Source organism: Macaca nemestrina, chromosome 10, assembly GCF_043159975.1.
Source record: "Macaca nemestrina isolate mMacNem1 chromosome 10, mMacNem.hap1, whole genome shotgun sequence".
In the NCBI taxonomy this organism is placed as follows: Eukaryota; Metazoa; Chordata; class Mammalia; order Primates; family Cercopithecidae; genus Macaca; species Macaca nemestrina.
Genome location: NC_092134.1, coordinates 83,636,853 through 84,205,337, shown reverse-complemented (window position 1 = coordinate 84,205,337; position 568,485 = coordinate 83,636,853). Strand labels below are relative to the sequence as shown.

Below are 568,485 nucleotides of genomic sequence, written 5' to 3'. Positions count from 1 at the left end.
AAATTAGCCAGGTGTGGTGGCACATGCCTGTAATCCCAGCTACTCAGGAGGCTGAGGCAGGAGAATCACTTGAACCCGGGAGGCGGAGGTTGCAGTGAACTGAGATTGCACCACTGCACTCCATCCTGGGCGACAGAGTGAGACTGTGTCTCAAAAAGAAAAAAAAAGAAATAAATCACCTCAAGCTGGATGCAGCTGCGTACTCCTGTAGTCCCAGCTACTCGGGAGGCTGAGTCAGGAGGATTGGGCGAGCCCAGGAGCTGGGAGTCCAGCCCTGGCAACATAGAGAGACGGTATCTCTAAATAAATAAATAAATAGTTTGATAACAAATCAGCACAGAATATTGGCATTAAGTAGAGACTCGAGCATCTCTCAGCAAAGGTTTTTTTCAGGGCCTCTGGCTTGAGACAGGACCAGGATGGGAAGTGGAGCAGTGGGATCTTCCACTTGTGTGGCACAAGGCAGTTCCTTGAAGCTGTTTTCTCTTGTTGTTCTGCTTATTTCAGTTACTTGTTTGCTAGGAGGGTGCCTCCACCCTCAGAGCACAGCCACACACACACACACACACACACACACACACACACACACTACCTGCCTTTTTCCTCACAGACATCCCAAGAGCATTCTCTGAGCACTATTTTTGGTGAAGCCAATATAAAAAGGCTGCCCACTCCCCTGGCAGTTGAGCTCAGGATTCAAATATTTATGTTTGGCAAAAAGCAAGGGGAAAATTTTTCTGGAGATGACCTCTCCCTTGACTTTCAGCTTGTTCTATAATTGGGCTTTTGAGAATATGTGACCATTCTTTGAAAAAAAAAAAAAAAAAAAAGCAAGAAACATTAAATTCAGTAGTTTCTATCTGGACCCTAGAGTTAAGTGTGTTCCTCACGTTGAAATCCTGATTCCACAGAGGAACTGCCTTAAAAATATCAATTTGGCTGGGTGCAGTGGCTCACACCTGTAATCCCAGCACTTTGGGAGGCTGAGGCAGGTGGATCACAAGGTCAAGATATCGAGACCATCCTGGCTAACACAGTGAGACCCCATCTCTACTAAATATACAAAAAAAATTAGCCGGGCGTGGTGGCGGGCGCCTGTAGTTCCAGCTACTAGGGAGTCTGAGGCAGGAGAATGGCGTGAACCCGGGAGACGGAGCTTGCAGTGAGCCGAGATCGCGCCACTGCACTCCAGCCTAGGCGACAAAGCGAGACTCCGTCTCAAAAAATAAAATAAAATAAAATAAAATATATATATCAATTCAATTGATTTTTGTTCTTTCAGTATAAATCAGTCCTCTTCTCTCCTCTCTCCACAAAATGTCAGGCTCATCAGAGGGTCGTGGCTTTCTGGCCACTTCCTGGACCCCCACAGGGTGCCCCTGCTGTGAGTTGGCAGCACCCATTGTGGCTCTTTTTTTTTTTTTTTTTTGAGACGGAGTCTCGCGCTGTCGCCCAGGCTGGAGTGCAGTGGCCGGATCTCAGCTCACTGCAAGCTCCGCCTTCCGGGTTCATGCCATTCTCCTGCCTCAGCCTCCCCAGTAGCTGGGACTACAGGCGCCCACCACCTTGCCCGGCTATGTTTTTGTATTTTTTAGTAGAGACGGGGTTTCACCGGGTTAGCCAGGATGGTCTCGATCTCCTGACCTCGTGATCCGCCCATCTCGGCCTCCCAAAGTGCTGGGATTACAGGCTTGAGCCACCGCGCCCGGCCATTGTGGCTCTTTTATCTACTTATTTATTTTTGAGACAGGGTCTCTCTCTGTCACCCATGCTTGAGTGCAGTGGTGCGAACACTGCTCACTGCAACTTCCACCTCCCGGGATCAAGTGATCCTTCTGCCTCAGCCTTCTCAGTAGCTGGGACTACAGGTGTGCACCACCACACTGGACTAATTTTTTTAATTATTTTTTTGTAGAGATGGACTCTCACCACGTTGTCCAGGCTGGTCTTAAACTCCTGGGTTCAAGCGGTCCTCCCACCTCAGCCTCACAAAGTGTTGAGATTACAGGCATTAGCCACTGCATGCAGCCCATCATAGCTCTTTTTTTCTTTTTGAGATGGAGTCTCACTCTGTCACCCAGGCTGGAGGGCAGTGGTGAGATCTCAGCTTACTGCAACCTCTGCCTCCCAGGTTCAAGCGATTCTCCCACCTCAGCCTCCCAAGTAGCTAGGACTATAGGCATGCACCACCACGCCAGCAAATTTTTGTATTTTTAGTAGAGACAGGGCTTCATCATGTTGGCCAGGCTGGTCTTGAACTCCTGACCTCAGGTGAACTGCCCGCCTCGGCCTCCCAAAGTGCTAGGATTACAGGCGTGAGCCACCGTGCCTGGCCCCATCATAGCTCTTATAATACCATATATAATATGATTTATCTGTGTCTTCCATACCAGACACTTAAATTTTATGAGAATGGGGCCAAGATTATTATGTTCATTTTGCACCCCCAGTGGCTAACTAGTGCCTCAGACCAGGCAAATGTTAGGTAGGATTCAACACTGAGATGGGAGGGAAAGGTGTGTCCATTGGAGGAACTGGCAGGACCACATACAAAGGTATAGACCTGGAAGAGTGACAAGGAGCATGAATGTGGTTTGCTTCAGCCTGAAGGGACTGACAGGAGGTAAGATGGGGTGATTATGATGTGAGTGTGAGTTTAAGGCAGTGGTCATCAGAACTTGAAATAGTTACAATTGATGCAATTTCTGGTGTACGATAAATGCTTTACCCCTTCCTTCCTCCCCTTCCTCTTCCCCTTCCTTCCTTCCTTCATCTCGCTCTGCGCCCAGGCTGGAAGTACAATGACGCAATCTCAGCTCACTGCAACCTCTGCCTCCCGGATTCAAGCAATTCTCCTGCCTCAGCCTCCTGAGTAGCTGGGACTACAGGTGCACGGCGAGGCGCCCGGCTGATTTTTTGTATTTTAGTAGAGATGTGGTTTTACCGTGTTACCCAGGCTGGTCGCGAACTCCTGAGCTCAGGCAATCTGCCCACCTCAGCCTCCCAAAGTGCTAGGATTACAGGTGTGAGCCACCGTGCCCAGCCTTTACTCATATTTTCATCAAAACTTAGAGCCTTCTTTCTTTCTTTTTTTTTCTTTTCTTTTTTTTTTTTTTTTGAGACAGAGTTTCACTCTTGTTGCCCAGTTGCTGGAGTGTAGTGGTGTGATCTCAGCTCACTGCGACCTCCACCTCCCAGATTCAAGCGATTCTTCCACCTCAGCCTCCTGAGTAGCTGGGATTACAGGCGCCTGCCACCACACCTGGCTAATTTTTTGTATTTTTGGTAGAGATGGGGTTTCACCATGTTGGCCAGGCTGGCTTTGAACTCCTGGCCTCAAGCAATCCACCTGTCTCGGCCTCCCAAAGTGCTGGGATTACAGGTATGAGCCACCGCACCTGGCCAAAAGTTTACAGCCTTCTTAGACAAGGTGGCATGTGGGAAAAAATGTGGTTTGGAGCCACAGATCTAGTGCATTCCATTTGTAGAGAATATCACTTAACTAGCAAAACCAGTCCCCATCGCCAAACCAACCAGTCAAATGGAGTTATTTTATTTTTTTGTTTTGTGTTGTGTGTTTTTGTGTTGTTTTATTTTGTTTTGAGATGGGGTCTTGCTCTGTCACTCAGGCTGGAGTGCAGTGGCACAATCCTAGCTCACTGCAGCCTCAACTCCCCAGGTTCAAGCAATCCTTCCACCTCAGCCTCCCGAGTAGCTGGGACTGAAGGTGCACACCATCACACCCAGCTAATTTCCAGCTAATTTTTGTTGTTGTTGTTATTTATATAGACAGGGTCTCCCTGTGTTGCCCAGGCTGGTCTCAAACTCCTAGACTCAAGCGATCCACCTGCCTCAGCCTCCCAAAGTGCTGGGAATACACGTATGAGCTACTGTGCCTGGCTTATCTGTGACTTCTAATTGTTTTGTTATTGTTGTTTTGAGACTGGGTCTTACTCCTGTTGCCCAGGCTGGAGTGCAATGGTGTGATCTCGGCTCATTGCAACCTCTGCCTTCCAGGTTCAAGCTGATCCTCCCACCTTAGTGGCCTGAGTAGCTGGGACTAAAGGTGCATGCACCACCATGCCCAGCTAATTTTTGTATTTTTAATAGAGACAGGGTTTTTGCCATGTTGCTCAGGCTGGTCTCGAACTCCTAGCTCAAGTGATCTGCCTGCCTCAGCCTCTGGAAGTGCTGGGATTACAGGTGTGAGCCACCATGCCCGGTTGTGACTTCCAGTTCTAAGAAGCTTGCCATGAATTTGTTAAGATGAAATAGGGTGAGGGCCGGGTGTGGTGGCTCATGCCTGTAATCCCAGCACTTTGGGAGGTCGAGGTGGGCAGATCACCTGAGGTCGGGAGTTCAAGACCAGCCTGGCCAACATGGTGAAAACCCCATCTCTACTAAAAATACAAAAAATAGCTGGTGGCACGGGCCTGTAGACCCAGCTACTCGCCAAACTGAGGCGGGAGAATTGCTTGAACCTGGGAGACAGAGGTTGTAGTGAGCCGAGATCATGCCACTACCCTACAGTCTGGCAGCCTGGGTGATAGAGTGTGACTCCAACTCCAAAAAAAAGAAATCAGGTGCTACCCTGTGGGTGTTTCTTACTTGGCTCTCAGGAGATCCTCCGTCAGTCATGATGCTTCTCCAGTTATCCCTTTGCTTGGGAACATAGCACATAGCATAGTTCAGGATGATTGAGGGATAGCTTTTGTTTTTGATTTTTATTATTTTATATATTTATTTATTTTGAGACAGAGTCTTGCTCTATTGCCCAGGCTGGAGTGCAGTGGTGCAATCATGGTTCACTACAGCCTCAATCTTTTTGCTGTGAAGGCTAAGAGGACTTGGGAAGGGGAGGCTGGAAAAGAAAAATCAGCTCATTGCAAACCATTCTCAGGCAGATCCCTTTAAGGAAAGGGTACATTTGGTGGTTTAGAACCTGGAAATTGAGACCTGTAATACTATCTCGTTAAAAGAAAAGCTTTAGGCCAGGCGTGGTGGCTCATGCCTATAATCCCAGTGTTTGGGAGACCAAGATGGGAGGATCTCTTGTGTCAGGATGTCAAGACCAGTCTGGGCAACACAGCAAGATCCTGTATCTACAAATAATTTAAAAATTAGCTGAGTGTGGTGGCATGCACCTGTAGTTTTAGCTACTTGAGTGGCTGAGGTGGGATCACTTGAGCCCAGGAAGTCGAGGCTGCAGTGAGCTATGATCATGCTACTGCACTCCAGCCTGGGTGACAGGAGCGAGACCCTGTCTCAAAAAAAAGGGGGTGGGGGACACAATTGCTGGCTGAGGTGATAGCAAGGAACAGTATCAGCATGAAGAGAATGGACAGTGGTTCCATGCCTGCTCTCAAAGAGCGGGTGGTCTCACTGACACAGGACACACAAGTAACAATAGTGAAAGATGAATAGTGCATGAATAGTGCATAGAGGAAGGACACTGAGGAAGAACTGTAGAACAGAGAAAGGCCAATTTTTAAAACGCTGTTCTAGGCCAGGCACAGTGACTCATGCCTATAATCCCAGCACTTTGGGAGGCCGAGGTGGGCAGATCATCTGAGGTCAGGAGTTTGAGACCAGTCTGGCCAACATGGTGAAACACTGTCTCTACTAAAAATACAAAAATGTGGGGCCAGGTGCTAGTGGCTCATGCCTGTAATCCCAGCACTTTGGGAGGCCAAGGTGGGCGGGTCAGGAGGTCAGGAGATCGAGACCATCCTGGCCAACATGGTGAAACACCGTCTCTATTAAAAATACAAAAAATTAGCCAGGCGTGGTGGTGCGCACCTGCAGTCCCAGCTACTCAGGAGGTGAGGCAGGAGAATCGCTTGAACCGGGGAGGCAGAGGTTGCAGTGAGCCGAGATCGCGCCACTGCACTCCAGCCTGAGCGAGAGTGAGAATCTTAAAAAAAAAAAAAAAAAAATTAGCCAGATTGCGCCACTGCACTCCAGCCTTGGTGACAGAACGACACACTGTCTCAAAAAAAAAAAAAAAAAATCTGTTTTGAAACGTGTATTCTCTGCAGAAACAGCTGAATTTTCAGCAAGGCCCTAAATGGGGCTCTAAATGACCTCACCACTCACCACAGTATTTTCATTTTCAAATTTCACACATCGTTTGGTCATGTTTCTCCTTCTTCATCTTTTACCACAAAATGAATGTTTCCGTTCTGATTTGGGAGACTGTGTCTTCTTCGAAGAAACATCTACAAATGGGAAAGCTTGTGATTAAGAATTTACATCTATAGTCCTGGTCTTTTGAAGATATCTACAGTATAATGGTTAAAATGCCCAGGGAAGAAGGAAGTTAAGGGAAGTAATTTGAGTAGCTTCCCTATTTTTAGAAATTCTATTATGGGCCGGGCGCGGTGGCTCAAGCCTGTAATCCCAGCACTTTGGGAGGCCGAGACGGGCGGATCATGAGGTCAGGAGATCGAGACCATCCTGGCTAACCCGGTGAAACCCCGTCTCTACTAAAAAATACAAAAAACTAGCCGGGCGTGGTGGCGAGCGCCTATAGTCTCAGCTACTCGGGAGGCTGAGGCAGGAGAATGGCGTAAACCCAGGAGGCGGAGCTTGCAGTGAGCTGAGATCCGGCCACTGCACTCCAGCCTGGGCGACATAGCGAGACTCCGTCTCAAAAAAAAAAAAAAAAAAAAAAAAGAAATTCTATTATGACCAAATTTTCCCAGAGAGGTTTTTTTCTTTTTTTTTTTCGAGATGGAGTTTCGTTCTTGTTGCCTAGGCTGGAGTCCAATGGCGTAATCCCAGAGAGGGGATTCTTTAAAGTTCACAAAGAACATCATCATAAGGCATAATAATACCTTATACTTGTGTCTAATGGATATAATATCAAAGAGTTTTCATGATCTTATCCCTGCATTCCCACCAGTCATGTCTCCACTGTGTGTAAGGATGGAAAACGAGGTTGAGGGCCATCCCAGACTCACAGTCTGAACAGGAGCTCAGACCTCCTGACAAATACTATGTTGGGAAAGGACTCTGAAGCATCCTCCCAGACGCTTGCTCAGACTACACCTTCCTTATAATAACTTTATAATAACACCATAGCTATTATTTTAGCTATTTAACAGAAAAAAACAAGACTTGGAGAAGATAAATATACTTGTCAAGTACACAATGACTAAGTGGCAGAGCTATAATTCAACCCAGGCCTGTCTTACTCAGAGCCTGTTTTAGTGCCTGGGAAGTAACTGATAATTTTTGATAAGACAGTTTCAGTACAGTGGTCAAGACAGAACACAAATTACAAGGGGTTTATTCACTTATTCATCACATGTTTATTGAGGAGGGTGAAACGTCCAGCTATGGCAATGTGAAGACATGGGCAAATTCTTTCCCTAAAAAAAAATTACAAAGGTGGAAAAAATTGACAAAAATGACCATTTCCGGCACTCTGAAAATTGACCAGAGGCATGTAATAATCTGAGAAACAGCCAGGCGTGGTGGCTGACACCTGTAATCCCAGCACTTTGGGAGGCCAAGGTGGGAGGATCACTTGAGGCCAAGAGTCTGAGTCCAGCCTGGGCAACATAGTGAGACTCCCATCTTTACAAAAAATAAAAATTAAAATATTGGCCAGGCAGTGATGGCACATACCTGTAGTCACAGCTACTCAGGAGGCTAAGGTAGAAGGATTATTTGAGGCTAGGAATTTGAAGCTGAATTGAGCTCTGATCACTGCACCCCGACCTGGATGAAAAAAATCTGAGAAGCGTTTATGTTTGAGTAACTGTTGAACTTTTGTAACAACAGTGGGAATCTGTGGCATCTTGCCTGGGGACACTGCCATTCTCAGCTGTCCCCTCAGCTCCATCAGCAAGGGGATTTTGCCAGAGTGGGGACTGCTATAATAACCAGCTTTGCAGCTACACTCCAAGAGGGCCTACTTGGTGTGGAGCAGGGCAAGACCAAAGGTTCTACTAACCTGAGGTTACGGTTCTGGCTGGGGCAAGCATCTTCCTGGCTAAACTTCTACACATTTACAGCAGAAGACAGAGGGCCTAAGATTGCCACATACTTCTTTTTTTTTTCTTTCTGAGATGGAATCTCACTCTGGCACCCAGGCTGGAGTGCAGTGGCACAATCTCAGCTACCTGCAACCTCTGCCTCCCAAGTAGCTGGGACTACAGGCACGCACCCCCACGCCCACCTAATTTTTGTATTTTTTAGTAGAGAGGGGATTTCACCATGTTGGCCAGGCTGGTCTCAAATTCCTGATCTCAAATATCTGCCCACCTCAGCCTCCCAAAGTGATAGGATTATAAGCATGAGGCACTGCACCTGGCCTAATTGCCACATGCTTCTGCCTGACCCTGGGCAGCCTGCCTAGAGAAAATGTGATGGAAAAACCCAACAGCGAATAAAAGTAAAAGCTCAGACAGAATTGAAAATGGCCTGAACTTGGCCGGGCGCGGTGGCTCAGGCCTGTAATCCCAGCACTTTGGGAGGCGGAGGTGGGCGGATCATGAGGTCAGGAGATCGAGACCATCCTGGCTAACACGGTGAAACCCCGTCTTTGCTAAATATACAAAAAATTAACCAGGTGTAGTGGCGGGCGCCTGTAGTCCCAGCTACTCAGGAGGCTGAGGCAGGAGAATGGCGTGAACCCGGGAGGCAGAGCTTGCAGAGAGCCGAGATTGCGCCACTGCACTCCAGCCTGGGCGACAGAGTGAGACACCGTTTCAAAAAAAAAAAGAAAATGGCCTGAACTTTGAATTGGGTGCTTCCTAAAATATGCAGAAATGCATTATCAGAAGACGGAAGGCCAACTGGCTTATGGTGTTTCAGGACAATTTCTGCCCCATCATTGGTCAACCAGGAAAGGCTACTCAGACACAGGGGGCAACTCCTAGAAAGCCAGACTTAAAAAATAAAACAAGGCCGGGCACAGTGGCTCACAGTGGTCCAGCACTTTGGGAGGCTGAAGTGGGTGGATCACCTGAGGTCAGGAGCTCGAGACCAGCCTGACCAATATGGTGAAACCCCATCTCTACTAAAAATACAAAAATTAGCTGGGCCTGGTGGCGGGCACCTGTAATCTAAGCGACTTGGGAGGCTGACACAGGAGAACTGCATGAACCCAGGAGACAGAAGTTACAGTGAACTGAGATCGTGCCACTGCACTCCAGCCTGGGCGACAGAGTGAGACCCCATCTCAAAAAAAAAAAAAAGTAAGAGAAAAAGAAACTGAGCAGAGAGATCAGCAGCTACACACCTCAGAGGGGGAGACAGAGCTCATAGATTTAACCCAGGCAAGTCTCTAAACAAAGACAAACCCGCCGGACTTGGTGGCTCACGCCTGTAATCCTAGCACTTTGGGAGGCTGAGGTGGGTGGATCACCTGAGGTCAGGAGCTCAAGATCAGCCTGACCAATACGGTGAAATCCTGTTTCTACTAAAAATACAAAAATTAGCTGAGCGTGGTGGCATGCACCTGTAGACCCAGCTACTCAGGAGGCTGATCGCTTCTCAGCCTTTTGGCTAAGGTCAAATGTACTCAAGAGGCTGACACAGGAGAGGTGCTTGAACATGGGAGGTGGAGGTTGCAGTGAGCAGAGATCAAGCCACTGCACTCCAGCCTGGGCAACAAAGCAAGACTCTGTCTCAAAACAAAACAAAACAAAAACAAAGACAAACCCACAAACAAAGCAAAAAACAGGCTTTAGAAAGTAAAATCGGCTAGGCACGGTGGCTCACGCCTGTAATCCCAGCACTCTGGGAGGCCAAGGCAGGCAGATCACGAGGTCAGGAGTTCAAGACCAGCCTGGCCAGCATGGTGAAACCTCGTCTCCACTAAAATACAAAAAAATTAGCTGGGCATGGTGGTGTACACCTGTAATCCCAGCTACTCAGGAGGCTGAGGAAGGAGAATTGCTTGACCCCAGGAGGTGGAGGTTGCAGTGAGCCAAGATCCTGATACTGCACTCCAGCCTGGGTGACAGAACAAGACTCCGTCTCAAAAAAAAAAAAAAAAAAAAAAAAAGAAAAAAGAAAGAAAGAAAAGAAAGTAAAATCAGAGCTAGGTGCGGTGGCTTACGCCTGTAATCCCAGCAGTTTGGGAGACTGAGGTAGGCAGGAGATCGAGACCATCCTGGCCAACACGGTGAAACTCCATCTCTACTAAAATACAAAAAATTGGCCAGGTGTGGTGGCACACACCTGTAGTCCCAGCTATCCAGGAGGCGGAGGCAGGAGAACTGCTTGAACCTGGGAGGCAGAGGTTGCAGTGAGCCAAGATAGAGCCACTACACTCCAGCCTGGTGACATAGCAAGACTCCGTCTCAAAATAAAAAAAAAAAAAGAAAGAAAGAAAAAGAAAGTGGCTCACGCCTATAATCCCAGAACTTTAGGAGACTGAGGCCAGCAGATCACCTGAGGTCACGAGTTCAAAAACAGCCTGGCCAACAAGGTGAAACCCGTCTCTATTAAAAATACAAAAATTAGCTGCGCGTGGTGGCAGGCGCCTGTAATCCCAGCTACTCAGGAGGCTGAGGCAGGAGAATCACTTGAACCCGGGAGGCAGAGGTTACAGTGAGCTGAGACCAGGTCATTGCACTTCAGCCTGGGCAACAACAGCGAAACTGTCTCAAAAAAAAAAAAAAAAAAAAGTTAAAAATCAACAACAGAAAGAAATCTGGGAAATCCCTATGTATTTGGAAATAAAACAGACTTCTAAATAGCCCACAGGTCAAAAACCATATCACAAGGGAAATCTTAAAATATTTTGAACTGAGTAAAAATGAAAATACAACATATCAGAATTTATGGGAAGCAGCTAGAAGTGCTCAGAGGAACACAGGTATATAAGAAGAAAAGAAAGGTCTCAAATCAAATTAAGCTTCTACCTTAAGAAAATATAAAGAAGGCTGGGCTCGGTAGCTTATACCTGTAATCCCAGCACTTTGGGAGGCCGTGGCAGGCCGATCACCTGAGGTCGGGAGTTTGAGACCAGCCTGACCAACATAGACAAACCCCGTCTCTAGTAAAAATACAAAATTAGCCGGGTGTGGTGGCGCATGCCTGTAATCCCAGGTACTCGGGAGGTGGAGGCAGGAGAATCGCTTGAACCCAGGAGGCAGAGGTTGTGGTTGTCTCACGTGTCCATGTGAAGATATCACCAAACAGGCTCTGTGTGAGGAACGTGGCTGTTTATTTCACCTGGGTGCAGGCGGGCTGAGTCCGAAAAGAGAGTCAGCAAAGGGCGGTGGGATTATCATTAGTTCTTATAGGTTTTGGGATAGGCAGTGGATCTCACAAAGTACATTCTCAAGGGTGGGGAGAATTACAAAGAAACTTCTTAAGAGTGGGGGAGATTATAAAGAACATTGATCAGTTAAGGTGGGGCAGAAACAAATCACAATGGTGGAATGTCAGTTAAGCTATTTTCACTTCTGTGGATCTTCAGTTGCTTCAGGCCATCTGGATGTATTCCTGCAGGTCGCTGGGGATATGAAGGCTTAGCTTAGGCTCAGAGGCCTGACAGTGGTGAGCTGAGATCACGCCACTGCACCCCAGCCTGGTCAAGAGCGAAACTCTGTCTCTAAATAAATAAATAAAAGAGCAAACTAAACCCAAGGTGAGCAAAAAAGAGGAAATAAAGATTAGAGCAGAAATCAATGAAACAGAAAACAGCAATATAGAAAATCAAGGAACAAAAAGTTGTTTCTTTGAAAAAATAACAATGGCTGGGCGTGGTGGCTCATACCTACAATCCTAGCACTTTGGGAAGCAGAGGCAGGTGGATCACTTGAGCCCAGGAGTTGGAGACCAGCCTGGGGAACATGGTGAACACTGTCTCTACCAAAAAAATACAAAAATTAGCTAGTCAAGGTGGCACATGCCTGTAGCCCCAGCTACTTGGGTGAGGATGCTCATGAGATAGGAGAATTGCTTGAGCCTGAGAGGTTGAGGCTGCAGTGAGCTGAGGTCTCGCCATTGCACTCTGGCAGGCAATAGAGCAAGACACTGTCTCCAAAAAAAAAAAAAAAAAGATTAACCAAGGGAAAAAATTAAAAAAAACAAAGGCCGGGCATGGTGGCTCATGTCTATAATTCCAACACTTTGGGAGGCCGAGGTAGGTGGATCACTTGAGGTCAGGAGTTTGAGACCAGCCTGGCCCAACGTGGTGAAACCCCATCTCTACTACAAATACAAAAATTAGCTGGGTGTGGTGGTGGGCGCCTGTAATCCGTTACTCGGGAGGCTGAGGCGGGAGAATCACTTGAACCTAGGAAGTGGAAGGTTGCAGTGAGCCAAGATCGTGCCACTGCACTGCAACCTGGGCGACAGAGTGAAACTCCATCTCAAAAAATAATAGTAGTAAATTTTTTTTAAAAAAGAGAAGACACAAATTAGCAATATCTAGAATGAAAGAGAGGACATCAATCTCTGCCCTACAAAAGTTAAAAGTATAAAAGTATATTATGGGGCCAGGCGTAGTGGCTCATGACTATAATCCCAACACTTTGGGAGGCTGAGGTGGGCAGACTGCTTGAGCCCAGGAGTTCCAGAACAGCCTGGGTAACAGTGAAACCCCATCTCTACCATACACACACAAAAAGTATAATATAAAAAACTTTATACCAGTAAATTAGGCAATTTAATGAAATGAAAAATCCCTAGAAAGGCACAAATTATCAAGACCAACTCAAGAAGAAATAGGATATCCAAACATACCTATATCAAGTGGTTAAAAAAAATGAATTTAAAAAACAATCTTCCAGCTAGGCATGGTGGCTAACACCTGTAATACCAGCACTTTGGGAGGCCAAGGCAGGTAGATCACTTGAGGTCAGGAGTTCAAGACCAGCCTGGGCATTATGGCGAAACCTCCATCTCTACCAAAATGTACAAAAATTACCCAGGTGAGGTGGCACACACCTGTAGTCCCAGCTACTTGGGAGGCTGAGGTAGGACAATTACTTGAACCAGGGAGGTGGAGGTTGCAGTGAGCTAAGATTGTACCACTGCACTCCAGCCTGAGGCAACAGAGTGAGACCCTGTCTCAAAAACAAATAAATAAGCAAAACAAAACAATCTAACAATCTTCCCACAAGAGCCCAGCCCAGATGGCTTCATTGGTAAATTCCATTAAATATTTAAAGAACCAATAATACAAATATTCAACAAATTATTTCAGAAAATAGAGGAGGGACACTTCCCAATTTATTCTATAAATTCAATATTCTGATACTAAAACCAGATAAAGATACTGTAAAGAAAAGCATATGTCAATATCCTTATAAATATTGATGCAAAAGTCCTCTGCAAACCAAATCCAGCAACATATAAAAGAGATTATAGGGCGGGCCTGGTGGCTCACCTTGTAATCCCAGCACTTTGGGAGGCCGAGATGGATGGATCACTTGAGGTGAACAGTTCAAGACTAGCCTGGCCAACATTGTGAAACCCCTGTCTCTGCTAAAAATACAAAAATTAGCTGGGTTGGCCGGGCGCGGTGGCTCAAGCCTGTAATCCCAGCACTTTGGGAGGCCGAGACGGGCAGATCACAAGGTCAGGAGATCGAAACCATCCTGGCTAACACGGTGAAACCCCGTCTCTATTAAGAAATACAAAAAACTAGCCGGGCGAGGTGGCGGGCGCCTGTAGTCCCAGCTACTCGGGAGGCTGAGGCCGGAGAATGGCGTGAACCCGGGAGGCGGAGCTTGCAGTGAGCTGAGATCCGGCCACTGCACTCCAGCCTGGGCGACAGAGCGAGACTCCGTCTCAAAAAAAAAAAAAAAAAAAAAAAAAATTAGCTGGGTGGTGGTAGGCACCTTTAATCACAGCCACTCTGGAGATTGGGGCAGGAGAATCACTTGAGCCCAAGAGGTGGAGGTTGTAGTGAGCTGAGATGGCACCACTGCACTTTAGCTTGGGCGACAGAGCAAGACTCGGTATTTAAAAAAAAAAAAAAAAAAAAGGATTGTAAATCACGACCAAGCTGTATTTATTCCAAGGATGCATTGTTGGTTTAAATTCTAAAATCAATTAATGTAATAAACAATAGTAATAAAGGACAAAAGCTACATGATCATCTCGATGCAGAAAAAAACATTTGACAAAAATCCAACCCATTCATGATAAAATCTCAACGAACTAGGAATAGAAGGGAATATCCTTAACCAGAAAAAGGGCTTCCAAGAAAAACCAACAGCAAACATTCTGAGTCTGTCAGCTGGTGAATGGGTAAATAAAATATGCTATATCCATACAATGCAATACTGTTCAGCAGTAAGAAGGAATGAAGTATGGATGCATGCTACCATATAGATTAAACTCCAGAATATGATGCTAGGTGGCAGAAACTAGATGCACAGGTTAGGATGTTTTTGCTCTGTAAGGCATTAACCAGTTTTGTACCTACCTGGAAATTTTATTCTAATAAAGTTTTAAGTGTCTTTCCTCCTGCTCTTCAAGTGCTCTTTTCACCAGCTTGACCATTTTACTGCTTCCTTTAGTTAATAAAACTTGGTGTTTATTCTATATTTGTATGACAGTCATAATCTTAACTTTTTCAAAATTATATTTTAACAAGGAAAACATAGCAGTAGGGGCTTGGGGACATTCTTTTCTGGCTGTTTCTATTTTCTCAGTGAATAAGGGTGAAAAGTCATGAACTGAGAGTGAGAATAAGGAGAAGGTTTGGGGGAAGTTGAGGGTAGTGAAGAAGACATTACAAAATGACTTTTAGAGCCTGGCCAACATGGTGAAACCCCATCTCTACTAAAAATACAAAAATTGACCGGGCACGGTGGCTCACGCCTGCAATCTCAGCACTTTGGGAGGCCGAGGGAGGTGGATCACTAGGTCAGGAAATCGAGACCATCCTTGCTAACACGATGAAACCCTCTCTCTACTAAAAAAATACAAAAAGTTAGCCAGGCATGGTGGCAGGTGCCTGTAGTCCCAGCTACTTGGGAGGCTGAGGTAGGAGAATCACTTGAACCTGGGAGGCAGAGGTTGCGGTAAGCCAAGATCATGCCATTGCACTCCAGCCTGGGGCAACAAGAGTGAAACTCCATCTCAAAACAAAAACAAAAACAAAAATTAATCAAGTGTGGTGGGCCTCTGTACTCCCAGCCACTTTGGGAGGCTAAGGCAGGAGAATTCCTTGAATCCGGGAGATGGAGGTTGCAGTGAGCCGAGATTGCAGCACCACTGCACTCCAGCCTGGGCAGCAGAGCCAGACCCTATCTTAAAAACAAAACAAACAAATGAACAAAAAAAGACTTTTAGGAGAGTGGGAAAATGAAAAATTAAGGGAAATTCCGGATGATTGCTGAGCAATATAAGCCCACTGGAGGTTAGTAGTCATGAATTTTAAATGGAACTGTCAGCATACCACAGCCATGCCTGCAGGCATGGAGTAGGCAGAGTAGATTTAATCAGGTTATTCGGTTTTGCTAAGTGAGCACAAACAAGAAAATAAAGCATGAGAGTTGGTAGGCATAAGCTACGGTGGAAGCTATGGAAGGAGACCTGAGGATGTAGCGGAACAGAGGACAGTGCACACGTGGGAGTGTAATGTCTTGTAAGTCCCAGTTAGGTAGAAGGGTTGTGGGTATTGGTTTCCTAGAGCTAAAAAGTGGGAGGTTGTGGTTGGATTGTGGGATGCTTAAAATTAAAATCATGAAAGGAAGGGGCATGGGGAAGGGCTATTCATTTTATTTTTGAAAGAGGGTTTCACTCTTGCCCAGGCTGGAGTGCAGTGGCACCCACACGGCTCACTTGAATTCTTGGGCTCAAGCGATCCTCCCACCTCAGCCTCCCCAGTAGCTGGGACTACAGGTATGTACCACCACACCATGCTAATTTTAAATTTTTTTGTAGAGACAGGGTCTCACTATGTCGTCCAGGCTGGTCTTGAATTCCTGGACTCAAGCGATCTGCCTGCCTCTGCCTCCCAAAGCGGCCTGTAATTTTATTTGAACAGTAACTCAAACTGGTACTGAAACTAGAGTTCAGTCCCAATTTGTCTAAACAAAAGAAAGTGGGCCAGGCGCGGTGGCTCAAGCCTGTAATCCCAGCACTTTGGGAGGTCAAGGTGGGTGGATCATGAGGTCAGGAGATCGAGACCAATCCTGGCTAACACGGTGAAACCCCGTCTCTATTAAAATTACAAAAAAAAAAAAAAAGTCAAGAAAAAGGGTTAAATTATGAAGCAAGATCCCAGAGACTGTGAGCAGGAATACAGAACTGGGGCACAGGTGGATAGGACTAGTATTAATAAAATCAGGGACGGGGAGCCCTACAGAGATAGAAGGGAGGGTAAAAGCAGGAAGGGGAGCCGGGTGTGGTGACTCACGCCAGTAATCCCAGCACTTTGGGAGGCCGAGGCAGGCAGATCACCTGAGGTCGGGAGTTCGAAACCAGCCTGACCAACATGGAGAAACCCTGTCTCTACTAAAAATACCAAATTAGCCAGGCGTGGTGGCGCATGCCTGTAATCCCAGCTACTCGGGAAGCTGAAGCAGGAAAATTGCTTGAACCTGGGAGCCGGAGGTTGCGGTGAGCCAAGATCATGCCATTGCCCTCCAGCCTGGGCAACAAAAGCGAAACTCCGTCTCAAGAAAAAAAAAAAAATTAGCCGAGTGTTGTGGTGCACGCCTGTAATCCCAGCTGCTCAGGAGACTGAGGCAGAGAATCACTTGAACTTGGGAAGTGGAAGCTGCATTGAACCGAGATCACGCCACTGCACTCTAGTCTGGGTGACAGAGTGAGCTCCATCTCAAAAAAAAAAACAAAAAAAAAAAAACAAAAAAAGCGAATGAATTGCCAAATGAGGAGATAGATAGGGTGAGGTCTGGAAGGCTCCTGAGTGCAGCAGCTTCTGTCCTTTGAGTGTAGTATAGTGGAGCTGGGGTGCACCACCCTCCTGGCAAGGGGATATGTTCTTATTTACCACCTTGGAACTCTGGGAACCCGGTAATTTAGGGATTTTTATGGAGGCTTCATCACGTAGGCATGATCAATTTTTAACTCAATCGCTAGTCCTTCTCCCCTCCCTGGAGGATGGGGGATGTGGCTAAATTTTCAAGCTTCTAATCATGACGTCGTCTTTCTGGTGACCAGACCCTATCCTGAAGCTATCCAGCAAGCCACCGAGAGACCCTTGTTAGTACAAAAGATGTTTCCATCATCCAGGAAGTTCCAAGGGATTTAGGAGCTCTGTGTCAGGAACTTGGTGCAGAGGCAAAATACATATATTTCTTTTTCTTTTATTTTTTAAGTAGAAATGGGGTCCCTCTGTGTTGCCCAGGGTGGTCTCAAACTCCTGAGTTCAAGTGATCCTACCACTTCAGCCTCCCAAAGTGCTGGGATTACAGGCTTGAGCCACCGCACCTGGCCTCAGGCTGTTTTAGAGCAAGCCTTATCCTCATACCAAATGCAGGTGGAGAAACTCACCCAAAATACAACTAGGGACCTTGCCAAAGCTTACTCTATTTAATCACACTATAAGCCAGAATTCCTAGTAATTATAATGGCTCTGAGAGTTTACAGTGAATAGTCTCTAATTCAGTATTTTGTTATTCTAATCTTTACTTTCCTTACCCTGCAGTGCTTTTCCCTTTGTGTTTTATCTTGTCCTTGTCTTTAAAGGTCAAAATGATTCTGTTGCTTGCTAAGAAACCAACTACCACTTTCCCCAGCAGCTGAAGTTTTTTTTTTTTTTTTTTTAAATATATATATATTTCTTTGATAGAGATCTTGCTATGTTGCTCAGACTGGTCTCAAACCTCTGGACTGAAGTGATCCACCCACCTTGGTCTTCCAAAGTGCTGGAAATACAGGCATGAACCACTCTACCCGGCAGATTTATCTTTTTTTTTTCGAGACAGTCTCACTCTATCACCCAGGCTGGAGTGCAGTGGTGCAATCTCAGCCTCCCAGGTTCAAGCGATTCTCGTGTCTCAGCCTCTGGAGTAGCTGGGATTACAGGCACCTGCCACAACGCCTGGCTGATTTTTATATTTTTATTAGAGACGGGGTTTCACCATGTTGGCCAGGCTGGTCTTGAACTCCTGACATCACGTGATCCGCCGGCCTCAGTCTCCCAAAGTGCTAGGATTACAGGCGTGAGCTACCACGCCCAGTCAATCTTCTTAGGCTTCCATAGCAATGTGCTTGGCGCTAGGGCGTGGTGGCTGACATCTGTATTCCCAGCATTTGGGGAGGCTGAGGCCAGTGGGTGTGGCGGCACGTGCCTGTAGTCCCAGCTACTTGGGAGGCCGAGGTGGGAGGATCACCTGAGCCTGGGACATTGAGGCTGAAGTGAGCTACAATGGTGCCACTGCACTCCAGCCTGGGTGACAGAGTGAGACCCTGTCTCAAAAACGAACAAATGAACAACACTAAAAGAAACTAGTGTGCTTGGGGTTAGGCCCTCCTGGCCTTCAGCAAAGGCCATGAAACCCCCCAATGCAATTGAGCAAGCAAGCATCAAGGAAACAGGCTGTGTAGCTTGTCAGGTGATCTCTATTCCAGGATAATTTTTTTTTCCTCTGAAACAACTTTGGTTTATTATCAGTCATTTCATGCAGAGTAAAGAGAAAGAACAGCATTAATTTAAAATTTGTTTCTTTATTTTGAACAAAAATTATTTCTTTTTTTTCTTTTCCACAGTGTGTGAACCCAGCTCTATCCCTTGGGTTCTGTACAAATAAATGGAGCAGCTGAGGGAACCGGATAAGAAGCTGATTTTATAGTTACAGGCTGTTCCATATCACCCATTTACAAGGTCAGTGGGGACTGCAACTGAGCAAAACAGAGAACTGTGTACTTTAAAATGAGGAAAATTTTATCTACCAGAAACACACAAAGACCTTTCGGGGTTCTAAATGGCTTATATTCCTGACTATACTGGAACAAAATATGCTGGAGGGTAAGGAAAAAAGTGTATGGAGTAGAGGATCAAAACAGCAAAGTGTTGTAAAAACAGAGGCCTGCAAGTGCAGACCCTTATCTGTTAGAACCCTGTTCCAGCCTCCCTCCTTCACTGCATCTCCTGAGGGGTTTGGGGACCACTGCAGATTTTGATGATTTGGGGAAATAAACATGTAATTAAAGTTGTAGATATAAAAGTGGTTCTATATTAATGTTTTTGGAGAGAAGAAGACAGTAATTTAGGCCAGGAGTGGTGGCTCACACCTGTAATCCTAGCATTTTGGGAGGCCAAGGTGGGTGGATTACCTGAAGTCAGGAGTTCGAGACCAGCCTGGCCAATATGATGAAACCCTGTCTCTACTAAAAACACAAAAATTAGCTGGGCATGGTGGTGGGCGCCTATAATCCCAGCTACTCAGGAGTCTGAGACAAGAGAATCACTTGAACCCAGGGGGCAGAGGTTGCAGTGAGTCCAGATCAAGCCACTCCATCTCAAAAAAAAAAAAAAAAAAAAAGACAGTGGTTTAGAAATGAAGGCCTTAAAGCCAACCTCCTGAGGGAAGGGTTGGGATTCCAGAGAAGACGGCTGGACTGAAGGCAGCATGGGCTTCTGTGTGACCTCAGGGCAGTTTCCAAAGCCAGGCAGTCTCCAATTCCTCTCCTGTAAAATGGAGGTAACAATAGTGTCTACCTCATAGGGTTATCATGAAGAATAAATAAGTTAAAGCATTTAAACTCCTCAGTCCGGGGATAAACACCTAGCATGCAGATACTGATACTAGCAGTGGAGGGGCTGAGGAAAGGGGTTGGGAGGAGGCTTTTTTTTTTTTTTTTTTTTTTAATTTTATGGTTGCAGGCCAGGCGAGGTGGCTTAAGCTTGTAATTCCAGCACTTTGGGAGGCCAGGGCGGGAGGATTGCTCGAGGCCAGGAGTTCAAGACAGCCTGGACAACATAGCAAGACCCTCTCTCTACAAAAAATTAGCCAAGCATGGTGGCGCACACGGTAACCTCAGACATTTGGGAAGCTGAAGCGAGAGGATTGCTTGAGCCTGGGAAGTTGAGGCTGCAATCAGTCGTGATCACGCCAGTGCACCCCAGCCTGGGTGACAGAGGGACACCCTGTTTCAAAAAAAATGTTGTACAGCTGTACAATGTGTTTGTGTTTTAAGCTGTGTTGTTACAAGGGTCAAAAAGTTTAAAAAAAATAAAGTTTACAATTTTTTTTTTCTTGAGTGGAGTCTCACTCTATTGCCCAGGCTGGAGTGCAGTGGTGCAATCTTGGCTCACTGCAGCCTCCACCTCCCAGGTTCCAGCTTTTCTCCTGCCTCAGCCTCCTGAGTAGCTGAGATTACAGGCATGCACCACCACGTCCGGCTAATTTTTTGTCTGTTTAATAGAGACAGGGTCTCACAATGTTGGCCAGGCTGATTGTGAACTCCTGACCTCAAGTGATCCGCCCGCCTCAGCCTCCCAAAGTGCTAGGATTATAGGCATGAGCCACAGCACCTGGCCTTACAAATTTTTAAAGCTACAGTAAGCTAAAGTTAATTATTGGAGAAGGAAACATGTTTTCAAGTTTAATGCAGCCTAAGTGTCAGTGTTTATAAAGTCTACAGTAGTATACAATAATGCCCTAGGTCAGCTGGGTGCAGTGGCTCCCACCTGTAATTCCAGCACTTTGGGAGGCCCGGGAGGGAGCATCACTTGAGCCCAGGAGTTTGTGAGCAGCCTGTTTTTATAAAAATTAGCTATTTATGTTTTGTTTTTTGTTTTCTTTTTGAGATACTCTCGCTCTGTTGCCCAGGCTGGAGTGAACTGGTGTGATGTGGCACACTGCAACCTCCACCTCCCTAGTTCAAGCGATTCTCCTGCTTCAGCCTCCCAAGTAGCTGGGATTACAGGTGTGCACCACCACGCCTGGCTAATTTTTGTGTTTTTAGTAGAGATGGGGTTTCACCATGTTGGTCAGGCTGGTCTTGAACTCCTGACCTCAGGTGATCAGCCCACCTTGGCCTCCTAAAGTGCTAGGATTACAGGCATGAGCTATCGTGCCTGGCTATAAATAAATAATTCAAAAATGAATTTTTCTTTTTTTTTTTTGGAGACAGAGTTTTGCTCTTGTTGCCCAGTCTGGAGTGCAATGGCACACTCTTGGCTCACCACAACCTCCACCTCCCAGGTTCAAACAATTCTCCTGCCTCAGCCTCCCGAGTAGTTGGGATTACAGGCATGTGCCACCACGCCCGGCTAACTTTTTTGTATTTTTAGTAGAGACGGGGTTTCTCCGTTTTGGTCAAGCTGGTCTCGAACCCCCGACCTCAGGTGATCCGCCTGCCTTGGCTTCCCAAAGTGCTGGGATTACAGGTGTGAGCCACTGCGCCCAGCCAAAAATGAAACATTTTAAAAAATGTCCTAGGCCTTCACATTCACTTACCACTGACTCACTAAGCAACTTCCAGTCCTGCAAGTTCCATTCATGGTAAGTGCCCTATATAGGTGTGCCATCTTTTATCTTTTATACCATGTTTTTACTATAGGTTTTGAGACGGAGTCTCACTGTGTCGCCTAGGCTGGAATGCTGTGGTGCAATCTCAGCTCACTGCAACCTCTGCCTCCTGGGTTCAAGCGATTCTTGTGCCTCAGCCACTTGAGTAGCTGGGATTATAGGTACACACCACCACGCCTGGCTAATTTTTGTATTTTTAATAGAGTTGGGGTTTCACCATGTAGGCCAGGCTGGTCTCAAATGCCTGACCTCAAGTGATCTGCCTGCCTCAACCTCCCAAAGTGCTGGGATTACAGGTGTGAGCCACCATGCCCAACCTAGATACAAATACTTACCATCTAGTTACAGTTGCCTAAGTATTTAGTACAGTAACAGGCTGCACAAGTTTCTAGCTTTGGAGCAATAAGCTAAGTTTGCATATGTATACTCTGTGATGTTCCCACAATGAAGAAATTGCCTAGGATGCATTTCTTAGAACAGATCTTGGTTGTTACGTGACACATGGCCGTACATGAATAAAAAGAGACCGGTTTTACCTCTAAGTTTCCTAACTGTAATTTATGCACTGATATTCTCTAGTATTCAGATTTTATTGCCTTAATTATGTACAAAAAAAATTACTTAGTGTACTTGATAATGGCTGGCTGTGTGTCCTGGGAGCAGGAGGAGGCAGGTGGAGATACAGAAAAGTAAAAGGGAAAATATTATCCTGAGATTCACAGTCCCTAAACAAATTCCCCATTGTCTTGCTTGGTGGCAAGAAGTTAGTCACAGGGAAAGAAAACCTTCAGGGGTCTTCCACTTTGGGCTGCCGGAGTGCTTTTTCAGTACATGAATAAATTTATTAAATAAATGTTACTATAAATAGAAAAGTTTTTCAGACTCTATGATATAGTCCACTTATTAGAATAATACTGTAGACAATTGAAGAATGTGAGTAGTTCCTTTTAATTTCCTCCAAGAGAATTTTATCTGTGTATCCTAAGGGAATGGGGGAAGGGGGCAAGGGAATGGTGGTTAGTTCCAGGAAATATTGATTAGCAAGAGCTTGAGTAAGAAGTCGTGGGTGTAGGGATACAGGGTGGGAATACAGGGCAAAGGAACCAGTTCAGTTGTTTCAGTTAGTCACCGAGGAAGCAATGCCACAGCACTTTATTTTTAGGAAATATAAAGCAGATCAGAACAAGTCAAATCTCAGTGGAAAGAAAATGTGTAATTTCAGAGATGAAAGTCAATCTTCTATGGTAACCTCCCAGAACGGAGCTAGCATTTCACATACTAATCCATGCCAAAGGGGAAGTCATCCAAAACACAGCTCAGATCAGGGAGGAAGAGAACTTTTAAAGAATTTGTAGGAAAGTTGTAAAGACAGCAAACATTTGTGGGATAAAAGAGAAATAAGTAAAAGTTAAAGGATCCAAGGACTGTTTTTCCCATAAAAGAAAATAACATGTTACCTAGAAAATAGTGTCCTGCTATTCTGTACGTACAAGGTGTAAAAAAGGAGAAAAAACAAACTGCCTTGAAATACATAATTTTATTTATTTTGGGTGGAACAGGGTCTCAGTTTTCCCCCCAGGCTGGAGTGCAGTTGCAAGATCTTGGCTTACTGCAGCCTCAGCCTCCCAGGCTCAAGTGATCCTCCCACTAAAGCCTTCCAAATAGCTGGACGACAGGCACACACCACCATGTCCAGCTAATTTTTTTTAAATTTTCGCAGAGACAGGGTTTCGCCATGTTGCCCCAGGCTGGTCTCGAACTCCTGGACTTAAGCAATCTGCCCACCCTGGTCCCCAAAGTGTTGAGATTACAGAAATGAGCCACCTCACCTGGCTGAAATGCATAAATCTTAAAAAATGCTTATTGTAGGCTGGGCGCAAGTGGCTCATGCCTGTAATCCCAGCTGTTTGGGAGGCCGAGGCAGGCAGATCACCTGAGGTCAGGAGTTTGAGACCAGCCTGGCCTACATGGTGAAACCCTATCTCTACTAAAAATACAAAAATTAGCTGGGCGTGGTGGCGGGTGCCTATAATCCCACCTCTGGAGGCTGAGGAAGGAGAATCACTTGAACCCAGGAGGTGAAGGTTGCAGTGAGCCAAGATAGCACCATTGCACTCCAGCCTGGGCGACACAGCGAGACTCTGTCTCAAAAAAAAAAAAAAAAAACCTCTTGTTTTAAAGAAGGTTGTTCAACTGCCGAGTCCTAGCTGCCCTTTGTTAGTAACCTTGTAACCTACATTAGTAACCTACATTAGTAACCTTGCCATAGGACTACAAATTCAATAAATGACTTTTCTAGGACTTCCCTTTCCCTGTTAACTAGAGCCAATAACAGGCTGAGGAAGAACCTAGAATAAAAGAGACAACTGTCATTGTAGGTATTTAATCTGACTCCTATCTCTTGTGGTTTGGGGTAAATTATTTCAAGTCTCAGGACTTTACTTTCCATAGTTCCATAATACATACCTCTGTAAAAACTCATTTATAAAAACTTTACCAAGGCACTACTGCAATAGAAAACATTTTGTTAGAAATTGCTACATAAGCACAAAATATTCCTACATCATTAATTGTAACATGTAATTTGTAACTGAATACAAATAAATACTTCAGCATTACTAGTATTCCAGCAAAGAAAACAAGAGTTAGGCTGAAAAAAAATAAGGTTCAGTTTTATCTGAATTCTTTTCTCTTTACTAATGTTTTGTGAACATGCTATATGATAATTTAAAGCCCAAGTTCCCCAAAGCTGCAGTAGGTATGCAACGCTTATTTCCCTAAAGCATTGTAAGATTACAATGAAAGCCCCATCTCTAACTAGTTATCTAACGTTCTGGTGATTCTTCAGTCAAGATGTTGACTGAGAAAGCATGTTTTCTCCTTTGCTCATATTTGTAGAGCTCACATGAACCCCACAAACTTTGAGTCACACATCACAGAATGTTAGGGCTGGAAGGGCCTTACAGAGGATCCTGTCCAATCTCCTCATATTTCACATTCAAAACCTGGACCCTGAGGAGGAGAAATGTCCATCCGAAGTTTATTAGCCAGGCATGGTGGCTCAAGCCTGTGATTCCAGCACTTTGGGAGGCCAAGGCAGGAGGATTGCTTGAGCCTAGGAGTTCAAAACCAGCCTGGGAAATATAGTAGGACTCCATCTCTACAAAAAAAAAAAAAAAAATTAGCCAGGCATGGTGGCACACATCTGTAGTACCAGGTACTTGGAAGGCTGAGGCAAGAGGATTGCTTGAGCCCAGGAAGTCGAGTCTGCACCACTGCACTCCACCCTGGGTGACCCTGTGAGACCCTGTCTCAAAAAAAAAAAAAAAAAAAAAAATAGGCTGATCACTGAAGCAAGTCTTCTGTCACCCTATTAATAATTTAGCATAGTCTGGGCGAATTGGCTCACACTTGTAATCCCAGCACTTTGGGAGGCTGAGCCCAGTGGATCACCTGAGGTCAGGAGTTTGAGACCAGCCTGACCAACATGGTGAAACCACATCTCTACTAAAAATACAAAATTAGCTGGGCGTGGTGGCACATGCCTGTAATCCCAGCTACTTGGGTGGCTGAGACAGGAGAATTGCTTGAACCTGGGAGGTGGAGGTTGCAGTGAGCTGATAGCGTGCCATTGCACTCCAGCCTGAGCAACAGAGCGAGACTTCATCTCAAAATAATAATAATAATTTAGCATATTTTTGGTGAATTCTGGAAACTGTCAACTAAAAAGTAAGATCAATTTCTGCCTCTCCTTACACTGTAATTTTTAGACTCAGAAAGATCTATTAATATAAAGGGTGAATGTTTAACTGTCTATCCAGGAAAGAGATTTTTCCCAAAAAAATTCCAGCAGAGGGCAGCAAATTTAAATATGGATCCCAATGCTTAAAATTTATTTGAAGAGAATTACTTTTTTTTTTTTTTTTTTTCCTGAGACAGAGTCTCTGTCACTCAGGCTGGAGTGCAGTGGCACAATCTCTGTTCACTGCAACCTCCACCTCCCAGGTTCAAGCAATTCTGCCTCAGCCTCCCAAGTAGCTGGGATTACAGATGTGCACCACCATGCTTGACTAATTTTTGCATTTTTTTTTTGGTAGAAATGGGATTTCACCATATTGGCCAGGCTGGTCTCAAACTCCTGACCTCAAGTGATCCGCCCAGCTCAGCCTCCCAAAGTGCTGGAATTACAGACTTGAGCCACTGCGCCAGGCCTGTTCGTTTTCTTCCTTATCCCACTCTAGAATATACTCTCCATGAGGCAGGGCCATCAGTTTTGCTCACACATATTCCCTAAGCACCTCGGATACTGTGCTAAATATATCTGGGGAATGAATGAAAAAGTTGAAAAGCTCTACTAAGACTAAAATCTCTACACATATGTTCCACAAGGGCCATTTTGTATGTGTGAGTTGAAGTATATATCTTGAACTCCTGACCTCAAGTGACCTGCCTGCCTCAGCTTCCCAAAGTGCTGGACTTAACAGGCGTGAGCCACCGTGCCCAGCCAGAAAATTCACTTTTGTTCTCTCAATATTTCCATAAACTGTGTCTCCCAGAGATAGTCAAGGAATTCATGAGCTAAGATAACGTGATAGAGTTGCAGAGAAACAAAAACAGAAATAAAGGGCGCTTCTCAGAAACCTTGGCAGAGATGGTCAGAGAGGCACATTTAGTATGAAGCAGTACAAGTTAGTGTTGAAGGATTTAATTCCTAGGAGCCCTACTTGCCTCATCTGCAAACGGGGTAATAATTCATAGGGCTTGTCATATGAATGAAATGTGATCATGTGATATGAAAAGCCAATTACTCGGCCGGGCGCGGTGGCTCACGCCTGTAATACCAGCACTTTGGGAGGCCGAGACGGGCAGATCACGAGGTCAAGAGATCGAGACCATCTGGCTAACACTGTGAAACCCTGTCTCTACTAAAAATACAAAACATTAGCCGGGTGTGGTGCCACGCGCCTGTAGTCTCAGCTACTCAGGAGGCTGAGGCAGGAGAATCGTTTGAACCCGGGAGGCAGAGGTTACAACGAGCTGAGATCGCGCCACTGCACTCCAGCCTGGGTGACAGAACAAGACTCCGTCCCCCCCCCCCAAAAAAAGCCAATTACTCTGCATAGTTGGCAATCAAAAACTGGAAGCTATTCATTATCCTAATGAACTGAAAAAACCGCTTTCGCAGCTATAGGGAGGAGACTGTTAGGAGCCAAGGTTCATTTAAAGAGGAAGTAAGGAAAAGCAGCCAAAAAGGTGGGAATAGGGTTTAAGGCGCGTTCGTGGTGATTCAGACCTAAAGTGGGAAGCAAGCCCTCTCTCTGGACAGCCCTCAGCAGCGAGGGGAGCGGGCGCCCAAGGGCCCAGCCGGGGTGCCCGGCAGCCAGGACTCCGAGGCGGAACCCGCAGCCTGGCCCCAGCGTCGGCGCCTCCCCGGCTGCGTAGGGAGCGCAGCCGCGGGGACCGGAGGCGAGGCTGGGGCAGTGCAGGAAGGGCTTCACTCCAGGGCGCGGTCGCCCTCTTACCTGACGTTTCCCCTCGCTGGGGTTTTGCCCACCTGACGCCCCCGCACCCACTGGGGACGGGGCAGACGCTTGGCCTGCTCTCTCCTCCCAGTGGACGCTTCCGCCCCTGTCCCAGCCCATTCTCCAGCCCTAGGACCCTTCCTCTCTTTCCTCCCCTTCCTGTTTCTGGCTCCTTCCGACGAGTTTGGTTTGAACGTTTGAATCAGCCAATCAGCGCCGCGCGCCCCAACTCCGTGGGTGCGGCCTGGCGCAGGCCAGGGCTCCAAGGTGGGGCCGCGGCGGCCCGGGGCGGGGCCCGGGGCCCGCCCTCACGACACGTGGCTGGGAACCGGGTATATAAGGCCTCTCGGGGCCGGCCACCCTTTCACTACTTCTCCCCCGGACTCCTTGGTAGTCTGTTAGTGGGAGATACTTGTTGCCCTTCGCCTCCTTCAACGCCGCAGACCCCTTCAAGTTCTAGTCATGGTGAGTGGGGTCCCTCGGGGCTGGGGAAGAGTGCGCGTCCCAGGGGACGGCGGGCCCGGGAACTACCGCCTGCACCTCGGGCCTCGCCCAGGACAGTTCCAGATGGCCCCGGTCCCCTCCGGTTAACCTGGCTTATGGTGGCCGGACTGGAAGGTCGAGTTCACTGGGCAGACACCAGTTCGGTCCCGAAGACCTGGCCCGGGTGCCGCCCTCAGTGGAAATGGAAAGCCCACTTGATCCTAGTGAGGGCTTTCCCCGCAGGGCCCGCGACTGTACTAGGGAGGAAGGTCAAGGAGCCTAGTCATTGGCCTCCAAGAACTTGAACTAAAAATCCCTCCCCACGTTTTCTCAAGCGACTTGTCCTTCCCACTGCCTTACGCACCGGGCTCCGGAGGCCCTCGTGCGCTCCCGCACCGACGGTGCAGCACTTCCTGGCGCCCGCTCTCCAGCACCCAGTGACTCGCTGCTGAGTCACCTGTGGCCCGGCCCTGGGGAGAGCTTCCAACTGCGCCAGTCCACCTGAGGATGGAGGTGGGCCCCTCCCTGGAAGGGAATAATTAACTTTCACGTTGCCTAAACCTGCATTTCTGGTGTTAATCTAGTGGTAGGTTTACAGCTGGAGCTTTCTACTTAAGCCGGGTTTAAAAACACGTCCACAAAAGGATATTTTCTTATAAAATCAGAGTTGGCCCGGTGCGGTGGCTCACGCCTGTAATCCCAGCACTTGTTCGAGACCAGCCTGGCCAACGTGGTGAAACCCCGTCTCTACTTTAAAAAAAAAAAAAAAAAAAGCTGGGCATGGTGGCGCGCGCCTGTAAGCTACTCGGGAGGCTGAGGCAGGAAAATCGCTTGAACCCAGGAGGGGTAGGTTGCCCTGAGCCGAGATCGCGCCACTGCACTCTAGCCTGGGCGACAGAGCGAAACTCCGTCTCAAAAAAACCGGAAACCCCAGAGTAAACTAGTACCACGTGTTCTTAGTTCGGTTTTCAAGAAACGTGAAATTATACATAACTTGAGTGTTCTCTATAAAGCTTCCAGAAGTATTGAAAACAACTATCTTAGGCCGGGCGCGATGGCGTATGTTGGTAATCCCAGCACTTTGGGAGTCCGAGGCGGGAGGACCGCTTGAGCTCAGGAGGTCGAGACCAGACTGGGAAACACGGTGAAACTCCGTCTATACAAAAATTAGCTTGGCATTTTGATGCGCGCCCGTAGTTTCTCGGGAGGCAGGGGTGGGAGGATCTTTTGAGCCTGGGAGGTGGAAGCTGCAGTGAGCCTAGATCCCACCACTGCACTCCAACGAGACCTTATCTCAAAAATACATATATGAATTTAAATATAAAAATCATATGTAAATACATGTATATGTCGCACTGTACAACTTATTGTTTCTTTTCAAGCAATACCAAAAAGATACTGGTAAAAGTGTGATTCACAAAGTAGTTGAGACCCTTTAAAAAGCAGGAGAGCGGCCGGGCGCGGTGGCTCACGCCTGTAATCCCAGCACTTTGGGAGGCCGAGGCGGGTGGATCACCTGAGGTCAGGAGTTCAAGACCAGCCTGGCCAACATGGTGAAACCCCCGTCTCAACGAAAAATACATAAAAATTAACTGGGCCTGGTGGCGAGCGCCTGTAATCCCAGCTGCTTCAGGAGGCTGAGGCAGGAAAATCACTTGAACCTGGGAGGCAGAGGTTGCAGTGAGCTGAGATGGTGCCACTGCACTCCAGCCTGGGTGACAAGAGTGAAACTCTGTTTTTAAAATAAAAAATTTAAAAAAAAAAAAGAGCGGCAGCAGACTGATTTGGGCGAACACTGGTTAAATTTTCTTGTTTTTTAACGAGAGGAAAGAGCTGCTTATCCAGTGAACACTAGACCAGTTGACTCCACCTGTGCCTCACTTTCTCCCACGTGGCCAGGGGGAGAGTGGAGGGTAAGGCAGTGGCCGAGGACATTGCCACTCATTGTTAAAATGAGTGGATCTTAGATATTTTATCTCCTTGGGCCTGGGGGCCATCATGGTCAGGTATCTGGTTATCTCCAGCTTTTTGGGGCTTTGGCGTTTCCAAAGTCCAGTTAAAGATAAACATGATGCCGGGCGTGGTGGCTTACGCCTATAATCCCAGCACTTTGGGAGGCCGAGGTGGGCGGATCACCTGAGGTCAGGAGTTCAACACCAACCTGGCCAACATGGTGAAACCTCATCTCTACTAAAAATAAAAAAATTAGCCGGGGATGGTGGTGGGCACCTGTAATCCCAGCTGCTTGGGAGGCTGAGGCAGGAGAATCACTTGAACCTGGAAGGTGGAGTTTGCAGTGAGCCAAGATCATGCCACTGTACTCCAGCCTGGGCAACAGAGCGAGATATTTTCTCGAAAGAAAAAGGTAAACATGATGCAATGGTAAATAATCATGGGCTCATTAGAACAAACTACTCCTGTTCTCCCACAGACCTGGAGCTGGGCAAGTAGACACAGGTGGTGCTGAGCTTGCTGATGTGGTCAGGAGACCTTGATTATTTCATGGGGAGTGTAGGCGGGAAGGAGGTTAAAGGTTGTGAGTAATTAGAGTTTTATTATCTCTTGGGTTATGAGACCAGGCCCTTTGAGAATTTATCGAGTGCTCTGCCAGTCTCCAAAGTGGCTAATCTGACTTATGATGAAATACTAAACACCTGTTTTGTGTTCCTGTTAAGTCTGTGTGTACAGATTCTATGTTTGTTGCCTTATTTTACTAAGCAGGTGTGGGTTTGGTAACTTCTAACCATATTTTGCTTTGGCCCCTCTGGCCCTTCTAAATTGGTCTACCTCAAAAAATATATATATAGAGAGAGAGACACAGACTGACTGAGTCTTGGCTGTTTCCCAGGCTGAAGTGCAGTGGTGAGATCTCTGCAGTCGCCGCCTCCTGGGTTTGGGTTCAGGTGATTCTCATGCCTCAGCTTACCCCAAGTAGCTGGGACCTACAGGCGCACACCACCGTGCCTGGATAATTCTCGTATTTTTTTTTTTTTTTTTTTTTTTGAGACGGAGTCTTGCTCTGTCGCCCAGGCTGGAGTGCAGTGGCCGGATCTCAGCTCACTGCAAGCTCTGCCTCCCGGGTTCACGCCATTCTCCTGCCTCAGCCTCCCGAGTGGCTGGGACTACAGGCGCCCGCCACCACGCCCGGCTAGTTTTTCGTATTTTAGTAGAGATGGGGTTTCACCGTGTTAGCCAGGATGGTCTCGATCTCCTGACCTGGTGATCCGCCCGTCTCGGCCTCCCAAAGTGCTGGGATTACAGGCTTGAGCCACCGCGCCCGGCTAATTCCCGTATTTTTAGTAGAGACGGGGTTTCAGCATGTGGCCAGGCTGGTCTTGAACTCCTGACCTCAGGTGATCTGCCCACCTTGGCCTCCCAAAGTGCTGGGATTACTGGTGTAAGCCAGCACCTGGCCAGAAACAACTGATTTCTTAACCTATCAGTAAAGTCTTGGTAACATTTCTAGCCTTTATTATTATGGTCTTCCCTCTCCCGGAGATGTTTTGATGGTGAAGGAAAAATGTTCTTCCTAACAGATTCTTCTACATGGTTAAAAAGCTGCCTCTGACCACAGTTTTTAAAATACAGCTAACTGCTGCTTATCCAGCATTTTCTTCATGAGTCATATGGCTGTAGTTTGCTGGTTTAAGCTGGTTTTAAAGGAGGGAGGCAGAAGCTTTTGTCTCCCAAAGAATAGGATTAAAGCAGGACCAGAATGAGCTCAGTAGTTACACAATCATTCAGAGAATGAATCAGAGCTGGAAAGGGGAATTTTGCCTTAGTTTAAGGAATCATATCTACTGTGGCTACAAAGCAATGGTCTAGTCTTGCCGAGTAGTTCATGAACATATCTTTGGTTTTCCAAGGCATTTTTGCTGAATTAGGTCTTCAAAAATTTTTACTTTTGAAAGTAGTCCCTGAGCAGGAGTGGCCTGCTGAAAAATGGTTATCTTTTTTTGTTTGAGATGGAATCTCTGTCACTCAGGCTGGAGGGCAGTGGTGTGATCTCAGCTCACTGCAGCCTCCACCTCCTGGGTTCAAGTGATTCTCCTGCCTCAGTCTCCCAAGTAGCTAGGACTTACAGGTGTGTGCCACCATGCCCGGCTAATTTTTTTTTTTGTATTTTTAGTAGAGACACAGTTTTGCCATGTTGGCCAGGCAGGTCTCGAACTCCTGACCTCAGGTGATCACCTGCCTCAGCCTCCCAAAGTACTGGGATTACAGGCGTGAGTCACTGCGCCCAGCCAGTTATCTGTCTTGAAGGTTAATCAGTCATTAGGTGTGAATCATTCCTAAATGTCCCATCTGATGTATCATATCCTGACATTTTCCTTTCTTCCTCCCACAGCGTGAGTGCATCTCCATCCATGTTGGCCAGGCTGGTGTCCAGATTGGCAATGCCTGCTGGGAGCTCTACTGCCTGGAACATGGCATCCAGCCTGATGGCCAGATGCCAAGTGACAAGACCATTGGGGGAGGAGATGATTCCTTCAACACCTTCTTCAGTGAGACGGGCGCTGGCAAGCATGTGCCCCGGGCCGTGTTTGTAGACCTAGAACCTACTGTCATTGGTGAGTTGACCTCAGTAACCCAAGTGAGATCCCAGGGTGCTGGGACAGGAGGTCTGTCCTGGGGGCTCCGCTAGTCACCCACTCACCCACTCTTTCCTTCTCCCCTGCTCCTCACCGTCATCTTCTCCAGATGAAGTTCGCACTGGCACCTACCGTCAGCTCTTCCACCCTGAGCAACTCATCACAGGCAAGGAAGATGCTGCCAATAACTATGCCCGAGGGCACTACACCATTGGCAAGGAGATCATTGACCTCGTGTTGGACCGAATTCGCAAGCTGGTAAATATAGTACTTTAAATAAAGTGGGGCAAGAGTTTCTTTTGTGGTTCTGAGACCAAACTACAAAAATCATTCTTTGCAACTGAAATGAGACTATTGGCATTGCAACTAAAATGCAACTGCTCACTAAATTAATTGGATCTCTGAACCAGATGGTCTTGGGTTTATGGGATAACTATGGGATAGGAGGAAGTGCTCATTAGCCTATTTTGATTCAAGCTGAGACACCCCTTTTGAGGTCATCTTAGTCACACTGAGTGAGTAGGTGGCTGACTTCTATATACAACTAATTGATTAAAGTCACTTAAAAAATCTGGACTGGTTCCTTCATGTCAATAAAGTTCAGAGAACAAGAAGCCAGTGTCACACTGACAAGAAACAGCCAACAGTGGAAACTTCCAGTACAGCTGAAAGTGGACTCGGGAGCTTCCTTATGAAGTGTGCTGTTTGGATCACTTTAAGAGCCTGGCAATCAGATGACTCTTTGCTCCTTAGGCATGTGGGCAGCTTGTAAGTAATTAACCAGAGATCAAGCATGATGGCCTGGGCAGAGTAACTTGTCAAGAAAATCACATTGTATTAAGCGCAGCCATGACTGCTCCATTCTAAAAAAAAGAATGGCCTCATCATTCATGGCTTCATACTTTCCTCAAATGTTTACGTAGTCGGCCGGGCGCGGTGGCTCAAGCCTGTAATCCCAGCACTTTGGGAGGCCGAGACGGGCGGATCACAAGGTCAGGAGATCGAGACCATCCTGGCTAACATGGTGAAACCCCGTCTCTACTAAAAATACAAAAAACTAGCCGGGCGAGGTGGCGGGCGCCTGTAGTCCCAGCCACTCGGGAGGCTGAGGCAGGAGAATGGCGTGAACCCGGGAGGCGGAGCTTGCAGTGAGCTGAGACCCGGCCACTGCACTCCAGCCTGGGCGACAGAGCGAGACTCCGTCTCAAAAAAAAAAAAAAAAAAAAAAAGTTTACGTAGTCTTCCCAGAAAAACTGGACTGATGTTTCCTATGCTTAAAAACTAAGCTTTAGTTACAAGCACTGACTTGGAAATCAGGACCTGCCTTTTAGGGACAAATAAACCTAGTAGCTAGTTAGGGTTCTGGAGTGAGGTTTATTGCCTGCCAAAATAATTGCATTTGTCCTTAGCGTTACTGGGTTCACAGGAGGCTTAATGGGTGTAATTGGTAGGTGAGAGTCTGTCTTGTGCATTGATCTCATGTAGTTTATGGACCCACAGGCTATGAGGGAGCTGAGTAGAGATGTTCACAAATCTGAGGCCCATCACTTGGAGAAGCAAGAGTTTACAACAGAATACTTTATTTGGAAGGTCAAAATCATTCCTTCTTAAAGTAGCAATTTGCTAACCGAAATAGCCCAGTTAGGTGGAAGAAATCCCCAACAATCTGAGGTCTCATGGAATTGTGGTTGTGTCACTTTACCCGAAATGAATGGACTTCTTGGTACCTGGTATCATATATTGGGTGCTTACTGTGCCAAGCACTATGCTAAGTACTTATTTAATTCTCAACCTAAGGTAGATTACTATTCTCATTTAGTCAGTGGAAAAACTGAGAAATGAATGTGGTCATACAGTAAGGAACTGGTACAGCCAGATCCTGACACAGCCTGACTCCAGTACCAGGGTGTTAGAACTTTGGCTATTCTGTTGTTCCACCTCAGAAAGCAGCTGCCAAATCTTTATAAGACATCCACTATACTGGGCTGGTGATCCTGGGCCTGCCCCTTAGGAGCGCTCCAACTAAGAAACTGCCCTGTTCTGTGGCCACAGCAAGGGAACCAGAGGCTGCCCTCCCAGTTACCAAAACTTGAGTCGTGTATGCAAGCCTAGACCTTGTGATTCCTCTGCCTGAGGAAATAGTTCATCTTAAAATAGTCTTAGCAGAGGTTTTCTGCTCAAGGACTTGATTGTGAAAAGTTGCTCTGAATCACTTAGCACTTAGAAGCTTTTTTTTTGTTTTGTTTTGTTTTGTTTTGTTGTGAGACAGAGTCTACTCTGTCATCCAGGCTGGAGTGTAGTGGCATGATCATCAGTCTTGAATGCATGGGCTCAAATGGTCCTCCCACCTTGGACTCCCAAAGTGTTGATTACAGGCGTGAGCCACTGCACCTGGCCCAGAAGAGTTTTAAAATTGGAATTGGTGTAGCCATAGATTTATAGAAGTCCTCTGCAGGTTTCACCAAATGTCTTGCAACACTAAAATGAAACGTTTTTATTTTGCAGGCTGACCAGTGCACCGGTCTCCAGGGCTTCTTGGTTTTCCACAGCTTTGGTGGGGGAACTGGTTCTGGGTTCACCTCCCTGCTCATGGAACGTCTCTCAGTTGATTATGGCAAGAAATCCAAGCTGGAGTTCTCCATTTACCCAGCGCCCCAGGTTTCCACAGCTGTAGTTGAGCCCTACAACTCCATCCTCACCACCCACACCACCCTGGAGCACTCTGATTGTGCCTTCATGGTAGACAATGAGGCCATCTATGACATCTGTCGTAGAAACCTCGATATCGAGCGCCCAACCTACACTAACCTTAACCGCCTTATTAGCCAGATTGTGTCCTCCATCACTGCTTCCCTGAGATTTGATGGAGCCCTGAATGTTGACCTGACAGAATTCCAGACCAACCTGGTGCCCTATCCCCGCATCCACTTCCCTCTGGCCACATACGCCCCTGTCATCTCTGCTGAGAAAGCCTACCATGAACAGCTTACTGTAGCAGAGATCACCAATGCTTGCTTTGAGCCAGCCAACCAGATGGTGAAATGTGACCCTCGCCATGGTAAATACATGGCTTGCTGCCTGTTGTACCGTGGTGATGTGGTTCCCAAAGATGTCAATGCTGCCATTGCCACCATCAAGACCAAGCGTACCATCCAGTTTGTGGATTGGTGCCCCACTGGCTTCAAGGTTGGCATCAACTACCAGCCTCCCACTGTGGTGCCTGGTGGAGACCTGGCCAAGGTTCAGAGAGCTGTGTGCATGCTGAGCAACACTACAGCTGTTGCCGAGGCCTGGGCTCGCCTGGACCACAAGTTTGACCTGATGTATGCCAAGCGTGCCTTTGTTCACTGGTATGTGGGTGAGGGGATGGAGGAAGGCGAGTTTTCAGAGGCCCGTGAGGACATGGCTGCCCTTGAGAAGGATTATGAGGAGGTTGGAGCAGATAGTGCTGATGGAGAGGATGAGGGTGAAGAGTATTAACCTGTGTGCTGTACTTTTACACTCCATTGTCTTGGAACTGTCTTATTTTTGTTCTGTAAATGTCTATTGCCCTAAATTGTTAATAAAAGTGATGTTTCCATTTTAAATGTCTAGCTGACTTAAATACTTGATCCAGTTAAAGTTGGATGTATGAGGCTGGTAGATGAACCACCTGACTTGAGGGTCTTGCTCTGTTGCCCAGGCTGGAGTACAGTGGCATGATCATAGCTCATTGCAGCCTTAAGCTCCTGGGCTCATGTGATTCTCCTGCCTCAGCCTCCTGAGTAGCTGGGGACTCACCATGCCCAGCTATTTTTATTTCTTGTAGAGATGGGTTCTTGCTATGCTGCCCAGGGTAGTCTTGAACCGGCTTCAAGTGATCCTCCTGCCTCAACCTCTCAAAGTTTTGATTATAGGCATGAGCCACTGCCCAGCTTGTTGGTTTATCTGTTTTTAATTTGGGCCTGAAGTGAGTGGTTATAGAATCATTTTGTAAGCAAGGAAACAAGTTCAGATTGAGCCAGTGCTTCTGTAACAAAAATGGATGTGAATCAACAGAGTAGATACTAAAATGCAGGTTTGGGGTCAACCTGGTGGCTCATGTACTTCGGGAGGCCAAGTTGGGTGATCACATGAGCCCCCGGAGTTCGAGACCAGCCTGGGCAACATGATGAAACCCCATCTCTACCAAAAAAAAATTTGTGTGGTGTTAGGGTTAGGGTATAGGGCACGTGCCTATAGTCCTAGCTACTTGGGAGGCTGAGGTGGGAGGACCACCTGAGCCCAAGGAGGTTGAGGCTGCAGTGAGCAGTGATTGTACGACTGCATTCCAGCCTGGGTAACAGGGAGACCCCTGACTTGCATTTAAAAACAAAATGCAGGTTCTAAATCTATAGGCCTGAGGTGAGGCTTCAGACGTGTCTTAATTGTTTTTTCTTAGAGATAGTCTCTGTTGCCCAGACTGCAGTGCAATGGCATCATCATAGCTCACCGCACCCCCTTGACCTGGGCTAAGCCATCCTCCCACCTCAGCCTCCCAAGTAGCTGGGACTAAAGGTGTGTGGCACCATGCCTGGCTGATTCTTGTAATTTTTTTTTTTTTTTTTTTGGTGGAGATGGGGTTTGCCATATTGCTTAGGCTGGCCTTGAATTCCTGGGCTCAAGCAGTCCTGCCTCCCAAAGTGCTGGGATTACAGAAGTGGGCTACCACACCTGGCCCCTAGATACTTTTTTTAAATAACCTCCTAAATGATGCTGTTGGTCTGATGTGACCACATGTACAGTAGCAAAGGGTTAGATAACAGTAAACGTTGGAGCCAAAATTCAGGTGCCAAGCCACACTGCCAGAACTATTGCTGTCAGTCTTTAATAAAGTATTGGTTGCATGAGAAGGGCTTGGAATCCTGATTTATTCCATACTTAGCTGAAACCTACAATGTCAAAGATGGTTTGCACTGAAGGGGTTATTGCTTAGAGAAAGTGAAGCTGTCAGACAAAATACCAGTCACTGGTTTTTCATGCTTGACCCAAATTGTATGTCATGGAGATTATTTAAAGTAGGAGTAATATGCATGTGTACGAAAGATTGGAGAGGGGTGAGTTCTCTGATTTGGACTTTTTTCCAAGCACCTGTTGGAGGACCGTGGTTCTTGAGAGCAGACAGGTGAAGGGGCATGAGTGTTACACGTAGCTGGAGAGCTTGGTGCCTGGTACTCAGTTGAACTCTGAGCAATGGGAAAGGATAATGACTAAAAGGTCAGGCTTCATGCAGAAGGGAGGAATCGGTTTTGGTGCCTGGGTGCTTGCGTGAGTGGGAATGCCTAATGAGTGGCAGCAGATGGGCCCTGGGGGCACAGTTGCAGACATAACTCACCTCTCCTCCGTGACTTTATTCTGATGGTACCCAGTTACCATCCCTTTCCCAAAGGTGTTTTGTATCCCTTACCCATTGCTCACTTTAGCCCCTTTACTGTGAGAATTGCATCTGAAAGATGTGTATGTTTAAGGCCAGTGCTGGGATTCACAGCTGCAATCCCAGCACTTTGGGAGGCCAGGGTGAGAGGATTGCTTAAACCCAGGAGGACCAGCACCTGGGCAAGAGTGGCGACCTTGTCTCTATTTCAAGCATTTTTTTGGCTGGGTACGGTGGCTCACGCCTGTAATCCCAGCACTTTGGGAGACTGAAGCGGGTGGATCACTTGAGCTCAGGAGTTGAAGACCAGCCTGGGCAATATGGCGAAACCCTGTCTCTACTAAAAATACAAAAAATTAGCTGGGTGTGGTGGTGCACATCTGTGGTTCCAGCTGCTTGAGAGGCTGAGGTGGGAGGATTGCTTGAGCCCGGGAGGTGGAGGTAGCAGTGAGTTGAGATCGTGCCACTGCACTCCAGCCTAAGGGACAACAATTTATTTTTTTCCCTTAAAAAAATTTTGAAGTCTCAAAAATTTTAAATGTATATATTGTATTTGAATACATAGCACAGCATGCTTTTGCAGCCTGAGATGCCTCAACTATGTGCTCAGGATGATTTTATAGAGCATTTGTCAAGAGCAACTATGGTTTTATGTCCTTCGGGGCAAGGTAAGACCCCAGCACAAATTCAGCCACTGCTACTTCTCAGATACACCAGGTTCTTCCTGCAGCCTGGGCAGGGGAACGGGGTGGGATACCTGGAAAGAAGGTGAACCTTGAAGACTCCGGCCAGCCTGCCAGAGGGGATTTCGAGACTTTCCCAGCCCAGGAGATCTGCTGACTGCCATAGTGCAAGCACTGGAGGAAATGGGACACCCACGTATGAAAAGGAGCAGATAAATCACAAAGCTTAGGCGAGTGTGACACCCCATGATACTAGCATTTCCCAAGCAGGGTGCCATGAGAATGGGATTCAGGGTGCGTATATAGGATCCTTTTGGCTTTTAGAATGACATGGTGGAACCTGGAAAGCCTGACTCACCCATCCTCCCTGGGGCCAGTCACCCCGCCCAGGAGCAGTCCCCTCCATTTGCCTCTGTACACCTTACAGATGAATTATTTTCTACACGTGCCAAGATGTGAAAAAGGTTGGAAAGCTTTAAGCAGCCACAGAGGTCTGGGGTGAAAGAAGGTGAAAGAAGAGTTTAGCTGAGAAGAAATATTCCAGTAGAATAGAGCCTGGGGAATTGGAAGAGCAAAGTGCCAGTGGCTGGGTAGGGGGGCATTTGTCCTTGTAAAGATGATTTCCCCCTCCTGTGTTGGAGGGAAAGTGAATAGAAGTTAGCCTGCAGCAAGAACAAATATACCCCAAGGTCTAGGTCACTGCTTTGTGGCTGACAATCATCTGATCTGCCCTTGAGCACAAATGGAAAGTCTGGACCCAGAGCTGCAGCTGATGCTGATGCTGAGGCCACTGAGGCTTGATGGGAATAAATGGACACAGCCTAAGAGGATGTGGGCCCCCGGTTCCGGCTGTCTGGACAGAGGGCTTAGACTGCTCTCACCCGACCTGGCCAGAGAAGCAACCTGCTTCCCCCACACAGAGGCCGCTGACCACTAAGAGGTGAGGTGTCTGGGCAGAGGTGCTTTGGGCTGGGATGAGGAGGGGGATAGACTTTGAGGGGCTGAGGGCCTGCCTGTCCACCAGTCACTGTGTTTGGGAAGCAGCTGGCAAGTGACTCTTCTCCAGCAGGAATCTGTCGGGCCAGAGGATGGCCAAGTGGGTTACGCAATTACAAATCTGTCTTCAGGCCTCTGACTGCTGGAAGGTGGTGTGACAGTCCTAGGTGAGGCTGAAGGAGGTCAGGGGAGGCGTTGTCAGGGTGGGAGGAAAAGGTGCCTTCACAGTTTCCACAACACCCTGGGAGGTGATGTTATTATGCCCACTTCCATAGCTCAGAGAGATTGAATATCTAACCTAAGGCTACAGAATGAGTGGCAGAACTGAAATTTGACCACAGAGCTCTGGCTCCAAAGCCTAGGCTCACTCCACTCTGTTGCCCAGCCATTGAGGAGCCCCAGGGGAAATCAGCTCTGCCCCTGGCAGCCTTTCCAGTCCTGGGGGGATAGTGCCACCTCCCAGGCCCCTTTGCGCATGAGACCAACAGGGGCCAGCCCTCACATGAGCACTGGATGGAGCTGTAGTCGCAGAGAGATCTCATCATGCCAATGATTGTCAGAAAACCTCCCAGGAGCCCCGTTCCTGGGCCCAGGTGGTAGCTCGCTGACCTTAAATGGCAAAGCCAGCTGGTCCCCACTGTCCAGGCTGTAGCTTCTCTAGTGAGGGGGCATTTTTGTCCAGGCCTCCCTCTGAACTCTATTCTTAGGTCACGGGGAGATACAGTGTCCTTGCAGGATGGCTGCTGCCACCTGCCTGGTCTCCTGCCAACAGGGACACCAGCTGAGGCATAGGCAGGACAGTGCACACCTGGAGCCTCGCTCCTCTACGCCCTGGGGCCAGAGTGGTCAGTGCCCGTCAGCTGAGGCCGCAAGGTGAAGCTGGCAGAGATGACCCAGGCAGATGGCCCCTAGGGCCCAATGCCAGGGTGACTGTCTAGGAGACACAAGGCAGCAGAAGCTGAAGAGAAAATAGACCCTTGGGTGTAGGGGCTGTGGAGCAGGAGCAGGCCCTGGCCCCGTGAAATAGGTCCCCTTTGCTGACATCTCATTAGCCTGTCACTGCCCCTTTCAAGCCAAGAATCTAGTGCCCCTGAATTTGTCAATGTCAGCCCCGAGCAGGTTTTGGGAAAACAGTTCTTTCCTTCTCTACACTCCCTCCGAGTCTGCAGCAGGAGAGCAATAGTCAGAATCAATGAACCTTCCAGAGCTAGAGACATGTCTGCTTTAGTCATAATACAAAAAATGCTTTTAAACACTAGTTTCACCACTGGATTGTTTTTCTCTCTCTATTTTTATTTTATTTATTTATTTATTTATTTATTTATTTATTTATTTATTTATTTTTGAGACAGTCTCACTCTGTCGCCAGGCAGGAGTGCAGTGGCGCGATCTCAGCTCACTGCAACCTCCGCCTCCTGGGTTCAAGTGATTCTCCTGCCTCAGGCTCCCAAGTAGCTGGGACTACAGGCATGTGCCACCACGCCCAGCTGATTTTTGTAGTTTTGGTAGAGACAGGGTTTCATTATGTTGGCCAGGATGGTCTCCTTCTCCTGACCTCGTGATCCACCCTCCTTGGCCTCCTAAAGTGTTGGGATTACAGGTGTGAGCCACCACGCCTGGCCTCTTCCTCTTTTAAAATTGGAACAGACTATAAAGGTTTTACAGAATATAAAGGTTTCCTAATTACACAAAGATCTTGTCTACAGAAATTAGTTTAACTCATGGAGGAGGACAGGTATGAATGAAACCTCACTCTGTCTCCCTTCAACCTCTCTGCACACTGCTCTATTTTTATCAAATATCTCCTTTGGCTTCCAAGAGATGTCTAGTCCAAGAGTAAACCAATACTGAAATGCCCTTGGCAAAGGTAATTCAATTATACTATTCTGGCAATCGTCTCCAGTTTTTTGTTTGTTTTTCTTTTCTTTTCTTTTTTTTCAATACAGAGTCTTGCTCTGTCACCCAGGCTGGAGTGCAGTGGCGCCATCTCAGCTCACTGCAACCTCTGCCTCTTCATGAGCCACCATGCCCGGCTGTTTTTCTTTTTTTTAAATTGAGCCTGATACTTGCTAAGTTTATTTTTTTAGAAACTGAGTCTTGCTACATTGCCCAGGCTGGCCTTGACCTCCTGGTCTCAAGCACTCCTCCCACTTCAGCCTCCTGTGTAGCTGTGACAACAGCACACCGCACCGGGCTTCATTTTCAACTTTTAAGTTTTATTCGTCCATTATTTTTGGAACACCTATTTGGTGCAAGTCACTGTGCTTGGTACTATAGGAAATATATTTAGCTTTTTGCTTCTCAGATTGTAGAGACAGACCACACATGCATAATCCCAATTCGAGACAGTATATGCCACACGTCACAGAAGAGGCTGTCATAGGCAGTAGCCATTGTTGCATAGCTACTTCAAAGCCATTCCCAGCTTGTTCCACTTGCCAACACAACCCAGCTCTGTCCCGGTGTGGGACACCATGTGCATCGGAGGGGCTGGGCTTCACCACCAGGGTGAACCTTCCCCTAAGCCAATCAAGGTAATTCCAGTTGTTTTGCCAGGGTCTGGTTAAGGAACCAGCATGTGATGTAATTATGGAAATGAGAGGTGAGGTAATGTCTGCCAGTTGGGGGTTGGAAGGAAGATATTCTTGCAAACATTTCCTTGCTCTTATAAAAGAACTCAGGGAAAGGATTTTCCTTTTGCAGCCCTGGGCATTACTGTGTGAGTACATTGTGCTTGTGCTTGTGCCTGGTGCTTGAGTTTGCTGCAGCTGTCTTGTGACCAGAAGGGGACAAACACGAGGACAAAAGCTACTGCTCAGAGCAAGGCAACACAGAAAGCTGAAAAGAGCATGGGTCCCGATAGAGTGCTAAGCCCCTGAATTAACCAACCTTTTTTTTTTTTTTTTTTTTGAGACAGAGTCTCGCTATGTCGCCCAGGGTGGAGTGCAGTGGCCAGATCTCAGCTCACTGCAAGCTCCGCCTCCCGGGTTTTTACGCCATTCTCCTGCCTCAGCCTCCCGAGTAGCCGGGACTACAGGCGCCCACCACCTCGCCCGGCTAGTTTTTTGTATTTTTTAGTAGAGACGGGGTTTCACCGTGTTCGCCAGGATGGTCTCGAACTCCTGACCTCGTGATCCGCCCGTCTCGGCCTCCCAAAGTGCTGGGATTACAGGCTTGAGCCACCGCGCCCGGCCTGAATTAACCAACCTTGACACCAAATCTTGCTCTGCTGCTGAAGTTTTTACAAGACTTTAAGTCCCTTTATTGTTTAGGACATTTTGATTTGGGTCTTCTATTGTTTCCTGCCAAAAGCATTCTAACTAACATTAAAGCCTTATGTAATTATTAATATAATTTTTTTTTCCCCTTATTTTATGCTGGGCGCGGTGGCTCATGTCTGTGATCCCAGCACTTTTGGAGGCTGAGATGGGTAGACCACTTGAGGTCAGGAGTTCAAGGCCAGCCTGGGCAACACAGCAAAACCCTGTCTCTACAAAAATAAATAAATATATAAATAATAAAATAAAATAAAATAAAATAGAAGAAGCCGGGCATAGTAGTGTGCGCCTGTGGTCCCAGCTACTCCAGAGGCTGAGGTGAAAGGGCTTGAACTGTGTCCAGGAGGCAGTGAGCTGTGACCATGCCATTGCACTCCAGTCTGGGCGACGGAGCAAGACCCTGTCTCCAAAAAAAAAAAAAAAATTTTTTTCTGTATTTTCTTCTTCCTCCTCCCCTCCTCCTCCTCCTCCTCCTCTTTCTCCTCCTCTTCCTCCTTCTTTTGCAGTAGAAACAGGGTTTTGGCAGGGCATGGTGGCTCACGCTTATAATCCCAGCAATTTGGGAGGCCGAGGTGGGCAGATCACTTGAGGTCAGGAGTTTGAGACCAGCCTGGCCAATATGGTGAAACCCCATCTCTACCAGGTGTGGTGACATGAGCCTGTAATCCCAGCTACTCAGGAGGCTGAGGCAGGAGAATCACTTGAACCCAGGAGATGGAGGTTGCAGTGAGTCGAGTCGCACCACTGCACTCCAGTCTGGGCGACAGAGCAAGACTCTGTCTCAAAAAAAAAGAAAAAAAATAAACGGGGTTTCATCATGTTGCCCAGGCCAGTCTCAAACTCCTGAATTCAAGAAATTCACCTTCCTCAGACTCCCAAAGTGCTGGGATTACAGGTATGAGCCACTGTGCCTGGCCAGAAATTTGTAGTAAAATAATTAATAATAAAAATATGAAGGCCCTGCTTTCATTCAGGCCAAAAAGTATTGAGGCTCTTTTGAATTTGCAGAACCCCTTTGCCAGTGCAAACCTTGCCTTGGGCGAGTGAAGATCCTGTCCCCTCTTTCTTTCCTCATATGTTGCCTTCTTCCACCCGTAGTTCCTGGTCCACCAAATGGATCTGCTTTTTCCTTCCAGTCTTCCCAGGTGCCTTTGCCAAACTCAAACCATAAATAAAAAGAACACAGACACCAGGCATGGTGGCTTCTGCTGTAAAACCAACACTTTGTGAGGCTGAGGAGGAAGGATTGCTTGAGGCTAGGAATTTGAGACCAGCCTGGCAACATAGTGAGACCCTGTCTCTACACAAAATGTAAAATTACCCAGGTGCTGTGGCACGCACCTATAGTCCCAGCTACTCGGGATGATGAGGTAGGAGGATTGACTGAGCCTGGGAGATCAAGGCTGCAGTGAGCTGTGTTCATGCCACTGTGCTCCAGCCTGGGTGAGAGGGCAAGACCCTGTCCCAAGGAAAAAAAAAAAGGATAGAACATCTGCAAGTTCAAACAGTGTGCCATCTCCTTTTTTTTTTTTTTTTTTTTTTTGAGACTGAGTTTCGCTCTTGTTGCCCAGGCTAGAGTGCAATGGCGCGATCTCAGCTCACCGCAACCTCTGCATCCCAGGTTCAAGTGATTCTCCTGCCTCAGCCTCCCAAGTAGCTGGGATTACAGGCGCCTACCACCCTGCCTGGTTAATTTTGTATTTTTAGTAGAGACAGGGTTTCTCCATGTTGGTGAGGCTGGTCTCAAACTCCCAACCTCAGGCGATCCACCCGCCTCAGCCTCCCAAAGTGCTGGGATTACAGGCGTGAGCCACCATGCCTGGCCTCATCTTCTTCCTTTTTACATACAGCTATGAGTGAAGCCTGTGGCCTGATGTGAGGGGGTAGAGAAGAGCAAGGAGGCTCCACCCTGAAGGAATGCCCCCCTCCTAGGTAGCCATCAGAATGAGCCTGACCCCAGGGCAATGCAACAGCTTCCAGAGCCTCCCATGCTATTTCAGACCCAGGATCTTGTAGACACGGAGCGGTGCAGGGTGACGTGGATGAGACCCAGACCCGACTCTGAGGGCTCTGGGATGTGAATGGGGTTAGCTGACTGGTTGCTCCCCGTGTGGAGGCTCTGGGGCCTGTGAGAAGAAAAAGCCCGTTTCCATTTCTGGCCCATTGGTTTCCTCTATTCTTCCTCCTCCCCTCTTTCCACTACCTGTCACCTCCATTTACCTTCTCCTCTCCCCTCCTCTCTTCCCCCTTCATTTCCCACTTCCCTCTCTCTCCCATTCAACTCTCCCTTTTCCTGTCTCTATCTCCTCTGCCACTGCCCTCCCCTCCAGCCAGGGGCCAGCACAGATAGCCGAGTACTACAGAAAGAATCCAACTAGAGAGTGAGAGAATGTTCTTCTTTTGTTGTTTTTGTTTTCTCAGATAGGGGCTCCCCTGGTCACCCAGGCCAGCGTGCAGTGGCACAATCATAGCTCACTGCAGCCTCAACCTCCTGGGCTCAACCAATTCTCCCACCTCAGCCTCCCAAGTAGCTGGGACTACAGGTGTGCACCACCATGCCCAGCTAATTTTTAAATTTTTTGTAGAGACAGGGTCTCCCTATGTTGCCCAAGCTTGTCCTGAGCTCCTGGGCTCAAGCAATTCTCCTGCCTTGACCTCCCAAAATGTTGGGTTTATAGGCATGAGTCGCTGTGCCTGGCCAAGAGAATTTCTGACAGACATTGCCCATCAGGTCACTCTGGGTGTGAGAGCCACTGACTCCAGAAGCTCAGTCCTGGTGGCAGCTGTCAAACCAACACCTACATAGCCTGCAAGCAGAGGGCAGGCGGGGCAGTTTGTAGGGCTTCAGACCCTGTGAATTTGTCTGTTCAGCTGTCACCCAACCTCTCCCTGCAAGAGGCAGGGTGAGACAGATGGCAGAGTGTCGTGACTGAAGAAGAGCCTCTGACAACTGGCCTGATGGGCACAGGCCCCTGCCCTGTCTCATGTCAGGCACACGCATGTGCTCCAGTCACTGCCTGGGAAAAGGCATAACCATGTACCAGGGTAAGATCTCTCCCCGGCTCACAGAATTGCAAGTACTGCTCCCCCTCAGCATCTTCAGCAGGAAATAGGGGGTTGGGGATGAGGGGCTGTGCCTGGTGATCCCAGTTTTCCTCCTTCTCTAATCTTCCAGGGTTCCAGGCTGAGGAGCTCAGAGGTTGTGTGGAGGAGAGAGGGGGATAACAGATGGGCCCACATCAGGGCTGCACCTCCTCTTGAACAGTCCCAGTACTCAGAGTTGGCAGGGGTGAGGAGGATCGCTGCCCTCCTTGGACACCCCGACTGTGGTCTACTCTAAAAATCCTCCCTTTACCTGGGGAGGAGATTGCAGGCCCGCTCCACCTCCAGCATGGTCCTGAAGTGCGTTGTCCCCACTTCCCCCTGCCCTTTCCTTCCTGGGTAAAGGGATGACTGCTCATTCCCACCCAGAGGATCTTGGGGCATCCCCCTGAGAAGGAAGAGCTTAGGACTCCTTCCCCACTCCACAAAGAGCAGTTAAAAAATAAAAACATAAATTCAAAACGCAAACAAAGGCTACTCTGGGCACACTGCCTATGGGGTAGCCTATATCCATAGGGGGCTGTTTAAAAAGTAAAACAACAATAACAACAAAAAACAAAAAGAACTACTGGGGGCAGTGGTCTGAGACCCACCCCTGTCTTTAATAAATGCCTATTTTATTTTATTTTTAATGGAGTTTCACTCATTGTTGCCCAGGCTGGACTGCAGTGACATAATCTCAGCTCACTGCAACCTCCGCCTCCTGGGTTCAAGCGAGTCTCCTGTCTTAGCCTCTCAAGTAGCTGGGACTACAGGTGCCCACCACCACACCCAGCTAATTTTTGCATTTTTGGTAGAGACGAGGTTTCCCCATGTTGGCCAGGCTGGTCTCGAATTCTTGACCTCAGGTGATCCGCCCACCTTGGCCTCCCAAAGTGCTGGGATTACAGGCGTGAGCCACTGTGCCCAGCTGATATTTGCCATATTTCAGCTGGGCCTAGTGGTTAATACTTGTAATTCTAGCGCTTTGGGAGGCTGAGGCAGGAGGACTGTTTGAGCCCAGGAGTTTGAGACCAGCCTGGGCAACATAGTGAGACCCAGTATCTATTTTAAATAAATAAATAAATAGAAAAAATAACACCTTGATTTTGGACTTCTGGACTTCAGAACTGTGAGAGAATACATTTTTTGTTGTTCTAAGCCACCAAGTTTGTGGTAATTTGTTATGAAAGCTCCAAAAAACACCAACAAAAAATGATATAAACTTTTTATTATTATTATTTTGACATTAACTTCTTTTTTTCTTGTATTTTTAGTAGAGACAGGGTTTCCCCATGTTGACCAGGCTGGTCTCCAACTCCCGACCTCAGGTGATGCGCCTGCCTAGGCCTCCTAAAGTGCTGGGATTATAGGTGTGAGACACCGTGCCTGGCTTTGACATTAAGTTTTTAAAGAATCTAGGACTCTTGAAAAGTCTTATAGAATGTCCCAACTCTGAAATTGTCTTCAGATTGACCTTTTAAAATCCTAAATCAGGGTGGGGCAAGGTGGCTCATGCCTGTCATTCCAGCACTTTGGGAGGCAGAGGCAGACAGATCACGAGGTCAGGAGATCGAGACCATTCTGACCAACATGGTGAAACCCCATCTCTACTAAAAATACAAAACATTAGCCGGGTGTGGTGGTGGGTGCCTGTAGTCCCAGCTACTTGGGAGGCTGAGGCAGGAGAATCACTTGAACCTGGGAGGTAGAGGTTGCAGTGAGCCAAGATCACACCACTGCACTCCAACCTGGCGACGCAGCGAGATTCCGTCTCAAAAACAAAACAAAACAAAACAAAAATCATAAATCAGATTAAGTTATTCCCTGTTTCAAACCCTCCAATGGCTTTTCATTGCTTTTTTTTTTTTTTTTTTTTTTGAGACGGAGTCTCGCTCTGTCGCCCAGACTGGAGTACAGTGGCCGGATCTCAGCTCACTGCAAGCTCCGCCTCCCGGGTTCACGCCATTCTCCTGCCTCAGCCTCCCGAGTAGCTGGGACTACAGGTGCCCGCCACCTCGCCCGGCTAGTGTTTTGTATTTTTAGTAGAGACGGGGTTTCACCGTGTTAGCCAGGATGGTCTCGATCTCCTGACCTCGTGATCCGCCCGTCTTGGCCTCCCAAAGTGCTGGGATTACAGGCTTGAGCCACCGCGCCCGGCTTTTCATTGCATTTAAAATAAACTCATTACTCTGATTTTAAAAGCTTCATGATATTTGACTTCTTGCCATGCCTCTAACCTCACCTTTCCCACTCTCCTCCCTCATCTGCCTTGCGCCAGCCTCACTGACCTTTCTGCAATTCCTCAAACATGCCAACCTCATCCCAGCCTTACCCTTCTGCTCAGGTGATGACTGAATACAATTCATGATTTTCAAATCCTAGATTGCTTGGAAATAGATATAAAGAATGTTATTGGGGCAATTGAGGGAATTTCAGTATAGGCTGTGTATTAGATAATAGTTATATCAGTGTTAAATGTCTTCTTTGTTAGTTACAATTTTTTTTACACAAATAAAGGCAAATCAATGTTAAATGTCTTTAGTGGGCTAATCCTACTGTGGTTATGTAGGAAAATGTCCTTGTTCTTAGGAGTCACATGCTAAAGTGTTCAGAGATTAAATATGATGTCTAACACTTCCGAAGGAATTGTGGCAAAACATTGACAACTGGTAAATCCAAGGGAAGGATATATTGGTGTTCATAGCAGCATTCTTTCAACTTTATCCTGGGTTTGATTTTTTTCAAAATAAAAGAGTAAAAGGTAGACGATTTAAAGAAAAATACTTTAATCCAGGAATACTTAAAAATCACTAGGGCATTTGTCAATGCCCTTCTAAGATTCAGAAGATCTGGGTGGGACCCAGGAGTCTGCCTTTTCATGGCCCGGGCAACCCTCAGGCAGCTGCACAGGCCACACTTTGAGCAGGTTCACTGAGCACTCTGCCCTTGGAGTGTGGCTCGCTGGCACAGCCCATTATTTCCCATTCTCCAGCTGAGGAGTGGCTGACTGAAAGATCAGGCAGGTGGATGGAGACGCGATTTTACAGTGAGGGTGGAACTGGAGATTGTGGACATCGTAGAGAATGGTGAAGAGCTGAGGAAAGATTTTGTCTTCCTGCCCTGTCTTTTGGCTTCTGGAGGAATAGAAGAGGCTCCTAGAACTCAGGGAAAGAATGGAATGAGGGCTCCAAACTCCTAATACCAGTGCTTCTCTGACTCCATTTTACACCCCCTTGGATAAATATCATCTGTAAGCAAACAAACAAAAAAAGAAGTCAAAATAAATTTTGAAGTATTCCCCAAATTCCAGTGTTCCAGGAGTCTTGAGTCTTGAATTCAACATAGATGCAGACTGAACACATCAGCACGTCATTCTGACTTCTGACCAGAAGGTGGCAGCAACATACCTTGCTTCATTTTAGGGGCCTCCAACCAAGAGATTTTTCCGGTGACTCACACACATTTGATTGACCTAGGTCCCACCCCAGACACCACGGACAAAAAGATGAGTAAGATCTGATCGCTGCCCTCAAAGATCATATTGTCAGGGAGCAGAAAGTCAGAGTCAGACATATAAACAGATTATTAGTTAATAGCTGTGTGACCTTAGGAAAGTTGCTTAATCTCGCTGTGCCTCAGTTTCTTCAACTATGAAGTGGGAATAGTAACAGTACCTATGTCATAGGGTTACTGTGAGGATTAGGAGTGATTAAAAAAATGTGTTAGACCTAGCAAAGGGTGGTCATTACTATGTGATACAGTGAGAGAAGGGATGAGCTGGCAGAGATGCCCACGGTGCTCCCTAACTGGGAGCAGTGGAGCCCCAAGTGGAGACAATGGGAAAGAGTTCCACTCTGGTAAAGCCACTCTGTCAGTGGGGACCTTGCAGCCAAACTGGGCTGGGAGAGTCTACCTTCAAAAGTGTGGTGCTGGATCCCTTCTGGCTGAGGCTCACCTTGGGTCCTGTGGGCACAGAGCGCAGAACACCAGCAGGGTCACTCAGGGCCTGATCAACCAGGATGCGCCCTTCCAGAGAGGAAACCACCACTAGCTCACGGTACAAGCTCAGACATGCAACTTGGTCCCTCTGAGCCCCAGTTCTTACTTAAGTGATGGGGAAATAGGACCGCAGGAACCAAGGAACAGTGCTGAGTTCCACATCTGGGACATCGCAAGAGCAACTATATATTCAGGCAATTCAGGGGCAACAAGGACTTGGAGCTAGGGACTTAAAAATAAAGCTCGGGGACCAGGTATGGTGGGTCACGCTTGTAATCCCAGCACTTTGGGAGGCTGAGGTGGGTGGATTACCTGAGCTCAGTAGTTTGAGATCAGCCTGGGCAACATGGTGAAACCCCATCTCTACCAAAAATACAATAAAAATTCGCCATCGTGGTGGTGCGCTCCTGTAATCCCAGCTACTCACGGACTGAGGCAGGAGGATCATTTGAACCTGGGGGGTGGAAGTTGTAGTGAGCTGAGATTGTGCTACTGCATTCCAACCTGGGTGACAGAGTGAGACCCTTCTCAAAAAATAAAAATAAAATAGGCTGGGCGCTGTGGTTCACACCTGTAATCCCAGCACTTTGGGAGGCCAAGGTGGGCAGATCATGAGGCCAAGGAGATCAAGACCATCCTGGCCAACATGGTGAAACCCTGTCTCTACTAAAAATACAAAAATTAGTTGGGCATGGTGGCACGCCCAGGATGTAGTCCCAGCTACTTGGGAGGCTGAGGCAGGAGAATCACTTGAACCCAGGAGGCGGAGGTTGCAGTGAGGCGAGATCGTGCACTGTACTCCAGCCTGGTGACAAAGTGAGACTCCGTCTCAAAAAATAATAGTAATAATAATAATAAAATAAATAAAAACAAAATAAAGCGGGGAAGACAAAGGAATCCTGGAGAGGACCCTAGACTTCACCCAGGATGTGGAGTGGAGGTTTAGGTTTTTAAATTTTATTTTGGTTATTTATTTATTTATTTTGAGACAGGGTCTCAGTCACTGGGGCTGGAGTACAGTGGTTCGGTCACGGTTTACAGCATACTTGACCTCCTGGGCTCAGGTAATCCTCCCACCTCAGCCTTTCAAGTAGCTGGGACTACAGGTGCATGGCACCATGCCTGGCTAATTTTTTTGTGTTATGTAGAGATGGGGTTTCTCCATGTTGCCCAGGACTGGTCTTGAACTTCTAGGATCAAGCGATCTGCCCACCTTGGCCCCCAAAGTGCTGGGATTACAGGTGTGAGCCACCTCGCCTGGTCTGGCATGGAGGTTTGTGTCAATCCTAGACGTGGAGAGGCAAGGAAACCCCAGCTGACAGATGCAAGTATTAGGGATGTGCTGAAGCAGGGGGTAAGGCTGGGAGGAACTTAGCGTGTCTTTTTATTTTTTATTTTTTGAGACAGAGTGACTCTGTCGCCCAGGCTGGAGTGAAGTGGCATGATCTTGTCTCACTGCAACCTCTGCCTCCCAGGTTCAATAGATTCTCCTACCTCAGCCTCCCAAGTAGCTGGGATTATGGGTGTGTGCTACCATGCCTGGCTAATTTTTTGTATTTTTAGTAGAGGCGGGGTTTCACCATGTTGACCAGGCTGATCTCGAACTCCTGACCTCAGGTGATCTGCCTGCCTTGGCCTCCCAAAGTACTGGGATTACAGGCGTGAGTCACCACACTCCGCCGGCATGTCTTTGTTCTATGACTGTTCTTTGGCCAGCCATGGATCTCTTTACTCTCCCAATCTCCCACCCTCTCTTGCCTACATGCCCTCCTAATCCAGCTCTGAGTCCGTGGCCTGACATTTAATAGCACTCTTGGCCGGGCATGGTGGCTCACACCTGTAATCCCAGCACTTTGGGAGGCCGAGGCAGGCGGACCATTTGAGGTCAGGAGTTCAAGACCAGCTTGACTTACATAGTGCAACGCCATCTCTACTAAAGTACAAAAATTAGCCAGGCATGGTGGCGGGCACCTGTAATCCCAACTACTAGGGAAACTGAGGCAGGAGAATCGCTTGAACCCAGGAGGCGGAGGTTGCAGTGGGCTGAGATCAAGCCACTGCACTCCAGCCTGGGTGACAGAGCAAGACTATCTCTCAAAATAATAATAATAATAATAATAAAATAAAAAAATAGAACTCTTGCCAGTAACCTAAACTTCATTACTCACCTTCCCTGCAAACCCCTGAACACATGCAATCGTTGTTTCTCTTCCAGTCTTCATCAGAGCAGCCAAGGGAGGCAGGAGGAGAAGGGGCGATGAGAATACTGGCAAATACTTCTACAGCACGTACTAGGTGCCAAGCACTAAGTGCTTTACAGAGGGTAACTTGCTTAATCCTCCCAACACCATGAGGTAAGTATTGTTATTATCATTCCCATTTGTGGATAAAGAAAATGGGGTGGCCCAGCGCGGTGGCTCACGCCTGTAATCCCAGCACTTTGGGAGGCCAAGATGGGCAGATCACAAGGTCAGGAGATCAAGACCATCCTGGCTAACACGGTGAAACGCCGCCTCTACTAAAAATACAAAAAAATCAGCTGGGTGTGGTGGTGGGCGCCTGTAGTCCCAGCTACTCGGGAGGCTGAGGCAGGAGAATGGCATGAAGCTGGGAGGCGGAGCTTGCAGTGAGCCGAGATTGCACCACTGCCCTCCAGCCTGGGCGACAGAGCGAGACTCCATCTCGGAAAAAAAAAATGGGGTGAACAAAGGTTAAGTCACTCAGAAAACCCAAAGCACATAGCTAATTAAGGTGTGCAGCCATGATTGAACCTGCGCCGTTTGCCCAGAGTCCCCGTCCACCAGGGGAGGGTGAGGCCAGGGACGACTTGGCTTCTTCTGCCTTGTGTCCTGCACTGCTCTCAGCTACCAGGGGCACAGTCCAGAAGAAGGCCAGACCCTCACTGCTCTTGGGGCTGACGTTATCACTCTGGAGGTTAATAATAATAATAGTAATAATAAAACCAGTTTCCATTTTCAGGCTTTAAGATGTGTGTCCTAAGCACTTCACATGTATTTATTTATTCCTTTAGTCCTCCCAACAACACTATGAGGTAGAAGCTACAGTTATCTCCCTTTTCTTGAGGGACATGAAGGGACATAGCGATGAGCCTAAATTCTACAACACAGAGTTGTGGATCAGATGGGAAGTGTGGCGGCTGGATGCCAGAGCCCAGCTCTTAAGCCAGACTCTTTGCCTACCTTTGCTCCGCCTGGTGTCTCTGGCCTGCTCCTTCTGCTTGAGGGGAGGAGCCTCTTCTGCCTTGCAGTTCCTCACCCAGGCCTGATCCACAGCTCCAGAGCCCTGCTGTGGCAGCCCTCTGTCCCTTCTCCGAGGCATGTAGGTGGCCAGCAGAGCGCTTAAGCAGGGTGAGGACAGGACCTCCATCTGGAACGCCCCAGACCCAGCCGCAGCCGCAGCCCCAGCAGCCTCTACTCTCAGTAGGCTTGGGTTCCCCACAAGCGCCCTGTAGACAGGGCCTGAGCTGGTCCTCCTCAGGCCTTGCCCGCCTCTCCGGGTGCAGCGCTGGCTCCCTGTTCCTGGAGGGTGGGGCCAAATCTGGGATAGATGGGGCTCCAGGCCAATGGCAGCTGGGGCTCAGTGCCCAGGACTGTGGCAGGAAGCACCAAGGCTTCCCTAGCCCCCTCCTCACACCCACCAAGCCTTCTGGCCCTATCCCAGGTGGGACCCTACCCCTCCCCATTCCCAGGAATTGGGGGAGGACAAGCTGTCATTTATCCATCCTGTCCCATCTCTCCCTTCCTCCCGCTTCCCACTCCCCTGGCAACCAAACCAGACCCATCAAGGAGAAGGAACTGGCAGCTGTGCAGGGAGAGACTAATGGCCCGGAAGGAAGGAGGGGCCTGGAGAGGAGACGAAGGCGGTAGGGACGTGAGTAGGGCGTTGGCCCTGGCCCATCTCAGAGGACACACAGAGGGGGGAGGGGGACACTGCCCTGCAATACTGACGAGCTGGCCAGCCAGGGAGCCGCCCTCCTCACCCCCAGCCAGATATCCAGGCAGGAGCCTCAAATCTGCTTCCCCAGATGCACTCTCTTGTCCTCAGGTCCCATCTGAGGCAGACCTGTCTCACAAGAGAGTGCTGGAGTCCCCGGCAGCAGCAGCATCCCCAGCCCTATGGTTCCTGGCAAACCCAGCAGACCTCAGCAACCCGGCTCCTGCAGATGATCCGAACTGCCTCTGTCCACTCCTGGGCAGGTTGTGCTTGCATTCTGGAAGCTGTTTGACATACAAAGGCCAGATATCAGCCTTCCCGCTAACTCTGGGGTAGGGGAGGTGTGGTGGGGTGTGTGATTGTGTGTGTATTTGTGTGTATGTAATGTGTGTGCACATATACAAGGCTGTGTGTATGCATCCGTTTGCGTGCGCAGGTTTGTGGACCTGTTTTGGGGCCTTCTCTCTTTCAGACTGCTGGGGATGGGCACCTTCTCTTTCCCCATCTCTTCCCCATCCAGCCCCACCCATCCCTGGTACCTGCAACTCATCAATACTGGAAACCAGCTCCTGCCAGTCCATCCATCTCTCAGCCTTGGCAGCACCCTCAGCCCCCTCCCCTTCCTACCTCAGGAATCACTCTGGTTCCCGTAAAGCCCATGACTGAGCAGCAATTGGTGTGGGGTTGGGGGGAGGGAGAATCCAGTAAACCCAGACAGAATACAAAAGGCCCACTCAGCCCAGCCCGTGGCATGGGGCAGACCCTCCTGCATGGGATCCAGAGCTGGGTCCAGCCACCCTCAGCCCCCTATGATGTACCCACCTCATTGGGGCTTCTTCGGGGGTATGTCTAGGTTTGGGGGCTGTGTCTTTAAGGCTGAAACATCAGCAGACAACCTCTGCTGGGCAGTGTTCAGGGGAGGGGGAGGGGAAGCAGGGCTGGTCAGCCCATTAGCAGCAGAGCTGGCGCCAGGCACCAGCCCTTCACAGGGCCCTGGGGATTAGGGAGAGTAGCTCTTCCCCAGCCCGATCTGCCTCTGCGCCCCTGTCTCCTATTCCTCTCTGGCTGTGGTGAAGGAGGGGTAGCTGACAGCAGGTGAAAGTAGAGCCTGGCCTTCAGGGGGCAAGTCAAGGCACCAGCTATGGGGCTTAAGCCAGGTCACCTCTCCCTCCAGCTGGCCTCCTCCCTACTCCTGTGCCAGAAGCCTGCCCTTTAACTTCAGGTCCTTCTACCTCGCAATTTTCAGGGACCCTAGTTTAAATCAGGCCTTCCTACCCTAGGTTCTAGCTTTGGGTGCTTGTTGGGAGGTAGTGACCCCCACTCCAGCCGCAACAGGGGGCAATCAAGTGGGCAGAGGCCTGCAACCAGGGAAGGGAGGGGAAGGCGCTCCTGCTGTTCCGCAGGGGTGGGGCATCCCCCTCCCCACACAACCCCCCTCCAGCGGGCCATCAGGCCAGTAGGAGGAGCTGCCCGTGCCCCCCCTGAGACCGCAGGGCTATAAAGCCGCCTCGCAGCGGTCTGCGGCTCCTTCCCAGCCCCTGGCCTAGCTCTGCCAACGGTGACTGCCCATCCTCGGCCGCAATGAGCCACCACCCATCGGGCCTTCGGGCCGGCTTCAGCTCCACCTCATACCGCCGCACCTTCGGGCCACCGCCCTCACTATCCCCCGGGGCCTTCTCCTACTCGTCCAGCTCCCGCTTCTCCAGCAGCCGCCTGCTGGGCTCTGCTTCCCCGAGCTCCTCGGTGCGCCTGGGCAGCTTCCGTAGCCCCCGGGCGGGAGCGGGCGCCCTCCTGCGCCTGCCCTCGGAGCGCCTCGACTTCTCCATGGCCGAGGCCCTCAACCAGGAGTTCCTGGCCACGCGCAGCAACGAAAAGCAGGAGCTGCAGGAGCTCAACGACCGCTTCGCCAACTTCATCGAAAAGGTGCGCTTTCTGGAGCAGCAGAACGCGGCCCTGCGCGGGGAGCTGAGCCAAGCCCGGGGCCAGGAGCCGGCGCGTGCGGACCAGCTGTGCCAGCAGGAGTTGCGCGAGCTGCGGCGAGAGCTGGAGCTGTTGGGCCGCGAGCGTGACCGGGTGCAGGTGGAGCGCGACGGGCTGGCGGAGGACCTGGCGGCGCTCAAGCAGAGGTCAGGGGGCAGGGCTGGACCGCGGCCGTCGAGGCGAGGTCGAAGCGGCCGTCGAGGCGGCTGCTCTTCCCTCCCCTCGCTTCCCCTCTCCATCAGCAGCCCAAGGGTGTGGCTCCCCTTACCAACCCAGGTGTGTGCAGGCAGCATCCTTGCCCACGGACTCCAAGTCCCCCTCGCCTCCCACTTTGCTCTGAGTGTCTGGGGAGGTGGGAGAAGTGGGTATCTGTGCCTCTCCTGAGTTAATGACGGAACCCCCTTTTCAGCTCCCAGTCCGCTAGAGAGAAAGCGGGGCAATTTTATCAGGCAGCCTCAGTCCTCCATTTAGAGTCCTGGGCAGCAACAACAGCCTCTAACCAGATCCCGGGGGGGCGCGCGGTCTGGGGTGCCAGCTGGGCGGCGACCCAGCAGTTCAGCCTCTGCACGCTCTTCCCGTCAGGTTGGAGGAGGAAACGCGCAAGCGGGAGGACGCGGAGCACAACCTCGTGCTCTTCCGCAAGGTGAGTCCGAGCCCCTCTCCGAGTTCAGCCTCCCCACTCCAACCCCCGACCTCAGTATCCAGAGGTGGCATCGGTGGGCGCGGGGAGAAAGGGGCAACCAGACGCCTCCCGAGGCAGACAGGGAGGTCTGGTCCTTCCTCGGCCTAGGCAGCCCCTAACTTCTCTTGAACCTCCACTGCTACCCCTCGAAGGACGTGGACGACGCCACTCTGTCCCGCCTGGAACTAGAGCGCAAGATTGAGTCTCTGATGGATGAGATTGAGTTCCTCAAGAAGCTGCACGAGGAGGTAAGTGGGCCCAGTATCAGGGGCGGCTTCTGAGGTTGTGGGGTGGTCTTGCTGGAGCTGGCAGGCGGAGCGGAGGCATCGCCCTGGGGATCAGGATGATGCTGGGTAGACGGAGCCCCTCCACCCCAGTCTACAGGTGGTTAGACTCCCACCCTTGCGCCACCTGGCGGCGGGCAGCGGGGCTGTACCTCCGAAACCTGGCCTCTGGTCTCGCGCCTGCGGGGGCGCAGGGCTGTACGCCCCGCCCTCCCTGGCGCCCCCTTCTGTTCGTTCAAGCGTTTCTTCTCTTTTCTGTGCACGAACTGCGTGGCCCGCGTGGGATTTGCGCCACTGTCCATCCTCTGCCTGCTCCCGGCCGTAGGAGCTGCGAGACCTGCAGGTGAGTGTGGAGAGCCAGCAGGTGCAGCAGGTGGAGGTGGAAGCCACGGTGAAGCCGGAGCTGACGGCAGCGCTGAGGGACATCCGCGCGCAGTACGAGAGCATTGCCGCGAAGAACCTGCAGGAGGCGGAGGAATGGTACAAGTCCAAGGTGCGAGAGCCGGGAGGGCCTGCGAGGCGGGGCGCTGGCGTGGTGTCGCGCTTCCCAGCCGACTCAAGCCTGGGTTACCCCCACTTCGCAGTACGCGGACCTGTCCGACGCCGCCAACCGGAACCACGAGGCCCTGCGCCAGGCCAAGCAGGAGATGAACGAGTCCCGACGCCAGATCCAGAGTCTGACATGCGAGGTGGACGGGCTGCGCGGCACGGTGAGTACGAAGCTGCGCGCCCGGGCCCGCGGAGCGGACGATGAAATGTTCCGCAACTGGCCCCTTCCACTCCCCTACCCCAGAACGAGGCGCTGCTCAGGCAGTTGAGAGAGCTGGAGGAGCAGTTCGCCCTGGAGGCGGGGGGCTACCAGGCGGGCGCCGCGCGGCTCGAGGAGGAGCTGCGACAGCTAAAGGAGGAGATGGCGCGGCACCTGCGGGAGTACCAGGAGCTCCTCAACGTCAAGATGGCCCTGGACATCGAGATCGCCACCTACCGCAAGCTGCTGGAGGGCGAGGAGAGCCGGTGAGGGTGGGGCTGCTGGGGCGGGGCAGGGAGGGGTCGGGACTGGGCGGGGAGGGGCGGGGCCTGGGCAGGGGCTCTGACAGCTTGCTTCGCCTCCAGGATCTCCGTGCCCGTCCATTCTTTTGCCTCCTTAAGTATAAAGACGACTGGTGAGTCTGCCTTGCAGCCTGTACCTCTCCTTGTCCACTTCTGCGCTCCTCGGGCTCCTGCTCTGACTCACCTCAGGGATCTGTTCTCCTCACGGAATTTCTGGGTCTTGGCCTATACCCACCCCTACTCCTCACACCCCGCCCCTCCCCTGCCCTCAGATATAGCAGTGGGAGCCTAAGAGGAGATATTCCCAAGCCTTACCCCTTGAATCCTTCATCCTACTTTCTCCAGTGCCTGAGGTGGAGCCTCCCCAGGACAGCCACAGCCGGAAGACGGTTCTGATCAAGACCATTGAGACCCGGAATGGGGAGGTGAGGCATGGCCCCTAATCCCAGGACCCCACCATTTTCCATATTGTTTCTCAGTCCCAGCCTGGCTGTCGCTAATCTTACATAGGGTGGGTAATTCTTGGGGAGAGACAGAGGAGGAGACAGGGAACATGGATAGATAAACAGGAGTCTCTGCTGGTTACCCCAAGGAGTGGGGCTCTATGATCCAAAGGAGTAGGATGGAGGGTGGCGCTGAATGGTTTGTGCCCATCATGTGCCCTGTCCCCAGCAGGTGGTGACAGAGTCCCAGAAGGAGCAGCGCAGTGAGCTGGACAAGTCTTCTGCCCACAGTTACTGAACCCCTTGGTTCAGAGCCTTGACTCTGCCCTAGGCCTGCTCTAAGCCCAAACCCTAACACAACTCCTGAATTGTCTCCTCTTCCACTGCATGTGTCTAAAAGGTGGTACCAGGCATCCCTTTCCTGGCTTATGGCCAAGCCCTACCCGGCCAGCAGTCGCTGAGCCTCTCCCTGCCCTGACACTTGATGTGACCTATGTGCTCCCCTTTTCATGTCCCGATAAGAAGCCAATGATCCCCCCCCCAGGACAAATCTACTCCAGCCACGATGAGACGTGGGTGAGCCAGGGTCTGAGTTTCACGTTTGAACCAAATAAAATGCTGTCAAGAGAAAACTCTCTAGTGCATTTGTGTCTGTGGAAGTGTGTGTGGGGTGCCTGAGGGGAGGAGCCTCAGCGGTGTTCTCCCTTTTCCTTGAGTCATTTCTTTTCTGGCTGTCACTCTCTTGGCATCAATATACCCTTCTAGGTTTTCTATCTCTGTCCATTCCTTCTCAGCTTTTGTTCCTCACCTGCAGCCTAGAAGGCTCAGCCACCTGCTGGGTGCCTCACAGGCCACTCAAACTCAATCTGTCCCAAACAGAGCTCCTCACCTCCCTCTGCAATCATGCTCTTCCTCTAGATTCCCCGCCCGAGAAGAAGGCACCACTAAGACACCTAGTGCCCAAGTTAGAATTCAGCTCAACTTATGCACCCTCCTTTTCTTCACTTGACTCCCAATTCTGTGAAGTCTACTTCTTTTGCTACTTAAAAAATTTTAATAGGCCAGGCAAGGTGGCTCACATCTGTAATCCCAGCACTTTGCGAGGACGAGGCAGGTGGATCACGAGGTCAGGAGATCGACACCATCCTGGGTAACACGGTGAAACCCCGTTTCTACTTAAAAAAAAAAAATAGCCAGGCGTGGTGGTGGGCACCTGTAGTCCCAGTTACTCGGGAGGCTGAGGCAGGAGAATGGAGTGATCCCGGGAGGCCGAGCTTGCAGTGAGCTGAGATCGCACCACTGCACTCCAGCCTGGGTGACAGAGCTCAAAAAAAAAAAAAAAAAATAGCCGGGCATAGTGGCACACGCCTGTAGTCCCAGCTACTTGGGAGGCTGAGGCAGAAGAATCAATTGAACCCAGGAGGCAGAGGTTGCAATGAGCTGAGACCGCACCACTGCATTCCAGCCTGGGCAACAGAGTGAGACTCTGTCTCAAAAAAAAATTAATATATAAAAATTATTTATTTATTTATTTATTTATTGAGATGGAGTTTTGCTCTTGTTGCCCAGGCTGGAGTGCAGTGGCGCAGTCTCCACTCACTGCAACCTCCACCTCCCGGGTTCAAGCAATTCTCCTGCCTCAGTCTCCCAAGTAGCTGAGATTACAGGTGTGCACCACCATGCCCAGCTAATTTTGTATTTCTTTTTAGTAGAGACGAGGTTTCACCATGTTGGTCAGGCTGGTCTCAAACCCCTGACCTCAAGTGATTCACCCACCTCGGCCTCCCAAAGTGCTGGGATTACAGGCATGAGCCACTGCACCCAGCCAAAAATAATTTTTAAATTTGCTTCATGAGTTGGGATCTCTCTATGTTGCCTAGGCTTGTATTAAACTCCTGGGTTCAAATGATCCTTCTGCCTCAGCTGGCCAAAGCAATGCTAGGATTACAGGCATGAGACATCATGTTAGGCTTTTTTTTTTTTTTTTTTTTTTTTTGAGACAGTCTCATTCTGCCACCCAGGCTGGAGTGCAGTGGCACAATCATAGCTCACTGCAGCCTTGACCTTCTGGGCTCAAGTGATCCTCCCACTTCAGCCTCTTGAGTAGCTGGGACCACAGAAACATGCCACCACTCATGGCAAATTTTTCCATTTTTTGTAGAGATAGGGCCTCTCTATGTTGCTCAGGCTGGTCTCAAACTCCTGGGCTCAAGTGATCCTCCCACCTCAGCCTCCCAAAATGCTGGGATTATAGGCGTGAGCCACTGTGCCTGGTATGAAGTCTACTTCTTAACTCTCTTTCAAGTCTGTCTGGTTCTCCCCGTCCCCATTACCAACATCTTAGTCCAGGCCACCATCATATCTTGCCTGGGTCACATTATCTACATTATCAATGGTTTCCTTCTCCTGGCCTGCTCTGCCACCTGCCCAAATCTATTCAATACCCTTAGTAAATCAGATTATGCTATCACCATCCCTGCCCCTGCTTGAAAATGTCTATTTCCTGGTGTATCACCAGGTGTGGTGACTCATGCCTGTAATCCCAGCACTTTGGGTGGCCAAGGTGGGAGCATGGTTTGATGCCAGGAGTTCGATACCAGCCTCAGCAACACAGAGAGACCCCATTTCTACAAAAATTAAAATATTAGCTGGGCATAGTGGCATGAGCCTGTGGTCCCAGCTACTTGGGAAGCCGAGGTAGGAGGATCACTTAAGCCCAGGTCGTGGTTGCAGTGAGCCAAGAAAAGTGCCACTGCACTTCAGCCAGGGTAATAAAGTAAGAACCTGTCTCCACAAAAAGAAAAAAAGAAAAAAAAGAAACACCCATGCTGTCTTCCATTCCAGCTCCATTCCTCCATTCCATCCTACCCTTGCCTTCAAGTCAAAATTCACATCTGAATTTAAGATGATCTTCTTCCCTCAGCTATGGTGCTAGGTGCAAGGAATAAGCCAGAGTCCCTGATCTCAAGGAATTTACAGTTTGGGATGGGGGAGATAGGCAGCATAAGCAGACAATTTCAACCTCATAAGGAGTGCTGTCTGGGATAATAAGCACATAGTGATGTTAATATGAAGATAAGCACCTAAGCCAGGCTTAGGCAGGAGGGGTGGCTTCCCACAGGAGGTGACATCACACTAAGCACTGAAGAATGAGCAGGAGTTAGTCAGGTGAAGCAAGGAGAGAAGGACTTTCTAGGTAGAGAAATGAGCCAGGAGGTAAGACAGCGAATTTGGAAACTAAAAGCAGTTTTATAATGATGGAGTGAAGGCTAGAATGGAAGGAACAGCATTGATGCTGGAAAGATGAATAAGGGCCCAGTCATGGAGGGCTTGATAAGCCATGTTAAAGCAGTCAGGTTTTTGGTTTTTAATTAATTAATTAATATATTTATTTATGTATTTGTTTGAGGCAGAGTCTCACTGTGTTGCCCAGGCTGGAGTGCAGTGGTGAGATCTCACCTCCCAGGTTCAAGCGATTCTCTTCCCTCAGCCTCCCAAGTAGCTGGGACTACAGGCGCGTGCCACCACACCCGGCTAATTTTTCCCAACCTCAGGTGATCCACCCACCTTGGCTTCCCAAAGCGCTGGGATTACAGGCATAAGCCACTGCACCTGGATTTTCTTTTCTTTCTTTCTTTTTTTTTAATTTAAAGACAGGGTCTCTCTCTGACACTAGGCTGAAGTGCAGTGGCACTATCATAACTCACTTCAGCTTCCAACTCATGGGCTGAAGTGATCCTCCTGCCTCAGCCTCCCCAGTAACTGGGACTACAGGCGCATGCCACCACACCCAGTTAATTTTTAAAATTGTTTTGTAGATACAGGGTCTTGCTATGTTGCCCAGGCTAGTCTCAAACTCCTGGCCTCAAGCAATCCTCCCACCTCGGCCTCCCAAAGTGTTGGGATAACAGGTGTGAGCCATCACATCCGGCCTGGAATTTATCCTAAGAAAAAGGGAAAGAATCTTAAAAGTTTTAATAAGGAGGGTGATTCAGATCTGCATTTTAGGAAGATCACTCTTGCTGAAATATGCAGAAAAAATTGGAAGGAGATGGGAGATCAGGTCAGAGGCTTTTTCAGTGAAAAATACAAGAGATGATGATGGGTATGGTCACCGGAGGTGGGTTTGAGAAATACTGGAGGGTGGAATCTGCAGTTTCTAGGATTGATTGGCAGTGTGCAGAAAAGGAATAGTAACAATGACCCACGTTTTTGCTTGAACAACCAGGCAGCTAGATGATGGTACCTTTCAAAGAAAGAGCAAAGCTGGATGCAGTGGCTCTCGACTGTAATCCCAGCTACTCGAGAGGCTGAGGTCAGAGGACTGCTTGAAGCCAAGTTCAATACCAGCCTGGACAACATCAGGAGACTCTAGCTCTAAAAAAAAAAAGGAAGACTGAAGTGAAATGGGGAAAGTGGGAACCCAAGACAACAAAGTCAGTTTTAGACTCACTGAGGATGAGATGCTCTGGAACATCCAAGGGGAAGGGATGAAGGGATGCCAGGCAGCTGGTGTCACAGGTCTGGAGTTCAGGCGTGGTTGGATATTTTGAGATACTGAATCTATTGGAATGCTTTTTATTACAAGTAACAGATAATCTCTCTAAGAAAAATAAGGCCGAGTGTGGTGGTTCATACCTGTAATCTCAGCACTTTGGGAGGCCAAGGTGAGAGGATCTCTTGAGCCCAGAAGTTCCAGATCAGTATGGACAACACAGGACAATCCTATCTATACAAAAAATACAAAAATTAGTGGCATGCACCTATAGTCCCAGCTACTCCAGATACTGAAGCGGGAGGATCGCTTGAGCCTGGGTGATGGAGGCTGCAGGGAGCTATGATCTTACCACTGCACTCCAATCTGGGCAACAGAATGAGATCCTGTTTCATAAATAAATAAATAGGAAATATCTCACATAACAAAGAGCCAGAGGTAGGGGGCAGGCTCTGAGGTCGGTTGATTCAGAAGCTCAATGATGTCACCAAGGACCCAGGCCCTGTCCATGGCTCTGCTCGGCCTCCTCCTTGGAGGTGTACTTTGCCCTTGGGATGGTCCTCATGATTCCACAATGGCTGTCAGCAGCTACTGGGTGATGGCAGGTATGAGATAGAAATCTTTCCCATTAGACTGTTTAGCTAATGTCTTTGGTGTGTCTACTCTTGAACTAGTAACAATTGCCAGGGGACAGCTGCTGACTGGCTTGGGCTCATTATCTGGTATGGAATGGAAGTCAGGAATCCATGAGGTCACACCAGACGTTGCTCAGGCTTTCACCACTACCCTCTGCATAGGACACACGTATACACACATTCTTTACACCCCGTACCTTTGCTCTCTTCCATTCAGTAGCACCTATTACCTCAAAGGAGAAATATCACTGTGGAAAAGCAGACAAAAGCTTTGGGGTTTCAAATATTTAGGTGTTTAAGTAGGCAATTGTTCCAGTTCGAAAACTTTTACATCAGTTCATGGCCTATGATTTGTACTGGGTACAAGGAAGAGAGACTGAGCCAAAGAAGGGCATGGGACGTCTCAGGTGTCACACATGGGAAGAAATGAAATCACCTGGCCGGGCGTGGTGGTTCATGCCTGTAATCCCAGCACTTTGGGAGGCCAAGGTAAGTGGATCACCTGAGGTCAGGAGTTCGAGACCAGCCTGGCCAACATGATGAAACCCCATCTCTACCAAAAATTCAAAAACTTAGCTGGGCGTGGTGGCGTGCACCTGTAATCCCAGCTACCCAGGAGGCTGAGGCAGGAGAATCACTTGAACCCGGGAGGCTGAGGTTGCAGTGAGCTGGAGATCACGCCACTGTACTCCAGCGTGGGCAACAAGAGCAAAACTCCGTCTCAAAAAAAAAAAAAAAAGAAAAGAAAAAAAAAAAAAAAAAAAAAGAAAAAAGAAATCATCCAAGAACAGTGCATATAGTGAGAAAAGAAAAGGACCATGGGGAGAATCTTAAAGAGAATGTGGAGAATTAACAGGCTGAGATGGAAGAGGAACACCAAGAAAGTGTGGCCTTGACTTCTCAAGGCCAGAGAAAGCTTTAAAGAGGGAGCAGTGGGCCAAATGATACTGGGAGCCCAAGTTAGAAAACAATAGGAAAATTTAGGATTTATCAACAAGGAAGATGCCAGAGAGCTCAGTGACAGCGGATTCAAGGCAGAAGAAAAAAGAGGAGTGAATGAGAGATGAGGAAGTGAAGACCAGAGTACCCTCTTTTTTTCTGAGACAGAGTCTACTCTGTCACTCAGGTTGGAGTGCAATGGCGCGATCTTGGCTCACTGCAACCTCCACCTCCTGGATTCAAGTGATTCTCGTGCCTCAGCCTCTTGAGTAGCTGTGATTACAGGCGTGAGCCACCATGCCCGGCCCAGAGTACGCTCTTAAGATGTGGTTTGGCCTGGCACGTTGGCTCACGCCTGTGACCCCAGCACTTTGGGAAGCCGAGGGGAGCAGATCACTTAGGTCAGGAGTTCGAGACCAGCCTGGCCAACATGGTGAAACCCCGTCTCTACTAAAAATACAATAGTTAGCTGGGCGTAGTGGCGGCCTATAAACACAGCTACTCGGGAGGCAGAGGCACGAAAATCGCTTGAAGCTGGGAGGCAGAGGCTGCAGTAAGCCCAGCCTGGGTGACAGAGCAAGACTCTGTCTTAAAATAAATAAATAAAATAAGTTTTTTCTTTCTTTCTTTTTCTTTTTCTTTTTTTTTTTCAGAGTCTCGCTGGAGTGCAGTGGCGCAATCTCGGCTCACTGCAAGCTCTGCCTCCCAGGTTCACGCCATTCTCCTGCCTCAGCCTCCCAAGTAGCTGAGACTACAGGTGCTTGCCACCACGCCTGGCTAATTTTTTTGTACTTTTAGTAGAGATGGGGTTTCACCATGTTAGCCAGGATGGTCTCGATCTCCTGACCTCGTGATCCACCTGCCTCAGCCTCCCAAAGTGCTGGGATTACAGGTGTCAGCCACCACACCCAGCATTTTTTTTTTTTTTAGATGAAGTCTTGCTCTGTCACCCAAGCTGGAGTGCAGTGGCACAATCTCCACTCACTGCAACCTCCACCTTCTGGGTTCAAGCAATTATCCTGCCTCAGCTTCCTGAGTATCTGGGACTACAGGTGCGCGCCACCATACCTGGCTAATTTTTGTATTTTTAGTAGAGACGGGGTTTCACCATGTTGGCCAGGCTGGTCTCAAACTCCTGACCTCGTGATCCACCTGCCTCGGCCTCCCAAAGTGCTGGGATTACAGGTATGAGCCACAGCACCCAGCCTCTTTTTCTTTTTTAGACAGAATCTCATGCTGCTCAGACCAGAGTGCAGCGGCATGAACATGGTTCATTGTAACCTCAACCCCCTGGGATCAAGCGATCCTCCCATCTCAACCTCTCAAGTAGCTGGGACCACAGGTGCATGCCACCACACTTTGGTTAATGTTTTTTACATTTATTTCCTTTTTATTTAATTTTTTATTTTTATTATTTATTTTTATTTTTATTTTTTTGAGACGGAGTCTTGCTCTGTCACCCAAGCTGGAGTGCAGTGGCCGGATCTCAGCTCACTGCAAGCTCCGCCTCCGGGGTTCACGCCATTCTCCTGCCTCAGCTTCCCAAGTAGCTGGGACTACAGGCGCCCGCCACCATGCCCGGCTAATTTTTGGTATTTTTTTTAGTAGAGACAGGGTTTCACCGTGTTAGCCAGGATGGTCTCGATCTCCTGACCTCGTGATCTCCCCACCTCAGCCTTCCAAAGTGCTAGGATTACAGGTGTGAGCCACCATGCCTGGTCAATTTTTTTTCTTTTAAATGGAGATTCGGCCTCACTTGGTTGCCCAGGCTGGTCTTGAACTCCTGACCTCAAGTGATCCTCTGCCTCGGCCTCTCAACGTGCTGGGATTACAGGCATGAGCTCATGCCACCAAGCCCTCCCTATTTTTTATTTTTCTGTTTTTGAGACATGGTTGCCTAGGCTGGAGTGCAATGTGAGATGACAGCTCACTGCAGGCTTGACCTGGGATCAAGTAATCCTCCCACCTCAGCCTCCTGAGTAGCTTGGACTACAGGTGCATGACACCACACCTGGCTAATTTTTTTTTTTTTTTTTTTTTTTTTTTGTAGAGATGGGGTTTTGCCATGCTGTCCAGGCTGGTCTCAAACTCCTGGGCTCAATTGATCCTCCCACCTTGGCCTCCCAAAGTGCTGAGATTATAGGCATAAGCCACCATGCCTGGCCTAAAATTCACTTTTTATCTTTATACTGTGGCTAAAAAAAATTAAAAGAGACCAGGAATGAACATGTTTAATGCTGGAGAGAATGTTAAACAATCAAATTGTCATGGGTGAGCCCAGCCTTCTGTTAAAATGATACAACCTCAGACTTGGATGTGATTGAAAAGTTTTAGGAAAACTCAAAATCCAATTCTAATCAAGGTGATCCAATTTATTTATTTATGAGACAGAGTCTTGCTGTGTTGCCCAGGCTGGAGTGCAGTGGCACGATCTCGGCTACTGCAACCTCCACTCCCAGGTTCAGGTGATTCTTGTGCCTCAGCTTCTCAAGTAGCTGGGACTACCTGTGTGTGCCACCATGCCCAGCTGATTTTTGTATTTTTGTATTTTTAGTAGAGATAGCTTCGCCATGTTGGCCAGGCTGATCTCAAACTCCTGACCTCAAGTGATCTGCCCACCTCGGCCTCCCAAAGTACTGGGACTACAAGTGTGAGCCACTGTGCCCAGCCGTGATCTGATTTTTTTTTTTTTTTTGATATGGAATTTCGCTCTTGTTGCCCAGGCTGGAGTGCAACGGCGTGATCTTGGCTCACCGCAACTTCTGCCTCCTGAGTTCAAGCAATCCTCCTGCCTCAGCCTTTCGAGTAGCTGGGATTACAGGCATGTGCCACCATGCCTGGATAATTTTGTATTTTTAATAGAGACGGGGGTTTCTCCATGTTGGTCAGGCTGGCTTTGAACTCCCCACCTCAGGTGATCTGCCCACCTTGGCCTCCCGATGTGCTGGGATTACAGGAAATATCTGTACAACATTCTTCTTGAGAAGAATGAGTCCAGTTGGGCCTCCCAGACAGGAGACCCTTAGCAGTAGGGGGCACACTGCTCCCTCACCTAGGGTTCTACTTCTTTGATTGCTCCTGTCTTTTTTTTCTTTTTTTGAGACAGCGTCTCACTCTGTCGCCAGACAGGAGTGCAGTGGCGCAATCTCGGCTCACTGCAACCTCCGCCTCCTGGGTTCAAGCGATTCTCCTGCCTCAGCCTCCCATGTAGCTGGGACTACAGGTGCGCGCCACCATGCCCAGCTAATTTTTGTACTTTTACTAGAGATGGGGTTTCACCATGTTGGCCGGGATGGTGATTGCTCCTGTCACAATGAACAAATGACCTCGCCCTGGTGTTTGCTTACCCAGTTTCTTCTTACTCATGGCTTTGACTGCCCACAGCTTCCATTGCGTAGTAGCAACTGCATACTGATTTCTGGGGCTTTCTTTCGCTTCCTATCACAGAAGATGCCCACATTATCAATCTTATCAAATGGATCGATACTCTCCACCCTCTCTGTAAGACATTATTCCCACCTGATATCCAAAACATGCTGAGCTCGTGAGACAGCTGCACTAGTTCCTTGTGTACCCTGGCTCCCACAGGCTGAGTTAACAAATGTTAAATGCATAACACATGTTGGTCATATTTGTTCCTAAATCTGTTTTTGACACTTATATTTGTTATAAAATCCTGTCATTCAAGTAAACATTTCTTAAACTAATGAAAGAGTGAATCATACAACTTTCATTTAACAGATGACATAGTAGTTAAGAATCTCCGCATTTGGGCCAGGCACGGTGGCTCAAGCCTGTAATCCCAGCACTTTGGGAGGCCGAGACAGGTGGATCACGAGGTCAGGAGATCAAGACCATCCTAGCTAACATGGTGAAACCCCATCTCTACTAAAAATACAAAAAAGATTAGCCGGGCGTGGTGGCAGGCGCCTGTAGTCCCAGCTACTCGGGAGGCTAAGGCAGGAGAATGGCGTGAACCTGGGAGGTGGAGCTTGCAGTGAGCTGAGATCGTGCCACTGCACTCCAGCCTGGGCGACTGAGCAAGACTCCGTCTCAAAAAAAAAAAAAAAAAAAGAATCTCTGCATTTGAATCTTGAATCTTCTACTTACTAGATGCATGACCTTTGGAAAGATGCTTCATATCTTTTTGCCTCAGTTTCCTAATCTGTAAAATGGACACAACAATAGTAGCTGCTTTATAGGATTACTGTGAAGTAATTATCTATGTGAAGATGAAATGAGATGATTCATGCAGAGCTGAGTGGACACGGCTATCCTGTACGCAGGAGAATAGGGTGACACTGTTTAGAATATGACCTGGACTGCTGCCCTCAGCAGGGTGGCATGGGACTGATCATAAATTATAGACCAAGGATCACAGTTCTAATTGTTCTTCAGCAGTATAAACCTCAAAGATTTTTTCTATTTCAAGCAGAAAGCTTGAAAATATGTTTCAGCCCTTTTCATGCTATATACATTTCCTACTGCTGTTGCAACAAATTATCACAAACTTAGTGGCTTAAAACAACAAATTTAAGGGCCAGGCATGGTGGCTCATCCCTGTAATCCCATCACTTTGGGAGACTGAGGAAGGAGGATATCTTTCTTATTTATTTATTTATTTATTTATTTATTTTATTTTTGAGACTGAGTTTCACTCTTGTTGCCCAGGCTGGAGTGCAATGGTGCCATCTTGGCTCACTGCAACCTCTGCCTCCCAGGTTCAAGCAATTATCCCGCCTCAGCCTCCCGGATAGCTGGGACTACAGGTGTGTGCCACCACACCTGGCCAATTTTTTGTATTTTAGTAGAGATGGAGTTTCACCATGTTGGCCAGGATGGTCTCGATCTCCTGCCTACCTCAGCCTCCCAAACTGCTGGGATTACAGGCGTAAGCCACCGCACCTAGCTCTGATTTCACTTTCTTTTCTTTCTTTCTTTCTTTTCTTTTCTTTTTTTTTTTTTTTTTTTTTTTTTGAGACGGAGTCTTGTTCTGTCACCCAGGCTGGAGTGCAGTATCAGGATCTTGGCTCACTGCAACCTCCACCTCCTGGGGTCAAGCAATTCTCCTTCCTCAGCCTCCTGAGTAGCTGGGATTACAGGTGTACACCACCATGCCCAGCTAATTTTTTTGTATTTTAGTAGAGACGAGGTTTCACCATGCTGGCCAGGCTGGTCTTGAACTCCTGACCTCATGATCTGCCTGCCTTGGCCTCCCAGAGCGCTGGGATTACAGGCGTGAGCCACCGTGCCTAGCCGATTTTACTTTCTAAGGCCTGTTTTTTGCTTTGTTTGTGGGTTTGTCTTTGTTTTTGTTTTGTTTTGTTTTGAGACAGAGTCTTGCTTTGTTGCCCAGGCTGGAGTGCAGTGGCGTGATCTCTGCTCACTGCAACCTCCACCTCCCATGTTCAAGCACCTCTCCTGTGTCAGCCTCTTGAGTACATTTGATCTTAGCCAAAAGGCTGAGAAGCGATCAGCCTTCTGAGTAGCTGGATCTACAGGTGCATGCCACCACGCTCAGCTAATTTTTGTATTTTTAGTAGAAACAGGATTTCACCATATTGGTCAGGCTGATCTTGAGCTCCTGACCTCAGGTGATCCACCCACCTCAGCCTCCCAAAGTGCTGGGATTACAGGCGTGAGCCACCAAGTCCGGCGGGTTTGTCTTTGTTTAGAGACTTGCCTGGGTTAAATCTATGAGCTCTGTCTCCCCCTCTGAGGGGTGTAGCTGCTGATCTCTCTGCTCAGTTTCTTTTTCTCTTACTTTTTTTTTTTTTTTTTTTTGAGACGGAGTCTCGCTCTGTCCCCCAGGCTGGAGTGCAGTGGCGCGATCTCGGCTCACTGCAAGCTCCGCCTCCGGGGTTCCTGCCATTCTCCTGACTCAGCCTCCCAAGTAGTTGGGACTACAGGCACCTGCCACCGTGCCCGGCTAATTTTTTGTATTTTTAGTAGAGACAGGGTTTCACCGTGGTCTCGATCTCCTGACCTTGTGATCCGCCCGCCTCGGCCTCCCAAAGTGCTGGGATTACAGGCGTGAGCCACCGCGCCCGGCCACTTTTTTTTTTTTTTTTTGAGACGGAGTCTTTGCTCTGTAGCCCGGACTGGAGTGCAGTGGCCGGATCTCAGCTCACTGCAAGCTCCGCCTCCCGGGTTCACGCCATTCTCCTGCCTCAGCCTCCGGAGTAGCTGGGACTACAGGCGCCCGCCACCTCGCCCGGCTAGTTTTTTGTATTTTTAGTAGAGACGGGGTTTCACCGTGTTAGCCAGGATGGTCTCGATCTCCTGACCTCGTGATCCGCCCGTCTCGGCCTCCCAAAGTGCTGGGATTACAGGCTTGAGCCACCGCGCCCGGCCCCGGCCACTTTTTTATTTTTTGAGATGGAGTCTCACTCTGTCGCCCAGGCTGGAGTGCAGTGGCACGATCTCAGTTCACTATAACCTCTGTCTCCTGGGTTCATGCAGTTCTTCTGTGTCAGCCTCCCAAGTAGCTTAGATTACAGGTGCCCGCCACCAAGCCCAGCTAATTTTTGTATTTTTAGTAGAGTAGCTGGGATTACAGGCATGCGCCACCATGCCTGGCTAATTTTGTATTTTTAGTAGAGACGGGGGTTCTGCATGTTGGTTAGGCTGCTCTTGAACTCCCGACCTCAGGTGATCCACCCACCTCAGCCTCCCAAAGTGCTGAGATTACAGCCACAGCACCCGGCCATCTTTTTTTTTTTTTTTTTTTTGGAGACAGAGTCTTGCTCTGTCACCCACGCTGGAGTGCAGTGGTATGATCTCGGCTCACCGCAACCTCCGCCTCCCAGGTTCAAGCGATTCTCGTGCCTCAGCCTCCTGAATAGCTAGGATTACAGGCGCTCACCACCACATTTGGTTAAGTTTTGTATTTTTAGTAGAGATGGGGTTTCACCATGTCGGCCAGGCTGGTGTCAAACTCCTGATGACCTCAGGTGATCTGCCTGTCTCAGCTTCCCACAGTGCTGGGATTACAGGCATGAGCCACTGCACCTAGCCCAGGAAGGAGGATATCTTGAGATCAGGAGTTTGAGACCAGCCTGGGAACTATAGAAAGACCTGTCTCCATAAAAAATGAAAAAATGAGCTGGGTGGCATGTGCCTGTAGTCCCAGCTACTGGGGAGGCTACGGTGGGAGGATCAGTTGAGTCCAGGAGCTCAAGGCTGCAATGAACTATCATTGTACCACTGTACCCCAGGCTGGGTGACAGAGTGAGAACTTGTCTCAAAACAAACAAAAACAAACAAACAAAAAATACCCACAAAACCCCTAAAACAATACATTTATTATCTTGAGGTTCTGGAAGTCAGAAGTCTAAAATGGGTCAACAGAGCTACGTTCCTGCTGGAGGTGTCAGAGGAACCTTTTCAAGATTACTTGCCTGTGGCTGGACATGGTGGTTCATGCCTGTAATCCCAGCACTTCGGGAGGCCAAGGCTGGCAGATCGTGAGGTCAGAAGATCGAGACCATCCTGTCTAACACGGTGAAACCCTGTCTCTACTAAAAATACAAAAAATTAGCCAGGTGTGGTGGTGGGCGCCTGTAATCCCAGCTACTTGGGAGGCTGAGGCAGGAGAATCGCTTGAAACTGGGAGGTGGAGGTTCCAGTGAGCTCAAATTGCACCACTGCACTCTAGCCTGGGTGACAGAGAGAGAATCTGTCTAAAAAAAAAAAAAAAAAAAAAAAAGATTAATTGCCTTTTTCAACTTCTAAAGACTGCCCGTGTTCCTCAACCTGTGGTCCTCTTCCATCTTTAAAGCCAGCAATTGCCTCAGTCCAACCTCTACTTCAGTTGTCACATTTCTGACTCTGACTCTCCTGCCTCCTGCTTCCCTCTGATAAGGATCCTTGTTATTACATTAGGTGCACTCAGATAATCCAAAATAATCTCCCTATTTCAAAATCCCTAATTTGGCTAGGTGCAGTGGCTCATGCCTGTAATTGTAACATTTTGAGAGGCTAAGGCAGAAGGATCGCTTGAGCCCATGAGTTTGAGGTTACAATGAGCTATGATCGCACCACTCTACACAGCATGGGTGACAGAGAAAGGCCTTGAAAAAAGAAGGAAGGAAGGAAGGAAGGAAGGAAGGAAGGAAGGAAGGAAGGAAGGAAGGAAGAAAGAAAGGAGAAAGAGAGAGAGAAAGAAAGAAAGAGAGAAGGAAGGAGAAAGAGAGAGAGAAAGAAAGAAAGAGAAGGAAGGAGAAAGAGAGAGAGAAAGAAAGAGAGAAGGAAGGAGAAAGAGAAAGAAAAGAAAAGACTTAATCAAATCATTAAAGTCCCTTTTGCAATGTAAGAAAATGTATTCACAGGTTCTGAGGGTTAGGATGTGGACACCTTTTGGGGAGGATATTATTATGCCTACCATATTCAGCCCTCTGGCCTCTGAAGATTCGTGTTCTTCTCACATGTAAAATATATTCAGCCCATCTCAAGATCTCCAAAAGTCTCAAGCCATTGCAGTATCAACTCAAGTCTCAAATCTCATTTAAATCTCATCAGCTCAAAAGTCCAATATCTCATCATTTAAATCGCCTAAATTAGGTATGAGTGAGGCTCTGGATATAATCACTCCTGGGGGAAAATTCTTCCCGATCTGTGGACCTGTGGAACTAGAAAGCAAGTTATCTGTCCCCCCTACACCCCACCCCCCTTTTTTGAGACAGGGTCTCGCTCTGTGACCCAGGCTGGAATGTAGTGGCATCATCATGGCTCACTGCAGCCTTGAGTTCCCTGGGCTCAAGCGATCATCCCATCTCAGTCCCCGAGCAGCTGGGACTACAAGTGTGCACCATCATTTTTAAAAATTATTTTTTATTTTTTATTTTTTTTGAGACAGAGTCTTGTTCTGTTGCCTAGGCTGGAGTGCAGAGGTGCAGAGGCCTGATCTCAGCTCACTGCAACCTCCGTCTCCCAGGTTCAAGTGATTCTCCTGCCTCAGCCTCCCAAGTAGCTGGGATTACAGGCGTGCACCACCATGCCTGGCTAATTTTTGTATTTTTTGTAGAGACAGGGTTTCATCATGTTGGTCAGGCTGGTCTTGAACTCCTGACCTCGTGATCCGCCCGCCTCGGCCTTCCAAAGTGCTGGGATTACAGGCGTGAGCCACCACGCCCGGCCCATTTTTTATGTGTTTTATAGAGATGGGTTTTTGCCAAGATGCTCAGGCCAAAGTTAGCTGTTCCTAAAATACAATGGTGGGACGGACAGTAGGATAATAGTTATAGACATTCCCATTCAAAAAGGGAGAAAATGGAAAGGAGAAAAGGACTTACTAATCTGAAGCAATTTCAAAACCCAACTGGGAAAACATCAGATATCAAGGCCTAGAAATAATCCTCTGTGGTCTTAGCTCCCCTTCCTGGCCATGCAGTTCTGCCCTGGGCATCATCCTCCTTGTTCCATGTGTTGTCCTGTGTAATTTACTGGCTGCAGAATTCTGAGATTCTGACAGCCTTCTTTCTTTTTTTATTATTTTTATTTTTGTAGAGATAGGATCTCACCCTGTTGCCTAGGCTGATCTTGAACTCCTGGCCTCAAGTGATCCTCCCACCTCAACCTCCCAAAGTTCTGGGATTATAGGTGTGAGCCACTGCACCTGGTTCAGCCTTCTCTCTCTCTCTCTTTTTTTTTTTTTTTTTTTTTGAGATGGAGTCTCACTCTATCACCCAGGCTGGAGTGCGGTGGTGCGATCTCGGCTCACTGTAAGCTCTGCCTCCTGGGTTCATGCCATTCTCCTGCTTCAGCCTCCCGAGTAGCTGGGACTACAGGTGCCCTCCACCATGCCTGGCTAATTTTTTGTATTTTTTGGTAGAGACGGGGTTTCATCATGTTAGCCAGGATGGTCTCAATCTCCTGACCTTGTATTCCACCCGCCTCGGCCTTCCAAAGTGCTGGGATTACAGATGTGCGCCACCGTGCCTGGTCCAGCCTTCTCTATTTTTTTCCTCTCTCTGTTCCTTTCAGTACAAGCTGGCAGTGTTTCTGTCGCATGACATTCTCAAGAATCTCGTGGGTTTCCTATGTATGTCTCAGGGATTCACCTCATTAGACAAGAGGTTCTGTCACAAATCTTTTTGAATAATCCTATTTCTATTCTGCTTAGATGACTGAGGAGACTCACTAGTCACATGCCAAAACCCTCCAAAGGACCCGTTGTATGGCTGAATGATCTGACCTTTGATCCTTCCCAGGCACTAGCAGAATATTGTCCAGGTACGCTCTTGGATTTCTTTTCAGAGCACATTTCCTGACAGTGAATGGCCTAATTTGAGCATATTTACCAATACAGGTAGGCTGAGAATTTCCCAGATCCCAAGTCCTGCTTCCTTTCTGCTCAACAGTTCTTCCTTCAGTTTATCTCTCCTCTCACATTTTACTATAAACAGCAAAAAGAAAGCAGTCCACCTTCAACACTTTACAACACAGCTAAATATCCAAGTTCATACTTACAAATTCTGCATTCCACATAATTATGACACAATTCTGCTGAGCTTCCTACTACTATATGAAAAATCCCCTTTCCTCTATTTTCTAAAAAACCTGTTCCTCATTTCCTTCTAAGCCCTCAATGTCAGCACTAACATTCACATTTCTACCGACATGATGACTTAGAGATTCTCTAAGATAATATAGGGATTCTCTCCTATGCTCCTCACTTCCTTCTGAGCCCTCCCTGGCAGAGTTGTTAGCAGTCATATTTTTACTAACAGTATATGTAAGGAAAGCTGGACTTTTTTTTTTTTTTTTGAGATGGAGTCTCGCTGTGTCGCCCAGGCTGGAGTGCAGTGGCATGATCTCGGCTCACTGCAACCTCCACCTCCCAAGTTCAAGCAATTCTCCCTGCCTCAGCCTCCCGAGTAGCTGGGGTTACAGGTGCATGCCATCATACCTGGCTAATTTTGTGTTTTCAGTAGAAATGGGATTTCACCATGTTGGCCAGACTGGTCTCAAACTCTTGACTTCAGGTGATCCGCCCACCTCGGCCTCCCAAAGTTCTCAGATTACAGGCGTGAGCCACTGCGTCTGACCAGAGGTCCTGATTTTCTTTCCTTTGGGTATATGTATAGTAGTGGGATTGCTGAATCATATGGTAGTTCTAGTTTTAATTTTTTGAGGAACCCCCATAGTGTTTTCCATAATAGTTGTACCAATTTACACTCCTACCAACAAGAGTCTCCTTTTCTCCACATCCTGCCACACATCTTTTATCTCTCTGATAATAGCCATTCTAGCAGGTGTGAGGTGATATCTCATTGTGGTTTTGATTTGCATTTCTTTGATGATTAGTAATGTTGATTTTTAAAACATATATGTTAGCTGGATGTAGTGGCTTATGCCTGTAATCTTAGCACTTTAGGAGGCCTAGGTGTGCAGATCACAAGATCAGGAGTTTGAGTCCAGCCTGGCCAACATGATGAAACCCCATCTCTACAAAACATACAGAAAGAGAGAGAAAAAAAAGCCAAGTGTGGAGGTGCACACCTGCAGCCCCAGCTACTTGCAAGGCAGACGTAGGAGGATCAGTTGAGCCCGGGAGGTTGAGGCTGCAGTGAGTCAAGACTGAGCCACTGCACTCCAGCCTGGGTCGTGTAGTGAGACCCTGCCTCAAAATAAAATAAAATAAAATAAATATATCTGTTGCTCATTTTTATGTCTTCCTTTGGGAAATCTCTACTGAGGTCCTTTGCCCATTTAAATAAATCAGGTCTTGTTTTTGTTTGTACTATTGAGTTATTTGAATACCTTATATATTCTGGATATTAGCCCCTTCTCAGATATATGGTTTGAAAGTATTTTCTCCCTTTTCATAGGTTGTTTCTTCACTTTGTTGATTGTTTCCTTTTCTGTGCAGAAGTCTTTTAGTTTGATGCAATCCCATTTGTCTATTTTTGCTTTTGTTGCCTGTGCTTTTAGGTTCATTTCCAAAAAGAAAAAAAAAAATCATTACCCAGACTAATGTCATGAAACTTTCTTCTTTTTGCTCAAAATTGCTTTGGTTAGTTGGGGTCCTTTGTAGTTCCATATGAATTTTTTTATTGTTTTTTTCTATTCTGTGAAAAATGCCATTGGAATTTTGATAGGGCTTGCTTGAATTTGTAGATCATTTAGGTTAGTATGAACATTTTAACAATATTAATTCTAATCTCTTTGTTTTCTTACATCTTTTTCATTAACTTTTTATTGTTTTCAGACCTCTATTATTATGATAAAGGGGTCAGTTCATCAACAGGATATAACAATTGTAAATATATATGCACCCAACATCAGAATAAATATATAAAGCAAATATTAACAGAACTGAAGGTGGAAATAGACAGCAACATAATAATAGTAGGGGACTTCAATATCCCACTTTCAACAATAGATAGATCATCCAGACAGAAAATCGATAAGGAAATGGCAGACTTGAACAACACTATAGCCAAAATGAACCTAACAGACATATACAGAATATTCCATCGAACATGTCGCTATGCTGGAGCATAAGAATGCTTAAAAGTGATGAGGTGGTCGGGCTTGTAATCCCAGCACTTTGGGAGGCCGAGGCGGGCGGATAACGAGGTCAGGAGTTCAAGACCAGCCTGGCCAATATGGTGAAACCCCGTTTCTACTACAAATACAAAAATTAGCTGGGTGTGGTGGTGCGCGCCTGTAATCCCAGCTACTGGGGAGGCTGAGGCAGGAGAATGGCTTGAACCTAGGAGGCAGAGGTTTCAGTGAGCCAAGATCATGCCACTGCACTCCAGCCTGGGTAACAAGCAAGACTCTGTCTCAAAAAAAGAAGTGATGAGGTTATGTTAAAAGGATACAGTAGGCAACTTGAAAGGACTCCCACTGGCCAAATCAGAGAAAAAGTGTCAAGAAAAAAACAATATTAGTAACTGGATAGTGGTCCATTGAATAGGAATTTATGAGTTCATACTGATATAATTTTAAAAAGCAAAAGAAGTCAGGTGCGGTGGCTCATGCCTGTAATGCCAGCACTCTGGGAGGCCGAGGCGGGTGAATCACCTAAGGTCAGGAGTTTGAGGCCAGCTTGACCAACGTGGAGAAACCCCATCTCTATTAAAAATACAAAATTAGCCAGGTATGGTGGCACATGCCTGTAATCCCAGCTACTCAGGAGGCTGAGGCAGGAGAATTGCTTCAACCTGGGAGGCAGACGTTGCAGTGAGCTGAGATCACGCCATTGCACTCCAGCTTGGGCAACAAGAGCGCCCCCCACACAAAATACTTCTTTTTTTTTTTTTTTTTTTTGTGAGACGGAGTCTCGCTCTGTCGCCCATTCTGGAGTGCAGTGACGCAATCTCGGCTCACTGCAAGCTCCGCCTCCTGGGTTCACGCCACTCTCCTGCCTCAGCCTCCGGAGTAGCTGGGACTACAGGCGCCTGCCACTACGCCCGGCTAATTTTTTTTGTATTTTTAGTAGAGACGGGGTTTCACCGTGTTAACCAGGATGGTCTCGATCTCCTGACCTCGTGATCCGCCCGCCTCAGCCTCCCAAAGAAAATACTTCTTTTTTTTTTTTTTTTTTTTTTTTTTTTTTTTTTTTTGAGACGGAGTCTTGCTCTGTCGCCCAGGCTGGAGTGCAGTGGCCGGATCTCAGCTCACTGCAAGCTCCGCCTCCCGGGTTCACGCCATTCTCCTGCCTCAGCCTCCCGAGTAGCTGGGACTACAGGCGCTGCCACCACGCCCGGCTAGTTTTTTGTATTTTTAGTAGAGACGGGGTTTCACTGTGTTAGCCAGGATGGTCTCGATCTCCTGACCTCGTGATCCGCCCACCTCGGCCTCCCAAAGTGCTGGGATTACAGGCGTGAGCCACCGCGCCCGGCCAGAAAATACTTCTTAATTACAAAAGTGAAGAGTAATTTACAGTGGAGAAACTTGGCAGATATCACTTTTTTTTTTTTTTCGTTGTTGTTGTTGTTGTTTTTGAGACAGGGTCTCTCTCTGTCTCCCAGGCTGGAGTGCAGTGATCAGATCCTGGCTCACGACAGCCTCAAACTCTCAGCTCATGTGATCCTCTTGCCTCAGTCTCCAAGTAGCTGGGACTACAGGTGCACACCAGTATGCCCAGCTAATTTTTATTTATGTATTTATTTATTTATTTTAGAGATGGAGTCTCGCTCTGTCACCCAGGGTGGAGAACAATGGTGTGATCTCAGCTCACTGCAACCTCCACCCCACGGGTTTAAGTGATTCTCCTGCCTCAGCTTCCTGAGTAGCTGGGATTACAGGTGCCCACCACCACGCCCAGCTAATTTTTGTATTTTTAGTAGAGACAGAGTTTCACCAAGTTGGCCAGGCTGGTCTCGAACTCCTGACCTCAGGTGATCCACCCACCTCGGCTTCCCAAAGTACTGGGATTACAGGCCTAAGCCACGGCACCCGGCTGCCCAGTTAATTTTTTAAAAAAATTTTGTAGCGACAGGGTTTCACCATATTGCCCAGGCTGGTCTCCAACTCTTGGACTCAAACGATCCTCCTGCCTCAGCCTCCCAAAGTGCTGGGATTACAGTCATGAGCCACCACACCTGGCTACCACTTGAATCTAATAATTAAAGTAACAGGACACACTGAAATGGGAGTCACCTAATAGGATGTAGTAGGAAGAAAACAGCATAACTTCTGTGACAGTCCTGCCAAAGATTATAGCATGAGTTTAATCATAAGAAAACATCAGACAAACCCAAACAGAGAAATTCTACAAAATAATTGGCCCATAATCCTCATAAATGTGAGGTTATGAAAGTCAAAAATGAAGAACTGTTTGAGATTGAAGGAGACTAAAGAGATATGACAACTGGCTAGGCGCCTGCCACCATGCCCAGCTAATTTTTGTGTTTGTAGTAGAGATGGGGTTTCACCATGTTGGCCAGGATGGTCTCGATCTCCTGACCTCCTGGTGATCTGCCCGGCTCGGCCTCCCAAAGTGCTGGGATTAGAGGTGTAAGCCACCACACCCGACCTCTTTTTTTTTTTTTTGAGAAAGAGTCTTGCTCTGTCTCCCAGGCTGGAGTGTGGTGGCCCGATCTCAGCTCACTGAAACCTCTGCCTCCTGGGTTCAACAATTCTCCTGCCTCAGCATCCCAAGTGGCTGGGATTACAGGTGCTTGCCACCATGCCTGGCTAATTTGTGTATTTTTAGTAGAAACGGGGTTTCACCATGTTGGCCAGGTTGGTCTCAAACTCCTGACTTCAGGTGATTGCCCACCTCAGCCTCCCAAAGTGCTGGGATTACAGGCGTGAGCCATGGTGCCCGGCCACGCCTGGCTAATTTTTGTATTTTTTAGTAGACAGGGGGTTTTGCCATGTTGACCAGGCTGGTTTAGAACTCCTGACCTCAGATGATCCGCCTGCCTCGGCCTTCCAAAGTGCTGGCATTACAGGAGTGAGCCACTGCGCCCAGCTCCATATCCACTTTATTTTATTTATTTATTATTATTATATTAATTAATTAATTACTTTTTTGAGACAGAGTCTTGCTCTGTCTCCAGGCTGGAGTGCAGTGGTGCAATGTCGGCTCACTGCAACCTCCATCTCCCGGGTTCAAGCAATTCTCCTGCCTCAGCCTTCTGAGTAGCTGGGACTACAGGTGCACGCCACCATGCCCAGCTAATTTTTTGTATTTTAGTAGAGATGGGGCTGTTGATCTCTACCATGTTGATCAGGCTGGTCTTGAACCCCCAACCTCAGATGATCCGCCCGCCTTGGCCTCCCAAAGTGCTGGGATTACAGGTGTGAGCCACCGCGTCCAATCTATTATTATTATTTTTTTTTATGATGGAGTCTTGCTCTGTCGCCCAGGCTGAAGTGCAGTGGCTCAATCTCGGCTCACTGTGAGTTCAAGCGATTCTCCTGCCTTAGCTTCCTGAGTTGCTGGGTCTATAGGTGTGCGCCACCAGGCCCAGATAATTTTTGTATTTTTAGTAGAGATGGCATTTCACCACGATGGCCAAGCTGGTCTTGAACTCCTGACCTCAGGTGATCTACCCACCTTAGCCTCCCAAAATGCTGGGATTACAGGCATGAGCCACCGCATCTGGCTCCCCATATCCACTTTAAACATTGCAAATATTTTCTTTTCTTTTCTTTTTTTTTTTTGAGACGGAGTTTTGCTCTGTCACCCAGGCTGGAGTGCAGTGGCCGGATCTCAGCTCACTGCAAGCTCCTCCTCTCGGGTTCACGCCATTCTCCTGCCTCAGCCTCCCGAGTAGCTGGGACTACAGGCACCCGCCACCTCGCCCGGCTAGTTTTTTGTATTTTTTAGTAGAGACGGGGTTTCACCGTATTAGCCAGGATGGTCTCGATTTCCTGACCTCATGATCCGCCCGTCTCGGCCTCCCAAAGTGCTGGGATTACAGGCTTGAGCCACCGCGCCCGGCCGCAAATATTTTCTTAGTGGGGGAATATAATTGATTTTCTATCCAATGAACTCTTTTCTTATTTTTCTATTGATTCTTCTAGGTTTTCTACTGAGATAATTATGTCCTCTGTAAACAAAACGGTTTTACATATTCCCTTTCAATCTTTATACCTTGTTAGATTTTTTGTTTTTCTTGTTTTGTTTGATTTTTTTTTTTTTTAATGGTGTTTTGCTCTTATTGCCCAGGCTGGAGTGCAATGATGTGATTTCCTCCACCTTCTGGGTTCAAGTGATTCTCCTGCCTTAGCCTCCCAAGTAGCTGGAATTAAAAGCATGCACCACTACTCCCGGCTACTTTTGTATTTTTAGTAGAGATGGGGTTTCACTATGTTAGTCAGGCTGATCTCTAACTCCTGACCTCAGGTGATCCACCAACTTCAGCCTCCCAAAGTGCTGGGACTATAGGCGTGAGCCACTGTGCCCAACCCTGATTCTGTTGATTTATTTTTCTTACACCATCATAGAAAATTTCCAATATTAACAGCAACAGTGCTGGAACAACCTTGACTTGTGGGAAACCATCTGAAGCTTCTCCAAAGAGTAACTTTTTTCCCTGTTTTTGTGAAACCATTTTAAACTTACAGAACATTTGCAAGGATACACATAACATTTTTTCTCAACCATTTGAGAGCAAATTGATAATATATTGCCTCAAATATTTCAGTATGCTTTTATTTAATTAATTAATTAATTTATTTATTTATTGAGAGGGAGTCTCTCTCTGTCACCCGGGCTGGAGTGCAGTGGTGTGATTTTGGCTCACCCCAAACTCTGCCTTCTGGATTCAAGTGATTCTCCTGCCTCAGTCTCTCGAGTAGCTGAGATTGCAGGCTCCCGCCACCATGCCTGGCTAATTTTTGTATTTTTAGTAGAGACAGGAGTTTCACCATGTTGGCCAGGCTGATCTCGAACTCCTGACCTCAGGTGATCCACCTGCCTCAGTCTCCCAAAGTGTTGGGATTACAGGCATGAGCCACTGCGCCCAGCCCAACCTTGATACATTCTGACCACCTAACCCTCAGGCCCTGTGATGGTTAATTTAAGGCGTCGACTTGACTGGATTGAGAGATGCCTAGATGGCTGGTGAAGCATTGTTTGTGCGTGTATCTGTAAGGGTGTTGCAGGGGAGATTGGCTGTGAGTCCTTGGACTGAGAGAGGAAGACCTGCCTTCAGTGTGGGTGGGTATCATCTAACCGCTTGGGGTGGATTTGAACAAACAGGAAGAAGTGGGGGAATTATCAAACTCTCCCTTCCAGAGCAATCTGTTTTTTCTCCTCCTGCTCTTGTACAACAGACTACAGGTTCTTCAGCTTTTGGACTTTGGGACTTGCACCAGTGGCCTCTCAGGGGTCTTCAGGCCTTTGGCCTCCAACTAGGGGGTTGTACTGTTGGCTTCCCTGGCTCCGAAGCTTCTGGAGTTGGACTGAGCCATGCTACCAGCTTCTCTGGTTCCCCAGCTTGCAAAGAGCCTATCATGGGATTTTGCCTCTGTGATCATGTGGCTAATTCCCTAATAAATCCCCTCTCATATATCCAGTTGGTTATGTCTCTCTGAAGAACCTTAATACAAAAATTAGCCCGGCATGGTGGCGTGTGCCTGTAATCCCAGCTTCCTGGGAGGCTGAGGCAGGAGAATCACTTGAACCCGGGAGGTGGAGGTTTCAGTGAGCCGACGTCGGGCCACTGTATGGGCGACAGAGCAAGACTCCATCTCAAAAAGTAACAATAATAAATAAAATAAAATAAAATAATTTTTTAAAAAGTGAATGCGGGATTAATATTCATAATATAGTGTAATCTTATGAAGGAACAAAAGTAAAGACAGGAATCCAAAATAAAAATAGCACAAAGGATATGAATAGGCATTTCAGAGAGGAGGAAGTTTTGTTGGCTAATAAGAATATGAAATGGCCAGGTGCAGTGACTCACGCCTGTAATCCCAGCACTTTGGGAGGCCAAGGTGGGTGGATTACCTGAGGTCAGGAGTTGGAAACCAGCCTGGCCAAAATGGCGAAACCTTGTCTCTATGAAAAATACAAAAATTAGCTGGGGATGGTGGCACATGCCTGTAATCCCAGCTACTAGTGGGGCTGAGGCAGGAGGATCACTTGAACTTAGGAGGCTGAGTTTGCAGTGAGCCAAGATCATTTCACTGCACCCCAGCCTTGGCAACACAGTGAGACTCCATCTCAAGAAAAAAAAAAAAAAGAAGAATATGAAGTAACACTCAAACTCACTAGTAATCAGAGAAATGTAATTTTAAATAACTAAGAGTACACTTAATATACACATTAGAATTGCAAATATTAGAGAGTTGTATAATATTAAGTGTTGGGAAGGGTCTGAGGTAATAAAAACTGACAGTAATAATGTTGATACTGTAAACATCTACAGACCTGGGTTTTCTTGTTTTGTTTTGTTTTTCAGGTTTTTTTAAAGAATGTCTCACCATGTTATCAAGGCTGGCTTCAAACTCCTGGGCTCAGGCAATCCTCCTACCTCAGCCTTCTGAGAAGCTGGGACTACAAGTGCATGCCATGCCCGGTTTATAGCTACAGATTTTCTGAAAAATAATCTGATGCTACTTAGTAAAATTGAGCATGCACATACCTTACCACAGAAATTCCACTCCGAGGAATATGTTCCAGAGAAATTCTTGAACTGGCTCACAGGGGACTATGTAAGAGATAACTGTCTGGCATTGTGTATAGAAGTCGGGAATGGGCAAGTAAAGTATAATGGATGCCTACCATGGAATCCTATGTAGCAGTTATAAGCAATGAATTAGATTATATGTAGTCATAAGGATGAAAACAGAGTTAATCAAAAAAAAGTAAAAGCAGGCTGGCATGGTGACTCACATCTGTAATCCCAGGACTATGAGAAGGTGAGGCAGGCGGATGGCTTGAGCCCAGGAGTTTGAGACCAGCCTGGGCAACATAGCAAGACTCCATCTCTATACAAAAAAGAAAAAAGTGTACATTTAAAAAAAAATTTTTTTTTTGAGACAAAGTCTCACTCACTCTCTCCCCCAGCCTAGAGTGCAGTGGCATGATCTCCGCCCACTGCAACCTCCCACTTCTGGGTTCAAGTGATTCTCGTGCCTCAGCCTCCCGAGTAGCTGGGATTACAGGCATGCACCACCACACCCAGCTAATTTTTGTATTTTTAGTAGAGATGGGGTTTTGCCAAGTTGGCCAGGCTGGTCTCAGATTCCTGACCTGAAGTGATCCGCCTGCCTTCGTGTCCCGAAGTGCTGGGATTGCAGGTGTAAGCCACCAAGGCTGACCTTAAAAATTTTTTTAAAGAGGAAGTTCAAACATTATTTCTTCTTGGAGGTCTTTCCTGTTGATGCATTCAATCATATATTCATCTGTCTATTGACTCATTCAACAAGGATTGAGCACTTTTACGAAGGATAATGCAAGGTACTAAAGATATGATGGTAAGCCAAAAATAGAGGGTTACCTTCATCATCTCCTTGGAGGTCTATTGGGGGAAACTGAGTTTAGTAAACATATTATGTTCACATTGATAAATATATAATTACCAACTAATATACATGCTCTGAGGAAACAAACATTAGTTTTTGAGAGCACATAGCCAAGAGGTCTTTACTAGATTAGGGTGGGTGGTAGGTAAAGGGGTTCAAGGAAGGCCTGAGGAAATAACAATGGAAATCAATTTGGAGGCATAAATAGGCAAAGTGGAAGTGAAAAGGACATTCCAGAAACAGGGACCATATAGAGCAATCAGGACAAACTTGAGGAATTGAAAGAAGCCATGAAGTTGGAGGTATTAATAGAAGGGGAAGAGTGGTGGAAGATGGAAGGTTTCAGTGGGGAGAGGTCAAGGGATAGTGGTAGCCTGACTGGATGTGCATTTTGGAAAGATTACTCTAGCTGCTATATGGAGAATGGAAGAGTGTGAAAAGAAAGAGAGACTAAGGGATGGGAGACCAACTAAGAGACTCTTGCAATTGCCTAGGTGAAACTGAGGTGGATTAGGGTGGTGCTAACAAAGAACAAGAAAGTAGATGGGCCGGTGGCTCACTTTGGGAGGCCAAGGCAAGTGGATCACTTGCGGTCAGGAGTTCGAGACCATCCTGACCAACATTTGTGAAACCCTGTCCCAACTAAAATACAAAAATTAGCTGGGCATGGTGGCTGGCGCCTGTAATCCCAGCTGCTCAGGAGGCTGAGGCAGGAGAATTGCTTGAACCTGGGAGGTGGAGGCTGCAGTGAGCCAAGATCAGGCCACTGCACTCCAGCCTGGGTGACAGAGCAAGACTCCATCTCAAGAGAAAGAAGAAGGGAAGGGAAGGGAAGGGAAGGGGAGGGGAGGGGAGGGGAGGAGGGGAGGGAAAGAGAGAGAGAGAGAAAGAAAGAAAGAAAGAGAGAGAGTGAGAGAGAGGAAGAGAAAGAGAGAGAAAAAAGTGAAAGAAAAAGAAAGAGAAAGAAAGAGTGAGAGGAAGAGAAAGAGAGAAAAAAGTGAAAGAGAAAAAGAAAGGAAAGAAAGAAAGAAAGAAAGAAAGAAAAAGAAAGAAAGAAAGAAAGAAAGAAAGAAAGAAAGAAAGAAAGAAAGAAAGAAAGAAAGAAAGAAAGAAAAGAAAGAAAATTTTTCTTTTTTGAGACAGAGTCTCACTGTCACCCAGGCTGGAGAATGCAGTGGTACAATCTCTGCTCACTGCAGCCTCTGCCTCCTGGGTTCAAGCGATTCTCCTGCCTCAACCTCTTGAGTAGCTGGGATTACAGGCACCAGCCACCATGCCTAGCTAATTTTTGTATTTTTAGTAGAGACAGGGTTTCACAGTGTTGGTCAGGATGGTCTCAGATTCTTGAACTCAGGTGATCCGCCCACCTTGGCCTCCCAAAGTGCTGGGATTATAGGCATAAACCCAGCCGAAAGTAGATGAATTTTTTTTGTTGTTTGTTTGGTTTTTTTGAGATGGAGTTTCTCTCTTGTTGCCCAGGTTGGAGTGCAGTGGTGCGATCTCAGCTCACCTCAACCTCCGCCTCCCAGGTTCAAGTGATTCTCCTGTCTCAGCCTCCTGAGTAGCTGGGATTACAGGCATGCGCCACCAAGCCCGGCTAATTTTTGTGTTGTCAATAGAGAAGGATTTCTCCATGTTGGTCAGCCTGGTCTTGAACTCCCGACCTCAGGTGATCCACCTGCCTTGGCCTCCCAAAGTGCTGGGATTACAGGCATGAGCCACTGTGCCCAGCCTGAAAGTAGAGGAATTTTAAAGATACAGACAATTAGTAAAGATACCTTACATATCTTTAATTTTTTTTTTTTTTTTTTTTTTTTTTTTTTTTTTTACAGAAACAGGATCTTGCTACATTGTCTAGGCTGGTCTGGAATTCCAGGCCTCAAGAGATCTGCCTGGGCCATCCAAAGTGCTGGGAAGGACACCTGCAGTCCCAGGCTAGACAATGTAGCTAGATCCTGTCTCTACAAAAAAACAAATATTAGCTGGTGGGGGGCACCTGTAGTCCCAGGTGAGAGGCTGAGGTGGGAGGATCCTTGAACTCAGGAGGTCCAGGCTGCAGTGAGCTGAGATCGCACCACTGCACTCCAGCCTGGGCGACAGAGTGAGACCCTGTCTCAAAAATGCATAAATAGTAAAATTAGTGAGAGTGAATGAGAGATGGGATATGTAAAGGGAGTGGGAGGACTTAAGGAGTAACTCCTCGTTTCTGACTTGTGTAAGAATAACTTCTGTGATTGGTGGGGAAAATTCACCAGAGTTCTGTCAACTTGAAAGTGGTGTTCATTTCCTGTCCCCCATTAGGGGTTACCCCGTCCATCTTAAGCAGGATATTCTAGGATCTCTCAGTCTCACAGCTCTGCCCACCAATAACCAGCAGGTGAGCCCCCTCTCCCCAGACCTCTAGATCTGCAAAAGGCAACCTGGAGGCAAGGAAAGCCCAGCTGTGAGTAGTCATTCAATTCTGGTGCTGTGGTAACTGAGTTCAAAAACAATGAGTCTTGTTACCTATAGTGAAATGAAAGACACCTCACCAGACACCTCACTGGGTTGTGAGGCTCCAAGGAGCACACATATTGTTAGGCTCAGTTCGATTCCCTTCAGCCCTCTGCCTGTTTGAAGGCAGTTCCTTATCTTGGAGACAACGTGCAGATGTTCTCTCTCTCTTTCCCTCTTTATTTATTTATGTATTTATCCTTAAGACAGGGTCTCTCTCTGTTGCCCAGGCTGGAGTGCAGTGGCGTGACCACAACTCAAACAGCCTCAACCTCCTGGGCTCAAAACGATCCTCCTGCCTCAGCCTCCAGAGCAGCTGGGACTACAAGCGCGCACCACTGCACAGGGATTATTATTATTATATTATTATTTTATTATTTTGTAGAGACAGGGGTGGGAGTGGTCTCGCTATGTTGCCCAGGCTGGTCTCAAACTCATAGCTCAAGAGATCCTCCCGCCTCGGCGTCCCAAAGTGCCGGGATTACAGGCGCCTGCCACCGCGCCCGGACGCAGATATTTTCTATGGGTATCTGGAATGGCGTCCCCAAAGCTTGGCGCAGTGCTATGGTCAAGCCGGGTGGGGGCACAGGCCAGCCTTCAACACCGTTGGCACCAATCAGAACAAGCAACCGTCCTCTCAGGGCCGCGACGGCCCCTTTCTGCCAATGGCCAGCCCCTCGCCGGTCCCGAGGCCTCGCGAGAGCTCCCATGGCTACGCCTTCCCCGGCCTCGGAACGGCCTCGGAACTGCCCCATCCTTCCTCTTTCCCCGCCTTCCAGCGGCGCTCCACTCTCGGATTGGCTGATTGAGCCGAGTCAGTTTTTTTTGTTTTTTTTTTTTTTTTCCTGGCCAGAAAGCGGTTCGACAATTGGTCCTTCTTTTGGCCCCTCCTGCGAAGCCCGCGGATTGGACTGCTGAGTCTGGCTACACAGGCCTCCGCGGGAGCGCGGCCGGGCCAATCAGGAGCTTGGCGTATTTTACAAACTGAGGAAGTAGCTCCAGCCGTATCCGAGAGAGTCAGGCGAAAAGCGGAGGAAGCTGGGTCGGCCCTGAGGGGCTCTCGGTAAGGTAAGGCACGGGGGTCTTGGAGGGAACGAGGGCTGCTGGGCTCATAGGGACGAGGGCAGTTCGAGGTCCGAGGGCGAAAGAGTAGTTTCGGGGTGTCTGGAGGTAGCACCCATAAGAGCGGTCTTGCAGGCGCCGGGGGCTTGTGGGCGCGTGGATTAGGGCAGAGGTATCAGGGATGGCAGGACAGGTGCCCCGAGAACTGGTTGATCTTTGATCTCCGATTCTACCTGCCTTCTTCCCCGTCTCAACTGTAGCCATCATGACCACCCGACAAGCCACGAGGGATCCCCTCCTCCGGGGTGTATCTCCTACCCCTAGCAAGATTCCGGTACGCTCTCAGAAACGCACGCCTTTCCCCACTGTTACATCGTGCGCCCTGGACCAGGAGAACCAAGATCCAAGGGTAAGAGCGGCCTAATGGGGGAAGACAGTAGTCACACCAGTAATGCACCCCAACACTAAACCTCACCTTTTTGTCCCCCCTCCCTCCCCTAGAGATGGTTGCAGAAACCACCGCTCAATATTCAACGCCCCCTCGTTGATTCAGCAGGCCCTAGGCCCAAAGCCAAGCACCAGGCAGAGACATCACAAAGATTGGTGGGGATCCCTCAGCCTCGGAACCCCTTGGAGGAGCTCAGGCCTAGCCCTAGGGGTCAAAATGTGGGGCCTGGGCCCCCTGCCCAGACAGGTACCTGTTGGAGCCCTGGTAACATGGCCTCCATGGCCGAGTAGGGAACTAGGAAGGGTAAAAGTGGGGTTTTGGGGTTTTGCACTCACTCCTGCTGTCTCCTGCTTACTGTGATAGTCCTGGTTCCACCTCCTGGAAAGCTCTTTGCTCTTAGAAGATCTCCCTTTCCTCCAGCAAAATGTCATCTCACCAGGCGCCATGGCTTGTACCAGTAATCACAGCTACTCAGGAGGCTAAAGCGGGAGGATCACTGGAGGCCAGGAGTTGGAGACTAGCCTGGATGACAGAGGGAGATCCTATCTCTTTAAAAAATAAATAAATAAATAAATAAATAAATAATAAATGTCACTTCTTCTGAAGCCTTTTCCAGTTCCCCATGTCACTTGTTCTCCTAATACTTTGCAGTACTTCTTTTATAACATGTATATACCTTGGCTTGAGTCTGTTACCTGTCTATAGTTTGATGATAGCTTCTTGAGGATAGGGGCTTTGTCTTATTCTTATGGGACCCCAATGCTTAGAATAGTGTCTTATGTAACATTCTATGAACATTTGGTGGGCAGGTGTGGTGGCTCACGCCTGTAATTCCAACACTTTGAGAGGCTGAGGCGGGAGGGTCACTTGAGCTCAGGAGTTTGAGACCAGCCTGGACAACATAGTGAGACCCCATTTCTTTTTAGTTTTTCTTTTTTTTTTTCTTTTCTTTTTTTTTTTTTTTTTTTTGGAGATAGAGTCTTACTGTATCCCTCAGGTTGGACGACAGTGGCATGATCTCAACTCACTGCAATATCCACCTCCGAGGTTCAAGCAATTCTCATGACTCAGCCTCCCCCAAGTACCTGGGATTACGGACACCTGCCACCACACCTGGCTAATTTTTGTTTGCTTTATTTATTTATTTATTTATTTATTTATTTATTTATATGAGACGGAGTCTCGCTCTGTCACCAGGCTGGAGTGCAGTGGCATGATCTTGGCTCACTGCAGCCTCCACCTCCCAGGTTCAAATGATTCTCCAGCCTTAGCCTCCTGAGTAGCTGGGACTACAGGTGTGTGCCACCATGCCCAGCTAATTTTTTTTTTTTTTTTTTTTTTTAAGTAGAGATGGGGTTTCACTATGTTGACCAGACTGGTCTCAAACTCCTGACCTCAGGTGATCTGCCCGTCTCAGCCTCCCAAAGTGCTGGGATTATAGGAGTGAGCTACCATGCCCAGCCAATTTTTGTATTCTTTTAGTAGAGACAGGGTTTTGCCATGTTGGCCAGGTTGGTCTCAAACTCCTGACCACAAGTGATCCACCCGCCTCAGCCTCCCAAAGTGCTGGGATTACAGGTGTGAGCCACCACGCCCAGCCATCTATTGCTTAAAAAAAAAAAAAAAAAAAAAAAAGCCAAATTCAATTGAATGAGTCTCTTTTGCTCACCTTGTATCTCAAAGTGACTATGCTAGGGTCCCTATCCCCCTCAGCTTTCCCCCTTCCTGTTCCTTCTTACCTTTCCTTCTCTTTCCTTGCAGAGGCTCCAGGGACCATAGAGTTTGTGGCTGACCCTGCAGCCCTGGCCACCATCCTGTCAGGTGAGGGTGTGAAGAGCTGTCACCTGGGGCGCCAGCCTAGTCTTGCTAAGAGAGTACTGGTTCGAGGAAGTCAGGGAGGCACCACCCAGAGGGGCCAGGTAATGAAACAGGATGTGAGGAGACCAGGCTGGGGGTGCTGAGGTGGGCATCCTGAGCTGTGCTGACAGCCTCTGTTGGTGTCCCAGGGTGTTCGGGCCTCTGCATATTTGGCCCCCAGAACTCCCACTCACCGACTGGACCCTGCCAGGGCTTCCTGCTTCTCAAGGCTGGAGGGACCAGGACCTCGAGGCCAGACTTTGTGCCCCCAGAGGCTACAGGCTCTGGTGAGTGCCCTTGAGAGGCCTGATACTTGGTGCTTCTGGGAGCTCCTTCCAGGGACAAAGCTGGCCTTTGGGAGAGGAAGTACCTCATGATGAGGCAAGGGATCCTATTGGGGGAGATGGGGTTGGTGGTGAGGCCTGAGGGTTTAGGGTCCACCTCTGATTCCGTTTTCATCTCTTGCTCTTGTGGATCAGATTTCACCTTCAGGACCTTCCTTTCACCCTTCCACTCGCCCCAGTTTCCAGGAGCTAAGAAGGGAGACAGCTGGCAGCAGCCGGTGAGAAAGGAGAGGGTGTGGGAGAAGGTCATCTGGAAAAGAATGAACCAGTGTCTGATACAGGAGTCCCCCAGAGTTGGGGCCTTCCAGTAGCTTTAGGACTCCCCACCAACTCTGAAGGGGAAGCAAGAAACCTGTGATTACCCAGGATGAGCCCTTGGGATAGGGTTCAGGCCTTCACAGGCAGGCCTCAGTGTGACATCAGTTTCTTCAAGTCATGGGGGGACAGGGAGGACAGAAATGTGCTATCTCTTTTGTTTAGTGGCTACAGTATAGACTGTGGCAATAAATGGGATTTGGGTTTATATCCTAACTCTTACCACTTACTAGTTGTGCAAGCTTGCCTTCACCTCTCTGAGCTTTGGTTTCTTTGTCAAGTGAGAATAACATTTGTATCATCATTAGAAATTGTCATGAGAATGAAATGAGATGATGTTTGTAAAGCACTTAGCACATGTCCAGCTCATACTTGGTACTCAGTGACTGCTGGCTACTGTCCTTATTGTCATCAGGACTTCAGTGAGCCAGGCCTCAGGATTGCTCCTGGAGACCCCAGTCCAGCCTGGTGAGTGTGTCTGGCTGTGGGGAGAGCACAGGGGCAGTTGGGCTGCCTGAAGCAGGGAACAAGATCAGATAAAACTCAGCAGGCTGGGAGGGAGCATGAGAAAGTGGGAGGCTGGGAGGCTAGGTCAGAAGGAGAAGAAGAAGAGACTTTCTAGATAGGCCAGAGGTTGGCACAGTTGCACTTGTGTCAAAGGAGATGGTCTTCATTTCGGCCCTCTCTCTGCCACTTCCTGCAAGATTTATCTTCCACTCACTGTTTATCCCCAGCCCCTAAGTGCCATCACCACATACCCAGCCTACTCAGACGTTCAGATTAGTAAGTGTTTACTGAGATAGTGTTGGGTGTTGAGGGGCTGCTGGATGGGTTCCTGTCCCTAATAGTGCAATGGGGGCTATTAAACTAATATACCCTCTTCAGAAGTTGTAGAACCCTGTGCCAAACTTTGGTGGGTGTTCTAGAGTCTACAACAAATGTCCCGTTTCTTCCTAGCTTTCTCTCTCCCTAAAGGAGAACATGAGGTTGTCACTCGCTCAGATGAAGGAAGTGTGGCCTCTCTTGGTCTGGCCCAGCGAGTACCATTAAGAGAAAACCGAGAAATGACACATACCAGGGTGAGATGCAACTCTCCTGGGATGGTGGGTGGGAGGTGCAGGAGATGCTTGGGAGAATTTCGCAGCAGCAGCCAACACTGAGAATTGTAGGTAGAGCCAGGCAGTCTTGGGCCTCAGGATGTTATTGGGTAGGTTTACCCCAGATGCACCCAGTCCCTCTCCAATGTGAAACTGACCTCTCTTTATCAAATGTCTAGGGCCTGGGGTGAGAGATCATATTTGTATCACCATCAGATCAGTGCTAAGGGTGAGACAGATCTGCCACTTGTCAGCCAAAAGGATTCATCCCTTCACTTCACAAATATTTACTGAGTAGCACCAGCCTACTGAGTGCCAGGCCGTGTTCTAGGCTCTGGACATACAGCAATAAACAAGTTCATATTCTAGAAGGGGGAGACAAGAAATAAACACATATATAAAATAGTGTCTCAGATGACTGTAAGTTCTCTATAAAAAAATAATAAAAATAATAGGGCATTAAAGGGGAATTGGGAGCAGGGGAGTTGGTGTTGCAATTTAAAATAGATTGGTCAGGGAACTTTTATTGAGAAGATGATGTTTAAGTGAAGACCAGGGGTTGGAGGAGGAGTGAGAGATGTTGATATCTGGGGGAAGGAATGTTCCAGGCCAAGAGAACTGAAGAGGCAAAGGCCCTGGGGAGGGAATGTGCCTGGCATATTTGAGGATCGGCAAAAAGGAGAGGCCAGTGAGATTGAAGCAGAGTAAGGAGAGCGGTAGGAGATATGGTTTTAGTGATAACACGATCAGATTGGGTAAGGAATTGTACACCAGTGTAAGTTCTTGGCTTTTCTTGGAAGTAGTGGGAAGCCATGGGGAGAAGGGTTGATCAAGAAAGTGACATGATTTGACTTAGGTCTTTTTTTTTTTTTTTTTGAGACGGAGTTTCACTCTTGTTGCCCAGGCTAGAGTGCAGTGGCATGATCGCCACTCATCACAACCACCGCTTCCCAGGTTCAAGTGATTCTCCTGCCTCAGCCTCCTGAGTAGCTGGGATTACAGGCATGCACCACCACGCCTGACTAATTTTGTAGTTTTAGTAGAGACAGGGTTTCTCCATGTTGGTCAGGCTGGTCTCGAACTCCCGACTTCAGATGCTCTGTTCTCCTTGGCCTCCCAAAGTGCTGGGATTACAGGCCTGAGCCACCATGCCTGGCTTGACTTAGGTCTTAAAAGAATCACGCTGGCTGCTGTAGTGAGAACAAGATATAGGAAGACAAAGGGGGCAGGGATCACTCTTCCACCTTTTTCTTCTTCACAGGACAGCCGTGACTCCCACCTGATGCCCTCCCCTGCCCCTGTGGCCCAGCCCTTGCCTGGCCATGTGGTGCCATGTCCATCACCCTTTGGACGGGCTCAGCGTGTACCCTCCCCAGGCCCTCCAACTGTGGTTTGTGTCAACAACTGGGGGCTGGGCAGGGGCAGAACAGTCTGGCCAGAGATCCTTGCTAGGTCTGCTAAGCCACCCACATCTCTCCCCAGACCTCATATTCAGTGTTGCGGCGTCTCACCATTCAACCTAAAACCCGATTCACGCCCATGCCATCAACCCCCAGAGTTCAGCAGGTAAGAGAGGGCATGGGGAGGTGGCTGGCAGAAGCCACAGCTAGGGGAGAAAGGAGATGGATGGGTACAGGAGAGGGAAGACAGAAGCAAGGGGAGGTTGAGTGCCACCTGTGGGTGTCAGGCCTTGCTGACATCTCACTTCTGTGCCAGGCCCGGTGGCTGAGTGGTGTTTCCCCTCAGTCCTGCTCTGAAGATCCTGCCCTGCCCTGGGTAAGTATCAGAAGGCTCCCCCTACTGAGATTCCTTGCCCTGTGCTGCCAGCCTGAAGGCCCAGGAGTTTGAGACACATGTGCTTTCTGGGCCAGGCATGATGGCTCACACCTGTAATCCCAGCACTTTGGGAGGCTGAGGTGGGAGGATTGCTTGAGCCCAGATCTTTGAGACCAGCCTGGGCAACATAGTGAGACCCTGTCTCTACTAAAAATTTTAAAAATTAGAAAATGCTCTCTGGAAAAGCTGCCTAACTCTCCCTGCTTCTCTGCTGCCCCTCCTAATGTACATCTAGGGCCTCTCAGTCAGCGGCTTTAATCTATTCCTCATGAGGGTGGGACTCAGGCTGGTCTTTCTCCTGCCCCATCCTGGCTTTCTTGTGTGCCTTGTTCCTTGGTGACAGGAGCAGGTTGCCGTCCGGTTGTTTGACCAGGAGAGTTGTATAAGGTCACTGGAGGGGTCTGGGAAACCACCTGTGGCCACTCCTTCTGAACCCCACTCTAACAGAACCCCCGACCTCCAGGAGGTGAAGATTCAAGTGAGTCTGTGTGGGCAACAGCTTTGATGTCTATTGAACAGTGACTGGGGCTGAGGAAGAAGGAAAAGAGATGGGGGGTCAGGAATAGGACAGTGTAAGTAGACTACTGAATGCACATCTTGATGTCACACTGGGGTGCTCTCTCCCACCACAGCGCATCGGTATCCTGCAGCAGCTGTTGAGACAGGAGATAGAGGGGCTGGTAGGGGGCCAGTGTGCCCCCCTTAACGGAGGCTCTTCTCTGGATATGGTTGAACTTCAGCCCCTGCTGACTGAGATTTCTAGAAATCTGAATGTCACAGAGCATAACTCTGGGACTTCCCACCTTCCTGGATTGTTAAAATGCTCAGGGCTGCCAAAGCCCTGCCTTCCAGAGGAGTGCGGGGAACCACAGCCCTGCCCTCCAGCGGAGCCTGGGCAGCCAGAGGCCGTCTGTAGGAGTGAGCCTGAGACACCAGAGCCCTCCCCCCAGGAACAGCTTGAGGTACCAGAGCCCTGCCCTCCAGCAGAACCCAGGTCCCCAGAGTCCTGCTGTAGGAGTGAGCCTGAGATACCAGAGCCCTCTCAGCAGGAACAGCTTGAGGTACCAGAGCCCTGCCCTCCAGCAGAACCCAGTCCCCTTCAGCCCAGCACCCAGGGGCAGTCTGGACCCCCAGAGCCCTACCCTAGGGTAGAGCTGGGGGCATCAGAGCCCTGCACCCTGGAACATAGAAGTCCAGAGTCCAGCCTACCACCCTGCTGCAGTCAGTGGGCTCCAGCAACCACCAGCCTGATCTTCTCTTCCCAACACCCGCTTTGTGCCAGCCCCCCTATCTGCTCACTCCAGTCTCTGAGAACCCCGGCAGGCCAGGCAGGTAAGGAGTTGGCTGGGAAGGAGTGTGAACACAAGAGGTCCTCAACTCACTGTGAGCTGCACCCCTGCCCTGCCCCACCCCTGCTCCAGGCAATCCCATGCTTCCACACCTTCCACCCTGGCCCAGCCTGGCTCTCCCTCAGGAAGAGGGGAGGGGCTGCACTTCCAGCCCTGTGCTCCTAATTGGCTTGGCCCCGTTGGTGGGGGAGGAGGAAAGGACAGTACATGGTGGAAGTATGGGACTCCAGACCGCCCTCTAAATTCTCCATGCCCCTCAGGCCTCAGCAGTCTGGCCCCTCGAACCCTAGCCCTGAGGGAGCGCCTCAAATCGTGTTTAACCGCCATCCACTGCTTCCATGAGGCTCGTCTGGACGATGAGTGTGCCTTTTACACCAGCCGAGCCCCTCCCTCAGGCCCCACCCGGGTCTGCACCAACCCTGTGGCTACATTACTCGAATGGCAGGATGCCCTGGTGAGACTCCAACCCACAGCCCAGCTGTGGCTGCACAGTGAGCCTGATGGGAGGTGGGGAACGGGGACAGGGGGCCACCTTGGCTCCTTCACAGAGAGGTCAGCAGGAAGGCTTGGCTACAGTGCAAGGCTGGCTGGGCTGTGACAAGGTCTTCTCTCTCTCCAGTGTTTCATTCCAGTTGGCTCTGCCCCCCGGGGCTCTCCATCATGAGACAACCACTCCTGCCCTACCGTGCTTCTTCCTTTTAGCCCTTATTTATTGTCGGTCTGCCCATGGGACTGGGAGCCGACCACTTTTGTCCTCAATAAAGTTTCCAAAGTATCCACATGTCTAGCTAATGAGTTCTAACTGTCCAAACAGGCCAGCTACTGCTGTCACTCTCCCATTGCCCACAGGGTGGCAGTGTCCTCCAGTTCAGAGGACTGCGCTGGGCTCTTGGGATCCCCCAGGCTCTCATCCAGAAGGGAGTCCTGAATCCTGAAAGGGAAGGAAGCAACCCACTCCTGCCTAGCCCACTCCCTTGCAAGCTCTGAGCATCCCACTCCTGCCAAGCCCACTCCCAAGCTCTGTAAATATGTTGGTGAGCAATTGGAACCGCTGTTCCCCTTGCCTTTTGAGATCAGTTCCACTTAACCTGCAGGAACCCTAGACTACTCCTTCACCCCCTAGAGCTCCTTTTCTGGAACTCTCTGCATGCACTGGGCAGAAGAGCAGAAGAACCAGACCCAGACCTTTGGAATCTTCCCTTGTTAGGTTGCTGTCTCCCTCCACCTACAACGTGAGGCCCCAAAGCTTTCCTGAAACTGAGACCATCCCTCTTCCTCCCCATAGCAGAGTAGAAGCACACACACACACACCCCTTTTCTCAGGCCTTGACTGGAATTAACTAAAACTTTGCCTCTGGCAGGGACGGACAGCACAGTAGGAGTCCTTTAGAGGAATGAGGGAAAGGGTCAACCACTTTCCCCCCGAGTCTATGCACCAAGTTAAGCAGCCACACACAATCCCCCAACCTCACTTTATTGGACGAGGCAGCAGCAGCTGTAGCCCTGGGGCCTAGTCCGGATAGCGGGGAATGGAGACTGTACAGAATGCGTTTTAAATGCCAGGAAAGAATTCACTGGTTCCTCCAGTTCACAGAAGGCTGCCAAGGCTGGAGCCTGAGCCTGAAAGTGGAGATGAGGGGAGGAGAGGGTGGCGAGAGAAAGTTGTCGTGACGGCGAACCTGCACTACCCTGTCTTAATGTCTTCTCTTGCCTAAATGGGCTCCTCCTGTTTCTGTTATTTCCCTCGCAAGCTGCGGGGCTTCCCTCCGGCTTTGTGGGCCTCTGAATCCCGCTAGTAAAACTGCTCCCCATCTCTGTACAAATGAGAGAGCCACGACCTCTGCCCCTCTGGGTTCCAGCGCGCACTTGGGTGCGGGTGATCCCTCCGGAAGTCGCTCTGCTCCTCCGGCCGGGTCTCCTCCTCTTTCCGGCCACTTATACCCTTGAGCACCAAGAGTTCGCCCATTTAGGCCGCCTCCAGGAACGGGAGGGTCCACCCCACCACCAGGCTCTCAAAGGGTGGGGTGGCGCCTCGGGTGGGGCGGGCTGGAGGTGGGTGAGGACGGGAGAGAAGGCGTGAACGGGGGCACGGGGCGGGGCCGGCTCAGTCGGGGTAGATGATGAAGCCGGAGAAGGTGCTGTACTTGTTGGTGTTGCCGCCGTGCACCTTCCCGCCGTCCAGCTTGATGAAGACCTCGTCGCCCACGTCCAGGTGCAGAATGACGCTGTTGCTGGCGTAGTCGTAGTTCTGGTCCGCGTCCTGAGCAATGGCGCTGGCCCGGACCTATCGAGGGAGAAGAACCCCCTCATGCTCGGTGTGGAGCTGGGGTGACGGGAGGGGTCGGGGCTGCTGGGCGTGCGAAGGCGGCAGCGCAGCCGCCGCAGGGTCTGGGGAGGACCAGGAAGGAGGGTAGGACATGGCGGAGTTGCTCCAGCGCTGCCATTCACTAGCTGTGTGACGCGGAGCAAATTCCACGCCTTTTCTGGACCTCAAATTGATCTATAAAGTGAAGGATAATAATAGAACCCACCTCATAGGGTGTTAGGATTAAGTGAATTACTACGTGTGAAGTGTGTTCAGAACAGTGGTTTGCTTTTTTTTTTTTTTTTTTTTTTTGAGACGGAGTCTCACGCTGTTGCCCAGGCTGGAGTGCAGTGGCGCGATCTCGGCTCACTGCAAGCTCCGCCTCCCGGGTTCCCGCCATTCTCCTGCCTCAGCCTCCTGAGTAGCTGGGACTACAGGCGCCCGCCACCGCGCCCGGCTAATTTTTTGTATTTTTAGTAGAGACGGGGTTTCACTGTGGTCTCGATCTCCTGACCTTGTGATCCGCCCGCCTCGGCCTCCCAAAGTGCTGGGATTACAGGCTTGAGCCACCGCGCCCGGCCTTTTTTTTTTTTTAAGAGGTGGAGTTTCGCTCTTCTTGCCCAGGCTGGAGTGCAATGGCGCGATCTCGGCTCACTGCAACCTCCGTCTCCCGGGTTCAAGCTATTCTCCTGCCTCAGCCTACCTAGTAGCTGGGATTACAGGCGCCCACCACCACGCCCTGCTAATTTTTTCTATTTTTAGTAGAGACGGGGTTTCACTGTGTTGGCCAGGCTGGTCTCGAACTCCTCATCTCAGGTGATGCACCCACCTCAGCCTCCCAAAGTAATGGGATTACAGGCGTGAGCCACCGCATCTGGCTCAGTGGTTTCCATTCCTAAATTATTTTTAATGCATTTTCAAATTACTATTGTCATTTAAAAAATAAAATTGGCCGGCCAGGCCCGGTGACTCATACCTGTAATCCCAGCACTTTGAGAGGCTGAGGTCGGCGGATCATCTGAGATCGGGAGTTTGAGAAGAGCCTGACCAACATAGAGAAACCCTGTCTCTACTAAAAATACAGAATTAGCTGGGCGTGGTGGTGCATGCCTGTAATCCCAGGTACTAGGAGGCTGAGGTAGGAGAATCGCTTGAACCCAGGAGGCAGAGGTTGCGGTGAGTGGAGATAGCGCCATTGCACTCCAACCTGGGCAACAAGAGCGAAACTCTGTCTCAAAAAAATAAAAAATAAAATAAAATAAAAATTTGCCTATAGGATAATTTCTAAAATTCTGAACCGACTTGGACCTCCTGTCAGTCCTCATGGAGGGTTGGCTTCCCCAGTGGTGGAGCATAGGTGTGCCTGTGCGTGTGCCACAGAGTGCAGGCCATGCTGAGATGCACTGTTGCCCTCTCGCCTGTGGGCGTGGATTTCCCGACCGAGCACCCGCTGGTGCCCAGGCGCGGGGAGGTCGTCTTCTGCCAGAACAGGGAGCCCTTCCTCCCCTCTGGGCTCACGGCGGTCGATTCGGGCCTCCAGCCCCCCTCTTCTAGAGAGTCCCACAGGGGCTGGTTATTAACTCATTAATTATTCATCATTATTCTAATCACTATTTACCGTCCCCAGGGCCGCAGCGCCCGCACCGAAGAATACAGAGTGGGAGCTGCGCGGTCCCCTCCCCCTCTGAAACCCGCACGAATTAGTTACACACTGGCCCCCTCCACCTCCTCCCAGATACCCCACATAGACAAAGCACACCTACTCGGTGTTATATGCAGATAGACACCTCTCCACTTTCAACATCTTTGCACTCCGCAGTCACACACACTCCCTGATATACATATTCTCTCACTCCATGAGGACGCACACTCACTCCCTTTCCCCGGGTTCCTGGGGCAGCCCTGCTGGGATGAGACCCCAAAGCAGGTCTGGGGGCAGGCAGACGCTGCCGCGGTACCAGGCTCCCGCAGGCTGAAGCTCCTGGGTAGCCACCACTCCCTTCATGCGGGACATCCTGAGGTCACCACTCAGCCCCAACCTCCCTTTGCGGCCTGCGCAGCTCTGGCACCTTCTCCCACCTACCCCACACCTGTGGCCTCTAGTTCCCACTTTATGTGAAATTTTGGTGCTAGAGCTTAGTTCTTGGGGCTATTCCCCGAAAACAGAGGCAACAGTGACTCCAACTGCCCACAAAGGCAGGGAACCACGGAACCTGGATACTGAGAGATTGCTAGGGAGGGTGTGGGGCCTACAAGACCAGGCTAGGGTCCAAGGCTTTTCTACCTGTCCCTTGCCTCTTTCCTCCCTCAAATCCATTCATTCCAGCCACCTGGCTGACCCTTGAGCTGCCAGGCTACAGACTCAGCTGAGGGCAAGGCTGTTCTAGGCCCCCAGCCCTGGGGTGAGAAATAGGACAACTGATCCGCAGGTGAAGTGAGCAAGCTAATGTTTTCTTCCTTTTATACCTTTTCCTCAAACATCCAACCCAAATGCCCCCAACTTGAGAACAGCTGCCGACTTCCTATTGCCTGAGACATGAATTCCATTCTAATTCGAAGGAGTCTGGACTCCAGTTAGCTGGTCCAATGCAAGGCTGGGAGACCCAAAGGCCAGGAGGGCTGCCGCGGAAGAAAGGATAGGCCAAGACGGGACAAGAAAAGAGGCCAGTTGGCAGGGCCAGACACCAAAGACATCTGGTGTTGCCCATAGTTGCAATGTGAGGTCGCAGCTGCAGAGACACTCAGGTTTGAGTCCTGAGTTCTAATTCTAACACCATTCCTACACTCCCTGAGGCCCTAGGCAGGAGGTTTTCCTTCTCTGGCCCCCAGTTTCCTCTGTGGCTAAATGAAGCCGTCTATCGTTCTTGGCAGCCTCATGTTCCTGGATTCAGTGACGCCTTTTGGGGGAATAATCTCAGGTTGTGGGATGAGTGCAGGGACATCTAGAGAGCGACCAGTCTGAGCTGGTTGGGGGGAGGGGCATCTCACCTGTCCGTTCTTCATGAGGTCAGCCCACATGCTGGTGCCGTCGCCGCCGCGCATGAGCACGTGGTAAGCGAAGAAGTAGACGCCTGGCATGGGGCAAGTAAACTTGCCGCTGGCTGCCTCATAGGCGTTGCCCACGTTGGTCACCACGTCGTCGAAGCGCAGCACCTCGTAACCCTCGTGGGGCCGCCGCAGGCCGGCGTAGAAAGCAATGCGAGGCACGTAGCCTGCAGCAGGCGCCACCCCGCCCGGGCCTGGGCCGGGAGGGCCCGGGGGGCCTGGCCTGCCGGGTTCTCCAGGGGGCCCTCTTGGACCTGGTGGTCCCGGGGGCCCCCGCAGGCCTGCTTTCCCGCGCCGGCCCACCTCTCCCTTGCCGCCCGGCGGGAAGGGGGACACGGAAGCAGGCGCGCCGTCGGGGCCCGGGCCTCTGGGCCCATGCGGGTCGCACACCATGCGGCAGCGACCCAGCATCTCGTAGTGCGCTGGCCCGCGGGAGCTGTGCACCAGCAGCGGGATGGCCACCAGCAGCAGCAGCACCATGGCCACCCCGACGGCCGCACCCGCCACCCTCTTGCGGCGGCTCAGCCGCGACGCGGCCAGGGCCAGCAAATCTTCTTCACTCTTGGGCGCAATGGCTGCCGGGGCCCGGGACTCTCCGCGGGCCCAGGAGGCGGTGACCCGCCTTGGGCCTGGGTCTGCACTCCCCCGACGGCTGCCCCCCCACTCCCCTTACCCTGCCTCTCCGGGTCCCCGCCGCGGCGGTGCCGCTCCCCAAGCCGTCTGTCAAGGGGAGGCCCCTCGTGGGTTACGTCAGGGGCAGCTCCTGACGGTCCAGAGCCCGTGGTCCTCTAGTACCCTCCCGTTCAGTCCTAACGATCCTGGGCACCTGAGATCCGCGGCTTCTCAGACGGCTGGTTTCTTACAGATCTAAGATGCCTGCTCTCCAGACCGCTGCTTTCTCAGGGATGGCGCGGTGCCTGGGTCCCAGGCTGCTCAAATAGACCGCTCCCGGCTGGAGAGGGGACTACTCCCCGCGCTCCGGACGTCCCGGGGTCTGAGCTGTGGGTGCTGCTCACCGGGCGCGATCTCCTGGTAGGTTTTGCGCTCTGCCTCTTGGCAAGCACCGACTCACCTTGCTATCCCTGCCGCGGCCCCAGCCCCCGCTAGAGCCCTGGCCCGCGCCTCTGTCCTGCGAGCGCGGTCGGTCTCCGCGTCCCTAACCTTCCTCCCCTCCCTCCCGGGCGGCGATGCGGGTGGTGTGAGGCGCCGAGCGGCCGGAGCCACTATAAGCGGCCAGAGGCGGAGCGACCCCTGGTGCCCAGAGTGGGAAGCGCGGGGGCGGGGCAGGCAGCCGCCCCCACCCACGTCCTCCCCGCCTCCCCTCCACCCCCCACCGACCCTAGGTTCCTTCCCGGCCCTGAGCGGGTTCTTCAGGGTCTCGCGGCCCCCACTCTATCTTTACTTTCACCCTTTACCCGGAGTTTGGCATTCTCAGAGCCCAGAGGAAACCCAAAACAGCGATGGGATAAAGAGGGGTCACGATACAAACACGCATAGTAGGTTCCCGAGGTAAAATGAGGGGGAGGGACCTCATAAACAAACAGAAAACAAAATAAGAAGGACTAGAAAAGATAGAAATTCGCCACCCCACGCCCCTTAGCGCCCGTGACCGAATAACATGGTAAAGGGTTCAACTGATACTAGTTGGCCTGAAGTGGAAAAGGCAAATCTCTAGCCAACCCCACACCCCCACCCCTCAGTATTGGGGCGCGGAGTGGAGTGTGTGTGTGTGTGTGTGTGTGTGTGTGTGTGTGTGTGTGTGTGTGTGTGTGTGTGTGTGTGTGTGGAGAGAGAGAGAGAGAGAGAATAAGAGAACAGAGCAGCCCGGAGGAGCAAGCAGGAAACCGACAAGAAAGCAGAGAAGGAGCGACAGAGAAATCAAAGAGAAGGAAAGCTAGATAGAGATGCAGAGACAGAGACAAAGCTTCGAAAAGAGACGGACTGACAGCCCCAGAGGGGGAGAGGGAGAGACAGAAACAGAGGAAGAGAGACCGAGCCGGGACAGGTTGACAGATCGAGAGAGAAATGTAAATGGCGCGCTGCAGAGAGACACCCAGGTCCGTGTTTGGACTCCAATGTGACACATCAACTGTGGGGAAGACGCGGGGGCAGGGCGGCTCTGCCAGCAGTGCTAGGCTCTGGGCCTGTGCGTTGTGACAGTGTGCTCCAAAGTGTGGAGGTGGCCATGGGATCCTGGCCCTGTGTGTCCCTGGGTGAGTGCGATTGTGGATTGTGTGTTGTCTTTGTGTATGTATACGTGAGGGCTGTTTGAAGGGAGGTATTTGTATTTGTCTTCCTCTTAGTCCCTAAATTTGAAGCCCACAAATGCCATTTTTCCTACCTTGGAACTGAGAATGAGGGAATCTAGAGTAGAGAGAGGAAGTCAGAAGACGGCGGTTTTCTCATTTGCCCTGCTCAGCTCAGCCCAATGACACCCCTGCCCTGGTCCCAGACTTATCCAGTCCCAGGAGTCTCTGCTCCTTCCTCCTTCAAGAGTTTGTTGTTAGATGAAACCCAGAGAAGTTGGATCCCACATAATGGGTATTTGGGGTGGGAGTTGAAGTTGGTCATGCAAATTAATGTAAGTAAAATGGAGATTAGGTGCTAGGCAGCCTCCTGTAAGAGGGGACTGTACCTGGCTTTCAGAGTGGCTAAGACATTGCTAGACACAGGCATTGCTAGATCAGAGTCCAGAGAAAAAGCTATTGACTGCATCCTTTCTTAGGGCCTGGGCCCTCTGGGGAAAATGGCTTGCTCACAAGGACCCCAGAGGCTAGGAAAACAAGCTCTAGGACTGGTAAAAAGTGGGGGCATTTGGAGACCCTGCAGGTGAGTAGCGGCAAAGGCCTCTTAGAGACCAGGATAAGCCAGGACTGTCATGTATGGGAATACATTGTGTAAGATGGAGGGCACAGGGCACACCAGGGCATGATTATTCGATGGAGAGTGATTTCCTCCTCTCTTGTTTTCTGTACTCCTTCTTGACCCCTGCCTCATAATGATGCTGGGAGAGAGAGATTCCTGAGGCTGGGCCTGTGTTGGGGGTTGGGGGAGGCCCCTACACATCTGCAAGGAGTGGGAGAGAAAGGATTGGCAGTCAGTGGGGGAGGGGCCTCCTGCTCCAACCATAAATACAAATTTTATTCAAGGTCTTTGTCACCATTTGTCTTCCTCGGGGGGCTGAGGGCCGTGTCAGCCCTCTGCATGTCTAATTCTGGATCTGCTCCCCCAGGCTGGATGATGGATGGATCAGAGAGCAGACCCAGGCTCACACCAGCCTCCCCTGCCTGATCCTCAGGCCCCATCCACCCGAGGTCCTGCCACTCCTCTCCCTCCCTTTGCCCTCCCTCCACTTACCAGAGGCCCCCTCTGCCCAGCCGCGCTCCCCACTCCACCCATTCTACTTACCAAGGCCCCCTTTTTAAGTCCCTCACCTCTGCCCCTTTCAGGTCCCAGTCCTCTTCTCTCTAGAGTTTCCCCTCTCCTCCCATCCCCAGCCCAGGCTGTGAGCTGTGGTGACCAGCAGGGCTGCAGGCGGCAGCGGATCTGTGTGGTTTGGGAGCCGGCTTGGCTCAGGGGGAGCTGAGGGGCCAGCTCCATGAATTTATTCATGTTCTGTTGCTCTTTCCCCACACTCTGGAATGAAGCTGCCAGCTCACCAGGTCCTTATTGCTTCCCCTGCAGCTGCCACATTCTGCCAAGAAGGGACCTGGGTGGGGCCAAGGCCAGCCTGCACACCTGGGGCCAGAAGCCAAGTGTCTGGGCTGGAGGGAATGCTGGGGTCTGGGACAATTTACCCAGAGCTCCTCCTGCAGCCAAACTGGGAAGCCCCAGGGAGGTGGTATGATTGGGAATGGGAGGTAGGTAGAGAAGGGTGTGCTGCAGGACAAAAAAGAGGCAGTGGAAGTGGGGGGCCGAGTTGGCAGGGGGAGGGGAGAGGAGAGGAAGCCTTTTACGGCGTCCTAGGCTCCCCCATTTAAAGGTTAATGCAGCCTTCAGATAGACCAATCTGTCCTTGACTCTGCATTAACCTTGACCCTAACCCCTATTTATATGCTTGACTCCTCTTCGATCATAAAATGAATTTTAACTCCAGAAACTGACCCTAAATGGAATGCCTCCCTCACCTGTCCAGTACCCAGGGGGCTCCCCAGAATTCCCCCCAGGGCTATAGCTAGTTGTGTGTCAGAGTTCTGAGGACCAGACTTTGGATTTGCATGTGATTAGCATATGATTTGCGTGTGATATGTACCTTCTACTCTGCGGAAGTTTTCATGTTAAAATTTTATGAAGTCTAGTGGAAAGGTCCTGGCTCCTTGAAAGTTTTCTCCTTTTGTTCCTTCTCTCACACTTCTTGTCACTGACCCAGACCCCCTCAAGGGAAGAAAGAGGGTGAAGAGGTGAACAATATTGGGCCCTTGGGAGGGAAGGCTCCAGCAAAGTCATATGCCTCCATCACTTGAACGAGCCTCAGTTTCCTCATAAGTAAGAGAAGAGAAACCTCCCTTCCACCTGACATTTTACCAAGATCTAAGGAAACACTTTTTTTTTTTCCTTGCACTCTCTCCCTCCTCCCCTTCAGGGCCAGTCACAGTGTGGTTCTCCCTACTTATTCCCACACTCTGGCTTTCAGCTCCCACATTGAAGCTCGCATGGATCTGGAAGCAGCCTGGGTTGCCTGATAGCAGTCCTCTAGTATGAAGAGAAAGGAATCCATGTGAGAGGACAGGGGAGGCATGGAAAGGGAAACATTATTGAGTTCTTATTGTTTTTTTGTTTGTTTGTTTTGTTTTGTTTTTTATTTGAGACGGAGTCTCGCTCTGTCGCCCAGGCTGGAGTGCAGTGGCCAGATCTCAGCTCACTACAAGCTCCGCCTCCCGGGTTTACGCCATTCTCCTGCCTCAGCCTCCCGAGTAGCTGGGACTACAGGCGCCAGCCACCTCGCCCGGCTGGTTTTTTGTACTTTTTAGTAGAGACGGGGTTTCACTGTGTTAGCCAGGATGGTCTCGATCTTCTGACCTCGTGATCCGCCCGTCTCGGCCTCCCAAAGTGCTGGGATTACAGGCTTGAGCCACCGTGCCCGGCCTATTGAGTTCTTATTGTATTTTAGGGCTTTAACATGCAACTTCTCATTGCATCCTCACAGCACCCCTTAGAGTTAGCTCTATTGTCCCCATTTTACAGGTAAAAAAACTGGGGCCCAGAAAGGGGAAATGACTTGTCCATTATCACCCTGTAAGGGATAGTTCTGGAATTAGAGTTATGACCTCCTGGCTTTCTTCTCAGTTCCCTAGAGGAGATAAATGGCACCCAAGGCAGTGGAAGAGTGAGAGAGGCAGGCCGGGAGTGGGCAGTGAGGTTTGAACGGCTTCTGGGAGACTTTTGTATGTGAGGCCAACAGGGTTGTGTCTTGCCTCCATGTATCTCCCAACCCCCATCCTGACAGTGTTAAACCTGACGCCCAACAGGTGCTCAACTGTTGGCTAAAGGATGGACAAAGTTAGTTTCAGAGAACAACTGTCCAGATGGAGGAAGAGAGGGCAGAGAAAAGGGAAGCAAAGGAAAACGAAGCGAGTCAAGGAAAATTTGCTTAAGGGACAAAAGGGAATCCTGAAGTCGGCTCTTCTCCAACTGCAGCTGGGAAAACCGTCCCAGCCCAAGAACCTACTCATGGCTTGACTCCTTGCAGAGACTACCCGCCTGCCTCTGCCATCAGGCAGAGAGAGTGAGTGCAGGGCCAGGCCCAGGGCTCTCACTCATCAGCCAGTGCCTCTGGCACCAAAATTCAGTGCAACCTTAAGTTCAAAGTGTGGCACCAGGGTCCACGGGGCTGAAGACAAGCTCCTGGCTTCCTAGAGAGTGGGTAAAGACTGCTTCTAAGGTGTCTGTCAGGCCAGAGCTGTTGCTGGCTGACTTTGGCAGCCCTCCACCCCTGGCCAGGTGCTGCTCCTAGCCTTCGCCTCCTCCACCTTCCTTTGTGCTCCCCGCTGCCTCCACCGCTCGACAGCTCCAGCCTTCAGTTAATGAAATGTGGGGATCCGCTTCACAGAGAGCTGTCAGACCCCTCATTTCTCCCCTGGGATATTGACTCCGGCTCTGGGAGACCCAGAGATGAAAGGAGGCGGGTGGGGTGCGGGAAGCTGATGGGGCGCAGGCTGACGAGAGCCCGGAGACCAGGAGGTAGTGCTAAGCTCCAAGTCTCGAGGGCTTGGCTAAGCGAGGAAGGCCCTAGGATGCTCTTTCTGCTTGGGGTCCCCAGCTTTTCTCTGACGAGCAGGATACTTAACGAGCCCCAACCCACCGCACCCGGACCTGGACCCCAAACTAGCACCCCAGGCGAGCTGGACTTTAGTGAGCGCCGCGCGCAGCGCCTCGGAGCCGGAGACCGCTGCCCGCTGCCCGGTGCTTCCTCCCATCTTCTTCCATCCTTTCCCTCTTGCTCCCCCTCCCTCCTGCACTCCCTCCCCGGCGGCCGCGGCCTTTATTAGGGATTCCGCGGCTGTCGGTCCCGCCATCCATCCTGTCCGCCGGCAATTAGGCGGCCAGACAAAGAGCAGCTTCGGATGGATGAGGGTCCCGGCGGATCGGAAATGTGAAGGGTCAGCGCTGCCGCCCGCGGCGCACCCCGCTCCCCCTTCAGCATAATCACCGGCCGCCCGTCACTCAGCCGGCCGCCCGGGGAGCTCCTGGGCCAGGCCCGGGAGAGGGCGGGGTGCGGCTGCAGCCTAGGCGCCCAGGGCAGGGCGAGGGCGGACCTGCGGCAGGGCGCCTCCTGAGGAGCAGTGGAGGACTGCGCCTGAGGCGTTTGCCGAAGGGAGGGGTATTATGGCCCCGGGCGCTCCCCGAAGGGAAACTGGGGCTAGCAGCTTGGGGCCTCCCAGTGGGGAAGAGGGAACAAAAGCTGCGGAGACCAGAGGCCCGAGGTTCAGGGCGCCCCCTGCTGGGAAGCTGGGGACCAAGCCTTAGAGGTCAGGCAGGAACAGATGAAACCAGGCCCAGGGCGACCCCTCCTAGGGAAACCAAGGGTTTCTAGCCTGGCGCGCCTCCTACCGGCTTTGAAGGACACTGCGCTTCTGTGCCCGCTCTGTTCAGAGAAATCCAACCAATCCTCATCCGCTCAAAAGAGGCTCCAAGTCCTGGAGAACCCGGGGGGAGCCTAGAGGGAGTTCAAGGAGTCCAGGTTTTACTGCAGATTCTTTGGCGCTAGCTCCCAGCTGACAAATCAACATCTCAATCTGACAATTAGTGGTCGAGATTGGGGGTGAGGGGCTCTCACAGCCCTGGCCGCTTAGCCCTCCTGGCGGGAGGCAGAGAGGTGGGCGGTGCTGGCAGTGATGAACGACTCCAGGGGGGCCCGGGGCCCCGAGCGCGCATTCATTACTCGACTGACAGGCGGGTGGCGGGTCGGGCGGGCTGCGAGTGGACGTGCCGGGAAACAGGCCAGTAGCAGGAGGGGGCTAAGGGAAGTGTTTAACAGTCCCACTGCTCCATCTGCTCCTGGTCCTTCGCCTTGACCCTGGGACTTGATTTCCTTGAGCTCGGCCTCCCAGTTATTGGAGCTGGCCCTGGCTGGGAAGCAAGGGCGGGGACCTAAGCCCTCTTCTGGGGTTAGGTGATTTAAGGTCTGAGATGTCAAGGAAAGGTATTAGGCAGGTATCAAGACTAGGCGCTTCGGTCTGACCTCTGAGAAACTGTGCGTGACTTGTGCACTCAGAGATGGTGTGTATGACAGGGATTGATGAGTGTGGATCGCACGTGGGGGTCAGTGACTGTGTGTGTCAGTATGATTTTGCCAGTAGAGGTGTGAGATTCCCATCTGAGGATGAACCACCCCTCCCTGTGTGTCCACCCCCTGTGTGTCCATCTCCCCACTACCCCCCAGCTGGCTGTCAGCTCTGTCTCCAGTTATGGAGGAAATGGCATTGCGCACTGTGACGGTGACAACTAAGGTGTGCTGCTGAGGTGGGGGGTGGGGGTGGTGCTAGATGTTAACTGTGAGAGTGCTGGTCAGGACAGCTGCTCCCTTCCAGCACCTTCACCACTAACATCCCTACCCTGAGGGTCTTGAAAGTAGTGGATTGATTTTTTTGTTTGTTTGTTTTTTGCCAAAGTTTGGACACCTAGTTGCTGTGCCCTGGGGAACAAAGTGATTACTACCAGAGTTGTCTAGCCCATACTCCGACACATATACGAGGTCTCCAATGTAAGATGTGATCTCCAACCCATGTGGCCTCCCTAGGCTGGTGTGGTGGCCAGAGAGGAGTTGGTAGATGTTGAGCAGATGCCTGTGTGATGCTCAGGAAGAGAGGGGCTGACCTTCAGACCTCCAAGGCAGCCTACCTCTTTGGAGCCTGTATTAGCAGCCTCTGAGATCCTAATCTTTTGGGTCTCAAGTCCAAGTTAGTTACTAGTTTATGCCTTGGGAGGATAATGCTAACTGCACTTTAATTCCTCTCCCTAATAACTCTCTTCAGTTTTGCTTGGTCTCCACTCTCAATCTTCATTCTCAAAAACACCAAGAAGTTGAACCTGGCCTCCTCCCCAGCCCTGAACCTCCTGGGTCTACAGAGCAGAAAACTGGGCTGACTCTGGATCTCTGGCCCCCTGTTTTTTTCAGGGAGACCCTTCCCTTTGCCTTGTTGTTCCTTGGGGCTAGGGTATCTCTTGGAGCTTCTGTATCTTTATCTCTGTACTCTTTTTCCTCCTCCTCCTCCTCCTCCTCCTCCTTCTTCTTCTCCTTCTCCTTCTCCTTCTTTTCGGGGTCTCGCTCTGTCTCCCAGGCTAGAGTGCAGTGGCTCCATCTTGGCTCACTGCAATCTCCTCTCCTGGATTCAAGAGATACTCCTGCCTCAGCCTCCTGAATACCTGGGACTACAGGCTCTGCCTGGCTTGCTTTATTTATTTATTTATTTATTTATTTATTTTGTATTTTTAGTAGAGCCAGGGTTTCTCCATGTTGACCAGGCTGGTCTCAAACTCCTGACCTCAAGTGATTCACCCACTTCAGCCTTCCAAAGTACTGGGATTACAGGCGTGAGCCACGGCGCCCAGCCTTTGTACCCTCCTTTGTGTCTGCATATTTCCACATTTAGGAATCTTCCAAATTTGTCTTCATACATTTTCGGGGGCTCTCTCTTTGTTCCTCTTGGGGCTCTTCTCTTTAAGAATACACCAGCCCAGCAGAATACCCCAAGGAGATTGGAGTAGGAGGAGGAGGGCTTTCTTCCTGCCCCTATCCAGAGGTGATTGCTAACCCAAGGATGGTCACACCGTGTCAGGACTCGGGCACGCGCAGGTCACTTCACATTCTGGGCACAGACGCCTGGTCGATGCCCTGCTGTCCCTCCCTCCTTCCAACCTCCCTCCTCCTGGCCCCCGCCCCCTCCGCCCGCCTGGAAAAGGCAAATTTGACATTTTTAAATCCCGAGCCTTAAAGGGATCGATGCGGCCCGGGGGCCCCGCCCGGGGTCGATATTCCTGATTGGGAAGCGGCCGCTGCGCGGAGCCCGCGTGTAAATCACCCGGGCTGGAGGAGGGGGTGTGGGGAGCCTACCACGTCCCAGACTAGTGAAGCCAGGAGGGGTCGGGACCCGGGCGGGACCCGAGGGCGATGGAATGAGAACGACAGGCCTTAGATAACCAGAGAGAAGCCCTCCCAGGGCCTCCCCCTCCCGCGCTCAGCCCTGTCAACTCCCCCGGCCAGCTCCAGTCTCGCTTCAGCGGCCGCCACCCTTCGCTGCCCCTGGAGCCGCCGGGGAGGCCAGTGTCGGAGCCAGCCATGCGGCGGCTCCTCTCCGGCCGCTCCCGCGGGGCCGGGGCTTCGCCGTCTGCTGTCACGGAGCCGACAGGCCGGGCCGGCCGGGAAGGGGCGGGTGGCGGGGAAGAGGCGGCGGGGTGAGGCTGGCTTAGCGGGGGCACTCAGTGGGCGCGCAACATATGTTCACCGAATTGAGAGTCTGGGACACCGAGCGGCGCAGGGCAGGGGGTCGGAGGGCACAGGCGGGGTAGGAGATGGCCCAGACCGGGTGAGGGCAGAAGCCTCACTCACGGTGGAAGAAGGCACTCGAGACCGCTCTGGGAACAGCTGGGCTGGGATAGACCACCCCAGCTCTCTCGGGGGACACCTGGGTAGTAAAGAACAAGACATAATGGGGCAGGCAGGAAAGTTTGGACCCCACCCACAAGCGCCTCCACCACCCCAACCTCCGATCCTTGTCGCACTCTGCTGGGGAAACCAAGGCAGCAGATGCTGAGAATAGCCAAAAAGGTTAAAAGCGGGGTCAGCGACGAGGCTGGGGCAGCAACCAGAATTCCTGCATGGGTTTCTGGATCCTCCGCCCACGTGGGGCCCGTTTGCGGGTAAATGCACCACCGCGCCCCCCACCACAGCTCAGACACTTTCCACTCGCTGCAGCTTGTCAGATCCCCCCACCTCCCACTCTGCACCAGTTTATAGAACAACAATTTGGGGAAAACAATCCGGGCGGAGTGACGGCCCGGTAATTGTGACAAAGTGAGTGCGGGCTGCTGGAGAGAGCACTAGGGCGGGAGCGCTGCGGGGCGAGGCGGAGGCAGGGGCGCCTCTCCCCGCCCTGCCGCCCCCTCGTTCTTATTCCGGTCACCTCCCATTCCTCTCCTTGTCTCTTCTCCAATTCCTCTTCTCCCGGCTCCTCGCGCCTTCCTTTGCTTGTTCCTCCATCTCTCTTCCCTTTCCTCCCGGTAACAGATCTTCTCCCGCTCCTCCCACCCCGTCGCCCCTCCCCCGGTGCGCTTTTTCCTCGCTTACTTCTCCCCTCTCCTCCGCCTTCCACTCGTTTCTTCGGCTTTTCCTCGCGCTTACATTGCCCTTGGGCCCCTGGCTCTCCCCGCACAGTCGGCTTCTCTCGCTCCCCACTTCTCGCTTCCTAAGATCGAACCCTGAGCCCCTTGCCGACCCCCACTCTCTGGGCCGCCAGCGCAGCACCGCATTCCTGGGTTCCCCCCGCCGTAAAGCTGGTGGCGCGCTGCGGCCCGGGGTGCCCCGGCGGCCAGCCTCTTCCCTCTCCCTTGTGTGGCTGCCGCCGCTGCCCCACCACCTGAGCCGGGAGATTGTTTGTCCAGAGGCGGCCGCCGCCGCCCGCGCTGTTTGCAAAGCTTAGCGCGCCGTCGCGCAGTGCGGGCCCAATTAAGTCTCATTCATTATTCAGCGCCCCTGTCCGCCCCCGCCCCCAGCTGTCTGAGGCGTCGCTTTGGGGCCCCTCCCAGCCTAGGTCCCTCAGTGAAACCTAAGAGGTCATATAGAGAGCAGCATTTCCTCTCCAGGCCGAGATGAGGGCTGTGAGGGCGTTTGGAGGGAAACGCGCTGCCTACTGCAGGGAGGTGACACCCGCGAGGCCGACCGTCCCCCCGAAGCCCCCGCAAGTCGAGACTGGGGGACCTTGGAGATCCACGAGATTTCCAGAGAAGGAAATTGAGGCCCAAGAAGCTGCATGACTTAGCCAAGGTCACGGAGTAGAACCCGGGGTAGGAGCCCGGGACGTTGAAATGAAGGCGTCTTGCATTGCAGCTCCGTGGCAGCGCAGAGGCACAGGAAGGCAGACTACCCCGAGCCCCGGGCTGCGGCCTCGCCCTCCAACCCTCTGCTTCCGTTTCTCCCTCTGGTCCATAGCCCGCGGGACAGAGCAGCCCTGGATTGGGAGGCTCCTCAGATCTCAGGCTCAGGTGCAGAAGCAGAGCCCCTAACTGGAAGGCTCGGAGGTGGGCCCGTGAGGCAAGCCCTGTGGGGGGTTGAGGACAGCTTGGGTTGGGGGTCCCTCCCTGCAGCCTGTCCGTGGATGTCTCTGCCTTAGGGGAATTGGAGGTGGAACCATCCAGTCTTGAAGGTCAACGGAGCGTGAAAAGAGGAGCGTGCAGCTTGAGGTGAGGGAGGAGTCACCTTTCTATTTGTGGGGGTGGGAAGAGGTAATCAAGGACATATTCTTGCATTTACAGGAGTTTGTCCTTTTTTAGCACTACAGATAGGAGCGTCCTTGCTCCTCCAGGCAGCCCCTCCATAGGGGCAGTCCTGTGCTGCTGTGACTCGGCACCCACACAAGGTGAGTCTGGGGACCGCCCGGACCCGCCCTTCCTTCGGCGGCAGCGCCACCTGGCGGCGGTGGTGCCGTGGTGCGCGAGGCGCTGGGCCTGGGCTGGGCGCTGAGTCTACTGGAGCTGCAGGCGTCTGCAGAGCCTTGCACTCTCCCCTCGAGGGCTGGCGGGAGGAGTCCCAGGCGGGAATGTGATTCCGAGGGCCCGGGGAGGGCCCTGAGGAGGAGCTTGGCCTGGGGAGGCCGGACTTCCGTGACATAACAGACACAAAAGACAAAGTCCATTTGGATGGAAGTGGGAGCGGGGCGAGACATGTCATTTTCACTCTGTGGTCAAAGGAAATGACTGGTCTGACTCGGTCTGGGAGCGGGGCGCCCAGGTACGGCCACTTAATTTGGGACTAGCGGGTGCTGACTGGTTGTCGCTCCAGATAGAGGGGACACTGGCAGGCACGCTTGACGTCTGGTTTGATATTGTGAAGATTCGTCCAGCTGCTGTGGAGTGACTTTTCAAGCCGGCCTCCGAAAGAGGTGGTTGAGTTGTGGGGTGCAAAGGTCTAGGTCAAACGTAGTTTTCCAGGATATTTTAATAGAGGGAATTCAGGACCCCTTTCAAGTTCGACCTGTGGGAAAATCTCATGGCCTGGAGAGTTAGGAAGGCAGGAGAGGGGCTAAAGCCTGGGCCAGTGTGGAAGGGCAGCCACAGTTGGAGTTAAGTCGTGGGTAAGGCGGAGGCTTTCAAAATGTGTGGGAACTTTGGAAAGGCATCCAATGCAGCTCTGCCCCTCCACACATCCCCCCATGAGTCATTTGGGGTCATTGGTCTGATGGGAGGTCTGAAATTTAAACAGCTTTCTCCTCTAAATCTGGAGTCACTGTGGTTGTAAAGAATGGGACTGAGGTGCTAGGACAAGGGATATGAGATAAATAGCACTGGGGACTCAGGCAGATCTGGACTCGACTTTTATGGGAAAGAGAAATGGTTGCTGTGTTGGAGCTTGGACATCATCTTATGACTCTGCTTTTTCCCATCTCTTAGGGTCTAAGGATAACTCTGGGGCCATGACGGCCATGATTCTCACAGAGAACTCCAAGACTTCTGTGCTGCGAGCAAGCGGACTTGTTCTGAGACCTTTGCCCTAGAGGATGGCCAAGGGGCTCCTGGTGACCTATGCCCTCTGGGCTGTGGGGGGCCCTGCTGGGCTTCACCACCTGTACCTGGGAAGGGACAGCCACGCCCTGCTCTGGATGCTGACCCTGGGGGGAGGTGGGCTGGGCTGGCTCTGGGAGTTCTGGAAGCTCCCAAGCTTTGTAGCTCAGGCCAACAGAGCCCAGGGGCAGAGGCAGAGCCCCAGAGGGGTGACACCCCCTCTGAGTCCCATTCGCTTTGCTGCCCAGGTGATCGTTGGCATCTATTTTGGCCTTGTGGCACTGATTAGCCTTTCATCCATGGTCAACTTCTATATTGTGGCCCTCCCACTGGCAGTTGGCTTAGGGGTCTTGCTGGTGGCTGCTGTTGGCAATCAGACCTCAGACTTTAAGAACACTCTGGTGGCAGCATTTCTCACTTCACCTATATTCTATGGCCGCCCCATAGCCATACTGCCCATTAGTGTGGCCGCCAGCATTACAGCTCAGAAGCATCGCCGCTACAAAGCTTTGGTGGTGTCAGAGCCGTTCAGTGTGCGGCTCTACCGGCTGGGCTTGGCTTACCTTGCTTTCACAGGCCCACTGGCATACAGTGCCCTCTGCAACACAGCTGCCACCCTCAGCTATGTGGCAGAAACCCTTGGCTCCTTCTTGAATTGGTTCAGCTTCTTCCCCCTTCTTGGCCGCCTCATGGAGTTTGTCCTCCTTCTGCCTTACCGGATCTGGAGGCTACTGATGGGAGATACTGGCTTCAACAGCAGCTACTTCCAGGAGTGGGAGAAGCTCTATGAATTTGTTCACAGTTTTCAGGATGAGAAGTGTCAGCTGGCTTACCAGGTAAGGCTTTCTTCCCTCAGTCCTGTCTGGTGGCTCTGGTGGCCCTCATGTGGAAGCACTGTACTTACGTCTGTTGGCCAGGTGCCAGAAGGATGTTCTGGCTTCTTTGGATATCTGTTTGCAATGGGCAAAGGTTACGGAGGCTGTAATAGTAGAGTAGGAAAAATATATGTGTATATTATTTACTTTTTATTGAGGTACAACATATATACGGTGTACTAATTTTATGTATACCCCACTCAGATCAAGGGATGGAACATTTCCAGCACTAAGAAGGTTCTTTTATTCTCCTTCTCGGCCTATACTCCCACCTTCAGAGGTTATCTCTATTCTGACTTTAGTCACCATACGTTAGTTTTGCTCATTCTTCTTCTTTTTTATTTTTTTAAGATAGAGTCTTGCTCTGTCGTGCAGGCTGGAGTGCAGTGGCTCTATCTTGGCTCACTGCAAGCTCTGCCTCCCAGGTTCATGCCATTCTCCTGCCTCAGCCTCCCAAGTAGCTGGGACTATAGGCACGTGCCACCACGACTGGCTAATTTTTCGTATTTTTAGTAGAGACAGGGTTTCACTGTGTTAACCAGGATGGTCTTGATCTCCTGACCTTGTGATCTGCCCGCCTCAGCCTCCCAAAGTGTTGGGATTACAGGTGTGAGCCAACATGCCCGGTCCAGTTTTGCTCATTCTTGAGCTCCAAAAAAGTGGAACCATCCATTATGTGTTCTTTTGTATTTGGCATCTTTCTTCTTTCATTCAACATCATGTTTATGAGATTTATTCCTCTTGATTTCTTTTCTCTTTTTTTTTGAGACGGAGTTTCGCTCTTATTGCCTAGGCTGGAGTGCAATGGCGCCATCTTGGCTCACTGCAACCTCCGCCTCCTGGCGATTCTCCTGCCTCAGCCTGCTGAGTAGCTGGGATTACAGGCATGGGCCATGATGCCTAGCTAATTACATATTTTTAGTAGAGACAGGGTTTCTCCATGTTGGTCAGGCTGCTCTCGAACTCCCGACCTCAGGTGCTCTGCCCGCCTCGGCCTCCCAAAGTGCTAGGATTACAGACATGAGCCACCACACCTGGCCATTATTCTTCTTGTTACTTGCAATTGTAAATTGTTTGTTTTCACTGTTGTGTAGTATCCCATTGTATGATTATACCACAGTTTATTTACTCACTCTATTGTTAATGAACGTTTGGGTTGTTTCTGGTTTGGGGCTATTATAAATAAAGTTGCTATGAGCTTTCTTGTACATGCCTTTGGTGGACATATATACATTTATGTCTTTTGTGGGGAAGAGATCTTGCCAGGGATATGAAGTTGCAGGTTGGACAATGGACAGTTGTGATTAATGGCCCTTGCCATGAGATCTAGAGCTTGTCTATGTTTCAAAAGGCTGGCATTCTTTTTTTCTAAAAGAATTTTTTTCTTTTATTATTACTCTCTAAGGCTGGAATTCTAACCTGAGCTGCTGGACCTTTCCCACGGGCAAGTAGAAGCCAATTCTAGAGATATGATAGCCTGATTTAGCAAAGGTGCAAGGAGAGGCCCAGGTACCCTAACAACTTGGGAGATTCTGATTTGTCATCTTCTGTTTCCATAAGGTTTTGGGCCTCTCAGAAGGGGCAACAAATGAAGAAATACATCGGAGTTACCGGGAACTAGTGAAGGTCTGGCACCCAGACCACAACCTGGACCAGACAGAGGAGGCACAGAGGCACTTCCTGGAGATCCAGGCTGCGTATGAAGTCCTGAGTCAACCCAGGAAGCCCAGGGGATCCCGGAGGTGAAAAGAAACTTCCCCCTGAGGATTGACTCTTCCTATCAGAGCTGGGCAACTTGTCCCAAATCTAGCTTTGCCCAGGAATGGCATCCCAACAAGGTTAAAGAAACTGCTTGCAGGGGCCGGGAGTGGTGGCTCACGCCTGTAATCCCAGCACTTTGGGAGGCCGAGGCAGGCAGATCCTGAGGTCAGGAGTTTAAGACCAGCAGCCTGGCCAACATAATGAAACCTCGTCTCTACTAAAAATACAAAAAATTAGCCAGGCGTGGTGGCAGGCACCTCTAGTCCCAGCTACTTGGGAGGCTGAGGCAGGAGAATCGCCTGAACCTGAGAGGCAGAGGTTGCGGTGAGCCAAGATCACACCACTGCACTCCAGCCTGGGCAACAAGAGTGAAACTCTGTCTTAAAAACAAAAGAAAAAGAAAAAGAAAAAGAAACTGCTTGCAGGGAACATGAGAAAACCTTAATGGGGTGAGAAAAGGTTGTGGTAGAAGAATGTGTTTATATTCTGAATTTCTGAATTCTTGGCTATTGCATTCTTGACAATTTTTCTTAAAACCAGAGAGTGAAAGGCATATTATAAAACAGTCAAATATCTTTTAGAGTATGGACAACTATTATATATCAATAAAAAATTAATTAGAAAAAAATATATCTTTTAGAGAACACACCACCTTATCCCACCCATGATATATTGATGTGTGATGGAGGAAGGTTATTTAACTATTTTTTAAATGTGTAAAACAGCAGGGCATGGTGACTCATGCCTTTAATCCCAACACTTTGGGAAGCTGAGGTGGGAGGATCATGTGAGGTCAGGAGTTCAAGACCAGCCTGGTCAACCGACGTGAAATTCCATCTCTACTAAAAATACAAAACTTAGCCAGGCATGGTGGCGCACACCTGTAGCCCCAGCTAGTTGGGAGGCTGAGTCAGGAAAATCACTTGAGCCTGGGAGGTGGAGGTTGCAGTGAACTGAGATTGAACCACTGCACTATACTCCAGCCTGGGCAGCAGAGCGAGATTCTGTCTCAAAAATTAAATAAATAAATGAATAAATAAATAAATAAATGTGTAAAGCACTATGTAAGCAGATTGAAGAAAAAATGTGAAGGTTCTAGTATTCACAAGCTGTCCTGTGATAAGAGGGATTTGATCTTTTCTATAGATGGGGTGAGACTAGGGTTACATTTCAAAATTTGAGAAAAATATTTTCATTCCATTTATGGGAGAACTTTCTAGCAGCTACACTTTCTCCAAGAAGGAACAAACTACTGTGGAATGGGGGTAGTTCTTCCTCCTCTGCTTAGAGGAGGATTTTTGGAGAGCCCTCAGACTTTATGTAGGTGGTTGGACTGGCTGACTTCTCAGGTCTTCCCATTATTTGAGGTCTGATTCTGGGCTACATACCCTACTCCTAGAAGCATACAATCTGATGGGAGATAATGACACAGGTACACAGATATCAAAGCCCTTGTTCAGTGTTTTGAACTAAATGTCATAAGAGCTATAGTGTATTGGGACACTGGAGGAGGGACAGATAACATTGTTTTACGGGGACTCAGAAAGATTCATGATTTTATATGTCGTATGTCCCTTTGGGGACTTTGGGGAACCCTAGAGAACCAGCAGCTGGAGCATCTCAAGGGGGCCTTATTCAATTCTAGGCAACTAGCCAGGTGTGAAAGAAAGGGCCCAGGATGTCTCACTTTGCAGAGGAAGATTGGAAACCAGGAACATGATTTTAAATTATGTGCCTTTACTGCAGCTTTCTTGCTGTCTTTGTGTGTGTGCATTCTTTACATTTTTTTCTTCTTTCTGGATGTTAAATCTGAGTAATATATATAATTTTTTTTTTTTTTTTTGAGGCAGAGTCTCACTCTGTCGCCCAGGCTGGAGTGCAGTGGCACGATCTCAGCTCACTGCAAACTCCGCCTCCCGGGTTTATGCCATTCTCCTGCCTCAGCCTCCCGAGTAGCTGGGACTACAGGCGCCCGCCACCTCGCCCGGCTAGTTTTTTGTATTTTTTAGTAGAGACGGGGTTTCACCATGTTAGCCAGGATGGTCTCGATCTCCTGACCTCGTGATCCGCCCGTCTTGGCCTCCCAAAGTGCTGGGATTACAGGCTTGAGCCACCGTGCCCGGCCTGTAATTTATAAAGTGGAATTATGATCAGGCATAGTGCCGCTTGCCTATAATCCTAGCACTTTGGCAAGCCAAGGCAGGAAGATTGCTTGAGCCCAGGAGTTCAAGACCAGCCTGGGCAACATGGCAAAACTCCATCTCTACAAAAAGTACAAAAATTAGCCGGGTGTGGTGGGGTGTGCCTGTAGTCCCAGCTAAGGAGGCTAAGATTGGGAGGATCACTTGAACCCAAAAGGTGGAGGGTGAAATGAGCCGAGATTGTGCCATTGCACTCCAGCCTGAGTGACACAGTGACAGCCTGTCTCAAAAACACAAAAATAAATAAATAAACAATAGTGGAATTACGTTGGCGACTATTCTCTCTGTCTCACTCTCTTTTTTTTTTTTTTTTTGAGATGGAGTCTTGCTCTATCACCCAGGCTGGGTCTTGGCTCACTGCAACCTCTGCCTCCTGGTTTCAAGCAATTCTCCTGCCTTAGCCTCTTGAGTAGTGGGGATTACAGGCGCCCGCCACCATGCCCGGCTAATTTTTGTATTTTTAGTAGAGATGTGGTTTCACCATGTTGACCAGGCTGGTCTCGAACTCTCGTCTCTACCAAAATACAAAAGAAATTCGCTGGGCATGGCAGCGTGCGCCTCTAGTCCCAGCTACTTCAGAGGCTGAGGCAGGAGAATTGCTTGAACCCGAGAGGTGGAGATTGCAGTGAGCCAAGATGGTGCCACTGCACTCCAGACTGGGCAATAGAGCAAGACTCTGTCTCTACAAAAAACAAACAAAAAACATGACATGTAGCACTACTTCTATAAAATATAAATATATTCAAAATAATCTATAAGGAAAAAGAGACCAAGGAGTGATTAGGGTCTTTACTTGATATGGAAAATTATTTTACTGTTCTCAAATTTTTATTATTATTATTTTTTGAGACGGAATCTCACTCTGTTGCTAGGCTGGAATGCAGTGGTACAATCTCAGCTCACTGCAACCTCCACCTCCTGGGTTCAAGCAATTTTCTCGCTTCAGCCTCCCTAGTAGCTGGGACTACAGGCGTGGGCCACCACGCCCAGATACTTTTTGTACTTTTACTAGATACAGAGTTTCACCATGTTGGCCAGGATGGTCTCAATCTTTTGACCTCATGATCCGCCCGCCTTGGCCTCTCAAAGTGCTGGGATTACAGGCATGAGCCACCATGCCCAGCCACTGTTCTCAAATTTTATTATGGTTTTTTTTTTTTTTTTTTTTTTTTTTACAAAATATGGATATATTTTAATTTACTCAAATGGGAACTGCTGATAAGCAGTTCTTATTTTTCCAGCATGAGCAAGGCTACAATAAATATCTTTGAATATAGGTACTGATGCTTTTTGTTTTTTGTTGAAGCTATATCCCAATAAGTGATAAGTAGGGTCGAACAGAAGACATGATTTTTGGCTGGGCGTGATGGCTCACACCTGTAATCCCAGCACTTTGGGAGGCCGAGGTGGGCGGATCACAAGGTCAGGAGATCAAGACCATCCTGGCTAACATGGTGAAACCTTGTCTCTACTAAAAATACAAAAAAAATTAGCCTGGCGTGGTGATGGGCACCTATAGTCCCAGCTAATTGGAAGGCTGAGGCAGGAGAATGGCATGAACCCGGAAGATGGAGCTTGCAATGAGCCGAGATCACGCCACTGCACTCCAGCCTGGGTGACAGAGTGAGACTCCATCTCAAAAAAAGCCATGTTTTTTACAATTTTGATTGATAACGTATTGAGCCAGGCATGGTGGCTCAGGTCTGGCATCCCAGCACTTTGTGAGGCTGAGGTGGGAGGATAGCTTGAGGTCAGGAGTTCAACGCCAGCTTGGGCAACCTAGCGAGACCTCATCTCTGCTAAAAAAGCAAAACAAACAAACACAAAATTAGCTAGGAGTGGTGGCATGTGCCAGTAGTCCCAGCTAGTTGGGAGGTTGAGGTAGGAAGATTTCTTGATCGTGGGAGGTTGAGGCTACAGTGAGCTGTGATGGTATCACTGTACTCCATCCTGGGCAACACAGCAAGACCCTGCCTCAAACAAATGTATTTGGTTGATATTGTGTCAGATTTCTTCTGAAAAATGTTTTAACAATTTAGACTTTCACCAAGTGCAAGAAACTGGCATTTTCTTTGTAACTGGCTTGGAATGTTACCACTCTTTTAAACTTTTGTCAAGATGATTGTGAGAAATAGTTATCTAATTACTTTAATTTGCATTTCCCTGACTCCTAATGAAGTTCAGCATCTCTTCAAATCATTATTATCTTTTTTGAGACAGAATGTCGCTCTGTCACTCAGGCTGGAGTGCAGTGGCGCAGTCTCGGCTCACTGCAAGCTCCACTTCCTGGGTTCACACCATTCTCCTGCCTCAGCCTCCCGAGTAGCTGAGACTACAGGTGCCCACCACCACTCCCAGCTAATTTTTGGTATTTTTAGTAGAGATGGGATTTCACCGTATTAGCCAGGATGGTCTCGATCTCCTGACCTCATGATCCACCCGCCTTGACCTCCCAAAGTGCTGGGATTACAGGCATGAGCCACCGCACCTGGCCCTCTTCAAATCTTTATTGGGCATTTGAATTTTCTCTTCAGTGAATTGCTTCATCATATTCTCTATTTATTTTAAAATTGTGTTCCTATTTGTCTCTCTCAAATCTAGTTTGGTGGAATCCTTGCATGTTAGAAACCTTAACCCTTTGTAATATGCGTTGTAGATATTTTTCCCTCGCCTATGACTTGTCTTTCATCCTTGAGCATGAGTTTTAGAGTCAGAAGAATCAACAGTAGGATTTGAATCAGGTTGCATTATTTTCTAGTTGTATTTTTTATTTCTTCAGCCTCTTAGAATCTTAGTTTCCTTTAAAATTGAGATAATAGTATCTACTTTATTTAAAACTTTTTTTTGCCTAGGCATGGTGGCTCATGCCTGTAATCCCAGCATTTTGGGAGGCCGAGGTGGGCGGATCACCTGGGGTCAGGAGTTTGAGACCAGCCTGGCCAACATGGTGAAAATCCATCTCTACCAAAAATACAAAAATCAGCCAGGTGTGGTGGTGCACGACTGTAATCCCAAGTACTTGGGAGGCTGAGGCAGGAGAATCACTTGAACCCAGGAGGCAGAGACGAGGTAGGTAGCTGAGATCACACCACTGCACTCCAGCCTGAGTGGCAGGGCCAGACTCTGTCTCAAAAAAAAAACAAAAAACAAAAAACAAAAAACAAAAACGGCCGGGCGCGGTGGCTCAAGCCTGTAATCCCAGCACTTTGGGAGGCTGAGACGGGCGGATCACGAGGTCAGGAGATCGAGACCATCCTGGCTAGCACGGTGAAACCCCGTCTCTACTAAAAAATACAAAAAACTAGCCGGGCGAGGTGGTGGGCACCTGTAGTCCCAGCTACTCGGGAGGCTGAGGCAGGAGAATGGCATAAACCTGGGAGGCGGAGCTTGCAGTGAGCTGAGATCTGGCCACTGCACTCCAGCCTGGGCGACAGAGCGAGACTCCGTCTCAAAAACAAAACAAAACAAAACAACTTTTTTTTTTCATTTATTTATTTATTGAGACAGGGTCTCGCTCTGTCGCCCAGGCTGGAGTTAGTGGGGTGATCACAGCTCACTGTAGCCTGGAACTCCTGGGCCTAAGTGATCCTCCTGCCTCAACCTCCCAAGTAGCTGGGACTACAGACAGGCACCACCATACCTGGCTTTTTTTTTTTTTTTTTGTAGAGATGGGGTCTTGCCATCTTGCCCAGCCTGGTCTCTAACTCCTAGTTTCAACCTACCCTCCTGTTTGGCCTACCAAAATGCTGGGATTACAGGTATGAGCCAAGTATCTACTTTAAAAGGGTTGCTGTGGCCAGGTGCAGTGGCTCACACCTGTAATCTCAGCACTCTGGGAGGCTGAGGTGGTGGATCAACTGAGGTCAGGAGTTTGAGACCAGCCTGGCCAACATGGTAAAACCCTGTCTCTACTAAATATACAAAAAATTAGCTGGGCGTGGTGGCACAGGCCCGTAATGCCAGCTACTCAGGAGGCTGAGGCAAGAGAATCACCTGAACCCAGGAGGTGAGGGTTGCAGTGAGCTGAGACCGCACCACTGCACACCAGCCTGGGTGACAGAGTGAGATTCCATTTCAAAAAATAAAAAGTACAAAAAATACAAAAATGAGCCAGGCATGGTGGCGCACGCCTGTAGTCCCAGATACTCTGGAGGCTGAGTGGGGAGAATCGCTTGAACCTAGGGCGTGGAGGTTACAGTGAGCCAAGATTGCGCCACTGCACTCCAGCCTGGGCTACAGAGTGAGACTCCGTCTCAAAAAAAAAAAAAAAAAAAAAAGAAAAGAAAAAAAGAAAAAGAAAAAAAAAGGTCGCTGTGATTAAAAAAAAAAAAAAAAAAAAGATAGTAGGCCTGGTGTGGTGGCTCCTACTCTTCAAGAGGCTGAGGTGAGAGGATTGCTTGAGCCCAGAAGGTCAATCATGAGTGAGTCGTGACTGTGCCCCTGCACTCCAGCCTGGGCAACAGAGTGAGACACAGTCTCAAATAAATAAATAAATAAATAAAATAAAAACAAGTAAATGAAATTAAAACCCAAAATACAGTCTTAAAAGAAGAAGGAAATTTAGTAAAATAATAGGAAATCTAAGACATTAACAAGTGAGTCTTCTTTATTTTCTTTCTTTTTTTTTTTTTTTTTTGAGACAGAGTCTTGCTCTGTTGCCCGGGCTGGAGTGCAGTGGCCAGATCTCAGCTCACTGCAAGCTCCGCCTCCCGGGTTCACGCCATTCTCCTGCCTCAGCCTCCCGAGTAGCTGGGACTACAGGCGCCCGCCACCTCGCCCGGCTAATTTTTTGTATTTTTTAGTAGAGACGGGGTTTCACCGTGTTTGCCAGGATGGTCTCGGTCTCCTGACCTCGTGATCCGCCCGTCTCGGCCTCCCAAAGTGCTGGGATTACAGGCTTGAGCCACCGCGCCTGGCAAGTCTTCTTTATTTTCTACCTTAGTTGATTTAATGAAATCCAGCGATTTCGTATTCTCCCATTGCACAAATCAGAAATTCATAGATACTTTGAAGAGTTGGAAGGGAATTGAGAAGGCCTGTATCCCAAGCAACTATACAGTACAGAATCTTGGAAACAGCTTGCCTCAGAGATGACCATTTTGGGTTTTGCTTGAATTGGAAATCTCCTACCTGTCTCACCTTTTAGAGAGTTAGAAGCATATATCCTTAATTGTTCCCTAAATTGTTTCCTAAATTTGCTTCCTTATAATGTCTTTCTGGACCTGCCATCTCTTACTACAAAGAACAAAAACAAAAAACCAAAAACCATTTCTTGATGAGAATCTGCCCTTCATCTCCCATCCCTCTAAATCTTCCATTTGCCACATTTACCACCATCTTGTTTAAGGAGGAGGCACTATAGCCGAGTGAGTAAGGATGAAGGGGTGAAGAAATAGGGCTCTACTTTTGCCTCTGGCACTGACCATACTGGTGACTTTGGGTGAGCCACTTTTCCCCTAGGACCTCTGTTTCTTTCTCGTCAGGTGAGGCAGATGGACTTAGATGACTTAGATGATTTTCTTTTTTCTTTTTTTTTTTTTTTTGAGACAGAATCTACTTTGTTGAACAGGCTGGTGTGCAGTGGCACAGTCATAGCTCACTGCAGCCTTGACCTCCTGGTCTCAAGCGATCCTCTCACCTTGGCCTCCCAAAGTGTTGGGATTATAGGCATGAGCCACTGACCCCAGCCTAGATGACCTTAAGCTTGCTTTCAACCTGTATTCTGTAGTTCTTAGCTTTTCAGCTGAGGCTTGTATTAAATGGTTTGATTTGTCATCTTCTGTCTGCCCCCTTGTGGACATTGTTTTGGGAAGAAAATAAAATATTTAATTGCTTAAGGAACAATGTAATGACCATCCCACCCTCCAAGAATTCACTGGCATCACATTGTTTGTTTTCAATGATTCACGTTCACTTCTAGTACTTGTTCATAAATGTACATCATTTTACATGGTTGAATCATATCCGGGACATAATTTTGTACTTTTCCCCCCTCCCTGACAATAATGATGTCTTTACAGTAAAATATAAAAATGCTTATGATTCAATAAGCTTTTAAACTATTACCACAAAGACTGTTATTATATATATTTAATTGAGATAATTCATATAGCATAAACTTCACACTTTAAAAGTGTACAATTCAGTGGTTTCTGATAGATTCACAAGGTTGTATAATCATCACCACTATTTAATTCCAGAATGTTTTACCACCCCAAAAAGAAACTCCATACTCATTAGCAATCACTCTCTGTTTTCTCCTGCTCCTAGCCTCTGCAATCCCTGATCTACTTTCTGTCTCTAGATTTGCCTATCCTGGACATTTTATTTAAATGGCATCACACAATATATTGCCCTCTGTGTGTGTCTGGCTTCTTTCATTGAACATAATGTTTCCAAGATTCATATATGGGCTGGGCATAGTGGCTCACACCTGTAATCCCAGCACTTTGGGTGGCTGAGGTGGGCGGGTCACCTGAGGTCAGGAGTTTGAGACCAGCCTGGCCAACATGGTGAAACCCTGTCTCTACTAAAAATACAAAAATTAGCCGGGCATGGTGGCATGCATCTGCAGTCTCAGCTACTCAGGGGGCTGAGGCAGGAGTATTGTTTAAACCTGGGAAGCGGAGGAGGTTGCAGTGAGCTGAGATTGCACCACCGCACTCCAGCCTGGGTGACAGAATGAGACTCTCAAAATAAAATAAAATAAAATAGGCCGGGTGCAGTGGCTCACGCCTATAATCCCAGCACTTTGGGAGGCCGAGACGGGCGGATCACAAGGTCAGGAGATTGAGATCATCCTGGCTTACACTGTGAAACCCTGTCTCTACTAAAAATACAAAAAATTAGCCGGGCGTGGTAGCGGGCACCTGTAGTCCCAGCTACTCGGGAGGCTGAGACAGGAGAATGGCATGAACCCAGGAGGCAGAACTTGCAGTGAGCTGAGATCGCGCCACTGCACTCCACCCTGGGCGACAGAGTGAGACTCCGTCTCAAAAAAAAAAAAAATAAAATAAAATAAATAAAATAAAATAAAAAAGATTCAAATATGTTGAAGCATACATTATCATTACATTTATTTTATTTTTAAATAACACAACATTATATCTTAAAGCTGTATAATATTCCCTTTTTGAGAAACATTTTATATAATGTTGTTGGAAAGAATGTGGCATCAATATCTTCATGCCTCTAATTCATCTTTTCTCTTGAATTATTTCCTTAGAATAAATTCCCATGGGTGGGATTACTGGGTCAAAGGGTATGAACATTTTTTATAGCTCTTGTCAATATTGCTCTTAAATTGTGGTGCCCAGAACTAAATGCAATTCTGAGATGTGTTCAGACAGAATGGGGTACTGTGGGGCTATTACGTTCTCAAGGTCTGAACAATATATCATCCTTTAAATCCAGCAGCCTGAAAATTTATTAGCTTTTTTTGGTTGCTATGTAATTGTGACCCATTAAGCTTATAGTCAACTGAGGCCCTTAGATCTTTTCCTAGGCACTGTGTCTTAGAGCTATGTTTGCATCTACTCTAGGACCCAGGAGGCTTTTGAGGACTCACTGGCTTTAGTACTCTATGTCTTAGTTTTCTTTTCTCTTGAACAATGGGGTGGTCCTAACAAGCTTGGAGAGGTGTGGTTTGTTGTAGTCTTAGCTAGGAACTGCAGATGGCGCTACAAGGCTGTCACAGGGTGAAATATGTCCCTCGCCTGCTCCCTTCACTTAAAAAAAATGTGGTAGTGACACCTCCATAGCAGGTTCATTACCTGAGTTCAGTCCTCTCCTTTTGCTGAGAAGGAGCAAGCAACTGTGAAGTTGGATTTGGGGTGTTATTCAAGGCAAGCTCCAACTGAAGCATACTCTTCAGCTGTCATTTAATCTCCTAGGGGAATCTAGAGCTGTCTATTTCATGTTAGAACTTTGAACACACATCTCATGCCACTGCTTTGGCTTTTGAAGTTCATACCCTGAGAAGGTGATTTAAATTTTTTTTTCTTTTGCTTCATGTTCCCTGCAGTCTTTCTGTTAGTCACCTCAAGGGATTGAAAGTTGTTCAACTGTTTTGTTTTGTTTTTGCTAAGATGAGTTTTGAGCAGTAAGAGTAAAAAATTTATGTAGGGTTCTAGCAAAAGATACTTCATTTCGGCCGGGTGCGGTGGCTCAAGCCTGTAATCCCAGCACTTTGGGAGGCCAAGACGGGCGGATCACGAGGTCAGGAGATCGAGATCAGCCTGGCTACCACGGTGAAACCCCGTCTCTACTAAAAAAATACAAAAAACTAGCTGGGCGAGGTGGTGGGCACTTGTAGTCCCAGCTACTTGGGAGGCTGAGGCAGGAGAATGTCGTAAACCCGGTAGGCGGAGCTTGCAGTGAGCTGAGATCCGGCCACTGCACTCCAGCCTGGGCAACAGAGCGAGACTCTGTCTCAAAAAAAAAAAAAAAGATACTTCATTTCAATAATTTGTTCTCTCTTTTCGTTCTCATTCTTCTTTTTCCCCACCTCTCATTCGCCCTTTCCATAGTCCATCTGGTTATTTGCAAACTATTAGGACTCTAAGCAAGGATCTTGGACTTTCTGGGTTTAACCCTTACTGACAAGTTTCAAGAGAATAAAGCAGTGCCCTGTATGGGAAACTTGGAAGGAATCTTTTTTTTTTTTTTTTGAGACGGAGTTTCACTCTTGTTGCCCAGGCTGGAGTGCAGTGGCGCCATCTCGGCTCACTGAAACCTCTGCCTCCCGGGTTCAAGCGATTCTCCTGCCTCAGCCTCCTGAGTAGCTGGGATTACAGGCATGCACCACCACACCCAGCTAATTTTGTATTTTTAGTAGAGACGGGGTTTCTCCACGTTGGTCAGGCTGGTCTCAAACTCTCGACCTCAGGTGATCTGCCTGCCTTAGCCTCCCAAAGTGTTGGGATTACAGGCGTGAGCCACCACTCCCAGCCCAGAAGGGAATTTTTTAACCCATTCTGTGCCAGACCTCAGTCCCAATTCTGGGTTGAGAAAGGTTGTGGGGAACATCTTCTGCTGGGCAGTGACTGAGTCAGCATGTGAATCTGGCTTTGCAAGCAACACCTAAAAGGGCATTTTTCCTAGCATCAATAGCTCAGGCACCTTTCAGGTGAATTAGTACCAGAAAAGGAATGGGAGCTGGGCATGATGACGGGCAGAGGCAGGGGGATCACTTGAGCCCGGGAGTTTGAGACTATAGTGAGTTATGATTCTGCCACTGTACTCCAACCTAGGCAACAGAGCAAGGCCCTGCCTCTAATAAATAAATAAGAAACTTATTAATCCGTCTCAAGAGTAGGAAAAAAAAGCCCAGGCATAGTGGCTGATGCCTGTAATCCTAGCACTTTGGGAGGCTGAGGCAGGAGGATCACTTGAACCCAGCGGTGAGGACTGCTTGAGTTTGAGACCAGCCTGGGCAACATAGGGAGACCCCATCTCCATGAAAAAAAAAAAAATTAGGTAGGCCTGGTGGCTTACACCTGTAGTCCAAGTTACTGGGAAGGCTGCAGTGGGAGGACCAGTTGAGCCTTGGAGCTGGAGGCTGCAGTGAGTAATGATCCCACCACTGCACTCCAACCTGGTCTGTGGAGAACCCTGGTCTCTTAAAAAAAAAAAAAAAAAAAAAAGAGATGGGGCTTGGTGCCAGTGGCTCATGCCTGTAATCCCAGCACTTTGGGAGGCTGAGGCAGGTGGATCACAAGGTCAAGAGATCGAGACCATCCTGGCCAACATGTGAAACCCCATCTCTACTAAAGCTTCAAAAAAATTACCTGGGCATTGTGGCGCACCTGTAGTCCCAGCTACTCAGGAGGCTGAGGCAAGAGAATCGCTTGAACCCGAGAGGCAGAGGTTGCTGTGAGCTGAGATCGCGCCACTGTACTCCAGCCTGGGCAACAGTGAGAGACTCTGTCTCCAAAAAAAAAAAAAAAAAGGAATGAGAAGGGTTTGTGGGACATACAAACATCTTCAGTTCAGGTGTTTCCCAGTCACATATCTGAGGGCCATTGAGGCTTGTTTTACTCCCCCACCCCTCCTTCCATATCCTTACTCACTTTAAATGTGGTTTCTCTTGCTTTTTTCTCCCTTTCCCTCCCATAACCCACAGGAGAGAGTGTACGTTTGATATTCAGTAAATTTGATATTCAGTGCCTGCAAACTCACTTCATCTTAGCAGTTGATTTTCTTGCACAGCCAAGACAACCGATCATTTCAGACCCATCTCCCTTCAGGCTCTAATTCTTCTCATCAATGTGTTTCTTGTTTTGATATTTTTGCCTTTGGCTGATGTTGTTCTTCTTTTCTATAATATTTTTCCTCTCTGCTAAATCCTTTTTTTTTTTGAGATGGAGTTTTGCTCTTGACCAGGCTGGAGTGCAGTAGTATGATCTTGGCTCACTGCAACCTCTGCCTCCCAGGTTCAAATGATTCTCATGCCTCAGCCTCCCGAGTGGCTGGGATTATAGGCACCTGCCACCACGCAAGGCTAGTATATTTGTATTTTTAGTAGAGACAGGATTTCATCATGTTGGCCAGGCTGGTCTCGAACTTCTGACCTCAGGTGACCCACTGGCCTCGGCCTCCCAAAGTGCTGGGATTACAGGCATTAACCACCACGCCCAGCCTTGCTAATACAAATCTTTACACTTCTTTTACGACCTAGCTTAAGGTTTATCCCTAAATGATGGCTTCACTGATTAATTCCATCTCCAGTAATCTTCGCCTTTTGAATTCCTTCTGTATTCCCATCTAGTTTGTACTGTTCTATCAGTAAGTTTCTTGCATGTTGCCATAGAAATTGTTCTCTGTCTCATGTTTGCAAGTCTTCTCTTCTTAATTATACCAAAGCTGCTTGAGGGCAAGGGACTGTGTCTTCTCCTAATGTAAATAGCAGGACATTTATTAAATGTGCAACCTAGGTAAATTATTGAACAATTTTGAGCTTCAGTTTCCTCATTTGTTACATGAGGCAATGATGCCTGCACCACACAATGTTGAGACAATCAAATAAAACAATATGTAGAGAGTACTTTATGAAGTATAAAACATTTGACAGAAGTGAAGCATATTAATTTTTTAAAATGATGACAGAATCTACAAATGAAAGATAATTTAAAAACTTAATAAAAGAACTTAGAGTATAGCAATATTAGTTACATATCTTACACATAGGACAAATTCACTAAATATCAAATTCAAGTCTTAATGAACCTGCAAGGCTTACATTGAACTGAATGTTTCAGATCTGAGCTTTGGTTCCAGCATTGCCAATAATTTTGTGATGTAACACTTCAACCTTTGATAGTTTAAGGCCTTTCCTAGCTTTAAATATCTGATACACAAGTGAAAATTTGCATATGTTAGCCTTGTCTTTGGGCCTCAGTTTTGTTATCTGTAAAATGGGAAATGCTGACCTAATCAAACCATTTTAATTGAACTTTATACAATGGATGTTCAAAGACACATTAATTCTGCAAAAAAGTCTTAGGGGTGGGGATGGGAGTGGGAAGAACTTCCTTGGGGAAAGCTGCACACTATATAGCCTGCTCACTTCAATATGAACAAAGCATGGTACCATATTAAATATTCTGGGAAGTAAATAAGCCAGTTTAACTTGATTTTAACCTGTGCTTCCCAAACTTATTTGGACATGGAATAGTTTTCTCAGATAACATGATTTTGGTATCCCATGAAACGAATTTTCTGAGACACACTGTGGACTGCTAACATGAATATTCTTAGGTACTAGGGTTAGTATAGGCAAAAGGAAAAGTACAGTCTTATGAGCTGTTCTCTACTGGTTTTTGTGCCTGTTGTCACTTGCAGCTTCAGTCAACGGAGACTTTAAAACATTATGTTTCTTAATTACAGTCATTGGTTGTCAAGTCTCCAAGATAATAAGTTAAATTTCTCTGCCTCTCAGGTTACAGTTGGCCTCTTTTTCTTCCTAATAAAAACATGGAATCTGGCAATCAATCACTTAAGATACAAAATATCAATTCAAACCAAGCAAAAGCATTAAAGTTCTGAAGTCAAGGATCTATTTGAAAACATATCAAATTAGGTCAGGTTAATACCTGCAGAATATATCTGCCAAGGTGAAGCTTATGTCATGATTTCTCTCTAATTCTAGTTCTGGCACTTGATCATTAAGTAACCTGGGATAAATTAATTTTGTAAGGCTGAACAGAGACTAATGGATCTTATTTCAAAATGATCTTTTTCTTTTTTAACCCTTAACATCTATGCTAAACATTTAAGAAATTTGGTTATTTTTGTGTTTTCTTCAGAGTAGGTCACAAATATTATATTTTGCATTTATTGCAGCATTTATTTTCCTCCAAAATAATTTATACATGCACTTTGAACAATTTGCAATTATTTCAAGGCAGGTGACAATAACTTTGTTTTATTGTGAAGTAAAACACACACAGTAGGCCGAGCACGGTGGCTCATGCCTGTAATCCCAGCACTGAGGGAGGCCGAGGCAAATGGATCACCTGAGGTCGGGAGTTCGGGATCAGCCTGACCAACATGGAGAAACCCTGTCTCTACTGAAAATACAAACTTAGCCGGGCGGGTGGTGCATGCCTGTAATCTCAGCTACTCGGGAGGCTGAAGCAGGGGAATCTCTTCAACATGGGAGGCGGAGGTTGCGGTGAGCCGACATCGCGCCACTGCACTCCAGCCTGGACAACAAGAGTGAAACTCTGTCTCAAAAAAAATACATAAATAAACATACACAGTAGAAAATATATGTGTATTATAAAGAACAAAAATAGGCCGGGCCTGGTCACGCCTGTAATCCCAGCACTTTGGGAGGCTGAGGCAGGTGGATCATCTAAGGTCAGGAGTTCGAGACCAGCCTTGCCAACATGGTATAAACCTCATCTCTACTAAAAATACAAAAATTAGCTGGGCATGGTGGCAGGCACCTGTAATCCCAGCTACTCAGTATGTTGAGAGAGGACGATTGCTTGAACCTGGGAGGCGGATGTTGCAGTGAGCTGAGACTGGGTCATTGCACTCCAGCGTGGGCGGTGAGAACAAAACTCCATCTTAAAAACAACAACAACAAAATTAATATTTGTAACCCAGGTCAAAAAATATTTTTTGAAACATTTGTTCAATGTCCCTTTAGAGAGGTTGAGTGCTGCATGGAGAAAGGGCAAAGGTGGGCCATGAGTTGCAAGACCCCTTTTGTAAATCCCACTCAGCAAGACATATGCTAAAGCAACCTGATCTTCTTGGAGGATATTTTTTGAGTAAAATCCTTGTGAGGGGGCCGGGCGCGGTGGCTCAAGCCTGTAATCCCAGCACTTTGGGAGGCCGAGATGGGCGGATCACGAGGTCAGGAGATCGAGACCATCCTGGTGAACACGGTGAAACCCAGTCTCTTCTAAAAAAGTACAAAAAAACTACCCGGGCCAAGTGGCAGGCGCCTGTAGTCCCAGCTACTCGGGAGGCTGAGGCAGGAGAATGGCATAAACCCGGGAGGCGGAGCTTGCAGTGAGCTAAGATTCGGCCACTGCACTCCCGCCTGGGCGACAGAGCGAGACTCCGTCTCAAAAAAAAAAAAAAAAAAAAATTCCTTGTGAGGAGGTCATGTGTACTACCACACCCAGAACTTTCCCTTGAACGAGACTTGTTAAATACAATATTCTCCATCTTGCTAGATTTCCAGTGATGTTTTAACAGCTCTCATACCCTAGGTTGCTCTTCAATCTACCTTCCTTCTCTTGGAGAAGGCTGTTCACATACACAAAGTCTCTCCTAGCCGAGTGTGGTGGCTCACACCTGTAATCCCAGTGCTTTGGGAAGCCCAGGAGGGAGGATCATTTGAGGCCAGGAGTTCAAGACCAGCCTGGGCAATGTGGTGAGACACCCATCTCTACAACAAATTAAAAAATTAGCTGGGCATGGTGGCCAGAGCCTTAGTCCTAGCTACTCAGGAGGCTGACAGGGGAGGATCCCTTGAACCCAGGGATTCAAGGTTACAGTGAGCTATGATTGTGCCACCATACTCAAGCCTGGGCAACAGAGTGAGACCCTGTCTCCAAAACAAACAAAAAAGTCTCTCCTATTAGATCAGGGAATTTCTTAGCATCATGAGGCATCATGTCTTCCCCACAACATACTATAATATTACTAAGAATGGGAACTTTTTTTATTTGATAAGGTCTCACTCTGTTGTCCAGGCTGGAGTGCAGTGGTGTGATCACAACTCACTGCAGCCTTGACTTCCTGGGCTCAAGGAATCCTCCTACCTCAGCTTCCTGGGCAGCTGGGACAATATGCACAAGCCACCTCAGCTAGCTAATTTATTTTTATTTTTTGTAGAGACAGGGTCTCCCTGTGTTGCCCAGGGTAATCTCAAACCCCTGGGCTCAAGTGATCCACCTCAGCCTCTCAAAGTTTTGGGATTACAGACATGAGCCACCGAACCTGGCCAACAATGGGGACTTCATTTTCCAACCAAAAAACTTGTATTGGCTTTGCAGCAGCAAGAGGCCCTATAATGAAGGCCTTTCCTGAACTGAGTGACTTTTGGTGAGTGAAACCAGTCTTTGTGGAATAGGATGCAAGGCTGGCATCCCATACCTCATGATGAAGTTCTCCATTTACCAGGGTCATATCATCCCGTTCTCACTCTGTATGGGAAGGAAGGGGAATTGTGGAAGAATTAGTCACTTGTTCTTTTCTTTTCCTAAACCACTTTGTACTTTTCTGCTTCAACACTATGTTATTATAGTCATTTAATAACTTAAATTTGCTTGTAGAGATGGGGGATCTTGTTATGTTGCCCAGGCTGGTCTCAAACTCCTGGGCTCAAGCAGTCCTCCCACCCTGGCCTCTCAAAATGTTGGGATTACAGGCATGAGCCGCTGCAACTGGCCTATTTACTAACTTTATCCTCTTTTGTAACTGGATACTCTCCTTGGGGTAATGATATTGTTTCATTCTTCTTTGTAAATGACTGAATACCTAGAACAATACCCACTATCAAGTAAGTGCCAGTTTAGTGAATGAAAAGAAAGCAGACATTTGGATAATTTGCTTCTATTTGAACTTTTGAATGAAGACGCAATAGTAAGGAACATACAGTCCAGTGCCCTACCTAGCTGGATTACTTAAGTCTTCTGCTTATCCAGATCAGTAAATTATATGGTTGGAGTAGATGAGACACTATTAACCAGAGGTCATTGGATTCCAGGGGATTTTTGAGCCCTTACCTCAAGCAAAGTTAAAAACCACAAGGATCAGATGGCTTGGCAAACCTCTACTATACTACTCAGTCACTAGAGTAGGATACCCTGTCATTGCAATAACATATGTGGAAACCAAAATGACATGTGCCTGTGGTGTCTAGCTACACACTAACACACACTCTGCAGCTTGTTGGTGCCTTTTCAGAGCCCCTTTGCTTGGCCCCAAAAGGTAAGATGGGAACAGATTCTAATAAATCTTTTTTTTTTTTTGAGATGGAGGGTGGAGTGCAATGGCGCAATCCTGGCTCACTGCAACCTCCGCCTCCTGAGTTCAGGTGATTCTCCTGCCTCAGCCTCCCGACTAGCTGAGATTACAGGCGTGTGCCACCACATCCGGCTAATTTTTGTATTTTTAGTAGAGACGGGTTTCACTATGTTAGCCAGGCTGGTCTCGAACTCCTGACCTCAAGTGATCCGCCCGCCTCGGCCTCCCAAAGTGCTGGGATTACAGACTTGAGCCACCTCGCCCAGCCCCAGATTCTAATGAATCTTTTCAATGCTGATTGTCTAAATCCCTCTGGCCCCTCTTAATAGACCCTGACCAGTCGACAGTGAGGTGAGTGCTTCATGCACGCAGAATGGTGCACAAATACTAGTTAGTTCCAGCACCAGGGAGGTTGGGAGTCTGGCGTCGAAGACAGAGTATTTAACAGAAAAGAGTCCAAGGGCGGCGAGACAGACCAACTTTGCGTAGAGGGGCTATGCTGACAGCTGAGTAGATTAGAAACCCGACTGACGAGGAACTGACTTGGGGAGCGTGCCAGGCGAACATCGCCAGGGCAGAGAACCCCCATCAGCTCCCGAGGTCATTCTTCCCGCGCCCCCACCGGCCTCCGCGCACTCTCCGGAGGCAGAGCGACCGCTCTGCCCGGAGGCTCCAGCGTTTCCCGCCTTTGGAGACTCTGAAATTGCCTTTTGGAACAAAACTTGGGTCGGAAAGGAGGCGAAGGGAAAGCGGTGTGAAGTCCTCGGTGCGGAAGAGTGAGCGGTGCCGTAGGGGGTAGCCCGAGGGGAAGCTTCCCGACCCGGACATTGAGCCGAAGCCGAGCGCTCGACTCCCCTCGCTGCGCCTGCGTTCGGCCACCTCCGGGAGAGTTTCGGCTCTTTCCGTCAGTTCAGCTCGGGCCCTCTATTCCCGGCGCTCGTCGGGCCCCTACCCGTTGCCGCCGGGTACGAGCTGTTCTGCACGCGGACGCGAGCTCGAGTCCCACCCGTTTTCCCCTTGCATCTAGTTTGTCCCCGACCCCCTCCCAGAGTCTCTTCCCTTCCGCGGTAATTCCCAGTCTCCGGTGGCGCGCGAGCCTGCGGACGGTGCGAGACGCGAGGGACCGGGTCCCGAGAAGAGCGGTAACCCTACCGGTCGGAGCCCGCCTCTCGCCGCCCGGCGCCTCTCCTCGATCCCCTCGGTCTCCGGTGCGAGGGCCGTCTCGCTGCTCCAGCCGCGCTCGCGCACCCGTTGGCTGCCACAGCCTCGAGCTTGGCGCGCCGGGTTCGCGCCGGCGCGAGTACGCGCCCTGAGCTCTGGCTGGCTGGCTGGCGCGCACGCGCCCGAGAGGGCTCCGGGGCGGGGCGAGCCGCTGCCCCGGCTAGGATCGGGGTGATCTGCTAGAGCTCCGGCCGCAGCCTTGATTCCCGGCCTGCAGAACGGCCCTGGAGAGAAGCGGGGAGGCGGCGGTGGGGGCGGGGCGGCGTCCGGCTCTGAGAGAACTGGGGGAGGAGCGCGGCGGCGACGGCGGCGGCGACGGCGGCGGCGGCGGCGGCGGCGGCGGCTCTAGAGGGAGAGGTGAAGGAGGCGGAGGATCTCTTTTCCTGTTCTCAGACCCGGGAGCGTCTGGGACGCGGAGCCCGGAGCTGGGGCGACAAGGCGATTGCGTGGGCCCCGGCTAGGTGAGACTGGGGGTGCTGGGTGGCGGGGTTGGCGGGGGCTCAGAGGGGCACCGAGGTGCGGGGAGCGGGTTGAAGGAGGAAAAGGGGGGAGGGGGTAGTTGTTGGGGCCGGGGGAAGGGAAGGAGGGGAATGTGAGCCCTTAGAGATTCGAAGTGCCCAGAAGGTGGAAGGTTCCTGGGGTATGTGGGGGCGGGCGAGACACCCGTGTCCGAGTTGGGGAGTTTCCAGAGGGATAGGCCGGGGAAACAATGGAGTGGGGGGGGGGGACTCTGGCGTGAGCGTGTGTGGGGTATTGGATTTTAAGAAACAACTAGCGAGATAGAAAAGAATGAAAGAATAGGATCATTTGGGATGAGAAGTACAATGAATTGGGAATGCATTGGGGATGCGTAAGGTCACCTCCGTGGGTGTCCGAGGTCCTTAGGATTCGGGGGCAATAATGAGATTTGAAAATAAGAGATAGAAGGGCGTTCTTGGAATTGAAGGGGGAGACGGAATGGAAAATAAGGCGGAGAGGCAGAGACATAAAATAGATGGGGTTAGGACTTGGATTAAAACGGAAAGGTAGATTCAGTCAGTTTTGGACTAGAGTGATATTTTTCTCATAATTCATCCAGAATGATTGGGTTCTTTTAGAAAGTGGATCTTTCTCAAGCTTGTCCTCTGCTAAGAAGTACAAACCATTCTTTAAATAATTTGATTATCACTTGTCCATTTTATTGATAAAACATGCCTGTGATAGTTACTTCCCCTCTGTTTAGCAGGCTACTACTGTACGTAATTTACCTATGGTTGATGAAGCAGGAGAGGACAGATCACCAAAAATATCTTGCTTTGAGTTAGGTCAGTGATAATGCAGAGTTCAGTGTTTTGGAGAGAACCAAAAGCTTGCTTGTTTTCAGTTTGACCAAAAGGTGATGGATAAAATTAAGTTATCTGTACTTTGTTAGAATTGCAGCTTCTCCCTGAGAAATGTTCATGTACCATCTGCTACTGGTTTTATGTTTGTGGGAGAGAGTTGGGGTTCTGCCTTAAATTATTTCTTGATGTTAACTTCAGATAATCAGGCTGCCTCATACCTTCCAGTTTCAATTAAGGTGATTTGGGAATATTGTGGAAAAGTATCTCTGGGATTCTGATCTTTGCATTTCCTTAATACTTGGATTTCCAGACCAAATTTGTGATGGTACTAGATAGAAAATTGCTGATTTTGAAATTGTAATGACTGTTGTGTGCTCATAAATAGTCCATGTTAAGCCTTTTATTTGTTGGGCATTACATTTTGCTGACTCATCTAAGATTTTTGGACATTCATCAGTTTATATTTCTCAGCTAGGTCTTGGATGGTAGCATTTAGGTTACTTTATAAAGGTCCAAAATATGATTTAAATTGTCACTTTTCTTAGATGTTATGAAAATTGAACAAAGCAAGAAGTGAGTGCAGTGTTCTCATTAGTGACAATGTGCCTCTTTTTTTTTTTTTTGAGATGGAGTCTTGCTCTGTTGCCCAGGCTAGAGTGCAGTGGCGTGATCTTGGCTCACTGCAACCTCTTTCTCCTGGGTTCAAGCGACCCCAGCCTCCTGAGTAGCTGGGATTACAGGTGCCCACCCCCGCGCCTGGCTAATTTTTGTATTCTTAGTAGAGACAGGGTTTCACCATCTTGGCCAGGCTGGTCTCGAACTTCTGACCTTGTGATCCATCTGCCTTGGCCTCCCAAAGTGTTGGGATTACAGGCGTGAGCTGCTGCGCCCGGCCTCTTTTTTAACTGACCTCTTTCAGTGGGCTAGTCAAGGTGCTAAGATTTTTTGGTATGTATTATCTCATTTAATCCTCACAATTATTTCATATTTTGTAAATTAAGAGGTTAAATAATTTACTGAGGTCACAGAGCTAGTAAATAACAAAGCTTGATTCAGACCTAGGTGTATCGGATGCCTTTTTTAAAATCTTCACTGCCTGCTTGCTCTTTCTGCTTCACCCCCATCTTGGTTATAGTAAAGCAGCACGAACTGGTTGAAACTTGGGTCTGATAACTGTGATTTAGATGAAGATTGTTAGTAGGCTGTAGCCTACTCTGTAGAGTTCATTGAAAGTTTACTGCTCCTGTGATTTAACAAAGCTCTGAGATTCTGATAAATAGGGCTAAAAACATCTTTTTGCTAAGGATTTGTCTTGCGACCACACTTAGTTTTCTGTTTAGTCTTGTACTGCTGAGGTACTGTGCATACGTGGCACTCTTACTTGTAGAAGTCAAGACAGCCAGTTGTGGAGCCAAAACCAATTAACTCTGAAAAGCAATTGAAAACTGCTCAGTACTCAGGTGCCCTCCAAACACCTGTTGAGCCCACAATTGGTACTAGCATTACCTCTAAATATAGATATGATCCTCTTAGAAACCAGGAGTGAAACAGCTAGAACTGAGCGAAACAGCTGGGGGCTGAGGGAGGAGCCACAGGTTATAGCCAAAACATGAGCGTAGCCCCTGGAGGCTAATCAGGCTAAGACAGGAGGGAATTTTCATTTGTTGAGCATTTATGTATTCAGGCACTGAACTCAGCGTACATTTTTACCTTATCAGTTAGTTGTAAGTATTATCCTCATTTTTCAGATGAGGCTCAGAAGGACTAAAAGTAACTTACACAAAGTCACTTTATAATGGCAGTGAAGAAAGTTTGTGTATACTATTCTAAAAATTGCTGCTTTGAGTTTTCCATTGTAGGGTCACCATATTAAAGCTGGGAACTAAAAGTCAGTCTTTCAGATCTACCTGGCTTCTCTTATGTGTGTAACTGATTATTTCAGTCTTGCTGCTTTCATTGGAAACTGGAAGGAAAAGCTTGTATTTTTTGGATGTAATTGTTAGGAAGTACAGTCCATTCATTATATTACCAAATGACCTGTAGAATATAATTCAGCTTCCTCAGTTGCTTAGTGTATATCTGCAGCAACATGAAAATAGCATGTCCATCCCTTCTTTTCTGGGATCTTCACTTTTTTTTTTTTTTTTTTTTTTTTGAGACGGAGTCTCGCTCTGTCGCCCAGGCTGGAGTGCATGCAGTGGCGCAATCTCGGCTCACTGCAAGCTCCGCCTCCCGGGTTCACGCCATTCTCCGGCCTCAGCCTCCCGAGTAGCTGGGACTACAGGCGCCCGCCGCGCGCCCGGCTAATTTTTTCTATTTTTTTTAGTAGAGACGGGGTTTCACCATGGTCTCGATCTCCTGACCTTGTGATCCGCCCGCCTCGGCCTCCCAAAGTGCTGGGATTACAGGCGTGAGCCACCGCGCCCGGCCGGGGGGATCTTCACTTTCAACAGAGTCATCTAGACTCTGGAGGATGACAGTGAAGCTTGCCTGTTACAGATTCTTCCACTTTTCTCAATATGTTTTTGCCACAAATGTTTGATGCTTGTTCTTGGTTATTTATTTATTTTTTAGGGACAGGATCTCGCTATGTTGCCCAGTTTTGCCTCAAACTCCTGGGCTTAAACGATCTTCCCGCCTCAGATTCTGGAGTAGCTGGTATTTGCTAGTTTGTTTACTCCCCCAATCCCCCTCCCACCTGCCCAGAAAGGATCTCACTCTGTCACCCAGGCTAGAGTGCAGTGGTACAATCATGGCTCACTGTTTGACCACGCCCAGCTAACTTTTGTATTTTTTTGTAGAGTCAGGGTTTTGCTGTGTTGCCCAGGCTGGTCCCCAACTCCTGGGCTCAAGCAAATCCACCCTCCTTGGCCTCCCAAAGTGTTGGGATTATAGCATGAGCCACCTCACCTGGCCTTTTTGTTTACTTAAAAAAAATTGTTGTGGTAAACTATACATAGCAGAACATTTATCATTTTAACCATTTTTAAGTGTATGGATCAGTAGCATTAAGTACATTCACATTGCTGTGCAACCATCACCAACATCCATCTTGGGAACTTTTTTATTTTCCCAGACTGAAGCTCTGCACCTATTAGGCAATAACTCCTTGTTTCTCTTTCTCTACCCAGCTGCTGGCCACCGATATTCTACTTTCTGTCTCTATGAATGTGACTACCCTGGGTACCTCATATGTAATTGGAATCATACAATATTTACTTTTTTGTGTCTGGTGTGTACCACTTAGAATTCAGAATTCATCCATGTTGTAGCATATGTCAGAATCTCATTCCTTTTTAAGGCTGAATAATATTCCATCATATGTACACACCACATTTTGTTTATCCATTCATTCTCAATGGACATTTGGGTTGCTTCTACCTTTTGGCTGTTGTGAATAATGGTGCTGTGAATTTTGGTGTACAAATCCACTTGTTCGAGTCCCTCTGTATTGGTCCATTCTCACATTGCTGTAAAAAAATACCTAAGACTGGGTAATTTATAAAGAAAAGAGGTTGAATTGGCTTATGGTTCTGCGGGCTGTAAGGGAAACATAGCAGGTTCTGGGGAGGCCTCAGGAAACTTATGATCATGGCAGGAGGCAAAGGGAAAGCAGGCATGTCTAGGTGGCTGGAGCAGGAGGAAGAGAGAGAGGTGGGGGAAGTGCTACACACATTTAAACAACTAGATCTTGTGAAAACAACCCTAAGGGGCTGGCACTAACCCATTCATGAGAAACCATCCCAATGTTCCAGTCACCTCCCACTAGGCCCCACCTTCAACACTGGGGTTACAGTTTGACATGAGATTTGGTGGGGACATAGATCCAAACTATATCACCCTCCTTTCATTTTTTTTTTCTTCGATTTACACAGAAGTAGAATTGCTGGATCCTATGGTAATTCTATGTTTAGTATTTTGAGTAGGCTTGGTTACTTTTATTTTTTATTTTTATTTATTTTATTTTATTTTTCCTTATTTGCTTTATAACATGTTTGGGTAAATTTATTTCAAAAATATCATTTTCTGGAGATACTTTCTCAGGTCCGTATTTTGACTCCAAATCTGAATACCATCTGCTTGTTTCTTTCCTTACAACAATCCAGGGCTCTTTCTCTTGCTCTAGTAACGTAATCACATCTGGCTTAGAAATGGAACTTCCCAGTGAGATCAGGTGGCTGTAGTTCTCCAACATCACATTCCTGTACAAGGTCCTCTGATCAGGCTGCAGGCACTCCCACTCCTCCTGAGAGAAGTCAATGGCCACATCCCTGAATGTCACTGATCCATGGACCATGTTTCTAGAATTACAAAATTTGGTCAATCTTCCTCGGGCTTCTTCTCCTTGACTTAAGTGTGCAGCAATAACGCTCTCATCCTCCTGGTCCTTCTTTTGGATAATGGTACGACCAGCTATGTCGTCAACCCCCGGAGGCCGGAAGTGGAACCGTTGTATTTTTTATTTATTTTTTTGGAGACAGTCTTGTTCTGTCACCCAGGCTGGAGTGCAGTGGCACGATCTCAGTTCACTGCAACCTCCACCTCCTGGGTTTAAGCGATTTTCCTGCCTCAGCCTCCAATTAGCTGAGACTACAGGCATGCACCACCACACCTGGCTAATTTTTGTAGTTTCAGTAGAGATGAAGTTTCGCCATTTTGACCAGGCTGATTTCGAACTTTCATTCTGATTACTTGTTACCTGAAATCTTAACATTTCAGCAAGACTAAGTAGAATTATATTCAATTTTTATATGATTACATTTTTCATTGGGCAGTGAAAATGAGAACATATCATCCTTTCACACTGTACTGGCTAATTATTTCCATTGTGAAATAGCCCCAAGTATATTATTAACCTTCTTGGCAGCTGAAGTTTCTGATGCCTGAAATGTGTATCTACTGAATGGTGTTAGTTACGATCAGGCCAGTATTGATAGCATAGTTATAATATTTCTATGTATAATATGATCAGGCCAATATTGATAGTATAGTTATTTCTATGTATATTTCCAATATTATTCTTTTAACTTATTAAAATAGGGAAGCTGTATGAGATGTTAGTTAAAAGCACAAGCCATTGAGTACACAAATCTGGATTTGAGTCTACTCCCCTACCTACTCCCTTGGTCAAGTCATTTAATTTCTCTGAGTTTATGTTTCTGTATCAGTAAAATGGATGCAGTAGTAATCCCTACTATAGGGTTGTCATGGTTATTGGATTTTGTTTATTTATTTTTTGAGACAGAGTCTTGCTCTTGACACCCAGGCTGGAGCGCAATGGCACGATCTCAGCTCACTGCCACCTCCAGCTCCAGGGTTCAAGCGATTCCCCTGCCTCAGCCTCCCGAGTAGCTGGGATTATAGGTGCTCGCCACCACGCCTGGCTAATTTTTGTATTTTTAGTAGAGATGGGGTTTCACCATGTTGGCCAGGCTGGTCTCAAACTCCTGACTTTGTGATCCACCCGCCTCGGCCTCCCAAAGTGCTGGGATATTTATTTTGAATTAATCTTTATTTTATTTTATTTTTGTTTATTCTTCTTTTGAGACGGAGTCTCACTCTGTCACCCAGGCTGGAGTGCAGTGGCTCGATCTCGCAACCTCCACCTCCCAGTTGCAAGCGATTCTCCTGCCTCAGCCTTCTGAGTAGCTGAGACTACAGGCACGTGCCTCCATGCCCGGCTAATTTTTTGTATTTTTTAGTAGAGACGGGTTTCACCGTTTTAGCCAGTATGATCTCTATCTCCTGACCTCATGATCTGCCTGCCATTGCCTCCCAAAGTGCTGGGATTACAGGCGTGAGCCACCGCGCCTGGCCAGTTTTATTTTTTTTTGAGACAGGGTCTAGCCCTGTCACCTAGGCTAGAGTGCAGTGGCATGATCATGGCTTAATGCAGCCTCGACCTTCTGGGGTCAAGCAATCCTCTTGCCTCTGTCTCCCAAGTAGCTGGGACTACAAGTAGATGCCATCATGCCTGGCTAATTTTAAAATTTTTTGTAGAGACAGGATCTTGCTGTGTTGCACAGGCTGGTCTTGAACTCCTGGGCTCAGCTATCCTCCGGCTTCAGCCTCCCAAAGTGCTGGGATTACAGGCATGAGCCTCTCTGCCCATCAGATTTTATTTTATTTTATTTTATTTTTTTTGAGATGGAGTCTCCCTCTGTCAACCAGGCTGGCGTGCAGTGGCAGGATCTCGGCTCACTTCAACCTCCGCCTCCCGGGTTCAAGCGATTCTCCTGCCTCAGATTCCTGAGTAGCTGGGGTTACAGGCATGCGCTACCAGGCCTGGCTAATTTTTTTAAATGTTCTTAGTAGAGACAGGGTTTCACCATGTTGGTCAGGCTGGTCTTGAACTCCTGACCTCATGATCTGCACACCTCGGCCTCCTAAAGTGCTGGGATTACAGGTGTGAGCCCCTGCGCCTGGCTCCAGATTTTATGTTTGAGTTGAAATTCATATAACATAAAATTAACCGGCCAGGCATTGGTGACTCACGCCTGTAATCCCAGCACTTTGGGAGGCCAAGGCAGGTGGATTACGAGGTCAGGAGATTGAGACCATCCTGGCTAACACGGTGAAACCCTGTTTCTCCTAAAAATACAAAAAAAAATTAGCCGGGTCTGGTGGTGGGCGCCTATAGTCCCAGTTACTCAGGAGGTTGAGGCAGGAGAATGGCATGAACCCGGGAGGCGGAGGTTGCAATGAGCCTAGATCGTACCACTGCACTCCAGCCTGGGCGACAGAGCGAGACTCCATCTCAAAACAAAACAAAACAAAAATTAACCGTTTTGTGCCTACAACCATCACCTCTATCTAGTTCAAAAAAATTTTTTTTTTTTTTTTTGAGACAGAGTCTCACTCTGTTGCCCAGGCTGGACTGCAGTGGCACGATCTCTGCTCACTGCAATCTCCGCCTCCCGGGCTCAAGTGATTCTCCTGTCTGAGCCTCCCAAGTAGCTGGGACTACAGGCACACGCCACCACACCTGGCTAATTTTTGTATTTTTAGTAGAGATGGGGTTTCAGCATATAGGTCAGGCTGGTCTCGAACTCCTGACCTCAGGTGATCTGCCGTCCTTGGCCTCCCAAAGTGCTGGGATTTATAGGCATGATCTACCACGCCTGGCCGGTTTCAGGACTTTTTCATCGCCCCCAAAGGAGACCCTATATTCATTAAATATTTACTCTTTATTTCCTCCTCTCATTTCTGGCAACCACCGATTTGCTTTCTGTCTATGTGGATGTACCTATTCTGTATATTTCATATAAATGGAATCACACAATGTATGACCTTTTATTTCTGGCTTTTCTGACATAGCATAATATTGAGGCTTAACCACTGGTCTCATGTATCAGAACCTCATTCCTCTCTCTCTCTTTTTTTTGAGACAAAATCTCACTCTGTTGACCAGGCTGGAGTGTAGTGGTGTGATTACAGCTATCTGCAGCCTCAAACTCAAGTGAACCTCCCACCTCAGCCTCCCAAAGTGCTGGGATTACACGCGTAAAACACCATGCCTGACTGAGAACCACATTCCTCTTTATGGCTAAATACTACTCCGTTGTTTGGATATACTACTCTGCCCGCAATGCCTTCCAAGTCATTTTAAAAAATCTGTTTATCGGCCGAGTACAGTGGCTTACACCTGTAATCTCAGCACTTTGGGAGGCCGAGGCGGGTGGATCACCTGAGGTCAGGAGTTTGAGATCAGCCTGGCCAACATGGTAAAACCCTACCTCTATTAAAAATACAAAAATTAGCCAGGCATGGTGGCATGCACCTGTAATCCCAGCTATTAGGGAAGCTGAGACAGGAGAATCACTTGAACCTGGGAGGCAGAGGTTGCAGTGAGCCAAGATGGCACCAACCTGGGAGACAGAGCAAGACTCTGCCTCAAAAAAAAAAAAAAAAATTTGTTTGTCTATTGATGGTTAGTTGTATCTTTTCCACCTTTGCCTATTGTGAATAAGGTTACTCTGAATATTCATGTATAGTATTTGTTTGAATACCTGTTTTGAGTTCTTTTGTGTCTATACCTAAAAGTGGAATTGCTGGGTCATATAGTAATTCTTTTTTTTTTTTCCCTCAAAAGCTGGTGTCATAGTGTACATACAGTAATTCTATATTTAACTTTTTGACAAACCACCATACAGTTTTCCATAACGGCTGTACCATTTTAAATTCCTACCAGCAACGTATGAGGATTCTGATTTCTCCACATCCTTGTCAATATTTGTTGTTGTTGTTGTTGTTTTTAATTTTAGCCATCCTGGTAGATGTGAAGTGGTATCTCATGCTTTTTATTTGCATTTCTCTAATGACTAGTGATGTTGAACATCTTTTCATGTGCTTGTTGGCCATTTGTATATCTTCTTGGAGAAATGTCTATTAAGTCCTTTGCCCATTTTCAAATTGGATTGTCTTTTTGTTGAGTTATGACTATTGAATTTTAATTGCTGTAAAACACTCCATGAGTACATGTAGCATGCACTCAATAACTATTAGCTAATACTATAGTTGTAATTATTTTTGCCACATGTGGCTTGAATTGGAAGGAAATTTTGCCTAGTTTTTCCAAGTAGGAGTGGAGAGGCAACAAAACCTATGTTTATGGTCAATAAAGATTTGACTCTGTCAGTGTTGATACTTTGCTTTTAATTGATGCTCTCAAATCAATAAATTAGAAACATGTATACATAAAATCAGTTTATCTTTGGCAGAAATCAGTATATTATCAATGTTTAATTAATTCCTAAGAATTAATGGCAATAGTGACTCTAGTTTTAGCTGAGATTTAGATCATCTTTCTTCATTCTGCCCTGTTATGAGACATTTGCTATAATTGCCACAATGAGAATTTTTTGAAAACTGGGTCACAGAAGCCTACTTTTTACATTTAATAGTATGCGATTTATGTATTATCATTGTTTTATGCTTATTGCATCTTGGTTTTATGGGGTGTTCAAAAGAAGATAGATGAGAATAGGCGATCCAAAGTAATTATTTAGAATTTTATCCTCCAGTCAGGATTGAACCATCTTGAACTGATGAATATATTCTTCCAGGTTTATAGGTAGACATGTCATTTCATTATATCATGATTTGGAGTTAGACAGTAGCTTTTAAGCAGAACAAACAGCCATATGTAAGTCTAAATTTGGTTATTTTCTTTGAATAAGCAGTGGAAACTGTATGCATTCAGAAACTGGTGATTATTCAGATATCTTCTGAAGGTCCTCTCTCCCTGTGCTCCGCAGCTTTGTCCTGAACTCTCCTGTCTCTCGCGGTGCCTCTGTGCCTTTACCTATTCTGTGAACTCTGCCTGCAGTGCCTTCCAAGTCAGTTGGTGACTCCTCAAACATCACTGAAGTCTTTCGGGTGGATGCAAATGCTGCTTTTAGCCATTAAAATGTGTTACATACTTTCACAATAGTTCTTGTCCTAGTGTAGTTTTAAAAATGCACTTAAAAATTTTTAAAGCAGTGCATGCATGCAGTAAACAAAATTGGACAGTACAGAAATAAATGGTGAAGACAGTCTCCCAGTTTTCTTCCCCATGGATAGCACTTTCCCTTTTGTATCCTTCGAAAAATATTTTGTGCTGATACAAGAATTTTTATACTGTATGAAGTGCTTATTCATCTTATCTTTCACTTCAGGGTAATTTATGAATAATGAAAAAATTCAAGCAATATAGAAATGTAGAGTGTGTGAAGCAAAAGTTCCCCTTTACCTTGATCCCTAACACTAGCCCTTTCCAAATAACACTGTCCTAATTAACATTACTCTCTCCAGAAGTAACCTCTGTTATAAGCCTTGTGTGTGCCTTCAGATTGTTCTGCTTACACTTATGCCTATTTAAAAGTGTATGTTTTCGTATTTTTTTTGTTTGTTTGAGACAGTTTCGCTCTTGTTGCCCAGCTGGAGTGCAATGGCGCGATCTCAGCTCACCGCAACCTCCACTTCCCAGGTTCAAGCAATTCTCCTGCCTCACCCTCCCAAGTAGCTGGGATTACAGGCATGTGCCACCATGCTCAGCTAATTTTGTATTTTTAGTAGAGTCAGGGTTTCTCCATGTTGGTCAGGCTGGTCTGGAACTCCCGACCTCAGGTGATTTGCCTGCCTCAGCCTCTCAAAGTGCTAGGATTACAGGTGTGACCCACCACGCCAAGCCCATTCATTTCTTTAATAAAGTTTTACTGAGTGCCTACTATGAGCCAGGTACATAAGAGTAAGCATGAAAATTTTTGCCTGAATGCAGCTTATATTCTAGTGGAGAGGGCAGATATTAAGTGAAGGAGTGAACTGTTTAGTGTTTCACGGGGTAATAAATGGTATTTCCAAGAAAAAAAAAAAAAAAACCACCCCACCAAAGGAGGGGGAGACTGTGTGAGCATGTAAGTATATAAATGTGTGTGTTTGTGTGTGTGATAGAGACGGAGAGAGATACAGATTCAGATGTAGTGAGGGGAGGCCTTGTTGAGAAACTAATATTTGAGGAAAGATCTAAAAGTTGTCTTTGATTCCCTTTTCTTCCTCATACCTCACATCAAATATATCTCCAATTCCTGTTGATTTAATCTTCAAAATATATCTGCAACCCACCCATCAAGTAGGTGGATTGAATTGGCAGTGGGAGTTTGTGAAGATTTTCTTCTGATTGTTTTAATATTCTCAGTGAATTAGGAAATAAAGTGCTCAGCCGAGAGTGAGGATGAGGAGGGTGATGGAGGTTTGTGTAAAGAGGAAAAGGTGTGAAATTGTTTAGGAGGATGGGAGAATGGCTGCAGCAGGGAAATATTGTATGATTGCCAGGGAACATTGAGAGCCTCTTGAGGTTCGCAGTTACAATTTTGTTTTTGTTTTTTTTTTTTGAGACAGAGTCTTGCTCTGTCTCCCAGGCTGGAGTGCAGTGGTGCGATCTCACTGCAACCTCTGCCTCCCAGGTTCAAGTGATTCTTGTGCCTCAGCCTCCCAAGTAACTGGAATTGCAGGTGCATGCCATCATGCCTGGCTAATTTTTGTATTTTTTTTTTTTAGTAGAGTTGGGGTTTCACCATGTTGGCCAGGCTGGTCTCAAACTCCTGACCGCAAGTGATCCGCCTGCCTCGGTCCCCCAAAGTGCTGGGATTACAGGTGTGAGCCACCATGCCCAGCCTGTGGTTATTTATTTATTCCGCTCTGTCTCCCAGACTGGAGTGCAGTGGCGCAATCTTGGCTCACTGCAACCTCCACCTCCTTGGTTCAAGCCATTCTCCTGCCTCAGCCTCCCAGTAGCTTGGATTACAGGCACGCACCATCATGCCCAACTAATTTTTGTATTTTTAGTAGAGATGGGTTTTCACTGGGCCAGGCTGGTCTCAAACTCCTGACCTCAGGTGTTCTGCCTGCCTTGGCCTCCCAAAGTGCTGGGATTATAGGTGTGAGCTACCATGCCTGGCCTTTGTGGTTATAAATTTAAAGTGAAATCAGTCAGTATGGTTTATTTCCTCCAGCTGTATTCAGCTGCAGGGGTGTAAATTTGGAGTGGATTTAACCAGGGAGGGGTTTTGCCAATATAGCCGAACAAAGCAGGAGAAGGGCAAGGGATAGAGGGTACCTGTGTATGCAAGGTAGTGGTATAACATACTGTGGAATTCAAACCAGTTAAGGAGGGGAGGACATGAAGTGGCTAAGAGATGGTGAAAAGATGGGAGAAGCAGTGGATGGAAGGTCCTGGTGGGATCAGAAGCTGCTGGAGTTTGGGTATGTGAGAGACTGAACCATGAAGATAGTGGGTCATTGTTGGACAGTGGGAGATAATTGATATTGTGAAAGCATGATCATGGGCTGAGGGGGTGAAGGACAAGATAGTGGAGGTGAGAAATGTAAAGAACTGAGACAAGGAATTCAGAGAGATAGGGTATGGAAAGATTATCTTTGTGAAATCACTGAGAGTTAAGATAGTAGTATAGAAAGTCACAGTAAGCCAGGTAATGCGTAATAGGATTTTCATAGGATATTCAATGTAATGTTATGTGTTTTTTTAGGGAATAAGGAGGGAGACAGATTTGGAAACATCTGTGAGGAGCAAGGAGGACAATTACCTCACCCCCAGGTCCAGTGGTATGAGAGGTATGGGGAAGGTAACTTATACCACTTTCGGGCCTCAGTGGCCAGTGTGGCCCCAGAGGAAAACCAGCTTTTTTTTTTTTTTTTTTTTTTTTTTTTTGAGACGGAGTCTTGCTGTGTCACCCAGGCTGGAGTGCAATGGCCAGATCTCGGCTCACTGCAAGCTCCGCCTCCCGGGTTCACGCCATTCTCCTGCCTCAGCCTCCCGAGTAGCTGGGACTACAGGCACCCGCCACCTCGCCCGGCTAGTTTTTTTTTGTATTTTTTATTAGAGACGGGGTTTCACCGTGTTAGCCAGGATGGTCTCGATCTCCTGACCTCGTGATCCGCCCGTCTCGGCCTCCCAAAGTGCTGGGATTACAGGCTTGAGCCACCGCGCCCGGCCGAAAACCAGCTTTTAATTAGAGCAAGAAGTTGAAGGGAATATTCAGAGAAGTTGCTGAAAATGTAGGGAACAGTAGAAGCGTTTCAAAATTTGGAGAGGTGGGTGACACATGGAGACAGAGCTAGAGATATGCAGAACAGTGTGGGGATTAGAATGTGGGAGATGAGGCTGGGCGTGGTGGCTCATGCCTGTAATCCCAGCACTTTGCGAGGCTGAGGTGGGTGGATCGCCTGAGGTCAGGAGTTTGGGACCAGCCTGATCAACTTGGTGAAAACCCATCTCTACTAAAAATACAAAAATTGGCCGGGCGCGGTGGCTCAAGCCTGTAATCCCAGCACTTTGGGAGGCGAGGTCGGGAGATCGAGACCATCCTGTCTAACACGGTGAAACCCCGTCTCTACTAAAAATACAAAAAACTAGCTGGGCGTAGTGGTGGGCGCCTATAGTCCCAGCTACTCGGGAGGCTGAGGCAGGAGAATGGGGAGAACCCGGGAGGCGGAGCTTGCGGTGAGCCGAGATCGCGCCACCGCACTGCAGCCTGGGTGACTGAGCAAGACTCCGTCTCAAAAAAAAAAAAAAAAAAAATACAAAAATTGGCCAGGCGCGGTGATGTGCTCCTGTAATCCCAGCTACTCAGGAGGCTGAAGCAGGAGAATCGCTTCAACCTGGGAGGTTGAGGTTGCAGTGAGCTGAGACTGCGCCACTGCACATTCTAGCCTGGGCAACAGAACTAGACTGTGTCTCAAAATAATAATAATAATAATAATAATGTGGGAGATGAGAGATGTGGGAGTCTGGGGCTTCTTTGATGGACAGCATAAGCAGAGATAAAGAACCTGAAGAGATTAGGCCTGGTGGAGAGCAGGCAGGCACTGGAGGTGAGGGTGGGAGTGTCGGGAGGGAGCAGGGGAGTTCTTACCTAGATCCCCTGCTGACACACCTGTTCATGATGGAGAGGAGTGTCTCACTCCAGGTGTAAGCGGTTCTCTTTTGATAAATCCTGTGGGCTCTCTCTTTATGATCACATATTAATGCCTTTTGCTTTTAAGTATTTATTTTTTTTGAGGTAGGGTCTTGCTATGTTATAACCCAGCCTGGCTTCAAACTTATGGGCTCAAGCAATCATCCTGCCTCAGCCTACTGGGTAGCTGGAACTACAGTCGTGCACCACTGTGCCTGGCTTTTTCACTTTAAGTCTTTTTGTCTGTGTTACTAATATTAATGAATGAATACCAATAAGATTTTTTGTTTTTTTGTTTTTTTTTTTGAGATGGAGTCTTGCTCATCGCCCAGGCTGGAGTGCAGTGGCGCGATCTCGGCTCACTGCAAGCTCCGCCTCCTGGGTTCATGCCATTCTCCTGTCTCAGCCTCCCGAGTAGCTGGGACTACAGGCGCCCGCCACCGCGCCCAGCTAATTTTTTATATTTTTAGCAGAGACGGGGTTTCACGGTGTTAGCCAAGATGGTCTCCATCTCCTGACCTTGTGATCCGCCCGCCTCGGCCTCCCAAACTGTTGGGATTACAGGCGTGAGCCACCGCGCCCGGCCAGATTTTTTGATTAATGTTTGTGTAGCACATTTTTTTAAAACCATCTTTTAAATTGTCAGCCCTCTGACTTGGTAAGCTGTACATAGTTGTATTTCAAAAATCTGATTGTCTTGATGAATATAATATTTTCATATTTAATGTGATTACTGATAGTTTAGACTTATTTCTGCTGTTTTCATTTATACATGTTTTTTGAACCACACTTTTTTTTTTTTTTTAAATATATATTTTTTCCCCTGACAGGGTCTCTCTCTGTTGCCCTGGCTGGAGTGCAGTGGTGCAATCATGGCTTACTGCAGCCTCAAACTCCTGGGCTCAATCTATCCTCCTGCCTCAGCCTTCTGAGCAATTGGGACTACAGGCATGTGCCACCATGCTGGACTAATTTTTGTATTCTTTGTAGATACGGGGTTTTGCCATGTTACTCAGGCTGGTCTTGAACTTCTGGCCTCAAGTGATCCACCTGCCTCAGCCTCCCAAAGTGCCAGGATTACAGGCATGAGCCACTGTGCCTAGCCTTGAACCACACTTTTTTTTTTCTTTTTCCTTTTTTTTTTTTTAGAGACTCTTTTTTTTTTTAGGTCACACTCTCTTGCCCAGGCTGGAGTGCAGTGGTATAATCCTAGCTTACTTCAGCCTCAACCTCCCAGGCTCAAGTGATCCTCCCTCTTCAGCTGTACCACTAGGCCCAACTAATTTAAATTTTTTTTTGTAGAGATGGAGTCTCACTATGTTGGCCAGGCTGGTCTTGAACTCCTGGTCTCAAGCAGTCTTCTCACATTGGCCTCCGAAAGTGTTGGGCTTACAGGTGTGAGCCACGGTGACCACACTTCTTATTTGCATTCTGTTGTATATATGGAGTTCTTTTTTCTTCTGATTTTTAAGTTGAACATTCTATTTCTCTTGTTTAGTAGTTAACTGTTAAATTTTTAACATGCATGCTTACTGAAGTCCAAGATTAATATCTTTGCCTTCCTGAATAATTCAGGAACCTCAGAATACTTTTAAGTTGGAAGGGCCCCGCTTCGCCATCTTGCGCAAAGCTGCTAGTGGTCGGCTCTGCCCACCATAACAGGAGGAAGGAGTTCTCGCAAGGCTGGAGTCCTCCGGGCACGCCAGTCGGAGGCGGTTGGCAGAGGTGTCTCCCCAATCCGGTAATGGGGCTGAACGCTACTGGCTTCATGGCCACCCCTCCGCTGCCTCCATCTGGTTCAGCGTCTGTTTGCTGAGGAGGTGGACTAGGGGCGCGGAGTCTGTTCCCTTGGGTGCATAGGTCCGGGTTGATAGAGGCTTTGAGTCCTCATCACCACAGCTGACGGCTCCGAGGGACTAAGCAGGATATATCTTTAGAAATGAGTTGCACAATTGATAAGGCACTTGCTGATGCTAAAACTCTTGTTGAAAGATTAAGAGATCACAACGATGCAGCAGAGTCTCTGATTGAGCAAACCACAGCTCTCAACAAGCGAGTAGAAGCCATGAAGCAGTATCAGGAAGAAATTCAAGAACTTAATGAAGTCACAAGACATCTGCCATGGTCCACATTAGTTATGGGAATCCAGCAATAAAGCAGACATATCAGAGAATTGCAACAAGAAACAAAAGAATTGCGTACATCCCTGGAAGAACATCAGGCAGCCTTGGAACTTATAATGAGCAAGTATAGACAACAATTTTTTTTTTTTTTGAGGCGGAGTCTCGCTCTGTTGCTCAGGCTGGAGTGCAGAGGCGCAGTCTCGGCTCACTGCAAGCTCTGCCTCTCGGGTTCACCGAGTAGCTGGGACTACAGGCCCCTGCCACCACGCCCAGCTAATTTTTGTATTTTTTAGTAGAGACGGGGTTTCACCTTGTTAGCCAGGATGGTCTCGATCTCCTGACCTCGTGAGCCACCGCGCCTGGCCGATAACAAATGTTTAGATTGCTACTGGCTAGCAAAAAAGATGATCCAGGAATAATAATGAAGTTAACAAGAGCAGCACTCCAAGGAACTACAAGCACATGTTGACCAGATAACTGAAGTGGCAGCAGTAATGAAGAAAGCCATTGAAATTGACCAGCAACAGGGTTGCAAGGAACAAGAACTAATATTTCAACTTGAACAAGAAAACAAAGGCTTGAGAGAGATCCTTCAAATAACTCGAGAATCATTTTTGAGCCTAAGGAAAGATGATGTGTTGGAAAGTACTTTGTCAGCATTAGTGACCAACAGTGACTTGAGTCTGAGGAAGAGCTGAAGAGCTTCTGAGTCTGTGAGCTTCTTACATGGCTCCAAATGGTCAAATAAGTGAATGCATGAATGAATGAACAGAAAATTCAATCCTTTATTTTTTTCTCTTTAAATATGTACAGTGCACTGGCTATGAGATAGCAACAAAGATGCATAGTTAATGGTCATAGACTTTATTCCAAAACATAATTGGAAAATAGAAACTGAGCCATTGCCAATTGGTAAAGAAATGAAAGGTTTTCACAGTGACTACTGAATACACCAAGACTACTGAATACACCAACTTTTGGCCATGCTGCTGGCTTTCTGGGTGATTAATTAGGTAAACTTGAATATTCCCAATAAATGTTTGAGATTCATAAAATTATACCAATTTAAAAATACAAAGTTTTGCCACTGTTTTGTGAACGGAAGATTTGCATGCTATCTTTCATCCTTATTTGGTGTCAAAGTTAATACGAAGTTTATGTACCATGAGACTTCAGCTTTAGTGATTGCCTACTTTTACATTTAAATTTTTGTGAAAGAAAACTCAGTTTTAAAGCCTATAAGAATGTGTTATATGTACCATAAACAAAAGTGATAATTTAATTTTAGCAATTTACCATAACTGATACATAGCTAACAATTCTCCATAACTTAGTTTAAGTATAAGAAATTCCATTTCAGGAATGAAAAAGAAGGAATACTACTTTTTTTTTTTTTTTCTGAGGCAGAGTCTCGCTCCGTCGCCCAGGCTGGAGTGCAGTGGCCGGATCTCAGCTCACTGCAAGCTCCGCCTCCCGAGTTTATGCCATTCTCCTGCCTCAGCCTCCCGAGTAGCTGGGACTATAGGCGCCCGCCACCTCACCCGGCTAGTTTTTTGTGTTTTTTTGGTAGAGACAGGGTTTCACCATGTTAGTCAGGATGTTCTCGATCTCCTGACCTCGTGATCCGCCCATCTCAGCCTCCCAAAGTGCTGGGATTACAGGCTTGAGCCACCGCGCCCGGCCAGGAATACTACTTTCTAAGAAAACTTATAGTAGACATATTTAGTAGGTTGAACTACTTTGAAAGAGTAAGTTTTGGTTTGAAGTCAATAATGAAGATGAGATTTGTTTTTCTCCTCTCTGGCTGATTTTTAAGGATATTATGTAGTTCATTTAATTAACAGTTTAAATGTTTGATATGGCAAAATAGGTATGGTAATTTCAAAGTGAATTGGGAATTCCTCTGGCTCATAGAACCCTTTTAAATTAAACTTAAAAAACAAAAGAATTCTGGATCTGTTTTTAAGCTCCATCTGGTCCTCATAACCTGTAAGATTTTTCTTAAAACCTTTCAGCTGAAAGTGGGGATAGAGGTGGGGTAATCTGTGGATTTAGAAGTATTTGTTTTCTGTTGTCTTTTAAAATGTCAAATATGCAGGGCGCGGTGGCTCACTCCTGTAATCCCAGCACTTTGGGAGGCTGAGGTGGGTGGATCATGAGGTCAGGAGTTTGAGACCAGCCTGGCCAACGTGGTGAAACCCCGTCTCTACTAAAAATACAAAAATTAGTGGGGTGTGGAGGCGCGTGCCTGTAATCCCAGCTACTCAGGAGGATGCGGCAGGAGCATCACTTGAACCCGGGAGGCGGAGGTTGCAGTGAGCCGAGATTGTGCCATTGCACTCCAGCCTGGGCAACAGGGCTAGACTCTGTCTCAAAAAATATATACATTAAAAAAAAAAAAAAGTCAAATGTATAGTATGTAAATTTTTAAAAAGCCACCAGTTATAGAAATGTGCTTTAACGGCCGGGCGCGGTGGCTCACGCCTGTAATCCCAGCACTTTGGGAGGCCGAGACGGGCGGATCACGAGGTCAGGAGATCGAGACCATCCTGGCTAACACGGTGAAACCCCGTCTCTACTAAAAAATACAAAAAACTAGCTGGGCGAGGTGGCAGGCGCCTGTAGTCCCAGCTACTCAGGAGGCTGAGGCAGGAGAATGGCGTGAACCCGGGAGGCGGAGCTTGCAGTGAGCTGAGATCCGGCCACTGCACTCCAGCCTGGGCGACAGAGTGAGACTCCGTCTCAAAAAAAAAAAAAAAAAAGAAATGTGCTTTAACATCAGTTGAAACGTAAATTTTCTTATGTCATGGTCATTGTAGTAAAAAGGGATAAAAGAAGAGTGTCAAACATGATGAAATATATCATATGCATTTATATTGAATACATATTAAAGACAGAAAATTCTACTTTGAGTATATAATTTGTTAAATATTACTTTATATAGTAATTTTTATGTATAATTTCATATACTGGTAAAATTCAAAACCACTTTACACTTCAGAATTTTTCTTTTTATTTATTTATTTATTTATTTTATTTATTTTTTTAAGAGACAGAGTCTCGCTCTGTCGCCCAGGCTGGAATGCAGTGGCGGGATCTCGGCTCACTGCAAGCTCCGCCTCCCTGGTTCGCATTATTCATTCTCCTGACTCAGCCTCCTGAGCAACTGGGACTACAGGAGCCCGCCATCACACCCGGCTAATTTTTTTGTATTTTTTTTAGTAGAGACGAGGTTTCACCGTGTTAGCCAGGATGGTCTTGATCTCCTGACCTCGTGATCCACCCACCTCGGCCTCCCAAAGTGCTGAGATTACATGTGTGAGCCACCCTGCCCGGCCAGAATTTTTCTATCTTAAGTTTGGGCTGAGTGAGTTGGATGAGACTGATTGAATAGAAAAGGGCTAATGGCCCAAACATTACATAGATTTCTTTTCTCAGTCAGAGGCCTTATTTGGTATTTTATAAATGACAGTTTTTATTTTTAAACTTTTTTATTGTTTTTGGGAAAATATCCCTTATTTAATGACACATTCATTCAGATACTTTATCCCTGGTAAGAAAGAAAGGAAATAAACTACACAATTGAGATTAAGTCTGAGGCAGTTAATTGAGGCAGCTCTACTATAAAAGATTACTTGATAAATAACTATTTTTGTAAACAAGTTGGTTTAACTTATTCTTGGTCTTTTTGCTTGGATATGAATATAAGATCATGATATTTAAGGTCTTGATGTTATTTAGTGACACTTTTCCATACTGTTATTATTATTATTATTATTTTTGGTTGTTGTTAAACAGAACCTTAAGTTTATGTCTGAGGTAGGTACTGCATAGGAACCTATTTTATTATTAAAGATGAGTGATTAAAAAAACGAATGCTTTAGTTATATTCCTTCTGTATGCTTCAGTCTTACTTAATTTTTTGGTAGTTTAGTTCCACCTTAAACCGTGCTTACTGTGAAATATTTAAGGCTGGGGTTGGTGGCTCACACCTGTAATCCCAGCACTTTGGGAGGTGGAGGCAGGTGGATCACCTGAGGTTAGGAGTTCGAGACCAGCCTGGCCAACATGGCGAAACCCCGTCTCTACTAAAAATACAAAAATTAGCTGGGCGTGGTGGTGGGGGCCTGTACTCCCAGCTACTCAGGAGGCTGAGGCAGGAGAATTACTTGAACCCAGGAGGTGGAGGTTGCGGTGAGCCGAGATCATGCCACTGCACTCCAGCCTGGGCAATAGAGTGAGACTCTGTCTCAAAAAAAAAAAAAAAAATGTGTATATATATTTCAAATCCACAGATAAAAATAGAGAGTAGGGCGGGCATGGTGGCTCACGCCTGTAATCCCAGCACTTTCGGAGGCTGAGGTGGGTGGATCACCTGAGGTCAGGAGTTTGAGACCAGCCTGGCCAACATGGTGAAACCCCGTCTTTACTAAAAATACAAAAATTAGCCAGGTGTGGTGGCAGGCGCCTGAAATCCCAGCTACTTGGGAGGCTGAGGCAGGAGAATTGCTTGAACCTAGGGGGCGGAGGTTGTGGTGAGCAGAGATCACGCCACTTCACTACTCCAGCCTGCGCAAAACTGTGAAACTCTGTCCAAAAAAAAAAAAAAAAGAGAGTAATATAGTAACATCTGTGTACTCACAGTGCTTTGTGTCATCTTAATTATGCCAATTGGCTTCATATCTTTTTTTTTAATTGTGGACATTTTCAACAGTAAAAATGGAAAGAATAATATAATTGACTCTCATGTAGACTCGTCTAGCTTCAGTGATTATTAACATTTTTTCCATTCTTAGTTTCCTCTATTCTTCCCACTCACTACTTTTGATGAGTATTGTCAACATTATCCATCCTTTTCTAAAATTCTCCATCAGCCTTTCATCCAGTGATTTTAGCAGCCATTGATGATTGTTGACTAGATCCATTCTTATTTTAAGGCATACAAAATAGGGATTTTTTTTCCAATTTTATTATTCTGTATTTATTAGGTAGAATTTTTCTATAAAGACTTTTTCCTTCATTAACTTTTTGATTACTTTGAAATATGGTTTGTACAGGAAAGGCAGAATTATTTATCTTTGTATTTAGAATAATGAAATGACTTAGTGCCCCACTAACCTCCAAAAGTGACTAATGTGTTTTGTTTGTTTTAGAGTGTGATTATAAATTAATGGATATTTATGTATTTAATATATTTCAGGCACCATAGACATTATTCTTATTGATGTTCATATTGTCTCATCGTAGTTCAGTGGGAACCCATTTAATTTGGCTCCTTTGTCTTTTTGATGTGACCCCAGTAGTCTTTGATAGCTTTCCTGTTTTATGCGACAAGAAAACTGAGGCTCATCTGTTTATTTCCTTTCAATAGCAGGCCACTGTTCCTCGCTATTTTTATGTTTATTTTTGTAGAGACAGGGTCTCCCTATGTTGCCCAGGCTGGTGGTGTTGAAATCCTGCACTCAAGTGATCTTCCTGCCTCAAGTGATGTTACTGTCTCAGATTACAGGCATGAGCCACTGCTCTGGCCAGCCCTCCAACTTGTTTTTCAAAGTCTTTTTTGCTATTCCAAGACTTTTGCATTTTCATATGGATTTTAGAACTAGTTTGCTGGACTGGGCATAGTGGCCCACCCCTGTAATCCCAGCACTTTGGGAGGCTGTAGTGGGCAGATTGCTTGAGCCCATGTTGCCTGGGCAACATGGCGAAACCCTGTCTTTACCAAAAATACAAAAATTAGCCCGGCTTCATGATGTGCACCTGCAGTCGCGGCTACTCGGGAGGCTGAGGTGGGATGGATCACTTGAGTTTAGGAGGCAGAGGTTGCATTGAGCTGAGATCAAGCCACTACACTCCTGTCTGGGGGACAGAGCAAGACTTTGTCTCCAAAAAAAAAAAAAAATAGAGAACTAGTTTGCTGGATTCTGCAAAAAGTCTTCTGGGATTTTGATTGAGATTGCATTAAATCTATTGAATCAGTTTGGGGAGAATTGGCATGCTAACAATATTGAGTCTTCTAACCTGTGAACAGGTAGATATATAACTCCTTTTATTTAGGTCTTTAATCTCTCTCCATGATGTGTAGTCTTCAGTGTTCAGATCTTTCACATCTTTTTTTTTTTTTCAGATTTATCTTTACAGATTTTATATTTGGTGCTTTGTATTTGTAGTTTTCATTGGTGATTGTTTGTTGCTAGTATATAAGAATACAGGCCGGGCGCGGTGGCTTACGCCTATAATCCCAGCACTTTGGGAGGCCGAGGTGGGTGGATCACGAGGTCAGGAGATCGAGACCATGGTGAAACCCCGTCTCTACTAAAAATACAAAAAAAATTAGCTGGGCACAGTGGTGGGCGCCTGTAGTCCCAGCTACTCGGGAGGCTGAGGCAGGAGAATGGCGTGAACCCGGGAGGCGGAGCTTGCAGTGAGCCGAGATCGCACCACTGCACTGCAGCCTGGGCTAGAGAGCAAGACTCCGTCTCAAAAAAAAAAAAAAAAAAAAATACAATAGATTTTTCTATATTGACATTATATTCTGCAACCTTGCTAAACTCATTTACTATTATTTTTTAGATTTCATCAGATAGTTTTTTCACAGATGATCATGTCATCTATGAATAAAGACAACTTTAAGGCCGGGTGCGGTGCCTCACACCTGTAATCCCAGCAGTTTGGGAGGCTGAGGCGGGCGGATCACCTGAGGTCAGGAGTTCGAAACCAGCCTGGCCAACATGGTGAAACCCTGTCTCTACTAAAAATACAAAAAAAAAAAAAATTAGCTGGGTTTGGTGGCAGAGGCCTATAATCCCAGCTACTCAGGAGGCTGAGGCAGGAGAATCCCTTGAACTTGGGAGGTGGAGGTTGCAGTGAGCCAAGATCGCACCACCGTACTCCGCCCAGGTGATAGAGCGAGACTCTGTCTCGGGCCAAAAAAAAAAAAAAAAGGGACAGTTTTACTTCTTTTTCTTTTTAATCTGGATTCCTTTTACTTCTTAATTTAAAAATTTTTAAATTTAAAATATTTTTTATTTACAGAGATGGAGTCTTACTGTGTTCCTCAGGCTAGTCTCAACACTCCTGTCTTGGCCTCCCAAAGTGCTGGGATTATAGGCGTGAGCTACTGTGCCCAGCCTTCTTTTCTTTTTTTTGCCTGATTGCTCTGGCTGGAACCTCCAATATAATGTTGAAGAGAAGCAGTGAAAGTAAATATCCTTGTGTTGTTCCTATCTTAGAGACACTACAACCTTGTTTTTCAGATTTTTTTTTTTTTTTGAGATAGAGTGGATGGAATGCAATGTCATGATCTTGGCTCACCGCAACCTCCTCCTCCCTGGTTCAAGCAATTCTCCTGCCTCAGCCTCCCAAGTAGCTGGGATTAAGGCGCCTGTCACCATGCCCAGCTAATTTTTTTGTATTTTTATTAGAGACGGGGTTTCATCATGTTGATCAGGCTGGTCTTGAACTCCTGACCTCAGGTGATACACCCGCCTCAGCCTCCCAAAGTGCTGGGATTACAGGTATGAGCCACCATGCCTGACCCAGATTGTTATTTTACTTTTTTTTGGTGGTAAGAATACTTCACGTGAAATCTACCCTTCTAACAAATCTTTTGTTGTACATACTGTAATATTAACTATAAGGACAATCTTTTACAGCAGACCTGTAGAACTTAATCAGCTTGCTGAATAGCAACTCTTCATTTCCCCCTCTCCCCAGCCCCTGGCAACTACCATGCTACTTTCTGCATCTGTGTGTTTGAGTATTTTATATACCTCTGTAAGTGGTATCATGTATTATTTGTCCTGTGACTGGCTTCTTTCACTTAGCATAATGCTTCACGGTTCATCCATGTTGTCACATGTGGCAAGATTTCATTTTTAAAGGCTTAATAATGTTCCATTGTATGTGTATACTACATTTTATTGTTAATTCATCCGTTGATGTACATTTAGGTTGTTTCTACATCTTGGCCATTGTGAATAATGCTACAGTAAACATGTGTCCCTCAAGATCCTGATTTCAGTTCTTTTGGATAAATATCCAGAAGTGAGATTAGCGGATCATGTCATACATTTTCCATAGCAACTACACCGTTTTACCTTCCCATCAACACTGTACAAGGGTTTTAGCATCTCCTTGTCTTCATCGTATTCTTTTTCTTGGGGTGCTGTCTTTCATTGCTGATTTCCTCATGGGAGGTTTGTTTGTCTGTCTGTGTATGTGTGTGTATTTTCTTTAACTCTGAACTTGAGTCCTATGTACCTTAGATTGTGGAAGCTTCCCTACTGCATAGTTTCTCCTTTGCTTCTACTGTGGTACTATTTCATTCTTTAGTTCTGAATCTTATTTATGATAAAGTGTCAGCTTGGGTCCCTCTACCACATGTGTAGTATGAATTTAGATCTCACATCTGTGAATGGTACAGGACTAGGATCCAGTTTCTTCCAGGTAACTTTTTCCATTCCTAGTCCCAAATGCAAGACTTTCTCTTCTCCTAGCTAGTGAGCTGTTTCTACTTCTCATTTCATGGATGGAGCAGTCCTTTTTGTTTCTTAATTTATGCTCAGTTCCATCTTGTTTTGGGCTGAGTACATGGCCTGTGGCCTAAACTCTTCTGTAACTCCTAGCCCTTTAGGCATCTGTCTGATTCAGGTATTCGTGTGTATCATTTGGCTTCCACTCTGGACTTCAGCTCTGTAATAGCCTTTTAAATGAGCTTCTCTGATTCCACTCTTGTACCCCTAATAATCCATTCCCAACACAGTGATCATTTATTTTATTTACATTTTAGTGCCTATGTTGTTAGCTTCATCTGGCACCATTCCTACCCTCTGGTTACTCTGGCCATTTATTTCCCTAATGTCTGGTGTTCCCACTCACTTCAGGGCCTTTGTACTTGCTATTCCCTCTGTCTGGAATGTTCTTCACTGCCACCACCCCTTCCCTTGTTATTACCTTCTCATTTTTCGGCTCTGACCTCAGTTATCACTTCCTGAGAGAAGTCTTTGCTGACTCCTCACTTCGTTTCAGGTTTCTCTCTCCCTGTGGATATCACCGCATCCTAAACTTTATTTTCATGGCAGGTATCATAGTTTTTTATTAGAATGTAAACTGTCTGAGGGTAGGAACTTTGTCTTGCTTGTCACTGTATTTCCTGTCCTGAGAAGAGTGCTTATACAAGTAGGTATTAAAATGATGTTGAGTGGGTGCATGTATTTGAGCAGTTTCCTCCATTAGACTGTAAGCTAGGAGAGTGCAAGACATTTCCGTTTTGCTCACTAGTATATTCCCCAGTGCCTAGTATAGAACCTGGCATATTATAAGCGCTCAATAAATATTTACTGGCCGGCTGGATGCTGTGGCTCACTCCTGTAATGCCACAGCTTTGGGAGGCTAAGATGGGAGGATCCCTTAAGGCCAGGAGTTTGAGACCAACCTGGGTAACATAACAAGACCCTATCTCTACAAAAAATAAAAAAAGCTAGCTGGGTATGGTAGTGCGTGCCTGTTGTCTTAACTACTTGGAAGGCTGGCGTGGGAAGACCACTTGAGCCCAGGAGTTTGAGGCTTCAGTGAGCTATGATGATGTCATTGCATTCCAGCTTGAGCAGCAGAGTGAGACTCCTAGCTCTTAAAAAAAAAAAAAAAAGGGGGGGCCAGGCGCGGTGGCTCAAGCCTGTAATCCCAGCACTTTGGGAGGCCGAGATGGGCGGATCATGAAGTCAGGAGATCGAGATCGAGACCATCCTGGCTAACCTGGTGAAACCCCGTCTCTACTAAAAAATACAAAAAACTAGCCGGGCGAGGTGGTGGGCGCCTGTAGTCCCAGCTACTCGGGAGGCTGAGGCAGGAGAATGGCATAAACCCGGCAGGTGGAGCTTGCAGTGAGCTGAGATCTGGCCACTGCACTCCAGCCTGGGCGACAGAGCAAGACTCTGTCTCAAAAAAAAAAAAAAAAAAAAAAAGGATAAATTGGCCGAGCATGATGGCCCACATCTGGAGTCCCAGCACTTTGGGAGGCCGAGGTGGGCAGATCATTTGAGCTCAGGAATTTGAGACCAGCCTGGGCAACATGGCAAAACCCCATCTCTACAAAAAATACAAATATTAGTGGTGTGAGCCTGTGGTCCCAGCTACTCAGGAGGCTGAGGTATGAGGATTGTTTGGGCCAGGGAGGTGCAGATTGCAGTGAGATCAAGCCACTGCACTCCAGCCTGGGAGACAGAGGGAGACTCTGTCTCATAAAAAAAAAAAAAAAAATTTGATGGCCGACTGAATGAATGAATGAATAAGTAATTTTAAATGAGGATGGGGGCCAGACTAGGGCCAGTTCATAAAGAATTTTATTTGTAATGCTAAGAAGCTTGAATTTGAACTTTAGATAAGGGGGTTTTAAGCAGGAGAATGCCATGAACAGGCTTACATTCAATGTAGAAGGATCCCCTCAGCAGCTATGTGGAGACTGGTTGGAACGTTACAGAATATTGGTGTACTCCAGGGAAGATTGAAGTCCTAATAGAAGGAAGGTGGAATAGAAAAGATAAATTCAAGAGAATTTAGAAATAGGCAGGATTGGATTGGATGAAGATGGGAGAATAAGGGGAAGAACGTGTGTCACTTCCTGGGTTTCTTGTCTGGGAGACTAAGTAGTGCCACCCACATGGGCACTGTAGGAAGAAGGACAGGCTTGGGAGTGGATGAACTTAGTTGAGATGTGTTAAATTTTTAAACATGAGAAATATGGAAAATTTAATTGATGGTATATTTACTTGGATTATGGATATTCTTTTTTTTCCCCTCACACACTTAATCCTTTATATGTAAATATAGAAATCCCGCCCACCCCCATGTTTTCCAGAAAATGATTTGAGTTAAATAGCTCTTTTACTAGGAACATGTTCAGTTTGAGTCTCCTGTGGGATATCCAGGTGGAGATGTACATTAGGTAATAGGGAGCTCGGTTGAAAAGGTCTATTTCTGTATTATTTCCTACAATTTCAATGAAAACAGCCTGACAATTTTGACTTTTTCTATCTTAGGCTGTTTTAGCATGCGTTGTCTCCAATACTTGCAAAGCTGCCCTAGATTTTTCTTCCTTTTGTTTTTGTCCTTCCTCTTTATTTTGCCTTTGCCAGACTCAAGGGCTTCTCACCTTCTGACCCCTGCATTTCCCCCATGTCCACATACGTCTTAGTGTCTTTTTTTCTAATTTTTTTCTCAAAGAGCATATAATTCTTTTTTTTCCTTTGGTTTTCAGGGTTCATTTTCATCAAAGTTATATGTGAATATGGTTTATAGAATCAAATAGTTTTGTAAAGCTTGTTTTAAAAAAGCAGCACCCCCCTTTATTTCCCTTTTCTCAGAAGCACTTTTAGCTTTTTTAGTTTGTATTTTTGTTACCTCCATTTCTGTAATAACATGCTTATATTGCTATTTCTAATTTCATCAGTTATAAGACACACCATTACTTGATGTACTACTAGAAAAGGGAAATAAGCCCAAGATGGACAGTCTATTAAGGGCCATGCATAAAGCTGGGAAACTACATGAGAATGGAAATGAGATGTAAACCCACCTTACAGAAAGGCATAGCAAGGCAGCTTGTGTCTCAACTTTGATGGTATGTAGGAGGGCTAAAAACTTTCATGGGAATTTAAACTGGTTCTAGGTCTGAATTCACACTCCCTATGTGGTACAACAAAATTTAAGCAGAGATTCTAATTAAAAGTTGTTTCAGATTGGTAGTGCCTCAGGTGCTTGAAAGAAACAAATAGCAATTATACGATGTCATTAATTGTGCTTGGTTTTCAGAGATGTTAAAATATGAAAAAAATATGGTACCATGTACCAGGCACTGTTCTTATTGCTTGAGATAAACTGTGAACAAAACAGACCTTCTCTGTCTTCTTTGAGTTTATATTCTGGAGAGGGGAATGTTTAGACAGAATAAGAATATACATGGTATACTAGATGTTGCAGATATCTAAGTAAGATGACTAAAAATTGACCATCAGATTTAGTAATTTGGAAGTTGTTAGCTGATCTTGACAGGAGAGGCTTTGGTAGGTTAGTCAGGAAGCAAAAGCCTCTTGGGGTGATTTTGAGAGAGAATGGGAAGATGGGAATTGGAGACAGTTACAGCTTCTTGGAGTGTTGCTGTCAAGGAGAGCAGAGAAACGGGTAAGTAGCTGGAGAGGAAACTGGGGTTATGGCTTATCTTTTTCAATGAGATAATTAACAGTGTGTTTCTACAGTGCTGATGAGAATGCACCAGTAGAGAGGGAAATATTGCTGATGCAGGAGGGAAAAGGGGGAATGACTTGGCAATAGGCTTTGGAGTCTAGCGTTCAAGTGGAGGAGTTGGCTGTAGGTAAGAGCAGTCAGTTCATCTACAGTGAATAACAGGAGAGAGGACAGGGCAAATGGTGGGCCGCCTTCTTTCACTGAGCAACTGGAAGGAAGGACAGCAGCTAGGAGTGAGCATGGGCGAGAAAGTGTTCATTGATAGCTTGAGGAAAGAGAAAATGGCATAAAATGTACCAAATAGAGGAGTGGGAGAATGAATGGATAAGGCAAAAGTTTTGATTGTCATGCTGAGCTAAGAGATTTGAAGTTAGCTGTTGTGAATTTTATGTGAGAACTGTTTCGTACGAATGTATTTATTTTTATTATTTCATTTTAATTTTGAGGTAGGATCTTGCTTTGTCAGCCAGGCTTGAGTACTCTGGTGCATAGCTCACTGCATCCTTCAACCTCCCAGGCTGAAGCGATTCTCCCACCTCAGCCTCCCAAGTAGCTGGGACCACAGGCATGTGCCACTAATTTTTTGATTTTTTTTTTTTTTTTTTTTGTAGAGACAAGGTCTTACTATGTTGCCCAGGCTGGTCTCAAACTCCTGGGATAAAGCTATCCTCCTGTCTGACCCTCCCAAGTAGCTGGAACTACAGCCAAGTACCGCCATGCCTGGCTAATTTTAAAATTTTTTGTAGAGACAAGGTCTCCCTACGTTGACCAGGCTAGTCTCAAACTACTGGGCTCACGTAATCCTCCTGCCTCTGCCTCCCACAGTGCTGGGATTACAGGCACGAGCCACTGCATCTGGCTCTTTTTTTCCTTTTTAAAGCCACATTTACCTACATGGTGTAGGCATAGAGTAGATGGACAGCTTTTTGTTTTTAACATATTATTCAGGAAGATTTTAAACATACAAAAGTAAATAGAGCCCTCATGTACTCATCACCCAGTTTCAACAAACATTTACTCACTGCTAATCTTGTTTTATTTGTACCCTCAACCATTTCTACCTTCCCATATTATTTTGAAGCAATCTCAAACATCATATTTTGTGCTTAAATATTTCATGTTTCTCTAAAAGAGATGGACTCTTACCAAAAGTACCATTACCATACTAAAAGATTTAACAATTCCTTGATATCAAATATACTGTTAGTTTCTTTTTCTTTTCTTTTTTAGTTTTTATTTTAAAATTTAATTTATTTTTCAGACAGGGTCTTACTCTGTCACCCAGACTGGAGTGCAGTGGTGCGATGTCAGCTCACTGCAACCTCTGCCTCCCAGACTCAAGCGATTCTTCTGCCTCAGCCTCCTGAGTAGCTGGGATTACAGCCATGTACCACACTGCCCGGCTAATTTTTTTGTATTTTTAGTAGAGACGGGGTTTCGCCATGTTGGCCAAGCTAGTCTTAAACTCCTGACCTCAAATGATCCACCTGCTTGGCCTAGTTTTTGTTTTATTGATTGATTGATTGATTGATTGACTGACAGGGTCTCACTCTGTTGCCCAGGCTGGAGTGCAGTGGTGCAAACATGGCTCACCACAGCCTTGACCTCTTGGGCTCAGTTGATCCTTCTTCCTCAGTCTCCCAAGTAGCTGGGAGTATAGGCATGCACCACCATGCCCAGCTATTAGTTTTCTAATTTCCAGTTGCCTCCTGAATGTCCTAAATGGTTTCGTTTTTCTTGACAGGGGTTGTATTTAATCAGGGTTGGTGTTTCGCCAGGCAGGTATGATGAAATGAGAGTAGGGGTCATGAGACTTGAGGTGTATACAAGGGAATGATAATAGTGATGGACTTTGAACTTGACACTTAGGAGGAAAATGAGGATGTAAGAGGGGAATGGGATCAATGGCTTGTAAATCCTGGTGGAGTCAAAGGATTGTTGGAGTTAGGGTGCTAGAGGGAGCAATCTGAAAAGATACAGAATGGTGATTGGAGAGTAGAGCAGCTGAAGTGGAGATTGTGGGGGGCTCTAATTATTGTAATGACAAGGTCTAGGATATTGACTGTGGGAGTGAGTGGAAAGTAGGGTAAAGGACAAGATTGTCGCAGGAGAGATGGTAAAGGAACTGAGAGGTCTGAGCATCAGAACAGTCACCTACGTGAACATTGAAATCTCCTGGAATAATGATAGCCCAGTGAGCCAGGAACTGAAGTCTTCAAGGCTTAAGGCTTGAGAAGTGACCTAGGCATATCCAGATGAATGTAAAGAAGGGGGTAGTGGTGATATGGTTTGACAGGAGGCTTTTTTCAGGAAGGAAGGGGGAATAATCTGGAAACAGAACCTAGGTACAAGGTAAATAACCTTACCTCTTCTAACCCCTAGGCCCTCTGGTATTAGGGTGTGAGAGAGAAAACACTACGGATAGGACTGTAGAGAGAACAGTGGCTTTAGAGCAATTAGATTTCATTTAGAGCAAAATGGTGAAGGGATCATTTAGACAAGAGGTTTAAGATACAGGGGATTTAGTTGATGTGTTCCAGGGGATATGGTGCAAAGATTTTGGGAATTGAGGAGGAGTGGAGAAAGGGGAGGCCCGTCGTTAGAGGGGGTGAAAGTTTGAGGATTCAGAATGACCTTAGAGTCCTGGGAGTTTTGTGGTGAGTGATGTAAAGAGGGACACATCATGATGACATTAGTCCTGATGTCTCAAGGCAAATTGTAGTGTAAGCACATGAAGGACAGAGGTAGTGAAGAAGCTGCAGAGTGGAAGTTCCCTTTACTTCTGGCAGTGCAGGTGTAGGGAAAAGCGGAGGAGCTGGAGCTCTGTTACTTCTTATTTACTCCTGGGGCCAAAGTGGTCAAAAGTAAAAAGCTGTTATTTCAGTGATTCAAAAACTGGAATTCTTGCTGGGCATGGTGGCTCACGCCTGTAATCCCAGCATTTTGGGAGGCCGAGGTGGGCGGATCACCTGAGGTCAGGAGTTCGAGACCAGCCTGGACAACATGGTGAAATCTCGCCTCTACTAAAAATACAAGAGTTAGCCGGGCGTGGTGGCGGGTGCTTGTAGTCCCAATTGCTCGGGAGGCTGAGGTATGAGAATCCCTTGAATCAGGGAGGCGGAGGTTGCAGTGAGCCAAGATCATGCCACTGTCTACACATACACACACACACACACACACACACACACACACACACACACACAAACAAAACTGGAATTCTCTGTTATGGCTTATTGATTTTCTATTCCCTGTTGTTTCCTGCCCGTAGTACCCTATTCTTAAATATCCTGGAAACTGGGTGCTGGGGAAACGACAGCAAGATTACAGTAAGGAATTGGGGGCCTCAGCTCAAGGGTTGGAAAGGGAAGGGAGGGAAGAAGTTTCAAAGAGAATTAGCTTTAGATTCCTTAAATCTGGCCAAAGAAAAAGAGAGAGTTAGAAGAGGGAAGTTTGACCTGTGTTCTGGAAGGGGAGAGTAAAGTACTGTTTGGAAATAGGGAACCTGCCTAAGGATCTGTGTCCTGACAGGTTCCAGAAAGAGCTGTTGCTGGATGTGAGACTTGACTTTTGCTAGATTCATTCGTTCCAGTGGATATTTACTAGTGCCTGCTGTGTGCCAGGCACTGGGCTAGATGCTAGGGGTATAATGTTGAGCAAGAGACAAGTTCCTGCTTACATGGATTTACAATCTTGCAGGGAAGACAATTAAACCAGAAATTACAATTTAATGTGGTGAATGCTATGATAGAAATTGTCAGCGTCCTTTGGAAGCCTCTAGTGAAAGCATCAGATTAGTCTTAAATGGGGTAGGGAGGGGAAGAGTGCAGGTTCTGGAGTTAGTGACTTTAAAAAAATTTTTTTTGTTTTTTTAAGAGATAAGATCTTGCTCTGTTGCCTAGACTGGGGTGTAGTTGTGTGATCTTAGCTCACTGCAGCCTTGAACTCCTGGGCTGAAGTGATCCTCCCGCCTCAGTCTCCCAAGTAGCTGGGACCACAGGTGCATGCCACCATGTCCAGCTAATTTTTTGTAGAGACAGGGTCTTGCTATGTTGCCTAATCTGATCTCCAGCTCCTGGCCTCAGGTGATCCTCCTTCCTTGGTTTCCCAAAGTGCTGGGATTATAAGCGTGAGCCACTGTGCCCTGCTTAGAGTAGTCACGTTTATATAGAGACTTGAAAGATGAGCAGAAATTAGCCCGTCAAAGAGAATGGGGAGAATAGTTACGTGTCAAGCAGCCAAATGTATGCTGTCTTTGTCCCTCCAACTGCCAAACCTTATTTTCGCAGGGGAACAGAGAACAGAGTCATCTGTTCTGATCACTGTCTTCATCCCCAGCATTCCTATATACCAGGGGTTGGTAAACTACTGTTCACGGACAGGTCAGATCTGGCCTGCTGCCTGTCGTTGTATGGCCTGCAAGCTAAGAATGGTTCTTATACTTTTAAGTGGTTGAAAGAATAAAAAGAAGAATATTTTGTGACACATGAAAATTATATTAAATTCAAGTATCAGTGTCCCTGAAAAATACTTGTGTTGGAACACAGCCATGCTCATTTTTTTTCTTTTTCTTTTTTTTTTTTTGTATTGTCTATGGCTGCTTTCACACTGCAGCAGCAGGTTTGAGTGGTTGCAATACAGATTGTATGGCTTGCAAAGCCTAAAATATTTGGTATCTTGCTCTTTACAGAAAAAGTGTGATGGCACCTGGTTTAACCCATCATTATTATTTCATTGTATCGTATCTGTATGAGGATTATCATTAGCTACCATTCATTTCCTATGTGCTAGATGCTTTACATGTTTATATATAATCTTTTTAATAATTGTCCAGAGATGTTGGTAACATGCCTAAAATTACGCACTTAAATTTTGACACAGTTTCAAAATTTAAACCCAGATGTCTGAATTCAACATCTGTATTCATTTTACTGATGACATTGTGTTATAATTGTTCATATGTCCATCTCTCAAGAAGAGACTTGAGCTTGGGCTGGGCGCCGTGGCTCACACTTGAATTCCCAGCACTTTGGGAGGCTGAGCCGGGTGGATCGCCTGAGTTCAGGAGTTCCAGACCAGCCTGGCCGATGTGGCAAAACCCCGTCTCTACTAAAAATACAAAAATTAGCTGGGCATGGTGACCCATGCCTGTAATCCCAGCTACTTGGGAGGCTGAGGCAGGAGAATCACTTGAACTCGGGAGGTAGAGGTTGCAGTGAGCCGAGGTTGCAGTGAGCTGAGATTGCACCACTGCACCCCAGCCTGGATGAGAGAGTGAGACTGTCTCAAAAAAAGGAGAGACTTGAGCTTGAATGATAGCTTGCTTTTTCTTAAACAGCTACCATTTTTAGTACAGGATGAGTCCAAGTAAATGTTTATTAGACAACTTTCATGTATTTAATTTCATCTACCTTCTAACAAACCTGTGAGGATAACACATATATAAATTTTTCAGGTAATTGACATTTACTCTTTTGCATACAATTTCTTCCATTTTAAATAACAATACTTTAAAATATGACATTTGAAAATTACATTAAATGTAACTAAAGATAGTTGGAAAAATTTTGTGCTGTCAGAACAATGCCTTTGGTTTGGGAGGCCAAGGCGGGTGGACCACTTGAGGTCAGGAGTTCAAGACCAGCCTGGCCAACATGGTGAAACCCTGTCTATACTAAAAATACAAAAATTAGCTGGTCATGGTGGTGCATGCTGGTAATCCCAGCTACTTGGGAGGCTGAGGCAGGAGGATTGCTTGAATTCGGGAGGATACTGACATATATGTACAGTTGTTTGTGTAATACCTATAGTAAATAATAATCTTGGAATGCTAGATCTTTCTAGTTTTTGTCAACTTTTTTTTTTTTTTTTTTTTTTTAAGACAGGGTCTCTTGCTCTGTCATCTAGGCTGGAGTGCAGCAGTGCAATCACAGCTCACTGTAGCCTTGACCTCCCAAGCTCAAGTAAACCTCCCACTTCAGCCTCCCAAGTAGCTGGGACTGTAGGTGTGCACCACCACACCTGACTAATTTTTTTTTAGTCTTTGTAGAGATGGAGTCTCACTATGGTGCCTACTCTGATTTTGAATTCCTGGCTTCAAGCTATCCTCCCACCTTGGCCTTCCAAAGTGCTGAGATTACAGGTGTGAGCCACCGCACCCAGCCTAGTTTTTGTCAGCTTTTTATGCTTTCTTTTCTGTGTATTCCTTTGTCAGCTGTCAGTGATAGCTGCTTCCCCCCCCCCCCCATTTTAAATTTGCTACTTCTATCTTTTGGTGGATTCAGGAACTAGAATTATAACTCTATCAAAATTGTGTATAAAGTAAGAGTTCCAAGATCAAGGCAGGTTTGGTTAAAAAAAAAAAGTAAGAATTAGTCTTGATACTATCACCTGTGAATAAAGTGAAAGTGAGGTGTTCTTGTTCTTAAGGATTTTATAACACAGTTGGAGAGAGCAAACATATACTGGGAACAATCATAATGTAAAATAATATTAACACCAAACTTGTATATCCCACTGGCCACTTAACATCTCTATGTGCATGTCTAATCGTGGATATAATAGGCATCTCAAACTTCATGTGAATCCCCATGCCTCTTTCATGGTCATCTCCATTTCAGTAAATAGACTATCCTTCCAGTTACTTGCGACAAAAACCTTGGAATCATCCTTGATGCCTCTCTCCCTGTACATATCACATTTCATCTTGTTTTACTTTGAGAATACATACTGAACCTTACCACCCTCTCTGCTACTACCACTCAGATTCAAACTGCTGTCCTCTCTTTCCTGGATTGTTGCATTAGTCTTCTGATTGAGTTCTTTCTCTTTCTGTCCTTTTCTTTGTGCAGTCTTTTCTCAACAGACCTCCAGAATGATCCCCTTAAAATGAAGTCAAATGAGGTTGTCACTTCTTTGCTCAAGATCTTCCAGTGGTTTTCCATTTTAGAGTAAAAGCCAAAGTTATGACAGTGGACTGAAAGGTTGTACAAAGTCTGACTTCAGTTTACTCCTCTGGCCTGATTTCCTGTGACTCTCCACTGCTCATGTTCTTTTAGCCACAGTGACATCCTTGCTGTTTTTCTAAGATGCCAGGTTGTTTCTTCTTCAGAACATTTGTGCTTGCTGTTGCCTCTCCTAGAATGCTTTTCCCATGCAGGTAGTATGGCTTTTCCTCTTCCTTACTTCAGCGGTTGGGCTCAAATGTCACCATATTGGTGAGGCCCTGGCTCTATATCACCTTTACCCTGCTTCATTTTCTCTGTAGCACTTATCTAGATCTGATAGGCTCTGTGTGTATTTTATTTATTCAAATTTTAATTAAAAAATGTTTTATTGCTATCTCCCCATAGGCTAGGACAGGGGTTGCCAAGCCAAAAATGGCCTGCTGCCTCTTTTTGTAAATAAAGTTTAATTAGGACACAGCCATGCTCATTCATTAACATATTGTCAGTACAGCTTTTGCATTGCAACAGCAGAGTTGAGTACTGTGACAGACTGTATGGCCAGCAAAGCCTAAAATATTTGTTGTGTGGCCCTTGACAGAGTTTGTGGGCTCCTTGGCTAGCAGCATGTTTGACACATAGCAGACGATTGATTGAATGAAAACAAAGTCAGTGTTAAATGGTAGGTTACAGACTGTAAAATGCTATATGAGTTAATATCTAAAAAGTTACTTGTTATTAGACTTTAAAATCAAGGATAATTTGGGAATACGTCAGCCGTAATACTTTGTGCAAGCTGAGGTTCTTGAATGTATTAGTCATTACTACCTGATAGCAGAGATATGCCAGCTTTTCTAAGGCCACACCTAATTTGGAGATGATAGTATTCCTTTTTTTTTTTTTTTTTTGAGACAGAGTCTCACTCTTGTCACCCAGACTGGAGTGCAGTGTCGCAATCTCGGCTCGCTGCAGCCTCCACCTCCTGGGCTCCAGTGATTCTCCTCCCGCAGCCTCCCGAGTAGCTGGGATTACAGGCACCTACCACCATGCCTAGCTAATTTTTGTATTTTTAGTAGAGACAGGGTTTTGCCATATTGGCCAGGCTAGTCTCGAAATCCTGAGCTCAAGTGATTTGCCTGTCTTGGCCTCCCAAAGTGCTGAGATTACAGGTGTGAGCCACTGCGCCTGGCCTTTTTTTTTTTTTTTTTTTTTTTTTTTTTTTTTTTTTTTTTGAGATGGAGTCTTGCTCTGTCGCTCAAGCTGGAGTGCAGTGGTGCAATCTTGGCTCACTGCAACCTCCGCCTCCTGGCTTCAAGTGATTCTCCTGCCTCAGCCTCCTGAGTAGCCAAGACTATAGGCACGCAACACCAGGCCCAGCTAATTTTTGTATTTTTAGTAGAGATGGGGTATCGCCATGTTGGCCAGGCTGGTCTCGAACTACTGACCTCAGGTGATCCACCCGCCTCAGCTTTCCAAAGTCCTGGGATTACAGGTGTGAGCCACCGCGCCCGGCCAAGAGATGATAGTATTCTAAAGGCACAAGATTCCTTTACATGTTATTTTCTGTAATAATGCTACAGAAGGTATCCTAAATAATTAATAAATGGTATTTGCTGGTTGCATCCTGTGAAAATCATGAACCTAAACAAATGCATACAGGTTTCAATCAATTATGCTAAAGGTTGGACAGATGGAATAATAATATAAATAGTACATTTGACCTTGGAATACATTTTTGGATTACAGATGAATTAACCTGGTATTTCAGGTACTTCTAATAGTGTTTCAGGCAGGCTCATAGAATCAAACGGCAGAAAACCAGCTGTGAAGAATCTGGGAAATGGTGCTGCTTCCGGCATCCTGTCTCTATCCAAATCTTATCTTTTTAAAAGCTGCATTTAGAGGATAAATAGTATCACCATCATGCAAAGTGGAAAGGTGGAGAATATGTTGGAAGTATTTTAGTTATTTTTTTATTTTTTATTTTTTTGAGATGGAGTCTTGCTCTGTTACCCAGGCTGGAGTACAGTGGCGCAATCTCAGCACACTGCAAACTCTGCCTCCCGGGTTCACGCCATTCTCCTGCCTCAGCCTCCTAGTAGCTGGGACTACAGGTGCCCGCCACCATGCCTGGCTAATTTTTTGTATTTTTAGTAGAGATGGGGTTTCACTGTGTTAGCCAGGATGTTCTCAATCTCCTGACCGCCTCGGCCTCCCAAAGTGCTGGAATTACAGGTGTGAGCCACTGTGCCCAGACTTTTTTTTTTTTTTTGAGATGGAGTCTTCTCCATGTTGCCCAGGCTGGAGTGCAGTGGCGCAGTGTTGGCTAACTGCAACTTCTGCCTCCTAGGTTCAAGTGATTCTCCTGCCTCAACTTCCCTAGTAGTTGGGATTACAGGCATGCTCCATGACACCTGGCTAATTTTTGTATTTTTAGTAGACATGGGGTTTGACCCTGTTGGCCAAGCTGCTCTTGAACTCCTGACATCAAGTGATCCACCTTCCTTGGCCTCCCTAAGTGGTAGGATTACAGGCGTGAGCCACCAGGCCCGGCCGTATCTTAATTTTAAAAGACCTTTACTGATAACTGAGTTGAATGTAGAGAAGAAATCTTAAATCTTCTTGTTGAAGTATATACTGTGTGTATAGAAAACGAATACAATTTAAGCAAATGGTGAAGAATTGTAGAATCAGGGCTGGAATAAGTTTTGTTCAATACATGTTTTTTTTTTTTATTGATTTTGTCGTTGTTGTTGTTGCTGTTTTTGAGATGGAGTCCCACTCTGTAGCCCAGGCTGGAGTGCAATGGCGCAGTCTTGGCTCACTGCAGCTTCTGCCTCCCGGGCTCAAGCAATTCTCCTGCCTCAGCCTCCCGAGTAGCTGGGATTACAGGCGTGTGCCAGCACACCTGGCTAATTTTTGTATTTTTAGTAGAGATGGGGTTTCACCATGTTGGCCATGCTGGTCTTGAACTCCTGACCTCAAGTGATCCGCCCACCTCGGCCTCCCAAAGTTCTGGGATTACAGGTGTGAGCCACTGCGCCCAGCCTGTTCAATACATGTTTGATGGCTGCACACCATGTATCTGAAAAAAAGTTGAATATACCCTAGCCACTTTGTTAGGCACTGGGATGCAGAATGAGTAAGACAGAGAGGATCCTCGCCCTCAGCATACTTACCATCTAATCTTTTTCCCTAACTCCTACCTGACCTCATTTTGTGTTGTATAATGGAAAATAAAGCTTGAGAAATCAAGAAACTTGTCCAAAGTTACATAGCTAGTTACTGATAGACTCTAAGTGCAAGTTTCTTACATAAGAGATAAAAGCAGACCGTCTATTCATTTATGCAAAGTTTTGAGTGCTCACTGATATATTTATTCCTCTATTAGATGCTGGGGAATATAGTGGTAAGCAAAACACCCATATCTCTTTGATGTAGAGCTTAAAAGGAATTTTTTTTTTTTTAAACCAGCATTTTCTCCACTATGTTATATGTAGTTTCTAATCTTTTCTCTCATGGGAGGGTTAGGTGCTGTCAAATATCCATTCTTTAATGTGACTGAGTTCAGTGAGTTTTAGTGTGTTCCTGACACTTTTAGTTTTATCAAAGGACTTTTGAATGAGGAAGGAGGAATTAGGTAGTTGTGGGTTCTCTGTGGGAGGTGACATTTACTTATTTCAAAATTTGTATAGGGACTAAACTTTTGCCCTACGAGCAAGCGAGAACATTTTCTCTCCCCTTAGATGGGATGACTCTGCTATCAGGACCCAGAGCCCATACTGATATTTAAAATCAGCCACATTATGGGTTAAATAGATGTTTGCATGCTGACCTTCTCTTTCCTGTTAGCTACCAATCTAATGTAGTAATAGAGAAGTTTATTGATGTTAGCATACTCAGTCCTCTTGCCATGTAATGCCCTTGGTCATCTCAGGAAACATCAAAGAGAACACACCAGCAAGAAGGCTTCTACCAGATGTGCCGCTCAACTTGGACTTCCAAGCCTCCATAACTCAAATACTAGCTTATCTTGATGAATATGCATGTTTTACTGAGACTATGAGAAGAGACTTTACTGAAATGTGAAATGAAGCATGTGCCATATCTACCATGAGTAAATAAATATTTTTGGTCCCTAAAAAAAAAAAAAAAAAAAGAAAAGCTTATTAAAATAGTTTTCTTCATAGAGTAGACTTGGGTATCTGCATGATTCAGTATTCAAAGAATCATATCTAAAGCAGAATACATACTTTATTCTTTAAAATTTCTTCTCAAACTAATTATGATTTTTTTTTTTTCCTCTTGGTACTTGCTTAAAAAAATCAAACATTTGACAGTCTAGGAAAAAGTGAAAAAAGGTTAATTAAACCACTGCTAAATAATTTAGGATGTGTCTAGTTGGAAGTGCTCACACAATGGAGAAAGTAATTATTATTTCAGAGGTAAGTTACCTTGACCTCAGGCCTCCTTGCTATTCTTTCACCGTACCTTCTGCCATTCTGCTGGGGCCAATTAGTTCTTGGCTCAGCTGTTTTAGTTTCTCTACAGAAGTTGGGCTTAACCATGTTTATAATATGTGAAAATCAAATTCCATTTTTTTCTTCTAAGAGAGCTAGAACATTAAATTCCCTGCCAGTGATCTAAAACACTTTGAATTGTACATCTTCACATGCGAAAGGTTTATTTTCTCCAAACTTACAGCATTTAAAGATGATGAGGCCTTAGAAATAGTGGTTATTATATGTTAGTGATGATTATTTTAGTTCTGCAGATACAACTGCATTTTAAAACACTATAAATTAGTGTTATATTGCAGAGGAGGTAGCATGACCATCAGTCTCAAATTACCTAATAATTTTTATTTTATTTTTGAGATGGAGTCCCTCTCTGTTGCCCAGATTGGAGTGCAGTGGCGCCATCTTGACTCGCTGCAACCTCTGCCTCCTGGGTTCAAGCGATTCTCCTGCCTCAGGCTCCCGAGTAGCTGGGATTATAGGTATGCACCACCACGCCCAGCTAATTTTTGTGTTTTTAGTAGAGATGGGTTTCACCATGTTGGCCAGGCTGGTCTTGAACTCCTGATTCTTGACCTCAGTTGATTGGCCTGCCTTGGCCTCCTAAAGTGCTGGGATTACAGGCGCGAGCTACTGTGCCAGGTCAAATTATCTAATAATGTAAAAAATAATTATAAAATAAATGTTAGAAGGCAGTAAACCATTGATTGTGTGTGTGTGTAAATAATTAGAAGTTGTTTCAGGCTGGGCATGGTGGCTCATGGCTGTAATCCCAGCACTTTGGGAAGCTGAGGTAGAAGAATCACTTGAAGCCAGGAGTTTGAGACTTCAGTGAGCCATGATCACAACACACTGTACTAAGTCTGGGCAACAGAGTGAGACCCTCATTCTAAAAAAAAAAAAAAATTCAAATAATATTTGAAGTTAGATAATAATATTTAAAGTTATATTCAAATAACATTTAGATTGGCATAAATCTTGAAATTTCTAATAATTTTGTTACATTGTAATTGAATAAATGTTAAACCAATTATAAAAATATCTTTTGCCATGGTCAAATCAAACATTTCATCTGGGGAAAGAAGAAGGAACTGAGTAAGCATAAAGCTAGTATTTGATGTTAATTGATTGGTAATATAGAAAGGCAGGCTAAGTTTGAACTTCCAGAGTCTCAGGCTGGCATCTCCAGGCATGTTGTTACAGTTATCTAATACTAAGGAACAAAATAACTCCAAACTTAGTGCACAAAACCCTCATGGTTTTGGAGGTTGACTGGGCTCAGCTAAGTGGTTCTTGTTCAAATTCTGTCATGCAGTTGTAATCAGATGGTGATTGAGCCTAGAGATACCTTGATGGCTTCCTTCTGTACTTACATATCTGACAGGAGCAGGGAAGTTCAAATAGGCAGGGGATGGAACAACTAGGGCCCGTTGGACATCTCTCTGTATTTTCATGTAGTCACTCCAGCATAGAGATTTTATGGTAGCCAGACTACTGTTAATTTTTTAATTTTAATTTTATTTATTTGTTTGTTTATTTTTCATAGAGACAGGGTCTTGCTGTGTAGCTCAGGCTGGCCTGGAACTCCTGGGCTCAAGTGATCCTCCTGCCTCAGCCTCTGAAACTCCTGGGATTATAGGTGTGAGCCACCCTATCTTGCCAACATGTCATATTCCAAGGATACCTCAGTGTGCTCTTTGGTCACAAATTATTTTCATTCTTCCCACTTGCAGAATACACTCACCCCTTCTCAAGGCCCCCAGAATCTCACCTAATATACTTCAGCATTAGTCTCAGGTTTGAGGTCCAGGATCTTGCTATCTAAATCAGATCCAGGTGTAAATAAGGCTACTCAGATATGGTTCCTTGGGTGTAGTTCCTTGAGTACCATTGCTTTCACTCTGAAGACCTGTGAACTAAACAGACAGGGAATCTCCCCTGCATTCCCAGCCTACCCAATATGCAACACTGGACAAGCAGAAGATAACCACTATATTCACTCCTGTTTAAAAACACAGAAAAATGGGAGGAACACAGTCATGGGTCCACAGCAATTCCGAAATCCAACCAGGTATGTATTACCAGTTCCGTAACATTATTGGAGGGATCAGCCCTACTGCCTAGAAATGATCCTCCATAGCTCTTGGTCTGCCTTTTGAATTCTTCCTTTTCCGTAAAATGTACTGTGTTGAAATAGAGTACTTTTCTTGGCTTCTTTCCTGCACATAGAAGTTTGGGTGTCCAGAAGCCTCTTTTCATTTTGTATGGTCTCTGTCCCTTTTAGTCCAAGATGACAGTGTTTCTGAACATAAAATTCTCTTTAAAACTTAGTAGATTTTCTGTGACTCTTATGGGAAGGGAGTTTTAATGTATTGGATAAAAGCCACACTTACACATTGATAGAACATGTAGAACTTAGGTTTCCTCTATGGCTTTTGTGGGACAACACCTTTAGAATTCTTAGAAGGCCTTTGGTTTGAAACAGTCTATGAGGTACCACCTTAAATGTCTTTGACTTCTGAACTAGAAGTAGGCAAACAAAGGCCATCGAACTAAGACTTGTTTTTACATTTTCAAAGGGTTTAAAAAAAAAAAGTTCAATAGAGACTGTCTGTATATGGCCCTAAGCCTAAAATATTTATCTGGCCCTTTGCAGAAAATGTTTGCTGACTCTTGGTCTAAATAAAGTTTTAATCTTAATGCCAATTTTCCCTGGTCTGCTTTGGATTTGCTCTTTGCCCAGAAGGCTTTTTTTTTTTTCCTTTTTTTTTTTGAGATGGGGTCTTCCTCTGTCTCAAAGGCTGGAGTGCGGTGGTGTGATCATAGCTCACTGCAACCTTGAACTTCTTAGCTCAAGTGACCCTCCCACCTCAGCCTCCTGAGTAGCTAGGACTGTAGGCACATGCCTGGCTAATTTTTAAATTTTTGGTAGAGACAGAGTCTCACTATGTTGCCCAGGCTGGTCTTGAACTCCTGGCCTCAAGCGATCCTCCTACCTTGGCCCTGCAAAGTGCTGGGATTTTAGACATGAGTCACTGTTCCTAGCCCAGGGAGCATTTCTTTCTTTTTCTTTTTCTTTTTTTTTTGAGGCAGAATTTCACTCATGTTACCCAGGCTGGAGTGCAGTGACGCGATCTCGGCTCACTACAACTTCCATCTCCTGGATTCAAGTGATTCTCCTGCCTCAGCCTCCTGAGTAGAGGCACGTGCCACACTGCCCAACTAATTTTTGTATTTTTTTAGTGGAGATGGCGTTTCACCATCTTGGCCAGGCTGGTCTTGAACTCCTGACCTCCTGATCTGCCCACCTCAGCCTCCCAAAGTGCTGGGATTACAGGCTAATTTTGTATTTTTAGTAGAGATGGGGTTTCACCATATTGGTCAGGCTGGTCTCAAACTCCTGACTTCAGGTGATCCACCCGCCTCAGCCTCCCAAATTGCTGGGATTACAGGCGTGAGCCACGATGCCTGGTATGGGGCATTTCTTAATTTGAGAAATGTTTGCTATATGGGAAGGCTGCGAATAAGAAACAGTTTAATTTTTGGACCTAGCAACTCTTGGCTCCTTATATTTCTTCTATATTCTGCTTGGAAATTGTGTAATTTCTTCTTGAGCTTCTCTCTCTCTATCTGCACTTTCTGATACACAGCTAAAAGAAACCAGTTGATACTTGATTTTTTTTTTTTTTTGAGATGGAGTCTTGCTCTGTCGCCCAGGCTGGAGTGCAGTGGCCGGATCTCAGCTCACTGCAAGCTCCGCCTCCCGGGTTTACGCCATTCTCCTGCCTCAGCCTCCCGGGTAGCTGGGACTACAGGCGCCCGCAACCTCGCCTGGCTAGTTTTTTGTATTTTTTAGTAGACAGGGTTTCACTGTGTTAGCCAAGATGGTCTCGATCTGACCTCATGATCCACCCGTCTTGGCCTCCCAAAGTGCTGGGATTACAGGCTTGAGCCACCGCGCCCGGCTCCAATACTTGATATTTTACCTGGAAATCTCCTTATCCAGTTTATCAGTCATTAATTATATTTTTCGTTTTCCACATTACTGCAGATGACAGCTTTGCTAAACTTTTTCTGTGGTTACCCAATAAAATTCTTCAGCTTCCGATAACACTTTTTGCATTACTTTTAAGCCAAGGGCCTGCAACCTTTTTCTGTAAAGGGCCAGATAGTAAATATTTTAGGCTTTTTGGGCCATACGATCTTTGGCATACTTAGACAATATGTAAACTAATAGCTATGGCTGTGTTCCAATAAAACTTTATTTACAAAAACAGGCGGCAGGTTGAATTTCACCTACAGACTGTAATTTGCTGATCTCTGTTTTAAGTCTTTACGACAGCCTCCTTGAGGCCTTTGTTAACATTTTTCTCAAGACCCTGCAGGCCTTGGCTTACACTCTCAAGGCCCTTTTTGCTTTCCTTTGCTGCTCAGTGTTAAGACCAAACATTTTACTTTTTTTTTTTTTTTAATGGCAGAACAAAAAAATCTACTCCCTGTACCAAAATCTGTTTTGGTTATCTATTGATGTGTAACACATCCCGAATTTAACAGTGTAAAACAAAATTCCATTTCATTTTTTATGGTTCTGATGTTTGGGCTTGACTAGGCAGATCTTTCTTTTTTTTTTTTTTTTTTTTTTGAGACGGAGTCTCGCTCTGTCACCCAGGCTGGAGTGCAGTGGCCGGATCTCAGCTCACTGCAAGCTCTGCCTCCCGGGTTCACGCCATTCTCCTGCCTCAGCCTCCCGAGTAGCTGGGACTACAGGCGCCTGCCACCTCGCCCGGCTAAGTTTTTGTATTTTTAGTAGGGACGGGGTTTCACTGTGTTAGCCAGGATGGTCTCGATCTCCTGACCTCGTGATCCGCCCATCTCGGCCTCCCAAAGTGCTGGGATTACAGGCTTGAGCCACCGTGCCCGGCCGACTAGGCAGATCTTTCTTAGGGTTTCTCTTGAAGCAGTCAGGTCATAGCTGGGATTGGAATCATTTAGAAGCCTTCCTCACCAGTGTCTCTTTACGCGGTTGTAGATGGATGGTAGCTGGGCCTGGAGTCATTATCTCAGAGGGTTCCTCATTCATATATCTGGTGGCTGCGCTGGGAAGCCTTAACAGCTGGTGTTCCCAGACATCTCTCTAACTCTGTGAGGCTTACTGGATATCTTATATGGTGATTTAGGACTTCGAAGTTGCCTGAGAGAGCACCTGGCAGAAGTTTTATCACCTTTCATTTTATTTTATTTTATTTTGAGATGGAGTCTTGCTCAGTTGCTCAGGCTGGAGTGCAGTGGTGTGATCTCAGCTCACTGCAGCCTCCACCTCCCGAGTTCAAGCAGTTCTCCTGCCTCAGCCTCCCAGTAGCTGGGATTACAGGCGCCCATGACCACGCCCAACTAATTTTTTTGAATTTTTAGTAGAAGCAGGGTTTCACTATATTGGCCAGGCTTGTCATGAACCCCTGACCTCAAATGATTTGCCTGCCTCAGCCTCCCAAAGTATTGGGATTACAGGCATGAGCCTTTGTGCCTGGCCTTTATCACCTTTATGACCTAGGTTGCTTCTGAGGTTGCTCAGTGCCCCTTCTGTTGCATTCCCTTCATGAGAAGAATGAGACTCTACCTTCTGATGGGAGAAGGATGAAAGAATTTGCAAACGTATTTTAAAACACCAAACACCCCACACATACACCTATCAACAAGTTTTGGAAGCTAGAAATACAGCGGGTCAGGCTTTTCTCTTCCCTTTTTCACTAGGAAGGGAGATGAAAGATGGCCTCTCTTCTTTTAAACGTTCAAGAACTGGTCTGTCAAGAGCTGTGGAAGAAGACTTCCCAGTAATAAAAACCTCTTTTCTTCAGTAGGGACAGGACTTGGGAGCTTTGGACTGACATTCAATTTCCTGTCTTTCGTTTGTATCAGAGTAGACTTAATGATGCTTCTCTCTCCAAAGAGGAAACAAAAAGAAATTAAAATCTCTGTATTAAAATTTTTACCATTTAGGGATTAGCTGAATCCATAAGTAACATCTTTGCAAGGGTTAAAGAATATGTGTGCCTGTTTGTCATTCACACTTTCAGTTGAGTTAGTTTAGCTAACTTTCTTAATTCTTGTAGGGATACTCCTAAGGGAAATTTTGAAAAGGGGTTAGGTGATGGAAATAATTTAGAATGTAGAGACTGTAAAGCAGGTTAGAAGAGTCTTTGAACAGCATTAAGGCACTGTCTCTAGAACTACTGTACTGCCTGACCCCATCTGAAAAGGCTTTGCTCACCTTGTGTAGTGATCTGGCTCTGGAGGTAAAATATTCAGAAAAGGTGATTTATGATATGTGTTTGTAGAGGCTGTTGTGTTTTGTGTTGTTTCCGTTTTGTTTTTTTCCTCCCGTTTTGCTGTTTCTTTCTCTTTCTGGGTTTGTACATCCTGAGAGATTCAACCCATCTTCTCTGATGACCTAAAAGAAGACAGTAGCCTAGCAAATAGAAAGTTGTTGCAGAAATAGCTGTCTGCTATATTACAACACTTCTGGGAAGAAGAAATGCCTGAACGTAATCATTAACCTGTTTTATTTTTCTTGGTATCCAGATCTATACATTGTTGAATTGGGATAGAGGGAAAAAGTGTATTAGCATGTATGTATTTATGTATTTAGAGACCGTATTTGCGTATTTAGAGACCCTGTCTTGTTCTGTTGCCCAGGCAGTAGTGCAGTGGCATGATTTTGGCTCACTGCAACCTCCGCCTTCCGGGCTTTTGCCATTCTCCCACTTCAGCCTCCTGAGTAACTGAGACTACAGACACATGCCACCATGCCGGGCTAATTTTTGTGTTTTTCTGTAGAGATGGGGTTTCACCGTGTAGCTTTCATTTGAAATGACTCAGGTTTTTGTTTTTTTTTTGAGGCAGGGTCTTACTCTGTTTCTTAGGCCAGAGTGCAGTGGTGCAATGCCTCAACCTCCTGTGCTCAAGGGATCCTCCTGCCTTAGCCTCCTAAGTAGCTTGGACAGCCTCCTAAGTAGCTAGGACTACAGGTGTGTGCCACCATGCCTGGCTAATTTTTAATTTAATTTTAATTTAATTTAATTTTTTTTAGACAGAGTTCTGCTCTTGTCACCCAGGCTGGAGTGCAATGGCGTGATCTCAGCTCACCACTGTCTCTGCCTCCCAGGTTCAAGGGATTCTCCGGCCTTAGCCTCCCGAGTAGCTGGGATTACAGGTGCCTGCCACCACGCCCAACTAATTTTTGTATTTTTAGTGGAGACGGGGTTTTGCCATGTTGGCCATTCTGGTCTCAAACTACTGACCTCAGGTTGTCTGCCTGCCTCAGCCTCCCAAAGTGCTGGGATTACAGGCATGAGCCACTGCACCTGGCCTAATTTTTTATTTTTTTTTTTTTGTAGAGGCAAGTCTCACTATGTTGCCCAGGCTGGTCTTAAACTTCTGGCCTCAAGTGAGCCATCTACCTCAGCCACCCAAAGTGTTGGGATTACAGGTGTGAGCTACTGTGGCCAGCTGACTAAATTACTTTTACTTGGTATTTGAAAAATACTTTTACAAAGCTTTGGTAGAATTCCTGCAAACACATGCTAATTTGTGGTGCTATAAGAACCACGAGAAGAATCAGAAAACCAAGTCTTGAAATGAGTTACATTATAGGAAAACAGACAGTAGGTACTTACAGATCTTGAACTACTGTAAATCAGAAGACTTCACTGCAATACGTTAACTTCAGTTGCAATTTGGCAGAAGTTTTGGGATTAACATTTATACCTTTTCAGTTGTCTTATTTGTTTTATCTGCATTCTTTTTCCCTCCACCTGACACATACTCCTGTTCCCCTCCCAAGGTTCCCAAGTGGTTTGGAGGGAGTAGGGGTGGGGAGAAAAAAGAGTTAACTTTTTATGCTTTTAAGTCTCCTAGTATTACTTAACTAATTTCAGCTAGATGAAAGCTTATCTTTTAGAATATTTAATGCATGATATGTTACATGCATTACACATTCATTTTAAGACTTATAGTAGCATGGATTTATGAATGACAGGGATAGCAAATTATTTCCAATCTAAATTGCTCTATTCATTTTTGGGCAAAATAATTACTTGCTAGAGCAATATTTTTCTGACATGTTACAAGCCTGGGAGTGGTTTGGAAGGCTTTGAATGAATGCTGAGTATAAAGATTTTTGGTACAACTTGATTTTACTGCTTCATTCCAGAGACTGCCAGTGGATTAGTTTGATCCTGTGTGAGGAAAAAAGCTGTTTGTGAAACCAGTAATTCCATAGAGATTAGTGGTATTAGAGATAATTTTAAATTTGGGACTCAGCCAGAATGTCTGAGCATTGATATGCCCTTTCCTTTCTGTATTAATGAATTTAAAATACATTGTTGATTTAATGTTTAGTTTGTACATGGATTTCTGGTTTGGGCTTCTTTAAACTCTGTGTGAATATTAGAATCCAGTGAATTTGTTGTTGTTGTTGTTTTTTTTTTTTTTTTTTTTTTTGAGACGGAGTCTCGCTGTGTCTCCCAGGCTGGAGTGCAGTGGCGTGATCTCGGCTCACTGCAAGCTCCGCCTCCCGGGTTCACGCCATTCTCCCGCCTCAGCCTCCCAAGTAGCTGAGACTACAGGCGCCCGCCACCATGCCCGGCTAGTTTTTTGTATTTTTAGTAGAGACGGGGTTTCACCATGTTAGCCAGGATAGTCTCGATCTCCTGACCTCGTGATCCACCCGCCTCGGCCTCCCAAAGTGCTGGGATTACAGGCTTGAGCCACCGCGCCCGGCCTTGTTAAAAAATACTTGCTCATTCTATCCTTTCATATGACATATACTAGTAGAAGACAGCTATTATTTTGAAAGCAGCAGATGTATTTAACATTCTTAATGATTGTACAGATGTGTACCGGCACAAGTATTTTGAATCAGAAAAAGCATTTGTCAAATGTAGATTTTTAGTTCATTATGAAAACATACCGTCTGTTTTATTGGTGCAATTAACAAAAGTAGTTTAGACAAAAGATTGAAAGCATTTCTGAAATGATGAAGCTTCTGTTCTTGAGACAGTCCTTTACTTACACTATGCATCAAGGAAAAGCAGCTGGAAATACCATTTCAAACAATTCTTTTGTGAGTTATGGGCCCTTAATGAATGACCAGCTTCAACAATGACTATGCTTCTTAGAGTCCTAAAATTTTGGAACTGAGAAGAGACAAGGCACAAGTTTTGTTTGGTCTTCATTAAGCATGTAGATGGGTAGAAAAGGATGTTTCTTTCCCTTGAGCTTTGAGCTTTTGCATTAAAATTTTTTTTATTTTCCAGGTCATCTACCACATGTTATATTTATTAAGGGATTAAAAAAAAAAAAAAAGTCAGGGCTGGGCGCAGTGGCTCAAGCCTGTAATCCCAGCACTTTGGGAGGCCGAGATGGGCGGATCACGAGGTCAGGAGATTGAGACCATCCTGGCTAACACGGCGAAACCCCGTCTCTACTAAAAAAAATACAAGAAAACTAGCCGGGCGAGGTGGCAGGCGCTTGTAGTCCCAGCTACTCGGGAGGCTGAGGCAGGAGAATGGCGGGAACCCGGGAGGCGGAGCTTGCAGTGAGCTGAGATCCGGCCACTGCACTCCAGCCTGGGCGACAGAGCGAGACTCCGTCTCAAAAAAAAAAAACCAAAAAACAGTCAAAAATCCTGATTTTCATACAGGTATAAAATGAGGGCCGGGTACAGTAGTTCATGCCTGTAATCCCAGCACTTTGGGAGGCTGAGGTGGGCAGATCATGAGGTCAGGAGTTCGAGATCAGCCTGGCCAACTTAGTGAAAGCCTGTCTCTACTAAAAATACAAAAGTTAGCTGGTCATGGTGGCATGTGCCTGTAATCCCAGCTACACGGGAGGCTGAGGCAGGAGAATCGCTTGAACCCAGGAGGCGGAGGTTGTGGTGAGCAGAGATCACACCACTCACTCCAGCCTGGGCAACAGAGCAAGACTTTGTCTCAAAAACAAACCAAAAAACAAAAAACAACCTTTGCACTGCTACCACTTATCTACAATTTACAGTTATAAAATAGCTCGAAGACCATGAGGGATACAAATCCTATAGAATGAGATAACTAGGAAGGGTACACATTACACAGTGCCTCGTTTCCATTGAAGATGCGTAATTCTGGTCCATTTTAAAGTCTGAAAGGTTTTCTCCTACATCATAAAAAGGTGAAGTAAACAGATCTGTATTATGATTTTTGGCAATAATCCAATGTCTGTTAGTTTTAGGGCCTATTCATTTAAATAAAGTCAGTTTTGAAAACAAAAGAAAAGTTATTCTTAGGTGGATATTTTCTGATATTTTGATTGACAATAGATACTTCCTCAGATTAGTGTTGAATTTGGACTATGTACAGCTACCTAAACTGTAGCTTCAAATAGTTGGGTAGCAAGTCCTGTAAGCCTACCCAGTGCCGAATATTTTGTAAAGAACAATAATGATAATTTAAAGGGAGGTAAAACTTGTCTGCCCTATATTAGTCCTTAAATGTACATATAAATTCGTTGCAATTCAAGCAACTTCCTAATGTTAAATGCTTTTTACCTGGGTGATTGAACTCAAGGAGCAGAGGACACAGAGTTGGCATTATCTACTCTAATTTCATGCTGTGTGATTTTAACTGGGCCTTTGCTGCTTTATGATCTTTTTATTCCTCTCATATTTATTCTCTAGCACATTCCTGATGTTGATATAGCAGAAGGAAATATAATTTGTAGTTTCATGGAGCTAGGTTTGAATCATCACCTCACCACTTACCAGCTCTTTGGTCTTGGGAAACTCTCAGACCTCAAGTTCTTTCAGTTAAATGAATGATAAGTACTTCACAGAATTACATGACATGTATGTAGTGGATGTTACAGTGGCTGGCACTTAGTAAGCAGTAAATGTTAGTTTCCTATCTGTTCCTCTCAAGCCCTCAAGCTTTCCTGCTTTCTTTCCTCCTGTTTCCATAACTAAAAAGTTGGAGTCATTTAGTATGACCTCCTTAATCTTCCCTCTAGTTCTTTTTGTCTTTTTGTTTGTTTCAGAAGTATGTTTCCTTTACCTAACAGAGTTTTTGTGAAGATTTTTGATAATGCATGTGAAATTGCATTATTAGCATAGTTCCTGGCCTATAGTAGGCATTAAATAAAGATTAGGGTTGGGCGTGGTGGTTCATGCCTGTAATCCCAGCACTTTGGGAGGCCAAGGTGGGCAAACCACTTGAACTTGAGCTCAGGAGTTTGAGATCAGCCTGGGCAACATTGTGAAACCCCATCGCTACAAAAGATACAAAAACTAGCTGCATGTGGTGGCGTGTGCCTGTAGTCCCAGCTACTCAGGAGGCTTAGGTAGGAGGATCGTTTGAGCCCAGGAGACGGAGGTTACAGTGAGCCAAGACTGTGCCATGACACTCCAGCCTGGGAAACAGAACCAGACCCTGTTGAAAAAAAAAAAAAAAAAAAAATTGGCCGGGCGCGGTGGCTCAAGCCTGTAATCCCAGCACTTTGGGAAGCCGAGACGGGCGGATCACGAGGTCGGGAGATCGAGACCATCCTGGCTAATACGGTGAAACCCCGTCTGTACTAAAAAAAATACAAAAAACTAGCCGGGCGAGGTGGTGGGCGCCTGTAGTCCCAGCTACCCGGGAGGCTGAGGCAGGAGAATGGCGTAAACCCGGCAGGCGGAGCTTGCAGTGAGCTGAGATCCGGCCACTGCACTCCAGCCTGGGCGACAGAGAGAGACTCTGTCTCAAAAAAAAAAAAAAAAATATTTAATTGACTGTGAATGTAAGATTATTTTGGTCTTTGATTACCTTTCTGTGTTGTTCGTCCCTTATTTTCTACTTCGATAGGTATTACCTTTCTCTGTAGTATATTTGTTTCCTCATCCCTTTTCAAAGAAAAAAGTCTTCCCTATTTGGGGGAAACCCCTTTTGCTTTGCCTTGCTAGCACTCTGGTTAATATTCTTTTTTTTTTTTTTTTTTAAAAATGCAGTGGCACGATCTTGGCTCACTGCAACGTCTGCCTCCTGGGTTCAAGCGATTCTCCTGCCTCAACCTCCCGAGTAGCCAGGACTACAGGCACGCATCACCACACCGGCTAATTTTTGTAGTTTTTAGTAGCGACAGGGTTTCCCCATGTTGGCCAAGCTGGTCTCAAACTCCTGACCTCAGGTGATCCTCCTGCCTTGACCTCCCACAGTTCTAGGATTACAGGCGTGAGCCACCACGCCTAGCCTAATACTCTATTTTTAAAAATCTCTTTATTGTCAAACAGTTGAATAGTTAAGTGGCTTGGTCCCCACTTTTCCACCACCTGCTGTCATATTAAAGCCTCCTTACATTCTGATATACCATAATTCTGTGAAACTGGAAGAGCATCCTCCTCCCACCCAAGCTCTCACAAAGCTTAGAAAGTTGTAAGCATTCAATGAATATTAGTTGAATAATGAATGAAATGAGAAGCTTCAAAGTTCTATCACTGAGAGTCCTCTAATGCTTTCAATCAGTTGATTTAAAGAAACCCTGTAAGAAACTGTTGTACCCAAATTCCACCTAAATGGATGTTCTTGTGTAACATGAATTTTATTGTTTTTTTCTGAGAATTATATCAGAGTCAGGGAAGGCATTTTAAATATTACGTTACAGAGAAAAGTTTGAGGGCAAATTTATTAGTAAAAATCTCTTGTCTTTTCTATTAAGAGAACTCAGGCCAGGTGCAGTGGCTCACTCCTGTAATCTCAGCACTTTGGGAGGCCAAGATGGGCAGATCACTTGAGGTTAGGAGTTCGAGACCAGCCTGGCCAACATGGCAAAACCCCCATCTCTACTAAACATACAAAAATTAGCTAGGCATGGTGGTACGCGCCTGTAATCCCAGCTGCTTGGGAGGCTGAGGCAGGAGAGTCACTTGAACCTGAGAGGTGGAGGTTGCTGTGAGCTGAGATCCTGCCACTGCACGCCAGCCTGGGCAACAGAGCGAGACTCTGTCTCAAAAAGAAAAAAAGAGAGAGAGAAACTCAGACCATTGTTTTTCTAATTCAGTGATACTCAGAACCTTTATTCTTGAGCCCCATGTAGTCCGTTCAGCAGCCATCTTCTTCTGAGACATCTGTGATATTAACCAGAACATACCTGAATAGGGAACCATGCTGCCCTTTTGATTAATGAGAATAGCTAACGTGGCCCCAGAGGCATATGCTTTTAAGCACAACAGTCTCAGCTTTGGTCAGTTTGATTTATCTTTTGTCATTATAATAGGTAGACTTATTGACAGTTAATATTTTTGTTTTATCTGTCTAGTAGATTGTATTAGTTTGCCAGAAGTTATTAGGGCAAACTTTCTTTGATTATAGTTCTCTTATCTGTTATTATTAGATCTTATATGGTGTTTACTGTTAATTGGAAAAGTTGATTAAAGCAGGAAATAAAAAATGATATATACATACATACCATAGCATTTTTTGTTTGTTTTATTCGTTTGAGATGGAGTTTCGCTCTTTTGCCCAGGCTGGAGTGAAGTGGCGAGATCTCGGGTCACTGCAACCTCTGCCCCTCTAGGTTCAAACGATTCTCCTGCCTCAGCCTCCCAAGTAGCTGGGAATACAGGCACCTACCACCACGCCCGGCTAATTTTTGTACTTTTAGTAGAGACGGTTTCACCATGTTGGCCAGGATGGTCTGGAACTCCTGACCTCAGGTGATCCACCCCACTTGGCCTCCCAAAGTGCTGGGATTACAGGTGTGAGCCACCGTGCCCGGCCCATAGTGTTTTATTTTAGCTTAAAACAAATGTACATTTATTCACCAGTCTTTGATGTATTTAGTATGAGTTTGCTGATTAGAATTCTTCATATTTTTGGCATTAATTACACCCTGTAGTACATGCTTGCAACTTCTATTTACGGTTTTTTAAGGCAGAGTGAGAACTCTAGGGACTTGAAGCAATGAGTACAAACCCTTTTTTTAGATTTTTAATTTCCCTCCCAACTTGTATATGTGTCTCACCCACATTTAAATTGAGGACAGTTTTAAAAATAATTTGTATTGGTTTAGTCTTCTAGAGCCTTCAATTTAGTTTTCAAAGAAATAATTTTTCTTATAGTTTACTGATATATTTACTTTTTTTTTCTTTTCTTTTTTGTAGACAGGGTCTCAGTCTGTCACAGAGGCTGAAGTGCAGTGGTGCTATCACTGCTCAGGTGATCCTCCCACCTTAGCCTCCCGAGTAGCTGGGACTACAGGCGTGTGCCATCATGCCTGGCTAATTTTTAAATTTTTTATAGAGACGGGGTATTGCTATGTTGCCCAGGCTCGTCTCGAACTCCTGGGATCAAGCGATCCACCTACCTTGCCCTCCGAAAGTGCTGGGATTACAGGCATGAGCCACCATGTCCGGCCATGTGTTAACATTTCTGTCTTTTTTGAGACAGAGTCTTGCTCTGTTGCCCAGGCTGGAGTGCGGTGGCACAATCTCAGCTCACTACAACCTCTGCCTCCCAGGTTCGAGCAATTCTCCTGCCTCAGGCTCCCGAGTAGTTGGGATTACGGGCACATGCCACCATATCCAGCTAATTTTTTTGTATTTTTAGTAGAGATGGGGGTTTCACCACATTGGCCAGGCTGGTCTTGAACTCCTGACCTCAAGCGATCTGCCTGCCTTGGCCTCCCAAAGTGTTGGGATTACAGGTGTCAGCCACCGTGCCTAGCCAGTATTAATATTTCATGACAATTATGTAATTGTAATTATGGGCACAACTGGTGTTAAATAGGTTTGAGAACAACAAATAGATTAGACTCTTAGTAAGTATCACATAATGGGAAGATAAAAGCCTGAGTGTATGCCAGTGTTGCCTGTTAGCCTACCAGTGTTCAGTTAGGGGTGTCAGTCAGTGCATGCTAAGGGTAATGGACAGCATCGATTAAACCATGAAGGTAAGAGGTAAAAGGACATCTTTAGTTTTTTTCTTTGTTTTTGGTAAACCTTTTTTTTTTTTTTTTTTTTTTGGGGATGTGTAATACACATAAAATGCAAAATCCTTAAGGGTACAATGTAATGAATTTTTACATTGAACACAGCCATGTAACCACTATTCAGATCATGATAATAGAACATTACCGGGATCCTAGAAGCCTCCCTGTGCTCTGACCCAGATTCTCTCCCTGACCAGTATTCTGATTTATATCACAAGACCAGTATTCTGACTTATGTGACAATAGATGAGATTTGTTCGATTATGAGGTTCATATAAATGGAAACATGCAGCATGCACTCTTTTGCACCTGACATTCTTTGCTTAGCATTGCTTTTGAAATTCATCCTTGTTGTATCATCAGTAGCTCCTTTTTCATTGCTGTATCATATTCTTTTCTGTGAATGTGTTATAATTTATCCATTCTGTAGTTGATTGATGTTTAGGTTTGTTTCTAGTTTTTGGACTTGTAGATAATGCTGCTATAAACATTCTTGTACATGTCTTTTGGTACACATTATAAATGCATTTTTGTTGGGTATTAGGATTGGACTGCTGGGTCATAGGGTTTGCTTATGTTTAGCTTTAGTAGATTTTGCTAAACAGATTTTTATACTCCCACTAGCGATATGTAAGAATCAATTACTTCACATCCTCCTATGGCAAACAATAAAGGTTGTTTTTTTTTTTTTGAGACAGAGTCTCGCTCTGTCACCCAGGCTAGAGTGCAGTGGCGCGATCTCCGCTCATTGCAAGCTCTGCCACCTCCCGGGTTCATGCCATTCTCCTGCCTCAGCCTCCCGAGAAGCTGGGAGTACAGGCGCCCGCCACCACGCCCGGCTAATTTTCTTGTATTTTTTTAGTAGAGACGGGGTTTCACCATGTTTGCCAGGGTGGTCTCAATCTCCTGACCTCGTGTAATCCCAAAGGCTGGGATTACAGGCGTGAGCCACTGCGCCTGGCCGATAAAGTTTTTTAAAAGGTAAGGCTGGTCTCATTCCTGGGCTCAAGCAATCTGCCTGCCTCAGCCTCCCAAAGTAAACTTTTCAAAAACTAGTTATCAAATATATGTGTGTCTAAATAATATATTGTTTTAGCATTAGTTGTATTTTTTATGAAAATAAAAGGGTCTTATGCTGTATGTAATCTGGAATTTTCTTTTCTACTTCACATTATTGCTAAGATTCATCTATATCATTGCATATAGTTGACACATTTTTGCAGCAGTACAGTCATTTAGTGAATACATCACAGTTTATTCTCTTGTTGATGACATTTGGGTTGTTCCCATTTTCTTACTGTTACAAATACTACATGTTTTCTAATGTACCATGAGCAAGAGTTTCTCTAGTACTTGAATTTCTGGATCATAGGATTGACAGGTGTGCTACTTTACAAAATAATGCTGTATTCTAAAGAAGTTGTACCAGTTTACATTCCTACCAGAAATAAATAAGAAATGAAACCCTTTCTGTTATGAGAGAATTTTAAATTTTGACCTCAGTTTCTTTTAGAGATACAGGACTATGTCAGTTTTTCTTTTTTGTGAGTCTGTTTGGTAACTTGTTTTTCATGAAATTTATTACCTGAATTTTCAAATGTATTGGCATAAGGTCATTTGTATTTTTGACTTGTAATTTTAATGTCTGTAAGATCTATACTAGCTCTTTAAAAAAACATTCCTGATATTGCTATTCTTTGCTTTTTTTACCCCTTGATCAGTATTTCTAGAGTCTTCTTGCTGGGTCAAGAAATGAACTTTTTCTTTCATATTTTTTTTTCTTATTGCATTAATTAAAAAAAATTTCAGTAGAATGCATATAACATGAAGTTTACAGTTTTAACCATTTTGAAGTGGTGTTAATATACTCACATTCTTGTGCATCCATCTCCACAACTTTTCTCATTTTCCCAAACCAAAACTGTACCCATTCATCAATAACTCTCATTCCCTCTTCCCCCTAGCCTCTGGCTGCTACCAATCTACTTTTGGTAAAATCTGACTAGTCTAGGTACCTCATATAAATGGAATGATACAGTATTTGTTTGGTTGTGACTGGCCTAGTTCACTTAGCATAATATCCTCAAGGTTCATCCATGTTATAGCACCTGTCAGAATTTTCTTACTATTAAAGGCTGAATAATATTCCATCTTTCATAATTTTTTATCATCAGTATTGGCACATAATTTATGTTAAATAACAGTTGATTAGTTAATAATTTTGTAAGTTAACAAGGTTTTTAGAAATTGCTTTTTCTGTATGCTTGGAATCTCCCTTTATGGGTTAGAATCAGTGAATATAGTTATTCTTAATTGCCTTGTTTTGTTTTTGCTTAATAGCTGCCCCCAATCCCTTGAGCTGCTTGCTGAGGACCGGAGTTTTATGTGTGTGTGTAAGGAAGGGAGTGGGAATAAAATGATCAGCATTGTTTAAATCCATTATGAAGAGTCATACAGCTGAGGATAATTTGGCTCAGTTGGGTTTGGGTTAGAGCCACCTGTGTGAGGAGGAAGGCGCAGACAGCTCTAACTACCGAACTAGCAGTGAAATAGGAGGAGACAAACATGTGTTCCAGCTCTGCTCCTTTTGAGCTCCCTCTACTCCCACATCTACAGCTGCTGATGATGACTAATGTTAAGCAATTTGGAGGGCCTTGTGTCTTTTAATAGTAGTAAAGAGGAGTTGTGGTATCATATGGCTTCTGATTTTCTACTTAGAATGTCTTTTAAATTTCCAGAAATTCTATGTTGTTCTAATTTGAAGTTTCTATTTTTTATAAAAAGAATTAATTGGTTTTTCAAAATGAAAACTTCATTTTTTCAAAATAAAATGTATGGTGATCAAGTCTTAGAATTATGGGAGAGTTTTTAGATTAAAGTAGAAAATTGGTGCCAGTGAGTAAAGACACTTGAGAAAGCAGACTTAGGGAAAGGCCTCATATTCACCATTTTGACCTGAGGAAATGCCCTTTTTTGTTCCTTTTTTTGAGTCTTACTCTGTTACTCAGACTGGAATGCAGTGGTGTGATCTCGGCTCACTGCAACCTCCGCCTCCCGGGTTCAAGCGATTCTCTTGCCTCAGCCTCCCTAGCAGCTAGGGTTACAGGCATGTGCCACCATACCCAGCTAATTTTTTTTTTTTTTTTAGTAGAGACGGGGTTTTACCACGTTGGCCAGGCTGGTCTCGAACTCCTGACCTCAAGTGATCCACCAGCCTTCGCCTCCCAAAGTGTTGGGATTACAAGTGTGAGACACTGTGCCTGGCCTAGAATTTAGGTCTTTCTCTTCTTCTTCTTCTTCTTCTTCTTCTTATTCTTCTTTTTCTTCTTCTTCTTCTTCTTCTTCTTTTTTTTTTGAGACAGAGTCTTGCTCTGTCGCCCAGGCTGGAGTACAGTGGCGTGATCTCAGCTCACTGCAACCTCCGCCTCCTGGGTTCAAGTGATTCTCCTGCCTCAGCCTCCCGAGTGTCTCTTCGAGACCAGCCTGGCCCACATGGTGAAACCTGTCTCTACTAAAAATACAAAAATTAGCTAGGCCTTTGGGAGGCCAAGGCAGGAGGATCACTTGAGCTCAGCAGTTTGAGACCAGCCTGGGCAACATATGAAACCCTGTGTCTACAAAAAATACAAGAATTAGCTAGGTGTGGTGGTATGCACCTGTAGTACCAGCTATTCGTTTGAGGATCGTTTGAACCTGGGTGGTTGAAGGTACAGTGAGCCTGGGCAACAAAACAAGACCTTGTCAAAAAAAAACCCAAAGAAATTGTCTTCCTGGGTCAAATAATATATACATTTTAAATTTTGACAACTACTGCTTAGTTGTCTTCCAAAGATATTATATAAATTTACATTCTCACTTAGATAAGAGGGGCCTGTTTGTCCATACCTCAGTACCTGTGTGTTTTGTCATCGTTTTGGATTTTTGCAAAAATGATGATAAAACACACAGGTGGCTGGGCGTGGTGGCTCATGCCTGTACTCCCAGCACTTGGGGAGGGTGAGGCAGGCAGATCACGGGTTCAGGAGTTTGAGACCAGCCTGGCTAACATAGTGAAACCCTGTCTCTACTAAAAATACAAAAACTAGCTGGGTGTGGTGGCAGGTGCCTGTAGTCCCAGCTAAGCGGGATGCTGAGGCAGAAGAATTGCTTGAACCCGGGAGGCAGAGATTGCAGTGAGCTGAGATGGCACCACTGCACTCCAGCCTGGGCGACAGAGTGAGACTCCCATTTAAAATTTAAAAAAAGAAAAAAAATATATACACACACACACACACACACACACACACACACACACATATATAAAAGTTCAGGAGTGTTAAGTATATTCACATTGTGTAACAGATCTCCCAAAGTTTTTTTATCTTTGCAAAACTGAAATTCCATACCCATTAAACAACCACCCAGCCCGTGGCCCACCATTCTACTTTCTGTTTCTGTGAGTTTGACTACTTTACTTCATGTAAGTGGAATCATACAGTTTTTGTCTTTTTGCAACTGGCCTATTTCACTTAGTGTATTGTTCTCAAGGTTCATCCATATTGTAGCATGTGACAGGATTTCCTTTTTTTAAAGGCTGAATAATATTCTCTTGTATGTATATACCACATTTTGTTTATCTATTCATCCTTTGATAGACACCGGTTGCTTTCACCTGTTTTCTGAGTAGTGCTACCATGAACATGAGTACACAAATATCTCTTTGATATTCGACTTTGAGATCTTTTGAATATGTATCCAGAGTTGGGAGTCCTGGATCGTGTGGTAGTTCTAATTTTAATTTTTTGAGAACCTTTATACTGTTTTCCATAGTGGCCATACCATTTTACATTCTTGCCATCAGTACACAAAGGTTCCAATTTTTCCACATCTTTACTAATACTTATTTTGTTTTCTGTTTTTGTTTTTGCTTTGTTTTATTTTGGGTAGCAGCCATCCTAGTGGGTACAAGGTGTTAACTCATTGTATTTTGTTTTGTTTGAGACGGAGTCTCTCTGTCACACAGGCTGGAGTGCAGTTGCGTGATCTCAGCTCACTGCAACCTGCGCCTCCCGGGTTCAAGCGATTCTCCTGCCTCAGGCTCCCGAGTAGCTGGGATTACAGGCATGCGCCACCACGCCTGGTTAATTTTTGTATTTTTAGTAGAGACAGGGTTTCACCATGTTGGCCAGGCTGGTCTCGAACTCCTGACCTCAAGTGATCTGCTGGCCTCAGCCTCCCAAAGTGCTGGGATTACAGGTGTAAGCCATTTAAACCTGACCCTGGTTTTATTTTGCTTTTTTGAAGAGCACATGAGCTCCTGGTCATTGTGGTTTTGATTTGCATTTCTCTAATTATGAGCATCTTTTCACATGTTTGGTGACCATTTATTTATCGTCTCTGGAGAAATGCCTGTTTAACTCCTTTGCCTATTGTAAAGTTGGGTTTTTGTTTTTGTTGTTGTGGATTTGCAGGAGTTCTTCATAAATTCTGGATATTAATCCTTTGTAAGATATATGACTTGCAAGTATTTTCTGCCATTTCATTGGTTGCCTTTTTACTCGGTTGATTGCGTAGAAGTTTTAAGTTTAATGTAATCCCATTTGTCTATTATTGCTTTTTTGCATGCACTTTTGCTGTCATATCCAATAAATTGCCAAATCCTGCCTAATGAAGCTTTTCCCGTTTTCTTCTAGGAGTTTTATAGTTTTAGGTCTTACATTTGGTTCCTTATTTGTTTTTGAGTTAATTTTTGTATATGGTGTAAGGTAAGGGTCCAGCTTCATTCTTTTGCATGTAGATATCCAGTTTTCCCAGTGTCATTTGTTGAAGAGACTGTCCTTTTCTCATCTAATGGTCTTGGCCCCTTCGTTGAAGATCTTTTGACCCTATATGTGAAGGTTTATTTCTGGGTTCTCTATTCTATTCCATTAGTCTAGATAGTCTTTATGACAGTACTACACTGTTTTGATCACTATAGCTTTGTAATATGTTTTGAAATCAAGAAGTGTGAGGTCTCCAACTCCTTGTTTTTCTTTTTCAAGATTGTTTTGGCTATTTGGGATCTATTACTAAAGTTTAAAGATATACGTAACATAATATTTATCGTTTTAACCATTTGTATGTTGATGCCAAATTACTGGTATTAAATACATTCACAGTGTTGTGTAACCATCACCACTGTCTAACCCAAAACTTTTCATCACCCCAACAAAAACTTTTTACCCATTAAACAATAACTCCTTCCCCCGCCCAGCCCTTGGTAACCCTATTCTGCTTTTTGTCTCCCTTGCTCATCTCCTTTTAATACATGTTCCCATTCCAATAAATATAAAACTTTAGGCTCTCTTTTGTTGTGATTTGAAATGAAAAATAAGTATAAAGAACAATGAGAGTAATAAGTTGAGAACTACACGTGTCTGTTCTCTCATTTCTCTACATTGAGAGTCATTGAGCTGTACCCTCTGGTTCAGGGGTCATAGTTAATACTAGGGATGTGGTCTGTGACCATATACTTCTTTAGAGCAAGGCTAACTTGAATATGGAATCGGGTTCATTGGTTTTATTAGCTTTAAGCCCTAGCTCCGTGGGTACTAATCCCAGACTAACAGTTTCAAATCTTGTTTTATCATTTGGTAAGCATCAACAAATTCGTATAAAAACACGGATTTAATAATTTTTATTTTCTTTTAATACATCCAGCCATTATTATTTACTAGTATCCCCACATTTAAGATTTTAATTTAATACAGTATGGTATTTAATTAATACAATATAGTATTACATACATTTGTTCCCATTTGGGAAAATGGTTAACTGAATGTTTTTTGTTTGTTTGTTTTTGTTTTTTTTGAGATGGAATCTCATTCTGTCACCCAGGCCGGAGTGCAGTGGTGTGATCTTGGCTCACTGCCAGCTCCTCCCAGGTTCACGCCATTCTCCTGCCTCAGCTTCCCGAGTAGCTGGGACTACAGGCGCCTGCCACCACACCTGGCTAATTTTTTGTATTTTCAGTAGAGACGGGCTTTCACTGTGTTAGCCAGGATGGTCTTAAACTCCTGACCTCATGATCTGCCTGCGTCAGCCTTCCAAAGTGCTGGGATTACAGGCGTGAGCCACTGTGCCCAGCCTTTTTTTTTTTTTTTTTTTTTAAGATAAGGTCTTGCTCTTGTCACCCGGGCCAGAGCACCATGGTATAATCCCAGCTCATTGCAGTTTCTGTCTCCTGGCCTCAAGCAGTCTTCCTGCCTCAGCCTCCTCCTGAATAGCTGGGACTACATGCACATGCCAGCGCGCCTGGCTAATTTTTGTATTTTTAGTAGGGATGGGGTTTTGCCTTATTGGCCAGGCTGGTCTAGAACTCCTGAGCTCAAGTGATCCACCTGCCTCAGCCTCCAAAAGTGCTAGGATAACAGGTGTGAGCCACTGTGCCTGGCTACTGAATGGTTTCTTATGTACAAATGACTAGTCAAGAATATACTTTGAAGTTTTCCCCGTTTTTACATAAAAAAATTAAAAAGCTTTCAAGTTGTTTTTGTACAGTAAAATGTACAAATCTTAAGGGTATACCTCAATGAATTTTTACATATGTTGCATCCATGTAATTACCACCCAGATCAAGATGTAGAACATTTCCCCACCAAGACACTTCCCTGATGTCTTTTCTCAGAGGAACACTGTCCCTCCAGAGGTAATCAATATTCTAACTTCTATCACTGATATTATTTTTGCCTGTTCTTGTACTTGATATAAACAGAATCATATAATATGTACTCTTTGGGTCTGACTTCTTTGCTTAACAATGCCTATGAGATATATCTATGTTGTATGTAGCAGTGTTTCTTTTTTCGGTGTTTCGTTTTTATTAGTAGTTTTCCATTATATCAATATACCACAATTAGTCTTAGGTTTCCAGATTGGGCTACTATGAATAAAGCTTCTGTTAATATTCTTATTTGTAGCCATATGTACTTACTTCTTTTGGATGTATGCCTAGGAGTGAAGTTGCCATGTCATAAGATGGGCATATATTTAAATTTATTAGCACATTCCCGATAGTTTTCCAAAGTTATTTTTCCATTTTACATTCCCATGAGCAATATTTGAGAATTCTAGTTGGTCCACGTCCTGACCAAACTTGGGATTGTCTATTTTTAAAAAATTTTAGCCATTCCTGTGTTTTTAATTTTTATTTTGCATCTTGCCGATGAGCAATAATGTTAAGTCTCTTCTTAAAATAAATTTTAAGTATAACATATACAGCAAAATGCACACATTTAAGTGAATGGCTTAATGAATTATTTATTACCTTGTCATATAACCCTCATGATCAGGAGTACTCTTCATTCATTCAATCAGTCAGCTAATTTACTGCCTATCTGCTATGTGCCAGGTATAGTTCTAGGCCCAGGGATACAAGAATTATCAAGAAAATCAAAGGCTCTGTCCTCATGGAGTCCAAGTTCTTGTCCTCAAGTTTATATCCTATTGAGGGAGATGGACAATAAATAAATACGGAATATAATGCTAGATGGTAACAGTTGTAGAAAAAATATTGTTGTAGAAACACACAGGGTAAAGGAATAAGAGTGGCAGGGACTGCTGTACGTAGGATGGTTAGAGAAGGAATCTCTGAGGAGATGACATTTGAACAAAGAGAGACAATGATTCATGTGAATCTAGGAAAAGAGCATTCCAGGCAGACAGAATGGCAGGTTCAAAGGCCTTGAAGTGGTAGGTGCTTGGCTTGCTGGAGGCATGGCAGGGATTAGCTGAAGTGCATTGAGCAAGGGGTGATGATGGGGGAGGAAGTTGTCAGTTCCAGGGGCCAGTCAGGTAGCTTGTTGGTCATGGGGAGCACTGAAGGGTTTTGAGTAGAGGAGTGTCATGATCTGAATTGTTTTTTCTTAAACAGCTGGCTTCTGTGTGGAAAGTAGACTACATTAACAGGAGAAGCAGGGAACTCAGGAAGCTATTATAATAGTACAAGCTGTAAAAATCACGATGGCTTGGACTAGAGTGGTAACAGTGGAATGGCGAAAAGCAGTTGGATGTGGAGAATAGTTAGAACTTGCTGATCATTTGGTTGTGGTATCTGAGGAAAATAGAGGAGTCAAGGATAATTATAGGGCTTTTGGCTTGAGCAGTTGGGTGAGTGGTTTGTACCATATACTGAGAAGGCAAAGACTTGGGAAAGTGTATGCTTTGGGGGTGATGAATAAAATCAAGAGTTCAGGTTTGGAGACATTCAGCTGAAACTCCTTCCCACCTTAGCAGTCATCCCTCCTGTTCAGGTATCCACTGATGCTGGGAATGTGCATTATTTGTTTCTTTTTCTTACTACTGCCAGGAACACCTGGCCTCTTTGCCCTTCCCTGTGTCTTTATGCTGACATCATTTTCCTGAGATTCCATTTTCATTTCTTTGCTACAAAAGCAGAGACGAATTTCCACTTACGTTTTAGAAGTTGCATCAGGTTAAGTTCCTAATACCCCAAGTTAATTTAGAGTATGTTTATGCAGCAATAGGTTTCTAACTTTTGGACATAATTTCAAACTTACTGAAAAGTTACAAAAATAATACAAAGAACTCTCTGATATGCTTTCTTTAGCACCAAATGTTAACATCTTGCCACGTTTGCTTTATCGTTCTTTCTCTCCATATTCATATTATTGTTGTTTCCTGAGCCATTTGAGAGAGTAAGCTGTAGACTTCGTGTTCCTCTATCCCTAAATATTGCAGCATATATTTCCTAATCACAAAGTCATTCTCTAACATAAACCGGAAGAGTCAAAGTCCAGAAACTGAAATAAATGTTGATGTAATAGTGTATTTCCTGATGTACAGCCCCTTATTTCCATCTGGCCAGTTGTCCCATTCATGTCCCTTACAGCAGCCTCTTTTCTCCCACTCTTAAGATCTAATCCAGGACCATGCATTATATTTAGTTATCATGTCTTCAGTCTCTAATCTGGAGCAGTTCTTCAATTTTTCTTTGAATTTCATGGCATTAATATTTTTCTTTTCTTTTCTTTTCTCTTTCTCTCTTTCTTTCTTTCTGTCTGTCTTTTTTTTTTTTTTTTTTTTTTTGAGATGGAGTCTCACTCTGTCACCAGGCTGGAGTGCAGTAAGTGGTACGATCTTGGCTCACTGCAACCTCCACCTCCTGAGTTCAAGCGATTCTCCTGCCTCAGCCTCCCGAGTAGCTGGGACTACAGGTGCGTGCCACCACAGCCAGCTAATTTTTGTATTTTTAGTAGAGACGGGGTTTCACCATGTTGGCCAGGATGGTCTTGATCTCTTGACCTTCTGATTCACCTGCCTTGGACTCCCAAAGTGCTGGGATTACAGGTGTGAGCCACTGTGCCTGGCCGATATTTTTTAATAAATATAGGCCAGTTATTTTGCAGATTGTCCTTCAATTTGTTTGGTGTTTCCTTATGATTAGATTCATATTATGCAGTTTTGGCAGGAATACTATTGTAAATGATGTTGTGTCTTTCTCAGTTAAGTATTTCAGGAGCCACGTGATGTTCATTTGCCTTATTAATAGTGCTGATAACTTTGGTCACTTGGTTAAGGTGGTTTTTGCTAGTTTTCTCCGCTATAAAGTTTCCCCCTTCTCAAATACATTTTGTTTTTCAAAAAATTTATTTCACCACTGCTTAGATGGTGTTTACTATGTACCAAGCACTATTCTAAGTGCATTATAGATATTAATTTCTTTAAATAGTGTAATAAATGATCATTGTTTTCTAATTGGGCTACAGTGTATCTTATACCTTTCTATTTCCTCCTTACTGCCACATTCCTGGCTCAAACCCTCTTCAACTCTGGCTTGGATTAGTACTTATTTCTAAGTAATAGTACCTCTTTCCTGAGTTAATTGTTCTAATTTTTTTTTTTTTTTTTTTTTTTTTTGAGACGGAGTCTCGCTCTGTCGCCCAGGCTGGAGTGCAGTGGCCGGATCTCAGCTCACTGCAAGCTCCACCTCCCGGGTTTACGCCATTCTCCTGCCTCAGCCTCCCGGGTAGCTGGGACTACAGGCGCCCGCCACCTCGCCCGGCTAGTTTTTTGTATTTTTTAGTAGAGACGGGGTTTCACCGTGTTGGCCAGGATGGTCTCAATCTCCTGACCTCGTGATCCGCCCGTCTCGGCTTCCCAAAGTGCTGGGATTACAGGCTTGAGCCACCGTGCCCGGCCCAGTTGTTCTAATTTTTTAAATCTGCTATTCATCAAATTGCACTTGTATTCTCAAGTACTGTAGTCCATCAATATCTCTTCTCGTTCAGACCTTCAATCTTTATTTCTCCTTGTTGGTTTCTGCCCTCTTTCCTAAAAACATGTTCCTTCAATCCTAAAAATAGCTTCTTATTTTCTCCTTAAGTAGACTATCTTCCCCCTCTTTTAGAAAGAGAAGTAGATATGTTCTTTTCTTCTGCTTCTTTATTAGTCCACTTAACAGCAATCTGACTTTCTTTCACAACTCTACTGAATCTCTTTGCCAATTTCCTTTCAAAATCCAGTTACCTTTTTTCTTTCATAGTTGAGATTTTATTGGTTGTACTGAAGATCACATTCAGTTGTCCACAATCTTAACGTATGTACAGAAAATCTAAAAAGCCATGTGTTACAATTCTGTTTCAAACAGTTATTTGCAGTCACTTAAAATTTGGAGGCAAATTTTCCTTAAGAGGATATCAAGTTCCAGTATCTTCAGATTTTGATAAGCCTTTGATTACAGGCGTCAGCCACTGCACCCAGCCATTTACCATTACTTTTTGTATATTGGTTTAATTATTAGAACTTGCTGAACTAACGTTCTAGTCCTTAGCGGTATTTTTGGTGTGTGTGTATATGTGTTTGGATTCCTTAGGATTTTCTGTATATGGGTCATGTTATCTTTGAATAAAGACATTTTACTTCTTCCTTTCCAATTGTGATGCCTTAACTTCTTTTCTTTCTTCCATATTGCACTGACAAGATCTTTCAGTATGTTGTTGAAAACAAGTGGTGAGGGCGTGCATTCTCGTTTTTTCTGATATAAGGAAGAAAATATTTTGTCTTTTACTATAAAGTATGATATTAGTTGTAGGTTTTTCATAGATGGCCTTTATAAAGGTAAGAACATTTTCCCTTTTTTAAAAACCATGAATGGGTATGGGTGTGTGAAAATGCTTTTTCTGTATCTATTGAGATGATCATGTGACTTTTATCATTTATTTGATTTATACTGTGTGTTACATTAATTGATTTTTGCATGTTAAGCCAATCTTCCATTCCTGGATAAGTCTCACTTGGTCATGATATTACAATTGTTTTCTATGTTGCTGAATTTGACTTGCATATTTATATATATTTTTTCTTTCATTTTTTCTTTTTTTGAGACAGCATCTCACTTTGTCACCCAGGCTGGAGTGCAATGGCATGATCTCGGGTCACTGCAGCCTCAACCCCCCCAGGTTCAAGTGATCCTACTCCCTCAGACTCCCAAGTAGCTGGAACTACAGGCGTGTGCTGCCACGCCTGGCTAATTTTTTAAAATGTTTTTTGTAGAAACGAAGTTTCACTGTGTTGCCCAGGCTGGTCAAGACTCCTGAGCTCAAGTGATCCGCCTGCCTCAGCCTCCCAAAGTGCTAGGATTATAGACAGGCGTGAGCCATTGTGCCTGGCCTGGCTTGCTAATATTTTGTTAATGATGTATTTCTCCTATATTTATGAGGAATATTGAACTGTGGTTGTGTTTTTTGTTTTTTTTGTTTTGTTTTTTTGTTTTTTTCGAGACAGAGTCACACTCTGTAGCCCAAGCTGGAGTGCATTGATGCAGTCTCAGCCCACTGCAACCTCTGCCTCCCGGACTCAAGTGGTTCTTATGCCTCAGCCCCCTGAGTAGCTGGGACTGCAGGCACATGCCACCACACCCCGCTAATTTTTGTATTTTTAGTAGAAATGGGGTTTCACCATGTTGCCCAAGGTGGTCTCGAACTCCTGAGCTCAGGTGATCTGCTCGCCTTGGCCTCCCAAAGTGCTGGGATTACAGGCATAAGCCACCACACTCAGCCTGATCTGTAGTTTTCTAGTGATGTCTTTGTGTGGTTGCAGTATCAGACAAACATGGGTTGTTTTAGTTTTCTGTTGCTGCTGTAACAAATTACCACAAACAATGATTTAAAGCAACGTGCATGTCTCATCTCAGTTTCTGTAGGTCAGATGTTGGGCACAATGTGGCTCAGATGGTTCTCTACACGGTCGAAACCAAGGCAAGGTTTTGTTCCTTTCAGGAAGCTCTAGTGAAGAATTCATTTTCAGGCCCAGTCAGGTTGTTGGCAGGATGCAGTTCCATGTGACTGTAGGACTGAGGTTCCGTTCCTTCCTGGCTGTTGACCTGGGATTCTTCTCAGCTTCTAGAGGCTGTCTGCATTTCCTAGCCTCCTGGCCCCCTTCAAAGCCAGTTACAGCAAATTAGGTTCCTCTTGCTTCAAATCTCTCTTTCCCCTTTGCCACACCTCCGTGATGCATCTTTCTTAGCTCTAACCAGAGAAATTTCTCCCCTCTTAAGGGCTCATGCGATTAGATTGGGCCCATCCAGATAATCCAGACTAATCTCCTTATTTTAAGGTCTGTGATATTAATTATATCTGCAAAGTCCCTTCATAGCAGTACATAGATTATGTTTGATTGAATAATGAGGGGACAAGAATCTTGGGGAGATATCTTTAGAATTCTGCCTACTACATAGGCCTCATAGAATTAATTAGGGAATGTTCTTCTATTTTCTTTTTTTTGTGTGAGACATAGTCTCACTCTGTCACCCAGGCTGGAGTGCAATGACACGATGTTGGCTCACTGCAACCTCCACCTCCCAGTTTCAAGCAATTCTCCTGCTTCAGCCTCCCAAGTAGCTAGGATTACAAGTGCCTGCCACCATGCCCAGCTAAGTTTTTGTATTTTTAGTAGAGACGGGGTTTTGCCATGTTGGCTAGACTGGTCTCGAACTCCTGATTCAGGTGATCCACCTGCCTGGGCCTCCCAAAGTGCTGGGATTACAGGCATGAACCACTGCACCCAGACTGTTCTTCTATTTTCTTTTCCTTTGTTTTTGAGACAGAGTCTTGCTCTGTCCCCAGGTTGGAGTGCAGTAGCGCAATCTCAGCTCACGGCAACCTCCGCCTCCTGGGTTCAAGCGATTCTCTTCCCTCAGCCTCCCGAGTAGCTGGGACTACAGGTGTACACCACCATGCCTGGCTAATTTTTGCATTTTTAGTAGAGACGGAGTTTCACCATGTTGGCCAGCATGGTCTCAATCTCTTGACCTCGTGATCCCCCCATCTCGGCTTCCCAAAGTGCTGGGATTACAGGTGTGAGCCACTGCACCCAGCTTGTTCTTCTATTTTCTAAAAGAGTTTGTGGAGAATTCTTTTATTTCTTCTTTAAATGTTTGATAAGACACTATCTGGCCTTGTGCTTTTTTTATGTGTGTAGGGGAAGGATTTTAGATTATTAATTCAATTTCTTGATATCCTACCTTTTTTAAGTCAGTCTTGGTAAGGGATGTTTTTCTAGGAATTTGTTCATTTCATCAGAATTGTCAAATTTGTGGACGTAAAGTTGTTCATAGCATTTCTTCATAATCCCTTGGAATTTTTGTAGGGTCTGTAATGATGTCCTTTCTTTTATTCCTGATTTTGGTAAATTGTGTCTTTTTTATTCTGGTCATCCTATCTATAGGTAAAAAGAACCAACTTTTGGTTTTATTGCTTTTCTCTAGTGTTTTTCTGTATACTCTTCAATTGATTGTGGTCTAATCTGTAGTATTTCCTACCTTCTGATTGCTTGGGATTTAGTTGGCTTGTCTTTTTCTAATTTCTGAAATTGGAAACTGAAGCTATAGATTGAAGACCTTTCTTCTTTTCTGCTATAGATGTTTTAAGTACCAATTTAGCTATATCCCATAAATTTTGATGTGTTATGTTTTTATTTTCTTTCAGTTCAAAATATTTTCCTTTTGAATTTTTTTTTTCTTTGATTCATGGGTTGTTTAGAACTGTTGTTTATTTGTGACCAGCCCGGGCAACATGGCAAAACCCCATCTTTGCAAAAAATACAAAACTTTTCTGGGTGTGGTAGTGCCCACCTGTAGTCCCAACTACTTGGGAGGCTTAGGGGAGAGGATCAGTGAATCATGATCGTGCTGCTGCTGCACTCCACCCTGGGCAACAGTGAGACCCTGTCTCAAAAAAAAAAAAAAAGAAAAGAAAAAGAAAAAAAAAGTATGTTCGTTATTTTGAAATGTTTAGAGATTTCCCATACTTCTCTCTGCTCTTCATTTTTATTTAATTCTGTTGTTGTTGTTGAACCTACTTTGTATGATTTCAATCATTTTAAAATTGAGAATTTCTTATGCTCTATCATATAATTTAACAAGCTTTCTCTATAAAGGGCCATATAATAAATATTTTGGCTTTATGTGCCATATGGTCTGTGTTGCGGCTATTCATTTCTGCTGTTGTAGTGCTGAAGCCTCCATATACAATACATAAACCAATGGAAATGCCTGTGTTAGCATAAAACTTTATTTATAAAAACAGACAGTAGAGCTGACTTTGGCCCTTGGGGATATAGTCTGTCCTTGAGGATGTTCTAGTTGTGCTTGAAGAGAATATATATTATTTTCTTGTTGGATGGAAGAGTATTACTGATTTTCTGTCTGTGTTGTTTTTTTTTTTTTTTTTTTCTGAGACGGAGTCTCACTCTGTTGCCCAAGCTGGAGTGCAGTGGCACCATCTCAGCTCAGTGCAATCTCTGCCTCACAGGTTCAAGCGATTCTCCTGCCTCAGCCTCCTGAGTAGCTGGGGTTACAGGCACGTGCTACTACACCTGGCTAATTTCTGTATTTTTTGTAGAGATGGGGTTTCGCCGTGTTGGTTAGGCTGGTCTCGAACTCCTGACCTCATGATCCGCCTGCCTCAGCCTCCCAAAGTGCTGGGATTACAGGCGTGAGCCACTGCACCCGGCCCAGTCTGGGTTTTTAATCAGTGTATTAGTTTGTTCCCACACTGCAAATAAAGACATATCTGAGACTGGGTAATTTATAAAGGAAAGAGGTTTGACTCACAGTTCCACATGGCTGGGGAGGCCTCACATTCATGACGGAAGGTGAATGAGGAGCAAAGTCATATCTTACATGAAAGGAGGCAAGAAAGCTTGTGCAGGGGAACTCCCATGTATAAAACCATCAGATCTCTTGAGACTTATTCACTACGGTGAGAACAGTATGGGGGAAACTGCCCCATGATTCAGTTATCTCCACCTGGCCCCACCCTTGACACGTGGGGATTATTACAATTCAAGGTGAGATTTCGGTGGGGACACAGCCAAACCATATCAGTTTCTGAGAGTGGGATACTTAAGTCTTTATCATTGTTGAACTCTTTATTCTTTCTGCCAATTTTTGCTGCATGTATTTTAGGTCTTATTGTTTGGTGGATATATATTTATAATTGTTCTATGTTTCTGATGTCATGACTCTCTTATAATGATTTCTCTCTGTCTCTAATAATACTATTTTATCTGATACTAAGCCCTTTTATTATTGGTTTGCATGATATATCTTTTTTCATTCTTTAACTCTCAGTCTCTCTGTGTTTGAATCTATAGTGTTTTTGGTAGATGGCATACAGTTGGATCTTGTTTTTCCAGCCACTCTAACAATTTCTGTCTTTTGAGTTTAGTCTTTTTTTTGATATGGAGTTTCACTCTTGTTGCCCAGGCTGGAGTGTAATAGTGTGATCTCGGCTCTCCGCAACCCCTGCCTCCTGGGTTCAAGCGATTCTCCTGCCTCAGCCTCCTGAGTAACTGGGATTACAGGCATGCATCGCCATGCCTGGCTAATTTTTGTATTTTTAGTAGAGACAGGGTTTCTCCATGTTGGTCAGGCTGGTCTCGAACTCCTGACCTCAGGTGATCCACCTGCCTTGGCCTCCCAAAGTGCTGAAATTACAGGTGCAACCTACTGTGTTGGCCTGTTTTTTTGTTTGTTTGTTTGTTTGTTTTTTTGAGATGGAGTCTCACTCTGTTGCTCAGGCTAGAGTGCAGTTACACCATCTCGGCTCACTGGAACCTCCGCCTCCTGGACTCAAGTGATTCTCCTGCCTCTGCCTCCCGAGTAACTGGGATTACAGGCACCTGCCTCTGTGCCCAGCTAATATTTTTTATATTTTTAGTAGAGATGGGATTCTACCATGTTGGCTAGGCTTGTCTCTAACTCCTGACCTCAGGTGATCCACCTGCCTCAGCCTCCCAAAGTGCTGGGGTTACAGGCGTGAGCCACTGTGCCCGGCCAGGTATTTGTTTATTTGTATATCTCTTGGCTTTTTCTGTTTGCTTTTACCTCTTTTATTGCCTTATTTTATGTTTTTTTTTTTTTTTTTTTTTTGAGACGGAGTCTCGCTCTGTCGCCCAGGCTGGAGTGCAGTGGCCGGATCTCAGCTCACTGCAAGCTCCGCCTCCCGGGTTCACGCCATTCTCCTGCCTCAGCCTCCCGAGTAGCTGGGACTACAGGCGCCCGCCACCTCGCCCGGCTAGTTTTTTTGTATTTTGTAGTAGAAACGGGGTTTCACCGTATTAGCCAGGATGGTCTCGATCTCCTGACCTCGTGATCCGCCCGTCTCGGCCTCCCAAAGTGCTGGGATTACAGGCTTGAGCCACCGCGCCCGGCCGCCTTATTTTATGTTTAATAGTTTTTTTTAAGTGTATGGTTATTTTGTTGCTTTTGTCTTTTGCTTTACTATTTTTGAGTTGTTTTCTTAGTACTTGCTCTGGTCCTTATAATAAGCATCTTAACTTATAGGCCAATTTAACTAAGTTAATGCTAATTTAATTCTGTAATATAGCTTCTTTCCCCTTTTATGCAATTGTTTTCATGTTTATTATATCTATATTTGCTATAAACCCAATAATTCAGTATTGTTATTAATCTTGTATTACATAAAACAGTAATAATTACTTAAATTCTTTTAAAAATTTAAGAGAAGGAAGTTAAAAAATATATACTTTAGTTAAATTATTTTCAGTAGAAACAGACTCGTGCTATGTTGCCCAGGCTGGCCTTGGCCTCCTAAACTGTTGGGATTATAGGTGTGAGCCATTGCACCTGTCCAAAAATACATATTTTATATTTACCTACGTATTTGCTTTTCCTAGTGCTCTTTGTTTCTTTGGGTACAGTCAGGTTACCATCTGTTTCTTTGGGTACAGTCAGGTTACCTTTCAACTTGAGAGACTTCCTTTGGAATTTCTTGTAAGTCAGGTTTGCAAGCAATGGATTCTCTGTAAGTCTTTGAAATGTCTTTATTTCACCTTCATTTTTGAAAGATAGCTTTGCTGGATATGAAATTCTTGGTTGCTAGTTTTTTTCTTTTAGCACTTGGAATGTCATTTCCTGCCTTCTGGCTTCTTTTGCTTCTGATGAGAAGTCAGCTGTTAATGTTGTTGCCTCCCTGTACATGATGAAGTATTATTTTCATTTTTGTTCTTGCTGCTTTCAAGATTTTCTGGTTTTGGCTTTAATCAGTTTCACTATGATATGTCTAGATGTGGATCTCTTTGTGTGTATTGCAGCTACAGTTCATGGAGCTTCCTGACTCTGTAAATACATTTTTTAAAAATGAAGTTGTAAATTGTTTTTGGTCACTATTTTTGTCCTCTTTCACATCACTTCTTCTGGGGCTTCTAATTTGTGTATGGTGGTATATTTGAATTGCTCCACACACTTCTGAGACTGTTTTACTTTTTAAAAAATTTTTACTTTTTGTTTGTTTGTTTAAGAGATAGGATCTTGCTTTGTTTCCCAGACTCATGGCTGATTGCAACCTTGACCTTCTGAGCTCAAGCCCTCCTCCTACCTTAGCCTCCCAAGTAGCTGGGGCTACAGGCGTGCGCCACCACACCTGGCCGATTTTTAATTTCTTACAGAGACAGTGTCTCGCTGTGTTGCCTAGGCTAGTCTTATACTCCTGGCCTCAAGTGATACTCTAGCCTGGCCTCCCAAAATGCTGGAGTTACAGGCATGAGCCACTGCACCCGGCTTGTATTTCTTCATTGTTTTTTCTCTCGTTTCTTCAAGTTAGATAATTTCTATTGTCCTTTCTTCAAGTTTTCTGATTTTTTTCTTCTACTCCAGTATTCATTTTCAGAATTTTGATTTGGTTGTCTTTTTTTATTTTCCAAATTTATTTGTGCCCTGTTTATATCATGGTTCTCTTTATTTTTTACTTTTTTACTATGGTTCTCTTTAAAAATAATTTCTATCTCTTCATTAAGATTTTCTTTTTGTTTGAGGCATTGTTCTCATATTTTTTTAGTCCTTTAAAGAAATTTGGAGTCTGTCTGCAAAGTGTCGCATTTGGGCCTCCTCAGGGGGCATTTCCAACTCCATGTTGTTTTTTCTCCTGTGTTTGGGTCACATTTTCCTGCATTTTTGAATGTCTCATAACTTTTTGTTGAAACTGGACATTTTACCTACTATGTTGTAGCAACTTTGATTTCTGGTTTTTTCCTCCTGAGGGTTGTCATTGCTTTATTGTTTTTATTTTTTAAAGTAACTTTCCTGGACTAACTCTGTGGAATCTTTTTCTCACTGTGGTATGTGGCTGCAGGTTGCTAATGTCTCTGCTCAGTTTTTATATATTTTTTAAAAATTATTTTTGGCCGGGCGCGGTGGCTCAAGCCTGTAATCCCAGCACTTTGGGAGGCCGAGACGGGCGGATCACGAGGTCAGGAGTTCGAGACCATCCTGGCTAACACGGTGAAACCCTGTCTCTACTAAAAAATACAAAAAACTAGCCGGGCGAGGTGGTGGGCGCCTGTAGTCCCGGCTACTCGGGAGGCTGAGGCAGGAGAATGGCGTAAAAACCCGGGAGGCAGAGCTTGCAGTGAGCTGAGATCCGGCCACTGCACTCCAGCCTGGGCGACACAGTGAGACTCCGTCTCAAAAAAAAAAAAAAAAAAAAATTATTTTTAAAAATCAGTTTGGGCTGGGCACAGTGCCTCAGGCCTGTAATCCTAATACTTTGGGAGGTCAGGGCGGGAGGATTGCTTGAAGCCAAGGGTTTAAGACCAGCCTGGGCAACATAGTAAGACCCTGTCTCTGCAAAAAATAAAAGAAGTTAGCTGGGTATGGTGGTATGTGCCTGTAGTTGCAGCCACCTAGCAGGCTGAGACAGAAGAATTGCTTGAGCCCAGGAGTTTGAGGTTGCAGTGAGTTATGACTGTGCCACTGCCTGGGCAACAGAGCAAGACCCTGGCTCTAAAAAAGACAAAATCCAAGCACAGGACACAGAATTGCAGCAAATGGCATTCTTTTTTTTTTGAGATGGAGTCTTCCTCTGTCACCCAGGCTGGAGTACAGTGGCACGATCTCGGCTCAGTGCAAGCAAACCGGGTTCACACCATTCTTCTGCCTCAGCCTCCTGAGTATCTGGGAATACAGGCACCCACCACCACGCCTGACTATTTTTTTTTGTATTTTTAGTGGAGATGGGCTTTCACCGTGTTAGCCAGGATGGTCTCGATCTACTGACCTCGTGATCCACCCACTTCGGCCTCCCAAAGTACGGGGATTACAGGCGTGAGCCACTGCACCCAGCCACTAAGTAGCTAACCAGATATTAGAATGTCCACCCTTCTTTGTGACACCTGAGCTCACAAGTGAACTCTGCTTCCAAGTACTCCTGCAGAGTATACCACAAGCCTGTCTGTATTCTCAAGCCATCCACTTCAGTTCATGTGACCACACTTACATGTCAGCAACAGAAGACAGCACACATCATATAGCATTTATAGTAGTTGTCAGAGATGTAGGGGAAATACAAGTATTGGTTCACTTAATACATTCAACTAATGTGGGCTATCTAAGAACAAAACTCACTTAAAGTTTTCCAACAGATGTAGATGTTCTTTGAATACAAAAAACATTCATAAATCATTTGCTATTATTGCTCTCTGCATACCCTCTCACCAAAGCCTCAGAATTGAGAGACACATAACACCAAGTTAAAAAATATCCATTATGGGTCAGGCATGGTGACTCAAGCATATAATCCTAGCACTTTGGGAGGCTGAGGCAGGAGGATTGCTTGAGCCTAGGAGTTGGAGACTAGACTGTGCAACATGAAGTGAATCCCTGTCTCTACAAAAGATAAAAAAAATTAGCCAGGCATGGTGGTGCAACTCAGGAGGCTGAGGTGGGAGGATCATCTGAGCCTAGGAGGTAGAGTTTGCAGTGAGCCAAGATCACACCGCTGCACTCCAGCTTGGGTGACAGAGTGAGGCTCTGTCTTAAAAAAAAAAGAAAAAGTCTGTTCCGCACCACCAAATTTTGTCATGTGCTCTTACCTCTCCTCGTTCATGCTAGCCTTTCATGTCTCAGCACCACCATCAATCACACATGAAGTTTCAAAAGTACACACAGCCTTTACCCTTGCCTTTGTAGCATTGATGAGATTTCATAAACTAAAGGATCTGCTCAGTTTTTACTGTTTTTGTTTTTTTTAATTAAAAAAAAAAACTTTAAAGTCTGGCTTGCTGAAATTACATCTGTATCTATTATCCTACTGGTCAGTTAGCGATTGGTTAAAGGTTGTACTAAAACACCATGAGCCAGTAAAGCTTGCACCCTCTGCCTATAGATCTTTGTGTGTTGGTGACCGCCTTCAAAGCTCATAATTTTTACTTTCCACTGGGCCTTTCTGAGTCTTTGCTGCTGCTATGTGTACGCTTATGGTCAGCCAGAGGTGTGTGGATAGTTTGGACTTTCTCCAATATCTGCATCATGAATGTGTGGAACATTTACCAAGGTCCCCTGTAGTCTTTGTTTTCTGACACAGGGTCTCGCTCTGTTGCTTAGGCTAGAGTTCAGTGGCACAGTCATGGCTCACTGCAGCCTCAACTTCCCAAGCTCAAGCAGTGCTCCCACTTTAGACTTCTGAGTAGCTGGGACCACAGGTGTGTGCTACCATCCCTGGCTAATTTTTTAATTTTATTTTTTGTCGAGGTGGGATCTTACTCTGTTGCCAGGCTATGTTTGTTTGTTTGTTTGTGACTGGGTCTTGTTCTGTTGCCTAGGCTGATGTGCAGTGGCACAGTCATGGCTCACTGCAGTCTCGACCTCCTGGGCTCAAGCCATCCTCCCACCTCACCCTCCTGAGTAGCTGGGAGTACAGGCACACATCCCCATGCCCAGCTAATTTTTTTTACTTTTTGTAGAGACACAGTCTTGCTATGATGCCCCGGCTGGTCTTGATCTCCTGGGCTAAAGCAATCCCCCCACCTTGGCCTCCCAAAGTGCTGGGACTACAGGCATGAGCCATAGTGCCCAGGTCCCTTAGTCTTGTTTCTGGATTTCCCTTTTAAATTTCTATCCAATCTCCTGTTCTGTTGCTTGCACTAGCCATGACAGCAACCTCAGGCTAGCTGAGCCCTTGGTCTTGCTTGTTTGCCACCAAGAAAGCGAACTGTTACGGCCTGTGGGCATGGGGTTTTTCTGTGCTTTGCTTCACAAGTCAGCCCCCTCTGTCAGTGAAGCTGCTGGTTTTCATGGCTTTCCCTACCTTGGTAGAACTACCTTTCCCACTCACTTAGGGGTATGTCATGGGAGCAGCCGTAGACTGCCGCTGTTCTTACCGCAGGTTCAGTAGGTTTCTTGTGAATAACCACAGAGAAGATAACATTTGATAAAAGACCTGAAGGAGATTGAGGAAGTATTCCATGTAGATAACTGTGGGAAATAACATTCCTGGCAGAGGGAACACCTTCAGGGCCCTAAGGTGAGAGCGTATCTAGAGTGTAAAAGGGATGATAAAGAGGCTCCAGTGTGGCTCCAGTGGAGTAAAGGTAAAGGAAGGACATCAGAACAGACAAGACCGCTTAGGCCACTGTAAGGACTGGCTTTTATTTTAAATGAAATGGGGAGCTTCCCGAGAGCTTTCAGCAGCAGAATTGGGACATATGCTGTCTTATAATTTTAATAGCAGCCATAGTGAAACAGAAGTGAGAATGGCAGAATAGAAGACTCAGGATGAGAGATTCTCGTGATTTCGACAAGGGTAGTAGCAGTGGAGGTGGTGAGAAGTGGTTCAACTCTGGATGTATTTTAAAGGTGGAACAGATGGGATTCTTCTGATGGATTGGAGGTGGTAGGGAATGAACAGATTCAGGTCTTTATTGAAAGGGAAATTGCCTGTTTATTATCTGTAAATGATTTTTCTGTTCCCTTTATTGAGTCCTATAATTTTTTTTTTTTTTTTTTTTTTTTGAGATGATGTCTTGCTCTGTCACCTGGCTGGAGTGCAGTAGTGTAATCTCAGCTCACTGCAACCTCCACCTCCCGGGTTCAAGCGATTCTCCTGCCTCAGCTTCCCGAGTAACTGGGACTGCAGGCACGTGCCACCACGCCCAGATAATTTTTTGTATTTTTAGTAGAGACGGGTTTCACCATGTTAGCCAGGATGATCTCAATCTCCTGACCTCGTGATCCGCCAACCCTGGCCTCCCAAAGTGCTAGGATTACAGGCGTGAGCCACTGCGCCTGGCCAAGTCCTATAATTTCTAAGTCCTTGTATTGATTCCAGTTATTCTTAGATTGGATCATTTTTTGTTCCCTAATGTTCTATTATAATTGCTTTTCTCTGTTTTTTTCTTCTGAAGGGTTTGTTTCATTCCATTCATTCTATTTTCATCTGTGTCTATTCTGTTTCTTGCTATTTCTGACTTATTGGATCCATAATTTTTTCCAGTTTTTCTTTAACTTTGCAATCAGATTTATTTTTCTTCTATTTTTATCGTTTATTTTATAGTTTTTTTTATTTTTATACTTTAAGTTCTAGGGCACATGTGCACAACGTGCAGGTTTGTTACATATGTATACTTGTGCCATGTTGGTGTGCTGCACCCATCAACTCGTCAGCACCCATCAACTCATCATTTACATCAGGTATAACTCCCGATGCCATCCCTCCCCCGACCCCCCTCCCCATAATAGGCCCCGGTGTGTGATGCTCCCCTTCCAGAGTCCAGGTGATCTCATTGTTCAGTTCCCACCTATGAGTGAGAACATGTGGTGTTTGGTTTTCTGTTCTTGTGATAGTTTGCTGAGAATGATGGTTTCCAGCTGCATCCGTGTCCCTACAAAGGACATGAATTCATCCTTTTTTATGGCTGCATAGTATTCCATGGTGTATATATGCCACATTTTCTTCCCCCTTTCTTTTTTTTTTTTTTTTTTTTTTTTTTTTTTTTTTTTGAGACGGAGTCTCGCTCTGTCGCCCAGGCTGGAGTGCAGTGGCTGGATCTCAGGATCTCAGCTCACTGCAAGCTCCGCCTCCCGGGTTCACGCCATTCTGCTGCCTCAGCCTCCCGAGTGGCTGGAACTACAGGCGCCTGCCACCTCACCCGGCTAGTTTTTTTTTTTTTTTTTTTTTTGGGTATTTTTAAGTAGAGACGGGGTTTCACCGGGTTAGCCAGGATGGTCTCGATCTCCTGACCTCGTGATCCGCCCATCTCGGCCTCCCAAAGTGCTGGGATTACAGGCTTGAGCCACCGCGCCCAGCTGTGCCACATTTTCTTAATCCAGTCTGTCACTGATGGACATTTGGGTTGATTCCAAGTCTTTGCTATTGTGAATAGTGCTGCAATAAACATACATGTGCATGTGTCTTTATAACAGCATGATTTATAATCCTTTGGGTATATACCCAGTAATGGGATGGCTGGGTCATATGGTATTTCTAGTTCTAGATCCTTGAGGAATCGCCATATTGTTTTCCACAATGGTTGAACCAGTTTACAATCCCACCAACAGTGTAAAAGTGTTCCTATTTCTTTTTTTTTTTTTTGAGACGGAGCCTCGCTCTGTCGCCCAGGCTGGAGTGCAGTGGCGGGATCTCGGCTCACTGCAAGCTCCGCCTCCCGGGTTCACACCATTCTCCTGCCTCAGCCTCCCGAGTAGCTGGGACTACAGGAGCCTGCCACCGTGCCCGGCTAATTTTTTGTATTTTTAGTAGAGACGGGGTTTCACCGTGTTAGCCAGGATGGTCTCGATCTCCTGACCTCATGATCTGCCCGCCTCGGCCTCCCAAAGTGCTGGGATTACAGGCGTGAGCCACCGAGTCCGGCCAAGTGTTCCTATTTCTCCACATCCTCACCAGCACCTGTTGTTTCCTGACTTTTTAATGATTGCCATTCTAACTGGTGTGAGATGGTATCTCATTGTGGTTTTGATTTGCATTTCTCTGATGACCAGTGATAACGAGCATTTTTTCACGTGTCTGTGGGCTGTATGCATATCTTCTTTTGAGAAATGTCTGTTCATATCCTTTGCCCACTTTTTGATGGGGTTTGTTTTTTTCTCGTAAATTTGTTTGAGTTCTTTGTAGGTTCAGGATATTAGCCCTTTGTCAGATGAGTAGATTGCAAAAATTTTCTCCCATTCTGTAGGTTGCCTCTTCACTCTGATGGTAGTTTCTTTTGCTGTGCAGAAGCTCTTTGTTTAATTAGATCCCATTTGTCAATTTTGGCTTTTGTTGCCATTGCTTTTGATGTTTTAGATGTGAAGTCCTTGCCCATGCCTATGTCCTGAATGGTATTCCCTAGGTTTTCTTCTAGGGTTTTTATGGTTTTAGGTCTAACATTTAAGTCTCTAATCCATCTTGAATTAATTTTCATATAAGGAGTAAGGAAAGGATCCAGTTTCAGCTTTCTACTCACGGCTAGCCAATTTTCCCAGCACCATTTATTAAATAGGGAATCCTTTCCCCATTTCTTGTTTTTCTCAGGTTTGTCAAAGATCAGATGGCTGTAGATGTGTGGTATTGTTTCTGAGGGCTCTGTTCTGTTCCATTGGTCTATATCTCTGTTTTGGTACCAGTTCCATGCTGTTTTGGTTACTGTAGCCTTGTAGTATAGTTTGAAGTCAGGTAGCGTGATGCCTCCAGCTTTGTTCTTTTGACTTAGGATTGTCTTGGCAATGTGGGCTCTTTTGTAGTTCCATATGAACTTTAAAGCAGTTTTTTCCAATTCTGTGAAGAAAGTCATTGGTAGCTTGATGGGGATGGCATTGAATCTATAAATTACCTTGGGCAGTATGGCCATTTTCACAATATTGATTCTTCCTATCCATGAACATGGTATGTTCTTCCATTTGTTTGTGTCCTCTTTTATTTCACTGAGCAGTGGTTTGTAGTTCTCCTTGAAGAGGTCCTTTACATCCCTTGTAAGTTGGATTCCTAGGTATTTTATTCTCTTTGAAGCAATTGTGAATGGGAATTCATTCATGATTTGGCTCTCTGTTTGTTACTGGTGTATAAGAATGCTTGTGATTTTTGCACATTAATTTTGTATCCTGAGACTTTGCTGAAGTTGCTTATCAGCTTAAGGAGATTTTGGGCTGAGACAATGGGGTTTTCTAAATATACAATCATGTCATCTGCAAACAGGGACAATTTGACTTCTTTTCCTAACTGAATACCCTTTATTTCTTTCTCTTGCCTGATTGCCCTAGCCAGAACTTCCAACACTATGTTGAATAGGAGTGGTGAGAGAGGGCATCCCTGTCTTGTGCCAGTTTTCAAAGGGAATGCTTCCAGTTTTTGCCCATTCAGTATGATATTGGCTGTGGGTTTGTCATAAATAGCGCTTATTATTTTGAGATACATTCCATCAATACCGAATTTATTGAGAGTTTTTAGCATGAAAGGTTGAATTTTGTCAAAGGCCTTTTCTGCATCTATTGAGATAATCATGTGGTTTTTGTCTTTGGTTCTGCTTATATGCTGGATTACGTTTATTGATTTGCGTATGTTGAACCAGCCTTGCATCCCAGGGATGAAGCCCATTTGATCATGGTGGATAAGCTTTTTGATGTGCTGCTGGATTCGGCTTGCCAGTATTTTACTGAGGATTTTTGCATCGATGTTCATCAGGGATATTGGTCTAAAATTCTCTTTTTTTGTTGTGTCTCTGCCAGGCTTTGGTATCAGGATGATGTTGGCCTCATGAAATGAGTTAGGGAGGATTCCCTCTTTTTCTGTTGATTGGAATAGTTTCAGAAGGAATGGTACCAGCTCCTCCTTGTACTTGTGGTAGAATTCAGCTGTGAATCCGTCTGGTCCTGGACTTTTTTTGGTTGGTAGGCTATTAATGATTGCCTCAATTTCAGAGCCTGCTATTGGTCTATTCAGGGATTCCACTTCTTCCTGGTTTATTCTTGGGAGAGTGTAAGTGTCCAGGAAATTATCCATTTCTTCTAGGTTTTCTAGTTTATTTGCGTAGAGGTGTTTATAGTATTCTCTGATGGTAGTTTGTATTTCTGTGGGGTCGGTGGTAATATCCCCTTCATCATTTTTTATTGCATCTATTTGATTCTTCTCTCTTTTCTTCTTTATTAGTCTTGCTAGTGGTCTATCAATTTTGTTGATCTTTTCAAAAAACCAGCTCCTGGATTCATTGATTTTTTGGAGGGTTTTTTGTGTCTCTATCTCCTTCAGTTCTGCTCTGATCTTAGTTATTTTTTGCCTTCTGCTAGCTTTTGAATGTGTTTGCTCTTGCTTCTCTAGTTCTTTTAATTGTGATGTTAGAGTGTCAATTTTAGATCTTTCCTGCTTTCTCTTGTGGGCATTTAGTGCTATAAATTTCCCTCTACACACTGCTTTAAATGTGTCCCAGAGATTCTGGTAAGTTGTATCTTTGTTCTCATTGGTTTCAAAGAACATCTTTATTTCTGCCTTCATTTCGTTATGTACCTAGTAGTCATTCAGGATCAGGTTGTTCAGTTTCCATGTAGTTGAGCGGTTTTGATTGAGTTTCTTAGTCCTGAGTTCTCGTTTGATTGCACTGTGGTCTGAGAGACAGTTTGTTATACCTTCTGTTCTTTTACATTTGCTGAGGAGTGCTTTACTTCCAACTATGTGGTCAATTTTGGAATAAGTGTGATGTGGTGCTGAGAAGAATGTATATTCTGTTGATTTGGGATGGAGACTTCTGTAGATGTCTATTAGGTCCGCTTGGTGCAGAGTTGAGTTCAATTCCTGGATATCCTTGTTAACGTTCTGTCTCGTTGATCTGTCTAATGTTGACAGTGGGGTGTTGAAGTCTCCCATTATTATTGTATGGGAGTCTAAGTCTCTTTGTAAGTCTCTAAGGACTTGCTTTATGAATCTGGGTGCTCCTGTATTAGGCACATATACATTTAGGATAGTTAGCTCTTCCTGTTGAATTGATTCCTTTACCATTATGTAATGGCCTTCTTTGTCTCTTTTGATCTTTGATGGTTTAAAGTCTGTTTTATCAGAGACTAGGATTGCAACCCCTGCTTATTTTTGTTCTCCATTTGCTTGGTAGATCTTCCTCCATCCCTGTATTTCGAGCCTATGTGTGTCTCTGCATGTGAGATGGGTCTCCTGAATACAGCAAACTGATGGGTCTTGACTCTTTATCCAGTTTGCCAGTCTGTGTCTTTTAATTGGACCATTTAGTCCATTTACATTTAAGGTTAATATTGTTATGTGTGAACTTGATCCTGTCATTGTGATATTAGCTGGTTATTTTGCTCGTTAGTTGATGCAATTTCTTCCTAGCATCGATGGTCTTTACATTTTGGCATGTTTTTGCAATGGCTGGTACCGGTTGTTCCTTTCCATGTTTAGTGCTTCCTTCAGGATCTCTTGTAGGGCAGGCCTGGTGGTGACAAAATCTCTAAGCATTTGCTTGTCTGTAAAGGATTTTGTTTCTCCTTCATTGATGAAACTTAGTTTGGCTGGATATGAAATTCGGGGTTGAAAATTCTTTTCTTTAAGAATGTTGAATATTGGCCCCCACTCTCTTCTGGCTTGTAGAGTTTCTGCCAAGAGATCTGCTGTTAGTCTGATGGGCTTCACTTTGTGGGTAACCCGACCTTTCTCTCTGGCTGCCCTTAACATTTTTTCCTTCATTTCAACTTTAGTGAATCTGACAATTACGTGTCTTGGAGTTGCTCTTCTCAAGGAGTATCTTTGTGGCGTTCTTTGTATTTCCTGAATTTGAATGTTGGCCTGCCTTACTAGGTTGGGGAAGTTCTCCTGGATGATATCCTAAAGAGTTTTTCCAACTTGATTCCATTTTCCCCCTCACTCTCAGGCACACCAATCAGACGTAGATTTGGTCTTTTCACATAATCCCATATTTCTTGGAGGCTTTGTTCATGTCTTTTTTTTTTTTGAGACGGAGTCTCGCTCTGTCGCCCAGGTTGGAGTGCAGTGGCGTGATCTCGGCTCACTGCAAGCTCCGCCTCCCAGGTTTACGCCATTCTCCTGCCTCAGCCTCCCGAGTAGCTGGGACTACAGGCGCCTGCCACCTCGCCCGGCTAGTTTTTTTTTTGTATTTTTGTAGAGACGGGGTTTCACTGTGTTAGCCAGGATGGTCTCGATCTCCTGACCTCGTGACCTGCCCGTCTTGGCCTCCCAAAGTGCTGGGATTACAGGCTTGAGCCACCGCGCCCGGCCTGTTCATTTCTTTTTCCTTTTTTTTCTCTAGACCTCTTGCTTCATTTCATTCATTTGATCTTCAATCAGTGATACTCTTTCTTCCAGTTGATTGAGTCGGAAGCTTGTGCATTTGTCACATATTTCTTGTGTCATGGTTTTTATCTCTGTCAGTTCGTTTATGGCCTTCTCTGCATTGATTATTCTAGTTATCCATTCTTCCATTCTTTTTTCAAGATTTTTAGTTTCTTTGCGCTGGGTATGTAGTTCCTCCTTTAGCTCTGAGAAGTTTGATCGACTGAAGCCTTCTCCTCTCAACTCGTCAAAGTCATTCTCCATCCAGCTTTGATCCGTTGCTGGTGATGAGCTGCGTTCCTTTGGAGGGGGAGGTGCGCTCTGATTTTTTGAATTTCCAGCTTTTCTGCCCTGCTTTTTCCCCATCTTTGTGGTTTTATCTGCCTTTGGTCTTTGATACTGGTGACGTACTGATGGGATTTTGGTGTGGGTGTCCTTTCTGTTTGTTAGTTTTCCTTCTAACAGTCAGGACCCTCAGCTGTAGGTCTGTTGGAGATTGCTTGAGGTCCACTCCAGACCCTGTTTGCCTGGGTATCAGCAGCAGAGGCTGCAGAAGATAAAATATTGCTAAACAGCGAGTGCTGCTGTCTGATTCTTGCTCTGGAAGCTTCGTCTCAGGGGTGTACCCCGCCATGTGAGGTGTGAGGTGTCAGTCTGCACCTAGTGGAGGATGTCTCCCAGTTAAGCTACTCAGGGGTCAGGGACCCACTTGAGCAGGCAGTCTGTCCGTTCTCAGATCTCAACCTCCGTGCTGGGAGATCCACTGCTCTCTTCAAAGCTGTCAGGCAGAGTCATTAACATCTGCAGAGGTTTCTGCTGCTTTTTGTTAACTATGCCCTGTCCCCAGAGGTAGAGTCTACAGAGACAGGCAGGCCTCCCTGAGCTGTGGTGGGCTCCACCCAGTTCGAGCTTCTGCGCGGCTTTGTTTACCTACTGAAGCCTCAGCAATGGCGGGCACCCCTCCCCCAGCCTCGCTGCCGCCTTGCAGTTAGATCTCAGACTGCTGTGCTAGCAATGAGGGAGGCTCCGTGGGCGTGGAACCCTCCGGGCCAGGTGTGGGATATAATCTCCTGGTGTGCCGTTTGCTAAGACTCTTGGTAAAGCACAGTATTAGGGTGGGAGTTACCCGATTTTCCAGGTGTTGTGTGTCTCAGTTTCCCTTGGCTAGGAAAAGGGATTCCCTTCCCCTTTGTACTTCCCAGGTGAGGCGATGCCTCGCCCTGCTTCAGCTCTCGCTGGTCGGGCTGCACGAGCTGACCAGCACCAATTGTCCAGCACTTCCCAGTGAGATGAACCCGGTACCTCAGTTGAAAATGCAGAAATCACCCGTCTTCTGTGTCGCTCACTCTGGGAGCTGGAGGCTGGAGCTGTTCCTATTTGGCCATCTTGCTCTCGACCTATAGTTTTTTTTTAAATTCAACTTGAATTCACATTCTCATTTGAAATATTCAAATAAGTATTCAAGGAGGAACCTACTTTTGGTTTGAGGGCTTATATTGTTTTCCAGATTGGGTTCTTCATCTGTTGCATGGAAATTTCTTCTCTCATTGTATTTCTCTTTTTTTATAGTAGGTTTGATAGTTGCTATGTCATTTTTGTTTATCTTCTTCATGTTACATGTGGATAGCTCTGTTTACACCTTTTTGTTTGTAGCTACAGAGTATAGATGAAATATCCTTGATATGTTTCTAGTCTTCTTTGGGACCTATCTCACGCACCCCTGCTCATCCACTATGGTTAGTTGTCGATTGTTGCTTTCATCCTCTTTTCATTTTTCTTTTTCTTTTTCTTTTCTTTTTTTGACATGGAGTTTTGCTCTTGTTGCCCAGGCTGGAATGCAGTGGTGTGATCTTGGCTCACTGCAACCTCCACCTCCCAGGTCCAAGCAATTCTCCTTCTTCAGCCTCCCGAGTAGCTGGGATTACAGGCATGCACCACCATGCCCAGCTAATTTTGTGTTTTTAGTAGAGGTGGGGTTTCACCATGTTGGTCAGACTGGTCTACCTCAGGTGATCCACCTGCTTCGGCCTCTCAAAGTGCTGGGATTACAGGCGTGGGCCACCATGCCTGGCCTCATCCTCTTCAACCTGAGGACATGTGCTGTTGAGAAGCTTGCCACTGAAGGGTTCAGTTATTTTTGGCAGATCTGAGTTCTGTTCTTTTTTCTAAAATCTTTTTAAGTGTGCCATATCCAGGGGTATATTCCATGTATTTCCGTAGGCTTTGGCTGGTTCTCTCAACTTGGCTCAGTGTTCTGGAAGATGGTAAGTTTCAAATACTCACACTGCTTTTCCTGAGGTCCCGCTGTGGTTTGTAGAAGTTCTTAATCTTGATGAAATATTTTTAAAACTTTCACAGAATTGCCTCTTGACTCTTCAGTCTAGACCTCTTTTCAAATTGGAAAATATTTCTTATAAGCGTACTCTCCTTTCCTTCTTGCATTTCATTTTGTAAACGTTTTTCCAGTCAGGTGTCCAGGTATAAGAGTTCTATCATCCTATGCTTTAAAAAATTATTATTTTTCGTCTGGGCTCAGTGGCTCATGCCTGTAATCCCAGCGCTTTGGGAGGCCGAGGCAGGTGGATCACGAGGTCAGGAGATAGAAACCATCCTGGCTAACACGGTGAAACCCCATCTCTACTAAAAATACAAAAAATTAGCCGGGCGCAGTGGCGGGCACCTGTAGTCCCAGCTACTCAGGAGGCTGAGGCAGGAGGATGGCGTGAACCCTTAGGTGAAGCTTGCAGTGAGCCGAGATCGCGCCACTGCAGTCTAGCCTGGGCCAAAGAGCGAGACTCCGTCTCAAAAAAAAAAAAAAAACAATTTCAGCTAGACATGATGGCTCATGCCTGTAATCCCACACTTTAGGAGGCCGAGGCAGATGGATTACTGGAGGTCAGGACTTCAGGACCAGCCTGGCCAACATGGCGAAACCCTGTCTCTACTAAAAATACAAAAAGTAGTCGGGTATGGTGGCAGGTGCCTGTAGTCCCAGCTCGTTAGGAGGCTGAGACAGGATAATCGCTTGAACCCAGGAGGCGAAGGTTGCAGTGAGCCAAGATGGCACCATTGCACTCTAGCCTGGGCAACAAGAGCATGACTCTGTCTCTAGAGAAAAAAAAAAAAAAAAAAAAAAAAATTGGCCATGCGCGGTGGCTCACGCCTGTAATCCTAGCACTTTGGGAGGCTGAGGCGGGCAGATCACTTGAGGTCAGGAGTTCAAGGCCAGCCTGGCCAACATGGTGAGCCCCCATCTCTACTAAAAATGCAAAAATTAGCTGGGCGTGGTGGCGGATGCCTATAATCCCACCTACTCAGGAGGCTGAGGCAGGAGAATCACTTGAACCCGAGAGGTGGAGGTTGCAGTTTCCATCTCTTTATTTATTTATTTATTTATTATTTTTTTTAAATTGTTAGCTCATCTCTGCTGGCAGGAACTTATGGTTTTTTTTACCCAGGAATCTTGGGCATGTATATTTAAAATGTTTACTAATATAGAAAAACAACATTTGTATGTTTGTAATTTAAAGGAGCTTCCTGCAGTATGGACTAATCTCATTTTGATGTTTCAGTTTTCCATGTTAAAATTCCTTTGCACTTCCCTCCTTTCTTTTTTTTTTTTTTTTTTTTTTTTTTTTGAGACTGAGTCTGGCTCTGTCGCCCAGGCTAGAGTGCAGTGGCCGGATCTCAGCTCACTGCAAGCTCCGCCTCCCGGGTTTACGCCATTCTCCTGCCTCAGCCTCCGGAGTAGCTGGGACCACAGGCGCCCGCTACCTCGCCCGGCTAGTTTTTTGTATTTTTTAGTAGAGACGGGGTTTCACCATGTTAGCCAGGATGGTCTCGATCTCCTGACCTCGTGATCCGCCCGTCTCGGCCTCCCAAAGTGCTGGGATTACAGGCTTGAGCCACCGCGCCCGGCTTGCACTTCCCTCCTTTCATGTGAAAAAACATTTTAAATGGTTTGTTAAGGCATGATAAATCTAAGTACTGGCAGCTGGCCTGCAAATGTAACAAACCACACAGCTCATGCGCCTAGGAGGTCACACTAAGTGAAGCGAATGTTGAGGAGGGATCCGCCCATAAAAGGGAAGAAAGTTTCGTTATTGAGAAATCAAAACTTAAGAGGGGAAGGGAATGGGGTATAACCTTATAAGGGGGATAATAAACTTTGGCAACGTCTGGGAAGATTGTCACCCCACAGTACTTAACCACTGAGGAACTGGCGGAGGGACTTGTACGCTAAGAGATAAATTACCTGTTGTGACTGTCCCAGTGTGCTTGCCCACCTAACACCTGATCTTGCAAGACCATTATTATTATTATTTATTTATTTTTTTGAGATGGAGTTTCGCTCTTGTCGCCCAGGCTGGAGTGCAATGGCGCGATCTTGGCTCACCACAACCTCCGCCTCCTGGGTTCAAGCGATTCTCCTGCCTCAGCCTCCTGAGTAGCTGGGATTACAGGCGTGTACCACTACGCCCAGCTAATTTTGTATTTTTGGTAGACACGGGGTTTCTCCATGTTGGTCAGGCTGGTCTTGCACTCCCAACCTCAGGTGATCTGCCTGCCTCAGCCTCCCAAAGTGCTGGGCTTACAGGCATGAGCCACTGCACCTGGCTAGACCATTATTAAAAAGTCTCACATTTGCTGTTTTTCGAGCCTCTAAGTCCATTCTTTGGGTTTGTACGGTGAGTGTGTTTCTCAACATTTCACATCCCACCCCCATATATTTTTTACAGCTGTATTTGAGCTGGGAAACCTGAGAAGAGGTTAGATATAAGAAATTCTAGGCCGGGCGGGGTGGCTCAAGCCTGTAATCCCAGCACTTTGGGAGGCCGAGACGGGCAGATCATGAGGTCAGGAGATCGAGACCATCCTGGCTAACACGGTGAAACCCCGTCTCTACTAAAAAAATACAAAAAACTAGCTGGGCGAGCTGGTGGGCACCTATAGTCCCAGCTACTCGGGAGGCTGAGGCAGGAGAATGGCGTAAACCTGGGAGGCGGAGCTTACAGTGAGCTGAGATCCGGCCACTGCATTCCAGCCTGGGTGACAGAGCGAGACTCCGTCTCAAAAAAAAAAAAAAAAGAAAAGAAAAGAAATTCTAGGGTCACACCTGTAATCCCAGCACTTTCAGAGGCCAAGGCAGGCAGATCACGAGGTCAGGAGCTTGAGACCAGCCTTGTCAAGAGACCAGCCTAGCTAATATGGTGAAACATCATCTCTACTAAAAAAAAAAAAAAAAAAAAATACAAAAAATTAGCCAGGTGTGGTGGTGGGTGCCTGTAATCCCAGCTACTCAGGACGCTGAGGCAGGAGAATCGCTTGAACCCGGGAGGCGGAGGTTGCAGTGAGCCGAGATCACACCATTGCACTCCAGCCTGGGCAACAAGAGCGAAACTCCGTCTTAAACAAAAAACAAAACAAAAAGAAATTCTAGAGGAAGAGAATAGACCCTTGATTTGGATGGGAAGATCAGATGGCTCGTGCCTATAATCCCAGAACTCTGGGAGGCCAAAGCAGATGGATCACGAGGTGAAGAGATAAGAGACCATCCTGATCAATATGGTGAAACCCTGTCTCTACTAAAAATACAAAAATTAGCTGGGCGTGGTGTCGCACGCCTGTAGTCCCAGCTACTCGGGAGGCTGAGGCAGGAGAATCACTTGAACCTGGGAGGCAGAGGTTGCAGTGAGACAAGATCACGCCACTGTACTCCAGCCTGGCGACAGAGCAAGACTTCATCTCAAAAAAAAAAAAAGAAAGATCTTGGGGAGTGGTAAGAGGTAACATTTTAGTTTGCGAAGCAGAGATGGGGATATTTCAGATGGATACAAAAGATAAGAAGACTAAGAGAACATACTTTCTAAACTAAGGGGATAATCTGATTCTAAGATTAAGTTTTCTTAAGAAAAATTCTGCTTTTCAGCAGCTACATTGTTTCTATAGTACTTAAAACTAGTTTTGTACAGAGAAATACAAAAGAAACCTTGTGGATATCTCAGAAATTTTGTACAGATAGTCATTACTGTAATAGTATATGTGTGTGTTTTTCCCTCCAGAATCTCCCTGGAAAAGAAGACATGAATATCTGCAATGATACTTCCTGATAAGAAGTCGATACAAGAAAAGGAAAGGAAATTGACAGCTAGTGAGCAGAATTTCCAACAGCAGGATTTCGTATTTTTTGCTTCCAACTACACACTTCCATTGCCCACTTTTAAATCAGAGATACCTACACTCAAAATTCAGACAAGGCAAAAGGATACTTTTCTTGTATATTTTTTGAGATTGAAGAAACAGCAATGTCCAGGAAACAGAGCCAGAAGGGTAAGATACATGTGGGCATAAATTGTTAAAAGCATAGTTGTAATGATCCCCATTTATAGCTGTATATTTAAAAACTGTCCTAATGTGTTTTGAATGGTTTTACAAGTATATATGGATATTAGATTACAGCTTTGTGTATTACCAGTCTGAGAATTAATTCATATAACAATAGCTTTTCTATTCACACAAACTTATCAAATTGTGATATACTTACTATCTTGAAGATGCATTTTTGAATACTGAACATATGTTACGGAGATGTGGTAAGAGGGCTAGCTTGTTGCAGGATGTTCTATGTTGTTTGAGTTGACATTTTTCTAGAGAAAGGCAGTGGAGCAAGAGTAAATGCTTCTGGTTTTTGTTTCCTTCTTTAGCTTTCCTTCCAGGATTGTTCCTCTAGCTTCTTATCTAAAGTGAAATACAGGGTGCAAAGAGTCAGGAAATAGAAGGGTAGTTATAATGGAGGGAAGGACAACAAAGATTCTGCAAAACCTTTTTCTACTTTTCTAGAAAGCTGCAAAAATTTAAAGGGACAAAGTGAACAATAGCACTAGAACTATTGTACGTAACTGGTATGTATTGATTAAAAGAATGATCATAGATATCCTGGCATTTTCCCCTCATTCAATTTAATTTCCAGTTCAAAGTTAATGTTCTTTAATTCAAAACAAAGCTTCATAGATCCAGGTCTCACATGTTAAATATGAAGAAAATGCTTTTAAAGCTGATTTTGACTTGGTAATTCAAAAACCTCATAAGAAAGTAAATAAACCAGATTTGTGGTTTCGAAAGTTGTAGTTTCATTGTGTAGTAAATCTATAGGAAGAATCTGAGCTCTAGGGAATGCTTAGATTACTAAAGCTGAACTGTTCTGTGGAATGAAATTTACCAACGGAAAAGTTTTTTTTTTATAACCCAAGTTTGTTTTTTCTTAGTTGTTATAATTCAGTTTGTTTTTTTCCCAGTTATGCTTGAAACATTGAGCATCTGTTTTTGCCCTGCAAATGAGAAATAGTATAGTAAAAATAGGGTTCTGGAAAAGTTGAGCATTTAATTTTTCCTAAAAAAAGTTAACTTCAGCAAATTGCTTTGACCTTTTTAAAATGAGAGAGTCTTTATTTCATGTCTGTGTTTTGCCAGAGCTGTAAAAAAAGTATCATCGTGAAGCAGGATATTTCCCTGACCCCTTTTCAGGAGTCTCTCCTTTGCTCAGCCTGCCTCTCTCAACTCCTCATGGGAAGGAGAGTGTGGGTGAACAAGGCAGGCACTGGAGGGCTTAAGTGCTGCAACCAGCTGGCTGCTGTGGCAGCGTCCAGACTGTGGGGTGCCTGTGACTCCCAAGGCTCCAGAGGGCATGTTATAGTGTTCTTTTCGCTCTGCCATCTGTGGACGGCTTAAGTGTTAACAGCTCAGTGGGCCCTTTGCCCCGTTGTGTGGGGTGGGTGCCCTCTGCCAGCAAGGGCAAAGGGCCAGTGTGACAGCCTTTTGTATCAGCACTTGTGGCTCCTGAGCTCTTGTCTGGCATCCAGGAAAAATGAGGTCACACGAATGAATCGAAGGATGGTAAATGCAGGAGATTTTATTGCTGATGAAAGTGGCTTTTAGCAGGAAGGGGAGCTGAAAAGGGGCTGGTGGGGTGGGGGTAGGTAATCTTTCCCTGAAGTCCAGCTGTCTCCAGCTAAATTTTTCTCCAAAGTTACACCATCAAGCTGTCCCTCTAAAGTCAACCCGCTTCTCTCCAACATCCTGACGTCCAGCTGGTTCTCTCTGCTGGCTGAGTCTGGGGTCTTTATAGGCACAGAATGGGGCAAGGCAGGGCCATGGGTGGTTTAGGAAAACATTCAAACAGGAAAACAGGGATATAAGTTCTCACTTTGGGCCGAGGTTTCAGGCATTTTGGCTTGAGGGTGGGGTTTTCACCGGTGACCCACCCTTTTCTGCCTAGAATTTCTTTGCCTCCTGTCCCCATCAGTTGCTTTTTGTAACTGGTATCTAATTACTATAAAATGAATTTAAATATTACTATAAAATGAATTTAAATTTTAGACTATAACATAGACACTAAGTGCTTACCAGTTTTGGTTGAACTTAGCCTAGATTTACACTTAATTGGAAACAAAGTAAAGCTTACATGTTGTTGGGACTCTCTCTGAAACAAATCTATTCATGTAATTCATTTGCATGTCTGATATTTGGTCCCATGAAATATATAATATTACAATATTCCATTTATTCATTTATATGTTTAAAGTTTCATTGCTTTGGGTTTTAGTAGTCTAATCTGTAAATATACTGACTTTATCTACTTGATTATACTACATTAAAAAGAAGGGTCGGCCAGGTGCGGTGGCTCACGTCTGTAATTCCAGCACTTTGGGAGGCCAAGGTAGGTGGATCACAAGGTCAGGAGTTCGAGACCAGCCTGGCCAAGATGGTGAAACCCCATCTCTACTAAAAATAAAAAAATTAGCTGGGCGTGGTGGCACACGCCTGTAGTCCCAGCTACTCGGGAGGCTAAGGCAGGAGAATCCCCTGAACCCAGGAGGCGGAGGTTGCAGTGAGCTGAGATCACACCCCACTGCACTCTAGCCTGGGTGACAGAGCGAGACTCCATCTCAAAAAAAAAAAAGGGTCTATGGTAGTCATTGTTCTTGGTGGTATTTCATTTGTAGACTCTTATTTTATAATGAGTTATGCTTTTATTCAGCAATAGACCATGTTTTCATATTTTCCTTTTGTCAGTAATACTTGTAAATTCCTTATTTAATGAAATACTTAGTGGAGTTAAACTTTAACAGCTTAAATTAAATTAAGTCAGTTTCAGTTAAAACTATTGATTACTCCAAGCCTATTAGCCAATATCTAGCGGAAGTCAGAGCTGTGCTTCTTAAGAGTGTGGTCTGTAGACCCTATTCCTGTCTGTGAACTGGAGAAGTATATAGAAATGAAGTGTGTTTAAGAACTCTTTGATAGTGATTTGACAGTGTGGCAACATCTCAGCCCTTTTAAAAACAGTTTTATTGAGGTATAATTTAAATACCTTAAAATGTGCCCAAGTGTATAATTTGATTATTTTTAGTGAATTTATGGAGTTGTGCACCATCACCAAAATCTTGTTTTAAAACACTTTCTGACTGGGTGTGGTAGCTAAAGCCTATAATCTCAGCACTTAGGGAGGCTGAGGCAGGAGAATGACTTGAAGCCAGAAGTTCGAGATCAGCCTGGACAACATAGTAAGACTCTGTCTTAACCGGGCATGGTGGCTCACGCCTGTAATCCCAGCACTTTGGGAGGCCAAGGCGGACGGATCACCTGAGTTTGGGAGTTCCAGTCTAGCCTGACCAACATGGAGAAACCCCATCTCTGCTTAAAAAAAAAAAAAAAAAAATTAGTTGGGTGTAGTGGCACATGCCTGTAATCCCAGCTACTCAGGAGGCTAAGGCAGGGGAATCGCTTGAACCGGGAGGTGGAGGTTGCGGTGAGCCGAGATCACCCTCCAGCCTGGGCAACAAGAGCAAAACTCCATCTCAAAAAAAAAAAAAGACTCTGTTTCTACAAAAAATAAAAAAAATAACCAATTATAGCGGCACATGCCTGTTATAGTCCCAGCTATTTGGGAGGCTGAGGTGGGAAGATTACTTGAGCCCAGGAATTTGAGGCTGCAGTGAGCTGTGATCACTACACTCTAGCTTGGGTGACAGAGCGGGACCATGTCTCTTAAGAAAACAAAAACAAAACCTTCTTTTCCTTATCCCCCAGTATTCTCTTGTTTGTGATCAATTCCTGCTCCCTACCCCAGCCACAAGCAAACATTGATCTTCTGTCACTTTATTTTTGCGTTTTCTAGAAATTTCATATACACATATTAGTGCAATGTAGTTTTTATGTCTGGCTTCTTTTCACTTAGTGTAATGTTTTTAAGATTCTTCCATATTGTTGAATGTGTCAGTAGTTTGCCCCTTTTTACTACTGAGTAGTATTGTTATAACACATTTATCCATTTACCAGTTGCTATTCATTTTGGATTGTAGTTTGCGCTGTTATAAATGATTGTCAGTTATGTACATTTGCTTACAAGTCTTTATGTGGACATATGTTTGCATTTCTCTTGTGGAGATACTTAGGAGTGGACTTCTTTAACTTTGTAAGAAACTTCAAGACTGTTTTCCAAGGTGGCGATATACAGTTTTACAATCCCACCAGCAATGTATCAGGATTTCATATTTTCCATATCCTCACCAACACTCGGTATGGTCAGTCTTTTTTTTTTTATTATAGCTATCTTAATAGATGTATAATGGTATCTCATTGTGGTTTTGATTTGTACTTCCCTAATGAAATGATGTTGACCATCTTTTCATGTGATTTTTAGCCATTTATGTATTTTTTTGGTGAAATGTCTGTTCAATCTTGATCCGTTTGAAAATTTTGGAGTCTTATTATTGAATTCTAAGAGTTCTTTGTATATTCTGAATACAAGTTCTGTATCAGGTACATGCTTTGCAAGTATATTCTCCCATTCCATGGCTTGTCTTTTAATTTTCTTAATGGGCTGGGCACGGTTTCTCATGCCTGTAATCCCAGCACTTCGGGAGGCCGAGGCAGGTGGATCACCTGAGGTCAGGAGTTCAAGACCAGCTGGCCAACCTGGTGAAACCCCATCTCTACTAAAAATACAAAAATTAGCTGGGTATGGTGGCAGGCGTCTGTAATCCCAGCTACTCAGGAGGCTGAGGCAGGAGAATCACTTGAACGCGGGAGGTGGAGGTTGCAGTGAACCGAGATCCTGCTGTTGCACGCCAGCCTGGGCGACAGAGTGAGACTCCGTCTCAAAAAAAAAAAATTCTTAATGATGTCTTTTAAAGAGTGGAAGTTTTAAATTTTGATGAAACCCGATTTATCTTTTGTTTTTTTTCCTGTCATAGATTGGGTTTTGGTATCATGTCTGAGAATTCTCTGCCTAACTCAAAGTCAGAAAGACTTTTTCCCAGTTTTATAGTTTTATCTCGTATATTTTAAAGTCTGTGATCCTGTTTGAGTTAGGTTTTTTTTTTGTTTGTTTTGCTTTTAAATGGAGTCTCCCTCTGTTACCCAGGCTGGAGTTCAGTGACGCAATCTCAGCTCACTGCAACCTCTGCCTCCCAGGTTCAAGCAGTTCTCTACTTCAGCCGCCTGAGTAGCTGGGATTACAGGCACCCGCCACCAAGCCTGGCTAATTTTTGTATTTTTAGTAGAGACAGGGTTTCACCATCTTGGCCAGGCTGGTCTCGAACTCCTGACCTCGTGATCCGCCTGCCTCAGCCTCCCAAAGTGCTGGGATTACAGGCGTGAGCCACCACGCCCGGCTGAGTTAGTTTTTATATGAGGTGTAAGAGTCTTTGCATTTGGATATCCAGTTGTTACAACATGTTTTGTTGGCGAGGCTGTCCTTTCCTCCATTGAATTGCCCTGACGCCTTTGTTGAAAATCAGTAGACCATGTGAAGATTTATTTCTGGACTCTCTTCTGTTACATTGATACATATATCTGTCTTTATGCTAGTACACTGTATTGATTAGTATGGCTTTATAGTAAATATAGTTTAATAAGTAAGGAAGATACATCCTCCAGTGATTTTTCCCTCCAGAATTTTTTGGGCTATTTTGGTTTCTTTACATTTACATATAAAATTTAGAATCAGATTATCAGTTCTTACAAGAATATCTGCTTGGAATCTGATAGAGAGTGCACTGAATCAGTAGGCCAGTTTGTGTAGAACTGTCATCTTAACACTATGGAGGCTTTCAGTCCATGAACTTACTACTATATCTCTGCATTTATTTAGATCTTAATTTCTCTCAGCAGTGGTTTACAGATTTAAATGTACAACTCTTGCATTTTTTTCTTGTTTATTGCTAAATAATTTATTCTTTTTTTTTTTTTTTTAATGGAGTCTCACTCTATCATCCAGGCTGGAGTGCAGCGGCACAATCTTGGCTGACTGCAGCCTCTGCCTCCCAGGTTCAGAAGATTCTCCTGCCTCAACCTCCTGATAGCTGGGACTACAGGCCCACACCACCATGCCCAGCTAATTTTTTTTTTTTTTTTTTTTTTTTTGTATTTTTAGTAGAGACAGGGTTTCAGCATGTTGGTCAGGCTGGTCTCAAACTCCTGACTTCAAGTGATCTGCCCACCTCAGCCTTCCAAAGTGCTAAGATTATAGGCGTGAGCCACCATGCCCAGCTGTATTTCCAAAGGGTAGTTTTGCTGCGTATAAAAATCATCAGCTAGGTGTGGCAGCACCTGCTGAAGGTGGGCGGATTGCTTGAACCTGGGAGGCAAAGGTTGCAGTTAGCCAAGATTGCACCACTGCACTCCAGCCTGGGCGACAGAGCGAAACTCCATTTCAAAAAAAAAAAAAAAAAAATTTTTTTTCATTGATAAATTTTTGTTTCAGTACGTAGAATATGCCATTCCACACAATATGTCATATTGTTCCCCTGTTGTAATGAGTCATTCTTCTCCTGTTGCTGTCAATATTTTCCTTTGTTTTAGCAGTTTGGCTATGATACATCTTAGTATGGATCTCTTGGGAATTTCCTCAAATGTTGGCCATTATTTCTCCAAAAAAATATTTCTCTTTCCTCTCCTTGGGATTCTATTACACATATATAAGTAAGCTTGATGTTTCCCTACCAGGTGACTGCGGCTCTGTTCCTTTTTTCCCAGTGTTTTTTTTTTTTTTTTCCCTGCTCTTTAGATTGTTTAATTTCTGTTGATCTCTTTTCAAGTTTACTGTTCCTTCTCCTGTTTCGGATCTGCTGTTAAGTCTGTCTAGTGAATTTTTCTTCTGGTATTGTATTTTCAATTAGAATTTCCCTTCATTTCTTGCCGGGCACAGTGGCTTATGCCTGTAATCCCAGCACTTTGGGAGGCCGAGGTGGGCGGATCACTTGAGATCAGGAGTTCAAGACCAGCCTGGCCAACATGGTGAAACCGTCTCTACTAAAAATACAAAAATTAGCCAGTTGTGATGGCACAAACCTGTAGTCCCTGCTACTTGGGAGGCTGAGGCAAGAGAATCACTTGAACCTGGGAGGCAGGGGTTGCAGTGAGCCAAGATTCACATCACTGCACTCCAACCTAGGCAATACTCCATCTCAAAAAAAAAAAAAAAAAGGAATTTTCCTTCTTCTTTTTTTTTTTTTACAGTTTCCTTTTTGAGGTTCCCAATTTGTTGAGTCATTGCAATTATATTTTCCTTTAATTATTTGAAATAATTTGATATACTTTTCTGTACTTCTTTGAACATATTTATATTAGTTGTTTTGAAGTCTTAGTAAGTCCATCAACTGGACCCTCTCAAGAATCAGTTTTCTAAGGCCGGGCACTGTGGCTCACTCCTATAATCCCAGCACTTTGGGAGGCCAAGACAGGCAGATCATGAGGTCAGGAGTTCGAGACCAGCCTGAACAACATGGTGAAACTCCGTCTCTACTAAAAATACAAAAATTAACCGGGCATGGTGGTGTGCACCTGTCATCCCAGCTACTCAGGAGGCTGAGACAGGAGAATGTCTTGAATCCAGGAGGCACAGGTTACAGTGAGCCGACATCATGCCACTGCACTCCAGCCTGGGTAACAGAGTGAGACTCCGTCTCAAAAAAAAAAAAAAAAAAATTCAATTTATATTTATTGATATTTGGGGTTTTTAATATGTATGAGTCACTCTTTCCTTCCTCCTTCATTCCCTCCCTCCCTTACTTTTTCTTTCATTTAGGTAATGTATTGTGCTAACTCTGGATTCTCATTTTATTTTCTGAGAGTATTTGAAAAAAAAATAATTTTCTGGACTTAAGAATCTTCCTCCTCCAAGTGTACAGCCAGTAATACATCTGTGCTTAAAAAAAAAAAAATCTAGTTTTTACTTTTTAGCCTGGCTTCTTGGGGTTGCCTCTGTGTCTGCAGTGCTAGTGATCAGCAAGTTATTTGGACAGAGGTTTTGCTCTGACACCTCAAGCCCGTAAGGCTTTCATCCTCTGCTGATTGATCTATGTAGGCTGAGGAGTACATTCAAAGTTCAGACCATTCTCAAGTCTGCTTTGACTTTTACTTTCCTATAGCTTCTCTTGGGTCTCCTTTATGCATTTATCTAGTTTTCTGTTTAGCTAGGGATGGTAGAGAGCTTATCTAGCTTTTCTGTGGCCTGTTCATTTACAGGATTTCCCTTTTAAATTTCCTACTTGTTTATCACTCACCCAACCAAGACCCCAACTTCAGGCTAGTAAAACTGCAAGTTTTCTGTTTATTTCCTGCTGAGTTCTTGCTTTAGCTGACAGAGCTGTGGGGTTTCAAGTCCTTTTCAAATCAAGTTAGCCCTGTTGTCAGTAAAGCTGCTGATTGTCATGGCTGGCCCAGCCCTGGTAAAGTTAACTGTTCTCGAGGAAGCTGGAGATGGGGAATGGGAGCAGCCCTACTCTAGGCAAAGAAAGACACGGACTTCACTGTTCTTACTTAAAGCTTTAGCAGTTTCCCAATAATTTGTTTTCTGCCTTTGGTTGATTTCCAGAGCCCTGAAATGGTTGCTTTACACATTTTTTTGTTTGTTTGTTTTTGAGACAGGGTCTCTGTCACCCAGGCTGGAGTGCAGTGGCGGCACGATCATGGTTCACTGCAACCTCTGCCTCCCAGGCTCAGATGATCCTCCCACCTCAGCCTCCCGAGTAGCGGGGACCACAGGTGTGAGCCGCCATCCCCAGCTAATTTTTAAAAAATTTTTTGTAGAGACTGGGGTGTTGCCATATTGCCCATTTTGGTCCTGAACTCCTAGGCTTAAGTAATCCACCAGCCTTGGCCTCCCAAAATGTTGGGATTATAGACGTGAGCCACTGTGCCTGCCCTCGTTTTATGCTTGTGTTTTAAGGAGAGGACTTGCCTACCTCTTTACACAACCATAATCCTCAAGCTTCATTTTATTGTAGATTACAAAATCATTGGTTTTCAAAGCATTAGAAATTAAAACAACAAAATAACAGCTAGTTCTTTACCCTAGATAGTTTGAATAACACTGAGTTAAATAATGGCAATAGTGGACAGGTCTTTAGACTGTAAATGGCCTGCTTGTTCATATGGCTTACTAGTTAATTAAGTAAAAAATATTTTGCCAAAAATCTCCTGTGGGCCTTATCCTTGGGTTATATATACTGTTTGTCAAGCAACCAGACGTCAAAAATCATGAGATAAATACAAGAAACTTTGAAAAGAACCCACGGCAAATACTTGAGAACCTGTTATATTTATGATATTAATTTATAGGAGGATAGATACGCATAACTTTTTTGTTGTCTTGCACTGTCGCCCAGGCTGGAGTGCAGTGGCACGATCTCAACTCACTGCAAGCCCCGCCTCCCAGGTTCACACCATTCTCCTGCCTCAGCCTCCCGAGTAGCTGGGACTACAGGTACCCACCACCACGCCCAGCTAATTTTTTGTATTTTTAGTAGAGACAGGGTTTCACCATGTTAGCCAGGATGGTCTCGATCTCCTGACCTCGTGATCCATCCACCTCGGCCTCCCAAAGTGCTGGGATTACAGGCGTGAGCCACCGCGCCCGTCCCAGATATGTATAACTTTTTATATTTTCCTTACTGATCTCTGAGTCTAGCACTGATTAGAAGAAAGCAGACTTGGGGGGTAATCCAAGGTTGGAAGTGGGCTTGTTTGTGATTCCCACAGATTGCTGATGCACTTTACATTGTTCCTAATTTCCTCTGAAGACAGCCTCTAGAGATTAGAGAAGGATGAGATCAAGCCATTATAACTTTTTTTATATTTTTGGGAGTCCTGATTTTGTCAGATGATATTTTTCTCCCATATCTGACTATGTATCAGAATCATCCTGAACATTTAAAACATCTTTTTGCGTCTCTTTCTCTGGGGATGGTATACTAGACTCTTTTTAACAGTCAAGATTGCTAGTATTGTTCTAGACACAAAATCGTATTTGCCCATCAATGTCTAATTATATTTATCAAGTTACAGTGCAAGTAGTTTACTTTGTCAACTTCATCTGGCATTTTTAGTTACCTCTCCTCTTTTGTCCCTTGCCAGACTATTCAGCTACAAAACACTTCCACACTTGGTATTTAAACCTCTGAAATAATGAAATAGCTGATTTGAGTTTCATAGTTGATCATGTAACAATGTCCTGTATTACTGTGCTATTGCTTAATTCTTTCTCTACTTTTTGTCGATTATAGAGCTACTTAAATATTTCCCTCCTTTCCCCCCCGCTTCCTCTTCCTATTTAAAAATCTTTGGGGGTAAAAAGAAATGTCCATTTGGTTTTCCCCCTTTTTAATCATCATTAGGGTGAATCCTTATGTGTTGCATGATATCTTTCCTTCATTCACTTCATAATGGCATAGATGCTATTGAGATCTCACCTTGAAAGTAAATGACTTCTGGCTGGGCGCGGTGGCTCACGCCTGTAATCTCAGCACTTTGGGAGGCCGAGGCGGGAAGATCACCTGAGGTCAGGAGTTTGAGACCAGCCTGGCTAAATGGTGAAACTCTGTCTCTACTAAAAATACAAAAAAAGTTAGCCGGGTGTGGTGGTGTGTGCCTGTAATCCCAGCTACTTGGGAGGCTGAGCAGGAGAATCTCTTGAACCTGGGAAGCAGAGGTTGCAGTGAGCCGAGATGGCGCCACTGTACTCTAGCCTGGGCGACAACAGTGAAAACTCCGTGTCAAAAAAAAAAAAAAAAAAAGTAAATGACTTACGATTAGAATTTTCTTTTTTCTTTTCTTTTTTTTTTTTTTTTGAGACGGAGTCTCACTCTGTCACCCAGGCTGGAGTGCAGTGGCGCCATCTTGGCTCACTGCAAGCTCCGCCTCCCAGGTTCACACCATTCTCCTGCCTCAGCCTCTCGAGTAGCTGGGACTACAGGCACCCGCTACCATGCCCGGCTAATTTTTTAATATTTTTTTAGTAGAGACGGGAGTTCACCGTGTTAGCCAGAATGGTCTCGATCTCCTGACCTCGTGATCTGCTCACCTCAGCCCCCAAAGTGCTGGGATTGCAGGCGTGAGCCACCATACCCAGCCTCTTCCTCTCCCCTCCCCTCCCTTCCCCTCCCCTCCCCTCTCCTCTCCTCTTTTTCTCTCTCCTGTCTTCTCCTCCTTTTTCTTCTCTTCTCTCTTTTTTCTTTCTTTTTTCTCTTTCATTCTTTTCTCTTTCTTTCCTTTTCTTTTTCTTTTTTTCTTTTCTTTTTTTTTTTTTTTCCAAAATGGAGTCTTGCTCTGTTGCCCAGGCTGGAGTGCAGTGGCACGATCTTGGCTCACTGCAACCTCCACCTCCCAGGTTCAAGCAATTCTCCTGCCTAAACCTCCTGAGTAGCTAGGATTACAGGTGCCCACCACCATGCCTGGCTAATTTTTGTATTTTTAGTAGAGACAGGGTTTCACCATGTTGGCCAGACTGGTCTCGAACTCCTGACCTCAGGCAATCCACCTGCCTCGACCTCCCAAAGTGCTGGGGTTACTGGCGTGAACCACCACGCTGGCCTTTTTTTTTTTTTTTTTTTTGAGAGAGTCTCCCTCTGTCACCAAGGCTGGAGTGCAGTGGTGTGATCTGTGCATACTGCAACCTCTGCCTCTGGGGCTCAGGCCATTCTCCCACCTCACCCCCTCAAGTAGCTGGGACTACAGACACGCGTCATCGTGCCTGGCTAATTTTTCTATTTTTTGTGGAGACGGGGTTTCACCATGTTGCCCAGGCTGGCCTCGAACTCCTTGGCTTACGTGATCCACCTGCCTCGGCCTCCCAACGTGCTGGGATTACAGGTGTGAACCACCACACCATGTCTAGAATTTTTTTTCTTGCTATGTAATTTTGCTGAGCTATAGAACTTTTGAGAACTTTAGTAATGTGGTATAATTATTTTTAATAGATGTGTTTGAAAGTAACCATAAGTCCACTTCTTTCTTCTTTTGTAAGTTCTATAAACATTTGATTTACCTGAAGGGGTACTTAATAATAAAAATCTTTACAAAGTAAAATAAGGCTGGTTACAGTGGCTTACACCTGTAATCTGAGCACCTCTGGGAGGCTGAGGCCGGAGTATGTATCACTTGAGATTAGGAGTTTGAGACTAGCCTGAGCAACATAGTGAGACCCCATCTCTACAAATAAATAAAATAAATTAGCAGCCAGGCATGGTGGTTCACGCCTGTCATCCCAGCACTTTGGAAGACCGAGGCAGGCAGATCACTTGAGGTCAGGAGTTTGAGACCAGCCTGGCCAACGTGGTGAAACCCTGTCTCTACCAAAAATTACAAAAATTAGCTGGGTGTGGTGGCAGGCACCTATAATCCCAGCTCCTTGAGAGGCTGAGGCAGGAGAATCACTTGAACCCGGGAGGTGGAGGTTGCAATGAGCCGAAATTGCACCACTGCGTTCTATCCTGGGCAACAGAGTGAGACTCTGTCTCAAAAAAGAAAAAAAGAAAAAAAATAGCCAGGCATGGTGGTGTGTGCCTGTACTCCCAGATATTTGGGAGGTTGAGGCAGGAGAATCACTCAGGCCTGGGAGTTTGAGGCCACAGTGAGCTGTGATCCTGCCACTGCACTACGGGCTGGGTGACAGAGCAAGACCCTGTCTCTAACAAAAAAAAAAAGGCAGAAAAAACAAAGTAAAATAAAACTTTTCATAGCTAAGAAATACGGGCCAGGTACAGTGGCTCACATCTGTAATTCCAGCACTTTAGGAAGCTGAGGCGGGCGGATCACTTGAGGTCAGGAGTTCAAGACCAGTCCAGCCAACATGGTGAAACCCCATCTCTACTAAAAACACAAATTAGCTGAGCGTGGTGCTGTATGCCTGTAATCCCAGCTACTTGGGAGACTGAGGCAGGAGAATTGCTTGAACCCAGGAGGCAGAGGTTGCAGTGAGCTAAGGTCATGCCACTGCACTCCAGCTTGGGCAAGAGTGAGATTCTGTCTCCAAAAAAAAAAAAAGAAAAGACAAAAGGAAAAAACATGGCAATGCAACTTTCTCTCCCTGAAAAATGTTTGATTTTTCATTCATCTCATTCAAAAAGGTTGAACTGTACTTTTTTGACAACTCAAAGACAAGATTTTATTCTGGCTACTCAAGTTGTTTCTCTTTTTTTTTTTTTTTTTTTGAGATGGAGTTTCACTTTTGTTGCCCATGTCGGAGTGTAATGGCGCAGTCTTGGCTCACTGCAACCTCCACCTCCCAGGTTCAAGCGATTCTCCTGTCTCAGCCTCCCAAGTAGCTGGGATTACAGGCATCTACCACCATGCCCAGCTAATTTTTGTATTTTTAGTAGAGACGGGGTTTCATCATGTTGGCCAGGCTGGTCTTGTACTCCTGACCTCAGGAGATCCTCCCGCCTCAGCCTCCCAAAGTGCTGGAATTACAGGCATGAGCCACCACGCCTGACCCCGTTTCTCATTTTTAGGAGTAATTTTTTTCTATGTGAAATAGACTAGTTTTATTGATAGTGCTAGAGATGTTTTTGAGCCTTTTATTCACTTCCACCTGAAGTATTTACATTATTTATATACCATTTTAAGTCTATTATTTTCTCTAAAAGTTAAATTCCAAACTAAGTTGTAAATTTTATTTGTGGTTTTGGTACAAATTAAAACAATAATAGAGATCAGGGAAAGAAAAATATAACTTAGGAGCAGCTCACCAGCTGGTAAATCAACTGCATTTGCTTTTCGTGTACCTTCTAGTTCTTATCTGTTAGCAAGACTTCTTAAATTCTGCTTAGTGATAATCATGCCATAAGATCATCTCCTTCAGTTACCTTTTTTTGAGTGTGTCCCACCTAGTACAGTTAGTTGTATATAATCTTCTTGAGGAGCAATCGGAAGAGACTCACGACATACCATCATTAGCCTGTTAGCCTTGTTCCAGTGTTTTGTTGCTTACCCATCAAAACTTTAAACTTACATTCAGCATATTTGTTTCTGCCTTAATTTAAGCTCATACTTCTTTTGTAGCTTCAGGGGAATAAAGAACAATTGTTTGACATCCTCTTTTTAAAAAACTTTGAGGGTAAATAAGAAAGGCAATGTGAACATGAGTAGTGGTATAAAACACTGTTAGAACCAGACAAACTCAATTTTTAAATTCCATCTCTGTCACTAGCTATGTAGGCTGTCCTAGCAAGCTAGGAAATCTCTTTACTGCTCTAGGTCTCCTCTTCCTTTCCTGTAAAATGGCAAGATCACAGAAGACTTGTGTGTAGGAATATCAAGAGCATTAACTGAGATAATTCATGTAGAGCTGCTTCACAGTGTCTAGCAGAATGAAGCACTCATTAATGCCAGCTGCTGTTATGGTGGTCTGTTTAGCCTTTTTCAACTTGAGACCATTTATAATTCCTGTAACTCAGTAGTTCTCACCTGTTAGCCCCAATGTTCCCTTTTTATTTTTATTTTTTTTATTATTATCTTTTGAGACAGAGCCTTGCTCTATCAACCAGGCTGGAGGGCAGTGGCACAGTCAGCTCACTGCAGCCTCAAACATTTGAGCTCAAGCGATCATCCTGCCCTTAACCTCTTGAGTAGCTGAGACCATAGGATAGCACCTGGCTACTTTTTTTAAAAATTGTGTTGTAGAGACAGGATCTCACTGTGTTGCCTAAGCGGGTCTCAAGTTTTAGGTTTCAAGTGCTCTTCCTGGCTTGGCCTCCCAGAGTGCTTGGATTACAGGTGCGGGCCACTGTGCCTGGCCAAAATTTGTATTTTAAACATTTTTAAGTGTATGGCTCAGTGGCATTAGTACATTCCCATTGTTGTACAACCATTACTGCCATTCATGTCCAGAACTCTTTTCATATTATAAAACTGAAACTCTATACCCATTAAACAGTAACTTACCATTCCCTCCCAGTTGTTGGCAACCACCATTCTACCTACTGTCTTTGTGAATTTGACTACTCTAGGTAACACATATTTAAATGAGATTAGACTGGGTGCAGTGGCTCACACCTGTAATCCCAGTACTTTGGGAGGGTAATTTGAGCCCAGGAGTTTGAAACCAGCCTGGGCAACACAGTGAGATCCCATCTCTACAAAAAAAATTTTAAAATTACCCAGGGCATGGTGGGGTGTGCCTTTAGTCCACGCTTCTTGGGAGGTGGGAGGATCACTTAAACCCAGGAGGTTGAGTCTGTAGTGAACCAAGTTTGCGCCAATGCACTCCAGCCTGGGCGACAGAGCAAGACTCTCTGTCTCGGCCGGGCGCGGTGGCTCACGCCTGTAATCCCAGCACTTTGGGAGGCCGAGGCGGGCGGATCACAAGGTCAGGAGATCGAGACCACGGTGAAACCCCGTCTCTACTAAAAATACAAAAAAAATTAGCCGGGCGCGGTTGTGGGCGCCTGTAGTCCCAGCTACTCGGGAGGCTGAGGCAGGAGAATGGCGTGAACCCGGGAGGCGGAGCTTGCAGTGAGCCGAGATCGCGCCACTGCACTCCAGCCTGGGCGACAGAGCGAGACTCCGTCTCAAAAAAAAAAAAAAAAAAAAGACTCTCTGTCTCAAAACCGCCCCCCCAAACAAAAATTTATTATTGAAAAGTTTAAAATTATAAAAAGTAGAAGAGTATGAGGAACTCCTATATACCTGTAACTCAGGTTCAATAATTAGCTACATATGACCTTTTTTTTTTTGTCTGTGTTTCCACCCACCTCTGATGGTTTATTTCGAAACAACTTTCTCCCACTATCTTAAGGAAAGACTTTTAAAATAAAACATAAAATGTACTAACCAGAATTGAAAAGAATTAATGTCAGTACATTATTACATATAGAATTAAGAACACCTGTTCATCAAAAGGCACAATTAAGAGAATGAAAAGGCAAGTTACAGAATGGGAGAAGAAACTTGGATTATATTTAACAGATAGAGAAATACAACAAATCAATAAGAAACAGACAACTCCCCTTTCCAGAAACTGGGCAAGAATAGGCATGTCAGGAAAGAGAATATCCAAATGGCTAATAATATATATAGGCACTCAGTCTCTTTAGAAGTAAGTGAAATGCAAATTGAAACCCTAATGAGTTAACTATAATACTGATCTCATACCAGAATCACTAAAATTGAAAAGAATAACAGCGCCAGGCGTGGTGTCTCACGGCTTTAATCCCAGCACTTTGGGAGGCTGAGGTGGTCAGATCCTTTGAGCTCAGGAGTTTGAGACCAGCCTGAGCAACACGGCGAAACCCCGTCTCTACGAAAAGTAAAAAATTAGCCAGGCATGGTGGCGTATGCCTGTAATCCCACTGTAATCTCAGCTACTGAGGAGGCTTAGGCTGGAGGATTGCTTGAGCCCGGGTAGTTGAGGCAGTGAGCCGTGACACTGCACACAGCCTGGGCGACAGAGTGAGACCCTGTCTCAAAAAAAAAAATAATAATAATAATAATAATGAAAGCAAAGAGTTTATGGGGAACAATAGAAACTTGGTGGGGCATGGTGGCTTACGCGTATAATCCCAGCACTTTGGGAGGCCGAGACAGGCAAATCACCTGAGTTCAGGAGTTTGAAACCAGTCTAGCCATCATGGCAAAAAACTCGTCTCTACTGAAAATACAAAAATTATCTGGGCGTAGTAACACACGCTTGTAATCCCAGCTTCTCAGGAGGCTGAGACAGTAGAATCACTTGAGCCCAAGAGGTGGAGGTTGCAGTGAACCGAGATCACACCACTGTACTCCATCCAGCCTGAGCAACAGAGCAAGACTGTCTCACACACACATACACACACACAAAAATCTCAAATACTGCTAGGGAGAATCTAAATTGGTACAGCGTCTTTGAAAAACTGTTTGACAGTATATACTGAAGTTGAAGCTACACATATCATATTTAGTTCTATTTTTGTATATATTCAACAGAAGTGCATTCCTAGGTACACCATAACACTTGTACAAGAATATTGAAAACAGCATTGTTTGTATTGTCCCAAAACTGGAAGCAACCCGGTTGCCCATCACTAGCAGAATAGATAAGTAAATAATGGCATAGTCATACTGTGAAATATTATTCAGAGATGAAAATGAATAAACTGCGTTTACTTGTAAGAACCTAATATGAGTCTTATAACATGACGTTGAGCAAAAATCCAAATGCACACCAAAAATAAAATGCATACAGGGTTATTCCTTTTATAGATAATGGTAAGACTAAACCATAATATTTAGGGATGTATGCTTAAGTGGTATGAATTATAAAGAAAGGAAGTGGAAGTCCAGAGAGCGATTACCTTTCGTGAGTGGGAGATGGAGAGGGGGCATGATGAAGACTTCTAAGTACTAGCAGTGTTTTATTTCTTCACCTGGGTAGTAGTACTTGGGTATTTGCTTTGTGATAAATTATCAGACCATAATCCTTTATGTATTTGCACCATACATGTGTTGTATATCAGCATAACTTTTAAGAGGACATTTCATTTGCCCAGAACAGGCTTAAACACGTGTTACTTAAGTAGAGTGTCTCTTATCTTCACAGGTTTAACACTTAAAGCTGCCTTGTGATAATTTTAACAATTATTTGGAGACAGGAATATTTATGATTGAAGTTGATTATTGACTTCTAAGTCAGTTTAAGAAAAAAGAATCTGACAGGTTTAATTATCATTCACATGAAGGTTAATGAGTGAAGAGTGACAGATTTTGCAGTGCTGTAGTGTTATGAGAAAGGTCGTGGTTTAGTTGGAGACAGAAGCATGCGATTAGGATTGACCTATTCATTTCTGTACTTTGAAGCAAGGTAGATGGGTGGAGAGGGAAAGCATTCACTATTTTACAGTTCCAGAAGGAACATCCAAAGCAAAGTCTTTTATAACAACAAACAACTTCTCTCAGATCTAAACTGGAATTAGTACTATTACGTATGAAATGAAACACAGAGTTAAAATAAGAAATCATTTCCCATTCCTCACTGTCCAGATTCTTACTAGCTATTCTGTACTGATCTTGGTTAACTGGAAGTTTGAGTTTTAATACCTGGTTGTCCATCACTGGCAGAATAGATAAATAAATAATGTCATAATCATACAATGAAATATTCAGTGATTGTGTTAGTCCATTTGTTTTCCTGCTGCTGATAAAGACATAACCGAAACTGGGCAATTTACAAAAGAAAGAGGTTTATTGGATTTACAGTGCCACGTGATTGGGGAGGCCTCGCAATCATGGCGGAAGGCAAGGAGGAGCAAGTCACATCTTATGTGTATCTCTTTTTGCAGCAGGCAATGAGAGAGTTTTTGCAGAGAAACTCCCGTTTTTGAAATCATCACATCTCATGAGACCCATTCACTATCACAAGAGCAGCATGGGAAAGACCCGCCTCCGTGATCCAGTCATCTCCCACTGGCTGTCTCCCACAGCACGTGGGAATTATGGGAGCTACAAGATGAGATTTGGGTGGGGATGCAGAGTCAAACCATATGAAAATGAATAAACTGCCTTTACTTCAAGAACATAACATGAGTCTTACAACATGATGTTGAGCAAAAATCCGAATGCATGCCAAAAATAAAATACAGGGTTATTCCTTTATAGATAAAGGTAAAACTAAACCATAATATTTAGGGATATATGCTTAAGTTGTATGAATTATAACGAAAGGAAGCATTAAAGATACTTTAATTTTTTGACTTACATAATTGAATTTCTTTGAGTATTCTTGTTGCTACAAAAAAAAATTACAACTGAATTTCTTTACTGGTATACTGGTAGAATTCTTGTTGTTGTTGTTGTTCTTGCTCTGTAGCCCAGGCTGGAGTGCCGTGGCGCAATCTCGGCTCACTGCAACCTCCACCTCCCTGGTTCAAGCAATTCCTCTGCCTCAGCCTCCCAAGTAGCTGGGATTACAGGTGCATGTCACCAAACCTGGCTAGTTTTTTTTGTATTTTTAGTAGAGACGGGGTTTCACCATTTTGGCTACACGAGTCTCGAGCTGCTGACCTCAGGCAATCCACCCGCCTTGGCCTCCCAAAGTGCTGGGATTACAGATGTGAGCCACCACGCCCGGCCTGGTAGACTTCTTAAGAATCTGAAAGAGAGGAAGAGGAAGGAATTTTTTTAAAATTGCATTTCATTTCATATGTAGGAAAACGAATTCCAGACTAATGAGAGATGTCCTGGAGACAGAAGAGTGGGCATTAAAGTCAATATCATTGCCTCCTGGCTGTTCTCTAGAGTATAGTACTAATGATACGGAAGTCAGGGAGGGAAGTTCTGGGAAGGGAAGGGCCATGGTCCCATTGAATGATATTGAAGGGCGGAAGGGCGTGGTCCATGGCTAGGGCTCCATCCCAGGCCTAGGACCTAGGTGAGGATAGGCATTTTTGTTTTCCTGGCCAAATGTTGCATTTCCCAAGACCACCCTGGCCTGCCACGCCCCCATCCTGTGCCTATAAAAAATCAGAGACCCTAGCAGGAAGACACACAGGTGGCTGGACCTGGAGAGGAGCATATCGGGGAGGAACACACAGGCTGCTGTAGGTAGAGAGGAATGCATCGACAGCCACCAGCACGCCAGCAGGTCACCGACTGGCAGAATGACGTGGAATTTGGCTGGGGCAGTAGGAGGAGAGCCTGGGCCACCTAGTGGCCTAACTCCAGGGAAAAACCATCTCCCTTCTGGCTCCCCCATCTGCTGAGAGCTACTTCCACTGAATAAAACCTTGCACTTATTCTCCAAGCCCATGTGTAATCTGATTCTTCTGGTACAACAAGGCAAGAAACCCCAGGATACAGAAATCCCTCTGTCCTTGTGATAAGACGGGTCTAATTGACACAACATGGGCCACCAGGTCGCTAAACCAAAAGAGCATCCTGTAACACACACCCACTGGGGCTTCAGCTGTAAACTTTCACCCCTAGACACTGCCCGTCCGTATGCTTCCCTAGAGGTTTGAGCAGCAGGGCACTAAAGAAGTGAGCCACACCCCCATTGCACGCCCTGCAATGGGGGGCAAGGGAACTTTTCCTGTTGCACTAAGGTTTGTGAAAGGTGGACTGACTTGGAGGAATTGACAGGAATCAGAACAAACCTTTTAAACAGTGAGACCCTCAATAGTTCTTGGAACTTAGCTGGGTGCAGTGGCTCATGCCTGTAATCCCAGCACTTTGGGAGGTCGAGGCAGGCAGATCGCCTGAGGTCAAGAGTTCAAAACCAGCTTGCCCAACATGATGAAACCTCATTTCTACTAAAAACACAAAATTAGCCAGGCATGATGGCACATGCCTGTCATCCCAGCTACTTGGGAGGGTGAAGCAGGAGAATCATTTGAACGTGGGAGGCGGAGGTTGCAGTGAGCCAAGAGCACCATTGCACTCCAGCCTGGGCAACAAGAGTGAAACTCCTCTAAAAAATAAAATAAAGCCGGGCGCGGTGGCTCACGCCTGTAATCCCAGCACTTTGGGAGGCCGAGGCGGGCGGATCACAAGGTCAGGAGATCGAGACCACGGTGAAACCCCGTCTCTACTAAAAATACAAAAAATTAGCCGGGCGCGGTTGTGGGCACCTGTAGTCCCAGCTACTTGGGAGGCTGAGGCAGGAGAATGGCGTGAACCCGGGAGGCGGAGCTTGCAGTGAGCCGAGATCGCGCCACTGCACTCCAGCCTGGGTGACAGAGCGAGACTCCGTCTCAAAAATAAAAATAAAAATAAAAATAAAATAAAATAATAATAATAATAATAATAATTCTTGGAATTTAACAATTAAAAGCTTATTCTGTTGCCCTGAAAACTCAGGAAATCTGTGAGGGAGAGTAAGGTAGGATTTAATTGCTTGTCTACCTCCTTCCCATAAAAACCCTGATGTTTCCATCAAGCTCTACCTGGAAAAGTCAGAACTCATTCTAGAAGTTTGTAAACTTCCTGGTTTAAGTGCTTTGTCTCATAAGAAGAGGCACAGCATCCTTCAGAATATAGTTGAAATGGCACCCAAAGGAGCAAAGTAAGGAAAAAATTTCATCAGCTGTTGAGACTATAGACAAATGAAAGCAGAAATAACAGGAAGATAAAAGGCTGCTTTCTTGCATTGCAGCAGATTGACTGGTAATTGGACAAGCGTGGATTTCTTCTGAACCTGTGAGTTGCAGTAGTCACCTGATAGAAGAATGATTGATGAACCGTCAGTTGGTATGCTTACAACCTACTGAGAGGATATGTGTAGTCTGGCCATTGGCAACAAAGATGGCGTTATTCTTAAATAAGTTATAAAGAATAAGATATGTATAAAAGTGTTAGCATTTCAAAAGGCTACAATAACACACTATGGTAGTATTAATTAAAGCAGACTAGAAGTCCTACAAAATGGCATTTTAACATATTTTTCTAAATTTCCCTGATTTGCTCTGATTTGGTTCCCTTCCAAACTTGATTCCCTATTATTTACTCATTCTCTTTTTCATAAATATTTTATTTCCTACCAAAACTGCCAAGACCAACTCGGTCGGGGAGACCCTAACCCAGCAGTGCTAGAGGAATTAAAGACACACACACAGAAATATAGAGGTGTGAAATGGGAAATCAGGGGTATCACAGTCTTCAGAGCTGAGAGCCTGAACAGAGGTTTACCCACGTATTTATTAACAGCAAGCCAGTCATTAGCATTGTTTCTATAGATATTAGATTAACTAAAAGTATCCCTTATGGGAAACGAAGGGATGGGCCGAAATCAAGGGATGGGTTGGGCTAGTTATCTGCAGCAGGAGCATGTCCTTAAGGCACAGATTGCCCATGCTATTGTTTATGGTTTAAGAACGCCTTTAAACGGTTTTCCGCCCTGGGCGGGCCAGTTGTTCCTTGCCCTCATTCCCGTAACCCACAACCTTCCAGCGTGGGCGTTATGGCCATCGTGAACATGTCACAGTGCTGCAGAGATTTTGTTTATGGCCAGATATTTTTTGGGGGGAGGGGCCTGTTCCCAACGTGTCCCCCTTTGATTTTTAAAGGGATAAAAAGCAAAGGCAGCTTTGTCATGGTGAGCTACTTCTCGCAGGAGTCAGGATCTGCATCTGCAGACTATACAAAGACAACACACATTAAAAGCACAATCATCATTGAAATGAGAGCTTACAAGTGTTTTTATCTATTTTAATGGGTTACTAGCTAATCTGTCTGCAGCTCCTTTAAGCACTCCAGTTCCTAGCATTAAGGTCAGGTGTGCCTGGGATGTTTTAAATATTTGTTTTTTTTAATTTTGCAATATCCAAAAACAAAGTTTGCAGAGTGTCCTTCTAGATGCTTTTTTATTCTTTCCCAAATTTTGATATTATTAAGAGCTATTAATAGTTTCCACAAATCCTTATGTTTAGCTCCTACAATGGGCCATATCATTTGAGGTTGAAGTGCCACTATACCACCATGGTTCCAGATAATAGGAACTTTTGCCATACTTCTTATCATTTCTACCATCTTATCGTTTTGTTCAGACCATCTGAACACAGTGTGGCCATGGCATGCAGACTGAGAGGTGCAATCAAGCTAAATATCCCCTTAGAGGACCAGTTAATAATGATTCCATAGGAATCGTGCAGCATGATTTTTTGGGCCTGTTCTGCAATGCAATCTTCCTAAACAAGTATGTTCATTTTTTCTAACTGGGTCCAATCCTGTTTACAAATAGGTTTTTGAGGGTGGTATGCCTCAATTATTGGAGCAGATTTATTATGGTAAATACTGAGATCACAAAGCATGTGTAACTGTGTCGTAGAGTGATTACATCCAGGCATTATTGCCAGCCAAGATTGATAAGTATGCCCAATAGGTATAATTGTTCTCTGTGTCAGCCCTTGTTGAAGGAATACTCACGGCAATGGTGATCACCGCTATCATAGCTACCATTAAATTACTCATTGTGACTGGTTGTGCCGCTTTCCTCAGGTTTTCTTCCACCATCTGTGACAGCTTCTTGATCTGTCCTCAGGTGGGTGGCTGTGTTCAACAGGTGTTGCTTGTGACAGCTGGGGGGGTCCTCAGCATCAGTCTTGACATGGCTGCAACTGGGGGGTCCTCGGGATCCTCCTGGAATCTCTTTCTCAGCATCTGGCTCATGATAAGGTTTCAAGTATCTTGATGGTATCCAAATCAGCTGTTCATTTTGACCTGGAGAAACACAAGCATAACCTCTACCCCAAGTTGTTATTTTACCGATTTCCCAACTTTTTGTTATCCGATCTCTCCATCAAACCAGTTGTTCTGTGTCTGTCTTTGCAGCTGGTATCTGTAGATGCTCTTCAGCTGCTGATAACATCTGGCCTTTGGGCAGGCTCAAAAAATTTAAAGTTAATAATGCTAGATTCAACTGTTTATGGGCTGTCCCATAATCCCTGTTTCTCCCCCTTTTTTGTTTTTGTTATCAGTTGTTCATCTGTGTGAAATCGTAACTGAGCATTTTCAATTAACTGTGTGGAATGAACCATGTATGAAGAATCAGAAATCACATTAATAGGCATATCAAAAACAGTCAGTACTTCAATTACAGCTACAATCTTCGCTTTTTGTAGGGCGTCTGGAAAACTTTACTTTTCAATCCAGAATAAGAAGCTTTTTATAAAAGCTTGCTGTATTTGTGCTTTCGTGAGAGGGATAATAATTTTTCCAGGATCATATCTATGTAATTTGACGATCCGAGTTCTCCCAATTCCTATCACAGTAGAAATTTGATCTAAATAAGGAGTTAGAGGCCGGGCGCGGTGGCTCAAGCCTGTAATCCCAGCACTTTGGGAGGCCGAGACGGGCGGATCACGAGGTCAGGAGATCGAGACCATCCTGGCTAACACGGTGAAACCCCGTCTCTACTAAAAAATACGAAAAAACTAGCCGGGCAAGGTGGCGGGCGCCTGTAGTCCCAGCTACTCAGGAGGCTGAGGCAGGAGAATGGCGTAAACCCGAGAGGCAGAGCTTGCAGTGAGCTGAGATCCGGCCACTGCACTCCAGCTTGGGCGACAGAGTCAGACTCTGTCTCAAAAAAAAAAAAAAAAAGGAGTTAGAGTCCATGAATTAGTATATGGAAGAAAAAGCCACTCTACTAAGTCCTGTTCTTGGACAATAACACCAGTAGGTGAATGCTGAGTTGAAAAAATTAGCAAATCTAGAGTCTTCTCTCGATCTATTCTGTTTATTTGAGCTTTATGGACTTGATTCTCACAGTTAAAACAAACTCCAGGAAATGGAGTATTTCCTTTATCCACTCTCAGTCCTGCCATTGCCTGTGCTAGCAGAGTAGCCTTATGCAGATTACCTCCGATACCATCACAGGCCTTGATATAATCAACTAAATGTGCTTTCCCTCCGATAGGTCACAGAACAGCCTGGCAATTGGGATTAGCATTGTTGAAAGCTAATAACTGCAGCACTATATCCTGCTATCACTTTTTTAAGAGACTCCTGTAACCGAGCTATAAAATCCACATATGGTTCTTTTGGTCCCTGTTTTATAGCACTAAAGAAGGGTATTGTTCTCCACATGAAGTGATTTTTTTCCCAAGCTCTAATGCACACTCCTCTAAGCTATTCTATGGCATCATCCTGCATGACTACTTGTGCATATAAACCAGCCCAGCCGCCAACCCTCAAAAGTTGGTCTGCAGTTTTATTTGAGGTTGGGCCTGGGCATTGCGAGCAGCCTGAATGGAAGCTTCATCTGCCCACCAAGTTTTAAATGGTAAGAACTGAGCAGGAGTTAGACAAGCTCGAGTAAGAGCATCCCGGTCAGTAGGAATCATCTGACTGGAAACAGCAACATTCTTTAACAGTCCCATTACAAAAGGAGAACCTGGTCCATACTGATTTATAGCTTGTTTAAATTATTTGAGTAATTTAAAAGGAAATGACTCAAATGTAGCTATATTTCCCTGTTGATCTGGGGGGTGTATTCTAACAGGGAATTACCGTTTCTAAATTACCCTCTCGTCTAGCTTGCTGAATTCCTGCCTGAATAGAACTAAGAGGGATCGCTTGAGGGGCTGCTCAAACAGTCACTGGGGCAACTACTTTTCGCCCAGTGTCCTCTGGAAAAGAAAGATCTGGAGGGTCTTTTTCTTCAAAATAATAATGAGGGGGTGCAGAAGGGTAAGGATGAACCTCTCCCTCCTTTGCCGCTTTAGCTTTAGCTGGCAAACAAACCTGCTCTGTAACCTCTTCTGTTACTTCATTATGCTCTCCTTCCTCCTCATCGTCAGTGTGAAAAAGTTCCAAGGTGGAACGAACCATACCCCACACTTGTCCCATTGTTACCCTGATGCTTCCGAGCTCCCCTTCTTACTCACCACGGGGTTTGCTTTAAGAGTACTTGGGTGTCCTCCAGCTAGTTCCACGTTCTTTAACCGTCACTCTGGCGACTCTTTGACCTGGATTCAAGCCCACACGATGGACACCACTTGCTGAGACCAGCTCGGTCGGGGAGACCCTAACCCAGTGGTGCTAGAGGAATTAAAGACACACACACAGAAATATAGAAGTGTGAAGTGGGAAATCAGGGGTCTCACAGCCTTCAGAGCTGAGAGCCCCGAACAGATTTACCCACGTATTTATTAACAGCAAGCCAGTCATTAGCATTGTTTCTATAGATATTAGATTAACTAAAAGTATCCCTTATGGGAAACGAAGGGATGGGATGAAATAAAGGGATGGGTTGGGCTAGTTATCTGTAGCAGGAGCATGTCCTTAAGGCACAGATCACTTATGCTCTTGTTTGTGGTTTAAGAACGCCTTTAAGTGGTTTTCCGCCCTGGGCAGGCCAGTTGTTCCTTGCCCTCATTCCCGTAAACCCACAACCTTCCAGCGTGGGCGTTATGGCCATCATGAACATGTCACAGTGCTGCAGAGATTTTATTTATGGCCAGTTTTTGGGGCCAGTTTATGGCCAGATTTTGGGGGACCTGTCCCCCCAAAAAAAGTCATATTTCCTCCAATAAGTGGTAAGTTCACAGATTTACCACCCAGGAAATTAAAGTTAGTGGTATCTTTAGTTTTTGGTTTTTGTGGTTTTGTCTTTTTTATTTTTTTTATTTTTTTTTATTTTTGAGACAGGGTCTTGCTCTGTTGCCCAGGCTGGAGTGCAGTGGCATACTCATAGCTCCCTGCAACCTCAGACTCCTGGGTTCAAGCAATGCTCTTGCCTCAGCCTCCCAAGTATGCATGCCACCATGCCTAGCTACTTTTAAAATTTTGTATAGAAATGGGGTCTAGCTGTGTTGCCCAGGCAGGTCTCAAGCTCCTGGCCTCAGGTGATACTCCTATCTTGGCGTCCGAAGGTGCTGGGATTACAGGTGTGAGCCACCACACTCAGCCAACATCTTTAGTTGTGAAGTTCTCAATAGGCCTTAACTACTAATTCTTGTGACAATAACTTCCTTTTCTTTGCACTTATATTTGTACAATATAACCCCGGTCCCCACATTTGCCATTAGTGCACATGAAGAAACTGAACTCCACTTGTAATTTTATTGGTGACTTACATGTGGATTATTCTCAAACTTGGCTTGAGACAAAGCAGTTCCAGGCAATTGGTCACTTTGCTTTATGGTCCAGTATTGGCTGTCTTCAGTCTGAAGGAGAACTTCAGGTTATTTAATTGTTCATGAGATACCATTTCTGTAAGAGTTGGCACTTACATAGGCTCTGCTCTTGAGTTTACTTTTTACTTTTTAGGAGGAAGTTGATACCATTAGAGAAAATATGTCAAATAATAATCATACTTGTCGGGTTATCTAGACTTCTGGGCTTTACCTGTATTTCACTGGATCTTACCTCTTCTGGTCTTTCTTTGGCCATGGTGAAATTGTTACGGGATCTTTGGGGTGTCACTTTTCTGGCCAGAAACCTCTGTGGCCAGTGATGCCTTTGCCTGAGTTCTTGTCCTGCATCCAGGAAGAATGACGTATGCAAAGAAGTGGAAGGTGAACAAGATGAAGAGGAGCTTTATTGAGTGTTACAACAGCTCAGCGGAGACCCACAGTGGGTACCTCCTCTCTGTAGGCAGGTCGTCTCCTACAGAGTGTTCAGCTCTCAGCAGAGAGGAGGCCCTGTAGAGGATGGTTCCTCTCTGTCAGCAGGTCGTCCCATTGTCTCTGCAGCTCTCAGCGGAGAATGTGGCTCTTCTCTGCAGCAGGTTGTCCCCGTCCTCTCTCCATCCCTGCCCCGCTCTGGCTGAGCCAGGGACTTTTGTCGACCTCAGAGGAGAGAAAGTGTGTGCCAGTTGGTCCGTGGGTGGCCATGGGTGAGCCTGGAAAGGCACCACAAGTCCCTACCCGAGTATGCTGGACTAGCAGCCTGGCCCCCAGCCTTCAGAAGGCCCTCCCTGACCTGAAGGTGGGGCCTAACCAGGGACCCGTTCCCTTCTGCCCAGGAACCTGCTTGTCTCCTGCTGCTATTCATAGCACCCTAGCTCAGCCAACTTGGCTGAGACTGGAGCAGGCTCAGACAGCAGAGAGAAGCCAGACAGCAGGAGCAGGCACTTCCTAGCCTGTGAGGGCAGGGAGGCCTTCTGATGGCCTCAAGAGTACAGGGATGCCTGAGTGTGCAGCTATGGTTTGGGCAGCTGCAGCTGGGAGATAGGGTCTCTTGCCTGCTTCATGGAGCGGGAGGTCTGAGTCTACAGCCAGTTTTGGCAGTGGCACCTGGGGAGTTCCTGCCCCAACTCAGAAGAGGTAGGGCTCCTGCTCCCCCACCCCCACCCCCGTCCCTGCCCACTTTCAGGCTCCACTGAGTGTGTATCCCTGGTGGCCGAGTGGCGCCTCCTTGCTGAAGCCAGTGTGATGGCAGCAGCAGGCCATCTGGAGTGGCTGCTGCCATCAAAATGTGAATAATATTGTTACTCAACTTGCTTTATGTATGTGTAAGGCATATCAGTAGATTATAGCAAGAATCTGAAATCCTTAGAAGAAAGACTATATCTCAAGATACTGTTAAAATAATGGCAATTTGAGAACTAGTATATTTGATGAGTTACACAGCACTAGTATAAAGCCTAAAACCTGGACTCACTTTGATTCTACAGTAGGATTTACTGTGTGACTTTGGACAAGGAGTAGTACCATGACTGATTTTCTCATCAATATAAGATTAAGAGAAGATATTCTGAGAGGGATTATAATTCCATTTTTCTCCTCGCTTGTCAGAGGGAATAATTTGCCATTATGTTAACAAAAGAAAGATACAAGCAATCCAAAACTCTTAAGTTTTTGGTTATTGAATTCGGATACAAATTCAGTAGCCCCCATGAGAATCCTTAGACTTGGGTTCCACCACCTCAGGCTCAGCTATTTCTATGTCATTCTCAGTGCCTAAAAACAAGTTTTGCCTAATTTTTGAAGCCAGCAAAAACAATAACAAAACCCATAGTATTTACAAATACGTCATTTGTACTGTAAATAACATACTTTTTCTAAAATATACCTACACTTGTCTCTGTAGTGAGCAGCCTAGAATTTGAGCACAAGCACAGGGTTTTCTATGATAGAAATAATCTGCTCATGAATAATTGTATCAAATTCACTTCAGTGCGTCTAAGAGCCTTACTGTGTGTTCATGTTAGCTCTGCCAAACCTCTTTAGATAGGACCCGAGGTGGTGAGCTTTTAATAATTTTCACTCCACAATAGTGTTATTGTGAAGGTCTAACGTATGTGTTTAGTATCATACAGTTTGATAAATCAACGCATTGTTGTTATATTGAGATGGTTATTCATTTTTTTACCAGTCTCTTGCACTAGACTGTAAAACTCTAAGAGGGCATGTGTCTTGTTCACTGTTGCATCCTAGTGTATCTCAATGCCTGCAGCAGTACGTGGATATACAAAACACCTCTTAGAGACCTTGGTGACGTTTCTTTTGTATGTATACCAAGAAGCAGAATTGCTGGATCATATGGTAGTTCTATGTTTTATCTTTTAAGGAACCAACATGTGGTTTTTATTGGGGCTGTACCATTTTGCATTTCCACTAGCAGTGCTCCTGAATTCCAATTTTTCCACATTCTTGCCACATGTGTTGTTTTCTGTTTTTTTTTTTTTAATAAATAAATATGTACGTTGGGTATAAATATAATCAGAACTTTAAACCAAATTCTAAAACATTTAGTACAGTATGATCTTCAGGTTAAAATATAAACTAACAGCAGAATGACACGGTGTTTTAAAGCTTGTCAAGACACCTGTTCAAGTTTGATTTAATACATGGAATAATCAGGCTCAGCTATTTCTATGTCATTCTCAGTGCCTAGAAACAACTTTTGCCTAATTTTTGAAGCCAGCAAAAACAATAACAAAACCCGTAGTATTTACAAATATGTCATTTGTACTGTAAATAACATACTTTTTCTAAAATATACCTGAATGTGTGCTATTTGAAATAATTCCAACCAGCCTGACCAACATGGTGAAACCCTGACTCTACTAAAAATACAAAAATTAGCTGAGCATGGTAGTGCATGCCTGTAATCCCAGCTACTCAGCAGGCTGAGGCAGGAGAATGGCTTGAACCTGGGAGGTGGAGGTTGTAGTGAGCCGAGATCACACCATTGTACTCCCAGCCTGGGCAACAGAGCGAGACTCAGTCTCCAAAAAAAAAAAAAAAAAAGTAATTCCAAAAAAAAAATTCTGAAATGGTTCCTGATGTGAGTGAAATAAATAACAAAGCTCAAGCTCAAGGCTTCCTCTTTTTTTTTTTTTTTTTTTTTTTTTGAGGTGGAGTCTTGCTCTGTCGCCCAGGTTGGGGTGCAGTGGCGCATTCTCGGCTCACTGCAACCTCTGCCTCCTGGGTTGAAGCAGTTCTCTTGCTTCAGCCTCCCTGGTAGCTGGAATTACAGGTGTGTGCCACCATGCCCGGCTAATTTTTGTATTTTTAGTAGAGATGGGGTTTCACCTTGTTCACTGGTCTCGAACTCCTGACCTCCAGTTATCTACCTGCCTCAGCCTCCCAAAGTGCTGGGATTACAGGTATGAGCCACTGCACCCAGCCTAGACTTCCTCATATTCTTTATGAATCTTGCCTGAGAATTTTTTTTTTTACCTGAACACCCAGGATGAGAGAATTTTTTTTTTTTTTTTTTTTTTTTTTTTTTTTGAGACGGAGTCTCACTCAGTTGCCCAGGCTGGAGTGCAGTGGCGTGATCTCGGCTCACTGCAAGCCCCGCCTCCCAGGTTCACACCATTCTCCTGCCTCAGCCTCCTGAGTAGTTGGGACTGCAGGCACCCGCCACCATGCCCGGCTAACTTTTTTGTATTTTCAGTAGAGATGGGGTTTCACCGTGTTAGCCAGGATGGTCTTGATCTCCTGACCTCATGATCTGCCCGTTTCGGCCTCCCATAGTGCTGGGATTACAGGCGTGAGCCACCGCGCCTGGCCAGATTAGAGAATATTTAACAGCACTTTTTCCTTAAAAATGTATTTCTGATAGAATACATGCTCTTGTATCACAGCTAGGTATTAATAAAAAGATGAAATCCTGCCTTATTTCCTACCAGTAGAATCAGGTAAATCTTAAGCTTTCTTTTCATGAAAAAATAAGAGTTTAAAAATCACTATTGCTGATAGGAATTAAAAATTACTTTCTATATAATACTAAGAGACATTTAGGCTCCAGTTGATTAAAGTAAGGTTTTGAATCTACTTGAGGTGTTGGTTTAAGTTTAAAAAGGCAATATCAGCTAGTGAGTAGACAAATTAAGATGTTAGATTATTGCTTTCTCTTTTTGGTGACCTCGTGTCATAGAATATAAATGCAAAATTGTCATTTGTGCCCTCCTGACCTGTATAGACCATCTCAGTGCCTCCTATGCCCCTGGTTTAAGTAAGTAATGGCCAGTGCTGGCCATTGGGCAACACTGGCAGGAAATTCAGAGGAAGGGAGGAGAGTGAGGTAGGAACATTTATTCCTCTAATCTTTCTCTGACAGGTAGCTGTGGGCTTGAGTGTGTCCTTTGGCCCTCTGTATACCAGATGAAACAAAAATAAAAGGGCCCTTTCTGTCTTTGGCTCCTGTAACTGCTCCCTCCTCACACTCAAGTCTCAATTAGCAATGCACATTGCTTAAAAGCCAGCAAAACGATAACAAGAGGTGGTACAGCCCTATCTTGGGTGGTTTCCCTACTCTCTGCTAGCACATTTGAAAATAGTCCTGTTATTAAACTCTATTAAGATTGCCCAGTTTGAGTATGCCATTCGCTTCCTGTTTGGGATCCTGACTGAAATAGCCGCTTTATGTATTTTTAATCATTATCCTAACAGTATTCCAGATAAATCCTAATTATACTAATTTGTTTTGGCCAGTAATTGAGTGTTTGCAGAACTACCTTTTGGTTTTTGTTTGTTTGTTTCTTGAGGCAGGATCTCTCTCTGTCACCCAGGCTTGAGTACAGTGGTGCATTCACGACTCATTGCAGCCTCAACCTGCCAGGCTACAGCTGTCTTCCCACCTCAGCCTCCGAATTAGCTGGGACTATAGGAACGTGCCACCATGTCTGGCTAATTTTTTTCCTTTTTGTAGAGGCAGGGTTTCACCATATTACCCAGGCTGCTCTCAAACTTCTGGGCTCAAGCGATCCACTTGCCTTGGCCTCCCAAAATGTTGGGATTACAGGTGTGAACCACCATACCCAGCCTACCCTTTGTCTTCCTTGCAGTTTGTGTCATCTAGTATGTTGTTAAAGGAAAACAAAACAAAACAAAACAAAAAACAGAGCTAGATGAGCATAAGAGGCTAGTAATAGAACCCAAAATGCTGTTTTATGTTCCCTCTTTTCCCTAAAAGAGATTGGTGGTTTGATTGACTAATAAGTGGATTATTGATGTCCTCTGTATCATCCCACTGCTCATTACTCTTTGAGGGAGGATACATTAAAACATTCGAGTTATGTCATTTAGCTGATCTATAGGAATTCTGAGAAGGTTCTAAATAGTGCTTTGGTTTTATAAGATCTTTGTTTTTGTAGACTGTATCTCTTTTCAATTAATAAAGATAATTGGGAGTTAACCATATTTATAGTCATCCAGAAAACTCAAGCTTAAATACTGAGTTTGTATAAGTGTTACCTGATTTTTTCATTTGAGTAACAGTCTAGAAATGGCCAGTATTAACAAAAGTTCAATCTAAATTAATTCAAGGTTTAAGATTAAGCCGTGAAAGAATCTTTAATTGAAACATATCTGTAATAACAGCAAAATAATTTGGAAAGTGTACTAGAGTATTACCGTGGTTTTTTTGTACCCCTTTTCTCAACATTTTTCCTTTTACTTGCCTTGTTGAAATTCTAACTCCTAAGCTACTTCCAAGTACAGTGCAGAGATCAGTAATATTGTTATCACCTGGGAGTAAAAATCTCCTGCCACAGGCCAGGCTGCTGAATCACAACCTACATTTTAGCATAAGATTCCCTAGGTGGTAAGTATGCACATCAGAATTTGAAAAGCACTCTAACCATCTCCTGAGATTGTATCTTACTGGGTTAAAACAAAGCTGTTGAGTATTAAAGCTGAAGTAATTTATTGATCACATAGTCAGAGGTAAAGAAACTGATTAAATTTGCACATAGCCTTTTTCTTTGTAAGTACAGAGAAACCAGAATCTTTTTTTGTAATCAATCATATTGAACTGAGTTTTTCTATAACCTACAACTTGGATACCTTGCTTCATCAAGCTTTATATTAGGGACACACACATGAATGTATTCATGGGTTTATAGTCTACAAACATAACACGTATGGTTCCATCTAGAAGAGGAAATTACTTTGTGTTATTAATGCTACAGAAGCTTCCATCCCACTCACATTTTCAGATTCTTTAGGGTTAAATTTTACCATGGGGAGCTATTTACTTGCAACATTTTTAGAGGACCTTAATGTGGGATAATTAACAACAATATCAAGGATTACAGGACAGTCTAATATAGTTGATGTATTTAGTGTTTACCTCAAACTGTGACAGTTTTTATTAAAATTAAAATTTTGTATTATAAGTTTAATTCAGAAGGCAGTTAAAGTTTTATCTATGTAACAGAATTTGCCAAATAGCAACTAAGCTGTTAATTGTTTTATGGGACAAAAGCAGCCAGTCTTGGCCCTTCTGTCTTAGGGATGGATTACATTTGAATCATGTTGAATATATTTTTCCTTTCTTATTCTTTCAGATTCATCAGGATTCATTTTTGATTTGCAGTCCAATACTGTACTGGCCCAGGGAGGGGCTTTTGAGAACATGAAAGAGAAGGTAAGACTAGTCACTATGGATAGTAAACTTGACTGTCATAGGAAAAGTTAGGTACTAATATGACTAGTGGCTACCACAAACTCATTATGAGAGTGAAATTTTTTTTTTCTTTTTTTGAGAAGGAGTCTCGCTCTGTCACCCAGGCTGGAGGGCAGTGGTGCGATCTCGGCTCACTGCAAGCTCCCCCTCCCGGGTTCACGCCATTCTCCTGCCTCAGCCTCCGGAGTAGCTGGGACTACAGGCGCCCGCCACCACGCCCGGCTGATTTTTTTTTGTATTTTTAGTAGAGACGGGGTTTCACCGTGTTAGCCAGGATGGTCTCGATCTCCTGACCTTGTGTTCCGCCCACCTTGGCCTCCCAAAGTGCTGGGACTACAGGCGTGAGCCACCGTGCCTGGCCAAGAGTGAAATTTTAAGAATAAAACAATGCCACTATATATCAGAGAGTGATGGCCATAAATAGGTTCTGATTGCACAGAACCTATTAACAGAACCTATTAAATGCAAACATTTTCTTTGCCTATCTCCATGTATATTAACTCTAAATTCTCTTGAAGATATTCAGTATTAATTAGTTTATTAATATTTATATGCCTGAGTGTATCTCATTTGGCAACACTTCTTAAGGAACAATCTGAATAGGATCTTCCCAAGTACTTGAAGAGCATTCTTAAGTCCAGGAGGCTTCAGAGCCAAGACAAGAAATAGGTCTTTTGTGGGTTTTTTTGAGACAGAGTCCAACCCAGGTTGGAGTGCAGTGGCATGATCTCAGCTCACTGCAATCTCCGCCTCCTGGGTTCAAGTGATTCTCGTGCCTCAGCCTCCTGAGTAGCTGGGATTACAGGGGTGCACCACCATGCCCAGCTAATTTTTGTATTTGTAGTGGAGACAAGGTTCTCCATGTTGGCCAGGGTGGTCGCGAACTCCTGGCCTCAAGTAATCCACCCACCTCAGCCTCCTAGAGTGCTGGGATAGCCACCACACCCGGCCAGAAGTAGATCTTCTAAGGAGCATTCTTTTGGAAAGAAAACCAAGTGGTTTTAGTAATGTAACCCTCAACAGGCTATATTGAGAAAAACATAAAACAAAAGCTTTATGTGCTTTCTGTCTTTTTTTTTTTTTTTTGAGACAGAGTCTTGCTTTGTCGCTACAGTGACGCAATCTCAGCTCCCTTTAGCCTCTGCCTCCTGGGTTCAAGTGATTCTCATGTCCCAGCCTCCTGAGTAGCTGGAACTACAGGCATGTGCCACCATGCCTGGCTAATTTTTTTATTTTTAGTAGAGACGGGGTTTTGCCATGTTGGCCAGGCTGGTCTCAAACTCCTGACCTCAAGCAATCTGCCCGCCTTGGCCTCCCAAAGTGCTGGGATTATAGGCATGAGCAACCACACCCGGCCTCTCTGTCTTATTTTTTTAAAAATTTGTTGACTATGGAGTCCTGTACAGTGGTTGAGTACTATACATACTCGTATTTTTAAATTATCAGAACCTTACCTTTATCGTAGAGTCTGTAAGTTTGATGGGGTTTTTTTTGTTTTGTTTTGTTTTGTTTTGTTTTTTATGAGACGGAGTTTCACTCTGTCACCCAGGCTGGAGTGCAGTGGCATGATCTCAGCTCACTGCAACCTCTGCCTCCCAGGTTCAAGTGATTCTCCTGCCTCAGCCTCCCATGTAGCTGGGGCTACAGGCACGTGCCACCACGCCTGGCTAAGTTTTTATATTTTTAATAGAGGGGGCGTCTCACCATGTTAGCCAGGATGGTCTCAATCTCCTGACCTCGTGATCCACCTGCCTCGGCCTCCCAAAGTGCTGGGATTACAGGCCTGAGCCACCACTCCCGGCGGAGTCTGTTAAGTTTTGCCTACACTTCCATTTTTTAGGGATCATTACTATGATTGATACATATTAAGTTGCTCATCTCAAAAATGTATTAGCCTTCGTTGCATTACAGATTGTATACCTTCTCACTTGTATGGTTTTTTTATTTTTGTTTTTATTTTTATTTCTTGAAACAGAGTCTCCCTCTGTCGCCCAGGCTGGAGTGCAATGGCGCAATCTCGGCTCACTGCAACCTCCGCCTCCCAGGTTCAAACAATTCTCCTGCCTCAGCGCCCCCGACCTGAAGACATTTTAAAATATAAAATACCTAGAAATAGCCGAGTGCAGTGTCTCACGCCTGTAGTCCCACCACTTTGGGAGGCCGAGGTGGGCAGATTACCTGAGGTCGGGAGTTTGAGACCAACCTGACCAACATGGAGAAGCCCCGTCTCTACTAAAAATACAAAAAAAGAAATTAGCTGAGCATGGTGGCGCATGCCTGTAATCCCAGCTACTTACGAGGCTGAGGCAGGAGAATTGCTTGAATCCAGGAAGTGGAGGTTGCCGTGAGCCGAGATCATGCCATTGCACTGCAGCCTGGGCAGCAAGAGTAAAACTCCGTCTCAAAAAAAAAAACACCTAGAAATATGGGATGAAAGATAATATACATCATTTTGAATGTATAGCTGAATATAAGAAGTAAGGGAAATCCCTAGAGGGTACTAAAAACCAGAATAGTGAGCTTGAACTGTTAATAGGTAACTGTGGCATGTTTTGCCAGTCTCAGTAACACAAGGGTTTTACCACATAGTGCCATTAAGCCCAGTAATGCCAGCACTTTTGGGAGGCTAAGGTGGGAGGATCCCTTGATCTCAGGAGTTTGAAATCAGCCTAGGCAACATAGTGAGACCTCATCTTTACAAAAAATAAAAATAGCCGCATGTGGTGGCACATGCCTGTGGTCCCAGCTACTCAGGAGGCTGAGGCGGGAGGATTGCTTGAGCCTGGGAGGTCGAGGCTGTAGTGAGCCGAGATCACAACACTGCACTCCAGCCTGGGTGACAGCAAGACTGTCTCAAACAAAACCAAAAAACCCAAACAAAAAGATTGGAACTGAGGTCTTATGTAAGCTTGCCATTTTAAAAATATTTCACCTTCAGGGAAAGGGTAAACTAGAATAAATCTGCCCACTGACTTTTTTTTTTAATGGAGGCAGAGGTTGGAGGCGGAGGTCTGTCGGGGTTGGAGTATAGTGGTGAGATCTTGGCTCACTGCAACCTCTGCCTCCCAGGTTCAAGCAATTCTGTCGCAGCCTCCCAGGTAGCCGGGATTAGAGATGTGCACCACCACGCCTGGCTAATTTTTGTATTTTTAGTAGAGACAGGGTTTCACCATGTTGGACAGGCTGATCTTGAACTCCTGACCTCACTCGAGTGATCTGCTTGCCTCAGCCTCCCAGAGTGCTGGGATTACAAGCATGAGCCACCGCGCCTGGCCCCACTGACTTTTGAACACAATGTTCTTACTATGTGGGTTTAGAGAGATACATTTAAAGGGTAAAAAGAATTGTAAATCTTAAATTTTATCCAATGGTTTTTTTTTGTTTTTTGTTTTTTGTTTTTTTTTTGTTTTTTTTTTTTTTGAGACGGAGTCTCACTCTGTCGCCCAGGCTGGAGTGCAGTGGCCGGATCTCAGCTCACTGCAAGCTCTGCCTCCTGGGTTTGCGCCATTCTCCTGCCTCAGCCTCCTGAGTAGCTGGGACTACAGGCGCCCGCCACCTCGCCCGGCTATTCCAATGGTTTTATCATTAGTAATATAATGGTAATATTATATTGTAGGGTTGTTATTATTTTGAGTATTATAAAATAAAGCAAATTATAAAATAATGTTTTTAGGAACTAGAACTTTTGGTTAAGAGAGAAGAGATACATGTTTAAAATAAGATGAGAAAAGATCTTTTAATAGTACATTTGAATTGAAGATGTCAATGTGAGCTCATTATTTGACAAAAAAAAATCTCCTAGATTGATCCATGAAAGTGTCTAAAAACAATGACTCCACAATAGTGATAAGCACACCTAGCTCCTAGATACTGATTTGTCTTTTTTTTTTTTTGAGACGGAATCAGAGTCTCACTCTGTCACCTAAGCTGGAGTTCAGTGGCATGATCTCGACTCAGTGCAAGCTCCGCCTCCCAGGTTCACACCACTCTCCTCCCTCAGCCTCCCGAGTAGCTGGGACTACAGGTGTCCGCCACCACACCTGGCTAATTTGTTTGTATTTTTAGGAGAGACAGGGTTTCACAGTGTTAGCCAGGATGGTCTCGATCTTCTGACCTCGTGATCCACCCACCTCGGCATCTGCCCACCTCTGCTGCCCAAAGTGTTGGGATTACAGGTGTGAGCCACTGCTCCTGGCCGCTCCTAGATACTGGTTTCTAACTACCATTCCTCATTAAAAGGAACCAGAGCTTCTTTGAGAAATAATTAATTTTGCATTCTGCAGTAAGACAAGAAATAAAAATTGTAAGAATTGGAAAGGCATGGCCGGGCACGGTGGCTCAAGGCTGTAACCCCAGCACTTTGGGAGGCCGAGACGGGTGGATCACAAGGTCAGGAGATCGAGACCATCCTGGCTAACATGCTGAAACCCCATCTCTACTAAAAAAAAATACAAAAAACTAGCCGGGCGAGGTGACGGGCGTCTGTAGTCCCAGCTACTCGGGAGGCTGAGGCAGGAGAATGGCGTGAACCTGGGAGGCGGAGCTTGCAGTGAGCTGAGATCCGGCCATTGCACTCCAGCCTGGGCGACACAGCAAGACTCCGTCTCAAAAAAAAAAAAGAATTGGAAAGGCAGAAAAAAACTGCTGTTATTTGGCCGGGGCAGTGACGCATGCCTGTGATCCCAGCACTTTGGGAGGCTGAGGCAGGACGATCACTTGAGGCCAGGGGTTCAAGACCAGCCTGGGCAACATAAGGGGACCCCCATCTCTACAAAAAATATTTATAGCCAGGCCTGGTGGCACCTGCCTGTAGTCCCAGCTATTCAGGAGGCTGAGGTGGGAGCATCGCTTGAGCCCAGAAGTTAAGTATTGCAGTGAGCTATGAATGCACTACTGCACTGCAGCCTGAGTGACACAGTGAGACCCTGTCTCAAAAAACAAATGAAACCCCTTCTGTTATCTATAGGCAATACAGTTATCTACATAGAAAATCCAAGAAAGCAACAAATTAATAGGACTAATAAGAGTTCATCAAGGTTGCTGGATATAAAATGGATATATAAACATGAAAACAAAATATACAATTATTATAAATTTTGTATGCATGTGTATGTGTGTGTGTGCATTTTTTTCTTTCTTTTTTTTTTGAGACCGAGTTTTGCTCTTTCGCCCAGGTAGGAGTGCAGTGGCACAATCTTGGCTCATGGCAACCTCTGCCTTCTGGTTTCAAGCAGTTCTCCTGCCTCAGCCTCCAGAGTAGCTGGGATTACAGGTGTGCGCCACCACACCCAGCTAACTTTTGTATTTTTAGTAGAGACGGGGTTTCACCATGTTTACCAGGCTGATCTCGAACTCCTGACCTCATGGTCCACCCGCCTGGGTCTCCCAAAGTGCTGGGATTACAGGCATGAGCCACTGCACCTGGCCCTTTTTTTATTTTTATTTTTATTTATTTATTTATTTTTTTTTTGAGATGGAATCTCGCTGTGTGGCCCAGGCTGGAGTGCAGTGGCCCGATCTCGGCTCACTGCAAGCTCCACCTCTCGGGTTCACGCCATTCTCCTGCCTCAGCCTCCGAGTAGCTGGGACTACAGGCGCCCGCCACCACGCCCGGCTAGTTTTTTATATTTTTAGTAGAGACGGGGTTTCACCGTGTTAGCCAGGATGGTCTCGATCTCCTGACCTCGTGATCCACCCACCTCAGCCTCCCAAAGTGCTGGGATTACAGGCTTGAGCCACCGCGCCAGGCCTTTTTTTTTTTTTAAATTGAGATGGAGTCTTTCTCTGTTGCCTAGGCTGGAGTGCAATGGCGCGATCTCGGCTCACTGCAACCTCCACCTCCCAGGTTCAAGCGATTCTCCTGCCTCAACCTCCTGAGTATCTGGGATTACAGGCGTGCGCCGCCATGCCCAGCTGATTTTTGTAGAGACAGGGTTTTTCCATGTTGGTCAGGCTGGTCTTGAACTCCTGATCTTGTGATCTGCTCACCTCAGCCTCCCCAAAGTGCTGGGATTACAGACATTAGCCACTGTGCCCGGCCATATATTTTTAGTCTCAAAAAATATGAAATACAGGCCAGGTATGGTGGCTCAAGGCCTGTAATCCCAGCACTTTAGGAGGCGGAGGCAGGTAGATCACTTGAGGCCAAGAGTTTGAGACCAGCCTGGCCAACAGCAAAACCCCATCTCTACTAAAAATACAAAAATTAACTGGGCATGATGGTGCATGCCTGTAATCCTGGCTACTCAGGAGGCTGGGGCTCAAGAATCGCTTGAACCTGGGAGGTGGAGGTTGCAGATAGCTGAGATCATGCCACTGCACTCCAGCCTGGGTGACAGAGTGAGACTGTCTCAAAATAAATAAATAAGAGATGCATTTATCAACATGGAAAAAAATCTAAAAAAATAATGCTATGTGCAAAATATAAATTGAAGATAAATACATACGATATATGATATAATATTTTTATGTATTTATGTAATGCAAAATAATAGTGTATATTACCTATGGATATATGCACATATCATAAAAATGCAAAAGCACATATGGAAATAATACCAAGTTCAGGGTAGAAATCTCTAGTGAGACGAAGAAGGGAAATAGGACTTATTAGGTGTTCATGGGGGCTTCAATTATATTTATTTTGTTTTAGTAAACTCAGTGTCATGGAGTGCGTGTTAATTATGTTTTATATGCCTGAAATAGTTTATAATTTAAATTGTTTGTATAAATTATCTTTATTTTACAATTAAACGATACAAGGTAAAATATATTTCAAAAAATCTTACACAAAAATATAAGTTGTTTTTGTTGCTAGTTCATTTAACTTTCCACCTTTCTCTACAGTATGCTAAAAATGAGGAAATGTTGATGCTACATTAATACCTGATACCGAAATTAAACCACCTTTTCTTTATATGAAATCTAGCATATAACTTCTATTTCTAGCAATGTTCTGCATTTCTAAGTTTTGAAATTAATTTTTCACATGCTGGTATCAGTCATCTATTAATAATTCCCAGTGAGATGGTTGTATGTACTGTCGCTGATGCTAAAGAGTGATACATATTGTTTAAAATGAAATATCACTCTTTTTGTTATTCTTTGTATAGGCCTCAGCTGCCTAGTGACCTACTAATGTTAGAATTAAACGACCCCGCCATCTTTTCCAGATAAATGCGGTACGTGCAATAGTTCCCAATAAGAGCAACAATGAAATCATCCTGGTTTTGCAGCACTTTGATAACTGTGTGGACAAAACAGTACAAGCATTCATGGAAGGTAATCCTGACTTAGTTTTAAAAATAAATTTATATTTGTTCAAATAGAATTTGCTTCAGACTTTTATAACACTCAGCAATCCAGTAATTCATAGATGATATAGCAGACCCCATGAAAACATAACATACCATGACATTTGACAATACCTCTTTCAGCCCTAGAAGCTGAAATAAGCTATGTGGTGTCTATAGTAAGAGACAAGCTGAGAAAATTCCATTGTTTTGCGCTAAATGTTCTCTAATGGCATTTAAGAGGAAATCATGTGGCCGGTGGTATAAGGGACTTGATTGGAGTTGGGTTAAATAAGAATTTAAGAGACTCTTAAAAACAAAGTAGTGATTCAGTGGCTCACCAACAGATGGCAAATTCAAGGACTCAGTATTGTCTTGAGGATTCTAATATTATTAGTTTGGCTGTGGCAAGTGACTCAAATGTGTGGGTTTGAATTTCCTTATCTAATATGTAGAAGAATGGCAGGCTTAGTCAACCCTTCAGATTTATAGCATTGAGAAGTGTTTTATAAACTTCCTTCCATGTAACCTGTTGGAGAAAAACTATCTAAAGCTATGTGTCTTTGAATAACAATATCAGGTTAGGTCTCCCTGTTTTTATTTTCCTGAGTCTGCCAGCATAGGATACACAGGTTTGAATACTGTAAGGTTTTTCTTTATTTTCATCTTCTTAAAAAATAATGTTAGTGTTTGGGTAATGTGCAGCTGTCTCCAAAACTATATAGCCAAGGTGGTGTGTAACTGGAGGGGAAAGGATGGCACACTTGTCTAAAACCAGTGTGCCATCCCCTTTGTATTTGGTCTAAGATGTATAGATAAGAAAATCTTCAAAATGGCGCAGCTACATTAGTCTCTTCTTAGAAGAACTTACTGAGGAAATTACTTGGAGAGGAGGGTCTAAGTAGGCAGGTATTCCAAAAGGGAAGCATGGCATGATTATCTCATTATATTACTCTAGACCCGATCCTTAATTTTTCCTGTTAGGAGCTTTGTAAATTCTCCAGCAATTACAAAATGGGAGGACACTGACTCCTGCTTGACTACTGTGTGTGTGGTAGGAGACAAAATCTGTAACTGGTTTCTCTTACAGGTAGTGCCAGTGAAGTACTCAAAGAATGGACAGTAACAGGCAAGAAAAAGGTAAAATGAATTACATTTAAAAACATGATGTTTATATTATTTTTTAAAATTTAGGCTCTGCAAAAATAGTTGAAAGAAAAGGTTTACATACATATCTTCAGTTTACCTGGTTAAAAAACATCTTTGGCCAGGTGCAGTGGCTCACACCTGTAATCCCAGCACTTTGGGAGGCTAAAGCAGGTGGATCACTTGAGGTCAGGGGTTCAAGACCAGCCTGGCCAACATGATGAAGCCCCATCTCTACTAAAAACTAGAAAAAATTAGGTGTGGTGGCACGTGCCTGTAATCCCAGTTACTCAGGAGGGCGAGGCAGGAGAATAACTTGAACCCAGGAGGCATGTAACCTGTTGGAGAAAAGCTATCTAAAGCTATTGCGTCTTTGAATAACAACATCAGGTTAGGTCTCCCTGTTTTTATTTTCCTGAGTCTGCCAGCATAGGATACACAGGTTTGAATACTGTAAGGTTTTTCTTTATCTTCATCTTTTAAAAAAATAATGTTAGTGTTTGGGTAATGTGCAGCTGTCTCCAAAACAATATAACCAAGTTGCAGTGAGCTGAGATCGGGCCACTGCACTCCAGCCTGGGTGACAGTGAGACTCCATCTCAAAAAAAAAAAAAAAAAAAAAAAAAAAAAAAAAAAAATATATATATATATATATATATATATATATATATATATATATATAAAATTTGACATTGAAACATAGCTGTGTCTCACAGAGTACCACACAGTCCTCTCCATGTGATTTAAGGCAGGAAACAGAATGACTTTGCTGTGGTGCAGTTACTAGTCAGGGGTGAAAAAAAGAGCAAATCAAGGAAAGCAAGAGAAAGCAATCTAATTGAGTGGTTTTCAACCATATTCATATCATAAATCAGTTAAAACAGTTCAGATTTTTGGTCAGAAAACTGGGTTGTAGTCCTGATATTAATGAACTTTGACATAAAGCTATTAGGTGCTGGCCAAGCACAGTGGCTCATGCCTGTAATCCCAGCACTTTGGGAGGCTGAGGTGGGAGGATAACTTGAGCCCAGGAGTTCAAGACCAGCCTGGGCAACATGATGAGACCCGATCTCAAAAAAAAAAAAAGAAAAAAAAACTATTAGGTGCTTTGCAGAGGGGTCCAATGTTCCACTTTGGGAGGTAGAAGGCACTCAGGCTATGGGGTCAGTCAGAACTGGATTCCTACCCTGTTCCACTGTCTACTGGCATTGTGACTGATACTGCTTAACATTTATGTGCCTTAGTTTGCTCATCTCTAAAATAGGAAGATAGCTCTAATAAATACAAGTACATAATACAATGCCTGACATATTAGTTCTCGTTCCTTTCTCCTTATTTACTTAAAATCAGATGCTTTTCCCAAAGGATACCAGCTGGTCTCAAAATTCTTCCCACAGCTGTGCACCATAAAGGTAACCCCTTTAGGAAATGCTTGAAGTATGGATTTTAATCAAGTATCTCTGTGAAATCTGTTTGGGGTGTTCTTTTCTTTATTAAGTCAGTGCTGGAGTTCTGAAATGCTTTCTTGATGACTCTTATATCACTTTTTAGGAGTCCTGTCAGGTCTTGAACAAAAACCAGGCTTGGCCTCAGTGACCCTTGAGAATTTTTTCCAAGGGTTACCTAATACTGCACAGATTCTCCTGAAGCTCATCATACCTGTAGTTTTGAATATTTGTTTAGCTTCTTTGCGCTGCTTTCAACCTACATAGATAACTGTGAGTGTCCTGGAAAACACCAGTTTCGTTTTTTTTTGTTTTGTTGAGATGGAGTTTTGCTCTGTCGCCCAGGCTGGAGTGCAGTGGTGCGATCTCGGCTCGCGGCAGCCTCCGCCTCCTGGGTTCAAGCAATTCTCATGCCTCAGCCTCCTACGTAGGTCAGGACTATAGGTGTGTGCCACCACGCCTGGCTAATATTTGTATTTTTTTAGTAGAGACAGGGTTTCACCATTTTGTCTGGGCAGGTGTCGAAGCCTGACCCCAAGTGATCTGCCCACCTCAGCCTCCCAAAGTGCTGGAATTACAGGCATGAGTCACCGCACCCAGCCAACACCAGTTTCTTAATTTATTAGCCCAGGATTATAAGTTATTAGTGATATAAGATGTGCATGGAGCTGGAAGAGGATGTGTGTTAAGAGACACAGACATTCCTTAAAATTTGGAGAAAGAAATATGGCTTCAGTTTAGCAGTCCCAAATGCATAAATCCAGTCCAGTCCACTTAACTGTTGGGATTAGTCCAATAGGATGTGACTCTGAGTGGGATAGTTATGATATACATGACCCAATGATATGAAAACTTAGCCAGTTCACATGGGGGAAAGTAAGAAGAAGAAAGATGAGACCGAGCAGGGTGGCTCACACCTGTAATCCCAACATTTTGGGAGGTCGAGGCGGGTGGATCACTGGAGGTCAGGAGTTTGAAACCAGCCTGGCCAACATGGTGAAACCCCATCTCTACTAAAAATACAAAAAAATTAGCTGGGCGTGGTGGCACATGCCTGTAATCCCAGCTACTCAGGAGGCCGAGGCAGGAGAACCACTCGAACCTGGGAGGCAGAGGTTGCAGTAAGCCGAGATTGCACCATTGCACTCCAGCCTGGGTGACAAGAGTGAAACTCCGTCTCAAAAAAAAAAAGGAAAGAAAAAGAAAGATGAGAGCTGTTAAGGAGAAAAGTTTTATCTAGAGTTCAGTCATGTTTCTGCTAGAGAGGGCCACAGAAAAGACTTGGGGAATATTGATTCAATTATTATCAGCCTAACCTTAGGAATAGAATTAGGTGTTGCCAGTGGAGCTACAAGTTTGACAAAACAAAAGGTAAAGGACTTTTGTTTATTTTAACTTTACTATTTGCCTATGTAATATACTCACGTGGCTCAAAATTCAAAACTACAAGAGTTAATACGCTGAAATATATATATGTATATATTTTTTTGAGATGGAGTGTCGCTCTGTTGCCCAGGCTGGAGTGCAGTGGTATGAGCTCAGCTCACTGCACCCTCCACCTCCCAGGTTTAAGCAATTCTCCTGCCTCAGCCTCCCGAATAGATGGGATTACAGGCATGTGCCACCACATCTGACTGATTTTTGCATATTTTATTAGAGATGGGGTTTCATCATATTGGCCAGGCTAGTCTCGAACTCCTGACCTCAGGTGATTCGCCTGTCTTGGCCTCCCAAAGTGTTGGGATTACAGGCGTGAGCCACTGCACCCAGCCAAGACACTGAAACACTTTATCCCTTCCCTGTTCCCTAGCCATTTGGTTCTCCACCCCCAACGCAAACAGTATTTTCAATTTCTTATAAATCTTTCAAGATATTTTATGCATATATAAGTAAATAAGACTATTCTCCTCTTTGCCTGCTTCCTTTTTTCTTTTTTTTTTTTTTTTTTTTTGGTTGAGATGGAGTCTTGCTCTCGCCCAGGCTGGAGTGCTGTGGCTGGATCTCAGCTCACTGCAAGCTCCGCCTCCCAGGTTCACGCCATTCTCCTACCTCAGCCTCCGGAGTAGCTGGGACTACAGGCGCCCGCCACCTCGCCCGGCTAGTTTTTTGTATTTTTTTAGTAGAGACGGGGTTTCACCGTGTTAGCCAGGATGGTCTCGATCTCCTGACCTCGTGATCCGCCCGTCTCGGCCTCCCAAAGTGCTGGGATTACAGGCTTGAGCCACCGCGCCCGGCCCCTTTTTTCATGTAATATATCTCGGAGCTTATTCCATGGCTCAATATATAAAGAGCTTTCTTGTTTTTGTGGATACATAGTCATCCTACTGCTTGGATGTGCCACAATTTATTTAAGCAGTCCCCTATTGACCAACATTTGGGTTGTTTCTAATCCTGTGTGTTAATAGTGATATTGCAATGAATAACCTTGTGTATATATAGAAATCACTTTGCATATGTGTTATTCTCATCTTGAATAAATTCCTAGAAGTAGAATTGCTAGTCAAAGAGTATGTGCATTTGTAATTTTGATAAGCATTACTAAATTGTCTTGGAGAGTATCACCTTACACTCCATACATGAAAATGGCTGTTTCTCTATACCATCAACCTTATCAGTTCTACAGTGTTAACATACTTTTTGACCTTTACTAAACTAATAGATGAAAAATGATCATTGCAGTGCAGTTTTAATTTGTATATCTCTTATTAGACTGAGGTTGCATATCATTCCATATGCTTACAGCTTATACTATTTTTTTCTATGGGATTATTTTGCTTTTTCTGAGAACTCTGTATATTTAGCTTTTTGAATATAAGCTGCACATTTTTTTTTTGCATTTTGTAATTTATCTTCTGATTTTGTTTAAGGTGGGTTTCGTCGTGAATAAATGTTTTATATTTATGTGTTTGAGTTTATCTAAAGTATAGGATTTTACATAGTAAAATTTTATTTTAGGCAATAGTTCAGCATATGTGAAAATGTTAAATTTCTGAAAGAACATACAAGAAATTGGTAACATTGGTTACCTTTGGGTAGCTAGAGTTACCTCTCTAGGTTGTGGGGGAATCTGTTTTTTTTTCTTCTCTTTTTCAAATTCTTAATAACTTCAGAACAAAAAGAAGAAAAACAAACCGAAACCTGCCGCAGAGCCAAGTAACAGCATCCCAGATTCCAGCAAATCAGTTTCCATTCAAGAGGAACAGTCTGCACCTTCCTCAGAGAAAGGTGGTATGAATGGCTACCATGTCAATGGTGCCATCAATGACAGTGAGTCTGTGGACTCACTCAGTGAAGGTTTGGAGACACTTTCAGTAGATGCCAGAGAATTGGAGGATCCCGAGTCTGCCATGCTAGATACGCCGGATAGAATGGGTGAGTTTATTAACAGAGTTTGAAAAAGTTGTGTTCAGTTGAAAAACAGGGGTCTCCTCGTTGAGAAAACGATCAATTAAATCTAGTCTTTTTTTTTAATCCAGTGCTGGCTGATTAGTCTTTTTACTTTTTAGTTTTTGTTACTTTTTGTGTGTGTCACATTTTATAATTATCAAAGGCCTAGAAAAAAATACCTTTTTTTTTTTTTTTTTTTTTTTTTGAGACAGAATCTCGCTCTGTCGCCCAGGCTGAAGTGCAGTGGCGTGATTTTAGCTCACTGCAAGCTCCACCTCCCAGGTTCACGCCATTCTCCTGCCTCAGCCTCCCGAGTAGCTGGGACTACAGGCACCCGCCACCTCGCCTGGCTAATCTTTTGTATTTTTTTAGTAGAGATGGGGTTTCACTATGTTAGCCAGGATGGTCTTGATCTCCTGACCGCGTGATCCGCCCACCTCAGCCTTCCAAAGTGCTGGGATTACAGGCGTGAGCCACCACGCCCAGCTGAAAAAATACAATTCTTGTTCCATTATATTTTAACTCTTGAACCTTAGTGTTCCATTATTGGAACACTAAGCATGTGGGAATTATTCATATCCTACTGCTCAAAGTCATCATCAAGATCTGATTTTTCCACTCATGCAAAAATTCAAAAAATTGCAGCTTCTGGCATAAGTGAGTTAATAGCAGAGAAATACCTCAGTATTTAGAGACTACGGAAGGTGACTTTAAGTTGTTTTTAAAAAATTGTGGACTTATTAAGAAAGATGATGATGTTGATATTATTCTAAGACCCAACACAATGAGAAATATATAATAATGATAATTCCAGCTTTTGTGAGAGCTAGGCTGTTGGTTTTTATAGTCTCACATTTGTTTTCTAGTGAAGAATTAAGATTAGTGTTAGTTGTAAATTCACATATCTTGTACCTTTCTTTGTTAACCATTTTTTTGAGGGTTAGTAAGATACTGGAAATTTCTCTTTTTAAAAATTACTTGTTAATCCAGTTCCCCTGCCCTGCTGCTCCTGGCTTTAGTAGGGTAATGCCAATGTAAGATTTATGCTGTGCTGTTTAGGTGTTCTTTTATTGATTGGTATACACACATACACAAGAGTTAGAGAAAAACATTGCACTGACTCAAACCAACAATAGCCAGTGGTTTCCATTTTTTTCTGAACTAGCTTCCCTCTCATTTCCTAACTCTTCCTAACTTATTACACTTCTATCCCCTAGAACGTTATTTTTTGTTTGTTTGTTTTGAGAGACCCAGTCTCTCTATGTTGCCCAAGCTGGTCTTAAACTCCTGGGCTCAAGTGATCCTCCTGCGTCAGCTTCCTGAATAACTGGGATTACTGGTGTGAGCCACCATGCCTGGCCCATAAAGCTTTTTAAATTCTTCTTTCCTTGAGAGAGTGTAAAACTTTTTTTCTTAACATGGAGTCTTGCAGAAGTTGGTGATACTGACCTTCTTTGATTCCTTGTGCCAGAGTTACAGAGAAACTACCAAGCTACAAAGAAGCCGGAGAGCCACAGGGATTGAGCTCCCTATCTAAAGATGTGTTGCCACAGACTCTTCTCTTCATTTCGAACTTAAGGCTAAGCCAGAAGCTGCCAGCTGATTCTGATCTTTATTCTAGCGTGTCAGTTGATATTGTTTACAGTCTTTTAAGAGGCATGGTTTTGCCTCAAACATTTTTACCTGTTTTCTTTGTGTACTTAAGAATGATTGGTTTACTCCTAAATTGTGCTCTAAATTACTGTGCTCTTTCTTGGACAGGATCCATGCTGCAGAATGGTGTCTCTGATTTTGAGACCAAGTCTTTGACTACGCACTGTATTCAGAATTCTCAACAACCCAGGAATGCTGCCAAATCTCTCTCAAGACCTACCACAGAAACTCAGTTTTCAACTATGGGGATGGAAGATGTTCCCCTCTCCACCAATAAAAAGCTAAGTAAGTCAGAGACCCACCTGTGAGAGAAAATCTGTGTTTTTGGCTAAAGAGGGCAAATTATCTCTGTTCCCATAAATAAGGTTTCAGAAGGGCATCAGTTAATACTTTTTCCATTTTGCTGACAGTGGCTGACTACTCAGCCCTTCCCCTACCTTTGTGTACACAGTTGGAATCTGAATAGTAGTTTAAATGCCATACAATCTAATTATGACGACCCGTTTTGTAAATTAAAGTCAAACTCTACTGCCAGGATGACTTATCTGCTAATGTTAACCTGTTTCTTTATTTGCTTTATTGCAACATTTTTGTGCTATTTCTGTCATTTTTATCTCCTGGTTGACGCAACAAGTAAAAGCTCTACATTCTCTGACATTGACTTTTTTTAAATCCCCCTGAGACTGAGTCTTGCTTCATAGCCCAGGCTGGAGTGCAGTGGTCCGATCTCACTGCAGTTCTGCCGGGTTCATGTCATTCTCCTCCCTCAGCCTCCCGAGTAGTTGGGACTACAGGCCAGTGCCACCATGCCTGGCTAATTTGTTTGTATTTTTAGTAGAGACGGGGTTTCACCGTGTTAGCCAGGATGGTTTCAATCTCCTGACCTCATGATCTGCCTGCCTCGGCCTCCCAAAGTGCTGGGATTATAGGCATGAGCCACTGCACCCAGCCGACAGTGACATTTTAAAGAAATATTTTCACTCCTCTTCATAACTTCGTTCTCTTACTGAGCTAGAGTCCTCTGACAGACTCTAGCTTTAAGTAAGATCATTTTCTCTTAAGTATGTGGCATTGACTGGTGGTAGCTCTTTGCTAAAAAAAAAAAACTACAATAATCACTTAAATAAACAGCCAATAATTCAGCAAACAGAGATAATAGATTATGTTTCCTATATCTGAGTTTCATACATCTAAGCATGGTGGTCCACTCCACTAAACAGATGAAACAGAAATGTAAAGGACACTTGTAATCAGTAGCTCTTTATGGAATTATTTATTGCACATGAGCCAAATTTTAATTAGGTAAACTCCCCTTTTTCATTGTTCTAGTAGCCCTCAGCCTGCTGCAGATGAGCAAGTTTGAGACTATCCAATCAAGCAAAAATGAAAAAGTATATATATATATATATATATATATATATATATATATATATATGCATAAGGCTTGAAAGCTTTTAGGTAGATTCTTTAAAAAAAGTCAAGTTGAGATGAGGAAGAATTTAAATTAAAAAATTGAAAATACATATCCTGGCATAGTTACAAACTTTTTAGATCCATGTTTCCAGCAATCAATTATATATGTAATTTGGGGTTTGGTGAATATAGAAAGGTAAATAGAACTTTTGGAAATTGGTTAAAATGTGTTGAGTAGGTAAATGCAGTCCATCCTTTTCTACAAAGCTGGCTTCCTCATATATACAGTGCTTCGAAGTGTACTATATCGAGAGAACATTTTAATTTTGTAATGTCCACATGGTGAATTATATTCTATTAAATCCTGTAACTTAGGGAGTTTTGAAAATTTGGTGCCTTTTTTAAAGTCTCTTTTCTCTGTGTGTTTCATTTCATTTTGGATAGTTGGTAAAATTGCTGTCTTCGACTGTATTCGTCTTTTGTTAACAGTGTCTATTCTGCTGTTAATTTTATGCAGCATATTTCTCATCTTGGACATTGTTTTATTTGTCTCTAGAAGTTCAGTTGGAGTCTTTTAAGATACCTTCCATGTCTCTCCTTACCATGCTTATGCTTTCCTTTACCTTCTTGAACATATAGTATCTAATTATAATAGCTGTTTGATGTCCTTTTCTACTCAATTCTATCATCTGTGTCATTTCTGCATCTGCCTCTGTGATTGATTTTTCTCTTCCTTATAGGTAATATTTTTCTGTTTAAGTTTTTTTAGGTGGGACTAGAGCAGCCTTTAGTCTAGAGCTAATTTTGCCCTGTTGCTGAGGCAGTATCCTTCCAACTACTCTGCCTGCCATGTATTGTAAGGTTTTTCCACTCTGGCTGGTGTGAGCACAAACTGTCCCTGGCCTGGTGAGCTCTGGGGATTGTTCTGCCTAGTCTTTTTTTTTTTTTTTTTTTTTTTTTTTTTGCCTGTTCTCTTTCCAGTCTTGGGTAGTTTCTTTATCCTCATAGACTGATCCACACTCAGAATCCTCTGTGCATCTCCGTGCAGCTCTCTCATGTGTGTAGCTCTTGCCTCACCAGTACTCTGCCCTAGAATTTCAGCCATCTTGGCCTCTCCAAATTCCTAACTTCGTCCCTTCAATTCAGGGAGTCCACCAGGCTCAGTTTAGGATTTCTCCTCCCTGCATTGTAGCCTAGAAACTATTGAGGCAGTAAGTTGGAGCAATCACAGGCCTTACTTCATTTGTTTCTGTTGTCTCAGGGGAAAAGTACTAGCTGTTACACATTGTCTGAAAACCATTGTTTCATATATTTTGTCTTTGTATGTTTTTAGTTGTTTAAGATAGAAGGACAAATCCAATTCTTATTATTCCATCTTGACCAGGATCCTTTTTTCCCCAAAAATCTATAAAAACATGTTTTTCTCATTGGGGAGGGTGGTTATTTAGGAAAGATTCTTAGTCTACATGACATTTGGCTTAGGTGTTCAGATACAACTTTCAAGTTACCTATATTATTATTCTTTTTTTTAAATCTTTGGGTTTTTTTCCCCAAGGTTCCAATATTGAAAAATCTGTAAAAGACCTCCAGCGCTGCACAGTGTCTCTTGCACGGTATCGAGTTGTAGTTAAAGAAGAGATGGATGCTTCCATTAAGAAAATGAAACAAGCCTTTGCTGAATTGGAGAGCTGGTAAGTTAAGCTGCATTTGATATCAGTAGCATAAAAACGATCATATATAAATATAAAGATGGTCAGCCATTCCCCAAGTTCTTCCATTCATGACTAACTACATAGTGGGAGACACTTATAAATCCTATGGTATATTTAGCTTTCTGCATTGTTCTGTTTCTCTTGGTCACAGTGTGAGAATAGTACAGATAACTCACAATGCTCTAGAAATGAGCCAGAGTTTAATATTGTTTGGAAAGGGACACATAATTATAGAGTAGATCATGTACTCTAAAGTCTCCTTTTAAACCAAGATCCTATAACAAATGACATGATGTTTTTGAACAAAATTATAAAGTAGAAAAAAATCTGTCTTTGCTTTCCTACCTTCCTCCATCCTTTTTAATGTATGCCACTCCAATAAAGTGCCTTTTTATTAATTATTATTATTTTTTGAGACAGGGTCTTGCTCTGTCTGTCACCCAGGCTGGAATGCTATGGCACAATCACATCTCACTGTAGCCTCAGCTTTCTGGGCTCCAGCAATCCTCTCATCTCAGCCTCCCAAGTAGCTGGTACTACAGGCATGTGCTACCACACCTGGCTCTTTTTTTAATTTTAAAATATTTTGTAGAGATGTGGTCTTACTGTATTGCCCAGGCCAATCTTCAACTCCTGGGCTCAAGTGATCTGCCTGCCTTGGCCTCCCAAAGTGCTGGGATTACAGGTGTGAGCCACTGCACCCGGCCTTCCTTTTATTAATTATTGATTTGTTTTTTATTTCATGTTTTTCAAACTGTGTTCTATAGAATACTCACCTTTTTTTAATTTTGTTTTTGAAGTAGAGTCTCAGTCTGTTGGCCAGGCTCTAGTGCAGTGGTATAGTCTCGGCTCACTGCAACCTCTGTCTCCCAGGTTCAAGTGATTCTCATGTGTCAGCCTCCCGAGTAGCTGGGATTACAGCTGTGCGCCACCATGCCCGGCTAAATTTTGTATTTTTAATAGAGATGGGGTTTTGTCACGTTGGCCAGGCTGGTCTCGAACTCCTGACCTCAGGTGATCCACTGGCTTTGGCCTCCCAAAGTGTTGGGATTATAAGCATGAGCCACCATGCCTGGCCTAGAATATTCATTTCTTAAAATATATTAATAAGTGTTTTCAAATGAAATAATGCCTCCAAAAAGTTAAATCATCTACTTAAATAAAATAAGTATTTACTTACATTAAATAAAACTTACTTTGGGGCTATATAACTCATCTAGTAGTCTACCCACGCCTTGTCCTGAACTCTAAGTTTCACTTTTCAGGTTTTATGGCTAGGAATTTAATGTCATGTCTTCTGTTTTTCTTTGTTTGAGACAGGGTCTGACTCTGTCACCCAGGCTGGAGTGCAGTGGCACAATCATGGCTCACTGCAACCTCCACCTCCTGGGCTCAAGCCATCCTCCCACCCTCACCCTCCCAAGTAGCTGGGACTACAAGCATGTACCATCACACTTGGCTAATTTTTGAATTTTTTGTAGAGATGGGGTTTCGCCATATTGCCCAGGCTGGTCTCCAATTCCTGGGCTCAAGCAATCCTCTCGTCTCAGCCTCCCAAAGTGCTGGGATTACAGCCATGAGCCACTGTGCCTGGCTGTCTTCTTTTTTGACACATATTTTTGCTCCTGCCAGATTACTCATTGTCTCAAAACTTAACATTCACATTTCCTCTTCCATCTACTAGTTAATGCCACTTTCCCAGCCTGATAATGCTCTTCTATTCCTCTGTATTTATCTAAATCCCACCATTTCTCCAAACTCTCCTTAAATTAAGGTCAAACTTCTGGAAATTCTTCTAGGTAACTGATTTTTCCCCTTTCTGAACTTCTAGGAGGAAGCACCATGCCCTTTGCACTGCATTCTTGTCATGTAAGATAATTGTTGGCTTGTTTAGAAAATAAAGAGCTGGGCCGGGCGCGGTGGCTCAAGCCTGTAATCCCAGCACTTTGGGAGGCCGAGACGGGCGGATCACGAGGTCAGGAGATCGAGACCATCCTGGCTAACACGGTGAAACCCCGTCTCTACTAAAAAATACAAAAAAAAACTAGCCGGGCGAGGTGGTGGGCGCCTGTAGTCCCAGCTACTCGGGAGGCTGAGGCAGGAGAATGGCGGGAACCCGGGAGGCGGAGCTTGCAGTGAGCTGAGATCCGGCCACTGCACTCCAGCCTGGGCGACAGAGCGAGACTCCGTCTCAAAAAAAAAAAAAGAAAATAAAGAGCTGGCTGGGCATGGTGGCTCACACCTGAATCCCAGCACTTTAGGAGGCCAAGGCAGGCGGATCACAAGGTCAGGAGTTCAAGACCAACCTGGCCAACATGGTGAAACCCTATCTCTACTAAACATTCAAAAATTAGCCAGGCGTGGTGGCATGCACCTGTAATCCCAGCTACTCAGGAGGCTGAAGCAGGAGAATCACTTGAACCCAGGAGGTGGAGGTTGCAGTGAGCTGAGATCGCACCATTGCACTCCAGCCTGGGCGATATGGCGAGACTATCTCAAAAAGAAAAGAAGAAAGAAAGAGCTGAGTGTAGTAGGTCATCACAACTTTGCTTTGATAAGCCTCTGGTCTCCACGATTGTTCAGCTTACTGATTCCTTAGTCACAGGATCTGATTCCATTCAGAACAAGCTTGAACCAGGAAACACAGTTCCAGGAGAGAGATTTGTGAGTTCCTGCTGACTTGGAACCCAGCCAGGAGGAGCCTCCTTCAATAAATGACAAATGAAATGGTTTCCTACCTGGGAACTGTGTATTTAGGATTGATTAGCTGACGTAACAACCGGGTCAATTTAACTTGAGGAAAGACATTACCTGCCCTTTCCTGCTAGTATAAAGCCCTTTGCTCTGGTTGATTGAGTTTATAAACCACCTTATTTCAATGTTCCTTGTAGCCACTACTTCAAGACATAATTGGCAAGTGACTAACTCCATTTGGCACCAAAGCAGAGCTTGGAGTTAGTGTCACTTAGAAAGCCATTTCTGTGTTGGTTATAGCATAAAAGAAAAGCAAAGAGTTCTAACAGATTTGCAGCAGTAAAAGTACATTACCCCTGACAGGGCACTAGGGAAATTATACAGATAACTCCTCTCACTTTGATGCTGAATAAAAACTGATACACCTATAGAAAGGTAAACTCAGAAGCTTTCTAATGTATAAAACTTAAAATTTCTTCTTATTGGTGACTTAGCAAGAATCATCTCTAGACCCAAGTTTACTTTTCTTGTTAATTAATAATATTTGTCTGCTTTTCATTGTTGGAGCTGTTAGTTGACTTAAGTTTAAGGATCTTAAGGAGGTAAGATATGGAGTGGAACATGAAGCTAGAATGTATAAACTCCTTTGGAAGATTGTTATATAATGTGTTGATGAAAAATGCCAACAGGATACACACTCAGCTTTTCTTTTAAATAAAAAGTTTCAGTTTGGCCGGGCGCGGTGGCTCAAGCCTGTAATCCCAGCACTTAGGGAGGCCGAGACGGGCGGATCACGAGGTCAGGAGATCGAGACCATCCTGGCTAACACGGTGAAACACCGTCTCTACTAAAAAAATACAAAAAACTAGCTGGGCGTGGTGGCGGGCGCCTGTAGTCCCAGCTACTCGGAAGGCTGAGGCAGGAGAATGGTGTGAACCCGGGAGGCAGGGCTTGCAATGAGTGGAGATCGCACCACTGCACTCCAGCCTGGGCAACAGAGCGATACTCCGTCTCAAAAAAAAAAAAAAAAAAAGAAGTTTCAATTTTATGAAAGTCAAAAGATATTTTTTAAAAGGAGAACTAGGTAAGAGAAAAAGATTGTCAAGAAATTTGAGATTATACATCACATAAAGTCATATAGGTTTATGGTTAAGATTTTGAAATTGTTCCTGATTCCTCATTGATCTTAGAAAAGTTATGTCCTTTTATTGGCGTTTCTTTTCTTTCTTTCTTTTCTTTTCTTTTTTTTTTTTTTTTTTTAAGACAGCGTCTCTGGCGCCTATACTGGAGTATAGTAGCACCATCACGTCTCACTACAGCCTCGACCTCCCCAGGCTCAAGGGATCCTCCCACCTCAGCCTCTTGAGTAGCTGGACTACAAGGCGGGTACAAACATGCCCAGCTAATTTTTGTATCTTCTGTAGAGATGGAGTTTTGCCACATTGCCCAGGCTGGTTTTGAGCTCCTGGGCTCAAGCATCCTCCTGCTTCAGCCTCCCAAAGTGCTGGGATTACAGGTGTGAGCCACCTTGCCCAGCCTAGAGCTTTTTTTTTTTTTTTTTTTTTTTTAATGTTAAGCTTAGTCTTACCAAAGGCTTTTAAGTCCTTACATTTAAAGGCCACATATAGATGCTGAAAACTTAGGAATCATTTTATGAACCAAACTACCTCCAAAATGTTATCTCCAAAAATATCTAAAATGCTTAGAAATAAAGGAATGTGCTAATGCAGTATGTATTATCAAAGATGTACATAGCACTGTAGTTCTAAATCATTCTTTGGTTTTTGAAGCTTAGTACATTGATGTCTTGTTTCTGCTAGTGCTTGATGCCATGGTTCTTGATTTTTTTAATTTAAAATTTAACTCTAACCATCTGTGAAAATAATTACAGGTTGAGTATCCCTTATCTGAAATGCTTAGGACCAGAAATGTTTTAGGTTATTTTTATTTTTTTCAGATTTTGGAATGTCTGTAGAAACTAGTTGAGCATCCCTAATTTAAAAATTCAAAATCCAAACTGCTCCAGTGAGTATTTTCTTATAGTGTCATGTCGGTGCTCAAAAAAGTACAGATTTTGAAGCATTTTGGATTTTTGGATTAGAAATGCTCAACCTGTAATAACATATGAAGAATATTTTACTGAACATGTTCAGTTATATTATTGGATTTTTTTAATCCTGATTTCTTTTTCCACAAAGTGGGTATTGTTAATTCTGTTTTACTGAAAATAAATGTATGTCTTAGGTTAAGCAATTTGCCTAACATAAGTTTCAGATCCAATATTTGAATGTATATATTCAGACTCATTAACCTATGATTTTCATTTCATACCTCATTGATGGCTCACTTCTCCCACTAAAACTTGGCAAGGCTAGAGACTGTTGGTACATATCATATTACAGACAGTCCCCTACTTATGATGGTTCAACTTAACAGTTTTCTGACTTTATGATGGTATAAAAGTGATACACATTCAGTAGAAAGCGTACTTTATATACCCATACAACCATTTTGTTTTTCACTTTCAGTGTAGTGTTTAATAAATTACATCAGATATTCAACACTTCATTATAAAATAGGTGTTGTGTTAGACGACTTTGCCCAACTGCAGGCTAATATAAATGTTCTGAGCATGTTTGAGGGAGGCTAGGCTAAGCTTTGATGTTAAATAGGTTCAGTATATTAAATGCATTATCAACTGAAGATATTTTCAATTTGCACATGCCTGTAATCCCAGCACTTTAGGAGGCTGTATTCGTCTGTTCTCATGCTGCTAATAAAGACACACTCGATACTGGGTAATTTATCAAGGAAAGAGGTTTAATTGACTCACAGTTACAGCTGGCTGGGAAGGCCTCACAATCTTGGCTGAAGGCAGAGGAAGAGCAAAGTCACGTCTTACATGGCGGCAGCCAAGAGAGCTTGTGCAGGGGAACTCTCGTTTATAAAACCATCAGATCTTTTGAGACTTACTACCACAAGAACAGAATAGGAGAAACCACCCCTGTAATTCAGTTATCTTCACTTGGCCCCACCCTTGACATTTGGGGATTATTACAATTGAAGGTGAGATTTGGGTGGGGACACAGCCAAACCATATCAGAGGCCAAGGCAGGAGGATTACTTGAATCCAGGAGTTCAAGACCAGCCTCGGCAACATAATGAGATCCTGTCTCTACATAAAGTAACAAAATTAGCTGGGCACAATGACATGTGCCCATAGTCCAGCTACTCAAGAGGATCGCTTGAGCCCAGGAAGTGGAGGCTGCAGTGGGCCATGATCATGCCACTGTACTCCCACCCTGGGTGACAGAGCAAGACCCTGTCTCTTAAAAAAAAAAAATTTTCAATTTACAGTGGGTTTATTGGGACATAACCCCATTGTAAGCCGAGGAGCATCTGTATTATTTCCTCTTCAGCTTAAAGGCTGTGTAACAGAGAAACCCCAATGTAGGAGAATATAGGGACTAAGGAACTTAGTCATTATGAAACAGGTTAGAATGAGAAGGACCAGGATTTAGGCTGAGCCTATGAAAGTATTTTTTAAGTTCAGTAAAGTCAAACTATATGAATACTCCATCTGAATATCCAATATTCTTTTGATTTTGTGATTCAGAAGGTCCAAATCACTATTATTCCTAAGTCACAACTTGTAGTGCCTTGTGATTCTAGTTATTCTTCAGGTCAGATCATAGTAGTGGGAAAGGTTTTAAGATTGAAGGTGCGGTTAATTAGAAAATATTTCTTGGGGGAAATGAATCATTATCAAGCCATATAAAAAGTATTTACACTGGCAGAAAGGTTGGGGTGGAACACTGCATTTCGGAGATACGAGCAGAGACATAGAAGGGACACATAGGGACCACATGCAGTCTAGCTGTTGCTATGGGGCAATAGTGAAATTAGCAAGGGATGAAGTCAGAGGCTGAGGTATAATGAGAGCATTTGATGGAAGGATCTGAATTTTGTTTTTCCTTTTTTTAAAGATTTCATTATTCCCTATTATTTTTACTGTATTGCCCATAGTTATAATTGTTTTATTAAAGATAAGTAAAACTGAAAATTCTACCACCTTAACACATAAATAATTTTTATTTTCTGCATTCCCTTGTGTTCTTTATGTATATTCATACATTTTCTTGAATAGTTGTAATCGTAGTGAGAGTGTAATTTCAATGTGTACTTTTCACTTAAAATTAGTTTGATTCACTTCATGACTTACACTGTGTTAGTGTATGTACATGTTTATTTAATAATTTCTGTACAATGAATCTGGAAGGTATAATGATTTACCGGTTAATACAAGTGCATTTTACTAAAGAGATGTTCTGCCGAAACTGAGAAATAAAGATGAATACAGGAATTAACATAATAATTGCCGCCGCTATTTACTGAACTCACTTACTGAGCTTTTATTGTATGTCAGAAGCTTTTATGTACAGTGCTTCTAATCTGCATAACATTATCAGTTGTGGTATTACGCTCATGTTATAAGTGAGAAAGATGGGCACAAAAATATTTTACCCAAAGATACTTTTCTACTACACCATTCTTTTGTTTTCTGTGTCTTTTTTTTTTTTTTTTTTTTTTTTTTTTTTTTGAGACGGAGTCTCGCTCTGTCGCCCAGGCTGGAGTGCAGTGGCCGGATCTCAGCTCACTGCAAGCTCCGCCTCCCGGGTTTACGCCATTCTCCTGCCTCAGCCTCCCGAGTAGCTGGGACTACAGGCGCCCGCCACCTCGCCCGGCTAGTTTTTTGTATTTTTTTTAGTAGAGACTGGGTTTCACTGTGTTAGCCAGGATGGTCTCGATCTCCTGACCTCGTGATCCGCCCGTCTCGGCCTCCCAAAGTGCTGGGATTACAGGCTTGAGCCACCGCGCCTGGCCTGTTTTCTGTGTCTTAACAGGTATTCCTGTTTGCTTTATTCTGCAGTGTTTACCTTCCTACTCCACACGTTTTCACCTTTTTCTGGTTTCTGGAACTTTTAGACATTGGTGTCATAATTCCAGTTTCTTTCCTTTTTTTTTTTTTTTTTTTTTGGGAGACTGAGTCTCATTCTGTCTCCCAGGCCGGAATGTAGTGGTCCAGTGTCTGTTCACTGCTACCTCTGCCTCCTGGGATCAAGCGATTCTCCTGCCGCAGCCTCCCAAGTAGCTGGGATTACAGGCATGTGCCACTACACCTGGCTAATTTTTGTATTTTTAGTAGAGACAGGGTTTCACCATGTTGGCCAGGCTGGTCTCGAACTCCTGACCTCAGGTGATTCGCCTGCCTGGCCTCTCAAAGTACTGGGATTACAGACATGAGCCACCGTGCCCAGCCAAAATCACAGTTTCAAATGAGGATCTGGTCAGCCACTCACTAAGGGGGCTTAACACTCGAGCCATTTTTATCTCGTTTTGTTTTAATTTTTATGTTTTTGGAGAGACAAGATCCCACTGTGTTACCCAATCTGGTCTCAACCTCCTGGGCTCAAGTGATCCTCCCACCTCGACCTCCCCAAGTGCTGGGATAGCAGGCATGAGCCACTGTGCCTAGCCCTGGCTCAGCCATTTTTTTTTTTTTTTAAACCAACTGAAAACTTGAGGCCGGGCACGGTGGCTCACACCTGTAATCTCAGCACTTTGGGAGGCCAAGGCTGGTGGATCACCTAAGGTCAGGAGTTTGAGACCAGCCTGACCAGCAAGGTGAAACCCCGTCTCTACTAAAAATACAAAAATTAGCTGGGTGTGGTGGCATGCGCCTGTAGTCCCAGCTACTTAGGAGGCTGAGATAGGAGAATTGCTTGAACCCGGGACACAGAGGTTGCAGTGAGCCGAGATCACGCCACTGCACTCTGGCCTGGGTGACAGAGTGAGACTTTATCTAAAAATTAAAAACAACAACAACAACAACTTGAACAACATACTCCTTAGCAATACAGATTGTTACTGGTTCTTTTTCCTTACACAGATTGTAAAATATCATCGAGTCACATGAGCTCCTGGATTAGCTTATAACTAAGGTGCTTTTGACCATTGGAAAAGAACAGAAAGAAAGATTATTCCATTGAAAGCTTGTCATATGAGAACTGTGGCTTATGTTCACATTCTAACTTTTTTTTTTTTTTTTTTTTTTTTGAGACAGAGTCTTGCTCTGTCACCGAGGTTGGAGTGCAGTGGCATGATCTCAGCTCACTGCAACCCCTGCCTCCTGGGTTCAAGTGATTTTCCTGCCTCAGTCTCCCAAGCAGCTGAGATTACAGGCATGTGCCACATTTTTGTACTTTTAATAAAGAGACGGTTTCATCATATTGGCCAGGCTCTTCTCGAACTCCCAGCCTCAAGTGATCTGCCAGCCTCAGCCTCCCAAAGTGCTGTGATTATAGATGTGAGCCACCGCTCCTGGCCTCTTGGGGAGGCTGAGGTGGGTGGATTGCTTGAGGTCAGGAGTTCGAGACCAGCCTGGGCAACATGATGAAACCTGTCTCTACTAAAAATACAAAAATTAGCCAGGCATGAGTGGTGCACACTTGTAATCCCAGCTTCTCGGGAGACTGAGGCACCAGAATCGCTTGAACCCTGGAGGTGGAGGTTGCAGTGAGCTGAGATCACATCACTGCACTCCAGCCTGGGAGACAGAGCGAGACTCAAAAAAACAAAAAACAAAAAAGAAAGGAAGGAAAAATAAATACTACTGGCAATTCTCTTTTTTGGTTATTTTATATGGAAAGAGGAAAACGTCTTCAAAGAAAAAAAGGTGTCTGCATTGGCTTTGCTTGAATTTTTGCTTGGTTGGTTAGTAGAATTAGAATGAACAGGTTTTAAGGCCATGCATAGTGACTTATACCTATAATCTCAGCACTTTGGGAGGCCAAGGCGAGAGAATCACTTGAAATCAGGAGTTCAAGACCAGCCTGGACAACATAGTAAGACCCCTATCTCTACAATTTTTTTTTTTTTTTAATTAGCCAGGTGTGGTAGCACACACCTTTAATCCCAGCTACTCGGGCTGAGCACGAGGATTGCTTGAGCCCAGGAGGTCAAGGATGCAGTGAGCTATGATTACGCCACTGCATTCCAACCTGAGTGACAGAGCAAGACCCTGTCTTAAAAAAAAAAAAAAAAAAAAAAAAGTCCAGGTACAGCGGCTCACGCCTGTAATCCTAGCACTTTGGGAGGCTGATGTGGATGGATCACTTGAGGTCAGGAGTTCGAGACCAGCCTGGGCAACCCATCTCTACAAAAAATACAAAAATTAGCTGGGCATGGTAGCTCGTGCCTGTAGTCCCAACTACTTAGAGGGCTAAGGCGGGAGGATTGCTTCAGCAAGGAGGCGGAGGTTGGCAGTGAGTCTTGATGGTGCCACTGTACTCCAGTCTGGGCGACAGTGAGACCCTGTCTCAAAAAAAAAAAAAAAAAATTCTAGATTTTGAGCAAATAAAATTGAGTACAAATGTTTTCTGACAATATTATTGAATGGTTTCGAGTAATATCCCTTGAAATAATTGACCTGTGGAATTGTCAGAGTTGCGTTTCCACTTTAATATTGTTTTTCCAATGCAACAGTCATAAACAAATAATGATCAGTTTTTTGGTACTAGTGAATTATTGAAGGCAAGAGCTAGAATCTCTAACTGCATGTTAGGTATCTGTATATTAATTAGAAGACTTGCTTCAAATGATGCACACAATATGTGTTAGCGATGTGAATGGTGATACTTCAGTAACAACTATTCTGAGCAACTAAATTATGCAAAAACTTTAGAATAAATTGACTGGGTGCTGTGGCTCATGCCTGTAATCCCAGGCCGGCAGATCACTTGAAGCCAGGAGTTTGAGACCAACCTGGCAACATGCCAAAACCCCATGTCTACTAAAAATATAAAAATTAGCTGGGCATAGTGCCATGTGCCCATAGTCCCAGCTACTCAGGAGGCTGAGGCAGGAGAATTGCTTGAACCCAGGAAGCGGAGGTTGCCATGAGCCGAGATCATGCCATTGCACTCCAGAGCGAGACTCCATCTCAAAACAAAAAACAAAAAAAAACAAAACAAAAAACCCCCACAGCTTTAGAATAAGTCGAGCAAATGTGAACATGGTAAGGAAGTCCCAAAAAAGGAAGGAAGGAAATATAGAACATTTAGTTACCAGTCTTTTTCTTTACTAGCAGGGAGCAGTCATCCAAATCTGTCTTTCATAATTGAAGAAAGGATATGGAAATTCTCAACACTGAATAAGGTCCAGGCTTAATAAAAACTAGTATTTTTCCAAATAGGGTCCCAGCAATATTTAGCTGAATTTCATTTGCAATTTTAGAATCCAGTCTACCAGATGCTTGGTGCTTATTATGGCATATTTCCATTCAAGAAAGCCTTGAGAGAGGCTTAGTACCCTGAGGTATTGGAGTGAGCAAGGTAATAGAGAGTCTGAATGAGCCTTTCATCACTCTCTGGGAGGACTCATTGCTTGCCGTTCTGGCATCTAAAAACCATTACCTCACACCACAGGTACTTTTGAACCTCTTGGCCACAGATACATACTGGGACCATTGTTTAGCTCAGAAACAGATGGAAAACTTTAGCTTAAGTTTCTGTGTTAAAAGTTGTGTTACAATAGATTAATTGTTTTTAATTGTAAAAAATGCCTATGTTGTTATCCTTATACCTAACCTACTTTTCACTTTGAACTCTTCCCACCTTCTCCATTTACTTTGTGATGCCAACATTTCACTAACTTTTCATTATGAGAACTTTCAGATATATAGAAAAGTTGAAAGGATGGTACAATGGCAGTGTATTTGCTGTGTGTGTATATAATATTTTGGTGGAACCACTTGGAAGTTGCAGATGTAGATGATATGTCACCCCTAAATGCTTTAGCATAAATAACCTAAAACTAGGTCATTCTTCTATACAACCATAATCCCATTATATAATTTACTTTTTTGATGTGCTTTTAATAAGAAATTTACTATTAAATTTTGACATTTATTCATTTTTGTATTTTAAAGGTGTGAATTTTTTTTTTTTTTTTTTTTTTTTTTTTTTGAGACGGAGTCTCGCTCTGCCGCCCAGGCTGGAGTGCAGTGGCGTGATCTCGGCTCACTGCAAGCTCCACCTCCCGGGCTCACGCCATTCTCCTGCCTCAGCCTCCCGAGCAGCTGGGACTACAGGCGCCCGCCACCGCGCCCGGCTAATTTTTTTTTTTTTTTTTTGTATTTTTAGTAGAGACGGGGTTTCACCGTGGTCTCGATCTCCTGACCTTGTGATCCGCCCGCCTCGGCCTCCCAAAGTGCTGGGATTACAGGCGTGAGCCACCCCGCCCGGCCAAGGTGTGAAAATTTTAATGTAAAATTATAAACGCTGAACATCCTTTTCTCTGAGAAACATATCAGCATCAGTTAACTAGTAGATTCTTTTGTTTAACGCTGGGCTGACATCACAGTACCTTTCACTAGGTGTTATCAATAGATGGCAGCATGACAAAAAGAAACAAGTTCTTACTGCTTTTCATTGTTTTTTGGCAATATATGTGTTTTAAGCTAATATATGTGTTTTAATTTTAATTTTTGTGGGTACGTGGTAGATGGATATATTATAAGCTAGTATTTTTTTTAATGGAGAGGTTATATGGTTGTCCATGCACTGTCCTATGAATTTCTTGTGATCACCACTGAGTTAATCAAAAAACAAAGTTTATTTAAATGAACACCAGTAATTCTCACAGGGAAAAAAAAAATGCCGTCACAACGTACTAGCACAAATTGCCATAAAAAAGTCTGTAGGATGCAGAGCTTGCTAAAAGTGTCATCTGACATTCTACTTCTCATAATAAAGATTGTAAGCTACAAAAGGCTTACTTGTTTGCTGTAGTCTTTTAATAAGTATTTTACAAGCTTTGTCAGAGACAAAGGATTTGTCATCTGATGGACACAGTGTCTGCATCTTAAGGTGATTTGGCAACAGAAGAGAGGTAATGTCAAACTGTAGGCCTGGCAGCTCCTGTCTCAGTTGTGCTTTTGTTTTGTCTTTTAGGTATTCCAATGCTGCTAGAGTTCTTGGAGCAAAATATTGCCAAGGTTTGGGAAATGCTTTCTTAGCAAAGTATTGCTACCCCACATTAATTGTATCTTCTCTCCAGTTTGATGCTTTTGGATTAATATGCCAACCAAATTTGTTTAGTTACAAGTCTGTTTATTAACATCATGCATAACGATTATCAAACCTATGTTTTCTGGCACTTCCCTATAAAAGATTTGCTCCTTGAGGAAATGACCCTGCCTTAGACATTTTTGTACATCTCACACCATAGTCTCCACATTAACTACTTTGTGCTAACATAACTATGTATTGAGCTAAATTGAATTAGAGAGTGACAGAGAAAGAGAGTATGTGTGTATATGATTAACAACCAGAAACAAGAGTGGAACTTTTATTTACCTTGTAGTTATATTTTCCTTCAAAAGGAGAAAGCAGAATGAACTCCAAATTTGAAGAAAGTTGGAATGTTCCATGTTTGTGCAGGCATTAAATCTAGATTTTTTTTCTTTTTGCCACCACAAAGCAAAACCGATATGGTAAGGAAAATTATTTGCATCCAGAGGTTGAATACTAGGGTAACCTGCTGTCTTCTTATACATTGAAGGCTGTGGGCTCTTTTATAACGACATGGAAAAGCTTTATGTGCCTATAAACCATTTACATTTGCAGTGGAAAAAATTCTAATTGATTATTTAATGTTCTTTTTCTGTAAAAAGCCTACCAGAAATCTGTAATTCTATTCCTTCCTCATTACTGTTTTATGTTTCTCAGAAACTAGCACACTGTATGTCTTATCTTTTGACTACTTTGCATTCTAAGTACTAAAATGTAAGTGGACTTGGTGCAACCATGGTCAGCTGTTGAAGATATACAAGTCCTAATCATGGATAAATTTACTATGCCCTAATGGGGATATTGCTTGGTAAAAATTAATTACATGCAAAGCCATCAAATTTTATAGACCAAAATATAAATATAAAAAGTATGTGAGTACATACATGGTTAAGTAAGTAATTTCCACATGGACTTTTGCTTTAGCACAGCTTACTAAAAAATGTGTTTTGTAGCTTGCTACTGCCATCTGCTGGTTCTCAACTCTTAGACTTCTAGCGATTGGTGTACTGCAATGTACCAATTTTGCAATATAAAAGGGAATTGGGTCTATTTATTTTATTTTTGGGAAAATCTTAAAATATTCTTTGAGAGTAAGATATCAGGATTTTTATGTGGTCCATACAGTATTATTTTTTAGTATGCTTTTAGCAAACAAACTTACCAGTCTTTCTCTACTATTAATAATATGCTAATTTTGTATTTGAGTTTCTCATCAAACCTTTTATTCCTTTGTCATCTTTTCCTAGTTTAATGGATCGAGAAGTGGCGTTGCTTGCTGAAATGGACAAAGTGAAAGCTGAAGCAAGTAAGATGATTGATCTTTAATTATAACTATTACCTTCATAAATAGTAGGTTCCTACTTCCCCACCCTCATAACAAAAGCTCCATATAAATATCATAATAAGAGTTTGTATATTTAAATAATCTTAAGCCGTTGCATTGTACTGGCATATGAATCCTTTCAGGTGAAATAACTTTAAAGAGCCTGTTTTAAAAATATTTCCAAATCTTAATATTTTGAATGCAGAGTTCAATGTATAAAAGACTACATCATGGTATCTGCCACCAGGTTTTTATTTTGTTTCTTCCTCCAGTGTTTAAGCAATTCCACTGGGATTTTTTCTACTCAGAAAAAAACCTTTAGCATAATCAGAGAAGACTTTATTAGGTTGCCTACGATTGAATGTATATGCTCCTATCATTACCTATCTCAGAACTTTCTTTGTTTTCTCAGTTTATAGAACAGTCTTCACTCAGTATCTGTTATCAATGGTAGGGGAAAAGTTAGTGAATTGAGGGTTCAAGAGACTGGGTTTCTTGAAAGCTTACTAAAATAGATTCTGGAGGAATGAAGTCTAACTTTGGTGATTTGTGGGATTTTGTACAGAAAAAACAGATATCTATTTTTTGATCATTTCTGTTAAGTGTTAGGTTAAACATACACAGCTACATGAAGAAAAGGGAATACCAACTGCAACTTGTACAATGGCATTGATTTGGGGCATTTCGGTGGCAGGTTTTATCTTCCTGCATTAAATGCCAGATTTATTATTAGGAAAGTTGTTGATTTTAACCCACCCTCAAACTGATAAGAATAGAAATGTTGGGCTAGGTTGAGATCATGACTCACAGTTAAATCACTTGTGTGTGTGGTCACGGGCCAGAGGATGCAGCTTTGAAGCACTGAAATGACTTCAGTTTGGGTCCATTTTAACTTGAAAATTTGAGAATGTAGCAGAGATGCCTTCCACTGTTTTTCAGAGGTGAGATTTCGTTTACATTGAGCAATATATTTTGAGTTTCTAATTTGACATTTCAGTCCATTATTTTATCTGTACATTCTCTTTTTGAAAATGGAAATTCAGATAAACTAAAACCATTAAGAAGACATATTTCTTACTTTTGAGAAGAAGGTCCTTTAAGGCCAGGCATGATGGCTCACACATATAATCCCAGCACTTTGAGCGGATCACCTGAGCCCAGGAGTTTGAGACCAGCCTAGGCAACATAGTGAGATCTTGTCTCTATGAAAAATAAGAACTTAGACTGGGCGCAGTGGCTCACGCCTGTAATTCTAGCACTTTCGGAGGCCAAGGTGGGCAGATCATGAGGTCAGGAGATCGAGGCCATCCTGGCTGACATGATGAAACCCTGTCTCTACTAAAAATACAAAAATTAGCTGGGCATGGTGGGGCATGCCTGCAGTCCCAGCTACTCGGGAGGCTGAGGCAGGAGAATCGCTTGAACCCAGGAGGCAGAGGTTGCATTGAGCTGAGATCGCACCACTGCACTTCAGCCTGGCAACAGAACGAGATTCCATCTCAAAAAAAAAAAAAATTAACCAGGCATGGTGGCATGTGTTATATGGCTATATGTAGTCCCATTTACTTGAGAGGCTGAGGTGGGAGGATCGCTTGAGCCCAGGAGGTCGAGGCTGCAGTGAGCTGTGATTGCACCACTGTACTCCAGCCTGGGCAATAGAGCAAGACCCTGTCTTGATATAAAGAAAAAGAAGGTGCTTTTAAAAATATTAATACATCTTTTATATTATAGAAAATTTTGGCTGGGCGCAGTGGCTCACTCCTGTAATCCCAGCACTTTGGGAGGCCGAGGCGGGCTGCTCATGAGGTCAAGAGATCGAGACCATCCTGGCCAACATGATGAAACTCCATCTCTACTAAAAATACAAAAATTAGCTGGGCGTGGTGGCATGGCCTGTAATCCCAGCTACTCGGGAGGCTGAGGCAGGAAAATCACTTGAACTCAGGGGGCGGAGGTTGTAGTGAGCCGAGATCGTGCCACTGCACTCCAGCGTGGTGACAGAGCAAGACTCCATCTCAAAACAAAACAAAACAAAAAATTTCAAATAGGCTAATGTAACAAACTCCCATCACTCAGCTTCAACCAATTATCAAGTTGTACCCAATCTTATTTTATCAAATTCAGAGCTCAGAGTTTTACTTAACTTCATCAGTTTTATATCTTTAGCTCTTTTCTCCCTGAAAATCCTGGTTCTTAATGACATGATGTAATTACTCATTTACCAATGCTATTAAGAGTTGCTTTTAGTTTTTTACATATTATAATTTTATTAAGTAATTGATGGGTTTGTAGTATTTCAGTCTTTTCCAATGTTGTATAATTAGGTCCTGTGAGTTATCTGTTATGTGTAGAAAGCTTTTTATTTACCTCATTTTCGCCATTTTGAGAGCTATAATTTTGTCATAGAATCACTGAATGCTAGAGCTGAGAGAAACTGAAGTTGATACAAATGGCAAATAGGTTTTATATTGGGAGCTAAACCAATAGATCATTTGTAACTGTTGGGCTTTGGTGTTAAGAAACTTTTGTAGGCATGCTCCTGACTCCTGAGAAAGTGGGCCCTGACTGATTAGTGTAACTTGGGTCTAGGCAGCCCATGTGTGCATCTTTGTGGCAGGCAGTTGGGCTGAGTAAACTTGCTAAATACATCCAGGTCTCTGTAATACCTGGTGTAACTCTTTAAAATTTCTGTTTTTTTCTGACATGAATTTGGCTAATTCCTCAGTATGTTACAGGATTCTGTGTATATCAGTTAGGGATTCAGTTTGACTACATGGAACAGAGTGGCCTAAATAAATGTGAGTGTCCTTTTTTCTCAGGAAATGAAAAGTACAGAGGTAAGCAACCCAGAGCTGGCAGGACATTTCCAATATGACATTAGGGACCCAGGTTCTTCTATCCTTCTGCGCAACCATTCTGAGAGTATGCTTATGGTCAAAAGACAACTCCCTAGGCTCCAGTCAAGAAGGAGTAAAATGTTACATGCTAAGACTCCTTTAAAACACTCTCCTGTAAACCCTGCCCTTTGAGTTCTGCTTATATCTCAATGGTGAAACTGTATCACATGACCATTTCATCTGTAGCAAAGCCAGAAAATACAGATTTTTTTTTACCTAATTTTGTTGGTACCCAACAACATTGGATTTCTGATAGCCCTGAATGTTCTTGAATATAGTTGGAAAGACTGTGTTCTATCAACTAACGGTCTTTGCTACAGTCCTCCCCTACCCAGTATCCCTCTTTTTTCCAAAATGAGAATATGTTCACCACCTCCTCAGTAGCAATACCTCCAAAGTCTCGTCTAGTTAGTTAATATTCAGCTGAAAGGCTAGGTCTTCAGAGTAATTTCAGATCTTCCAAGGATGGGATCTCATAAATTAAAAGAAAGGCTAAATGCCCCCTTCTCCAATATTACACAGTTGGAGAAAGAAAAGGATGATTATAGTAAAAATTCCCACTTGGAAGAGCAATGATCAAATCTTGCTGGTGGGAAGGAATAGCAGAGTCCCTTCCCTGGTAGTAGAGAACGTTCCTTGGGTGGTTTATCTGCTTCCAGGGAGGATTTCTTTGGTTCAGTTTCCACTGTAGCCCCTGTCTCTCTGGGAGATTTTTATTGTCTGTTCTCTGCCATGACCAAATTGTATCCAAGTTGTATATCAGAAAGCATGCCATAGAAGGTGGTTCTTAAAAGGGTGTAACAATTAAATACCCATCACTAGGGAACTCGGTAAATAATTGTGGTATATCCCCATACTCAGTGGCTGTTAAACAGAATGAAGGTGATCCAGATGTAGTAATAGGGAATAAACTTAAAAATATATTAAGTAAAAATAGCTAAGGTAAAGGAAAGACCATGTGTATGATATACTTCCATTTGTGAGAAGGGAAAAAGGAGAGATACATATGTATACATGTTGTGTGCACATAGACAATATTTGGAAGTGTACGTAAGAAATGGTGAACAGTGGTTTCCTCTGGAGAGGAGACCACAAAATCAGAAATAAGAGAGATGCTCTTTTCATTTTATACTCAACTTACTCTAGATGAATATTTTTTATTATGTGTGCATATTTCCTTTTTAATTTATATGCATCTTGATAAAATTTTTTTGACTGGAAGGAGAAATAACAAATGATTTATGAGTGTTTGTGATTTATAAAAAAATGTTTACTACTTAACTGCCTTCAGAGACCCAATGGAAGGTAGAGACCGGACTTTTGATATTTTCATTATTTTCATTTTCTGGATGGATGGGCAACTAAGCCTTTGGCTGACCAAATACCTACTGCAAGGCTTATATTTCTAGTTCTTCTTTATCCTATTTAGCAGTAACATAAGGTTCACACTCACTTTTTCTCTACAGTGGAAATTTTGCTCAGCCGACAAAAGAAGGCTGAACTTCTAAAGAAGATGACTCATGTGGCTGTTCAAATGTCAGAGCAGCAATTGGTTGAGCTCAGAGCCGATATCAAGGTAAAACTTCTTTCTGCTTTCTGCCTTTCTTCTTATCCTCAGGGGCTAAAGTAAGAACTTTTCATAATTCATGGCCATATCTAATATATTAAACTCATGATCTTCCTTTCCCAAACCTGGCCCTCTTCCAGGTCCCTTTCTCTGTAAGTGGTATTGTCATCTACCTAGTTATCCCAGCTGGAAACCTTAGAAAATTTATCCATTTCCCACCTTAAATCTATCAGCACACCCCATCCATTTGACTAAATCTCAGATCTGACCTTATTTCTTCATCTCCACCACCACCATTATGATCAGATTACCACCATCTCTTGCCTGGACTTCTGTAAGAGCCTTTTAACTGATTGTGTTCATCCATTCTGTCTCTGCCCCACCTGCCCCACCCTCCATGTAGGTTCCCCACACTACAGCATTCTGCTTCAAACTTTCTGTTGCTTTTAGGATAAATACTATAATCCTTAATCCGGTATGAAGGACTGTGTAGTCTTGCTCTGCCATTACCCTCAGTTCATACCATCCCCCCCGGTCCTCTGCCCTCAAGCAGAGAGCAGAGGCTGGAGGCTTCTACACTCCACAGACACACACGCTTTTCCATCTGTCCAAATGCTCTTCTCCCGGCCGCCAACCATAGTTACCACTCTTTTTTTTTTTTCTTTTTGGGAGACAAAGTCTCGCTCTGTCACCCAGGCTGGAGTGCAATGGTGTGATCTCGGCTCACCGTAACGTCTGCCTCCCAGATTCAAGTGATTCTCCTGCCTCAGCCTCCCGAGTAGCTGGGATTACAGGCATGCACCAACATGTCTAGCTAATTTTTGTATTTTTAGTAGAGATGGGGTTTCTCCATGTTGGTCAGGCTGGTCTCAAACTCCCAACCTCAGGTGGTCTGCCTGCCTCAGCCTCCCAAAGTGCTAGGATTACAGGCATGAGCCACCACACCCGGCGGCTAATTTTTATATTTTTAGTAGAGATGGGGTTTCATGATGTTGGCCAGGCTGGTCTCAAACTCCTGACCTCAGGTGATCCACCTGCCTCGGCCTCTCAAAATGCTGAGATTACAGGCGTGAGCCACTGTGAACAGCCCAGTTACCACTCTTGACCTCCTCATCCTTCCTGACTTCCCCATCATATCTCCCCATTCTATGCTTTCAGAGCACAGTTAGGATTTTATGTGCATTTGCTTAATTTGTCTTCCCCACTAGATAGTGAACTTCACAGTGAGCTCCTGTCTCTCCAAGTGCCTAGCACAGCACCTTGGTATGTAGTTGGTCTTCTGTAAATAGTTGGTTGGCCAATTCTGATTGTATAGAGAAAAATTATCTTTGAGATATTTGTTGTAATCTTTTTACAAAAATCACTTGGGTTCAATATGTATACCTTTTAATTCTTTTTTGTTTTTTTTGAGACAGAGTCTCGCTCTGTCATCTAGGCTGGAGTGAAGTGGCGCTGTCCCCGCTCACTGCAACCTTTACCTCCCAGGTTCAAGTGATTCTTGTGCCTCAGCCTCCCAAGTAGCTGGAATTACAGGCATGTGCCACCACGCCCTGCTAATTTTTGTATTTTAGTAGAGACAGGGTCTCACCATGTTGGCCAGGTTGGTCTCGAACCCCTGACCCCAAGTGATCCACTCGCCTTGGCCTCCCAGAGTGCTGGGATTACCGCACTTGGCCAAATTCTTATATAAAGAACAGTGTTTCTGAGACTAAGCATGTGAACCTGAGGGAAATTGGGATATTCATGGATAGTTGTGGTCATTGGCATTCTAAATAATTGTTTATAAACTGGAAACTGCAAGCTGTGACAAAGGGAGTTGGCCTTCTCCACACCTGTGCCCTTTACCTCTTCTCTTTCTGAACACATAAGATTTATTGTCACACTGAGAGAACACTTGCTGTACAACAGTCTCTATAAAATAAAAACAGAGGTGGAATATCATCCAGGACCTTATAGGGATCCTTGCTATCATCTGACCCAGTGTTAGACCTGTGAAGTATTGTTCTCTCGCTGCCTCCCCTTCAACTCTATTGGGGTGAACTAGCCAAATCATGCAAATGTTCAGTTACCATTTTCTATTTAACTAAAACTATATGATTAAATTTTATAGAAAGGCCTCCTCACATTGATGCCAGTCAGTCTCATTCAACTCTTGGGGAGAAGCCGGAAACCCCTTTGGAATTAGATGAGAATTCTGGCTCTCACAGGCTTCATCTGTTCCTCTTCCCACATGGCTGAAAAGCTGCTGGAAATATTTCTGCAGGCTGACTAAGGATCTGTTTCTCTCCACTTTTTCAGTGTACTGAAGTGGGTGCTGTGCAATTTAAATGTCTTATTTCCAGATCATTTTATTTCCGTCATTCCTATTATGTCTTTGACTCAACAAACCCTAGAATTTGTTTCAGAATTAATCTCAGACTGATATTACATGTCTGAAGGCTTTGTAACAAGAGGTTCGTGTGCTTTCCTAAGCCGCAACATACTCTGAAGTTTGAGGAATTCAAGGCTGGAAGGTCATTTTTCTCTCTCCTTTCCCTTTCAGTGCTGCTGGTTGCTTCCCGAGAATTCTGATGCAGAGCAGTATTAGGCCACCCCCAGTTAAGAGGAGTGTCCTGAAGGGTTCAGTTCTTCCAAATTATATCTAGGCCTTTCACTTTTCTTTTTTATCTCCTTTTCATCGGAAAAAAAAAAATGATTGCAGGCTACTTTAGACATTGTTTAATGAAATAGACCCCCAGAAGCACTTTATTCCTGACATGTTTCTAGTCCCACGATTTTTATAGCATGGTTAGTTTTTAACTCAAGGGGTTGGTTACTTCTCAGCTCAGTCTGCTTAAAAGGATTAAATTACTTGCAGCATAAACTTCTCATTTGCAAAGTTCACTTTTCACATGAATGATTTTCCATCTCAAGAAATTGTTCCTATTTCAAGGACTAAGAAATCCTACTTTATTATAAAGAGATTAAGTGGGTTTCCTAAGGAAGTTCCTATTAACACCAAACCATCTATCTAAATGGTATCATTGTAGCACCTTGTAAACATTTTTGCTGCCTCTGTTTCTGTATAAAATGGAAAGAAGTGGAGAATAGCCAACAGTAGAAAGATGGCCCTCTACTATAAAATCTTCCTCCTCTTTTCTTTCTTTCTTTTTTTTTTTTTTTTTTTTTTTTTTTTTGAGACAGAGTCTCGCTCTGTAGCCCAGACTGGAGTGCAGTGGCCGGATCTCGACTCACTGCAAACTCCGCCTCCCGGGTTCACGCCTTTCTCCTGCCTCAGCCTCCCGAGTAGCTGGGACTACAGGCACCCGCCACCTCGCCCAGCTAGTTTTTTTGTGTTGTTTTGGTAGAGATGGGGTTTCACCGTGTTAGCCAGGATGGTCTCGATCTCCTGACCTCATGATCCGCCCATCTCAGCCTCCCAAAGTGCTGGGATTACAGGCTTGAGCCACCGCGCCCGGCCCTTTTTTCTTTCTTTACATTTTCTCTTGATTATATCGAATGGGCTTTGGCCATCACGTAGCATTTCATAAACTTACAGACTTGCCTTTGGGCTCTTGAGAAATTGAATAGATTTATTCGATCACCCAGCGTTGGTCATGTGATGGCCATTTAATAAACTTTGAAGCAGTAAAAAGACAATTAAAAATGATTGTTTTATCTGTATAGTAAGTTATGGATTCCATGGATGATGTTTGTCTAACCTGGAGGCCTTTCTTTGCCCTTTCTCCAGCACTTTGTTAGTGAACGTAAATATGATGAGGATCTGGGACGAGTAGCCCGGTTCACCTGTGACGTAGAGACCCTAAAGAAGAGCATTGATTCATTTGGACAAGGTGAGATGGTGAGAGGGTCTGGGCACTACAGTTGGTGATTATTAATAAGAGACTGACATGCTGATTGTCTTCGTCCCGATTCCTCATTAGTGCCTCTTGTTTGCTTGTTTTTGTGAAAAGTAACTCTGGGATGCTTATGAAGTCCATGGGTCCAGATACTTTGAACTCTGAGGACAAGTATTTGCCAGCTCCTTAAATGTGAAAGACTGTTTTTTCATGCTGAATTGAGAGGTGCATGATATGTGGTATAAAGAGCATGGGCCCTTCCGTCAGACCAAGTTTGGATCCCTGCCTCTATAGTAACCTCATTTTACTCCTCTCCAAAATGCAGATAACAGGCCAGGCGCGGAGGCTTACATGTGTAATCTCAACAAATTGGAAGGCTGAGGCCAGAGAATCACTTTAGCCCAGCAGTTCAAGACCACCCTGGGCAACATAGCGAGGTTCCCATCTCTTCAAAAAATTAAAAAGAAAAAATTAGCCAGGTTTGGTGGCACATGCTTGTAGTCCTAGCTACTCAGGAGGTGGGGTGGGGGTGGGTGAGAGGGAGAAGATAGTTTGAGCCAGGAGTTTGAGGTTCCAATGAGCTATGATTGCCACTGCACTCCAGCCTGGGCACCGGAGCAAGACTGTGTCTCTAAATAGGAGAAAACAATACTTGTCTTGCCTAGAACATAATAGACCCTTAAATAATAGCATTAAAGGGTAAGGGAGTACCTGTGAGGTGAGAGTTTCTAGTGACCTGTTTGTCAAACCCTGAACTTTAGCTTCGTTGTTCTTTCTGTCTAGTATAAAAGTGAAATATTGCCAGGCGCGGTGGCTCACGCCTGTAATCCCAGCACTTTGGGAGGCTGAGGTGGGCACATCACGAGGTCAGGAGATCGAGACCATCCTGGCTAACACGGTGAAACCCCATCTCTACTAAAAAATACAAAAAATTAGCCAGGCGAGGTGGTGGGTGCCTGTAGTCCCAGCTAATCAAGAGGCTGAGGCAGTAGAATGGCATGAACTCGGGAGGCGGAGCTTGCAGTGAGCCGAGATCGCACCACTGCACTCCAGCCTGGGCGAGAGAGCGAGACTCCATCTCCAAAAAAAAAAAAAAAGTGAAATATTTAACCTGTGGCAACAATTATAAACTCATTGTTAGTCCAGGCTTAAAGCCAAGAAAAAAAATCTAGAGAGTGGTTTTAAACCATTGGAATTCTAACACAATTTGAACTGAAAATATTAATATTTGTTCAGTTAAATAGGTACTTTGAATTTGGGATTAATTTTGCAGAAAGAAATTTGGCAATATACGTGTTTGTTGTAAAGATTAGTGCTATTCATATTTAACTGATCTTGATTATTTATACCTTGTATCATTCAAAATTCTTTAAAAAATTTAGTAAAGATTTTATGTATGTACCTTTTTCTTTCTTTGCCAAGACTGTACTTTAGAATGTTTCTTGCATAGGAAACTGAACATATGGTCTATACTATTGTTCCCAGGTTTAGTCAACTGCTAGAGCCATAGCCAGGAGTTTAGGTAGTACCAGATCCAGTCCCAAGAAGTCATTAGTTGGTGGGGAATGGGTAACTTTGATGTTAAACTCTTCTCTTGTTTAAGAATTCCTTTACAAAGCAGTGGGGCTTTGGAGGAAGTGGAGGAAGAGGGCAGAAGGGAGATTTTTCTTCCTGTTACCAGTTTTAGAGGTTTTTCTTTACTTGAATAGACAGTTCTTTATCTTAAATTGCTCATTGTGAAATTGAGAAAGTAGAAACCTTACCCATTGTGCTGTTCCATCATATGATCATATATTCCTCATATTTCTGTTCCAGTGTCTCATCCAAAGAACAGCTATTCAACCAGATCCCGATGTAGCTCAGTTACATCTGTGTCCTTGAGTAGCCCAAGTGATGCCTCTGCTGCTTCCTCTTCCACCTGTGCCTCTCCTCCCAGCCTTACAAGTGCTAACAAGAAAAACTTTGCACCGCGAGAGACTCCTGCAGCCATAGCAAACTCCAGTGGCCAGCCCTACCAGCCACTTCGAGAGGTAACCTAGCTTCTACGCTGAGCGTGTTAGGAAGAAAACCCTCCAGATTGTCAAAGCTTAAAAGCTGATAGCTCAGTATATTATCTTCCTTTCTTTATTCCCATTCCACGCCTGTTTTGAAACCCTCCAACCCGAGTTAGTTCCTGAGAAAGCATTAGATACGTATGTTCCAAACTGCCAGCCAGTTTAGATTTCCTGTTGCCAAGAACTGCTGACTTTCTTGTGTTGGCAGCGATCCCTGCTGTTGTAGATAGTATTGCCTGGTAATTAGTCACACTGGGAGTCGTGCACCCGTCTCAAGGTAGACAGGCACCACAAGTGGCAGTTTCACCAGTGTGCATCTGAAAGCAGCAACTCCCTAGAAGGACAATGTGGAATTTACAGGGAAAGAGAGAGTGACCTGGTGGGGATGGGGGGAAAACACTAGAAAGCTGAGGAGTAATCCCATAGGTTCTTCTCCTGTTTGAAGAATAAACACAAGAGCAATCCAAGGCAGTACCATCAGTAATTCTTCAGAACTGGTATGACGTTTGGAATTGGAGGACAAAAATAAAATCCCATACCATAAGCTTTCCGGATTATATTTTGAAAGATGTGCTGAATGCCACAGCAGCAAGCTTTAATCTATAGTCATGACATTTAGTAAAGCAGGCCATAGTGATGTTTACTTTATTATTCCAAATGTTTATTATCTTTACCAATGGCCTTTTATCTGAAGAGTTCAGACATAATATAATATACTTGTCCAGTTGAGGACTTGTAACAACCCACAGAATGTTCTTTCTTCCTTATCTTTCTTCTTGCATCCAGCTAAAGAAAAGTAAATTCTTCAGTGGAGAAGAGCCTAGGCATGAAGAGCAGGGAAAGATGGATTAGTTCTGAAGTAGTGGCTAGGTTGGATCGGCTGACAGAATTCTTTGAGTCTTGAGAGATAAACTGAGTCCCAAGCATGGAATACCACAATTCTGCTTTCAGAATACTCTTGTAAAGTGAACAAATGGGGTACCATAATGCTAGAGCACCTTGAACATTATATTCTTTTATCTTTAGGTATTGCCAGGGAACAGACGAGGACAAGGCTACAGGCCACAAGGCCAAAAGTCCAATGACCCCATGAACCAAGGGCGGCATGACAGTATGGGTCGTTACAGAAACAGCTCGTGGTCTTCATCTGGTTCCAGGTATCAGAGTGCTCCATCTCAGGCACCAGGAAACACCAGTGAAAGAGGCCAAACTCACTCTGCAGGGACCAAAGGAACTGGAGTCAGCATGGAGCCAAGCCCTCCCATGCCTTCATTCAAAAAGGGGCTCCCCCAGCGCAAACCCAGGACCTCTCAGACTGAAGCCGTGAACTCTTGAGAGAAATTCCAGTTGGCCTCTCTCCTCTCTCCACACAATTCAACTTGATAACTGGACTTTAGGAAACTTAGATTTAATAACAAAAAGAAGTTTATGCGTATTGCTTTTTGTGCCATTCTAAATATTGTTGGTTTCTTGTCTCCTTATTTCCTCTTTACCATTTTTGGAGGGGAAGCTATTTTTTTTCCTTGATCTTTCCCAGTGATATGGATTAAATCTGGTTGGTCATTTCCACCAGGAATCAGAGGCAGCTGTTACCAGGTTTCGGCCTTCCAGTTGACCCCTCCACTGTCCAGGCTGTCTCAGGAGGAGGTGAATCAGAGCTAGTCTGTCACCTTTCCAATCTAAGCAGAAGCCACAGGTGCCTGACAGGTTCCCTTCAACCATTTGACCAAGAGAGGCAATGAGGGGATCATATGCTGCACTGGATTTGCCAGAGAAGGGAAAATTTAATTAGTGAAAAGGAAAGAACACTAGGAAACATTTGAGAACCTGCCTCTATCCCAGAACGTGCCTGAGATTTGACACTCAAATCAGTGTTTAGTCTTCTGCTTGGCACCATAGCTTAACCTGCAGTTTCTTCAAAATGCCTAATGCCTTGTTTCCTATTACCTTAGATTGCAAACCAGTCTAGGGAAGTCTATGGGAAAATAGCATTTAATTAAATTTAAAAAAAAAAAAAAAAAAAGATTGGGTGCGGTGGCTCACGCCTGTAATCCCAGCACTTTGGGAGGCCAAGGCGAGTGGATCACTAGGTCAGGAGTTCAAGACCAGCCTGGCCAACATGGTGAAACCCCGTCTCTAATAAAAATACAAAAATTACCTGGGCATGGTGGCGTGCGCCTGTAATCCCAGCTACTCAGGAGGCTGAGGCAGGAGAATCGCTTGAACCCAGGAGGCGGAGGCTGCAGTGAGCCAAGATTGTGCCACTGCACTCCAGCTTGGGTAACAGAGCGAGACTCAGTCCCCCCAAAAAAAACAAACTTTTTTTCTGTTTGAATGTTTGGAGACTTTTTTTTGTTCTCTCCCTTTCCTGAACCCTATTCTGATCCTGAACCAAATTTATAGCAATATAATTAGTGTTAATCTAAGGCATTACTCATCAAAAAATTGCTGCAATCAATCTTTATAGTTGAATAAATAAAAAAAGCTGCATAAATATTCCCACATTTGTTTCATAGGAGCAAGTGGTTTCATTTCATTATGTTTTTCTTTGGGCCTCATGGGGGTAGAAGTCACTCAGCTTGTTCCAGGATTAGATGAGGGTATCTGATTCCCAAGTCATTTGTCTGCCACCGCTGTGTAGCTTCAGAACCAGATTAAAATGTGAAAGCCTGGATGAGCAAATGCAGTTGTTCCTAGTGAGAAAGGATCATAGGATAGGGAATGGTGACTTTCCAAAGGAGAACTTAACCACTTTAGGAAAACCACAGCTCTCCAGGCTCTCCCAGGTAACCAAAGGTTATAATGGCACTGCTCTTCCCAACTCCCTGTCCCTTGACTGAGTACTGAACGTAATTGAGCTCTTGCATGTAGCAGGTGGCATGGGTGCCAGACCCTTCCACCCCGCACTCACCCCCAGCATCTGTGATTTAATCACAGCAGATCTTTTCTTTCTCTGGCATGTGTTCTCCCAAGTCTGAAGCCCAGACTGTAAGTGGCAGTCGTGCAGAACGTAGCTGCCTCAGGGCTTCCCTTGCCTCCTTGGCTGAAGCTGAGCTGCCAGGGTTCAGGTTGGTTGAACACATTCAGAGAGAGAGAGAGAGAGAGTGTGTGTGTATCTGTCTGTCTTTCGGTAAAGAAAACAGTAGTCAAGGAGTTCTGGGAAAGCCATTTTCCAAGAACACCTCATTTTGGGGAATTTGTCCAACAACACCAATAGCCTGCTGGGTGTCAGGAAAAAACCCTGCATTTCTGATTAATTGCTTACCTATACTTTATCAGAAATCCAGAGATTGAAGTGACGTTGAAGGATTATGAGGTCTGTCCCTGTATCCAGGCAAGACTATACTTAACTGCCCAGACAGATGACAAGGCATGTTTATCAAAAATGCCTTGAAGTTAAAATCTCCTCATAGAAAAATATTTGAAAATTTTTCATGACCACAAAAAGTTTGAAAATTATGAATTAAAAAAGTTTTTATTACAAAAGTAGTATTTAAAATATCAACACAGAAATATAAAAGAAAAAAGTTTTCCATCTTTCCACTTCTCAGGGGTAATGATTGTTAATTTGATATATCCTTCTACGCCTTTTTTGTTTTTAGAAATGGGGTCTTACTGTGTTGCCTAGGCTGGAGTGCAGTAGCTATTCACGGACATGATTAGAGGGGACTGCAGCCTCAAACTCTTGGGCTTAAGCAATCCTCCTGCCTCAGCCTCCTGAGTAGGTGGACTGCAGGTGTGCTCCATCACTCCTCGTTAGACTGTTTTTTTGTTTTTTGTTTTTTGTTTTGAGACGGAGTCTCGCTCTGTCGCCCAGGCTGGAGTGCAGTGGCCAGATCTCAGCTCACTGCAAGCTCTGCCTCCTGGGTTTACGCCATTCTCCTGCCTCAGCCTCCCGAGTAGCTGGGACTACAGGCGCCCGCCACCTCGCCTAGCTAGTTTTTTTGTATTTTTTAGTAGAGACGGGGTTTCACCGTGTTAGCCAGGATGGTCTCGATCTCCTGACCTCGTGATCTGCCCGTCTCAGCCTCCCAAAGTGCTGGGATTACAGGCTTGAGCCACCGCGCCCGGCTGGTTAGACTGTTTTTTTGTTTGTTTGTTTGTTTTGAGACGGAGTCTTGCTCTGTGGCCCAGGCTGGAGTGCAGTGGCCGGATCTCAGCTCACTGCAAGCTCCGCCTCCTGGGTTCACGCCATTCTCCTGCCTCAGCCTCCCGAGTAGCTGGGACTACAGGCGCCCGCCATCTCGCCCGGCTAGTTTTTTGTATTTTTTTAGTAGAGACGGGGTTTCACCGGGTTAGCCAGGATGGTCTCGATCTCCTGACCTCATGATCCGCCCATCTCAGCCTCCCAAAGTGCTGGGATTACAGGCTTGAGCCACCGCGCCCGGCCTAGACTGTTTTTAAGGCGTGTATGTGCATATACACATGGGTATATGGGTTTTTTATTATTTTTATAAAAAGATTATACTGAGCTGGGTGCGGTGGCTCATGCCTGTAATCCCAGCACTTTCGGAGGCAGAGGTGGGCGGATCACCTGAGGTCAGGAGTTCAAGACCAGTCTGACCAACATGGAGAAACCCCATCTCTACTAACAATACAAAATTAGCTGGGTGTGGTAGTGCATGCCTATAATCCCAACTACTCAGGAGGCTGAGGCAGGAGAATCACGTGAACCTGGGAGGCGGAGGTTGTGGTGAGCCGAGATCATGCCATTGCATAGCAGCCTGGGCAACAAGAGCAAAATTCTGGCTTGGCCAGACGCAGTGGCTCATTCCTGTAATCCCAGCACTTTGGGAGGCCGAGGCAGGCAAATCGCGAGGTCAGGAGATCAAGATCATCCTGGCTAACATGGTGAAACCCCATCTCTACTAAAAATACAAAAATTAGCCAGGCATGGTGGTGCGTGCCTGTAACCCCAGCTACTCAAGAGGCTGAGGCAGGAGAATCACTTGAACCAGGGAGTCGGAGGTTCCAGTGAGTCAAGATTGTGCTACTGCACTCTAGCCTGGCGACAGAATGAGACTCCGTCTCAAAAAAAAAAAAAAAAAAAAAACTCTGTCTCGAAAAAAAGATTATACTGTGTATATTCTGTATTTTTTTAATAATATGTGTAAACTATAATTCACTTAGGATCTCATGCTGTAGATCCTTTCCTAAATTTGCCAGTTTGACTCTTCTTCAAAGAGAAGTTAGGCTTATCCTAAATTTGAATTGTATAACCCATTCCTCATTGCCCATAGGGGTTCTAGACTTCCCAAAAGAAGGAAGATTCATGCCCTGGGCACTTACCACTGGTGCTCCAAGAGGCCTTACCTAACCATTGTTTGTCCTTGTCTTTCCATTTCCCCTTACAGACAAATGTCTCACCCTCCCCAACTTAGAGACAGGACTGCGATTTTAAGTTGTTTAGCTCTGTCAGTTATGTGACACTTGAGAGGCAAAATGCAAATTAGCATGGCTTCATTATGAACGTCATATATTTCCTATGCCCCTAATTTATGGCCATTTAAAAAATGTACTTTTAGGCCGGGCGCGGTGGCTCAAGCCTGTAATCCCAGCACTTTGGGAGGCCGAGACGGGCGGATCACGAGGTCAGGCGATCGAGACCATCCTGGCTAACACGGTGAAACCCCGTCTCTACTAAAAAATACAAAAAAATTAGCCGGGCGTGGTAGCGGGCGCCTGTAGTCCCAGCTACTCGGGAGGCTGAGGCAGGAGAATGGCGTGAACCCAGGAGGCGGAGCTTGTAGTGAGCTGAGATCGCGCCACTGCACTCCAGCCTGGGTGACAGAGCAAGACTCTGTCTCAAAAAAAAAAAAAACAAGCAAAAAAAAGGGGGTACATAATAGAAATTTAGAAGTCTTCTCTACCTTGTCTCAGTCCCCAGAAGAAATCATTAGTAAGTTTCTTACATGTCTTTCCAGAAATTTTCGAAACCCAAACATGGAAGTACCTTTTCTTCTTTCTTTTGCATAAATGGGATTCATACTGTGCATACCCTTATACAAGTTGCTTTTTTCACTTGTCCTCACTTTTTGTAACTCATTTTTTTGTTTTGTTTTAAGAAAAATCAAGTATATTTCTATATACTGACATGGACGGAGATCTACGAGGTATAGACCTCTGTTCTGTGACTTTATAGTATTCCATTGTATAAGTTTGTTATTATTAACCAGTCCCTAATGATGGTTTTCAGTTTTTTGCTGTTACAAGTACTGCTACAGTGAGCAATCCATAATGCATATATCATTCCTCACTTGTGAGAATATCCCTGTAGGATAAATTCCTAGGAGTGGAATTACTGGGTCGTATAGTTATTGATAAAGTATTATTTTGATAAAGTTGCACAGATTCACACATGCAACTTATTTATTTAGAGATATGGATTCTCTCTGTCACCCAGGCTGGACTGCAGTGGTGGGATCATAGCTCTCTGTAGCCTCAAACTCCTGGGCTCAAGGGATCCTCCTGCCTCAGCCTTCCAAGTAGCTGTGTCTACAGGTGCATGCCACCACACCTAATTTTTTAATTTTTTTGTGGCGATATGGTCTTGCTTTGTTGTCCCGGCTAGTCTCAAACTTTTAGCTTCAAGCAGTCCTCCCACCTTGGCCTGCCAAAGTGCTGGGACTACAGGTGTGAGCCACTACACCCAGCCATCAGGTTTACATTTTCTGCCAGTGTTTGGCAATGCTTTGTACAGTTGCTGAGCCAGAAGCTAAGGAGAGAAACAATCCCTGACTTCACATAGCTGATAGACCAGTTGATGCAACTGAGAATACCAATAAATAATACAAGGAAATAGTGTTGCTTGAAAGTGCCATACTGTCTTCGAGGTGGAGGGAGCACAGCCAAAGGTCTGGGTCCCATGCTTGAGCCAGAACTATACCAGCATATAATCAGGCAGTTGTGCAGTGGTGTATGGAGATAGTGACCTTCTGTTATATTTCAGAATCCCAAACCAGGGTACAGTCTTGTGAGTATGAATGTATGTATGGGAGGGAATAGGATAAACTAGTTGAAGTCAAGAATGACCTGGAAAATTCGGGATGCGTGTCACTCATCTTTATACTAACCTGTTCTCTTGGAGAAGGTCAGTAGAATAATGACTTGTTGCCCCTGAAAATTCCACCATCTGACCTAAGAAAATGAAGTTTTGTCTTGCCTGATTTATAGGTTTCATCCCACCTTCTGGTCCCATTTGGTAAGGATTGTATCCTTATGGCAGCACATTTCTTGGAAGAAACAGGTGTACATGCTGGGAGGCTACCAACTGATACAAGGAACTATTTTATCACTAGTTTAACCAATGAGTTCAAAGTACTGGCCCACAATGCTGGTAGCCAGAACAACATACTAAATATACTATAAAATCAAGTTTTTCTGGTTGTTGTAGCCACTTGGGCACATTTTCTCACCTTCAAACATTGAGGTGCCTACTGTGTGCTAGGCACTCTGCTGAGTTCTGAGCCAGAAACTATTCTAGCTCATTCTTTTTTTTTTTTTTTCTTTATCTATATTTTTTGAGACAGGGTCTCACTCTGTCACCCAGGCTGGAGTACAGTGGGGCCATCTCAGTTCACTGCAACCTCTGCCTTCCTGGTTGAAGCACTTCTCTTGCCTCAGCCTCCCGAGGAGCTGGGATTACAGGTGTAGGCCACCACACCCAGCTAATTTTTATATTTTTAGTAGAGACGGGGTTTCACCATGTTGGCCAGGCTAATCTCAAACTCCTGGCCTCAAGTGATTTGCCCACCTCAGCCTCCCAAAGTGCTAGGATTACAGGCATGGGCCACCAGGCCCAGCCCTAGCTCATTCTTCAACCACTTTGCAGGTAAAGGGAGTAGAGCTCGTCCTTAAACCCTTGGGAGCCCTGCCTGTTAACCAGGCAGTGTGGTAGAGTATAAAGACTCAACCTGGATTTTAATTCTGGCTTCACAGCTTGGTAACTGTGTGACCGACTGCCCTTGGACAGATAACAGCTTTGAATCTCTTTCTGAACTGTGAAGTGGGACAATGGCAATGACTTTAGAAGACATCTAGGGCCGGGCGCGGTGGCTCAAGCCTGTAATCCCAGCACTTTGGGAGGCCGAGACGGGCGGATCATGAGGTCAGGAGATCGAGACCATCTTGGCTAACACAGTGAAACCCCGTCTCTATTAAAAAATACAAAAAACTAGCCGGGCGAGGTGGCGGGCACCTGTAGTCCTAGCTACTCGGGAGGCTGAGGCAGGAGAATGGCGCAAACCCGGGAGGCGGAGCTTGCAGTGAGCTGAGATCCGGCCACTGCACTCCAGCCCGGGCGACAGCGCGAGACTCCGTCTCAAAAATAAATAAATAAATAAATAAAGAAGACATCTAGCCAGGTGCTACAGAACAGTACCCTGGGCGTCTAGGCTAACCCATGACAAGTTGAATGTTTAGCCCCTTTCCTTTTCTGTCTCTCCTGCTTTGTTAAAAAGTAGACTTTGTTACAAAGAAGACTTCCCCTATCTCCAGCCAGACAGACCTTATTAACTACAAAAATACTAAAAATCCAGCTATCCTATTCCTTCTGTAAAATTTTTTCCTGAGTGCACGCCCCTCCAGCATGGTGAGCCCTGTGCCCCTCTTGTCTGTCTGCCATACTGGTCAGAAAATACACCCCTACCCCAGTTTCAGAGCTATGTGGATGGGGCAGGCAGATGCTGATGGAGCTGACCTCAGCTAACACAGTAACCACTGCAGCAGCACACAGGTGGAGCTGGGGTCAGGGTTTCCCAGGGGAAAGTCAAGGAACATTATTTCCATACGTGTGATGAGGCAGTTTTATTACCTGCCTTGATACTCAGTTCCAAGGAGGAAACTCTATCCAAAAAAGATGTTTCTGGGTGAAGAAACTCACCCACCAGCACAACTATTCTCCTGCCTGCCCCTTCACTGCTGTCAAAACAGCAGGAACAAATACCACGCACTCCAATTCCTTAGGGAAAAGTCAGGTCTCCTTTTTATGTCTCTTCAACTTAACCGAGTTAGGCTTTCTCTGTAACTTGATTTCAAACACACCTGTTTTCTGGTGCTGCTAGAACACATGAATTGAGAGGATGAGATTTCTCAGGAGGCCAGGCATACACTCCCTTGCCAGCTCCAGCAGGGCTGTGTCGGCCACCTTCCTATGGGGCCTGCAGTTAACTGCAGTGTCTCACCTGGCGTGGAGTCCAGGTATTGTTCACAGTGGGCACTCACTACAGGTCACTGACCATCTGTCAGAAATAACCATGCAGTTTCCCTTTTCATAGGCTGTTTACCAAAAGAGAAGACGAAGTGGCCCCAGAGCATGGCATAGTCCTGAATTGCTGTCAAGTCTTGGTTCAGATCGGATTCTTTTTCTTACTAGCCAAGCAATATGGGCCCGTATCTTTATCTGTGGATAAACACAACAATGTGCCTCCCCGGATTCCCTTGTTTGAAAGTTGATTGTGGGCCGGGCGCGGTGGCTCATGCCTGTAATCCCAGCACTTTGGGAGGCCGAGGCAGGCGGATCAGCTGAGGTCGGGAGTTCGAGGCCAGCCTGGCCAACATGGTGAAACCCCGTCTCTACTAAAAATAAAAAAATTAGCTGGGTGTGGTGGCACCCGCCTGTAATCCCACCTACTCGGGAGGCTGAGGCAGGAGAATCACTTGAACCCAGGAGGTGGAGGTTGCAATGAGCCGAGATCGTGCCATTCAACTCCAACTTGGGTCACAAGAGCAAGACTCCATCTCAAAAAAAAAAAAAAAAAAAAAAAAAGGTTGATTGTGGTCTGTTCCCACTCTAGCCAGAGTCTTCCACTAAAAGAAAAGGAATCGCCTAGAATGAGACAGACAAGGTGCGGCCAAGTACTAGAGGCCTCAAAGAATTCCAAAATGTTTTATTTTGGTGGGGATGGGGAACCCTCAGGCTTCATCCTGAGCTCATTTTCCTGGTCCTAGCACCGAGGGCCAGGGATTTGTTGTTGTTCTGTCGCCCAGGCTGGAGTGCAGTAGCATGATCTCAGTTTCCTGCAACCTCCGCCTCCTGGGTTCAAGCGACTCTCCTGCCTCAGCCTCCCGAGTAGCTGGGATTACAGGCGTGTGCCACCATGCCCTGTTAATTTTTGTATTTTTAGTAGAGATGGGGTTTCATCACATTGGCCAGGTTGGTCTTGAACACCTGACCTCAAGTGATCCACCCGCCTCGGCCTCCCAAAGTGTTGGGATTACAGACATGAGCCACTGCACCCGGCCAGGCCAGGGCTTTTCAAAAATAACAGCTGGCTCAGGTTCATTTCACAAATCAAAAGACCTGATACTCTGCAAGATAAAGTACCCTCTGCCCACCCTGGGTCTCCCAGCTGGCCAGTGGCAGAGCTAGATTGGAACCCCAACTAGTCTGACTTGAAAGCCCAAGATTTTCCCACCATACAACACAACCTTAGAAGCGGAGCCTGGCCATGCTGGCTGAGAGCCAGGCTCAGAGAACAGGCCTGGGGACCTCCAGAGAAGAAGGTGGAGAGAGTGGGAAGAGGCAGGGAAGGGGAGGGGCCCCTGGGCTCTGTTCCTCGACAGCCGCCTGTTCCCACTCCCTCAACACAGTGTCTGACTCCACCTGCGCTTTGTGGTTGCGGAGTGGGGGGACTTTTTCCATCCTTTGTGTCTTGAGCGGTTTTTTCCTTGCTTTGAGCTTCCCTACTCTCTCTCCGTGTTCCTTTTTGTAGCTAATACTCCCACAGGCCTCCCACGGCCAGCTCCAAAATGCAGCCTCCTGAGTTTCTTCTTGTTGACAGAGGCTTTAAGCATCTCTGAACAGGGATCCTCCTCAATGTTCCCCTCCCTATGACTCCCCACCACGGTCAAATGAGTCAAGAGCTGGCGGAAGGGGAGAGGAAAAGGAGTTACAGTGAGGAGGACTATGGTGCTCATCTCCCAGGGCCCTGCTCAATTTTCAACTCCCCAATCCCTGTCTTACTCTCTCCTAAATGTGGGTCTCTGCCCTTTGTGCATATGGGTTGAGGGCTGGAGGAAAGATGGAAGGAAAAGATAGGGAATTAAAAGAATAAAAGAGGACCGGGCAAGGTGGCTCACGCCTGTAATCCTAGCACTTTGGGAGGCCGAGGCAGGTGGATCACCTGAGGTCAGGAGTTCGAGACCAGCCTGGCCACCCTGGTGAAACCTCGTCTCTACTAAAAATACAAAAACTAGCTGGGCATCCTGGCGAGCACCTGTAGTCACAGCTACTCGGGAGGCTGAGGCAGGAGAATCACTTGAACCCAGGACGCAGAGGTTGCAGTGAGCGAGATCATGCCATTGCACTCCAGCCCGGGCAACAGAGTGAGACTCCGTTCAAAAAAAAAAAAAAAAAAAAAAAACAAGGAATAAAAGAAAAAACAATTTAAAAAAAAAAAGAATAGAGAGAAAAAAAGAGGGAATTAGTGACTAAGAGCTGAGGGAATTCATACAAACAAAAGACTGGTCTGGCAGGAAGATCTGAGGGACTGGGTAAACGTGAAGAGAGAGGACAGTGGGCTAAGATCCTGTGCCTGATCACACTCATTCAAAACAGGCCAGATAAAGGAAAGGGTCAGTAGCGGCACCCCCGCTCAGTACGCATTCACATGAGTTCTTTGAGGGGCAATGGGGGAAGGAGTTTAAAGGCCCAAACAGGCCTTTGACTTTTCTCTCTGCAATAAGAATGATAATAACATTCCATAAATATTAGTGTATTTTCTTCTCCTGGAAGTGGGAACCAGGGCAGCAAAGGGTGACATGGGCATTATGCCTGGAGCTGCTGGAGGAGGCAGTGCACCTCAGACTAGGGATTTGACCTCTTTGCCTCAAGTTTTTCGTCTGTGAATTGGCAGTTATAGCCAATAACTAGCTCATAACGTTATTATGAAGATTAACTGGATAATGCAAGTAAAGCACTTTGCACAGTGCCTGGCACAAAGTTAATGCTCAATAAGTGTAAGCTGCTGTAATCCTCAGGGGCACCCCACACATTCCATCTTGCCCTGCTCACCCCAACCCAAGGTGTCTGGTTTGGCTTAATGCCCAAAACCAGCCCTGGCAGGTGAGCTGGAAGCCTGAAAGTCTAAACACTTAGGCCTTACAGGGATAAGTGTAAGGCCACCCAGACATGCTACACAAGCCCAGATGACCAGTCCTCTGAGTGCCCATACAGTTAGGCAGAGAGGCAGACCCAACGACCTAGGACTGGGATACTGTCAGGGTTCTAACCCTGGCTGTGTCATTTACCAACTCTGTTACCTTGAGCAAGTCTCTCTCTTCCTCCTCCTCCTCCTCCTCCCCCTCCTTCTCCTCCTCCACTTCTCCTCCTCCTACTACTACTACAACTCCTCTCCCCTTCCCCCTCCCCCTCCCTCCCTCCTCCTCCTCCTCCTCCACTTCTCCTCCTCCTCCTACTACTACAACTCCTCTCCCCTTCCCCCTCCCCCTCCCTCCCTCCTCCTCCTCCTCCTCCTCTTCTCCTCTTCCTCCTCCTCCTCCTCCTCCCCCTCCTTCTCCTCCTCCACTTCTCCTCCTCCTCCTACTACTACAACTCCTCTCCCCTTCCCCCTCCCCCTCCCTCCCTCCTCCTCCTCCTCCTCCTCTTCTCCTCTTCCTCCTCCTCCTCCTCCTCCCCCTCCTTCTCCTCCTCCACTTCTCCTCCTCCTCCTACTACTACAACTCCTCTCCCCTTCCCCCTCCCCCTCCCTCCCTCCTCCTCCTTCTCCTCTTCTCCTCCTCCTCCTCCTCCTCCTCCTCCTCCTCCTCCTTCTTCTTCTTCCTCTTCCTCTTCCTCTTCTTCTTCTTCCTCTTCTTCTTCTTCCTCTTCTCTTCCTCCTCTCTCTCTCTCTCTCTGTCTCTCTCTCAGCTCTGGTTCCTCCTTTGTGAAATGGAGCATAAGGAGCACCCACCCCGGCTGTTTCACACAGCTCCCAGGAGACTCAAAATCAGATAACAAACATTTACACGTTGCAGGTGTCACACACTGTTCTAGGTCCCCTACACATACTCACTCATTGAATCATCATTAGGACCCTCTGATGTTATTATTAGCATCCTCATTTTACAGATGAGAAAACTGAGTCAGAGAAGGGTTAATAACTTGCCTTTAAAAATCACACAGACAGGCCAGGAGTGGTGGCTCACGCCTGTAATCCCAGCACTTTGGGAGGCCGAGGCGGGCGGATCACCTGAGGTCAGGAGTTCAAGACCAGCCTGGCCAACATGATGAAACCCGATCCCTACTAAAAATACAAAAATTAGCCAGGCGTGGTGGTGCACGCCTGTAGTCCCAACTACTCAGGAGGCTGAGGCAGGAGAATTGCTTGAACTTGGGAGGCATAGGTTGCAGTGAGCAAAGATAGCTCCAATGCACTCCAGCCTGGGCAAAGGCTCCGTCTCAAAAAAAAATAAATAAAAAATCATACAGACCAAAATTTTAAAAAAAAATTTTTTTTTAAATCACAGGGACAGCAAGTGGCAGACCTGGTTCCCAAGTGGGTGGGTGATTTCAACTGTGGCCTTATCCTGTCTCAAAGTGAACTGACTCCTAAAATGTCTTTCTTTTTAGTAGACGGCTGGACCGCTGCCTGGAGAGGAAGCCTTGAGCGGCTGGGGGAGGGGATTACTTTACAGCCAGGATCCATCCAAGGCTGGGGATGGGATGGGAGCAGGATCTGCTAAGACCCTAAGTGACCCTTAGTGACCCTAAGGAGGATTCCTTAAGGTCACTCCTCCTGGGGACCAGATTCCAGGCTTCTCAGGACTGGAGAAGGGGGAACGCGTCTTCCCTTCCCAAAGCGCCAGCTCGTTTAGATACAGGTGCCTGGGGCTTTGGCCCTTGTCGCTGACGAGGGGTAGGTGGAACGGGGAACACTCCTTTCTTTCCGATGCTGGTGACTGTGAGTGCGTCTCGAAGGATGGGGATGCTGAGCCTACCGCTTCGCTCGTTAGGGAACAAATTGCTGTTTTGGCCCCGGCGGCTCCTCTGGGCGCGGGCGGCAGCCGCGCTCTCTGGCAAATCGTGGGAGGGAGGAGGAGCGGTGCTGGCAGGCAAGTCCGGGGGACCATCGCAGCGCGGGAGGCCAAGAAGCGACGGCCGCCCCGGGCCCGGCTCCGCCCCGCCGGGAAGGGGCTCCCTGCAGCCGCCCCCGGGCAGCTCCCCGCACGGCGCCGCGAGGAGCTCTCCAGGACTGAGCTGGGTGAGGCGCGGGGCTCGGCCTTCCTCGCTCCCGCGGTGCCAGGACCCGCATGCACAAGGTTCGGAAGTTTTATGCAGTGTCTGACCCCTGTCGGTCCCCTGTATTTACCACCCAATCCTCTAGCGCGCTTAGGAGAGGCAAGAGGTGACAAAAGCCAGAGGGAAATGGAGGGGCAGGACAAAGGGTCTGGCGTTCCCCTCCCCACCACACACCCTTTCCACCCACGGGGTCACACGGAGGACGTCTGACCCCTACTCCTAGGGCTACCCACCCTCTGGTTTCCCGGCAGCTCCTGCTTGCGGGGGCACTTCATAAGAGCAGCTGGATCCATTTTCCAGAGAGTCAAGTTGAGGATGAGAAAGTCTCGAGGGCCGGACAGCTGTGCGCGCAGAACCCCCGCCCCATCTGCTTTTAGATTTCCCGGGTGTGGCTGGAGCCCCTCTAGAGCGCCGGCCTTCGCTGGCCGCCGGGCCTTCACCTGCGCCTGTCGCCCTGTCCCCTTGCCCACTGCATTTTCCTGGGGAAGAGCATCTTCCACAGCATGCGCCCCCCACCCCACACGCCCCGAGCCCTTCTCCCATTCCGCCGGGGGAGAAGCGGCTGCTAGGAGGCTCTCGGAGAGCCCCCGGACTGCGGAGAAAGACGCCTCCCCTCTGCAGCTGAGGCCGAGTCAGCGGGAGGGGGCCGGCCGTTCGCCAGTGGTTCTCCGAGGGACTGGCGGGGAGGCCCGCAGGGTAGGATCAGGGCGGTCGCCGCCTCCCCGCCCCCACTGAGGTCCCGAAGGGAGGAGAGCCCTCGGCGGGAGGCCTGTCCCTTTAAGGAGGCGGCCCTGGCTGGGTGTGCCCCGTCTCCATGGTTACCCCGGTGCAGGCGGCGGGCGCGGGAGGGAGGGAGGGAAGCTGCAGCTTCTCCCCGACAGACGGAGGGAGCTGCCGAGAGCCGGCGCCGAGCGAAGCCCGAGCGGAAGCCCACCCGCAGCCGACACGCGAGCCGCTGTCGCGGAGGGAGGTGCTGAGAGCGCCGCGGCTGCGGGGCCTGGAGCCCGGGATTCGTGGGCGGCGAGGGTGCGAGGGGTCGCGCGCCATGCTCCGGGTCCCGACGGCGCGGACGCCCCCTCGCGCGCCCGCGGCCGGCGCGACCCGAGATCCCGGTCTGGGCATTGCCCCCCGACGGCTGCGCTAGGGAGCGCGGGGCCCGGCGGGGGGCGGCCGAGCTGGGCGCCCTCCCCCGGCGCGGAGTCCCCGCACCCCGGAGGGATGGGGCCGGCAGCCGCGGGCGCCTAAGATGCCGGCCATGCGGGGCCTCCTGGCGCCGCAGAACACCTTCCTGGACACCATCGCTACGCGCTTCGACGGCACGCGTGAGTCTGACCCTCGCCCACTAGCACCCGGGCCGCCGGACCCTCGCCAGGGCTCCCGCCTGCCCTGAACCCCCAGCAGCCCAGCTTGGCGCCCGCCTGTTCTCACCCTCTCCTCCCTACCCGCCCCTCTTGAGGCTGGGGCCATCGTCTCCTGCTAGGAGCCGTTTCCCCGAAGGTTCGGGGTCAACACTGCTTCAGGCGAGGCAACAGGACCAGAAGTCCCTGGGTGTGGGTCCTGGGATGCTCTCTGTTAGCTGGGTCTCGAACCCGAACCTGGTCAGTCTGACCCGTCCCACCCCTGCGTCTGGCGCTGTCGCAGCAACTACCCTCAGACTGGCGGGGTAAGGCGAGGCGGGTGAGCAGTGCTCAGGGACAGCTGAGAGGGCTCAAAAACCAGATTTAGAAAAGAGATTTGCAAACGGAGATAGAGTAGGCGGGACTCGGGAGAGCATGGTGTGTCCAAGCCCCGTGTCTCATAGCCTGAACCCCCTAGACTTGGGGAGGCCATCTAGCCCCAAGAAGATGGTCTGGGGACTCCCATCAGGACTGGCGAAGTTTGGAGAAGGCGCCCCAAGCTCTGGATCCCCGGTTCCGGGGGCTCTGAGCACAGGGGAAGTGGTGAAAGCCCCTCCCCCCTCCTCTCCCTCACATCCCCCGTGGGGCTTCCCAGCTCTCTGCCTAGGTCCTCCTTGGTCTCCGGTTCCTGATAGGGGGTGGGAGCCCAGCACTGAGCTCTCCCCCCTCTGGGCTCCTCCATCTGCTTTGCCAGTTTGCTTGGCTCCTGCAGCCTGCTGATTCAGTGCCCCCTACTCCCCAATACATTCCTGGCTCCTGGCTCCCGAGCTCAGTCACCATTCTTACACCCCCATTCTTGATCACATTCACTAATTCCTGAGCCAGGTCAGGCAGCTAGGGCTAAAACACAGACAGCAGGATGTATGGTGGTCTGGGGTTGCCTCCCAGTCTAGGTGTGTCCCAGTGGGAGAAGCCAGACAGCCAACCTGGGTACCTGGCTTGTGGGTGAGCCTGGCAGAAGTAGAGGTGGGGCTGAGGCTGGCGCAGAGCTGGCAGTGCAGTCCTTGTTAGGGAATCCCCAATCCCAGCCCTTACCCCACATTGCTCAGGACACCCTCCAGAGGGCACAGTGCCCGTACAGCGTTTCATTCACTGACCTCAGTTCACACGTACTGATCCTTGAATGTACTCACACCTGCTGCAGGGCACTGACAAACAGGTGACACACACTAATTGCCATTCATAAACAGCCCGGCCCTAACACACACAGGATTCCTGGGGTTTGAAAAACCCACTATTTGGTTGCAGGTATTTGGGAAAGGAGGGGTGGTAGGCCTCCTGCCCCTTCACCCCACGCCTCCTCTGAGAGGTGCTCTCTTGCAGACAGTAACTTCGTGCTGGGCAACGCCCAGGTGGCGGGGCTCTTCCCCGTGGTCTACTGCTCTGATGGCTTCTGTGACCTCACGGGCTTCTCCCGGGCTGAGGTCATGCAGCGGGGCTGTGCCTGCTCCTTCCTTTATGGGCCAGACACCAGTGAGCTCGTCCGCCAACAGATCCGCAAGGCCCTGGACGAGCACAAGGAGTTCAAGGCTGAGCTGATCCTGTACCGGAAGAGCGGTGAGGGGCCACCTGGCCAGCCTGCCTCACCTTTGCAGTCTTACCCAGCCTGGCACCAGCCCCATCCACTGTCCCTCCTCCTTTCTGTTGCCATCTTCTCCATCTCCCCATCTCATCCCATCTTTCCATCCCCGCATCCAACCCCTCTTGCTCCATCTGACCTCTTGCCCGTGGCTCCCCATCTCTACCTGCCTCACCCTAGACTCAGCCTGCATTCAGTTCCAACCTTGGGTTTCCCGCATCCAACAGAAAAACATCCGCATTTCGGCAGGGCAGATCTACCGCGGGACAGGTCTGGCTGTCATGTTTGCTCTCCTTTGCCTCCGCCCCCCAATTCCATCAAGCCCTGCCCTCAGTGAAACTGGACTGCCAGCCCCTCCCCCAGGAAACCACTGGATCCTGCCTGTGTCTTACCCAGGATGTCAGTGGAGCCAGGGCCTCTGTCACCTCAGGCAGTGCCAAGAATGGGAGGTGGGCTGAGTTTGTTTTTGTGCCCAGGGCTCCCGTTCTGGTGTCTCCTGGATGTGATACCCATAAAGAATGAGAAAGGGGAGGTGGCTCTCTTCCTAGTCTCTCACAAGGACATCAGTGAAACCAAGAACCGAGGGGGCCCTGACAGATGGAAGGAGACAGGTAGGTGCATATAGGTGCTGTGGTTGGGGTGTTGGGTGCTGCAGGCCTGGGCGGGGCCTTGGCACCCAGTCTGAGTATGGGGGTCCCCCATGCCTCCTGTATTCATTTCACTCCCACTCGGGCTGCCTGAGAGGCCTGTGCTGCTCTCATCTCCACGTGATTCCTCGGTATGGGAATATTTTTTCCAAATAGACAGATTGAGACAAAGTTAGAGTTTTTTGTTTTGTTTTGTTTTGTTTTTTTGAGACGGAGTCTCACCCTGTTGCCCAGGCTGGAATGCAGTGGTGCGATCTGGGCTCACTGCAACCTCCGCCTCCTGGGTTCAAGCAATTCTCCTGCCCCAGCCTCCCAAGTAGCTGGGATTACAGGCACGCGCCACTACGCCCAGCTAATTTTTGTATTTTTAGTAGAGACAGGGTTTCACTATATTGGTCAGGCTGGTCTCAAACTCTTGACCTCGTGATCCACCTGCCTTGGCCACCCAAAGTGCTGGGATTACAGACGTGAGCCACCCCGCCCAGCCGACAAAGTTAGAGTTTTTAAATCAACTTTATTAAGAAACTGAAAGCAAACAAACCCCACTGTACCCGTGAAACATTACTTTCTGACCAGTTAATAAGGTTGAGCACAGACCCACTAGGTTCCTCTTCCCTACAGCAAACCTGACTAGGGGTGGAGCTCTGGGCAAAGCCTGCTTTTAAGTTCTTTGAGTCTTCCCCCTCTCGTGTCCTCCAAGGCTGGGGCAGGCCTTTGGGCAGGTTACAAAACTGTCAAGGCCTCTTTGCCATTTGGGGATGCTGGGGGTGCTCTCCATTCCCACTCCCATACTGCCAGTGCTGGGTCTGCCTCTCCATGATGTCAGCCTTCATTGTCACCCTCTGGTCCCTGCACTAGCTCCTGGCTCCTGCTGTAAGTTCCCACACCTCTGCTGATGGCCTCCTGCTAGTTCTCCACCCTGACCCTGTGAGGTACCCCCTCGCTTCCTGTCCCAGGCCTTTCCCCATAGAGATCCTCTGGTCCAAACCTCCTCTTCCTGGAAGCAGACCCCAGAGGTAGTGTCTGTAAGCACTCCTAGGACTGCCCATTGCTGGGCTGGGCAAGCGAACCCAGGAAGTGAGGAATACCTGAGCCCTCAACTCTAAACAGTCTAAGTGGTCAATGAGCCAGACCAGTCTATGGGCCAGCAACTGTGTCCTACACCTGACCCGGAGCTAGGGCATGTGGGCACACACCCATCATATTCATGGGCCCCTCTGCTTTTGCAGGTAGTGGCCGGCGCCGATATGGCCGGGCACGATCCAAAGGCTTCAATGCCAACCGGCGGCGGAGCCGGGCTGTGCTCTACCACCTGTCCGGGCACCTGCAGAAGCAGCCCAAGGGCAAGCACAAGCTCAATAAGGTGGGCTGAGCCCTGGGAGGTGTGGGAGAGGGGAGCGGCAGACACAGGAGATGGGGAAGGGGACTTGATCTACCACAGAGAGAATGTCCTAGGGGCCACCTAGGCCTTGCCAGCACTTTGGGGGTTGGGACTGAAGGATCACATGCCTGATCCATCAAAGGTAAAGAAGAAAGTCCTGGCCTGGGAGGCAGGTGGGCCTTGGTTCAATCCTGGCTCCTCCCCTAAGCAGCTGTGTGGCTGCAGCTAAGTCACTTAACTTGCCTGATCTTTAGTTTTCTGATCTATAAAATGGAGACGCTAATGTCATCTCGAAGCAGATGTTGCTTCGAGAATGCAGGGAGAGAAAGGAGGTGGATGTGGGTCCCAGACTCTATCCAAACTCAGCTTGTGCCAATATTCTTTTCTCTGCCTGGACCTGCCATGCTTCACTCAGGGGGTGTTTGGGGAGAAGCCAAACTTGCCTGAGTACAAAGTAGCTGCCATCCGGAAGTCGCCTTTCATCCTGTTGCACTGTGGGGCGCTGAGGGCCACCTGGGATGGCTTCATCCTGCTCGCCACGCTCTATGTGGCTGTCACCGTGCCCTACAGCGTGTGTGTGAGCACAGCACGGGAGCCCAGTGCCGCCCGCGGCCCACCAAGCGTCTGTGACCTGGCTGTGGAGGTCCTCTTCATCCTTGGTGCGTGCACTCTGCCCCTTCCACCCCACCCTCTGCTGGCACCCTGGGGCTTTGCTGGGGATAGTCCACGTGGCTTCTAGGGCCCTACAGTGCGCCCCTCGCCCTCTCTCATTTGTAACCTGTGAGCTTTGAAATCAGACCTAGGTTCCAAACATCTGCCACTTACAAGTTATATGACCCTGAGCTGGTCAAAGCCTCTCTGAGCCTCCATAAAATAGATTCCCCCTTTGTAAAATAGGCAAAATGATGTCTACCTGTTACAGTTACTGTGAGAACTAAGTCAGATGATATATGGAAAGGGCCGGGGACAGTGTCAGCTACTGAGAAGGTAAGCAGGTGTCCAGGCAAGAGTGGCTGCCCCCCAGCCCCAGTGCTGACTCCCACCTGGATTCCCCACAGACATTGTGCTGAATTTCCGTACCACATTCGTGTCCAAGTCGGGCCAGGTGGTGTTTGCCCCAAAGTCCATTTGCCTCCACTACGTCACCACCTGGTTCCTGCTGGATGTCATCGCAGCGCTGCCCTTTGACCTGCTGCATGCCTTCAAGGTCAACGTGGTCAGTGTGGCTGGGCTGGCTGGGTGGGTGGACTTGGCCAGGGGACAGGCAGGGCCAGCCTGGCTGACCTCCCTCCCTCCCTCCCTCCCCGCATCTTAGTACTTCGGGGCCCACCTGCTGAAGACGGTGCGCCTGCTGCGCCTGCTGCGCCTGCTTCCGCGGCTGGACCGGTACTCGCAGTACAGCGCCGTGGTGCTGACACTGCTCATGGCCGTGTTCGCCCTGCTTGCGCACTGGGTTGCCTGCGTCTGGTTTTACATTGGTCAGCGGGAGATCGAGAGCAGCGAATCCGAGCTGCCTGAGATTGGTACTGGAGGCTCCCTCTGCATGTGGTGGGGAGGGAGTTGTGCAAACGTGTCAGAGGAGTGTGAGCACAAGTGTGGGTGCTGTGTCAGGGACCTGTGCAAGTCTGCATGTGTGCAAATCAGAGAAGAGGGTGTGCAGGTGTGAGTGTGACAACCACCACCATGTGACAGGCCTGTTCTCCAGCAGCTGGGCCTTGTGGAGAAAGCCCAAGGAATCCCAGTCGCCCATCCAAGGCCTCCTGGGACCAAATGTTGGTCACATTCCTTAAACCCCTGCCCCGTTGGGAAGGCCAAGCAGGGAGCCACTGCCCTCCAGGGTTTCTCTGATACCCAGCACTCTCCACCCCTCCCCCTGCATCCTCTTTGAAGCTTGATCCCAATACCTTGGCTTCCAAAGCCCCTGCCTTCTCTTGTCACCTCCAGTCCACATTGCTCCTGTCATCTCCAGTCCACATTTCTCCCTGCTGCATCTCTGCTCTCCCCCAGCCTAAAAAGCAGCCTTTCTGCGTCCCCAGCATCTTCACTCTCCTTCATGTCACCTCTCTTCCTTCCACAGCTCCTCCCTCTGCTCACCACCCACTCACATCTTAACTCCTGCTGGGAGGGCTTCCACCCCCACCTCTGCACCCAAAATGTCACCCGGAAGGTCACAGTGACCTTCTGGGGCCAAACCCTCATCCTCCTCGAAGTTCCTGTATCTGCCAACCACAGTTCCTCTCAGCTGTGGGTGATGCAGCCCTTGGCTGGCCTCCTCCCAGCTCCTCCAAGTTCCAGGGTCTCCAGACCTTTCCTCACAGCTCTCCCGCTTCACCTTGCTTTCCCTCGGCCATTCCACTGACACCACTGAGTGAACATCTCAACTTCCCCCTTTAGCCAAACCATTCCATTCCAGCTGTTTTTAACTCTCACTGTGCCTCAGGTCCAAAATCAAGCCTGACTTCTTCCTCCCCAGCCCTCCAGCCCTCTCTCATCTTCCAGGTAACTGACATTTAGCCGGGTTTCCAGGTGCAGGTGGCCTCTTATGACTGTCTGCTCCTTGTTGGAGTCACCAGGTGTCCAGGTCAGCCTTAGAAACCAGGTCTGACCAGTTCTCTGGGAACTACAAGGCTCCTGTGAATCCTCTCTCCCTCTCAAGCTCACGGGAGGCCTGTGTGTGTCACAGAGGGCCCACTTGAAATTTCCCCCGAGTGCTCTCACTGCTGAGCAGGTGGAAACCAGGACACTCCAGGCAGTGACAGCTCCTTGGTGCCTGCCATTCCCAGAGGAAGCCTGTGGTAGCAGCTGCTCTGGGGTCAGATGACCACACAGCAAACACAGTCAGAGGGCCAGGAGACGGACAATGGTGAAACAAAGCCTGTCTCCACCACCCAGCCCCGAAGTGAGCTGAGACACCAAATCTCCAGGTCCACTCCCGCCCCCTGAAATGGGACCCAGATACCCTTGGTCTTCTGTCCATGAGGCTCCTCTCTTCCAACCACCTCACAGGGGTTGCTGATCTGACACTAAGAACACCTCTAGCTCCCAAGAGTCTCTGGGCCCCACAGGGTGGGCAAGGGTGGGTCGACCCTTGCAGATACACATGGTATTCTTTCACCCTTGACCCCTGAGTTCCAGGGTGGTTTCGTTCCATTTGGAGCCGGTACTAGTCTACATTTAGATACTTTACAAGTTCTTCACATCATCATCTCCTCTTTCTCCAGGGAGTCTGCCCCCTAACGGGGTTGGCACCAAACCCAGACCTCTCCAAGTCCAGCCCAGGCAGGAGAGCTCCTTGTAGGGGGAGGTGAGGCTGAGGTGGGTGGGTGGGTGGCTCCTTCTCCGTGCTTCCTTGACTGGGTTTCCTTTTCCACTGTCCATGATGTGGACAGAGTTCTTTCCCCAGATTCCCACTAGCCCAGTGGAGGTGGGCTGGATTTTCACAAGACTGTGCCGAGTATTGAGGGAGAGAACTCAGGGCACTCCTCAGTGTGTGAGCCCCCAGCCTCCGGGACAGCTCCTGCTGGCCTGACCCCCCCTGCTGGAGGCACCATCCTGGCCCCAGCTTCAGGGGCTGCTGATGTCCCATGGCCAACACTTAGAGATCAGAGGCCTCCCTGCTACCCTCTCCTGTGTCCTGCTGCTTCTCCCCACCTTCCCTATTCTGGGCATCTGACTTTGGGTGACTTCACCCTCAGAGGCCAACTAAACAGTGATTGTAAAGAGTTTTGTGTACTCCATTGCTTTTTTTTTTTTTTTTTTTTTTTGAGACAGAGTCTCACTTTGTCACCCAGGCTGGAGTGCAACAGCGCAATCTCGGCTCACTACTACCTCCGCCTCCTGTGTTCAAGCAATTCTTCTGCCTCAGCCTCCCGAGTAGCTGGGATTACAGTCATGCGCCACCATTCCTGGCTAATTTTTGTATTTTTAGTAGAGACGGGGTTTCACCACGCTGGTCAGGCTGGTGTCGAACTCCTGAGCTTGTGATCCGCCCACCTCAGCCTCCCAAAGTACTGGGATTACAGGCATGAGCCACTGCGCCCAACCACGTACTCCATTGCATTATTATAGCACACCTCAGATAACGGGAAGGTGAACCCCCACCTTGGTGCAGGTCTTAGTACATCCCCCTAAATTCCTTAGCCTGGAATGTAATGCCCTCACTGTTAACCCCACATTCTAGCCAAACTGAGCTATTTGCCTGTACTTGTCTTAAAATATCAATCTCCAGGTTTGGCTCGTGCCTGTCCCTCCACCAGGAATGACCCCCTCGGTTTCTTTGTATCAAAACCCTAACTACCCTTTGGAACCAGGAACAAATGTCCCTTCTTCCAGAAGCCTTCTAGCCTTAGCCCATGGCACTTGGTTCGAGCCCCCCTTCCTTCCTGCTGTGTGGCACCTCTGAGATGTAGCTCTGGCCCTATGTCATCTGCCCTTCTGAACTGGAGCCCTCAGGGAGCTCCTGTGGGGCCCCTAGCTCCTGGCACACTGTGCGAGGTTGCTGAATGAATGAGTGGGTGGATGACAAATGTGTCGGGGCCACAGGGACCCATATGCCTAAAGTGTTAGGGAGAGTCTGGAGTAGGGGGTCTGTGCTGAGGTGGGAGGAGCAGAGCACAGGTGGAGAGGTGGGGTCCCACTGCAGCCTGTGACCCCAAGCCACAGCCACACATTTCTAGATCAGCCAATCTGCCCTGTCTCTCTTGCACCCCATGGCCCTCAGCTCTGCCAGGACCTCTGTGGACCTTGGGACCCCCCACCCAACACCCTAGAGCTCCTGCAACCCTCCAGCTAGGCTCGAGAGTGACTCCCAGCACACAGGCTTGGGAGAGACCTCAGTGCACAGCCCTACTCCGTGCCAAGGCCAAGTGGAGAATGTTGGGCTAAGGAGAAATCCAGCCTCTACTCCGTGGCCCAGTCTGGCCTGTGCCTGTGTGTGTGTGTGTGACTGTGTGTGACTGTGTGTGTGTGCGTGTGTGACTGTGTGTGTGTGCGTGTGTGACTGTGCGTGTGTGTGACTGTGTGTGTGCGCGTGTGACTGTGTGTGTGACTGTGTGTGAGACTGTGTGTGTGTGACTGTGTGTGTGTGACTGTGTGTGTGACTGTGTGTGACTGTGTGTGTGTGTGCATGTGCACGCACCTGTGTGAATGTATTCACCTGTGTGCTCTTGTCCACGAAAGTGTGTCTCCACCCCCCGCCTAAGTGACAGCGTGTAGGCACCAGTGTACCTTTGTCCCTCTTCCAAGTGTGCACAGGCCTTTTCAGTGTGAGTGGCTATGGCGAGGTGCCTGTAAGGGGCACACATGTGTCCTTTGTCTTCTTGACTGTGTGGGACACACACATAGCCTTAACCGTGTGTGTGCATGTCCATGCAGGCGTACTTGGGACCTGTGTGTGAGGCTGAGTGGTTTGTGTGGCTGTGTGGCTGTGGGGAGGGATGAGGCTGAATGGGGAGGGGAGGGAGGGCCTTCTGGAGCAGATGGGCTCAGAGAAATGCAGGAAGAGGAGTCCTGGTGGGCAGGTGGAGGTGAGGGTGGAGGTGGCCTCACCATCCATCTTTGGGGTTGAGGCTGTGGTTGAATGCAGTGAGCACCCCAGTCCTTTTGCCCACGCCAGCCAGGCCCTCCGACTGGGCCCGTTACCTGGGATGGGTGCCAGGCATGGGGGAAGGGGTGTGATTTCCCTTGTGTCATCCCCAGTGCCAACAGGAGCTGGCGGGGGAAATGGCAGACTCTTCTGAGGGTTGAGGGGGTGGAGAGGGGCGTGCTAGGCTGGCAGTGAAGGGGCAAAGCTGCGGGAAGCCATGGGGCTCGGTCTGTGTCTGAGTGTCCCCACCCCCAGGGTCCCGCATCCTCGCCCACAGTGTAGCCGAGTCTTCCTGCCTGCTCAGTCCCTTCTGTTCCCTCCTCAGGCTGGCTGCAGGAGCTGGCCCGCCGACTGGAGACCCCCTACTACCTGGTGGGCCGGAGACCAGCCGGAGGGAACAGCTCTGGCCAGAGTGACAACTGCAGCAGCAGCAGCGAGGCCAACGGGACGGGGCTGGAGCTGCTAGGCGGCCCGTCGCTGCGCAGCGCCTACATCACCTCCCTCTACTTCGCACTCAGCAGCCTCACCAGCGTGGGCTTCGGCAACGTGTCCGCCAACACGGACACTGAGAAGATCTTCTCCATCTGCACCATGCTCATCGGCGGTGAGCCCGGTCGCGCGCGTCTTCCCGGGTTCACTCCCAGACTTCTGCCCGCAGGCGGCGCCGTCCCACTCCCCGGAGGGCCTGAGGCCGGGGGCTCTTCCGCTTTAGGTGGCCGTGGAACTCCGGGCAGGGGATGGGGAAGACTCGGGGGCCGGGGGTGGGGGAGACCCCGCCCCGCACAGCGGCCCTCGGGCCTTGCCTAGGAGCTTGCGGGGCCGGAGACAGATGAGCCTAGCGTGGTGTCAGGCCGGGCCAGGTCCCCAAGGTGACCCCCTCTCACCACCTTCCCCCAGCCCTGATGCACGCGGTGGTGTTCGGGAACGTGACGGCCATCATCCAGCGCATGTACGCCCGCCGCTTTCTGTACCACAGCCGCACGCGCGACCTGCGCGACTACATCCGCATCCACCGTATCCCCAAGCCCCTCAAGCAGCGCATGCTGGAGTACTTCCAGGCCACCTGGGCGGTGAACAATGGCATCGACACCACCGAGGTGCGGCCTCCAGGGCTGGGCCTGCTAGCCTTTGCTCCCTCAAGGGGTTTGCAATGGCCTAGAATTATCAGGAGTGAGGGAGGATGAAGAATGCAGAATTTTGGCCTCTGTGCCTCCCTTCTCTCTTGGGGGGGACAGCGGCATGGGACAGAGGGCAGCTAAGAAGGCTTGGAGGGCCCTCTGAACCCCAGTTAGGTCTGGGGGCTTGTACTCACTGAGATGGGAAGCTGGGCTGCTCGGGGGGCTAAAGTGATTGAGAGGGAGGTGGAGGAAGCCCCTCGCTGCCCACCCTGTGTGGAGCTTGGAGTTGTGAGAGACGCCTCAGGTCCCTCCCATGCCTCCCCTGTTCCTGAGGCCTGCTAGGGTGGAAAGGGGCTGACTGGAGGCCACCTCCTCTTCTGCCACTCCCAACCCCCCCACCCCTGCACCTGCTTGCCCGCAGCTGCTGCAGAGCCTCCCTGACGAGCTGCGCGCAGACATCGCCATGCACCTGCACAAGGAGGTCCTGCAGCTGCCGCTGTTTGAGGCAGCCAGCCGCGGCTGCCTGCGGGCACTGTCTCTGGCCCTGCGGCCTGCCTTCTGCACGCCGGGCGAGTACCTCATCCACCAAGGCGATGCCCTGCAGGCCCTCTACTTTGTCTGCTCTGGCTCCATGGAGGTGCTCAAGGGTGGCACCGTGCTCGCCATCCTAGGTTTGTGAGGGTGGCAGAGAGGGCATGGGGGCACGTGTGTGTGAGACCATGGCCCTGATCTGTGGAAAACCTGGAGAGGGGACCTCCACAAGGCCACTGAGAGAGAAACAGCCAAGGTGGAGTCAGGAGTAGTTATGGAGTCCTGGTCAAAGCTCAGAGAAGCCCCACTGACTGCAAGGTGGCAGCATAAGGAGGTGGATATGATATCGCAGGTGTGCCTGGGGCCGAGCGAGTGGAGAGCCAGCCTTTGAAAGGAGCCAGTCTATGGGGAACAGAGGGGAGCTGCCCCTCCTTCAAGAGGAAAATCAGAAGCTGGGGATGGAAGTGCTGGGGAGAGTGTCAGGCAGGGCCAAAAATGGGAGGAACAGAAGCTGTCCTTGTGGTCCCCCAGGAACGGTGAGATGTGACTTTCCTGGGGCAGATCACAGAGCAGGCCCAGAGCCCAGATGGGTGACAGAGCTCAGTCTCCAAATAGTCAGGGAGACTTGTTCTGGTGAAATGGTACCTACAGTGTATATACTTCACTTCTTGGCAAAAGAAGGAGGTGAAAAAGAAAATCAGTTCCCTAGATGCAGACAAAGAAATTGCAGGTGTGGAATGGACACAATAGTAGTGCTGATCACAGGGGCTCACAGTGTGACTAGCCCTGTCCCAGTTCCTCACATGCTTTGTCTCACTCCAACCTCACAAAACCCATTATTCCTATTTTGCATAGCAGGAGACCAAGGTCAGAGAAGTTAATGAACAGCTAGGAATTGGCCAGCCAGGGTTAGAGCCCCATCCACCTGGCGCCAAGTCTCATGCTTCTTCCACGGGGCTCCCAGGTGCTCTGGGGGGAATTGGGACTGGCAGGGAGGAAGCCATCATTAGGAGGGTTGGACCTGCACCCTAGGATTTGGGAAAGCACATTCCATCTCTCAGGGAAACATAGGGCTGTGTCTGTGAAAAGCCACTAAAGGACCGGGCGCAGTGGCTCACGCCTGTAATTCCAGCACTTTGGGAGGCCAAGGCAGGCAGATCACTTGAGGTCAGGAGTTCAAGACCAGCCTGGCCAACATGGTGAAATCCTGTGTCTACTAAAAATACAAAAATTAGCTGGGCGTGGTGGTGGACACCTGTAATCCAAGCTACTTGGGAGGCTGAGGCAGAAGAATCACCTAAACTCAGGAGGCAGAGATTGCACTCCAGCCTGGGCAACAAGCACAACTCCGTCTCCAAAAAAAAAAAAAGAAAAGAAAAAGAAAAAGAAAAGAAAAAGAAAAGCCACTAAAGGGGAGCAGAGCTCTGTGGCTGCAAGAGACTACCATGGTGACCCTAGAGGGTGAGGAACATGAGACCGGTGTGGGTAGTCAAAGGACTTGTACATGTGGGGAGGTGGTGACCTGACCACTGCTAACCACATAGAATCCTCAGGCAGCCAAGGCACGTGTAGATTCACTGTGGGGACTGCTGAAGCCCTGGGGCTGAGGTTTGTCATTCATCTGGCAATCCACAATCAAGATGAGAAGAAGGAAAGGGCCAAGAAGGTGGGGCAGTGTCACCAGACGCAGCTACTGTGTGTCCATCCTTGCTCCCTTGAGGACGATGACCTTCCAGCTGGAAACAAGAGGAAAAAAATGCCATCGGGGTCTTAGACCCCGAGAGTGGGGACAGGTTGTTCATACCCTTTGTTTTACGTCTTTCGTGAGTCCAGCTTTTGGGCCTACATGCGATTTATGCCAACATGAGAAAATGGAGTTATGCCAGTCAAGTGTAGCTGGCAATCCTTGGAGAGATTCCGAAGGGCACAAGGACAGATTTTCACCACTGTAGACTGGTGAATCCAAAGCAGGATTGATGAGTGGATTACAAAACAGATGGTTTTCAGCCTGGAGCCAAGGGAGTTGTGTGGCTGGGAGCTGGCACAGGTCCTCTCAGAGCATGCCTTTGCTGGTGCCAGGCACCACGTCTCAGAATAGCCACGTTCAGTGTGCAGTATTCAGTGCCACAAGAATGGCCACAGCCTGTGCCCTGGGCCTTTGCCTCCACAATGTCCCTAGCACCAGGACTTATGCCACCGTTGATCTATCCTGTCACTGCTTATATGTTTTGGGTGAACTACTTCCCTGTTGACTTGGAGGCTCTGGATGCCCTGGTGAATGAATGCCTGATTCCCCGACCCCAATCATGGTCGGGTTCTCTGCTTTGCCTTCATACCCTCTCCTCACCTACCTTTTTACTCGAACGTCCAAGTGCATCCTGCCTGCTCCTGGCAGCTCTGTGTTCTGGCGCCTGCTTCTGTTGATGAACTGATGGAAGCTAAGCATATGCAAAGTCCATTGTGAGGAAGGAAGTAGTTTGATGAGCTGCACCTGGCGGGTAGTCTACGGTCCTGAGGCTCTGCCCTCGGTCCTGTCCTGTTTCTCATTTTCTCTCACCTCTTGGATGAAGACAAGAAGCATGTGCTTATCCTATTTCAGACGACACAAATGAAAAGCACATTCCCCAGATGATCACCATTGAGATCCAAACAGCTCTCAGAACGACCCAGAAGGATGGCCTGAAACCAAGAAAATCAAGTGTTAAACTATACTTAAGTTGGGGTGCATTCTATACTTAAGTTGGAGCAAAAGTCCAGAAACATGTAGAGGAGACGTAAGCTCAGTGTGTGCTGCTGGCAGTGTGAGGTAGTCCATAGCGGGGCCATCCTTTTTGAAACACTTTCTAACAGTCTGAACTGCCTGGCGGTGGTTGAGCTGCCTTGAGGGTAGTGAGTGCTCTGCCCAAGCCCGGACTGCGTGCCTATCCCTGTTGGAAATGATTTTTTTTTTTTTTTTTTTTTTGAGACTAGGTCTCACTGTTGCCCAGGCTGGAGTGCAGTGGTGTGATCTCGGCTCACTGCAGCCTCGACCTCCTGGGCTCAAGTGATCCTTCCACCTCAGTCTCCAGAATAGCTGGGATTGCAGGTGCACATCACCACACCAAGCTAAATTTTTGTTGTTGTTGTTGTTGTTGTTGTAGAGATGGGGTTTTGCCATGTTGCCCAGGCTGGTCTCAAACTCCTGAGCTCAAGAGATCCTCCTGCCTTGGCCTCCCAAAGTGCTTGGAGCCATTGTGCCTGGCAGGAATGATTTATAGGGGGTTCTATTTGGGAGGGAAAGGAAGAAAATGATTTCTTTTTGGTTGTCTTTGTGTGAGGCACTTTATCTACATTAACTCTAATTTAGCCTCAACATGTCCCTGAACAGACACACCCTATTTCATTGATTCTAAGACACATCTCACCCACCGAACCCCATGTGACATCTCTGAGATTACATCGCAGGCTCTCATTGATGCCATTTAATAATTGCTGTCAGCCAGGTGGCAGTCTTAACCTGGCTGTGGGAAAACCTCCATTGACCCCTTCTGGTGAGATCAAGAATATTCCCTAGACTCAGTTAAATGCAGCATCTCTTGTGGAGCAGAGACAGCTGGGGCTCAGGAAGGTGAGCCTGGCTGCCTGACATTTTTCCCTGTGCCACACAGGGCTCTAATTTGCTGGTTCCAAACACTGATTCCTGGACAAGCTGCAGCTGAATCACCTGTGGGACTTAAAAACAATCAGACTGTGGGGTCTCCCGTAGATACTGTGATGCTGTAGGTAGAGATGGGGCCTGGGTGTTTGTTCTGACTTTTCCACGGGATTCTAATCAACAGAGCCAGCTGTGAACCACTAGAACTGAAGACAGTTCAGTCTGTCTCAGGGCTAAAATTCAGGTTTTCCGGCACAGTGGTTTTGATCCTGAATGTGTTTGAGGGCCTGGGTCACAGAGCTCTTTACCCCAAGCCCTTGTGGGAGCCAGTGAAACAGGCCGCAGGCGTTAGGCCGTGTCCCAGGCCTCTTTGCCCCTCTCTGTGCTGGCTTCAAGGCTTCAGCTGCCGAGGCCTAGCCCAGCCCTGAAGGGAATTTCAGCAACCTGCAGCCCCCTCTTCTCACCTCATGGCTGAAGCTCTCAGGGCTTACTGACCTCTGCTTCCTCTCCCCAGGGAAGGGTGACCTGATCGGCTGTGAGCTGCCCCGGAGGGAGCAGGTGGTAAAGGCCAACGCCGATGTGAAGGGGCTGACGTACTGCGTCCTGCAGTGTCTGCAGCTGGCTGGCCTGCACGACAGCCTTGCGCTCTACCCCGAGTTTGCCCCGCGCTTCAGCCGTGGCCTCCGAGGGGAGCTCAGCTACAACCTGGGTGCTGGGGGAGGCTCTGCAGAGGTGAGTGTGCTGAGTACGTGCTTGGAGGGGCTGGGGGTGCCGGGGAGCCTGGTGAGGTGGGCAGAGGCTGCGGATGGTGGAGAGCTGTGTGTAAAGTGTGGCCTGGTATGAAAGCCCCCACCTCGGGCAGGGGTCTACACCCTGTCTGCCCTTCCACACCCATGCGCCCAGCCCAGCATGCGCAGCCACCCCTGCCAGCTCTCCTTGGCCTGTCTGAGGCAGCCTTATCCCGTCCAGAGGAATCTTAGTAAAGGAAGATGAATGCACTGGTGCTGGCACAGGAAGGGGTGGCTCCTGGGGGTCAGGGGCTGAGCAGGGCAGGGACAGGCACCAGCCCTCCAGGTTGCTTCTGAAGAGAGCCTGGTGGCCCCCTCTGCTTTTTCATGGTGAAACAGGACTGTTCTGAGCGGCTTTTGAATTGTCCTGGATTGTCACTAATTCCAAACCAGTTTTTAGTGCTGCATTATCTTGGATAGTTTAATTAGGCTGAGGGACCTGGTAAAGGGGTGGTGGTTTCCGTATTTGGCTAGAATTTCGAGAGGTAGTTAACACCTCCAGGGCTTGGTGGCTTTAGATAGATTTTAGATTAGGATAGTATCATCTATAGGACCTTCAGTGAGAATAGACGTTGGCTATTCTAACAAAGATGGCTCATCCCTCCCAGGGAGATGAAGCCTTGGTAGAGGAGGTGAGTGGCCATATGGTCACACAATAGTGACCATCCATGCCGATTCTCTGTCCCCCACTATCCCTAGGTGGACACCAGCTCCCTGAGCGGCGACAATACCCTTATGTCCACGCTGGAGGAGAAGGAGACAGATGGGGAGCAGGGCCCCACAGTCTCCCCAGCCCCAGCTGATGAGCCCTCCAGCCCCCTGCTGTCCCCTGGTTGCACCTCCTCATCCTCGGCTGCCAAGCTGCTATCCCCACGTCGAACAGCACCCCGGCCTCGTCTAGGTGGCAGAGGGAGACCAGGCAGGGCAGGGGCTTTGAAGGCTGAGGCTGGCCCCTCTGCTCCCCCACGGGCCCTAGAGGGGCTACGGCTGCCCCCCATGCCATGGAATGTGCCCCCAGATCTGAGCCCCAGGTAAGCAGACCCTAGGCCCCCATGGCAGAGATGGTGGTGATGAGGCTGAGGCCCTGGGCAGGTGCACCCTACCCTAGGTGCCCATCTAACCATCTTAATTCCCGCTAGCCTATGTGGGTCAAGCCTGCCTCCTCCAGGAAGCCTCTGTGCTCCTCCTTTCTCCTGCTGTCCCACTCCACTGTGTGGTGTGTGGCACACGCTGCTCTGAACTCTCGCATCTCATGCTGCTCAAGCTTGGCCTCCCAGCTAAACCTCAAGCTCCTAGGGGAAGGGACCCCATGTTAGCTTTCTCCTGGGCTCCTGGTCAGTTCCACGCTCCTGTGGCCTGTGTGTGTGGACGCTGGGGCATCCCATCCCATACGACCCCACAGTGGCTGCCTGTCCATTGATTTGTTGTCGTGGTGCCTGGGTTCACAGGGTAGTAGATGGCATTGAAGACGGCTGTGGCTCGGACCAGCCCAAGTTCTCTTTCCGCATGGGCCAGTCTGGCCCGGAATGTAGCAGCAGCCCCTCCCCTGGACCAGGTACCAGGGCCCCGGGATGGTCTAGGTTGGTGGGCGGCCCCTTTGCCTTGTGAACCTCAAGCACTGCTGGCCTCTGTGCCACCAGTGTTAAAGTAACTGGCAGACTGCCTGGAGGCCATCTCACCCCACTACCCCTCTGTGCCGTGCGGGCAGGGGAGTTTGGTGGTGAAGACCAGCACTTTAATTTTGATGTAGCCAGGAACTGGGTTTATGTCCTTGCTCTGTCAGTTTTCTAGCAGTGTGAATTTGGCTTCTCTGGCCCCAGCTTCCTGTCTGCAAAAAAATGGGTTGATGTTTATATTATATAATGTAACTTAAAGCCTTAGCACAATGTCTGGCTAACTGCGGGGATAGAGGGCTGGGGAACCAGGGGTGAAAGTGGCTCCAGGCCAGGGAAGTGAACAAGGTAACGAGCTCCTAGAAATGTCCATTTGCCTGGAGGACAGAGCAAGTGACAGGCACAAAGAACAACTTTTTGAGGGGAAGGAGAGCGCTAGGCAGTGTGGCTGAGGGCTGCTGGGCGGTGTTTTCCCTGCCCATGGAAGTTTGGGCAAAATTCAACACCTTGGGCAAGGCCAGAAGAGATGATCCTAGGAGTCAGGTCCTGCCAGGTCAATGTGGTCTAACTGCGGCAAGGCCTAGACCCTCCCACTGCCTGTCTCCTCTTACCAGCCCCAGCTGATAACCCCATCCTACTACCCACAGAGAGTGGCCTGCTCACTGTCCCCCATGGGCCCAGCGAGGCAAGGAACACAGACACACTGGACAAGCTTCGGCAGGCGGTAGGTGAGGGGGAAGGTGGAGGTGAGGGGGGTGCCGGGGCAGGCACTCCATGGCTGACTCCATTCTGACCTCACCTCCTCCCACCCCCGAAGGTGATGGAGCTGTCAGAACAGGTGCTGCAGATGCGGGAAGGACTACAGTCACTTCGCCAGGCTGTGCAGCTTGTCCTGGCACCCCATAGGGAGGGTCCATGCCCTCGGGCCTCAGGAGAGGGGCCATGCCCAGCCAGCGCCTCCGGGCTTCTGCAGCCTCTGTGTGTGGACACTGGGGCATCCTCCTACTGCCTGCAGCCCCCAGCTGGCTCTGTCTTGAGTGGGACTTGGCCCCACCCTCGTCCGGGACCTCCTCCCCTCATGGCACCCTGGCCCTGGGGTCCCCCAGCATCTCAGAGCTCCCCCTGGCCTCGAGCCACAGCTTTCTGGACCTCCACCTCAGACTCAGAGCCCCCTGCCTCAGGAGACCTCTGCTCTGAGCCCAGCACCCCTGCCTCACCTCCTCCTTCTGAGGAAGGGGCTAGGACTGGGCCCCCAGAGCCTGTGAGCCAGGCTGAGGCTACCAGCACTGGAGAGCCCCCGCCAGTGTCAGGGGGCCTGGCCTTGCCCTGGGACCCCCACAGCCTGGAGATGGTGCTTATTGGCTGCCACGGCTCTGGCACAGTCCAGTGGACCCAGGAAGAAGGCACAGGGGTCTGAGTACCAGCCCTAGAACTCAGTGTTGCCAGGCGTGCTGCCATCTGCTGTTCAGCCCAACCTCAGAGTGAAGACAGGGTGGCGGCCACCCCATGGACTCCATGTGGCCCGCTGGCTCAGGGCAGGGAGCCTGGAAGCAAAGGAGGGCCTGGCTCCTGACTCTCAGAGAGGGTGGGCTGGAGCCCTGGGGCAGGCCCCTCCTCAGCCTGCTCCTCCGACCTCCCGGTCTCCCTCTGCAGGCTGGGGGCAGAGACCTGAGGACAAGGAAGGGCTTTGCCATCCCCTGCATGTGCCCCTGCCTCTACCTGTCCCAAATTTTTATATTAAAAAAAATAATAATAAAAGAAACTACTTTGGAACCTGTTGCTTTTTATTTACAAAAGAAAAACAATAAAGGAAGAGTCTGAGGCTAATCTGCTGGAGACACGGGAGTGAAGGTGGCAATGTGGGGTAGGGTTGTTTTTAAAGAGAGGAAGAGCGGGAGGGGCTCTGGCTCTAGGGAAGCCCGAGGTTCTCAGCCTCTGCTGGCTTCACAACGGCCAGACCTATCCTCCCTCAAAGGCTCAAATTAATGGCCCGCAGCTGAGCCTCCCACTGCCCAATCTGGGCAGGTTTTTCCAGGAGCTTGAGTTCCCAGCTCAAGGGGGCTGGAGTGGCAGGCGAAACAGGCCGGAGAGGGCCCACGAGTCCTGCCACCACTCCTCACTGTGGTGTGATCTTGGCAGCCTCGGCCCGGATGAGGGCAATGAGGTCCTGGTTGATGAGGAAGACGAATCGCAGGCTGGCGATCTGGGTGGGAGACAGAGGTGGGGTCAGGCTTGTGTACTGGCTCACCATGCCTAGGTCTCATCCTGGCCTTCCTGCCTCCTCCCCAGCTCACCTCCACCACAGAGTTGTTGCTGAGGCGCCATTTGGAGCCACACAGCACTGGCCGTCCATCGATGTAGATGGGCCGTCGACCCTCATTGGCAATGAAGAAATCACCATTGTTCTTCAGCTTGATGACACCTGTGGAAGCAGAAAGGAAAAAGGGATGATGGGATTGGGAGGGATTGATGGGATGGGGAAAGGCCAGAGAGCACCAGGAACCTCCATGGACCAGCTCTGCTTCCTGCAGACACCAAGGAACCCCTGCCTCAGGTAGTTCACGAGGGTCCCCATGGACATCAAGCCCCAGGGCTAGAAAGGACAGCGAGAGGCTGGGAGGGACATCCTCACACTGCTTCCTGCTGGGGCAGCAGGTGGGGGATACCTTGTTTCCGGGAGATCTTCCAGGCTGGACCCTCCAGAGACAGGTCCACATCAATCTGGTTATCCTTGGTTGCTCTGCCCAGGGTGATCTGGGGAAATGGGGCAGGTGAGGGCTGGGACCTGAAGAATTGGGGGAGTAGGTCTATGCAGGCCAGAGAAAGATGAGAAACCAAGGACTACACAGAGAAAGGCACTGACAGAGGAGGCACGTGTAGGAAGGGTAGAGATGGGCCTGCCTCACCTCGCGTGAGCGCATCAGGTACCGCACCATGCGGCCCCGCAGCACTGCCAGTGTCTGGTTGTCGAAGTCCGGAGAGCTCATGCCTAGGGGAAGAGGGGGTTTGGAAGAGCCTACCCGAGGGCCAGAATGGAAGACAGGGAACCAGGGCAAGGTTGCCTTCTGGTGCCTGGGCCTCCTCACCTGTGATGCTGTCCACTAGCACCTGCCACTTATGCAGTTCCTGTTCCAGCTGCCGAATCTCTCGCTTCTGGCGCCGGTCAGCCACCATCAGCTCTGGGGTGAGGTGAGGTGGTAAGGAGGGACGCTCTGAGGCCACAAGCACCTTGTACTGCTCCTCTTGATACTGGCAGGAGCTTCCATCCCCTCACTGCCCCATCAGGCCACACTTACCATGTTCCAGGACCTCATCTCGCATGTCCCTGAGGGGCAAGAAGAGAAGAAAAATTTAGGTCCACTTTCAGCTCGCCTGCTACTTGGCTCATTAGGGCATTCCAGAGCCCCTTTAGCCAAGTGGCCTGGAAGGCGGTATTATTAGGCCTTGGCCCAGCCTCCTTCTCTGGGGTTGGGCTGGGGATAAGGGTAAAGCAGTGGAGCCTAAGAAGGCCCCAGTGGGAGGGGAGGGGGCTCAGCCAGAGGGGCCAAGCACCAACAGGAGCCCAAGGGCTGGGGTTGGGCAGCCTGGGGCGCTCTACCTGACAGGAGGGACTCGGCTCTCTCAACCCCTTCCTGTGTCTCCAACCACTCACTTGAGCTTACTGTCATCAATCAGGTCCTCCGCATCAGAGAAATTCAGCACTTGGTCCCCTTTGGGAAGCGGCTGCACTGAACAAAGGACAGAGGAAGCGTGAGCACCAAGGGTCCTGCTGAACCCCATGATGCTGAGCGGACCACTAAGCCAAGTACAGCTGCAGACTGCACCGGGTGGAGAGCCCAGCACCAGCAAGGGCGCCCATACCAGATTAGGCTGGGCTCTAATTTGGCACAAAGCATCTTTAGGCTTAGCTGAGCGTAGAGGTGGTTCTAGAAAGGGAAAGAAATTAAAATTGACCTTTTGTATGGGCTTCTCGGTGTGCAAAGGGCTTTGATTACACAGCCTTGAACTAAGCAGAGGAGGCACTATCATTAGCTATTAGCTACATTTTACAGATGAGGAAACAGACACAGGAGCGGGGTTAAACTATGTGACCCTAGTTTGGGATGGAGCCAGGATTTAGATCCTGCTCTCTCAATTCGAAATCTCAACCTCTCCTTCCATCACACCATATGATCTCCAGCATTTCTTGCCACGCTGTGAGGGGCTGGGAGGCACCTGCCAGCCAAGTTCCACTGAGAAAGTATGTGCTGGTGGGTGCCGCCCCACCTTAAGCCAATGTCTCTTGATCTGGGGTCATGACCTGCTAATGGGTCATGTAGTTAGTTTCATTTTTTTCAAAAAATGAAATGGAATAGGATAGTGAGCATCAGAGCCCATCAGATATGCTCAGGATAAATACTATTTCATGAAACTCTTTGGTTTTTTTTTCTGGCCAAAATGTGAAAGGAAGTGTGTGCCCACAGACCTAGCTACTCGGAGCATGAGGCAAGATCTCTTGAGCTGAGAATTCAAGTCCAGCTGAGCAACATGGCAAGACCCTGTCTCTTTTAAAAAAAAAAAAAAAAAAAAAAAAATTGGCCGGGCGCGGTGGCTCAAGCCTGTAATCCCAGCACTTTGGGAGGCCGAGACAGGCGGATCACGAGGTCAGGAGATCGAGACCATCCTGGCTAACACGGTGAAACCCCGTCTCTACTAAAAAATACAAAAAACTAGCTGGGCAACGTGGCGGGCACCCGTAGTCCCAGCTACTAGGGAGGCTGAGGCAGGAGAATGGCGTAAACTCAGGAGGTGGAGCTTGCAGTGAGCTGAGATCCGGCCACTGCATTCCAGCCTGGGCAGCAGAGCGAGACTCCGTCTCAAAAAAAAAAAAAAAAAAAAATTAAAGGGATTAAGGCTCCCCAAATCTGAAAACCTCTGCCTTTAGGCCAGCCGTTCCCAGGACTGAAGGGGGTGCTCTGTAGCAGCTAGTGGCCATGCAACTGTCAACTGAATAAGTGAGGGGGGAGTGTGTGGGGGGCCACAGATGCTCCTCTTCCTCCCGCCGAGGTGAGACCGTACGGGGGGAACTGAGGCAGTCACTCCATCAAGTCCCTCCCCACCAGAGTTGCCTCAAGTTCCACGAATCTCATGTTCAGCTGACTTGACAGCTAAGCAATGTGTCCCGCCTGTTCCTAGGGTCTCCTAGCTCTCAATGGCAAAGGATAAATCAAATCCCCATATACAAAACTCTTGAAGGAAGGAATAAAACTTTCACGATAAGCCTTTTAGTTAACAAATAAATTCGCACAAAATAACTTTCTTTTCTTTTTTTTTTGAGACAGAGTCTCACTCTGTCATCCAAGCTGGAGTGCAGTGGCGTGATCTTGGCTCACGGCAACCTCTGCCTCCCGGGTTCAGCAATTCTCCTGCCTCAGCTTCCTGAGTAGCTGGAATTACAGGTGTGCGCCACCAGGCCTGGCTAATTTTTGTATTTTTAGTAGAGGTGGGGTTGCACCATGTTGGTCAGGCTGGTCTGGATCTCCTGACCTCGTGATCCACTCACCTCGGCCTCCCAAAGTGCTGGGATTACAGGCATGAGTCACCGCGCCCGGCAAAACTTTCAAAATAGTGACAAAGGAACTAGCTTTAGCAGTAAAAAGAAAAGTTATCCAGTCAGTATCTGTTCTCTCTGTGGGCATTCTGTGATATCTGAGTCTGAGGAAGAGGCAGAATTTTGGAAGCCGCAGGAATAAAGAGGGCTGCCCCCTGGCCCACTAAAATCAGAAGTCCTTAGGAATGGAAGATACGGCCTCCCTCTGATGAGATTTCCTAAAATGCTCCTGCAGGAATACTTTTTCCTAAGCAGAAGCTGCAGGACCCTGGTAGTAAGGTGATGGGTACCAAAGAAGTTTCATGTTTGAACTGTGTGAAAAACTATGTAGAGGGCAACTGGCAGTACTTTTAGAAAGTGAGAATGTACTTGTACTATGGAAATCAGAACCTGAATTACAGACCTCATTGGGGAGTTCCTCCAGTTTAATCACACTGTTTTCTTAACCCCTGTCACTGGGAGAGGGAGTGCTGTGCTGCTGGGGCAAGAGGAAGCAGGGAGCAGCGTGGCCCTTGGGGAAAGGGAGACAGATGGACTGGGTGTGAAGTCCCAGCGGGGATTTATGAATGGCCTGAGGGCAGCTTGACAGCACTGACAGCCTAGTGGGAAGAGAAGAGGAAGAAGGAAGACAGAATGAAGAACGGAGAGAGGCAAAGAGCAGAAAAGCTCAGAAAAAGTGGTTATTACCTCTAGGGTGGAAAACAAAGTGAAGGGTGGGCAGGGAAGAGGACTTTCTCATTTTGCTCATGTTTGAATGTTATCCATAACAATTAATGTGTTATTTATGTGAGGATAAAGTGTGTCATGAACGGCCGGGCGCGGTGGCTCAAGCCTGTAAACCCAGCACTTTGGGAGGCCGAGACGGGCGGATCACGAGGTCAGGAGATCGAGACCATCCTGGCTAACACAGTGAAACCCCGTCTCTACTAAAAATACAAGAAAATTAGCCGGGCGAGGTGGCGGGCGCCTGTAGTCCCAGCTACTCAGGAGGCTGAGGCAGGAGAATGGCGTGAACCCGGGAGGCGGAGCTTGCAGTGAGCCGAGATCGCGCCTCTGCACTCCAGCCTGGGGCACAGAGCAAGACTCCGTCTCAAAAAAAAAAAAAAAAAAAAAAAAAAAAAGTGTGTCATGAACAAACAAAAGACAAGAAGTGGTAGATAACTCTGCTATTTGGACCTTTTGCCCAAGATTCCAGGCAATGTTGGCTACTCTTATGATGATGCTGAAGACCATCCCAGCCACTTTCTCTGGAAAAGAGTAGGTTTTGTTGCAATGTGAGGTGAACAAGACACTGAGGGTCACTGAGGAATCTGTTACAGGGCACTTGAAGGCAGCTGTGTCGAGTACTTCAGACACACACACATGCACGTGCACACACCCCCATTCTGCCAGCTCCTGGGGCGTTACCTGTCTGGTCCTCCAGCAGGTAATACTGCTTCATGAGCTGCCAGTGGGCCTGCAGGGCCTTTGCGGTACGGGCCAGGTAGAAGGCATCGGGGTGTCTATGCAGCAGGTCCTGGAAGGTCTCTAAGGTGGGCTGGCTGGTCTGGAGGGCAGGAAACATTCTCTAGCCATCTGGGCTTTTTCACACATGCCTCTGCCTTACCATCTCTACCTCCCACCTCAGCACCCCCCAGGAGCTGGAAGAAGCAAACTAGTCACCCAGGGAGTCAGGCTTGGCTCTTCCTAAGGCCCCTGTCACAAAGGCCCCTGCCGACGTGCATGCGTGTGCATGTGCACACATCCAGACAGTGGGTGGGGAGCTCTCCACATCAGTGGTTTTCTAGGTGGTCCAGCTCTCCCTGCGCCCTGATCCTCCACTTTCCCAGCCCTCAGCCTTACCGATCCCACTTTGCTCAACAGCTGCTCCTCAGCCTTGCTAAACAGGGCCTTGCTCTGGATGGCTGCAATAGCCTCTGGGTGCAGCTGCCTCATGGCCTGACAGGCCAACCTGGACACAGAAAGATACAGAGGGGAGGGCTGAAGGAAAGGTGTTTAGCAATCTGTGGTTCCTACTATTTCCCCCAAAGCTACAGGCTTTTGAGATCCAGAACCTAGAGGCCAGGCCCTCAGTAGAAAGGGCCTAAGGCTTAGCAGATAACCTGTGGCTTCACAGGTTTGTCAAGTGAATGAATAGCCAACTCACAAAACGGAGGCCCCTATGTCCCCTTCACACCCAGTCCTTCCTGACGCTGAGCCTCGGACCAGCTGCTGCTCCCTCCAAGTTCTTCCTCCTTACTTGGCCAAAGTTGTCACCCCCTAGCCACTGCCTACCACCACCTCTTTCCAAGCTGAGCCCAGTCCATTTCCTATCAGAACTGCAGCTACAACTTAAGTGGTGCCAGGGTCTGTGGAGATGATGGGTGTTAAGCATCCAACCAAGCCCTGAAGACATTAAGTGACTGAGGAGGAGGAAATGTGTGCTGCATGTGTACATGAGTTTATTTGGAAGCCTGTGGCTACTGGAGCTAGAAGGGGGCTTGGTGTTCTTCTATTAGGAGGATGAAACTGTAGGAGGTCAATGTGGGAAGGTTGGAAGTGACCTGCCCAAAGCCACAACACACACAGTGCACTCCGGGCACTCATTTTAGTCTTCTCCCCCATGCTATTCCCTCTGCCTTCAGACTCCCTTGCCTGGAGGCAGGAAGAAACTTCTCTTTGAAACCTCTCAGGCCTCAGTATCACCCGCAAGGAGCCTCCAGGAGTCCTGACTCCCAGACCCCTCCTGGGGCCCTGGTACAACTCCCTCTGCTCCAGGACCCAAATTCTGGTGTCCCCAGTACCTCCCCACTGCTGGAACCAGCTCCCACTCACTTGGAGATGACAGGATCATAGAGCAGGGCGTACCAGCGCTCCTGGACTTCCCGAAGGGTGAAGCGGCAGCTGAACTTCACGCCCAGGTGGACGGAGGTCAGGTCGTTGGTCTGCAAGGCCCCAGAGGGATTTGCTCCAGCCTTGGAGCTGGGAAGAACCCTTCTTTGCCACCCACAGGGCCCTGCTGGGCTAATTTTGGGGTGCGAACTGGAGGCTGGGGGGAAGGGAGACACTAAGCCTATGTTAGGGGCACTACCTGCAACACAGCATTTATGAGCAGGAGGTCATCTGCAGGCTTCCAGCGGCCCAGATCCTTGGTCACCTGAAGTGGCTGTTTACTCTTCTTCACACGCTTGGTGAGTCCAGGGGCTGGGGCTGGGCTGGGTGGCACAGGAGTGCTGGGGGCTTTGGATACCTGGGCAGAGAACAGGAATAAACCGAGCTCAAAACCAGCATCCAGTCAGCTGGCGCTTCATGACTAGAGTTTCACATACTCCGTGGCAGCGGCAGCGGCAGCGGCAGCCCCAGCCCCAGCCTCAGCACCAACTCCAGCCCACAAAAGGAAGTACAGGAAAGGAGCTCAGCTTTCAAATACCCACCCCCTCCCACCAAGTTACTTCTATATAGTCCTTGACCATATGGGGTCTTCTCTTTGCTGGCGGTACCCCCGACCCCAGAGTGAAAGGTGGGTGGGGAGGATACCGGGAAATCACTCTTGCTGGTGCAGTGTCTAGGGCCAGAGCAATGCCACCTGGGGGTTATTTTTACACTCTGCAGTGCTGGGAACAGGCTGTCTGCTCCCAGAATAGATGCATGCTCCATGCCTCCCACACGGAATGTGATACAGGATGCAATAGCAGGGTTGGGGGTGGGGGCTGCAACAAAAAATGGGGAGTAGAGAGAGGTGGGTTCCCAGGAGAGAGGCATCTGAGATGAGGGCTAGGGCAGCTTGGTCCTCTCACCAGCCTGCTCTGCAGGGCTCCTGGCAGCTGGCAAAGGTTCTGGGGAAACATGAAATCTGGCACTACCTCCCATCCCCTAAGTCTCCCAATTCCTCACCTTCTTCTTCTCACTGGAGGAGGGTTCACTCCCTGAACAGCGCCCTGGTTCCACCCCACTGGCCCCCTTCGCCCGGGTAGAAGACTTTGCCAGGCTGCTCTCTACCAGCTCATCATCAAACTTCTTCCTCTTGATGAACCTGTAAAGGGCCTGCCCAGTGAACACTCCTTACCCCACCCTGGTACCCATTCACACACACCCAGCCCATAAAAAAGAGCAGGTGCCCAGTAAGGTGCTAACTGCTCCAGCCTGCTTTCACTTTACGCCACAGTCCAGCTCAGCGGCCATGGAACTGCTACACTTCAGCCCTCTGAGATGACAGGGGATCACACCACAAAGACTTCACGTCAGAGACCTAAGATCTCCCTCCCCTGCCCTCAGTCCCACAGGGAAGGGTTTAGCAGGGACAGGAAAAGCATAAGTCTCTGCCAATATAAGGCCCCAGGGGGGCTCACGCAGCCATTCCCAACAGAGGTGGAGGCATGTGGCACTTAACGCCATAGACCTTCTACCCTTTCCCAGTTCCTGGCCCTCCGAACCTTTACTACCTGGAAGAGCTTCTCCGTTTAGGGATGGTGCCCAAGGCCTGGGAGGAGGCTCGCTTCTGCCCTGCCAGTGACTCCTCATCCTCTGAGCGGCTGGCAGTGCCTGATGCCATCAGGGATGAATCTAGCAGCCCCTGAGAATCTACAAAGAGAGAAATGGTGGATTCAGGCCTCCTCAGATCCTAGAGCCTCTGCAAATGGGACCCCTCCCCAGCCCCCTTGCCCTGCCAGCCCTCTTGGCCCCTCCCCTGCCTCCTTGACACTTGAGGTTTTAAGGTAGAGTTCCTTGGCCATCCAGATCCCATCTGGGCTCAGACCTGGCCCAGACCTTCCACGCTGGGCAGTTCCCCCGGTGCCACGTGTCATGTCGTGCAGCACATGGTGCTCAGGTCAGACTGGTGATGCCGACACGCTGGGCTCTGGGCATAACTGCTCCCTCTGCCATCAAAATGCAGCCATGCTAAAGAGCAGCAGCTCAACAGCAAGTCAGTCAATTGTGGCTCTGCCGACAGGTACATGGGTGGTGCTGGCCCAGGGGGAGGTGGCAAGGCCTAGCCAGGACCGAAAGACACACGTGCCAGGCACAGGGTGGAATCAGCAGACCTTGGCGCCCGAGCATTTGGGGAGCTGTCCCGGCCTCATACTACCTTTGTCCATCCTCTTACAGTCCCAAAGCCACTGGTTCCAAACCACAGGGCTAGGAGGAAGGATCCCACAGGCTCATCCAAGGATTCTGACCAGGTGAGCTTAAAGGCTGAGAGGAGATTCTGCAAAGGAGAAATGAGGCTCCCTGAGGCTCAGATTTCCAACTGGCCAGCCTCACTTCCTTATACTGGCTCAAGTCCCCCAGGGTCCCTTAAGCTAGGGAAGATACAAGGAGAGGAAAGAGGTATAAGGCCCCACTCTGCCAATAATAATCTTAGACATTAATCTTGTGAAGGTCACTGGCACCTTTCAGAGTATGATAACAGCTATGGACTCCAGAAAAGTGTGCAAACACATATTATTTTAGAGGGTTCATGGACCCTCTAATTCTACTGATATCTCCTAGGTTAAGCGCCTTGACTATAAACTAGCAAGAGACAGGGGATTCCTCGTCCACTTTTTCTTTACTTCAGCTGTCCACTCAGCTCAGCAGCACCAGCCTTCCCCTCCCAGACCAAAGCAGGAAAAAAAGAAAGGGAGACAAAACTCCAAACAGTCCATCTCGTTGGTTTTTTTTTTTTCACTTGGGGTTTTTACTGAAGATTTAAAAGTGGTATTTGCATGAGATACCATCTCGTTAAAACCAAAAATCACTGTTTGGGAAGTGCGTAATTATCAACCTCCCTGCGCCCCAACAACCCCTGGAGAACCCAGGTACTGGACTTTCTCGGGGCGTTCCTCTCGTGAGTTCCCACTTCTTCTAACCAGGGTGGCTCTTAGCTCAGTGTTCTAGCTCTGCCCCCAGGTGAGCCTGTCGCTCTCCGCTCCATAGGCTACGACTGAGAATCTTGACATCTGAGGAGAGGGCGAAGGGGCCCCAGCTTGCCGGCAAACTGAGGTAGGGTCTGTGCCCGCTTCCCTGGCCTTCCGCCCCTCGTTCTCCCACGAGTGCACACCCAAGGTGGGGGATTGGTCCAGGTCTGTCTCAAGAACTCGGGGTAAGAGCACTGATAAAGTCACCTCTGCAACTCAAAGCAGAGCACCAAGTAGCCTTGGTTTTGAGACCCACAGGCTGGTGGCTGGAGAGGTGGGGGTAAACTCGCAAGCCCAGTCTCACCCCGCGAGCTCCATGACTTTGCGCATGCGTAACACCTCGAGCCAGATTCTAACCCGGTCCGGCCCACGCATGCGCAGCTTTTCGGGGCGCCACCGGGGCGTGGCCCCAAACTTTGGGGGGGTCGTCCCCGTCGGCACTCTGGAAAACTCCATTTCACCCCCAACTCCTCTAAGAACCCTCAGAGGCGAACCGCGAGGTCTCACCATTCCTAGACTGCCAGATCCAACAATTTCTCCGCGGCGACGGTAGCAGCCGCAGGGCCAAAGCCGGCTTCTGTGAGGTACGTCTACTTCCGGTTTACGAACCAGGGGCTGGCAACCTCTTCCGGTTCGTCTTGGCAACGTGTATGAAGGGGGCGTGACCAGGGGCGTGGCCATTTTACCGAAGGTTTAAATATTTTACTAATAGCGGAAAGGACAGCGTATGGGGAAACGTTAGGGATTATAGGCACCGAGGAGGTAGCCTGGCTTGAGGGGCCAGTTAAAGAGAAAGGCGAGACTTAGGGCGAGACCCAGCGGGGCTAATTGAGGAGACGCGGGAAGAGCGGGACCGCGGCCTGGATTTCGACTTCCAAATTCACGCGAGGTATAGGAGTCTGAGGGTTGCACAGGACGTTATGCATTGTTTGACTCCTCCAGCGCCTTTAGAGAAACTTCTATCAGGCTCACCTGCTAGCACTAGTCGGGGAGATAATGTAACCAGGGAGATGTGGCGGACAGAAAGTGCAGGGAGTCTCTGAGGAGCGGATGGAGGATCGTGGGTCGCTTTACTAAGCAGAAAAAGACTCTGCGAGAAGGAGTGGTGTCCGCTTGGTCCCGTCAGCCGGACCCACCTGGACGGCTGGGGCCACTTGTGGTCGCCGGGAGGTAAGAGAGAAAACCAATGGAAGCACCTTCAGAGGAGAGTGCCTTGGAAGGAATCTTGGGATGGGAGAACGAGCCTGTCGGAAAAATTGGGAATTTGGGGCTGTCAGAGATGCCCTGGAAAACTAGAAAGACTGTTCTCTAAAAGAGGAGTTCTTTTTGTTTTATGCTCCCTTTGCGACGTACTCAAGTGTAGCAGTTATAAAGAGACATACTTCAGCTCGGAATAAGAAAGATTCAGTTCCAAAACTGCCCATCAGAAGTGTCAAGCACACATCACATGGACATTGCCAGAGAATTCAAGTGTCCCAAATGAGAGACTGGCCCTTTTGGCCCTGACAGTATACGATGGTCCTCTGCTTCAAGAGTACCCACCTCATTTACTGTTCTGTGGGCTTGCTTAATGAGTACGTGCTTATTTTAACTCTCATGAAAGATTGTGAGTTTTATTTTTTAACAGGCACTTGATTAAATATGTTATGTAAACTTGTGAAAATATCAGAAAACCAATGATTTTTTTTTTTTTTTTTTTTTTTTTTTTTTTTTTTTGAGACAGAATGTCGCTTCATAGCCCAGGCTGGAGTGTAGTGGCACAATCTCGGCTCGCTGCAAGCTCTGCCTCCCGAGTCTCGGTTCAAGCAGTTCTCCTGCCTCAGCCTCCCAAGTAGCTAGGATTACAGGCACGCGCTACCATGCTCAGCTAATTTTTGGTTTTTTTTGTAGAGACAGGTTTTTACCCCTTTGGCCAGCCTGGTCTTGAACTCCTGACCTCGTGATCAGCCTGCCTCGGCCTCCCAAAGTGCTGGTATTACAGGCGTGAGCCACAGCACCCGGCCTGAAATAATTTTTTTTTTTTTTTTTTTTTTGAGGCGGAGTCTCGCTCTGTCGCCCAGGCTGGAGTGCAGTGGCGCGATCTCGGCTCACTGCAAGCTCCGCCTCCCGGGTTCCCGCCATTCTCCTGCCTCAGCCTCACGAGTAGCTGGGACTACAGGCGCCGCCACCACGCCCGGCTAATTTTTTTTTTTTTTTTTTTTTGAGACGGAGTCTCGCTCTGTCGCCCAGGCTGGAGTGCAGTGGCCGGATCTCAGCTCACTGCAAGCTCCGCCTCCCGGGTTCACGCCATTCTCCGGCCTCAGCCTCCCGAGTAGCTGGGACTACAGGCGCCTGCCACCTCGCCCGGCTAGTTTTTTGTATTTCTTAGTAGAGACGGGGTTTCACCGTGCTAGCCAGGATGGTCTCGATCTCCTGACCTCGTGATCCGCCCGTCTCGGCCTCCCAAAGTGCTGGGATTACAGGCTTGAGCCACCGCGCCTGGCCTTTTTTTTGTATTTTTAGTGGAGACGGGGTTTCACTGTGTTAGCCAGGATGGTCTCGATCTGCTGACCTCGTGATCCGCCCGCCTCGGCCTCCCAAAGTGCTGGGATTACAGGCTTGAGCCACCGCGCCCGGCCCTGAAATAATTTTTATAAAAAGTGATTACATCGAGGCCGGGCGCGGTGGCTCAAGCCTGTAATCCCAGCACTTTGGGAGGCCGAGACGGGTGGATCACGAGGTCAGGAGATCGAGACTATCCTGGCTAACACGGTGAAACCCCGTCTCTACTAAAAAATACAAAAAAACTAGCCGGGCGAGGTGGCGGGCGCCTGTAGTCCCAGCTACTCGGGAGGCTGAGGCAGGAGAATGGCGTGAACCCGGGAGGCGGAGCTTGCAGTGAGCTGAGATGCGGCCACTGCACTCCAGCCTGGGCGACAGAGCGAGACTCCGTCTCAAAAAAAAAAAAAAAAAAAAAAAAAAAAAAAAAAAAAAAAACCGTGATTACATCGAACATTAATAATATTAATATTATTAAATATAAAGGCCGGGTGCGGTGGCTCAAGCCTGTAATCCCAGCACTTTGGGAGGCCGAGACGGGCGGATCACGAGGTCAGGAGATCGAGACCATCCTGGCTAACACGGTGAAACCCCGTCTCTACTAAAAAATACAAAAAACTAGCCGGGCGAGGTGGCGGGCACCGATAGTCCCAGCTACTCGGGAGGCTGAGGTAGGAGAATGGCGTGAACCCGGGAGGCGGAGCTTGCAGTGAGCTGAGATCCGGCCACTGCACTCCAGCCTGGGCAACAGAGCAAGACTCCGTCTCAAAAAAAAAAAAAATTATTAAATATATATTAAATGATAACTATTAAAAACATACAGAGGAAAAGACAGTTGAAGGAAATGCACCAGAATGTTCACATATGTCCAAGTGTTAGTAGTAGTAATTTTTTTAAAAATTATTTTCCGGCCGGGCGCAGTGGCTCACGCCTGTAATCCCAGCACTTTGGGAGGCCGAGGCGGGAGGATCACGAGGTCAGGAGATCGAGAGCACCCTGGCTAACACGGTGAAACCCCGTCTCTACTAAAAATACAAAAAATTAGCCGGGTGTGCTGGCGGGCGCCAGTAGTCCCAGCTACTGGGGAGGCTGTGGCAGGAGAATGGCGTGAACCCAGGAGGTGGAGCTTGCAGTGAGCCGAGATTGCGCCTCTGCACTCCAGTCTGGGTGACAGAGCGAGACTCCGCCCCCCTCCCAAAAACAAAAACAAAAAATTATTTTCCAACTTTTTTATACATGGTTTTTAAATTTTATTTTTTTGAGACAGAGCCTTCCTCTGTCGCCCAGGCTGGAGTGCAGTGGCACGATCTCGGCTCGCTGCAACTTACACCTCCCGGGTTCAAGCGATTCTCCTGATTCAGCCTCCCGAGTAGCTGGATTGCAGGCATGTGCCACCATGCCTGGATACTTTTTGTGTTTTTAGAGAGGGGGTTTCACTATGTTGGCCAGGGTGGTCTCAAACTCCTGACCTCAAATGTTCCACCCACCTCAGCCTCCAAAAGTGTTGGGATTACAGGCGTGAGCCACTGCGCCCGGCCATATTTTACAATGAAAAAAAAAAAAAGGTTCTACACAACTTCTTTTTATTGGTTGATTAATTTTGAGGCAGTCTCGCTCTGTCACTCAGGCTGGAGTACAGTGGTACAGTCTTGGCTCACTGCAACCTCCACCTCCTGGGTTCAATTGATTCTCCTGCCTCAGCCTTACAAGTAGCTGGGATTACAGGTGCCCACCATCACGCCTGGCTAATTTTTGTATTTTTAGTAGAGACAGGATTTCGCCATGTTGACCAGGCTCATCTTGAACTCCTGGCCTCAAATGATCCACCCGCCTCAGCCTCCCAAAGTGCTGGATTACAGGCATGAGCCACTGCACTGAGCCACAACTTCTTGAGTGAGAAAGGAGAAAGGAAAACTCTTGGCTTCCAGCTGCCTGAGGTAATTCCTTCCCCCAAGGTGTCACGAGGGAAAGGTGGTGGTCACCATCATCTCCTTTTTGGTGCCTGGAAACTCAAACTTCCCCTCTGGTCCTCAGTCCTCCCTACTACTGGAGAAAAAGAAACCTGGGCATCCTTGTGGTGTGGATGCAGCGATTTCTAAAGGGCAGCTTTCTGCTCAAGATTGTGAGTTTTCTGTTTACACAGTGTGGTAGACTATACTAGCTATAGTTAGTTATATATAGTATAGTATCTATACTAGATGAAAAGTCTCAGGATGGTCTTCTATGAAGAGGTGATGACTGAGCTGAGATTTGATAGTCAATAGGTGACCAGTCATGCAATGAGGTGGGGCACACTGACCCCATCAGAGGGGGTAGCTGTGGTTCCAAAACTGGAAGGAGTTTGGTGAGTCTGAGGAACAGGAAGGAGCCTGGTGTGGCTGGAGCAGGGCGATCAATAAAAAGAGGGAAAGAGTTGAGAACAGAGAAGTCATCAGAGGGCAGCCCATGCCAGCCCATGTAGTTCTCAGTATGGATTTTGGTCTTTATTCTTAGTTCATTGCAAAGCTCTTAAAGGATCACAAGCAAGGGCATCCTATGATACGATTTAAGTTTGAAAATGATCCCTCTTGAGGCCGGGCGCGGTGGCTCAAGCCTGTAATCCCAGCACTTTGGGAGGCCGAGACGGGCGGATCACGAGGTCAGGAGATCGAAACCATCCTGGCTAACACGGTGAAACCCCGTCTCTATTAAGAAATACAAAAAAAAAAACTAGCCGGGCAAGGTGGCGGGCGCCTGTAGTCCCAGCTACTCGGGAGGCTGAGGCCGGAGAATGGCGTGAACCCGGGAGGCGGAGCTTGCAGTGAGCTGAGATCCGGCCACTGCACTCCAGCCTGGGCGACAGAGTGAGACTCCGTCTCAAAAAAAAAAAAAAAAAAAAAAAAAAAAAAAAAAAAAAAAGAAAATGATCCCTCTGGCTGCTTGTGAAGAATAGATTGCAGGGGGCAAAAGAGGAAGCAGAGAGATCAGGTAAAAGGGTATTGCAGTGATCTAGGTGAGAGGTAAACCCAGGTGGTAAACCCAGGTGGGCATGTGGGGGTGGTGAAGATGGACAGGAACTGTGACTGTGTTACATTTTGGAAATAAAACTCCAAGGAGTTGCTGATGGATTGGATATGGGATATGAGGGAAAAGGAAGAATCAAGGATGGAACTGAGATTTTTGACCTAAGAACCTGGGTGGATGGTAGAACCCCCTGCTTCAGAATATATCCAGAATGTGACCCTACCTTAGCAGTTTTCCATGGTCTGCTGGTCCAACTCCCCATTATCCATTATCTGTTACCTGGAATACAGCAAGAGTTCCCTAACTGGTCTCCCAGCTTTCATCCTTACTGCCCTTCTTTAGTTTATTCACAGCAGCTGGGGTATTCCTATTACACTGGCAATCTACTCACATCCTGCTTCTGTTCAAAGTCCTCCATCTTCCTCAGGATAAAAGCTCATGGCCCAGCCCCTGTTGCTTCTCTGACTTCACCTCCTGCTCTTCTCACTTGCTCTTTCAAAAATTTCAGTCCTTATCCCCTGTGCACTGTACCTCTTCTTGGCTTTCTCCTTAGCCCTTCTCCTTAGCCCTTATTATCTTCTAATGTATGATGTAGTTTACTTATTTTTTTCTGTTTACTGTAAGTTTTCCAGTAGTGGAATGTAAGCTTTAGGAAGGCAGGGTTTTTGTCTCTTTTGTTCACTGCTATAGCAGGTGCTTAATAAATATTTATTCAGGAAGTATCTTACGTAAATTGACTGCAGAGGAGAAGTCTGTGGGAGGAGCAGAAACAAAAGGGGCAGAAACAAAAAGTTCTGTTTTAGACATGTTAAGTTTGAGGTGCCTGTAAGGCATCTTGGTGGTGCTGTAGAGAGGTGGGCACATTAGTTGGGTCAGGGAAGAGGCCTGGACTGGAGATATCCACTGGGGAATCATCATCAGGAAGATCTAGATGTGGATGCGTAGGGAGAGAGTGTGCATAAGAGAATGAGGAGGGCCCAAGACCATTTCTTGGGGCATGCCAACATTTAGGGCAAGGCAGAGGAAGAGGGGCAAAAAAATTAACCAAAAGAAGAATGTGGATACAGAGAAAAGCTAGCAATGGCACCCATCATCCAGCTTCCAGTTAACTCTCCCTGGCTCTAGAACAGTGGTCCCCAAGCATTTTAGCACAGGGACTGGTTTTGTGGAAGACAGTTTTTCCACAGATGGGGGGTTGGGGAACATGGTTTCAGGATGAAACTATTCCATCTCAGATCATCAGGCATTAGATTCTCATAAGGAGCGTGTGACCTAGATCACTCGCGTGTGTAGTTCACAACAGGGTTCTCCCTCCTATGAGAATCTAATGCCACCGCTGATCTGACAGGCAGCGGAGCACAGAGCTCAGGTGGTAATGCTCACTTGTCTGCTGCTCACCTCTTGCTGTGCAGCCCAGTTCCTAACAGGCCACAGACTAGTACATGTTGGGGACCCCTGCTCTAGAGTAGTCTTTCATAGGCACTCTTTCCCCGGGGTTGATGTGGTTTACAATGGAGGCCACATTCAGGTTCCTTCTGGATCTTTGCTCAGGGCCCCAGGCTCCATCTTCTGGGGGATTAGAACACAGTGGTTAAGAACATAGGCTCTGGCCGGGCGCGGTGGCTCACGCCTGTAATCCCAGCACTTTGGGAGGCCGAGACGGGCGGATCACGAGGTCAGGAGATCGAGACCATCCTGGCTAACACGGTGAAACCCCATCTCTACTAAAAAAATACAAAAAATTAGCCGGTCGTGGTGGTGGGTGCCTGTAGTCCCAGCTACTTGGGAGGCTGAGGCGGGAGAATGGCATGAACCCGGGAGGCAGAGCTTGCAGTGAGCCGAGATCGTGCCACTGCACTCCACCCTGGGCAACAAAGCAAGACTCCGTCTCAAAAAAAAAAAAAAAAAAAAAAAGAACATAGGCTCTGGCCAGGCCTGGGAGCTCACGCCTGTAATCCCAGCACTGTGGGAGGCCGAGGCGGGCAGATCACTTGACCTCAGGAGTTCGAGACCAGGCTGGGCAACATGGCAAAACTCCTTCTCTACTAAAAATACAAAAATTAGCCGGGTATGGTGACACACATCTGTGGTTCCAGCTATTTGGGAGGCTGAGGTAGGAGGACCGCTTGAGCCTGTAGAGGTCAAGGCTACAGTGAGCCATGATCGCACCACTGCACTCCAGCCTGGGGGACAAAGTGAGACCCTGTCTCAAAAAAAAAAAAAAAAAAAAACCCTCCAAAAATATGGGCTCTGCGAGTACGTAAAACTAAACAGTCAAAAACAACATAGGCTCTGGAGTCATAGTACGTGGTTTGAAACTGCCTCTATCACCTATCAGCTTATGACTTTGAGCAAGTTACATTATTGTGCCTCAGTTTCATCATCCGTGGGGAAATAATAGTCCCCACTTCATTAGGATGGTTGTGAGGAGTAAATCACTTACTACTGAAACAAACAGGTGGTGTATAGCAAGTGTTCAAAAAATGTTAGCTGTTGTTACTGCTCTTAGGGCTTAGGTCTGAGTGCCTCCTGCCAGGTGGTCTGACTCTAGGACCCAGACTTTGATAGCACAGCCCCTCCCCACTCTTGTCCACTAGAGCAGGACTAGTTGCTCTCTTACCTAGGGCTGCTACCTCCTGGGACCCAGTCAGAGGACACAGGATCTTGCTGCTGTTGGCTCAAGTACTTTATCTTCCTAGGGAGTCAAATCAAATAAAGCTGTTGACCAATACTAAGTTACCTTGGGATTCGCAATGCAATTTAAGTCAGCATACACTGTACTTGAGATCTGTATACTGTGTTTTTTGTTTGTTTGTTTGTTTCTGTAAGGGAAGAGAAACTATCTGCAAAGGAAGATTCTCAAACACAGATTGAAACCCTCTGAGATATCGACCCCCTAGGTTAGAAAATCACAGATAAAACTGTATGAAACCTCCAGCTTCTGTAACATGATAAAATAAACACATTTTACTCCAAAAGCCAGAATCATGCTTACTGAAGAAATCTGGATTATTCTCATTAATTAGGTGTGTTACAAGGATGGCCCCTATGACTCTTTTTATTTAATTTTCCTTTGGAAGTACTGGCCTACGTAATTAAAGAAGAGAAAAGAAATGAGATATAAAAACTAGAAGAGTTAAAGTATTTATGATATGATAGCCTACATGAAAAATCCAAGGATATCAACTGAAAAATTAATACAAATAAGATATTTTAGGCAAATGGGTAGAAATGAGTATTTTTAAAAAACTGCCTGTTTGACAATATAAGAGAATAGATTGTATTGTTTGCAACAGCAACAACACAGTAAACCAAGCGCAACAAATGTGCTAGATCTAGGTACCTGCATTAATCTGTTTTCACGCTGCTATAAAGATAATACCAGAGACTGGTAATTTATAAAGGAAAGAGGTTTAATTGACTCACAGCTCCTCATGGCTGGGGAGGCCTCAGGAAACTTACATTCATGGCAGAAGGGGAGGGGAAGCAAGCAACTTCTTCACAAGGTGAAGAGAGAATGAGTGTGAAGGAGGAACATTTACATAACCATCAGACCTCGTGAAAAGTCACTATTACGAGAACAGCATGGGGGAAACTGCCCCCATGATCCAATCACCTCCCACCAGGTCCCTCCCTGGACATGTGGGGATTATGGGGATTACCATTCAAGATGAGATTTGGGTGGGGACACAGAGCCACACCATATCAGTACCCAAAACTAAAATGCCACCAAAGGAAGTCTGAATAAATGGGAAGGCATATTCTATTTTTGGGTGGAAAGACTCACTATTATAAAGATGTCAGCTCTCCATAAATTAATCCATAAATTTAACACAGATCTAATAAAAATACCAACAGAGTATACAACCTGAATATAAATTCATATGGAAATTTTTGCATCAGGGATAACCATGTTGCTTCAGTAGCATCCCCAGAATGAAAAACAACCAACCAAAACAAAACAAAAAGAATAGCCACGAGAACATTTTGAAAAGTAAGGTTAATGAGAGGAGAAGCGCTATATCACATATTAAAACAATAGTTAAAATAGTAAAATCCAGAGAATACTAGCACACACATAAGCATTTTGATCAAGAGAACATAATAGGCCGGGGGTGGTGGTTCATGCCTATAATCCCAGCACCGTGGGAGGCCGAGTTGGGCAGATAACCTGAGGCCAGGAGTTCAAGACCAGCCTGGACAACATGGTGAAACCCTGTCCCTACTAAAAATACAAAAATTAGCCTGGCATGGTGGTGTGCACCTGTAATCCCAGCTACTCAGAAGGCTGAGGCAGGATAATCACTTGAACCTGGGAGGTGGAGGTTACAGTGAGCTGAGATCACACCACTGCCCCTCCACCCTGCGTGATAGACTGAGACTCCATTTCAAAAATAAATAAATAAAAAATAACATAAGAGTCCAGAAATAGACTTCAGGCATTAAAAAGTTTAGTAAATGATAAAGATGGCGTTGTCTGTCAGTAGGGAAAAATGGATGATACAGTAAGTAGCAATGAGACAATTGTGTAGTCACTTGGAGAAAAATAATGTGGTATCTCGGCCAGGCGCGGTGGCTCAAGCCTGTAATCCCAGCACTTTGGGAGGCCGAGACGGGCGGATCACGAGGTCAAGAGATTGAGACCATCCTGGCTAACACGGTGAAACCCCGTCTCTACTAAAAAATACAAAAAACTAGCCGGGCGAGGTGGCGGGCGCCTGTAGTCCCAGCTACTCGGGAGGCTGAGGCAGGAGAATGGCGTGAACCCGGGAGGCGGAGCTTGCAGTGAGCCGAGATCGTGCCACTGCACTCCAGCCTGGGCGACAGAGCGAGACTCCGCCAAAAAAAAAAAAAGATAATAATAATAATAATAATAATGTGGTATCTCTTTTCAGTTCTTTTTTTGTTTTTTGAGACAGAGTCTTGCTCTGTCACCCAGGCTGGAGTGTAGTGGTGCGATCTCCACTCACTGCAACCTCCGCCTCCCGGGTTCATGCCATTCTCCTGCCTCAGCCTCCCGTGTAGCTGGGACTACAGGTGCCTGCCACCGCGCCTAGCTAATTTTTGTGTTTTTAGTACAGACGGGATTTCACCGTGTTAGCCAGGGTGGTCTTGATCTCCTGACCTCGTGATCTGCCCATCTCAGCCTCCCAAAGTGCTGAGATTACAGGCGTGAGCCACCGCACCCGGCCCTCTTTTCAGTTCTTACACTAAAATAAATCCATATGAAACAATTATGTTTAAGTAAATGTAAAAGGCCAGGCTTGGTGGCTCATGCCTGTAACCCCAGCACTTTGGGAGGCCGAGGCAGGCAGATCACTCAAGGTCAGGAGTTTGAGACCAGCCTGGCCAACATAGTGAAACCCCGTCTCTACTAAACATACAAAAAATTAACCAGGTGGGTACCTGTAATCCCAGCTACTCGGGAGGCTGAGGCAGGAGGATGGCTTGAACTTGGGAGACAGAGGTTTCAGTGAGCTGAGATTGTACAACTGCACTCTAGCCTGGATGACAGAGTGAGGCTCCATTTCCAAATAAATAAATATAAAAGAGTAAAACCACAAATTTATAATATCGCTGTAGAGAAAGTATTTTCCAGAATGGCACACATTTTCTCTTAGCTTAAAAAAAAGACATTCTGTCAACATAAAAATCTATAACTTCTACAGAGCAAAAAACATAAACAAAGACAAATGGCAAAGTAGGGAAAATATTTGCAACCCATATCATAGTCAGAGGGGCTAATTTGCTTAATATGTAAAAAATCTCTACAAATCAATATGAAAAATAACAAATTCAATAAGAAAATGGGATGGTTAATGGAAAGATAAATGTCTCTTAAACATGAAAAAATACTCAGCCTCACTCACAAGACAATTGAAACTACATTTAGTATAATTTTTCACCCACAGATTGGCAAAAAATCTAGATGTTGGACACTTAGCCTTGGCATGGTTGTAGGGTAATACGCACTCTTGTGTTGCTGTTAGAACTGTAATTCATTAAGACTTGTCAGAATTACAAATGCGTAGAGTTTCTGATCCAGTGTACTTTCACATATGCAAAATAAATTACATATAAAATTATCAGCCATGTGTGGTGGCTCACATCTGTAATCCTAGCACTTAGGGAGGCCAAGGTGGTAGGATTGCTTGAGCCCAGGAATTCAAGACCAGCCTGAGCAAAGTGGCGAGACCTCGCCTCTACAAAAAAAAAATGAAAATTAAAAAATTAGCTGGGTGCTGTAGTCCCAGCCACTTGGGAGGCTGAGGTGGGAGGATGTCTTGAGCCCAGGAGTTCAAGGCAGCAGTGAGCTATGATCACGCCACTGCACTCCAGCATGGGACAAAGGGAGACCACCTCTCTTAAAAAGAAAAAAAAAAAAAGAAAACAGTTATCAACTGGAGCATTGTTCATACTAGCAAGTTTAGCAAAAACCAGCTCACACATCTCTCACTAGAGGACTAATTAAATAAATCATTGCACATGCGTACAATAGAATATCATATAACCAGGCTGAAGAGCTGTCACAAAAATCTTTATAGGCCATGATTGAACTTTATCCTAAAAAGAATGAAGAGCCATTAATGAATTTTTAAGCCGAAGTGTGGAATCAGACCTGCATCTTAGATGTCTCTGGCTTAGTATGGAGCATAGATTGAAAGAGTAAAACAGAAGCCAGGGAGATTAGTTGGTGGCCCGATTTAGGGTAGTCACTGAGGGGAAGACACAAAAGATGTAGACGATGACAGGGCTTGGTGAGAGATTGCATGAATGGGTGCAGGAGCTCAGGCACCTGTGATGCCCGGTTCAGGCTTTGGCAGTGGATGAGGCTGGCAGATACACAATGAGACCAGAGGCACAAGTAGAGCCACAGGGGTTGGGGGTGAGAAGGAAACGTGATGAGTTTCATTTGCATTGATCAAGTTGGAAGGGCCAGTGGGCAGCCAGTTGGAATGTGCAGTTGAGCGTTTGCGTATACAGCTCTATGACTCAGAGGAGAGATTGGAATTGGGGATGGATTTGGGAATCTTCATTGTACAGCTGATATTTGAGGCAACAGGGCAATCTGAAGTCATCTTGGGATGTCCTATGGCATGAGAGGAGAGTCCAGGCACTGGAGCAGCCCCTAGGGAACACAGGCAGAAGAGAATGAAAATCTGCAGGAGCTGGAGGAGTGTGGGGAACGTGGGTGGGAAACCAAGAATAGCATCATATCACAGACCTTAAGGAAGAGTGTGCTTGGGTTTTACTGGTGTCTGTCTCTCCCTTGATTTAAAATCCTCCACGTAAACTGGGTTTTATTTTTCTTTGTTTTCTCCCCATCTGTCTTATCCCACCTTCAATGGAGCACGAAGTTTTGTGTATAATAACTATGTCTGTGGACAAGCAAGGGCATGAGTGAGTGACTACAGTTGTAACTGGTTCTTTACATGACTGTCGCGCACACCTCCACAACTGCTCCTCTCCTTGTTCTCCCTGTCTCCATTCTCTAAATTCTCCACGCTGCCATCAGTGACTCTCCACTGCCTACAGAGGAGCATCCTCTGGTTGGCCTTCAAGCCCATCCACATCCAGTCCCAGCTGGTCTTATCTCGTACAACACATGGTGTGGAACTACAGCCACACTGGCCGCCTGCTGCCACATGAACATGCTCTGTGCTTACAGTGTCGTCTTCCCTTGGATTTCCTGCCCCCCTGCCCCCTGCCATAGTTCCACCCATCCTTCCACATTTCATGGAGATCCCACTCAGCCCCAAAGGCCTCCCCAGACCTTCACTGCCGTGGATGTCTTCCCCGTTCTCCGTTGCACTTTGTCTTGCGTTCACACACTAGCTCCCTACCGATTACTACTCTTTCTCCACACTGGAGTGTGAGGGGAGTCTGTCCCAATGTCGCCATTCCCCCATGGCTTGCCTCTCCACCTTTTAAGTCTCTACTCAAGCATCACCCCGCGAGGCTTGCCATGACCCCTCTTTTCAGCGCCAACTCCAGCACTTGGCACAGTACAATTGCTGAAGGAGTGGTGGGTGGATTGTGAGTCCTTGAGAGTTCAGGACAATACTTGAATGTATTTCTTTTTTTTTTTTTTTTTTTTTTTTTTTTTGAGACGGAGTCTTGCTGTGTGGCCCAGGCTGGAGTGCAGTGGCGCGATCTCAGCTCACTGCAAGCTCCGCCTCCTGGGTTCACGCTATTCTCCAGCCTCAGCCTCCGAGTAGCTGGGACTACAGGCGCCAGCCACCTCGCCTGGCTAGTTTTTTTATATTTTTAGTAGAGACGGGGTTTCACCATGTTAGCCAGGATGGTCTCGATCTCCTGACCTTGTGATCCACCCGCCTCGGCCTCCCAAAGTGCTGGGATTACAGGCTTGAGCCACCGCGCCCGGCCGCTTGAATGTATTTCTGTAACTGTGCCAGTGCTTTGCATCCAGTCAGCACCCTGTGTTTGCAGTAGGCTCCTGGGAAATGAGTTTTACTCACTTCCGTGCCCCTGCTGCCTAATACAGATCATGGCAGCACAGTAGGTGCTCAATAAATGTTTAAGGAATCAATAAATGAAAACTTACTCATTTAATTGCCCCCAGGAGCCTCCAGAGAGGCCACTGGCTGTGCAAACTCACTGGTTTGTGTGTGCTTCCTGCCAGCGCTGACAGGCTGCCTTATGGACCGGTGACAAGCTGTGTCCTGTAAACCTGGCTGTGCTGAGGGATGGTGACATGCAGCTCACAGAAGGCACTAGGGCTGTCATGGTAGCTAAGCATTTAATACAACGATTGTGGCGCTCCAGGCAGAAACACAGCCCGGAAGAAGCCTCAGAAGCAGGCAAGGAGGAGTGGGAGCACTTACTCCTTAGGGAAAGCTTGACTTGGTTTCTACTGTGTTCATGGCCCTTCGAGGATCCGGGTAGAGGGGAAGCTACACCTGTGAGAGCAACTGGGCATCCTTCTTAAAGAGTTTCAGGTCTAGTGGGGTTGAGGACAGGCTCACCAATAATCCCAGAACAAAGGCAAGATGGACCAGTGCTGGAAGAGATAGCCAGGCGAGGTGGCGGGCGCCTGTAGTCCCAGCTACTCGGGAGGCTGAGGCAGGAGAATGGCGTGAACCCGGAGGCGGAGCTTGCAGTGAGCCAAGATCGTACTGCTGCACTCCTGCCTGGGTTATAGCGAGACTCTGTCTCAAAAAAAAAAAAAAAAAGATGGACCAATGCTGGAAGAGATCCACACACAAAGGCAGGAGAGCCCCCAGGAGAAGGGGAGGCTTAGGGAGGATTAGTGGAAGCTTCATGGTGGAAGGGCCATCTGAGCTCATTGACTAAGCAATTTTTTTTTTTTTCTTTTGAGACGGAGTCTCACTCTTGTCTCTCTGGCTGGAGTGCAATGATGTGATCTCAGCTCACTTGAATCTCTGCTTCCCAAGTTCAAGCGATTCTCCTGCCTCAGCCTCCCGAGCATCTGGGATTACAGGTGCCTGCCACTATGCCCGACTAATTTTTGTGTTTTTTTAGTAGAGACAGAGTTTCACCATGTTGACCAAGCTGGTCTCAAACTCGACCTCAGATGATCCACCCACTGCGGCCTCCCAAAGTGCTAGGATTATAGGCATGAGCCACCACGTCTGGCCTTCATGACTAGGCTTTCTGAATAGGATAGAGATTGAAACAGCTTCCAGCTGGTCTCCCTGCTCCCTGCTCCCAGTCTGTGCTCATGGTTGCAGCCAGAGGATGCTCTTGAATTGAAGGACAGATGATGTCACTTCTCTGCTCAGAATTCTGCAATGGCTCCCATTGCATTCCAGGTGAACAGAGGTCTTTACAGTGGCCTACAAGGCCTTGTGTGATCTGCCTCCCAGTGGCCTCTGCAGTGTGACTCCTCCCACCCTCCCACTCACCCACATCAGCTACCCCGGGCACCTTGCTGTCCCCTGAGTGTGCCAGGCAGGCTCTCACCTCAGCCTCCTCTCCCTGCCCAGCACCCCCTTCCCCCAGCTCACCTCCTCACCTGCTTCAGGTCTTCACTCTAACATCCTGCCGTGCCCTCTCTACTTTAAATGGTAACACCCACTCCCCTGCATTCTGCTGCCTTATCCCTCTTGAAATTTGTGTTTCTCCGTGGCACCTTTTATGCTCTGACATAACTGTGCATTTTACTAATTTATTTTTGTTTCTTGTCTTTTCCCCCCATAGAATACAAGCTTTGTGAAAGCACTTTTTTGTTTGTTTGTTTGTTTGTTTGTTTGTTTTGAGATGGAGTCTCGCTCAGTCGCCCAGGCTGGAGTGCAGTGGCATGATCTTGGCTCACGCAACCTCCGCTGCCCGGGTTCATGTCATTCTCCTGCCTCAGCCTGCTGATTAGCTGGGACTACAGGCGCCTGCCATCATGCCTGGCTAATTTTTTGCATTTTTAGTGGAGATGGGATTTCACCATGTTAGCCAGGATGGTCTCGATTTCCTGATCTCATGATCCGCCCACCTCGGCCTCCCAAAGTGCTGGGATTACAGACTTGAGCCACCGCACCCGGCCATGAAAGCACTTTTTAAAAATTTGTTTTACTCACTACAGTATCCCTAACACCTAGAACATTGCCTCATGTTAGGTGTCCAATAGGTACTTGTTGAATGAATGAATGAAAGTAAATGAATCAATGGGGCCATGCTAAATGCTTGAGGAAGTCCATGGGAAGGGCCTCCTGGCAGAGCTCCTAAAAACAACTGCCCAAAGGGTCATTTGCAGGGATAGATCTCTGCCATACAGAGCAGAGGACCTGCTGGGGGTAGGCGGTCAAGTATGGAGGAAGGGGCCCCAGGCCAAGGGAGAGCAGACTCCACCACCATGAGTCCTCCGCAGGATCCCCGTGTCCACAGCATGGGTGAGGAATGCCTCAAGTCTTCTCCTCCCTCTGCCGCACTTGCTGTCCACGTTCCACCTGCACCTTCTCAGGAACCCCACCAGCTTCCCTCGTGTCCCTCTTTATGCAGTTCCCTCCCTTCTAATTCCCATCCCCTCTCCAGGCCAGCTGAGGCCCTTAGACAAGCACTTTGCTGCCTCCTTGTGGCTTCTGCAGGAAAGGTTCCTCCTCTCTTCCAGAGAATGAGGACACAGGGCACCTAACAGACAGCCTGGGGGTGATGAGAGAGGAAACCTGAATCTTCTTGACCAGTGGCGTCCTGAATCATTGGCAGCTGCCCGCTCACAGCACTGCTGCCTGTGGCAGTGAACATCTTTGTGGCAGCACCCTGACTGGTGCACCAGCTGGACTCAGGCTTTGGTCGTTCCAGGCTGCTCAGCTCCCGGGAAAGAATGTGCTGCAGCAGTCAGACCCCAGGGCCTGCCTCAAGGGTCACTGAGGTCAGTGACTAGTGTATCCAGCCTCCACCTGCTCAGCTTCCTCCCAGCTCAGAGGCAATAAATAGTGTTTGAGGGGCTGATGAAGTCACTAACCAGCGGAGGGCCTCCCCAGGGTGTGCAGAGAGCAGGGCCGGAGTGTGACAAAAGAGCCAGGGCCAGGGTATGGAGGACTGGGATATTACATCCCAGCCAATTGTTTTTTGCAGATAACAGATACCTGCCTAAGCTAATTGCCCCCAAATGGAGGAATATTTTAGAAGGCTCCTGGGTTATCTTGTGGACCCATAACTCACAAGACTGCCTGAGAAGACTGCTTTATTTCTTACTCTACTGGGTAACTTTTACTTTCTGGCTGCTTTCAAGTTCTTCTCTCATCTTTGGTTTCAGGTTTGACTACGATATGCTGAAGTATGTTTTTCTTTGTATTTATCCTGCTTCGGTTCTCTGAGCTCCTTGGATCTGTGGCTTCTTGTCTTTAATTTTGGAAATTCTCGGTGATTATCTCTTCAAATAGCTCTTTAAATATTTCTTCTCCCTTTTCCTTCTGGGACTTTGATCACATGTGTGTGAAACCATTGGTATTATCCCACACATCTTGTATGTTTGGTTTGGGGTTTGCTGGTTTGTTTTTACTCTGTCTGTGTTATAGTTGGCTAATTTCTATTGATCTTGCCTCAAATTCACAAATTTGTTTTTGCCTTTCTTTTGTCTAGTTGGCTGATAAACCTGCCAAAGGATTTCTATATCTCTGACGTTAAGAATTTCTTTTTTTTTTTGAGATGGAGTCTCACTGTGTCACCAGGCTGGAGTGCAGTGGCACAATCTCGGCTTACTGCAACCTCCACCTCCCAGGTTCAAGCAATTTTCCTACCTCAGCCTCCCAAGTAGCTGGGACTACAGGCATGCACCACCATACCCAGCTAAATTTTGTGTTTTTAGTAGAGACGGGGTTTCACCATGTTGGCCAGGATGGTCTCGATCTCTTGACCTCGTGATCCGCCCGCCTCAGCCTCCCAAAAGTGTTGGGATTACAGGCATGAGCCACCGCACCCAGCGGTTTAATTTCTGGTATCTTCAAGTTTCCATTTCTTTTGTACAATTTTCTACTCTCTACTCAAATTCCGCATCTGTTCCTGCATGTTGCCCACCTGTTAGAGGCAGATCTTGTAACATGTTAGATGTAGCTACCTTCAAAGTCCTGCCTTCAAAGTCCTCACTTGATAGTTACAGCATCCCAGCCATGCACATCTTCTTTTCTTGAGAAGATGACTCCTCTGATCACAGAGTCATATTCATCTGTTTTCTGACTTTTCAGACCATGCATGGCTTTCCCCTCCCTGGCTCTATGGCTGGGTTGTTTTTGAAGGGTTTTTCTCCCTTCCACTGTATGCCTCTTTGCAGTTAGTCAAGGCTAGAGTAGACCCTTCTCCCATGTCCCCTTCCACATTTGTTTTGGTTCCTCATCTGAGGCTGTGGGCCATGCAAGCAGAGCTACGGCCAGTCCTCGAATATGGCTTGAAGCAATGCTCAGAGAAATACTCCTTCCCATGCCTTGTCTTCCCTGAATTTTTTTGGGGTAGAAGCAATACATTGACCAGAAATGTCAACTTTGCTCTGAAAAAAAAAAAATGAGGCTCCTGTATAGTAGCAACGAACCTGATCACTAGAAAAATACCACACACACACACACACGTATATACACATCTACACATATATACACATGCATACACATACATGTATACACACATACACACACATTTATACACATATATATTTATACATGCACACACGTACCTATACACACATACACATATATACATACACACCCATACACATGCACACACATATACACATGTGCAAATACATATATAAATACACCCACACATACATAAATACATACACACATACATACACAAACATGTATACATACATATATACACAAAGATACACACACATATATATTTGTCTTCCAACCCTCTTGGCTTCACAGCTTGACCCGTGCAGGCTTTCTTTGCCTTTAAGAAGATGAAATTGTTACCAAAGCAGGAGAAGAATGTCAGACACTCTGCGTGCTCGCCAGAGAGCTCGCTAGAGGACATGCAGAAGGTCAAAGTCCTCCATGACCACAGCAAGTTCAGCCACCAGGCCCCTTAAGCACAGTGCCAAGAGCCTGTGAAAACATGAAACCTTTGAAAATATTATGGGTGCCAAAATGTAAAAACAAAGAATGTATGAATATGTATGAAATCTTTATAAAACATAATATTTTCAGTTTCATTCACTGTCAAATTTAATATTCGAAATAGTCTCATTACATTTATAAAACTTGTTCGATTTCTTCTCTGTGCATGCTGATTGCTGAGATGTCACTCACAGCTAAGTACACATTAAATAACTTATTCATAGCAAGTTAATTTCTAAAGCAAGGTTATAAAAATGCTTTCCAATTATTTAGAGCAATACATTTAGTGTGAGGGCATTTTAAGATGTTAAGTATCATTGGGGTGAGGCCTCCAGAAAAGAAAGCGCCTGGGACCCGAGAGGCTGGAAACAGCCCAGGGCCGGCCCAGCTGTGCTGTGCATGTGACCTGCATCATACCACTCCCCTTCCTCCCACACCAGGCATCCTCGCGATATCTTAAGCTGTGATTCAGAAAACAAATCCTACTCCTGGCATCATCCACAGAACCGGCTGTTCACATCCCACATCCTGCTCAGCTTTCCGGAGTCTCAGTCTTAGGCTGGAAGCAAGGATGGGCGCCATTCCTGAGGAAGAGAACCGCTGGACATGGGTTCTCTGAGGATAGGGTAATTTCCTATTTGTATGTGTGGTCCCTAGGCCAAGGGTGCTGGTGAGTGGAGAAGGATGGGGCGGGGGAGACTGAGTGGGGACCAGGCAGGTAGCTGTGTGTCAGGTGGAGGGTGCGTAGGTGCTCATGAGCTGATTGAACTAACCGAATTAGTGTCTCAACTGAACTGACAGACGCTTGCCAGAGATGGCCTCCTTAGCCCACACCATCTATATTTGAACCTCATGTCTCCATTTCTTCCACCTTTGTCCTCACTCAGAGACATGCTCACCTTTGCCTCCCACCTTATGACACCTGGCTCTGGTCTGTATTTGGTATCTCCTTTTGTTCTCACCTTCTGAGCTTTCATGCAAATCACTGGCATGTCAGTGATGTATCTGTCCATATTTTGATTAAATGAAGAGTTACTGACACCTACTAAGTGCCAAGTGCCACTCACAGCTATCTCGGCATGTTTGCTCCCAAAGTACACAGACAACACTCAAAGGGTTCTAAAACTGAGTTGAGGAGGTGTGGGTTTCAGCAATGAGACAGAATTTTAAAATAAACCAACCTCTATTTTGTTAAAAACGTAGAGTTTGGGGACTGCAGGAGGGAAACAGTGTTTCTCAAAGTTCTAGGAGTACTCAGCAACACCCAGAGGGTTTCTTTAAAAGCACCAGCTGGGAACCTGCATTTCAACCAAGTTCTCTGTGGGTTTCCGTCCCTCGGAAGGTTGAGAATCACCAGCTAAGGGATGCAGTGGAGACTGGGGCTGTCTTGATCCTTCTGGCTTATTTGGGTTCCAGGGAGTGACTCGCTTGACTTTTTTTGAACAAGCTAAGCGGATTCATTTGTAGGTTCCTGGCATTCCTTCCTTTGGTTCGCTGAGGCACTGCAAGAGTTAATAGAGTTACAGGTTGGGGAGCAACTGAGACAAGGCCCAGGCTATGTGAGTGCCATCCAGCACCTGAGCACTTCCCAGAGCCAAGTCCAGAGCTGGGCCCAGACTCAGCCTGGACACAGAACTGCTCAACACAAAGTCATGATCCGCCCACCTCGGCCTCCCAAAGTGCTGGGATTACAGGCGTGAGCCACCATGCCCGACCTGTACCAGTGTGTTTTTAGCTGTGCAGGAACAGACCCTGAGCAAGGGGAGGGCAGAGCACTCAAGAGTCAAGGCTAAGATTCTCCAGCTACAGAAAGCATTTGGGGTCTGCAGACACACACAGCTCTCCCACCTGTCAGACAGAGAACCCCGGGGACATGCTTGTAAGACAAAGCTGAAAAAAATCTCAGAGAAGGGGGGCTGTCTTCTAGCATCTCAAACCATGGAGGGAAGATGAGCAACCCTCCCTCACATGCCGAGAGGACACCCCAGTGGGCCTGGAGACAAACAGGCTGTCAGTGCCAGGCAGACCAGGAGAATGGGGCATGAGGTTGGGCCTAGTTATGAACCCATATGGGGCTGTGAGCTGGACAGCATGGCCAGGGGAGCTGGCGAGGTCAGCAGAACCACAAAGAGGTGAGTGACCTGGCACTGCGCAGCAGGTGGATGTGAGGACTCATGGTGGGCCAGGAGCAGGCGGCCCAAGAAAAGGTGCACTTCAGGGAGTGGAGCAGTGTCCAAGAGGGCGCTCCCAAAGGAGGCAGCACAGCCACCACCCTGAGGTAGCAGCAGCCTGGGCAGGGACAGAGAACTTTTGTTAGAGACCAGCAGATCCTCATGCCAAAATAGTGGACCCCAAGACAATGCAGGGAGCCCCCACACTGAGACATCAGGAGCAGCCTGACACGCAGGGAGGTGGTGGCAGCCTGGGATGTGGGTAAAGAAGACGGCACAGCAGGATCTGCCTCTGTACCTGGTGGTGAGATCAACACAGTAAACAGGTACAGGGTTGAAAGCAGGGAGAAAATTGTCTTCATCTAAATTCGCTTAGAAAGGGGAAGCTGTCTTTGCTGGAAACAATATTTTGATAAGTGCCTTAAGCCTGAAACTGGGATCCCAGTGGAGGCCTGGGTGTGGGTGGAACAGCTCTGCTTGAGACATGAAGGAATTTTAGAATTGTGCATGTTTTACCAGAGAGAGAGGCGGGGAAAGAGGGAAGAAAGGAGGCTGCTGCTTAGTGCTGTTCAACATGATTCCTGTTCCTCACTGTCCCTCTGTATTTTCAGCAAGTTACTGACGTCATGAGTGTATGGGCTCAAGTGGGGTGCGTACCTCTGATACTTATGTGCACATATCTCCGTGTGTGGGAAGAACAAAGGGGCTGGCCTGAGACTCAGAAGCTGGGCAGAGCACAGGCAGGGAAGGGATGTGGAGAGGAGAGACCCCCACGATGGGGAGGGCTTTGGGTAAGTTTAACCGAATCTCTGCCAGGCCAGGCCCCAGTTGACTTATGGGTTACAGTGTTCTATCACAGTGTTGTTTTGGTTATTCTCCATTCTGTTTGCTGTATCTAAATCAACAACCAACAGCAACACACATGCACATCCCCCTTGGAAACCCTCCAGGAACTGGAAACCAGGTTTCTGCACTGGGTGGACTGGAATGCTGGGACTCTCAGGCCCATTTCAGAGCGCAGGTGCGGCCAGGGACTGGCCCTCTTTGATGCCACTGTGCCTCCCTGTCTCACTGAGGTCTCTAGTTGGAGGATGGGGGCAGCACCAGCATCTTCTGGCTCTTGGCTCTGGTTAGGTCTAGACTGGAGGCATCAGGAGCCTCTCCCGATTGGGGATCTGTAACTGACGCAGGGCCAGGGTCACAGGAGGCAGATGGGATGGCTCATGTAGAGAGGGTCCTTAAAAGAGCCTTGAGCCTTCAGTAGTGACATCTACAAGCCCAGAGAGGCAAAGGAGAGCTAAGCCTTTTCTAACCAGAAAAGCCTCTTGTTGGCCCCTGGAGTCCTGCCTCTGTCCCCCCAGCCAGCTGTTCTTTCCAGGGACCGTTCTTGAAGGTAGTAAGGAAAGGAAGTGACAGATAGGCCCAGGCCCAAGGCTCAGGTTTCTCAGGCAGTCCAGGGGCTCCCTCATCTATCCCTCCCTACACCTGGCTCCCCCGAGAACCACCCCCAGGGCTAGGGTGAGATGGGGCTCTTCAGAATTCATGTGCAGCTCAGGAGGCCAGTGTGAAGGAAAAGCCCCCTGGTGGCCTCTGAGACACTAAGGAAACCCTTCACTAGAACTGAAGTGCTGTTGGCACAGGGACTCTGCTTACATCCGCCTAGCAGAGGAACCAGGTTAGCCTCTCTCTGTCTGGTGTGGGATAGTAAATGAGGTCATTGTTAAAGCCTGGAGAAAGATTTATTGGGGAGAATCCACATTGACCATCAGCCTCGCACCTTACTGGGCCTTCAGGAAGTTCAGGCTTTTGTGGTAGGAGGACTACACGTCCAGTGTCAACAGCCGGGGAATATCTGGGTGTCCCCTCAACTGGTCCCAGGGAAGGCTGGCAGGGGTCTTTTTTTCTATTGCGTAACTGGAGGAGACCACCTCGGTCTTCCAGACGGCCTCCATCTGCTTCCCCTGTTGGCTGGGAGTGGGGGGTTTGGAGAATGTGAAAAGCAACAAAGAGAGATTGAGATGCAAGAGACTCTCCAGAGCCACCAGGCCCAAGTAGGCTTTGTCTCCTTCCTTTCTCAGATCGAGTGTGTCACTGTCCTCCTCATCTCCCCTCCAACACTGAGTCTGAATCTCACTTCCCTGGGGCTCCTCTGGCGGAGGAGCTGCTGAAAGAGGTTCCCAGGGTGGCCCTTGTCCTTTAAGGAACAGGCCCTGGGCAGAAGCCCTGATCTAGGCCATGCAAGGGTAGGTGTGGACCAGGGTCCTTTTAGCTGCCCAGAGGTTCACAGTGTCTCCAGAGCCTGCAGGTCACATGGTAGGGAGGTTCAGGTTTGTTTACAGGACAGACCAATGGCAGATGCCAAATCGATGCTCAGGGTAGAAAAGTTGTAAGTTTTCAGGTGTGGTCCTCAGAGTCTTTCTGTTGCATAGTTTGAAATGCACTGGTCAGGCTAGCCCCTGAAGCCCACACACTATGACACACACCCCACCTCTGGGTCCGTGGCCAGCACTCGGGAGGGCAGCTGAGAAGACAGGCACTTTGCAACTTGTAGGGTGATTTTGGCCTGTTGGTGCCCTCACTTCACAGCCCACCTCCCCAGGCTGGTCACTCCTGCTGCCTGCCTCTTCACCCATACAGCTGCTGCCCCCTCAGCTTCCCGGCACCTACCGGGCCATCTGCAGGGGCGCACATTCCCGGTGCCTGGACTGAAAGGGCTGCTTACAGGTGGGGCCACTGGGGTGGATGTGCCGGGGTGAGGCTGCAGGCAACTTGCATTTCTTCGGCTTTGGTGAGGTGATCTCAGGGATGTTCAGGTGAACGTTCCACTCCAGCTGGAGCTAGAGGAACCAGCAGAGAGGCATCAGGGAAACAGGAAGTTATCTCCTCTCTAGGTTGGGAGGAGGCTTTGCCTGCCTGTCTGTGCCCCTGCTGGACTCAGGGCTGAGTGGAGAGGGTAAGGTAGAGGGAATCCCTTCAGTTAGAAACCCTGGGACCACAAGGTATCAGACCTTTGCTGGAAACTCCTTGAATTCTTTTTTGCTGTGTCAGTTCCTGTTTCTCCTTTGTTGTGAGGAAGCTGGATAATGGACAAAACAGCAAGGAAGAAAATAAAACCAGAGCAGCTGGAACTAGAGCAGCTCCAGGCAGGGTTCACAGCAGGGGGCCAGGTTGTGCCTGGACTGCACTGGGTATCTTTTTGTCCAGCCCCAGCCCTGGCACGGGTTGAGAAGCTGGGGGAAACTTCACAGCCACTCAAAGAATTGTCATGTCCCTTTCCTTCTCAATCCCAAAACAAACAGCAAGTCAAGATGCATCTAGGAGATTATCTGGACTTGTATAAGGTGATACGAAACCTCCATGGCCAAGGCTTTTCTAGCTGCTTGATGCCAGCCCTCATACCAATGCCTCAGCATGCTGCCTCCCCTAGACTCAGGCCACTGCTGCTCAAGACTCGGGGGCAGGTGGTACCTCCTGACCCAACCCTGGGGCAGGTCCCAGCTGGCTCTGACTCACAACTGTGGGATCCTCCAGTCCCTCCAAGCTGCCCCTAGGGACCACGTCGGCACTTGCTGCTTTTCTGCCCCTGGCAGCCTGAGCCTCAGGTCTAGAGCTGAGGGCTGCTCATCCCAAAGCCAGTGTTGCAAATGAAGGAGTCTGGCAGGGAAAGATCCCATACTCATGGGTGGTGCAGAGAGCTATTCCTGCCATATGAAAGATGAATATGGATATAAACTCAATACTTGTATAATGGGGACAAAATTATTAATAGTCCCAAAGGGTATGAATTCTAATTTGCTGGGTTAGTTCCTGTTTTACATCTGTTGTAGAGAATCTAGAAACAGGCAAAACATCAGTGAAAAAAAATTAAAAGAAGACAAAGGAGTTAAATCTATATCTGTACCTATATCTATGTATCTATAATAAAGAGTCAAGGCCGGGCGCGGTGGCTTACTCCTATAATCCCAGCACTTTGGGAAGCCAAGTCAGGCAGATCACAAGGTCAAGAGATTCAGACCATCCTGGCCAACATGGTGAAACCCTGTCTCTACTAAAAATACAAAAATTAGCTGGGTGTGGTGGCGCACGTCTGTAGTCCCAGCTACTCGGGAGGCTGAGGCAGGAAAATTGCTTGAACCCGGGAAACGGAGGTTGCAGTGAGCCAAGATCGCGCCACTGCACTCCAGCCTGGCAGCAGAGCGAGACTCTGTCTCAAAAAAAAAAAAAAAAAAAGAAGTCAAAAGAGGAGAATATAGGAGTCTTTTATTCCATTATTCCCAAGTTTTAGCTATTATCTCTTTGGCCTTTTTTTTTTTTTTAATTCTATATTATTTTGCATTTATTTTAAATATCAGAAGTTTCAAGGATTCCAATATAAGTTTTCCTTTTTTTAGTAATTCAGTATATAGACAATTATTGGTATACACATGGTTCCATTATCCCTCAGTGGTGTATGGCCCATAGATTAGTAATCATTTATCTAGACAAAGAGAAAAGGAAGTTCGGGTGTCAGAGACAGTGTGTTGGAATTTAAAGAGGTTTTCTGGATGTGAGAGAATGGGAGAGGAGAGGAAAAAATAAAAGAAAATTTCATTATTGTGAATTATAAGCTGGACCCACTTTAGTGATTATGAGTGACCCAATTAAAGATTGGGGTTGGCTGGGTGCGGTGGCTCACGCCTGTAATCCCAGCACTTTGGGAGGCCGAGGCAGGTGGATCACAAGGTCAGGAGATCGAAACCATCCTGGCTAACCCAGTGAAACCCCGTCTGTACTAAAAATACAAAAAAATTAGCAGGGCATGGTGGTGAGCGCCTATAGTCCCAGCTACTCGGGAGGCTGAGGCAGGAGAATGGCGTGAATCCGGGAGGTGGAGCTTGCAGTGAGCCAAGATCAGACCACTGCACTCCAGCCTGGGCAATAGAGCAAGACTCTGTCTCAAAAAAAAAAAAAAAAGATTGGGGTTACTTTTTTATTATTTTTGGTGGGTGAGTGAGCATTATATCTCTGAATGGGATACAATGGATACAATGGCATAACGAGATCACATAACGTCTTGGGATTTATTTGGGTTGTACTTGATGTATGAATGTTAAAACCAGGTCTATACATTTTAGATGGTTACTTTATTGAATTCTGCCAACGTAAAGTGGGGTGGTGGGGAGGGGGTGAAAGAGTAAGGTTTCTCCTAGTGTTAGTTTTCAGAGGAAAAACGTGAGGTCTCAGCAAGGACATGGAAAAGATGAGGATAGGCTCCAAGTGTAGAGATTAAGAGAGTGAGTTGGCCTAAACCAATGGTTTAGGTTCTGTTGGCCTAAACCAATGGTTCCTAACCCATAGGGCATGGTCCCCTGAGGGGCAATGGATTTTTTGCCAGGAGCCCAAGAGTGTAAGTACATACTCAAAATTGTACAAAAATTGAATAAATAAAAAGTAAAACTAAGTATATAGGAATTCTTGGAACTTTTAACATTTAAAATGGGTCTTAATAGTATGGGATTTTATTTGAGGAGATAAACTAGTGATAAAGGAATAACAAGGACTAGTTTACTATTCTCCTGTAAACAACTAGTAGGCCAAACAAAATATATGAAAAATGATATATACCCATTCAGACAACAGGCATTGCAGGTCAATGATCCCCAAAAGGAATGAAACAAATGAGACAATGTCCAGGCCCCAGCACAGGGCAGGGAACCCAAACAGAGGCCAGCAGCCTTGCTGAGATGAGGAGACAGCGTTTGGGGATCAGGGAAGCCAAGGTGACTAGAATTTGAAAACTAGAGTACTAGAGAGGAGGAAACCACACGGCAAGAAATCTCCAAAGCTCTGCAGAGGCGTCCCATTAAGTCTCTGTGCACGCCTGCGAGGAAACTACCAAGGCCAGGGGAAGAATCACTGGGCAAGAACAGACAAAACCATCCTCAGAGTTCATATATCCCTGGGACGAGTTTGTGTTCACATCTGTAAAATACTGAAAGAAAAAACTGCCCAACTGGAATTCTACATCCAGCAAAAACATCTTTCAAAACTGAAAACTGAATAAACCTTTTCAGACACCAAAGCTGAGAGGATTCATCACCAGCAGATGAGCAGTGTGAGAAATGTTAAAGGAATCCTTGAGGCAGAAGGAAAATGATACTCAAAATACATTTGGATCTACACAAAAGAGTAAAGAGCACTGGAAATGGTAAGTGTGGGGGTAAATAGATTATTCTTTTCCCTTTGCTTAAGGGAAAAGTAATAACAATGTACTGTTGTCCCTTGCTATCCATGGAGTATTGGCTCCAGGACTCCTCACAGGCACCAAAATCTGTGGATGCTCACATACTTATATATGTATAAATATATATATTTATACATATATATATTTATATTATAAAATGGTGCAGTGTTTGCATTTCACCCACCCACATCCTCCTGTATATATTAAATTATCTCCAGATTACTTATAATACCTAATACAATATAAATGCTATCTTTAGACTGTTTAGGGAATAACAAGAAAAAAAAGTCTGTTCGTGTTCAGCACAGACACATTCATCCATTTTTTTCTCCAAATCTTTTTCATCTGTGGTTGGTTGAATCCACAGATGCAGAACCCATAGATACAGAGGGCCAACTATATTAGGGAATTTATAAGTTACATAGGGGCAAAATGTATGACAACAGTAGGACAAAGGCCAGGAGGGAAGAAATAGATGTATACTGTTGTAAGGTTCTTACACATGAAATAATATTATTTGAAAGTAGACTATGATAAGTTAAAGATTTATATTGTAAACCCTAGAGCACAGTGGCTCACGCCTATAATCCCAGCACTTTGGGAGGCCGAGGTGGGCAGATCACATGGTCAGGAGTTCAAGGCCAGCCTGACCAACATGGTGAAATCCAGTCTCTACTAATAATACAAAAATTAGCCAGGTGTGGTGGTGCGCACCTGTAATTGCCGATACTGAGGAGGCTGAGGCAGGAGAATCGCTTGAACCTGGGAGGCGGAGGTTGCAGTGAGCTGAGATCATGCCACTGCACTCTAGCCTGGGCAACAGAGTGAGACTCTGTTTCAAAAAAATAATAATAAAAACAAAATAACAAGACAGGCTGGGCATGGTGGCTCACGCCTGTAATCCCAGCACCTTAGGAGGCTGAGGTGGGTGGATCACATGAGGCCAGGAGTTCGAGACCAGCCTGGCCAACATGGCAAAACCCTGTGTCTACTAAAAATACAAAAAAAATTAGCCGGGCACTGTGGCAGGCACCTGTAATTCCAGCTACTCAGGAGACTGAGGCATGAGAATCGCTTGAATCCAGGAGGCAGAGTTATGGTGAGCCGAGATCACACCACTGCACTCCAGCCTGGGAGAGAGAGTGAGACTCTGTCTCAAAAAATAAAAATAAAAAATAACAAAAATAACAAAACAAAGAGGTATGGCTAATATGTAATATGTCAGGAGTGGAGATAAGATGAATTTACTTGAAAAGCTCAATTACTCCACAAGAAGGCAGGAAAAGAGGGAAAAAAAACCAAAGGACAGATGAGACAAATAGAAATGAAGAGCAAATTATATATTTAAACCCAACTGTGTTGATAATCACATCAAATATAAATAGCCTAAAACCACCAAATAAAAGGCAAAGATTGACAGATTGCATAAAAAAGCAAGACCCAACTATAAAATATCAATTAAAAACCCAATTTAAATATAGAGACATGGTGCTCACTTCGGTAGCACATATACTAAAATTAGAATAATACAGAGAAGACTACTAGCATGGCCTTGGTACGAGGATGACACACAAATTCATGAAGCGTTCCAATAAATAAATAATATATAGACATAGGTTAACAGTGAAAGAGTGGAAGAAGGTATACCATGCAAATAGTAAAAAGTATTTAAAAAGCTGCAGTGACTATATCAATATTGTTGTACACTGACGAGCAAGGAATATAATTAGAAACAAAGGGCTGGGTGTGGGTGGCTCATGCCTGTAATCCCAGCACTTTGGGAGGCCTAGGTGGGTGGATCCCCTGAGGTCGAGAATTGGAGACCAGCCTGGCCAACATGGCGAACCCCATCTCTACTAAAAATATAAAAATCAGCCAGGTGTGGTGGCAGGCGCCTGTAATCCCAGCTACTCGGGAGGCTGAGGCACAAGAATCCCTTGAACCTGAGAGGTGGAATTTGCAGTGAGCCAACCAAGATGGCGCCACTGCGTTGCTTGGGTGACAGAGCGAGACTACATCTCAAAAAAAAAAAAAAAGAAAAGAAAAGAAACAAAGAGGGCTATTTCATAAGGATAAAAGTCCAAATTTTGGGCCAGGTAGAGTGATTCATGCTGTAACCCCAACACTTTGGGAGGTCAAGGTGGCAGGATCGCTTGAGGGCAAGATTTGGAGACCAGCCTGGGCAACATAGTGAGACCTCATCTCTATTAAAATAAATAGTAAAGGTCAAATTTTCAAGAGTACATGAACAATCTTAAATGTGTATGCACCTAGTTACAGAGCTTCAGAATATTTGAATAATAAACCTATAAAACTGAAATAAATAGACGTAACTGGAGAGATACAGCATGCTCATGAATTGAAAGAATAAATATTATTAAGATGCCATTTCTCATTGCTGGGTAGGTAGGAAATTGGTGGGTTGTGGAGTTTGTGGTGGGTACTTGGACGAAAACTAGAAAGACACTCAGAGTAAAAAGGAGCTCACAATGACATCCAGGACATTCAACCCCCAAAGCAGCAGCTAATGATATATATCTGTGGAGAATGTCATGCAGAAAATGAAATAAAATCCAGGGATCCAATCAGATGCAGAGAATGTGGATACAGAATAATATTCAAGAAAAGGACTGAAAGATTGGTGGGTTTTGATGCTCAGAGAAACCTGGGAATTCAGAGGAATGTCTTCACTTACACCTGAATTTCCCTTTTAATGTTTCTCATTGTTGTATAGCTTTGGGTTTTGCATACAGTAGTTCCCCCTTATCCTCGGGGGATGCATTTCAAGAACCCTGGTGGATGCCTGAAACCTCAGTACCAAACCCTTTATACACGTTTTTTCCTATATATGCTTAACTATGATAAAGTTTAATATTTAAATTAGGCAGAGTAAGAGATTAATAACAAAATAGAACAATGTTAACAATATACTGTAATAAAAGTTATGTGAATGTGGTTGGTCTCTCTTGCTCTCAAAATATCTTACATAGGCCAGGCGTGGTGGCTTACACCTGTAATCCCGGCATTTTGGGAGGCCAAGGCGGGCAGATCACCAGAGATCAGGAGTTCGAGACCAGCCTGGCCAACATGGTGAAACCCCATCTCTACTAAAAATACAAAAATTAGCCGTGTGTGGTGGCACATGCCTGTAATCCCAGCTACTTGGGAGGCTGAGGCAAGAGAATCGCTTGACCCCAGGAGGCGGACGTTTCAGTGAGCTAAGATCACGCCACTGCATTCCAACCTGGGCGACAGAGCAAGACTCCCAAGCACTTTGGGAGGCCAAGGCAGGCAGATCACTTGAGGTCAGGAGTTAGACACCAGCCTGGCCAACATGGTGAAACCCTGTCTCTACTAAAAATACAAAAAGTAGCCAGGCATGGTGGCGGGTGCCTGTAATCCCAGCTACTCAGGAGGGTGTGGCACGAGAATTGCCTGAACCCGGGAGGTGGAGGTTGCAGTGAGCCAAGATGGCACCACTGCACTCCAGCCTGGGCAACACAGCAAGACTGTCTCAAAAAAAAAAAAAAAAAGGAATGCCGCAGATTGAAAGATAATATCCATGAAATACAGATCTGGTGTAGAACTTGCATACCAGATATAGGTATGCAAATATTTGATATAGGTATCAAATATAGGATGAACTTTACAACCCAATAATACGCTTTACCAAAGGAGATAAATGGATGACAAATAAGCACATGAAAATATGCTCACATTATTGTTAGGAAAATTCACATTGTATAAATTAAAGTCTTAGTATAAAATAGTTCTACAACTCAATACATGAAAACATAACCTGATTTATTTTTATTTTATTTTTTTTTTGAGATGGAGTCTCGCTCTGTCGCCCAGGCTGGAGTGCAGTGGCATGATCTCGGGTCACTGCAAGCTCCGCCTCCTGGGTTCACACCACTCTCCTGCCTCAGCCTCCCGAGTAGCTGGGACTACAGACACTTGCCACCACGCCCAGCTAATTTTTTTGTATTTTTAATAGAGACGGGGTTTCACCGTGTTAGCCAGGCTGGTCTTGATCTCCTGACCTCATGATTCGCCCTCCTCGGCCTCCCAAAGTGCTGGGATTACAGGCATGAGCCACCATGCCCGACTCCTGATTTTTAAATCATTATTATTTTGAGTTTTTGGCTGAAGAAGCAGAGGAAATGGAGACGGTCATCCTGTAGATGTCATGAGGCGAGCTGGGATTAAGGTCACCATTGCGGGTCTGGCTGGAAAAGACCCAGTACAGTGTAGCCATGATGTTGTCATTTGCCCTGATACCAGTCTTGAAGATGCAAAAAAAGGGGGACCATATGACATAGTGGTTCTACTAGGAGGTAATCTGGGTGCACAGAATTTATTTGAGTCTGCTGCTGTGAAGGAGATACTAAAGGAACAGGAAAACCAGAAGTACCTTATAGCCGCCATCTGTACAGGTCCTACTGCTCTGGTGGCTCATGAAATAAGTTTTGGAAGTAAAGTTACAACACTCCCGCTTGCTAAGGACAAAATGATGAATGGAGGTCACTACACCTACTCTGAGAATCGTGTGGAAAAGGACAGCCTGAAATTCTTACAAGCTGAGGGCCTGGGACCAGCTTTGAGTTTGTGCTTACAATTGTTGAAGCCCTGAGTGGCAAGGAGATGGCAGCTTAAGTGAAGGCTCCACTCGTTCTTAAAGACTAGAGCAGCGAAATGTGATGATCACTTAGAGAAATAGGCCATTAGGAATCCATTTTCACTGTTCGCTCTGGACAAAACAATGGTAGGTTAATATGTTCAGAAGCCACCGTCATAACTGCTTTTACTGAAGTATAGTCGTGAAGTCACAACTACACAGAGATTTCTCAACCTACAACTTGTGTCTGCACATTTCTAAGCCTTGTTTGCAGAATAAACAGGGCATTTAGCAAACTAAAAATAATAAAATAGGCAGAGCAGGAGTTCAAGACCCACCTGGGCAAAATAGTGAGACCCCGTCTCAAAAAACAAAACAAAACAAAAAAAAAAAAACAAGCAGGGGCAAAGGACCTCAATTGACATTTATCCAAAAAAGACATGGGGTACTCTGGGCCACTCTGCCTATGGGACAGCCCTGCTCTGTCTATGGAGCAGGCATTCTGTTGCATGCTGTTGCTCTAATACACTTGCTGTCTTTAAAAAAAAAAAAAAAAGACGGCCGGGTGTGGTGGCTCACTCCTGTAATCCCAGCACCTTGGGAGGCTGAGGCGGGCAGATCACGAGGTCAGGAGATCGAAACCATCCTGGCTAACATGGTGAAACCCCGTCTCTACTAAAAAATAGAAAAAATTAGCCAGGCATGGTGGTGGGCACCTGTAGTCCTAGCTACTCGGGAGGCTGAGGCAGGAGAATGGCGTGAACCCAGGAGGCGGAGCTTGCAGTGAGTCAAGATCACGCCATTGCACTCCAGCCTGGGCGACTGAGCAAGACTGTCTCAAAAAAAAAAAAAAAAAAAGGACACAAAAATGGCCAACAAGTATATGAAAAGGTGCTCAACATCATTCATCATCAGGGAAATGCAAATCAAAACCACAATGAGCTATCACCCCACACCTGCTAGAAGGGCTATTATCAAAAAGACAGGAGATAATAAGGTCATGGCAAGGGTGTGAAGAAAAGGGAATCCTGTACACTATTCATAGGAAGGTAGATTAGTACAGCCATTGTAGAAAACAGTATGGAGGCTCCTAAAAAAATTAAAAATGAAATTACTATGACCCAGGGATTCTCTTCTGGGTATATACCCAAAGGAACAGAATTGCCACCTTGAAGAGATATCTAGACTCCCATGTCCATTGCAGTATTACTCACAGTAGCCAAGATATGGAAACAACCAAGGTTCCCATCAGTGGACAAATGAAAGAAATTCTGGTACATACAGTCATGTGCTGCATAACAATATTTCAGTAAATGATGGACCACATATACGACCATGGTCTCATAAGATTATAATACCATATCTTTACTGTCCCTTTTCTATGTTTAGATACACAAATATTCACCATTGTGTTCTGACTGCCTACAGAATAGTCAGAATTATAATTATAATTCAGAATAGTCACATGCTGCACAGGTTTGTAGCCTAGCAGCAATAGGCTACGCCATATAGTCTAGGTGTGTAGCAGGTTATCCCATCTAGGTTTGTGGAAGTATACCCTATGATGTTCACACAACAAAAAATTGCCTAACAACACATTTCCCATAACACAACCCCATCATTAAGTGATGCATAACTGTATATACAGTGGAATATTATTCAGCCTTAAAGAAGGAGGAGATCCTGCCATTTGCCACAATATGGTTGGCCCCAGAGGACATTATGCTAAGTGAAGTATGCCATGCATAGAAGGAAAAATATCACATGATCTCACTTGTATGTGAAATCTAAAAAAACCCAAAAGGCCAAATTGAGGAGACAGAAAATAAAACTGGTTACCAGAATTGGAGTGGGGATGGGAGGAAATGGGGTGACATAGACCAAAGGATACACAGTAGCAAATGCATAGGATTAAAAAACTGAAAGCTCTATGTGTTGGATTATAGTTAATAGTGTATTGTAGTCAGGATTTTTGCCAAATGGGTAGATTACTACTGCCCTTGCCAGAGGAGAGATAAAAATGGCAACTATGTGAGATGATGGATATGTTAATTTGTTTCACTATGGTAACCATTTTGCTATATATGTATCTTAATAATGTCATGTTGTAAACCTTAAATATATACAGTAAAACTTATTTTAAATAAATAAATGTATAAATAATAAAAATTGTGGCCGGGTGCAGTGGCTCATGCCTATAATCCCAGCATTTTGGGAGGCCAAGGCGGGTGGATCACTTGACGTCAGGTGTTCAAAACCAGCCTGGCCAACATGGTGAAACCCTGTCTGTATTAGAAATGCAAAAATTATCCAGGTGTGGTGGTGGGTGCCTGTAATCCCAGCTATGTGGGAGACTGAGTCAGGAGAATCGCTTGAACCTGGGAGGTGGAAGTTGCCGTGAGCTGAGAATGCGCCACCGCACTCCAGCCTGAGCAAAAGAGTGAGATGCCGTCTCAAAACAAACAAATAAACAAACACATTTGGAGGGATTATGAGGGAAAATGGATTCTAAGCTAGATTTCCACATCCAGGCAAACAGTCAATTAAGAGTGAGGACAGATATTAAGTAAAGACATTTTCAGATAACCAGGGTCTCAATGACTTAACCATGCAACCATTGTCAGAAAGTGAGTAGAGGAGGGACTCTACTAAAACAAGGAAGTGAACCAAGGAAGAAGAGACCTGGAATCTGGAAAGCCAAGGAGCTGATTCAGGGAGAAGCAAAGCGAGTCCCTGCAAGACAGTGAAGATGATGGCTGTGCACCAAGCCTGGAGAGCCACCAGATTGACAGGAGCAGGGCATGGAGAACCACAGGGGAGGGAGAATCACAGCCCAGAGCCAGGACTGCAAGATCCAGCTGCCCTTCTTTTCCGGAAGAAATCTTCTCTTCCACAGCTCTTTTTGAAGAGATGTCTCTCTCTCTCTGGGTTGCTCTCCCCAGAAACAGATTGGAAAGCCGCCCTCCCCCATGCTCAGGCCACCGCCTGCCTTCACCTCTCACTGGTGCAGAGGCCTTATCCTGCCTTCTCTTTTCCCTTCTGCCCCTGGTCCCGCAGTCGCAGCCACATCCCCACAGGTTCATTTCGGGGCCCCAAGCCGACTGACTGTGCTGACCCCAGGAGGCAGAGCGGGAGGTGGGGGTGGGAGGCCCACCTTGGGGAACATGGTCACCATGCTGCTCAGGCACTCTCGGCGCTTCTCCTCCAGTCTCTTCTGCTTGTCCGTCCAGGCCTGCAGCCTGAGGCTCTGCAGGTGGTCAATGTTTTCCAGGAAGATGTAGAGGTTCTGGGCCTTGTAGGAAGCCTCCGTTTCTTTCATGATTTGTACGTGGTTGATTGCTTCTTGCCTGGGAAGAGAGGAGAAGCGATTTAGGGGGTGGAGAGGCCTCCTCTATCCCCCAAGTCTGTTAACCAGAGATGACTTTGTTTTCTTTAATTCCTTAGAGCAAAAAGAGAAGTGGAGGCTGGTAAGAGCTGGGGAAAATGGGGCAGAGAAAAGTGGGAGGTGGTATCAGGTGAGGAGCCTCAGGGCTGGGATGAAACAGAAAGAGAAAGGAAAGACGGGAGCACATTAGGCGGATTACGGACAGGGCCATGGGAAGAGAGGAAGAGAGAAGGAAGTGGCTTAGAGGAAAAGCCCACTACAGGGAGAGCAGTGGTCAGTGCCCTTCTTCCCACACCTTCAGGGGTTGCCCAAGGCCCCAGGCCAGACTTGCTTTCCTGGATCCCACTCAGGAGACCCTGTCCAGGCCTGGGGTGGCTCTCCCCATCGCCCCTTGCCCTGTGTTCCTTCTCTCCCACTGGGTTTAGGCTCTGCCCACATATAGCAGCAGGTGGGTGCCAGGTGGGTTCCAGGGAGGACCTACCGGAGGCTCTGGAGGCGTCTATAGAAGATGTACTTATGGCACAGGTACTGCAGCCTGAGCGCGCCCAGCTCCATGGTGGTGGTGGTGAGCTCCAGTGCTTTGCTGCGCAGGTAGTGGGGCAGCCTCAACTCAGACTCCTCACTCAGGAGCTTCAGGTTCTTCCTCTGGGCCTCCATGTCCATGTGGTACACCTTCTCCTTAAGAGTAGCAGGTGATATCTGCAAAGAGGGCTGAGTCAGCCTTCGAATGGATGTCCCAGTGACAGGAAAGGAGGCAGATTTCTTGGGCTTTGTGGGAACTCGGCGGGTCCGTGGTCTGTAGGTAAACTCCACTGAACTCATAGGTCTCTGCTTTCCCAGGGCAGGCTGCTGGGTACTAGGAGACATGGGCAAGTGTGGCCTCCTGCTTTGGTGAGCAGATTGGGTCCGGCTTGGGGCAGGCACTAACGATAGCTCTGCCTTCTGTAAGTCCCTCCATCGACTGGCGGGTGTGAAAATCCTCCTCTCCACGTCCTCCCCTAGCTGCTCCGGCTCTCTCCCTAGGCTCTCCTGCTCCTTTTCTAGCTGGACCCATCTCTGCTGCTGCTCCCTGGCCAGGTCTTCCAGCTTCCACTGCCGCAGCTTCTCCTGGTGCTCCTGCTCCAGCAGGGCCCACTTCTTCTGCCGCTGCTGCCACATCTCCTCCTCCTCCAGCCACAGCTGCCTCCGTGTCTCCCAGCCGAATCCCTTCTCCCAGGGCTTCTCTTGGCTCTCAGAGGTCACCTGCCTGGAGCTCTCTAGAGACAGCTGTTTGCTACAGTGGAACTTAATTTGGAGTCCTCCCTTTTCCTGGAAGTAGTCCTCCTGGTCTTCGTCTTTGTGGCCTGAGCTTTCTGCCACGGGTCTTTCCCATTTCTTAGGAAACCTGCGATCTACTGAGGGCAGAAGTACAGGCTCAAGGCTCTTGGTGTCCTTGCTGCTGAACACATCTGCGACCCTCGAGTGCACAGTCATGGTGGAAAGTGGCTGGTGCCCTGCAGCTGTAGCACCACTGTCCCACACCGTGGCCATGGTACCTAGGGGAAGTGGCGAGAACAACTGCTCCTTCTTCATGGGTTCCTGTTGGCTTTCCTCCGTGACTGTTTCTTTCCTTGGAAGGGTCTCTCTCTCAGAGGGACCCGGGGAGTCAACAGAAACCTCAGCCGGGTCTTCTGCCTGACCTGTAGCAGCCTGAGCCTTCTTCAGCTGGAACTCCAAGGCCTGCTTCGTCAGGAGAAGGTCATGGTACCGTCCCCCTAAGATCTCTACCTGCTTCAGCAGAGCATCCTTCCTGCTCTCAAGGACCTGCACGAACTGCTGGAAGTGCAGCCTCTGGCTGCTGAGCTCTTCGGTCGCCTGCATTTGCAGGTACCTGTATTTGGTCTCCAGGCTCCTGTTCTCCTTGTGTTGGAGGATCAAGGCCTTGTTGAGGTTCTCCACCACAGTGGCCATGTACCTGATGGCCCTGACCTCCCCCTTGCTGAACATGGTAGAGTCCAGGAGCTCCTGCAGCATGGACGTCACCTCTGAGGCCTTTGTGTTCATGGTATGCTGGTCCTGGAGCATCTGTTCTGGGCTCAGTGGCTGAGGATGGGATGGAGATGTCTGTGGGCTTCTTCCCTGCCAGCCCTGCCAGAAGGTGCGTTTGGACACTGGGAGAAGTGGAGAGAAAAAAGTCAACGATCTCTCATGGGTCCCAAGGATTGCATTGATTCTCCAAACCCTGCAGGGCCAAAATGGCAACCCCCTTAGGGATTTGGCAAGAGTATGGAGCTGGGGCTGTATGTGGGACCAGGGATGGTGCTGACAGGGCAGACCTCTGCTGGGTGCAGAGCTTGCCCAGAGCCCAGCCTCAGGGTCTGCCAGCTCCACAGCACCTGCAGAGCCCAGAGGGGCCTGACGTAGGCAAGCCAGCACAGCTCACTGCAGCATCCTCCTGGTCTTCCATGTTCTCCTGGGGTAGAGTTATTTTTCTAATCATGCCACTTCCCAGCCTCAGTATGTGTATTTGCCTCCTATTATCAGCTACCCAAACCCCTTACACCCATTTAGGAAGCCTGGTTTCCCTTTCCCGTTAGCACTGGACTGTGCTTGTGAAGAATTTATCACATGGTCCTCCAACTGTTCACATGTTTTTTTTTTTTTTAATAACTAATGTCTTTTTCCATTTGGGGGATCCCTTTGATACTCTAAGGAAAGCAGCAGACCCTCTCTCCCCAGGAAAATGCACTACACACAGATTGTGCCTGTCATTAGCAGATCTCAATTTCTCAAAGGCTGGGTCACGGTGGTCATTGTACCCCCTTGGACCTACTATGTATAGAGCTGGTGGAGTGATTATCTTGGAGCATCCATTCATCGGCCTATTTAATAAACATCACTGGTGGAAAAAACAATGCTAACTTCAGATGAGGGGTAGAGGAAATACAAAAATTAAGGGATACTGAAATTGGGCTAGCATCTAGCTAGTATTGTCAGAGAGGCCATGTGGCCTAGTGGTCCAGAGCTTAGATTCTGCAATAAGGTAACTTGGGTTTGAATCCTATCTTTCCGATTTGCCTTGGGCAATTTTCTTAACTTCTCAGTGTCTCAGTTTCCCAATGTGCAAAATGGGGATAATCATAGAATCTATGTCATAGGACTTAGATCATGCATGTTTAATGCCAGGTGCAGTAACAGGTACCTAGTTATAAGTGCTCAATAAATCATCCCTAAAAAGAAATAAAGATGCAGTCTTTACCATTCATAAGTTTATAATCTAGCAAGGGTCTAAGTATACAATAAGTGTATTTGAAGACAGAGTATGGTACAGATTGCAGAAGAGATTGTTTCCTTATCCACTTTTCCCTGCCTTCTCCCTCCTGCTGATCTTACTTGATTGATAATGAGGCTGGCCATGAAGAACAATGGTAAATGTTGATGGTTAACTATTGTTAATTAAGCCCTGAGCATGTTCCAAGCGTGGTGTCAGACACCTCACACTGTGTGGAAGCCTCCCCACAAACCTGGAGCTAGGCAGTACCCTCCTCTGTTTATATGTGAGGAAACTGAGGCTCAGAGAGATGAAGTCCTTGCCCAAAGTGATACAACCAGAAATGACAGAGATGCAATTCAAACTCTAGAGTGAGATTAAGAAGCCAGAAAACCTGTGTGTGGGGCCACAGGCTTTCCTTGTGTTCCCTTCTCTTCTCTGAGCTTCAATGTTCTCATCTACAAAATGTAAGAGTTCGATAATCTCAGGTTCCCCTAATGTTGATGGGAGTAAAAAGCCAAGGTTCAGCTATTTGCTGATGGACCACCTCTGCAGCAGCCTCCGGCTGAGCCTCCCAAACCTTCCTGGCTCTGTTGCTGGGTTTGGAGTGAGGAGAGGATGATCCGCAGCCTCTAGTTGCTAACTCTAGCCCTCCTGGCCTCCCAGCTTTGTTCCTCAGAACCTACATAAGGCCTCAGCTCCAGTAAGCACGCCAGAGACCTGTCTCCACATCACACTTCCCTTAGCACTGAAGGACAGCTCAGAGCTGCTCAGTGCTCGACCTGGGCTCAACCCCCAGCCCCTCACCACTGCCCATCCATCTCAAATCAAGTTTCTGTGATGGAGGAGAATCAGAAAGACCCCAGGCCCAGCCTCTGACTTCTTCCCCTGCCATGGCATCCACCCCATCCTCACCTAGCTCCCTGGCCAGGTGCTCCTAGAACCTACCTTGTGACCTTTTCTTTTGTCCTTCAATGAGAGTGGAGCAAAGGGCAGTGAGTGACTCAATGCCTCTTTTGGTGGCAATGAGGGAGAGTGGTAACATTTTCTCCGTCACTTCAATCCATTCGTCCAGGGCTGCTTCTTCCTCTTCACTCTTCCTGGCCCCGATCTCATAGGTCAGAGTGTCACCTGGAGAAGGGATGGGAGGTGCAGGCTGAGAGCAGTCTGTCCTCCAGGGGGACACAGACCTAGCCCTATAGAACAGGGGTTACAGTGACTGTGAAGTCACATTGATTTTACCTCTTACTAGCTATGTGATGTTGGACAAGTCGCTTATCCCTCTGAGCCTCAGTTTCCTTCCCTATAAAAGAACTGGGTGAAGATTAAATGAGATAATACCTGTGGAACAATTAACATGAGGCCTGCCGTGTAGAAATTCACAATGGACATTAAATAGTATTGTTGTCTGTACAGCAGGGAGGTATCTGACTTGTTGTTGCTCTATGCCCATTGCCTGGTCCAACATCTGGACAACTGAATTAATTAAGCAGAGTTAACTGCTCTCTCAGTCTTGAAGGAAGCTGAGGGACCACTGAACTGAGAGCTTCCAAGCATGGGGTAGTAAGCGGGCGGCAGGGCACATCCTGATACCATCTTCTTCCAACACTGGAGCATCCAGCACACAGCACACAGGTCCTGTGATGAGATGACTCTGACCTGAGTGGGGGGTAGCACCTAGCTTTAGGGTTTAATGCAGCTGACCCACACCCAAATGGCTGTACTAGTTGCTCACACAGCTGGCATCAGGGCTCATGCAGTAAAGGTCATTCAGTGCTTTGAATATCACCCAGGGGTGCTCTATAAAATAACTAATGTGGGTTTGAATTTAGTTTCTATCCTGCTCAAAAAATGAGATGTCATAATGGACCCGTGACTTAGGCTTCATCATATATTCAGCTAATGTCGTGATCTGTGATGTTTGGACACTTCTGTGTCTGCCCCTTAGGAGCACGGAGGTGATGTGCTGTGACAGGAGTGGTGGAATGCTTCACTGGAGAAGGGGATGTGTCCTGTGCTGTCCCTGTGCTCGCCAGAGGAGGCACGGTGCCCAGCCCGCAAACTCACCCCAGTCACCTAGCCAGTGGAGAATGTCATACAGGTGCTTCTCCTTCATCTTAGCATCTTTGGAGAAGGAGGCAATTTTGTCCAGCAAGATGAATCTCTTCTTGCCCTTTGGATCTGTCTGGTGAGATTTGGCGTTTTCTTTTAAATCATATCCTAATTCTTCCTGGAAGCGGTTGATGACACAATTGACATTGTCCAAAATGTCTAAGAGCTGGGTAGAAATATCCTATAGAGAAGCAGCAGATTGCCGTGTTAGGGCTGTGGACTTCAGCCAGAAGCCACATGCTAGCAGCGTGACCTTGGACAAGTTGCTTAGCCTCTTTGGGTCTCAGTTTTCTTATATTTAAAGTGGGAATCATTATAGTACTTATGTCACAGGGTTTCTGTAAGGATTAAATGAATTAAATTTTTTTTTTTTTTTTTTTTTGAGACGGAGTCTCACGCTGTTGCCCAGGCTGGAGTGCAGTGGCGCGATCTCGGCTCACTGCAAGCTCTGCCTCCCGGGTTTACGCCATTCTCCTGCCTCAGCCTCCTGAGTAGCTGGGACTACAGGCGCCCGCCACCGCGCCCGGCTAATTTTTTGTATTTTTAGTAGAGACGGGGTTTCACTGTGGTCTCGATCTCCTGACCTTGTGATCCGCCCGCCTCGGCCTCCCAAAGTGCTGGGATTACAGGCTTGAGCCACCGCGCCCGGCCTAAAGTGCTTTTAATAGTACCTGGCACATCATACAAAAGTGTTAGCTTTTATTATCATTGTGATTATTAAGAAGGTCAAGAAAGGATAGAGTACCAAAACCCCACAGCAAACATTTCTTTAGAATTTCAGAGGTTGCTGGGGGTTTCTGGATGTCTTTCCTTACAAGGATCCACAGGCAACAGAAGCTTGGAAACATGAGGCCCCAGGAAGCTCTAGGATCAGAGGCTCAAGTAAAAAAATGTACTAAAGCCTCGTGTATAGGGTGATTTGAGCCTTTGGCCATTTCCCTAACCCCCATGAACTTCCTGGGCTCAGCTTGGGGGATTCTGGAGGGTTACCAATAACAGATTCTGGGTCCTTTCTCCTGCCCTGTAGGACGTACCACAATGTGCCTCAGGGCTATCCTCAAGCTTCCTGCCCCCCTCCCGGCCCCAGCCCTGCCTCAGGCGGGTGGTTGCTTTCAGCTCACCCTGTAGAGGCCAAGTTTAGGAGAGAGATAACTTATACTAATCTGTCTGCAGACCTGGGTTGCTGAATATCCCAGGACCTCTGAGGACCCAGAGCTTGAATCTCGCTCAAACCTGGGATCAGTCCCCAACCTCCACATCAGATCCCAATATAAGGGTGATTCCTTCATCTCAGGGGCTACCTCTTGAGCCCGAGTTAGCTGGGCAGCCTCAATCCTCAAGATGATGGCTTTCACTGATGTGGGAGTCACCAACTGTGGAGGGTCATCCTTCTCCATTTTGGATCACTCTGTCAGTCACAAAACATCCTGTGTCTCTGGTCCACAGACCTGGACACACAATGTTGCCTGCTTTGGAGGTTAAGGGCACCAGGGTGTCTCCTGGGTACCCTCTGCCCAGGCACAACTCCTCTGGTAACTGCCAAATGCCAGGTTCCAACCGATCCTCTTTTCCCCAGTGACATCATCAGTTTGATTAGAAGAATTAGGAGATTAGACTCCCCACTATTGAGCTTTTTGTCTATTACCTAACATATATTTACTTGACTTGTTGCTTTTTTTTTTGAAACGGAGTCTCCCTTCCCTCTGTAGCCCAGGCTGGAGTGCAGCGGTGTGATCTCAGCTCACTGCAACCTCTACTTCCTGGGTTCAAGTGATTCTCCTGCCTCAGCCTCCTGAGTAGCTGGGATTATGGGTGCACGCCACCAAAACCAGCTAATTTTTTTTTGTCTTTTTAGTAGACACAGGGTTTCACTGTGTTTGGGATTACAGGTGTGAGCCACTGCGCCCAGCCAACTTGTTGCTTTTTTTTTTTTTTTTTTTTTTTTGAGACTGAGTCTGGCTCTGTTGCCCAGGCTGGAGTGCAGTGGCTGGATCTCAGCTCACTGCAAGCTCTGCCTCCCGGGTTTACGCCATTCTCCTGCCTCAGCCTCCGGAGTCGCTAGGACCACAGGTGCCTGCCACCTCGCCCGGCTAGTTTTTTGTATTTTTTAGTAGAGACAGGGTTTCACCGTGTTAGCCAGGATGGTCTTGATCTCCTGACCTAGTGATCCACCCGTCTCAGCCTCCCAAAGTGCTGGGATGACAGGCTTGAGCCACCGCGCCCGGCTCAATTTGTTGCTTTTTAAAAGTTACTAAATGTTATGCTCCCAAACAAAACACTAATGTCTAAAAATAAGAAAAGCTATTAGCAAAAGTTATTTTCCTAAAGAAAATATTTTAAATTTCTAAAAATTAGAGCCAATCAATAACCAAACGGAGGCCAGGCTCAGTGGCTCACGCCTGTAATCCCAACAATTTGGGAGGCCAAGTTGGGAGGATCACTTGAGCCCAGGAGTTTGAGACCAGCCTGGGCAACATGGTGAGAGCCTATCTCTACAAAAAAACTTAAAAAATAGCCAGGCAGGCCGGGCGCGGTGGCTCAAGCCTGTAATCCCAGCACTTTGAGGCCGAGACGGGCGGATCACGAGGTCAGGAGATCGAGACCATCCTGGTTAACACGGTGAAACCCCGTCTCTACTAAAAAATACAAAAAACTAGCCGGCCGAGGTGGCGGACGCCTGTAGTCCCAGCTACTCGGGAGGCGGAGGCAGGAGAATGGCGTGAACCCGGGAGGCGGAGCTTGCAGTGAGCTGAGATCCGGCCACTGCACTCCAGCCTGGGTGACAGCGCGAGACTCCGTCTCAAAAAAAAAAAAAAAAAAAATAGCCAGGCATGGTGGCACATGCCTGGGATCCCCGCTACTTGAGAGGCTGAGGCAGGAGGATCACCTGAGCCCAGGAGGTCAAGGCTGCAGTGAGCCATGTTCACGCCACTACACCCCAGCCTAGGTGATAGATACCCTGACACACACACACACACACACACACACACACACACACACACACAGAGGGAGGGACATCCCATGATGCTAAAGATGTCAATTAATAAGGGGGACGTAATTCTAAATGTATATATACCTAATAACATTGCTTCAAAATACATGAAGCAAAAAGCTTCCAGAACTGAAAGGAGGAATAGGTAAATCCAAAATTATAGTTGGAGATTCCAGCACTTCTCTTGCAGGAGTTGATAGAAATAGCAAAAAATAAGTAAAGTATAGAGGTTTTGAAAAATACTATCAACCAACTTGACTCCATTGACAGTCATAGAACACTTCACCCAACAATAGGACATATATTATTCCCTATGCATATGGAACAATGATCATATAAACCATAATTTGGGCCATAAAACAATTATGAATTAACCTAAGAAGGCTAAAATAATACAAAATATGTTCTCTGACCACTATGGAATTAAACTATAAATCAGTAATTGAGAGATCTTAGGAAAATTCCCAAATATTTTACAAATTAAGCAACATACTTTCATATAACCCTGAGTCAAAAAAGAAATCACAGGGAAAGTTATGAAATACTTTGAACCGAGTAAAAATAGAAACATACCAAAATTTTGAGGATGCTGCCAAATCAGTGCTTAGAGGAAAAAACTAGAAAAGGAAGAACAAAAAAACCCAAAATAAGCAGAAGGAAGGAAATAATAAGGATAAGAATAGAGACCAATAGAAAACAAACAAAAATAGAAGAAAATCAGTGCAACTAAAATCTGATGTTTTGAAAAGATTCATGCAATTGATAAAATTCTAGCCATATTTACCAGGAAGAAAAGAGAGAAGACAAGCTACGAATATGAAGAATAAGAGACTACAGGCTCTACAGTGGGAATAATAGGAGAGAGCATTATGAAAAACCTTTATGCCAATAAAGTTGGTAAATTAGATGAAATGGTCAGATCCTTTAACATACACAACCTATCAATGCTCACTAAAGAAAAAAAAAGCTCTGAATATCCATAAATCTACTAAAGAAATTGGATTCATAATATAAAAAACCTTTCCCTCAAAGAAAACTCCAGCCCCAGATAGTTTAATTAGTGAGTTCTGCCAAACATTTAAGAAAAAAAAAGACATGATTCTATAAAAACTCTTTCAAAAAATTGAATAGTAAAGAACACTTCTCAAATCATTTTATCATTATATGAGGTTAGCATTATCTTTTTTTTTTTTTTTTTTTTTTTTTCCTGAGACAGCCTCTCACTCCGTTGCCGAGGCCAGAGTGCAGTGGCACAATCTCGGCTCACTGACTCCTGGATTCAAGCGATTCTCCCACCTCAGCCTCCCGAGCAGCTGGGACTGCAGGTGTGTGCCACCATGCCCAGCTGATTTTTGTATTTTTAGTAGAGATGGGGTTTCACCATGTTCATCAGGTTGCTTTCAAACTCCTGACCCCAGGTGATTCACCCACCTTGGCCTCCCAAATTGCTGGGATTACAGGCTCACGTGAGCCACCGCACCCAGCTGAGGTTAGCATTATCTTGATACCAAAACCAGAAAAACATGACAAGAAAAAAAAGTACTACAGCTCAATATCCAATATTGCTCACAAATATAGACATAAAAGAAAATTAATTGATTGAGAGGCTGAAACAAGAGAATTTCTTGAATCCAGGAGCTGAAGTCTAGCCTGGGCAACTTAGCAAGACTTCATACCTTAAAAAAAACAAAAAAGTTGGTCGGGCATGGTGGCTCACACCTGTAATCCCAGCACTTTGGGAGGCTGAGGCGGGTGGATCACTTGAGGTCAGGAGTTCAAGACAAGCCTGCCTAACATGGTGAAACCTTGTCTCTACTAAAATTACAAAAATTAGCTGGGCGTGGTGGTGTGCACCTGTAATACCAGCTACTCAGGAGGCTGAGGCAGGAGAATTGCTTAACCCCGGGAGGCTGAGGTTGTGGTGAGCTGTGGTCCCACCACTGTGCTCCAGCCTGGATGACTAAGCAAGACTTTGTTTCAAAATAAAAAAATACAAATACAAAAATTAGCCAGGCATGGTAGCATGCATCTGTAGTCCCAGCTATTCAGGAGACTGGGGCATGAGAATCACTTGAACCTGGGAGGCAGAGGTTGCAGTGAATTGAGACTGCACTGCTGCACTCCAGCATGGGCAACCGAGCAAGACTGTGTCTCAAAAAAAAAAAAAAAAAAAAAACCATAAAAATGTAGAGACAGGGTTTCACCACGTTGCCCAGGCTGTTCTCAAACTCCTGGGCTCAAAGAATCCACCCGTCTCAGCCTTCTAAACTGCAGGGATTACAGGTGTGAGCCATGGTGCCCAGCCCTCAGCATTTTTTTTTTTTTTTTGAGACAGTCTTGATCTGTTGACCAGGCTAGAGTACAGTGGTGTGATCTCGGCTCACTGCAACCTCCACCTCCCAGATTCAAGCAATTCTCCTGCTTCAGTCTCCCAAGTAGCTGGGACTATAGGCACCTGCCACCACGCCCAGCTAATTTTTGTATTTTTTGTAGAGATGGAGTTTCAACATGTTGGCCAGGCTGGTCTCGGACTCCTGACCTCAAATGATCCACCCACCTTGGCCTCTCAAAGTGCTGGGATTACAGGTGTGAGCCACCGCGCCCGACCCATTTGCATTCTTAAAGAAAAGTAATTCCAACCAAGAATTTCATATCCTGCCAAACTAAACTTCATAATTGGGCCGGGCGCAGTGGCTCATGTCTGTAATCCCAGCACTTTACCGTCCCGGCCAACATGGTGAAACTATGTCTCTACTAAAAATACAAAAATTAGCTGAGCGTAGTGGCGTGCACCTGTAGTCCCAGCTACTTGGGAGGCTGAGGCAGGAGAATCGCTTGAACTTGGGAGGCAGAGGTTGCAGCGACCTGAGATTGTGCCACTGCACTCCAGCATGATGACAGAGTGAAACTCCATCTCAAAATAAATAAATAAAATAAATAAACTTCATAATTGAAGGAGAAATAAAAGCTTTTCCAGACAAGCAAGTGCTAAGGGAATTTATTACCACTAAACTAGCCTTATAAGAGATCCTTAAGGGAGTTCTAAACATGGAAATAAAAGAACAATACCTGCTACCACAAAAATACACTTAAGTGCATAGCTGACAGATTCTATAAAGCAACTGCATAATAGAAGCTACAAAGCAACCAGCTAATAACTTCATGATAGGATCAAAACCTCACATATCAATATTAACCTTGAATGTAAACAGTCTAAATGGCCCACTTAAAAGGCACAGAGCTGCAAGTTGGATGAAAAAAGCAAGACTTGCCTGTCTGCTGTCTTCAAGAGGCCCATGTCACACATAATGATACCAACAGGCTCAACATAAAGGGTTGGAGAAAGATCACACAAATGGAAAACAAAAAAGAGCAAGGGTCACTATTCTTAGATAAAACAGACTTTAATCCAACAAAGTCTTTTTTTTTTTTTTTTTTTAAAGGACAAAGAACGGCATCACATAATGATAAAGGAAGCTTGTCCAACCTGTGACCCATGGGCTGCATGTGGCCCAGGACAGCTTTGAATGCAGCCCAACACAAATTCATAAACTGTCTTAAAACATTATGAGGTTTCTTAATGATTTTTTTTTTTTTTTTTTTTTTTTTTTTAGCTCATCAGCTATTGTTAGTGTTAGCGCATTTTCTGTTTGAGCCAAGACAATTCTTCTTCCAGTGTGCTCCAGGGAAGCCAAAAGATTGGACGTCCCTTTCAGATAAAGGATTCAATTCAACAAGAAGACTTAACTATTCTAAATATATATGCACCCAACATTGGAGCACCTAGATTCATAAAACAAGTATTTCTAGACCTACAAAAAGACATAGACAACCACACAATAATATTGGGAGACTTTAACACCCCAATGACAGCATTAGACAGATCATCAAGGCAAAATACTAACAAAAAAATTCAGGACTTAAATTCGACACTTGACCAATTGGCCCTAATAGACATTTACAGAATACTCCAACCATCAACCTCAGAATATACATTCTTCTCATCTGAACACAGTACGCACTCCAAGATCAACCACATACTTGGCCATAAAGCAAGTCTCAATAAACTCAAAAAAATCAAAATCATACCAACCATATTCTCAGACCACAGTGGAATAAAAATAGAAATCAAAACAAGAAGATCTTCAAAACCACACAATTACATAGAAATTAAACAACTTACTCCTGAATGACTTTTGGGTAAGCCATAAAATTAAGGCAGAAATCAAAATATTCTTTGAAATAAATGAAAACATTCCAAGAGGAATGTTTATAGCACTAAATGCCTACCTCAAAAAGTTAGATCTCGGCGAGGTGTGGTGGCTCACGCCTGTAATCCCAGCACTTTGGGAGGCCCAGGTGGGTGGATCACGAGGTCAGGAGATCAAGACCATCTTGGCTAATATGGTGAAACCCTGTCTCTACTAAAAATACAAAAAATTAGCTGGGTGTGGTGGCAGGCGCCTGTAGTCCCAGCTACTCGGGAGGCTGAGGCAGGAGAATGGCATGAACCTGGGAGGCAGAACTTGCAGTAAGCCCAGATCCCACCACTGCACTCCAGCCTGGACGACAGAGCAAGACTCCGTCTCAAAAAAAAAAAAAAAAAAAAAAAATTAGATCTCAAATTGGTTGGGTGCAGTGGCTCATGCCTGTAATCCCAGAACTTTGGGAGGCCAAGGTGGGCGGATCACTTGAACTTAAGAGTTCAGACCAGCCTAGGCAACATGGAAAAACCCCATCTCTACAAAAAATACAAAACTTAGCGAGGCATGGTGGCACGTACCTGTAGTTCCAGCTACTTGGGAGGCTGAGGCGGGAGGATCACTGAGTCCAGGGAGGTCAAGGCTGCAGTGAGCTGTGATCACGCCACTGCACTGCAGAATGGGTGACAGAGTGAGACCTTGTCTTGAAAAACCAAAAAACAAAACAAAAAACCAAAATAAAACAGAACTGGCCGGGTGTGGTGGCTCACACCCATAATCCTAGCACTTTGGGAGGCCCTGGTGGGTGGATCACCTAAGGTCAGGAGTTCAAAACCAGCCTGGCCAACATGGTGAAACCCCGTCTCTACTAAAAATAGAAAACATTAGCCAGACATGGCAGTGGGTGGCTATAATCCCAGCTACTTGGGAGGCTGAGGCAGGAGAATCGCTTGAACCTGGGAGGTGGAGGTTGCAGTGAGCCGAGATTGTGCCATTGCACTCCAGCCTGGGCAACAAGGGTAAAACTCTGTCTCAAAAAATAAAAAAATTAAAAAACAAAACAAAACAGAACTACCATTCAACCCAGCAATCCCATTACTGGGTATATACCCAAAAGAAAATAAATCGTTTTACCAAAAAGACACCTGCACTCATATCCACCACAGTGCCATTCACAATAGCAGAAACATGGAATCAACTCAATTCCATGATATGACCATCAACAGTGTTTGGGATAAAGAAAATGTGGTCCATACACACCATGGAATACTAGATAGCCATAAAAAAGAATGAAACAATGTCCTTTGCAACAACATGGATGCAGCTGGAGGCCATTATCCTAAGCAAATTAATGCAAGAATAGAAAACCAAATACCACGTGTTCTCACTTATAAGTGGGAGCTAAACATTGGATACTTATGGCCAGAAAGATGGCAACAAAAGACACTGGGGCGTACTGGAAGCGGCAGGGAGAAAAGGAGGAAAGGGCTGAAAAACTAACTATTGGGCATTATGCTCAGTTTCTGGGTGATGGGATCAATCATGCCCCCAACTGCAACATTCACGCAATATACCCATGCAGCAAACCTGCACACAGACCCCCAGAGTCTGAAGTAAAAGTTGTGGGAGCTAAGCTATGAGGACACAAAGGCATAACAATGATACAGCGGACTTTGGGGACTCAGGGAAAGAGTAGGGGAGGGTGAGGGATAAAAGACTACACATTGGGTACAGTGTACACTGCTCGGGTGATGGGTGCACTTAAATCTCAGAAATCACCACTAAAGAACTTACTTATATAACCAAACACGATCTGTTTCCCAAAAACTTATTGAAATTTTTAAAAATTAAAAAAAATTAGGATCACAATTACAAATGGAAAAAAAAAAGCTGAAATTATTTAAAAACAACAACAAAAGAAAATGAATTGAAAGGTACTGACTAGAATAAAAAGTATTTGCAAACATGTATTTGATAAAGGAGTTGTATCCAGAATATATAAAGAGCTACTATAACTCAACAAGAAGACAAACAACCCAAGATTCAAATACACACATCACGAAAGAAGTTATACAAATGGGCTGGGCACAATGGCTCAGGCCTGTAATCCCAGTACTTTGGGAGGCTGACGTGGGTGGATCATGAGGTCAGGAGTTTGAGACCAGCCTGACGAATATGGTGAAACTCCATCTCTACTAAAAATACAATAATTAGCCGGGTGTGGTGGCATGCGCCTGTAGTTCCAGCTACTTGGGAGGCTGAGGCAGGAGGATCACTTGAGTCCAGGGAAGTCAAGACTGCAGTGAGCTGTGATCGTACCACTGCACTCCAGCCCAGGTGACAGAGCAAGACTGTCTCAAAAAAAAAAAAAAAAAAGAAAATATACAAATGGCGAATAAGCACGTAAGAAGATTCTCAACTTACTAGTCATTGCATTAGGGAAATGCAAGTTAAAACCATGAGATCCCAACTCTGATAAGAATGAGTCAGATGATAAAAAGTGTGACAATACCAAGTGTTGAGGAAGATGTTGGGAAAGTGAAACTCCCATATGGTGTATTGCCGGTGGGAATGTACAGCCACTTTGGAAAAGAGTTTGGCAGGTTTTTTTTTTTTTTGAGATGGAGTCTCGCTCTGTTGCCCAGGCTGGAGTGCAGTGGCACGATCTCAGCTCACTGCAAGCTCCGCCTCCTGGGTTCATGCCATGCTCCTGCCTCAGCCTCCCAAGTAGCTGGGACTACAGGCGCCTGCCACCACGCCTGGCTAATTTTTTTGTATTTTTAGTAGAGACGGGGTTTCACCGTGTGTTAGCCAGGATGGTCTTGATCTCCTGACCTCGTGATCCGCCTGCCTCGGCCTCCCAAAGTGCTGGGATTATAGGTGTGAGCCACTCCACCTGGCTGGCAGGTTTTTTTAATTTTAATTTTAATTTTTTGAGATGTAGTCTCGCTCTTGTCGCACAGGCTGGAGTGCAGTGGCACGATCTCAGCTCACTGCAACCTCTGCCTCCCAGGTTCAAGTGATTCTCCTTCCTCAGCCTCCTGAGTAGCTGGGATTACAGGCATGCACCACCATACCTGGCTAATTTTTGTATTTTTAGTAGAGACGGGTTTCACCATGTTGGCTAGGCTAGTCTCGAACTCCTGACCTCAGATGATTCACCTGCCTCGGCCTCCCAAAGTGCTGGGATTACAGGCGTGAGCCACTGTACCTGGCCAGCAGGTTTTTAAAAAAATATGCATTAGCATATAGCCCAGCAATCCCACTCCTAAGCATTTAAATATTTATTATAAAACATATGTCCACACATAAATCTATACAGAAGTATTGATAAACCTGAAAACAACCCAAACACAACAGTCCATCAACTGCCGAATGGATAAACAAATTGTAGTATGTCCGTGTGATGAAATATACCACTTCACATGACAAAGGAATGAACTACTGACACATGCAATGACATGGAAAATTTCAAAAGCATTATACTAATGAAAGAAGACAGACACAAACTCCTACAAACTATATAATTCCACTTATATGAAATTCTAGGAAGGCAAAACAATAGTGATAGAAACCAGATCAGTAGATGCCAGAAGCCAGGTTAGGAGAGAGGAGACTGACAGCAAAAGGGCACAAAGGTGTTTGAGTAAAGGAATGATGATGGTGATGGTCACATGACTGGATACATCTGTGAAAATTCATTGTATTGTACATTTAAAATTGCTGAATTGTATTATATGTAAATTATACCTCAATAAAGTTGATTTTTTTTTAAATGCAATGTTTTGTAATGCTCGAGACTGTGGAGGGATTGTGGGTAGCCAGGGCAAAGGGCTAGCAATTAGGAAGGTACTGGAAGGTGTTAGGAAATAACTCTTCCTCCTTTGTCAGTGGTGAGTCTCCTTTATTTGCATACCCTTTTCCCCTGAGACTGGGATGCTCCCTTTGTAGACATTAGTCCTTCTTAGTCCCTCTCACGTGAGCAGATTGCTGGCCTGTTACAATACCTTCACCACAGTACAAAGGCCATAGTTTGGTGATCACTAGCCCGGGAGAGATGTTTACAAACTTTAAGACAAACAAACAAACAAACAAAAAATCACCCAACCCCTTCTCAAGCAAAGCTTTATGCAGACCCTCACTAACCAAAACAAAAGCAATATTTTGGCCAGACATGGTGGCTAACGCCTATAATCGCAGCACTTTGGGAGGCCAGGACAGGCAGACAGCTTGAGCCCAGAAGTTTGAGACCAGCCTGGGCAAAATGGTGAAACCCCATCTCTACAAAAAATACAAAAATTAGGCAGTGTGGTAATACATGCCTGTAGACCCAGCTACTCAGGAGGCTGAGGTGGAAGGATCACCTGAGCCTGGAGGCAGAGGCTACAAGTGAGCCGAGGCCACACCACTGCACTTTAGCCTGGGTCTCAAAATGAGACCCTGTCTCAAAAAAAAGCAATATTTTATTAGTACACATTTACATTATAAGCTTAATTTCATGATATCTTTCTATTGTAAAGTCATTTAATGTCAACAAGCCTATTTTCATGAACCCAAAAATTTGATATTCATATGTATATTTTTAAACTACTGTTTTAAAACCAGTTAAAATATACTTAAAGTTTCTGGTTAAAAAATGGTAAATTGAACATGATCATCCAAATTTGTCCACTGAAAACCCATGTAGCAAAGGGATTTTTAAAGGCATAAATCCATAAGGACAGGGAAACGGGAGAAGAGACAAGAGCAAAATATTTTCAGAAGTGGAAACCAGATGGATGAGAGGTTACTCACTTACACTAGAGAAGGATAGATCCTAAGGCAGTGGCAGAACTATATGGCAAACGGAATTGGTTGTGCCAGACCAGAGATGGGCAGTCTCCTCTGTCTGACCACCCTGAGAAGGAAAACCTAGGAATGCTGACACCAGAAGTTCCCAGCCAGATCACTGTGCAAAGAAGCTCATGACTGAACGGGCGCGGTGGCTCATGCCTGTAATCCCAGCACTTTGGGAGGCTGAGGTGTGCAGATCACCAGGTCAGGGGATCGAGACCATCCTGGCCAACATGGTGAAACCCTGTCTCTACTAAAAATACAAAAATTAGCTGGGCGTGGTGGCACGTGCCTGTAATCCCAGCTACTCGAGAGGCTGAGACAGGAGAATTGCTTGAACCGGGGAGGCGGAAGTTGCAGTGAGCTAAGATCGCGCCATTGCACTCCAGCCTGGCAACAGAGCGAGATTCCGTCTGAAAAAAATAAAAATAAAAAAAGAAGCTCATGACTGACAAGCCCATCCATCTACCACCTGAACAGAGAACAAATGCTTCCAGTCAGCTTTTAGGTGACCGACCCATCCTTAAGTGTGAGCAGACAACCAAGGTTTCTAAGACCTCCAAGAAAAGAATCTAATATAGAAGACAGAGACCAAAACAACAGAAAAAGAAATTTGGAGCAGCGATTATGCAGAGAAACAAAAATGACAGAACTATCAGTAACAGCTTCTGAGATAAGATAACCCTGAAATAAAATATGCTATAAAAAGAACAATTCAGATAATAAAAATAAAGTGAAAGTGATTAAAACCTTTAAAAGATGGAAAAACTCAGAAGAAGAATAGAAAGATAAAGTGGAGGAAATCTCCCAGAAAATGAAGTAAAAAAGATGCAAAGCTAGAGAGAAAAATAAGAAATTAGAAAGACCAGTTCAACAGGTCCATCATCCAAGTAATAGGAGATCAAAAAGAAAGAATAGAGAAAATAGGAAGAAATCACCAATAGGATAATTCAAGATTATTCCCCAAAAGTGAGGGGCACAATGGAAGATAGTAGCCACTCACCAAGACATATCACTGCAATTTCAGAACACTGGAAACAAGTTCAGAGAGGGGGGAAGTCACCTAGAAAGGACAAGGAATTAAAAGGCTTCAGACTTCTCATTCTGCACAGAAGTGTCAGAAGCTAGAAGACCATGTAGCGATGCCTTCATAATTCTGAAGGAATTCAGTACCCAGCCAAACAACCAAATCCAAGGGTCACAGTTGAAAAATGACAACAGCAAACATGCAAAATTCCACAATAATTTACTCTTCCCTTTCTCAGGAAGCTTCTGGATGATGGTCTCCTCCAAAAAGCAGGAGTATTACAAATCAAGAAAAACACGGGCACAGGTGCGGATCAGAAGCGTGAGGGGGTTTTCTCGCTCTAGGGAGATTATTCAAGCAATCACTGTGTCAACAGACACAAATGTTTCCCTTTCTTCATATGATGAAGATCAGGGATCCAAACTTATTTGAAAAGCTAAAGAGGCACCATTCATCCCCACTGGAATGGCAGGTTTTGCAGCAATTGTTGCATATGGATTATACAAATTGAAGAGCAGAGGAAATACTAAAATGTTGCATCATCTGATCCACATGTGTGTGGCAGCCCAAGGCTTTGTTGAAGGAGCAATGACTGTTGGTATGGGCTATTATTCCATGTATCGGGAATTCTGGGCAAAACCTACACCTTAGAAGAGATGCTATCTTGGTCTTGTTGGAGGAGTTTGCTTTAGTTAGACATCTTTTTTTTTTTTTTTGAGATGGAGTCTCGCTCTGTTGCCCAGACTGGAGTACAGTGGCACAATCTCGCTCACTGCAACCTCTACCTCCCGAGTTCAAGCGATTCTCCTGCCTCAGCCTCCTGAGTAGCTGGGATTACAGGTGCTCGCCACCACGCCCAGCTAATTTTTTTTTTTTTTTTTTTTTTTTTTTTTTTTTTGAGACGGAGTCTCGCTCTGTCGCCCAGGCTGGAGTGCAGTGGCCAGATCTCAGCTCACTGCAAGCTCCGCCTCCCGGGTTCCTGCCATTCTCCTGCCTCAGCCTCCCGAGTCGCTGGGACCACAGGCGCCGCCACCTCGCCCGGCTAATTTTTTTCTGTTTTTAGTAGAGACGGGGTTTCGCCGTGTTAGCCAGGATGGTCTCGATCTCCTGACCTTGTGATCCGCCCGTCTCGGCCTCCCAAAGTGCTGGGATTACAGGCTTGAGCCACCGCGCCCGGCCTGTATTTTTTTTTTAGTAGAGACAGGGTTTCACCACATTGGCCAGGTTGGTCTCATACTCCTAACCTCAGGTGATCCACCCACCTCGGCCTCCCAAAGTGCTGGGATTACAGGCATGAGCCACCGCGCCCACATCTCATTATTGAAGCTACATATTAATGCTGAAAATAAACTATTCGAGTGGGTTCAGCTGATAACACGGCATTGTGTATACTGGCCTCCTTTCTTGCAGGCTTGATTTGCCTGGTGACTGAATTACTAGTGACTAGTTTACTAACTAGGTCATTCAGGAGAGCCAAATTAATACAAAAGAAACATGTCATCTAAATGATGGTGTTGAAATGTCCACCTTCTTAAACTGTTTTTTTTTTTTTTTGAGACGGAGTCTCGCTCTGTCACCCAGGCTGGAGTGCAGTGGCCGGATCTCAGCTCACTGCAAGCTCCGCCTCCCGGGTTCACGCCATTCTCCGGCCTCAGCCTCCAGAGTAGCTGGGACTACAGGTGCCCGCCACCTCACCCGGCTATTTTTTGTATTTCTTAGTAGAGACGGGGTTTCACCGTGTTAGCCAGGATGGTCTCGATCTCCTGACCTCGTGATCCGCCCATCTCGGCCTCCCAAAGTGCTGGGATTACAGGCTTGAGCCACCGCACCCGGCCCTTAAACTGTTAAGATAAAATTAGTTCTAAAGAAGATAGCAAACCAACCCTGAAGTACTCCCAGTTTGCTCTAGAATCTTGCATGTTTTGGATGTTATATGAGTCCTATTTGCCCCAGTTAATTTAACTTTTTTCTGCCTGTCTTGTGGACTGGCTGGCTCTTTTAGAACTCTGTCAAAAAGGTGCATGGAATATAACTTGTAAAACCTCCCACAGCTGAAAGTATATATGTGTATATGTTTAAATCAAATCTAGAAAGCTTCCGATAGAGCTGCATAGTCATAGTATTTATTGAAGAATCATAACTGTAAACATGAGAATAACTTATGGATTCTACTTTAGTTCTTTTGTAACTGTAGATATCTATATTTGCTGCTGTAATATAAGAATAATTTTTAAATGTCATCTTGAAACAGAAACATGTATTTCAAGCACTCATGCAAAGGTAACTGAAGAATACTTTTTAAATGTGTACATTATTTTCTCCATAAGAATTGTAAACATTAAACTAAACATATTAACTATAATGGAATTGATTAATGATTTATAAGCAAGCTGGTTTGAACAGACATTATACACATGCTTTTCTATACTACAGAATGCCATTACACTTGTTAAATTCTCTTGTCTAGCCTGAATTTACATTCCATGCTGACAACATGGTATATGTATTGTTATAAAAATAAGTGACCATGTCAAAAAAAAATAAAAGAAAAGAAAAACATAGAATATGGCAAATAAAAATCCCACAGAAGTGTGAGGCAGCCAGGCAAAGTGACTCACGCCTGTAATCCCAACACTTTGCCAGGTCGAGGCAGGCAGATCACTTGAGCTCACGAGTTCAAGTCCAGCGTGGCTAGCATGGTGAAACCCTGTCTCTACTAAAAATACAAAAGTTAGCCGGATGTGGTGGTGCACGCCTGTAGTCCCAGCTACTTGGGAGGCTGAAGCAGGAGGATAGCTTGAACCTGGGAGGCAGAGGTTCAGTGGGCTACTTCACTCCAGCCTGGGCAACAAGAGCGAGACTCTGTCTCAAAACAAAACAAAACAAAATAAAACAAAACAAAACAACAACAAAAGAATGAGGCAAAGAACATGCCCAGGAGAAAAGATTTGCCAGGTTGCCAGATATGCAGCAAGGTTAGGGGATGAACAGTCAGATTGGAGAAGGTCAGCAGTCTCCAGCAGTGATGTCTCCAAGAAGATGAAATGGAGAGAATTCTCTGCTATATCTAGATATTCTGAGAGGAAATTTAAACAACTGGGGGAAGAATTTGAGGTAGATTTTCTGAGAAATACATAGAAAATAAATGATTTTTAAAAACAAGATTATTAATTCCAGGAAAAATAAAAATTTGGGCAGGAAGAAACGCAAGGCCTCCCTGGGGAGGACAGACGCAAGGAAGAAGCTGGGCAGGGAATTCCAGGGTCCCAGGTATTCAGAATATAGTCTGTTCCTGGGCAAGTGTACTTTGCATGGGCAAATCCCCTCGGACCCCTCGCCCTGTGGGGAGGGCTGCAGCTGGAGGAAGGCCGGAGATGTGAAAGTAAATGCCAGAAGAAACAGCTATAAGAGGTGAAAACGTTGCCTCTAGAGAGGGGAAGACGATGGGGGCAGGGCTCTGATGTTTGTCTAACAAATCTGGTACAATTATTTGATTCTATATGTGTGTACATGTTCTAAGAAATATTTCATTAAAGAAAATAACATTTTAAAAATAAAAATGCAATTCATAAAAGTTCACGGAACCTCTGGACCACTTCTGCTATACTTAGAGATCTCAATAATAGTTTGAAAATCTCCCCATCTGCGCGGGCGTCGCGGCAGTCCCCGGGGGAAGATGGGAGAAATCGAGAGGCGGCGGGAGTCCGTCCCCCTCCCCCTGCCCGCCCCCTCCGTTACCCTCTCTCGGGCGCCAGTCACCGCACCCCCACAAAAAAGTCTGAAAACCGCAGGACCCAGCCTGGGCAGTATAGGGAGACCTCCTCTCCAAAAAATTACAAAATTAGCTGGGCTTTGTGGCACACGCCTGTAGTCCCAGCTACTCGGAGGCTGAGGGAGGAGGACCAGTTGAGACCAGGAGGCTGAGGCTGCAGTGAGCCCTGATTGTGCCGCTGCACTCCAGCCTGGGTGACAGATCAATTCCCTGCCTCAAATAAGAAAACCGCAGAGCTGGGCCTTCATTTGAGGCCATGTGGGTATCGTTTTGATTAAATCATAAAGCAGTTTTCTCTCTACAGCAGCCCACAAGGGTGAATCCCATTTCCTTTTCCTCCCAGGTGTCACCTCTAACTCAGGACTTCTCCGTGTCAGGAGTTTTCAGGACTTCTCCGTGTCAGGAGTTTTTCTACCTCTCCCGAGTTATCTGGATCTCAGGAACCTAGCACAGCATCACGCGAGTCTTGGCTCAGGTTGAGGGGGGAATAAAGGGAACAGGAAGCCCCTTTTGCGGGGCTTTGCAGGCTGGCGGTCAGCGCCTCTCTGCACCCGTGTGCCTGTGGCCAGTCACTCTCCAGCCCCAAGGCCTTCAGCGCATTCGCCGCACAGCTCCAGGTTACAGTTTCCTCGGCCGCACAGCACAGCATGTACCTCACATTTTTAACTTCTATCAAAGAGTGGGCCCTGCTCTCATGAGTTCGGCGCTCAGTGGGAGCCAGGTCCCAAAAGTGAACTTCAGGGTCACGCGAGAAGCACTTGTACGCCCCACAAGGGCATGATTTCGGGGATTTGTCTGCTTTTTTTTTTTTTCCAAGCTGCTGTGTGCTCAGTCCCTCAGACAGTCCCTGCCACCTCACAGGTGCTCAACAAATAGTTCTGGAGTTAATTAACTTAAAAGTACTGTAAAAGAACTACAGCAAATTACATTCGTTGTGCAACGCAAAGGCACCCTACACACGGCGTGAACGCTTGGGCTCCCGGAGCGACGGCAAAGCCAGGACGCAGGCCCCTGACCGTCAGTCAGAGGCGGGAGCAGGCGTGCCCCGCCCCCCGGGGGGCGGACCTGGAACTCGGCGGCGCGGGGGCGGGGCCTGGTTCTCCGTGCCGGGGGGCGGGGCCGGGACCGAACACACCGGGCCGGTTGGGGGCCACGCTCGCCGGCGGGAGCCACCGGAGCCCCGGCCACGAAGGGGTGCGACCCCCTGCCGACCCCGCCCTCCCGGCTGCAGCCCGGCCAATCAGAGCAGCTCTTACTGGCGGGTGGGCTGAGCCGGCCCAGCTGCTCGGAGGCTCTGGCATGGTAACATCCCCGCGCGGGGGTGGAGGGGCTCGGGGCGGTCCCACAGCGCCCCCTGCGGCCTGGGCCGTGGCCGAGGGGGCGGGGAGGCCACTGGGGATAGCTGGGACCCCGGGGAGGGCATGGGGGGCCAAGGGTGAGGGAAGAGAGCCCGGGAGGGGGGATGGGGGCGGGGACTGGGGGCGAAGGGGCGGGGGAGGCCATGATGGAGCCTGGCCGGGGGCGAAAGGGGCGAGAGTGGCGGGACGGGGTGAGGAGTGGGAAGGGGAGAGGTGGGGGTAGGTTCGCGGAGAAAGATCTGGAAAGAAGAGGGGGCGGAGATGAGGGGACCAGGGTACAGGTGGGGACCAGTTTCCCCTCCTGGGATATTTGGCGTGCGACATGCCCCTCCCCCAGCCCCAGCGCCCGTTTCCTTTGGAAGCCTGGGTGCTCCTCAGACCACTTGGGACTCCTTGCTTCACCTTCCCGCATTTGCAAGAGCTTGTCTCCTGAGGCGAAGAGGGGGCCTCTGAGGAAAGGGGCTCCCAGCCCTGGCCATCAACAAACTAACGACTCTGTGTGACCTTGGGCAAGTCACTACCTTTCTTTGGGCCTCAGATTTCCCATCAATTTTTTAAAAAAGGAAATGCATGAAAATTAAATCCCAGATCTCTTCCAGGGTCTTAATGAAGAGGTTTTTGAGGAGGAAGTTTAGGAGAATGGGTTTGGTAGGGAAGCAAAGGAAAGGATGAAGATGGAGGCGAGGCCTTGGGCTGGGGCGGGAGAAATCCCCACGGGTGCGGGGGGGATGGTAGACAGAAGGCCTGCCGGGCTGGGGCGGGCTAGCCATATCCTGTTGGAGGGATGGAAGAACTCTAAGGAGAGGAGGAGGTTGAAACCTAACTCTGCAATGATGGAGACCAAAAGAACCATTTGCTTCTTCAGAGGGAGAGTGATGAGATGGCAGGATCAGAAAGAAGTAACAGGGGCCGGGCGCGGTGGCTCATACCTATAATCCCGGCACTTTGGGAGGCCAAGGTGGGCGGATCACCTGAGGTTGGGAGTTTGAGACCAGCCTGACCAACATGGAGAAACCCCTTCTCTACTAAAAATACAAAATTAGCCGGGCGTGGTGGCACATGCCTGTAATTCCAGCAACTTTGGAGGCTGAGGCGGAAGAATCGCTTGAACCCGGGAGGCAGAGGTTGCGGTGAGCTGAGATCGCGCCATTGCACTCCAGTCTGGGCAGCAAGAGCAAAGCTCTGTCTAGGGGGGGAAGAAAACAACAACAGGAATACTTTCTAATAAGGCAGATCTTTGGGGAGCAAGAGGAAGAGTAGGGCTGGTCCAGGAAAGTTGGAAACTAGGATGGTCTGAAACGGAAGGGCAGATGCTGTTTGGGGCAGCTGAAGAAGGACCGCAGGTAGATCACAGGATAACCAGCTGGTCTCTCAGCCTTTTCTTTTTTGATGATGGCTGCCACTTTCTGAGAGATGTGCCTCCCAGCCTTCATCTTCCAACACATATCACTTCAGGGAGTGGGATTGAGTCAGACCAAGTGGACCTTGGGAACACCTGGCTCGCTGAGGATTTCTGGATTGTATAAGGATTGGGGTTAAAAAAGAAAAAAGGAAAATGTATCTCAATGTAAGACGTATCATCTGTGGCGCCATCATCCTTGCTGGGAGGCAGCTTTGTGAACTGGTTGAAAGCACAGGCTTTGGGGTCAGACTGCTTGGATTCCACACCTGCCTCTCCCATTTAATGTCTTGGAACCTTGGTCAGGTTACTTAATCTCTGAACCTCATTTTCTTTATCTGTAAAATGGGAGTAATAACCTCTAAGATGGTTGCCAGGATTAAATGAGTGTTTGGCACAGTGTCTGGCTCATAATAAGTGCTCAGTAAATATTAGCTATTATCATTCCCTTTTTCTGTTCTTTTCCTTTTGTCTCTCCATTCTTGTCCTTTTCTCCTTTTGTTCTTCTGAGTGCTCAGTTCTGAGATGCCCTTTAGATGTGAAGTCTCAGAAATGTTGATTGCATCTTTAGTGGTGGGGAAGGGGTGGCCCCTCACTGGCCCCGGTGAACGTATGATCAGATGATCAAGTGTCTCTTCATCATCTCTCAGCCCACAAATGTGTTTTTGTTCCAGGGAAGACACGGGATCTGCTTCTCTTTCAGCAACCATTTCTATATCCTTCCCTGTCACTAGTTATTTCTTCATATTCTCACCCAGAAATAAAATAAGACCCAAAGTTTTATGGCACCGCAGCAGGTAGGAGAGGAACGGGGTGTTGCAGGAAAGTAGGGACGCAACACTGGAAGCTCAGGAAAGGAAGGCCTTTGGAAGTTCCATAGTAGTTTATGTTTATTCCATTGTTCTGTCCTCTGGGGAACTGTCCAGAATAGGCCAGTGTCTGAATCCTGGCCAGAGGTCTTCATCCCAAGTTGAAGATGACTGTATCCCGTTAGCTTTATTAGGTTTTCCCATGCCAACATTTCATTCCAGTTTCTTTTTTCCAAGCCACAAAGACCTCTGTCAAGCTACCTCTCTCTGTCATAGCCTATAGTCAGATAATTTATACAGATGTACATACACACACGTGTACTCGCTGTTTTCAAAATGCATTTTAGGATATTCCAGTATGCAAAAATCTAATAAGGTTAGAGATGAGACTGCATTTGATCACAGCACTTTGTGTGCAGGGCCCTGACTAAACACTTGGGGGAGGTATAAAAGGAGAAAACTCAATCCCTGATTGTAGGGAAATCCCTATGTGAGTGGGAGACAAGCAGTCCCACATGAAACACCCAGCAAACATTCACAGAGTAGCATGTCACTCTGCAAAGTAGTGCATCATTTATCCTGAAGGGACACAGGTAGGAGTGTGTGTATGTGTGTGGGATAGTCATAAGGGTAACCTGGAGGAGGTGAATATTGGATCATCTTGAACAAAGCATGAGACTGTAGAATAAAAGAAATGTGTTTCACCTGAGGGTAATCTAACAATTCTGTGCAAAAAGAGGAGGAGGGAAGCCATTGAGTCAGGATGAGCAAAGGAGAGTGTGGGGTGGCCTTCGTTGCAAGGCTTTGACTGTTAGATGAAAGATTTTGTAGGGTAGGCAATTGGGAACCCTGTAAGTTATCAATAACATGTTGAGTCGTTGGTGATTTAACCACTTAGGTTGCAGGGGATATACTAGATTGCAAACAGACCTGCTTCATGTGGTAGGAGTTTGTTTTGTTTTGTTTTGTTTTGTTTTTTTGAGACGGAGTCTCGCTCTGTCACCCAGGCTGGAGTGCAGTGGCTGGACCTCAGCTCACTGCAAGCTCCGCCTCCCGGGCTCACGCCATTCTCCTGCCTCAGCCTCCCGAGTAGCTGGGACTACAGGTGCCCGCCACCTCGCCCAGCTAGTTTTTTGCATTTTTTAGTAGAGACGGGGTTTCACCGGGTTAGCCAGGATGGTCTTGATCTTCTGACCTTGTGATCCACCCGTCTCGGCCTCCCAAAGAGCTGGTATTACAGGCTTGAGCCACTGCGCCCGGCCAGGAGTTTTGCTTTTAAGGGAGTAGGGCCAGAGGGCAGATTGGATCCATTCCTGGTTCTGTCCCTAACCAGCAGTGGCTCCTTGGACAGATTATTCCCTGAAAAAGGGGGATACCTGGGGTGACTGCCAGCGTCTCCTCCAGTTCTGACATTCTATGTTCCCTGAATAACTACTAGACCTAACTTACCAGTGGCCCCCTACTGTTTTGTAGGACTTGCCAAGACCATTTAGTCATTAAATTAACAAATATTTATTAGCACCTACTTAGAGGGTGGTAAGGAAAACACAGTGGGAACTGGATATGAGGTGAGCAAAAACAGATGAAGTCCCTGCCCTTCAGTGTTTTCAGTCTAGTAGGGGCCACGGATATTATATTTCAATAATTCTGAGACTCATATTTGAACATTTGTCAAGTCAGGATGCATCTTTAAATTGACAGGATATTATAATTTGATTGGCAGCATTTGTTTTTTATTCATGCCAAATAGAATAATAATATAATCAGGATTGTACAAATAACTATAAAATCTTAGTGGATACTTGCTGAAGGAGAAGGTATATGGTGTTGTACAAGTATATAAAAGAGGGCTCTGACTAGTTCAGGGAGTTGGGAAAAGCTTTCATGAAGAAATGATTGGTAGATGTGAAGTGTATGTAGGCAAGGTGTGTGGGGTCGGCCGGGCCAACCCGGTTTTCTCAGGCAAAGGTGGATGCCTGAGGTGGGAGAGCTGAGAGAAGGTGAGTAGGGCTGGAGCTGAGACCCAGGAGCTCAGCATGGGGGAGGCTGGCAATGTAGCTGGGTAGCAGACGCCCTCATAGCCTCACTGGGCAGGGGGTTTACTAGTTACCCTAAGAGCAGTGGGAAGCCATTGAAGAGTTTTAAGCAGGGGGCTAACAGTCGGAGGCGCACTTTGAAGAGCTTGTTATGGCTGCCGATTGGAGTGGATGTGGGGAAAACAGTTGGGAGGCCACTGCAATTAGATGAAAAAAGATGGTGGCTTGGACAAGATGGGGGTGGAAAAGGAAATGGAGAGAAATGGATAGATTCAAGAAATCTTGAGGAGGTAAAGTTAACAAGACTTGGTGATTTATTGGCAAGGAAGAAGGAGTTGTAGAGAGTGACTCATGGGTTTCCATTTGGACAACTGATTGGTGCAGTGCCAGTCTCTGAGACAGGCTTCCCTGGAGCCTGGTAGGACCCAAAGATGTTAGAGAGGCTCCTGAGGCAGCTTGAGATAGGAAAGTGTGACACAGAAAATTGTATTTCCACCACTATTGATTAGTTTCTGACTTCCCATGCTGAGGAAAGCGTCAGGGGCAAGAGCAGGTCTGAATACAGAACTAAAGCAGTTGAGCACTTAGAAAAGGTGAGTCACATTGGAGTAGTTTAGCTCATACCCTTTTCTTCTTAGGACAAGGTGAAGGATAGTTTTTTTTGTTGTTGTTTTGTTTTTTTGAAAGAGTCTCACTCTGTCACCCAGGCTGGAGTGCAGTGGTGCAATCTCAGCTCAGTGCAACCTCCGCCTCCCGGGTTCAAGCAATTCTCGTGCCTCAGCCTCCCCAGTAGCTGAGACTACAGGCATGTGCGACCACACCTGGCTAATTTTTGTATTTTTAGTAGAGGTTTCACCATGTTGGCCAAGCTGGTCTCGAACTCCTGACCTCAGGTGATCCGCCTGCTTGGGCTCCCAAACTGTTGGTATTACAGGTGTGAGCCACCGCACCAGGCCAGGAACAGATTTTTTTTTTTTTTTTTTTTGAGACGAAACCTCGCTGTGTCATCCAGGCTGGAGTTGGAGTGCAGTGGCACGATCTCGGCTCACTGCAAGCTCTGCCTCCTGGGTTCATGCCATTCTCCCACCTCTCCCGAGTAGCTGGGGCTACAGGCGCCTGCCACCATGCCTGGCTAATTTTGTTTTGGTATTTTTAGTAGAGATGGGGTTTCACCATGTTAGCCAGGATGGCCTCGATCTCCTGACCTCGTCATCTGCCCGCCTTTGCCTCCCAAAGTGCTGGGATTACAGGCGTGAGCCTCCGCATCTGGCCAGGAACAGATATTTTAAAGGCAGACATGAGAGGGCATTTTTAAATGCTGAGCATTCTCAGCATAGGGGAAATTGGCAGCAGTGAGGTACCTTCTGTTTAGCCAGATACCACCTTTCCCTGGAATTCCTCCCTATCACCCACTAACTTTCAGGCAAAGAGGCAGAAGGGCTGGGCCCTTTAGCTCCATCTCCAAGCCTCGGTTCACTTACATGAGTTTGTTTGTTTGTTTGTTTTTGAATAGGCAATACAGTCATATGGCTGCGTATTCAAAAGATACAAAAGCCATACAGGGAAAAGTCTCCCCTTTACCTCTGTCCCTTTCTACCATTTCTTGTGTGTCATCTTTTGTCTCTGATTTTTATACAAATGATAAAAGTTTGCTGCACCTTGCTTTTTTTCCCACTTGTTAATATATCTTAGAGATCATATTGAGACAATAAGCTGCTTCATTCTTGTTTATAATTGTTTAGTATTGTATTTTATGTATGTGTATAATTTCATAGCCCTTTACTGGTGGCTATTCATGTTGATTCCAATCTTTTGTTTTTACAAATAATACTGAAATGAAAACCTTAAACATACAGCATTTTGGCCATGTAGGGCTATGCCTATAAAATGAATTTTTAGAATTAGAAGGTTCTATATAGAGGTTTGTTCCATTTGTTCTTCATTCATTCAATATTTGCTGAATACCTATTATGTGCCAGATGCTGGTAGGTACCAGGAATCCAGCTTCCAACAAGTCAGATATGATCCCTGTCTTCATGGAATGTTATTACACTCTTGTTGGGGAAAACATATCCAGGCAAACATAATAATTACAAAATTGTATACATAAGGAAACTAAAAAGGGGATCAGATAGAGAAATAGGAAGGAGCTATGTTAAACAGAGTCAGGAAGTCGTTTTAAAATAAGTGATACTTAAGCTGAGAACTAAAGAATGGGATGCGGACAGCCATTCGGGGTAGGACAGGGCAACCTAAGCTGTTCAAAGCCTACATCCACAGGGAGATAATTCAGGATTTGTAGAGGAGGGGATGGACACCAAAAAGGGGATAGAGGTAAAGTCAAAGAGATGAAGTTGGCAATTCGATGTGGAAGATGTCAAAGAAAGTAGGTGGCTAAGGATGAGGTCAATTAGGGCAGGAAACTGGTCATGAAGAGATGAGAATTAGGGAGACAAGCATTTAAAAGAATAGCGACTATTTGTGTTGAGAGAGCTTTGGAATCAATCTCTGTAAATGGGCTAATTAAGGTAGGGAAACCAGAAAAGAGGTGACTCCCTCCCTAGATACTTTGGGAATAGAAGAGACCTCTAAGTTATTTGAGAGAGGCACAGCCTTGCCGACAGGCAGGAGAATGGATTAGAATCCTTGGGTAGAGGCCGGGCGCGGTGGCTCAAGCCTGTAATCCCAGCACTTTGGGAGGCCGAGACGGGCGGATCACGAGGTCAGGAGATCGAGACCATCCTGGCTAACACGGTGAAACCCCGTCTCTACTAAAAAATACAAAAAACTAGCCGGGCGAGGTGGCGGGCGCCTGTAGTCCCAGCTACTTGGGAGGCTGAGGCAGGAGAATGGCATAAACCCGGGAGGTGGGGCTTGCGGTGAGCTGAGATCCGGCCACTGTACTCCAGCCTGGGCGACACAGCGAGACTCCGTCTCAAAAAAAAAAAAAAAAGAATCCTTGGGTAGAGCCAGTCTTTGCCTGTAGTGAAGCCTCCTTCATCTTTTCTGTTGCTTTGGCAAAATGGAAACTTTCAAAATAAAGATGACATTCAAGGGACTTAGCCAGCTGGCTCTGAGCTGGCACGAGAGAGCAAACCTACCAAGGGCTCAGGGCTTGGGGTGGGCAGGAAATCGGGCTTGAAGACCCTCCTGAACTTTGTGCTCCTTTTTCATCCTCACCACTTCTGCTTCCCTTCTGCAAAAAGCCCATCTCTGTGCCCATCCTGGGTCCTATGACTTTTCTCTCCCTCAACAGTCGGTTCCCGATTCTGGTCCCCGGCCCCCAGCAGCGCCTGCCCCCTTCCCACCGGGGCCCCCCATGATGCCACCACCCTTCGTAAGTTTTATGTCTTTCCCTGGGCTTGGCTTTTCCAGCCTGCACCCCCAGCTCCCCAGCCCCTAGCCACTGCTGCATCACCAGCACAGTTTTCCTGTAATGCCCCTTTTGCTGCCCTTGGAAGAGGGATGGTTTTACTTGGGCATTGGGGTGGGGAGAGCTGTTGTGAAGCTCTCAGTACATAACATTGACAATTCCCCCTTTGTCTTTTTGACCTTAGGACACACTGGGGCTGGAGGTAGGAGAAGTGGAAGGGAAAAGACCCCATTAATGTGAGGGCAGGGTGGGACTATCTATCTCTTTCACTACTCCTTACCTGTGCTCTTTAAATATGCCACAGAATTCGGGCTGGAATGGCATTGGTGGTCATGAGTTGGAGAGAAAGGGATGGGAGGCAGGGGACTGGGGTACTTGGGTACCTGGATACCTGCCTTCTGCCCCTTCATCTGAGAGGCCTCTTTGGGGGAGAATTGCTGAAGAGGTGGAGCCTTCCAGTCTCAGTCTGGTGCTGTTAAACTTCCCTTATTATTCCTTTCCTTTCCCATTATAATTAAGAAGCTGTGCGCTTGCCTGTTAGACCCCAGTTATCAGTCTTTCTCAGTGGTGAGGAGGGAGGCAGTTTCATGCCTTGTGCTTCTCAAACTAAAGCCTTGGAATTGCCTCAGAGGAGGGTGGAGGGTCAGGGAGGGAGGCGGTGGATATTTCCTGACAGGTCCTCTCTTCCTCTGACAAGGCGATGTCTTCCCTGCTCAGTGTCTGTTCCTTTTCTCATTTCCAGATGCCCCCTCCAGGGATCCCCCCACCCTTTCCTCCGATGGGGCTACCCCCCATGAGTCAGAGACCACCAGCTATCCCCCCCATGCCACCTGGCATCCTGCCCCCAATGCTTCCACCAATGGGGGCGCCACCACCACTCACACAGGTAATTGTTTCTCCTCCCCTGGGGCCTCAGAAAACCCTGTCACTTTAGCTGGGGGTGGAGATAAGAGTGGGCATGTGGGCCTCAGAAACTGGGGAAGGAAGGGAGCTTTGGGGCAGATCCATGTGGACTTGTCTGCTGAATGACTGAGACAACTCTCAGGCAAGGTGAGAGGCCAGAAGCTGGGGATTGCCTGAGGAAGTGCCCAAGTGAGGGACATGGCTCCAGTGAGATCTCTCAGGACCCTTTGAGGTACCCTGTCCCTCTGTTCCAGCCCTTACCTTGGTGGTTGGTTTCTGTCTTCTTTGTATCCTTAGATACCAGGAATGGTACCTCCGATGATGCCAGGAATGCTGATGCCAGCGGTGCCTGTCACCGCAGCGGTAAGCGCTAGGGGCCAGCAGGTAGCAGGCTCTGCCCTGCAGTCCCGTGAGTCTGACTTGGAATACAGGGCTACAACCTCCATTCTTTCCCTCTTCTCATCGCATCCACCCAGGTCCCCAGCAGCACTCCCCACACTCAAATCCTCCTCGCCAGCCATGTATTCAGCTCTTCTAGTTTCCCACTCATCCCCAAAGGCATATACATTCTCTTGTTACTCCCATGTCTTGTCCAGCTCCCTTAAGGAGCACACTTATTTTCACAGAGCCACACACTGTGGACACATGAATACAGTTCTTCACATCCTCTTTGTCCCCAGAAGAGTCAGTAGCACCTGGGGATCTTGCTGTGCCTTCTTATGCTATTGCTCAGTGTAGCAGAGTCTGGGTAGGATATAGAATTTGGCATCCACTGTGAAGGAATGTGCCTTGGGAGTTGTCTCAACCAAATACTCTCACTTGAGGAGAACGAAGAATGGAGCTGCTATGTGATTCTCCCCTGGGATCCCAGAGCCATGGCCCTAAAGGGTGGGGGAAGCCTGTTAGGGAGCAGACATCTCTAGGAGCAGGACACATGGATTCTGGCCTGGCCTGCTTCTCCATCCCCCATGGCCTGGGTCCTGGGGGCCACTGGGCTTGGCCCCAACCCTTCCCCCTCCTCTTTCTTCGGCAGACGGCTCCGGGTGCAGACACCGCCAGCTGTGAGTCTTCTGGGGGCCTGCTCCCCCCAGGCTCGGAGGTTGGGGGGCATAGGGGAGAGGGGACCATGGACTGGAGCCCACCCTGGATCATGCCTGTTGGGATGCCAGGGAGCCTGGGATATTGATGGGACCAGGGGAATATTTACTGGGGATGCAATACGGGAGGCATAGGTGGGGATAAGATGGAGGTTGGAGCAAGGACTTAGTATGTATCCTGTGGCTTTTTTTTTTTCTAGCTGCTGTGGCTGGGACAGGCCCTCCGGTGAGTTCTTCCAGCTCAGGGGTCTCTGGGTAGAAAGCCTGAGAGTCGGGGACTGATGGTTACATCTTTGGGGTGAGGAGAGGCTTTGGAAAAGGGGCCTTGACTACCATTCTGTGCCCCCCCCCCCACCCAGAGGGCCCTATGGAGTGAGCATGTGGCCCCAGATGGGCGCATCTACTACTACAATGCTGACGACAAGCAGTCCGTGTGGGAGAAGCCCAGCGTGCTCAAGTCCAAGGCAGAGGTCCTGAGCTGGGCTTTCTGGCCCTTCCTTTCAGCTGCCCTGACCCTTCCAAGTCTTTGGCCTTCCCTTAGTCTCTAACCATACTCATGATGGTTCCTCTGATCCCAAGGTCCAAGGTCCCTGACCACTCCCCACCCTCCCTGGAAATATCTCCATAGGATCTCAAGAAGTCCACCTTCCCCAGTTTGAGCCAGGCCAGGTGGTAGCTAAAGGTTCCTGTGTCCTCTACTCACTGGGTCTCCTTAGCTCCCCTGACTGGCTGGAGAGCATGCCCAGCCCACTGATGGCTCCTATCCCATCCTCTTGCAGCTGCTCCTGTCGCAATGTCCCTGGAAAGAGTACAAGTCAGACACAGGCAAACCTTACTACTATAACAACCAGAGTAAAGAGTCTCGCTGGACCCGGCCCAAGGATCTGGATGACCTAGAGGGTGAGACGTCCTACGAGTGGGCCGGGTCAGGAGTTCTGGAGGTTCTCTGTTGCCCCTGTGACTGACTGTGTTATCTTTTCCCATCGCAGTTCTAGTCAAACAAGAGGCTGCAGGGTGAGTGACTTGCCCAACTATCCATTTATAGTTGGGGCACCTGGAGTGTGGGAATAGACTCTCTCGATATGATTTCTACACTGTGGGAGGAAGAGCCAGTTTTGTCTCCTTGTGGAGTCATCCCCTCTGGCCCCAGTCTTTCCCAGGATAGAGAGACCAGCCAGCCCCTGAACTCCTCCATTCCTGCTCTCCTCCTGGACACTGCCCTTCTGGCTCATCTGCAGGAAACAGCAGCAGCAGCTGCCACAGACACTTCAGCCACAGCCGCCTCAGCCACAGCCTGACCCCCCACCTGCACCTCCTGGCCCCACCCCAGTGCCCACAGGCCTCCTGGAACCTGAGCCAGGTGGGAGTGAAGATTGTGATGTGTCGGAGGCCACCCAGCCCCTGGAACAGGGGTTCCTGCAGCAGCTGGAGGAGGGCCCCAGCAGGTGAGGGCTGCCCCCCATGGCATTCCCGATGTTGGCCTCAGACTCCCAGCCTGGTTCAACCCTTGTCCTCTGCTGGGCCTCTCTCTCAGGAGGGGTTTGAAGATCTGGGTGTGACCTCTGAAGGGCAGAAAAAGGCTGCCCTGAGGAACAAGGAGGAGATGATAGGTTGCCAAGAGTTCAGGGCACTGAAAGCTGTGAGGGCTGGGGGACCCTGTGGCTGAGTCCCCTGTGCCCTCCAGTTCTGGACAGCATCAGCCACAGCAGGAGGAGGAAGAATCAAAGCCAGAACCAGAGAGGTCTGGCCTCAGTTGGAGCAACCGGGAGAAGGCAAAGCAGGCATTCAAGGAACTGCTGAGGGACAAGGTGCTGGAATGGGGCTCCCAGGGAAGGTTTGGAGGGGGCTGGAGCAGGGCAGGCCCCATGACTCCCACCTGCTTCATTCCAGGCTGTCCCCTCCAACGCCTCATGGGAACAGGCCATGAAGATGGTGGTCACCGACCCCCGTTACAGGTAGGCCTGGGCAGAGGGAGCCAGGCCCTGTTCATGAGAGCTGCTATGCTAGGGACTTCCTAAGAAACCCCAGCTCAACACTCAGCCCTAAGGGAACCAGAGTCAGGACAATGATAGATTGGGCTGGGGAGCAAGGGGAAGAAAAGCTGGAGGGCCTCCAGGAGAAGGAAAGGAAAGGTATCTAATACAACACATTCAATAAATGCTTATTGGATTGAATCAAACTGAATTGAATTAATTGGGGAATGAGGGTGCTGGATAGGGTGACTTGAGAACCCCAAAGCAAAAGGGCCCAGTATTTGCAGTGTCTTGGAGTTGTATCTCTTCCCCTCACTTCCTGTCACTCCTACTTCTCCATGATCCCAGACATCTGTGCCCTTGAAACCGCTGCACCCTGTAGTATCTCATGACCCTCCAGTGTGGGCTGTGCAGGGTGGTTCAGGGTGACTTCTCTATCCCCATCCCACTCCTACCCTTTATCCCAGTGCCTTGCCCAAACTGAGTGAGAAAAAGCAGGCATTCAATGCCTACAAGGCGCAGCGGGAGAAGGAGGAGAAGGAGGAGGCCCGTCTAAGGGCCAAGGAGGCCAAGCAGACCCTGCAGCATTTCCTGGAGCAGCATGAACGCATGACCTCCACCACCCGCTACCGGTCAGGGGGCCAGGCTGGACTGGGGGCTTGGGAACCCTGAGAACACAGAGGTCCAGGGTCTCTGTTCTCTGTCTACCTACTCACAGCTCATATGCTCTACAGGCGGGCAGAACAGACCTTTGGAGACCTGGAGGTCTGGGCTGTGGTCCCTGAGAGGGATCGAAAAGAGGTTTATGATGATGTCCTCTTCTTCCTGGCCAAGAAGGAGAAGGTAATGGTCGCTGGGCAGGATCCATCAGCCCATCTTATCCTGGACTTTCCTTGTCTTTGCTTTGTTATGGACCCTAGCCATTTACTTCTCCACTTCCCCAGTGTCCCAGCTTCTGACTTGGAAGCTGGCATGGGACTTGCACATCCCATTTCTGCCCTGGGCCTATAGTCCTGGGTGTAGTGAGGAGAAGTCTCTGAGAGATGGGTCTGTAACCTGTACTCCCTCCCCTTCCCTGAGACATGAAAGTCTTGAGTATGGCCTCCTTCCTAGGGTTCCCTAGCTACCTTTCCCCAGGTCCTCCTCTGCCCAGGCCTACTTGGGTAGCTCTGGCCTGCCCTGCCTCACCCTGATCCTGTGGCTCCCCAGGAACAGGCCAAGCAACTCCGGCGCCGCAATATCCAGGCCCTAAAGAGCATTCTGGATGGGATGAGTAGTGTCAACTTCCAAACCACGTGGTCCCAGGCCCAGCAGTACCTCATGGATAACCCCAGCTTTGCTCAGGACCATCAGCTGCAGAGTAAGCCTGGGCCTCCAATCCCAGCTATCCCTTTCCCTTACTGGACCTGGGACCCCAGAGTCTGCCTCACCCCACTCACCTGTACCTCCTGCCCTCCCGGACACCCTAGGAGTACTCAACACTCACCCAGTCCTTGTACTTCTCTGGACTCTGGGGATACCAGAATGTTTCAGGACACCCCTGCCTCTGGGGTCCACTGTTGGGCTAGACATTGTGTGTCCTTGGAGGAGGAGCTCTAGGATAGGAATCTTAAGTCCTAGAGATGTCAGTGATGATGGTTTTAGCTCATGTGAATATGGTCTTAAAGCATCATAGCACTACAGGCCTCAAGTGGTCACATGTTACAATAGACTGTTGTTGGCCTGTAGTCACTGATGATACTGAAATTCACTTTCTAAAATTGCATCAAAGCCTGATTGATTCCCAGTTCCCTAAGATGTGAAACGTCAGATCCCAAGACAACTGGTTTCATGTTATGGCTTCTAATAACTGAATTCACAAGAGCTGAATACTTGCTCATTTATTCTTATACAATTAATGATTCCCTCTTAAGAACCACCATTCCAGTGGCTGCTCCCACAGAGCCCTCTCCAGGCCCTTCCCCCACCACCCTGGGTATCCCTAGCACCTGTAGGACAGCATCGTTGAAACATTAGGGGTGCTGGGGTCTGAGAGGGTGTCCTCCTGGTACAGTGCCCGCTGAACCTCCTGCCTGTCTTTAGACATGGACAAGGAAGATGCACTGATCTGTTTTGAGGAGCACATTCGAGCTTTGGAGAGGGAAGAGGAGGAGGAACGGGAGCGGGCCCGGCTTCGGGAGCGACGCCAACAACGCAAGAATCGGGAGGCCTTCCAGGTATCTTTGCCATCCTTTCTAGATCAGAGCTCGGCTCTGCCCTAGAGCACCTCTTCACCCATTCCCTGCCCCTTTCTGGATAGGCTGCCTGTTCTTTATGTGCCTAGCCTGTCCAAGCTCCATGAGACCTCTCTCTGCCTGCAGTCTGTTTCTGCTGTACCCCCTCAATTCTGGACTGTGCTCTTCTAGGGAGACTAGATGTATGCACCACCCAGAAACTGCCAGCAGAGAGCACCCTACAGGCACGACTTGGCAGCTAGGCCATGTTTATTTCCCTTGGTGGGGCGCCAGACAGGCAGAGTTTATTCCCCCACCTTGCGGGTGGTAGTGGGGGTGGTAGTGCTACGGGTTACTGCAGGCAGGTTTCTGTTTCTTTGCCTCCTGGGAATGGCTTGTTCTCACATTTTTGTTCTGTCCCTCTCTGTGTATTTACATTCTCTCCTTTTGCATTGTTCTCAGCCTTCCATCTGCATCTCTTCATCTCTGCCTCTCTTTCCTGCATCTCCTCAATCTTGATTGTCCCTGCCTCTTCCTCTGCCATTCCCTCTCTTCCCCCTCATTCTGTGGCTCTGCCTCCCTCCTTGTCTCACTCTCCCTATAACTGGCCTCTCCCTGCTCAGACCTTCCTGGATGAGCTGCATGAGACAGGGCAGCTGCACTCTATGTCCACCTGGATGGAGCTATATCCAGCAGTCAGCACTGATGTCCGTTTTGCCAACATGCTGGGCCAGCCGGGTAAGGCAGCCAGGCTCCCCCTTCTCTGGCCTGGCTTCCTGCCCTGCCAGCCTCTCTGTACCCCCTACTCCCTGGTCCTGTCCTCGGCGCAGCCCCCAGGCCTTGGGAAGCTGCCGCCCGCCAGGCCCCCCTCCCTCCCTCCTTGCAGGCTCCACGCCTCTGGACTTGTTCAAGTTCTATGTGGAGGAGTTGAAGGCACGATTCCATGATGAAAAGAAGATCATTAAGGACATCCTTAAGGTGAGGGAGGCTGGGGTTATGGATGGATACAGGATGGACGCAGGGCACACTCCCTGCAGAGGACTCCCTGATAAGTCCTGTTTTGCAGGAGCATTACAGCTTGGTTCAGCAGATACCTACTGTGATCCTTTACTGTGCACTAGGGATACAGTAATGAATACACAATTTCTACCCACAGGAGTTCATGGCCTAATAGGAAGATATACATGAGAACTCTTATACAAAGGGGCAAGTGTTACTACAGAGACAGGAATCTGAAGAACTAACATTTGAACTGCACATTTAGAAATCAGTAGGTGGAAGAGGTTGGAGTGTACCCAGGGTCCTAAGAGCAAAGGCAAGGGGGTGGAAAGGGCATGCCAGGTCTGAGGAGGAAGAAGCATAGCTAATTGTAAACTGGTAGCACACAGATTGTTCTGGCCTGTACAGTGTTTTTTAAAAAATTTGGAATTTGTTGATAACATTTTAAAACCAGGAAACGTCACATAAAAAATCTGAATCTTTAGCTTCTCTTGTCAGTATGGATTATCTAGCAGCATTGAGCTGGATTTGCAAGGCATTCTGCAGACTCAAGCTGAGATGCCACTTTAGAAAGGGCAAGTCATCCTTCTCACCATTCCTTAGTGCCTTCTTGATACTGTCATAAGTGTCAGCTGCCATTTACCATCATTCATGGCCTGTTGCTTTTCTTCTACTGGAGAAGAGAAATAGTTCTCAATATTTACATCTTATCAAAAGTGGAAAAGTGAGTGAGTGATGGACTAAACTTGTGTTCCAAAAGAAAAAACAAAGAGAAAGCATATTTCTTTATGGAAGTGAAGATTCTAATGCATTTGAGGAGATAATACAGTACAGTGGTTAGGAGCAGGACTGGAGGCAGACTGTCTACAGTAAAAGTCTAGCTTAACTGCTTGCTAGTTGTGTGACCTTGCACAGGTCACTTGACCTTTCTGACCCTGTTTCCTCATCTAAAAAATGGTGAGTGTTCTACCAGAGTACACCTAATTACAGAGATTAAATGGTACCTGGGTTGAAAGGGATCTGGAAATAAAGCTAGAAATGTCTCACTGCACATCTATTTCTTTGAAGTATTGTTTTGCCTTACAAATTCACGTAGGTGTTGCATTTTGACACCATATTACCTCTCTATTTAATATAAATTTAATATTTTAAATTACTTACCATTAGGTAAGATATATCATACTGTCCTGAGGTATCCTCTTTCTCTGGAACCATATGCCCCAGTTTGGAAGTAGAGCCCTGCATGTAAAGTGCCTTGAATGCCAAAATAAGAAATTTGGATTTTTCTCTCGTAATAAGGAACCAGGGAATGATCAGATTAGATGGTGTATAGTAGAACCTTTCAGTCTAGAGTATGTCCTTATGTCCTTAGGGAAGGTTGTGGTGGTAGGTAGAGCAGTTCTTGAAGCCTCAAAATACTAAAACTGATAGTGGTAATTCAAATAGTCATATTCTTCTCACTTATCCCCAGACCTCTCTCCTACTGTTGGGGCTACTTGGTACAAAAGTCCAAGAAGCACTAGCTGCTAGGAGCTGGGTTAGAGGGATGGAAGAGGGTCAGTAGGGAGAAAAGTCAGTAGGCTGTGCAGGACTCTCGGTAGGAGGTGATCCTAGCCAGGGCAGTGGGGACAGCAGAAGAAAAGAGCAGGCTATAGCACTCCAGCTGTGCTTCTGAGACACTCTGGGTTTCTGTATAGGTACCTTGAGACAAGCAAGGGTTGGGGTTGAGTATGGGGGGATTTTGTGCTGCTTCCTGTTTTCAAGTGAGGCAGCTTGAATCTTTTTTATGCATAGAGGTTCTACATAAGATTTCTATGTTAATAAACTGTTTCTGCTGTTTAAAAAAAAAAAGAGGGGGGAGAATTTAAAACCAGTGGGATAGAGTCACTAAGTAGAACTGACAGATTTTGTGAAATGGAGGGAAAAGAAGGAATCAGAGGTGTCAGGGAAGTGGATGATGGCACCACTGATAAGGATAAAACAAGAAGAGCAAGGCTGTAGAAAATAGGAATTCTATTTGGGGAATTACTCTCAAAGCAAATATCATATTTTAAAACAAAATAATCATATAAAGTAGAAATGCCTTATCCTGGGATAGCTAAATTTTATTGGACAATTAACTTTTAGCCAGAGTGGCTGATTGATAGGCCTGTAGGGGCCTATCCTGAGTCCTGTCTCTCCACACCACCTGAGAAAGCAGCTTTTTTAGACAGTTCCCTTCCTCTTTCCCCATTTGGGTTCCTGCCTATGGAGGGCAGATGAGCCGAGTCCCTCTTGCTTTCCACAGCCAGGCAGACCATAATGGTGCCTCTCATCCCATAGGATAATGCAAAGAGCCCTGGACTTAGAACACGCAGACAGATCTGGGTCAGGGAGATCCATGGAGGGTGCTCATGAGAAATATATTCTCTTGAGATCTGTTGAATTTGAAGTGTCTGAAATATCCAGTCTAGGATGAGTTTGAAAATCAGGAGAGATGAAGGATGAGATTGCTAGGGAGTACAAATTGGGTAGTGAAAGAGGACTAAGTGCTATTCTCAGGAACATGCATATGCAAGAGAAGTAATAAGAGGTGAGAGAGGAGTCGACCTGGAGAGGGGAGTGTTGAAGAAGTAATTGGTAGAGGCACTGAGGACCAGATGAGTGAGGAGCAAGAAGGAGGCCTTGGATTTGGCTAGCAGACGCAAGCAACCTTTGGGAGAGTAGTGTCATGGAGGCGGCATGGGGACCACACGTTTTAGTCAGATAACTCCTGGTTGCTTATTGGCTCTGAGATCTCCGTAAGTTCCATGTCTCTGAGCCTGTTTGCTCACCTGTAAATCGGATAATTCATAGGTAAGGTTGTGAGAATTAAATAACATTTGTAAAGTATCTAATAGGTTCTCAATAAATGTTTATTCCTTTTCCTTTCTGCTGCATTTCAAGAGGTTTTGAAACAAAGGAAAACAGCAGAGGTAGTTAGCTTGATGAAGGGGACAGCATGGTGGAAAGGATGTTCCAGGTTAGGTGAGGTGTCTCCTTGATGGAAGGAGCCAGTGACGAGGGTGACTTGGAGCTTTCAATTCCCTGAGAATGAATGCTGTGTTGATAAGGACTGGGGCAGGGTTGAGGAAGTACCCTTGGAAAGAAGCAATGCGAGGAACACACCTCTGCCATCAGCAGAAAGGCCAGGGGAGGTGAGAGCTATGTGGAGGGAGAGGAAGGGAATCTGGCCTGTGCTTAACTGACGTGAGAGCCAGACTTTAAACTTTAGTGGCTTCCTTTACCACTCATGTCATCTTGGGCCAACTGAGATCACTTTTCTAAGCCTCTGCTTCACTGGAATGTTGTGAGGCCTAAATGAGAAGCACAGAGCCTGGTCTGTGGAGATATTTTTAGTATTGGTGGGGAGCTGCACACTTCGTGGCCTCCATTTCTCCCATGGACTAAGTTACCTGGGTTGGTGTGGTGCTTGAAAGCACAGACTTTGGGGATAGAGAGACCCAGGGTAGGGTTCTTGCCTAGCCATACATCAGCTGTGAGACCTTGGGCAAGTGCTTGGTTTCTCCTTCTGTGTAAAATTAGGATACTAGGACCTATTCTTAAATGTAGAACCAAGAGGATTAAATGAGATAATGTGTGAAACACTCATCGTGGTACCTGGTACATAGTAAGCACTCAATAAGTAGAGCCAAAGGGTAGGGGTCAGCAAATGTTGATTGAGAATGCATGGAAGCTCTACTGAGCAGCAGGAGGGCCCAGCTGGGGCCAGAGCTTTCAGCCAAAGGAACAAAAGTTAATTTTGAGAAACTCATGCATTAATCAGCAGTTGGGAGACATCTCCCAACCCCTTCAGCTCCGTGTGACATCCAAACCAAGGCTAGGCATGGGGGCTTAATTGTCAAGTGATGAGGACTTGGATAACTTGGTTTCTAATGCATATCACAGTCCTGTGGATCTCTTCTGGAGGCAAGGGCCTTCTTGACCATCTGTAGTGTGACCACTCTGCCTGCCAGCTTTGGCCTCAAGGCACGTGGTACCCCTGCTTCATGTATTGCTGTGCCCACAGGACCGGGGCTTCTGTGTGGAGGTGAACACGGCCTTTGAGGACTTCGCCCACGTCATAAGCTTTGACAAGAGGGCTGCCGCACTGGACGCAGGCAACATCAAGCTGACCTTCAATAGTGTGAGGGGCTGGGCAGGGCATGGGGCTCAGTTCTGTAATTCATCCCAGTGCCTTGTTCCATTCCTTCTCACTCACTGTCCGACTATATTCCCAATTCAGGGGATGGTGGTAGAAGCCTAGACCCTAACTTTCCACCTCCTAAGGTATGCCTGAGTGGGACCCGGCATCCACCCTCCTGGGTGACCCTGTTCCATGTCCCTTCTTTTCTCAGCTGCTGGAGAAAGCAGAGGCTCGGGAGAGGGAGCGGGAGAAGGAGGAGGCACGCAGGATGCGGCGCAGGGAAGCTGCCTTTCGAAGCATGCTGAGGCAGGCTGTGCCTGCTCTGGAGCTAGGCACTGCCTGGGAAGAGGTCAGGAGCGTAGCCTGGCCCCAAACACCCCTCAAGCCTGAGGGCAGCGGTGCTTCACCACTGAGGGCCCACCCCAGTCACGTCACAGCCCTGGGCCAGCTCCAGTTCCCTTCCTTTCTCTGCCCCAGCCCTGCCCTGTGCTCATGGCGGTGTCCAGGCCAGGCTGAGTGGGGCCTAGTCTGATCAGCAGTGCTCTCCTCGTTAAAGGTCCGTGAGCGTTTTGTGTGTGACTCAGCCTTTGAGCAGATTACCCTGGAGTCGGAGCGGATCCGGCTCTTCCGGGAGTTCCTACAGGTGCTGGAGGTGAGGCAGGCTTGTCCTCTGGATCTGCCCCAGGCCCTTGAACTCCTTAGACCAGTTCAACAGAGACCTCAGTGGCCTCCCTCTTACCCTTAGGGCACTCCTGGCCAGCTAAGGAAGGGGAGGCCTGAAGGATCCCTGGGATAGGCAGAAGGCTCTAGCCTGAGAAAGGGAGGCAAAGCCAGATTTTAGGAGGTAGAGTCCTTCCTGGGGCTAAGTCTGGTGCCGTCCTCACCCTTCTTCCTCTGCCTCTAGCAGACTGAATGCCAGCACCTCCACACCAAAGGCCGAAAGCATGGCAGGAAAGGCAAGAAGCACCATCGCAAGCGTTCCCACTCACCCTCAGTGAGTAAGCGGGTAGAAGGGACGTGGGGGAAGCTGGGTTGTTTTGGGGAAATAAACACTTTTGGTTTCCCCTTACATTATCTCCATTGGAGGGAAATTTGAGGATTCCTTTGGCCCTGGATCCTCCTCCTCTCTCGAATTCCCAGATGAGGGCTTCTGGAGGGCAGATAACCTCTGTACTGATACGTATCTGCTGATCTGCCCAGGGCTCTGAGTCAGAAGAAGAGGAGCTGCCCCCACCATCTCTCCGGCCCCCCAAGCGGAGGCGGCGGAACCCCTCAGAGTCAGGCTCTGAGCCCTCTTCCTCACTTGATTCAGTTGAAAGTGGGGGTGCTGCCCTTGGAGGACGGGGCTCCCCTTCCTCCCATCTTCTTGGAGCAGGTAAGCAGTTGCTATGAGCCTAGAAGCTGGAGAACTGTTGTCCCAGACTGAGAGGATGCCCTCCGCAAGCCCCAGCTCCTTTGAGGGTAGACTGGATTGGGAGGGCTGCACCTGTGGGAGTAGAAAGAACTTCCTCTACCTGTCCAGGCAAGAAGCTGGAGAAGGAAAACCGGACTTGAAATTCCTCAGAGCATGAGGTTCCTGCCTGTGAAGAATGAACACAGGGGCTAGAACAAAGAAAAAGAAGAGCCTTCCTTTCTCCTGTTGGGACTTAGTAGGGATTTTTCTATCTCCAGATCATGGCCTTCGGAAAGCCAAGAAACCAAAAAAGAAAACTAAGAAGAGAAGACACAAGTCGGTGAGTGAAGGAACTTCTACCTAAGCCCCTGCTATTTTGTGAGCTCTGTTCTACCTGACTCCCAGACTATCCACAGGAACTGAGGAGGTGGGCTCTGGACTCTTACAGAACAGTCCTGAGAGTGAGACAGACCCTGAGGAGAAAGCTGGCAAGGAGAGCGATGAGAAAGAACAAGAACAGGACAAGGACAGGGAGCTCCGGCAGGCAGAGCTCCCTAACCGTTCCCCAGGCTTTGGAATCAAGAAGGAGAAGGTGAGGGGCAGGGGCCCTAGGCCAGTCAGCACGCTGGTCAAGCCTCCACGGCCCTCAGTGCCGGCTAAGGGTGAGCTGTGCCTTTGCTCCAACAGACAGGCTGGGACACGTCAGAAAGTGAGCTGAGTGAGGGTGAGCTGGAGAGGCGGCGGCGGACACTCCTACAGCAGCTGGACGATCACCAGTGACCCGATGAGCTGTTCTCTGCCTCGGGTCTGTGTGAGGCCGTGGCTCCTGGGCCACCCTCACCATCTGCCTCAGACTTCTTCCTTAGTCTGGTCTGTGTCCACTTTTTCTAAAGTAACCCCACCCCCAGCACACCATTGTTGGCACCTCTCAAGGTTGCTGTTGGTGTTCAAGGTTCCCCTACTCCCTGGACTAGTGCAGTCCTTGCCCTCAGCCCCAGACCAGAGATGGGTGGTATGTGCCATGTGGGGTGGGTGATGCCAATAGATAAAAGTGTGAGAGAAGGGGTCTCCAGGGAAGAGTGACAGGTTGGTGGACACAGCCTGGGTGGCAGAGGGCAGGGTCGTCACCCTCTAGCATCAGTGCCTGCTCCTGCCTGCCCTGGTCCTGAGGCTCCACCACTTCTTCCTCCACCCAGGACCTAATGTATGTGTGTTTTGTTTTTGTTTTTTAAATAACAATATTTATAACATGGCCAGTGACTCTTTTCCATGTGCTACTGGGGCAGGCTGGGGACTGGACACATGCCCAGCAGAGGGCACTAGTGTCTCACAGCAGGCCTGCTTCCCTTTGTGTGGCTAGAGCCCACCCAGCCAGTTCTCCTTTCCCCAGAGTTCTGATCTCATCTCCGAAAAAGATGCAGTGCCCCAAAGATTTCTTTTCTGTCCCCATGGCCCAGGTCAGGCTAAGTGGACACCCTAAACCCCTAAGCTCAGAAACAGGAGACAAAGTCAGGCCTGGTGCATCAAGCCTTTGTTGAGAGAGGGAGAGTCTGAGGTTTATGTACAAGAGGAAAAGGAGGTGGTACATGTACAAAAAAGTGGGCCCCCACATTCCCTTCCAGGGGCAGAGGAGAAACAGGAAGGTGAGCAAATAGTCAGCCAAGACCACCATGCTCCTTGTCCCCTGCCAAAAAACAAACAAACAAAAAAACGTAGCTGAGGAAAGAAGGTGAAGAGTTGGCCCACCCTTTCTCCAGCCATCTGCAGAGAGGGGCTGGTGCAGAGAAAACCTCTGCTTTTCTGCCCACCTTGACAAGGACAGTGTGAGCCTAGAATGAAATGGGCAGAGAAATAAGGGCAGTGAGTCTGACATCTTTCCTCTTACCCTTATCACTAGGGCACAGCTGGCACGGCCCATGCTTCAGAGGGCCTTGCTCCTGGTAAGAGATGAACTGAGACTGGCAGGGTCCCAGGGCTCCCTAAGCCTAGATACGTCTAGACCAGAGCTGACCATGGGCCTGCAAAAAGGAAGGGAAAAAAAAAGAAAGGACAGTTGCTCTCTCCTCTCATCCCTCGGGGCTCTAGTGGGAGAGAGATCTACATGCCCTGTTTAGGCTAAAGCTGGAAATGGTTTTTCCCAGCCTTGAGCTGACCCTTGGTGACCCTTCAGGAAACGAAGTCAAAGACCTTGGGGGCAAAGTGCAGTACTGGAGGCACCAGGGACCTACAGACCTAGTGCCCATAGTGGCACAAGTAGAAAGATCCAGCCTTAAGAGCTGGGGTGGATATAGTTGAGAGCAACACAGCCCTCTCCTGGGCCCTTGGCCAATTCCAGGTCCACTGGTTGGACTTGTAGGACTCTGAGGGTTGAAGTGCTTCTGCCTCCAAGAGGGTCTCAGTGGGGGCCTGGAGCCCGAGGGGGACCACTGGGTGGCGCAGCACTCCTGGCTTGGTGGCAAACAACCATAGGATGGCAGTGGAGGCCTGTAGGGGAAGACAGAGACCTGTGAACAGGATGGTAGGCTGAGCCAGGACAGTGCCCTCAAGAGCAGCCCCACAGGTAGGGCCAGGGAGGAGCCAGCGGTGAGGCAGATAAACAGGAGGCTTAGAGGCTTGAGGGGTACCCAGCTGGGGAGATTGCTGGGCTTTGCATTTCAGTGGATCAGGTTGGGGGTGACTAGAGGCCACTGGGCAGTGGACAGAGACAAGGTAGATGCATTCAGAAAGAGCCAGAAGGAAAAGACTCCAGGCTGACTGGACATCAGGAAACAGATCAAGGGACATCTGATACCTCCTGGTCAGAAGCTACTACCAGAGCTCTTATAAGAGAACCGAACCCTAGGGAAAGGTTCCTTAGGCCTGGGAATGGACCCTCAACCTCAGCCTCAAAGATCAGAACTGTAGGCCTGGTCCTGCCTGCTCTGGCCTGTCCTCAACACTGACCTGGCGACTCCCTACCCACTGGGTCTTAGTAGAAGCCAGGACAGCATTAGTGGGAGAGACCACTTCCCTAAGGACACATGCAGGGGATATGCCACACTTCTCAGAGCATGGGGCATGCAAGAAGTATGTGTCCCCATCGCTGGGAGGCTGCCAGAGGGTGATTGCAAATCATGCAGGAAAGGAGGTGCCTGTGGTCTCCAGCAGGAATCCTGGGAGATGGGCATGCAGAGGGGGCAGCTGCGGTGCCCAGTACCTGTCGGGCCCCAGCCTTGGGGGCTAACAGTTTGACTCATCATGGTGGGCTGCATCACAGAAGAAGCGTGAGCCCCGCTTGGCAGTACGGGCCGTGAAAGGGACACTCTTCAGCACTGTGGCCCAGGAGAGAGACACAGTGGTCAGGCCTCATGGGGTGTGGGATGGGAGGAGAGCCCAAAGGAGTTAGGTTGAGCTTTGGGAGCTGGGTGCAATGGCCAGGCCCCAGGGAGTGAAAAAGGGCCCCACCTGTGATGATGTCCTCGATGGTACCATCCTTCCCCTCATAAACAGGCCGGTGTTCCTTGGCCTGGCGCCGCCTCAACTCTGCTATTAACTCCTGCTGTTGCCACTTGTTCCGCTGGGATGGGGTCTAGGGCCAAGAATGTGGAGGGGGAAGGAAGTCATCACTGACCTAATGTGGGACTGGTTCCTGCCCCCAGGTGCAGTCTGAGGATGCCACTGCTTGTGCACTGCTAGGAATCCCCAAAGGCCCTCGCTCCATCCCTCTGGATGCCAGCCCTCTGGGTGGTCTGTCCACTCCAAGTTTTCATCTCCCCTAGCCTTCTGACCCCCAGCCCCCACTCTTTTGCCTTGTCGTCTTCCAGGCCCCAGCTCTTGGTCCCACCCACCTTGGCATCCAGTTTCTTGGCTTCCTGAGCCAGCTGCTTCTCCCGCATTACCTCCTCCTGCTTCTTGCGGGCTTCATTCTCTTGTTCTGCTTCCTAAGAGCCATGGAAGATGGGTGGGGGCTGGGGGTGAGGCTCACAGGCTGTGAGGGGAGGGGCTCACACTGAGGTGGAGAGTGGGTGGCAGTGAGACCCGCTAACTCCAGGTGGCCACCCTCTGGAGGGGCACTTCCTGCCCCAAACAATGACAGGAAGGTCCTGGGCCCCACCCTGCCCACCAGTTCACAGCTAAGAGGCCTTTCGCCAGCTTGCATCGCTCCCTTCCCAGGACTCAAAGGAGGAGTCGGAAAAGGCCCATACTTTAAACCCAGGCTTCTCTCCTTCAGCCAGTTTTCTCTCAACCAAACTTCTTTAAAAGCTATCTGCAGCTTACCTTGTAAGAACGAATGAATCGGACAAATACTGGGAAGAATACAGAAGGAGGTGTAGTCTTGGGACTCTCACCAAAGTAGCGCACAACTGCATTGTAGGCCTCCTGGGGAAGGGGTGGGCAGAACGGGTCACTGGCGGGAAGGGGCAGCCCAGCTCCCACACTGTGGACGAGTGGCCTGCGGAAAGCAGAGCCCAGGGCCAAAGGGAGGAAAACCAACCACCCAGGCCCCTGTGAGCTGGAGAGAACCTGGGGCTCCCAAAGCTCCCAATAACCAGTCTCCAGAGGCAGCTGCCTGCCACTCCCAAAGCGCGCTCTCCCCGCTACATATAGACAGCCAGCTGCTTGATTTAAAAGAAAAAATAGAACTAGGGCCACCTAGAGGGGCCTGGAGCCTTGGCCCTGGTTGCTCCCACCCGCCTGTACCCTGTGCTTGCCTCAGCCGTCTTGGCGTCCCGCTGGAGCTTGTCTAGTTTGCCTTCATTGGTACTGAGGAAGTTCCGGAGGACACTGTTGTCATGGATGCTGCACTCACGCCGAATCAGCTCCATGCCCCGGCCCAGCTCCTTCACGTCCAGCAGCACGTTCTCCAGGGACACTGGTCACCAAAAGCCTGGCTGAGGATGCCTAGGGCCTGGCACGCCCACCTCCCAGCCTAGAGCTATATCAAACTCTGGCCCTCCCCCTCAGCATGGGCTCATTCAGGTTCACATATCTGTGTGGACATAAGGAAGTACACACCAAGCTAGCTGATCCCTCACAGGGGGAGGGAATGGAATGGAAACTGAGCTTGTGACCCCAAAGAACACAGTAGCAAACAAAAGCAGGCAAGCCACAGAGACTGCTGGTCTCCACAATGAAACTGCCTCAGGCCTGCCCTAGTGTTCATGGGTGGGGCAGAAATAACAGCTACCTCATGTCTATAGAGGGCTTTATGATTTTTTTCTAAGCACATCACATACATCATACACAAATGCAAGATCTCTGGGGCCAGCTTGAGGGAGTTGGGAGTAAAGAGTCACTGCTCCCCTTCCTGTTCCTGCTCCCACTGTACCTAGCTGGGAAGAGCTGGGATGGGCCAGGCCTGGCGCCTGGAGGAAGGCTCCCTCTGGAGTGGCCCCTGCTTAAGGCTCCAGCGGAAAGCTTTGAAGTGGTCAAAAAGAAGATAACAAAAGCCAGAAACAAATGGACCCAAGTGTTCCCTCTCCTCATAGCTTCCTGGGATTGTCCTGGGCTGGATGTGAGGGCAGGCCCACCCAGCCAGGCTCTCCTCACCTGCTGCAGCCTTCTCAACAAAGTGCAGCTCATGCCAGAAGTTAGCCAGGTCTGGGTATTTCTCCTTCACTGTCAAGGCGATGAAATGAAGCAGTGTCATCTTCCGGTCAGTGGACTTGGTATCCAACAGCTAAGAGAGGGGGTCAGGGCAGTGCATAAAAGCTAAGCACACTGGCTCCACAACTGCTGCCCCCCAGGCTTCCTGGCCCTCACCATCTTACCAGATCCAGGCTCTGGAGCTTGAAGCCATACACAGCTCCCCGCTTGCTGCTGTTCATGTAGTTCCCCAGTGCAAGTATGATCTGTCCAAAGAATGCATGGGAGGCAGGTCAGGCTCAGGTCCTGAGGGCTCCTTCTTCCTCTCTGTATAGCCCCAGGCTCCCACCTAGGACCCGAGAACCCCAAGCACCCCTGTTCACAACCTCTTCCCACCTCCAACATCTGCTTCAGCTTCTGTGAAGACTTGACGGAAGCGGACGCCGCAATGATGGCATTGAGTTGCTGTAGGACAATATGAACACTGAAGTAACCCCAGGCTGAGATGCGGTAAAGACAGGGAGGGGTCAGAAGGACTGGAAGGGCAGGGGAGGTGACTAGCAGATGGAGGGTGGAGGGACAGCTGTCCAGGACCATGAGTTGGGTGGGGGCTGTACCGGTGTGAGCATCTGCAGGTTATCCTGGAAATTCCCCAGGAAGGCCATGCCAGCCATTCGCTGGGTCAGCCGTTCCACCTTGCTGAAGAGCAGCATGAAGCGATCCTCAGCCGCCAACTCCTCCAGGGGCTGCCGCTCACGCTCATATTGCCGCAGCAGCTTTACCTCAGCCTCTGTGGGCAGGAAGCGCATCAGGCACTCCACGAAGTCTACAGGTAGTGTCTGCAAGTCAAACCTGTGGAGGAGGAAGGGACCACGTCAGTTCTCCCATCTCTCCACGTTTTCCCTCATCCCTTTTATTTTCAAAGCTCCTAGAAGGACTGGACAGGGGACTGTACACAGAACACAGCCAAAGGCAAAGGACCCATTGCCTCATCTGTCACAGCACCAGCAATGATCCTAGGGGAACATTCCATGCTCCTGTTTAATAAGCCCTTTAATGTACTCCCTCTGTACCTAGGGTGAAGTCCAAACACCTGAGCATGGCTTATGAGGCCCAGCCTGCAAGACTTCTGACTGACTCTCTACCTTCTCCTGCTCCTCTCCCTACACTAAAGCCAGATTCCATTTTTAGTACCCAAGGCACTATGCTTCTCCCTCCAGTCTGAACTGGACTAACTCCTATCTTTTCTTCAGGTCCCAGTTGAGACATTACCTCCTGTGGGAAGGCTTCCCTCATTCATCACCAAGCTCAGCTACATGAACCTCCATATTCTCCCAAAGCTGCCTGTATACTTCTACCATCTCGGTGGTATCACTCAGTGTTACTGCACTGTTCCCAATAGACTGAGAGCTCCTTGGGTGAAGGTCTGGGCTGAACTGCCAGCACAGATGCAGTAAATTCTGGCCAAGCCAAGCCAGTGGATGATTAGGGGGATAGGAGGGAGTTCTGTCAGATGACCTGGAATCTAGGGAAACCCAGGCTTCTGGGTGGAGAACCCCAGGTCAGTGGGAGCCTCACGTGTGAATGGCCCTGCAGATCTCCTCAGCCGAGCGGCCAGCCTTGCGTAGGGTGATGGCCAGGTTCTTGGCACGATTGGCTTCCAACAGAGTCACCTTGCTGGCAGCTTTTTGCGCTGTCTTGTTCTTGGAGCAGATGAGGTCAAGGGCAGGGCCCTGCGCTTTCGTCTTGAATAATTCTTCAAACTTATCCAGATCCAGGTCCTGGCAGGAATAGATGAGCAGGGAAAATGCTATAGCCTCATACTAGTGGAGGACCTCCTGACAGCCCACCCAGCGTTGGCCCAGAGCTCTGTCACTCTGGAATATTTCCTGAATACAAACACAAATAAAGTGTTGACACAACTAGAAATATATATACACTCAAGAATGAAGGGTTCGTGGAGCTGAGCCTGGCCTCACCCTGTCTGATGGCTTTTCTAAGACCAGATCTCCTCAAAACGCAACCAGGTCCCTAGCCCTCAACCTTACCCCTCTGGACCCCAGGCCCTGTTACCTCCAAGATCTTCTCATCATCAAGTTCGCTGAAGACAGTGCCACTGATCTGGTTGGGTTTCAGTGCTGTCCAGTTGAAGACAGGCAGCCGGAACTTGGTCTTGATAGGTTTCTTAATTCGAATGGCTAATTTGGAAGGAGGATCAGTGACACAGGGGCCAAGGACACACACCCCTGGTCCCACCAGCCCTGCCCAGAGCCTTGGGGACACTCACCTGACAGGCCCACTGTCAACACCACAGAGGGTGCAGCACCAGGGAGAGGTGGGGCTGGGGGACACTTGTCTGGGGAAAGAAGATACAGTGACCCAGGGGTCAAGAGACTCTTCATAGGCTTCCCTCCCCTCTGCCTGCCCCACCTTCTCTGAGAGTTTAAAAAAAAAACAACTCTCAGAGAAGGAGCCTACATGAACTCTGCTCAAGCTGCTCCCAGAAATTCTAACTCTGACAGGGCAGTTGTTGCTGGTCTCTGACCCAGTTTCTACGGCTATAGTCTAAGCCTCTCCTTGGCTGTCTTCAAAGGAATTGGGAGCAACATCTTTATGACCCTTAAAACAGGTCTACATCTGCTTTTGGGCATCCCTGTGCTGATAACTTGAGCTCCTCTCAGATTCCAGCCCTCCCTCACCCGGATTTTATATCCCCCTAGTCCTCAGATGATGCCATTTTCCCAGTTTCTCCCTGAGGAAGACACTGCTGACTACAGTTTTGGTCCCCACAAAGAGGCTGCCCCTGCTGGTTCCCAGGGGTGGTGGTTACCTGGTAATGGGGGAGGTGGAGGGGGCAAGGGCGGAGCTGGTGGTGGAGGAAGAGGCAGGACCTCCTCAGGGGGTGTGCCTGGAGCCAGAAGATCCAGGTTGGAGGGTGGCATGCCCTCACTCAGCTCTGCAGGGCCTACTCTGGCCAGGGCCTCACTGCCCACAGACTCCAGGCCCCGGACACTTGGCTCCAAATGGCATCGACGCTGAAAGGCCTCCTCCTTCTCTTTAATGAGCCTTCGCAGGGTATGCACCTGGTGGCTTGTGTTCTCGTATGTCTCCTGACAGGCAGACAGCACCATTAAGGGAAAAGTGGGCTGAAGGAATAGTCATTGCCCCTAGAGTGAGAATTCCTACCCAGGGTTCTCTTAACTAGGGTCTCTGTGAGTGTACTCAGAGGCTCAGAGTGGCAGAAGCCCAGGTGGGGGAATGGGGAAGCTGGAAGGCAGCAAAACAAAAGAGGCAAGCAGAAGCTGCCTCCTCCCTCTGCTGGCACCCTCAGGTGTCCTCTCTGCTCCAGCCAATCCTCACTGCATGGACCTCTCAAAGCCCAGGGAAAAAGGTGGCCCCTGTGAAACTCTCCTTAATCTACCACCGGTCTAAAATAGCTGCTCTCTCCATAGCCCTTTGGGCCTCATTTTGCTTTACTTTCACTTGACCTTGTATAATGGCTCAATTGGAAGCCCCCTATAAACAAGACCCTGTTTTAACCACCTCTGTATTCTCCATAGCTCCCAATACAATGCTTAGCAGAAGCGGGGCAGATACATATTGAGCTCAACACAGCCAGCATATATTCTTCTGGAAGAGAAGGTAGGATGGGGACATGACTATAATGAACAAAAAGTCAGGTGAGAATACAGGAGAGAATGAAATATAAAGAGCACCTGCCCTGCTAATTTAGGATACCTGGTGGACATCCTAATACACGGAGCACCTGGTCCCTCTGCCTGTGCTCATTAAGCATGGCTTGGGGAGGAACATGGGGGTAGACGGGAGAAAAATCAATGGCATAGGCTGGTAGAAGGAGGCTGGGTTGGAACTCCAGAATACTCTGGGTGCCCCAGCTGCTCCCACCCTCTTATGTGTGTGTCTGGCTCACACTGGCTTCAGCTTTCCTCTCTAACTAGAAACATGGGGTGAAATCATCAGCCCACCCAGACCTGAGTACCTCAAGGGTGAATCAAGATCTAAATCCTAAAGAACTTGATATGACTCAGGGAAAAAAAGCAAAACCCCAAGGCCCTGGAGCCCAGGATCAGTCAGGGACCGCCTTCCCAGAGTACTTGTACCTTGATGCTCTCTAGTTCCTTCTCCCGCTGCAGCAGCTGCTTCTCTAGCTCTGCCACCCGCATCATGTTTTCATTCTCTAGGTCCAGAAGCTTCTCTGTGAGCTGCACAACAGGAAGGGCAGGTTCTGTGCTGGCCCTAAAGCCTGGGCACTCAGCACAGCCTGAACCCTAGTCAAGACCTGAGTCCAACCCCTCAACACAAGGGATAACAGATACAAGACAAAGGCCACATTCTGACTGTCTCAAGACCAATGCCACCTCATGCCCAGCCCTGGAGGTCGGTGTGTGTTCCAATTAGTGGATGATCCAGTGGCTCAGACCTGAGTATGCTCTTGAGAGCCCTGGTGGGTTCTAAACCCTCCCTGGGACTCAATCTGGAGGCAATGGGTCAGCTTAGGATTCCTGGTAACTTGAGCTTCCATCAACAGTGGCTCTGGCAGGCAAAGAAAGACCACCTACATGGGACACATGCTCCTCCAACTCTTCCACCTTCTCCAGGGCTACATTCTTGGTCTCAGCATCCTCCAACAAACCCCCGACGTCAAACACGTTGTCTAGATATGCCTGAATCTGCACCTGTAGCTTCTCGCTCTCCGTGTGCCTTGACTTCTGGGGGAAGAGCAGAGAGTAGTAGTAGTTGTAGGAGCAGGCAGATCATCAGGGGAACTTTCTGAGAAAGACTTAGTCCTCATCCCCCCTTCGCCACCACTTCCCAAAGAGTTCCTGCTGCAGGCCATGTCAGATTCTCGCCCCATGGAGTGGCCTGACTGGGGAGTTATCTGCAGAGGTCCTGAGTCCCAGGCCACAGAAGACAGGCAGGGTCCCAAGAGCATCAAGGACTAGGCACTTATAAAAGAAAAATCATTTGTGATATGGCTAAACGGATCCCAACGAACCTCACCTTACAAGGACCCCAACCAGCTCACCTGCAGGAACTCCTCTAGCCCCAGCTTGGTAAACTCATACTGCAGGTGGACCCGGAAGTTCATGTCCTCCACCGAGTGCACCACGATGTTGATGAACTGCATGCAGGCCACCTGAAGAAGAGGAGGCCCAGAGAAGCAGCAACAGGAAGGGCAGATGAGAGCCAAGAGACCAGGAGGATAGGTGGCTGTTAGAATATCATCATCATGTGGATAATTACAGGGAGTCAATTAAAGAGTTAAGCCTTTATGGGGGCAATAAGAGCATTTTAATTTTTAAAAAGTCATTTAATATTCAGTGTATAAAGACAAGTAAATTACATGAAAAACAGATGTAAGTGAAGATATAGCTCTCTGATTTCCTTTGTACATCAGCAGGTATTCCTCAAGGAAACCTTACCTAGCCAAAAACCCTGCATTGAGGGGAAGAGAAGCTAGAGGAAGAGCTTAGGAAAGGGAGGGCAGCTCAAAAAGGATCCATCCAATTCAAGGACAAAAAGGCCACAGAAAAGAGGAAAAGGAGATAGATCCGATATAGACAAATGATGTCCTGAAGTTTCTAAGAGCTCTCTGGGGTGGGCAGGTGGACAAGAAGCATTTGCTGAATAGAATCATTCTGGGCTCTACATGGAATATCAAGATACGCTGTTGGCCTCACCCCTGTTGTCAAGGAACACACAGCCCTGGTGCTGGACCCAGGCCCAGTTCCTCACCATGAAGTCAATGTTGCTGTCCTCATTCCGGAAATATTCCATCAGCTTCTCAAAGCGGTGCAGCTCCTTGCATACCTGAATGAGCAAACTTTCTCAGTGAAAGGATCTGCTCTGTGCAGAACCCAAGCCCCTGTGCTCTGGCTCCCAGGAACATCATGGCAAAGGACTGGTTCAGACCAAGCTTAACCACAACTCTATATATGAAATAGGGCATTCTGGACACTATAAAAGAAAACCTGGGGCCGGGCGCGGTGGCTCATGCCTATAACCCCAGCACTTTGCGAGGCCAAGATGGACAGATCACCTGAGGTGAGGAGTTCAAGAACAGCCTGGGCAACATGGTGAAACCCCATCTCTACTAAAAATACAAAAATTAGCCGGGCGTGGTGGCATATGCCTGTAGTCCCAGCTACTTGGGAGGCAGAGGCAGGAGAATCGCTTGAACCCGGGAGGTGGAAGCTGCGGCGAGCTGAGATTGTGCCACTGAACTCCAGCCTGGCCACAGAGTGAGACTCCATCTCAAAAAAGAAAGAAAACTGGGACCTACAATCTGGCTCTGGGTCTATGGTCCCCCACCAAATTGCTGAGGGAATTCAGTAAAGCCTGTGCCCTTAAGCTGGGCTTTGAGTGCCTCTGGGGATAGGTCAAGAAGAAACACAGGGATGTGATGCTGCCAAGTTACTAAAAGGAGGAGGGAAAGAAGGAGGAAGGTAGGAAGGCCATGGCTAAGACAGGAGGCTGCAGTCCTAGTGGGGATGCAGAGGAAGGGCCAGTGTACAGGAAAGCCCTCTCTGAGAGGGGTCTAGAGGCTCCTCTGAGCCTCTGGGCCTCAAGGAGGAAGAGCCGTTTCCTGGCTTGAACAATGGATGCTAGGGAAGAGGTCCAAAGAAGAGGAAGGGGTGGGACCACCAGCTGTGGCTGGATGTCAAAGAATCCTGTGTTCAAGTAGATAGGGGTTTCAGAGGCAGGCCCAGGAGCTGGGGCAAATGCCACAAAGGAGTTCCTTCTCTCCTCACCAGTAACAGCCAACAACCCAGGAGACATCCTTGCTTACCTTCTCCTCCCATTTCAAACATATGTGCTTTGGGTTCTATCAATGGTTCACCGCATCAGATTCCCATCTGGGGTGTCACTTAAGTACATATACTCAGGCCTCTAATGGGTCTGAACTAGAGCATGGGGATCTGTACTTTTAACAAGCTCCTTAGGTGATCTGGATGCAGGGCCCAAGTAGGACCATTAGACTATAGCCCTCAGCTAGCTGAGGGTATCTTTAGCTGGCCAATCAGGAGGTTTCTTGGCCCGAAGATCTAGTAAGACTAAAGTTCTGGTATTAAAAACAGTGGGAGTTCAGGAGAGAGGTTGCTTAGCCAAGCACTGGAATGTTAAAAAGCATTGCAGATCACAGGAAATGGTGCTTACCTACCTGGCTCCCTGCCTTCTCCCCTGCAAACACACACACACAAGCAAAGCCAAAAGACTGACCTCTTTGAAATTGTCAAAGGCAGCAAGGATGATTTCGTGACCTCCTCGCACCAAACACACAGCTGCCAGAAGCTCTAAGACAAGGGCTTTGGTCCTAAGGGGTGAAGAAGGAAGATTAACACCCTAGCTCCCCATCCTGACAACTACACAGCTCACTTCCCTGGCTGGGTAAGTCCTTTTGGAGAGTGGAGAAAGCCTCAGTGGTGAGGAGAGAGGGTGGGAGAAAGCGGGCTTGCTCCTTTACTAAGCTGTATAGACTAGAGGAGAGCCAGGGATACTTCTCCTCCAGCAGAGGTGAGGGGGTCCAAACCAAGGCTCTGACAGGACTCCAAGGCTAGGCAGGACTTGTCAGGAATACATGGAATACAGATATCCAGAGCCCTGAACAGAGTGAGGAGGAAAGGGGAGGGAAGGAACTCACCTTGGATTCTTGTTATTGAGGCTAAGTGCAATCTCATTGACAGCATGGGGGTGGGACATGACCAGGTTGAATCCATACTACAAGAGAAAGGACAGAAGGAGGAGACCTTGATGGTGGGAAAGAGTGAGCCCAGCAGATCTCCTTGACCATAGGCCCACCAGCAAACCTGTCTTTTATAAGCTGGTGCCCTCCTAGCTCTCCTGGTTTTGCAGATGAGGCAGAAGAGGTAGAGCACCCACGACTAGTGCTTCCCCCTTACCTGATAATTCATGATGGCTCTGAGACAAAGGATACAGACGTGGACGTCATCCTTCTGGCTCACTAGGCGGGAGTTCTTCAGGGCCCTCCGCCCAGGGAGAGTGCTATACCTGGGGAGATGGGCCAGGCAGTCAGGTGGGAGCTGAGGCTGCCAGTGAAGCATCTAGGGGCACTCACCATCACCCAGAGAGCAGGCTGCTCCTTAGCAGTGGCAAAAAATAGGGAATAGCACCTTGTACTAACAGCCAAGAGGGACAGCGTGCAGGAGGTAGAGTGTCCAGCCTGTTTTCACCTGCTTAAGTAGGCCTTTATCAGCAACTACTCAGGATCCCAGCTTTATAACCAGTGCCCCAAACCTAGAGATCCTTCAAAATACAAGTAGTAGTTGTGTAGGCCTTCCTAGTCCCTGAGATGGGTCCAGAGACACAGTCATCTGAGCATTCCCTCCACCCACTTCCAGTTGCTGCACCTTCTGCACAATCTGTGAGACAAGAGCATCGTGGTTCCCATCCCACTTCTGTATCACAGAAAAGGCAGAGCCGACCCCCAAAGGCTTTAGTGGGGCCACAGGGCTATGTCTGGCTTTGCACTACCCCTCCACCCTCTCAGTGATATTTCATGGAAAAGGGAGGAGACACTGTCTGCTCATGCATGACAAGAATAATCAACAGTATCCAAGGGACACAACCCAAAGGAGACTAGGAGAAAAGCATGGCCACAGGAGAGATAGAAACCAAGGAAAGGGCCATTGGACCCAAAGGGAAGCCTCCCAGAGTAGGAAGGGGCTCTGAGAAGTCATCCAGTCCATCCGCCTACCACCAGGCAGGACAGCTTTTTAGACACCGCAGACAGACAGATGAGCACGTTGCACCCTTAGAGAGAAAAGGTCTGAAGGAAGAGGTGAAGGGAATGCGAGGGGCAGCCAGGTTGGGTGGGAGCTGGTCTCCAAGCAGCTGAAGGGGCAGAGTGAAGAACTACAGGGAAACAGAATGAGGGTAGGAGCTGGATCACCCAGTGAAGGCCATGGACCTGTATGAGATGTGCCCTGCTCAAGAGACCCAGGAGGAATGGCAGAGTGTGAGTGAGGAATGAAGGGGCCCCCCAGAGAGGGGTTAGGAGTGGGGAGAGCTGGAACCCCATGTGGGGTGAGTGCAGCTGAGACCATGTACTTACCCAGGACAGACCGCTGGGCAGAGTCAAGGAGACAGAGAGGACAGACCAGAGACAGACTGGCAGGCAGAGGGCAAGAGAGCTGAGCCTGGAAGCAAGAGTGGAGGGAGGAGCATGAGCACTCACCGCTGAACCTGAGACCTGCACTGAAAGGTAGGGTGGGAGGCAGGCGGGCAGAGCAAGAGCACACATACCGGAGCACAGACTGGCGCGCAGAGCGAGCGAGGCTGTTGGTGAAGGGGGCCGACAGAGCGCTGGGTGGCTGCAGGTCCTCGATGGACCTGCTCCAGGACCGGAGTTTGTCAAATGCACCATCGTCACCACTCTCCAGACCCTCAAAGTCAAACCTGGAGCATGAAAGGACACACGTGCGCACACACAGGCACATACGCGGGAGAAATTCAGTGCCAAGGCCCCCTGCGAGCCTACCCCCACCCTTCAGGCCTCCAGGGCAACAAGAAGCAGGGGTAGCAAGGAGAAAAAGCAGAACTGGGCAGCAGAGACCTGATCCTAGCTGGAAGAGCCACTAACACAGAACAGTGGCAGAAGCAGCACAGGCAGCAACCAGGAGGGGAGTCTAAGGAGATGGGAAGCTGATGGAGGCCAACTCCTTTGCTCCCCACTGGCCAGGAAACTCCAGGAGGAGTGTCCTCCCCATGGGCCACTCAGGAGCTGGCAGTCTTTCTGCACTCTCAGCTTAGATGGAACATCTCTAGGAAGCTGTGGCCCCCCATGAAGAATCTGCCCCGTAGAGGGAATGGTGGGGAATGGGCGAACTGCAGGTCTTGCTAGTTGGCAAATGCCAGCACCCAAAGGGCCTTTCAGTGCCTTGAAGGAGTCCAGTTGATTGTGGATGGCAGGACTGAATGGAAAGGAAAGGGGGTTCTGCCAAACCCAGAGTGGGACAGTCCTTTATTGTTTGGAGGAGCACCACTGCCCCATCTTAGCACTGGGCTTTAATGACCAGGTTCTCTATGGTTCTGGCTACTTGAGGTTTCTAGGTTTTTCAGGTATACAGGCTCCCTGGGCTTCAGTTGCCCTGGGGAAAGAAATTATAAGTTGAGATTGTGGACCAGGGTCCTGTAGTCTAGCCTCTGCAGGAGTTGAATGGTTTGTCACTTCCTGATCCTGGAACCAGATGTCTTCCACCATCAGCAATTATTATTATTTTTTTTTAAGAGAAAGGGTTTCACTCTGTGGCCCAGGATGGAATGCAGTGGCACAGTCGTGGCTCACTGTAACCTCTAACTCCTGGGCTTAAGCAATCCTCCCGCCTCAGCCTCCCGAGTAGCTGGGACTATAGGTGCGTGCCACCATGCCTGACTAATTTTTTAAGATTTTCTTGTAGAGATGGAGTCTTGCTATGTTGTGCAGGCTGGTCTTAAAACTCCTGGGCTCAAGCAATCTCTCATCTTGGCCTCCCAAAGCTCTGGGATTACATGTGAGCCACTGCCCCCAGTCAACCATCAGCAGTTTGTCAGTGTGGCCAGGACAAGGAAGACGGCCAAGATCACAAACTCACAGAGACTCCTCTCTTATACATCCTCACTTCAGGATATACCCCTCTGAGAAACTGTCCCTCTCCTTCTTGTCCTCTTCCTCCATGTAGGTCATTAAAGACTAAGGGAGCATCTCCTACAGGTTCTTCTCCCCCAAGAAGCATTCTGCTCAGATATGGGGTCAAAGGCACAGAGGTTGAGGCTTTCTGGAATAGGAAGGGATATCTACAGATGTCAGAATATTCCAAAGGAAGTGGGAGCAGGCTTTAGTGTCCTCATGATTAGGAGGTGTTTAATGGGGCTCTCAGGTAGACATCAGAGGAATCTCCTGACAGGGAAACAGCTTGCTGACTCCATCAGCAACAACACTGTATCCTCTTGTACTGGTATATGCAGTTTACAAACAAGTATCTTCACTCAAACTCTATTTGGCCTCACCCTTTCCCTCTCAATCCTTCCCAAAACACACACTCTCTCCCCCACACAGAGTCCTTCTTTTTTAAAAACAGAGTCAAAGGTACTGCCATGGACACTACAATACTGAGGTTCCAGGGTACTCTTGGTTTAGGGCGGCTGGAATTTGTTTGCTTTTCAAGTAAGAGAGATAGGCTTATTTGGAAAAATGAGCTACATTTTTTATTATGAAAGCTCTGAATTTTTAAAGAAAAATTATTTCACCAAATGTTTTTCATTTCTTTCTATAAAAAGAATTTTTTTAAGAGAGAGGACAATCACACGAGGTATGACTTCTGCTGAGACAAGAATGAAAGTGGGCCACTCTTGCCTTTAACAGAGGATAACCTGGAAAAGGTGAGAGAGGCACTGAACGTAGAAGAAGCATCGGTTCAAATTCCTAAGGAGATGACTCTGAAGACCTGCTGGAAAAAGAAGAATGGCCAAGGGGGCAGGACAGTAGTTAGAAAAGTGGAAGCTGGTTGGGAGCAGTGGCTCACACCTGCAATCCCAGCACTTTGGAAGGCCGAGGCAAGCTGGATCGCTTGAGCCCAGGAGTTCAAGGCCAGCCTGGGCAGCATGGTGAAACCCCATCCCTACTAAAAACACACAAAAAGTTAGCTAAGCATGGTGGTGTACACCTGTGGTCCCAGCTACTCAGCAGGACTGAGGCAGGACTGAGGCAGGACTGAGGCAGGAGGACTGCTTGAGCACAGGAAGTCAAGCCTGCAGTGAGCCGAGATTGTGCCACTGCACTCCAGCCTGGGCAACTGAGCAAGACCCTGTCTCAAAAAAATGTTAGGGCTGAGTCCTAGGATGGAGGAGTTTCCTGGGACGCTGGGGAAAACTAGGGACAGTCATGGGCAAACCGGGAAGACTGGTCTCCCTAATGCTGACCTGTCCTAGGTATAAGTCTAAATGTGTTGGTCATTATGTTTATTATGTAATTCCATATATTCAGGTAATTGTGGTAGGGTATGCCACTTTAAATAATAATAATGAAATTAACAATAGATCTGCTACCACAATACAGACCTAGTATGTTCCAAACAATACTAAGTGTTTTAACACGTCATCATCTAATTTTCACAACAACCCTGGAATGTGGATCTCCTTTCATAGAAGAAGATTAAAAACTTGCTTTGGAGTCACACAGATAGTAAATAACAGAACTGAGACCCAAACTCAGCTTTGTCTGACTCAAGAGCTCTCATTCCTTCCACTATACCAGGCCACCTTTTCTGTGCTAACTCACTTCTGGCTGCCTCCAAGCCCCCATGCCTGCTAGAAAAAGACTCCTGAATACTTCATTTTTCTATCCAGGTCAAAAGGTCATGCTCACTGTTCCTGGGTTCTTCAACAATGACCTGGAGTAATAACCCTCTCATGTCTGGAAACCCAAAGTTGCTTCTGGAAGACTCAACTCTGCAAAGATGAATGGATCCCACCAAGGCATCTCTACCAGAAGCCAGGACATTTCCCTGGATTGCTCACAGCTTGGCATTTGGATGCCTTGGCTTCTGATTCCAAGCTCCCTTTCCATCTCTCTCTCCTATTCTCCAAAATGCATCTTATCTTCTACTCCAGCCTAGTACCATTCTTCACTGATCCCCAGACATCTCTGGGCTTGCCTGCCTACTTCCACACCACTGCTTGGGCTACTCCCTCCTGTCCAGGATTCCCATTTCCATCTTCATTGTTGAACTCTCACCCTTCCTTATCAAAGCAGAATAGAACTATGTCCTCCCCCAACTGGTCCCCAACCTTAGCCCCGGGGTGGTACTCACATGACAGAACACTGGGCAAAGGACAGGTAATCCACCAGCACATCCAGGCCTTTGTTTTCATCATTCAGAAACTCCCGCACCCACCTGCAGATAAAGGAAACACAGTGGAAGGGGTCTGCTAAAGTGGGTCAAGGATCAGGAGGGTGACATGCCTCTGATCCAACACCTCCTCCTCCTGGAACCCAGCACCAGGCTAGGAAAATTCTGAAGATCAAAACCCATGACAGACCCATCCACGGTCATGGACTTCCCCTAGGCAGGGAAGCCAGGGATGGGGAAAGTACAGGCCCTTCTAATACCACTTGCTTTATCACGAAGGTGCTTTAGACAAACAAGCTCTCAAGTACTCCCTCTTTAAGGGCCAGACCCTGGCTCAATTATTTTCTGCATCCCTCCACATGTCCTTGCTCAGTGTTTGTTGGAAGAATTTAGGAAGTATCAAGAGCATTTACCACAGGCCCGTGTGCAGAGTTGTGCTTGACCGAAGCCAGCAAGTCTCCAACCTGACTGAAGCCTGTCAAGACACCAGCAGGAAGAGTCAAGGAGAGCTCTGGAACAGAAGTATCCTGGGCCAAAGCACTCTCTACCAAGTTTAAGGAGAGGAGTTTTGGAAAGCAGTGAGCAAACAGAGATGTATAGGAGTTCTGTATTTAGTCATGTTGAGTTTGTCAGAACCTGAAAAAGCATGGGGGTGATCAGGAACCTGAGGAACTCCAGGATGTCTATGACCACTCTGAGTCAACCTGAGGACGTGGGCCCCCCCTCAGCCAGGAAGGTAGACAACAAAGCACCTAGGGACCATATCCCAGGGCATTATTTTCCCTTCTGCTTTCAGTCATTTTGGGCTGAGATATTCCTGGAATGAAAGTCAAGGGCAAATCTAGGGAACTGTTATATGACAGGTTCATTCCATAGCAGAAACATAAAACGCTCAGGATGAAACCCTAATCTAGAGTGCTCTACTCCTTCAGAATTTCTGGGGGTCTTTATAGGAAAGCTCTGCCCAAACTGCCGTGCGGGGCCTCTTCTCCCCAACAGCTGGAAAACCAGCGCCATGTTGGCCAGCCACACCCCAAGCTACGGAGAGACTCTGGAGCTACAACACCAGGCCCAGCTGAGATTTGGCAGCAGGCTCTGGCTGAAGCTGACTGACACCGGAGCTGCCTGAAGTTAGCTTCCTCTCTGGGGGCCAACAGGCCTCCCGTTTCCTGTCTGTCTGCTCTCCAGCTCCCCACCCCCTTCTCATTTCCTGTCTGAGTCTATACTGCTATTTCGGGATCTTGACACTTTGAGGAGAGGTTAAAGGGTGCTTAGGCAAGGCACAGAAACCAATACAAACCAGGGAAAGAGGAGCTGGAGAGGCTCTGGAATCCCACTTCCCAGCCTGTCCCTCTCCAGAACCTGAGTTCCCATCTGCTGCTCCTGCACACCCAACTTCTGCAAGCCCTGGGGCTGATCAGGCTGTGACCAAAGCAGGATCCTCCTCTCCCCACCTTGTCCTGGGTTCCTTCCACCCTGAAGCACCCAAAATCTGACAAATGCTTCCCAGAAATCCAGGAAGGATCCTTCCACATAACTCTACCCAGAGAAGCTGCAGTTCAGATGGCAGGCATGCCTAAAATGCCAGGCACTGAGCTATTCCCTGGGAACAAAGGACCACGTCCAGGACCTCTAACTTGTGTGCCAACTACCAAGAGGCCCCAGGCCTGGGAACCACGCTGCTTTGGACCTAGCTCCTGGCCAGCAGCCAGAGGAGCAGGCACCAGGTAGAGGAGGCAGGCAGCAGGGACTGTCATAAACTGCTCTGTGGCCTTCTCCCAATGAAAGCACACCCCCATCCTCAGATGACTACAGCAAGACTTAATCAAGAAAACAAGGCTGGGTACTAGTGGCTCCACTTTGGGATTCTTAAAGAGGATCACTTGAGCCTAGGAGTTCAAGACCAGCCTAGGCAACAAGGCTAGACTCTGTCTCTACTAAAAAAAAAAATTTTTTTAATGGACAGGCAGGCCAGGCACAGTGGCTCACATCTATAATCTCAGCACTTTGGAAGGCCAAAACAGGCAGATCACTTGAGCCCACGAGTTTGAGACCAGCCTGGCCAACATGGCAAAACCCTGTCTCTACTAAACATACAAACATTAGCTGGGTGTGGTGGCACACGCCTGTAGTCCCAGTTATTCAGGAGGCAAAGGCAGAATGGCTTGAGCCTGGGAGGCAGAGGTTGCAGTGAGCCGAGATCACGCCTGGGCGACAGAGCTAGACTCCGTCTCAAAATATAAATAAATAAATACATAAAATAAAATGGGCAGGCATGGGTGTGTGCCTGTGTTCCCAGCTACTTGGGAGGCTGGGATAGGAGGATCACTTGAGCCCTGGAAGCTGAAGCTTCTGTGAGTCATGATCACGTCACTGTACTTCATCCTGGGCAACAGAGCAAGACCCTGTCTTTAAAAACAAACAAAAAGAAGACAGAAGGGCTGAGAGTGACAGAAGGGACTATGGAGGAATGCAGAGTGGTAGGTGGCTTCGGGTGGCAGGTAGCACTCAGGGTTGCCACTGGTGTCATTCTTGCCCTCACACACAAGGGTACTAAGCAGCCCCTGCCACTTTGTCCTTCCATGAAGGATTCACCAAACAAAGGAAGAGGCTTGGCCACACCTTTCTCAGTGGCTTGGCTTTCAGTGTCTGATTCACAGATGAGTTACAGAAGCCATACTTGGGCCGCCAGAGCACAGTTACTGAGGCCAGGAACCATCCCTTTCCTGTTCTCTCCTGTGCTGTTTCCCTTGTGATTGCTGCTACAACTGGCTACACACACAGGTGTCCTCTCCCTCTAAAGAACCCCGGGAAGGCTTGCCCTGGGGGTGGATGAGGGCTGCTGCTACGACAGGAGGGGAAAGGCTGATGATGTCATTTGGCTGTCTCTACCCCACTGTCAGGAAGCCTGGGTACCCCGCCCCCACCCGGGCCTCCACTGCTCACTCATAAGCACTGGACATTTGTGCCAGGCCCTCCATCAGGTCTGTAACCCCGCCTGCAGTTCTACATCACATGTCCCTCACTGTCCTTTTGCATGAGCACACATACGCACACATATACACACTTTCTCTCTCTCTCTCTCACTTTCATGTATCTTTGCTGATTACAGTTTCGTAACACTGAGGCCAATACCCTCTTTCACTGTACCTCACACATTAGCCTTTTGCTTGTTCAGCAATTCCTGGTTTCCCACTCAGGGACCGGAAAAAAAAAGACTCACACAGTTCCTAAGGGCCCTGTCAATGGGTTGGGAGCACCACGGTCTGTGAATAGAGAAAACATTCAGCTCCTGGCCCCCATTGCCTTACATCTTTCCTGGTGCTTAAGGAAGCTTCTTCTGCTCATGAACTAAGATTATCTTCTCCCAGGCACCAAAAAGTCCAAATAGTCACAGAACGGGAAGTAGGTCTCAGCTACCCAATACAGTATGTTCCCCCCACCCTCAGCCTTCTCTGGGCCTCGCTTGGCCCAGCACCAGGCCACAGGCAGACTCCAGTCTCAACTGCTGTGGGAATGTCTTCCACTCAAAGCCACAGGCGGAGGACCCCAGGAGAGGCCTCAAGCTTGCCAGAAACATCTAGTCAGCAGCTGGCAGAGCTGAGGGGGCAGAAAAGTCAGAAAAGAAACAGTCCAAAGCTCTGGGGAGCCAGAAGCCATTCAAGGGGCAACTCTGCCTCATGGCAGGGAAGATGAACAGGAACAGCATCCCCAGAGGACAGCAGATCCTGTGTGCCCAGCCAACAGCCTGGGGCCAGGTGAAGAGGCTACTGCGGCCAATCCAACTCACCCAATGTGGTTGGTGCGAAGAGAGATCTCCAGCTCCCTTAGTACTTTGGTTGACTCCTGCACCCTCCTCCTGAACTTCTGTAAAAAAGGGTAGAGAAGGAGAAGAATACAAGAGGGCAGTTATAGATTTTCCCTCCATTACTGGCCAGCCATTCCAGGCCCCTGGCCACAGAACCCTGAAATCCAGCTCCCAAGGCTCAGAAACAGATGTCTAATATCCAAGTCAAAGGGTTTGCCCCCAAACCCCACAGGACTATAAAGGCTGGCAAGACGGGGCCTCTCTGCCTCATACTTCACCTTCCGAGTTACGCTGGGGTCCAAGAAGCTCTGGAGTTTCTGAATGTAAGTGTGGGGAGGATTCTTCACCTGGAATCGTTCCTGTAAGGGAAACATGCATATGCGTATCCACAAAGACAACCAGAGACCTGAGGAGGGCACTGAGGAAGAAGAGCACTCATAGTGTTCAGTGTGAGGGGACTCAGCCTCTTCAAGTTGTCACCTGGCTCTAGACATCACCTAAACTTGAGGTTACCTTCCTTGACTTATCCCCAGGTGTTGCCATCTGTTGCCATCTCCTCCGCCTCCAATTAGTGCTCCCTGAGCCTAAAATGTTTTTCTATGTCAAAAAGTATTTTTAAAGTGTGCTGCTTGCTACAAAGATATTGAGGATTACAGAGTTGTGAATAGCATCCAAAACAAAGACATAATTGATTGGGCTTAGGAGGCCAAGGCAGGAAGACTGCTTGAGGCCAGGAGTTTCAGAATAGTCTGGATAACATAGAAAGACTCTGTCTCTACAAAAAAACTTTAAAAAATTAGCCAGGCATGGTGGTTACCACATGCCTGTAGCCCTGGCTACTTAGGCTGAGGTGGGAGGATCCCTTGAGCCCAGGAGTTTGAGGCTACAGTAAGATATGATCATGCCATTGCACTCTAGCCTGGGCAACAGAGTGTGATCCCTCTCTAAGAAAAGAAAGAAAAAAAAGATATGATTGGGAAATGCTGTTCACTGCCTGGCCAACTAATGGATATGGGTTAGGAATGCCAAGGGGAGAGGAGCTTGGCCTTGTAGAATCCAACTTTCTCAGCAATGAACTCTGCGGTTGGGACTGGAATGGTTTTGCTGAGCTGACACAGCTCAGGGCTGCAAACACTGCTCCTTGCCCAGACCCCAGCAATCCAAAGCAACCTCAAATACTGAAGGCTGCGTTCAGCAAGGTCATCCCTCGATTCCCTTCTACATAGAGCCTGGGACCACGCCCTACTTTGGCCCAACCCCTTCATCTGACCCAAAAAGAAACTCAGGGAGTACCCCTTGGCATTCTGGTCCTATTAGGGCTGCCACCACCAAGATATCTGAAGAGCTGGATATCTGAAGAGTGGAGGGGCTGAAAAATGTCCAGGAGAATGATATAATGTTAGAGAATAGGACCTAAAAACAAATAGAAGAAAAAAACGAAAGGTCTGAGAAACAGCTGAAATTGACCTAGAAAAGACTGAGAGATCATCAATTAAAGAACCTCAATACCAAAGGGTTACTATTCTCCAAACCCCAAGCAGGTGCTAACCAACTCCTCTTAATGCAGAACACAAGGAAATTGACCTTTGGTGGAGAAGGGACTTGGACTAAGATCCCTGAAGCATACACCTAGCTTATGTCAAGCAGCATGACCTGGGGAGGCAGTGGAACAGAACAGTTAGCACAGACTTGGCATCTGCTTGCCGGAGCTCAGCCCTGGCTTCATCACTTACTAGCATTAGGCAAGTTACTGAGCCTTGGGTTCTTCATTTGTAAAATGCCAACACTGCCTTCCTCAGAGGGTTCTGTGACGACTAAATGAGGTATTTCAGTGTGTTGAGTACTTGGTCCATAACAAGCACTCAATAAACATTACCTATTATTATTTCACCCAGAGCCTGAAAAGAAATAATAAAACTGCACATGGCAAAGTGCTGGGTAAACACTACCCACACTGCCAGATACTTCCATCTCTACCAAGATGTAAAAAGGTAAAAGGTAACTCTCCCAGCCCTGCATACAGGCCTGTCTGAGTTCACAGACTCGTGACTCATGATCTTCAAATGCATGCAAGCGAAAGAGCCAGGTCATATGTGTTAGAAGATTCTCAACTCTGAGCAAAGTAATGATTTCTATTCTCTTCTAGCTTTCAACACAGTTCATGTAGGGAGAGTTTTCAGACCTTGACTCTTCTGAGATTTTGGAACAAAAGACTAGAGCCTGGGGCTTCTCATTCCTAGAGGCCCCGAGATAATGAGAAAGACCCTGCTACTTGCCAGGGCTAAGACAGAGTGAGAGATCAACAGTCCTTTGAGCACCCTGCCAGGCATAGCCCTGAACCTGCACAGCCAATCCTATACCCCTGATCTATACAAACCCCCTTATACTATTGCCCATTGGAAGAAATCAAGACAGCTCTTTGTGGGAGCTAGAGGAGAACTTGGCCTGCTAGCTCTGTCTCTGTTACGAGAATCTTCTTGGAAAAGAAAGTGAACACAGATGAGGCCAAGCTTAGGCCAGGGTTCCTCAAGGGACCCAGAGCTGCACTCAATGTCTCTGGCCCCACAGCCTTACCTAGCCCAAGGCACAACTCCCCACCTCCCTCCTCTTTCCGAAACCCCATACCTGGTCACAGATCAAATCCCACTTCTTCTCATTGTCATACTGCCGCAGAAGCCGGGCCTTGTCTGGAGGCAGGTTCATGGAGCTCTGAGGAGAGAACCTGAGTCAACAAGGCTGAAACCTCCCCTCATCTGGAAAAGAGAAAGACTAGACCGCCCACACCTTTCTGCTACTGGGCCCTCAGACTTCACCCTGACACTCCATCGCTGATAAGGCAAGCTTGGAAAAGTGGAGCAGTCCTCCAGCCTCCCCTTCATATTTAGTTGAGTTTGGTTGAGCAATGTTTTCCAAACCTCTGGTCGTAGAATCAGTTTAATGAGTCAAAATTAACTCTATTTTAAATGAAAACGAGCAGATTAAAATAGAAGATACCAGAATTCATTGCAAATAGGAAGTATAAATAATGCTTTGTGAAGCTTTAGTTTCTTTTATATTTTATGTATATACACAAATGTGTCATATACATACATCATACCATAAAATGTGATGGGAACATGAGACGGGTCAAAAAATTTGAAAAGCCACCAGGTTAAAGCAGCAATTTTTTTCAGTTTGCTTTTCCCCCACAACCTGAGAGACACGTAACTTGCCTACAACACCCACTCCCATGGGTGAATCCTGAGCCACCCACAACCTATGTAGATGCTATAACTGTGACCCTCTTGCCCATATCAGCATACAAGTGAATGAGAAGAACATTAGCATGAAGATAACTGCTTAAATTTTTTTAGGAAAAAAATATTTAGGCAAAAATTCACAAAAGTACCAGACTTTAATTGTTAGTAGCAAATTACTAATGACACATCTCCCAATTAATTAAGACACCGCAAAGCACCCTAACCCCTTGGCAAGCCACTCTAATATAGGCTATTTGAAGGACAGCCCAGGAATCATTTTATTTTGTTCACCACTGTTTGGTGACTGAATAAGGTATGAGAGAATGAGTAGGTGAAGCCTAAGGACTTCATCCATGGACTAGCCCTACCCATGCTAGAGGCTACGTTCCCTACCTTTATCCCCATTCAGCCAAACCTTTCTTCTCATCAGTCTGGCTGTCTTTGTTCCAGGTCACAGCCCTTACCTCTAAAGGCAGTCTGGGCCAGATGCAGTAGCTCATACCTGTAATCACAGCACTTTGGGAGGCCAAGGCAGGCAGATCACTTGAGGCCAGGAGTTCAAGACCAACCTGGCCAACATAGCAAAATCCCGTCTCTACCAAAAATACAAAAATTAGCTGGGCGCAGTAGTGCACACCTGTAATCCCAGCTACTCAGGTTGCCAAGGCACAAGAATTGCTTGAATCTAGGAGGTGGAGGCTGCAGTGAACCAAGATCACGCCACTGCACTCCAGCCTAAGCAACAGAGAAATATTCCATCTCAAAGAAAACAAAACACACAAACAAAAAAGACTAAAGGCAGTCTGACACTTTAATCAGATCACTGTACCTGCTCCCTGGTAATCTTGAATCAAATATGATCCCCTACCCGAGGTGTTGCAGCTGCATGATAACCCATGTGACTTCCCACAAATTCAGCTTCTTCCCGAGCATAGTGCCAGCCACCTAGAAGGCTGCCTCTCATCCTTCTCTCCTTTAGCTACTGTCCAAGTTCAGCTCTAACTCTCTGGTAACCCAAGCATGACCACTTCATTTACCTCTGCCCAGTTCTTGGCATTCTCATCCCTGGGGACATGAACTGTGTGCATCCAGGGTCCCTGAGGAGTCACATAGGCCCTGCATTATTCCAGAAGAAGCAAACAAATCCTAGAAGGAGGTCCTCCAACTTTTGATGGAATCAAAAGAAAATCCTTAAACATTTATTCTGTCACACTATCTATTTATTATAAACATAACGCAGATATACTCTTAAATCAGCTGTATACTCATCTAGCCCCTAAAGTGCTATGTCTATTCTTACCATCTCCAGCTCCCAACATGCATCTAGTGGGGGCAGTAAGGTGATAATAAACCATGTGTAAGAGGTCCCAGGTCTGAGCTACAAGCCCAGCTACTAGCTGGAAATGAGGTCACTATGGCTCAAAAAGGAAGTAGGGTTGAAGTCTTCGGTTGGAATTTATACATGGAAGAATTTATAAAGTGGGGCAGGTGAGAGAAGAAAGTGGGGCAGGTGAGAGAAACAAAGAAGGGGAAGAGAGCCCCACATCACACCTCTCCCTATGGTTCCTGCTGCCCCATGCATCTGCCTGAACTTCCACAGGAAAGTGAGGCTGAGTCCTCCTCACAGTCTATGTAGTATGGATGGCAAGATGGTCAAACACAAGCCTGGAATGTTCTCTCTGAAACTACTTTGTTAAGGGTCAATCTCAGCATATCCGTGTGGACAGCAGGATAGGAGCAAGAGGCCTCAACAAAACAAGGACTCAAAGGTCAACCCAGAGCGGGTCTCCTAACTCAGCCTAACTGGGGCCAGGCTGCTGCCAGCTGAACTCAAGACAGAACTGAGCAGAAACAGTCCTCAGGACTGGTCCTGGCTCTGTGCATATCCTAAACACATCGCTGCCATCTGACCATTTCTCCTAAGTCTGTGCCATGAAAATAGTTCTGTTGTCTCCCCTGGAAGAAAGCTGCTGGAATGGGGGAGGGGGCAGCCTGGCACTGCTGTGGCAGACATCACATCCTGTCTATGCCAACTTCCTCCCTCAGCCACCCACTGTCACCTGCTGTGGCTTACACTTCTCCACCAGGTGAACTGAGGAGGAAACACTTGGTCCCCTCGGTTTGAAAAACTGGGCAAAGTCACTCCCTTGGGTAGTCCCAGCCTAAGAGCATGGAAGAGGCACAGCAGAGACCCGGTCAAACTCTAGATCCCCAGGAAGGAGTGACCCCGAATTATGGAAACAGGTGGTAGAGGCATGAATCTGCTCTGACCACAGCCACATCCTCCTGTCTAGAGCTTTGGGTGGCACTTTCTTGACAGTGGTCTCAGACTTCTCTGCTTCTTCTGGGCTGAAGTGTGATGGGGAAGGAGATGGGTAAGGGGAATTTCCCCAAGCTCCAGCATTCTCAGAAGAAATGGGTCACTGGCTGCCAGTGGGAGCCACCTGCCAAGGGGGCATAAACCAGAGCCTGGCCCGGACAGTTGTCTTCCTGCTAGACAAGGGCATCAGGGCTTTTGCCTCCACCTGATAATGTGTGTGAGTCTGGCAGGGCTCCAATGTCCTGAGGAAGCCACTCTGCCCTTAGGAATGACAACTTCCTGAGTTCCGGGGACAGCAAAGGAGCAAACTTGACACAGTTCCGGTCTCAGTCAAAAGGGTTTGTTTCCTTGATATTTTTTATTCAGTGGTTCCAGAGACTGTAGGCTCCAAGAAGGCAGAAGCTGAGTTAAGTTCTTGCTAACTCCTCATTGAGACCCTTGCTGAGCAGAAAGGAGGCAGTGGCTGTCTTGGAAAGGAGAGGGCACTAAATGTGGGTGAAGTCAGAGGGCCCAAGATCAACTTTGGGCTCTTCAGAGTTATGGAGCCTTGGTGAACGCATCCATAAACTGGAGATAATCTCACTACTTCACAGGGTTTTAACTGAGGATTAAATGATAAATATTTTATGTCTGTATGTGTCTGGAACACTGTGGGTGTTCAACACAGTCCCCGCCCCACTTCCTCCTGAAAATCTTGTGTAATGTTCTGATGTCTGAGGGACCTGCCCTTTTGCTTCTAGGCTGTCTCTCTCTCTCTCTGCCTCCATCCCACCTTCAGCAATTGCTTCTCAACATTCTGCCTACAGAGCAATCCATTAGCCTTTCACTGATAACTGCTCTGGCTTCCTCTAAGACTAGGTGCCAATTTAAATATCATTATCCTGAGGGGTGGGGGACATGGCAAGAGACTCCAAGGAAGAAGTAAGGGAGGTAAGTCACAGCCAAAACAGTTACAATAGGAGATGTGAGGAAAAGTGGAAGATGAATTCAAACTGAAAGCAACTCTGGGAGTGATTCCTAAATCACAGGGAACCAGCAAAACATCTAATAATAAAAACCTATAATGGGAAGAAGCCTAAAGGCATGGAGCTGGTGCTTCTCCAGCAAGGCTCCTCTGGTTTTACTGCCAGTTTGAGGCCAGGCAAATCTCCCTGCACACTGAGGTGCATGTGAGCAAGGGCCCGGTTCCTCCAGCAAGGTTTCCTAACTCTCCACCTGACCCCTGACAGCCCCAGTCAAGCCAAGGAGGAGGGAGGCAGCTCTGGTGGCAGAGGTTCCCTTCCCTTTCCCGATCTGCACCCTCAGCCCAGTGAGCCCCTCCTCGTTTCCTTCCCACTGCAGGGGAAGGGAAATGCCGGTCGGGTTTGGAGTTTCCTTCAATGCTGTGAGCTCTGCTCTGGGACTCGCCCCTACTCTGACAGTTTTCTTGAGCCAGGCCTGGGGAAAACCCAACAAACAGAAATAGGAACCACCAAAAATTCCCAACTGTTTTTGTTGGTCCCAATCATGATATATCTTAGGAACAGAGACCAAAATGGCACAGCTTCGAGAGACAGGGAGAGAGACGTTTGTAACGTTCCTGAGAAAGAAACTGGAGGCTTTAGGGAAGCTCCAGCAGGGACTGTTTGTTTTGAGAAAATACAGAAAGTGAGAGGTAGTTTTATTAATGTTTTCCCTCTTGAACCACCTCCCACCAGGTTTCATATGGCTGTCTTCTCCAAGTATGGTAGCCTCAGCCCCCATGCTCAGCCCATGGGGACAGGGAGTCCTGAGAAACTGAATCTGAAACTGCCCCACAGATTAAATGAATGCCGTCCTGGGCACCACACACTTCTCAACGTGCTGCTGAGCCCCTGACCGCAGGTCCAAGTCCTCCCTGGCATCCACAAATCAGCCCATTGAGCAGATGAGCAGAGATGGAAAGTGGCAAGAGGACACAAAATTTGGAAGTCCAGAAGACTGCTGAAGGAGGAGCTGTAACACTGTGCTCCCACCCCATGTTCCCATGTTCCCACTAGGATCCCCCTCACAAACCAACAGATCTGCCCCAAGCCAATGGCAAAGCAGGCAACACAAAGCACAAAGGCCCATTACTAGCTGCCAAAAGAACAGAGTGTAAGGAACGGCCTCCACATGTCACTACTGGTGGGCAGTAGGCACAGCTGTGGCCAGTTGGGCACTGCTCCCAAAGGGCGAGAGCCCAAGGAGGTGGGAGGTACCAGCTCCTGCTGCCTTGGCCCCTTGGCGGCCACAGCCAGTCCTGCCGCAGTAGCAGCTCCCAGACAATGAGAGTTATTTTCAGCCAGCGCTTTAAAACAAGCCAGCTGGCTAGTGTGCAGGGCGGGAGTCCTCCTCCACCCAGCCCGCCCAGACGGCAGGCCAGCCGGGCCAGCCCATTGCCTACGCCGCCGCCGCCGCCGCCGCCGCCGCTGCTGCTGCTGCTGCTGCTGCCGCCGCCCCCGCCTCCATGTCACTGTTTGTTTATCTCATTGTTCCAGCACAGCTCCTTCTAACTCCCCACAAAACTGCAATCCTTTGTAAAAGAGAATAAAAAAAATCAGAGAGTTTGATCAAAGGTCCAAGAGCTAAAATTTTAAAAGGTCCAGACATGGGAAGCACGGCAGCCCCTCCAAACACCCACACTTTTCCCCAGCATTGTGACTGGCTGGGGTAGCACAGGGAAGGAAATGGAACAGATGGATGGTCAGATCTCACTGCAGCTCTCACAGACCAAGGCCAAGCCTGGCTTCGCCGCCAACCTGGGGAGACAAAGCTCAAGACTGCTCTCCTTGCCTTGACTCCCTCCCATCCTCCTCTCCAGAGCCCAGGTCTGGAGAAGATAACTTGAGACACACAGCCTGAAATGGGCTGAGTCAACTGTGAAAGGTTCTGGGCAAAGATCTATATCCTGTGGCAGAAAGGAAATCACAGAACAGTCAATGACACTTGGCTGGAAGGACAGGCAACCCCCTGCCCTGCCTTGATAGAGTAGGGGCAAACACTTCAGCTGTACCACCCCACCACCACACCAAAGTACTCAAGAATAGAAAAGGTGGAAGGCAGCAGTTACCTCCCTGGACTCTAGGCTTCCAGCCCTGGTCCTGCCCAACTCTACAGCCTCCCCAGGGCAGTTCCCCATTACTGCTCATCTCCCTCCTTATGTCATCCCACACGCAGGAGCATGTGAGTATAATACAAGTCTAGCCACACACAGCTTTCTCTAGGCCCCAGCTGCCCTATTAGACATCTGAACAAACTGCTTAGGTACCACATGACAAAAGGCATAAGAAAAGTGGGTGCTCCTTAAGTGTCTGTAGTAGCTTAGATCTGGCTTCCTGTTTTTGTTTAATTGAAACTACCACTTTGGGGATGAGCTGCCAGGGAAAAGCCAGCTCTCACAGGCTCGGAACCATGTCTGGAGAACGTGCTTCTGTGGTCACTGAGGACTCTGTAACCAGAAATGACTTGCTGAGCAGTTACGGGCCAAGTCCCTGAGCAGCCTGGAAGAAAAAGAAATGGATTCACCAGATGTCTCTGGTTGAGCTCTGCAGTTCACACCAGGGAAGTTGGATAAAGGAGAGGTCCTAAAAGACCAGCATCATTCAAACAAAGAGATGGCTTTTTCTAAATACAATTATACCCCCGGGGCCTCTTCTTCACCCTAGAGAATTCCTCCACTGGATCCTGAGAAGGCAAAGGAAATTGGCCATGTCTCCAAAGTTGCTAAAGCCTCAAACTCTTCCCTTTGCCACACTGTTGGCCTCATACCTGACATCAGATAACCTCTGCAGGTAACCCTGAGGCCCCCAAACCCTGATTAAGGCCACCCTTTCTGGCCTGCCCAGTCAAAAAATACATAATCTCCAATAGGAGCTTCTGTCAGCGCTTCCCAACTGAGCACCCAGGCCCTAGTAAAAAGCTACTGCCACAGCAACTTGATCTGTCTATTGGCTCCTCGGCCCCTCCTCGTGGTTAGCCAGACCCACACACTCCCCAGTTACGCAGAATGGAAACTATTCCGCTGGGGGCAGCTTATTTTCCAAAGCCAAGGAGTCTTGGGGCAAAGCCTCACATTCTCCCTGCAGCCAACCAAACGACCTCCCTCTCTTCATGAGGTTCTGTCCTCCCACCTGGGGAGCCCAATGGGCAGTGCTACCTCTCAGAGGACACAGTATTTCTGGGGTCACATTTCCTGTCTCCCCATACCAACAGGCCCAGTGAGTCTCCCTCCCAAGGTCTCTCATCTATACTTCCCCTTCTGTTCCCACTGTCACCACCTGGATAGGCCGTTATTGCTCACTCGCCGCCCTCTGGGATAAGCTTCTAGCTGGCATCCCTACTTCCAGTACTTTCCTCCCTGCCATCCTGCACATGAATGAAACTTTCAAACTTCTAAGCACATAAATCATGTTTCTCCTTGGTTCAGAAATCTTTTTTGACTCCTTACCATTTATATGAGAAAACCTGAGCTCCTTGGCCTATTGCTGTTAGCATCTTGAGCTTCTGAGGTAAGATTCTCTCCAGGCTGGCCCCAGCTTCTCTGACCAGCCTCATCCTCTCCCACTCTGTGGAATCTCTCTCTCCGGGGACAGCCACTCTTCCCACTCCTTAACCCTAGGATTTGCTTGTTATTGATGTTTCCCCAATCTTCTGACTCCCTACCTACTACTTACTACCTGACTTAAAATCCAGCAGCTCTGACTACCCAACCTAAAATAATCAGCCCCTCTCTTGAGCTCCAAGCATAATATTTAAAGAATAAAATGGCAGAGACCTGCCTGTTATCCCCTGACCTCTTCTCCTCCTCTTCCTTAGTAGTGAACCTCCAATGTTGAGATGGACACTTGACAGCCTAGAATTGATACATTTCTCAGCTTCCCTTGCATTTAGGTATGGCTATGTGACCATGTGGGATGTAAACAGAAGTCGTGTGCACAACTTCTGAGAAGTGTCACTAAAGGGAGGGAATATACCCTTCTTTTCTCCTTTCTGCTTCTAGCTAGTTGGAATACAAACAGTGGCTGAACCTTCAACAACTATTTTAGACCATGAAGTGACTTTGGAAATGAAATCCACATGGATGAAATAACAAGAGAGAAAATACCAGGACACTGATACCATGGACCTTTAGAACAAATTGAATGTTTCATAGTGGGGGTTTTTTTGCACATGTTTTCTCTATTCACAACTAGAAAGAACATAAACTCCTTAAGGGAAGGGGCCATGTCTTACCCTTCTTTGAATCATGTGCAGGTGCTTAATAAGTAAGTGATTGATCCTGCTCCTACCACTCCCACCACCAAGTCCCTTACTCAGTCTCCTGGCTAACTGGGTAAAGGGAGGATCCTTTAACTTTTTACCACTGTCCTTACTATTTCTGGGCTCTCTTATCTATAATCTGTCTTATGTTCTATAGCCCAAATCACTTTATATATTGCTTTCCCCTCAGCAAACTCCTACTTTTCATTCTGAGTTTCAACTCTGTCTTCAGTTTATGCCATAATCTAAGCCACTTCCCTGCTCTTCCCTTTAACCAGATTCATCTTCTTATAACCTGCTAGAACACAGGCTTCTAAGCACAGGAATCATCATCAGCTTGTTTAGCACTATAATAGGTGAGCAATAAAGATTGGGCAAATCGAATTTCTCCATTCACATGTTCCTTCATATATTCATTCATATATCCCTAAGTTGTTTACTCCATTGTACCCCAGAGACACTACCTCCTTTTGAATTGCCAGCCATGCTTCTCCTCCAATTCACAACAGGTGAAATCTACCATCTCTAGCAAATCCTTCATAAATGAGAGAGTAACATCCACTCTCCCAACAGTGTCTCTGCACATTTACTAATTATTTTAAAATGTGTTCATGGAATTGTGACTTATGGTTAAAGTTTCTTCACCTTTTCTTGGACAATCAATATATATGTTTATCATAAATCTCAGTGACACTCCTAGAGGCACATATACAATGTAGTGGTTAAAGCACTAACTGTGAAGCCACACTGCCTGGGTTTGAATACTGGCTTCACCACTTACTAGCTGTGTGGCTTTGGGAGAGTTATTTAATCTCTGCAAGCCTCAGTTTCCTTACCTGTAAAATGGAGGTACTTACCCCATAGTGTTGCTGTGATTATTAAATAAGTTAATATATGTAAATAATTTAAATCAGAACCTATATAGTAAATGTCACACATAATACTAGCTATGTTTTTTTGGTTTGGTTTTTTATTCAACATTTAGCTGGGAAACAACTCTATGCCAAGCACAAGCTAGAATTTGGCAATATCAAAATAAACAGAGTATGGTCACTACATTCAGAAAGTTTATATCCTGAGGAAAGATAGACATGCAAATCAGGGGTCAGTATAGACAGCGTTGCTGTGAAAGAGGCACATACAGTACTGTGGGATCCCAAGGAGGTAACATCTAATTAGACTGTGGAGTCAAGTAAGGCATAAGGCTTCCTGAAAGAAATGTCACAGGATTTATTTTATTTTATTTTACTTATTTTGAGACAGAGTCTCGCTCTGTCGCCCAGACTGGAGTGCAGTGGTGCGATCTCGGCTCACTGCAAGCTCCGCCTTCCGGGTTCATGCCATTCTCCTGCCTTAGCCTCCCGAGTAGCTGGGACTACAGGTGCCCACCACCATGCCCGGCTAATTTTTTGTATTTTTAGTAGAGATGGGGTTTCACAGTGTTAGCCAGGACGGTCTCGATCTCCTGGCCTTGTGATATGCCCGCCTTGGCCTCCCAAAGTGCTGGGATTACAGGTGTGAGCCACCGCACCTGGCCTATTTTTTTTTTTTTTTTGAGACAGAGTCTCACTCTGTTGCCCAGGCTGGAGTGCAGTGGTGTGATCTTGGCTTATCACAACCTCTGCCTTCTGGGTTCAAGTGATTCTCCTGCCTCAGCCTCCTGAGGAGCTGGGACTACGGGCACACGCTACAATGCCCAGCTAATTTTTATATTTTTGGTGGAGATGGGGTTTCACTATGTTGGCCAGGCTGGTCTCAAGCTCCTGACCTCGTGATCCACTCACTTCAGCCTCCCAAAGTGCTGGGATTACAGGCGTGAGCCACTGCACCAGGCAATTTTTTTTTTTTTTTTTTTTTTTTTTGAGACAAGGTCTCACTTTGTCATCCAGGTTGAAGTGCAGTGGCACAATCTTGGCTCACTGCAGCCTCGACCTCCCAGGTTCAAGCGATCCTCCTGCCTCAGCCCCTCAAGTAGCTGGGACTACAGGCACTCAACACCACACCTGGTTAATTTTTGTTTTTTTAGTAGAGACAAGGTTTTGCCACGTTGGCCAGGCTGGTCTCGAACTCCTGGACTCAAGCGATCCACCCACCTCGGCCTCCCAAAGTTTTAAGATTACAGGCATGAGCCACAGCGCCCCACCTAGAGTTAGTCTTAAACATCAAGCGGGAAGGAATCGGAAAAAGGCAAGAGCAGAAGGGAAGATGGTGATATTCTAGGCAAGGAGACAGTATTCGCAAATACATGGCAACACAAAACACCATTACAAATCCAGGAGTCTGTAAGTGATTTACTACAAAGGCATGAAAGTATGTATGAAGAAATTACAGCAGGCAGAAAAGTCAGGTGATAAAGGATATGATGAGTTAAGTAAGTAGGTGGCATAAGTAGGATAATAATAATAACACTACTAAAATGAAAACAGTAATAAGGAAAAAAGCTAACATTTATTGACAGAGCTGTGATAAGCACTCTATATGAATTATCTCATCTAATTCTCAAAATGATGATATAAAGTCCTATGAAGTAGGGACTATCATTATCCCTATTTTACAAGCAAGGAAACAAAGGCCTAGAAAGGCCATGGAACTTGCCCCACATCACAAAGCAAGCATATGGTGGAGCTGGGATTTGAACCCAGGTCTGACCCAAAGTCTGAGCTTTTAACTCCTCACAATGTCTCCTCTGAGACAATTAATTGTATTAGCCCTTGCACCTTTCCAAATTGTATGCATCCTTCAGGACCAATCAGTACCATTTCAACTTTCCTCATGGAACCTCTCCCAAACCACCCAGATCTCTGTGCATCCTTCCTCTGAATTTCTGTGGGTTTTCTGCTCTAACCTCCCATTAGCACTCATATTCAATCATTCTTTGAACAGCATTTGTGTCTTTTTTTTTTTTGAGACAGGGTCTCACTCCATCACCCAGGCTGGAGTGCAGTGGCAAGATCTAGGCTCACTGCAGCCTCGACCTCTTGGGCTCAGGTGATATAGCTTCCCCAGTAGCTGGGACTGCAGGCACACACCATCATGCCTGTGTAAATTTATTTTGGTAGAGACGGGTTTCACCACGTTGCTCACGCTGGTCTCGAACTCCCAGGCTCACGCAATCCACCCACTTTGACTTCCCAAAGTGTTGGGATTACAGGCGTAGGCCACCACACCCAGTAACATTCATGTCTTCTATGTACCATGCATTGTGCCAACTGGGGGACCTGTTTTGCCTTGTGATAACTCTTGTATTTACAAAGAAGGGGGAACCTGAAGCTTATAAACATCTACTCTGGGCCAGGATGGTGCCAGACCCTTCAATTACAAGATTTCATGGAAAAGTCAATTCTCTCTTATTGTTATTCATTTTTCACATTTTATATTATTTCCTGAACTAGACTATAAGCTCCTTGAGGATTTTGCCTTGAATACACTTGTTCCTAGACAAGTAGGCCTGGCACACAGAAAAAGCTTAATAGATACTGTGGGCTGCCCAAAGGGACAGCAGAGGCCATTTTGGGGGGCAGAACCCAATACACCGGCCTAGGGCCCAGCTCTGGCTTTCCATGAATCTCATGACACATCTAACAGCTTATTATAAAGCCATAAAACTTAATGAATCCCTTCCTACTTGTGGGAGAGGCATGACCCCTGCTTTATAGAAAGATAAACTGACGTTTGGCACAGGCACACATCTGTCACAAGTTCTATCAGCCAGGGAGAGGCTCTACAAGTCCTGCCTCTCCTTGCTTTCAAATGGAGGTACATCCTCAGTGCCTCAGTGCTTCTATCCTCTTTTGGGAGGAATCATAATGACCTCAGTCTGCTCTAGATCCATGAGCTGTCCTCCCAATGTTGTCCCCTCTCACGCTTTGAAGGCCAGAACTTGACATAGAGGTCTAGGCTACCCACAGCCCAATGCTATTTTTGAGTTGTTCCAGCTTTTTTACAACTCGTTTGATTGTCCAGCTAGTAGGAAAAAACACCTCTTTGGACTTAGCCTTTGAGAGTTCCCTCCCCACGACCCAAATCTTCTCTGCTTCTTGGAAATGTCTGGTGTCCTAAGTGTTATATTCACTCAGGGAACAGGGATGAAAAACATTACTGCGCATCTCTTATATGCCAGGCACTTTTCTCACATTCTCTCACTTACTATTCTCAATAACCACTGGAGGTAAATATTATACCTGTTTAACTGATTGAGGGAATTAAGAATTTGAGACCAACTGGCTCAAGGTTACACAGAAAGTAGCAGGACCCAAATTCAAACCCAGATATGTGACCTCCAACAAACAGGCTTTTTTACCATGTTTGCCCATCTCCTTACAAAGAAAACAAATCTCTTTTTCTAACTTGAGAAGGTCCAACTTGATTTATCTGACTGGCTTTGGTTGATCATTACACAATGCTTCCCTATTCTGCACAACCTAATGAAACCAGCTTAACCAAGTATGTGTGCTGAACATCTGAAGTTCAAGGCTTCACAGAGGAAGACAGAGACTGTGCACAGCACAGAGACAAGGAATCGGTCATCTTGGACACAACCTGGTGACAAATCCCTTACATCTGAGTAGCATTTTAAACTTTCCAGAACAGCACAGGCTTTGGAATCAGGGATGACCTGGATTTGAATCCTGTTACTTTTCATGAGACAGTCGGAAAGTTCTCGTTCTGCTGCCCAGGCTGGAGTGCAGTGGTGCGATTATAGCTCCCTGCAGTCCCAAACTCATGTGCTCAAGTGATCCTCCCACCTTAGCCTCCAAGTAGCTAGGACTACAGGCATGTGCCACCATGCTTGGCTAATTTTTTTTTTTTTTTCACTTTTTGTAGAGATGGGGCTTTGCTATGTTGCCCAGGCTGATCTTGAACTCCTGACCTCAAGCAATCCTCCCACTTTGTCCTCCCAAAGTGCTAGAATTACAAGTGTGACCCACTGTGCCCAACCAGGGCAAGCTATGACATTTCTTTGAACTTCAGTGTCTTCATCTACAAAATATGGATAATATCCACCTCTTATACAGAATAAAAGGGATTTTGCACAGTACCTGGCACAGGAGAAAGACTCTGTAAGTGGTAACTGGAATGACCTACTCCAGGAGTCACATTTGACTCAAGTTAGCTTTTAAGTACATATGCAAAATACAATTTCATACTTTTATTTATTTGTGTGTGTGTGTGTGTGTGAGAGATAGAGTCTCGCTCTGTCGCCCAGGCTGGAGTGCAGTGGTGCGATCTCCGCTCACTCCAAGCTCCGTCTCCCGGGTTCACGCCATTCTCCTGCCTCAGCCTCCCAAGTAGCTGGAACTACAGGCGGCCCCCACCACACCCAGCTAAGTTTTTGTATTTTTAGTAGATATGGGGTTTCACTGTGTTAGCCAGGATGGTCTCGATCTCCTGACTTCGTGATCTGCCCACCTCGGCCTCCCAAAGTGCTGGGATTACAGGCGTGAGCCACCGCGCCTGGCCCTCATACTATTTTTTTAGAGACAGAGTATACCAGCATGACCACAACTCACTGTAACCTTGAACTCCTGGACTGACACAATCCTTCCATGTCAGCCTCCCAAGTAGCTGAGACTACAGGTGTGTGCCATCATGGCTATTTTAATTTTTTATTTTGGTTGAGACAAGGTCTTGCTATGTTGCCCAGGCTGGTCTTGAACTCCTGGTCTCAACTGATCCTCCTGCCTTGGCCTCCTGAAACAGTGAAATCACAGGTATGAGCCACTCTGCCCAGCCTAATTTCATAGTACTTTAAAATGTATAAAAGAGTATATATGTATAGTTGAATAGTATAGGTTAAACATACGTAAAGTACAATTCCCTCATCTCATGTGATCTAATAATTCTGTAGGTAAGAGCAGTTGCACCCTTGCCCCTTCAAAAGATAAAATCAAGAAACCAATAGCCACCCAGGGGATTCACAGGAAAACCGAGACCAGAACTTAGTGAAACAAAGTCAAGTCACTAAGCTGCTCTGCTATTTGAGCAGCTGAGTGATCTGGGACAATTCTAACCTTCTGGGGCCACGGTTTTGTTATCGATGGAGAGATATGGGAGAGATTTTGCCAGGTTATCTCTAGTGTTCCCGCCTCAAATCAGATTCCTCACTTCCTCAACTGTCTCCTAACTTCCTTGGGTCCACTTCTGCCACAAATCTGTTTTCGGCCCCCGCAACTAACTACTCTTCTCAACAACTGTGCTTCTCTCCTTGTGACATTACGTAAGTCCTAGGAGTTGTCCCTCCCCATCACTGAAGGGCTGTGCTGTGAGACTGGAGAAAAGCTCACATTTTTATTGAGAGTAGGCATAGATGACTCTCAAATATGTATTTTCATCCCAGACTTCTCCTTTGAGATTCAGCTTTAAATATTCAACTCCCATTAGACATTCACCCAGACTTCCACAGTCTTTGCAACCTCATGTGTCTCAAAGTGGCCTCATCACTTTTCCTTCTAACGTATTTCTTCTACTGTGTTCCCTTGTTAGAGTCGTTAACTCTAATCTAGCAAGCTAGAAATCTGGGTGCCATCCTCAATGCCTCCCTTCTCCCTCATCTCTATCCTCACAATGTAAAATCTAATCAGCCATCAAAAATCGAAATAAAATCTAATCAGTCATTAAAATTAAACTGTTTATTAATAGTTAACATTTACCTGACTGTCCCATCATCTCCATTGTGCAAACCTGTCCCAGTTTAGGCTCCCATCATCACCACCACAGAGTAAAGGCCTTCCACTCAGCTGCCCACCTCCAATTCTGGTCCCTCCCGTGGTTGCCAGACTGACCTACCCACAACTCCCAATCTGACTATGAAACACATGAAGTACAGTCTCTTCCACATGGCATTCAAAACCCTCCTTACCACTTTAGCCCTGCCTACCATGAGTCTCTGCCTTACACTTCACACTTCAACGGCACTGAGCAGCTCTGTGAGGGTTCTCTGAACACATCATGCTGTCTCGATTTAATGCCTCTGCTCATGCTGTCCTCTCTACCTGGAATGCTTTCTTTCCCAAACTTCTGTCCTACTCCTAAATACCCTTTCAGCCAGCAGAGATTTCCTTCTCTGGGCAATATTCCCCAAGCCCACCTCTCAACTGTGCTCTCCCGATGCTTCCTGCATCTCTACAGAATTGCACTTAGACAGCTGTATGTTATAATTACATGTTTAATGTGTTTGTCTCCCTCTCCAGACTGAACTCCTGGGGGCAGGATGACTGTCTTAGTCACCTTTCTCTAGCTCTTAACAGAATTCTAAGCACTTGTTGAGTGAATGAGTACTAGGCTGCACTTGGTGAGTCTTTGAGGGCTACTATCTTGCCCCCTCTCTGTCTCTAGGCAGGCAAAATGACACCTTAACCATTCTCAGTTAACCACCTCAGAGGCCCTCCTGAGTGCTGATGTGACTCTTTAGCTGCCCTGCCACAGAATAAGGCTCTCTCTGCCCTCTTGCCTCCAATACAATCAGAAGCAGCTGGTAGGGCTTTTGTACTCCTACGACACCAACTTGACATTGCCCTGGATCTGTGGGCAACAAGCACTAGATACTTTCTTTACAATTCTTGGAAAGAATCAACTGAGAAGCCAAATGCTACTGGACATTGTCTAGCTGGTTATCCTCCAGCTTCTGAGATGATGCTCAAAACTTTTAACAAGGATATTCTAGGGAAATGAAAGATTAATGCTTTGGGACGCCACCGGGAGCTGTTGCCCCATAAATGCACAAGATATTCTTAATTCCTTAGTCAGTCACCATGCCAGCAATAATTAAACAAGTCCAAAGGGAGCAATTAATAGCTGCTATTGGACCATCAATCTGGAACTCATGCCAGATGCCATCAGAAAATAATCTGCAGACATGAGCACTTCACGAGGGAGCAGATTCACCAAGTGCCCTGCCTGCCAAGGGCCTGAGGATAATGAGTGCTTATGTGATGTTGATTCTGCTGAGTGGCAAGTAAAAACAAAATAACCACAACCACAAACGAGAAGTCTGTCCAAAGTAAGGGGCCCAAGCATACTCTGGACACAGAAGGGGTCCAAACAAAGATGCTCTTTCCTGGTTAGATATCTCTGGCCCATCCATTCTAGAACATTGTCTGGGCCTCACTTCAGGGCTGGCATTGAAGGAAGGGGAGTATGTGATCTCCAGTCTACAAAATGAGCCCATATAAAAGCAACTCTACCACCCCAGAGTTCAATAAAATCCCAGGAGCACAGGTCTCAACCTCAGCTGGTGTATGATGGTTTTAACCTTGGTAAATGCCCCCAGTTCAGAAGGCTTTTAAAATAAGGTCCAGGCCAGGAGCAGTGGCTCATGCCTGTAATCCCAACACTCTGGGAGGCTGAGGCAGGCAGATCACTTGAGCCCAGAAGATCGAGACCAGCCTAAGCAACATGGTGATACCCCTAGCTGGGCGTGGTGGTGCTGCCTGTAGTCCCAGCTACTTGGCAGGCTGAGGCAGGAAGATCACCTGAACCCAGGAGGTGGAGGTTGCAGTGAGCCAAGATAGTGCCACTGGACTCCAGACTGGGTGACAGAGCAAGACTCTGTCTCAAAAAAAAAAAAATAAAATAAAATAAATAATAATAAAAAAAAAAATAATAAGGTCCCTCCACAGCTGCACAAGAGACAAAATGTGCTAAAGTGCAGGCCAACAAAAGTCAAGAATTACCCCAGTACCTGGAGGTCCCTAAAGCCTGTGGAAAGGTCATGACTAGGCCAACATTATTAAGTAGAAAACAAAGGTGACTAGTACATGCCATTCAGTGACTTTACAACTTCGAGGTACCGAGAAACAGTCTCTACCCTTCAACAATAATTCTTATTCTTAAATATTTTTGTTAGGCTCCTCAATATCAGATCTCTGATTCAAGAGGTTAATGACCTTCAAATAATATTTCTATTTAAGGCTGGGTGTGGTGGCTCACACCTGTAATCCCAGCACTTTGGGAGGACAAGGCAGGCAGATCACTTGAGGTCAGGAGTTTGAGACCAGCCTGGCCAACATGCTGAAACCCCGTCTCTACTAAAAATACAAAAATTAGCCAGGCATGGTGGCGGGCGCCTGTAATCCCAGCAACTTGGGAGGCTGAGACACAAGAATCACTTGAACCTGGGAGGTGGAGGTTGCAGTGAGCTGAGATCGCGCCACTGTGCTCCACCCTGCGCGACACAGCGAGACTCAGTCTCAAAATTACATAAATAAATAAATAAATAAATAAATAAATAAATAAAAATTCTATTTAAAATGCTTTGGTTTTTTGTGGGGGAGGGTTTGAGACAGGGTCTCACTTTGTCACCCAGGCTTGAGTGCAGTGGCATGATCATAGCGTACTGCAGCCTCAATATCTTGGGCCCAAGCGATCCTCCCGCCTCAGCCTTCCAAAGTGCTGGGATTACAGGCATGAGCCACTGTGTCCAGCCTTCTACTTAAAATGTATTGAGCATCCTGGCCGGGCAGAGTGGCTCACACCTGTAATTCCAGCACTTTGGGAGGCCGAGGCAGGTGGATCATGAGGTCAGGAGATCAAGACCATCCTGGCTAACACGGTGAAACCCTGTCTCTACTAAAAATACAAAAAAATTAGGCGTGGTGGCGGGTGCCTGTAGTCCCAGTTACTAGGGAGGCCGAGGAAGGAGAATGGAGTGAACCTGGGAGGAGCTTGCATTGAGCAGAGATTGCACCACTGCACTCCAGCCTGGGCGACAGAGCAAGACTCTGTCTCAAAACAAAACAAAAAAGTATTGAGCACCCTTTATGCCAGTCACTGAGCCCCAAAACTCTTACAAAAGGCCAGGCTGAGCACCTAGACATGGGCAGAAAGAATCCATCCCTACACTACTTGCAGCTGCTTCCCAGACCAGACTTCGTATTTCTCTTCAAGACCAGAACACGCAGAGTGACTTCAGGAAATCTTGAGAATCAGACTTGAGAAGCCTAGGAAAGACAAGTATCTCTTTACAGTTAATCAGCACCCTGCCCAGCCCTGCAGACAGTTCTGACAACTGGAGCCAGGAAGAAGCAACCACAGGCTCTGGCTGGGGCCCACCTGGGGCTAGGAACCAGTTGGACCCCCAGATGAGTACTGACTCTGATCCCCACCCAGACTGGCTGCAGTGCCATAGGGAGCCCCTTCCTCGGAGACATACTCAGGCACTGGGATCCAAAGTTCATGGAAAGTTTCACCTTCTCTTATAGCTCAACCCCCAAAACTGCCTGATAATCTTACCATCTTATCTGAATATCTTCCCCATTACTTTTTTTTTTTTTCTTTTCTGAGACGGAGTCTCGCTCTGTCACCAGGCTGGAGTGCAGTGGCGCGATCTCGGCCCACTGCAACCTCCGCCTCCCAGGTTCAAGCGATTCTCCTGCCTCAGCCTCCAGAGTAGCTGGGACTACAGGCACCCACCACCACGCCCGGTTAATTTTTGTATTTTTAGTAGAGACGAGGTTTCACCATGTTGGCCAGGATGACCTTGATCTCTTGACCTCGTGATCCACCCGCCTTGGCCTCCCAAAGTGGCATTACAGGCATGAGCCACCACGCCTGGCCCCTCTCTTATTTTTTAAGAGACGGGGTTGCCCAGGCTGGACTCAACCTCTGGAACTCAGAGGATCCTCCTGCCTCAGCCTCCCAAGCAGCTGGGACTACAGGCACATGCCACCACACCTGGCTATAACACCCAATGACCATCTATCTCTTTATCTTACCTTCTTTTTCTTCATGGTACTTCTTGCTACTTAACATTATATTATATACCTGTAAATTTGTTTACTGTTCTTCCCAACAGCAATGCAAATGCTATGAGACTGGTTTGTCTTTTTTGTTCCCTGTGGTATCACTAATGTCTAAAATACGGAGTAAACACTCAATAAATAGTTGTTGAATGAATAAATAAGTGATCATGCAAACATTTTAAAACTCTGCTTCCATCCTAGAGGTGCTACATGAGAAGCAAGACTGAATAATGCCTACTTCCCAGAAAGCCCTATCAACCTGTTGTTGAATCCTAACATCTCCTCCAAATATCTCCCTAAAGTCCTCCACATCTCATTCCCAGGCCCACAAACCCTAACCCACCCCAGAGCAAGTATTAAAGAGAGAAAATGGAGCAGCACCCAGGGAGGAGACACATTTTTCCTCCAGTTAAGTACAGTCTAGAACCTCTGCAAATTAAAAGCTCCCTCTTCACTGAATCCACTCAGCTATAGTTATAGGTCACACTTTTTATTTTTATAACCAGCCAACCCATCAAATTATAGGCTCCAGCCACTGGTAGGCACGCCAAACACTGGGGCCAGCTTAGCCTAGAAGAGGCACTGCTCCTTCTGGCTTGTGAGGGGGTGCAGGAGTGAGGGCTGAGCACCAGTCAAACCTGAAAGGGCAGAAGGCACCATCACCCCACTGGGGACAGTCTAGCGATGAGCCTGGATCTCACTCAGGCCAACCTGCTGCCCATAAGGGAGACAGATTCCAGGATTCTCCACACAGCAAACAAGAGAACTCTTAACCTTATAAAGCACACCTAGAAGTTTCCCTACAATTAATTTCCAAACTCCTTACCAAGGCCAACAAGGTCCCACATGATCTGGGCCCTGCTCACCTTTCTTATACCTTCTCGGACTCTCCTCAGCATCCTTGTCTACCAGTCTGGCCTTCTTTCAGTTCCTCAAATGTGCGAAGTTCTTTTCCACCCAGGGCTTTGCAAAAGTTGTTCTCTTCCTAAAAAACCCATCCCCCAGATCTTTATATATGGCTATGATGATGGCTTGTGGTAAGTGGATCTGTAAGAATGAACCAAAGAAACTGCTAAGTCCATTACAACAGACCAGGCAAGAGCTGAGGATCAACTACAGTAGTGGTAGTATGGATAGAGAGAAGGTGAGAGGGACAGCAGCCCAGACTAACTCCAAGTGCTTGGCCTGGATGATTAGCTGGAAGAGTGCCATTCCCCCCAAAATACAATGTATAAGAAAACACTAGCAGGTATAAAGTGGCTCACAAACACTGGACACTGTTACTATGCAATGAAATATATTTATTGAGCATCTACTATGAACAAGGCATTGTTAATAAAAAAAATTATTTAGTACAAGACAAATTTTACCCTAAAGAAAGGCAAAGGCCGGGCGCGGTGGCTCAAGCCTGTAATCCCAGCACTTTGGGAGGCCGAGATGGGCGGATCACGAGGTCAGGAGATCGAGACCATGCTGGCTAACACCGTGAAACCCCGTCTCTACTAAAAAATACAAAAAATTAGCCGGGCGAGGTGGCGGGCGCCTGTGGTCCCAGCTACTCGGGAGGCTGAGGCGGGAGAATGGCGTGAACCCAGGAGGCGGAGCTTGCAGTGAGCTGAGATCCGGCCACTGCACTCCAGCCTGGGCGACAGAGCGAGACTCCGTCTCAAAAAAAAAAAAAAAAAAAGAAAGGCAAAAATGGGCTGGGCGTGGTGGCTCATGCCTGTAATCTCAAGCACTTTGGGAGGCTAGGGTGCGAGGATCACTTGAGCTCAGGAATTCAATGCTGCAGTGAGCTATGATCACACTACTGCACTCCAGCCTGGGCAATAAAGAACGATCCTATCTCAAAAAATAATTTTTTTAAAAGGAAAGCAAGACAGATTTGGCAACGAAAAGAATTAGTTCAAAACTTGATGACTAGAAATGGAAGCTTCTACATTTGAAGACTTCTGCAGTTCAAGGGTAACACATGGGGGATCATTTTCTATCCCGTTTCACTTAAATCAAATTATTCTGATTCTCTAACCTATGAGGATTGAGCATTTATTTCTCATATATTTCAATCATTCAACTTTTAATAAGCAAACTCATGAATGGCCAGAGACCACTTACCAACTATTCTCTATTCCCTGTTGAAACCCTGGGCAGGAAAGTCCCTTTTCTAACAATCAAGAAATGTTCAGGCTAGGGACGATGGCTCATGTCTATAATGCCAGCACTTTGAGAAGCTGAGGAAGGCAGACATGGCTTGAGCCCAGGAGTTCAAGACCAGCTTGGGCAACACAGCAAGATCCCATCTCTACAAAAAAGTAAGAAGCACAACTGTAGTCCCAGCTACTAAGGAGGATGAAATGGAGGATGGCTTGAGCCTATGAGTTGGAGGCCACAGTGAGCCATGACCACACTACTGCACTTCAACCTGGGTGACAGAGCAAGCCCGTTTCAAAAAAATAAGAAATGTTCAGACAAAACTCAATGTGTACTGGCCATCTGTCCTGATCCAAGCTCACATCTGTCTATAACTAAACTCCTCTATTCCAGCAGCAGGGCTCCTGGCTGCCCTTCATATAGCTGCTTCATTCCTCCTCCATAATCCCCTCCCATACGGCTCTGCCCTGCAACAATCTCCTCTTTCCTGATCTACAGTTGACTAAAGACCTGACTAAAGCCCCTGTCCTCCTTAAAGCACTGCCTAATTAGCACTCCTATACCACGCTGATCCTCCCTTAGCTCTCCAATCTTTCTGTGTTTATAGCTGTGTGGCACCCTATCACCTCATGATCTCACTTGGTCTTCACAAAACATGTGATTGGGCAAGACAAACAGTATTCCCACATTATAGATAAATAGCTGTGGCACATAGAATCTCATAGACAACCTGAGGACATGCACTTGCTTTAATTCTCTTGTTCAAAATACAGTTTTAAGTACGTACATATTTTGTCTCTCCAACTTAGATAGCAAGCATTATCTTCTATTTCTTTGGTATACCCCAAAGCACTAGGGAAAGTGCTGTGTATACAGCAGGCACCTATGACATATTTACTTAATAAATTATGAAAGAAAAGAAAATGGAATGAACATTTAGAATAGACCCAAGACTTCCCAACCTAAAGCCTTCTTTGTTACACTCTTAACAACCTGTTCTTTGCCTTCCAAGAATATATCATAATTAAATATTTATTTAATATCTGTCTTTTCCTTTAAACTCTATGAGGGCAAAGGAATTCTTGATTTTTTCACCACTATATACCTAGTGATATCAGGAGCACATAGTAAAATTAAAATTAAAAATAAAAATCTTCTCGAATAGCAATGTCCTAGCGGGATGGCTAAGATTCAAACCCAAATCTGGCTGACTCTAAAGCTCAAATCTTTCCACCACACCCCTTAGCAAAGGAGAACTTGTTTGGTAAACTTTCCCCTATATTCTGCCACAATCCACTCAATCCACTCCAAAGCAGTAATAACAGCAAAGGAGAATCAACCCTGCAAAAAGGAAACTATAGTTAAGAAAGTGGGGCTGGGCGCAGTGCCTCATGCCTATAATCCTAGCACTTTGGGAGGCCATGGCAGGAGTGCAAGACCAGCCTGTGCAACAATGAGAGCCTGTCTGAACAACAGCAACAAAAAAACTGGGCTTTGGCATCAGGCTGCTTGGATTCAAATCCCAACTTTGCCACCTACTAGTGTGTGATCCTAGGTGAGTTATTTAACCTACCTGGACCTCAGTTTCCTCTTCTATAAAATGGAGATTAACAACAACTACTTCACAGAGTTGTGATGATTAAATGAGATAATGTGTGTAAAGTGTTTTGCATGGTGCTTGGTATACCATCATCACACATAAATGTTAGCTATTAAAATTATTAGCTATCCTTATTCCTAGGAGGCAAGAATCTAGAGAAAATGATTGTCATGGTGGTCATAGCTGCTGAACTGACTTGACTTTGAGAAGCTGAGATGCAGCACAGCCTAGAGCTCAGGTTTATTCTCTTTGCTGACTTCAAGGGCTATGGCTCTGCCAAGGCTGGAGATACAGCTTTCACTGGCCTGAAAATGAAAGAGGCTAAAAATATATAGCCTGCCTGTGTCTGGGGGACCAGGATCATGCCTACATTAAAGAATTCAAAATATAGCTTCAGGGCAAAAGAGCATCTCTTAGGATTCTTTTTACTGTGAAAATAGTGCCAAGCTCAGCACAGGGCACAGGGCAGTGGCCAGTTGCTGACCCCACTGGTGCCCTTTCTCTCTCTCGCATTTTTCTTTTGGCTTAGTGCAAAAAGTAAGAGAGGTGCTTTTTTTTTTTTTTCCCATTAAAAGTTGGGTCTGGCCGGGTGCGGTGGCTCATGCCTATAATCTCAGCACTTTGGTAGGCCAAGGCGGGTGGATCACTTGAGGTTAGTAGTTTGAGACCAGCCTGGCAACATGGCGAACCCCATCTCTACTAAAAATACAAAAATTAGCTGGGCGTGGTGGTGCACGTCTGTAGTCCTAGCTACTCAGAAGGCTGAGGCTGGAGAATTGCTTGAACCTGAGAGGCAGAGGTTGCAGTGAACCCAAGATCGCACCACTACACTCCAGCCTGGCTGACAGAGCAAGACTCCATCTCAAAAAAAAAAAAAAAAAAAGTTGGGTCTGGCTGGGCACAGTGGTTCATGCCTGTAATCTCAACACTTTCGGAGGCCAAGGCAGGCCGATTGCTTGAGCCCATGAGTTCAAGAACAGCCTGGGCAACATAGCGAGACCCTGTCTATTCAAAAAATACAAAAATTAGCCAGGCATGGTGGTGCACGCCTGTAGTCCCAGCTACTTGGGAGGACTGATTGAGCCTGGGAAGTTGAGACTGTGATCACACTACTACACACTGAGCTGTCTCCAAAAAAAAACTTCAGTCCACCCCCTCCCCACCCCATTTTTATTCCTTTTCCCTTAAAGGAGGAATACACAAGTAGATAATATAAAAGAAAAAACTCCAACCAACTCAAAGCTTACAGAATAAAAAATCAGTCACTATTCAGCCTCCAAACCCACTCAATCATCTCCATAGTTCACCAGTTCATAGGTTGGTCTTTATTTTTCTAGGCCTTTTTTCTATGTATTTATATACAACCACATGTGGCTTTTATAAAGCACTATATATACAGTCTTCTAATTGCCTTTTTATATTATATTTACACACACATATATATCTTGGAGATTCTCATTTGCCACAACCATTTATTGAGTGCCTACCCTGTGCCAGGTGTTTGGCTGTACAGTGATAAGCAAACATAATGTCCCCACCCTCATGAGTCAACAATCTGGGAGATGGATAATGAACAAGTAATCAAATAATTGTAAAATGGAAAAAGAATGAATAGGATGCTAACTAAGACAAAGAATAGTAAGTGGGGAAGATTTGAGAGGTGGCATTTTTAAAAACTGAGAGCTAAAGTATAAACTAGAATGAGTCATTTTAATATCCAGGCAAAGGGTATCCCAGGAGAGGAAACAGCTTGTGCAAAGATCCTGAGATAGAAAAGCGTTTGTCCTGAATGAAAGAGGGCTAATGTGGAACTTCATAAACAAGAGGGCAATAAGGTTAAAAAGGTCAGCAGGTGTCAAATGATGCAGTCCTAAGGGTCCGTGTCAGGAGTTTGCATTTTTCCTTTTAGTATAATAGAAAGGGAAGCCATTAAAGGTTTTTAGGTCAGTGAATGATGCTATTTAATTTACATTTTAAATTTGGATGCTTTGTGGAGAATGGATGGGAAGATGGAGATAGGGATAAGAGAGGAAAATGGAAAGCCAGTTGGTTGGCTGCAATATAAGTAAGAGCTGATCTTGGCTTAGACCAGGGCAGTGGCAGTAGAGAGAAAAGGGACAGGCAGATTACATATACATACAGAGATAAACAGTTTTTTTTCTTTTTCACTTTTTTTGAGATAGTCTCACTCTGTCACCCAGGCTGGAGTACAGTGGCGCCATCTCGGCTCATTGCAGCCTCTACCTCCCAGGTTCAAGTGGTTCTCATGCCTCAGCCTCCCCAGTAGCTGGGACTACAAGCATGTGCCACTACACCCAGGTAATTTTTTAGCAGAAACAGAGTTTTGTCACATTGGCCAGGCTGGTCTTGAACTCCTGGGTTCAAGTGATCCACCCGCCTCAGCCTCCCAATCTTGTTTTGTTTTGTTTGAGACGGAGTTTCGCTCTTGTTGCCCAGGCTGGAATGCAATGGCGCAATCTCGGCTCACTGCAACCTCTGCCTCCTGGGTTCAAGCAATTTTCCTGCCTCAGCTTCCAGAGTAGCTGAGATTACAGGCATGCACCACACCTGGCTAATTTTGTGTTTTTAGTAGAGGTGGGGTTTCTCCATGTTAGTCAGGCTGGTCTCAAACTCCCGACCTCAGATGATCCGCCCACCTCCGCCTCCCCAAGTGCTGGGATTACAGGCGTGAGCCACCTACAATCTTATTTTTTTTAAAGACAGGGTCTCATTCAGAGGCCCAGACCAGAGTGCAGTGGCACAATCATGGTTCACTGCAACCTCAAACTCTTGGGCTCAGGCAATCCTCAGGGATTAGACTACAGGAACATGCCACCACACCCAGCCAGTTTTTATTTTTTGTAGAGATAGGGTCTCACTATGTTGCCCAGGCTAGTCTCGAACTCCTGGCCTCAAGTGATCCTCCAGCCTCAGCCTCCAAAGTGCTGGAATTACAAGCATGAGCCACCGTACCCAGCCTATTTTTGGAGATGAAATCAGCAAGACTTACTCATAAAGTGGGTATGGAGAAAGGGAAAGAAAAAATTAAAAATAACTCCCAGGATTTGCCCTGAGTAGGTGAATGGGAAAGCAGTAAATTTAAGCAAGAAATGGACAATCAGGCTCTTCCCCATTCCTTTTTTTACGTTAAACAATGTAGCCCTGAGTATTCCTTACATGCACCTTCCGTCACGTGTAAACTGTTCTGCAGAATGGTTTCCTAAAAGTGAGGTGGGGGAGTTAGAGAACATGCGCATTTTAAATGGATAGACCCTGTAAGATGCCTCCTAAAATGTCTGTACCGAATTACTCTGCCATTAATATTGACCACGGACATTGTTGGTCTTCAAAATTTCACCAGATAATTAGTATATCAGGCCGAGCGCGGTGGCTCACGCCTGCAATCCCAGCACTTTGGGAAGCCAAAGCAGGTGGATCACCAGGTCAGGAGTTCCACGACTAGCCTGGCCAAGATGGTGAAACCCCGTCTCTACTAAAAACTACAAAAAAGGCCGGGCACGGTGGCTCAAGCCTGTAATCCCAGCACTTTGGGAGGCCGAGACGGGCGGATCACAAGGTCAGGAGATCGAGACCATCCTGGCTAACACGGTGAAACCCCGTCTCTACTAAAAAATACAAAAAAACTAGCCAGGCGAGGTGGTGGGCGCCTGTAGTCCCAGCTACTCGGGAGGCTGAGGCAGGAGAATGGTGTGAACCCGGGCGGCAGAGCTTGCAGTGAGCTGAGATCCGGACACTGCACTCCAGCCCGGGCGACAGACCGAGACTCCGTCTCAAAAAAAAAAAAAAACTACAAAAAATTAGCCAGCTGCAGTGGCAGGCACCTGTAATCCCAGCTACTTGAGAGGCTGAGGCAGGAGAATTGCTTGAACCCAGGCAGTAGAAGTTGCAGTGAGCCGAGACTACGCCATTGCACTCCAGCCTGGGCAACAAGAGTGAAACTCGGTCTCAAAAAAAAAAAAAGTATATCCTCTAAATTTTCATCTCCTTGATTTCCAGTGAAGTTAAAAAAATTTTTCTATTCTTTAACTTTTAATTATATAACTAATACATAAATGAATTATCCTTGCCAAAAAAAAAAAGTAAACATTATAGCTAGGCATGGTAGTACACTCCTGTAGTACCAGCTACTCCAAAGGCTGAGGTGGGAGGGCCCAAGGGTTTGAGTCCAGCTTGGGGAACAAAACAAAACACTGTCTCTAAAAAATATACAAATAAAAATTTCAGATGTAAACATTATAGATAAAGCTAAATTCCTTTTGAATCTGTTCTTCCTATCATGGTTCCTCCCCTACCCCCAAATCCCAGAGGTAACTAACTAGTGTTATCGGTTTTATCTGTACCCTTACAGATTTTTTTATGAATTTAAAATCTATATATAGAAAATAAATGATTAAGCATATTTTAGAAGTTGTTTTTCCAACAGTTCTTTTAGCGTGAATAAAAAAATATAACCAAAAGTATTTTCCTTAAGGCCTAAGTGACAGTTAAGCTGAGACCATCCCCGCTTAGTTAACCCCTCTGAGTGCTAGCTTCATATTGCCTGTAAAAAAACACTGCAGTGAAATACTGCCTCACAGAGTTGTTGTTAAGTTAAATGAGGTAACACATGTTAAAGTACGCAGCATACATTTAACAAATGTTAACTGTCTTTCCTTAATCTCTACAAGTTAAATCCAGGCATTTGGTGAGGACCAGACACTGAGCCATTCCTGAAGAGATGAGATGAGGGACTCTACCCAGAAAAAAGAGTGTTGTTTTAAAAAAGATTTTTTTTCATAAGTCCCCCAAAAGATGTAAATTTTCCTACAAAGATTCTGTTATGAAATATCCGAGCAGTCAAAAAAGGTACAGGTCATTTTTTTTTTTTTTTTTTGTAAGGTAGAAGAGAAGATTTAAGCATTGCTAGAGAAATAAATGTTCCATCCTTCTCCCAGGCACACGCTGGGAAGCCCACTACCCAGATATTCCCCAAGGACCTCAGGCCTGCAGGAAAGAGTTGCTGCTTTAGGCAGGTAGTACCTCCAAACACAGGATATTACCTAACCTTTGGCCGTTACTGCAAGAGGCCACTGGGTTCCTGGGATTTGTCCAAGTATAGTTGTCTCTTGGTATCCAAAGGGGATTGGTTCCAGGACCTCTCTAGAATAACAAAATCCCCAGATGCTCAAGTCTCTGATATAAAATTGTATAGTAATTGCATATAACCTACACACATCCTGCTGTATACTTTAAATCACCTCTAAACTATTTATAATACCCAATACAATTAAGTGCTATGTAAATACAGTTGTCCCTCAGTATACGCGGGGAATTGGTTCCAGGACCCGACCAAATGGTTCCAAGCCTGGTCCTGGAACCAAAATCTGAGCATACTCAAATTCCACAGGCCCCATAGAACCCATTTGTATGCAAAAGTCTGCCCTCCTTATAAGGTTTTCAATTCTTACCACTCAATTCTCATTTGACTGAAAAATCTGTGTATAAGCACACCCACATAATTCAAGGCCTTGTTGTTTAAGGCTCACCTACAGTTGTTATACTCTTTTGTTTACAGAATAATTACAAGAAAAAAAGGCTACATGATCAGTACATGCACAATTTTTTCAAATATCTTCTATCTGAAGTTGGTTGAATCCACAGATACAGAACCCACAGATAAGGAGGGCCAGCTGTACATCCTGTTATCTCCACCTGGATTTTCCCAAAGGTTGAGGGCTAGGGCCCTAGTTCAAAGGGGTAGACCCCACCACAAAGGATCCTTAATCAAAGTTAAATCAAACTGTCCAAGGGCCTGAATATCTCCCTTTGAATGGGAATCACCCAAGTTTCAATAAGCTCTCTTTGTTGGAACCACCAAGAGCGGCATTATTTTATCTGAACCAATAACCAGGGCTCCTTCTTACCAAAGATCAAGAGTACTAACTGTATCAAGGAGTTCCCGCAGTAGAGTTTCCTCATCCAGCTATCACTTCCCATTCCTCCAGGCTGGAAGCCAGGGCTTCCTTAGCAAATCCAAAAATGGGCTTTAAAACTCCCAAAGTACTACATGTGTTCATATATACATGGGAGGGGGAGGGGGAAATAGGGACCACAGGTTTAACTGGATTTCCAAAGGAATCTGTTACCCAAAAGATTCAGAACTACTGTTGAGAGATGTCTCAAACATATTCCCAACTTATAAAAACTTTTACTCTGGCCTGAGTAACTGACCAGGGGGTGAGTGTAGTATGTACACCCCAAACTGCCCCTTGATGAGTTTTACGGTAGAGCCCACAGTACAGAGGAATCAGGTATTAAACTGACAGGCAGAGGCAATAAAAAGAGGTCCACCTCTTTCCTAAAGGTGTGCCAGGAAATCGGAAAACCAAGAAAGCACGACATACCATGGCTCTGTCTTTCCTTTCACTGCTCTTGAAGCTTCATCCTCAATTGGCACACAGGACAAAAGAGGTACAGATAAGTGGAAGGCAAATCTCAGCAGGGATGCCAACCACATTTTGGGCAGGATCCTTCTTCATTGTGTGGGACTGACCCAAACATGACCCAAACACAGAGGGATGGTTAACAGCCTTGGCCCTCAGGTAGAAAGCCTAGCACTCCCAGTCAGTATGATAATCAAAACATCCTCAAGTGCTTCCAAAAACTCCCTCCTGGCCGGGCGCGGTGGCTCAAGCCTGTAATCCCAGCACTTTGGGAGGCTGAGACGGGCGGATCACAAGGTTAGGAGATCGAGACCATCCTGGCTAACAGGGTGAAACCCCGTCTCTACCAAAAAATACAAAAAGCTAGCCGGGCGAGGTGGCGGGCGCCTGTAGTCCCAGCTACTCGGGAGGCTGAGGCAGGAGAATGGCATAAACCTGGGAGGCGGAGTTTGCAGTGAGCTGAGATCCGGCCACTGCACTCCAGCCTGGGCAACAGAGCGAGACTCCGTCTCAAAAAAAAAAAAAAAAAAACTCCCTCCTGGGACAATACCTCCCTCAGTTGAAAGCTACTTTAACTTATGGAATTCTGAGAGGAGATAAAGTGGGTAAAGTATATACAATAAATATTTTTAGCACCTTTATAGGTTACAAAGTATGTTCACTATGTTGTCTCCTGTAAGCATCCTCAAAAATCTGTAGGATAGGTATTATCCTCACACGTCATAAACGATGAAATTGACTCAGAAAAGTTACAGGATTTGCCTAAGGTGCAGCTAAAAAAAAAAGACTATAAAGCTGGATCAGAACCTAAGTCTTCTGATTCCAAAACCAATGGTCTACTGCTTCCTTCCAGAACAAAATTTTTTTTAAGGTTTCATGGGAAACACTAGGGGGATCTATTGACTGGCTTCCCAGCTTCTGTGCAAAAACAAGAGCAGAAACTGCTCTAAGCTGTAGGTAGTTCTTAAAACCAAATATCCATCTCCTAAAGTACCCAACGACCAGGCAACTTTCTTAGGCACCGAACAATTAAAAGAGGACTATGATATTCTCCATTCTGAATTTGAGTAGAAATGAGCAAACAGGGGAGAAAGAAAGTACATATCTTCCCTGTTATTGTATATAAGGGACCCAGAGGTAAGATCACCAGCCCCAACTCCAGCTTTGGCTGTGACTCTGGGTGAGGGTGGGAAGGTGGTAAAAGAGATGGGGGTGGGGTATGAGGATAAGAATTAAACCATCACTAATATACAAGAGCCTAAACTTGTCCTCTACTGGCAAAATCTGCCATGTAAATAATTCTGCTAGCCCCTCGTGGTTCTGGACATTATTGAGAACATCTTTGAAGGACCTCAAAATACTTTATAAACTAAGAAGAGTATGCGTAATAGTAAAGCTGGAGGGGAGATACTGCACCCCACCCAAAAACAAAAAACAAAACAAAACACCCTATCCATGCCCTCCCCTACCCAACACACAAACCCCAACCCACAACTTTGTTGTGAGGTGATGGAAGACAGAAAGGGTAAGAGAACCTGGAAAGAGGAAGATTCTAAAAGAGGAAAAGAGAGGGGGAGAAGAAAGTGGGAAGCAAAGACAACAAGAGTATCTCCAGGACACAGAGGGAGCTTGACACTTCTACACCTTTCTTGGGGGACTGACTCTCTCTCCATGTGGAACGAAAACAAGATACAAAGACATAACTTTGCCCAGAGAGGCAAAAGAGAGAGACTGGAAATGGAATGCAGGAATTCCAGCTGCCCAGCTCAGTTCTATTCTGGAATCCACTTCACTTCTTCATGAATGACAACCTTAAATCCCTGAAGTTCTCACCTGCTGCTATTCAGAAGTACCCAGCGAGAAGGAGGAGAGGGGGAGCCTGTGTGCTGACAGGACCCTCCCCTACTCTATCTTCAAAGTAAAAGGTCCTCCCCGTTCTTTAAAGTCATTTCCGAACCGCGATGAACCCCCAGCCTTTCCCTGGCACTGCTATTGCTCAGCTCAGACGTGGGAGAAATGTTTCCCCAGAATGGAAGTGAATGGTCTGGCAGACCAGATGACACGCTGACTTCAGGCAGCCAGCACTGCTGTCCCATGGGCTTACTACAGTCACTTCTGGGGCACATACTTTGATGCTGACCACAGAACCAGGACCCTGGCTCTGCCCAGCCTCCCCAAGCAACCTCAGGGGCAGAGGAGGATCTGTGGTCTCATTTCCTCCCCACTTTGGCTTCTTTTTTCACTTCACTGAAGATTAGTTATTTCCACCAAGACCAGTTCCTGTTCTCACCAGCTGTAGCAGTTGTTTCCCCACAGACAGAATTATGAAGCACTGGTGTGGCTGCCACCTGGACTGTCCCAGCTGCAGAACACAGACCCAGTGAGTCCTGAGAAAGGGCTTTTTTATCCTAAAGTAGCAGGAAGAAAATAAGGGGCAGGAAGCAATTCTAAGAACTCCACAGTGGATACACTGGTGTCCATTTTATTATTTTAACTTTACATAATAGTTACAATGGTTTCATATGTGAAAAATATTTTATAATGAAAAAGCATAGGAAATGTATGCATTTATTACATTGACATATGTATATAATAAATCTCCAACAGAGAGCAAAGAGCGCAAATAAAAGATGGCCAAAACACTTGCAATGAACTGTTCAAAGAACTGCAAAGTAAAACAAGATACCATGTCTAATTAATCAAACTGGCAAAGGCTTTAAAAACATTAATCCACTCAGTAATGGTTGGCTTACAGAGAAAGGTAGACACACATATACTAAGAGTGGAAAAGGTAACTGATAAAACTTTTTCAGAAGATATGTCTCAAAGGCCTTTAAAAACCATATACCCTTTGGCCCAATAATTCCACTTCTAGCAATTTATCCTAAAGAAATAATCAGAGATGGACACAAATATTTATGCACAGGATGTTCAACACAGCATTATTTGTAACAGCAAAAAAAAAAAAAAAAAAAGATTTTAAAAGGGTAAGATAGGCTGGACACAGAGGCTCATGCCTATAATCTCAAAACTTTGGGAGGCCGAGGCTGGTGGATCGCATGAGGTCAGGAGTTCAAGATCAGCCTGGCCAACATGGCAAAACCCTGTCTCTACTAAAAATACAAAAAATAGCCAGGTGTGGTGGCACGTACCTGTAATCCCAATTACTCAGGAAGTTCAGGCAGAACTGCTTGAACCCAGGAGGCAGAGGTTGCAGTAAGCCAAGATTGCACCACTGCACTCCAACCTGGGTGACAGAGCAAGACTCCATCTCAAAAAAAGAAAAAAAAAAGCAACATAAGGCAGTGATAAAATATTACAGAGTACTATGCAGTAATGAAATCATGATACTGGGCCGGGCACAGTGGCTCATGCCTGTAATCCCAGCACTTTGGGAGGCCAAAGTGGGTAGATCTAAGGTCAGGAGTTTGAGACCAGCCTGGCCAACATGGTGAAACCCCATCTCTACTAAAAATACAAAAAAATTAGCCAGGCATGGTGGTGGGCATCTGTAATCCCAGCTACTTGGGAAGCTGAAGCAGGAGAATTGCTTGAACCCAGGAGGCGGAGGTTGCAGTGAGCCGAGATCGGGCCATTGCACTCCAGCCTGAGCAACAGAGTGAGACTCCATCTCAAAAAAAAAAAAAAAAAAAAAATGATACTAAAGAATATGTAAGCAAATGAGAAAATGCTTAAAATAGTCAATGAAAAAATCAGTTTACAAAACAATATACACAGTATGGTCCCAATTGTTAAAAAATATATATACATGTACATCAAAGTATTAATAGTAGTTGGTGAGATTACAGGTTTTATTGTCTTCTTTATACTTTTCAGTAAGTTCCAATTTTACCTATTAAACATGTATTATTTTCATAATCAGGAGAAAAGAAGCTATTCTCAATCCTCTTCCATCCTTTTAAAAACACTTTCATACATTATTCCCTCTTTTAAAAACTATTTGGAAATAAAAACCATTATATCCTACAATCTAGCAAGTTTTGAGTTTCTATCCCAAGGAAAACTCTAAATATTGAAAACACTTTGTATGCCAAGATGTTCATCACAGCATTGTTTATGATGGCAAACAGAAGCAAAAAACCTAAATGTCTAAGAAAAGGTGTATAGGTAAGCAAACAAAGGTACATTCACTTGATGGACCATCATACAAGCATTTAAATGTTTACAGGCCAGGCTCGGTGGCTCTTGCCTGTAATCCCAGCACTTTGGGAGGCCGAGGTGGGCAGATCACCTGAGGTCAGGAGTTTGAGACCAGCCTGGCCAACATGGTGAAACCCCGTCTCTACTAAAAATACAAAAATTAGCCAGTCGTGGTGGCAGGTGCCTGGAATCCCACCTACTTGGGAGGCTGAGGCAGAAGAATCGCTTGAACCCAGGAGGCAGAGGTTGCAGTAAGCAGAGATAGTACCACTGCATTCCAGCCTGGGTGACAGAGTAAGACTATCTCAAAAACAAAACAAAACAAAACACGTACAATTACTAACCTGGGAAAACTAATGAAATAACAAAAGCAAAAAACAAACAAACAAACAGGATAAAAAACATATATACCGGCAGGGCATGGTGGCTCATGCCTAAAATCCCAATACTTTGGGTGACTGAGGTGGGAGAATCACTTAAGTCTAGGAGTTTGAAACCAATGTGGGCAACAAAGCAAGACCCCATCTCTACAAAAAATGAAAAAATTAGCCAGGCATGGTGGTGCATGCCTGTGGTCCAGCTACTCAGGAGGCTGAGGCAGGAGGCTTGCTCGAGTCTGGGAGTTCAAAGCTGCAGTGAGGCGCAGTGAGCCGTGATCATGTCACTACACTCCACCATGGGTGACAGAGCGAGACTCTGTCTTAAATAAATAAATCAAGCATCAAAACATTGTATAAAACTCTATGCAGAGAAAAAAATATAAAGGTTTTAAAGCACATCAGCTGCATTTGGTAAATGAACTAAGAAAATATTTGCATTTGGTAAAGAAACTAGAGAAAATATGGATGTTTTTCTTTAACCTAAATCTTTAGTCTTTTCTTCTTTCTGAATTGTCCCATACTTTCTTTAGAGAATAAGTATTACTTTAAGAGGAAAAAAACAAAAAATGCTGAATCTCCCTCTGGGCAATGAAAACATTCCCAAATGACAGAGTCCACTCTATCAGTCCCTTCCCAACATGCAGGCTTCCCCCAGACTAAAGCAGGGTCATATCAGGAGGTCAAGGGAACAAGACTCCTCTCTGTGGCCTAGGGTCTTCTCTGTGGGGTCTCTGAACAAGAAGAAGGTTCCTCTGACCAGCTGCTGTCAAAGGCCCTTTCCCCGCCCCCTCCCAAGTTCTATTCCAGCCTGAACTAATTCACCACAATCCTGAGGGCTGGGAAAAAAATTTCCACCATGGCGATTTGGAACCTGATATTTAGTCCGTTTTTCCCAGCCCCTTTCTGTGTCAAAGGAGGCCCCTCAAAGCCTCTTAGACAACTAGCACCCAGGCCAACTTAGCTCCCACATCAATGCTACATTTACAGAAAAACCCCCAAGTTGTCAGTCATCACCAGGGAAATGTGAGAGGAGGAACTGCAGCAGGGATAGCCCCTGTCACACAACCCTACCCTCATGCCCTGAAAGCCTCCTCCTGAGGGATATGCAGGGCTTTTTCTGGCATCAGAACTTTGAGACTCCATTTCAAATCTGTACTAAATCAACAAAGAGAAAAATCAGAGTACAATCACAACAAAGACAGAGAGCTATCCTTTCAAAGACCTTAGAGCCCTCTGCCTCCTTTCTCTAGGGAAAATCCAGTACTGGCCAGAATACTAGCTTCTGAGCAACTGAGTTTGGGTAGTAATCTAGTTTGGACCAAAACACAGACTTGGACTGTATCAGACCAGAGATTGGCTCTCATTCTGGTATTCATAAAGATGAACTCCATTAATTGCCCCAACCCCAAACTTCTCAATACCCAACAGAATGGGAAGTGCTGCTCAGATAGGGGGTAAGGAAGGATGCCAAGAAGCAGTGTAACACAGAAGCTTCACAACCTTTTTCACATCGAGGCACACCTAGAAAATAATACTGTTTGTACAGTACATGGGGTAGAAGCTGATCCCATCCAGAGGGAACTGACTGGGAACTTTAGCTGCCCCTAGGAATAAGGGGAATCAGTATCCCAGCACACCTGTGACCCATCTGCAACACACCAGTAGGGAAGCCCTGAATTAAGGCACTGGGCTGGGTTAGGATTCTTGGAATCAATGTCCTCATCAAATCTTCTCATAGCCGTCATCTCAAGCTCTTCAACTTGGGCTGACAGATCATATGTCTGGAACAGAAAGCTGGGAGCCTGTGGTCTTGACTCAGCACTGATACAACTTCCCCAGCGGAGGATACTCTTCAGGGGGTTTTCCACAGACACACTGGGGCTGAGGAAGCCATCCAGCTTACAGCAGCAGCCATATTCTGAGACTGGATATACACAACAGGGTAATTGGTTTTATCAGATTTTTAAACTTTAAAACCCCTTTTTGGGAACACAAGTGATCTCAGATCTGAGTCACTGCTGAGAGGTACAAACTTAAAAGCTACCATTTACTAAGCATATAGTAGATGCCAGACTCTGCTAAGTATTTGACTTCCAATTTCATTAAATCCACACAACAACCTCATGTGGCAAATGCTATTATTATCCCCATGTATAAGAGGAGACTGGGACTCAGATTAAGTAGCTTGCTTGAGGTCAAACACTCTTCTAACCGAAGACTATGGATGAAACAGTATTTGAATCCACTCTGATTTGAAAGTCCGTATGCTTAACCAGGACACCACTATGTCACCTCAACAAACCTCCCAAATAGCTTTTTAAAAAAACCAAACCAGTTATAATGAAGCTGACAATCCGGGAAAGAAAAAGGTGATAAAGGAACAACTTATCTGTTTCAAGCCAACAACAAAACTAAGCTAATCTGGCCAGGCACCGTGGCTCATGCCTGTAATCCCAGCACTTTGGGAGGCCAAGGCGGGTGGATCGCCTGAGGTCAGGAGTTTGAGACCAGCCTGGCCAACATAGCAAAACCCCATCTCTACTAAAAATACAAAAATTAGCCAGGCATAGTGGCACGCGCCTGTAATCTCAGCTACTGGGGAGGCTGAAGCAGAATTGCTTGAACCTGGGAGGCGGAGTTTGCAGTGAGCTGAGATCGTGCTGCTGCACTCCAGCCTGGGTGACAGAGTCAGACTCCATCTCAAAAAAAAAAAAAAAAAAAAAAAAAGCTAATCTATATTGAGTACTTACTGAGTACTTACTACATTGAGCACCTTATATACAGGGGCTCACCTAATTCTCACAATCTCACCAGAACAAGATTACCTCCACTTTACAGATGAAGAAAAAGTCTAGGCTCAGAGAAGTTAAGATACTTGCTAAGCCAGAGTCCTTGCTTTTTCAACTACACTATGCTTCTCCTGACTGTTCAGGAAATACATTTGAGCCTGTACCTGGGTCAAACATCTAACTCACAGTCAGTACTATTCCCAAAGCATGGTAGAAAAGGTACCTTTCAGAACAGTGGACACAGGGACACTTAAGGGCCCCCAGAGAAGAACTCAAATCCCCAAGAAGGGATAATTTCCCTGTATTGGAAAACTGAAGTGAAATCTCATCTCCTGAGACAACTAACTAGCTCTGGCCTGCCCTGTTCCAACCCTTCATCAGCAGCAGCTCAGGCACACAAAAACAAGACCAAAATAAAAGGCACGAGAAAACAAATCAAAATTTTATACAGAAAAGCAGGCAGGCAAGTGGGTGGTCCAGTCCCCCGTTTGACCTGGGTTCTCCTGGTGCTCTGGTTAACTAGGACACCACGTGCATTTTGTGAATATTAAGCCATTCGTTTGCTAACTAAACAAATTGGTCAACCAAGGGCCAATGAGAACATGATGGATTCTGGTTCTGAGCTCTCACAAAAAATGGCTTGGCAGCGCCTACCTAAGGCAGCCTTCCACCCAATCCACCTCACCCCATCCCTTTCTCCCCAATTTCTATAGCTAACTTGTGTCAGCTTGCTGGGGGTTTTCACACCCCCACTGGAGTGCAGATCCCCTCCCACTCTTTTCCCCAACAGTTGGGCTCTTGTTCTCAAGGCCACTAAGTCCGTCTCTTCCTCAGCCTGTGAGATGGTCACAGCACATTGGTAATCACTGACTCACCCGATCCCCCTGAGGAGGCTGGGGGAAATGCAGAGGGCCACAGGATGTATGGCCCACATCCCTTTGGCCCTTTGCAGAGCTGGCAGGCAGAGAGGTGCCAGCGACACCACTTCCCCTTGGAACACTGTAGACCCTCTTTGAGCCAGCTCTGGTACCAGTGGGCTGATGTCAGGCTCTCTACCCTCGAAGAGGCCAAGATCTCTAGACAGCTCCACTGTTGCCAATAGATCTAATCTCCTTATTCCAAGGCAGATGAAATCCAATAAGGCTGCTAAGTCCACAACTTATCCCTCCTCACGGGCAGAGGCAAAGGCAAAGTCGGCCCTTCAGGCCATACCAACAATAACGCCAGAATTATTACTGCTTCTCAGATAACTATTTGGGGAACTGAGAACTATTTCCCCAAGTTTCTCAAAGATTAACCCGGTTTACCAATGTTTTCGCTCTGCAAAACTTCATTTTCAGCGGCAACATTTTCTCTGGCTTCTTCCCAGTGATACCAGCTCAGAACCTCTCGCTTCATAGAGCCACTGACATCAATGACCAATTCCCATACCAAAGAAGAATCCTAAAGTCAGCTCTAAAAATCCATTTACACAGACCGTTTGAAATCTACAGAAAGACTAAAAAGCACAGGCTAAACAACACAAACCAGTCACGGTGGCTTAACATGAAAAGGGGGGGAGGAGGCGGGATGGTTTGTGTATTGTTTCACTTGGAAAAATACACCAGTGAAATGGTTTATCCACATGTTCAGCCTTTTAGGCAAATCCACTATAACTTAGCAGGATGCCTGCAGGCCGTTCTGAAAATAAGCAGAATGGCACACTCCTTATTCCACCCCTTCAGGAGCTGCCAGCCCCTTCCCTATCCCCCTCTCCCCCCAAACATCTGGTCTGGGCTGGGAGCGGGACCCACTCCCTGGGAAGCCTCCATGTTCGCAGGAGAGGCGGTGTCCTCACTCAGGGAAGCCTGCTAAGAACCCGGCCGCGCTTCTGAATTCCCCCCACCGTGAGAGGCTCCTGGCTGAGAATGCTAGGGACAGGGAGCCTGGCGAGGAAGCAGGGAGACTGCAGAAGGGCAGCAGAAGGGGGAGGAAGAAGGAGGGAGAAGCCTGGTTCCCAGGACGGTCCCGAGCTGGGGACTTCTCCTAAGCGTCCAGCGGTGGAGGCGTCGGTCCCGAGATCCCCCACGGGACTGTCCGGGCCGGCCAGCAGCTGCTCAGAGGTTCCTGGGAAGAAACTGGAGGCTGAGATCCGTCCGGGACCCCGACTGAAAGGGTGGGCGGGACGGGGGCTCAGGACAAAGTCCCAGCTCGGGCGTCGAGACCTGAGGGGCGGTAGGCGGGGGAAGGGGCTGGGCTCAGCTCTCACCAGCACCAGGGCGAACCTTTCCTCCAGCTCACAGGGCTCAGGCATCGGCATCTTGCCGGGCGGCAGCAGCAAAGGGACAGAGGGCGGCTCTCCCGGGCCCCCCTCGGCGCTCTCCAGGTTGCCCATCGCTGCGGGGCCCCCTCAGGGGCCTCGGCCCCCCACCTCCACGCCCCGGAGCTTTCGGCTCTGCGGCTCCGACCAGGCTCCTCCTTCAGCGCCGGCTCCCCTAGTCCCGACTCCTCGGCCCCGTCGGGGTCGCCGGTGGTTCCCTGGAGTCCCTCAGGAGGCGGCGCGCGGCGAGGGCGAAGGCAGCGTAGCGGACAGCCGCACCGAAGCGAGGGGGACGGAGGCAGCCGGCTCTTGCTCACACCCGCCGCCTCGCCGCGATCGGCTAGCCGCCCGGGCGCTGCCCCTCCCCGCCCCCCGCGCTCTTTCCCTTCCCCCCAACCCAACGTCGCTTCCTCCCACCCACTCCCGGCCGGGACTCGGGCTTCCCCCGCGAGCGCCGACTGCAGCCAGCCCGCCGCGCGCCCCATTCATGCAGGCCCCGCCTCCCTCCCAGAGGCCTCCCAGGCGACCCGGCCCGACCCGCCTGCGCCCGATTGACGGCCGCTTCTGCCAATCACAGGTCCTCCCGCCCTTGACGGCCTGGTGCAGGGCACCGAGCGCTCCCTGGCGGCCTCAGCCGGGATCGAATCACCGCGGTTCCCAGAGGTTCCCAGAGGCGCTGGCCTGGACACCCCGGGAATGGGCCGTACCTTTTCACAAGGAACTCATGATGTATACAAGTAAGTAAAATATTATACAAGGCATGGCGTACAAAACTACAAGAGAAGTAGAAACAAGCAGGATACTCAGAAAAGGGAGAGAGTCAGTATCCGTTAAGAGTCGGGGTGAGGGGCCGGGCGCGGTGGCTCAAGCCTGTAATCCCAGCACTTTGGGAGGCCGAGACGGGCGGATCACGAGGTCAGGAGATCGAGACCATCCTGGCTAACACGGTGAAACCCTGTCTCTACTACTAAAAAATACAAAAAACTAGCCAGGCGAGGTGGCGGCGCCTGTAGTCCCAGCTACTCGGGAGGCTGAGGCAGAAGAGTGGCGTAAACCCGGGAGGCGGAGCTTGCAGTGAGCTGAGATCCGGCCACGGCACTCCAGCCTTGGCTACAGAGCGAGACTCCGTCTCAAAAAAAAAAAAAAAAAAAGAGTCGGGGTGAGGGAGATCATGGTTGGACCAGGCATTGAGGGATGAGGAAGCCCTTGCCCGACAGAGGCAAGGGAAAAGACATTTAGGAGGAGAGGAGCTTAACCATGGTCACAGGCTCATCTGGCTGCGTGTGAAAATGGAGAAGCGGGAGAAGAACGCTGTTCTGGGCTCAGTCGGCGGGTGGGTCGTTGATGATGCGGTGGACATTTGTTGTCTAGCCGCCATCTTCTTCCAGTGATAGCATCCCCTTTTCTTTTAGGAAACCACCTCTCCCCTCTTCTCAGTCTAAATGGAGCTGAACTTTATCCCCGGTTCCGAAGGGCCCCAAGACCCAGGCCCAGTCAGTTACAACATTTTCCTCCTCTACTCTTAGACACTGTTTTAGGGATTGTCACTTGACCCAAACCCAGACAATATGATATATCCAAGGCTTTCTCTGTAACAATCAGGAAAGAGGCACTCACTCTCTCTCCGTTTAGGCTGCAAAATTGTTAGAATGTAAACCTGCAGCCGCTGGTGGTCTCTTATCATCACCTGTAACACATCAAGCCTGCTTGAGAATGAAGCCAATGCAGAGGAAAGGCTACGAGACAGAAGAAAATTCTAATGACATGCCAAAAACCTGGATCTAACCATGCCTGAAGTTATCACCTAGATTTTTCATTGATTTATTCAACAAACATTTATTTGAAAAAGCTTATTCTATGCCAGATACTATTCTGGGCATTGAAGATACATCTGCAAACAGCATATACATTGTGTCTTCTTAGAATTCACAATCTGTGTAGAAGGAAAGATAGACAATAAACTAGATGAGTAAAATGTATAGATGTTAGTGATCAGTGGTATTAAAAATAAAACTGAAAGGGGATAGAGATGGAAGAGGCATTAAGATTTTAAATAGAGTTGCTTACTTGGGAGGCTGAGGCAGGAGGGTCAATTGAACCTAGGAGGTTGAGGCTGTAGTGAGCCATGTTCATGCCACTCCACTCTAGCCTGGGTGACAGGGTGACTCTGTCTCAATAAATAAGTAAATAAAGCTGCTGCTTGTCACAGGCATGATGGCTTCCAGGTTAGTTTTCAGAGCTGGAGTGCCAGCCACATAGGCCTGAGGGCTTACAGTCCCAATGGGGTGGTTGCAGCATGCTTCATGGCATCTGGAGGTGGTGTTCCTACTGATGACGAGCAGATGACTGGGCTGGAGAGGGAGGTCATGATAGCCATGTATGAGACTGGACCCATACAATATACTACCCCAAAAGGCAGCTTCAGGCACCAGGGAAGACCCTAACAGCTCCCTCCATCACCAAGAGAATAGCGAGCTGCATCTGTGAAGAGGACAACAGTGCTGTCAACTGGTTCTGGCTGCACAAAGGCGAGACCCAGCGATGCTCTAAGTGTGAACCCATTACAAGCTGATGCCCCACCAGTTGGCCCAGTGAGCCCTGGCAGTAATTGCTCAAAAATGTGCTGTAAAGTATCTTCTCTCCAATAAAGACTAGCCATTGCATTGGCTCCTTCTTCCCCTCCCTCATAATAAATTTTTTAAATAGGATGATCAAGGAAGGACTCACTAATAAGATAGCATTTGGGTAAAGATCTGAAGAATGTAAGGAAATAAGCTATATGACTATCTAGCGAAGAATTATCCAGACAAAGGGAATGGCAAGTGCATACTATGCCTGATGTATTAGAAGAACAGCAAAGATGCCAGTGTAGCTGGAGTGCAATGAGCAAGGAAAAGAGTAGTGAAAGATGAAGTCAGAAAGGTAACCAGAAGCCATGTTGTGTAGGATATTGTAGGTTATTGTGTGAGGACTTTGGTTTTCTCTAAGTAGGATAGGTAGCCATTGGAGGATTTTGAGCAGAGGAGTGATATGATCTAACATGTTTTCTAACAGGGATCACTCTGGCTCTTGCATTGAAAACAAACCAACTGAAGTATGCACAGGGAGACTAGTTAGCAGGCTAATCCAATCATTTGGGTGAGAGATAGTTTGCACCAGGGTGGTAGCTGTACCAGTGGAAAGAAATGGTCAGATTCCTTATAGACTTTAAAGTAAAGCTGATGGAATTTCTTGATAGTTTGAATGTGGAGGGTGAATGAAAGATAACTGCAAAGTATTTGACTTGAGCAACAAAGACGGTGGAGTTTTCACTAATTGAAATGGGGAAAATGAGGCCGGGCGCGGTGGCTCAAGCCTGTAATCCCAGCACTTTGGGAGGCCGAGACAGGCGGATCACGAGGTCAGGAGATCGAGACCATCCTGGCTAACACGGCGAAACCGCGTCTCTACTAAAAAATACAAAAAACTAGCCGGGCGAGGTGGCGGGCGCCTGTAGTACCAGCTACTCGGGAGGCTGAGGCAGGAGAATGGCGTGAACCCGGGAGGCGGAGCTTGCAGTGAGCTGAGATCCGGCCACTGCACTCCAGCCTGGGCGGCAGAGCAAGACTCCGTCTCAAAAAAAAAAAAAAAAAAAAAAAAAGAAATGGGGAAAATGATAGGAGGCGTAGGTTTGGTGAGGGGAATTGGAAAGGGAAGGTCAGGAACAAGTTTGGGCCATGTGGAGTTTGATTTGCCTTTCTAACATCCAAGTAAAGATAACCACTAAGCAATTGGATATATATGAGTTTGCTTTTCAGACTCATCTATGTCTTATTGCAATTGCACCCCACTGGGACTGCAAGCCCTCAAAGCCTACATGGCCAGCGTTCCAGCTCTGCAAAGTAACCTTGAAGCCATCATGCCTGCGACAAGCAGCAGCTCTACTTATTAATTAATTTCTGCAATTTGGCAATGTAAATTTGGAAATCATCATCATATAGATGCTATTAAAGCTAGTAAATTCTTTTTCTAACTCACTCTGCATTGGGTTCCTGTTGTTTACAACCAAGAGGTAGAAACTAGAGGTAGAAATGGTCTTTCCAAACCATTGAAACCCTTTTCTGTGAAGCTCAGCCTCTTCTAATCAGTGAAAAAATTAATCAGTTCACATCTTAACCCCTTTCTTCCTCTCTATTTCTTAGCCTAAATACGTGCTTTCCCAACTGCTATAGCAGACTCGTCTAAGCAGAGGTGTTATACCAAGACTGTAGACTTCCACTAGACAAAAATTGAGAATTCAAGAAGGGAATAATTCATCAGTCATTTATCATGGATGCACAAGGAACATATAGCAAAAAGAAGAAACTTGATAGGACAGCGAATAGCAGTGTATTCACCTTTGTGTGGTCTCTTGATCCCTAGCCTTTTAATTCTGTTTTTGCTTACCTCAAGCATAACCACCAGATTTATATACTCTAGGGTCTTTGGGGGTCTGCTAGATTACTGCTTTCATTGTTAACTCCCTGTTCACCCACCTTCAAATGCTTACTTTCTATAGGATAAAACTAAAACTCCTTACTCTGATATTTGAGGGTCTGTATTATCTCCAAACTCTAATGTATTCTAATCAAATCAGCCCTTTGCTTCAGCTGGAAAGGTCCATTTCCAAACATTAGTTGCTCATTCTTATGTCTAGCTTTGCTCTTTGTGGTAGACAGAATAATGGCTCCCAAAGTATCCATATCCTAATCCCCAGAACCTGTGTATATGTTATCTTATGTGGCAAAAGGGACTTTGCAAATGTGATTAAGTTACAGATCTAGAGATAAGAGGATTATCCAGATGATCTCAATGTGATCACAACAGTCTGTATAAGAGGAAAGGCCAAAATGAGGGAGGGGGATGTGATGACAGAAGTAGGGGTCAGGGTGAGGTGGGGCCATGAGCCAAGGAATGCAGTAGCTTCTAGAAACTGAAAAAAGTCAAGGAAACAGATTCTCCTTTCAATTCTCTATAAGGAACATGACCCTGTCAACACTTTAATTTGAGCCCTGTTAGACCTAATTTCAGACTTCTGATCTCTAGAACTATAAAATCGTAAATCTGTGTTGTTCTTAGCCACCATTTGTGATAATTTGTTAGAGAAGCAACAGAAAACTAACACATTCTTGCTGCGTCCCTGATCTGGATTTCTTCTTCCTTCTACTCCATCTATCCAAATCCTACCCAGGCTTAATACAATCGTTAGGTTTATTGGGTGCTTATGTACAAAACATCTGACTAGATACCAGTAGATAAAGAATGAATGCAAGATAAAAAGATGAACAAGAGACCTGCTGCCAACTTCAAAAGAGCTCCAAGTCTGCAGCAGGGGAGGCAAGGTAGAGAGGAGTATGGACCCAGTTTGAAGGAACCACATAAGATCATTGGTATTATATTGGTGGGTGCCAAGTTTCAAATCCCATCCTGGAGTTTTCCCAAATTCAAATGATCATGACTCTTGTTTCCTCTACTTTTCATTTAGAACTTATAGATATGCAACTCTTGGTTCCTTTACTTCCTTGTTGTTTAATTTTTTTTTTTTTTTTTTTTTTTTGACAGAGTCTCACTCCGTTGCCCAGGCTGGAGTACAGTGGTGCAATCTTGGCTCACTGCAGCCTCCACCTCTGGGTTCAAGTGATTCTCCATCCTCAGCCCCCCGAGTAGCTGGGATTACAGGTGTGTACCACCACATCCAGCTAATTTTTGTATTTTTAGTAGAGACTGGGTTTCACCAATGTTGGCCAGGCTGGTCTCCAACTCCTGGTGATCCACCTGTGTAGGCCTCCCGAAGCTGTTTAATTTTTTGTATATGTCTTGTCTGGTCTGTGGAGCTTATTTGTTTATTTAAACATATATATACATATATATATCCAGTACCTCTTTTGTTTCAGGTACTAAGGAAGATCCATCTATGAATAGGTGTCTTTCTTCCCTGTGCTTACAACCTAGTAGGAATCTAAAAGCCTCTCAAACTAATGTTTACAAAACAGTATGATAAGTATTGTCATAGAGGGACATGCAAAGTGCTACTGAGAGAACTGGGGAGTGGATAACACTTGAGCCAGTGCTTACGGGCAAATAGATGTGCCAAATGGAAAAGAGAGAACAGTGTGATGAGAAGGTGATGGAAAGAAGGATGATCAGGAAGGAGAAAAGGCATTCCAGAATGGGGAACGATACAGGTGAAAATGGATTGTTTGAGCAATAGTAAGAAATTCAGTGAAGCTGAAGAGTAGGGTGTGTAGCAGGAAGAGAGGAGATAAATCTAGAAAGACAGGTCAGATCAAGTTCAGAAAGAGCCCTATGCTAAGGTAAGAAGTTTGTCCTTTTTTTTTTTTTGAGACAGGGTCTTGCTCTGTCACCCAGGCTGGAGTGCAGTGGCGTAATCTCTGCTCACTGCAACCTCAACCTCCTAGCTGAAGTAATCCTCCCACCTCAGCTTTCCTAGTACCTGTGACTACAGGTATGTGCCATTATGCCCAGCTAATTTTTGTATTTTTTTTGTAGAGATGGGGTTTCACCATATTGCTCAGGCTGGTCTCAAGCTCCTGGGCTCAAATGATCCTCCTGCCTCAGCCTCCCAAAGTGTTGGGATTATAGGCACAAGCTACCATGCCCGGTTGAGTTTGTCCTTTATTATGTAGATAGTAGCGTGTCCTAGACAGTTTTTAAGTAAGATCTATGGAAAAATTTCTTTAGGAGCACTTGAAAATATAGAGGGTCGGCCGGGCGCGGTGGCTCAAGCCTGTAATCCCAGCACTTTGGGAGGCCAAGGCGGGTGGATCACGAGGTCAGGAGATCGAGACTATCCTGGCTAACATGGTGAAACCCCGTCTCTACTAAAAATACAAAAAACTAGCCGGGCGTGGTGGCGGGCGCCTGTAGTCTCAGCTACTTGGGAGGCTGAGGCGGGAGAATGGCGTGAACCCGGGAGGCGGAGCTTGCAGTGAGCCGAGATCATGCCACTGCACTCCAGCCTGGGAGACACAGCGAGACTCCGTCTCAAAAAAAAAAAAAAAAAAAAAAAAAGAAAATATAGAGGGTCTACAGAAATGACATAGAGAAGATAGAAGCCTGAACCAAATCAGAGCAGGGGGATGAACCAAAGTAAAGCTGGGGAAGGAGATATACCTGAGATACAATCAACTAGACTTCATTGCTTATTACATAATAATACTGACTGGTGGGGCTGGGTATGGTGGCTCACGCCTATAATCCCAGCACTTTGAGAGGCAGAGACAGGCAGATTGCTTAAGGCCAGGAGTTCGAGACCAGCCTGGCCAAAATGCTGAAACTCCGTCTTTACTAAAAATAAAAAAAATTAGCCAGGTGTGGTGGCGCACACCTGTAATCCCAGCTACTTGGGAGGCTGTGGCAGGAGACTCACTTGAACCCAAGAGGGGAAGGTTGCAGTGAGCTGGGATTGTGCCATTGCACTCCAGCCTGCACAACAGAGTGAGACTCGGTCTCAAGAAACAAAAACAAAAACAAAAACAAAAAATTTGACCCAGCAATCCCATTACTGAGTATATACCCAAAGGATTATAAGTCATTCTACTATAAAGATACAGGCACACGTATGTTTATTGTGTGCACACTGATCATTTGCAATAGCAAAGACTTGGAACCAACCCAAATGCCCATCAGTGATAGCCTGTATAAAGAAAATGTGGCACATATACACCATGGAATACTATGCAGCCATAAAGATGAGTTCATGTCCTTCCCAGGGACATGGATGAAGCTGAAAACCATCATTCTCAGCAAACTAATACAAGAACAGAAAACCAAACACCGCATGTTCTCACTCGTAAGTGGGAGTTGAACAATGAGAACACTTGGACACAGGGAGGAGAACATCACACACCGGGGCCTGTCTGGGGGTGGGGGGTTAGGGGAGGGATAGCATTAGGAGAAACACCCAATGTAGATGATGGATTGATGGGTGCAGCAAACCACCATGGTACGTATATACCTATGTGACAAACCTGTACGTTCTGCACATGTACCCCGGAACTTAAAGTATAATTTAAAAAAAAAAAAGTGACTGGTATTACTATAGTGTTTTACAATTTTCAACATTTTTTCACATCCATTATCTAATTAGATCTTTACAACACTATACAATGGAGATATTGTCATTATCCTTATCTTATAGATGAGAAGGCAGATTTTAAAAAGTGAAGTCATATGAACAAGATCACCTAGTGAGTAAGTGGTATCCCTGGCTCTGAACCCAGGCTTTGTTTCAGAATCCCATGCCATCTGATTATCTAACGAGAACTGAGGAAGTAAAGAAGACTGAAGAGTTTAGGACAGGTTAAGGATGCCCTACCTTTAGTCTCTAGGGAAGCTCTTAGGTCAACTGCTTCCCTCTCCTTACTGATAGCACTTTCAAACTCCAGCCTCCACCCCTGTCCTACCCATCGAAGAAGCTTCTACATTGTCCCTACCTCCTAGTCTAGCGCCTAGTCTTTAGAAACACACACCTCCTCTCCCCATCTCTTTCCTAGGAAGGTGTGGGAGAAGTGTGAACACAGATATTTAAGAGTTTTACTTAATAATTTGCCTTAGCAAATTATTACAGGCGGTGGCTTACACCTGTAATCTCAGCACTTTGGGAGGCTGAGGAGGGAGGATGACTTGAGCCTAGGAGTTTGAGACCACCTTGGGCAACATGGTGAAACCCCATCTCTACAAAAAATACAAAAATGAGCTGGGCACAGTGGCATGCACCTGTGGTCCCAGCTACTTAAGAGGCTGAGGTGGGAGGATCACTTGAGCCTGGGAGGTCTAGGCTGCAGTGAGCCATGACTGCACCACTGCACTCCAGCCTGGGGGACAGCAGAGATCCTGTCTCAAAAAACAGTAATAAAATAAAATAGAATGCTCTTCCCCTTCTTTGCTGGCCAATTCCTACTCATCTGTTAAAATCAAGCTTAGAGGTTACCTCTTTGATGACATCCTACCAAGTCTGATTGAGAACATCTCTGTGAGCATATAGTATTCTAACATATCTCTATCATCATACCATGAAATCATCAGGTCATGTAAGCTCCTTCAGGGAAGATAGGTATTCTTGATATCTAGCTATAGCACCCACTCCATGTCTGTTACATGCTTGTTGAACAAATGAATGCATTTCCACAATCCCGTTTTTCCCACGATAGAAGATGTTTTGTTCTTTTTTTTTATTTTTGAGACAGAGTTACTCTGTGGCACAGGCTGGAGTGCAGTGGCATGATCTCAGCTCACTGCAACCTCCACTTCTGGGGTTCAAGCGATTCTCATGCTTCAGCCTCCTGAGTAGCTGGGATTACAGGCACGTGCCACCAGGCCTGGCTAATTTTTGTATTTGTTTTTAGTAGAGATGGAGTTTCACGATGTTGGCCAGGCTGGTCTCAAACTCCTGGCCTCAAGTGAACCGCCCACCTTGATCTCCCAAAGTGCTGGGATTATAGGAATGAGCCACTGTGCCCAGCTGAAGATGTTGGATTCTTTATCATTCCTCCCAGATACATCCTGACTGCATGTATCACTCAGGATAGTTGGAGGGGATTTGGTGCAGAAAACAGAAACCCCTGCAACTATCTTAGGGATACAAAGAATTAAGTGCTTACAAAATCCTTCAGAAAGTCTAGAGGAGCGGCCGGGCACGGTGGCTCATGCCTGTAATCCCAGCACTTTGGGAGGCCGAGGCAGGTGGATCACGAGGCCAAGAGATGGAGATCATCCTGGCCAACATGATGAAACCCTGTCTCTACTAAAAATACAAAATTTAGCTGGGTATGGTGGTGCACGCCTGTAGTCCCAGCTACTCGGGAGGCTGAGGCAGGAGAACCTCTTGAACCCGAGAGGCAGGGGTTTCAGTGAGCCGAGATCATGCCACTGCACTCCAGCCTGGTGACAGAGCAAGACTCCGTCCCAAAAAAAAAAAAAAAAGAAAGAAAGAAAGAAAAAGAAAGAAAGTCTAGAGGAGCTAGCTTTGGGTTGAAACTCCAAGAATAACCACCGGAACATGGTAAGGGAAGCTGCTACCTCTACCACTGTCAGGGAGGGTGAAGCACCTGAAAGTCTCCACTAATTGGGTTTAAGAATAAGGGGCTGCAGCTGTGATCCAGGGAGCTGGCAGCTGTATCAGGACATTGCCACTGCTACACTCTGATGCAACCACCTCTCAATATTTGCAAAGCTAGAGACCTAACAGTATCACTGCAATAGAAACATGACACTTCTCTACAACCTTGCTTGGCCAGGAGAAATAGTCAAAGTAGCAGGGTGATGGCCTTTGTCTCATTTCTACATTCTATTATATATATTTTTTGAGACAGAGCCTCACTCTGTCATCTAGGCTGGAGTGCAGTGGCGCAATCACAGCTCACTACAGCTTTGAACTCCTGGGCTCACGCAATCCTCCCACCTCAGCCTCCCAAGTAGCTGGGACTACAGACATGTACCACCACACTGGCTAATTTAAAAAAAAAAAAAAAGTTTGTAATACAGGGTCCCATTGTGTTGTGCAGGCTGGTTTCAAACTCCTGGGCTCAAGCAACCATTCTGCCTCAGCCTCCCAAATTACTAGAATTACAGGTATGAGCCCAGCCTCACTTCTGCATTGGAAATCTCACCCAAGTACATGTGATTGGCTGTAAGGCATTCTGAGACATATAATCCTTAGCTTTTTAGCCTCTTCAGGAAAGTATGCTAAAAGGAGATGAAAATGGATGCTGAATGCTAACCAATTATATCTACCACATTGCTTGTCTGAAAATCCACCCAACTGTCTTACCATCCACAACTGAATCTCTTCCTCTACACCTACACCCCTTGCCCAGTACCTGCCCCAGTGGCTGGTTTAGTCTCTGATTCTTGCCCTTAGTCAGCTCCTTCAGGCTACAGTTTGATATTTTCTGCAACTTGGTTTAGGCAAAATGTCTTAGCTATGATTCCAGAAGCACAATCCGTAAAAGAGCAATTGATATATTGGACTCTATCAGAATTAAAAATTAATACTATTTGAAAACTACTGTTAGGAGAACTAAAAACAAATCGCAAGCTAGGACCGGGAGGAAATATTGCAAATCACCTATCTGACAAAGGATTTGTATCCAGAGTATATAATGAACTCTCAAAACCTGGCTGGGCACAATGGCTCACGCCTGTAATCCCACCACTTTGGTGAGGCTAAGGCAGGCGAATCACTTGAGGTCAGGAGTTCGAGACTGGCCTGGCCAACATGATGAAACCTCGTCTCTACTAAAAAATTCAAAAATTACTGGGGGTGGTGGTGCGCGCCTGCAATCCCAGCTACTCGGGAGACTGAGGCGGGAGAATCACTTGAACCTGGGAAGTGGAGGTTGCAGTGAGCTGAGATTGCACCAATGCACTCCAACCTGAGTGACAGAATGAGACTCCATCTCAAAAAAGAAAAAGAAAACAAACACCCAACTCAATAGCAGCAGGTATTAAGCAGCCTCTGCAAAAAAGAAAAGAAAAAAAGAAAAAGAAAAGAATAAACAAAGAGCTCAATTAAAAATGGGTGCTTTTTCGTCTGGGCTGCCAACATGCCATCCAGACCAAGGAAGACCCGGAAATTACGGGGCCACGTGAGCCACGGCCACGGCTGCATAGGCAAGCACCGGAAGCACCCCGGAGGCTGCGGTAATGCTGGTGGTCTGCATCACCACCGGATCAACTTCGACAAATACCACCCAGGCTACTTTGGGAAAGTTGGTATGAGGCATTACCACTTAAAGAGGAACCAGAGCTTCTGCCCAACTGTCAACCTTGACAAATTGTAGACTTTGGTCAGTGAGCAGACACGGGTGAATGCTGCTAAAAACAAGACTGGAGCTGCTCCCATTATTGATGTGGTGCGATCCGGCTACTACAAAGTTCTGGGAAAAGGAAAGCTCCCAAAGCAGCCTGTCATCGTGAAGGCCAAATTCTTCAGCAGAAGAGCTGAGGAGAAGATTAAGGGTGTTGGGGGGGCCTGTGGCCTGGTGGCTTGAGGTCACATGGAGGGAGATTCATTAAATGCTGACTACTTTAAAAAAAAAAAAAATGGGTAAGAAAAAAAAAAAATTCAGCCAGACACAGTGGCTCATGCCTATAATCTTGGCACTCTGAGAGGCCAAGGCTGGAGAATTGCTTGAGTTGCTTAAGTCCAGGAGTTGAGGACCAGACTGGGCAAAAATGGAATCCTATCTCTATAAAAAAATTAAAAATAAAGTTAGCCAGGTCCATGGCACACACCTGTAGTCCCAGCTACTCAGGAGGCTGAGGTGGGAGGATCACTTGAGTCCAGGAGTTTGAGACTGCAGTGAGCCATGATTGTACCACTTTACTCTAGCCTGGACAACAAAGTGAGACCCAGTCTCAAAAAATGATAGCAATTTTTCAAAAATTAAGTCTAAAATAAAGGCTGGGCATGGTGGCTCACGCCTGTAATCCCAGCACTTTGTGAGGCCGAGGCGGGTGGATCACGAGGTCAGGAGTTCGAGACCAGCCTGGCCAACATGGTGAAACCCCGTCTCTACTAAAAATATGAAAAATTAGCTGGGCGTGGTGGCGGGTGCCTGTAGTCCCAGCTACTTGGGAGGCTGAGGCAGAAGAATCCCTTGAACCTGGGAGGCGGAAGTTGCAGTGAGCCGAGATCACACCATTGCACTCCAGACCGGGAGACAGTACGAGACAGCATCTCAAAAAATAAATAATAATAATAATTTTTAGCAGAGACAAGAGTTGCCAAGGTGGTCTCGAACTCCTGGCCTCAAGTGATCTCCCTGCCTGGGCCTCCTAAAGCTCTGAGTTTAAAGATATGAGCCGGCCGGGCGCGGTGGCTCAAGCCTGTAATCCCAGCACTTTGGGAGGCCGAGACGGGCGGATCACGAGGTCAGGAGATCGAGACCATCCTGGCTAACACGATGAAACCCCGTCTCTACTAAAAAATACAAAAAACTAGCCGGGCGCAGTGGCAGGCGCCTGTAGTCCCAGCTACTCGGGAGGCTGAGGCAGGAGAATGGCGTAAACCCGGGAGGCGGAGCTTGCAGTGAGCTGAGATCCGGCCACTGCACTCCAGCCTGGGCGACAGAGCGAGACTCCGTCTCAAAAAAAAAAAAAAAAAGATATGAGCCACTGTGTAGGCCTAGAGCATTTTTCATATACGTATTTGCCACCTGTACATCTTTTTTTTTTTTTGAGATGGAGTCTCACTCTATCGCCCAGGCTGGAGTGCAGTGGCATGATCTCAGCTCACTGCAACCTCTGCCTTCCGGGTTCAAGGATTCTCTTGCCTCAGACTCCTGAGTATTTGGGATTACAGGCACGTGTTACCATGCCCGGCTAATTTTTGTATTTTTAGTAGAGACTGGGTTTCACCATGTTGGTCAGGCTGGTCTCAATCTCCTGACCTCGTGATCTGCCCGCCTCACCTCCCAAAGTGCTGGGATTACAGGCATCATCCACCACGCCTGTCCACCATCTGTACATCATCTTTGGTAAGGTGTCTGTTAAGGTATTTGGCCCATTTTAAATTTTTTATTTTATCTTCTTTCAGATCAAGTAAACAAAATGGCCCATTTTTTAAAAATAGGGTAGTTTGTTTCCGTATTGTCGAGTTTTAAGAGTTTTTTGTTTATTTTGGTTAATAGTACTTATGTCTTTAGCATATATTTTCTCCCAGTCTGTAGCTTAATTTTTCGTTCTCTTGACAGTGTCTTTTGCAAAGCAGAAAATTTTCGTTTTAATGAAGTCAACCTTTATCAATTATTTCTTTCATAGGATTATACCTTTGGTGTTATATCTAAAAAGGAATCACCAAACCCAATGCCATCTACATTTTCTCCTATGTTATCTTCTAGGAGTTTTATACTTTTGAGCATTTATACCCTTTGCCCACTTTTATGTTTGTTTTTTTTTTTCTTATTGATTTGTAGAAAGAACACTGTTTCAGGCCAGGCATGGTGGCTCACACCTGTAATCCCAGCACTTTGGGAGGCTGAGATGGGCGGATCACTTGAGGTCAGGAGTTCAAGACCAGCCTGGCCAACATAGTGAAACCCCGTCTCTACTAAAAATACAAACAACAACAACAACAACAACAAAACAGCCGGGTGCAATAGCTCACACCTGTAATCCCAGCATTTTGGGAGGCTGAGGCAGGTGGATCACCTGAGGTCAGGAGTTCAAGACCAGCCTGGCCAACATGGTGAAACCCTGTCTCTACTAAAAATTAAAAAAAAAAAAAAAAATAGCCGGGCATGGTGGTGGGCGCCTATAATCCCAGCTACTTAGGAGGCTGAGGCAGGGAGAATCACTTGAACCTGGGAGGTGGAGGTTGCAGTGAGCAGAGAGTGTGCCACTGCACTCCAGCCCAGGCAACAGAACAAGACTCTGTCTCAAAACAAAAATAAATTAGCTGGGCACGTGGCATGTGCCTCTAATTTCAGCTACTCAGGAGGCTGAGGGAGGAGAATTGCTTGAACCCTATAGGGGGAGGCTGCAGTGAAGTGAACTGAGATCGGGCCACTGCACTCCAGCCTGGGCGACAGAGTGAGACTCTGTCTCAAAAAACAAACAAACAAACAAAAACACTAAGAACATGAATAGACAGTTCTCAAAAGAAGATACACAAATGGCCAAAAAAAATATAAAAATTGTTCAACATAGGCCGGGCGCGGTGGCTCAAGCCTGTAATCCCAGCACTTTGGGAGGCCGAGACGGGCGGATCACGAGGTCAGGAGATCGAGACCATCCTGGCTAACATGGTGAAACCCCGTCTCTACTAAAAAATACAAAAAAAACTAGCTGGGCGAGGTGGCGGGCGCCTGTAGTCCCAGCTACACAGGAGGCTGAGGCAGGAGAATGGCGTAAACCTGGGAGGCGGAACTGGCAGTGAGCTGAGATCCGGCCACTGCACTCCAGCCTGGGCGACAGAGCAAGACTCCGTCTCAAAAAAAAAAAAAAAAAAAAAATTGTTCAACATCACTAATTATCAGGGAAATGCAAATCAAAACCACTGATTATCAGGGAAATGCAAATCAAATCCACTAATTATCAGGGAAATGCGATACCACCTTACTCCTGCAAGAATGGCCATAATCAAAAAATCAAAAATAACAGATTTGGCATGGATGTGGTAAAATGGGAACACTTTTACATTGTTGGTTGAATACAACCACTATGGAAAACAGTGTGGAGAGTCCTTAAAGTGCTAAAAGTAGATCTATCATTTGATCCAGCAAACCCACTCCTGGGTGTCTACTCAGATGAAGTCATTATATGAAAAAGATACTGACACATACATGTTTATGGCAGCACAATTTGCAATTGCAAAAATATGGAACCAGACCAAATGCCCATCGATCAATGAGTGGAAAAAGAAAATAATACACACACACACACGCACACACACACACACACCATGGAATACTACTCAGCCATAAAAAGGAACTAAATAATTGTATTTGTAGCAACCTGGATGGAATTGGAGACCATTATTCTAAGTGAAGTAACTCAGGAATGGAAAATCAAACATCGTTATATTCTCCCTCATAAGTGGGAGCTAAGCTTTGAGGATACAAAGGCAGAAGAATGACACAGTTGGACTTTGTGGACTCGGGAAAGGGTAGGACAGAGGTGAGGGATAAAAGACTATACAGTGGTTACAATGTACACTGCTCTAGTGATGGGTGTACCAAAATCTCAGAAATCACCACTAAAAAACTTATTCATGTAACCAAATACCACCTATTCCCCCAAAACCTATTGAAATAAAAAATAAATAAATACAATTTTTAAAAAAGATAGTACACTGTTTCAATATCTTTGGGACCCCAAACTTGGTGGCATAAAACAACCACCATTTTATTTGGCTCATAGATTTTACGCAACAGGAATTTGGACTGGGCACAGCAGGGTATCAGCTGGAGGGACTCAGATGACCAGAATAATCTGGAGTCTCTTTCATTCACATGTGTAGCATCTGGGCTAGGATGACTCAAAAGCTGGGTTTAGTTGGGATTGTTGACCTGAGCACCTAAAGATGGCCTCTTCAAGTGGCTTGGGCTCACAAGTTCATGGCTGGGTTCTAAGAGGAAGTATCCTAAGAACAAGCATGTTCCAAGAGACTTAGGCAGAAACTGAATAGCTTTTTATGACACAACCATGGAAGTCACACAGCATCACTTATTCTGTAGTCTGTTCATTGAAACAGCCACAAATTACCCACCTTCATGGAGAGAGGATATGGACTCAAATTCTCAATGAAATCTATGTCAAAGCATTGAAGATCATGTTTAAAAAACCATCTTGTGGGGGCCGGGCACGGTGGCTCAAGCCTGTAATCCCAGCACTTTGGGAGGCCGAGAAGGGTGGATCACGAGGTCAGGAGATTGAGACCATCCTGGCTAACACGGTGAAACCCCGTCTCTACTAAAAAATACAAAAAAAAAACTAGCCGGGCGAGGTGGTGGGCGCCTGTAGTCCCAGCTACTCGGGAGGCTGAGGCCGGAGAATGGCGTGAACCCAGGAGGCGGAGCTTGCAGTGAGCTGAGATCTGGCCACTGCACTCCAGCCTGGGCGACAGAGCGAGACTCTGTCTCGGGAAAAAAAAAAAAAAAAAACCATCTTGTTTGCCTGAGGTCAGGAGTTCGAGACAAGCCTGGCCAACATGGTGAAACCCCGTCTTGCCAGGCGCAGTGGCTCATGCCTGTAATCCCAGCACTTTGGGAGGCCAAGGCGGGTGGATCACGAGGTCAGGAGATCGAGACCATCCTGGCTAATACGGTGAAACTCCGTCTCTACTAAAAAAATACAAAAAAAAATTAGCCGGACTTGGTGGCGGGCGCCTGTAGTCCCAGCTACTCCGGAGGCTGAGGCAGGAGAATGATGTGAACCCAAGAAGCGGAGCTTGCAGTGAGCCGAGATGTCGCCACTGCACTCCAGCCTGGGTGACAGAGCAAGACTCCGCCTCAAAAAAAAAAAAAAAGAAAAAAAAAGGAACCCCGTCTCTACTGAAAATACAAAAATTAGCCAGGCATGGTGGCGGGCACCTATAATCCCGGCTACTCGGGAGGCTGAAGCAGGGGAATCACTGGAACCTGGGAGGCAGAGGTTGTAGTAAGCCAAGATCGCACCACTGCACTCCAACCTGGGTGACAGAGTAAGACTCTGTCTCAAAAAAAAAAAAAAAAAAAAAAGAAAGACAATAACAAATGTTGGCAAGGATTTGGATGGAGAAAGAATAATCCACATACTGTTAGAGGGAATGTATGTAAATTGGTATAGCCACTATAGAGAACAGTATGGAGATTCCTTAAAAAAATTAAAATAGAGCTACCCCATATGACCCAGCAATTTGAAATCTGTTTTGTGTGATATAAGTATAGCTACTACTGCTGGCTTATACATCCAAAAGAAAAGAAATCAGTGTATTGAAGAGATATCTGCACTCCCATATTTATTGCAGCACTATTCACAATAGCCAAGATATGGAATCAACTTAAGTGTCCATCAATAGACGAGTGAAAAAAGAAAATGTGGTACTAATACACAATGTAATATTATCACATCATAAAAAGAACGAAATTTTATTATTTGCAACAACATGGATGGAACTAGAGGACATTATGTAAAATGAAATAAACCAGACACAGAAAGACAAAAAATAAATAAATAAATAAAACCATCTCAAATGTGGCTTCTAATTCTACTGCTGAGAGAGTAACCAGGACTGGGAACAATTGAGGTACAGCATTTTATAAGCATAGTCAAAAGATGTTTATTATCTGTAGGACATTGTTTAGAAATTTGCTCTACTATTTAATTTGTGATAAATGATTAGTAAACATGTTTATCAGTGTAAAACTCATAGAATGACAAAAACAAAACAAAAAAAAACAAAAAAACCCACCTCAAACAGTTTTAATTTCCAGAAGTATGCTTTCCCCCATTTGGGGGAAGCATTAGCCTTCCAAGTATTTTATTTTTTCCATTTGAAAAATCAGTGTAAAAAATGGCAGTTGATGGCAACTCCATCCTTCTAGGTGCTCAAGTGGTGGCTGTAAATATTTTCTTAGCTTCTTTGATATCCCACCTTCAAAAGGTATAGTCTAATTCCCTTCCCTTCGAAAGTAGACAAAACTCAGTAATGGAAACAGGGCCAGTCTTACAGTATGTGGGTCCCCAGGCAAATTTTTTTTTATGAGATCCCATCTATATAAATGATTTGATTTAAACTGTATTACATTCTTAGATATGACACATAAAGCTCAAGCAGCACAGATTTTATCAAGCAACCAAAGAAAATGGATAAATTGGATTTCATCAATATTAAAAATGTTCTGGCTGGGCTCAGTGGCTCACGCCTGTAATCCCAGCACTTTGGGAGGCCAAGATGAGGGGATCACAAGGTCAGGAGTTCGAGGCTAGCCTGGTCAATATGGCGAAACCCTGACTGTATTAAAAATACAAAACAAAGGCTGGGCACAGTGGCTCACGCCTGTAATCCCAGCACTTTGGGAGGCCAAGGTGGGTGGATCATGGGGTCAGGAGATCGAGACCATCCTGGCGAACACGGTGAAACCCCATTTCTACTAAAAATACAAAAAAAAAATTAGTCGGGCGTGATGGTGGGCGCCTGCAGTCCCAGCTACTTGGGAGGCTGAGGCAGGAGAATTGCTTGAACCTGGGAGGCGGAGGTTGCAGTGAGCCAAGATTGCGCCACTGCACTCCAGCCTGGGTGACAGAGCAAGACTCCATCTCGGGGGGGGGAAAAAAAAAAAAAAGGGCCAGGCCCAGTGGCTCACGCCTGTAATCCCACCACTTTGGGTGGCTGACGCAGGCGGATCACGAGGTCGGGAGATCAAGACCATCCTGGCTAACACGTGAAACCTTGCCTCTACTAAAAATGCAAAAAATTAGCTGGGCATGGTGGCTCGTGCCTGTAGTCCCAGCTACACAGGAGGCTGAGGCAGGAGAATAGCTTGAACCCAGGAGGTGGAGGTTGCAGTGAGCCGAGATTGTGCCACTGCACTCCAGCCTGGGCAACAGAGTGAGACTGTCTCAAAAATAAATAAATAAATAAAAGTTCTCATTTCAAAGAATCACTAAGAAGAACTTAAAAAACATCCCATGGAATGGGAGAAAAATATTTGCAAGCTATATATCTGGTAAGTATCCAGAATATATAAAAAACTCTTAATATCTCAACAATAAAAAGACAACCCAAGTAAAAAATAATGGGCAAAAGTCTTGAATAGACATTTCTCCAAAGAAAATATACAATGGCCAATAAGATACTCAACATCGGCCGGGCGCGGAGGCTCACGCCTGTAATCCCAGCACTTTGGGAGGCTGAGACGGGCGAATCACGAGGTCAGGAGATCAAGACCATCCTGGCTAACACGGTGAAACCCCGTCTCTACTAAAAATACAAAAAAAATTAGCCAGGCGTAGTGGCGGGCGCCTGTAGTCCCAGCTACTCGGGAGGCTGAGGCAGGAGAATGGCGTGAACCCGGGAGGCGGAGCTTGCAGTGAGCCGAGATCGCGCCACGGGCACTCCAGCCTGGGCAACTGAGCAAGACTCTGTCTCAAAAAAAAAAAAAAAAAGATACTCAATATCATTAGTCATTAGGGAAATGCAAAGCAAAAACACAGTGACATATCACTTCATATCTAATAAGATAGCTATAAACAAAACCATGGGTAATAAGGAATGTTGGCAAGGATGTAGAGAAATTAGTGACCAGAAACTGCTGATGAGAACATAAAATGGTACAGCAACTTTGGAAAACAGGTTGGCAATTCCTCAAAAAGTTAAATCTAAACTTATCATATGGCCAGGCACGGTGGCTCATGCCTGTAACCCCAGCACTTTGGGAGGCGAGGCAGGCAGATCACCTGAGTTCGGGAGTTCGAGACCAGCCTGGCCAACATGGCAAAACCCCGTCTCTACTAAAAATACAAAAAAATTAGCTGGGCCTGGTGGCAGGCGTCTGTAATCCTGGCTACTTGGGAGGCTGAGGCAGGAGAATTGCTTGAACCCAGGAGGCAGAAGTTGCAGTGAGCCGAGATTGCACCATTGCACTTCAGCCTTGGCGACAGTGAGACTCTGTCTCAAAAATAAAATAAAATAAAGTTACCATATGATCCAGCAACTCTACTCCTAGGTATATATCCAAAATAAATGAAAGCATATGTCCACACAAAAATTTGTACATGAATGCTCATAGCAGCATTATTCATAAAAGCCAAACAGTGGAAATAACCCAAATATCCATCATTGGACATTTAAAGTGAGTGGACAAACTAAATGTAGTATAGTCATACAATGGAATATGATTCAGCCATAAAAAGGAATGAAATACTGATACATGCTACAACATAGATGAACTTTAAAATATTATGCTAAGTTAAAGAAGTCAGATACCAAAAGCTACATATTGTATGATTCTATGAAATTTCCAGGATAGGCAAATCTAGAGACAGAAAGGAAATTAGTAATTGTTGGGGTTGTGGAGAAAGAGAGAAGGAAATTAACCCTGCTAATGAATGGAGGGATTTTTTTGGAGTGTAATAAAAACGTTTTGAGGGCTGGGCATGGTGGCTCATGCCTGTAATCCCAGAATTTTGGGACATCAAGGCTAGAGGATTGATTGAGTCCAGGAGTTCAAGACCAGCATAGGCAACATAGTGAGACCCTGTCTCTACAAAATTTAAAAAAATTTATTTTAATTAGCCAGGTATGGTGGTGCACACCTGTAGTCCCAGCTACTTGGGAGGCTGAGGTGGGAGGATTGCTTGAGCCCAGGAGGTCAAGGCTGCAGTAAGCCATTATTGTACCACTGTACTCTAACCTGGGCAACAGAGCGACTCCCTGTCTCAAATATTTTAATGTTAAAAATATTTTTAATATGAAAATAAGGTTCTGGAATTAGTGGTGATTGCACAATCTTGGGAATATTCTAAAAATGACTAAAACGTACACTTTAAAAGGGTGAATTTCACATTGGGAGGCTGAAACAGGAGGATCACTTGAGTCCAGGAGTTGGAGACCAGCCTGGGCAACATGGCGAGATCCCATCTCTACAGAAAAAAAAAAAAATTGTTTTGTTTTGTTTTTGAGATGGAGTCTTGCTCTGTCGCCAGGCTGGAGTGCAGTGGCACCATCTCGGCTCATTGCAACCTCTGACTCCCTGCTTCAAATGATCCTCCTGCCTCAGCCTCCCAAGTAGTTGGGATTACAGGCACACTCCACCACGCCCAGCTAATTTTTGTATTTTTAGTAGAGATGGGGTTTTGCCATGTTGGCCAGGATGGTCTCGATCTCCTGACCTCGTGATCCATTCGTCTCAGCCTCCCAAAGTGCTGGGATTACAAGTGTGAGCCACTGCGCCTGGCCAAAAAAAAAAATGTTTTAAATTGCAAGGCATGGTGGTACACACCTGTGGTTCCTGCTACTCGGGAGGCTGTGGCAGGAGGATTGCTAGAGCCCAGGAGTTCAAGGCTGCAGTGAGCCATGTTTGCACCACTGCACTCCAGCCTGGGTGACAGAGCGAGACCCTACCTCAATTAAAAAAATAATTGGGCCGGTAATTTATAATAATTAAACAATAAATGGTAATTTTTTTTTTTCTGAGACAGACTCTCACTCTGTCACCCAGGCTGGGGGTAGAGTAGCACAATCTTGGCTTATTGCAATCTCCACCTACTGGGTTCAAGTGATTCTGGTGCCTCAGCCATCTGAGTAACAGGGATTACAGGTGTGTGCCACCATGCCCAGCTAATTGTTGTATTTTTAGTAGAGATGGGGTTTCACTACATTTTCCAGGCTGGTCTCAAACTGCTGGCCTCAAGTTATCCACTCACCTTGGCCTCCCAAAGTGCTGGGATTACAGGTGTGAGCCAATACACCTGGCCTAATTGGTAAATTTTATGATACGTGAATTATGTCTCAATTTTTAAATTTATTACAAATACATTTTAAATATTTTAAATGTATTAAAAAATTATAAATGTAAACAAAAGTTTATGAGGCTATGTGAAGCATAATGACATATAGCAAAATGATATATCAATGAAGACTTAGAATAATGGGTAGAAAAGAGGTATCAGCTTATTGTCCATATCAGAGCATATGATGATTCTTCATAGTGTGCAGGTACCACCTTTTCTTGTTCAGGTCCAAAAATCATGTTCTTCATGTTCTTTATTGTCAAATGTGCCATTCCTGGCTAATTTTATATCTCCCACCAAGAGAAAAAGGTAGTAACTCTGTTATTATAATTCCATGGGTCTTTGGAACCTGTTTGTATTGAAACAATATAGACATTTTTGTTTCTGGAGTTCCTTAATACTCTTGGTTACAACATTACTCATGATACATTATTCATGATGTTGTCCATGACTCTCTCAAAAATTATTATTGTGTTTTCTTTTAAATTTTTTATTTTATTTCACATTATTTTATTACTGTGTTTTCTTGATTATGATCACAAATGCAAGTCTTATCCAGAGAATGCCCAAAAATGTGAACAATAATTTGTTTTATGGTCATGTTAAATTTTCACTCAGAATTTTATGTAATAAACATAGAGCATCACTTCTTCTAACCCTATCTTCTTTTGCACACTTTAAACCATAATTACAACATTCCTAGACTATCAGTTATTTGAATGTTGACCACATCCCTATCTTTTGGACACCATCAACAACAGGGAAGATGTGTGAAGGGCCCACAGGTGCAGCAAGAGGAGTGATCCCATTCCTGCATGCCTCATTTGGCATGACTTAAGACAAACATGGAGGGAGCATTGCATCACCACATCAGTCAGAAGCAAAAGAAGACATCGGTTGGAAAGGGCTCTTGGCACTGTGTAGCAACAATACCAAAATCATTCATCTTGGAGGAGAAAGGTTATACTACCCCGGGAGGACTGCCTGACACCTGTCATGGAATCTTCTGTGGGGGTGGGGTAACTACCCTGGGTGCGAGTGATGGGGCAGAAGGGAGATGGCATGCGGTCATACATGGAATAAAAGATGTCTGCTACCACCCTGTAGTCCTCAGTAGCTGTGGACCACCAGCAGTTCCACAGTCAGAACACTGACAAGGGAGGGCCAGCACAAGGTCCCCAACACATGGCTCATGACTGAGGGTTGTCCCTCTGAGTTCAGAGACCTGAACTCATCTTGAGTTTGACACCAAATAAGCATGTCAACACTATTCTGGAGACCCAATTTCACACTATTTTATGAAAGAACTGTGCTGGCCAGCAAGAGTGACTGACTGACTTACCTGCAAGGTGCTCTCAAATTCTTGTTTTCTTTTTTGTAGAGATGGCATCTCGCTTTGTTGCCCAGGCTGGTCTTGAACTCCTGGCTTTGAGGGATCCTCCAACCTTGGCCTCCCAAAGTGCTAGGATTACAGGCATGAGCCACCATGCCTTGCCTCAAAGATAACATAATAAATGATTATTGTTTTAAGCCACTGAGTTTTGTAGTGCTCTGTTACAAAACAGTAGATAAATAATACATATGACTAAAAACCTAGGTGTCATCCTTGACTCCTCTTTCTCTTACATCCCACATCCAATCTGCCAGCAAATTATATTGGTTTTACCTTCAATATATATCCAGAATCTACTTCCCACCACCTCCACCACTACCACTTTAGTGTGAACCTTCTAACTGTACTGCTTCTATGCTTGAATCTCCACAATTTATTTTCAAACAGCAGCCAGTGTTACTGTAAGAAGGTAAGTCATATAATGTTAGTCCTCTGCTAAAAACCCTGCAGTGGTTACCTATTTTCCTTAGGAAAAAAAGCCAAGGTCCTAAGTCTTTCAAGCCCCTACATGATCTGCTCCCACTACACTACTTCTCTGACTGCATCTCCTGTCCTTCTGCCCTAATTTATACCACTGCAGCGGCACTGGCCTTCCTACTGTTCTTCACCTGTGCCAGGCATGTTTCCACTTAAGGCTTTTGCCCTTACTGTTCCTCTGTCTGAAATACTCTTTCCTTGGATCCTGCGTTGCACAATCCCTCCCTCATCTCCTCCAAGTTATTGCTCAAGTCTTACTTCCCAATGAAGCCTACCACCTCTGTAATTTCTACATGTTCATCTCTTTGAACCTTTTTTTCTTTTTTTTTTTTTGAGACAGTCTCACTTTGTCACCCAGGCTGGCGAGATCTCGGCTCACTGCAACCTCCACCTCCTGGAATCAAGTGATGCTCATGCCTCAGCCTCTGGAGTAGCTGGGATTATAGGCTCGTGCCGCCACACCTGGCTAATTTTTGTATTTTTAGTAGAGATGGGGTTTCACCATGTTGCCCAGGCTGGCCTTGAACTCCTGACCTCAGGTGATCCACCTGCCTCAGCCTCCATCTCTCTGAACTTCCGATACTAATTATCCCACTCTATTCTACAGCACTTATACTCTAACAATACTACACAATTTACTTATTATGCTTATTATTTAGTTTTTCTCCCTCTGTTAGAATTTAAGCTCTATGAGGGCAGTGATTTTTGTATTTTGTTCACTGATATACCCACATATGCATAAAGCAGGCACGTCGTAGGTGCTCAATAAATGAATAACCTATGTCACTAAAAACTGTGCAGGCAGAACTCTTAGCAAGTTCTTGTTCTAGGCACATAATTTAAGCCTGACAAAAGGTCAATTGAACCTTAAGTATGGCATGAAAACAGAGCTGCAGCACCTGAAAGGGCCACACTGGTACAAACGTAAAAATCTTGGGGACAGGCGTGGTGGCTCACGTCTGTAATCCCAACACTTTGGGAGGCCATGGCAGGTGGATCACCTGAGGTCAGGAGTTCAAGTCCAGCCTGGCCAACATGGTAAAACCCTGTCTCTATTAAAAATTTAAAAAATTAGCGGGGTGTGGTGGCATGCACCTGTAATTCCAGCAACTTGGGAGGCTGAGGCAGGAGAATCGCTTGAACCCGGGAGGCGGAGTTTGCAGTGATTGCGCCATTGCACTCCAGCCTGGGCGGCAACTCTGTCTCAAAAGAAAAAAAAAAGTGGCTATATGATCAGGCCAGGCACGGGGGCTCATGCCTGTAATCCCAGCACTTTGGGAGGCCAAGGTGGGTGGATCACTTGAGCTCAGGAGTTCAAGACCAGCCTGGGCTACCTAGTGAAATCCTGTCTCTACCCAAAAAAAAAAAAAAAAAAAAAAAAAAAAAAAAAATTAGCCAGGCATGGTGGCGTGCGTCTGTAGTCCCAGCTACTTAGGAGGCTATAGTGGGAGAATCACTTGAACCCAGGAGGTGGAGGTTGCAGCAAGCCAAGATTGTGCCACTGCACTCCAGCCTGGGTGACAGAACAAGACCCTGTCTCAGAAAAAAGAAAAAAAAAAAAGTGGATATATGCTCTGTGGAGCCTGAAACGTATACAATTGTGGGGCTCTAAAATTATATAATAAATTCAATATTTATTTAGAGTAAATAAACATGTAATAAAGAATTAAATGATGTCATAAAGTCAACATTTAGAATGAGAAGAATCATTGTAGATTTTGAAATACTGACAAAAACCACAGACATCACAAAGTCCAAAAAATAATAATAACTGCCTAGCAACTGCTATAAGTCTTCACCCATCTTGCATTTTTTAGTTGCATACTCTTTGCAACTAAATGACCATTTTATACCATTTTTATAGAGATGTTAGAAAGCTAAATTAGTCAAAAATAGATTTTAAATAATTGATAGTCTCAAAACTTTGTAGTATCAGCTTTCCAACTCCTTACTATAATGTCTTGCACAGGTGGTGCTTCTCGCTGAGGAAAGCCCTGGGGAGAATTCCAGCCCTTTGACCTCCCTTGGCTTGGTCTCCAAAGGGGCTGCTAAGACAGCTCCGTCTGGTGGTCACTGCCCTCGTCCCCTAGCCCACCCACCCTAGTCCACCCTCAACTGCCACTTGGCCTGAGAGAGTGACCTCCATGCTGGGGACCAAGGGTCCGATGAAGAACTGGTAATACTTTTTTTTTTTTTTCCATTCCGGTGGAATGAGGTTCAGAGTATATATTAGGTTGTACTATAGCAAAAATTAGATTGTATTACAGACAATTAACTTTTTTGGTTTTTTTGAGACGGGGTCTCGCTCTGTCTCCCAGGCTATAGAGCAGTGGCGCCGTCTTGGCTCACTGCAACCTCCACCTCCTGGGTTCAAGCGATTCTCCTGCCTTAGCCTCCCGAGTTGCTGGGATTACAGGCACGCGCCACCATGCCCGGCTAATTTTTTTAATTTTTAATAGAGACGGGGTTTTACCATGTTGGCCACATTGGTCTCGAATTTCTGGCCTCAAGTGATCTGCCCACCTCAGCCTCCCAAAGTGCTGGGATTACAGGCGTAAGCCACCAATCCTGGCCGAAAATTAACTTCTATTAATTGCATACCTGGGTTTGCGTACTGAGAATCATACCCTGGATATTTGTATTCCTTACTGAAAAGAACTGTTCTATCTTTCCAGAAAGTGGTTTCCTAAATTCTGGCTTTCCTCCTGTTCTCCTGGAATCTTGCTATTTCCTTCTCGCATACTCTAGAGAAGTGCTTTCAAAGGTGCTCTGAAGCTTACGCTTCACTGGTTTCACAGTAAATCGCCCCCTGTGAGGGCGCTTTTTTAAAATGTGTTCTCTGAATCGCTTTCCCAGTTTAACACTGCATGACAAGACTATAAAGCCAGAATCCCGAAACTGCGGCGCTACCCCTTCACAAGTCGTGGGGCTGTCCGGGGGGTAGTCTGCCCATTTTCACTTTCTCCACTAGAGGAAGCAGCGCACCGTGACCCTGGCTTACTACGGTAAGAAGGCGGAGACTTTTTGCTTCGACGGCGGTTGGTGGCCAGAGTCTTGATCGACAAGCTCAGGCCTCTGAACTAAGCAGCCGTTGTTTTTGCAAGTACAGCCAATGGAAAGGCAGAAGTGCGGTCAACGGCCAATGAGGACTGGTTTTAGGCGGACCACAGGGCGGGGCTTCCCTCGAGAGGCGGACGCCGGATAAAGGATCGGGAGCGGACGTGGGCGAGTCAGAGCACATCCGGTGTTAGAAGCGCCTGTAGGCCTTGGAGAGGCTAGTTAGGAAGGTACGTCTGGAGTTAGTACTGGGCGAACTGGGAGTGAGAAATGGAAAGGGAGTTAGCAGTTACTGTCTGAGCAAGAGTGGGAGTAGCTTCCGTCTGCGGACAGGTGGCACCTGAAGGAACGAGGCCCTGCTCGGAGACCAGACTCGGGAAAACTGGGCGGAGAGGGAAGCTAGGGAACTAGTGCTGCGCATGCGCAACAGTGCTGAAGCGGGGGGTGGGGCGGAGGCGAGTCTGCGGGGTTTTGAGGGGGGCGTCGAGGCCCCTATTCTGCCCCAGAGCGCTGGCGAAGGACCATTCTCAGCCCGCCTTTTCCTTTCTCCCGCTCCTCCTCCACTAAGTGTAGACGCAGGGCCCCTTGGCCCAGCTTCGATCGCTCGAATTCAGAGCACGTCCTTCCGAGGTGAAGGAACGCGAAACCCCACCCAACCGATTGCTGTTTGGCTGCTGGCGGGTCCTCGGGTCGGGCTGACCCTGGGTGAGCGGCCCGGAGCCGGGTCTCGAGGTGGGGCCTGGCGGGCGGGTGATGTCACACTCTCTGTGACACGCGAGGCTCCTTAGTTACTTCTTAGCCAACGGCAGAGGCGGGAGGCGAGAGGAGGCTGGGGTTGGGGCTGCCTTCCCAGGCCCACGAAGAGGCCCCGCTCTGTTCGGATTGGTTACCTTTGGGCAGGTGAGGTGGCTTTGGTTTGTTTGATCTTGAGCTTTTGTGGGCGTCTAAGTCTGCTCAGGAAGGGCGTCGTTGGGCAGTTTTTATCTTGGGCCTATTTGCTGGATCTGTGGTAACAGATAGGCTTTGGTATCTTTGTATATTTACTAAGTGTAGAATTACTATCCCGTGCCAGCCTGGGCTGCTTGGGGTCATCAACCTTTCGTTGACCACCCCCACAACAAAAATCACTATGAACTTGAGACTGTGTTCCAGCAATTTGTGAATGTGTAACCCAGTAGAAGGGCTGACTGTGCTTGAAACAGACAAGGATTTTAAGGTCAAAGGTAAATAAATGGTAAATGGACTTTTCTAGTTACTTACTGATATTTACAGTTTTTCTTTTGTGTGTGTGGTTTAAGAATTTAATTCTGGAACGATATCGGAATTGCACAAACACATTTTTTATGGCCTGTGCATACACTTTTTTTCCCTGTAATTACTGTATTTACACTCTTTGGTGTTTTCTTATTCCTTTTTGTTGTCTAATATTTTTTGTTCTGGCCTAAATATGTTGACGTTTAGATTGTCTGCCACTTTCCTCCAGTAGGGACAGAATAGTTGAACCCTTGGGAAATACAATCTGTACTTTGGATCCAGAGTTTCCTTCTTCCGTTATTCATCTGGTTGTGGAAACATGGCTTAGTACCTTCCTTCTTTTTTTTTTTTTTTTTTTTTTTTGAGGCGGAGCCTCACTGTTGCCCAGGCTAGAGAGCAGTGGCACAATCATGGCTCACTTGAACCTTGACCTCCCCTGCCTTAGGTGATCCTCCCACCCCAGCCTCCTGAGTAGCTAGGACCACAGGTGGACGTCACCAACTCCAGCTAATTTTTGTATTTTTTGTGGAGTTGGGGTTACACCATGTTGCCCAGGATGACCAACTCCTGTACTCAAGCGATTTATTTATTGTTATTACTATTATTATGGTTTTTTGAGACATCTCACTTCCTTACCCAAGCTGGAGTGCAGTGGTGCAATCTCAGCTCACTGCAGCCTCTGCCTCCCGGGTTTTTGCAATTCTCATGCCTCAGCCTCCTAAGTAGCTGAGATTACAGGCTTACCACCACGCCCAGCTAATTTTTGTATTTTTAGTAGAGACGGGCTTTTGCCATGTTGTCCAGCCTGGTCTCGAACTCCTGACCTCAAGTGATTCGCCCGCCTCGACCTCCCAAAATGCTAGGATTACAAGTGTAATCCTTTCCTAAAGAATAAGAGTCATCTCTCCTAAAGAATAAGAAAAGGTAAAATTAATCCAGATACTTAGCATTTTCAAGTTATTTCCCTGATTAAAGATATACTTCATGCTCTTTATACAAACGCTGAAAATACAGAAAAAATGTCATAAGAATCAATGTATGTTTTGGGAGTTTTTTGTTTTAAAGATTTGTCTTCACCTATGGCTGAAACTTACTTTTGAAAGCTTATATAAATGAAAACTTATTTTTCTACTGTAGGATGGAATAGTAAAAAGAGCACTAGACTATAGTGGTCAGAAGACCCCAAATCTGGTTCTGACTCTGCTATTTAACTTTCTGATGTTGGTCAAATCAATACTAATGTTTGTTTTAGTAGTTTACGTTGATTTCACATAGATTTTCTTATTGGCATTCAGTGGAGCAGGTACTAATCATCATTATCTTACAGATAAGGAAGCTGAGATAACCTTAGGTAAAATGATTTTTCCTAGGTTATGTGGTAGAAAGTGGCAGCACTTGTGACACCAAATCCTGTCCTCTTGCCACTATTGCATTGCCTTTTTGAACTTAAAAAAGATGTATATTTAAAGTGGGCCTAATCTTGCCCTTTCTTCATGGGTTGATGTGTGAGGATTAAAAGGCATATGTATATAAGAGCACCTTAAAAGTTCTAAATTTTATATAAATGTAGTCAGGAGTATTAGTATAGAAGGTACTACTGCTGGCCTGACGAGTTTCATTTTATTTCGTGAACTACCCAAGGGTATTAATTTCCTTTAGGGAAACCATTGAATATTCTGATGCTCTAACTTCTAATGTTTTTTCCTTTACTACTTTGACCTGGTTGTAGAATCTGGTAGAAGTGTCTTCTGCCACTCTGTTTTGTTCCCCCAGAGTTTCTAACCAAACTGCATGCAGCCCTTCGTAGTTTTTATACACATTTTGTTTTCCAAAGATGGTGTTCGAGACCAAGGAGAAGCCTGTCTCCTTGACTTTAAGGTTACTTGAGTGACCCCTTGAGGTAGGTTCCACTCTGAGCCAGCTGGGGGATGTTGACTTAAGGTTACAGCACTCTTGATCTGATAATAGGTTCTAAATTTGCTCTAGAGACTCTGTAGTGCTTATATCTTGGGGATAGCTGAGCTGAACCAGATACAGACTCTGCCCTCAGGGTGAGAAGTTTCTGCACAATTAACTGGAATCCAAAACACTTGAAAAAGGAGCTTCAAGAGTGAGGGTGAAGTGGGTGTGCTGTTTGTCCTAATCTGTGTGTGCTCCCATTTGGGCTAAATATGGTGTTATTGGGGAGGGATTACTGGTTTATACTGGAAGAAGATTATTTAGGATTTTGGGGCCTTCTTAGGATTCAGTATCTGTCAAACAGTTGTTAATAGAGAAGGAGATGCAGTAGTGTCAAAGTTTGGTACAAAAAATAATTTGTTGAAGGCAGTAGACATTTCATCTCCAGTTACCGGTTTGGTTTTGAGGCAGCGCCCTAGAGAGATGGATTCAGTATTAGCTAATCCAGGGATTTGGGTCCAAGTTAAGGGAGAGGCTGGGACATCTAGGGTGTCCACCTGGGAAGATCAAATCTCAGCCCTAGTTGAATGAAACACAATTCCTTGGATTGTTCCAAAACTGAACTGACCTACCTCCTGGGAGTGGCAGGGAAAGCACCAAGCTATTAAGCATTTACTTCAGCAAATCCTTTACCATATCAGATTATCACTTAGTGGCTATTAGGCTGTCTCAAAATGCCCATGGCCCTGTGGGAGAAGAGCGATAGTATAAATGTGCTAGAGGAAAGGTATGCCATTTAAACAAAAGTACAGACAGACCCCAATTTATGATGATTTGACTTAAAGATTTTTTACTTTATAATGATATGAAAGTTCTACTTGTTTGTTAGAAACTGTACTTCAGGCCGGGCACAGTGGCTCATGCCTGTAATCCCAGTACTTTGGGAGGCCGAGGTGGGCAGATCAGTTGAGGTCAGGAGTTCAAGACCAGCCTGGCCAACATGGCAAAACCCTGTCTCTACTTAAAATACAAAAATTAGCTGGGCGTGGTGGCACACGCCTGTAATCCCAGCTACTTGGGAGGCTAAGGCATGATAATCGCTTGAATCCGGGAGGCGGAGGTTGCAGTGAGCTGAGATCATACCACTGCACTCTAGCCTGGGCGACCAGAGGTTGCAGTGAGCTGAGATCATACCACTGCACTCTAGCCTGGGCGACCAAGTGAGACTGTCTCAAAAAAATTAAAAAAAAAAAAAAAAAAAAAGAAACTGTCCTTCAAATTTTGAATTTACTTCTTTTCCCAGACTAGGGATATCTGGTATGATGCTTTTACATGAGATATTCAACACTTTATTATAAAGTAGGCTTTGTGTTAGATAGTTTTGCCCAACTTCAGACTAATGTAAGCGTTCTGGGCACATTTAAGGTAAGATAGGCTAGGCTTAAGCTATAATGTTTGGTAGGTTATGTGTAGTAAATGCATAAATTACGATATTTTCATTTTACAATGGGATTATTGGGATGTAACTTCATTGTAAATAGAGCATCTGTACTTTTAACTAGTAATGAGATTTTTCAAGTGCCTTTACATTTCAGTTTATAATTTTCTTTTTTCTTTTTTTTTTTTGAGATGGAGTCTCACTCTGTCACCCAGGCTGGAGTGCAATAGTGCCATCTTGGTTCACTGCAACTTCCGCCTCCCAGGTTCAAGCCGTTCTCCTGCCTCAGCCTCCCAAGTAGCTGGGATTACAGGCGCCCCCCGCCACGCCGGCTTATTTTTGTATTTTTAGTAGAGATGGGGTTTCACTATGTTGGCTAGGCTGGCCTCGAACTCCTGACCTTGTGATCCTCCCACCTTGGCCTCCCAAAGTGCTGGGATTACAGGTGTGAGGCACCGTGCCCAGCCTATAATTTTCTTACCACCATCCACCTCAGAAGTTATTACTATTATTATTATTATTATTATTATTTTTTTTTGAGACAGGGTCTCACTCCCTCACCCAGGCTGGAGTGCAGTGGCACAGTCTTGGCTCACTGCAACCTCCACCTCCTGAGTTCATGCAATTCTTTGGTCTCAGCCTCCTGAGTAGCTGGAATTATACAGGCATGTGCCACCACACCCAACTAATTTTTGTATTTTTAGTAGAGATGGGCTTTCGCTGTGTTGGCTAGGCTGGTCTTGAACTCCTGACCTCATGCAATTTGTCTGCCTCCACCTCCCAAAGTGCTGGAATTATAGGTGTGAATTACCACACCTGGCCCCTCCAAATTAATTTTACTTAATATTGGGGTAAATATTAAGCCTTCAGGATACAGCTACCTGTGAGTTAATGGTTGAGTAATTTTTTAAAAAGTTAATTTACATGACACGTAAATTAGCCTGGGATAAATGTATTCTAAAACTAGACTTTTTTTTTTCCCTTTCCTTTTTTTTTTTTTTTTTTTTTTTTTTTTTTTGAGACAGAGTCTTAATCTGTCACCCAGGCTGGAGTATAGTGGCGCGATCCCGGCTCACTGCAACCACAGCCTCCTGGGTTCAAGCGATTCTCCTGCTCCAGCCTCCCGAGTAGCTGGGACTACAGGCATGCATCACTACACCTGGCTGTTTATTGTGTTTTTAGTAGAGACAGGGTTTCACCATGTTGGCCAGGCTGCTCTTGAACTCCTAACCTCAAGTGATTCGCCTGCCTCAGTCTCCCAAAATGCTGGGATTACAGGCTAAAACTAGACTTTTAAAAGAGAGAATAATCTACTGAAGACATTGTAGTAATGACCACCAGTAATAACAACGTTAGTACACCAGTAATAACAATGGCTACCATGTATTGAACTCATCCTGTGTACAAAGTGCTATTTTAAGAACTTTATTTGTATTATCTCACCTAATCTTCAACCTTATGAAGTAAGGAATGTTATGTATTAGTGTTTTACAAATGGTAGGCGAAACTGAAGTATAGTGAGGTTATGTGCCAGAAGCTTGCTGCATGTCCCACTGCTAAGGAAATAACTAGGATTCATAAGTAGCAGACACTCTCAACCACTATGCAGGGGACATGGTTATACAGTGTATGAACATTACTCAGTAGTAAAAACTAATGAATGGAAAACTTTCTTGGCCAAAAACACAGAAGAAGAAAAGGAAGAGGAGGAAGAACTACTGAAAAATTACTAACAGTTCTTCCCCCTCCTTTTGTTTTTTTGAGACTGAGGCTGGCTGTCTGCCAAACTCTGCCTCCTGGGTTGAAACGATTTTCCTTTCCCAGCCTCCTGAGTAGCTGGGATTACAGGTGTCCACCACCATGCCAGGCTAATTTTTGTATTTTCTTTTTTTTTTTTTTTGAGACGGAGTCTCGCTCTGTAGCCCAGGCTAGAGTGCAGTGGCCGGATCTCAGCTCACTGCAAGCTCCGCCTCCCGGGTTCACGCCATTCTCCGGCCTCAGCCTCCCGAGTAGCTGGGACTACAGGCGCCCGCCACCTTGCCCGGCTAGTTTTTTGTATTTCTTAGTAGAGACGGGGTTTCACCATGTTAGCCAGGATGGTCTCGATCTCCTGACCTCGTGATCCACCCGTCTCGGCCTCCCAAAGTGCTGGGATTACAGGCTTGAGCCACCGCGCCCGGCCTAATTTTTGTATTTTCTTAGTAGAGACTGGGTTTTATTTGGCCAGGCTGGTCTCGAACTCCTGACCTCTGGTGATCCACCCATTTAGGTGTCCCAAAGTGCTGGGATTACAGGCACGAGCCACCGTGCCCAGCCCTTTCCCCTCTTTTAAACCATGTGAGATTTTTCTTCTAAGTATCAGTTTGGTCCTTTCTAGATATGTGGGAACAAGGTTCAGGATGGTTGAATTAATACAACAGGAAACAAGAACCATGTAATTGACAAACTAATTTTTTTTTTTTTTTAATTTTATAAAACAATTTTGCTGTGTTGCCCAGGCTGGGGTGCAGTGACATTTTTGCTCTGTTACCAGGCTGGAGTGAAGCGACGTGATGATGGCTCGCTGCAGCCTAAAATTCCTGGGCTCAAGTAATTCTCCTTCCTCAGTCTCCCAAGTAGTTGGGACAATAGGCGCACACCACCACACCAAGCCAATTTTTTAATTTTTTGCAGAGATGAGGTCTTGCTGTGTTGTCCAGGGTGGTCTGGAACTCCTGGGCTCAAGCGACCCTCCCACCTTGGCTTCCCAAAGTGCTGGGCTCACAGGTGGGAGACACTGCCTGGCCTAATTTTTTTTTTTTCTTTGGAAGTGAACATAACCTTGAGATTTTATTGCCTTCATAATAAAACATAAACATATTTAATTAAATGTATGAACAGTGTTTCTTTGACTTGCTGTTTTAATGTTGCTGTACACACTGAGGCTATGTCTGTCCTGCCTCCAGCATGCGTAGAATGCATACTAAACTGAATCCATGATAGTTTTGTTTTGCATAGCTTTTGGCTACTTCAGCATGTTTCATATTGACTGTAGTTCCTAGGTGTGTGGGAATAGGATTGAAGAGAATGGGTGTGTGTGTGTGTGTGTGTGTGTGTTTTCTTTTAGAGACATAGTCTCGCACTGTCCCCTGTGCTGGAGTGCAATGGCGTGATCTCAGTTCATTGCAACCTCCGCTTCCCTGGCTCAAGCGATTCTCCTGCCTCAGCCTCCCGAGTAACTGGGACTACAGGTGCCCGCCACCACACCCAGCTAATTTTTGTGTTTTTTTGTGTGTGTGTTTTTTTTTTTTTTTTTTTTTTTTTGAGAAGGAGTCTCACTCTGTCGCCCAGGCTGGAGTGCAGTGACTTGATCTCAGCTCACTGCAAGCTCCGCCTCCCAAGTTCACGCCATTCTCCTGGGAGGCTGGCTCAGCCTCCCGAGTAGCTGGGACTACAGGCGCCTGCCACCACGCCCGGCTAATTTTTTTTTTTTTTTTTTTAGTAGAGACGGGGTTTCACCGTGTTAGCCAGGATGATCTCGATCTCCTGACCTTGTGATCCTCCCGTCTCGGCCTCCCAAAGTGCTGGGAGGAGCACACGCGTGAGCCACCGCACAGGCCTGGTTTTTTGTTTGTTTGTTTGTTTTTTAAATTTAAGGCTGGACCCTTGATAATAGTCTTTCATTTTAGGACAAGGGTAAGGGAGATACCTAGAACAAAACAACAAGGCACATGACCTAGGTGTCCACTGCTAAGAATACCTGTCTCCTACCAGCCCCTGCTGTCCCTCCTTTCCCAAGGAGAAGCAGACCAGAGGAATATCTAACTCAAAATAATTATGTTTACTTGAGTTTTGTCTTGGGAGAGCTGTGTATTAAACTCTTAGCTTTTTGTTTTTGCATGGCTCTGGCAGAGGAGGCTGATCATGGATACCACAGAATGACACTTCAGCAAAACTTTAGCAGACACTTCAGCAAAACTTTAGCAGTATGTACATGACATGTTGACAGCTTCAGGTTTTCCTCTCCTGGGATGAAGGCATAACAGGAGGCTCTGAATACAATGAGAGGAATTTGGTTATAATTAACACCTGAACATTTACTTCTCATTACAAGTGCAGTATAGGCAAAATTTCCACAACTCCAGGAGGCACTACCCACACTGTATTCTATGTAAATAACCCCTCTTTATTTTAGGGTTGAATTAGTAAGTAATAGGCTTAGAGGTGTGAAAGGACTGCTGTATTGAATTTTTTAGCAGCTTGTAATTTACTTTTTTTCTTTATTGTGGTAAAATATACATAACATTTTAGTGTGTTTTTTTAAAAACAAAGATTTTCATTTATCTGTGGGTTCATCTGGGAAGTTAGTGAGTTACTTGGTTAATGGTGTTGAATGTAGTACTTCAAACCCTGTTAAGAGATGATTGCTCCTAGGATGGAAAATACTTGATATGAGAGCTGCTATTTTTGAGTTAAGTGCAACTTAATCTCGTTTGGCTGAGTTTGCATATTGGCCATTGAAATGTAGGTATCTTTTCTGAGCTTCACTAGTTGAAGCTAAGATTGAAACTTGGTAAGTTTATTTTATCTGGCAAAACTTGTCAGAACAGTTTGATCTCATTGTTTATCTGTATATTCTTGTCTGTTTGGAACAGATCTGGAGCAAACTATCACATTTCTTTGATTCTAAGACCTATGTTTTCCCTCTCATGTTTTAATGTTTTTGAAATTGTCATCAGTACATTGTATCATAAACATTAAATGTATACAGATGCTCCTCAAGACAGGGCTGCATCTGGAAAAATCCCCATTGTAATTTGAAAATACCCTAAGTTGAAAATGTTGAAAATATTGTAAGTCGAAAATGTAAGTCCTTTTCTTTTTGTAAGTCATTTTTGTTTGTTTTTTGAAATGGAGTCTCGCTTTGTTGCCCAGGCTGGAGTACAGTAGTGTGATCTCGGCTTACTGCAACCTCCGCCTCTCGGATTCAAGCGATTTTCCTGCCTCAGCCTCCCAATTAGCTGGGACTACAGGGGCATGCCACCATGCCCAGCTAATTTTTGTATTTTTAATAGAGATAGGGTTTTGCTGTGTTGGCCAGACTGGTCTCAAACTCCTGACGTCAAAGTGATCTACCTGTCTCAGCCTCCCAAAGTACTGGAATTACTTTGGGAGGTGTGAGCCACCGTGCCCAACCTGTAAGTCATTTTTGAGTTAATGAACTTTTAATTTACAATGGGTGTATCCAGATGTAACCCATCGCAAATCAAGGAGTGTACTGAATGAGTATCAATTTCTCCCAGTGATAGGTCAACCCTGGTAAGTCAGGGACCATCTGTGCTTTACCAGGTTTCTTTTTTTCTCCATAAAGCTGTTAAAATTGCTGTGCACTTTTGCATCTACAATATTTGGTAGTTACATATTTTGCTTAAATTTTGAAATAGTGATATTGAAAAACAGAAGCTTTGGTTATTTTTTAATGATTTCAAACCACAAGCTTCTATTAAAGTGAAATTGCTATTTCACATCCGCGCCCCCGCCCCAACCAACACAGCCTTTGATGGTTTTGGATTTTCCATCAACAGTTGTTAAGAGAGAACCAGAAAGAGGCAGTCAGTACCCCCTGGGAAATGTCAGAGAGGTATCTGAGAAAGGGGAGTTTCTGCCATTCTCCCCTCGAACAGATTCCACTGAGCAGAGTCTGGTTGCCTGAGTGTTGCCACTTTCTTAGAATCCCCTGGGTGTTTGAGGATCCACCCCTTCCACCCCCCACCCTTCTTTAATTCTTGTAATTGGAAGCAAGAGGTTCTTTAGCGTTGCTGTTGTGAATACTGAGAAACTTGGCTCTGAAGGTTGCTTCAGTATTGTTGTAAGTGCCGTCTAGGGATGTCATTAGGGATGTTAATGGGAAACCTTAAACAAAGACACTTTCCAGGTGATGAATTCTGCCATGCTGTAAGTGTGCTCTCTAGAGGACATATTCATATTCATCTTGGTTTTGGAAGGCTGTGGGTGGCCTTGTAACAACCTGCAATAATTGCACCATCTAGATCAAGAGGGCCCAGATCCCTGTAACTCAGAGGAGAGAGCAACAACCTTAGTAGGTTCTGCAGCTTCTCACTGTATCTGTCCTTAAGAACTGAACTAACAAAAGTTCTGAGGTGAGTAGTGATGTTGATGAGAGAAGGAAAGGAGAAATCAGAGAAGGCAAGCCAGCCATTGTGAATATTTCATTTGTGGGAGAGAGTCTCAGGAAGCAAATGATGTTTATATCTTTCCACTGGCCCAGGATTCCTTAGGAAATTTGTTTGGGGACTGTAACTTTTATTACCTGGATGAATTGTTCTGAGTGTTGCTCTAGGTGCTCATTAGAGTGCTTCATTCAGTAGGTGGCCTTTCACACAACTTATCTTTTGTGTTTGAATCCCTTCCTCCCTGCCCCTCCTTTTCTGGTAGATTTAAAGTGGATGGGCATTAAGGCCCTGATAAGACTTTGGAGGATTTAGATTTAGAAAAGATGAAAGATCTTGACTCAATCTTTAGCACTGTAGATTGAACATGTTTACTTAGGATTGCATGTGAAATGGGGGAGGGAGCAAAACTTAAGAACTTGACTTTATGGTATTGATATGATCTAACCTGGATATAATTCAGTTTAAAAATGCTGTTTTTGACATTGAGACACTTGGCAAAAATCTGAATAAGGTCTGTAGATTAGAAATAATATTGCATCGGTATTAATATCCTGATTTTGATCATTGCTTTCAGGATATACACACTGAAGTATTTAGGAGCACTGTGTCTTCGTGGTTAGGGAAAAATATTTTTACATCTCTCTATATATTGCTATATAGAGAGGGGATGAAGCAAATATGGTGAAATATTAGCATTTAGGAAATCTGGGTGAAGGTTGTACAGGAATTCTTGGTACTGTTCCAGCCTTTCTGTAGGAAAGGTTCTGAAACTGTCAAAAAATACCCCCCAAAAATTCTCCTTTCTGCATAAATTCCTTTTTTATGGAGGTAGAAACCTTTCTTTTTATTAAAATTGTGAATCCTTTTCAGTTCAGTTCTTAAATGTATTAGGTGAGAAATTTTGATATGCATATATTTAAAATGGAAGTCTTAGTGCCAGACCCAGCTTTATATAGTCTTGTTTTGTTTTGTTTTGTTTTGTTTTTGAGGCAGAGTCTTGCCTTGTTACCCAGGCTGGAGTGCAGTGGCGCATCTTGGCTCACTGCAATCTCCACCTCCCGGGTTCAAGCAATTCTTCTGTCTTAGCCTCCCAAGTAGCTGGGATTGCAGGTATGCACCAACATACCCGGCTAATTTTTTGTATTTTCAGTAGAGACAGGGTTTCATCATGTTGGTCAGGCAAGTCTCGAACTCCTGACCTCAGGTGATCCGCCCCAGCCTCTCAGAAGTGCTGGGATTACAGGCGTGAGCCACCATGCCCAACCGAGGGAATTCTTTAGCATCTTGAAACAATGACAAAATTGCTTTATGTGCCAATGTCTAGGTGCTTTTAACTAGATTGTTAATTGAGAATCTCTCTTACAAACTTTCTGCCTTTTAAAGGGGCAAATTGCCTTCTGAAAGAATAGAAATCAAATGGTAGTAACAAAATAGTTTGGGGGAGAAGAGGATGCATTCAATTCCTCTGTCCTCTTTAAAATGGTTGGCTATGATTGCAAATAACATTGTAGGACACATAAAAATAAAAATGGTTGTGTTAGGGCTGTAGAATTTTAGGCAAGTTCTCATCTTTCTGAACTTATATGTTGCTTTTTTTTTTTTTTTTTTAAATAAGCTGTTCGTGTGACTCCGTGTGACTTAATAACTCTAACCTTTCTTTGTTCTACAGAGTAGAGACTGTTGCACAGACTCTGGAACCATGAACATATTTGATCGAAAGATCAACTTTGATGCGCTTTTTAAATTTTCTCATATGTAAGTGTTTTGACGTTAACTGGTTTTGTACAGCATTTCTTGTCATATCTCTTTTTCCCTTTTCCGCGTTTATAACTTTTGTGTGTATAAGCTAATAAATTGGCCAGAATCCAGAGGACCTGATGAAAATGTCCAGATTCTACAGGTTGCTGTGTGGTTATTGGAAAGGCATTTTTTCTAGTTTGGGTACTGATTATTCATAATCTTGGGCATTTGGTCTTCCTCAGCATTTAAGATTCTGTTAACCTATTTTCAAAATATTATTTTTTATTATAATATGCTTTCCTAAAAGTATTTCAGACTATTTGTAACAGAACTTTTACATATTCCCAGAAAGGCAAAGAGATAAGTGATTCTTCTTAGCTTAAATATGAGATTGGTCTGGGAGTGATTGCTCTTACTCACATTCTTTTCTTAGAACACCCTCAACGCAGCAGCACCTGAAGAAGGTCTATGCAAGTTTTGCCCTTTGTATGTTTGTGGCGGCTGCAGGGTCCTATGTCCATGTGGTCACTCATTTCATTCAGGTAAGAACGATTTTCTCTCCTGGTTGCTGTGGTACAAATTACATTAGGAAGAAACCAGCTCAGCAAGGTGGTCCAGGGACCCTGTTCCTCTCTTTAATCTTTATCAGTAGTTTAGGATTTAAACTCAGCCATTAAATCAGGACATGTAAAGCCATTTTAATTTTCTGGCAACCGTGCCCCCTCTAGATACTGAAAACAGAATGCCTTAACCTTGGCACTGAATGGTGTGCTGCTGATGTACAAGACCCCCACCCACTGAGTAGACGCGTGACGTGCATGCTGGGATTCTTTTGCACAGAAGCCTTTTTTATCTTTTCCACCATTCTTCCTTTGCAAAACTCTGATTGTGTGATTAACTATCAGGAAAGGCAGGATTGAGGTCTTTTTAAGGAATCAACCCCTTTTATTTTCTGATAACTGTTGCCTGCATGGTTGGGTAAAAACCTTCAACAATTTGTTTTCCTGTATTGAGAGAGAATTTGGGTTTGGTCAATGGGAGTAGAAGGTACAGTTTGAGGAATAACCAGAAAGTTTGAAGACTCCTAACATAGTCTTGTCCCTTTGTAGAATATTCCTTTTAGCATAAATGTAGAGGTGGGCCTCTGTTGGCATTTGCCACTGCTGAGAACTATCCTTATGTTCAGGCATCTCCTGGCAGGGATTGTGTGAAAAATTACTGTAGACACTCAAAAGATAGGGCTTTGATCGCTTGAGTTTTAGGCAAGCTTAGCCCTTAAATAAAGTAGTAAAATGCAATCAATCCTTGTTATTCACAGATTCTATATTTGTGAATTCACCTACTCATTAAAATTTGTAACCCCAAAATCAATACTCATGGCACTTTTTGCAGACAGGCACAGAGTGGTGGAAAAGTTGAGTCACCCTGCTGTGCAGTGTTTTCAGCTGAGGTTGAACAAGACAGTGTTCTGCCTCCTTGTTTCAATTCTCATATTGTAAACAAATGTTCTTTTCATGATCATTTAGTGCCACTTTCTTTGTATTTTTGTGCTTTTAATTGGTGATTTTGCTGGGTTTCTTTGAGTGGAGGTCTTGGTGTGTTGTCCTGACTGGTCTCAAACTACTGGGCTCAAGTGATCTCGCACCTTAGCCTCCCAAGTAGCTGGGATTACAAGCACATACCACCATGCTTGGCTTAATTTTGCTGTTCAGAATGCAAACAGCATAGTGCTGAAGTGCTGTCTAGTATTCCTGAGTGCAGAAAGACCGTAATGTGCCTTATGAAGAAAATGTGTATATTAGATAAGCTTCATTCCGCCATGAGTTGTACTGCTGTTGTGACTGTGAGTTCAATGTTAAGGGATAAAAAATAATGTCAAATGAGGTGTCCTTAAACAGAAACACACATAAAACAAGGTATCTATTGATCATTTGATGAAAATGTTTTGACCTTAGGCTTGCAGGAACCTACCTACCTTTTATTTCCCTCAGGAACAAGGGCTTACTAATTCATTGTCCACTGTGACTTTATAACATAAACACTGTGAATAATGAGAATAAACTTCTTGCTTTAAAGGAAGGAAGGAACTTCAGTGTCTACATCCATCCTTAATGATTTCTCTTTTTTCTAATGCCTGTAGCTTGTCCCACTTGCGTTTTTAAAAAAAGAAACACTTTTTTCTTACTACAAAGCTAATATGCTTTCATTTTAGAAAATTCAGAAAACAGACTAGCAATGAGAAGGAAGTATTTTAAAAACTTCCATAATCCCATCATCCAGAAATAACTACTGTTAGCATTTTAGTACTTTACAGTCTTCTGTATATGTATGTGTCTTGGTGTTTTGGTTTTGGGGGGTTTGTTTGTTTTTGTTTTTTTGAGACTCTTGTTGCCCAGGCTGGAGTGCAATGGCACGATCTTGGCTCACTGCAACCTCCACCTCCGCGGGTTCAAGCAATTCTCCTGCCTCAACCTCCCGAGTAGCTGGGATTACAGGCATGCGCCACCACGCCCGGCTGATTTTGTATTTTTAGTAGAGACCAGATTTCTCTATGTTGGTCAGGCTGGTCTCGAACTCCTGACCTCAGGTGATTCGCCCACATTGGCCTCCTAAAGTGCTGGGATTACAGGCGTGAGCCACCATGTTTTTTTTAAGTGATCAAAAAGGGATCATTTCTATTTCTTCTACAGATGGAATCTACTTTAAGCACTTGTCACGTTGATTCATCCTTTCTGTTTTTTGGGCAGGACTCACTCATAGTTTGACTTGGGTAGTTGTACTGTAGTTGAAGCCAGAAGAGCCTCCAGTATCCACCATGGTCCTGACTCTGTGCTTCAGGGCTTCTGGGTTCTCTCCTCAGCCTCATCCCTGAGAAAACACTACTTTTTCTCCTGCTTCCAGGTTATAAGCAAATGTTAGGAAGTTCAGATGAGTATTTGAACCCAATAAAGATGTCTTGCAAAATAAATTTGAAACTTTCAAGTGTTTAATGACTGATTCTGACTCTGACAGGCTGGCCTGCTGTCTGCCTTGGGCTCCCTGATATTGATGATTTGGCTGATGGCAACACCTCATAGCCATGAAACTGAGCAGAAAAGACTGGGACTTCTTGCTGGATTTGCTTTCCTTACAGGTACATTAAGGGATTTGTCTAATTTTGAGGGGTGAACTATATTTTCAGTATCTCTAAGCTCTCCACTCCTTTTTTTTTTGAGACAGTCTCCCTCTGTCACCCAGGCTAGAGAGTGCAGTGGTGTGATCTCGCCTCACTGCAACCTCCGCCTCCCGGGTTCAAGTGATTCTCCTGCCTCAGCCTCCCAAGTAACTGGGATTACAGGCATGTGCCACCACACCTGGCTAATTTTTGTGTTTTTAGTAGAGACAGGGTTTCACCATGTTGGCCAGGATGGTCTTGATCTCCTGACCTCATGATCTGCTTGCCTCGGCCTCCCAAAGTGCTGGGATTACAGACGTGAGCCACCACACCCAGCCTTTATTTATTTATTTATTTATTTTGAGACTGAGTTTCACTCTTGTTGCCCAGACTGGAGTGCGGTGGCGCGATCTTGGCTCACTGCAACCTCCACCTCTGGGATTCAAGCGATTCTCTTGCCTCAGCCTCCTGAGTAGCTGGGATTACAGGTACCCACTACCACACTCGGCTAATTTTTTATATTTTTAGTAGAGATGGGGTTTCACTGTGTTGGCCAGGCTGATCTCGAACCTCTGACCTCACGATCCGCCCACCTCGGCCTCCCAAAGTGCTGGGATTACAGGCATGAGCCACTGCCTTGGCCCTAATTCTGTATTTTAGTAGAGACAGGGTTTCACCCTGTTAGTCAGACTGGTCTCGAACTCCTGACCTCAGTAATCCACCTGCCTCAGCCTCCCAAAGTGCTGGGATTACAGACATGAGCCACTGTGCCTGGCCTTCCTGGCCTGCTTTCTAATTTCACATAGGTTCATTTTGTTTCCCCATCTATTAGGGGAAACTCTTTGTGAGTAACCACTATGACTCTACTTTTGTGTCCAAAAATAGCCATTGTGTACCTGAATGAATGAGGTTCAAGAGCTTAGGTGGCATAACCTATTAATAGTAGACATAGAACTTTTAATAAACTAGACCTGAGAATCTGACTTAGTTGCACCCACACTGGCAGTTATCTTCTGTTCTGAGTCTTACAGACAGTGCATTAAAGCTATACATTGAGATCCATTGTGCAGGACACTTTGCTGATTCTCAAAAAAAAAAAAAGACACAGCTCTTGTAGAATTGTCATAAAGGAAGCAAGACTCAAACTATGTAATAAAAATACTTGCAAAACAACATTTGAATTAGAACAGCTTGTTCTGAGTGATAGTGTAATATATGTAGTGTTGGAGAAATTTTAGAAAGGAAGAGATTTAGGGATTAAGATTTTTGCATCAGGGCAAGCTAATTTTTGAAGGCATTAAGGGGTGGAATTATCAGAAGGGAAGAGGAAAGTAATTAGAATGAAAGAAATGTTGAAGCTGGAACAGGTTGCCCTCCCGTTGGCAGGTGTCCACCTACAGAACCAGTCTGGCCTTTGCTACAAAGGGGAGTCGGTCCTCCATGACAATAAGGTTGCTGGCCACAAGGCACTGTTTTGCTCTTTATCCTTTTTTTCTAATTCCTGATCTGGCCTATATTACCATCTCACATCACTCTAGCTCTGAAATGTTTGACATGCCTGCTTTATTTTCTTCTAATTTCTGTTCCCTCCCTGAGGTCATTCATGATTTTCAGCTAAAAGCACAATTTTGCAGCTATTTCTATTTAAAAAAAATAAAAAACAAAAACAAAAAAACACAGTCAAGTATACGTTTATTTTTTTATTTTTGTTTTTTTTTTTTTGAGACGGAGTCTCGCTCTGTCGCCCAGGCTGGAGTGCAGTGTCCAGATCTCAGCTCACTGCAAGCTCCGCCTCCCGGGTTTACACCATTCTCCTGCCTCAGCCTCCCGAGTAGCTGGTACTACAGGCGCCCGCCACCTCGCCCGGCTAGTTTTTTTGTATTTTTTAGTAGAGACGGGGTTTCACTGTGTTAGCCAGGATGATCTCGAGCTCCTGACCTCGTGATCCGCCCGTCTCGGCCTCCCAAAGTGCTGGGATTACAGGCTTGAGCCACGGCGCCCAGCCAAGTATACATTTTATTGAAAACAATTACAGAGGGGAGAGAGATTTAACTCTTTAGTCCACGTTTGTTAAGAGCATAAGTATGCCTATACTTTGGGATCAGCTTTTGGATGAGGATCCTATTCAAGAATTGATGGTAATACTGTTTTCTGGGTTTTTTGTTTTCTAGGAGTTGGCCTGGGCCCTGCCCTGGAATTTTGTATTGCTGTCAACCCCAGGTAACTCTTTTGGTCATGTCTAATGTGCTTTTATCTTTATGAATATACCTTCATATATATATACCTTCATAATATGGATACCCTTAATCTAATGGTCTTTTTCTCTAACAGCATCCTTCCCACCGCTTTCATGGGCACAGCAATGATCTTCACCTGCTTCACCCTCAGTGCACTCTATGCCAGGCGCCGTAGCTACCTCTTTCTGGGAGGTAAGTGTGAACTGGCAAACAGGGAATGGGGGCTCCTCTTTAGCCAGAATTCTCACTAGTACTCCTTCCTTACCCCTAACTCCTTTGCGACTATTGAATTGAGATTAAAAACCTTCATTCTGGGGAAAGTTAAGGAATGGCTTTAATGGGATTGCTTTACTTTGCTTTGGCTTTTCTCAAGACAGCTTTTTGCTGTGTCTTACAGGTATCTTGATGTCAGCCCTGAGCCTGTTGCTTTTGTCTTCCGTGGGGAATGTTTTCTTTGGATCCATTTGGCTTTTCCAGGTAAGACTTTGCCTAGAACTTGCTAGCAGCCATTTGCCTCACACTTCTTTTCTTTTCTCTTTCTTTCTTTCCTTTTCTTTCCTTTTCTTTCCACTTCTTTCTGTACTATTTTGGGCAGTGCTCTCTAAGCCTTCCCATTATCCTTCATAGGATGGAGCCTTCTGCCACAAGTGAAAACAGGCTGCACAAGGTTAGGCATTGCTAAGAGAGAATGGTTTGCTCAGACACCATTTTTGTAAGGCCAGTCTGGCAGTGGCTGCTTGTTAAAATGATTGAAACTCTTCCAGTGACCAGTGCAGTGTTGTGCCTAGGGAAGTAATGTGGTCTTCCCTAGGCTGCAGTTCTCATGAATGGTAATGTTCATAGGGTTCACATTTGATGTACGTTCAAGTGGCCATGAGCCAGAAAGTATGACTGTTTTTTTTTTTTTTTTTTACTGCAACTTCTGCTATATAGTAACTTCATCTCGTACATTTGTTAGGCAAACCTGTATGTGGGACTGGTGGTCATGTGTGGCTTTGTCCTTTTTGATACTCAACTCATTATTGAAAAGGCCGAAAATGGAGATCAAGATTATATCTGGTGAGTGTGGCAACTAGTCTTTAACAAGCATGAAGGTTGAGGCATTACCGTTCCACAGCTGAACTTAGGTTGGCATTGGCTGAACATAGGTGGCCAAGCTTTGGGAGTGTATGTGGTAGGAAACCCACGGTTTTGGAACTGTGTACCGTAATCTTCCTCAGTTCCTGAAAAGACTTCACATTTTTTTAAAATCTGGCCTAATAGGCCTGGTGTGGTGGCTCACACCTATAATCCCAGCACTTTGGGAGGCTGAGGCAGCTGGATCGCTTGAGCTCAGACGTTTGAGACCAGCCTGGGCAACATGGCGAAATCCCATCTCTACTAAAAATATTAAAAAATAAACTGGGCGTAGTGGCACATGTATATAATCCCAGCTACTCAGGATGCTGAGGCACAAGAATCATTTGAACCTAGGAGGTGGAGGTTGAAGTGAGCCAAGATTGCGCCACTGCACTCCAGCCTGGCAACAGAGCAAGACCCTGTCTCAAAAAAAAAAAAAAAAAAAAAAAGTGTGGGGACCAGGCGCAGTGGCTCACGCCTATAATCCCAGCACTTTGGGAGACTGAGGTGGGCAGATCACAAGATCAGGAGATCAAGACCACCCTGGCTAACACAGTGAAACCCCGTCTCTACTGAAAATACAAAAAATTAGCCAGGTGTGGTGGCGGGGTGCCTGTAGTCCCAGCTACTCAGGAGACTGAGGCAGGAGAATGGTGTGAACCTGGGAGGCCAAGGTTGCAGTGAGTGGAGATCGCACCACTGCTCTCCAGCCTGGACGACAGAGCGAGACTCTGTCTCAAAAAAAAAAAAAAAGTGTTGGAGGGTGGCTGATATATTTATATATCCATAGTGGCTGCCTCCAGACAGACGTGAGGGAGATCTTTATCCTTTTCCTTTCTATACTTCTGTATTCTTTAAACAATGAGCAGAAGATACACTCTGTTTTTAGAGGCAGGGTCTTGCTCTGTTGCCTAGGCAGTAAGTAGTGTGGTGCTGTGAACACAGCTCTCTGCAGCCTGAATTTCCTGTGCTCAAGCAGTCCTTCTGCCTCAGCCTCTTGAGTATCTGGGACAACAGGCACATGTGACCATGCCAGGGTAATTTATTTTTTGTAGAGATGGGGTCTTACCATATTGCCCAGATTGGTCTCAAGCATTCCTCCTGCCTTGGTCTCCCAAGGTGTTGGGATTACAGGCTTGAGCCACCATACCCAGCTACTTTTTTTTTTTTTTTTTTAGACAGAGTCTTGCTTTGTCACCCAGGCTGGAGTGCAGTGGCACAATCTCAGCTCACTGCAACCTCTGCCTCCTGGGTTCAAGCAATTCTCGTGCCTCAGCCTCCCTAGTAGCTGGGATTACAAGTGCTCTCCACCACGTCCAGCTAATTTTTGTAATTTTAGTAGAGATGAGGTTTTGCCATGTTGTCCCTTGAGGACATGGTCTCAAACTCTTGGCCTCAAGCAATCTGCCTTCCTCAGCCTCCCACAGTGGTGGGATTACAGGCATGGGCCACCATGCCCAGCTCACTTTTTTTTTTTTTTGAAACAGTTTCGCTCTTGTTGCCTAGGCTGGAGTGCAGTGTGCGATCTTGGCTCACTGCAACCGTTGCCTCCTGGGTTCAGGTGATTCTCCTGCCTCAGCCTCCTGAGTAGCTGGGATTACAGGCATGCGCCACCATGCCTGGCTAATTTTGTGTTTTTGGTAGAGATGGAGTTTCTCCATGTTGGTCAGGCTGGTCTCGAACTCCGTACTCTGGTGATCCACCCACCTCGGCCTACCAAAGTGCTGGGATTACAGGTGTGAGCCACTGCACCTGGCACTTTTTTCTTTTTTAATGTAGTGATTCTCTCAAAGTCTCATGACTATAATTAGTGGTAGTTAAAGGTTCAGACTTGGACCTCTGCAGAGTCCAAAGCTCTTGAGACAAGGCTTGCTCTGTCACCCAGGCTACAGTAGGAGAGGCACTGTCATGGCTCACTGCAGACTCAGTCTCCCTCGGTTCAGGTGTTCCTCCCACCTCAGCCTCCTCAGTAGCTGGGATTGCAGGCGCATGCCAGCATGCCCTGCTAATTTTTGTAGAGATGGGATTTTGCTGTGTTACCCAGCTTAGTGTCGAACTCCTGGGCTCAAGCAATCCACCTCCCTCAGCCTCCCAAGATGTCGGGATTACAGGCATGAGCTACTGTGCCCGGCCCAGTCTCTTTTCTGTATGCTGCATGACTTCGATGAGTCTGAAAGGATCTCAGACACCCAAGTTTTACTTCCTTAGTTGGGGGTAAAGTGTGGGAGAAGCTGGCTCGTGGGGGTGGGAGTGGGGTTTATATTCTGCATCTTTATGAGCTTGTGGATAAAAGAAAGTCTGAAGTACAAATCCTAATCTGGTTCTTGCCTTTCAGGCACTGCATTGATCTCTTCTTAGATTTTGTTACTCTCTTCAGAAAACTCATGATGATCCTGGCCATGAATGAAAAGGTTTGTTAGCCCTGTCACCCAAAGATGAGAGAATAATGGCTTCTGAGCTTAGCATGTGTGTATACTTCAGATTTGAAAACTTGCTCACACACTGTGTTAGGTCCAGGGTAACTGTAAGCAGGCCACTGAGTAAGAGGTAAACTATAAGTCTTCAGTTGTTAGAGAAAAAGCAACAAGTGAAAAAAAAATTTTTTTTAACTAATTCCTGAGCTTAGCATAAAAGGGAAAAAAGCTTCAGTGGGCAGTAAACACAACCTACTATATGAATAATTTAAAGGCTATATAGTTGTGACTCAGAAAGGTATTGTGGAGGACACTGCAAATTTCAGAAGTAGACTAATATTATCCATTTGTTAGTCTTTGTTTTTTTTCCAAGGAAGCATTCTATATGGGGCTAATGAGTATCCAACATAGTCTAGTTCAGCAGTGGGGGAAACAACTGAAATGAGCTTTTCTTTACGGACCTTATGGAGCTTAGAGATAGCACAGTGGTAGTGGGAGCAGCTGACCAGATAGGGTTGCTGGCTCTGTCTGGGCTGTGCCATGGTTGGACTGAGCACTAGGCAGATGTGCTAGTTTCAGAACGAGCAACCCAATTTTTATTCCTTTATACATTGGGCTTCCACCCAAGATTGAATGAAGAATTCTGCTGGACCAAATTATTTCTGAATGTCAGTTTATGCCAAAGAGTCATGCTCACTTTGCAGAGGGGAGCACTTCTCAGGCCTAATGGATGGTTGGTGGTCTTGGTCTCTAGTTTCACTCTTTTAGGATAGAGCGCCATCTGCAGTCTTCACTGTTGGGATCTGAGCTGTGGTGGCTGTGAATAGCCTAGAACGGTCAGGCAGCCCACCTAGGCACTCCTGGGGTTGGGGTGGGGACATCTGCCTAACCTTTATTTTCGGTTGGTCTGTTGGCAACTTTGGGAACCACCAGTAAGACGTGGTTAAGATTGAGTTTTTGCTGAGCCAAGGAAGCATTTCTCATTTCTTTTTAATTGTCTGGCTCACTTCTAGTCCCTAAGTACATGCTCACTCAAGAGTTTCAGCTTGAATGTCAAATGTCAAAAATTAATTGGGTGATTTTTCTCTATTTCTAGGATAAGAAGAAAGAGAAGAAATGAAGTGACCATCCAGCCTTTCCCAATTTGACTTCCTCTCCTTCCACCCCTCATTTCCTTTTTGCACACATTACAGGTGGTGTGTTCTGTGATAATGAAAAGCATCAGAAAAGCTTTTGTACTTTGTGGTTTCCTCTATTTTGAATTTTTTGATCAAAAAACTGATTAGCAGAATATAGTTTGGAGTTTGGCTTCATCTTCCGGGGGTTCTCCTCACTCCCTTTTTTGTCAACCCCATCTGTAGCCTCTTCCTCTACTTAGGCAGTCGACCCGCTGTGATGAGGAGTGGGACCAGCAGAGGGCGCTAACTTCAGAAGTCGCTTTCCCACCAGTGGACCTGAACTGTTCGGTAGCGCCACCCGGCCCTTCCTTCCTCATCGCTGTTTGGTATGCGCACAGTTCCTGTGGGACTGGGCCATGAGTTTTCCATTGGAAAGAAATTCAGTGGTCCCATTGTTAACTTAGCCTCATATCTGAACTGTCAGGCCCTACAAAGAACATGGAGAGCCTCTTCTGGTGGATGCTTTGCTTCCTCTGAGCTGCCCATGCTGGTCTGGCAAACACACCTTTCTGCTTTGCCTTCACAAAAGTAATGTGTTCCCTTTCCCATCCCTTGCCTGATCCTCAGGGAGTCAGCCTGCTTCCATCCATGGGTGGGAAGACTTCAGCACAAAGGGAAGACTAATTCTTGTCAGGCATTTTTGAGAAGACTGATTATGTGTATCAAGGTACAGCATCGTAGGGTTCCCCTAAACTTGCCCTGTTTTTGTTTTTTTAGTTGGTTATCCCCTTACTGAGTGGCCTCTCCTAAGTGGCTGTGATTAAATGTCTGAGCAAGGATAGGGAAGGGGAATGGTTGAGCCTCTGGAGCTCATTGTAACCAATCCTGCCAGACCTGTTTGGGGCAGCAGGGAACAAACCTAGATAAGGACCTGTTTGGGGCGGTGGGGAGCAAAATCTCCTTTACCAACCAAGCAGTTCCTTGTTCACATCAACAGAATGGGGCTGTGATAACTTAGGAGGCAGCAATCCAATAGTCCTTCAGTGCATTTTAGTCTGTCCCCAACTGACCATCAGTAGGTAGTGTCAAGCCAGAGACTCAGGGCAGTAGATAAATGTTCATTTTACTGATGCACTTTAGTTTTTGGTCTGTTACCTGTTTTCCAGAAATTTGTGGCCTTTTAGGCGGGAGTTAGGTGACCAAACCAGTGACAGCCCCAATCCCTGCAGTTTTGTGGCTTCCAGTGTGGGTGGACAGTCCTGATGGGGATCTCCAGCTCCTTCACTGTGGGCTGCCACAGACAGCTGCCCACAGAAGGGCCAGTGTTGGGAGTGGTTGTGGCTCTGAGCTGCTCTACAGAGCCTCAGTGTAAGGGGATTGAGCCATTGAAAGCTCATTACCAATAGGACATAATTTTTGGCTCTCTATTCACAACCAGTGCACAGATTGACACGGTGGCTTCAGGTTCACAGTGCACTGTGTTACTGTGCTATCCCATGAAACCATTTGTTCCCAAGTTGTGTTTATTCCTGAAGTGACACGCCACCCGGAAAGGCTCACTTTGACTGAGGATGCTGTCCTCTGATGTAGCTGCTGCCTCCAGCCTCTGGCTAGAGAACTTACTAAAGGGACTTCCTTCCTGTTAAACCCCTGTTAACAACTCTCCATAAATTTGGTGATTCTCTGCCAGGTCTAAAAATTTGAGTTACATCTCCTGAAGCCAAACTCCACCTTCTGTGCTTTTTTGCTTGGGATAATGGAGTTTTTCTTTTAGAAACAGTGCCAAGAATGACAAGATATTAAAAAACAAACAAAAAAAAAACTACTTTTAAAGAAAATGCCTAACAGATTTTTAATACAGTTATCTCTAATTACCACTTTATTTTCTAGTTCCTTGATTTTCAGCTCAGGCTGCATTCTAACTCATACTGTGAAGACAAAGGTGTTTTTGATTCAGAAATATATGAAATCTACGTAGTCTTAATTTGTAAAAAATAAAGAAAATTCCTTAACCTTTCCTGGTGTTTGTGTTAAATTCAAGGGTACAGCTGGTCATGGAACTTGTGATACTGCCAGGTTTGCTAGTGGAGGCTGGGAGTGGGACACAATTGAGTTTGTGTCATAAGTATGAATGGTGACAAAGACCCCCACTTAGACCTGCCACTCTGTAGCCCCAACATGCCACAAATGTTGAGAATTTTCTCTGTCAAATAGGTAGGCCAGTTTTGTTTCCAGTCCTCTCCACCCGCTGCCACCTTTGCTGTATGTTGTTTGTGGTGGTATGTGCATTTGGTTCAGATGTGCAGCCAAGCTTTGGAATTTGAGGATGCATAATGGGAAAAAAGGCAAATGATACCCACTAATTCTGCAAGTATTTTGTTGACCCACTGCTGCCAGGCTGTATTTTAAGTGCATTAGTTAATAAAAGTATAAAAGTTGGCCAGTCATGGTGGCTCACACCTGTAATCACAGCACTTTGGGAGGACAAGGTGGGCAGATCTCCTGAGGTCAGGAGTTAAAGACCAGCCTGGCCAACATGATGAAACCCCATCTCTACTAAATACACCAAAAAAAATAGTGGTTGGCACCTGTAAACCCAGCTACTTGGGAGGCTGAGGCAGGAGAATTACTTGAACCTGGGGAGGTGAAGGTTGCAGTGAGCTGAGATGCACCACTGTATTCCAGCCTGGGTGACAGACTTTGTCTCCAAAAAAAGTTGGCCAGGTGCGGTGGCTCACGCCTGTAATCCCAGCATTTTGGGAGATCGAGGTGGGTGGATCACCTGAGGTCAGGAGTTTTGAGACCAGCCTGGCCAATATGGTGAAACCCCGTCTCAACTAAAAATACACACAAAAAAAAACCCGGCGTGGTGGCGGGCGCCTTTAGTGCCAGCTACTCGGGAGGCTGAGGCAGGGGAATCGCTTGTGCTTGGGAGGCAGAGATTGCAGTGAGCCGAGATTGTGCCATTGCACTCCAGCCTGAGCGAGACTCCACCTCAAAAAGTCCTTGTCCTCATAGTTTAGATAGGAGATTATCAACTGGGACTTGGGTTACAATCAGGTTGCTCAATTCTGTGTGTGTGTGTGTATTTTGATTTTTGAAGACAGGGTCATGGTCTTGGCCTGTCACCCAGGCTGTAGTGCAGTGATGCGATCATGGCTCACAGCAACCTCAGTCACCTGAGCTCAAGTGATCCACCTCAGCCTCCCAAGTAGCTGGGACCACAGGTGCATGCCACTGCACCCAGCTAATTTAGTTTTTGTAGAGATGGGATCTACAACTCCTGTTCCTCAAACGATGCACCTTGGTCTCCCAAAGTGCCGGGATTATAGGCTTGAGTCACCGTGCCCAGCCTAGTTGCTCAATTTTACCATGCTTGTTCTCGGCATATTCATTGTAGACCCAGGCCTTTATGTTAGAATTTGACCATTCTGACTGGTTCATGTAAGTTACTCCCAGTTGACCTGTTTGGACTCCACATGTGCCCGTGCCAACTAAGGATAGCCATTTTCCTTAAGCTTGGGAAATAATTTCTTAAGCATCTTTTCTCTCTTGCTGACTTTGAGACACTCTCAAAGACTGGTCTTAAAGACTCTTTAAAGCCCCCATTTTATCCTTGCTGGGGGAGAAGTACAAGGTGCAACACGTTTTGAGTGTTTACAAGCTCAGGCAGTGTACAAAGTGCCTTAGATGGATTGCTTAACATCCCCAATAATTTAAGAAGATGGTGTATTTACTACATAACCGCCAGTTATTTCCAAGGTCATGCCGGCAGGCAGTGACTGGCAGATGTGTGTCCAGAAGGAATCTAGGCACACTGTCTCCAGAGCCCCTACCCTTCACTGTTTACCCATGTAAGCAGCATTAAGGTTAGTCCTGCTGCGCTGGAGTCACCTTTTCCACCCTGACCTGCATCCTGGCTATGGCTCTGGCCAAAGGTGGAAAGGGAAATTGTGAAGGGGTTTGAACAAAATCTCCCCACCCCAAATCTTTGAACCAAAGAAACGTAGAAGAGTGAGCGACCTTTTTAGTCTTTTTTCCCCCAGCCAGCCTACCAATTACCAATTAAATGGAAGAGGATAACAAACAGCAGCTCTTCCCATGTATAGCAGACCTGCAGGCCAAAACTAGACCAAGGAAGACCCTAGTGGGTGGCAAAAGTGGAAGGTCCTCTGGGTTGAAAGAAGAAACAGTATGGGTTTGTTGTTGTTGTTGTTGTTGTTTTTGAGATGGAATCTCACTTTGTGGTCCAGGAAGGAGTGCAGTGGCGCGATCTTGGCTCACTGCAACCTCCACCTCCTGGGTTCAAGCAATTCTGCCTCAGCCTGTCCAGTAGCTGAGATTACAGTGCATGCCACCAGGCCCAGCTAATTTTTCATATTTTTAGTAGAAAGGGGGTTTCCCCATGTTACTCAGGCTGGTCTCGAACTCCTGACCTCAAGTGATCTCCCCTCAAGTGATCTGCCCACTTGGGCCTCCCAAAGTGCTGGGATTACTTACAGGCGTGAGCCACCGCGCCCGGCCAAGAAACAGTATGTTCTTTCTAAGCATGGTGAGCAAATGAGGGGATCCATTATGTTCAAGCTGGGGATAAAGATGTAGAAGACAGTTCCTGCTTTGTAGTCCTTCACCACTGAGCGGCGCTGGAGAGCCACATGTGAACATTACGTGTGAATAGGAGTTAAGCGTAGTACGTCGTAGTACGTCATGAGACAACAGCAGGAGAGATAGCCTGGTCTGATGGGTCAGAGAAAGTGTTTTGGAGATGACACCTCAGCTAAGTCTAAATCTCAAAGTTTGAGTCAAAATGAGGCAAGTGAAGAGATGAAGAAAGGCAGTGGGAATGGATGTTTCTGATCAAGGGATTAGCAGGAGAAAAGACAGGGGTACGCTCCAGCACAGGGAGTGCAAGGAAGGAGCTGCGAAAGCAGATTTTGCTGACTAGGAAACTTGGAGGAAACTAGTAGGAAATGGAGGGGGTAAGTCAACAGTTACTGAAGACCTGGTATGAGGCGCTGTTGCATCCAACCGCTGATGAAGCTGGGCACAGTGGCTCACACCTGTAATCCCAACAATATGGGAGACCCCAGGCGGGTGAATCACCTGAGGTCGGGAGTTTGAGACCAGCCTGACCAACATGGAGAAACCTAAAAATACAAAATTAGCCAGGCAAGGTGGTACATGCCTGTAATCCCAGCTACTCCGGAGGCTGAAGCAGGAAAATCGCTTGAACCCGGGACGTGGAGATTGTGGTGAGCTGTGATCGCGCCATTGCACTCCAGTCTGGGCAACAAGAGCACAACTCTGTCTCAAAACAAAAACAAAAACAAAAACAAAAACAAAAAAACCCTTTGATAATGAAGGTAGGTAATGATAATATAAGAAGGGACACTAGGCCGGGCGTGGTGGCTCACGCCTGTAATCCCAGCACTTTGGGAGGCCGAGGCGGGTGGATCATGAGGTCAGGCAATCGAGACCATCCTGGCTAACGCAGTGAAACCCTGTCTCTACTAAAAAATACAAAAAATTAGCCAGGAGTGGTGGTGGGCGCTTGTAGTCCCAGCTACTTGGGAGGCTGAGGCAGGAGAATGGCGTGAACCCGGGAGGCAGAGATTGCAGTAAGCGGAGATTGCGCCACTGTACTCCAGCCTGGGCAACAGGGCAAGACTCCTTCTCAAAAAACAAACAAATAAATAAAAAGAAAAAATAAAAAGAAGGGCCACTAATGCTGGGCACAGCGGCTCAAGCCTGTCATCCCAGCATTTTGGGAGGCAGAGGGGGGCAGATCACAAGGTCCAGAGTTCAAGACTAGCCTCACCAACCTGGTGAAACCCCATCTACTAAAAATACAAAAATTAGCTGGGCGTGGTGGCGCGCCCCTGTAATCCCAGCTACTCAGGAGGCTGAGGCAGGAGGACTGCTTCGACCCGGGAGGCAGAGGTTGCAGTGAGCTGAGATCGTGCCACTGCACTCTAGTCTAGGCGACACAGTGAGACTTTGTCTTAAAAAAAAAAAAAAAAAGGCCACTAACATCATATTGAGACAGACAACCTGACATCACATACCTCCTGAGGGAGTAAACACTACCAATGAAGTGTGGGTTTTTTGTTTTTGTTTTTTTGAGATGTCCCACTCTGTTGTCCAGGCTGGAGTGCAGTGGCACAATCTTGGCTCACTGCAGCCTCTGCCTCCCAGGTTCAAGTGATTCTCCTGCCTCAGCCTCCCGAGTAGCTGAGATTACAGGCACCTGCCACCACACCCAGCTAATTTTTTTATTTTTAATAGAGATGGGGTTTCACCATATTGGCCAGGCTGGTCTTGAACTCCTGACCTCAAGTGATCCGCCCACCTTGGCCTCCCAACGTGCTGGGATTTACAGGCGTGAGCCACTGCGCCCAGCCTACTAATGAAGTTTTCTTAACAAAAAAGAAAAAAAATTGAATCTGGCCTGGGCACAGTGGCTCACGCCTCTAAGTCCAGCACTTTGGGAGGCTGAAGTGGGTGAATTGCTTGAGTCCAGGAGTTCGAGACCAGCCTGGGCAACATGGCAAAACCCCATCTCTACAAAAAAAAAAATACAAAAATACAAAAATACACCTGTGGTCTCAGCTACTTGGGAGGCTGAGGTGGGAGAATCAGTTGAGCCTGGGAGGTTGAGGCTGCAGGGAGCCATAAACGCATTGCTGCACTCCAGCCTGGGGGAAAAATTGAATCTGAATCATATTAAGTTCTATGTGAGGTAATAATACATACATCAGTTCACTAGATTTCATCATGCCACAATGTGTATACACTTCAAAAGATGTTGGACACATACATGGTTTTATCTGTCAATTAATAATAGAAAAATTTAAGTTCAAACAACTGGTTTCTTTTTTCAAAAAATATGGCAAAGAACAAATCCAAAAAGAGAGGGAAGGAAACCTAGATATTAAGAGACTTATAAGCCATATCAAGAAAATGCAGTCAATGATGTGATCTTGTTTGAATCCTGATTCAAATAAACCAAGTGTAGCAGGGTGCAGTGGCTCACGCCTGTAATCCCAGCACTTTGGGTGACTGACTGAGGCCAGTGGATCACTTGAGGTCAGGAGTTCGAGATAAGCCAGATCAACACGGCGAAACTCTGTCTCTACTAAAAATACAAAAATTAGCTGGGCATGGTGTTGGGCACCTGTAATCCTAGCTACTCAGGAGGCAGAGGTGGGAGAATCGCTTGAACCTGGGAGGGGGAGGTTGTAGTGAGCTGAGATTGCACCACTGCACTCCAGCCTGGGCGACAAAGTGAGACTTCGTCTCAAACAAAAACAAAAATAAACAAAAAACCTAAGTGTGAAAGGAAAAGAAAAAGGGAGACAATTTGAGCAATTTGAACCCCGATTTACATTCTCCAAGATGGCCCCCAAGGATCTTCACCTCGGTGTGTCCTGGTAGAGTTTTCCACATTGAGGCAGGCTGGCACGCATGACCAAAAGAACACCGCAGAAGCGTGTGTGTCTTCTGAGGCCAGATCTTCAGAGGAATTGCAGCTTCCTCCTTGGCTCCTTGGATCACTTGCTCTGAGTGAAACTAAGTACAGGTTCTGAGGCCATTCAAGCCGCCTTGTGTGGAGAGCCTCAAAGTGAAGACTGGAGCCCCCTGCCCACAGCCAGCACCAACTTGGCAGCCAATGGGAAGGAGCCACCATGAAAGCAGATCCTCCAGTTTCAAACTTTCAGGTGACTACTGTAGTTTCATGAGACACTGAGCCGGAACTGCCTCACCAATCTACCAACCTGTTTCTGAATGCCTGGCCCACAGAAACTGTGAGCAATTTATTGTTGTTTTAAACCACTGTGTTATACAGCAATAGATAACAACTGAAACACTGACTACATGATAAAGAAATATTATTAATGCATAATGCTAATAATGTTATGATTGCATTCTTCAAAAGTTATCTTTTAAAGATGCATACTGGCCGGGCGTGGTGGCTCACGCCTGCAATCCCAGTACTTTGGGAGGCCGAGGCGGGCAGATCACCTGAAGTCAGGAGTTCGAGACCAGCCTGGCCAACATGGTGAAACCTGGTCTGTACTAAAAATACAAAAATGAGCCAGGCATGGTGGTGGGCGCCTGTAGTCCCAGCTACTCGGGAGGCTGAGGCAGGAGAATCACTTGAACCTGGAAGCAGTGGTTGCAGTGAGCCAAGATCTTGCCACTGCACTCCAGACTGGGCGACAGAGCGAGACTCCATCTCAAAAATAAAAATAAAAAATAAAAATTAAAGATGCATACTGAAATATGTATGGATGAATTACTATGAGGTCTAAGATATGCATCAAAATACTCAGTTGGGCTTGTGGAGCGCCTGGAGTGAGGGTGCTGGATCCCACCCGTGAGATTTAGGATTGTTAAAATGAGTCTTCGGAAGCAAACCCCTAGTGACTTCTTAAAGCAAATCATCGGACAACCAATTGTGGTAAAATTAAATTCTAGAGTGGATTATCGAGGGGTCCTGGCTTGCCTGGATGGCTACATGAATATAGCCTTGGCATAGACAGAAGAATGTATAAATGGACAACTGAAGAATAAGTATGGGAGGCTGTGTACAGTAGCTCATGCCTGTAATTCCAGCACTTTGGGAGGCTGAGTTGGGCAGATCACCTGAGGTCAGGAGTTTGAGACCAGCCTGGCCAACATGGTGAAACCCCTTCTGTACTAAAAAAAAAAAAAAAAAAAAAGATACAAAAATGGCCAGGCGCAGTGGTACACACCTGTAGTCCCAGCTATTCAGGAAGCTGAGGCAGGAGAATTGCTTGAACCCGGGAGTGGAGACTGCGGTGAGCTGAGATCACAATACTGCACTCCAGCCTTGGTGACAGAGTAAGACTCTGTCTCAAAAAATAATAATAATAAATAAAAAAAAGAATGAGTACGGGCTACATTTATCCAAGAAAAGTACATCAGTACGCAGAACAGAAAGATGTGAAGGCACCAAGACGGCCATACTTTTTATAGTTGGATATATTTTTATTATTTGTTTCTAATTTTTGCTTCTTTGTGATATACTTCATCCTGTTTTTTATAACAGTTGGTGATTTTTCACTGACATTTAAAATAAATGTATACAATTAATTGTGAAGTGTTCTTTCACATTTAAGTTTCAGTCATTTTCTTTTACCACTGTGTCAGTGTACAAAATGCTAAAATAATTTTTTAAAAAGACAAAAAAAAATACTCAATTGAATCGTGGCAGGGAGCGAAAGAAGTAGAAGGTATAGATAATATGAATGGTCATGAGTTTATATCGGTTGTGGCTAGGCAATGGACGTTCATTGTACGATTCTCTCTCCTTTGGTGTTTGAAATGTTCTGTCATGGAAAACTAAAGAAATAAAAAAGGTATAATGGTCCAGGCAAGAGAAAACATGATGTGAAATAGAGCATTAGTCATAAGGACAGGAGACAATGGACTAAAATATTCTGGAGGTAAAATCTCCAGGCCTTAGTGATTAATTAGACATGGGGAAGTGAGAAAGACAGGAGATCAAGGATGATTCTCAGGGAGTCGGGATGGTCCTACCAGCAACTTGCTGACTGTGCAAGCTTGGGAGAGTTACTCAGCCTTTCTGTGTCTCATTTTCCCATGTGTAAAATGGAAGTAATAACAGTACTTCCTGTATAGAACTATTGTGAGAATTAAATTAATAAAATACAGTCATGTGCCATATGATGATGTTTTGGTCAATGACACACTGCTTATATGATGGTGATCCTATGCTCATGCCTGTAATCCCAGCACTTTGGGAGGCTGAGGCAGGCAGATCACGAGGTCAGGAGTTCAAGACCAGCCTTACCAACATAGTGAAACCCCGTCTCTACTAATAATACAAAAATTAGCTGGGCGTGGTGGCACACACCTGTAGTCCCAGCTACTTGGGAGGCTGAGGCAGGAGAATAGCTAGAACCCCGGAGGCAGAGGCTGTAGTGAGGTGAGTTGAGATCATGTCACAGCACTCCAGCCTGGGCAACAGAGCGAGACTCTGTCTAAAAAAAAAAAATTATGATGCTATATTTTTACTGTAGCTTTTCTGTTTGGATACACAAATGCTTATCATGGTGTTACTATAATTGCCTATAGTATTCAGTATAGTCAGATGCCGTACAGGTTTGTAGCCTAGGAGCAATAGGCTATACCATAGAGCTTAAGTGTGTAGTAGGCTAAACCATCTAGGTTTGTGTAAGTGTATTTTACCATATTCACACAATGACAAGATCCCTGTCTTACTGTATGTAAACAATTTAGAAGCGTGTTCGGCCCATAATAAAACTTTTAAATGTGAGTTCTTCCACTGGGGAGGCCCAGCACTGCGGGTGAGATGGTAGTTATGGCTCTGACATGCTGAGATTGCAGTGGTGTGGGACACCCTTGCAGATGCCAGGGGACAGTGGGATATGAATCTAAAGCTAAGGGAAGAAGTTAGGAATAGACATATGGATGACTTGGCACTTTTTTCCTTTTTTTTTTTTTTTTTTTTTTTGAGACAGAGTCTCATTCTGTTGCTCTGGTTGGAGTGCAGTGGTGCGATCTCAGCTCACTGCAACCTCTGCCTCCTGGGTTCAAGCAATTCTCCTGCCTCAGCCTCCTGCGTAGTTAGATTACAGGTACCCACCACCACGCCCGGCTAATTTTTTGTACTTTTTTTTTTTTTTTTTAGTAGAGATGGTGTTTCACCATGTTGGCCACGCTGGTCTCGAACTCCTGACTTCAGATGATCCACCTGCCTTGACCTCCCAAAGTACTGAAATTACAGGCATGACGAACCACGCCCAGCCTGACTTGGCACATTCTTAACCATAAAAATGTCAGCTCCTTGAACTTCACTACTTCACCAAAGAAGATACACAAATGGCAAATTGCACATGAAAATACGTTTAAAATTTAAAAATTAGTTGGGTGCGGTGGCATGCACTTGTAGTTCCAGCTACTCAGGAGGCTGAGTTGGGAGGATCACTTGAGCCCAGGAGGCTGAGCTGCAGGGAGCTGTGATTGCCCTACTGCACCCTTGCCTGGACCACACAGCAAGACCCTGTCTCAAAAAAAAAAAAAAGAGAAAAGAAAAAAAGTTGTTCAACATTATTAGACATTAAGGAAACGCAAATTAAAGCAACAATCAAATACTACTACACACCTACTAGAATGGCTAAAATTTTTTTGAAGTGATAATGAGAGGTGACAACGTGCTAGCAGCCCTCCTTCTCGGCGCCTCTTCGGCCTCGGCGTCCACTCTGGGGGCGCTTGAGGAGCCCTTCAGCCCGCCACGGCACTGTGGGAGCCCCTCTCTGGGCTGGACGAGGCCAGAGCCGCCTCCCTCTGCTTGCGGGGAAGTGTGGAGGGGAGACGTGCGGGCGGGAACCGGGGCTGCGCGCAGCGCTCGCAGGCCAGCGCGAGTGCCGGCGGGCGCGGGCTCGGGCTCAGCGGGCCCCGCACACGGAGCGGCCGGCCGGCACCGCCGGCCCAGGGCAGTGAGGGGCTTAGCACCTGGGCCAGCAGCAGAAGAGGGTGCGTCGGGTCCCCCGGCAGTGCCGGCCCGCCGGCACTGCGCTCGAGTTCTCGCGGGGCCTCAGCTGCCTCCCCGCGGGGCAGGGCTCGGGACCTGCAGCCCGCCATGCCCCAACCCCCTCCCCTCCGCGGTGGGCTCCCGCGCGGCCCGAGCCTCCCCGACAAGCGCCGCCCCCTGCTCCGCGGCGCTCGGTCCCATCAACCGCCCGGGGGCTGAGGAGTATGGGTGCGCAGCGCGGGACTAGCAGGCAGGTCAGCCTGCAGCCCCAGTTAGGAATCCACCAGATGAAGCCAGTTGGGCTCCTGAGTCTAGTGGGAACTTGGAGAACCTTTATGTCTAGCTAAGGGATTGTAAATACACCAATCAGCACTCTGTGTCTAGCTCAGGGTTTGTAAATACACCAATCAGTACTCTATGTGTAGCTCAAGGTTTGTAAATAAACCAGTTGGTACTCTGTATCTAGCTAACTTAGTGGGGGACTCGGAGAACTTTTCTGTCTAGCTCTCTGTGTCTAGCTAGAGGATTGTAAATGCACCAATCAGCACTCTGTGTTTAGCTCAAGGTTTGTAAATACACCAATCTGTACTCTGTATCTAGCTAACCTAGTGGGGACTTGGAGAACTTTTCTGTCTAGCATTCTGTGTCTAGCTAAAGTATTATAAACGCACCAATCAGCACCCTGTCAAAACGGTTCAATCAGCTCTCTGTAAAATGGACCAATCAGCAGGATGTGGGTGGGGCCAGACAACAATAAAAACAGGCTGCCAGCGCTCCCCAGCAGTAACCCGGTTGGGTCCTCTTTCCCACTGTGGATGGTTTGTTCTTTTGCTCTTTACAATAAATCTTGCTGCTGCTCAATGTTTGGGTCCACGCTGCCTTTAAGAGCTGTAACACCGGGAAGGTCTGTAGCTTCACTCCTGTCAGTGAGTCCACGAACCCACCAGCAAGAAATTCCAAGCACAAACTACCGACACACTATCTGTAAGAACTGTAACACTCAACGCGAGGGTCTGCGGCTTCATTCTTGAAGTCAGCGAGACCAAGAACCCACCAATTCCGGACACAATAATACTGAGTGCTCCTGTGAATGTGGAGCAGCTGAATCTGTTGTATGTCGCTGGTGGTAAAGTAACATGATACAGACTTTCTGGAAAACAATTTGGCAGGTTCTTTTAAAATTAAACATATTAACCACACAACCCAGCAATTGTACTGCTGGGTATTTACTCTAGAGAAATAAAAATTTGTGTTCAGACAGAAACCTCTACATGGGGCCAGGCGCAGCATGTGTGTAATCCCAGCACTTTGGGAGGCCGAGGTGGGCGGGTCACTTGAGATCAGGAGTTTAAGACCAGCCTGGCCAACAGGGTGAAACCCTGTCTCTAATAAACGTAAAAATTAGCCGGATGTGGTGGTGGGTACCTGTAATCCCAGCTACTTGGGAGGCTGAGGCAGGAGAATCACTTGAACCCAGGAGGCGGAGGTTGCAGTGAATCCAGATTGTGTCACTTCACTCCAGCCTGGGCGACAGAGTGAGATTCCGTCTAAAAAGGAAAAAAAAAAAAAAAAGAAACCTGTACACAAGTTCAGAGAGGCTTTATTTTTAATAGCCTACAACTAGAACAAACCCAAATATTCTTCAATATGTGAATGAACGAACAAACTGGTACATCCATACAATGGACTACTACTCTGCAATAAAAGGAATGAACCACAGACACATACAACAACTTAGATGGATCTCAAAGGCTCCATCAGGAACCCAGGCACCTCACCTCTTAAGGAGTGTGTGGAAACTTATTCCGCAGTTCTCCATCTCCTCCGCCACTGCCTAGGTTTAGGCCCCACTGAATCTCACCTGGATGATTGTCCCAGCCTCCTCACCAGCCTTGGATTTCTGCAGTCCACCTGCGAGGTTTGCAGGCCTGAACTGCCACTCTGGGGCGAGAAGAGGAAATATGCAGAGTGCCATTCTTTCACCCTTTGTGAGCAATGCACCAAATCCTGACCGCAGTCTCCCCAACCCACTGCACTACTTATAGAAGGACTTTTCTACACTGAACTTTTCAATGGCTTATCTTTGCTCTTTAGGTAAAATCCAAACTTCTCATCATACTTCCCAGGCTCTGGTTTACCTCTGTCCTCTCATCTTTCAGTGCCTCAGCCATGAGACTCATTTTTATGCTAGAATATTCCACTAGATCCCTTACTGTTACACTGATTGGTGTTTTTCGTTATCTGCCTAGAACTGTCACTCCACTCTCTCTACCTAGGTCAGTCGTGCCCACCCTGCAGATCTTAGGTTGTTTTGTGGGGTTTTTGTGTTGTATTTTTTTTTTTCAGACAGTCGCATTCTGTCACCCAGGCTAGAGTGCAGTGGTGCAATCTAGGCTCACTGCAACCTCTGCCTCCCGGGTTCAAGCAATTCTTCTGCCTCAGCCTCCTGAGTAGCTGGTATTACAGGCACCCGCCACCACGCCTAATTTTTGTATTTTTAGTAGAGATGGAGTTTCACCATGTTGGCCAGGCTGGTCTCGAGCTGCTGACTTCAAGTGATCCACCCGCCTTGGCCTCCCAAAGTGCTGGGATTATAGGTGTGAGCCACCTCGCTCGGCCACAGGTCTTAGTTTTGATGTTGCCTCATCTAGGAAGTCTCCTCAGAGCCCTCAAGACTGTTAGAGGAGCCTCTTCTGGGGCTTTCCTCCATCACAGCACAGCTGGAGTAACCTGGGGGCTGTTGGCATCACCCACTGGAACTGGGAGCCACATTCACCTCTGAATTCCTGCTGTCTGGCTCAGCGTTTCACACCTACTTGGTGTGAAGGTTTGCAGATTAACAACATGGTTGGATGAGAAAATGAAGGCCTGAAAGTGGAGGCATGGCATGGGGAGGGAGGTCACCCAAAGTGCGTCCTGACTTCAGGAAGGCCAGGGTAGGAAAGGCAGACAAGGCTCACCATCCATCCTGCTCCCTTGCCAGTGCTCTGTACCTTGGGGCTGAGTGTAGGATAAGTGTCCCCCGCCCCCCATGCCAGGCTGTGGGAAGGACTGGCAGGGTTACTTCCGGGAGAAACAGATAAGGCCAGGGAAGAGTTTCTGTCTGTCAAGCCCATATATTTGTATTCTCTGTACTTTGTCCAAGACCTGCAGTGGGCTGGGGAGACTGGTCAGGATTTGGTGCATTGGTCACAAAGGGTGAAAGGAAGGTACTCTGGATATTTCCTCTTCCCACCACAGGGTGGCAGTTCAGGCCTGCAAACTTGCCGGATGGGTGCTGCCTCGGTTGCACCATCTGGTGGCCACATGTTTCACCATGTTGCACAGGCTGGTCTCTAACTCCTGGCCTCAAGTGATCCACTCACCTCAGCCTCCCAAAGTGCTGGGATTACAGGTGTGAACCACTGCATCTCGCCAACAATATGTATTTTTTTAAGTTGAAGGAATTGAAAACAACATATGTGGCAAACTTATATCTGTTATTAAAAAAAAAATTCCTGGGAACGCTCCTGCCTTAGAGATGGCCCCCAGTGCTATCTTCTTGGCTTCCCGAGTCAGCGGGAAAAACCTGATTTCTTGATGGCATTTGCCACCTGACTGGGCCTGCCTGCTCACTCTCTCGCATGAACTGTTCTCTGCATTTATCAGACCTGTATCCAGGTGTCCTCTCCCTCCTCGTTCATGTCACTTGGGATGCCCCAGGGCTTCTGTGGCTGACCCTCCCCCACCCAGCTTCTTGGTCTACTGTGGGGACGCTCATCTGACCCAGCCCCATTTCATCATCTGCTCTCCTACTCTCAGGTCACAGCCACGTTATTCAGTTCTCACTTCCTCTGCCCCCTCCTCACCTACACTGGTTGCATTACAAGCCCAGTCCTGCTCCTTAATTCCTCCTCCACTTTATCTTGCTGCTTTTTTTTTTTTTTTTTTTTTTTTTGAGACGGAGTCTCACTCTGTCACTCATTTTGGAGTGCAATGGCTGGCACGATCTCAGCTCACTGCAACCTCCACCTCCCGGGTTCAAGTGATTCTCCTGCCTCAGCCTCTCGAGTAGCTGGGATTACAGGCGCCTGCCACCACACTTGGCTGATTTTTATATTTTTAGTAGAGATGGGGTTTTACATGTTGCACAGGCTGGTCTCAAACTTCTGGGCTCAAGTGATCCTCTTGCCTCGGCCTCCCAAAGTGCTAGGATTTCAGGCATGAGCCACAGCACCCGGCTTGTGTTGTGATTCTGAATGCAGACTCTGGGGCTAAGCTGTCTGGGCTTGTCTCACAGCTTTTCCGTAGACAAGCTTTGACATTGGGAAAGTTACTTAAGTTCTCTGATCCTCACTTTCTCCTAGTAAAACACATAACAATAATACCTACCCAAAAACATGGTGGTGAGGATTAATGGACTTAATCTGTAAAAAGTGCTTAGAACAGTGCCTGGCACATTGTAAATATTATATATGCGTTTGCGCCTAGATATTAGTATTACTCGAGCTAGAGGCTTTGGGTCACTCCACTTAGCCTCTCGCCAATTCCCTCATGGGCAAAGCCCGACCTTGGATTAATCCCGCAATCTTCCTTCTCTAGTCCTAGAACCAGGCCTTTGCACCCTGCTGGGAGAAGCAGCAGCAACCACAGAAGTCGGACTTTCCTGCAGTCTGGTGCTAAGGAGATGCCTGGACTTCAGCCTCCACTGGGCTCCAACCTCTTTTGAAAACCCTTGATTTGTCCTTAGCCTGGCCCCTCTCCACTGTCTGCAGTGACCATCCCATATCCCCATCCACACGGTGTGAAATTAAAATGGTACAGAGATATAGAATGAAAGTGAGGGCCCCATATGGTAAACTGATAGACAATGGCCACCATATTTTGTAGCTCCTCCATCAATGTGTGATGACCCCTCATCTCACATACTTTAATCCTCAAACTGCTCTGCACATTCCCAAGTCTGTTCCCAACTCCTGAAGCCCTTCCACTGGGCCCTCTAGAATTCACAGCTTTGCATCCCTAAAACCCCCCGTCTGGATCTTCTCCCAGTGTTCCCTTTGCCTTCCCAGGCAGCAGGTTCTCGGCTCCCCCTGGAGGACACGGCCCTCCCTGCAATCCCCTCAGGTGGGTGTAGCTTTCCCTGCCTCACCTTTGTGCCTCAAGGCTCCCTCCTTGCTCTTCAGTGCTGTTTTCAGAACCTTCTTCCCTAAAATCCCTCAGCTCTGAGTCTCAGGTTGTTGGACGCTGCCTCCCTCTTTGCACGCACCTACCAATCCCTGGGCTACTTCCGTGTTTCTTGAAGGTTTCATTCCTACCTCACTGTCATTCTCCCTGACGTGATTTCTGCCCTAATTCTTAGAGATTTCTTTTTGTTTGTTTGGTTAGATTTTGGTTTGTTGTTGTTGTTGTTGTTGTTTTGAAACAGAGTTTTGGTCTTATATCCCAGGTTGCAGTCCAATGGCAGAATCTTGGCTCACTGCAACCTCCGTCCGCCTCCTGGGTTCAAGCAGTTCTCCTGCCTCAGCCTCCCAAAAAGCTGGGATTACAGGTGCGCGCCACCATGCCCAGCTAATTTTTGTATTTTTAGTAGAGATAAGGTTTCACCATGTTGGTCAGGCTGGTCTCGAACTCCTGACCTCAGGTAATCCACACGCCTTGGCCTCCCAAAGTGCTGGGATTACAGGCGTGAGCCACCGCACCGGCCTGTTGTTGCTTTTGAGACAGGGTCTCGCTCTATCTCCCAGGCTGGAGTGCAGCACTGTGATCTTGGCTCACTGCAGCTTCAACCGCCCAGGCTCAAGCAATCCTCCCATCTCAGCCTCCTGAGTAGTTGGGACTACAGGCATGTGCCACCACACCAGGCTGATTTTTGTGTTTTTTTGTAGAGACAGGATTTCACCATGTTGCCCAGGCTGGTCTTAAGCTTTTGGGCTCAAGTAATCCTCCCTCTCAGCTTCCAAAAGTGCTGGGATTCCAATCGTGAGCCACTGCACCAGGTCCTTAGAGATTTCAATATTCACGTAGATACATCTTCCCCATACCCTGGCCTCTCACGTCCATGATCTCCTCTCCTCCCATGACCTCTCATGGCCACACCCTGCTCCTTGTCATTACTGATAACTGCAACTCCTCTGTATTAGTTTGCTAGGGCTGTCATATCAAAGTACCACAGACTGGATGACTTAGACAGCAGAAATATATTGTCACAGAAATGTAGCCTTCTTCTGGAGGATGGAAGTCCGAGATCAAGGTGATGTCAGTGTTGGTTCCTTCTGAGGCTGTGAGACAGAACCTGTCTGTGCCTCTCACCCAGCTTCTGGAGGTTGCTGGCAATGCTTGGGGTTGCTGGCAATGCTTGGGGTTCTTTGGCTCATGGATGCATCACCCTGACCTCTGCTTTCATCTTCACATGGTGATATTGTTTGGTCACGTCCCCACCCAAATTTCAACTTGAATTGTAGTTTCCATAATCCCCACGTGTTGTGGGAGGGACCCAGTGGGAGGTAATTTAATTATGGGAGTGGGTAGCCTCATGCTATTCTTGTGACAGTGAGTGAGTTCTCACGAGATCTGATGGTTTTATAAGGGGCATTCCCCCCTTTTGCTCAGCACTTCTCCTTCTACCGCCATGTGAAGAAGGACATGTTTGCTTCCGCTTCCACCATGATTGTAAGTTCCCTGAGGCCTCCCCAGCCTCCCTTAACTGTGAGTCAATTAAACCTCTTTCCTTGATAAATTACCCAGTCTAGGGCATGTATTTATTAGCAGCATGAGAATGGACTAATATACATGGTGTCTCCCTGTGTGCTTGTCCATCTGGCTTCAAGTTCCTCCTTTTTATAAGGACACCAGTCAAAATAGGAGTAGGGCCCACCCGAATGACCTCATTTTAACTTGACCCTATTTCCAGATAAGGTCACATTCTGAGATACTGGGGGTAGGCCTCCACATCTTAGGGGGATAGGGACACAGTTCAACCCATAACACCCCATTCCCATTCCCACTCTCTCAACGTCATACAGCTCATCCCATGACCACCACCTCATTTCTTCCCAACGTCTTTCCAACTCATGCCCACTAGTACTCTGCCTGCAAAATTCCTTTGATCCCACCAGGACCTACAATCTACCGTCCCTATTCCCCCATACTTCCCTCTTCTACTGTTCCTTTTTCCCTTTTTATCCAATTTGAAGACCACAGTCTCACCTGTAATCCCAGCTACTCAGGAGGCTGAGGCAGGAGGATCCCTTGAGCCCAGGAATTTGAGGCTGCAGTGAGCTGTGATCTCTCCACTGCACTTCAACCTGAGTGACAGAGCAAGACACTGACTCCCCCACCCCGCAAAAAAAATAGAATCACTCCCCTGCATACACCTTCAATTCCCTTGCTTCTTTCCCTCTCCTTTCTTGCACCCCTGGCTAATTCAACTCACTGCATGGGAAGCATGGACTGGAGAAGAAAACCAATACGTTAATGTTAATCAGTCTCCCTTTAAATTCCTAATTACCTAAGGTGGACCCTTCAAGCTGCCTGGTAATCCCTACTACATTTCCCAGTCCATTCACTCTTTTGAGCTCTTAGATGAATATTCATGTGTTCTCCTGTCTTCTCAAGCCTCCAACATCTTCTCCTGCCATCTTTCTTAGCTGATGATCTTGAATATTTCCTTGAGAAAATAAAAGCACCCAGGAGAGAACTCCTATAGTTAGACACCATCGCATATACCCAACTACCTGCTTCTGTGCCTTCCTCCTTCCTGTACCTATGAATGCTATTGAAAGCCACTTATGCACTGGAGTCCAACAATTCCCTCTTCTCTTTCCTGCCTCATCAGATTTTCTGTCTTCCTTTCTTTCCTTCCTTTCTCCCTTCCCTCTTCTCCCCTCCCCTCTCCTCTCCTTTCTTTTGAGGTGGAGTCTCACTCTGTTGCCAGGCTGGAGTGCAGTGGCACAATCTCGGCTCACTGCAACCTCTGCCTCCTGGGTTCAAGCGATTCTCCTGCCTCAGCCTCCCAAGTAGCTGGGACTACAGGCATGTGCCACCACGCCCATCTAATTTTTGTATTTTTAGTAGAGACGGGGTTTCACCATGTTGGCCAGGATGGTCTCAGTCTCTTGCCTTGTGATCTGCCCGCCTTGGCCTCCCAAACTGCTGGGATTACAGGCGTGAGCCACTGTACCCGGCCCCAGATTTTCTCTATTTTATCATTCCAATAAGTATAAGAATATGCTTTATTTCTTTTTTTTTTTTTTTAATTTTTAGAGATAGGGGTCTCACTATGCAGCCCCGGCTGAACTTGACTTCTAGGCTCAAGCGATCCTCCTGTCTCAGTCTCCCAAGTAGCTGGGACTACAAGCATGTGCCACTGGGCCTGTCTGGCTAACTTTTCCTATGTTGAAGAAACCCACCCTTAGAGCCTGGGAGCAGCAACACTCCAACAGCGATGAGCATACCCAGCCTCCAGATCTTTGTTTCTGAATACTCCCCACACAAATAAACAGAGCTCTTTGGAAAAATGCTTGATTCCAGTGCTGGGTTGGGGAAAATCCAAGATGAATCTCGAGCATGTTATGACAGAAAGTAAGTATCCTTGAAGAATGATGAGGATTTGTCAAAAAGACACAGAAGCCAGTTTGAAGGGGCTCCCACTGGCCAAATCATGGACAGTTTGAGCATTTGAGAATATAAACCACCAAACAAAATAATAAACCATAATTCTATACTGGTTTAAATAAATGAACACATAAAAAGTTAAATAAAAATTAAATATTTATATCGTTTCAGAGTACCTACCTACAGTGTAATTATTCATTATAAAGGGAAAAGTAGTAAATGTGTGATGGAGAGACCTACCAGACAGCAAGTAATGAAAATGAGCATTCGTTGTAATGAGACAAATCAATATCAACGTCTGTAATCTTCCAACATTTCAAGGTCCTGTAAGTTAGGAAGGACTGAGGAATTGTTCCAGATTGAAGGAGACTAAATAAACATGACAACTGAATGCAATGTGTGACTTTAACTAGAAAGGACATTATTCTGACAATTAGTGAAAGTTGACTGTGGTCTGAGGAGTAGATAAGTTTTTTATCAATATGAATTTCTGATTTTGATGGTGGCATGGTTTGGGGGAAGATAAGTTTCCTTGTTTGTAGTAAACAAACCTGAAGTGTTTGGGGTGATAAAACATCATGTTAGCAACCTACTCTTAAATAGTTTAGGCAAAAGACCGGGCGTGGTGGCGGGTGCCTGTAATCCCAGCTACTCAAGAGGCTGAGGTAGGAGAATCACTTGAACCCAAGCAGGCAGAGGTTTCAGTGAGCTGAGATCACGCCACTGCACTCCAGCCTAGGTGACAGAGTAAGACTCTGTTAAAAAAAAATGAATAAATACAGGAGGCTGAGGCAGGAGAATGGTGTGAACCCGGGAGGCGGAGCTTGCAGTGAGCCGAGAGTGCGCCATTGCACTCCAGCCTGGGGGACAGAGCGAGATTCCGTCTCAAAAAAAAATAGATAAATAAAATAAATAAATAAAGATAGTTTAGGAGAGGAAAAAAAACTTTGTACTGTATTTGAAACATTTGTGTATGAAATAATTTCAAAAATAAAGACTTTAAAATATTAAAAGTCTAATTTCTTGACCCAATCTCCTCTCCCATTCTCTTCTACTCTACTTATTTTTCCCTAAAGAAGGTGTCTAGGCTGGGCGCAGTGGGTCACGCCTGTAATCCAAGCACTTTGGGAGGCTGAGGTGGATGAATCACCTGAGGTCAGGAGTTCAAGACCAGCCTGGCCAACATGGTGAAACCCCGTCTCTACTAAAAATACAAAAATTAGCCACACGTGGTGACACGTGCCTGTAATCCCAGTTACTCAGGAGGCTGAGGCACGACAATTGCTTGAACTCAGGAGGCGGAGGTTGCAGTGAGCTGAGATCGTGCCACTGCACTCCAGCCTGGGCAACAGAGCGAGGCTCCATCTCAAAAAACAAAAGAAAGAAAGAAAAAGAAAAGACAGCATCTAGGGAAAACAAGATCAGGATGGCCTCAAACCTCGAACTCTTAAACTCAAGAGAGTCTCCCACTTCAGCTTCCTGAGTAGCTGGTGGGGGACTTATAGGCATGTGCCTTTTTCTTCCCTATATCTTAAAATAATTTTTTTTTTTTTTGAGACAGAGTCTCACTCTGTTGCCCAGGCTGGAGTGCAGTGGCACTATCTCCGCTCGCTGCAACCTCTGCCTCCCGGGTTCACGCCGTTCTTCTGCCTCAGCCTCCTGAGTAGCTGGGACTACAGGCGCCTGCCACGACGCCCAGCTGATTTTTTATATTTTTAGTAACGGGGTTTTACCGTGTTAGCCAGGATGGTCTTGATCTCCTGACCTCGTGATCCGCCTGTCTCGGCCTCCCAAAGTGCTGGGATTATAGGCGTGAGCCACCGCACCTGGCCTAAGAATTTTCTATTTCTTAAATTATTTATTTTTATTTCTTTAGAGACAGGGTCTCGCTTTGTCGCCCATGCTGGAGAGTGCAGTGGTGCGATCATAGCTCACTGCTGCCTCGAATTCCTGGGCTCAATGATCCTCCCTCCTCAGCCTCCTGAGTAGCTGGGACTATAGGGATGGGCCACAATGCTAAAAAAGAGCTGTCTATACTCCAGTTCTTCCTTTCCCATTTGCTCTTGACCTACTCAAAACAGCTTTCACTTCCATCACTGTTCCTGTTAAGGTCACCAGTGACCTCTGTGCTACTAAATCCAAATGGCAATTTTCTTTTTTTTTTTTCTTTGAGACAGGGTCTCACTCTGTCATCTACCCAGGAATGAAGTGGCACAATCATAGCTCCCTGCAGCCTCAACCTCCTGGGCTCAAGTGATCATCCCGCCTCAGCCTCCCAAAGCACTAGAACTAAAAGGTGCACGCCACCATGCCTGGCTCAAAAGGCAATTTTCAATCCTCTTTTTGCCTGCACATCAGCAGAAGTGACAGCTGATTATTTAATCTTTCTTGAAACATTTTCTTCACGTACATGCCAAGACCCCACATTCTCCCAGGATCACCCTGCAGCCTCCTTCACTGTTTCTTCCTCGTTTCCTCTGACCTCTAAAGAATGGAGTATGCTAGGGGTCAGGACCCAGACTTTCCTCTTCTCACTTCTTTGGTGATCTCATCCAGTCCTCTGGCTTTAAATAACATCCACATGCTGATGACTTACTAATTTATGTCTCCAGCCAGGCCTCTTTTCTAAACTCTGGACTTCTATAAGCAACTGCTTACTCCACATTTTCCCTTGGATGTTACCCAACAGGCATCTCAAATTTAACATGGCCAACACTTAACTCCTGTCCTTCCTTCCCTCCCCCACATCTGCTCTAGCCAGTCTTCCCCATATCAGTGAATGGCACCCTTCCATTTGCTTCAAAACCCTTAGAGTTATCCTTGACTCTTCTTTCTTCACAACAATTATGTCAGCAAATCCTGTCATCCTGACTGTCTCCGCTTGGTCCAGGTCACCAGCGTCTCTCACTGGGATTCCTGAAGAGGCCTCTTTACTGGCTCCTGCTTCTGTACCAGCCCTCTACAGTCTCTTCTCATCAGTCTCCACTGCTTCCCCATTTCACTTTGAGTGAAAGCCAAAGCAGTCCCGACACTGACGCAAAACCCCACATGATCTCTTCTACCAAAATGGCTAACAAGAAGTTTGATAATAATGATGTGGAAGAAGTGGGGAGACAGTTCAACTTGTATGTGGCTCGTGGGAGTGCAACGTATGAAAGTCTATTACAAAATAAAGTTAAGGCCGTGTGCGGTGGCTCATGCCTCTAATTCCAACACTTTGGGAGGCCAAGGCGAATCACTTGAGCCCAGGAGTTCACGATCAGCCTGGGCAGCATAGCAAAACCTGGCTCTACAAAAAATACAAAAGTTAACTGGGTGTGGTGGTATGTGCCTAGGTCCCAGCTCCTGGGGAGGCTGAGGTGGGATGGCCAATTGAACCTGGGAGGTGGAGGTTGCAGTGAGCTGAGATGGCACCACTGCATGCAAGCCTGGGTGACAGTGAGACCCTGTCTCAACAAACAAAAAACAAAAACCTAAGCATACTCTATGACTCAGCAATTCCATTTATAGAAATTTATTTATTTTAGAGACAGGCTCTTACCCTGTTCCTCAGGCTGGAGTGCAGTGGTGGGATCATAGCTTGCTGTAGCCTCAAACTTCTGGGCTGGAGGGATCCTCCTGCCTCAGCCTCCCAAGTAGTAGGACTACAGGTGTGTGCCACCACATCTGGCTAATTTTTGTAGGTTTTGTAGAGATGGGGTCTCTGTTGCCCAGGCTGGTCTCAAACTCCTGGCCTCAAGCAGTTCTCTCTGCCTCAGCCTTTCAAAGTGCTAAAATTACCAGCATGAGCTACCATACCTGGAGAATATAGGAATTTACCTTATGGAAATATACAAGTGGCCAAAGACACATATGGAATGTTCACTGCAGTGTTGTCATGACAAAACAAATAAATAAGGTATGTCTATACAATGAAGTACAACGTACAAAAGCTGAGATTCATGGGTTTTGGAAAAATCTCCAAGATACATTATTGAGTGCTAAAGGGAAGATCAGTAACTACAAGATAATCTCGTTGTCTAATAAAAGGTAAACATAAATATGCTTGTATATATGTGGATTTTAAAAACATCTGAAAGGGGCCAGGAACAGCGGCTCATGCCTATAACCCCAACACTTTGGGAGGCCAAGACTGGCAGATCACATGAGGCCAGGAGTTTGAGACCAGCCTGGGCAACATGGTAAAACCCCCGTCTCTACTAAAAATACAAAAATTAGTTGGGTGTGGTGGTGCACATCTGTAATACCAGCTACTCAGGAGGCTGAGGCATGAGAATCACTTGAACCTGGGAGGCAGAGGTTGCATTGAGCCGAGATCCTGCCACTGCACTCTCAGCCTGGATGACAGAACGAGACTCTGTGTCAAAAATAAATAAATAAAAATAAATAAAAACATCTGAAAGGATAACCAATTAACTCAGGTTGCCTGTGGAATGAAACTGAGGGTGCAGTACGAAGGGAATTTTTCCTTTTTTCTGTTTTTTATTATTTTTAATTTTTACAGACAAGGCCTTGCTTTGTTGCCTAGGCTGAAATGTAGTGGGATTCTAATAGCTCACTACAGCCTCAAATTCCTGGGTTCATGCAATCATCCCACCTCAGCTTCCCAAGTAGGTAGGACTACAGGCTCACACGACCATGCCCAGCTAATTTTTTACTCTTTGTTTTTTGAGACAGGGTCTCACTCTGTTGCCCAGGCTGACTGCAGTGACACGATCATTGCTCACTGCAGCCTCCAATCACTCAGGCTCAAGCCATCCTCCCACCTCAGCCTCTTGAGTAGCTGGGATTACAGGTGTGCACTACCATGCCAGGGTAATTATTTATTTATTTATTTTTGAAACAGAGTCTTGCTCTTTTGCCCAGGCTGGAGTGCAGTGGTGCAATCTCGGCTCACTGCAACCTCCGCCTCCTGGGTTCAAGCGATTCTCTCACCTCTGCCTCCCAAGTAGCTGGGATTACAGGCCTGTGCCACCACACCTAGCTAATTTGTATATTTTTAGTAGAGACAGGGTTTCACCATGTTGGCCAGGCTGATCTCAAATTCCTGACCTCAAGTGATCTGCCTACGTTGGCCTCTCAAAGTGCTGGGATTACAGGTGTGAGCCACACCCCCGGCCTAATTTTTTATTTTTTTGTAGAGACATGGTCTCACTGTGTAGCCCAGGCTGGTCTCAAGCTCCTGGGTGCAAGTGATCTTCCTCCCTTGGCTTCCCGAAGTGCTGGGATTACAGGTGTGAGCCACCATGCCCAGCCCCTTTTTTTCCCCTAGTATAACATTCAATTTCTTTTCCTTTTTTTTTTTTTTTTTTTGAGACCAATACGGAGTCTCACTCTGTTGCCCAGGCTGGAGTGCAGTGGCGTGATCTTGGCTCACTGCAACCTCTGCCTCCAGGTTCAAGTGATTCTTCAGCCTCAGTCTCCTGAGTAGCTGGGATTACAGGCACGTGCCAACACGCCTGGCTAATTTTCTTTTTCTTTTTTTTTTTTTTTTGTATTTTTAGTAGAGACGGGGTTTTACCATGTTGGTCAGGGTGGTCTCAAACTCCTGACCTCGTGATCTGCCCACCTTGGCCTCCCAAAGTGCTGGGATTACAGGTGTGAGCCACCGCACGTGGCCTAATTTCTTTTCAATTATTTATTTATTTTTATTTTTTGAGGCGGAGTCTCGCTCAGTCACCAGGCTGGAGTGCAGTGGCATGATCTCAGCTCACTGCAACCTCCGCCTCCCGGGTTCAAGTGATTCTCCTGCCTCAGCCTCCCAAGTAGCTGGGACTAGAGGTGTGCATCACCATGCCCAGCTAATTTTTGTATTTTTAGTAGAGATGGGGTTTCACTGTGTTGGCCAGGATGGTCTTGATCTCCTGACCTCATGATCTGCCCACCTTGGCCTCCCAAAGTGCTGGGATTACAGGTGTGAGCCTCAGTGCACAGCCTCTTTTCAATTTTTTTTTTTGTTTTGAGATGGAGTCTTGCTCTGTCATCCAGGCGGGAGTGCAGTGGTGCGGTCTCGGCTCACTGTCAGCTCCGTCTCCCGGGTTCACACCATTCTCCTGCCTCAGCCTCCCGAGTAGCTGGGATTACAGGCGCCCGCCACCACGCCCAGGTAACTTTTTCTATTTTTAGTAGAGATGAGGTTTCACCATGTTAGCCAGGATGGTCTCGATCTCCTGACCTCGTGATCCGCCCGCCTCCGCCTCCCAAAGTGCTGGGATTACAGGAGGGAGCCACCACACCCGGCCTCTTTTCAATTTTTGACACATTATAATTGTATGCACTTATGGGATACAATGTGATGTTTCCATACATGGATACATTGTATAGTGATCAAATCAGGGTATTTAGGACAGCCATCTCATTATGCATTTATCGTTTTTTTGTGGTGAGAACATTCAAAACCCTTTCTTCTATTTTGTAATAACATACCATACCTTGTTAACCATCGTCACCCTACTGTGCAATAGAACACCAGAACTTATTCCTCCTATCTAGTTTTGTACCCTCAAACCACCTCTCCTCAACTTCCTCTCCTGCACTGGCTCCACAGCCTCTGGTAACCACTGATCTGCTCTATACTTCCGTAAGATTGACTTTTTCTTTTTCTTTCTTTCTTTTTTTTTTTTTTTGAGACGGAGTCTCGCTCTGTCACCCAGGCTGGAGTGCAGTGGCCAGATCTCAGCTCACTGCAAGCTCCGCCTCCCGGGTTCACGCCATTCTCCTGCCTCAGCCTCCCGAGTAGCTGGGACTACAGGCGCCCGCCACCTCGCCTGGCTAGTTTTTTGTATTTCTTAACAGAGACAGGGTTTCACCGTGTTAGCCAGGATGGTCTCGATCTCCTGACCTCGTGATCCGCCCGTCTCGGCCTCCCAAAGTGCTGGGATTACAGGCTTGAGCCACCGCGCCCGGCCTCTTTTTTTTTTTTTTTTTTTTTTTAAAGATTCCATGTCTCAGTGAGATCATGTGGTATTTGTCTTTGTGTCTGACTTATTTCACTTAACATAATGTTCAGGTTCATATAATTTGTTTCAAATGACAGGATATCATTCTTTTTCATTGCTGAATAGTATTCTACTGTGTAGATATACCACATTTTATCCATTCATCCATTGCTGGCATTTAGGTTGACTTCAAGTCTTGGCTATTGTGAACAGTGCCTCCATTTACCCACTGGTGGGATTGCTGGATCATATAGTAGCTCTACTTTTAATTTTTTTGAGGAACCTCCACAGTTTTCCTTAATAGAGGTACTAATTTACATTCCCACCAACAGTGTATAAGGGTTCTATTTTCTCTACATCCTCACCAACACTTGTTTTGTCTTTTTGATAAGAGCTATTCTAACTAGAGTGAGATGGTATTTCATTGTGGTTTTGATTTGCATTTCCCTGATAATTAGTTATAACATTCAACTTCAATTCCTTTTTTAAAAACCATGAACGTATACTTTTTTTTTTTTTTTGAGACGGAGTCTCGCTCTGTCGCCCAGGCTGGAGTGCAGTGGCCAGATCTCAGCTCACTGCAAGCTCCGCCTCCCGGGTTCACGCCATTCTCCTGCCTCAGCCTCCCGAGTAGCTGGGACTACAGGCGCCCGCCACGTCGCCTGGCTAGTTTTTTGTATTTTTTAGTAGAGACGGGGTTTCACCGTGTTAGCCAGGATTGTATCGATCTCCTGACCTCGTGATCCACCCGTCTCGGCCTCCCAAAGTGCTGGGATTACAGGCTTACTCTTTTTTTTAAGATGGAGTTTTGCATTTGTTGCACAGGCTGGAGTGCAATGGTGCGATCTCGGCTCACTGCAACCTCTACCTCCCAAGTTCAAGCTATTCTCCTGTCTCAGTCTCCCAAGTAGCTGGGATTACAGGCATGCGCCATCACGCCCAGCTAATTTTGTATTTTTTAGTGGAGACGGGGTTTCTCCATGTTGATTAGGCTGGTCTCAAGCTCCCGACCTCAGGTGATCCACCCACCTTGGCCTCCTAAAGTGCTGGGATTACAGACATGAGCCAACGTACCTGGGGAACATACACTTCTATAATTTCTATGCCTTTAATAATTAAAAACCTTTTAAGGGGCCAGGCAGAGTGGCTCACGCCTGTAATCCCAGCACTTTGGGAGGCTGAGAAGGGTGGATCACGAGGTCAGGAGATCGAGACCATTCTGGCTAAGACGGTGAAACCCTGTCTCTGCTAAAAATACAAAAAATTAGCTGGGCGTGGTGGTGGGAGCCTGTAGTCCCAGCTACTCGGGAGGCTGAGGCAGGAGAATGGCGTGAACCTGGGAGGCAGAGCTTGCAGTGAGCCGAGATCGCGCTGCTGCACTCCAGCCTGGGTGACAGAATGAGATGCTGTCTCAAAAAAAAAAAAAAAGTAAAAAAAAAAATTTTCCCAAGACCATAGAAATGCTCACCTTTATTTACTTCAAATTCATATAAATAAGTAAGTTATTTATATGCTTGAACTAACTCACATAGGATTATAGAATGAGGGTATATATCTAGAGTTTGCTGCAGAGAATGATTATTTCTCTTTTAAAACTTTTTTTGATAAAGAAAACAAAACAGGTTGGATGCAGTGGCTCACACTGTAATCCCAGAACTTGGAGAGGCCAGGGTGGGAGGATCTCTTGAGGCCAGGAGTTTGAGACAAGCTTGGGCAACATAGTGAGACCCCATCTCTAAAAAAAAAATTTTTTTTCTTAAAGAAAACAAAGCACACTATTTGTAGAAAATCTAGAAAAGGGTAAAGAAGGAAAAAGAAAAAAACCACTGGCTACCCAGAGAAAACCTGAGTTAACATTTTTGGGACATTTCCTGCAAAAGGCAAAGTGCCCAGTGAAATTGAACCTGAAGCCTTGTCATGATCTTTTGCTGATGCCTTGATGCCATTTTGGGGGATGGAGGAGGTGGCCTGGCAGTTTTGTCTTCCTTTGTTTGGAAAACCCAGCAGAATGGGTCTCGCACATTGGAAAGGCAAACATTCACCTGTTCTTGGAGGAAACAGTGAATTTACCCGAGTTCTGCAGGAAGATGTTGCAAACTGAGATATGCAGTGTTCTGCCCTAGTAAGGATCAAATGGTCTTTTAGTCAAACCTTTCTTTGAAGTGCAAGAAATTGATTCCCCAAGAGTGTCTTTAAACTCAACTGCACATCCTCCTCCACAGAATTATTTGAGATAAAATATTGGGTCTGTGTGGAGGGCACACAATTATGTGGGCTGTGGGGTGGCTCATCTGGGCCCAGGGTCCCTTAGCAGAATGCTGAGAGATTTAGGAAGTTTCCCACCATGGAACCGTTGGTAGGCAAGAGCTGCCTCCAGGCGCCAGGTGTAAATGATGCCACCTACCCTGCCCTGGTCAGTCAGCCCACATTGCCCTGGAAACCAAGGTGATGCCCTGCATTTGCAAACACCAGAGAATAGAGCCTGGCGGCAGATGGATCAGACCCTGGTGGCAAGAATGTGGTTGGACCCTCTGATCTCAGCTTGAAAGAGGTGGAGTCCTGCGTCAAACCCGCTATGCCAAACTCCTTCCCCAAAAGGAAATAGGAGAAATATCCTGCAGGCAAACAATTCTGTTCTAACTAGGAAATGAGGTAATCTACCAAGTTCAAGCAGAGAAGAGGGCTTGAAAAACCAAGAAATAAAAAGTGGGAAGGAGGTAGACCTCTCGAATTCCACCTGGCAAGAAGCAGAGATTTACAGCTTGGAAATACTATGCTTAAGCCCATAAAAGCAGAAGGGATAGGACAGTGGGATAGGAACCCGGAAGCAGAAGACAGAGGTAAGAAAATGGGATATCGACTTAAAAGAAAAACCCAGACATCTGATTTGA

At 46.4% G+C, this 568,485-nt stretch overlaps 12 protein-coding genes, 3 long non-coding RNA genes, 1 other non-coding gene and 4 pseudogenes across 65 annotated transcripts; 14 read left to right on the top strand and 6 right to left on the bottom strand.

The window, feature by feature from the left end:
- Nucleotides 1-27,256: 27,256 nt before the first annotated feature.
- Nucleotides 27,257-35,612, top strand: LOC105492881 (tubulin alpha-1C chain). Its single transcript, XM_011760217.2, has 4 exons — nt 27,257-27,415; nt 31,782-32,004; nt 32,135-32,283; nt 34,531-35,612. Exons 1-4 carry the CDS (start codon nt 27,413-27,415, stop codon nt 35,503-35,505), a joined length of 1,350 nt encoding a protein of 449 aa, XP_011758519.2. The 5' UTR covers nt 27,257-27,412; the 3' UTR covers nt 35,506-35,612.
- A 5,943-nt stretch (nt 35,613-41,555) lies between these two features.
- On the top strand, nt 41,556-53,660 carry LOC139356767 (uncharacterized). Its single transcript, XR_011609170.1, has 4 exons — nt 41,556-41,630; nt 51,673-51,811; nt 53,254-53,348; nt 53,523-53,660. It is a non-coding gene; the product is annotated as an uncharacterized lncRNA (long non-coding RNA).
- Nucleotides 48,255-55,255, bottom strand: LOC139356768 (uncharacterized). Its single transcript, XR_011609171.1, has 3 exons — nt 55,052-55,255; nt 52,658-53,695; nt 48,255-51,673 (listed from the first exon to the last, which is right to left on the bottom strand). It is a non-coding gene; the product is annotated as an uncharacterized lncRNA (long non-coding RNA).
- LOC105492880 (peripherin) lies at nt 54,446-58,482 on the top strand. The gene is made up of 9 exons (XM_011760216.3): nt 54,446-55,537; nt 55,974-56,034; nt 56,226-56,321; nt 56,683-56,850; nt 56,942-57,067; nt 57,151-57,371; nt 57,471-57,520; nt 57,753-57,832; nt 58,083-58,482. The coding sequence occupies exons 1-9, from the start codon at nt 54,993-54,995 to the stop codon at nt 58,146-58,148; spliced, it is 1,413 nt and encodes a 470-aa protein (XP_011758518.1). The 5' UTR covers nt 54,446-54,992; the 3' UTR covers nt 58,149-58,482.
- Nucleotides 58,483-86,134: 27,652 nt separating this feature from the next.
- On the top strand, nt 86,135-95,436 carry TROA (trophinin associated protein). Of its 5 annotated transcripts, XR_011609167.1 has the most exons (17): nt 86,137-86,237; nt 87,207-87,421; nt 87,676-87,824; nt 87,917-88,109; nt 89,625-89,782; nt 89,870-90,007; nt 90,200-90,282; nt 90,795-90,847; nt 91,337-91,458; nt 92,738-92,866; nt 92,959-93,042; nt 93,193-93,252; nt 93,656-93,790; nt 93,945-94,373; nt 94,595-94,644; nt 94,922-95,115; nt 95,281-95,436. XR_011609167.1 is itself a non-coding variant. In XM_071071779.1 (16 exons), the coding sequence occupies exons 3-16, from the start codon at nt 87,681-87,683 to the stop codon at nt 95,323-95,325; spliced, it is 2,238 nt and encodes a 745-aa protein (XP_070927880.1). In that variant the 5' UTR covers nt 86,138-86,237; nt 87,207-87,421; nt 87,676-87,680; the 3' UTR covers nt 95,326-95,436. The 5 variants fall into 5 exon arrangements, 2 of the variants coding, with proteins under 2 accessions (XP_011758515.1, XP_070927880.1); XM_071071779.1 differs by having other exon boundaries at nt 86,138-86,237; nt 93,945-94,644; XR_011609169.1 differs by lacking the exons at nt 92,959-93,042; nt 93,193-93,252; nt 93,656-93,790; ... (2 more) ...; nt 94,922-95,115; nt 95,281-95,436 and having other exon boundaries at nt 86,136-86,237; nt 89,625-89,684.
- A 684-nt stretch (nt 95,437-96,120) lies between these two features.
- LOC105492877 (complement C1q like 4) lies at nt 96,121-101,245 on the bottom strand. Of its 5 annotated transcripts, XR_011609166.1 has the most exons (4): nt 99,955-101,245; nt 96,806-96,945; nt 96,500-96,603; nt 96,121-96,281 (listed from the first exon to the last, which is right to left on the bottom strand). XR_011609166.1 is itself a non-coding variant. In XM_024796338.2 (3 exons), the coding sequence occupies exons 1-3, from the start codon at nt 100,489-100,491 to the stop codon at nt 96,233-96,235; spliced, it is 726 nt and encodes a 241-aa protein (XP_024652106.2). In that variant the 5' UTR covers nt 100,492-101,245; the 3' UTR covers nt 96,121-96,232. The 5 variants fall into 5 exon arrangements, 3 of the variants coding, with proteins under 3 accessions (XP_024652106.2, XP_024652107.2, XP_011758513.2); XR_003020723.2 differs by having other exon boundaries at nt 96,500-96,945; XM_024796338.2 differs by lacking the exon at nt 96,500-96,603.
- Nucleotides 101,246-113,222: 11,977 nt separating this feature from the next.
- LOC105492876 (DnaJ heat shock protein family (Hsp40) member C22) lies at nt 113,223-117,711 on the top strand. The gene is made up of 2 exons (XM_011760210.2): nt 113,223-114,062; nt 115,662-117,711. Exons 1-2 carry the CDS (start codon nt 113,223-113,225, stop codon nt 115,845-115,847), a joined length of 1,026 nt encoding a protein of 341 aa, XP_011758512.1. The 3' UTR covers nt 115,848-117,711.
- Nucleotides 114,064-134,940, bottom strand: LOC139356766 (uncharacterized). 2 transcript variants are annotated; one of them, XR_011609165.1, is made up of 3 exons: nt 134,705-134,940; nt 127,852-127,987; nt 114,064-114,176 (listed from the first exon to the last, which is right to left on the bottom strand). It is a non-coding gene; the product is annotated as an uncharacterized lncRNA (long non-coding RNA). The 2 variants fall into 2 exon arrangements; XR_011609164.1 differs by having other exon boundaries at nt 114,077-114,205.
- Nucleotides 134,941-135,094: 154 nt separating this feature from the next.
- On the top strand, nt 135,095-303,537 carry LOC105492875 (spermatogenesis associated serine rich 2). Of its 3 annotated transcripts, XM_011760204.3 has the most exons (14): nt 135,095-135,234; nt 225,994-226,261; nt 247,338-247,381; nt 259,425-259,504; nt 266,716-266,824; nt 267,926-267,975; nt 272,537-272,798; nt 274,575-274,751; nt 277,435-277,570; nt 291,666-291,724; nt 296,106-296,215; nt 299,937-300,039; nt 301,861-302,075; nt 303,126-303,537. In XM_011760204.3, exons 4-14 carry the CDS (start codon nt 259,493-259,495, stop codon nt 303,432-303,434), a joined length of 1,542 nt encoding a protein of 513 aa, XP_011758506.1. In that variant the 5' UTR covers nt 135,095-135,234; nt 225,994-226,261; nt 247,338-247,381; nt 259,425-259,492; the 3' UTR covers nt 303,435-303,537. The 3 variants fall into 3 exon arrangements, with proteins under 3 accessions (XP_011758506.1, XP_011758504.1, XP_070927879.1); XM_011760202.3 differs by lacking the exon at nt 247,338-247,381; XM_071071778.1 differs by lacking the exons at nt 135,095-135,234; nt 225,994-226,261; nt 247,338-247,381 and adding an exon at nt 247,396-247,432.
- Nucleotides 149,050-154,331, top strand: LOC105492874 (FGFR1 oncogene partner 2 homolog; annotated as a pseudogene).
- A 13,947-nt stretch (nt 303,538-317,484) lies between the features above and the next one.
- On the top strand, nt 317,485-336,383 carry LOC105492869 (potassium voltage-gated channel subfamily H member 3). 4 transcript variants are annotated; one of them, XM_071071771.1, is made up of 15 exons: nt 317,485-317,660; nt 319,059-319,292; nt 319,791-319,929; nt 321,195-321,324; nt 321,758-322,001; nt 322,401-322,558; nt 322,658-322,865; nt 327,252-327,530; nt 327,824-328,023; nt 328,466-328,715; nt 332,724-332,941; nt 333,697-334,028; nt 334,446-334,552; nt 335,225-335,334; nt 335,428-336,383. In XM_071071771.1, exons 1-15 carry the CDS (start codon nt 317,585-317,587, stop codon nt 336,025-336,027), a joined length of 3,285 nt encoding a protein of 1,094 aa, XP_070927872.1. In that variant the 5' UTR covers nt 317,485-317,584; the 3' UTR covers nt 336,028-336,383. The 4 variants fall into 4 exon arrangements, with proteins under 4 accessions (XP_070927872.1, XP_070927873.1, XP_070927874.1 ...); XM_071071772.1 differs by having other exon boundaries at nt 317,486-317,660; nt 335,258-335,334; XM_071071773.1 differs by having other exon boundaries at nt 317,534-317,660; nt 319,063-319,292.
- Nucleotides 336,374-346,688, bottom strand: LOC105492870 (microspherule protein 1). Of its 6 annotated transcripts, none has more exons than XM_071071775.1 (15): nt 346,584-346,682; nt 344,936-345,385; nt 344,622-344,760; nt 344,074-344,212; nt 343,271-343,429; nt 343,048-343,124; nt 342,043-342,151; nt 341,608-341,746; nt 338,263-338,338; nt 337,907-337,935; nt 337,697-337,789; nt 337,517-337,599; nt 337,277-337,364; nt 336,905-337,032; nt 336,374-336,813 (listed from the first exon to the last, which is right to left on the bottom strand). In XM_071071775.1, the coding sequence occupies exons 2-15, from the start codon at nt 344,982-344,984 to the stop codon at nt 336,727-336,729; spliced, it is 1,395 nt and encodes a 464-aa protein (XP_070927876.1). In that variant the 5' UTR covers nt 344,985-345,385; nt 346,584-346,682; the 3' UTR covers nt 336,374-336,726. The 6 variants fall into 6 exon arrangements, with proteins under 6 accessions (XP_070927876.1, XP_011758497.1, XP_011758496.1 ...); XM_011760195.3 differs by having other exon boundaries at nt 343,015-343,124; nt 345,266-345,385; XM_011760194.2 differs by having other exon boundaries at nt 343,015-343,124; nt 346,584-346,679.
- On the top strand, nt 346,674-400,958 carry LOC105492871 (HIG1 domain family member 1A, mitochondrial pseudogene; annotated as a pseudogene).
- Nucleotides 366,308-388,623, bottom strand: LOC105492872 (family with sequence similarity 186 member B). Of its 3 annotated transcripts, none has more exons than XM_011760201.3 (8): nt 388,548-388,623; nt 386,858-387,083; nt 385,739-385,921; nt 382,022-383,690; nt 381,310-381,502; nt 369,982-370,151; nt 369,092-369,282; nt 366,504-366,645 (listed from the first exon to the last, which is right to left on the bottom strand). In XM_011760201.3, exons 2-7 carry the CDS (start codon nt 386,904-386,906, stop codon nt 369,135-369,137), a joined length of 2,412 nt encoding a protein of 803 aa, XP_011758503.2. In that variant the 5' UTR covers nt 386,907-387,083; nt 388,548-388,623; the 3' UTR covers nt 366,504-366,645; nt 369,092-369,134. The 3 variants fall into 3 exon arrangements, with proteins under 3 accessions (XP_011758502.2, XP_011758503.2, XP_011758500.2); XM_011760198.3 differs by lacking the exon at nt 388,548-388,623 and adding an exon at nt 388,204-388,460; XM_011760200.3 differs by lacking the exons at nt 369,092-369,282; nt 388,548-388,623 and adding an exon at nt 388,204-388,341 and having other exon boundaries at nt 366,308-366,645.
- On the top strand, nt 375,026-375,135 carry LOC112428677 (U6 spliceosomal RNA). Its single transcript, XR_003020734.1, has one exon. It is a non-coding gene; the product is annotated as a U6 spliceosomal RNA (small nuclear RNA).
- On the top strand, nt 375,084-378,541 carry LOC139356800 (Parkinson disease protein 7 homolog; annotated as a pseudogene).
- Nucleotides 400,959-404,875: 3,917 nt separating the features above from the next.
- On the top strand, nt 404,876-426,698 carry LOC105492867 (pre-mRNA processing factor 40 homolog B). Of its 17 annotated transcripts, none has more exons than XM_011760175.3 (27): nt 404,877-405,030; nt 412,587-412,667; nt 412,888-412,905; nt 413,446-413,589; nt 413,904-413,969; nt 414,640-414,667; nt 414,904-414,929; nt 415,063-415,173; nt 415,483-415,603; nt 415,693-415,717; nt 415,942-416,148; nt 416,388-416,511; nt 416,594-416,658; nt 417,144-417,308; nt 417,411-417,519; nt 417,886-418,036; nt 418,759-418,892; nt 419,513-419,627; nt 419,776-419,867; nt 423,937-424,053; nt 424,265-424,402; nt 424,610-424,705; nt 424,961-425,047; nt 425,254-425,428; nt 425,725-425,786; nt 425,895-426,038; nt 426,134-426,698. In XM_011760175.3, the coding sequence occupies exons 1-27, from the start codon at nt 405,028-405,030 to the stop codon at nt 426,224-426,226; spliced, it is 2,697 nt and encodes an 898-aa protein (XP_011758477.1). In that variant the 5' UTR covers nt 404,877-405,027; the 3' UTR covers nt 426,227-426,698. The 17 variants fall into 17 exon arrangements, with proteins under 17 accessions (XP_070927866.1, XP_011758477.1, XP_011758476.1 ...); XM_011760174.3 differs by having other exon boundaries at nt 424,958-425,047; XM_011760176.3 differs by lacking the exon at nt 412,888-412,905 and having other exon boundaries at nt 424,958-425,047.
- A 257-nt stretch (nt 426,699-426,955) lies between these two features.
- On the bottom strand, nt 426,956-516,048 carry LOC105492868 (formin like 3). 9 transcript variants are annotated; one of them, XR_011609161.1, is made up of 28 exons: nt 489,018-489,415; nt 450,314-450,397; nt 447,967-448,047; nt 447,671-447,747; nt 443,842-443,925; nt 440,297-440,449; nt 438,934-439,042; nt 438,675-438,751; nt 438,254-438,347; nt 436,769-436,843; nt 436,059-436,169; nt 435,592-435,741; nt 435,133-435,234; nt 433,842-434,121; nt 433,299-433,367; nt 433,085-433,209; nt 432,590-432,792; nt 431,629-431,863; nt 431,408-431,476; nt 431,197-431,277; nt 430,976-431,105; nt 430,138-430,298; nt 429,704-429,805; nt 429,274-429,366; nt 428,891-429,014; nt 428,643-428,757; nt 427,332-427,930; nt 426,956-427,130 (listed from the first exon to the last, which is right to left on the bottom strand). XR_011609161.1 is itself a non-coding variant. In XM_071071754.1 (28 exons), exons 2-27 carry the CDS (start codon nt 512,434-512,436, stop codon nt 428,666-428,668), a joined length of 3,009 nt encoding a protein of 1,002 aa, XP_070927855.1. In that variant the 5' UTR covers nt 512,437-512,541; nt 515,918-516,048; the 3' UTR covers nt 426,956-427,930; nt 428,643-428,665. The 9 variants fall into 9 exon arrangements, 8 of the variants coding, with proteins under 8 accessions (XP_070927855.1, XP_070927854.1, XP_011758486.1 ...); XM_071071754.1 differs by lacking the exon at nt 489,018-489,415 and adding exons at nt 512,389-512,541; nt 515,918-516,048 and having other exon boundaries at nt 426,956-427,930; XM_071071753.1 differs by lacking the exon at nt 489,018-489,415 and adding exons at nt 512,389-512,541; nt 515,518-515,910 and having other exon boundaries at nt 426,956-427,930.
- On the top strand, nt 489,714-540,536 carry LOC105492866 (transmembrane BAX inhibitor motif containing 6). Of its 5 annotated transcripts, none has more exons than XM_071071768.1 (10): nt 489,714-489,805; nt 528,407-528,492; nt 528,911-529,019; nt 531,490-531,610; nt 533,803-533,851; nt 533,963-534,060; nt 534,266-534,345; nt 534,827-534,927; nt 537,323-537,398; nt 538,498-540,536. In XM_071071768.1, the coding sequence occupies exons 2-10, from the start codon at nt 528,437-528,439 to the stop codon at nt 538,519-538,521; spliced, it is 714 nt and encodes a 237-aa protein (XP_070927869.1). In that variant the 5' UTR covers nt 489,714-489,805; nt 528,407-528,436; the 3' UTR covers nt 538,522-540,536. The 5 variants fall into 5 exon arrangements, with proteins under 5 accessions (XP_070927869.1, XP_070927867.1, XP_070927871.1 ...); XM_071071766.1 differs by lacking the exon at nt 489,714-489,805 and adding an exon at nt 516,059-516,203; XM_071071770.1 differs by lacking the exon at nt 489,714-489,805 and adding an exon at nt 516,467-516,603.
- LOC139356559 (large ribosomal subunit protein uL15-like) lies at nt 500,639-501,126 on the top strand (annotated as a pseudogene).
- Nucleotides 540,537-568,485: the final 27,949 nt, after the last annotated feature.

Bases quoted from the DNA above. Each gene is read 5' to 3' on its own strand.
- LOC105492877 (XM_024796338.2), bottom strand. From the start codon at position 100,491: ATGGTGCTGCTGCTGCTGGTGGCCATCCCGCTGCTGGTGCACAGCTCC. The intron at 96,946-99,954 runs GTGAGATGCCCC...CTCCCTCGATAG, and splicing joins ACCTCATGAAGAACGGACAG to GTCCGGGCCAGCGCCATTGC. The intron at 96,282-96,805 runs GTACAGCACCTT...CTCCACTTTCAG, and splicing joins CACGGCGGCAACACCAACAA to GCTCAGGCTCCAGCCTTGGC.
- TROA (XM_071071779.1), top strand. From the start codon at position 87,681: ATGACCACCCGACAAGCCACGAGGGATCCCCTCCTCCGGGGTGTATCT. The intron at 88,110-89,624 runs GTACCTGTTGGA...CTTTCCTTGCAG, and splicing joins TGGGCCCCCTGCCCAGACAG to AGGCTCCAGGGACCATAGAG. The intron at 89,783-89,869 runs GTAATGAAACAG...TTGGTGTCCCAG, and splicing joins GCACCACCCAGAGGGGCCAG to GGTGTTCGGGCCTCTGCATA.
- LOC105492867 (XM_011760174.3), top strand. The intron at 414,930-415,062 runs GTGAGTTCTTCC...CCCCCCACCCAG, and splicing joins TGGCTGGGACAGGCCCTCCG to AGGGCCCTATGGAGTGAGCA. The intron at 424,054-424,264 runs GTGAGGGGCTGG...TTCTTTTCTCAG, and splicing joins TCAAGCTGACCTTCAATAGT to CTGCTGGAGAAAGCAGAGGC.
- LOC105492870 (XM_011760194.2), bottom strand. From the start codon at position 344,984: ATGACACGTGGCACCGGGGGAACTGCCCAGCGTGGAAGGTCTGGGCCA. The intron at 337,600-337,696 runs GTGAGGAGGCCC...CTCTTCCCCTAG, and splicing joins GCTAGTGGACAGCATCACAG to GCATGAGCTCTCCGGACTTC. The intron at 337,033-337,276 runs GTATCCCCCACC...CTGCTTCCACAG, and splicing joins GAAGATCTCCCGGAAACAAG to GTGTCATCAAGCTGAAGAAC.
- LOC105492868 (XM_011760181.3), bottom strand. From the start codon at position 489,143: ATGGGCAACCTGGAGAGCGCCGAGGGGGGCCCGGGAGAGCCGCCCTCT. The intron at 438,752-438,933 runs GTAAGGGGGAAG...TTTCTCTTGTAG, and splicing joins GAGCCATCATGAATTATCAG to TATGGATTCAACCTGGTCAT. The intron at 431,864-432,589 runs GTGAGGCTCCCA...CCTCCTCCACAG, and splicing joins ATCTGCAGGGCCATTCACAC to GTTTGACTTGCAGACACTAC.
- LOC105492876 (XM_011760210.2), top strand. From the start codon at position 113,223: ATGGCCAAGGGGCTCCTGGTGACCTATGCCCTCTGGGCTGTGGGGGGC. The intron at 114,063-115,661 runs GTAAGGCTTTCT...TGTTTCCATAAG, and splicing joins AGTGTCAGCTGGCTTACCAG to GTTTTGGGCCTCTCAGAAGG.
- LOC105492875 (XM_011760202.3), top strand. From the start codon at position 226,237: ATGTCCAGGAAACAGAGCCAGAAGG. The intron at 266,825-267,925 runs GTAATCCTGACT...TTTCTCTTACAG, and splicing joins AGTACAAGCATTCATGGAAG to GTAGTGCCAGTGAAGTACTC. The intron at 274,752-277,434 runs GTAAGTCAGAGA...TTTTTCCCCAAG, and splicing joins CTCCACCAATAAAAAGCTAA to GTTCCAATATTGAAAAATCT.
- LOC105492881 (XM_011760217.2), top strand. The intron at 32,005-32,134 runs GTGAGTTGACCT...CATCTTCTCCAG, and splicing joins CCTAGAACCTACTGTCATTG to ATGAAGTTCGCACTGGCACC. The intron at 32,284-34,530 runs GTAAATATAGTA...TTTATTTTGCAG, and splicing joins TGGACCGAATTCGCAAGCTG to GCTGACCAGTGCACCGGTCT.
- LOC105492869 (XM_071071771.1), top strand. From the start codon at position 317,585: ATGCCGGCCATGCGGGGCCTCCTGGCGCCGCAGAACACCTTCCTGGAC. The intron at 322,559-322,657 runs GTCAGTGTGGCT...CCCGCATCTTAG, and splicing joins ATGCCTTCAAGGTCAACGTG to TACTTCGGGGCCCACCTGCT. The intron at 327,531-327,823 runs GTGAGCCCGGTC...ACCTTCCCCCAG, and splicing joins CTGCACCATGCTCATCGGCG to CCCTGATGCACGCGGTGGTG.
- LOC105492880 (XM_011760216.3), top strand. From the start codon at position 54,993: ATGAGCCACCACCCATCGGGCCTTCGGGCCGGCTTCAGCTCCACCTCA. The intron at 57,372-57,470 runs GTGAGGGTGGGG...CTTCGCCTCCAG, and splicing joins CTGGAGGGCGAGGAGAGCCG to GATCTCCGTGCCCGTCCATT. The intron at 57,521-57,752 runs GTGAGTCTGCCT...TACTTTCTCCAG, and splicing joins CTTAAGTATAAAGACGACTG to TGCCTGAGGTGGAGCCTCCC.
- LOC105492872 (XM_011760198.3), bottom strand. From the start codon at position 388,299: ATGGAGAAGGATGACCCTCCACAGTTGGTGACTCCCACATCAGTGAAA. The intron at 387,084-388,203 runs GTAGCCCCTGAG...GCTTCTCTATAG, and splicing joins AGCTAACTCGGGCTCAAGAG to GATATTTCTACCCAGCTCTT. The intron at 369,283-369,981 runs GTAGGTGCCGGG...CCCCACTCCCAG, and splicing joins GCGCCCCTGCAGATGGCCCG to CCAACAGGGGAAGCAGATGG.
- LOC105492866 (XM_071071768.1), top strand. From the start codon at position 528,437: ATGAACATATTTGATCGAAAGATCAACTTTGATGCGCTTTTTAAATTT. The intron at 529,020-531,489 runs GTAAGAACGATT...TGACTCTGACAG, and splicing joins TGGTCACTCATTTCATTCAG to GCTGGCCTGCTGTCTGCCTT. The intron at 534,346-534,826 runs GTAAGACTTTGC...TACATTTGTTAG, and splicing joins GATCCATTTGGCTTTTCCAG to GCAAACCTGTATGTGGGACT.